Source organism: Vicugna pacos, chromosome 17, assembly GCF_048564905.1.
Source record: "Vicugna pacos chromosome 17, VicPac4, whole genome shotgun sequence".
Classification (NCBI taxonomy): domain Eukaryota; kingdom Metazoa; phylum Chordata; class Mammalia; order Artiodactyla; family Camelidae; genus Vicugna; species Vicugna pacos.
The window spans coordinates 9709722-10271532 of NC_133003.1; the positions used below are offsets into that span (position 1 = coordinate 9709722).

A 561811-nucleotide genomic window follows, 5' to 3' on the forward strand; every position below is an offset into this window, starting at 1 on the left:
GAAGAAATGGAAAATCTGAACAAATTGATAGTAGGAAGGAGATTGAACTAGTCATCAAAAAACCTCCCAATGAACAAAAAGTCCAAGACCAGATAGCTCCACTGGTGAATTCTACCAAACATTTAAGGAAGAATTAATACGAATCCTTCACAAACTATTCCAAAAAATGGAAAAGGAGGGAACACATCGAAACTCATTTCACGGGGCCAACATCACCCTGATGCCAAATCCAGACAAAGACACTACAAGAAAAGAAAATTACAGGCCAATATCCCTGATGAATATAGATGCAAAAACCCTCAATAAAGTATTAGCAGGCAGACTTCAACAATACATTAAAAGGATCCCACACTATGATCAAGTGGGATCTATCTCAGGGATAGAAGGATGGTATCTTTTCCATTTTTTTCCCAAAGATCAAAGCAAGTGAAGGCTACTGATAGACTTTCACCTAAGCCTGTTGTATCTTTTAAATCTTGCTCTGTAGCAAACTCCTGGGAAACTTAGTAACTAACGTTTATTTCCCATAGGACAGAAGATTAGCTTGCGGCTCTGGTCTAGGCTGGATGTGGATGGAGCACCTTAGCTGGGGCCTCAGTTCCGCATCTCACGTCCTCTAGCTGGCCAGCCTGGATGTGATCTCATGGCAGTGGTAGAGGAGCAAGAAGTGAGAGCAGGCCCCTTCTTGCAGGCACTGTCCAAGGTTCTGCTTATATCACAAGTGCTGACATCCCAGTGGCCAAAGCAAGTCACACGGCAAGCCCTGACTCCGAGGGCAGGGACTCTACGAAATTATAAGGCAAAGAGACTGGATTCAGAAAGAGATGAGGAACAGGGGCTAATTTCCCATTGTGGTTAGAGGGAATTCCTCCACAAGTTTGGAGAAGTACTGATTTGGCTAGTTTCCAATGACCTTCCAGTCTGGCCTCAGTAGAAAGGCAGGGGGGTGCTGTCGTGACTTAAAAGTCCGTCACTGGGTTTATACAGAAGTACATTTTAGGTCCCCCTTAAACTGATTTTGGAGCAAGCTATATCTTTACATAATTAATAGACAGTAATAATAATTAATAATTATTGTAATTATTACATAATTAATAATAATATTCCATTCTCGTTTTAGATAAATGTTGCAAGAAATTTCCTTGTGATTGTTAAGCTAGTAAAGATTTTTTTACTATTATTTTATCATCATTATTATCATTAAATTTTATTATTATTATTCATCTTGTAGAAAAGCAGCATTTCATGTGTCACTGTGGCCAAAAAGGAAACTGGAATTGTTCAGGTGGCATCTATTTGCCCATGCAGGGATGAGCTGGTGCCTTTGGAACAAGGGTAAGAGTTTCTTATTGGAGCAGCCAGCTGGCTAGAAGGAAATGTTCAGGCCAAATGTTTGCTTTCAGCCAGTCTGTTTGACCATATTGAGGAGGGGTTACCAGCTAAAACATTTGCTATCGATTGTGGAGGATGATGTGAACCGTGGAATAGTTTTCCTTGGAACCAGGCAGAAAGGATTTGTATCCCAGCTTTGCAACTCAGTAGCCGGGTAATACTGAGCAAGTTCTTTCTCCTCAGAGAGCCTCCTTTCCTTACTAAAAGGGAGGCCAGTGAACTTCCACCCAACCAGGCAGCTGGAAGGATGATGCGAGAGAACAAGGCAGCTGGCCGGAGATGCGCTCAGGAGCGGGCACTAGGTTCCTCTGTGTCCCGGTGGGACTGTTTATGGGAGACCCCCACTGCTCCAATTCTGCCTTTAGTTGACAGAGAGAGTCATTCAGAGCAGCTGAAATACTTTCTAGTTGCACCTTTTACTTGTTTGTTTGAACATTATTCATACATTCTTTTTTCCACTCATTCATTCATTCAACAAACATGCATTCATTGTTGGTCAGGTTTCCCTGGGGCAGACACCGAGTTGGAGTCCAAGGAGCCAAGTATTTGCTAGGGACCCACATCGGTGGAGGAAGCAGGGCTGGGCAGGGAAAGAGGATCCACCATGATGTGGACAAACAGGAAGCTGCTGCGGGAAGGCGGAGCAGGTGTCACCTCTGGAGTTGTCCCCCAGGCACGTGTGGCCCAAATGGCTACGCCTTGATACCCCTGCCTGCTCATTCATGGGACGAGGGCTGCCGGGGAAAAGCGTATTCTTAGGTGACGGGAGGTACAGTTGAAGCAGCTTCTAAGGATGCTAGTGGCTGAAGGCTGTGCCGCTGACAGTCCCTGCTGAGGGAAGCAGGTCCCTCCTTGAAGGGCGTCTGGGTGGCTTGTCTTCACGTCCACCGCCAGTGGCTGCTGTGGGCGGACTCCATCCCCAGATGTGGGGTTGCCATGCCGAACATGGAGGACAAGTTCCCATGCAGCTTCCAGCCGGGGCTGCTTTTGAGAATTTTCAGTTGTCTCTACATTTCAAAAAAAAAAAAACCATCTTTAGATAGATTGCCTTACCACAAAGGTGGGAGAAGAGACTGATGTTCTTAGTTATTATTCAGGAGAGGAAGAAGGCAGCCAGTGTCCCTGTTTATAGTAACACAGATTCTGGGCTGCATCGAAGCCTCTCCCATTAGCTCCCTGCTGGTTTCAGCAGCTGAACGAAGACTGAGTGTCTGTCATGTGCCAGGCACGGTGTTAGGCGGGAGGAGTGCAGTGATGAACAGTACGCAGCCCTGCAGGGGGTGTAGACACGTACAAGAACCTCAGCATGAGACAAGAAGCTGTGAGGAAGTGATGTCAAGAGCCCACTGAAGACACTCAGAGGGAACACAGCATCCCCTGGCCAGGGGGGTCAGGGGAAGCATCTTGAGCTGAGACTGGAAGAAAGAAGTCAGCCAGATGAGCAAGTTCTCTGCCCTTAAATAATTTCCCTCTGTTTCATGGAAAAAGGGGACAAGTCAGATGTCGTAAGCATTTATAGAAAGTCATCACACCAAGAGAACCCAGGGTATTTAATGGGACAAATGGACTTTTATGGCCCCTCTCAAGGAGATGTTTGCCTTCATTTTAAGCCTTGAAAGCTTAAAAGGTTTTCCTGCGGGACCAGAAAGCCATTGCCTGGATGGTGTTGGTTCTTTGTAAATGATTTCACTCTGCGTGTGGAACAGCAGTCATACCTCTATGAGGCCATCTACAAAGAAGGAAGTCTGCACACTGCAGAATCTTCTGGGGTGCAGTCACTTGATTTAATTTCACTTCTCCGATGTTTCTCCTGACCAACAGCACAGTGGAGTCCTGAAAGGGGCTGGAGGCAGGCACGGGAGGGTAAATGTGTGAGCCTCGAATGCCCCCTCCCACCCCTCAAAGCTTCCCCTCAGCCTGCATCCCTCAGTTCCCTTGACTCTTGGGTCACGAATATTAGGATTTGGAAACTTGGGGGTCTTAATAGCAGCATGTTAGAGAGAGGCCACGTTTCTCCCTCTACATTTTAGAAATGGTCTTCAAGACCCATGTGCTGAGGCTTATTTGCTAATAGAAAAGCTGGAAAACTTCAAAGGCAAAAGGCCTGTTTGCAGACCTGGCACGTATCAGACTGCCACCCGGCTTCTCTGAAATTTCTCCATCGGTTAGTAGGGATTCTGTACCAATGGCTCCAATGTCGGGGGAGAGGGAGCAAGTGTGTGGAGGGAGGTGAGATGCCCACATGTCAGGCCTAATTATACCTCCACCACGTACTAAGAATCTGCCTGGGGTGTGCCGTGTCATGTGTGCCCTGAAATCTGCTGAGTTCACCTTTCCCGCAAGGCTCCAGAGAAACTGGACCCCCATCTTTATTTCTCGTGGTTTAGGAAGTCCATGCTCTCCCCTAGGTTCTACCCCTTCCTATGGCTTCATGTCTCTCCTGGTCATCTCTGATTCCTATTTCTGGCTTTGGCTGACTCCTTATTTTCTGCTTATATTCTTCATCAGTGTCCACCCAAGTGAGAGTCAGTGGCTCTTTCTCTTTGAGTATCTTTCTCTCCATATTTCCCCAGATACCCCACCTATTAACTGTGTGGTTTGCTTTAAGTGGAGAGTTGTCATGGGAGAGCCAATATCAATAATATTGGATTTCTCTGTTCTTGAATGAGAGCCTTAGCCATTTCTGCTGCTGGAGTTTCAGACACCCCACCACAGCATAAGGTGCACCTTTCTCTTTCATTGGTCTCCAGACCCCTTTTCTTTCTCTTCTGCTCACCTGCTTTTGCCACCCAAGATTATATATATGCAATAATCTATTGCTTATTATGAGCCAGGCATGCTGAAATACACAGAGGATCTGTAACTTGGCTAAGGTCATGCAATTAGTAAGAGCCGAGCCACCATGAGAATCTAGGTGCAGGATGCAGACTCGAATGTGTACCGGAATCACCTGGGCATCTTATTACAATGCAGATTCAGATTCTAAGGCTCGAGGGGTGGGTCCTGAAAGCCTGCATCTCTAACAAGCTCCCTGGTGGTGCCCACACTGCTCCGTAGTCCTACCTAGAGAGCACCGCCAACTTTTCTGTTTCTCCTGTTTAAACCAGCTGGGGCTTTGCAAAGTGGCTCAATTTCTCATGTGATCTCTGAACTTTTTCTTCCTGAGCAAAGTGGGCTTGGGAGGGGGCACTCTCCCCCAAAGGGCCAGGACTCCTACAAGGTCAGAGATGCCATCTAACGTAAATGCAATTAACCAACGAAAAAGCAATCATGACTCAGATCTAAAAAACACAGTTCCCTTCAGAAGGGGTAGAAGAGATGGATGTGGGTGGTTTAATGCTGAAAGGCAGGACGTTTGATGTTGAATGGTGACAGCAGATGTTTTAAGTTCTGCCCTTTTGTGCCTTCCGTGGTCCATTTGGTGAGAAGTCCACGTTGGCCATCCCCAAGCTTCTGTGAAATGCGAACTGCGAGAGGCACTTTAAAGAGCTTCTTACAGTTCCGTATCTTTCCACAGAAGCTCTTTTACTGAAGGCAGTTTCTTCCACAGTGATTTTTATTTTTCTTTAAATTTTTCTCAGTAGTGGTTCTGCATTTTGATGTTCGAACACACTGAAGCTCTGTGTCTCGAGCAAGGGGTGATTAGCGCTTGGGAAAACCACTTATCACTGAAGCCTGCATCTGCTGGGGAGAAGGGCAGGGCCACACTGGGCAGGACGGGCAGGGCTTGGACGGCCACCTCGCCCCTGAAGCACTTTCATGGCAGAAATGGGCAGACTTCTGACTTCATCACAAAAGCAGCCAGCGTTGAGTGCATTGGACCCTACGTGGAATACTTAATTACAGAGGAAAGTTATCGGTTTAGCTGACAGAAGAATCTAATCAATATTGCTTACTCCAAACTCTAATTTACTTGTCTTACAACTCATTAAATTTGAAATATTATTGATTTTCAAGTAGACGGCTTAGAGGATAAATAAATACATTTTATCTTGGGGATCTTGGTTTGAGTTTGATCAGTGGACCTGCAGGCGAGAAGGCTCAGATCTCTTCATTAGGCAGTATTTGCAAAATAACCACACCAGATATACTCCAGTGATGCAAGTAATTTGCCAGGACCCTGAATTTCCTAATAGCTCATGCAAGATGGACTATTTTCCTGTTTCTGAGGAGGGTCTCTTGAGAGCAGGGGGACAGTGAATTGTAGAACTTGGAGACACCCTTCTTAAGAACGTGCACGTCGGGGGACGGGTATAGCTCAATTGGTAGAGTGCATGCTTAGCATGCACGAAGTCCTGGGTTCAATTCCCAGTACCTCCATTAAGTAAATAAATAAACCTAATTACCTCCTGCCTCAAAAAAAAAAGTATACGTCTCTGAAATGTAATTTCTTTATATTCCACAAATCAAAAGATGCTAGGAGCCTTCTTCTTCTTTTGCACTAGACACTATCTTGCTACGTTTTCAGCAACCTACTCTGTCTTTTCCCTTCAACAGTATGGACCAGAGTCTGTTCTCATGGTGTGGAAGCAATCCTCCGATGAAAGGTCTCAGACACAGCCTTCTGCACAGGCTGGACTCCCACAAGCCAAAAGGCACTGTTAACCATTGTGTCCTGTCCACATGCTAATGGTGATGGGTGAATTGATGTGAGGGCAGTGATGCTCAGATGAATTACATTTCTGCTGATTTTCACTCTCTGAGGTGGCATTTTTTTAACTGAAGTATAATCAGTTATGATGTGTCAATTTCTGGTATACAGCACAATGTTGCAATCATGCATATTCATACACAGATTCATTTTCATATTCTTTTTCTAATCTATTTTTATATATAGTGGCTAACATTTGTGAATCTCAAACTCCCAAATTTATCCCTTTCCACCCCCTTTCCCCGGTAACTATAAGATTGTTTACTATGTCTGCAAGTCTGTTTCTGTTTTGTAGATGAGTTCATAGTGTCCTTATTCTTTCTTTTTTTTTAGATTCCACATATGAGTGATATCATATGGTATTTTTCTTTCTCTTTCTGACTTACTTCACTTAGAATGATAATCTCCAGGTCTATCCATGTTGCTACAAATGGCATTATTTTATTCTTTTTTATGGCTGAGTACTATTCCATTGTATAAATATACCATGGCTTCTTTGTCCAGTCATCTGTTGATGGACATTTAGGTTGCTTCCATGTCTTGGCTTTTGTAAATAGTGCTGCTGTGAACATTGGGGTGCATGTATATTTTCAAATTAGAGTTCCCTCCAAATATATATCCTGAATTGAGATTGCTAGATCATATGGTAAATCTATTTTTAGTCTTTTGAGGAATCTCCGTACTGTTTTCCATAATGGCTGTGCCAAACTGCATTCCCACCAGCAGTGTGGGGGGGCTCCCTTTTCTCCATACCTTCCCCAGCATTTGTCATTTGTGGACTTCTGCATGATGGTCATTCTGACTGGTGTGAGGTGATATGAGGTGGTGTTTTCAAATTGGAACTTTTCAAATAGATGCCTATAGACATGATTCAGAAATCTAAAATTATCAAAAGGCACCCCGTGAAAAATGTTCATCTCCTCATTTGGTTTTCTTAGCTGTCTCCCTCCCTCCCCTCCTAATAGGAAACTATCATTTTTAGTTTCTGTTGGATCATGCTAGGGTTTACTTATGTGTATCTAAGCACTTACAAATACAAATTCTTATTTTTGTTTCCTATTTTCATGAAAGGTAGCATGTTATAGACACTGTTCTGAATCTTTTTATTTTATTTTTTTTTTTTAACTTAGCAGGTTATTAGGAAGGTTTTTCACATGGACACACAGGAAATATCTCATTTTAAAAAAAGAGCTGGACAGCTTTCCATCATGTGTATACACTGTAATTTGTCTAATCAGCGCCCTGTTAATGGACATTTGGATCCTTTCAGATATTTTGCTATTACAAACGCCACTGCGGTGACTAATCCTACACGCAGGTGTAAGAATGCAAAATAACTTTGTGTGTAAAATGCTTTGCTATTGTGGTGGTGTGTGTGCTGGAGAGCTGGATCAAAGGGTACATGACAGCTTTGCCAAATTGCCCTCCCTAGTGTTTTGCCCATTTGCCCTCCCCCGGCAACATCTGGGATCTGCAGCTAGCAGTTTTAATCCCCCTTGGCAAGTACTTACATTTCTAGGTGAGAAACTCTAGTCAGGGTTGCAAAAAACAGAGCGCAGAAGGCAGGAAGAGTTTATTGGAATTGGTTGGAAAAGTGGAGCACAGGCTTTGAGGACACCGGGGAGGAAGGACAGAAAGGTCTTGCCTTGGGAGCAGTCTCAGGAGAGCTGCGGCCCCCAGGGACCCCCACCCCCAGCTCTCCCCTCCCTGTCCTGCACACTGGCCCTAATTCAGCTCCCATAGGGCTATAATGGGTTGGGAAGGAGGGTAGGGAGGTCTGCAAACCTCTCTTTGTCTCCATGTAAGAAGGGTATTCAGATATCAGGCGGCCAAAACAATGTCCACCGTGAAGACTGACCCACCTCTTCATCTTCCTGACAATCAGGGTGCATCCAAAGGTATCTGCTTGGATTATTCAGGTTTTAGGATCTGTGTTTCAAAGTTCTTCCAGCTTTAGGATCTGAGTTGGACCAAGCATCCGCACTGCATCCAAGAGGGGGTTAATGCATCATTTTAGGACACACATGCTTTAGGACACACATACTAAAGAATAGCATATACTTGGCCAAGGATTTGGAGCCAGGAACTCTTCCATCTCTTTCCATATCAGCTCTCCTGATTGGTGACTCTGCCTCAGAAGAGCCACTCTTCTTAAGCCTGCTGTCTCATCCCCGAAGCCGGGATAATAATATTGACCTACTTTCCAGGTTGTTGCAGGGGTTCATTAATTGCTGGGTAAAGAATTCTGAAAATACTTTAGACGCCCCCCTCCCAACACACACCTTTGTCTCCAGATCTGTTTCCCCTCCAGCACTCCTGCCACCTGTGGTGTAATTTGGGAACAGATGAGGGATCAGGGCACAGACATGACTTGTTTGGCATATTAAGAGACAGCGAGCCCGCGCCAACGTGGAGGAAAGGTCATTGGCAGTTAGCAACCGCAGTGAAGGTTTCCGTGACACCACTGCCTCGGCTCCAGCGATCAGGATCACGAAAGCACAGATGCCCAAGTCCTAATTGCTTTCCCTGGTTGTCACCCTTGTACATAAATAAATTAGCCGCCCAGTCCTTGACACTGATGGTATGAATGGCTCGCCGTGAGCAGCTGTTACAGACCGTCTCTGATTAATCACACGCTCCTTCCCTGGTATCGCCCTTAAGGTGGAATTCCTGCTCCCGTCTGGCCGCTCAGGAGAAGTCAGCCCCACAGAGTGCATCTGTGCACGTGATGGGGAGGGAGAAAGTTAGACCCTTATCGTCTTTATAATTACAACAAGGACATTTTCATATTGCATTAGAGTTTACAAAGCATCTTCACATCTGTGATCTCCACGGAGCCTCAGTAATACTTCGAGACAGGCAAAGGCGATCCTTTCTACTTAGTGATATACAACAACCCGCATCTGGAGAAGGGTCCAGACCTAAGATTATACAGCCGGAAAATGAAACCTTTAGCTTGACCAGCCTAGCACTCTCTGTATTTTAACACTCTCTTTCTTTAAATAATAAGTAACCATCTCTAGTGCTCGCCTTTGAGACGGAATGAAATCAGCTCAAAACTGTCATCATATGCAATCCCTCCATGATTACGCGCTCCCTCATATACCACGTACTGTGCTCAACGCATGACGGGCAGAAGGGCATCTAATCCCCACTCTGCTGGGTAGTTGTCTTTGTCCCACTTAAGAGAAGTGAGCTAAACCAAGGCTCAGAGAAGTTAATAACTTGCCCAAGGACACAAAGACGGTCCAAGCATTCTACTGCAGTTCAATACTGCCAGCTGCAAAGACGCCAGGTGCTGAGAGCCAGCGAGAGCCCTGCACAGGGCAGGGGACCAGCTTTTCACAGCTGAGTAGAGAAAAGCGGAAGGTGCCTCTGGCCTCCAGCATCATGGGCTGTTCCACTCCAGTTTACCTCATCCATCAACCGAGTCTGTTTCTATCATTTGAATAGGAGAGTTGTAGGCTCCAGTGGTGGAGGCAGCCTGGGGCGATGGAGGGGTTTACAGGTGTCCGGTGGGACACGCCGGGTATAGGCGCTCAGGCTCCCGCCCTGGTCCTACTCCTTGCCGCCTGAAGTGTCCCCTCCCACCTCACGTCCCCTGGGAGGCAGGCACACCTGGGAGCTGGCCTCACCTCCTCAAATTGTCACCTGTGGTTCCAAATGTGGCTGGGCGGGCTGCTCAGAACCTGATTTCTGTTCCACTCCTCCCCACAGCATCTGGCTTCGCACACATCCTATGTCTTAAGTCCGTGCTTTCTGGCCCAGGGCTCCCCTGAGGTTGGGGTGCTGCGTGCTCAGCAGGCTCATGCCTCTTGGGTCGGGGGTGGGCAGGCTGCACCCTCCCTTTCCGTGGAAGCTCACTCCGGGGGAGGGGGTATTCTCCAGAAATCTGTGTCCGTGAGCCCTTGCTGCCCACAGTCAACCACAGGCCTCGTTTTGCCTTTTTTTCTCTTTTCCTGCACCAGCCTCCTCTGCTCCCCGGGATCACCTTAAAAATAACTGCCTGCACCCAAATTCTCATCTCAGGTTATACTTTTGGGGAGAACCCAAACTAGGAAAAGCCTTCAGGGCATTATTCACATACAGTTTCTTCTAAGCTGGGTGGAAAAATCATGTGGTAATTAGGTTCTAAATTTGAATTCTGACTCCTGTGTGACTGTGGGCAAGCTGTCTGACTTCACTGAGCTTCCTTTTTTTTTTTCATTTGTGAAAGGAGAATTGAAATCATACCTCCCTGACAGGGTAAATTTCTGTGTGTATTAAATGCATGAGGCAGTGTCTGGTATTCAGTAAGTGCCCAATAGTTGTCTGTTGTTGGCCCAGTGACTTATGGTGGTGGTTACAAACACAGCTTTGAAAGTAGGAGAGATTTGTTATCATCCAAACTCATTCACTTGATGTGCAGTGGCATTTAGGAAATTTCTGAACTTTGTCAACCTTGGTTTCCTTATGTATAGCTGACTAAAGAGACTCCCCACCTCCTGGAGCGGTAAGAGTTAATAACTGTGGGAGGAGCTAACTCGTAGCCCAGTGTATGATAGTGGGTGCTCAGTACAATACAGCCGTGTTGCTGACCCCTCCTGGTCCCCAGCTGGATGTAATGATGTCCCCCTTGAATTCTTTCAATGCCTCCAGGTGCACCCTCTAACAGGAGGTCTGTGCATGTCCCTGGCCTCCCTCCCAAGGCTACATCCTTCTTAAGGGACACTCGTAAGGAGTCATTCCCCCTAAATCATCTGCTAGTGAACCTTCACACGCAGGCAAGGTGATCTGAGAGGATCATATTAGAGTCAGAAGACTTTCTGGAAGTGACCTAGTGCAGCTTCCTCGGTGGTGGGGAGGCTGTGGTTCCCGGGCTCAGTAGACATTAACTGAAGACTGTTCACTGGCGAGTGATGCTCCCCTGACTGAGCAGGAGGAAGGCTCACGAGAAGCAGGGAGAGGGACCTCAGTGAAGCAGCCTTTCGGGGGCAGAGCCACGGGGTTGGATTGTGGAAGGGGGCTCTTTATCCAGTGGTTTTGGTGAAGGGCAAATCCTCTTTCCAGGAGGCACTTTTCATTGGTGGGACTGTCAGCCTGGCCATGGCTTTCCCTGAAAAAGATTCAGGGTATCAAGGGGGGCAGGACGGGGGCCCCGGGGCTGTGAGTGAGGGGTCGAGGGTCTGGGAAGCTCTCCTTGACCTTCTTTCCCTCAAGTTCCCTGTGTGACTGCATCCTCAGCATCAAGCAGGAAGGGACACTGTGCCCCACAGAGAAGGGGGAGGACAGAGAGCGGAGGGCTGTCTGGAGAAGAGCTCAGGCATCTCCCCAGGGCTGGCGAGGGGAGCTGGCTTCTTCCCTCCCTGCCCCTGAGGGCTGACCGGCAGCCCAGACTGGCCGGAGCTTGTGGCCAGAGGGTCTGCCCTGATTTGCCTCCTTGGTTCCTAGGGAGATCAGTTCCTCTGACTCTTTCCTGTACCTCCAGCCCCTGCAGAACCCCCTCCCAGTTACACCTTCTGTGTGGTTTCAGAAGGAGAGAGGATGGTAGCGGGGTGGAACCAGAGGTGGTTTCTCCAGCTGGAGATCGTGGTGGTTGGGGCACCACCTTCCAGCTTTGGGGCAGACTGGGGTCTTTGGTGGAGGAGCGGCTGAGAACTGCTACCTCTGCATGTGATGGAAACAGAGAGCTGGATGGGGCTGGCGGGTCATCTCACCCCAACACCCATGCAGTCAGTGTAGGATTCCACTTAGTGGTGTTTTTAGACAGTGACCAGAGGCTCACTCCCTCCAGAGACAGTCCCACCCACATTTTCTACACTGGCCGAAACAGTGCATTATTCTGTTCCCTAAACTGTCCCTCCTTCTGAATTTCCTAGTGAATAGAATCCCCTTTCACCCAGTTTGCCTTTGCCCCAAAGCTGGTCATACACACGAGTGCACACACACACGCACACTCCCCTGCACCTCCACAAACACATGTCACCAGATGTGCTGGTTAAGTTCCTCCAGATCCGTTCCCCTCTTGTCCTCCCTGCCTAGTGCCTTTGCAGGCTGGCTTCTGAAACCACATCACCCAGGACCTTGGGTTGTGGGTTGGGTTCAGCCGACAGGAGGTCCTGAGAGGAGGCAGAAGTTGATGTGTTGATTCCTCCTGCTCCCTCCCTGCTGGGCTGTCTCCTGTTGTTCACCAGCCCTCCCCCGTGGGTTCAGTTCTTTCTAAGTTCCCAAAAACCACTGCTTCCTTTTGTCCTTTCAAATCTGGGGTGGGAGGAACTTCCTGCTGTGGTCAGTCCTGGGGCGTGACTGTCCCCTTTGGTGAGCGTGACCCTGCCCACGCCTCTGTGCGTGGGCCCTTCAGTAAACCCTCTCCAGCTCTATCCATAAGCAGACTGGATGTTTCTGCCAGGTCCTGCCACTGCTGTCTCTTTTATATTTCTCAGATCTAACCTGGACTATTGAAGATGCTGGTTTTCTGAAGGCGGGCCACCAGCAGTTCCAGACAATGTCTCTGGCCACAATCCTCACTCCTGCTTCTGACCTGACTCTCTAGCAGCCTGATGTGGAAATTCTGTCCTCTACCTTGATTTTGTTTCCTGCCTCGGGGGCAAGTGGCTCTCTGGAATTTCCAGGCTTCAGGATTCTTCCTTGGTGTCCACACCCACTCCTTCTTATGGATGCCTGCATTGCCTGGAACGTACACAGTATGGAATGTGCGTCATCAAGACGGGCTTCGGGAGTGTGCGGCCATCTCAGAAGGGCCCTGTCCTTGGTCTGATTCTCTGCTGTCACTGTCTCGATGTTATTGATAATTTTTGAACAAAGCCCCACATTTCCATTTGGCGCTGAGTGAGCCCTGTGAATTTATGCAGCCGTTCAGGTAGACCAGACTCTGCAGATGATTTAGGCCGTGTGTGGACATGGCAACGGATGACTCTGAACACACCCAGAGAGAACGGCTCCCTTTCAGTTATCTTTCAATCCTTCTGATTACCTCAGGGAAAAGGTTTTATTTTGGCACCGGGATGTCTTTAATAGCTCCCCTGCCATTTGCTAATTCTCTTCTCAGATTCTGGGCCTCAGATTCTGGACTTTGAATGGGCCACATTATAACATCACTTTGTTTTCATGGTTATCTTCTGTTTATGCAAAGTGATACTACTTTTCTGTTTATGAAACTAATGTAACATTTCCTTTAAAATGAATTTAAGTAAAAATGAAGGTCAGTTAAAGCCCAGATGTTAAGTAAATACGCATAGAAGTAGCATTTGGGAGGGAGAGTATAGCTCAGTGGTAGAGCACATGCTTAGCGTGCATGAGGTCCTGGGTTCAATCCCCAGTACCTCCTCCAAGAATAAATAAATAAACCTAATTACATTCCCCCCACCCCCCCAGAAAAGAAAGTTTAAAAAAAAGAAGCATTTGGACAGAACAACAATTTCTTTTCTTATTCTTTTCTTAGTGGAGGTACTGGGAATTGAACCCAGGACCTCGTGTGTGATAAGCATGCACTCTACCACTGAGCTATTTCCCTCCCCCAAGATATAATAACATTTTTAAGACTATGAGAATAACTGAAGTTTGGGAAACTCTACAGTAAGATATAAACCATCCTTCCTTCTACCTGCATCTCTCCAGAAGTCAATCCCAAGTCCTGTCTGCCCTTGAAGACGCCATGAAAGGGTTGTGCTGGGAAACCGATGAGCTTTTGTTTGTTGGCATCACCCAAACCAAGCCTGAACCCTGACAAATAAGTGGAGATAGAGGACTGCTGGGGACACCACCCTCCAAGGGTGGCCTCAGCAGAAGGCACGGGTTTCTCTGTAAACTTGCAAGTGGAACTCCTGAATCGTAAGCTTGGCATTTTGGGGCTCAGCTGTCAAGGACGTGAGCCAGGGGTAGCCAGAAGTGGCCAGTTTCCCAGCAGCCCGTTCTGGGAGGTTGTGCTTGAAGGACCCACCTGAGTTAGTGATGCACATTCAGTCTGCACACCCTTTCATCCCTGCTTACGACACGTGAGGTGGAAAACTCTCCCTGCTGGCGACATTCTTCAGTCTTGTTACGCCCATCCTTGGTTTCATTGGCTAGCAATAAAAGAGGAAGCTTGTTAAACTAAGCTGTTATGCGTGTGGTTTTTGAGGTTGGCACAATAGACAGTTCTCGAGAAGGAAGATCTGCAAATGGACAGAAAAGCATTGCTACTAACGACATACACACTTTGAGGGGAAAAAAGAAGAAAAAGAAAAATCCTGCGACACAAGGCGCCTCTGAGTGGATTTTGCAGTAGTGGACTTGTGATCTCACCATCCCTCTGACCACTGTCGGGAGGCATGGAATGATTCCATCGCCTTGGGGAAGAGAGTTGGGGGCAAGTTCCTGGGTCCACTTCCATGGTGTGTTTGGGACCCACAGGTGTGGTCTAACTTCATCCTGCTCCCCACAGTGTCTGGGTGAGTCAAGTCACTGAGGGTTCCATCTGTCCACACCTGAATGCTTAGCTCAGAGAACCCAAAATGGGAATCCGAGGGCAGGGGAAAGTTAACAGTAATATTGATGATAATGATACAGTATGAGGTCTCCTTTCCAGGCACGGTGCAGACACCTTGTGTCAGTCATCTTCCGCTGGCTCTCGCAGCTAATTTGCAAGGCGGGTACAGTCCCCGCCTTACAGGGAGCCAGTCCTTTGCTCGTCAGCTCTAATTCCCATTTCCTGCCCTTCCCTTCTATTGCTGAACTTTGTATTCCGGCGAACTACATTTCCCAGGCCCCCTTGCCAATAACCCTCCGTTGGCTTCAGCCAGTAGGAGGTACTGATGTGAAACTGGGGGTGAGAATCTGGGTTTTCTCCCTCGCCCTCTGCCCCGCCTCGAGCGGCATTCTTTGCACGGTTGTAACCCCTTCGGCTCTGTAGGACACCTCCAGCTCCAGGGCTTTGATCAGTCTCATCCCTTCCTCCCTGGTCCTCCACCTGCAGGGCGTGGCCGCTTCCCTGGCTGGTAATCTCTGCGTTGCCTCACTGTGTCATTTTTCCTCCTGAGCTCTCATAATTTCTTGGACAACCAAGTCCCTGTGTGAATCCCCCTCACCTCCCTCCCCACCATTTGAATGGCCTGGGCTGGTTTTGGATTTCCTGGCTGGCAGAGGTTAGTAAACTTTTTTCTATAAAGAACCAGATAGGACATTTTTTAAATTGAAGTACAGTCAGTTTACACTATTACGTTAGTTTCTGGTGTTACAGCATTATGTTTCAGTCATACATGTATGTACGTATATTCCTTTTCATATTCTTTTTCATTATAAGTTACTAGAAGATATTGAATATAGTTCCCAGAAAAAGTTTGTTGTGTGTCTCTTTCATATATTGTAGTTAGTATCTGCAAATCCCGAACTCCCAGTTAATCCCTTCCCACCCCCTTTTCTGCCAGTAACCCCCATTATGTTTCTTGAAGTAGCAGTAGTGAAACATAGGCTCAAAGAGTCATAAGGATCCTTTTCCTCTGGGGCTTTGGGCCCTGAAACCCCAGCTCTGAGCAGTCCTGCCTCACGTCCCCTCACCCAGCTTTACTCATCACGGAACCCTCCGTTTTGAAACTGTTAGCCTCTCAGGTCCTCGCACCAAAAGCATTTTTCTCTCTCTCTAGGTTTTCTACAGGTAAAAAGAAATACATAGCCTTTCCCCAACCTCTCAGATTTTTAAACTCAATTTCATTTAATGCCAACACCACATGTGATTAAAAACCCCCAACAGTGCCATTGTGACAAGTGGGTGGACAAGAACAGGGATTGGCAATGGTATTTATTGGGCAGAATTCAATAAAATTTCTTGAAACCAGATCAGCAAAATACCGTTGGGCTATCTGAGGAGGCACTGAAAGAGCCTTCAGGGCGTGACCTCCATTCTCCAGACTACACTGTGCTCACTCCATTCACAAGCACATGTAAGTCTTATGTTTGACAAACAGAGGAGGGACAAATGGGCCAAAGGAATAGGACAGAGAGCCTAAAACAGGCACATGTCTACAGGGACCCTCAATGTGTAACGGAGGTGGTCCCTCATAGCAGTAGAGAAAACAATCATTGAGTAAACGGTGCTGGGAGAGTTGGCTGTTCATATAGAAAATCTGAAATTGAACACCTACCTTATAACATATGTGATAAATTCCCAGTAGATTAAGAATACAAATGTGGAAGGGAAAACGTTCAAACTTGTAGCAGAGAATGTCTGTATGATCCAGGGATTAGAGGGGCAGAAAGATTTCTAGAGGCACAAAAAGTACGAACTTTACAGGATAACATTGATTGGTAAACTGGACTGTTAAAATTATAAGCTTTTATTCATCAAATGACACCTTTAAAGAAAGAGAAAAGGCAAGCCACAAACTGAGACTTAAGTTTCTGTAATAAGGTAACCAACACAGTATTAGTATCTGGAAAATGAAAAGAGCCCCTGTGAATGGTCAAGAAAGCAAAAAACAAAAACAAAAAAAACCTCCCCAAAAACAAAAATAAAACAAACAAAAACCCCACAATTGTTAAATGGATGAAGATTATGAACAAGTACCTCTCTAAATATAACCAACAAATATGACGTGGTCAATAAACATAAAAAAGATGGTCTTTGTTAGTTATCAGGAAAACATACATTATAACAAAGAGGTCCATGTTGGATTGGAAAATAACTAAAAGGCTAAACCTAAAATAACTAAAAAGTCTGATACCAAGTGTTGGAGACGATATGGGTCAATAGGAATGAGAATTCACTGCTAACAAGAGGAAGCAAGTCGGCATTCCCTGGTGAGACTGAAGATGTACACAGTCTACGTATGACTCATCGACTTCACTTCTCGGTGTAGATCCCAGATGAACTTCTGAAAATAATAACCTGAAACTGTAAGCACTTCCTAGGTTACCAAGCACTGCTCTTGGCATATGTAGTCTACAAGGTAGTTTTAATCCATTTTTCATAGGCATTATCAACTCTACTTTTCACAGAGGTTTACTGATCCTTCTAAGGTCACGTAACTGGTGAGTGGTATTGACACGCCCCCGTGTAGAGTCCCCCTTCTCCTGGCAGCAGCCCCACTCGTTTCTGGGGATTCTAGTCCCCCAGTCCTATGGGGTCTGCATGAGGCTCCATCCAGACTTGGTCAGTCACGGACAGTGGCTCCTAGGCCTGTCCGTTCAGAGTGAACATTAGGACAACTGCAAAGTTTCTAGAGCTTTCATGCCTGGGAGAAGATGAGACCACAGCTCGCAGAAGCCACCATGTAGAATCTGAGAAAAAAGCAGAAGGTAGGGTTGAGGGATGGGAAGAAATTAAGACTTAATGTCATAATTTACAGCTCAGAGAGATCTAAGGCCAGATTTACTCCTGAACATTTAAGTTACTTAAGCAATAAACTCCCTTTTCACTCAAGTGATTTTGAGTTACCCTTTCTGCAACGTACAAGCCAAAGAATTCTGGACCAAAGAAGGACAATGATAAAAGCAGAGCCCAGGGGCCCCAGCATCCACTGTTCCTTCTGTAGCTCCACTGAGCAAGATGTGGCTGATGGGCTCCAGAGCCAAGAAAAAACAGAAACAGTATTTTGCTTTCACTCAGGCAAGAATCTTTGGAGGTTTTTTCCACCCAGCCTATTAGCCACAAAAATAGTTTTGTCTCTTATTTCTATGGGTATATATCTAGTTTGTATCATATCCAATTCAAGGTCAACGACTTCATAACTGAGGTAGTTTCTTTGTCAAAAATTCCCCTTAACAGAGTCAAGGACAACGTTCTGTAATTATAGATAAACTCATCCACGCTACTAATTGTATTTAAAGATGAGCAAAGTGAGGATATCTGTTAAAGTATTATCATGAAAGGACTGTAGGCTGTTTACTTCAACAGGAATGAAGTATGTTGACACTCAGATAAAAGAATCAACCATACAGAGCCCTAAACGACATTTCCTCTCCACCCAGGAGAGTGGGAGTTGTCAGAGCTGTCACGGGATGTCCTTGTCTTCTGACAGAGGCCGACTACACCCGGAGACGGGGTCCACCTCGCCAGCTGGACTCGGTGAACTGAAGCTGAGGGGCTCTGGAAACCGTGCCCATACCTGCAAGACCGTGACGCCCAAGCTTAGTCTGAATAGTGTGAATGTAGTGAGGAGGGCACTGAAGCAGGGGACTGAAAGCAGGACAGCACAGGAGTTCCAGAACGGTGATCACCGACGCGGATGGTGAAAGCCATCCCCAGTCAGAACAAACAGGTCGGGTTACCAAAGGATGAACGTGAGATATCAGCACAACTGCCGAAATTGCAGAACACTCAGAGCGGGTCCTCAGAGTCCCCACTGCTGTTGACCTCCCTCCAGGGTCTCCGGGCTTCCCTCCTCCCTCTCCCCGCAGCCCCACAGTAAGGCACTCGACTCAGACAGTCCCTCTCTTCCAGGGCTTAAAGCTCCATAATTAAGTCTATCTTTCTTTCCATCTCACTCACCAAAATTTCCATTTCCTCAAAGAATCCTGAACCTTGGAGCCACGCAGTGCTAGGTTAGAAGCCAAGCCGTGCCACTTCCAGAGGAACGAAGCTGGGCCAGTTAGCTCACAGTCCTAAGTCTCAGTTTCCTCATCTGAATATGAGAATAATCGTAGCCCTGAATTCCAAGAGCTCTTGAGAGGATTCACTGAGATAAAACCTGTAATGCATTACCCAGTGAACGGTCCGCAGGAAAAGCCCAAGAAACATCAGTCATTCTTATTATGGCTACTAGCAATAATAATAGTAATAAAGATAAGGATGATAAATAGGTCTCCCCATCCCATGGAAGTTGGCCTATTTTTGAAAAGGAGTTTAATTGCTGGGTGACAATTTTTTTAGAAGTACTCATTCACCATTTGCAAGACCCTCAATTTCTTTTGGGCAATGTCCTAACTCTTAACTCTGGGCAAAGTCTTAACTCTTAGAGTCTTTGCATTTTAAGTGGAGACAAGACTATGTACTGTATTCATTCACTTGTTCAGTCATCCACTCACTCAGTTGTTTCTACGCTGGGCACTGTTCTAGATTTGGGGGTTCTGAGGGTGAATAAGACAGTATTCTGTGCTCAAGGAGTACACCTTCTAGAGTGGAGACTTAGCCACCAATACATGGCTAAGATAGTTTGAAGTTCCATAAAAGCAAAAACAGGGTCATAGAGAGGGATGGTGTGGGGTGGAAGAGGAAAATGTTCTAGATTGGGTGTCCAGAGAAGGTTCCCTGCAGAGATCACGTGTGAACTGTGACTATAACTAGAGAGGGAACCACTGGAGGGAAGGGCACCTGGGGAAGAAGAGAACAAGGGAAGAGTGTTGGGAGCAAAAGGAAGACCTTGTATACTGAGGTCAGGGTCCAGGGACACGGTGTGTGTGAACTTACTTTGTGCATTTCAAATAATTATGCAAAGACTGTCTATTAGATTGAATTCTCTTACCCCGACTCACCTTTCCCTGCTTCCTTCCTCCATTCCTTCCTTCCTTCCATGTCTCTTATACCAGTGCTATAAATATACCAGTTTCTTTATCCAGTCATCTGTCAATGGACATTTAGGCTGTTTCCATGTCTTGGCTATTATGTATAGTGCTGCTATGAACACTGGGGTGCAAGTGTCTTTTTGAATTAGGATTCCTTCTGGATATATGCCCAGGAGCAGGATTCCTGGGTCATATGAAAAGTCTATTCCTAGTCTTTTGAGGAATCTCCATACTGTTTTCCACAGTGGCTGCACCAAACTGCATCCCCACCAGCAGTGTAGGAGGGCTCCCTTTTCTCCACAGCCTCTTCAGCATTCATCATTTGTGGACTTTTGAATGATGGACATTCTGACTGGTGTGAGGTGATACCTCATTGTAGTTTTGATTTGTATTTCTCTGATAGAGATATTGAGCATTTTTTCATGTGCCTATTGGCCATTTATATGCCTTCGTTGGAGAATTGCTTGTTTAGTTCTAATAAAAGACTCAAAGGTCACACAGTATCCATTTTCTCCTTCCTCACAGTAGTAGAACCACTGAGTTTTACCTAGAAATCTAGCCACCCAAGAAGAAACTACATTTCCCAGACTCTCTTGTAGCCAAGTGTGGCCATGTGACCGACTTAGACCAATGGGAGCTGGGCAACTTCCGTCTCCTAAAAGATTGACCTGGACACTCTTCCCCCTTGCCCTGGGCTAGACCACCAGTGTGGAAGTGAGGCAGCATCAGCCGTAAGGACATTCGAGAAGATTACAGGGCAATGAGAAGGAAGGCACCAGGGTCTCTGAATGTCCTTTACAGCAAGCCACCCTTCCAGCCCAAGAGAGCTCATTCTAGACCATTTCTTAGGAGATAAATAAGCTTATTTACTGAAGCCAGTATGGTTACTCAGCTTTGTTCCAGCAGCCTTCCTCTCCTCACCCACTCCGTCTCCTTCCATTGTCAGTCTTCCTTTGTTCTTCCTCAGGTTTCAGGGATGAGAGGTCCTTCCTTCACTGCACAAAGTGTTGCCTGAAACCCTAACACAGCTGCTTGGGAGCAGTGTGGCCTTGGGCAAGTTCCTTGCCTTCTCTGAACCTAATCTGCAAAAAATAATAGTTGGAAGGATTTGTCAAAAGGTGAGAGTACAGGTTCATCTACCTCGTAGTTTATGACTTAACTTACACAACCAGTTTCCGTCCTATTTTCCTCCAGTGCGTACTCAAGTCCATTACCCCACACTCCGTCAATGGCCTCCCCATTGCCCTTAGGAAAGAATCCAAGTTTGCAAAAAAAGTTTACAAAGCCCCAGATGATTGGGCTCCAGTGTCACCTACAGGCACAGCCAGGAGCGCTGTTGTTGAGTTGGGAAAAGATCCTCCGGCAATCAGGCCTGTGATTCTCATTTTAAGGCCTTGCACTCTGAGTTTCCTGCAGCTCAGCTAACCTGAGGGGTGGACAGTGGAGGGGTTAAGACCGGAGGAATCACAGCTGGGTTCAAACACTGTCTCTACCATTTCCTGGTGTGACCTCTGGCAAAGGACTTGACCTCCCTGTAAAATGGGTATAACCTACTACTCACCTCGAGTGACATATTCAGGGCCACACACAGTGAGCATCCCATCCCATGTCCCATGTCCCTAATGGTGGTCCACCTGGGACACAGGGAGACCTAAGCCCACTCCCAGCGCGTCCAGGGAGAGGTTGCGTGGTGTGAACAGCCAGATTCAGCATCCTTGTGCCGTGTCATCAGCTCTGGATCCCTCTCCACCAGTATGCCCCCAGGAACCATATGCAAGTTGACTCTGGCTTTTGGTGTTCTCTCTCGGAACCCTCAGGCATAAAAATCCCTCATGTAAAACACCCAAAGCCCAGCTATATTGTCATGCATTAATTAAAACCACAAGCCAGTAACCAAAAAGTAATTTTTAACTAGCATTTTACTGCAGTTTCTCTCAAGGAACACCAAAGAGGGAACACAGAAGAACTTGTTAGAAATTCTCTCTTCTATTTCATTCATTTCCAATTCATTTCCAAACCTGTGGCTGTCCCAAAGACTCAGCCTTCTCTCTAAAGCAAGACACGCAGTCGTGCGTGCACACACACAGACACACACACACACACACAGAGCCCACCAGAGGTACCCCAGAGCCAGCTTGAAAGCACCAATTGTTAAATTTTCAGGAATTTTGTCAGCTGGTTGTTAAACATGGCCATTATTAAAAAATCAAATTATATAAACTTACAACAAAATTAATTATAAACAAGTGATAAATATGCAACACTCAGAGGGAAAACAAAAGGAGTGAACATACAGCAACGTGAGTGAACCTCAAAATAGTTATGCTGAAACCAGAGAAAAGGAGGGTACACACTGTGGGATTCCACTTACAGAAAATGAATCTCTAGTGAGAGAAACAGAATCAGCGGTCGCCTGAGGGCAGGGCTGGGGAGCAGTAGAAGAGAGAGGTCACCAAGGGGCACCAGTGATGTAAATGCTCATCATCTTGACTGTGGTGGGAGTTTAATAAGTGTGTACAAACGTCAAAATTTATCCAACTGTACACTTGAAGTATGTGTGATTTCCTGTGTGTCAGTTGTACCTCAAGAAGGCTATTAAATGAACACTCGAAATCCATCACTCTCTAAATCTTTTACTACTATCTATATACTCTTTTTTAAAAATTTTTTATTGAAGTGTAGTTGATTTACAGTGTTAGTTTCAGGTGTACAGCAAAGCGATTCAGTTATATATGTACATATATCTTGGAGGGGAATTCTTTTCCATTATATGTTATAACAGAAATTGAATATAGTTCCCTGTGCTGTACAGTAGGTCCTCGCTGTTTATCTGTTTTATATATAGCTGTGTGTATCTGTTAATCCCAACGTCCTAATTTATCCTTTCAGTAACCACAGTTTGTTTTCTATGTCCAAGAGTCTGTTTTGGTTCATAAATAGAATTTGTATAATTTTCTTTAAGATGAATGGATAAAAAAGTTGTGGTATATACATATTTATATACAAGTAAATACTACTCAGCCATGAAAAAGAATGAAATAATGCCATTTGCAGCAACATGGATCTAGAGATGATCATACTAAGTGAAGGAAGTCAGACAGAGAAAGACACACATCATATGATATTGCTTATATGTGGAATCTACAAAAGAAAGATACAAATTCTATTAACTCTTAAAGTTCCTTTACGCTCAGGATCCATAACGGAGGATCTGTACTACACAGTGGTGCTGTGGGCATCTCTTCCCAATTCCGTTTTCAATGGCTTCATGTAGGTTGCTTGAAATTGGCCATGGTGGGAGTGCTTGCACCATAGAAGTCAACAAATACTACAAACCAGGGCTCGATTTTTTGTTTTCTGGGTTGTCAAGAGTTGAGCAAGTCATGGAGAAAATGCTAGTAATACAGATTCAGCTTAAAATTGTGTCCTGCCTTATGCTGGAAACAGCCCACCAAATTAAGAAAATATTCTTTCAGCATTCAAAAACTATTATCCAATTACACACAAAAGGCACTCACTCACCTCATTGATGAATGTGTAAAAGTAAACATGTGCTTCATTGTTCCACTTTCCTGTATCTACCTTGTTAACATAAATGAAAATATTAGCCAACGTTTATGTCAGAACTATATTCATTTATCAATTGCAATGAATATGAGTTCAGCAAGAATCCATGGGAGCATTCTGTGAGCATCAGTTGCTTACAGAAATTTGTAATAAAGAATATTACACATTTTATTACTTGTAAATTGTGTGCTACACAATAAAACCTATAGTAAACATGTATGTAGGTGTACACACACATACACACACACAGAGTTTTGTTTTGTTTTTTCAGAAACCCTGTATTAAACATTTACCAGGGCGATGTCACTGTGATGTCACTGCGATATTGTTTGCGAGACAACTACTCCATTTCATGGTGTCCCCTGTCCTTTCTTCACTTTAGGTCTTTATTTTGTAGTTCTCTGATTGAGGAGTTTTATAGTTTGTTTTTCTTTTTTATTTTGTTTGTTGAATTTTCCCAATTTCAGAAAATAAGAAAGGAAAACTTGAGGCTGACCAGATGAGCAGGAACCCTTCCCCGCCGCCCGTCTCCGCTGGACCCCTGAGCAGCTTCCTGGGCTCTCCCTCCAGCTTACCCTCCACGTTCCCTCCAGGCATCTCTTATAAACCCCGGCGTGGCCATCCTAACAGTCAGCTCCTCAGGCAGGTCTGCGTGCCCAGACCCCCCGGCCCCAGGTCCTCTGCGGCTGCCGGGCTGAACCTGGTCCCTGTGCTCTTGTGCCTCAGGGCCTTGGCTCCTGCCCCAGACCCTTCCTTTTTCATGCCTGGACAGCTTCTACTCCGCCCACAGCTGGCAACCTGGCCTTGAAACAGAGGCTACAGATCCACTGCATAATCCACCAGAGTTTCAGAAGTGCTCGTGGTTCCCAGCATCCCTGCAGAGACCGCCTGGGCATCATTCCCTTCCGGAAAACTTGCTCACACCTCCCCCATCTCCCGAGACCTGGCTAGAAGCCCTTCTGTAGCCTCTCCCAGCAGACCCCCTGGATACTCAGCATGTATGATTGATCTATCGGCCTGTTGACTTGTCTGTCTCCCCACTGAACTGTAAGCAGCTTACAGTCGGGGGCTCTGTCGGGATCACTTTTGTATCCCAGCTTCCAGCACTCTTCTGATACGTACTAGGCGTTCGATAAATGCTAGCTGAATGACTGAATGAAGGTCCTGTGGTCTCTCGGTGGTTAGAAGGCACCAGTTGGCGGAAGGGAAGGGAAATGCTCTCTCTCGGGGTGGTTGTGTACATTTGGACAGGTTGTGTGCTTTACAGCTTTAGGAAGGCATGATTTATGTCACGTGTCTGTGAATGGCACCCCCAGAGACCACCCAGGAAGCCCCTCCCCATCTCCAGGCTATCATTCCCTGAGGGCAGGGACCCTGCCTTCCTGGCTTCAGTCCTGCCTGTGAAAGGGCAAAATCCACAAAGGGACCAGCAAGACCTCCCAAGCAAGGCCATTGCCTTCCCGCTTTTGTGATTCTGTAAAAGGGCTTGCTTCTAGGAAAACGAAACTTACCCCTAAAATTCCACTGGGTCCCAAAAGCTCACTCCTGATTGGTCCATTTCTAATACCTTATTTGCATATGGCACAAACTTAGTCAAAACCTAAAACCCTATAAAAGCCTGAGTAAATCTACAGACAGGGTCCAGAGCTTGGATTGTTAACTCCTCTGGGCCCGCGGCGTAATAAACCTGAGTTCTCCAGCCCTCCGAGTGTCGCTTGGTCTCTCGAGGGGATTCAGGTTTCTGTAACACCTGTAGCACCTAGCAAAGGGCTCCAAGCTTGGTAGGTTCAGCTGGCCGTTCGAGGAATGAATACCAATGTTCAAGGGATTTCTTCCTAGAGCCGTAGTCACCGAAGGATGGCCCTTCTTCACATTAAGGATATTTTCATCTTTAGAGCTATGATGAATAGTGAAAACTGATGTCCTTTCCTCCCTGCAAGGCACAGAATTGACTGAAATACCTGTTGTGAGCCAGGCACGCGGGACGCTGAGGAGACAGTGGTGAGTAAAACAAAGGTCCTGCCCTCAGGAAGCAGACCAGCCAAGGAAGTGTATCATCCGATGTCAGGTAGCAGGAAATGGCAGTGAGAGGACACAGGGGGAGCGGAGAGCAATTTTAGGGCAGGCCGTATGCAGGCCGTGAGGAAGTGATGCGTGCCGGGACCTGGGTACCAGGGCACTGAGCGGGCAGCCGGCAGAGCCAGCGGAGGAGCCTGAATGTGGGGATGAACTTGATGTGCCTGGAGTAGAACTGGAGGGCCAGCAGGAGCGAGTGGGAAATGGCAGAGGGAAAATACCAGAAAACCCTTGCATTCTGGCCCCCTCTTTCTAGGCTCCATGAAGCTCTTCAGTTAACAATCAGTTTGGTTTTTTTAAAAAGTCACTCCTTACCTCTGGCTACAAGCTTACATCACCATTTAAGATACTGGGTTTTGTTTGTTTGTTTGTTCTACATTTTTATATTCCAAGCCTATCTTTGTGATATGAAACCCTGGATAATTTTTTTAAACACTCTCATTTCTTCAAGCAGTACAAGCTTTCTTTTTTTTTTCTAAAGGACTGTTTGTGGAGGTGGCTTCTCCATGTGTCTGCTGCTGTCCACGACAAGTCAGATATTTTTGCTAATTGTAATTTCAGAAATGGCCTTTTCCTGACCTTACCCCAATTTCTAAGCACCTTCTGTGTGTTGGCTATTGGCAGGGTGACCATAAAGCAAGAGGGCTTAGGCAAGAGGCAAACAAGTTTCAACATGGAGAATAAAAGTGGGCTGAAATTGCGTGTCTTTGCTTCTCTAAGCATGTGATGCAGCAAAAAATAATTTAGCACTGCTCCTTACAAGGAGAGCCTGGTTAAAGATGAGCACCTTTCATCCTAATGGGGGTTCCTTTTGTTCCTTGTTAATCAAGTCAAATTTGACCGAAGCATTTCTTCTCTTCTTCTAGAAGGTACTTGTGGGCAGAATATTATATTGAAGGCTCTGTTGTCCTCTGGAAAATAAATTCCTACACAGTTTTTTTCCTACCACAGAATGCTGAGCAGTTGGGTGATACGAAATTGTTCATGATCGGATGGGTTATGCTGGGAATATTGTTTGCTCTGTATGGACCAAGCCATGACAGTGGAAAACCCCAAGTCAATTTCACTTGATCCCGTGGTATTATTTCTCTCTCCCTCACACCACAGTCCCTGAAAATGATTGTTCACTTGGCAGGTTGAAACAATGGCCACATCAGATTAGAGCTTCTGAAGTATCAAGGATAAAGAGCGCTCAAAGACCTTGTCAACAGTGGTTAAAGTGCTAAGTAGTCTTTCATAAAACCTTGAGACAGGTGATAAAGCTATGAGTGTTCCTCTCTGTTCCCAGCCCAATCCATGTGGAAAATATGCAGTTCAGAATTTGGGAGAGAGGGGAGGGAAGAAAGGTGTACATATTTTGAGAAAGTTCCCCAGAACCTGAAAAAAATATATATATGTATGTATACGTATAACTGAATAGCTTTGCTGTACACCTGAAACTAACATTATAATCAACTACACTTCAATAAAGCATAAGAATTTTTAAAAAAAGAAAACAGAAAAAAAATACATACTGAAAAGAAAAAAGGAAAACTCCCCAGATTTCACGGTGATTCTCCCGCTCAGTCATTTTTCTCCTCCTCCTCCTTTTTAGTTCCTCTGTTCTGTGGCTGTACTTCTGCAATTTTTTATCTCCTGCCTCAAAATTTGAGGAGGTATTGTTTTTCCGCTCATTCTTCTTCTGCCCATTTCATTATTTTCCTCAATACCTCTTTGCTTTCCTTTTATTCCTTCTCTCCCAGCTGATCGTAATACAGAATTCAAGTGTATTTTAAAACAGTTACTGTATCTCTGAAATTAAGTTTATGTTCCCCATGCTTCACGGTAAAATCAGAGTTTGGAGGTGGAGAAAGGAACCAACATTTATTAAACGCTTTAGTGCCAGCCCTTCTGCCAGGTGCTCCAAGGACATAAATTCACACAATCACTGTAACAGCAGCAGTAGATTAGATTATTATTCAGAAGTGTTCACTCCCTCCCCCTGACTTTCCTGGGAAGTGTAGGCTTCCTGCTCCAAAGATGTGGAGTTTTCCTGTGCAACTTTCTTTGGTCCCCACTGGGAAGGGTGTCCTTCCCCTCCCCTTGGCCTTGGCCTCAGTCATGTGACCAGCTTTGGTTAATCAGGTGTCAGGAGCTGAGTTACAAGCAGAGATTTGAAACAGGGAAACACATTCTCAGGCAGCCCCCGATCCCCCGAGGAAAATGAAGCTCTCAGAGAACAAAGCCACTCCAACCCAGAGTAGCCAACTCCCAGCTGACCCCTGTGCTCCATGGACCCAGGACCTAAACAAAGATGTGTTGTATTATGCCACTGAGATTTTGAGGCTCATATTACACAGCAATAGCTAACCAATGCACCGTCCTAGAGTTAGTAAACAGCAGTGACCCTTTTTAACCAAAACGGGAGCAGAATGAGAAACAAGCCCGTAGTCACCCAGCTAGTCTGCTGCAGAGCCAGGGTGCACATGAAAGTCTGTCTGATCTCAACTCCGATGCAGGTCTCTTCTTTAACCTTTATAGTCCTCTTTCCATAAAACGAACAAAATACATTTTATTTTTACTTTCGCACGTCTTGGTTGATTTTTTACTGAGGTCATTCGCCGTCTCTAGAAAGTGTCTTCTTTCCCTGGCCCAGAAATTTGACTTCCTAGAATCACATTTCTCCGTATACATGTGTGTGAATTCTCAATGTGGCCCACCGATGATAGGAATAAAAAAACTTAATAACTGGTTATTCCAAAGATGGCATTTTGATGTATACATAATTTGTTTTTTAAGCTCAGAACTGATCAGATATGAGAAGCAAGTGCCAGTGTGTGATTGGTAATCGCTTCCTCCCTGCCTCTAGCCTGGAGGCCCCGAGCACAATAAAACAGGAGTATTCCCAGTGCGGGGCCCTGATAGCGCCGGCCCCAGTGCTCGGCAGGAACTGGTGGCGTCACTGCTGAGTCACTTGTCATTGCTTTTCGCACCTGAGAGTACAGAAGAGAAAAAGGGTGAGGAAACAGGACAAATACAGGGCTCAGTATTTGTAAAAGGCCTGAAGACCCCTCCTGGCTATTCGAGATTGATCCGTTTAATGTCAGTATCTGCCAGGGTACTGGAAAAAGGTAGTTAGTCCATTTGCAGTGATGCTGTAGTCAACTCAGAAGTCAACCCTTTGGCCAGCCGAAAGGGTTTCCGCTTTGCCAGCTTAACCCTGGATGGTGAGTCTTTAAATATCACCAGTGATGGATGCAAAGTTGACACGGAATGCTGGCTTTTTTGTCAATCCATCTTTGGGATACGATTCCAAGTTTCTCAGCCTGGGCACTACTGTCATTTTGGTCCAGATGAGCCTTTGTTAGCAAGGCTGCCCAACGTATCGGTGATGTTTAGTAGCAGCCTACCCTGGCCTCCACCCACCAGACGTCAGTGTCTCCAGGCGCTGCCAAATGCCCTCTGGGGCTCTAGAAATAGGCCCTGGCTGAGAACCACTGGGGCACATAAATACTTCCTCTAATCACATTTCTTTGGTAAAACAAACTGTAATGCGATCTGCTCTCCCTCAGCCTTGCCAGCCTCTGAGCGTGCTCTTGCAGGCCTGCGCACAGCGATCTCACGCAGACTGTCAGCTCTCCAAGCCCCACTGTCTCGCCCGGTTCCTTCTGGGAATCAGCCGGGCTGCCCCGCGTGCGTTCCCGCCAAGGGCTCCACTTCCGTCACCACGCGGTGCCTGCTATCCTTTCCTCCTCTGCCCCAGCCCTCCTCTCCCCGCTCCCGGGTGTCTGCCACCCGGTAAGCCATTTGAGGACGTCCCCCCACCCGCCGCAGCAGTGCTGACCGTATCAGTGAGGATGGCCGCGCTGCCTGCAGGAGCGCTTAGAGATGCCAGCCCTGGAGACGGCAGACTAATACCACCTTCCCTAGAGGCTTCACTGCACCAGAAGCATCTGGGCTCCCCATCGGAGGGCCTCCGTGCACCGGGCTGCTTCACCTGGACAGCTCAGATCTGTCAGGAAAAGAATGCTTTGCACACAATGGTTCTCAAACCGTTAGATCAGCACTTCTCAAATTTACTGTGCAAAAAGAACTTGTTAAAATGCAGGGTCTGATTCAGGAGATCTGGGGTGAGGCCTCAGAGTCTGCATTTCTTACCAGCCCCCAGGTGAGGCTAGGCCTGGACTCCACTTTGAGCAGCGAGGATGCAGTCGGCGTCACCTGGGGTGCAGGTTCCCAGGCCTGCCCATCAGAGATTCTGATTCAGAGGGTCTAAGTGGAACCCAAGCATGCATGTTTTCAACAACTTTCCCCAGCTAGTTCAGCATCCACACTTTGAGAACCACCTCACTGCTGCCGCCTTTATCTTTATCAGACTGAGAAACATGTTCCCAAGGGCTGGACCCAATCCAGGGAGCTACAAAGCTGATTCCACAGGAATGTTCTCTTCCTGGTTATAAACTCTCTCCCTACAGGCAAATCACCTAATGCAAATACCTCTCTGATGGTGCATTGGGTCATCAGAACTACCCAGACAAGCCCCAGCCTCCAGCAGCTAACTTAGGTTAGATGCCAGCCTGCTGGGCCCCCAGCAGCCTGGAAGGGAAGAAAGTTTGGATCTCCTTCCAGGCTGGGGTCTAGGGAGAGCCTTTCAAGTAGAAGGCACAGCCATTAGCCCATCTAGAAAGTGTGGACGGGAATCAGCCGGCCAGAAATGCTGAACTGGAAGGTCAGGGGTCTTGTGACCTTGGGCCACAGCACTGCCTGTCCGTTGAGCCATTCCCCCAGACACAGGAGGCTGGAGATGTCTACCCCTCTACTGTCTTGGAGTTTCGAGGCAGAATCCATCTTTTGCATATTCATGCAAGGCAGATCGTTTGGGAGAAGCTTCCAGGTTAAAACCCATGGAGGGCTCCGTCCCGTGCATTCACCAACAGAATTCCTTCTCGGTACCCTTTTCCCCTCAAGAATCACACTTTTGCATCAAAACAGGCACGAGACATGTCCAGTGAAAAACAGAATACTTTCAGCCAAAGGGAAATAAAGAAAGAGGCTCCACGTTTCAAGACAGAGTTGAGCAGTTTATATGATCCACTGTTTTAAAGGGATCCCGGGATTGACAACAGAAGTCGGTGTGACCTGGCTGAATGCATCACCTCCTCTCTCCCTCACAAGGAAAAGGAGGTGTCCTCACTCCCCAGTTATTGACAAAGACATGGAGTTCACAGAATATGAAGAAAGAGGAAAGAAATCCAGGTTCCTGACCCAGGGAGCTGCCCTCTGAGCCCTGTGCTGCTGCCACTGAAACACCCACCTTATTTACGCCACTGTTATTTGGGGTCTTTCTATGACAGTAGCTGAAACCTACAAACGAATCTTAACCGGATTCCATGTCCCAAACAACGCGGGTAACTACAGCACTTAAATACCATAATTTAGGAGATTTCACAATTTTCTGAGGGGTTTTCCTTGATGGCACATTTATTTGCATGTGAATTTAAAAGATGAACAGTCACTGCTTTGACCTCCGGCGCTTTTCTAAGGCCACCCCCACCCATCCCTGTCCCATTACCCGCTAACACCTGCATCGATCAGACACTTCAGTAAGGACAGTATATGAAGTAATGTCCTGACAGATTTGGCAGCATCTGGCTAAATCCACCCAAGAAGAAGAAACATTTTCTGTTTTCATAATAGACTTTTGAAGAAACCTATCATATTACTATCCTTCTTTATGGAAACCCATATTGCAAAGGATGCGCTGCTAAGCCAAAGCAGATCAATACATACGCCACATGGTTCACCTCAATTCCAGTTTTCTCCGGTTCTGACTTCAAAATCGATATCCATCTCATTGCATACTCTTTTTATAAGAAGAAATGATCAACATTTTACACTTCAGGTTATAATCCAATCTCCCAATCTCTTAAGAAATACGGATACAGTGACCAGATACCCCAGATCTTCCTGGGTCAACCAGATTTCAAATGTTTTTCAGTCACCATCTTTGGGTCCTGGTGTAGGGTAGACCCTCGTGTCCAAGAATGCATTCTTATTTTTCCCCTTTAAGATAAAGATTTTCCTCAGTCTGAAAATCTGCTACCTCACACTTTTTCTGGAATAGGTTTGATTCAGATAACCTGAATCCTTCCTGAATCTTCTCTTGCTTCCAATCTCTGCTTTCCCTTCTAATTCCCAAGGGACTTCGTCCATTTTTACTATGTCACATTTCTCTTATTTGACTTAAGCATTATTCCGATAGTTGCTTGCTTTGCTATGTGCACCTTTGTTTGCATCTATCTTGCCTAGACTGTGAACTCTTTGAAAACAGAGACCCCCGCATGGCATTAGCTTTTGTAGCTTCATGCCTACACAGCATATGTTCAATAATCATATGTTTTAAGCTAACAAAAATAAGTGAATATCATTTTGCTCATCATTAAGTACAGAAGTGGGGTTTCTGCCACTATGGAGAAAGTTGGGTCTATCTAGGATGGATGACCCAGGCCACATGAGTGGCTTTGTGTGCATCAGAGGTGACAAGGGAGTCGTGCTGCTGGGGGAGGTGAAAAGGAGCCAACAACAAACGCGACCTTCTTCCAATTTTGTCTGGGGTATGTCACGTCCACAGCAATTACAGAGAGCTCAGTTTAACAGCAAGAAGGGAGGTCAAGGGCCAAGGGCAGACGTAGTGGAATTAGAAATTAAATCAATTCTGAAGCTGAAGAATGAAGAATAAATGCTCGGCTGGCACACGCCAAGAACCTCCTCAAGAAAAATAAGCTCCATTAATTTTAAGGACCACAAATGTGGTTCACAAGAGAAATTGTTTCCCCGCTCTATAAAAAGCTAACTGCTAGACACTCTTGTTGGCCGATGATGTGAGATGTGCTCGTGGAATACAGCTCTTTTCAGGGTAAGCGTTTTCCTGGGGCTTACACCAGGGAACTGGGACCTTGAAATGGAATCCTCGACAAATTAAATCAGGCAAAATTTCTAGGGGACTCACATAGACTCACTTTTATTTTTATCCTCTAGCAGAGGCGACCTGGAGGAAGAGGAAATTCTCTCCCATGATGTGAGAGAGAGCTTGGATCCAGGCCCCCCAGTCACTTCCTTCCACCTCCATCAAGCTGAGTTCATCTCCTACCAAGCATACAAAACTCACCGCTCCCAAAAGTTAGATTTCTCCAGAATTTAAGAGAGGTCTTCAGTTTGCCTCTGCGTTGACTTATCTGAGAAATCCGGATGTTCCTCCCCTAAGTTCCGATTTTTGATCTGTGATTTTTATTTTTGCCTCGGTTGACAAAAGATAGTACATCCTTCCTTGGCATCCTGCAACCCCCAGCTTAGTCACCAGAAGCAGATGGCTAGAAATGTGTGATCGAACTTTTTTCTTACGGTTTTTTTTTTTTTACCAAGTCAATACATCAATACAAGAAAACAGGCAGTCTGGTGGTCTAAAACAATAAGCATCACAAAAACCTCCTAGGTTTGAAGTGAAAACGATGCTCTTGTGTATTCCCTCCACCTCTAAACACCCAGCTGCTCCTCGCAGGCTGTAAAAGGCCCCCGTCCTTTGTTCACAGTGTTCATTAACTCAGGGCATAACCGTTTCCCATCCTGCTCTCATATGAGCCACCGGCACTTCACCCTGGCAGTTTGATGAGCACAGGGTTATAGATTGGGGCTTTGCAACTCGATGTGCAGCCACTGCTGTGTTCCCTTTTCCTTTAAAGAAACTAGGATCAGCTACCCTTGATGGTGCAGGTTCTTCCTGATGCCCTCACCCACTCAGCTTAATTAAGTCCTCTCTTGATATAAATAAGGTTTTGGTTTAACTGAGCTCAGCAAAAGGAAAAGTGTGCTGGTTAAAGTTCTTTAGCTGCAAACAAAAGAAATACAATTAGATGAGCTCCAGCTCACAAAGGAGGGGGCTTTGTCATGAGACGACTCAGAGTCTCAAAGGCCCGGAGGAACAAGACACAGGGTCTCAGGAGAGAAGGGGCCTGGCAGTGATGAAACTCATGGGACATGGTCAGCAAAGGCATCTTCTGCATCCTTTCCCCAAACTAGCTTTGTCTCTCCTGCCTTGCTGGCTCAGCCCCAAGGCCCCAGGAAACTGGCAAGTTCAGAGTTGATATCCAGCTCTGGTCCAGGTGGTCAGAGCCAGAGACGGGCTCACATGGAGTAACCCGGTGGCTGGAAAACCTCGTGGTCATCCCTGGGAACACGGGGAGTCGCAGTCTCACTGGCTGACCAAACGTCTCCTAAGGAGTCCACCAAGGAATATCATCTTTAAAAAAAAAATACCAAAATATGTAAACACTCTGTGACCCCACAGAAGGTGTGTGGCTTGGCAATTGGGATGAAAAATGAGGAATGATTTAGGTCAGCATTTCACATCATTCTGCAAAGGAATGGCCACCCTTGCCAGCCTGTAGGGAAAATAGTGGGGATTCTAGACAGCTTTCTACTTCCTCTTGAACCTTATTTTCATAATGTAAATGGATTTACTATTTAACTGGAAATGTTGTGGCTTCTCCGCCATGTCACATAAATCCCTATTTGAATAGAAATACCAAAAATCCATTTAAAGCCAAACAGATATGACTTAGGAAAATACGTTGTTGGATTTGTATCTCCTTCAGACTTCAAAGAACTGATTGATGCACGATCAACGTATCTCAGTTTGTAAGTCTAGTAAAGGTCATATATTTAAGATTTTTTCTCCCCAGTGGTTCATTTCTTTATTTACATCCTTTTCTCTCCAAACAGTTAGTCAGTTTTGAACTCATAGCCCTAAGGCAGGGACACACCCCAGTGGAGAGCCGAAATAATGTCCTTTTCCTGCTGTGGGTTTCCAAAGTCCGGGGTCTTGTTTTGAGGGATGAGAGGACAGACCATCCTCAGCAGAGACAGAGGAACTCCGAGGTCGAGAACAGGGTTGAGATGGGAGGAGGTCACTGAGTAGATTGGGGTTTCCTTAGGCTTGGAAAATTCTTCTCGGTTGGCTGAAAGGGAGAAATCGGGGGGGACAAATTAAATATTTAGAAAATAGCCAAGACCTCAAGATTGTGGCTTTTTCCTAGTCAGGGGCCCCAGAAGGCAGCAAACTTGAGATAGCTTTGCAGGACCAAGGGATGGATACCTGATCTCTTGCCCGTGTGAACGGAGCTGCCTGGCGCTGTAGCAGCGCCACCCGGGCTGCAATCCCTGCAGGCCCTGCCCCAGGCAGAGACCTGGGAGAGTCACATGCGTCTAGGCAGGCAGAGCTGTGGTCATTCCTGGCCTCACAAAGCCCACCATAGCACAGAAGCAGCTGAATGATTCTCATGCAGCAAAATAGTAGCAAACTGCAGACGTGACATCTCAGCGGTCATTTGCAGGGATTGGCGTCTTTTTTTTTAATTTTTATTGAAGTAGAGTTGATTTACAATGTTGTGTTAGTTTCTGGTGTGCAGCTAAGTGTTTCAGTTATTCATATAATGTTCTTTTTCATTATAGGTTATAACAAGCTATTGAATATAGTTCCCTGTGCTACACAGTAGGATTTCGTTGTTTATCTATTCTGTATATAGTAGTGTGTATCTGCCAATCCCAAACTCCTTATTTATCCCTCGGAGAGAGTGTGAAGAAAAGAGAACCCTCCTCCACTGTTCCACTGTTGGTGAGAATGTAATTTGGTGCAGCAACTATGGAAAACAGTATGGAGATTCATTAAAAAACTAAAAATAGACTTACCATATGATCCAGAAATCCCACTTCTGGGCATATATCTGGAAAAGATGAAAACTCTAATTTGAAAAGATTCATACGCTTCCATGTTCATAGCAGCCCTGCTTATAATAGCCAAGACATGGAAGCAACCTAAATTTCCATTGACAGATGACTGGATAAAGAAATTGTGATATACATATACATATATGTATGTATACCACATGTATACATATACACACACACACACACACACCGTGGAATACTACTCAGCCATAAAAAGAATGAAATAATGCCATTTGCAGCAACGTGGATGGATCTAGAGATTATCATACTAAGTGAGCTAGGTCAGACAGAGAAAAGCAAGTATCAAATGATATCACTTATGCATAGAATCTTTAAAAAATGACACCAATGAACTTATTTACAAAACAGAGACAGACTCACAGGCATAGAAAACAAACTATAGTTTCCAAAAGGGATTCATTTCTGAGACAGAAGAACAATGAACATTTCAGTGGGTGTTTGTGCAGGAATGACTCAAAAACCAGATGCTCTCTAGATGTGGGTTTTTGGGTTTTGTGTGGTTTTGGGGGGGGCAGTAATTCGATTTATTTATTTATTTTTAGAGGAGGTACTGGGGATTGAACATGGGACCTCATGCATGCTAAGCATGTGCCCCACCACTTGAGCTATAGCCTCCCCCACCAGATGTGTTTTGATAACACATAAACCCCCAGGATTTAGCTACAATTGTGAAAAAAGATGGAGACAGATAGTTCTGAATTAAAGGAGGTCAAGTTTCAGCCACTCAGCTTAATGGGGGCTCAAAATACAATGAAGTTGCATTGGAGGAAATAAAGTTGTAGTTCATGCACACTTGGATTTCTGAACTGAGATGCACATTCACTAAATAAATACATAGAAAAACAAGAAAACATAAGACGCAATTGCAGCAGACCTCCTAGAATGTCATTCAATGTCTTTCGGGATAATGGTAGATTTTCTTACTATGCAGCAAGTATCACTTTCTCTTCCTCACCTCTCTGGAACTCCTCTGGCCCACTGATGATGGGCATGGATAAGGGAATGCTGGTGGCGATGATGCAAGTAGAGGCAGGGACACTTCCAAATCTTACTTACAGAGTTTGGCTTGATCACTTGGGCTTTTGCCCTTCATCATGACAAAAGCACGCCCCAGATAGCACTCGATGCACAGAGCGGAGCGGAATCTAAGCCCAAGGCACAGTCATCCCTGCTGCCCCCCAACCCCTGAATGAACAATAAATGTTGTGATAAGCCGCTGAGATCTTTGGCATGTTTGTTATGAGGTTTATTACAGTAATAGCTGCCTGATACATGTGCAAAACTGTAGCCCTTGGAGATCAGCACCTGCTCTGATGACACAACAAAATCTTAAGTGCTTATGTGCTCAGAAATAGGTGTCCACTGATTCCTTCTCTACCATTCTGCCATATGGCTACTAGAGTGGGTGTCAATGATTTATTTTACCCAGTTTCTCTCTTTTCTTTGGGGAAATTAACCCTCTTTCTCTTGAAGGTCCGTTTCCTTCTCTCCTGTGCAAACCATGGGGACTGTCAACCACAGTACCCAGCCCTCCTGGCCACTCTGATTTGTCCAGTGATGGTTATGTGACCCAAGCAGGACCAGTCAGAGCCTTTCCCTAAAATATTTCAGTGTTGCAGGAGGACGTGTCCTCTCTCCCTGCACTGAGATGTCTGTCGACAATTAGCAAGAATAAAGCCCACACTCAGAGGGAGACAAGCGTACGAGACAAAGACAGTAATTTCTGGTTGGGATCAGTTCTTGCTTCTCATCCTACCTAACCACATCCCCAGTCTTCATGGCTGTGTTAGCCAATCAATTCCCCCCTTTTGCCTACAAGTTCAGGTTGGGTTTTTGTCTCTTGAAACCAAGAATGTTGACAAATAATTTTCTGCTTTTGCTTCTACTGCTGCGGCCGCTGTCAAGTGAGTCTTCTCTTCCCGTGATGGCTCCCACACTGAGAGCCGTCTCTTGTTACCCTCGGTCTCCACGCAGCCCTCCTCTGGCTGTGTGTCTGTGCATGTGTGCCATACGCCAACATCCTCAGGGAAGCCAGCCATGAACCAGGAGAGATCCAGTCCACCTGGAACTGTGCTGACCTTTGGCCATCTTTCAGCCTGGCTCCCATTGCTACTCCAATCAGGTGAGCCTGGATGGTGGTGGTGCATGGTACAAAGCATGATGCCCCATGTGGAAAGGACTCTGCAGAAAGGGACTGTGGGCTCTGAGACTAACCGGAAAGGAACACCATAACTAGCCAGTATCTTTCTTGGCCTGACCTCTTGTTGCTGCTCTGGTTGATCCCAGTCTATTACACAGACAAATGGGGGGTTAACTGGAAATAAAAGAAGAGATAGGTTTCTAGTTAGAGGATAATACAGAATAGGGAACATTTTTGGAGAAGAATCGGTTGCAAGTTCCAACAATGCAACAGAGAAGAAAAGCTCCTTTTTAGTCTCCAGTCCTCCCGTTTCTGAGATCTTCCTGGTAACGAATTCTCCATTTGATAGTTCTCACTTTTAATAGTTGCTCCTAAATAAAAAATAAAAGGTTGGAGGTCAGATCATGCATTCATTTGATAAAAAATTAGTGAGTTTAGTACTGAAGCACATTAATTTTTTGTATTGAAAAATGCCAAACTCACAGAAAATTTGCAAAGATAACCAAACACACACCTAGGTTCACTTTCCCGTAGGTTCACCAATTAACTTTATTCCAAATATTCCAATTCTTGACTGGAATATTACTGTATCAGACTGGGTCATAAAAATTTTAAAAGATGGAGGGAGGAAGGTATAGCTCAGTGGTAGAGCATATGCTTAGCATGCAAGAGGTCCTGGGTTCAATCCCCAGTACCTCTGTATAAATATATACATATATATATACACACACACACACACATATATATGTATATATAGATATATATAATTACCCCCTCCCAAAAAATAAATAAAAGTTAAAAAATTTAAAAAGACAAAGCAAATGCCCCAGAGGAGTCCAAAATCCAGTCCCGGGTTTCCAAACAACAAAAGCAGTTCTGGTAGTGGACTGCATCAGGGATCTCTGATTCAGCTGGTCTGTGGTGGAGCCCAAGGAACCGAATTAATAAGAAACTCAGCAGGTGACCCTGCTGTAAAGCCGGGCTTGAGGCCACCGACATAGCAGAAGAGAGAATGAACAAAGGGAGAGGAGCAGTCTGAGCAGCTGAAGTAAAGACTGAAAATGTGCTGTGGAAACGGAGGATGGAGCAAGGCTGGAAGGTTCGGGTGGGGCTAATTAGTGGGCTCATGGAACTTTCTCAAAGGCCTGGTTCCAGAAACCCCTGCCTGTCCACTCTCGCAGCCTCCTCCTACGGTAAGTGTAATCACGGCTGTGTGCTGGGTCCTTAAATTCCCACAGCTCTTGCAAATTTCACGATTGAGCACGAGACTTTCTTCTTTGTTGGAAGGGGTTAATATGCTTCCCTGTTCATTTCACGGGTCGTGGTGTATGAATCAAAGGAAAGAAAACTTTTGAACATCCTTTATTATCTGGGAAGAGACTTATACACACAGAGTAATTATTATCCCCCTTAGTCAGTGCATTTTCATGCTCACAGCATCCAGAGAGTCTGGGACTGCCTTCCCTACAGCAGTTCTCTCACTGAATGTGTGAAAAAAGCACAGAGTTCGTGCAAAGTTTGTATTCACCAGCCTTTGGATGGTGCCGGCAACTAAGAGTCATGCCATAAACTTTTTTTTTTTTTTGCTTCTTTGTTTGGGTTTTTTTGGTTTTTGCTTGTTTGTGGGTTTTTTGTTTGTTTGTTTTGTGGGGAGATAATTAGCTTTATTTATTTACTTGTTTTGATGGAGGTACTGGGGATTGAACCCAGGACCTCATGCATGCCAAGTACATGCTCTACCACTGAACTATACCCTCCCCCTACCATAAATTCTATTGACTAATTAATTGATAGGCTTTTCCCAATCACATTAATCTTCCCTGAGGATGAAACGGAGTTGTCTGACATTTTTCTGGTCTTAAGACCATTTCCCCCACTGAATATATGGTCTCACACTAACAAGGAGCTGTTGATTCTCTCTCCAAAGAGATACAAAACCACCCTGAGGGGCACAGGCTGAGATGAGGTGCCTGAAATCTCCTTCTCCACCTGTCAAGGGCTAGAGCTCCTTGTAAAACCGTTGATTTGCGTGTCCGATCATCTCCACCCACTTTTTTTCCTAGTCCAAGTCCTTCCCGTGCGAATAGAATCATCTGACCAGGTCCGGTTATTTTCTTGATCTGGGCAAGCTCTTCCTGGTGATGGTTACTGCTGTCTGTGTCTTGCCCCACAGCGTTTCAGAGTGAACCTGCCATCAAGAAGCCTGCATGGAATCTCTAACTGCTTTGCTTGGCTTTCTTTGTTTCTTGTAAAGCATCCTCAGAAGGAGGCACACACATGGGAAGCCTGCTGTGTGTGATTAAGAGATAATTGGGGTTGCCTTGGCACTTACTGCTGCTATACCATTAGCTTATTTGCAAGGGATGCCTAACTGTGGTTGGGATGAAGAAAGGATACAGTTTGAAGGATGAAATGTGTGAGAATTTGAAAGAGCGCTTTACCGTGTTTTGCTAAGATATGCTGCCTTCTAGCTTGATGTTTTAAAATAAAGCTTGAAGCTTATAACTGAAGCTGACTTGCTTGGGTTTCCAGGAGCCATAATCACGTATTTTGTCCTACTGTGTACAGCCTGGAAGATTCTTTTTATGCCATAACTTTCCTCCCTCCGAGGTGTGTAATGTAGTCTTTGGGCAACTGGCTATGATTAAGTACCTTCTAGGACAGTGAATAATGATTCTCAATGAATTTTGGAGCAAGCCTATTCAATTTCATTAACATTAGCGAGATGAAGAAATTGTCTGGTATTACCCTGGTGTGACTTCTCACTGTTCTACTATGTGATGAATGCTAGTGAGTTATTTATGGGAAAAGTTCCTAAAGCAATATGCTGAAAACATTATTCCTCTCACTGAATGGTGGGTGGATAATAAGTCAAAGAATAAAGGTCACAATTGGGGAAGTTGCTTAGTTAAATTATGCACCTAATTCTTGTTTGATGGTTATTTTCTCCACTGAATTCTCTGCCATTTATTATGTTTGGATTGGGCTCCTTCCAAAAAGGTTTATAAAGGTCTCCAGCCAGTTCTAAATGTTAAGACCAAGCTGTGCATGTAAGTAAATACATGTGCATTTGGTGAAACTGCGTTGCTGTCGAAGGAACTGTGCAGAGGTCTTGCAACCACTCCTCCTAGGCTCTTGACATGAGTCGAAAAATGTGAAAAACTGACAAGCTACCTGAGAAGAAACTCCATGTGCGTGGAACACAGTTGTATAAACTTAACCCCTAACAGGATTCATCTGAGAAAGACATTGTATTCTTTTAGCTTTTAGAAATGACTAAGAGGGAGCTAACCACACTTACCTTTCAATTAAAAACAAAAAAAGGTAGAGCTATATTTGTTCTTTTGCAATAATGATACCTTTGACTATGTATGGTATTGGCTACCCAAAGTGGCATAATCTTAGAGTTGTCACTATTATCAAATATTTATCAGGTCCTCCTTCATCATATGCATAGACTGTAGAGATTTATAGAGTTGATAAGTAACAGCTAGTGTTCTCAATCGTTTGCAATCTAAAGACAGGGGTGATTGAGAAGAACATAAAAGACACTAGTCTCTCTTTTTTTAATTGAAGTACAGTCAGTTACAATGTGTCGATTTCTGGTGTCCAGCAGAATGTCCCAGTCATATATATACATACATACATTTGTTTTCATATTCTTTTTCATTATAGGTTACTACAAGATATTGAGTATCGTCTCCTGTGCTGTACAGTAAGACCTTGTTTTTTTTTATCTATTTTATATACAGTAGTTAGTATCTGCAAATCTCAAACTCCCAATTTATCCCTTCCCACCCGTTTCTCCCCCGTAACCATAAGTTTGTTTTCTACGTCGGCGAGAAAGACACTGTTCTCTTGAAGCTAGGAACAGCCTGATCTGTCCTGTAGTTCTCACCTCTCACTGTCCTTTTGGAGTCTCATAATGGTGTTCTCCCAAAAGCCAGTCCCCGAGACAAGAATTGGCGTACATGTAGCTTATTTGGGAGACGGTCACAGGAAGCACAGAGAGAGTAGGGAAGTAAGACAGGAAAGGGAGGAATACAATGAAGGGTGTGCTGATTAGCAGGTTGCTGCCGAGGGCAACAGGGTCTCAGTCCTACTGGGTCCGTGATGGGCTGCCTAGAGCGCATCTCGGAATTGTCTCTTCTCCCAAAAGGTGAAGAAATGTGGCTCTTTATCCTCTAACTCCTGTCCCTGCATGGTTGAGGGTTGCTCCTGAGGCATGCGTCTCAAGCACGTGGGCATCCTCTTCACCCTGGCAGAGAGATGCAGGAGAGGGGAAACTGCTTTGCAAAAAAAGGCATTCTCCACGGAAGCAGCAGGTGACCTCTGTTGGGGGCCAGGGGGAGGTGAGGGGGCATTTAGAGCATCTGCTACACCTCCTTTTTCCACTTGGGTAAAAGTTAGTCCTTGCCCAAAGCCATCATCAGAATACTTAGGTTTCAAAACAATTTGACCACTATTTAAAGGCACCATGTACTTCTCTTATACTAAAAATTAAGTAGTGTCTACTTTGATCTTGAATCCTGATTTTGAATAGCCTAGAAATTAGCAGCCATATTTGGATTATTTTTTTATCACAAGTTGAAGTACATTGGCATTTTTTCTCACTGGCATTTTTTTTCCAATACAGCGATGGGTACCTAAGAAAAGAAATTGCCATCTTATATAAGAAGACAATTATCTCAAAAGAATCCAAGTGAAATCTGTGCTAACCAAAATAGTAGATACTTCAATGTCACTAGGCAATTGCGTATTATATTTCTGAGGTTATATCCATGCCAAAAAATGTTTCAATCAAATTCTATTTTAAAGGACTGACTTCAATAAAATCTATTTTTGAAGATGGTCTTCACATTTGAAGATTCCTCTCCATTTGTAAAAGGTCATGTGGGTGACCTCAAGGTACAGGGCATTTTCAGAGGGCAGAGACAAGTTGGCACTGGGGCAAAACCAGCAAACGGGCACAGCGTCACACCCTTCTGGAAATGAGGCAGGGCAAACCCGTACAAAGTACATAAGTACAAGCAAAGATTGTGGTCTTTTACAGATACTTGAAAGACTGTTACAGAACGGCCATCATTCAAAAGTCCACAAATGATACATGCTGGAGTGGGTGTGGCAAAAAGGGAACCCTCCTCCACTGCTGATGGGAATGCAGTTTCATGTAGTCATTGTGGAAAACAGTGCGGAGATTCCTCAAAAAACTAAAATTAGGCTTAGCATATGACCCAGCAATCCCACTCCTGGGCATATATCCAGAGGGAACCTTAAGTTAAAAAGACACCTGACTCCAGTGTGTATAGCAGCACTGTTTACAATAGCCAAGACATGGAAACAACTTAAATGTCCATCGACAGATGACAGGATAAAGAAGTTGTGGTATATTTATACAATGGAATACTACTCAGCAATGAAAAATAATGAAATAATGCCATTTGCAGCAGCATGGATGGACCTGGAGATTGTCATTCTAAGTGAAGTAAGCCAGAAAGAGAAAGAAAAATGCCATGTGATACCACTTATATGTGGAATATGAAAAAAAAAAAGACAAATGAACTTATTTGCAAAACAGAAACAGACTCACAGACATAGAAAACAAAGTTATGGTTACCAGGGGGAAGAGGGTGTGAAGGGATAAAGTGGGAGTTTGAAATTTGCAGATACTGACTAATATATATAAAATACATAAACAAGTTTATACTGTATAGCACAGGGAAATATATTCAATATATTCTAGCTTATGGTGAAAAGAATATGAAAATGAATATATGTATTTTCATGTATGACTGAAGCACTGTGCTGTATACCAGAAATTGACACAACATTGTAAACTGACTATACCTCAATTTAAATAAGAGAAATTGGAAAAAAGAAAAAGAAAAGAAAGGAAAGACTGTTAAAGAGTCAGGACATTGAAAGAGGCAGAAGGGAAAATGGGCAAATCAGGACAATGCTGGGCTTTTTTTTTCTTTTTAATTTTTTTTATTGAAGTACCATTGATTTACAGTGTTATGTTAGCAAAGTGATACATACATATTCAGGTGTATATATATATATACATACATATATATATAATATTTTTCAGATTCTTTTTCATTAAATGCTGTTTTAACACATAGGCTTCCATGCTGAAATGGAGAAATTTGAGGAGAGTTTGAGAGGTGGATTCTTGTATGTATGTATATGCAAGACTGGGACATTGTGCTAAACACCAGAAATTGACACACTGTAACTGATGGTACTTCAGTTTTTTTAAAAAGTGGATTCCTTATAAAAGTGTAGGCAGGACTAGGGAAACCACAATGGATAGCGTAGTATTGGGACAGCAGGGAGGAGGTGCAGAGACTGAAGGGGCAGAGAGTAAGGGAAGTTACAGAGATCAGAGAGGAGAGGGCCCCCTGGCAGGAGCAGTGTCAGGATGCCAGGGAAACAAACACCCGGACCTCCCTGCCTATGCTCGCCGCTGGACCCCAACTAGAAGCTGGAGGGCAGGGACCCCGTGGATGTCACTTCAGCCAGCCACCAGGAGCAGAGGGCATGTAGAGAGAGGGTCTGGAAAACAAGGGGCGGTATGTGCCACCAGTGGGTGAGAGGACCTTGCTTCATTCACATCCAAGCTAGACAAGAGAGGTCCCCAGCCCTGGCGTGGCCTGGACTGTCCTGACACCGACTTGAGAGGAAGGTAGTAGAAGTTTGTCATCTCATTAGGAGTAAGGTGTTCCCACAAGATGAGGCGCGAGGGAGAGGATCCTCAGTCACCACGGTGGCAGAGGCTCGAAAACGTCCGGATCCCGTTTATAATCCTAAAGAGGATGTGTAGCTCCCAGAGTCCCATTAATTTGTGACAGACTCACAGAGGAGAGTCCCCCTGATCATAAATTAGCAGCATCCCCGTCTCCCCACCCCGCACACCTGGACTTTGCAGAATCCGACCTTGTGCTTCTGAAGCTTTAGGGGTCTCCGCGGTGCTCCCAGGTATAATTGCACCGGGGGGGAGGGGGGAGCCGGCGCCTGTCACGCCCTCGGGGAAACGAATGATGCTCTGAATGTGGCTCTGCCGCAGGTTAAACACTCTTTTTTCAAGACCTGTAAGTGAAGGGTTCCTGGAGTTCTCGCGCTTCCGGAACCTGGCCTCAGGGCCGCATCAGCGCCGGTGGGGGCAAGGTGGGGGCAAGGTGGGGGGGGGGCGGCCTCGGGCGCGCGCTCTCGTCCGTGTGATCCGCAGCAACCGTCCTGGCCGTGGCCTCGGAGGGTCCTGCGCGCCCGCGCTTCGGGAGGCGGCAGGTGATGCGAGGCCTCGGAGAGCCGGTGAAACCTGGCCTGTGACGGCAATTTCCCTTGCTTGAGAGCAACTCTCCGTGAGATCAGAAACTGAGCACTCCTTTGTCCTCCGCCATATGGTGCTGCGGTATCATTTAAATTCAAAAAGCCCAATTTCAGAGCCTGAGGATTGCAGTTGGTAGACACTTCTAATCACTTTGCGGATGTAAGTAGGTACAGAGACGCATAATAATTTAAGTGCAAGCTATGCTTTCAGAATCTGATAGGAAAACCTCCAAATCTAATGCTTTGTGTCTTTTGCTTCAAAGGAGAGACCCGGGGCGGGGGTGGGGGTGGGGGAAGATACCAAGGGAACAGGCTGGGCAAATTGATACAAATAGCAAATTACTTAAAATAAAAATAAAGCTGAACTGCTGGCCAACTGCTTGGAATCTCTTAAAATGAGATCTATTATGGTAGGGTTCGGGGATCAAAAGAAAGAAAACCGTGAAGCTCTAATTCCCACAGATAACGGTTAACGTTAATAAAAATCATAACCAAGAAAGAGGAGGTGGTTGTGCAGCCAAGCGATCTGACGGAGTTTTCACTGAAGAGCAGAATTCCAAGAAGCATTTGCTACAGATAAATAAATATACCGAGAATAGGTAGAGCTGAGAATTCCAGCTTATAAGTTTTAGTAGAGATTTACAAGCCAACGTATTTTTAAATCTTTAATCAAATCCCAAAAGGCAGGTTCTAAGAGACACGAACAGTTCCCTCTCCTTTAGACTGAAAGGAAATAGAGCATGGAGATACATTATTTGGCCCTTAGGAGATCCGAGGGAAAGCTCAGTTGCCGTTCTGAGCAACTGAGAGGGGAATGGAGAACTTGAGAGGACAAAAGAATAGAGATGATCTCATATGCTCTTTGGGAGAATCCTTCTTTCTGTACCAATCAAACATTTTTCAGTTTAAAAAAAAAAAAAAGAAGAAGAAGAAGAAGGAAGGGAGGGAGGGAGGAAGGAAGGAAGGGAGGAAGGAAAGTTGGTTATCAGCTTAAGTAGCAGGGGTAGTTTGGCTTCAGGTGCAGCTTGATCCAGAGGTTCAATGTCACCATTGGGACAAGATTGATTTATTTTCATCTTTCAATGCTGCTCCTTCAGGACAGGCTCTGTTCTCAGTCAGGCTCTCCTTTGGTGGGGAGAAAAGCAGAGAAAGCATGTTGTCCTCCCATAGCTGTGCTCTCTTTATGCGCTTGTAATAAAACCTCTAACCTGCAGCTGGGCACACAGCCTCCCGAGATAATTTCCATGCCTCTATTGCAGTTAAGCATAGTAGTGTGACTGAAGTTCTGGCCAATGAGATACAAGTAGAAGTGTCATAAGCAATTTCCAGAAAGTGTCCTTGGAGGATCCCTCTTCAGCCCCTCCTCCTCCCTACAGCCTGGAAGCTCATCTGGGACCATCAGTAAAGCCATGTTATCAAGGACGACAGAGCAAGAGAGAAAGAAACCACTCTCGGACGGCCTTGGAGCCACCACACAGCCCTGACTTGCTTACCTCGGACTTCAATCATGTAGGGAAAAAATGCATTTCTATGTTGTTTAAATGATTGTAAATTTGAGGTCTCTGTCTCTTAGCAAAACCTAATATTAGTAAACACACATAGAATGCATGCCAGGGTTCCAGGGATATAAATCCCATGAGGCACCTCATAGCGTAGGATGCCTGTCTCTTCCTCAAACGCCCTCAGAGGCATTGCCTCTCAGTATCTGGGTGGCTCTGATTGGGTCACAAGCCAATCCCTGAGCCAGGGACTGTGACCCAGGGCTCTGACGGGTTTAGCAGCTGGAGCTGGGGGTGCAATTCTCTCCACCTGAATCACACACCCTGAGAGTCAGGGAGGTTTCCCGGAGGGGAACCCATAAATGCTCACAACACTACCCAAGGCAGAATTTTCCCCGTAATGTTCTGATTTCTACCAAAGATGTTATCATTCTTCTAGGCTCACAACCTTTGGCACCTAACCCATGACTCCTTGATGTGGTCTCTTGTGCTTGCAATGTCTCTTCTCCACAGTCTCTCAGGAAACGAAAACAAAGGGACAGATACAAGAGACACGTGACTCTTCAATAGTGTAATGTTTGCAGAGAGGGTAAACAGGATGGATGTGCCCACAATTTTCTGAGAAAAATATTTTAATAACTTAAAAACATAACAGTTAAAAGTATGCAAATCAATCAAAGAGCAACTCAGTAGTCTTCAAAAGTGTCAAGGATGCAAAGGCCAAGAGGACCGAGTGACTGTCACAGATTAGAGGAGAGTGAGGGGACATGAACACTGCGGAGGACAGGGTCCAGGTGGACAGTCATAGCCCCCAACCCCTGGTGGTCATGCCCTGTGTAACCCCCTCCGCAGACTGTTTTTAAGCAACAGAACCTGCAATGGCCATGGGCTGTCATTTCTGTGATTATGTGATGTTATATAAGACTCTGTGTTGCCAGCAGACCCGCTCAAGACACGGTTCAAGTAAGTTGCCACTCAGGAAACCCATCCACAGGCTGAGAGTCGTCTCCAGCCTCCAGCCGGCAAGAAGCCAGGGCCCTGAATCCCACAGTCTCAAAGGAATGAATTCTGCCAACACCTGAGTGAGCTTGGAAGCAGATTCTTCCCCACTGAGCCTCCAAGTGAGACTGCAGCCCACTGACACCTGGACCGCAGACTCATGAGACACTGAGCAGAGGATCCAGGGAAGCTGAGCCAGAACTTCTGACCCACAGAACTCAAAGACAGAGAAAACAGACTTCATTTTTATAGGCTATTGTTTGGAAAGTAAAGAGCTCAACCTGAAACTACCAGTATAAGAATGACAAGGGGGACCAATGTGAAAGAAAGAAAGTAAAGAAAAGAAAGAGAAAGGAAGAGAAGGGAGGAAGGAAGGAAGGAAGGAAGGAAGGAAGGAAGGAAGGAAGAAAGAAAGAAAGAAAGAAAGAAAGAAAGAAAGAAAGAAAGAAAGAGAAAGAAAGAAAGAAAGAAAGAAAGAAAGAAAGAAAGAAAGAAAGAAAGAAAGAAAGAAAGAAAGAAAGAAAGAAAAAGAAAAGGAAGAGAAGGGAGGAAGGAAGGGTTCATATTTATAGGCTATTGGCTATTATTTTGAAAGTAAATAGCTCAACCTGGACCCAAACAAAACTAGAATAAGTAAACGTGCCATTGACTTGGTGAAAATGTACTATACCTGGTTGAGAGGGGCATAAATATTCATTGACTACAGTCCTTACATTTATCCTGGTCTGTAGAGTCAAAAGCCTCTTAAACTTACTGAGCCCTCTCAGGGCTGTTTCTTGCTGCCTACCCTGAGCATTATGAATTCCCCTGTAAATCTTAAAGTCAACAATATTGGGTCCGTGTCTACGGTCTAATCTCTGCTTATAGGCTCTGCCTTTCAGATGCTTATTTACTTCTCTGAAATTATAAAACCTTCTTTTCAAGCAGAGAAGGAACAAGGCATTCCCTAGTACTAACGCAGAGGCACAAAACCATAATTATGTGTAGAGTATGAAATAAATCTCTTTTATTTAACAGACATAAAGATGAATAGAAGAAAATAGAGGAGAACTACATTAAGGCTCTTATACTCATAGAAATTACTATTAACTGTTCATTACTTTTGTTAAATCATGTACATAGAAGGAGATTTGAATGTCTTATTTCAAAATTAACTTACTTTTTAAAAGTAAATTTTAAAGCGCATTCAGAGGCGCAAGTGTTTTTCTTATCTCCTGTGGCAGAGTGAGCTGGCAAACACATGGGCTTCAGGAGAGCTCTCGATTTAGAGAAGAAAACCTGAATTCAAACAGAAATGCGTTTACTTTGAAGGTGAATGCTCCAGAGTTGTTGGTATACCTGAACGAGATTTCCTCCTCACAGAGGTTTGGATGAGTTCTCAAAGTTGAAATGAAAGCGGGTTGGGTGCATCCGGGAGATGCTGGCAGCTGGAAGGTAGCTGCCCTGGCAGGTGGGGCAAACTCCTGGTAGGTGGTTTTCAGTCTCACACCCCTGGCGGAGTGACTGAAGAGGAAATTGTGCTCGTGCATCCCGTGCAGAGCCCCTGAGAACTCACAATCCCCACAGAGACTCTCTGGAAAAGAAGGAATAAAAGTTCAAGCAGTCCTGGGCTTTTCAAGAATGTTCTCTAGCCCCAGGAGCCAAGGAGAGATTGAACATATTTCTTGTGTGTGTATATGTGTGAAATGAGAGTAAGTTAAATAAAATCTAAACTTTTTTCTTTTTTAAAAATTATTTTTATAATTGAAGTACAGTCAGTTACAATGTGTCAATTGCTGGCACACAGCACAGTGTCCCAGTCATGCATACACATACATATTCAAATCTAAGTGTTTAGTCCAATTTTACTTTTTTATAAGGGGGAAGGTCATTAGGTTTATTTATTTACTTATTTAAATGGAGGTACTGGGGACTGAACCCAGGACCTCATGGCATGCTAAACACATGCTCTGAGCTATACCCTCCCCACCCAGTTTTACTTCCTGATTCATGAATATCCAAAACTCTGTCTAAATACATCATACTGTGTATAGGATACACAAGGAGGGATTATCAAGATTGAATTTCATGTGTGGCTTGCGAACATCTGGCTGCTTTACATTCTGTTCCTTGAACCCACACTCCCTTGCGTCTGCCACTGCAGACCCCACAGCTCGACCATTTGCAACTGACCGTGACCTTTGAGTTGTTTTTCCAATAGTGGTTCGAGGTTTGCACTATTATTCCCTCTCCTGTGGTTGCCTTTGTGACCCAGGACACATGTTTGCAAAATCTCTGGCTGAAGTTAGACCCTACAGCTGGGAAACAGTTTTTCTCAGTGAAAAGCTAAGTGGCTCAATAATAATAAGCACAAGATTTATTGAGCCCTCACCGTCTTAAGCACTGTCCTCATGCTTTGCTTCAATGAACTCATTTAATCCTGACAACCCTATTATGTAGACTCTACTATTAATACCAGTATTATTCTCTTTAACAGATGCACAAAACTGATACAGAGAGGTTGAATAATGCACCCCAGGGCACACAGCATGTAAAAAGAGCCAGGATACAAACTCAGGTAGTCTGGTTCTAAGACCCATGCTCTCTATCTCTACACTGCTACCAACTCTGTGTTGTTTTCTACATTTACTATAAGGGAATCCTTTAACAGCTGGTACTTTAGTGGGGAGGGTATAGCTCAATGGTAGAGCACGTGCTTAGCATGCATGGGGTCCTGGGTTCAATCCCCACTACCTCCATTTAAAAAATTAAAATAAATAAATAAACTTAATTATGCCCCCAGTCCAAAGAAAGAAAAGAATTTAAAAGGAAAAAAAATTAGAAATGACAACTGGTACTTTAAAACAATGAAATAAAAGATAGCAAGACAAATGTTCTCACCAGACCCAGAAGGAATTAGGGTCTAATGGGCAGACTACCTATTTTATAGACAGGAAGGTCTCGGATTGTCTACGTAGCTGTGATGTTTGCCTCTCACTAGATAACCAAGTATTACCCTCCACATCCTAGGCCCCTGGTAATAGTGAAAGCCATGTGACTAGTTCTGACACTGGCTGGGAGTGGAAGGGATGCAGGCTACTTCTGGATTGAAAACTTAAATTCTTCAGTTCAGTGTGTGACCATCCAGGTCTCTGTTCGTCTCCATGGTGATGGAGAAAGCCACTTGGCCCAGATGCTGCAGCTAAACGGTGGTAAAGCCCCAGTCAGCCAGGTTGGTGAGTAATCATATGGAGAAGAGCTCTTCACAAGCCCACTGGGATGTGAACCATGAGTGATAATAAACCTCAGTTGTAGGGGTGGGGTGGGATTGGGTATAGCTCAGTGATAGAGCACATGCTTAGCATGCACAAGGTCCTGGGTTCAATCCCCAGTACCTCCACTGAAAAAAAATTTTTTTAAACCTTAATTGTGTTAAGCCACTGGAGTTAGGACTAATTTGTTTCTGATATTATCTGACTGATCCAGTCCACAAGGTTTACCAGGTTTTCTAAGTGTTCGGCTTCTCTGAGCCTCGTTTCCTTATTTTTAAAATACGAACACTAATGCTTTCTTGGCAGAGTTGACGTGAGAAGTAGATGAGGGTTCTTAGTATGCTTGGCAAGTAGGAGATGTTCAATAATAAGTAGCTATTGTAATTGTTCAGTGTCGCGCTGCATAAAAGTGACGGAAAAGCTCAAGTGATGTAGTGTATAAAGAACGTGATGGATGGAGGTGTGGCCACGATGGTGGAGGAGGGGAGCCCCTGAGCCGATCTCCTCGCATGGACATGCCAAATTACAGCTATCTACAGAGCAACTGTCTACAAGAATGAGCTGAAGGCTAGCAGAAAGGATTTTCCACAACTGAAGATAAAAAGAAGGAACCACAAGGAGATGGGCAGGAAGGGCCGAGATGTAGTCTAGCCAAGACCCACATCCCCAAGTGGGTGGCCCACAGACAGCCGGACAATCACAGCTGCAGAGGTCCTTCCCAACGAGCAAGGGGTCTGAGCCCCAGCTTAGGCTCCCCAGCCCAGGGTCCTGCACCAGGAAGATGACCCCCCAGAAAGTCAGACTTTGAGTACCAGAGGGCTTGCATAGGGAGGGCTGGAGGGATAGGGGGAAAGACTCTACTCTTTTTTTTTTTAATTGAAGTATAATCAGTTTACAGTGTTGTGTCAATTTCTGGTGTACAGTATCATATTTCAGTCATACATATACATATATATTCCTTTTCATATTCTTTTTTATTGTAAGTTAAAAGATATTGAATAGAGTTGCCTGTGCTATAGAGTATAAACTTGTTGTTTATCTATTTTATATATATATATTGGTTACTATCTGCAAATCTCAAAATCCCAATTTACCCTTTCCCACCCGCTTCCTCCCTGGTACTGTAAGTTTGTTTTCTATGTCTATGAATCTATTTCTGTTTTGTAAATAAGTTTATTTGTCTTTCTTTTTTTTTTTAGATTCCACATATAAGTGGTATTACGTGGTATTTTTCTTTCTCTTTCTGGCTTACTTCACTTAGAATGATGATCTCTAGGTCCATCCATGTTGCTGTAAATGGCATTATTTTATTCTTTTTTATGGCTCAGTAGTATTCCATTGGATAAATATACTACAACTTCTTTATCCAGTCATCTGATGATGGATTTTTAGGTTGTTTCCATGTCTTGGCTATTGTAAATAGTGCTGCTGTGAACATTAGGGTGCATGTATCTTTTTGAATTAGATTTCCCTCTGGATATATGCCCAGGAATGGGACTGCTGGATCACAGGGAAAATATTTTTAGTTTTTTGAGGAATCTCCATACTGTTTTCCAGACTCTACTTTTAAAGGTTGCAGACAGAATCTCACATGCTCTGAGTCCCAGCACAGAGGCAATAATTTGAATGGACCTGGGTCAGACCTATTTCCTGATCTTGGAGAGCCTCCCAGAGAGGCAGAAGGCAACTGGGACTCCCTCTGGGGACACAGATGCTGGTGGTAGCCATTTGGGGGAGCTCATTATTCCACAAGGACACTGGTGCTGGCAAGCACCATTTTTGGATTCCTCCCTGTAGCCTATTAGCACCAGACACTTACAAGCCCACCAGCAGGCTGGCACCAACCCTGGGCCTCCCTGCCCCAGCAGCAAGCTACCCTAGGACCCAGACATACCCACAGAGGGCTGGCAGCCACTACACAAGGCAGGCAGGGCCTGGCAGCCAACTGGGTTAGGGACCAGCCCCACCTACCAGTGCACTCATAGTAGTCAGCCCCGCACAACAATTTTTCCAAATGACAAGTTTACAATGAGAATAAATTTCTTTTTTTTCTCATTTAGACAAAGCCTTGCATATAAGGCAAGCAAACATTCTTCACAGGAGACATATATTATGCTTAAGAAATACAGAACTTTTTAATTAGTACTGTGTTTCCTTATCTTAAAGGAATGCATACAGCTTACTGAAATTTATTCTCACTTTTGGTTCATAAATTTGTTGCATGGAATTATATAAAGTACAGTTTACAAACTATATTCTAATAACCGGATAGAGTGGATTATAGATTAGATTCTTGTTTTCAATGTGTCACTCTCCTGTGATAGGATTACACACCCATGTTCTTTGCTGTGAGACTTTGCAATGATTCCCAGGTGAGTTGGGGTGGTGTGTGCATACAGCCCCACCCGACGGATGTTGGACTTGGCCATAGGACTTATTTTAGTTACTGAAATATTAGCAGGAGTTACACTAACAGTGGATGTAAATGTATTTGCATGGTTTGGCTTGGTTCTTGAGCTTCTGCCATTTGCCCTGAACAGAGCAGATCCAAACAGCAGCTGGGTCCAGGGAAGCTGAAGAGACCATGGAGGAGATATCAACCCTCCCCCTACCTGAAGCTAAGCCCACCTGATCCTCAGCTGAGCCCAGTGAGAGCACAGAATATTCACAGGCCCAAGAGTGAAAATAAATGCATGTAATGGTAAGTCATGGAGCTGTTTGTTATACAGCCTTGTTGTCTGTAGCTGACTAATACAACCCCAAATGATTATTTAAAAGTAATGCTCAAAATAACATGTTTTACTTCAAGTGTTAGGGTGTTCAATATTGTTTCTGGTCATCTGTATTATCTGGGGAATCTAAAACATATTATATAATAAAAATGTATTACCTTTGTAACACAACACTGAGTGTGGTAAATTGGAAGGCATTCTAAAGATACCAGAAATCATTGGAATTGGGTTCCAGTGCTGGCTTGGCCATTAATAAGTTATGTGTCTTTCACAAGTCACTTAGCCTTCCTGGACCTCCTGGGTCATCTATAAAATGAGGGCTGAACTAGATTCTCTGCAACCAGAAATGTTCTAGTTGTGGCCTGCAAATTCATTCAAAGTACCTATACAAAAATTAAATGTAATATTTATGTTATACACTGATAGATTTTAGAATACAGGTAAAGTAAGAAATTAAAGCATGAGAATTTCTGGTTACTTTCAATGTTCCTGTGTTTCTTAAATAAATGGGATATATGTGTTAGCAAGTTGCTTAGATTTAGTCTGGTCGACTCTTATAAGCTTAAGATCCTGTAATTTCAAAATTTTTTGCAAATACGCTAGAGCGGGGAAAGTCACTTAAAGAAAAATGTATTGATCACCCAGGTTGTGCTCAACTCTGGATTCCGTAACAGAATACCACAAACTTGGTTGTTAAAACAACAGCAATTTATCTTCTCACAGTTCTGGAGACTGGAAATCTCAGATCAGGGTGATAGAGAGGTTGGTTTCTGGTGAGATGTCTCGCCATGGGTGGCAGAAGGCTGCTTTCTCTGTGTGTCCTCATGTGGCCTTCCCTCTGAGCACAAAGGAGAGAGAGAGAGAGAGAGACATTTCTAACGTCTCTTCCCCTTTTTATAAGGACGCTGTTCATATTGGATTAGGGCCCCACCTTTATGACCTCATTTAACTTTAATTACCTCCTTAAAGGTCCTATTTCCAAATACACATTGGGGGATTAGGGCTTCAACATATGAATTTGGGGGGGCGAGGGACAAAATTCAATCCATACCAACATATATAGTGGAACAAAAATTTAGTAGAAAGAGCACAGATTCTATGTTTAAACATGCAAGGTTGAGGATTAGAACCTGCTACCTTCTGGACTGTCTAAGTTGTTTTCCACAGCAGGATGTCTAAGGGGCAATAAAACCCAAGGAAATCTTATTTTTTCCACCATGCTCCGTCTTTCTACAAGGAGAAAAAATCCTTGGCTTTAACGGTGGTGAACCACTATTACTTTGCCAAAGGTGTCAAGTCACCCTTCATGGAGCACTGGGGCCATTTCTTCAGGCTAAATTCTGACAGGCAAGGTCCACACTGTACAAGATACAACAGCACTTCGGCCCCATCCAGTTGCTGCGTGCTCACTTGGGTCAAAGGTGGTTCTTCAAAATTCCATGTACACGCTCAGGTTATCCATAACAGACCGCATTCCTGGCCCTCCCACATGGACCAAAGATGGAGCCCTGGACCTTCTCAGTATCTTGGCAAACATGCAGTATCACTGTGTTGGGAACAAAACTGCTGAACATCAGTCTCATGATGACATTCTTCTACCAATGCCTTCACCTTTAGCATCACACCTCTCTGCACTCAGGTCTTTTTTTTTTTTTTCTAGCTGTATCCTTGGGCTTCTTCCCTTTCCTTGACCTCTCACTCCCTTACGCATTTCTCCTGAGGGCACTTCCTTAGTAAATCATCCGTCCGAAAGTTCATCTCAGGGACTGCATCCGGGGAAACTGACCTAAGACAGGTGTGCAAAGGTTTCATGAGAAGCAGAAGAATGTTCAAGAGAGGGGCAGTAAGCAGAAGCCCCAAAGCAAGAGGAGCCTTTGAGAAAAAGAGCAGTGAGTGAGTTGGACGGGAAAGTCAGGAAAGGCAGTCACAATGGGAACCAAGACAGAACAGTGGCGTCAGCATATGCGTAGCAGAGGGCAGTATAGGTCGCTGCTGACCACAAGGAAGAGGACAGGTCATGCTATCGGCTTAGCAGAGTTTCGTTGAGACACCAGGATTGCTGTGCATCCCAAAATAACTTATTGTTTTCTGTGAGGTCTGGCCATGCAGCTGCAGAGATGTCTTCCTGTCTCTCTTTTATTCCTCTGTGCATCCTTAAATCCCATTACCCAGTAACCCAAATATATCTCTGCTCTTTGAAAACTGAAAGAGCCTAGGAAACCCACATGGTCAGAAGTAAAATTAACACCCCAGTCGTAAATGCATTTACAACACAGTAAATGTTAAGAATATTTTTACAATTAATATATCCCTTCAGCTCCTTTTAATTTTGTTTTTTATTATCAAAATTGTAATGTAGTTTTCAATTTCATAACTTTCAGCTAATGTGCCTTCCATTCTTCATTATGTCGCTAATTTAATAACCAGCAAAAATCTCTTCTAATTCCTTAGTAAATGAGTTTGTTTTATGTAGTTATTAAGTGGGATACATTTCTTCAGCATAATATTTATTATACCTGACTTTAAAATTAAATATTTGAGATGTGAATGGTTTATAATAAAAAATAAGTGGGGAAATTTTTAAAAAATGAATGTATCAATTCTGAGACTCAATGTATATTAAATTCTCCCGTGAAGCAAGAGAAAGTCCCTATTTCAAGTTTCCTATTTTCCTGAGACGTGTGGAGTGAAATAATAGCATCTTCATATTTTATAGACTTCTTTGAACTTCACTCTGACATCTTTTATGTAAGAATATAATTTAATAAATTCTTTTACAAACATAAGGCAGTTATTGATTCTGCGATCACATGAATTAATATACCCGCCAAACCCTCCGATGTACAGGGATAGGTGATAGCATTCATTACACTGGATGACATGATTGTAACAAAAATACACAGAAAGAACATATTATTTACTAAAGTAACCTATTCACTCGTCTGCTCCTAAGGCTCTCAGGAAGAGGTGGACAGTTTAGCTACATTATCAGAAAGGCACAAGCCTTCATGACATTCAAACAAAGTGAAATCACCACCTTTCTGTAAAGGGAGGCGTTTGCGAGCAGTTACTTTATCTTCAGAAAATTTCTACCTGAATTTCTTAACGCACCATAAAAACCCCTTCTTTACTTCAGAGGCACTTTTAGGAAGTACACGATCTAGAACTGATCATCTAGGTGATATGCTAAATTGAACAGTGGAAGAGTTTTGGTTTTTGTCAGAACAGAGTCGCATGAATTCAAGATAGATGACCTCGTTTTCTGAGCAACCAGCAAAAACTCTGCATGTTAATGGTTTCCATAATACTGGAACATACGACTCCAATAATTATGCTTAAAGATCCAAAATCAGTGATGGCAGTTCTGCCTCATTGAGGATGTGAAAAGACTGTCTCAAATATAAAATCAAGCCTTACTCATAAAGGAAAGGAAAATTAAAACTACCAGTTTGTACCTCACTTATTGGCAAGAAGCCAGCTGTTTTCTTAACACATGCTGTTGATGAACCCTGGGAAACTGGTCTCTCACACATTGTGAGGATGCAAATGATACAAGCCCATATGAAGGACAGTTGATCTATTGAAATTACAAATATGCCAAACTTCACTTCCGGTAATTTCTCCAACCACCATACCGGCACTTGGGAAAAATTACTTCTTTATAAGTCGATTCATTGCATCCTTGTAGTAGCCCAAGACTGGAAACAGCTCAAATGTCCATCAATGGGTTATTGATTAAATTAATACGGTACATCCATCCTGTGGACTATCATGCAACCATAAAAGTGAATGAAAATTTCCTCTATGAGCTGATGTGAAAAGAGCTTGAGGATAAATGTTCAGAAAAAAAAAATAACGAAGATTGAGAGAAGTGTGCAGAGCGTGTAAAATGAGTAGAAAAATATGAAAACATGTTGATATGTGTTTGCATTTTCATAAAGAATGTTGAAAGGATACAAAAGGAAATAAAAGTGATTACCTACAGGAAGGAGAAGACGGAAGGAATTTGGCTTCAGGACAAATGGAGGCAGAGTCTACACGTGACTGTATTACCTCTGTACAGCATTAAACAATAAAAGTAATAATAATAAATCAAGCACTGAAGTTTGCCTCATTTCAGGGATAAGGAATACTCTAGTTGAGGAGTTGGCAAACTACAGCCTGCAGACCAGACCTAACACCTGTTTTGACAAATGAGGTTTTATTGGAACACAGCCACTTCACTGGTTTTTGTCATAGTGTTTCTCACTCTCTTAGCCAAGGCATTTGGTCCGGAACTGGCACATGATCTAGGTCAGGCTAACCAGACCTGCTAAAACACAATTTCAGGATTTTTGTTTGAGCTATCAAGAAGACCAGACATGTCTAAGGAAGTGAAGCTGGAACCCTGGAGCAATACAAAGTCTATGTGATCTCGCGGGAGGGTAGTGTGTTCTTCTCAGTGACCTAAGAGAAAGTCGGTTAAAGTAATTTCTGGCAAAACTTTTGTTTTCCTTAAAAAATGGAGACATATGTGATCGACACTTCCCCTTCTCCTGACATTCTGCTGCAGAGGTTGATATGATGTCTGGAGCTTCAGCTGCTATCTTACAATAGTGAGGCAAACTGTCAAAAGAATGAAAACCAGCACACTAAGGGAACTGAATGTGTTATTACTGGGTTCAAGTGATATAACGTAGTGTGTTGGTTTTGTCCTCTCTGGTCTTCCAACATTCATATTACATCTTTTATTCCTGAAGCCTGGAAGACCAGAGGGAACAAAGATCAGGGAAGCTGCTGCCTGAAGGTCAGGGCCAGAGAAGCAGACTTTGAAAACTTTAACCTAAAGGACTGAAGCAGGTAGTTCTCAAAAGCTCCCTTCTGCTCTCACAAGCATACTCTTCATGCTGCTGTCAAATATTTTTTTCCATCAACCAAGTCTGATCATTTTATTGTTGTTCAAAATGCTTCAATGGCTCCCAGCTGCTTAAAGGTTAATGTTTAAACTCTTTAACAAGGCAGACGAATCCTTGATAATACGGTTCTTACCTCCCTTTCAGCCTTGTCTTTCCAACGCACCCTCCTTGATACTGAACTTTGTGTATTACTTCCAAGGACTTCCTTGTTCCCATTTGGAATCCCTATCCCTCTTCCTGGTGTGTCTGGTGAATTCCCACTCATCCCTCAAGTTTCCGTTTCAGCTCAAACCCTCCCACCCCTTGGAAGCCCGGAGGTAGACCTGGGCCCACTGTCTGATTTGCTCCCAGTGTCCCATCTCTTTCTGCTTACCATACTCCACTGCTGTGTTTCATTGTTTAACTCCTCAGAGATCTGAACTCAGGATGCACTTGGTAAGCAACTAGCAGGATCAAGAAGTTAAGTACAGAGAGGCAAAATAGCACACGCACAAACTGGAAACCCTTTTTCTACATTGGTGGGCTGAAAACAGAGAATTAACCAGGTTGTGGTTTATTTTTATGGGTTCCTTAGTGGTGCCTCTGTAATGCGTGCGTCACAGAAGTAACCTCTGAAATCGCAGATGCTGGCACAGGGAGACTGAGAGGATCTCTTACTAGTCCCTTCTCCAATGTGCCTTCCACATTGCATGCCGATAAGCGTTTCAAAAGACACAGCTGAGCGTCTCTCTCACTCCATCTCACACACACCATATCCTGCTTAAAATCCTTTATGCCTCCATATTAGACTCTGGTTAAAACAAAACAAAAACCACCTCTTAACACGGCCTCACTATCTGGCCATTTCTTCAACTCCTATCCTATGTTGTCCCGCTGCTGTTACTGGTTCTTTTCTGGGTTCCTGGTGCTTGCCTCCCCAGCCCCACTGCAGGACCTCTTCATGTGCTTCTCTGCCTGGATAATTCTTTCCATTCTTCTTCTCCTGGTCCATTCATCCTCATCCCCGGTTCTCAGCCTTAGTGCTGCTTCCTGAGGGCAACATTCTCATCCTGCAGAGGTCAGATCTCCTGTGTCTCTCTTCCATAGTGTTGGTCACCTCCCAGTTTTGGTACATAGTAATGTGATGGGTTAGTCAATGTCCATCTCCCTGGGGCTGGAACCACATCCCTCATATTCCCTACTGCATCCCACGGTCTACATGGTGCTTGGCATAACAGAGGAGCTCAGTAAACACCTACTGGATGAGTCCCTGAGTGGGAGAGTGGAGACCAAGAAAAACAGGTTTTCCTGCTGCTTTCACCCTACTCTTCACTTGCATATGTTCCTTAACAATTTTTGTAAGTACTTCCAGATAAACGGTCTTATTTTATATTAACAATTGACCTGAAGAGTAGAAAGGGCAACCCAGGCAGGTGACTTGTGCAATGTTACATGGCTAATAAGCAAGTGTGGGGCTAGAACCAAGCTTTGTCACTTTTCAGACCAGGATTCTGGCCATTAAACCACCAAAAAGGAAGCAAAAGAAGATAACGTACAACTTATTACTAGGGAGCGTCTACACAAAAGACAATAAAATAGAAATATCCAAATAAATTAAAATTAAAATATACAATAAATTCTCTTTCAGGCTGGCAGAACTTGGGTTCATGGAACACAGGCACAAATACTCCTGAGTCCTGGCATTTCAGCACGTAAGGTCTGGGCTATGAGAAAGAGCATGTCACCTTTCTGGTATAACAGAGCTCAGTTAATATTCTATCATAATTCTCATTAAAATTTAGATGTTCAAGAAATGTTGGCTATTAAATCGTTAGTGGGAAGGTCTATTTTTGGAAACCGTTTCATCCTTTCCTTAATGAGACTATTTATTTATTTTTGTAAGGAAACGAAGAAAAAAAAAGGTAATTACTTAGCTGGTTGAGTAGCTGGATCCAGTTTCGAAAAGCAACCTCAAACTATGTATACTTGTTCATTTATCTGACATTTTGAAAAGAAATTTAAACACAATTTCTGAACGTGTTTACATTTTTGAAATGTGTTAAATTTTTAAGTGACTTAAAATAATTGGGTGCCTTTACAATATGAGGGGAATACATGCTTTTACGTTCAGATGTCATTTACCTAGTAACATGGGCAATTAATTTACACGAAAAGTTAATTAAATATTTACTGAGTGTTGATTACACTGACAGCTCCGTGCCCCTCCTGGGGCTTATACCAGAGCAATGGAGTCACTTTTATTTAAACTCGTTTTGCCTTGAGTTTAGTCTACCAGGTAGCACTTTCTTTCCGGGGGCAGGGGCGTCGGGGAAGGGGGAGGAAGGTATAAAAATACAACCTAGACGTGTAAAAAACTTGTGTACAGGGATCTGCAGTCTGCTATCACTAAAGAGAGAATTAGGTAACCGCTGAAACTCCACAGAAAGTTAGTTTCACTTGTGTGTTGGAATGTATGCAACCGTTAACGAGTTCCTGCACGTGCCCACATCTCCAGCGAACAAACGTGATCTCTGCAATCAGGAAAGTACAAGAAGTGAAAAAAGCGAGAGTCGCACTTCGCTGGCTCCCACTAGGTCTTTACCGAGCTAAGGGCTTGTTTGCCGGCTTCGCGAGTTTTCAGTGCCGGCAACCTCGTCCTCGCTCGCGTCCTCGGAGGCCGGACGCCGGGTGCAGCCCGCGGGGCGGACCGTGGCGGCGCCCCGGGCGGCCAGCCCTGCCCGCTGGACCCACGCGTCAAGCACTAACTAGGGCAGCGCGCCTGCGCGCCCCGTCACGTGGTGGGCGCTCCGCGCAAAGCGGGTTAAAAGTCACGACCGTGGAGAGCCGCGAGCGCCCGGCCGGTCGGCACGGCGCTCTCCGCTTCTCCGGGACCGAGCCTGACGGAGGCCGCCCCGCTATTCCTGACCCCTCCGCCCGGCTCAGCTCCTGCAAAGCTCGGAGCCGCCCGGCACCCCCTCCCGGCCGCCAACACAGGCGCGCGAAACCGCGTCTTTCAACTGACAATGAAGCCGTAGCCGCGCAGCACGGCAGCTCCGGGCGAAAGCGCGCGAGGCCGGGAGGGGGAGGGGAGAGCGGTTGGGCCAAGCCCCGCCCCAGCTCGCGCCCCTATTGGCCGGCACCGCGGTTCTGGGCACGCCCCCTAACGGACCTGTCGCATTGTGACAGGCGGAAGGGCCAGTTCCTGTTGGGTCGGGGGCGGAGTCAGGGGTAGCCTGCGCTCCGCCCGGGCTCCAGGGGGCTCCTCCTCCCGCTCCTCACGGCGGGGCGGGCGGCGGGTGTGAGGGGAATGTCATTGCTGCTCCGAGCCGTGGTGCCGCCTCCGTCTGCTCCTCTTTCTCTGGCGCCCTCGTCCCGTCGGCTCTCGCCGCTGCCGCAGCTGCACCGGGGATACGGATGGCTAGAGGGGCGCAGGGGCCATCCGAGTTGAGAGAGCGGCGGTCGCGGCCGCTGCTGAGGCGGAGACTCCGCGCCGCCGCCTCCACCCCCTATCCCCCGGCCTCGCGGCGCTGAGGGCGGGCGCGCGCGGCGCTCTTGCCTCCTCCTCCTCTTTCTTCCTCCTCCTCCTCCTCCTCCTCCGGGTCCCCGCCCAGCACCCCTCGCACCAGGCGGCGGCGGCGGCGGCGGCGGCGCGGAGCGAGACCCGCCGCCGGGGCACAACATGGCGGAGCCCTCGGCCCCGGAGAGCAAGCACAAGTCGTCCCTGAACTCGTCCCCGTGGAGCGGCCTCATGGCCCTGGGGAACAGCCGGCACGGCCACCACGGGCCCGGGGCCCAGTGCGCGCACAAGGCGGCGGGCGGCGTGGCGCCTCCGAAGCCGGCCCCCGCGGGGCTGTCCGGGGGGCTGTCGCAGCCGGCCGGCTGGCAGTCGCTGCTCTCCTTCACCATCCTCTTCCTGGCCTGGCTCGCCGGCTTCAGCTCGCGCCTCTTCGCCGTCATCCGCTTCGAAAGCATCATCCACGAGTTCGACCCGTGGTGAGTGCCCGCCGCCCCTCCCCCGCCGCGGCCCGCGGCCCCGGGCCGGCGCCTCCCCCGCCGCTCCGCCCGCACCGGCCGCGCCCCCGCCGGTGGGCGAAGTTCCCCGGAGCGGCCGGGGCGCGGCGTCGGGGGCCGGAGCGGGACCTTGACCCCGGCCCGGCGAGCCTGACGACTCCCGGGAGGGCGGACGGAGCCCTCGCGGCCGGCTCAGCTCGCGGAGTCGGGACCGGCCACGCCGGGCGCCTGACGACGGACTCCCCGCCTCCCCGCCCGCGGCTCTCGCCTTTCATCTTGGCGGGCGCGTTTCTGGCCGGTTGGGACGGGATCGCGCTGGGGTTGCCCCGTTGCAGTGGAGGGGAGTCCAGATGTGCGGGAGCCGTGTGTGCTTAGCCTCGCAGTTTCACGCGTTTATCATTTCTCGGCTCTCGGACGGGAAGGGAAAAAGCGAGTGAGTGAGGTGTTGGAAGAAAGGAAATAATATCCCTGAAAGTGACCTGAAAGCTAGAGGCTGCTGTTTATTTAACGTTAGAGATTTTCAGAGTGGCTTTTTTCGAGGCCCGTAAGTGCACTCAGCACCTCACTGGTCCACAATTATCTTGGATTGCTTTTTAGAGCAAGATCAGTACTCTGTTAGCCAAACTGTCACCCTCAGTGCGTTCTGCACAATATCCGAAAGCATTGCTTTAGTTCTTTTATTGGTCTCTGCAGGAAGGTTTGTGGATGAGAACAAGCAATACCATAGTGACAGGGAGCCCCAGATTATAATACAGAAGTTGCACGTGGTATCAGGGACTGACCTAGATGTTTTAGGAGATTACCCCCACGAAGAGCACTAGTAAATTGAGACACTAGACTGGTCTGTGAATTATTTAGCTTTAATTTTTATTCCCCCGGCTTGCGCAACCTGAGTTAAGTATTTTTGGTTTTAACCCAAGTCTGTGCTTTTTAAACTTAATTCATCTTGACCTACCAGCCTTGAGTTAATCTTCCTTCTTTATAATTAGACCCAACTAAACTTGAGGGTATTTGTTTTATCATTTGAAATGCAGAGAGAAAATGTTCTTAAGAGTTACTAAATATATGGATAATAAATACCTGGGGGAGTGAGTTACCTGTATATGAAAATACCAGTTGAAGTTGTGTTATGGGTAGAAAAATTGGTAGTCTCTTGAACACCAGAGGGTCACACTCTTGGAGAATCCAGTGTAGGTAGACAGTTAACTGTAACATTCTTCTTCTATGAAATGTTTTAATTCCATTTTGATTTTTTTCAAAAATAACTTTTTGTGTTACTTGAAATTAAGAAAATAAAGTACTGTGAAGCCTTATGAACTAGATGGAGTATGCTTTGTCTTAGCTTTGAAACACATAAGCAAATTAAATAAAAATGAAATTGGAACCAGAAAATGAAAACTGCTAACATTTTACTGAACAACACGAAAAGAGAAAGTTCTGTTTTTTCAGATTACAACAGCAGAGGTGCATGGTTGTCCAAACATTACGGGTAACAAAAATTGTGAATAATATTTCTGGAGAAGGCCGGATAATGTTCAGTAGTAACATTGAGGCTGAAATTAAGAATTGCAGAAAAATTGACGATGGAATGAGATAACTGGTATTTTCCCCTTATTTTGAAGGAAGTTTAGATATCTGCATCAAGTCGGCCAAAGATTATTACTGAATTTGAAGATTATAGATTTACCTAGTTGCTTCACAGTGGGTTTTTTTATATGACAAAGAATTAAAAGTTGATTTCTTCTCTAGTTTCAAGAATATGCTTGAAGACATAACCCTTTTTTATTCACATGAAAATTTGTTTTGTTTTTTCTATGTATAAAAACATTTCAGAAACATCCTTTAATCGAATACATAACATTTGAATTTTAATTCAGATACACTAGTCTAAAGGTATATAAACCTCGTTAGTCTTAAAGACTTAATATAGTTGTTCTCTTACTGATAGTTTTAATATTTATGTTTTATTATACTCTGGGTTAAGTGTTTATGTTCATAATGTTAGATAATTCTGATTAGTAGTAAATAGCCTTGTATAATAAAGGAATTATCCTTATCCCTTATTGTGAATGGAGATTTGCCAATATAAATGTAATGTCTAAGTATAATTCTGGTTCTTAATGAGAGAATTTTCAGTCCAAAAAAAATCCTTTGCTCACTTACGTTTTTCTTTTCACATCTTTTGAAGATCTCAGGTAGTTAGGCATCTTATTCTTACAATCCATTCTTGGTGAAAAAATTTTAGAAGGGGGTTAAGTGTAGATTGCCTGTCATTGCCTTGGATTTTAAAAGTGGTTTTCGTACTAACACTTTGATCCTACAAACAGTCTAGTGTTACAACATCTTGAGAGTCTCTCAGATTACTGTTTTAACCTATGGTGGTGATATGAACCTTTCATATTATTTAAATGTTCCTGTCAGGTTCTGTATCCACAAACCAATTTCTTCTGGCCTTTCTTCATATCTCTTACAGGCTTCACTTCTGAAGTCTTTTAGAGGAACGTTTATTTTCTCTATGAGTTATTTCTATAAACGTTAACATTAGTACTTGTGTAAGATTCTAGCCAGCTGCCAAAGGTGACTCATTGTCACAAAGTTATACTTGTTTTTTAAGTTTGTCACTCAAGTGATTCTATAAACCTTACCACTTGTTATATAAGGGGTGGTGTATGATGCTGAATAATATTTATTGAATTTTAAAGTACACTGCAGTTTTTTAGAACTTAGCGTTTTTGATAATGATCTCACCACTTCACTTTAGTAATTTCCTCCCTTATCAGTTGAGTGAATCAGACACGAGGAACACAGTTTGAGAATATGTTGTCTGTACTTGGCAAACATTTGGTTGACCAACTAGTTTAACAGCACCTAATTTTATTGTCTTTACTAGTTTAACAGCACCTAATTTTATTGTCTTTTATCTGGAGCAGAGTGTAGTTTCTACTTATTTTTGTTGTAACTGTTACTGCTTTTATATTAACCAGGTGCTTTTTCCATAATCATCTTGTTAAATTGTGGTAGCTTTTCCCACGGACGCAGGCAGGAAGAGTTGCCCGTTTCCCTTCGTGCACAGGTGTAGTGGATTCCGCCTGGAGTGGGTCCTGGAAGAATTCTGAGCTTCGAGTTAGCTGTAAAGGGGCAGCAGATCCCTTTTTGCGGGGCAGAAAGCTGCAGTTTAGAGTTGAAACTTGGAATGCCGTTTGTCACAGAAACTATGGTATAAACAGGTTTACTAGTACAGACATGTTTTCAAAGGAGTGATAACCCTTTGAAACATAAGCTACTATAAATTGGGGACTAATTCTTGTACTTTGAGGTCTCCATGTTTTTCTTCACTTTGCAGATGACAGGCTATTGACCTCAGTTCTGAAGAAGGCAAAATGGGTAACAAAACCAGTTTTAGAACAGAAACATCCCTAAGTCTTAAAAAGTCACTTTGTGGAATCATTAGCAACAGCAATCCAGATGCACTTCAGAACACGGATACTGTCACTGATTTCAGTGTAATTTAAATTTTTCTAGCCTTGAGCTCTTGAGGTCATTCTAAGTCGTGGGAACACTTGAGGGCGGAGGGGCGGAGGCGGTGCAGGGAGTGCTTTGGGCTGCTGGATTGGATGATGGGATTGAACCTGCCCTCATCTGGGTAAGTGGTGGCACCTGTGGGTAGTTAAATCATGGGTTTCATGAGGCGTGCGATAAGCCCTGGGAAGTTGGAATCTGTCAGCAATGACTGGAACTTTTCCTTTTGGGTACTCACATACTGAGAGCTAACTTGATTAAGACTACACACCCCTTATACCATAAGTAGTTTGTATAAAAACAGCATTGCTCGTAGAGAAACTCAGAATAAGGAATTGGCCCAGCTGTTACAAATGTGGGGAAATTTACTAGTCTGTAATTTGTCTCTGATTTTTTTGCTCTCAGTAAGTTTTGGGTGGTTTGGGATGTAAGAAGAATGTTAAAAATTCTCTGCATTGTAATATTTTATTATGCATATGTGCTCTCAGAAATAATGGAAAGATGATGTTCTCGAGTGACTGAATCATATTTTTTCCCCTCAATTTGTTTTCTTTGAAAACTTACTGCTATGAGAGATAATCCTGCAATTTACCTGAATTATAAAGCCTATCTGTATATTGCTGAATTGGTATGTTATGAAAAATTTCAGGCATACAGAAAAGTTGAAAAAATTGTATAGTGAACACTCACACTGAACCATCTAGATTCTACAGTTAATAGTTGCTTCATTTGCCTTATCGTAGCTTTCTGTCTGTTACTGCTTGTTAAGTCCTGCTTGCAGTTACTGCTGGTGCACTGTCCACTGTAATGTGAAGAATGTTGTCTTTGTTCCTCAACTCTGTGATAAAGAGGATCTCTTATTTCTGGATAGCATTTATTTTCTGTAATACTGGAACATAATGATTATAAATACTTACATGACCTCCTCAGTTGGACTGCGTATTAGACTCAGATTCAGTCATTCTAGGGTTTGTTTAAGTAACTCACCTGAGTACATAAGTCAGAGCATTAGCCCAAGTCCGGTAAATGACTTGACTTTGAATCTGATGTCTCAGGAGGAGAAACTCTGAAGTTATTGGAAAGGTGTTGATGTTGATTTTATTAGGATTAGTTTAATGTGGAACACCTGAACTTTTGAATTATCCGAAGCCTTTTATTGGTCAGCCTTTTGGTTACTCGGTCTTACTCATGCTCGCTCTTTTCCATGTTTTATCCAGATGTAATTGTTAACTTAATTTTATGTATGATTGCAAAAGTGGCTTCTGTCAGTCCTTACAACAAATAGGGAAAAAGGAAAACATTTTCAAATAATGTAGGACCCACAGCTCTAATATGAGCCAAATTAATACTGTTGAAAGGGAAAAACTACAAATGGTCAGCGTGCTCCTCCATCTTCACTCCTTCAGTTGCTTTATCTTATTCTGGTGGACATTTTTGTTTTTAAACTACTCTTTTCTGGGAAGGCTTCTGTGCCCCTACTTTACCTACTTCTGACTGTTAATAATTTCTAGGGGTTTAAAAATTGATAGAAAGTGGCAATACCGTTAAGATTTTTTTTTAAGTGTCAGGTGAGGGTAAGGCTTGGAAGAAATAGGAGCAGCTGCTAGATACTCTTGTATTTTAGGTAAATGGAGGTTAGCTGGCATTTGTAGACTTGCCAGGAAGCCTAACTATTTGGAATTTTATTTCTTTGGAAAAGTGCTTTCATAGTTTTAAATGAAAGACAATTTAACATATTTTGGGATATAACCTGTATGTAAGCTGGTGAATGTCTTTGTGGTGGTCAGGTTTGTACCATTTTTAGAAAAACTTTCTAGAAAATTGTGACTGGTACACTTAAGCTGACCGTGACTTCTTTCTCTATAACTTAGTATTACAGGATAATTTTAATATATGTTCTAAAAAGTAGTAGATGATTAGTTTTTACATTATCTTATAATTTGATAATAGATCTTAGAATTGAAGAGATAAGGTAACATCTTTTATTTCTGTAGATAAAAGGTATTTCAATTCAGGATTCCTCTCAGAGGAAATCTATCTCCTTTTTATTGCACCCTCTGCCTCCAAGGCAGGCTTAAATGAAAGTGGCCTCCATTTAATTTATGTTTTTTAATCAGCTGCCTTGACTTAAGTCTTAACATGTTGGCCTATCGGAATGCCTGAGCACAGTCCCTGCTCTTGCTAATTACCCTCCCTAGTTGGATGATGGCTAATTACTTTGCTGCTTTTGATGTAGGGATGAGAGAAGAGTTGATGATGGCTTAAAGTTTTTAAACCTGGATGACTAGTGAATTTTCAGAGTGGGGCTTTTAAGCGAAGAGCTAAATGAGAGGAAAAGATGATTGAATCCAAGTGAATGTTGTTTTCATTCAGAGTTGTCTGTAAAAAGTTCAGAGTAATGAGGTTAGAAATATTAAGCCATTCCAATTAAGGGAATTATGGGGTGGAAGCTAAACTCTCAGAGTAGACTCTGGATTCTGTAGCCTAAAGGACTTTTAGAGTAGGTGTTGGCTGGCTTGTCTTGTTTTCTGAGCAAGGAAGCTGACCACCAGAGGGGTGAAGTACCTTCTCTAAGACGGTACAGTTGGGGCTTGGCTTGATTCTTTTCTGTTTGCTTCCCACCTCTATTTGCGTTAGAGGAAGTTTTTTGAGAAGTTGTTGGAAAATTGTTACTTCAGATGATGAGGGAAAGTTAGTTTCTACCATTCACTTTCAACTGATGAGAACAGATACTACACTTGATCTTAGCCAAAAGGCCTAGAAGCGATACCATTCACCTTAAATTGACCATATGGGAGATGTTGGCAGTTCAGGTTTAGCTATGGAAACAGCTTTTGTGTGAAATTTGACTTCTTTAGAACTAGTGACTTAAAACACCTGCGTCAGTTATCTATAATTTCCAGGAGTTAACAGTGTCCACAGTCTAACTTTTCAAACTTATTTTTTGACTTTCTGTCTTAATTTGTATCCCAAGAGAAATATTATTGCAAAAAGACATAAAGAAATTTTATGTTTCCATTAGTAGTGATGATTTGTTGATAACCAAGTCAGTAATGTTTCTTTTGGGTTTCCTTTTAATTTCTTTTTCATGCCTTGCAGGTTTATTAACTATTCTCAGGTAGTTAAAGATTTTTCTTCACACTCTGGGTATTCTTTTCTTTAGTGATATCTAGCAATCTCTCCAGCCTACAGATGTCTTAAATTATTGGACTCCTCTCTCTCTCACTCCATAGACAGATGGATAGATAATATTACAGCATATACTGTTTTCTATACTCTTAAAAATTAAAACCCATTGATCTTGAATTTCTAAAGTTCCAGTGTATGCATAGCTTAAATTATTATTTGTTGCTGGCCAGATGAATGGCGTTAGTGAAGAGTCATGACTGGAAACTCACTTGTTACCACCATGCTTATTTTTTTAAAAAATTGAGATATAATTTTTACCTCCAATGTACGTATTTGATATTTGTACTCATTTTGAAAGATCACCAGGGTAAGTCTGTAGTTAACATCCATCTCCTTACATAGTTAGCAAAAATTTTTTTCTTGTGATGAGAACTTTTTAGATCTAGTCTCTTAGCAGTTCATGCCTATTCTTAAAACACCGGTAACTCCTATAGATTACACCCTGTTTAAGAAAGTTTTATTATTTTTTAAGATTATTGTATTTTTAAATTTTTTTTATTGAAGTACAGTTACAATGTGTCAATCTCCGGTGTACAGCACAATGTCCCAGTCATGCATGTACATACATATATTCATTAAGGAAGTTTTATTATAAAACTAAATTATACCATCTTCTGTAATCCACAGGGAAACTAATGGAGTACAGAACCATTGAAAGGCGGCACTCATAGTTTTTGAGAAATTCTTCGAAAATGTCTTAAATATTTACATAATCAAGAGAAAAGATGTGTTCTACAAAAGCTTTTTTTTTTTTTAATCAATGAGAAGATGTTCAGTTTCAGTCTTTTAAAAAACTTTTATGGTGAAATATACATTCTGAAAAGTACATAAACCCAGTGTATAGTGTAATGACTAATTATAAAGTAAACACCTATGTGACCATTACCCAGATCATCAAGAACATCACCACTGCCTCAGAAGTCTTGGTGTGCACTTTCTCAGTCTGTCCCTTCTCCACCACACACTTTTGTAGTTAATTACATCCTTTCATTTTATCATTGGTGATTCAATTCTGTGTCCATTCCTAAATAATAAAATTTAGTTTTTCCTCTTTTAAAACTTTAGAAGAGTTCACTTGTGACTTTTGTGTCTTGCTTTTTTTCCCTCATCATTGTTTTTAAGATTCATCTTCATTGACCAAAGGGTCATTGTGAGTACAAAATTATTGAGACTACAAAGAAGAGGCAGAGGATGAGATATCACTGTTTTTCAAGAGACAAATGATCATCAAATAATCAGATAAATCCAAGATTACTAGATTTTAAACTATGGCTTTTGCCAACTGTTGTTCATTTTAAAGTATACATATTAAAATTTACACAAGGAAAGGAGTTGCTGTAGTTCTTGAAAGAAGGAAGGAAAGAGAACGGTGAAAGGGGATCTGAAACTGTAGGGATTTAGTAAAACACTAAGAATGGACTGTGTAGATACCATGGACTCATGAACAGCCTTTTTTTCTCTTAACGTTGTTGTTCATGTTGCTTTTGTCTTCCAGTCCTCCATTGCTACCACTTAATATTCTTTCCTCATATTATTACAACCTGGGTTCTTGGACTTTTTAACCAACAGAATTGATAAGAAGCCAGACGAGGAATTCAGGCAAGGCTTTATTGCTGCAACACAAGGGAGCAAAAACTAGTAATAGGTTCCCTTGCTTGCTCCTGGAGTTGGGGAAGCGAGCTGGTCCCTTAAGTGGGGTGAGGGTAGGGGAGCATATGGTGGGTCGAGCCTGAGGGGTGACTTAGGTGGTCTCTCCACCTCCTTGATGGTGCTGTGTGCAGGCATCATGTGCCGTAACCTGCTTTTTCTCCCAGCACCTTAGAGGTAGCAGTTGGGTTTTGGCCTTTTTTGTATCTTGTTGCTCATCGTTTTCCCCAGCTGTGCATGTATGCATTTATTTTTAGTCCCTTATAGTTTGTTTGTATCCTGTTGCTCAAGGAGCCTGTGTCCAGGTGCAAGCACTGCAGTAAATGGTCCCAGGTCCCAGCCTGTCTCAATATCTTTATTTCTTTTATTGATTTAGTAGTTGTCTTGGTCTTCAGGAAGAATAGGAGAGGTATAACAGTAGGATCCTTTCAGAAACTCTTCAGGGGATAAAAAGGTTTTTGGAGAATGGTAAAGAAAAGGTGGTGGATATTTATACAGGAACTTGGAATCTATTGGGGTGTGAGAATTGCTCATTGTGTTAGCAAGTGATTTAAGGATACTATTGGAAATGTGATTCCAGCTTACAAACTTTCAATTAGAAAGCAGTTCTTGAGTGAAACAGTAAATATGAATGCTTTTAATGCATTTCTATTTATCCATCAGAATGATTTTGATCAAATTTGATGGTATTTTTCTGCTGTGCATTAGTGTGGAACCATGCTACTTGAATGGATAACAGTTGATTCTTTTGTGAACATATAAAGGACTGTATCATTAATTTGTTATTAATCAGAAAAGAATTTAAATCTAGGACTTTCTTTCTTCAAACTCAATTTAGTCAACTTAAAATTTAAATCAAGTATCATGAAGAAGACATACTTATTATTCTTCCTTTCCCAAATCCCATGTAATACATACCAGAGAGAAACTGAATTAGGCTTTATTTGAATAATGGTCCAACATAATGACTTAAGCTATTTTGACACCTCTAGTATTCCTCTTATGTGAATTCTCCAGGGAAGGAGGGATAATTTTCTGAAATGGATTCACTGTTAGGAAACATGTCCAGCATACTTCTTTTAGAAATAACAATCCAATATAGCTTACTGCTTTATGTGAGAGGTATAGGTACAAGTTTTATTAATCCCAGTATAAAGCAGACATACTTCAGTTAAATTTTGTTTGACTGTTCATTTAACTAAATAGGCCAGAGCCATTTTGAAGAAGATTTTAATACCTGTAATGTAAAAACACTCAAGGAGACTTAAGTTGCTTTTTGCTTAAATTGGCAAGACTGTTATGGTGCCATGGTGCTCATTTCCCCCTCTAATTAATAATAATAACAACAACAACTTATTGTTACTGTTATTATAAACAAATAGAAGATTCTTTAGAGTAAGAACATCATTTCTAATCTTCCTAGAATATCTACACTGTGTTAGGAACATAGTGTTCAATTCTATGTTTTGGTGATGATAGTAATAATACAGGAAGTGCTTACTATGTGATGCCTTGATAAACCTTGGGTTTCACTGTGATGTCAGTAGAATCACATGTAGTTGAGATACTGTGATTTATAATAAATATGTATATGGTCTTGATTCCCTAAAACAGTTGGAGTTTCCTAGAAGTTGAAAGTTGAAGGTGTCTTCTGTTATGTTAATGAGTGACTTTTGGAAAGCCTCTGGGTAACCTAAGATGGGAGATGGTTGCAGGTGGAGCCAACCCTGTGATTAGAGATTTGGAGCTTTCAGTCCCACCCCCTGACTTCCGGGGAGGCAGGAGGGGTGGGGTGGTGATTTAATCACCAGAGAACCACCAGTGGCCAGTAATTCGGTTATGCCCATGGAGTTGCCATAAAAACCTGACAATCAGTTTGGACAGCTTCTAGTTTGGTAACTTGTGGAGATTCAGAGAAAGTGGTGAGTTCAGAGAGGGTAGAAAGCTCTGCACCCCTTCCACAGAGCTTTTGCTATGCATCTCTTCCATCTGGCTGTTTGTGAGTTCTATCCTTTTACAATAAACTGGTGATCTAGCAAATAAGAAATTTCTCTGACTTCTGTGAGCCGCTCTAGTATATTCATGGAACCCAAGGAGGGAGTCATTGCACCTTTCATCTATAGCTAGTTGGTTAGAATCACATGACAACCTGGACTTGTGATTGGCATCTGAAGTTGATGGGGTGCTCAGTCTTGCAGAATATCGAGCCCTTAATCTGTGGGATCTGATGTTCTCTCCAGGTATATAGAGTCAGTTGAATTGTAGGATACCCAGCTGGTGTTGGAGAATCGCTTGGTGGTGTGGAAAAACACCCCCATGTCTCTCTCATGCCCTAGAATTGCTGGTGAACCTTTTGGTAGTGAACGTGATAATCTCACTGTAAATAAAGGTGTCATTTTAATCTTGTAGAAGAGGGAAAGAGTTGATGAAGAAAGGATATGATTAATGCTTCTAGAAGTAACTTATGTGAGCATCAGTGATTGCCATCCACTATTGAGAGATGACTAGTTGGGTGAACGGATACCTTAGGAAGAACATAAAGGGAAGGAGATGTTAGTTACACAAATATTTCTTGAGAGTTCTGTCTGAAGTTTTAACTTACTAGTTAATATCGAATAAGAAAAGACAGACTAGTTAATATCAAAAATATGAAAGAAGTTTCAATGCTGTTAACTTTTGAGATGATAAATTAGAAAGGTATCAGCAATAGAGGTGAAATTCATAAGCTGGGATTTTGTTTGAACTTGAGAAGTATCTTGATGTGGAAGAATAGAAATGATCATTGTATACACAGGCATTAGAATATACTAAGTTCATACAAATGATGAGTTTGGGTGGGGTTAGATTAATGATCCATTTGGTTTCTTGGCTCCTAATTTAACTTTATGACTATAGATAATTAATATGGAAATGAAGCAACACTTTAGGAAGCCACAGCTCTGACTGATCTCATTTAAACTCTACCATAAGAGGTTAAATGATATTAAATAAAAGTACTCATTAGGGATGAAATAAGTTGCTTGTCTCCATTAAAGTGTCTGCAATGGAAGTAGTTTTGTCTTTGTCTAATCTCTGGGAGGGTCTTTGACTACTGTAGATCTTAAGAGTTAAGTAAACCAATATATAAAGGCTTTGTCTTCTTTTACTATGGATTGAACTCTAACAAAATGACTGATTAGCTCTTTAATTATACTGTTACTCCATGTGATAATAGCAGTATTCCTGTGAGTCCTAAAACTGATGTTCTGTAATGTTCTCACAACATGTTTTTGCTTAAAAATGATGTGTGCTTTTTTTAACCTTTATCCATCAGTTCCTTTAAAAAAAAAAAAACCTGTAATAGTGAGGAGGGTTTGTTGAATATATTGACAATTAAAATGTTGCATTCATTCTTCAATTTAAAAATGTAATAAACTTGTTTCATGGAAATCTGATTTCAATCCTAATATTTTAACTTAGCTATAGCTAAAGAAATCTTTTAATATGCTAAGCAGCTTTCTGGCATTTGAAAGGAACAGTATAATAAAACACTGCAGCAGATAAAATAAATGTAATCTTAAAACTATAAAGGCCAGTCATTTCTTCAAAGTAGAAAAATGAACTTGAGGAGCAACTAAAATCTTTTTAAACAATTTTTTTGAAGGTTGCTAAAATGAATCAATCACTTCATTAGAAAGGGGGATCTTTTCTCCTGTTTAAGATACTTTATTTGGGTTAAAATGATTTAAATGAAGTGTTCGATACAAACAGCATTTAAAACAAAAAAAGTTTTTTCCTTCTGAAATAATTATTTTAGATTTTTTGAAAGTTCGTGTAATAAGTAGTGGATGTCATAGTTGGTGGATGTCTTAGTTGATGGATGTGAATTGCCACGTAATGTCATAAAACTTTGTAAATCAAACTATGAGAATGCAACTTGCATATAAAATAGTGTATGTACCCATATACGTAGTTAAGAACATATTGATAAACCCCTGTGATACCCCTACCCAAATGCAGAACTGGAACATTATCAATTTCACATTTACCCATGTTCCTTCTCTAACCTATCTTCCTGGTTTTCCTCTTAGCACTAGGAAACCATTATCCTGAGTTTTGTTAAGCATTTCCTTTGTCATATTAAAAAAAAAAAACAGCTCATGTATGTATTGCTAGACAATATTTTGCAAAGTTTGCTTTGTTTGGAGCTTTAAAAAGATAATGTCATCCTATATATAAGTTTTTCTGCCTTGAATTTATACATTTTCTATTTGAACATTTGGGTTTTCTACTTTTTGCTTTTATGAATAACCCTACTATGAACAGTAAAAACTATGCTTTCTGATGCATATGTGCACGTGTTTGCTAGAGTGTATACCTGGGAATTTTGTCATAATGTTTCAGTTATTTTTAAAAATATACCATCCAAACTTAGTGACAAGGCAGCATTTCCTTATTTCACAATGTTGACTGGGAGATTCCTCTGCTTCCTGGTATGGGCTGTGGGGCTGGGATGATTTCAGTCATCTGGAGACTCAGCTGGGGGTTTTGGCTACTTGGTGTATGTGGCTGCTAGGGCTGCATCACAGCATGGCAGCTGGGTTCTGAGAAAGAGCTTTCTGAGGGAGGGGACGTTTCCAGGCCAGCCTCTTTCTGAGTCAAGAGAGAAGATGTAACCACAGACGAACACAGTTGTTTTGAGCCTTCTTTAGAGACTGGTGGCCAGTGTATTTATCATTTTTATCTCCTGTGAAATATCTGGTTATGTCTTTGGTTTGTTTGTTTGTTTTAAATTGAGTGGCTTTGTATTTTGGTTGTGGCGGGGAGGTGATACTAAGTCTAGGTTAGATTTGTTGCATATCTTACCGCATTTTGTGGCTTATTGGTCCTTAAGCAATTCTGTAAGATAAATATTTCATTAGCCCTATTTTACAGATGAGAAGGGTCTGTACTGCTTGTATATTAAGAGAGTGGGCCTTGAAGTCAGACAGCCTCAGGGGTATTTTTGGTATAGAGACTAGCATATACACTTATGTACAGTCATGCAATGGCATGATGCTTCCAGCAGTCTGCTCCTTGCAAGTATTTTTTTATTCTTTTACGGTCAATTACATTTTAGGTAAAGTGCGACTTGTTATGAGGAAACCAAGGCCTCGGAGTGACGGATCTAGAACCAGTACATTCAGCTCCAGGTTCTCGCTAGTCTTACCCGCTCCCCTAGTCCTCAAGTTTCCTTCCTCTAAATTATTCTGTTGGATCCGTCAGTCAGGATCTGCCAGCACATTTCAGACATTTGTGTTTTTGGTAGCCAAACTAGATCTGCTCTCAGTCCTCCCACTTAGAGGGGATGCTAGGGTTCTCGGAACACAGTAGAAAGAAATTGGCTGACATTTGAAATGTCAAATCTCAATTTCTTCTTGACTGACTCTACTTCCAAACTTTGTCATGGAATTTAAGATTAAGTGTTGTGGTCAGCATATTTTTTTTAATTATGATAGAAGCTACAGAGTCCCAAGTAATATTCAGATACTTGCCATATGTACTTCAAAAAGAACACTGTAGGCAGGCATCAAGTGCAGCTGAGTTGCTTGAAAACTGAAAATGCCACAGAGCAATTCTGAATCCACAGTGCAAGACTTTGCATAAATTGAAGCAGCTTTCTCTCATGCCTGAACAAATGCAAAATACACAGAAATAAATGTGTGGACACTTTTTCCCAACCCTCAAGTTGGGAAAATTGTTCTTTGTTACAGTATAGTTTCTGACCATGACAATTCTGCGTGTAGAAGACAGACGCCTCAGTACAGGTTTCCAGTGTAAAAGCAGTGCTGCGGGCAGCAGGCTTAATTTCACGTCACTTCAGATTTCTTGGGTCCAAGATGCAAAGGCAGAAATGAAAATGATAATAGTGCTTGTGCTTACTGGAGGGATTCTTTGACATACAGTGGGATACAGAGCATCTTTGAACTTTGACTCACAAACGTTTTCCACCAGTGATACCAGCCTTTGCATGACTGAGCCTCTCGTTCATTTTAATTTTTTCCAGCCCCATATTCTTTCACTTCCAGTGTCCTGCATGAGAATTAGTTACTCTTCTCAGGAAGTAAACGGCAGTATGACATATTTGCTGTAATGTTACTATGATAAAGTATAGGTGTCAGGTAATTTGGCAGAAAGTGCAAAGCTAGATTCCACCAAGTTGAGAATAAAATAGTACAACACCATTTGTCAAAAAGAGGGAAAAGATTAAATCTGTTTAAAATTCAGTAAATGCATTTGTAACATTTGTAATTCTCAGAATAAACATGTTTTAAAACAATGTGCTAATCTCTCAGGAGTTTAGTATATGCTATTAGTTTATAGAAATTAATAAAACTACTTTAGATATGTGAAGGATACTAAAGCTTGCTTATTGTTCACTATTTCCTATCACCTCTTCTTCGACCCCAAAATGTGGATTAAAAGGGAAGAGAAAATTGAATCATTCTGTTTTTATTCTTTCTTAGTTCTTTGAGTATATTTGCTCACACTTTCTGTTTGCAAATGAGATGACTAAAGCTAGGTAAATTGGATCCCTTTTTTCCCCTCTGGATTATAGAATGAACTTTATACCTAGAAGAGAACATATAAATTATTTGTTGGAGTGCTTGCCAAGTTGTGTTCTGCAGAACACATATCCCAGGAATTGTAGTTCACAAGTAAATAATCTGTGATAATCTAAATTTACCCAAACTGCATACCCCATCCACTTATTTATAATGCATACTAGTATGCTAAAGAATGAGAAGTTCTTGAACAAAATACTAGTTTAATTTAACATAGTGTTTACATAATTTAGAAAACACTGTAGGTTTTTTTTTAAATTACTTTTCCCTGCAATGCAGTTCAAAAAGACTGATTCAGTTGCTTTATTTAGTAGATGAGGAACCTGAGACCTAATGATACTGATTTTCTCAGAGTCATAGAGCTACAGCTAGAACTGCCAGCCTCCCAGGTTTGGAATCGTTCCATCTTTCTTCTTTTGTTTGAATTACTGTGTTGTGGATATCAAGTATATCCGCATTATCATGGGAGCATATCTATTTTTTCATAGCTAAACAAGTGAGTATCTATCTGCTCATTCATACCATCCACCTAATTTGTCTTGGTGACTGAGTATTTTGACACCCAGCTCTTCAGCTTAATAATTTGTCAGATTTTAACACTATACGATGGCTTATGAGTATGCCTCTTCTGAAGTCTTAAAATTTAAGATGTCCAGAGAAGGCCTGTATACATTGCTTATTTTGAGTAATTGTTTTATGTTACCTCTTGATGTTACTTTCTCCTGAATGTTGTTCACTCTCATTTTGAACATATAGTTGACCAAAACCCCTTTTGGTTCTTAAATCTCAGCAAATTGGGAGTCATGGGATATTATTACTATAGATAATGCTTCTTAGTTGGAAATCTTATTTCTATAATATATGAATATGTCTTGGCTTAAATATATTATAATGCATATTTATATAGCAAATGCTTATTAGCTGGAAATCTCATAGTATACTACAGTATGTTATATAATACTAATATTGACATTATATAATTATCTAATAACAAATAAACATAAATATAACATGTTTATATAGATAACATTTGTTGGCGATTGTGATTCTATGGTATATGAACATGTGCCTGACTAAAATGTGTACGTGTGTGTGCTTTGTAGGAAGAAAGAAAACATGCAGTCGTGTGCACCTGTCTCTTTTGTGTGGAGTCTGTTGGCTTTAACTGAGCAAAAAGTATTACTGGATAGTTTTAATTTATCAAATACACTATTTTATATGTGATTTTAGAATTCTTTTTCAGACTGTTCTTGAATGGCATTAAAACATTTATATCATCTTATTTTGATATGATTTTTTGGTGCCAGCCTGCCATCATTGTTTCTTTTCTTCCCCAGTTAGTTTATTAAGTGCCCTTGATAAAGCAGAACATACTCCTTTTTCAAATGGATATTTATGAAAATTGGTAGCTGTCACTGACAGTTAAGGCAGAAGTTAAGAGACAGAACTAAAATATGGACTTGTGTTTGAAAGTAGTCTCTTATGTTCTTATGAGAGCTAATATCTTTTTGATTTGTAATGCATCTCATCTTCAGTGGGAAGGTTCAGGGAAGCTCTGCAGACATGTTCAGCTTTTGAACAACCCTTGGTTTTCCCAAGTGTTGCTCGAGAGTAGAGAAACAGGTGGCTTGTCTACCTGATAAATACAGCATTCTCTCTGCTTCTGGGAGGTCTTGAATCAAAATGACCCACCCATCAGTTGTAAGAGCCAGGGAGGTTAGTGGGAGAGGTCTTACGACCCAGTTGCAACTGCTCGTACATGAATGTACGTGGTGGTCTGATGGTGTGGTAGTAGTGGTCAGTCTGTATTTGTGGGTCTTTTCAAACTTTAGAATTGACCTAGTAATAGGAGGGAAAATGACTTCTTTATTCAATACCACTAGTAAAAATTGGAAATTTTATTGTTTTGCTGTTACTTAAATACTGATAGGAATCTCTAATCATATTAGGCTTGAAACTATCTTCACATATGAATTTCCATAGTTTGTTATAAAGTTGGTTGTGTGTTTATTAGTATGATTATGTAGACAGTGTTCACATGTATCATGTGGTAGAAATGGATTTAGGTTGTCAGTGTTAGTAGTCTTAGTAAACTGGCAGTTTTCCCCTCTCATGGGCACTTAGCATGTCAGTCTGGCATGCTCGTTTTCCATCCTGCCACTAGATGGCAGGGATAATAAAAGGTGGATTGAAATGCCAACTTTAGGTGGTGGCCTTAGCTGCTTTGTACTTTCCCTTTGCTTTGATTGTTTTCTGTTCCCATTAGTCCTGAACTCTGGGTGTGTATGGAGTCTCCTAACTAGGAGGTCTTTCGTAGATCTGGTACCTTACGTAGCCTGCGAGCTCCTCATGACGAGGTAAAGGAGAAGAGAAGGAGCAGAAGAGCTCTAATCCCGGGTGTAATCATCGGTGTTCTAACACCTTGATTTTCACTTCTGTTTTTAATACCTCTGTGGAATTCTGTTCCTTTCCTTTATTTCCTGATTTTCTTATGCTTACAGTGCCAGCCATAATTGGTCATTTCTGGTGGTGGCACTAGGTGCCTTCTCATTTACCAGGAGATACACGTTAACCCAGCCAACATTGTAAGATCTTACACTTCACTTTGTAAACAAACTGTTAGAGCTACAGTTGACTATGTGAGTCTTTTCACAGAATGAATTATTTTTGTAAGAGCTTGCCTGTGACAGCCTTTGAACGCTAGAGTGGTGGACAGTCTGGGGTGGTGAGATGTAGCTTCTATGATTATGTTACGTTGTATAAGATTTTGTCCTGCTATCAGACTCACACCAGAGGCTCTCCTTGTGGCCTTAGGAAGTAGGAAGCAGGCGTGCTGGAGAAGCCCATGTGGCAAGGAACTGCAGGCAGCCTCAGCCTTTATGAGGTTGCAACCAACAGCCAGCAGGAAACCAGGGTCCTCAAGGAAATGAATTCTGCCAGCAACCGCAGGGAGCTTGGAAGTGAATTCTTTCCTTGTTTGAGTCCAGATGAGAACCCAACCCTGATAACACCTTGATTGCAGCCTTGTGAGACCCTCAGCAGGGGATCCAGTTAAGCTGTGTCTTGGAGGCCTGACCCATGAAAACATGGTGTAATGAGTGTGTGTTGTTTAAGCCATTAACTTTGTTGTAATTTGTTACACAGCAATAGAAAATGAATACAGATATCCTTGACAAACCTTTCCCATCTCTGTTACCTGTTTGCCAGGTGCTGTGGATATAATGGTATGAACGCAGACAGACATGATTCTAGTCTAGTAGGGGAGACAGGCTTGAAACAGTTAAGAATAACAAATGCAGTGAAGGCACGTGATACTGCACGAGCATCTAATAGGCTTAATGAACTGCAGGTATCTCTTCAGGGCTTACTCAGCGTTTTAAAATACTCTTCCTAGGTTGTACTCTCTCCCCTCCCTCACCCTCGTTCTTTTTTTCTTTTTTTTTTTTTTAGCACATTCTTGCCATCATAAAACTTGATCTAGTTTTATTTCCTATTAACATTAACATTAACATTTATTTCCTATTAACTATCCATTAGAACAAGAATGTGCAGCCATACTAATTATTATCTCAACTGGAAACAACCTGTATGTGTTTTCAGAGAATGAGTTGTAGTAGTCATAAAATGGAATACTGCTTAGGAAGAGAAAAGGAACAAACTGCTGCTGCATGAAATAAATCCCCAAAACATTATGTTGAATAAAAGAAGCCAGACACCTGGAGAAAGTAAAATCTATATAAAATCTGAGAACAAATGAAGTTAATCTATGATGAAAGAACTCAGAAATTGGGAGGGGGAAATGACTGAAAAGGTGATGTGGGAACTTTCTGTAGTGATGATTTGGGGCGATAGTTACGGTTGATGGTGTATATAAAATTGTCAAAGCTCTTTGAATCAAATATATAGCATCAGTATATTTTAATGCATGTGTTATACTTCCGATTTTAAAAATGAAAAAAACAGTCAGATGTCCTTTGATATCCTATGTGTTTTCTTCTCTAATTGTATTTGCTTGTTGACTATCCCTCCTGCAAGATTGTCAGATTGTCAGCTTCAAGAGGTCAGGGACCACGTGTGCCTCTGGTTCTTAGTTAGAATTGTGTACCTGTATTCATAATGCCCAGGCTTATTGGCTCCGAGTGAAAAATTATTTGTGAGCTACAATTTTTTATTCATAAGTTGGTATCCAAATATCATGGTTGCATTTTCAAGAAAAATATTTGCATTATTTCAGAATCTTGTATTCAGTGTTCTTTATGTAGCTTCTAGTTTTTTCTTTTCTAGGATGCACAAAAGACATCTGTTTAAGTGTTGGTAATCTCGCTCCAACTACAGCTTTGCCAGCCACAGTTTGAGATAGCACAGTGCTATATTTATATACCAAAATTTTAAAATCAGATCTTTTTTTATAAATGTGAGTTTATTTTATTCCTCTTAAACAAATGAAAACTAAATATTTATTCTGTTTTCTCTTGAATCTCTTTCTGCCATCTCTCCCTAATTTTTTGAGATGGGGCAAAGAAAGGAGACACTGTTGTTTTACTTTTTTGATACAAAAAGCCCTTAAGCACCAGTTATTTTAAAAAGAATCTGATAATTATGTAGCACTTTGCCTATATGGTGCTATGCCTTGTGGTCATGGTGTTACTTTTTTCTGTGATGAAAATATTAATAAAAAATTTTAAGTGACTTACTGGTTGAGTCAGAAACTTGAAAAATAAGTATACTCTCCATTTCCCAAAACCAGTAGATCACAGGTGTAGTTTTTCTGAACTATTAAAGATACAGTAGGTTTTTCAGTGCTGGAAAAAATGCTTTTCTATTGTGACTTCTATGTTGGGGGACTTCTGAAAAGAAATTCAAAATTCTGCAGAAATTTTGTGCACATACTTGTGGAGAGAGAGTCCGTGTTTTCATCAGATCCTTGGAGACCCCCACCCAGAACAATGAAAAACTCTGCCTCTCCTCCCATTTTCTCGGAGGGTTTTTTTCATTGCCAGTTGATGGTTTTGCCAGCTTTTTAGAAATATAACCAGCTCTTATTTGGCAAGAAATTGAGTGTTTACCTGTACTGAGCACTGTGAAAGTGTAATATTTGGTATGTCTGTTGGTTCCCTTCATTTCTTTGTTGTTGTTTTTATTGTTTCTCTGACCTTTTTGGTCACACAACTAAACCATAATTACTGGGCTCTAACAGACTGTCCTCTTCTGAGTTCCAGACCGTCCCAGACACAGGTGTAAGAATGATGAAAAAGAAATAATACTTCTTCAGGAAACCTGATTTTTTATTATGGAATCTTTGCTCAGAAATACTTGGTCTGAATTATAATACAAGTTCTGTGGGGGCAAATACATACTTCTTGGCACGATATTTAGAAATGTCAAAATCTGAAACTGTGTGGCTGCATGCAGATTTTGTCACTTGTTAACTTACTCTGCCCTGACTCTCCTATTTCTGATTTTGTTGTTCTTATCCTTGAGGTGGTACCTAGCTATAATAATTAATAAAAAGATAAAATGGCATGATTCTTGCAAAAAAAGATAATTATTAGAGTAAGCACCATCTATTAAGAAAATTCATTTGGAATCGCTGCATTTTGATATGTGTTCTATTTAAGTTTAAAAATCATTGTCATTTTGATTATACTTTCAATCAAAATTTAATTTGATTGTGGAAATGACATTTTTTATCCTTCCTTTAGAGAGGTGTTACTCATGCCTCTCTTACTTGTCTTTGCTGGGAAATGAAGTCATTTAAACTCATAGGGCCTTATGACCTACATTTTGGTGTGTTTTTATCTAGTCTTGAATTTTTTGATCTATACCTCTCTTGCCTTTTATCTGTGTTATCTTTATTATATATTTTGTGGGAAAAGAAGGTGATAAATTAAGATATCTTATATCTTACAATTTGTAAAAGCATTGATTTCTCCTGCCCCCCTCCCCCATAGGCTTCGATTGCATATCTAACTACAGTAGAGCAGATGCTTTTAGTACTAATGGTCCCTTCAACATTCAAGTCACTAAGCAAATACTGCATGATAACTGTGCCAGGCTCTGTACCAACTGTTTGGAATATATATATGGGGTCTCTGTTGTAATAGAGCTTATTTTCTAGCAAGCAAAATGTAAACAAATAAAAAAATTAGATGATTTTAGGTAGTGATAAAAGCTATGAAAAAATAAAGTAATACGCTGGCTAGTGTCTGGGATGTGGCTGTGGGGCTGCCACTATAGATACAGAAATGACAGAGGCCCTTTGAGGGCACATTTGAGCTGAGACCAGAAAGGCAAGGAGTAAGCTAGCCCTGTGAAGAACTGAATTAAGAGCATTTTTCCAAGCAGGAACAGGTTTGGCATGCTGAGGGGAAGTAAGGCCCCTGTGGCCAGGATTTAGTGAGAAAGGTGGTGGGGCTAGGACGGGGCCAGGATGGGGCCAGATCAAGTGCTGAGGTTGGTAACTGGAAGTTAAACCCTAACTCAAACTAATGGAAACAAGTAAGTAGACAGAAATTGATGGGCTGTAGGAGATGGTTTTCATTTCCGTGTGCAGTACTGAATGGTTTTGTGAGGGATACAGAGGACTGAGGAAAGGCTTTTAGCATTGACTATATGGAGTGTTCACACAATGAAAATTTAATTAAACTAGTTACACTATTTTTATTGCCTTCTACCTGAGTAGCGTATTTCTACAGAAAGAATAGTTTACCTTAGAGTGGGAGTTAAAACATTTTACACAATTTGTAACTTCACACTAACATTAAATCAACTTACTTGGGATATTCATGGAAAAAAAGTTTTAAAATTAGGTTATATATAAAATGTTCAGAAACGCTGTTATTCAAATAAAAATATTGGTAGATGATTATCATCATAATTAATAACGAAGGTTGTATTCATTTACGATGTTACTATTTACTTAATGGTGGAGCCTAAATTAATACTATTTGATATGTTTGTTTGAAAGAGGTAAAAGGCAAAGTGCAAGATCCAGCACAGGTATAAAGGAGGGAGGCTGAAAGGTCAGGTAAGGCTTAGGAGGGAGGTGTCTTTGAGTTAGGTCCTGAAAGGTAAGCGTGAAGGAATATGGAGGAGGATTTGCTGTTCAGGAAGCAAGAACGGCTAGTGCAAAGCTACGAAAGTGTGAAAAAGCATGGATAGTGTATGTTTAGGGAAAAACAAGTTTGGGTTTGTGAGGTGAGAAAGGGGTAGGGATGAGCCATTTCAGGGTGGAGATGGGGGGGCGGGGAATCTTAAAAACAGGACTTTATCATATAGATTTGGGGAAACAGTAAAGGATTGGTATAGTTAATAGTTGATTTTAGAATTGTGTGGAGGGTGGATTGGGAGGAAGGAAGTCAGTAAAGAGGCAAGTAAAATAGTCTAGATAGAATATGAAGAGGACTTTTGGGGAAATTGAAGAGCTGGAGTTAGGGAGGAGATGATTCCCAGATACCCCTGTGATAATGGTAACATTTTAAACTAAGAGAGAGAGCAGCTTTACTAGTGGAGAGCAGAGTAAATAAAGAGTTCAGTTGTAGGTATGTTGAGTATGATGTGCCTCTGGGGACATCTCAGTAGCTCTTCTGGTTGACTGTTCAATATGAGCATTTAGAACTTAGAAAAAGGAATTATGTACTTAGGAATCATACAAGGGAGTCAAAGTTCAGGGAATGGACGAGGGAAAGAGGAGAGGTAGCAGGGATAAAAGAGCAATGAAGCCGAGCCTTGACATCGGTATTTGGAGCGTAGTGACTGAGAAAGTCTATGTATGTGGTATGCAAAGACTTTTCGCCCAAGGGGTTTAGGGGAATGGACACTTGAAAGAGAATCAGTTTTCTGAGTCTTAGTTTTCTTTATGTTCTTTTCTTAAAATTGAGGTCCAGGCATTATACTGATTCCCTTTCTCCATCTCTCATTGCACAGCCATCCATCTCCCATTTTGTGTAGGGAAAGCATACCGTTCAGCTGTCCCTGTATGTTGCCCTGAGGTATTAAAACCTCCAGGGTTCCAAATGAAGGCACAGTTCACAATGTGGTGTGGAAATACTGACCTTTCTCTCAAAGAGAGCAAGCTAGAGATTTGTTACAGAACTCTGATTCTTCGTGAGAATCTGAGTTTTCAGAAATTGATTTGCTGGATCATAATCTAAAGAGATTGATTTAGCAAATTTATCTCGAAAGTACTGACTAATACATATCCTGAGATATTTGTGAGGGTAGATCTAAAAAAGTATATTAAGACTATCCTGTGAATTCTAAAGCATGAAATAGAGCAGAAAAGTCAGTATTAAGTGAGAAGAGAAAAAAATGGACGGAGGTCAGTTTCAGGAACAGAAATTACAGTACAATCCTTGAGATTCTTGTCTTTGGTGAGGGGTGTCTCATTTTGAATGTTGATGTTCAAACGGTTTCCCTTAGGACAGAGCCAAGTCTCTATATAGCTTAGCATAGATTTTCTTACTCTAGTAAGGCTGATCATGGTTAAACAAGATTCTTTAGGAAGCAGTGTAGAACTCTGAAATTAGCAAAATAGATCTTTTCCATAAAGCCAGTATCTTTTCTAGAAGACAGTGCTTCTTGTGTTTTCATACTACAGTTTTTGCTACTATATTTGAAGAAACAGGAGAAGTCTCTTTCTCTTAGGGAAGACCTAGACTGATGCAAGAGAAAAGAGACCAATTGGAATAGTTAATAGAAATATGAAATGGAGAAGGTGAGCTTCCCTTGTTTCACGTAGGGTGGAGACTATTTTTCAACGGTGTGATACATTGCTTGAATAATTGAAGGGTGAAAGTCAAAAGGAGCTAAAATTACCCACACCTACACATTTTTGTAATTTTTTTTCCTCCAAAAGAGAGGGGAGAATGACTTCTTAAGTCAGACTAAATGTCTCACATAGACTTCATTTCTGAAAAGGGTATATGAATACTTTTCTCGCTTGTCAGTAACCAGACTATTTAAAGATTTAAGGAAAAATGAGATAAAGATAAAATGTGGTTTTTAAATTCGTTAAAGAGAAACAACCACACTTGAAATTCCTGTGGCATTAGAAAATACTCAGTAATAGGAGAAAGGAAGAGATTTAGAGTGAACTGTTGAACTTTTAAGCGTCATAAGTAGTTTGTTCAAATAAAAATACTGGTAGATGATTATCATGATAATTAATAAAGAAGGTTGTATATACCTCTTGGAAGATGTTGCAGTAATGGGCAGTAGAAACAAGCCTGTCTTGCATTCCTTCTTTTTATAAGAACTGAGACTTTGCTTTCTGTCAGATACGTTTTTGATCCATGTATAACAGGTATATTATGAAAGTGAACTGACATTTTTAGATCAAATAGAAATTCCTAGTTCCCTCTTGTATATCTCATAAACAGAGTTTTTAAAACATGAAGGAAAATTCTGTGTGAGGAAAAAACACTTCCCTATCCTTTCTCCTTTCTCCTTTTTGATACATTGAATATGTAAATGATAGGAGACATTACTTTGATGTTATCATGAGGCATTCTGCCAAAGTAGTTCTTTAACATTTATGTGGCGAGATTGTGGGAAGACAGGTTGGGATAAAATAGACCTGTATTGGGTAGAAGTGGAAGAAGGGATTGCAAGTCTTTTTTGAAAAGGAGGTTTGCCCAGGTTTACATATAATGAGAAATAAACCTTGAAGAAGTGAAGATTAGAAATTACAGTTTAGTAGCAAGACTCACAGTGGTGATTGAATGGGTTAATATTTGAAGTATAAGAAATGTGCCAAGACGGGGAGAAATTTGAGGCAGAGATGGGGACCACTTGCTTTGTATCTCCTTTGTGAGAGTAATACTTGTCGGAGGATTTGGTAAAACGTTTTATAGATTATGTGTGATGCTTATAAGGTGGTATAGTGATGGTTATTATTGGTCATGTAGTATTAATGGGGTTTTCTGGCTGTGATTTTTCTTTCTTTGCCTAGCCTTTTCAGGTTTTTTTTTCTTTTTTAATTAAAACTTGCTCATTGTTTTAAAAATCAAAGAATGAGGCATGATCTGTTAAGAGCTTGTTATGTATTCTGCTAGGATTTCTTCAGAGGGTACATAGTGTTTGAACTTTTTCTGTAAATATACATGCACGCATACATAACCTTTCAGTTTTTGGCACAGATAGGATCATACTATAGAGACTAATGGTTTTTCTTCATTTACAGTATAGCATGACATATATGATACCTGTTAGTGCTATTCACCAATATCTTGTTTTCTTCTCTTCTCAGGACATGGGTGGGACCATGTGACTAGTACTGGGCCATTGAATTGAGAGTATAAATGATGTGTATTTCTTTCCAGCTGATTATTTGTTGTGTTTGGTCTTGCAGAGTTCTCTTCTCTTTGGCAGAATGATTGTAGCATTCAAGGTGGTGGCTGTTCTGGCCATGATTGTTTAAAAGGTGTAATATCTGTACCAAAAAGTTGAAATCTGAAATGGACTTTTCTGTCCTTTTGTTTCCAAAGTAACTTAAGAAAAGGCTAAAGCTTTAAGGTTCAAAGTTGCATCTTCACATATCTTAAGAGAACTATGCTACTGGTTTTGCTTATGTAATTTTAAACATATGCCAGTGCTTTTCAAACACTTGTTTTAGCTATTGAACCCTTTCTTCAAATGAGAGTTCACACAGGAGCCTAATGTATAAAGAGATGAGTGTGGATTAAGTGGGATGGCACCGTAATCCCTTCAAAAGTGAATATCCCACTCTCTTCAAAGTGTATTCCAGACTCCTGTCAGAAAGGTAGTCCCAGAGGGGTTCTTTGGAATCTCTGAGGTATGGGGAACTGTTTGAAATCCACTTTTAAGGTTCATGTGCCCAGAAGGTGATGCAAATTATTAGTGGCATGTATTACTCTCTTGCTGTTTGGAATCATCTTGTGATCGTGCTCAAGAATGTGGGCATGGACCAGAGCTGCTTGTTAGTTTAGTCCCATCTTGACCACTTAATGGCTGAATGATTTTGGATAAGTGACTTAACATTTTTGTACCTTAGTCTAGTCATCTATGTATTGGGTGTAGTATCCTACCTCAAAGTTATTTTTTGGGTTGTGGGTTTTTTTGTTGTTGTTTTGTTTTTGGTGATGATTAAGTGAAAACCATTCTTATCACAGTACCTGACAGTTGTTATAAACAATTTTTTAAAAAGAGTAATTGTAAATAAATAGTGCCGAGCAATGCACCTGTTTACCCGTCCCCTTCTTTGACACCTTTCTCTTCCTTATACACACTAAACTCTCCTATCTCGAGGTCTTGGCACTTGCTGGTTTCTTTACCCAGGGACAGCTCTTCCCGCCTCTTTGAATGGCTGGCTTCTCCCATCCTGGAAGGTCTCACAGATGTTAGAAGGCTTCATGTATACTTTGCTTAAAGCAGTCTTTACCTCTTACTCCTTCCTTGCCTTCTTTCCATTTCACTCTTCTATCTCATCCTTTTGGTATCTTCCAAGGCTTTTGTTTCAACCCACAATTACCTGGTTTGTGTTTACTATACCTAAGCTCCAGGAGAGCAGAGACTGCCTGTCGTTTTCACTGCTGTTCCCAGAACCTAATAGAAACCTGGTACACAGTAGTTGCTTAGAACTAAAAAAAAAAAAAAAATTAAATTAAAAATTATTACCTTTCAAAAATGTAACCCATACTAGTGTTCAGTGTAGAATAGCTATCCTTAGAGGCATATATTATTATAATGTCTTGACAGGTGAGTTTTTGGGAGGCTTTGAAAGACATGCTATCAAGTTGACATATGTTCTCTATCCTTAGGAGACAGCTCTGAACCCTCACTTGGGGTCCATGTATCCTTATTTCTGGTAGAAACTTATGTTTAGTTAACCTGGTATTTCAGCGCAAAGCAAATGAGAATACTGGGGTTATTGAGGGCACCGGCCTTCAGGGGACGGTGTTGAGATGTGGTGGTACTTGGTTCAGAGCTCTCCCACCTCCCTTCCTTCACCCCACCTTTCTCCTCTACTCCCCTTCTTTGCTGCTTACATTGACTGTTCTTTATCACCATCGTTGACCAAAATTGCTTGCCTCTCCCTTGTTTCCTCTTTTCTGTTTCTGATTGATTCTTCTGTTTCTTAGGTTTTATTTGCAAAGGCTAAGCTAAACTAGACTCGTGTTGTCTTACGGAAATTAGGGTTGTGAACTGTCCATTTGTGGGGTGTGGGGCATGTTTGCCTGCCATCCCCTCTGTGTTTATCTTGCTCTTTCATTGCCAAAAGCATTCTTTCTCTGTTGTTTTTTGGTTACTTCCCAATTTGAATCTATTTCTGTAAAGCCTGGTTTCAAAATTTTTGAGGTTTTCTCTGTGTTCATCTTAAAGTGTGTTAACCTTGGATCTGTATAAGAATGCAGCATAGAAATGAAAAAGGTAGGAGGTATTACAGCAGGCACTTATTTGTCATTTTAATGCCGGTGTTATGAAAAAGTGACATAGCCCCTGGAAAGTGTCAAGTAGCAAACTTTGGCTAACAGTTTAATTATATTTATATGCATTTGGTAGATTTAGAGAAGTAATGGTTTAGGGAAAAGGAGGACAGAACTGACCCTTGGGAGACTTGGTCGTGTTTTACCTTCAACACTGCCTTTAGCCCATGTCTTTGGGCTAGAACTTCTCTTTTACTTCCTTAGCTATAAATTGTGACCTTTATTTCTCAACTTCTCTAGCTCACATTCTACACATACCATATATTATGTTTCAAAAGCTAGTCACAGAGGCTTTAGGTGCCTTCAGGTTGGTCACAGCTTTAAAGCTAAGAATGTACTGTTCTTCTACTTAGTTTATTCTTAGATATTTTCCAATTTTATTAATTTTTTTATACAATGCCATATTTTTTATAGAGAACTGGAAACGTTAATGAAATGTACAAAGCCCGTTCCCACCTCAAAAGTTTCCTCTTGAAGATGGAAAAGATTTTGGTTAAATTTAAGACTCAGATACAAAATTTTTTTAACCTTTAAGATTAAGGGTGTATTGTGATATTTTGTTTCAGTACATAATCATGAGCTTTTGTTGTTTTGAATGTATATTAGGTGTTTGACTATAAAGAAAGATGAACTAACACACCGAAAACCAAGCATTACCAAGTGGTTAGGTCTCCAACAAGATCTGTAGAAGGAAAATGCAGAGGCAGCACCTTCCCTCCATGTTCACAACGGCAGCCCTAGTTTACAAATGGGTTAGTACTTAGTGTCTGTTTTCCTAAGGAAACAATATGGTATAAATTTAAGCCAGTTTGTAAAGTTGCTATTTAAGCTGTAATGTTTGGAATACAAGTGTTGTACTGATATCTCTGCTAGAACCCAAGAAGTAGAACCGTTTTCCATACATGGACTTCCATCATGTAATCTCATCTTACTGCTTTAGGAGGTAGTTTCTTCTCCCTAATTAGATCAAGCACGTAAACTTGTCTTGGGTTTTGAAGGGTTCCCTGGGATGAAGAAGAATTAAACTAAGGCTATTCACGAGGATTAAAAAAAAAAAGTCTGGGCTTTTTTTTTTTAAGTGGACCAGGAAAGGGAGGATGGAGCGTTAGAGAAAGAAGACTTCTTCAAGAATGAATCACTGGTTTGAGGGGATTGCATGAAGAATAAAATGTATGGCTGTGGTGGCTTTCTATGTAGATGGAATAAATTGCTAAGAAAGACCAGGTTAAAATTCATTCCTCAATAAGAAAGTGATGTAAAAGATTGATTAGATACATTCTTTTTTTGATTATTTACTGTAGTGGAAAAGAGTAGTTGTGTGGTCAATTTATATTGATTTTGGACTTTTTCCCCCCTAGTTATTAACTCCCCCTTCCATTCTTTTTTTTTAATTGAGATGTAATTACCACGTAACAATGTAGTTTTAGATGGACAACGTAATGATTTCATATGTGTATATATTATGAAATGATTACCACAGTAAGTTTAATTAATTAACATTCATTACCACACCTAGTTACAGATTACTTTGTCTTGTGATGAGAACTTTTAAGATTTAAACAACTTTCAAATATATAATACAGTATTGTTAACTCATCCCCAGGATTTATCTATCTTATAACTGGGAGTTTGAACCTTTTGACTACCTCCACCCATCCCCCCCCAATCCTTCTCTGACAACCAGCAGTCTCTTCTGTGAGTTTTGTGGGGTTTTTCAGAGTCCATATAAATGAGATCAGACAGTATTTGTCTTTCTGACTTTTTTCACTTACCGTAATGCTCTCAAGGTCCATCCTTGATGTCACAAATGGCAGGATTCCTTCCTTTATGGGGGCTGAATAATGTGTGTGAGTGTGTACACACCATTTGCTTTATTCATTTGTCAGTGGGCACTCAGTTTGTCCCCATGTCTTGGCCGTGCTGCAACAAACATGGGCATGCGGATAATTCTTTGAGATAGTGATTTCATTTCTTTTGGATTAGTATCCAGAAGTGGAATTGCTGGATCATATGGTTGTACTATTTTTAACTTTTTGAGGAACTTCCCTTCTGTCTTCTACGGTGGCTGCACCAGTTTACATTCCACCAACAGTGTGCGAGGGTTGCCTTTTCTCCACGTTCTTGCCAACACTTACTTGTTGTCTTTTTGGTAATAGCCTTTCTGACAGCTATGAGGTGGCAGGTCATTGTGGGTTTGGTTGCACTTCCCTGGTGATTAGGGTGTGGAACGTCTTTTCATGCACCTGTTGCTATTTGTATGTCTTCTTTGGAAGAATGTGTCATTAGTTTGGATTGGGCTTTTAATACTTCAACTGAGGCTTCCTGGGAATTCATGTAAAAGAAAATACCCAGACAGTACTTGTCGTATACACACAGTAACAACTGAATCTGTAGCACAGCGTTATAAATTGAGATTTGAGTGCTTCTGGTTCAGTATATATACACACATGTGTATATAAAATAATTTTTGTATGTGTGTGTATGTATAGTTATTCAATCTTGAATTAAAATTTTCTGTTAGGCTTCAAACTTCCGTATCATTTAGTTGAACAATACCTTTAACAGCAAGGAAAGCGTTATAAAAAAATGACTGATGTTTGACAGTTACATCTTGAATCAAATTTTTTACAATTTTGTGAACCAAAACAAAATATCAAAATGAATTTGATGACGTGGTTAGTGTCATTGCAACTATACTATATAACCTCGAGTTTAAGATTCTGTGTTCACTGAACCTAATTGTTCTTATGGATTGACTTATTAATAAATGTTATAAATTTGGGCTTAAGTATCTTTTAAAAGATACTTTTATCTATCCTCTTTATGTTTTATGAAGATTTTTTTTGAATAAAGTTCCCAAGCCTTTAAAGTTTGAAGTGCAGTAGTTTATTCCATTTTGAAATTTCATATTGCATATCTTAATTATGACAATTAAATTTCTTTACTTTGAATGAAATTAATGTATTTTCTACTAATTGAAAAGATTGGCAGTTATAAGGGATGATAATGGGATAGAATGAGGTGGGGACAAAATATTACCTGTTATAACAGGGCTTTAAAAACTTGAAATTTGTCTTTGTGACATCTCTGTTTTTAACATAGTGTCAGGGATGTTTATTGATTTTCAAATTTAAAGTCTAAAGGAATCTAGTGATAAACGATTAGAATTAGTATGTATTTGCAATTTTCTGGTTATAAAGTCAGTGTGAAAAAATCAAGAGATACCTGTCTGTGTGTCAAGCAGAATTTTTTTTAAGTAAATGAAGGTAACATTAAAAATGAGAATAAATCTAAGCAAAGATGTGTAAGACCGCTAAGGTGAAATTATACATTTTCTGGAGAGACATTAAAGAAGACCTAAATGAAGGAGATGAACTATATTTATGGGTTGGATGAGTCAGTATTGTAAAGTTGTTAATACCCCCTGAATTAACATGTGGAGTAAATGGACTTTTCAGTCAAAACCCCGCATGATTTTTTTTGGGGTGAACTTGACAAGCTTATTTCAAAATGTATGTGGTTATGCGAAAGGACAAAATCAAAGGCACAGTTTTACAATGTTCTGCCAGATATCAGGATTTTATTTAAAGCTCTAATTTAAAAGTTTGCATATTATTGGTGCAAGAATAGATGTAAAGACCACTCAAACAGAATAGAATCCAGACACAGACCCACCCATTAATGAACCCCAGTGTATGATAGAGGTGAAACTGTACAGCAGTTTGGAAACAGTTACTTAAACAGAGGAAATAAAGTTGAACCCCTATTTCTCACATGAAATAATTGATCCCAGGTGTATTAAGCACCTAAATAAGTAAGTTTGAACTGTAAATTGTCATGAAGAAGAAAATCTTTATGGCCTTGGGGCAGTTTAAAAAAAAAGCTTTTTTAACTAGAAAAAAGCAATAACCCATAGCACAAACTTGATAAATTAGGTTTATGTCGAGAATTTTCTGTTCTTTAAAAAATACCATTATGAGTGAAGAGAAGATACAGAATGAGAACAGTTTATAACTCATATAACTGACAAAAAATAATATAAAGAACTGAGTTGAATTAACTAGAAAAAGATGCAAAGTATTTCAGCACATACTTAAGAGGAAATTTCATGGACAGTTAATGTATGAAAAGTGTTCAGCCTCAGAAGGCATCATGGAAATGCAAATCAAAACTATAAGGCGATGTCGACACAGTTACTGTAGTCAGAGTTCATTTAGCTATCAGATGGGGCTAATTAGTGGTAGTGAGTGGTATGTTTATGGGAGAGGATAGGGGTGGGGTGGGTACTGTATTATGAGCCTAAAAGGAAAGGAGTGACTGACCCCTGTTACATTGGAAGTGCCCAGTGAAGTAGGAGTGTGCCGCCCTTCCTTACAGTCCTCCGGAAGATAGGAGGGGAAACCCATAAGGGCATTTGGAAAACCATTCCTAGTGGTAGGTTGGAAACTGGGCCAGAAAATAAGATAGAAAAATGAACGGCAAGCAGGAGGAAATTAACTGAAAATAAAAGAAAATGGGTATATAAGAATGAGTTGTGGGAGCCTTGCATACCAGGATTGACTTGACCTGGGGATAAAGTAGGACTAAATACATTCTACATCCATTTATGTTTAGTTTTTAGATACTTCAGGTTTTCTATAGAATCTTCTTAATGAGCTTGCTTGTTTAACTCTTTGTGCCTTCAGGCTTGGATCTCAGGAAGTACAGTTAAATTGGTTTTAGTCTGTAACTTCGGGGGTACCATTTAAAATTGACATTGGGAAGCTGTCTAGATTGTACTTCATTTCCATTTTAAAACATTTATGAAATCAATTACTCATTCAGCAAATATTTGAGGGCTCCTGTGTAGCAGGTGCTGTGCTAGGTGCTTCCCTCATTGGAGTATTTATCTAGTGAGGCAAATATTAATCAGGTAAACTAATGTGCAGTTGCATCTGTGTCAAGTGCTAGGAAGAAAAAAGTACATTGAACCTTTTCTGTTAGAACAACATCCCTTAGAAACATGCTGGAGTTTGAAGGATGAGTTATTTAGGCTAAGAGGGGATATCAGTGATCCAGGGAAAGGGAATTGGCAGTCTGAAGATCCTGAGATAGAAGGGGACAAAGTGAGCCTGGAGGGCTGAAAGATGGGTATATGGAAAGAAGGGAGATAGAGATGTGAGATGAGACTCGGTTATGTTAGAGCTTGAGCATATGTGGCTGTGGTTTTGTTACGTGAAGTCTCCTTTCCTTTAATTTTAAGAGATGAAGGCCTTGAACAAGTTGAGCGGAGGGTTGTTATATGATCACATTTGCATTTTGAAAGCATGTTCTTTGTTGAGACATGGTAACAGATTGGGGAATTAAGAGGTGGGCAAAATGGATGTAGTGGGAGGATTAGGGACTACTGTAGTCTGGTTAGGAAATGACAGCGTGGATCGCAGTGCTAGTATCAGAGGAGGAAAAGTGTGGACAATTGCCAGAAAACACTAAAAGCAGACACAGTGTATTTATTTTAGGGGTGGATAGGTGGTGTCTGATCAAGACTTTAGTTGAATATTGAGTTTGAGATGTCTTTGTGATGCTCAAGGGGGAAAAAAAAAACCCACATCATGTAGACAGAGAGATAACATTAACAAATTGTGGGGTATGACTGACATCTCTTGAGGATGAGTTAGGGTTAACGAGAGGGTCCTGGGTAGAGGAGGCTGCCTGTACAGAAATCAGAGAAGAGGATTGGAAATGTGGGGTAAAAATCAGGAGATTGTTGTAGTTATAAAAGCCAAAGGAGGAGAATGATTCAACAAAGAGGGAGAGGTCAAGAATTATGTAAAATTAAAAGTTAAAAATATCACTCAGAACAACTTTGATTATAAAGTTAGAATCCCATGTTTCTTATTTTTCAAAGCAATAATCCCTTGGAGTCCTTTTTTTTTTAAGTGAAAAATTACGTTTGAAATGTAAAACTGATTCTTGCTAAAATACAAGGGCTTCTGTCATTGAAATATTTTCATGAGTTTTAAGGATGTTACTTTTCCTATTGTACTTTGAAGGGTGATTCTCTGCCTCTTATAGTTTGTGATTTTTGTTTATGAGCTTATTTGAGTCTCGAGTTATTTTTGGTTTTTGCTTTTACTGTTAATGCAAGGTTTTGGAGCTTTGTTTCAGTGTTAACTTCTTGATTTGGAGATTCCTCATAAATTTAGACTATCGTGCGTGGTGCAAAGGTTAAGAGTTTACCTTTTTTTATGGGAGTCTTCTCTTGGGAAGAGAAACTTTGCCACTTCCATGCTGGTGTGTATGTTGTTTTTTTTTTTTATCTCTGAAAGGACAGTCTTTCCAAGGTCCCACCTTTAAGTACAATAAATACTTGTTTCTAGCATTTGGGAATTTCCCTTTTAAAATTAGCTCTGATACTTAATTATTCTCGGAGGGTGCTAGGATTTCTAGCATTAGCTTAGTTTTCCCTGTTACTGGAAAACAAACTTGTTGTTTTACTTTAAATTCTGATTTTAGAATCCTTTCCCCTAAGTCAGAAATTTGGGTATATTTTTCCATTGTCTTTATAGCATTTAGTGATTCCAACTGATTGATGCTCTTTTGGAGAAAATCTGTTTATTTTCTATGAATGATTATAAATTGCACTTTATCCTTAGCATTTTGAAATTTATTGAGGTGTGTATGAAGTTTTCTGTGTTTTTTCCTAACATCTCTGGGGCATAGTGATTCTTTTTTAAAGATAAACATAAAAACTGGATTTACCTTTAGATTTCTTTATTTTTCATATTACTTTTTTCCAGCTTTATTTAGATACAACTGATGAATAAAGTTGTATGTATTTAATGTGTGCTGCATGATTTGAGATATACATACATATTGTGAAATGATTGCCACAATTTAATTAACATATCCGTCACCTCACATAGTTCCTTTTATGTGTGAGAGAACTCTTAAGATTTCACCTCCTCAGCAAATTTCAAGTATACAATACAGTATTACTAACTACAGCCACCTTGCTGACCTTAGAACTTATTCATGTTATAACTGAAGTTTGTACCCTTTGATCTACCTCTCCCTATTTGTCCTGTCCCTTATACCCTGGCAGCCACCATTCTACGTTTCTGAGTTAAACTTTTTTAAAGCTCACATATAAGTGATACCATATAGTATTTTTCTTTCTGGTTTATTTCACTTAGCATAAATGCCTTCCAGGCTCATACATGTTGTTAAAAATCGCTATTGGCAAGATTTCCTTCTGTTCTGTGGCTGAATAATATTCCATTATATATATAAAATTACATTTTCTTTATCCATTCCTCTATCAGCAGACACTTAGGTTTTCTTGGCTATTATGAATAATGCTGTAGTGAACATGGAAATCCTGGGTATCTCTTCTATATACTGACTTTTTCTCCTTTGGATATACAGTTGACCCTTGAACATCACAGGTTTGAACTACATGGGTCTACTTATACATGGATTTTTTTCAGTAATAAATACATTCCGCAGTTGATTGAATCCACAGATGCAGAGGAACTGCAGATGTGGAGGAACCAAGTATATGGAGGGCTGACTATAAGTCATGTGCAGATTTTCGATTGTGCAGAGGGCTGACACCCCTAATGCCCACATTGTTCAAGGGCCTCCTGTATGCCCAGAAATAGGATCATACGATAGTTCTATTTTTAAATTTTTTAAGGAATCTCCACACTGTTTTCCACAATGGCTGTGTAAATTTACATTCCCACCAACACTGTACTAGGGCTTCCCTTTTCTCCACATCCTTGATTTGTTTCCTATTGTCTTTTTGGTAATAGCCATCCTAACAGGTGTGAGGTGTAGCTCATTGTGGTTTTGATTTACATTTCTCTAATGATTAGTGATGTTGAGCACCTTTTCATGCACCTGTTGGCCATGTGTATATCTCTAGGAAAATGTCTTCAGGTTCTTTGACCCTTTTTTAATCAGATTTTTGTGGTTATTTTTTGTTTTAGCTATTGAGTGTGAATTCTTTATATGTTTTAGATATTAATTTCTTACTAGATACATAGTTTGCGAGCATTTTCTCTCATTCTATAGGTTGCCTTTTCATATTGTTTATTCTTTGCTGTGCACAAGCATTTTAGTTTTGATATAGTCCCACTTGTTTATTTTTATTTTTGTTGCCTTTGCTTTTGCTTCTTGTTTTTGGTGTCATATCCCCAAAAATCATTGCCAAGGCCAAGGTCAAGGAGATTTTTCTGTTTTTCTCTAGGAGTTTTATGGTTTCAGACTTACATTTAAGTCAGTAATCCATTTTGAGTTAATTTTTGTGTATGGTCTAAGATAAGGGTCCAGTTTCATCCTTTTTTATGTGGTACCAGTTTTTTGACACCATTTGTTGAAGAGACTGTTCTTTCCTCATTTGTTCTTGGTGCCTTTGTCAAAGGTTAGTTGACTGTAAAAGTGGGGTTTTATTTCTAGGCTCTGTATTCTGTTCCATGATCTGTCTTTTTATGCAGGTATTATGCTATAGCTTTGTAACATACTTTGAAATCAGCGAGTGTGATGCCTTCATTTTTGTTCTTCTTTCTCAAGATTACTTTGGCTCTTTAGGATTTGGGGGAGTTCTGTATGAATTTTGGGGTTACTTTTCTATTTTGTGGAAAATGCCATTGGAAGTTTTACAGGGATTGCATTGACTGTAGATTGCTTTGGGTATTATGGACATTTTAACAATATTACTTTCTCTAGTCCATGAGCATGGAATGTCTTCCCATTTGTTTGTGTCTTTTTTCATCAGTGTCTTAATTTTCAGTGTACAGACCTTTCACTGTTAAATTTATTCCTAAATATTTTATTGATTTTGATACTGTTGTAAATTGGATTACTTTCTTAATTTCTCTTTCAGATAGTTCATAGTGTATAGAAATGCAACTGACTTTGTAATGTTGATTTTTGTATCCTTCAACTGCATTAGTGAAATCTGGAGTTTACTGTATATAAGATCATGTCATCTGCAAACAGATAGTTTTAATTCTTCCTTCCCAATTTGGATGCCTTTTATTTCTTGTCTAATTGCTCAGGCTAGGACCTCAGTATTGTGTTGAACAGAAGGGTGAGAGTGGGCATCCTTGTTTTGCTTCTAATCTTAGACAAAAAGCTTTCAACTTTCCACCACTGAGTATGATGCTAGCTGTGGGCTTGTCATATATGGCTTTTACCATGTTGAGGTACATTTCTCCTGTACCTAATTTTTTAGTTTTTGTTGTGACAGGATGTTGAATTTTGTCAAATGCCTTTTCTGCTTCTGTTGAGATGATCATATGATTTTTATCCTTCATTCTGTTAATGATGTACCAAATTTATTAATTTTTGTATTTTGAACCATCCTTGACTCCCATGGATAAATTTCAGTTAATTATGATGTAAGATCCTTTTAATGTGCTGTTGAATTAGATTTGCTAGTATTTTCTTGAGGATTTTTGCATCTTTGTTCATCAGGGACACTGGTCTGTGATTTTCTTTTCTTGTTGTGTCCTTGTCTGACTTGAGTATCAAGGTAATGCTGGCCTTGTAAATGATTTTGGAATTGTTTCTTTAATTTTTTGGAAAAGTTTGAGAAGGGTTGGCATTAATTCAGTAGCCTCTGAGTACTTTAGAGACATTATATTGTGTATTTATCATAGCCACCTGTGCCCCAAGCAATGGCCAGATGTTAATTTGAGCATTACTAATTATTATTATTTTTTTTTTAGATTACACATATGAGTGATCTTATATGGTATTTTTCTTTCTCTTTCTGGCTTACTTCACTTAGAATGACATTCTCCAGATATTATTATTATTATTAATTTGAGTTTTGTAGACTTGTGTTTTGTGGGGCATGTTTTTGTTTTTAGTTATATTAGAGGTATAAGCTTATTTCTTGGAAAATAATCTGTTGCTCAGATTTGAGGAAAATTATTATAAAAGATGTATTTACATAGCCATAGAGTTAATGTAAAGACATTTGTATTTATAATATTAGAAAGATACAGCTATTTCTTCCTAGTAAGCAAAGTTTTATAACATTTCTTCTTTTTCCTGTTTTCTCTAGGTTTAACTATAGATCAACACATCACCTTGCGTCCCATGGGTTCTATGAATTTTTAAATTGGTTTGATGAAAGAGCATGGTATCCACTAGGAAGAATAGTAGGTGGTACTGTAAGTATATTTGCAACTACTTATGTTAATCTTAAAATCTTTCAGTTATTTGAGTAAATCATTAATCACTAAGGTGATGGCGATTCTTGAAAGCTTTGTATAGTTACCAAATACATTTTTCTGTGCCTGATTATCTAGTATTTAGTTTTCTACACCTCTTTTCTTGACACTCTTCTTCTCACCCCTCTACCTGTTTTTGGCTTATCTCATACTAGCCGCTACTTCTGTCAAGGAGGCTAGGAGGAGGATCTCTTGTCACAGTATTAAGTTCAGGTTATTTGTGTTTTTGTTTTGTTCTGTAGTAACTTTATAGAAAAAAAAAAAACTGGGGGAAGGAAATAGAAATGTAGAAGAATCAGGTAATTCTAATTTTCCAGTTCCCAAATCTGTCTTAAATTACTCCAGGTAATTGAGTGTTGATCACAGTTCATGGGGAATTATAATGTCCGGAAGATGACATAAGGGAAGATGTTTTCAGGATTTGGGATGTAAGAAGAATACTGAAGAGAAAGTGAAAGACGAGATACCTATTGGGGAAATATGTTTAGTATTTTTTTCTTGATCAATTTTGGCAGAGATTTATCAATTTTAGATTTCTTAACCTGAAGAAACTTTGACTTTGTTGATTATCTCTATTAACTAATGGTCTTTTGTTGTGTTAATTTCAGTTTATTTCCTCCTCCTTTCTTGAGTTTATTTTGATGTTTTTATCTGACTTCCTGATAGTTGTTGAATAATTTTCAACTTTTCTTTGTTACAATTCATTTTTGAAGCTATGGATTTCCAAATAATCTTTGTTTTAGCTATATTGCGTAAGTTTTGATATAGAATATTTTCATTATCATTCAAGTGAAAATGTATTTTAATTTCCCGATTCGTGGGTCACTTAGGATTATGTTTAACTTTTAAACATAAGAGATTTTCCTGGTTATCTTTTTTTTTCTTTATACTTCAAATATATTGTGGTTAGAAAATAAATTCTGTAATTTTAATCCTTTGAACTTTATTGAGACTTGATTTGTGGCCCAAGATATGGCCAAATTTTATAAATGTTGCCTTTATGTTTGGAAGGAATGTTTTCCATGATAGTAGGATGTTGTGTTTATAATCTGGGGCATCCTCTTATCTTCAGTGTAGATAAAGATACCAGGAGAATAGTCATGATGGTCTCCAGGGTGGATTAGAATGGTATTGAATGGTGAGAAATGTGGGAGATGGGTTTATCTATACTGTTTGTGGTGTGAATACTGTCATAGATGCCGTATTGTGTTAATTTTTGATAGTATACTGTGTTTCCTGGTGTGTTTACAACTTTCTATCTTGAATTCATAATCAGTGAAGGTTTGTTTTCTGAGACTCCAGTGTCCCGGTATCTGGGACCATCCTTAGAATAATCTTTCTCATTTGCCTTTGCTGGATCCCTTGGAAGTTTCATTGCTTCTAGGACACTTTTTAGAGGTTATTTCTCAGCTTGAGGTTTTTTATACCTGAAGTTGTTATAAATGTGGAACCCATATTCACCCATGTGATGAATGAGTTTATTTCTCGTTTTGTTTCAATTCAAAGCTTTGAAAGTAAGGCGAAGGTTCCTTACTGCTTCCCTTGATGGATGGGTAGAATTTGTCTAGTCTAATTTCATAAACAGGGCCTGGCTTTGTGCCAGGAGTTAGACCTTTTCTTTGACCCCTGTGTTAAATGATAACCACTCCCCCCAACCTTAAGTACCTAAGGGTGTGTAGGGGGGTGTATCAGGCCTCGAGTGTTTTGTTTTTGTTGTTTTCTCTTTTTACACTGCCATGGTATCAGTACCTAGTTTGAATGTCTTCTTTGTGTTTGGAACCTGGAGGATTTCCTTCCTTTTGAGCTTAAATAGGCCTTTTGTCATTGGGTGGTTTTGTTTGTTTGTTTAAGGTTTTTTGGTCCTTTCATCCTATAATCCTATGTATTTTGTCTGTATTTTGTATGTAAGTTCAGTCTGCCATATTTAGAGATATTTTCAAATTCATTTCCATTTTCTTTGAATATTGCTAACAGTCATACAGTGGGACCTGTATATGAAATAGAATAAAATTTTAACGTTTAAAAATGATGATGATTGCCACGCTTTTTTCCCCCTTCTTTATCCAGCTCTCCTTCCACGAATTCAGCAGATAACTGAGATCCATTCTGTGCTAGTTGTCATTCTCTGGATATGGGGAAATGTTTCTTACTGTTCTGGAGCTTATATATTGTGAGGGTGTTTAGTTAATAGACAATAAGTAAGTGAGTAAAATAAATAGAATGTGAAATGGTGTTAAGTGCTATGGAGATGAAGCAAGGGAGTGGGTTAAGGACCACGGGTAGTTTGCAATTATAAATAGTATGGCTAGGAAAGGAAATTTATAACATTCTTTGTAGTTTCAGTGATGGAGAAAGAACAGAATCTTCTAGGATTTAGATAAGGATGAAAATGTAAATACACGTTTTAATCACTGACTCAGCATTAATAGCTACGGCTAATGTCCTGTTTATTGTTCTCTGAATCCTCTTAATGTTTCATGTTCCTCTTCTAGAGGGAGGGTGAAGAACGCTGGCCTATTCTAGTTTATTATTTCCTTTCCACCCTAAATATTTTAAGAAATATAAAAACATTTAACCTTCCAGGAATCTCAAAATGTTTGAATTTACCAACTAACAACTGCTTCTTTTCCCAGCTAGAGTTGTTCACTTTCCAAACCTTGGCTTGGAAAGGGGGGAAGAATCATTTATAAATAGCACTTAGATAATATTGCACATAACTTTTTTTTTATCTTCTGTCCTTTTCCTCAATCCCTTAAACACAAGTAGGGGCAAAACTGGAGCATGTTAAAACCCCAAATTTAGGAATATGTTAGATTAGGACCGTATTTTATAGTGAAAGGTAGTGGGATCAGTAAGAAAGTTACCTAGCTTTCCATTGTTGAACCTCTTCACTTTTAATCATTCATTCATTCTCATCTTTCTTCTTTTACTTAAATATGTATCTCTACACGTAAGAGCTTTATATTTGTATCCAGTCCAAAAGAACATTTAACTTTGTAGTGTGCGAAAAAGGCAAACTGTTTTGAGAGCTTATTCTCAAACTTACTATAAACAATATGTAACAATAAAGAAAAGAATTATGTTCGTTTTTTCAGCTACTTCATTTTATGTGTAATTAAATTTTCCATTTTTTCTTCTTAGGTTTACCCAGGGCTGATGATAACAGCCGGCCTTATCCATTGGATTTTAAATACATTGAACATAACAGTTCACATAAGAGATGTGTGTGTGTTCCTTGCACCCACTTTCAGCGGCCTTACATCTATATCTACTTTCCTGCTTACCAGAGAACTTTGGAACCAAGGAGCGGGACTTTTAGCTGCTTGTTTTATTGCTATTGTACCAGGCTACATTTCTCGGTCAGTAGCTGGATCCTTTGATAACGAAGGCATTGCTATTTTTGCACTTCAGTTCACATATTACCTGTGGGTAAGTAACACAATGTTTTGCGGTCGTTAATACAAATGAACTTTCTGCTGAAATGCTGTTGTACAGCATTCGTCTTTTATCAGTTATAGTTGCATACAGAGAAATCAGTTACTGTTCATAATGCATAAGTCATAGCTCCAATAAGGAGGCTGTCAGAAAATGAAGTATTGATTTTGTTTCTTTTTTGGAGTGGAAGATGAGTCGGAAATACTTAGGACAATTGAAATGTGGTTCAGTGGCTTAGGATTTTGAATTCTGCTTGTGAATCTTGCATTATTTTGCTGTTGCCAGGTTATTTCTTCCTTCCCAATTTTTGTACCTTCTGTTTCCTTTTCTTGACTTACTATATTAGTACTTTGAATACAATGTTGAAAAGGAGTGATGAGAGGGGGCATCCTTGCCTTATTTCTTCTCTTAGTGGGAAAGCTTCGAGTTTCTCACTGTTAAATGTGATGTTAGCTATAGATTTTTTTGGTAGGTAATATTTATCAAGTTGAGAAAGTTCCACCCTATATAGTTTGCTGAGACATTTTATGAATGCATGTTGGATTTTGTCAAATGCTTTTTCTGTATCTATTGGTACACAGTTAACCCTTGAACAACATGAGTTTGAACTGTGCAGGTCCACTTACACATGGATGTTTTTCAGTAAATACATAGTACGGTCCATAGGATCCAAGGCTGGTCGAATCTGCAGGTGTAGAACTGCACATTATGCAGGGCCTACTGTTAAGTTACATGTAGACTTTTGATGGGGGGTGGGTGCCCCAACCCCTGTCTGGTTCAAGGGTCAAATGTAGTTACATGATCTTTTTCCTTTGACCTTTGGATCTGATTAATTTTCAAAAGTTGGACCAATGTTTCTTACTTGGGATAAATCTCATTTGGTCATGTGATACATAATTACAACACTTTGCTGGATTTGATTTCCTGATATCTTATTAAGGATTTTTGCATCTGTGTTAGAGAGATGGTGGTCTGTAGTTCTCTTGTAATGTCTTTGGTTTTGGTATTAGGACAGTGCTGGCCTTGTAGAATGAGTTAGGAAGTACTGCCTCTGCTCCTGTTTTCTGAAAGAGATTGTAGAGAATTGCTTTTTTTTTTTTTTTTTTTTTTTTACTTTTTTACTGTTTGGTGGAATTCATCAGTGAACCCAGCTTGGTCTGGTGCTTTCTGTTTTGGAAGATTATTAATTATTGATTGATTCTATTTCTTTAGTAGATAGAGGCCTTATTCAGATTGTCTGTTTCTTCTTGTTTGAATGTTGGCAGATTTTATCTTTCAAGGAATTGGTCCATTTCATTTAGGTTATCAAATTTGTGGATAGAGTTTTTCATTGCACTCCTTTATTATCCTTTTCATAAATGTCCATGACATCTGTAGTGATTTCCTTCTTTCATTTCCAGTATTAGTATTTGTGTCTTTTTTTCTTGGTTAGCCTTGGCTAGAGGCTTAACGATTTTTATTGAGCTTTCAAAGAACCAGTTTTTGGTTTCATTGATTTTTCTGTATAAATTTCCTGTTTTTACTTTCATTGATTTCTGCCCTAATTCTTACTTCTTTTCTCCTGCTCCCTTTGCATTTAAATTGCCCTTCTTTTTCTGTTTTCCTAAAGTGGAAACTTCATTGTTTTAAATCTGTCTTTTTCTATTATACGCATTCATTGCTGTAAATTTCCCTGTGAGCACTGCTTTCTGGGCACCCCACTCATTGTGATAAGTTGTGTTTTCATTTTTCAAGTTAACAGTATTGTAAAATTTCTCTTGAGGTTTTTTTATTTGACCGATGTATTTACTTAAATGTATACCCCCCATATTTTTTGAGATTTTGAGATTTTCCAGTTATTTTTCTGTAATTGATATTTATTTGAATTCCATTATGGGCTAAGAGTACACATTTTATGATTTTTATTGTTTTAATTTGTTAAGATGTGTTTAAGGCCCAAGTGTGGCTTATCTTGGTGAATGTTCCCTGTAGGCTTAAGAAGAATATGTATTCTGCTTTTACTGGATGAAGTCATCTTTCGATGTCTGTTACATTCAGTATCCAGTTGATTGATGGTGTTGTTGAGTTCAACTATGTCCTTACTGATTTTCTACGTGCTGGATCCATCCATTTCTGAGAGAGGGGTTTTTAAGTCTCCAGTTACCATAGTGGATTCATCCATTTACCCTTGCAGTTCCGTCAGTTATGTCCTCATGTAGTTTGACGCTCTCTCTTAGGCACATATAATTTAAGGATTGTTATGTCTTTGAGAATTAATTCAGTGTCCTTCTTTATCTCTGAAAATGTTCCTTGCTTTGAAGTTGGCTCTGTCTGAAATTAATATTGCTACTCTTGCATTTTTTTGATTAGTGTTAGCATGATATATTTTTTTTGCCATCTGTTTCAGTCTGTTTGTATCTTCATATGTCAAGTGGGTTTCTTGTAGACAACATAAAGTAGGGTCGTGGTTTTTGATCCACCTTGAAAATTTGTATTTTAATTGGTGCATTTAGACCATTGATGATCAAAGTGATTATTGATTATTAGCTGGATTAATATTTATCATGTGTGTTACTATTTTCTATTTGGCACCCTAATTCTTTATTTTATTTTTGTTCTTTACTCTTTTTCTGCCTTCTGTGGTTCTAATTGAGCATTTTATGTAATTGTCTTCTTGCCGTGTCTGGCGTATCAGTTATTATGCTTTTTTTAAAAAACTATTTTTAGTCATTGCCATAGAGTTTGCAGTGTATGTTTATAGCTAACCCAAGTCCCCGTTCAAAGAATACTATACAGGCATACCTCGTTGTATTGCACTTCACAGATAACTGCACTTCTGCAAATTGAAGGTTTGTGGCTGCCCTGCATCAAGCAAGTCTGTCAGTGCCGTTTATCCAGTAGTATCTGCTCACTTCATGTCTTTGTCACATTTGGTATTTATCACAGTATTTCAAACTTTTAAATGATTGTATTTGCTGTGGTGATCTGTGATCAATGATCTTTGATGTTACTATTGCAAAAAGATAACAACTCCCTAAAGGCTCAGATAATGGTTACGTTTTTTAGTGATAAAGTATGTGTTGTTTTTTCAGACATAGTGTACTCTTAATACACTACAGTTCAGTGTACACGTAACTTTTAGGTACTCTGGGAAACAAACTCGTGTGACTTCCTTTACTGTAATATTCACTTCATTGTAGTGATCTGGAACCAAACCCACAATTTCTGTACCACTTCAAGGATAGTGTGAGTACCTTCTAATAACAAAATAATCCTAATTCTTCCCTCTTATCCCTTATGTCACTACTTCTTTCATTTCACTTATATAGAAGCATATGTAACAGAATACATTGTTGGTTTTATTATTTTCAACAAAGTTACCTGTTAGATCAATTAAGAATAAGAAAACTAAAAGTTGTAAATTTACCTTTACTTACTCTGTCTTCGATGGTCTTCCTTTATGTAGATCTAAGATTCTGATCTATGTTATTTTCCTTTTTGCTAAAGAACTTTTAGCACTTACTACAAGGCAAATCTACTGTCAAACTCCCTCGGTTTTTGTTTGAGAATGTCTTTATTTCTCCTTTAATTTTGAAGGATAATTTCACAGAGCACAAAATTCTAGATTAGTGGGGGTTTTTTTCTCTCAATACTTTAAATATTTCACTCTGTTCTCCTGCTTGCATGATTCTGAGTAGAAGTCCTGCAATTCTTACCCTGATCCTTCTACAGGCAAGCTGTCTTCTCCTCTGGCTTCTTTCAGGATTTTTCTTTATCTTTGATTTTCTGTAGTTTGAAAAAGATATGCCTACGTATAGTTGGCTATTTTGGTGTTTATTGCTTAGTGTTTGAGCTTTCTGCATCTATAGTTTGGTGTGGTGTCTGACTTTATTTGGGGAAATATCAGTCATTATTGTTCTGAATATTCTGTTTCTTTCTCTCCTCTCCTGGTATTTCCATTGCATGTAAGTCACGATTTTTTTCTTGTTCCGCAGTCCTTGGATATTCTATTGTATGTTTTCCAGCCTTTACTCTTTTTGCTTTTGGAGATTTCTGTTGATTCAGCCTGTAATTCAGAGATGCTTCCTCAGCCATGGCCAGTATTAATCAGCACATCAGAGGCTTTCGTAAGATTTTCAGTTCTCTGCTTACATTGCCCGTTTGTCTTGCATGCTTCTTCTTTTTCCATTGGAACCTCTAGCATATTAATCCTAGTTTTAAATTCCTGGTCTGATCATTTCCGCATCCCCACCTTTTGGTATCCCTCGCAGTATTTTCTTCATAGCTAGACATGATACACTAGGTAAAATAAATTGCTGTAAATAACAGCGATAGTAATTGCTAGTAATATGGAGGTACGGTATAGTCCTGTGATTAGGTCTGAGCCTTTTAGGACATTGGACTGTGAACTTTACAAGTGTTTCTTTTTTTCCCTCCCTGTTTTGGTAGGAGAGGCTGGCTAGAGCTGCCTGGAGTTGTGTACTTCCCTTTCTCAGGTCACCTGGGCTCTGCTAACACCCCAGCCCTGCAGCCTAGGCTCTGGTAGATAGTTCCTCCTGAGGGTGGGCCTCGTTGAGAACAGGATGCTTTGGCATTTTCAGAATGGTTCCCGTTCCCTTCCTGTGCCAGAAGCAACAAAGGGATTTCCCCCCCCTGTATTTACTGTGAGAATCTGGTCAAGATCCTGGAGGCAAATTCCACATAGTTGTGGGTGCCTCCACAGGACCAGCCCATCCTGGAGCTTTTAGGTCTCCACACTGAGTTGTCCATGCTGAGCGTCCAGCCATTCCTTCAGGTTCTCCTATCCACCTCCCTGCCCCCAGCTGTCTGCACCATTGACTCCTGCATGCGCGTCACTCCGTTGTTGAGGGCAGCAGTTGTCCTGTGTCATTCCCTCACTTGTAGATCCAGGAGGAGTTGCTGCTTTTTCAAGTCTCTTCAGCTTTTTGCTTATTAGACTGAGTGGTGCCTTACATGTGGAACCAGAAACCAGAAATGTAGAACCAGAAACCAGAATTCTATTGCCAGGTTATTTAAACTTAGCTGAAGTTTTATTACAGGGAAAAGGGTACTATTTAGTACTGTCTTCAAGTTAAACTTTTCGTATATTTGTTTGTTTATTGTTTTAGCCTATGCTTATACTATTTCAATGTTGGAAATTGCCCAAAATTTTTATGTATGAACACTGTTTTACATGTTACCCGTATTTTTAGGTAGCTAATTGAATTGCAGTATTGTTTTAATTATTTTACGTCTTTTAAAGCTCCTTAGCTTGTGGCTATTTATGCTTTGTCAAGGAATTCCAGAGAAGAATTGTTGTAGTCAGTCCCTATAGACAGTTGCTTGATCTTGAGTTTGAGAGAGAAGAAAGAACAGCAGCCGTGGAGATGACAGTGCTGACAAGCAGTAGGGTGCTGCTAATGTTGCTGTATTTACCCAAAAGTGTTTTCAAACAACTGAGGAAAAAACCTTAAGATTTTTAACATCTTTGAGATCATTTCACTAACACACAATATATTTTTTAAATTATTATTTTTTTTAAATACGAGGGAGGTAATTAGGTTTATTTATTTCTTTATTTACTTTGATGGAGGTGCTGGGGATTGAACCCAGGACCTCGTGCGTGCTAAGCAGGCACTCTGCCACTGAGCTATACCCTCCCCCTCAACAATATTTAAATTATATGTTAAATGTATATCTTGACAATATATATGGATGGATGGATAGATCTTGACAATATAATGACAAATGGAAAAATAAAAGTTGAAGTAATTTTACATATAGTAAAATTACATATGGTAATTTTAAATAGTACAACCCGTGTGTATTGTTTGTTTATACCTATTTATGATGAAAGTATAAAAATACAGCATGTATCCATCATATATACCAACTTCATAATAGCGGTTATTCCAGAGTATAGGTGAGTGATATTGAGGAAACAGGTTATGAAGGGAGGTTCAACTATGTCAGTAAAAAAGAAATTTTTTAGTAAAATCAGCCAAAGTAAATATGGTATTATATTTGCATTTGGGAGTCTGGACGGCTTTTATTTTCTATTCTTCTGTATGTTTGAAACGTTTTGTAATAAATTTAAAAATAATATATTCTATATGTTGGAAATTTAGAAACAGAAAACTAATGTAAATAAACCATTACCCTGGTATTACTACCATTTGCATTTTGTCATATTTTTAGAAGTTTTTTATGAAACACAGAAATGGTATTGTGTATGTAGTTTTGTATTCTTTATTTTCTTTTTACATGTTATGAGTCTGAACCATTGTAGGAGTGCCTTAACTGGCATGTTAATTACCATTCAGTGTTTAAAAAATTAACTTGAATGAATTGAGACAAAATTCATGTAACATAAATTCACTATTTTAACCATTTTAAAGTGAACAATTCAGTGGGTTTTATTATCTTCTGTTTACTCACAAAACATTTTATCATCCCCCAAAGAAACTTTGTACCTCCCAATTCCTCCCTTCCTACATTAACTTACTTTCTGTTTGAAGACTCACCTATTCTGGTAAATAAAACCTACATAAAAAATGTCACCTTTTATGTACGGACACTGAGTTATTTTCATGTGTTGACTGTTACGAATAATGATGCAAACAACACTGTGTACAAGTTTTTGTGTGGACTTTCTTCAAGACCTTGCTTTCAGTTCTTTTGAGTATATACCCAGAATGAAATTGGCAGATCATATGGTAATTCTATTTTTAATTTTTTGAGGAACCACCATACAGTTTTCTGCAGCAGCTGTACTGTTTTACATTCCTATGAACAGTACACAGGATTCTGATTTCTTCACATCCACACCAGCACTTGTTTGTTTTGGATAGTAAGCTGTCTTAATATATTTGAGATGGTATCTGATTATAGTTTTGATTTTCATTTCATGAATGATCAGTGATGTTAGGCATCTTTTTTTGTAGTTATTGGCCATTTGTATATCTCTGGAGAAATGTTTACTCAAGTCCCTTGCTCATTTTTCTTTTTAAAGCTTAATTTTTTTTTCTTTTGGGCCAGGAGGGAGGTAATTAGGTTTATTATTTATTTTTAGGGGAGATACTGGGGATTGAACCCAGGACCTCTTGCATGGCAAGCAGGCAGTCTTCCACTTGAGCTGTACCCTCCCTTCCTTGCTCAGTTTTGAATTGGATTGTTTGGGGTTTTTGTTGATGAGTTTTAGGAGTTCTCAGTATATTGTCAATATTAATCCTTTATGAGATATATGATTTGCAGATGTTTTCTCCTGTTCTGTGGATTGCCTTTTTTACTCTGTTGATATTGAATTTAATTCACAAAATTTTAAGTTTTTCATGAAGTCAAATTTGTCTGGTTTTTCTTTTGTTGCTATGCCATATCTAATGTCATGAAACTTTTGCCCTATGTTTTCTTCTAAGTGTTTTATAGTTTTAGATCTTCCATTTAGGTCTATTTGAGTTAGTTTTTGTATATGCTGTTAGGTAAGAGTCCAACTTACTATTTTGCACATTAATGTCCAGTTTCTCCAGCACCGTTTGTTGAAGAGACTGTCCTTTCTCCGTTGAAAGGACTTGGCACCCTTGTTGAGAATCATTTGACCGTATATGCAAAGGTTTATTTCTGGGTTCTTTATTTGGTTCCATTGGTCTATATGTATGTTTTCATGCCGCCGCCACCACACTGTTTTGATTATTGCAGCTTTGTAGTAAGTTTTAAAATTGGGAAGTTTTTATTTTCCAGCTTTCTTGTTCTTTTGGGGGATTCTTTAGGGTATCGGGGGTCCCTTGAGGTTCCATATGAATTTTAGGATGGGGTTTTTACTTCGGCAAAAAAAAATAAAACATTGAATTTTGATATTGGGTTGCAAAATGTGACTGTAGATCAGTTTGGATAGTATTGTCATCTCCCAGTCCATCAGTGACCATAGGATGTTTGCATTTATTCATGTTTTCTTTATTGTCAGCAGTATTTTGTAATTTTCATTATACAAGTCTTTTACTTCATTACCTTGTAAGTTAAGTTGTCAGTATTTTATTTTTGATGCTATTATCATTGCAAATTTTTTGGTAATTTCCTTTCTGGATTTTTCATAATTAGTGTATAAAAATGCAACTGTGTTGTCTTTTGTATCTTGCTATTTTGCTGAATTCATTTACTGGCTCTAAGAGATTTTTTGTGTGTGGAATCTAGGACCTTCTACGTATGACATCATACCTGCAAGCAGTGGTGATTTTGCTTCTTCCTTTCCAATTCGGATGCCTTTTATTCTTACTCAATTGGCTCTGGCTAGAACTTCAAGTACTATGTTGAATAGAGGTAGTGAAAGTGGGCGTCCTTGCCTTGTTCCTGACTGTTGAGGAAGAACTTCCGTCTTCCACCACTGAATACATTTGTTGTGGGTTTTTCATACATGGCTTCTGTTGATTAACATTTGATACATGTTATTTAAGTATGTAACATTTTTATATTTTATGTTAGTATGTAGTATTTTATATATTGTTATTTATCTATTTTTATACACATTTCTTAGTTGGATGAAGGTATTTCTCTAATAGACCCCTCAAGAAAGGCACATGAGTACAATACTCCTCAAGTTCTTGCATGTTTAAATCTTTCTGTAGCCTCATACTTGAGAGTTCGGCTAGATAAAAAGGTCTAGGTCATTTGTTCTTTATTTGAATTCTTGACGTTGTTGTACTACCATCATTTTATTTGCTTGTTACTGTCAAGAACCTAATTTAATGTGTTTCATAAGAAATGTGAGCTTTTTTTCTGAAGTAATAGTGAGTTATTTCCCTATAGATTGAAGTCTAATAAATTCCTAGGGTATGTCCCCAAGTTGACCCTTCTGGTAATAGTGACCTTTTCGAACATGTTGATTGACATTTTTATTTCTGGAAAGTTGTCTTTGATTATAGTTTCAAATATTAGTTTGTTTCTCTGTTCTGTTTTTCTTGAATCTTTTTCCTCTTTGTTTGAATTCCGGCTCTATCACTAAGGACTGTATAAACCTACCCCATGTCTATTTCATCAGCTGTAAAATAGAAGTCATAATAGTGCTAACCTCATATGGTTTAAGTAATAAGTTAATGCTTGTAAAGGTATAGAACATTGTAGGAACACAGAAAGTGATGAATGCATGTTTATTATTGCTTCTGTTGTTACCAGCACCAAAAACAGAGCTAATGCAGATAAAATAGTACTTAGAACAATGCTTATTACCATGTTGCCTCCTGTAGTTTTTTTTTTTTTCTTGTGCCTTTGTAGTCAGTCCTCTCCTTAACTCATTTTACTGGCAACCACAGATCTGCTTTCTGTCTTTATATCTTTGGATGTTTCTTTTCCAGAAAACCATATTACAGGTAGTATGGGGTGACCCTTTGTGTCTGACTTGACTTCACTTAGTGTATTATTTTTGAGAGTCACGTGTTGTCACATGTTTTAGTAGTTGGTTACATGTTCCTGCTGATTAATTCTGTTGTATGGATGTTCTATGCTTTGTTTTCTGGCTTTTGGCAATTACAAGTAAAGAGGCTATAAATATGTGCTTGCAGTTCTTCATATGGACGTACATTAGTCTTCCTCCTGCATAAATGCCTAGGCGTGGGGGTGCTGCTTTTATAACAAGTACATGTTTAATTTTATAAAAAGCTGCCAAATGGTTTTGCAAAGTGATTGTCGTTTTGCGTTCCCTCCACCAAAGTAGGAAGAGTTGCATTTATCTACTTTGTTGTATCACTAGCACATAGTTTGTTCATGTTTTTAAAATTCAGCCATTCTAGTAGGTATATAGAAGTCTCTCGTGGTTTTAACTTGCTTTTCTTTAGTGACTAGTTTTGATTATCTTTTCATGTGCTTATATCCCGAAGCTGCTCTTCTGTGGTGAAATGTCTGTTGAGACCCTTTGCCCGTGTTTTGGTTTGGTGGTTTGGTTTTTTATTACTGAATTATGAGTTCACTGTATATTCTGGAAGTAAGTCCTTTATCAGATATTTTACCTTCTCTCCCAGTCTGTGGCTTGTCTTTTAATTATTTTAACAATATCTAAGAAATTTTTAATTTTGATGAAGTCCAATTTATCATGTTTTTCTTTTACGAATCTTTCTTTTGGTGTGTCATCTAAGAAATCTTTGCCTACTCCAAAGTCACATTTTCTCATGTGTTTACTTCTAGAAATTTTAGAAAATTTAGATTTTGCATTAAGATATGTTATCCATTTCACGTTGATTGTGGTCTGTGGTACAAGAAAAGGGCTGAGGTTCTCTTTTACGGGAATGTTGATATCCCATTGTTCGAAAATCATTGTTGAAGTGACTCCTTTCTCCGCTGAATTACTCAACTTGGTAGCCTTGTCAGAATAGGTTGCTAGATGTGTGAGTCTATTTTGGCATTCTTCTGTTTTATTGAGATCTCTGTGTATCTATCCTTAGACAGTACACCATGTTGTCTTGAAATCAGGAAGCATGGGTGATTTAACTTGTTCTCTTTTTTGGAATTGCTTTGGCTCTTCTTAGTCCTTTGCTTCATGTAAATTTTAGAATTGGCTTATCAACATCTACCCAAGCCAGCTGAGATTTTTATGAGAAGTACATTAAATCTACAGACAGTTTGTATAGAGTTGTTATCTTAATATGAAGTCTTCTGATCCATGAATGTGGTCTGTCTTTTCATTATTTGGGTCTTCATTTATTTCTCTCAGTTTCTACTTTGATTTTTCTAGATTATTGAGTTAGTCATTTGCGATCATCTCTTTCTAATACAAGCACATAAAGGTATAGGTTACCCTCAAGCACAATTTTAGCTGCACTGCACAAACTTTTTTGAAAAATAATTTGAGTATCATAAAATTCACCCTTTTGAAGTGTACAGTTTGGTGGCTTTTATAATTATGAATAAAGTTGTAAAATGATTACTGCCTTGGAATCTCACTTTTAAATTTTTCAATATTTTAATAAACTCCCTTCCCTATTCACACTTTAGAATAGGACCCACCTTGTTATTTTACCACAGGTAAACCTTAGCCTTTCTTTCAAAATCAGCGTGGTTTCGGGGAGTAGAGCAGAGTGTATTTTGTCATACACGTATACTAAAATATTGCATGCAAAGCAGTCTTTCATAGTCTAATAGAAGTCAGTCTCATACATCTGTTAAGTGGTGGGTGTCACCTGTATTTGTTTTAGTGTGCTAATAGAAGCCCATTTTAAAAGTAAAGAATTCCGTGAAATAAGCTCTGTAAAATACTGTTAAGTTTGAATTTCCTATCAGTACATGGAAGTAACTCTCGTAATACAGAATTGCTTGTAATGGGATTTACGTCTGTCATTTCTTTAGTACACTCACTGGATTCATCTTAAACATGACCCTTTGCTCTTGGCATAAGTATTTAGAGCTTCTATTTCTAACATTTTGAATTCTGTTTTCTGAAGACGCTAATATATTTTGCTTTTACAGACGAACATATAAACTCTTATCTGGGAATTATTTCTTGATTAGTATTTTAAGACAATAGAGATTTGTCAACTTTCTGAACCTTCATTTATTGCAAATTGTCTTTCCAGTTCAGAATAATTGAGAGTTTTACTGATATATCATTAGGTCTTCTAGAAATTAAGAATATAAATTTATTGACAGTATTGATTGTGATATCTGAAAATTTCTAGATGATTATAAGTTTTCAAAAATGGATACTCAGAATTATATATGAGTTATAGATGATCACATTCAAATGAAGAAAAACTGCAGATTAAAGCGTTATGTCTAAGTAAACCAGTTATATGAAAATGTCGATTTACTTAACACATTGATTCTTAAAAATCTCAACTTGTTGATATTAATCATTTTAAGATAGAAAATACAACAAATGGAAAAATATAATGTGTTCCTTTTGAGATGATTCATTTTACTAAAGACTACACAGCTACAAAGAGCTGTTCCTAAAATGCCTGGCTACTCTCAGTGTTATAAATGTGTGTATTAAGTGGATTCAAAAATCTGTGTAACCTCAGAACTTTTTTTTTTAAATAATCTTCACTTTTTGTAATACAAGTTTACTAAACATTTACCATTTTTTCATTCAGCAAAACATTTATAAACATTTTTATTATATCAGATGCTTGTTTGTTTTTTAGGTAAAATCTGTAAAAACTGGGTCAGTGTTTTGGACAATGTGCTGCTGCTTGTCGTATTTCTATATGGTAAGATTTCCTATTTGAAGCCCCCTGAGGTCTAACAGGTGTGTGGCAGCTGGACCGACTCCTGCTCTCCGTCATTCTCTCTCAGCCAGGGCTGCTTCTCCACTCCCTTTCTCCTGCCGTCTTCACCAGCTTAATTTTTGCGAAACGTATTCTTTAATTACTGCCCCTCCCTTTCGTTGTATGGACTTTGTTTTAGTGGGGAGGGCTATACTTAACCCCTCAAATAGAATGTTTGCAGCAAGTGAAACAAAAAATTTTCAAATGACAGCTCTTCCCAAATAATGGTCCCATTCTCTAGGTTAACCTGTAAACAACGTACGTAATTTTTCAACAGATTACTGAAGATCGGGGTCCAGTGTTACCTCTTGAATCTCCTGCATTTCTTTTCCACAGCACAGCCTATTTAGTAGTCTTGTGCTGAAAATTAATGATAAGCTTAGGTAACTGTGTTTTGTTTTTTAAACAGACATCATGGGATTTGTGCATCCAGATGATCCGTGCCCCTTTTAAAGCAGTTGAAGGTTAGGGCACATGCTGTGCAGTTGTACGCAATAACAGCAAACCCTTCTCTTTCAAGTTTAGACCTAAATTTTGGGAAGAACCAGAAGTCCTTCAGTTAGGCCTGAAGTTCAATCGGAATAATGTTTTTGGTGAAAAATAGCATGTAACTGAAGCAGTAAAACTGATGTTGTTATGTGAATTGTAAACTGAAGACACTTTCTTAAAGTGGTTCTGAGATATTTTAGACAGGGGCAGCATTGTTAGAATATGTGTATTAGCACACAGTCTCCATGGTTCTTTGAAGCTTTTAGTTATTAGAGCACATGGAAAAACTTTGATCTTGACAGACCTTTTGCATATTACTGAGTGTACTTAAAAAGTAATAAATTCTATTGGTAAATTCTGTTGGTTTGAAATAAACATAATCTTTAGAGTCTTTATTGACTTAGACTAGAACATACCTGATTTTCTGATAATAGAATTATAACTTTGTGATATAGGCTAAACATTAAAAATGGGATCTTGATTTGTAATCCATTGGTAGGAAGTAATTTATACCTTAAATAACACCTTTTATTTTGAGGCTCTCGAAGCATATCCAGATCATCTGAGTATTCCTTTTAGTGGAGTTGACGGATGCTAATATCCATTGTTCTTATTCTCAGTGAAGTTTCTTGCAATGTGTTTATCATCAAAAATGGGGGGAGTAGAAGCTTTTTTTTCTTTTAAAAATTTGTGATATATATTCTTAAAGTGTGTATCTCCATGACAGTCTTTTCATTGCCAATTCACAAATTATAATGTTCTCAGTGTTCTTGATAAGTTTAATTTGACCATTTCTCCAGTGAATGTAGAAAAGCATATAGGATTTATGGGATTGTATTAATTTTAAGTATCAATAAAAATAAAGGAATAGGTTATTTGCAGGTTATATAAATCCATTTTTAGGTATCTCTCAGAATTGCAGAAAATAATCCTAGTGTTTATATTTGTTTATTATGTTTAGATTAACATGAAAAAAACTTAACCTGTTTTAAAAAGCAAATATGTAAATGATTTAACTTAGAATTTCTTTACTCATAGGTCTCTGCTTGGGGTGGTTATGTGTTTATTATCAACCTTATTCCACTACATGTATTTGTGTTATTACTAATGCAGAGATACAGCAAGAGAGTCTATATAGGTAAGTAGCTTGATTTTGATACTTGTCAGCTTCTAAGAGGTGTTTCATATACATTCTTTTCATTGAACAGACATTCCTGTTTTGGCCAGTACTACCCTTCAGGAGGTGAAAATAATTTTACATTTATTTTGCATTCTGTATTAATAAGAAGAGTCAGGCGTTTTTACCTAAGTTGTTAGCAACTTCCCTTTGACGAGTTTTTGTTTTGTTTTGTTTGTAGGAATTAGTGTAGACTTGTCAACCATTTTTTCTTTAAACTTAGGGGAATGGACATTCACATATACGCGTTATTCAGATTCATCTTAATGTCAGATATTGAGCATTCTTTATGGTTTAATAAACTTTTGAAAGTTCTTTCTGTATAGTATACAACAGATTGTCTTTACTCCATTTGGGCTGCTGTAATAAAACACCACAGACTGGGTAGTTTATAAACAACAGAAATGTGTTTTCTCACAGTTTTGGAGGCTAGGAAGTCCAAGATCAAGGCACCAGAATGGTCACATTCTTATTTGGGCACTTTTCCTGGTTCATAGCTAGTACCTTCTTTATCCCCACATGGTGGAAGGGATGAGCAAGCTCTCTGGGGCCCCTTTTTAAAGGATGCTGATGCCTGAAGCCCTCATTACCTCATCACCTCCCGAAGGCCTCCTCCTAATACCATTTCCTAGGGCATTAGGTTTTCTACAGTATGAATTTGAGGGAGACACAGACATTCAGATCACAGCATAGACTGAGTCTTTTCTCTGCAGAATTTTAATTTGCTGTACAGGTTTTAAAACACATCTTTTGAGTAAGATGCTTAGCAATAGGTGGTGTCTCAAATCTTAGAGCTCATTTTCCATGCTAGAGACAGAGCTTTTATAGATTCAATTAATCAGAGAGAAGTTGTGATCTGAAATCAATATTTTAGTAAAGTAATACAATTCCATAATAATAATGTTGTTGGAAAGCAGTAACAGAAAGACATGAAGCTTATTTACTTGATTAAAAAACAGTAGTTTGGCAGTTCCTCAAAACCTTAAATCATAGAGTTACTGCATACAATTAAACTCCTAGTTACGTACTCTAGAGAATTGAAAATGTGTATTTACACAAAAACTTACGTTAACAGCAGCATTCACTATTCATAATAGCCAAAAAGTGAAGACAGCCCGATGTCCATCAGCTGACGAATGGATGAAGTGTGGTATATGCACACAATGGAGCATTATTCAGCAATAAAAAGGAAGGAAGTTCTGATGCATACTATATCGTGAGCCTTGAAAACATTATGCCAGACATAAAAGGACATATGTTGTAGGATTCTTTCTGTATAAAATACCCAGAGAAGGCAAATCCATAAAGGCAGCAAGCAGATAGGAGACAGAAAGCAGATTTAATGATTGCCAGGGGTTTGGGGAGTAGAGGGATTGCTAATGAGTGTAGGGTTCCTTTTGGGGGTGAGGAAATGTTCTGGAATTAGTGGTGATAGTGCTATCCACAACTTTGTGAATTTAATAAAAATAAATAAATTCAGTGGTGCATTTTGAAAGGGCGGATGTTTTCAGTGTTGATTATATCAATTAAAACCAAAAATTTGTAGTATATAAATTACACTTACAGCCATTTCAGCATACTTTATAACAATCACCACTGAAATAGCACGTATGTATACATCAAGTTCATATACACCACAGACTCTCCTAACTTCTTGTATTTTAACTCACTTAATCTTCATAATCACATTGTGAGGGTAGATAGTGTTACTACCCTCATGTTAGGGATGAGGAAACAAGAGAAGACATAATCTGCTCAAGATCGTGTAGCTAATAATAGAGCTGATGCCTGAACTTAGATGTTTTGGCTCCATAGCCCATGATGCAAAAAGTTACTGTAACTTGTATGCCTGCCATATAAACAGATACCTTACTGTTGAAATACAGCAACCTGTGATGCCTCTTTAACCTGAAAACACTGTAAATAATCATTGGGACCCAGAAAAGAAGATGACAGATTAAACAGTAGCTCTTGGCTTTTTGTTTTGAAACTGTTACAAAGGGAAAAAAATTTTAAAGTTAATTGATTATGGGGAGGAACTAAGAGTTTCTTTGTTTAATTTTAAAAATTTGGGGTCCAGAAGATGTAATGTTAGGGAGAAGATTGAAGGATAGACTTTTGTGGAATGCCCCTAAATCAGGCAGAAGAAGAACTAAAGGAGAGTCACAAGTGACTGGATAAATCCACTGTTAGAGAGGTCAAATGGGAGTATTTTCTTCCTAAAGTTTAAAACATGAACAGTGACCAGCTCCTTGAGTGTTAGCACTAAGATCTAGGAAGTTGACCATAGAGAGAAGACTTGCAGTTGGTGAGTAGATTTGTCTCATCACTTTAGAAAAGCGTACAGTTAATACTACTTTGGTTGGCTTTTGAGAAAATAAGAACTATTAGACCTTTTCAGAGAGTGGAAAAATAAAACGGGTTAGGGATGCTGTGGATGTGTATTCAGGCAGATCAGTAAATATCCTATGTAATTTTGTAGTGTACAGATTGTCCACCCCACCCTCCATGTTTCTGTTTAGTTATCAAGGGGCACCATCTAATACTTTTAAATTATATTTCTCTGTTGTTTCTTTCTGCGATACTATCCTTGATTTCGTTTTAGGTATCAGTGTGAAATATATTTGCTATTTTTAAAAGTTGCAATTAAGTGTCTCTCCACTCAAGTGTTTTGAAAAGTCACTTCTTGCTGCTTTTACAAATAGAGCTTATAAAATTCTCTGCATAGTTTATGATGAGTAAAATTCCCTACGTAGTTTATAATGAGCAGCGTCCTTGAAGAAGAAAAATTCTTTTTCTCATTGTGCATATCTGTTAAGTTAGTCATTCTGTTTTCTCTCTGCTGGTCAAGAAGAATCCTTGAGGTTTTTGTTTGTTTGTGGGGGGGCAGTTACAAGCTTTAATTCATGTAAGTTCCTTACTATTTTTCACCCTGCTTACTTACCAAGGTTCACAGGAATCAAATGGTAATGTACCTTTATTAATCAAAGGCTTCAACAGTCTTACATGCCTTTAATCATATTTATTAATAATAAAGCAAAATTGAATTTAAAGTATTTCCTTACTATGCTTAGTACTATTTTGGCTGAGAGAGAAAGGGGTTGGCAAAGGAATATGAACCGGGAGATAAAGCAAACAGCAGCTTAGAAATCCTAAAGTGGATCACAGTTAACGGAAATGTGATACTCACACAACTTTTTCTAACCTTATGTAAGTAGAAGGAAGTACAGCAGTCATTGAAAAGCATGAAGGGTCCCGTCAGCATAAATTATGATACTTTGTCAGGGACAGAGAAGGTACTTAAAGGTTAGCTTGGGGAACAGCAGAAGCTCCTTGAAAACAGAATTTCTATGGAACTCGAATCAGACGTTTTATTTTATAGAACAGTTGATCTGTGCACCTTAAGTCAATGACAGTGGTTTATTTCTTCTCTGTATCAGTCTGGTCCCACCCCATACCCTTGGTGGAGGGAAAATAAGTAAGAGTGAGAAGATGTTTAGGTTCCAATCCTGGAGAGTACTCAGACAGTAATCAAACAGAACAACAGACCTTGTATATGACTTCCTAATGGTGATTTTTGGGGAATTCTGTCACATGGGAAGTGTGAGGTGCAGTAGTGAGTGCCAGTAACTGTACTTCCACAGGATGGCAGTGTGGTAACGTTTTCATGATGTAATAAGTGATTTACAACATTATTGGTGTTGTCCACTTTCTTAGAGCTCACTACTTTGGTGGAAAGCTTTCTTCTGGTTTAAAAGGTAGGAAAAGTCAGTTAACATGGATGGGTAGAAGGTTGTAAGAGATGTGGGAGTAGTTTGGTCAAGTTTCATCGAGCGTTCGTAGGAAGAATTGGTGGAGAATGAGTGATGTGTGTTCGTGTTGTTGAGGTCTCCTGGGAACGTGAGGGACTGTGCAGGTGGTGCTGACCGCCCCCTCGGTGCTCCCGTCAGCAAGAGGAGCTCTCTCCCTCTGACTTCCCACGGAGCAGGGCTTTTCCACCAGTGTCGCAGGCAGTTGCTTCCTTGTATGGTGGTTATGTGTGTACATCTCTGGTTTTCTCAGTTAAGTATCCAACTCTTAGAGGATAGGACTGATCTTAATAAGATTTTATATTTTTAGCATGTCTTGACCATAATAGACCTAAAACTTAATATTTGAATGAATTAATTAAAAGAGATGCTATGGTACAGAGACTGGAGAAAAACATGTTTCCACTTTGCAGTGGAGATTGTGTTTATTTTTAAGAACTGAGAGTTACTTCCCTATTTCTTAATGCTCAAGCGTATCTACCTCTTTTCTGTGTTTTAAAGCATGGGTTTGTAAATGGGACTTAAGTTGAGGTATGGAGATGTGTATCTAATGTTACAGGCTCAGGGAGAAGGGCAGTATTAAGCAAGATGGATCTGTGATATTTTACGTTTTGTATTACTCGGCAGGCGATCCTGAATTTAATAGTGTTAAAAAACAAAATTCAGCGGTGTAAACTTTTAAATGTCTAATTGGCTTTATTAACGATTCATGAATTGGGTGGCATCACATCTAGCAAGTAGAAAGGAGCTCCAGAGGGCTGGAGAAGGGGAGAGGTTTTTAAAGGCAAGACAAGGAATTCTTAAATAGAATTTCAGACTTAGGTTACCTACCTGTTGGGGGTGGAGAGGATCTTTGTGGCAGATTACCGTGTCTTTCTTGGGGTGGGGATAGAAAGAATTAGCTCTTTGGTGCTGGCCAAAAAATTCCACACAGATGGGTTAGGATTACATTCCGGGGTGGGCGGGGGGTTAGCTGCGGTTCGGGTTAGGCATTAAGTCCTGACTTTAGCACAAGTGACTCTGTTTTGAGCCTGTCATTTCTTTGTACGTGTGGAAAGGTTCATCTGTGTGTAGAGAGTACCGTGAGAGAAGAGCTACTATCCCCCGTGTAAACATCTCAGTATCAGCGATCAAAACAGGGGAGGCGCGAATCTAGTCCTCTTAAGAGAAAAGAGTTATCTTTGGATTATTGCGTATGTCACATTTATCAACTTTCATGTCATTGGTCCATATTAGTAGGTATAAATGAGGTTTATTTGGATAGAGGAATATTCTTAGGTAAAATATTGTTGAGAACTTGTCAGTTTGTTCAGCTATGTTTGACAGTAACCTGTATTTACAAAGTAATGTTTACAAATCAAAGTCCCACCTGACCTTTTTTGTGTCTCCTGAGATTGAGTTTCTTTTTCTTGAACTCATTTCCATCGCTCTTTATATTAACTTGAACTCTTGCACACCTACTTATGTATAAAGTGTTTTCTTCTTTACTAATGACCATAAATGTCTCAGCAAAATTGCATAAAACTGCTGAAATGAGAATATTCTTCTTCAAGAAGAATATTCTCATTTTGAATATGCCTGGAAATGACCTTGAGCAAATTCCTGAGAGGGAAGCTTCATTGAGCTTCCGAGCAAGTGATGGAATATGATGTGGGTACCCACCATGTATGTGTGTTTGTCCACGCTGCCTCCACGTGATTATTTCTGGAAAATATGACTTAATGGGAAGTAAACGGGCTAGAGACTTTCACTCTTTCCTGGTTTTGTTTTTGTTTTTTTAAATAATGTATTATCTTTACAATTAAGAACAAACCATGGAGACAGATGCAGATTTGTTTGCCTCGCACTGGGATAGAGGGAATGGGGACAACTGCTTAATGAGTGAATGTTGGGTTTTCTTTGGGGGTGATGAAGATGTTTGAGGACTCCAGTCCTCAGTCCTTCAGAGAGGCAGTGGCTGCACAGCGCTGTGAATGTACCAACTGCCCTTAAATTGTTTAGTTTAAAATGATTATATGTGACTTTGACCTCAGTTTTTTAAAAGAGACTTCACTTAGTTGTTCAACGTGTGCCATTTTTCATCTCTAATCCAAATTCTGTGGCAGTGTTTCAGCAGTCAGTGCTCATTTGTGTTTATAGGAAGGAAATCCAGCCTCAGAGGTGACTGGAGTGTTTGGACGTAACTAGGCTTAACTATAATTAAAATACGTACATGACATGAGTCTTTCTCAGGCTTGGCCGTTCTAATTGTGCCTTTGTGTGTTCAGTATTTGTCTGGGGTTTAATTTATCGGCTCTAGGTGTCTAAAAGGCCTGTTGATTGTGGAATCTTAGCTTGTTGTCATTGGAGGGGGCTCTACAAATCTCGTACAAATCCCTCATTCTGTAGTGAGGAAACCAACTTTGTTGTTAAGTAGTGGTTCGAGATCATGTAATGACCTTGTTACCATTTTTTCTCTAATTCTGCCCCTGCAAGTCTTTGAGCGCCTATACACGCTGGTTTGTAAAAAAAAATGTGTTGATGTTAGAAAACCCATCAAAGAAATCGGTTGACAGTTCAAATATATGTGACATAGAATTCTTACTTACATTTACTTAACTTTTTACTGCATTTGTATTCAGGTATCTCATTGAGGGTAATTCTATACCAACATTAATATGCCTGGAAAGTCCGTCATTGGATGGGTTACTTCTCCAGCCTTCTCTCAGCAACCAGGTCTCTGTTAGCTTGAGGTCATCAGAAACTTTACTCACATATGTTGGTCCTTCCTGTTAAATTTACTTGAGCTTCTTACTGTTCTCTAATACTGAGGTCATCTCTCATCAGACAGCCTGGAAGGCAACTTAACAGTTGAATCATTAGCCCATAATTTACCTTCTGTAGATGGGCTTCTTTTTAAAGCAAATAGGCACTCTTCCTCAGCAGAGCGGGGTGAAGCTGCACTGTGTGTCCCACACGGGTGCCTTGCTGTGACAGTGTTCATGCAGTCTTTTTCCTCATAGAGCATTTCACGTGTCAACAGCTAAGTAATGACTGTGCTTCACAAAGTCATGTGAATAAGCTTTATAAATGGGATGGTTTTCACATTAACTTATTTCAGATGAGATTTAACTTCATTTCAAAATGATTTTTGTTTACAGTGATTCCACGTAGTTTCTCCGTAATCAACTTGTCTGTTAGTGATCTGTGAACACCTAAATGCAAAAACAAACCTGTTATACAAATTGTAACCCCTCCCCAATTTGCCTGTACATTTAGGTTGATGTGAGTCAAGAATACTGTAGTATATTCAATGCCAAGAGCAAGCGAATTTTCTTTATTAGACCCCAGTAAATTCAGCGACTAGCCTGTTCCATGGCTTGACTTCTGTATACTTAGTTCTTTTGTTCTTTAATCACAGAAAACTTAGTGGACGGACATAAGGTTTTTTTTCCTAACTGATTAAGCACTGGACAGAAAGTGTTAGGAGACTGAAAGGGGTGTGATGACTTGAGAGCTTTTGAGACGATAGCAGCCATTACATGTGATGATAAGTATTCATTGGGTCATGCAGGCTTTGGATTAATGCCAGTAGGAATGGTGTTTACTTATTGGATTTATATATTTATTACATGGCTTCCTGGGTCACGTCAATAGTTATGAATGACAGACTGAAAAAAAAACCTGATTGCGTTTTGGGGAGAGGAAAACAACACCCGTCTCCTAAGCTGCTCTTGATATTTAAAAAAAAAAAAAGTAGTGAAAGTGGTAGAAAGAATTTCATGGCTTATAATGTATGATTAACCATCAAATATGTTTCAAATAGAATAGATTCTATTCTTAAAATAAGTTTAGCTAAAACATTGCTAAAAGCACATGCTGTGTGTGTATTTATGTTTGAAGTACTTAATGGTGGTAGTAAATTTCCCTTGTTTCCTATTTTGTCTCTGTAGCATATAGCACTTTCTATATTGTGGGCTTAATATTATCCATGCAGATACCCTTTGTGGGATTCCAGCCGATCAGAACAAGTGAACACATGGCAGCTGCAGGTATGAAACATACTTATTTTCTTGCTTCTAAAGAATGTATGGATGTATGACTGGCCAGCCTTCAAGTAAATGAAGGGTTCTTTGGGGGTTTCGTTGTTGTTAATTTTCACACTGGTTCTAAACATCACCGCTATAAAATATGACTGTCATATGGAGTTTATTGAGACTTTCTGATACTGTGTTCCTAAAAGTGCCTGTCTTCCGAGCCACTGCTGTTGTGGAAAGGCAAAACACCCCTTTTTGCAAACACTAAAAAACATTTGCTTTGTATAACCAAATATTAAATAGTGTATCTGTACACTGAGTTCTCATGTCACCAGATTTAGATGGAGCATTTCATTTTTATGTTCCTTACATCTCACTAAAATATTGTGTCTGTAGCTACTAACTGGAATTAATGGCTTTTATATCGATTATAAAGTCATGTAATTCCTCTCCCTAAAGCAGAGAACTTTGATATTATTAATCTGGGTCACAAATAACAAGATATAAAAGGGAGATATGCAAATAAAACTTTATCAGAGATTCTCCACACAAGGCCCATGACATATAGGAAATCCATGGGTGGTTATTTTGTTGGTAACGTTTTATAAAAATCGGTATATTTAACTTTGATATTCTGTAGCCTTTATCACCACATTCTCAGTGAAAATCTTGAACCATCACCCTCCCCCCAAAAAGTTAAGAACCTACACCATATAGCAATTTAAAATCTGTGAAATACTTTTACATACATATTTAATTTAATTTTTATAAAATTAGCAAGTAGTAATCTGAGAGAGAAATGTATACTCAGTTTTTAGTATATAATTGTGTATAACAGTGTCTTTGTAGATTTACAGTCACCGGACTCTTTATGCATATGTGTTATTACATTTCCCAAATTCTAAATCTTTGATAATACTTATTTAATAAACCACTCTAAAATGAACTTTTAAAAATAACCCTTACTACTACGTTTTCTTAAAGAAAAAGCAGTATTCTAAGTGAATTAGCTGTCCCACAGCTGAAAACAATAACCGTGTATCAGGAGTCTTCTGATCCAGGTCATTTGTGTTCTTAAGTAAATCTGAGGATTATTTTTTAATGTTATTTCTTTATTTTCTTATTTTCCTAGAAAACATATTACTAAAATATGGGACAAAGGGTGGAATTTAATGTACTAAATAGGCTCCAGTTATTGAAATGAGATGTTTCTTCCCCAGTCCATATACGGGGAGTCTGGTTATTTTGGGAAAAAAATGCGTAACAGGATTTTTTAGATGTGTTAACTGGTTACCTGTCATCTGTCGAAGGAAATGTCAGGTCAGATGACAAGTCTCTGAGCGAGCGTCACAGGGTCTTCTAAGACGGCCTTCCAGATTAGCGTTTCACAGCGTCCTTGAAAAAGCGCCTTGTTGATTACTTACGCGAACCTTCTCTGTAACCAGGTGTCTTTGCGCTGCTGCAAGCCTATGCCTTCTTGCAGTATCTGAGAGACCGATTAACAAAGCAGGAGTTCCAGACCCTGTTCTTCCTGGGAGTCTCGCTAGCTGCCGGCGCTGTGTTCCTCAGTGTCATCTATTTGACTTACACAGGTAGGTGTTACTGCCTGTAGGGTGTGCGCCTTGTCGCTAGGTCTTGCAGAAGCTAACTCCTTTACACGTTTTGTACCTGTGCCGCGTATCCTGGTAGGTCAGATACTGCGGTTGTATTCTTTACAAGCTGTAAAAATAATAGTCAATGGTTCTAAAATCTGAATGGCACTACAAATTTTGGGGGGGTTTTGACAGTAAATTCTTTTTAAAGGTATTCCGTCTGTCAGATTAATGTACCAGCCTTGCTCATAAAATCATGAATTACTTGACAGAAGTAAAAGACATTTAAAATCATCTTTGTGATTTATCTAAATTTGGCTTACTGAACACCTCTCCCTTTTTAAAATTCTCTAATGCTATCTTAATGTCTTAGCTTTAGTTGACTAGTGAAATAAAAGTTTAAGAGACAGTTCGAAAACTCTCTACAGTTTTATTTATCAACTTGTTACATTTCTCTGGAAGTGTAATGTCCATGGATTTTTTTTATTTGAGCTCTAACCTTATTTTATCTGACTGCCAGCTGTGTGAAATATGTTGTTACCTGTAACAGAAAACTGAAATTCTTTTGGTATTGGCTTAAAGTTATCCATAATAAACAGTAAACATAAAGCCAATAAAATAAACACAAACAATGAAAAGGCATTAATTTCCTCTACATTTTTCCTTCCAAGGTTACATTGCGCCATGGAGTGGAAGGTTTTACTCCTTGTGGGACACTGGGTAAGCGCCGATCAGTTATTTGACTTCGTGTTACATAAAATACTCTTTTTTCCCCTGTTCTTTATTGTCAGTATCTCTCTGAATACTTGTGCAACACTTCTAAAGTATCTAGCTACATACTAGTTTAGTAAATGTATTTTGTCTGTTATTGTACCTGTTTGGAATATACCTTTAGTGTGATATGTTAAGTTACATATTTCTGTTCTGCATGGGCAGATAAAAAAATTTTGTTTGCTAAAACATTTCAGGCAATGTTTGTCCCACTTTAATGATTGATTTTTGTTTTTACCAGTGTATTCAGAGTTTCCATCTCTCAGTAATACTTAATTTTTAATCGTTAAGGGTAGATGCTGTGTTATAAACCTATCTGCCATAGATATGAAGAAAAATTTAACTTTGTTTCTAATACCATGTTATCTAAATTTCTTGATCTTTTTAATCTATAAAATAGACTAGAGAATATTGGTTGGGCTTCTAAGAGTGCTATTATAAAATGAATGAATAAAAAAATTTTAGTAAAAATAATCAGATAGCTAGTTCAGTAAGACTTCTTATCTCTAAAAATGTTTTCCTGGGGATAAGAAGAGGTTCACTGATAATTTACCCCTCTGCTCTGCCCTTGCTATTCTGTCTTCTTTGTTTCTCCCCATGGGGCTCAATAGAAAACCTGCCACGACTTACTGAACAGGACTGCCTTTTAATGTGATACCAAACAGACTGCTGCCCAGGTCTACTAGGGGCATGAGCAGATATGTGTGAATGACTGACGCTGACATTTACATACATAATTCAAGAGAGCAGCCTGCAGATCACCGGAGAGTTTAAGGGAAACGCTGGGTGTAGACAATTACTCTGATTAGGTTAATATCCTGGGTTAAATGTTTTGTCGCTCTTACCTACTCTTGCTTTCAAACTTTGACCACTTTGGAATCTCAGGGCATTTCCGGAAAAATTTGTCCTGTCCTTTCCACTTCCCTCACCAGCCTGTATGCCATCTCCTTGTTAAGAAAGGTGCTGTGGCAATATATCTTTTCGGATAAGATATTTCTGCTGCTAATAAGTCCAAAAGGTAATGGAACTCATTTATGCAATCTTAGGAGGAGCTAAGTTAAACTGCAAAACAGATTCCTATTTGAGCAAAGATTTTTGTGTTAGAAGTCAGAGTCAACACTTCTATAACTGGCCTTAGATAGTTCTCCCAATTTTAGGAACGGCCTGTTGGTTTAGTTTGATCAACATGTACCAGATTTATTTCCAATACAGCAGGTTACACTGGAATTTACTTTTAAGCAAGAAGGGGGTAGGGAATAGGAACCATATCTGCAGTCAAAGAAAATGTATTCATCTGAAAGGAGTTCCTGTTTTATCATTTAATTTTAAATAATGTTAACTTTTTAATACCAGGTATGCAAAAATACACATTCCCATCATTGCATCAGTGTCTGAGCATCAGCCTACGACTTGGGTGTCTTTCTTCTTTGATCTACATATTCTCGTGTGTACCTTCCCAGCAGGCCTGTGGTTCTGCATTAAAAACATCAACGATGAAAGAGTATTTGGTAAGAGATTGTTAGTAAATACTTCGATTTATTTATTTTTGTTAATGAGATTATTGCTTCACGTTAAAGTTTTGTTTTGTATACATCTTCAAGATAAACTTCCCATCCTTAATTTCCATAAGTGCTTAAGCACAAAAATTTCAGTGAATTTTGTATTAAATATACTCTAATTAAACTTTTAATTTTGGGCTAGGATATAAATTTCTCATTCAGTTTATTATGTTTTCTGAGAGGTTAATATAATCATAGTCTGTGACTGAGAAAGGAAATTGTGACTGTTGACCTTGTAGACTTGGCTTCGTTTTCTTGGTCAGATCTGATTAAGTGGGAAGAAATGTGCAGGGACGTCCATCCACATTTCAGTGCAAAGTACATTTTGTAATAGAGTGAGAATCGCCTTTAAGTAAACACTCTCTTTACTGGCAGATTTGTGTAATTTCCAGCTAACAAGATTTAGAAATACAAACTATGTTAAAGCCAGTGTTTAGAATCTGACACTCAAAATATAAATGGACAAAATAAGCAGATAGCAAAGATTTTTACATACATTAGTCATCACAGGAAGTGGGCCGTGGCTATTTTGCATGTGATAAAACCTGAAACTGAAAAAGTCTCTGTAGTATCCACGGGTCACACAAGCAAATAATTCTTATGTGTATGGGGCCTGGACCATGAGCGATGCTCAGAAGTTACTGTTCCAGAGTGAAGTCAGGAGAGAAGAGAGCAGTGTCTATGTAAGTTGTAACCAAAGGATGGCACTTGCTCATTCTTCCCTAGTCTGTGTAGGTCAGCAGACTCTGGACAAGGCCCTGGTTACTGTAGTATCATTAGCGTAAACACACTGCCCACTCATGACTTGGCGTTCCCAGTCCTAGGTCACACCCCCGAGAAGTGAACGTGTGGGTCCAGCAGCAGATGTGTTTAAGAATGTACAGAGCAACTTTATCCATAATAGACCCTAATTAGAAACAGTCCAGAGGTTATCAGCAGTCGAATAAAGAGATTTTTACGTATTTGTGCAGGAGAACACAACAGTTCGTAAAAGCATGGGTAAATAAACGAAGCCAGTACAGAAGAGAACCTTCTTACTTCATTTCTGTGAAGTTCAAGAAGGAAGACAAAATTCATACTTTAAAAGTCCAAATAGTGATACTTTTTTAAAAGGTGGGAGAGCAGGTACTTGACTGGGAAGAGGCACGAGGGACCCTTCTGAGAAGGTGTACGAATGTTGTGTGTTCCGTACAGGTGGTTATTACATAGGTGTGCGCATATATACAAATTCATCGGGATAAACAACATGGTATAATAGGTAAACGACATGGTATAATGAATGTATTTTTTAGTCAGGTAAAAAATATTAATTATTCAAATGAGATCCGTGCTCAGATGACCCATTGACTTTGTGAAGTCATGTAGCCTTTAGCCAGAAATGTCAGAGCCGTTCCCCTGTGGTGAACACATTGTCTGGATAGCTTTGACTATTGGAAATTACTTCCAAAAAAATTTTTTCAGTCTCTTGGCAATTACTTGTCCAAGTTCCTTCTTTGGTTAATAAATTGTATTCTTCTCATCCCATTCTTACTTCAAAGCAGGCTTTATGCCAGATATTGGCACAAGCTTTTCATAGACTTTGTTTCTATAAACTTACTGTGTCTAATAATGTATCACCAAATATGTTTTCAATTCTGTCGATTATGGCTTTTTTTAATACGTGATGCTATTGACAAATAATGAATTGTCTCGTTCCCCATAATAATGACAATTAAATTTGAATCGTACGTTTCTCTAAACGGTTGTTATGCAGTGTTTGGTCAACATTACAGGTTCTAAATATGATTTTTAAATTGGCTGGTATTATCAACTTAAAAACAGTTGGCTCTTTGATGAGACGTTTGCTGTTTCTAGGCTTCTCTGTGCCCGTGGTTGTAGTGTTGGGTTGGGTGTCCTGTGGCCTCTTCTTCCGGGGTGCTGAGAGCCTTGTCTTTGCAGTCGCTCTGTACGCCATCAGTGCCGTCTACTTCGCCGGCGTGATGGTGCGGCTGATGCTGACCCTGACCCCGGTCGTCTGCATGCTGTCTGCAATCGCCTTCTCCAACGTTTTTGAGCACTATTTGGGGGATGACATGAAAAGGGAAAACCCACCTGTGGAGGACAGCAGTGATGAGGATGACAAGAGAAACCCAGGAAATTTGTATGATAAGGTGGGAAATATAAAGTAAGGCCTTTGAAATCTTAAATATGTGCTTTATTTTGCAGTCACAGGAAGAACTCTGCATACTAAACAATGCGATTAAAAAAGAATTTAGACAAACTGTGACATTTCTAGTTGGTCTGTACTGTGTGCCTCGAATTTTGAATCCTTGTTGGTCTTTTAGCTCAGAATAACAAAGCAGAATGTAATCAGAGAATGTAATCACCTTTTCGGTCAGGTTTTATGTAAAACACATCTCTGAGAGCAGAAAGCTGCTGCTCTACTGAGTTCCATCAAAGCACTACGTACCCTTCTGAGACCACGAACACAGTGCTTGTCCTTGAGGTCCATAGTCAGTGTAAACGTTTAAAATATTTGGTTGATTGAACAGTGAAATGAAGGGAATAAAATGCCTTAAAAAAAAGCCTCTAGTTCGTTAGCAGTAGGTGGCCAGCCAGTGTAATGTGATTCACGTAACTTCTCAGGTAACAGCAGGCTTGTATGCGGTGCAGGTGTGGAAGAGACTGGTAAGAATTAGAGCACTCGTCTTGGATGCTGTGGTGAACTGTACTATATTTACTAGGGTTTTAAATACCAGAAAGCAATGAAACTTATTAATATGCGTATTGACTTTGAGATTCTTTCCTCACTGTTAATAGATCCAATATAATTCATACAGATTAGCGTATATACCTGCTTTTGTGTTTATGGTTATTATTGGTTTGTTTGTTTTGTGTGTGGTTTCTTAATGACTCGGTTCTGTCCTGGGTTTTGGTGAGATTTTTTTTTTTTTTTTGGGTTGTTTTCAGAAATGTAGTTTTAATTTTAACAAGTATTGGTGTGGGGTTTAGAAATTGGAAAACTGATTCTGATAATGCAGTGTTTTTCTTTTCTAAAGTCTTACTTGGTCTGGAATATAGCTAGACATTGCTGTTTTCAGGATGTGGAATTCAGATTTTATAAGAAAAGTTTGACAGGATGAGAGCGTTTGGTTGTCCCCTTTGTATTTACGTGAAACAAAAGAACAGTTGGGTTTGAAGGCAGCTTCCTCCTGGCGACATTTTGCTCCGCAGTCAGCGCTGGGATTGAGTATAGTTCCAGGAAGCCTCCTCGTTCACATTTGACTTTAGAATCTACCTTGATAACTTTATTTTTTTTAAGTATTTTTCTCGGGGGGAGGCAATTAGGTTTATTTATTTTTTAACGGAGGTGCTGGGGATGGAACCCCAGGACCTTGTGCATGCTAGGCACGTGCTCTACCACTGAGCTATACCCTCCCCCCTTACCTTGATAACTTTAGACAACAACGTATCACCCACGCAGGAATTCCTGATGGTTACACATTTTCCTTCTGAAGGACTTAAATTGACAGATAACATTCTCCCAACTTCTCCCCTTTGAGTGTTGTACTGAAAGCACATCAAATGAGGGGTGTGTCTAGTTGGTGTTTCGTATCTTCAGGCAGGTAAAGTGAGGAAGCACGTAACCGAGCAGGAGAAGACTGAAGAGGGCTTGGGCCCCAACATAAAGAGCATCGTCACCATGCTGATGCTCATGCTGCTGATGATGTTCGCGGTCCACTGCACCTGGGTCACCAGCAACGCCTACTCCAGCCCGAGCGTCGTCCTGGCCTCTTACAACCATGACGGGTGAGAAAACAGACTGCCTACGAAAGGATTCACACCTGCCCTTCTTTCTGGACTCTGCAGATAGGGCTGAGAGATGTTGGAGAGGCTCAGCATTTGACTCTACTGTGCTTTTCTTGTGACCCTCCCCCGCCATCCCCTTGGTGGAGGTCGGCAGCGATCACTGCAGTTCATGCTCTCTTCCAGAATATCTGTGCATGCACACTGTACACATTAGTGTTTCTCGTCCTTGGACACCAGCACCACCATTACCCGGAAACCTGTTAGGAATGCCAATTCTTGATCCCACGTAAGCACACTGAGTGAGAGACCCGGGGGAGACCCGCAGCCTGCAGTTCAGCACACCCTCCTCAGTGGTTCTGACGCAGCTACAGTTAAAGAGCAGCTGGCTTGCACACCGCCTCCCCACGTTCCCACGCAGCTCTGCTCCACTTGGGTGATGGTTAGACTCCACTCCAGAACTAGAAAATCAGGATTTGCTCTTTTACAAGATAGCCTGGTGATTTGTATGCATATTAAAGTTTAAGAAGCACTAGTCTAGCTCCTTCCTCGTTTTGTTTTGTTTTCCCCCTTCCGTGGAGGCTTTTAACTGCCATCCTTAAAATGTGAGATTTTCCAGTGGCTTGGCACTTTAGGATTTTAAGTTACCGTCTTCGCATTTGTGAGGTCTGGTTTAAAAGAAAGTTGTGATTCTTTCCAGCACCAGGAACATCTTAGATGATTTTAGAGAAGCGTACTTTTGGCTAAGGCAGAACACAGATGAACACGCCCGTGTGATGTCTTGGTGGGACTACGGCTACCAGATAGCGGGGATGGCGAATAGGACCACGCTGGTGGACAACAACACCTGGAACAACAGCCACATAGCACTGGTAAGGGCCGCCCTGCGCGGCTGTCCGCTCCGCGGCGTCAGGGAAGCAGGGAAATGCAGGGGAAAGTGCTCCCTGCTTGCTGAATCCTCAAGGTGCTTCTTTATACATTTATTCAGTACAGTGGCTTCTAGGTATGCTTATTTATTTTGTTTTTAAGAAAAAATTAAAGTATCATTCAGAATCACAGGCTGATTTGTGGCAGCTCTCGTGATCTATTTAGCTCACTGGAGAATTAGGCAAAGTCTGAAGCTTAAAGTATTGTAGTTGACTTGTATTTTCCATTTCATACATTAAGAAAATTACTTGCAGATATGTAAAGCAAATGCACTGTGTTATATGGGCATGCAAATTATGTTCGCTCTAGCTATTAAATAACTAATTCACGGTAATTAAGATAATCACCTCTCTGTTCTTTCAAGATTTTAAGTAGATAACAGTTGGGGGTTAGCCAGACGAGCTCTGTTTGTGTGGGTGTCGTAGCTGAAGAGGATAATGTATTTGCGCTGGCTGGCTGGACGGTCATCCCGCCCTGAGGTTTTGAGAAAGTCTCCATTGAAGCTTGTCTGCTTTCATATAAAAATGTTAATTTCATGAAACCTAATTAGTAGCAAAATATTAGAACATGTATTCTGATTTTGACATTTCTGCTGTAATTGGTTACAGTAAGTGAGGTACTTACGAATCTCAGTAGTTGTCGACGTCAAAGCAAATCACTTCTGCAAGAAGAACTGCATGTAAATCAAACTCTTGCGATTCATTCCCTCTTCAGGTGAAAGTGCGCGTTTTCTTCTATTTTCAGTATATTGTGGAACCAAGTAACACTCATTCTCGTTATTTTATTCTGTAGGTGGGAAAAGCTATGTCTTCCAATGAATCGGCAGCCTATAAAATCATGAGGAGCCTGGATGTAGATTATGTGTTGGTCATTTTTGGAGGGGTTATTGGCTATTCTGGTGACGACATCAACAAGTTCCTCTGGATGGTCAGGATAGCTGAAGGGGAGCACCCAAAGGACATTCGGGTAAGACTCCAGGTCACTCCAGGCGTGTCCCAGTCGCTAATTGCATCCCACTGTGTCCATCGTCCTGTCCCCCAAATTGGCCCCTCGCTCTGACTTCACTAGTTATGACAGATGCTGTAACCATTTTCCCTGCCTTCACACTTTTTACCCTCATGCCTGCTGCTTCCATCCTCCCCTGCACAGCAGTCCCTTGTCAGGACTCTTGCTTTTCTTCCTTCACAGCCTCTCTCTTCTGTCCTTTGTTTCCATTGTCATTGCTTCCACTCTGGCACTGACCCTTGTGCTCAGACCTGACATAGGACAGTAGCCGTGAAATTACTATCTTTGCCTAGTCTTGTCTCTCCCAGTCTGACATGATGCTGATCATGTTACTTACAGCTTTTTTTAAAAGCCTTCATGGGTTTAAGGAAAAGGGCCTTGAAACCAGACAGACATGAGTTAGAAATAAACCCCTGCCACTGCCAGCTCGGTGCTGTGAGCAGGTTATTTCCAGCTGGCCAGCGAGCTCGAGGTCCTGTTCTAGGTTCTAGTGTTGTAGGGAGCAGCGACGAAGGCCCTTTCAGTTCATCACTAGTGGGGACGCCAGGAATAATTCATTTGTGGTGCTGTTGTCAGAATTTATAGCAGCCACACGAAGCCCCTGCCCAGTGGCTGGTGTGAAGCAATCTCTGTGATGAGGCAGTGCTGTCCGGTCCAGGCTCTCCAGCTCGGAGTGCAGCTGGTGACACTTCACTGTCCTTGCTGGCCTCTTGTCCCTCTGTCACCTTTCCTGCTCCGTCAGTCCCCTCTGGCCCGTGAAACTTGTGTTGGGGTTTCTTTCCTTGAATCACACGACACGTGTGTTTATGCTCTCCTCTTCTTGGGCTACCTTCCCTGCCTCAGATCTGCCCTCTCCAGAGCCCTGCTCTGTGCCCCTGGGTCTCTCCTTCCAGCCTGTTTTGTGGGTAAACGCTGTCCTTTCTCCCCCACCCAGCTGTGGGCGCACAGAGGACAGGCGCCCCGCACTGCGGTGGACGCGGAAGGCCCGGGGTGAGAGGAGGGTTCAGGGCGGGTCCGCAGTGAAACGCCATCTGGGAGGGTGTAAGGGTGTGTTTTCTGTGATGGGGAAGGTGCCAGATTTCCTGTTTAAATGTAAAGGCTGTGGCTTTTTCCTTAATTCTGATTAATCAACATTATTTCCTTGTATTAAGTGGATCTTAATTTAATCTCCCTAGGATGTAATTTTCATTTGTGGATTTGCTTTAGCTTTATTAAAATTATAACATGATAGATCCAGATACATCCTTTGAACATTTATATAGAGAAAAATCCTCAATTTCTATGCTTTGTGAATAGGTAATTTACACAGTCACAGTGTTGAAAACTAAAAGCATAAAGGGATATGCAGTGAGAGTTTATTCCCCTCCATAAAAAAGAAAAAAGCCGTAGGAATCATGTAGAATTTTCTCATGGTTCTTAGTGAAGCAGGTAACTCGTAGCAGAATGTACACCCTGTTCTTGCTTTTCTCGCTTCACGATACACTGTGGGGATCTTCCCACGTTACAGATGGGGCCCTCCTTCATTCCTGTCTTACACCTGCAGTGTGTCCATGGTGTGTGTGCTCCATGACTTCCTTAGCTTGTCCCTATTAATGGACATTGAAGTTGTTTCGGTTTTTTAATCTCAAACAGCGTGTCACAGTTAAATTTCTACACGTGTCACTTGGCACGCCTGTACGTGTCTCTGTCGGATAGATTCCTAGACAGGGAGTTTATCTGCAGTGTCAGGTTGGCCCTTTTAGAGGTTATTTGATTAATGACCACAGGCGACCCCTGAACATTCCCCTCCCAACTAAAGAACTGATTTAAAGTTCATGTGGGAAGAATAAAAGAATAAATTTAGGAAAACTCTGAAAAGGAGTAATGGTGGGGGGAGGGGGGAACAGTTGGAGAGAGCCAGCTTACCTGGTATTAAATCATGGAGTTGGTATCGTATTTTAAAAATGATTGAGGTTTTATTGTAACATGGTTTAAAATCTGGTAGGATTAGTGGCCCTTCCTCACTCCGACAGACTATTCTTTATGTTTTCTTGGACACTTCTGTTGATTTTGTATAAACGATTTCTAGACTGAGCTTTAAAAAACACCCTTAACAGTTTTGTGGGGTTTTTAGATCACATTGAATTTATAAATTCACCCCCTAATACTATATTTTTTAGAGATGTAACTAAATACGGCTTTATGAAGATACCTCGAAAGCTGGTTCTTGTGGGGAAATGAAAAGGGGAGCCCATAGTTTTGAATGTGTTTTATTAAACTGACATACAAACTTCTGGATTCTTTCCTGCAGGAAAGTGACTATTTCACCCCACAAGGAGAATTCCGTGTAGACAAAGCAGGATCTCCCACTTTGTTGAATTGCCTTATGTATAAAATGTCATACTACAGGTTTGGAGAAATGCAGGTTCGTTACATCAATTTTCCTATAATCTTTATTCAAAGGAATGTTTTTTAAGTAGTCTCGTTTGACTCCGAAAAACAGGATGATGATGTTTTCATTGCGCTGTTAAGAAAAGTGTGCTCATCTAAAGATTTTTTTCTACGTTAAATTTAATTTCTGAAGCTTATATGTGAAGAATGAGGAAATATTTTTTAGATCAAAGATTTCTTTCCAAAATGTTAATTAACGTAAGCTCAGCTCCAGCCTTTGCTTGCCTGACTTCATGCTTGTGGAGACGCTGTTCACGGGGGAGAGGTCTTCGGCTAGAAAACCGTGTGATTTTAAGTAGCTGCTTCACTGCCCGACAGGGGAAAGGCTGAAATTGCAAGAGCTGAGTTATTTAATCACTTTAGATACTCACCCCACCCTGTTCTCCATTACCACACACAGCTAGGACTCTGGGTCGGAGTTCTCTAGAAAATTAGAATGATGTACAAAAGACGAAGAGTGGACGGAATGAGTGAATGTGCCAAGCGCAACTGTGGCAAAAGGGGCAGACGCGGGCTGCGGCAGCCCCGGGCGCTAGGTCTGGCCCTGCCGGGCCCCGGAGCCCTGGGACAAGGCGCATCCTCTCCGGAGTTGCCCCGTCTTGTCTGCGCACAGGGCGGCTGGGCTGAGGCTGCGGAGTTTCTTCATGGCTCTCGGGTTGACGACTGCAAGCCCGGGTCACACCTTCATACCCGGGTTTCACGGAAAACTGCCCGGTTCCCTGCTGCTTTCTGATTGATGCCAGAAGGCAGAGGGAAAACTGCTTGTTTAGTTCTATACAGATACCAGGGATTGAGCTAATGTTTCAGCATTATTCACTTGAAGTTACTCAGCAGGTGGCTTTTAAAGTATAGACTGATTTTACTGCCGGATTTCGGTTTTCGTTTGTGTTTTGATTTCTCATGAAGGTCCCCACTTGGTCCCTAAACTCATGCTGAGAAAGAAGCACTTAAGCCTTAACAATCAGCTACCTCAGAAAACAGGGCAAAGGCTAGTTTCTCTGTTCACTAATGATAACACCGGAGGACATTTCTTCCCCGTCCTTTTAAGTTCACCAAGAGCTCTGAGCCACGCGTGTGGCGTGTGGGTCTTTCCTGCTCCGGAGCGGTGTGTAAGACGTGAAGTGTGACTGGTGCCTCGTGCAGACAGTGCACTAACGAGGTGTTCCCTCCTTGGAGCAGGTTTGGCTTTGGTTCTGTTTTTAGGCTGAATTCTCTTACATTCTGGGTGTCGACGCACACCGAGTCTGAGAATTTCTTAAAATCTGCACTGCCCCCCCCCCAATCTTTTCTCCTTTCCCTCCTGCTCCCTCTGCCCGTGGTTTGGCTTTTACGCGGCCTTTCGGGTCCCACTCTCGGGGGTTAATGACTCTGCTGAGAGGAATGACATAAAGCCACCGTGTGGCTTACGTCCTGGTGGAGGGAGGGTACAGCGGATTTGAAAATAAATAAAACCTTGAGCAACAAACACTAGAGTGAAAGAATAAGGAATCAATGAAGGAGACTTGCCGACCATCAATCTTAAGAGACCGTTTCCCTGAAGGGATGGTATTTGGGCTGAGACCCAGAGGACAAGGAGGCAGCCGTGCAGAAGAGCAGAGTGGAGAACTCGGAGGCTAGACAGACTAGATGGTGCAGAAAAGAGGGCCCTCTGTGTGTTCTCTCTGAAGGGCTGTAAGAAGGGCCTTAATGGATTTCGTGTTGCTGTTTTGGTTTGTTTTAACGCCTGCAGGCTGCTCATCCACTCTGAGGGTCCATGAGACCCAGGTCTGATGTGGTTAGCTTCTCTGCCTGATTGCCTCCTATCTAGTTAGCAGTGTGTGAGAGCTGTTACAATGCATTGCTCTGATTTGTTTTCCTAGTTTAAAGGGAGAAAGTTTTACTCTGGTGGTAACATTCACTACCTTGCAGTACTAAACGTGTCCCGGTGTGGTTAATGTCCAGCACTCATGTCACTTTTGCAGCTGGATTTCCGTACACCCCCAGGTTTTGATCGGACACGTAATGCTGAGATTGGAAACAAGGACATTAAATTCAAGCATTTGGAGGAGGCCTTTACATCGGAACACTGGCTTGTAAGGATATATAAAGTGAAAGCCCCTGACAACAGGGAGACGCTAGACCACAAACCTCGAGTGACCAACATTTTCCCAAAACAGAAGTATTTGTCAAAGAAGGTGAGTGCCAGATGAAGTCGTGTCGGTAAAAGGATAACTGACGATTGGTTGGTTTGTGTGAAAATTACTGAAAATTCAAAAAAATGTTCATTTGCCAGATGTGTAAAGACTAGGGGTCATATGCAACGTGAGCATCAGACTAGCCCGCAGGGCGTCCCTTCCACACCGAGCGCGGCAGGCGCCCGGGCAGCGCGAGTTTCTGGATGGTGGTTGGGAGGGAAGTGTGGCTGTCAGTGAACCAGGCTGAGACCTTCCGGGGGCATTCTGCCTCTGGTCTGTGCCACCCCCATTAGTAAGGCTTGTTTGTGAACTGAGATGTCCGTGGCCATCAGCTTCTGAACATTTGTGAGGGTAAAAATGCCAAACGCTGACGTAATAACAGTGTGATTCCATCATCATCTCTCGGTCAAAGCAAGTTTATAGAGCATTTCCATCTTCCGTTCTTATGGAGATGTTACTGTATTATTCATTGAATAAAAATTAAGCTTGAGTTTTTTGAGTCCTGAATCCAAAAGAAAAATCATTTATCTTAGATAATTGTCTTTAAATGTTAAATTGTCGTGACACAGCTTGTAGGCAGGAGTTATGATGATGAGTCTGTTGCAGTCCTTTTGTAATAAATATTTAATAAGATATGAAATATTCTATTGGAGGTCACTATTGCTCACTTAAGCCAAGTAGATCTCATCTTTGCTATAAAAAGGACTGAAATTGAGTATTTATATGGTTTGCCTTTTGTGGGAAATGGGAAATAGCGGTCAGATGAAATATTAAGATATTTTTAGGTACCACCCTTATAATACTAATTTTCATTAGACCAGTCTTTTTTAAAAGTTTTTTTAAAGTTAATTTTTTATTTTTTAATTTTTTTTGAGCGGGTAGGTAATTAGGTTCATTTGTTTGCTTGTTTGTTTTTAGAGGAGATACTAGAGGTTGAAACCAGGACCTTGTGCGTGCTATGCACGCACTCTACCACTTGAACCATGTCCTCCCCAACACTGACTTTAGTCTTAAGTCTTGAAGGTGCTTAGGTTTACATTACTTGGCTGAGTTCAGTCATTGAAGGAATTGTCTTATTCCTTTGTATCGCTTAAAATATACTTCAAATATATTCAGAATTTATTTCAATTTGTACTCTAAAAGTGCTGAATAGTAACATATGATACGTAGGTAGAAACTTGAAATGAATACTTTCTGTGCCAGAAATAGATGACCGTATCTCTACTGCTGTATTTAAACATGCCCCATGGGGCTGACACTATCTTTGCTACGTCAGCTCGCTGACCAGTCTCCGTAAAACGGCAGATCACGTGACCTGGGTTCTCATGGGCGAGTGGTAGGGAGAACTGGTGTCATGTCAGTGCCGATGAGCAAATCAAGGCAGTCACTCCTAAAACCAGTTCAGATTTTCCTGTTTTTTGAAAAACAAGGCCATTGAACTTGCTAACTGATGATAGTGAGTTTTCTTAATCTGACTTCTTTTGCCTTCCCATCATCTGCCCCAAATGAATAAGTGAATGGATAAATAAAAATCAGTCTGTCTTAGGTGCCCCAACACAGATCCTAGCAGCCAGCCACGTGGATCTTGAATTTCTGGTTTCTGTGTTGAAAGCCTCCGTTCTGCGCTAGCAAGAATGCTTTTTATTTGGTTTGCTTTCTTACCCCCTGCCTGGATTTGACTGTTTGGGGTGGAGGGAGTGCGTGAGTACAGCTGTCGTCCCGGGAGCTTCCCCGCCCTGAGATGCCAGTGTGGCCGCGGCTCTGGGCCTGGTGGCCAGGGGTCGCTGCTCCCAGAGAGGAACGCCCGAGGGCCGCCTTGCGCCCTGGGCGCTTCACAGGGCCGCCCAGGACAGGTTTCAAGTGAGAAGTCTGTAGGTAATGATGATAAGCCAACCAACTCCTGACCTGGTTGGAATTTTTACAAATTGTGACCTCTGAAATTTTTTACTTTTTGCCCTCATAAAATAAGTTAATAATTAAAGCAACATATATTGTGGACAAGTTAGTGGTAGAGAATTTTTGTAACCTTAAGAAGGATTGCATTTTGCCTTGTATCTTTGTCCCTATTAGAAAAAAAGAAACCTCCTCGAGAGTTACATTTAAATGTGAGAATTGAATTGAGGGGTCAGCCTCGGGTCTCCCGCCTCTGCTAACCCAGTGCTCGAAGGTGCATTAGTTGATTTGTTTACCCCCAGTTTTGCTTTTTTCAGTATCTGCGAATATATCAGATTATTAGACACGTGTGCCTTTATGACTTACCTTGTAAGATTCTAAAGTAGCAAACATTTCTGCAGTAATCGCTGCTGACACAATGGTAGTACTTTGTTTCTTATATCACAAAACATCAGTAGACAGGGTTTTAGTGGGATCCTGAAACGTTAAGAAAAATGTCTTTTTAAAGATGTATGAAGCTCAAGGAATGTTTCAGGATTTTTCTTGGTGTTTGGTTTTTGCTCTGTATTTAATATTTAAGTGCTCGTTTTTCTGCTTGAATTGGAGAATGTGCCAAGTAATTTTCTCTCTTCATTTCTATAGATAGTTGTAATCATCCGCCGTTTGTACAGATGAGAAAATTGGGGCTCCATAAATTACTAAGTTACCTTGTATTTCTGACACAGCTAATTCTGGGGGGCTGACCTGGGAGCACCGTGATCATTTTCTGAACCATTAGTCTAGTTACATATTGCCGTGCTTGGGAATGGGAGTAATTGTTATAGTTAAGCATTTAGTGGTTGGGGGGAGATGGGGGCTCCTCCGCCTGGCGGTGAGGGGTATGTGACATGCACTGGGGGAGCGATCTGGTGCACCCTTCACCTGGAAGCTGAGGGCAGGCAGCGCGGAGCGGTCCGTGGCGGCACGGGCTGCCCGGGTCCAGCCGTAGGGGGAGCCTCAGGGGTTATGAAGACCGTCTTCACTGTGCAGTAAAACCATGTGTGTATCCATACTTTTAATCCTTAAGAAACCTGCACTAACACTGTGTTCTGTTTTCTTTCTAGACTGCGAAAAGGAAGCGTGGCTACATTAAAAATAAACTAGTTTTTAAGAAAGGCAAGAAAATATCTAAGAAGACTGTTTAAACACACTGTTCTGGTCCCGAACCTGAAGCAGTTGTCCTTGTGGGAGCCGGTCTTTGCCTTTAGCTCATGTCGTGTTTCACAGCAGCAGTGGTACAGAACCATCACTGGTCCAGGCTTATGTACAAAACTTTCTGGCAATGCCTGATTTAAAAAAATAAAATTGGCTTATTGAGAACAGCTGTTTTCGATTTGTAATGTGAAGCAAGACAGAGCACTGCTGTGAATGTCCAACAGCAGATTTTTTTTTATTGGTACATATTATCCTTCAAATCTGAGAATTTGGACTAATTGCACCAAAGAACCCTCTAATTTGGTCCCTGGCACATGCACAATGTTTTCATTCTTTTACAAGGCCTGCATTTCATTTGAATTACCCAGGTAGCAATATGCAAAGTACAAATGGCAAGATGCGATGCAAGCTCCTTGAACTAGTAAACTAGAACAGGTCTGAGAAAGAGGTATTAGAAAAACAGTGACACTTCTTGAACTGTATTTATTTTCATGTTTCTCCAGCACGAAGACTGTTTCATCAAATGTACGTTTTCTGTTGCTCACTGTTTGCTCTGAGAGGAAGAAGCTGCTGTTGCAGAGATGGGCCTCTCACTGACTGATTCAGATAGGTTTGTTGTTGTTGTTTTATGTTGAAACATTATTGCTGCTGTTAGCATTGTTTGACCAGGTACTTACAGAGCGGATCTCATACGTTGTTCATTCAAGGGCTAAATTCATATCCTTTGGGAACCATGCAGCTGCACAGAACGTTGCTCACAGGTCGGGGCTGGCTGGCTTAGTGCGGAGGTCAGCACCGTGCTTACACGCAGGAGGAGGAAACCCTTAGAGCGGACAGGTGTCCGGAGTTCATTTTGTGTGACTCCTCCTGACGAAGGATTTGTAAACTTTGCCCGGATTTCTGCCATTTTTATAAGTTTTCATCCATGACAGCGATTTTGGCCTCTGTTCCACATTTTGTGAATCCCTTAAGCATTTGATGAAACACTCTTTAATGCTATATGCATTTTCTTACTTTTATTAAAAATGTGACAGTTGTCAAAAAAATGCACTAAAATGTAAATGGAGATTGAACATGTTCACTTTCCAGCTTATAGGCAACTTTATATAGACTTGAAAATTTTCTCCTGTTTAGTGAAAGAGAAAGGGGTTTTCCCGCCACAGGATATAACTTTTTTTTATATAAACAAGCATAACTTACACCACTGCTTTCGGTGGGAAAGTGCAGAATAGTATGTACCTTTTTTGAGGAAAAGTGTAATTTACAATATTCACTGAGAATGTTACTGCTGATTTTCTTTTCCAAAGTGTAGAATATTGATTTATAGAATTCATTTTTGACCCAGATGATGGTTCTTTTACAGACCAATAAAATGGTTAAACATTTTCACAAATAAGGTGTAACTGAATCTGAATTTCTGATACCTTGTCATTTGGGGGATTTTATTTTACTTTGTTGCTTTAAAATTCAATGCAGAGAAGTTGTTGACTGTAGGGGAAATAAAGTTAATTCAACTTTTGTGTTAATTGTTGTCTTTTACTAATCTTTTATTTTTGGGAGACGTTACAGAGCACTGAACACGCGCGTCTTCCCTGTTGGCTTTCACGGAGGTTTTACAGGCCAGCAGACACGGGCCGGGCCGGCTTGTCCTGCTCTTCTGTTCTCCCTTTCCATCCCGGAGTGAAAACCGCATTTTGACTTTTTATGGGTGAGTGAGGGGGAGACACGTAACAGAAGAGGAATTTCCTCTCCAGGGAGCTGGGGCTAGGCCGCTAACAGAAGCCCTGCCCGCAGAGTTCTGGCATTTAATCAGCCAGGGCTTGTGTCGTTTTCTCGCGGGGAGCAGGAATGACCTCTGACCTTTTTCAGGTTCAGGGAGCACCACCTCGGTTCAGGGGGTTGCTTCAGTAAAGACTTCAGTGTAACCGCACTTCTGGTTTTAGAAAAGTGAAGTTGTAGACAATAAAGCAGCTTTTGTTTTTGTTCCGCGTCTTAGGAGTGAACAAGGTGAGTGCTTTGTGGCATAAATAAGGCGGTGAGGCAGCGAGGCCAAAGGTAAGTTCGTTTTTCAGGCGTGCGTTGTTACCGACTTGACTTGGCGCCTGTCGGCCTCTGCTTCATTCAGGCCCTAGGCCGCGGCCAGAGGCCTGGGCACCTAAAGGCGCCCTGCGCGGGGGTGGTTTCCGTGGCTGGCGGGGGCGGGGGTCATAGGACCAGGAGAGCGGGAGCTGCTGCCCCTTATTTCTAAATTGTGGTAAAATACATGACAAAATGTACCACCGTAACCGTTTTTGAAAGTACCGCTCAGTGGTGGTGCGCACTTTGACGTCGTCGTCTGCGGAGCGGCTGCTTGTCGCCGTGGGTCCCGTCGGGTCCCGTGGTCCTCGGCTCAGGTGGGCGGAGTCGCCTGTCCGAAGTGGCCGCGCCGAGCCTTGTGGCGGTGCCCGCGGCCCACGGCTGTGCAGCTCAGCAAGGTAGCACGAGGCAGGCGGCCCGTGTGGTGTGCGGCGCTGCCGGTGCTCCAGAAGCTTCCTCACGCCCCCACCCGGTCCCTGGCCTGGCCCACGCGCCCCTCCCCAAGCTGATCGGTCTCCTAGCTTTCACATAATTACTGTTTCTCTAAACATACCGTTTAATTGCAGCTATTATTTGAACAGTATAAATGGAATCAGTATATTTTTTTATCTAGAAGCTTTTGCTCCGTTTTTATGAGATTCAAAATGTTGTGTGCAGCTGTAAGTTTATTTTCATTGATGTGTAGTATTCCCCCGTGTGGGGGGATGGATATTACAAGGATGTTACAAATAAATAAGGTATAGGAATAGTCTTACAGCTCTCTTGGAGCCTGTAACATGTGCACATTTTTGTGGGTATTCCCTAATAAAGGAGAGTTACTGGGTTCTTGCTGCTCCCACATCCTAATTGGCCCTTTTTAATGCTTTTTACTTGTGCCTTCTGGTGGGAGTAATGGTTTCTCCTTGTGTTTACTTCGCCATTTCCAGGTTACTCCTGAGGCGGGTCATTTGGAAATCCCCTTTTTATACAGTTTCAGGTTTTGTGTTGATTTGTTGCTGTTGTATTAGAAGTTCTTCGTGCATCCTGTGTACAGTCTCTTTACCATTTGTGCTGCGAGCTGCCTAGGAATTCATTACTTAGTGCAGTTACTTTTCAGTCTCGTGTGTGCCTGCAGCTTTCTGTGCCCTGCTTAACCTGAGGTGGAAAGAGAGTCTCTTGCGTTCTTTTCCAGGAAATTTATTGTTTTATCTTTTATACTTAGCTTTGCAGTCCGCCTGGAATTCATTTGTTGAGTACAGTGTGACTTGCTGGTTTTTGTTTCTAGGTTGGTTAGATTTCTGGGTTGGTGTTTTTCATATGTGTATCTAATTGTGCACCATTTATTGAAAAGACCATGCCTCTCCTACGGCTCTGCGGGGCTCCTTTGGCAGTAAGTCCACATACGAATCTCCTGGACTGTACGCTGTATTCCACTGAGTTCTTACCTCTGTGTACTGACTGAGAGATGGTAATGTAAGTCCCCCATCCCCGCCTTCTTAAACACCACTGGCTGTTTCTGGCCCTTTGCTGCTTCATGTAAATTTTAGAACCAGGTCATTAAGTAACACCAAAAAGAAAAAGAAAAAGTTTGTTGGGCTTTTGATTGGGCACTGAAACTACAACTTAATTTAGGGAAAACAGTTGAGTCTTCTATGAATGTGGCATATCCTTGATTTATGTAGGTCTGGGTCATCTTTAATTTCTGTATTATACTTTTATTCTTAATTGAAGTACAGTCAGTGTACAGTGTGTCAGTTTCTGGTGTACAGCATCACATTTCAGTCATGCATATACATATATATGTTCATATTCTTTTTCATTATCAGTTACAGGATACTGAATATAGCTCCCTGTGCTATAAAGAAATCTGTTGTTTATTTTATATATACTAGTTAATATTTGCAAGTCTTGAACTCCTAGTTTATCCCTTCCCACCCCCTTTCCCACCAGTAACCATATTATTTTCTATGTGAGTCTGTTTGTAGATGAGTTTTTTAGTGTCATCCTTTTTTTTTTTTTAGATTCCACATATGAGTGATATCATATAGTATTTTTCTTTCTCTTTCTGGTTTACTTCACTTAGAATGACAAGGATTTCCAAGTCCATCCATGTTGCTGCAAGTGGCATTATTTTATTCTTTTTATCGCTGAGTAGTATTCCATTGTATAAATATACCACAGCTTCTTTATCCAGTCATCTGTCAATGGACATTTAGGTTGCTTCCATGTCTTGGCTATTGTAAACAGTGCTGCTTTGAACATTGGGGTGCATGTGTCTTCTCAAATTAGAGCTCCCTCCAGATATATGCCCAGGAGTGGGGTTGCTGGATCATAAAGTAAGTCTATTTTTAGTTTTTGAGGAATCTCCATACTGTTTTCCATAACGGCTGCACTAAACTACATTCGCACCAGCAGTGTTGGGGGGGTTCCCTTTTCTCCATGCCCTCTCCAGCATTTATCATTTGTGGACTTTTGAATGATGGCCATGCTGACAATAACTCATTGTATTTTTGATCTGCATTTCTCTGATACTTCGCAATATTGAGCGTTTTCTTTCATGTGCTTATTGGCTATTTGTATGTCTTCATTGAAGAATTGCTTGTTTAGGTCTTCTGCCCATTTCTGGATTGGGGTTTTTTTTGTTATTAAGTTGTATGAGCTGTTTATATATCTGGAAATTAAGCCTTTGTTGGTCTCATTCATTTGCAAATCATTTCTCCCATTCTATATAAGCTGTTTTGTTTTGCTTATGGTTTCCTTTGCTGTGCAAAAGCTAATACAAGTTTAATTAGGCCCTATTTATTTTTGCTTGTATTTCCACTGCCTGGGTAGACTGCCCTAGGAGAACATGACTAAGATTTATGTCAGAATGTTTTGCCTGTTTCCTTCTAGGAGGTTTATAGTGTCTCATATTGTTTTTAAGCCATTTTGATGTATGGAGTGAGGGAGTGTTCTGACTTCGTTGATTTACACGCAGCTGTCCAGTTTTCCCAACACCACTTGCTGAAAAGACTTTTCTCCGTTGTATGTTCTTGCCTCCTTTGTCAAAATATATTACAGTTTTTAAATAGCTCTTGCACATTTTCAGAAGTTTTATTTCAGGGTATATTTATTTTTGATAAATACTGTCTTAGAACTTTTTTCAGTTGTCAGTATATAAAATGTTTGCTTTTGAATGTTGAAATTGTACTTAGCAAACTGTTAAAACTCATTGGGTAAGTGCATTTTTCCAGTAATTTTTCCATTTTATCTAAATTTTCAAATAGATTAATATAAAATTGTTGCTAATGTCATTTAATGGTTGTCTGTGGATTCTGCAGTGACCGCCCTTCCTTCCTCAGTTTGGCTTTCTTTTTTATTGCGTCCCCTTTCATCTCCCCTCTCCCCCTATTACCTTGTGTCTCACTTTCCTTCAGTTTTTGCTTATGGCTTTATTGACATTTTCTGCACTATGTATTTATTTCATTAACTTTTGTTAATTTATTTTTGTGTTCTTTTCACTTTAGTGCATTGATTTCTTCTCCTAATATGTAACTTTAAGTTCATAAATTTACACCCCCCCGACAATCTCTCATTCTCAAAAGTTGTGATGCAAAGTGTCCTTGAGTTTAATGCATATTTTAATTTCTGTTGTACTTCCTTCTTTGAACTGTGGGTTATTTAGATGTCCCTTTCTTGATTTTCAAATATACTGGTTTGCTAGTTACCCTTTTATCGTCAGTTTCTACCTTAATTGCATTGTCATCACATACTCTAATTTTAATCCTTCCAAGATGTTTGAAATTTGCTCTGTGGTCCAACACACACGGTGTGTGTGTAAAAATCTTCCTGAAGCTTGTGATTTGCTGAGAAGGATGTATTGAAATGGTGCACTGTTACAGGCTTGCCTGTTCTCTGTGAACTATTAACTTTCTTTAGAATTTGTTTGAACACAGATTATTGGGTGGATATACATTTGGAACCTTTATCGGTAAATTGAACCTTTGATTTTTTGTAAATAGAATATTTTCCGCAGGGCTTCTTGTTGAAGCCTGTTTCTGATTGGTAACAGTTAATATCAGCTTGCTTAGGATGTCTGCATGATGTTTCTTTTCATCTTCTGAATCTATCCTACTTGGAATTTGTTGGACTTTTAACTTTGAGCTTGTTGGCGTTCATGAGTTTTTAAGTTTCCAGTCATCTCTCTGAATACCGCCTCTGCCCCATTCTTTTCGCTGCTCTCCGTCTGAGACTCCAAATAAACAGAACTAAGCCGCCTTTGTTGGCGCGCGCGCTCGCCTCCCCATTCTGTGTTTTCTCCTGACTCACTTAGTTCTTACCAGTTCTGGCTAATCTAGTATTGAACTTACCCATTGAGTTCTTACTGTTTTTCAATTCTGAAATTTCTCTTACCACAAATCTTTTCTTTTTGTGGTTACAGCTGACCCACTGGTTCTTTTATTTAGAGTACTGAGCATAGTCATTTTAAACTGCACCTGATTACTGCACGGACTGGCGCTCGTTTCTGGTTTGTGTGTGCGTCATGCGTCCTGCTGCTGGGTACGTGCAGTCTTACCCCCTCATGTGCGGGGCAGGGGGTTCTGTGTTCTGGGCGCATAATGCGAAACTGTCCAAGTTTTGGCCTAGGGTACTTTCTTCTGTAGAGGATTTTGTTTCAGCTAGGCATCCAGTGACACTGGCAAGCCAGAGTCACATTAATCCAATTTCAGGGATGAGGTGTGGTACCCAGAGCCAGCCTGCCCTCCCTGTGAGGGCTGGTTCATTATTTCCAGGCTGACACCCTGCGGGGACCTCGGCCGTGCGGACTTCAGTTCTGACATTTGTCCTCCTGGTTCCACAGACACGGAAATTGCCGCGCAGCCTCTGCCACCTCCCGTGGCCTCCAGTGCCACGCTTCTCTCAGGGTGTCCGTCCTGTCCTGGATTCTGGTGCTGAAGACTGTCTTGATTCTGTGACAAGTGTTGTTTGTTGTCCAGCTTCTTGACTTGCCCTTAGCCAGGCCTCTGGCCCACTGCTATCACAAGTAGAGTGCTGAATGTTAGAAACAGAATTCTCGGTGGTCCTTTGGATCCTAAACACATAGCATTTATGTCTATGTCTTCACTCTGTCTTGCTGTGTAATAGCTAGACGTCGGCAATCCAAGTTTTGTGCCTCCCAGAGACCGTCACAATCTCTCAATATTTTAGTCACTTAGAGAAAATGGGACATTCTTGGAGAGTTGTTTTTTCTCTTAAAAAGATCCTGGAGGCATCTGGATTAGAGTACCTAGTGTCTGCGTTTGTTGACTTGGGCTTCAGTGAAAGCTGGAGCTAATGAGATTGAATGGAAACCTTAAACGGCAGCCTGGCTGCCTGTGACAGCAGCGCGGGCGCAGCGCGCTGTCTGAGCAGCTCGGACAGGCCAGGGACGCAACAGCATCTGGTCTGACAAAATGAGATGAACGGGAAGGAGTCAGAGCTCGGGCCTGTATCCTGCTGAAGGAAACACTTTAATGTTTTTAATACGTACTCTCATACATATTTTTAATGTTTTTATTGCCCTGTTTATGAAAAACTACACTGACAGACACTGTAGAAGGAGGCGCTCGTCACACTTGGCCCCTCCCTTCCCCGAGGACTGTGGAGAGGAGGCCTGTCCCTGAGCAGACCGCCCACGTTGTGTCTTTGGTCTGCGCAGGATAACAGCTTTCACTTGTTAGGTCTGTAATCTGTTAATTTTTGTAAATGGCTTGAGGTGTCCTATTCAGTTGTGCCAACACCCTTTGTTGAAGTGACTATTATTTCTCCCATTTCATTGGCTTTTGTAGAAAACAAACTGCCCAGAATTCTGTTTCACTGAGCTACGTGTGTCCTGTCTGATAACCTGATGTCAGGACTTACTGAGAAGCTACAGGTAAATGTGCGTTATCCACCTTTGTTCAGTGCCCTTTTACCGTGCACCCTGGACCACAGGCGCGGGGCATGTGAGGAGGGATTGTCACCAAGCCTGCAACTGACAGAGGATTAATATCCAGAATCTGTAAAGAACTCTTAGGTAAAAAACAGATGACTTTGATTAGCCCTTAACAGAAGAAAAAATCCAAATGGCAAATCTATGAAAAGGAACAGACCCACCAGGTTAGCGAAAATGTGCAGGTGAGAATGTGCAAATGAGAGGATGTGCAAAAACAAACTCGTACGTTGCTGGTGGGACTGAAAATTGCTCAACACCAGCTGATGCAGCTGAAGGTACAGACCCCGTGTCCCCGCTCTTGGTCTGTCCTGATGGCTGTGTGACTGTACACTAGGACAGCCCTGAAGGGAAAAGCATGAACTGCGTCTCTAAGGAATTTGAGTTAAAAAGCCAGACCAGAGGCTATAACATGACTCCATTTACGTACAGTTCAGAAACAGGCAGACTATAGCTCAGGGGAGTATACACAGCATTGCAGCCATAAAGCAAACCAGGATGTGGGTAACTTCATGGGGCTGGGAGAATGGGGGATTTGAGCAGGAACAGGTTACGTGAGAAGGTTCTGAAGTGATGGAGTCTGTTTCTCAAGTTGAATTCTGGTTACTTGTGTCTGTTTGATGGTTTAAAATAATTCCTGGCGCTGTACACTTGATTTCTGTGCTGTGCTTGCGTTATGACACGAAGGCGAGGGTGCCGACTAGGAAGCTCCAGACCCTCATTCCTTCACAGAAACATTTTTAAAAAGCAACAAATGAGAGACTGGCTACTGTAACTTGATAGGGGCTCTGGGAAACGTCAGCCGTCTACAGCAGCTGAACCATGCACTGCTCAATCAGAAGTTCACGTTAGAAGTGGTGGGAAACCTCACGGTGTTCTATTCCCCTCTGCCCCGCCTCTCCAGTGTGCCAGGGTTGGGAGAAGGCAGCGGCCCAGCCCCCAGGGGCCTCCCTCGAAGGGAAGGAACAGAGCAGAACTCACTTGCCCCGCTCTGTTGTGCCTGGGGCTGCCCGAGGGGAAAATGGCCCTTTTGCCTCATTTGTGAGTCTCAGGGAAAAGTGGCTGATAGCTCAGATCTCAGGCTGGGGAAGGCTGCAGAATGAGGAGCCACTGCTCGTAAAAGCTGCAGGTAGACTACAGACCTGGAGGTGCCTGTGCAGGAAGCTATGAGAAGAGGAACAAGCTAATACCTAAGGGCCTGAGAAGCCGGGGGAAATGCTCTGCAAAATTTACATGTGAAAACAGTTATGTATGGGAGGGGGCTCAGAAACGGCGCACAGCCCCCAGGCAAGACAAAGGCCTGGAAAAGAGGAACTTAAGCCTCGGACATCCTGCAGGTCAGTGAGGGTCTTCCCCGGGGTGCAGCAGTTAGAAAATGCTGGGGGAGAGGGTGATTTTTTTCAAATGCCCAGTTTTCAACAGAATATCACCACCAGGCGTACAAGGAGGCAGAAGAGCATGGCCCATCCAGGGGAAGAAAACCGCAGAAGTCGTCCTTGAGAAACCGGCATCAGCTGTGTTAGACAAAGACTGTAAGCCAGCTGCCTTAAATATGCTCAAATAAAATCAGAATTTCAACTATGATAGAAATTATCTTTAGAAAAAACTCAAATTTTGGAGCTGAAAAAAATTAATGGGAAAGTTGAGTAGAGCGATCTTAACAACACTCGTACAGGGAAGATGAACTGTGAACATGAGTCAGGTGAAGTTATTAGGTCTCAGGAGCCAAAACCGCAGAAATGGGAAAAGAGCTCTGAGGACATCATTAAATGGACCAACACACTGTGGGAATCGCAGAAAGGAAGAAAGGGGCAGTGAGATTTGAAGAATTAATGGCAGAAAGCTTCCCAGATTTGAGGAGAGACATGATTCTACAACCCTCGAAGCTCCACACACGCCCAGTGTGTTACACCCAAAGGAACCCACAGACCCCGGAGACACGTTAGCATCACACTGCTGAAACCAAAAGCTTTAAGACAATCTTGAAAGCAACAAAGGTGACTTTTCACATGAAAGCCAGCTTCAGTACAACTGTCAGTGGATTTCTCAGAAATTTTAAGGCCATGAGTGCACTTTAAATGTGTAATTCCTACTGCCTCATGGCCTTAAAGTAAAACCTGGAAACCAAGAATTCTGTACCTTCAACACTGCTTTTCAAAGAGAAATTAAGAGCTTTCCAGATAAACAGCAGCTGAGAGAGTCCATTACCACTACACACCCTACAAGAAAGTCATTCTTTAAATTGAAATGAAAGGCTTTAGACAGTAACTCAAAGGTATAAAAGTATAAATACATGGAGAAATACGAAAATCAGTATTATAATTTTATAGCTTGGTTTAGTAGATAAGTATAAACCTCTCTCGGTGCATACACAATATATTAAAATGTAATTTGTGACGTCAGTAACAAAGCGGTGAAGCTGCAGAGAATTAGTTTTTGGATGTGACTGAAGTTGGTATCATGTAAGATAGATTGTTTATAAACTTTAGGATGTTACATGTAGTCCCTCTAATAACCAAAAATGAAGGAAGGAGATCGAGGAAAGACGAGAAGGGTGTCAAATGCATCACTACAAAAATTTAAATACAAAGGGAGACAACAATGGAGGAAATGAGGGACAATAAAGCTGTAACACATACAGAAAATGAGGAACAAAATGGCAAAAGTCAGGCCTTATCAGTAGTTACTTCAAATGTAAATAGATTAAATTCCCCCACCAAAAGACATAAATTGATGGAATGGATTTAAAAGCAAGATCCAAGGATGTGCCCTCTACAAGAGACTCACTTCAGATCTAAGATCACACGTACATGCAAAGTAAAAGGATGGGGGAAATGTTTCATGCAAACAGCAACCAAAGAGTTACTGCTAGTATCAGTCAAAGTGAACTTGAAGCCAAAAACTGAGAAGACGTAAGGACATGACATACTGATAACCCACTGAGAATATGTAACTATTACGCAAGCACCGAACACCAGAGCTCTAAGGTGTACGACGCACACGTGCACAAAACTGAAGGGTCGGTGGGTCTACAACAGTGGGAGACTTCAGTACCCAGTGTCAGTAGTGGATAAAACAGCCAGACAGGATCAGACAGAAGACCGATGGCTGAACACCGCTGAGGCCAAGTGCACTGATCGTGCCACCAAACCAGATACGCAGCCTCCAGGACAGACCAAATGTTGGCCCACAAAACAAGCCAATAGATTTTAAAAGTGAAATCATACCAGGTATCTTTTCCAATCACAGCTCAATTAAAGTAGAAATCAACAGTGGGAGGAAAACTGGCAAATTCATAAACATGTGGAAATTAGAGACTTAACCAACGGGTCAAAGAAGAAAGCACAAGAGAAATTAGAATGTATCTTGAGACAACTGAAAATAAAAACAAACCAAGATATATGGATGCTGTGAATGCTTACATTTGTAAAGCTCTCAGATCAACCTTTGAACCTTAAAACTACGCCCACAGCTAGGAGAAGGAAGGAAATAAACGAGGAGCAGAGAGACAAAACAGCAACCAGACAGAGCCTCCCACTTGCTGATGTAAAAACCTTACTGCAAAGGTGATCACAACTGGTACAGGCATAAAGTCAGACACAGAGCAGCGGAGCAGAACAGAGCCCAGCAAGAAGCCCTGGCGGAGGTGGTCGGGTTATGTTTGGTAAGGGAGCCGAGGTAGCCATTCAGCAGGGGAAAAGAATCTTCAACAAGTGGTCTTAGGAAAACAGGATTTCCATATGCAAGGTAACAATACTGGATCCTTATCTGACATCGTTTACAAAAGTTGACTTAAATAGATCAAAAACCTAAAGAGCTAAAACTATGAAACTCTTAGAAGAAAACGGGAAAATCTCCCTGACATTAGATTTGGCAGTAAGTCACTGCATATAAAAACAAAAGCACAAGGCATTACAAAGAACTGGACACCAAAATTAAGTACTTTTGTACATCAAAGGACACTATAAAGAGAGCGAAAAGGTAACTCACAGAATGGGAGAAAATACTTACAAATCGTATTTGATAAAGGATTAATATCTAGATGATGTAAATAACTCCTACAGCTCAATACATAAAAGCCACCCAATGAGAAAGGAGCAAGGATCTGAATAAAGACACACAAATGGCCCATAAACACACAAGATACTCAGTATCGCCCCCATTCGGGAGGTGCGCATTACAGCCACAATGGGAGAGCGCTTCAAACCCACTGGGATGATTGTCATTAGAAACAAAGGTAACAAGCGCTGAGAAGGATGTGGAGATTCAACCCCCTGGGCCTTGCTGGTGGCATTGCAAAATTACATGGTCAGTGGAAAAGTTTGGCAGGTCCTCAAAAAATCGACCGTACTTTTCATATGATACACCACTTGCAGTTGTGTGTGTGTGTGTGTCCCCAAAAGATGGACACCACCCAAATGTTCATTGAGAGTAAACATAACGTGGTGTGCTTGCATATAATGGAGTATTATTCAGCCTTAAAAGGAAGGAAATTCTGACGGTCTGAACACATCATGAAGTGAAATAATCCAGACACAAAAGGACAAGTGTAGTATGATTCCACTTTTACGAGGTGCTCAGAGTTAGTCAAATCCATAAAAACACAGAGCCGAATGTGGGCGCTAAAGGTCGCAGAGGAGGGTGTGGAGGGGGAGTCACTGTCTAGTGGGCACAGAGCTGGAGACTTTATGGAGACGAACAGTTGTTATGGCAACACAATGATGTGAAAGCAGTTAATGCCATTGACCTGTGCGCTTTTAAATGGTTAAAAAAATTTTTTGATACATGTATCTTCTACCATAATGGAAGAATTACTCCATAAAACGAAATGTGAACTCAGCCAAAGAGAGTAAGAAAATGAGCAAATAGAGCAACTCAGCAACATGGACTGACCTATAAACAAAATCTCAAATAAACTATGTTATTATGCCGTTAGTACACAGCCCAAAATGGGCAAAGCCAAGCATGCTCTTTAGAAATACACAGTATGGTCCCCGCCCCCCAAAAAAGCCAAGGTGGTAATGACTCCAGAAGACCGGACAGTGTCACCACTGGGGTCAAGGAGGGGACATACAATTTTGTATGGGCACAAAGGTAGCTTTTAAGGTACAAACTCAGGTTTCTTAAGCAGTGGGTAGGTACATGGGTGTTTGTTCTTAGAACTGCAATGTTTTATGTAAACCTTTTCTATGTGGTATTTCACAGTTTTTCAAAAGGCAAAATGAATCCCCCAGCCCAACCCCAACAAAAGAAAGTGACCCTTCTCCATTTTTAACTCCCCAGATGGTTTATCCTCTGGCGTAAGACTGGAAAAATCTAAAAACACCACAGTGATTACTTACCAAGTCTCCTCACTGAGGACTTTCTTCTCAGAATAGCATCCATTCTGCTTTCTCTCAGAAACAAAACGGTTCCACACACTGTTCTCAAAGATGTTGTTAAGACTGTGACGCAGAACAGGCCCACGTTAAGATTTGACCCAGTAAGTCACCTCTCTCAGAACAAAACCCTTCACTGGACATGAGCTAAATATTCTTATGACCTTGTCAGAAAATATCCATACTGTTTCTGTGGTAGGTTATTTAATGTGTTTAAAACACTGTTTTGATGAAAATATGATTGCTGTTCACACTGAATTAACATTACCTAACCAATAAAATTCGAGTTCATTCAGAGCCACCAATGCCAACAGGACTTTGGAATCCCTAAAAATAAAACACACACACAGATAAGTATAGTGTTTAATCGAAATATATGTCTAATATCTACAAAGTGTGAACAGTTGGTCTTAAGAAAGCAGACAAAAGGCACAAAATCAGTATTACTAGAGAGAAGCATTCATGCTACTGAATTTTATAAATATTCTCATTAGAGTGGCACAGTAAAAAATAAATTAAGCAGTGAGCAAAAATCAAATACTTCACTTTTCCCTTGCTTTATATTCTAGTCATGTCTTGACCTCATTTGTAAAGGCTGAGGACTGAAATTCAACTGAAACCATGGGGCACTTATGCAGGCTTTATGTATGTACGTTTTAATCACAGTGGTTTTCTCGCAGTTGGGGCCAACAAGAGGGGTACATTTGAAAAAAAAAAAAACCCACAGGAAATTCTTTCCTCTTTCCCCAAACTAAACTCAAGAGTGAGGCCGTGGTTCTGCAGGTGTGTTACGCATGCGTGTATTTAATTTCTAAAGCCCTTTTTCATCATAAAAGTAGTGAAGTCGCCATATGACTCGTTTTCTGCCATGAAAGCAGCTTCTGAAAAATGTATGACGAATGCTTTGAATATGAGAAACTGCCAGAGAGGCGCTGAGACAGGTAGACGGGCGGAAAATTCCAAGGCAGGCCTGGCTCGAGGTTCTCCCAGAGGTGCCCCATCCAGCGGCAAGCGGAGGCTTCTCGCCCCGAGGATGGACAGACAGGTGTTACCGTCGGGAGGGCAGCGGCACTCCCACCGGCAACGGCAGCGACGGCCACCTTCACTTCTACCAGGGACACCGGGGGCAGGTCCAACTCACCTTTGTTTTGACGAGAGTTAACAAAGGAGAACACCTTTGTGAGTGCAAAACATTTTTGGCAAAGTGAAAAATAGAAAACTTCCAACCTCACTGATAAAAAGGAGCCCAAGATGACCCACTTCGAGATGGGTAGGTGCCGTATTTACACGTGTATAACGCCCAACGGACAGTGCGCGCGTGTGCGCACACCGGCCCCAAGTGGCTCTTGGCATAAATAAGTGAAATCCCACAGGGGAGTCTGGGGGTGCCTTTTTCACAGCACCTCATTTCTCTCTCAGATACCATTTCTTGGATGAGAGCAAGAGGTCTCAGTGAAGACCAGCAGAGCCTCGATACTGTACCACTTTAATTCCTACAAAAACAGGGCTATTTCTGAAAGCGCTGCGCCACCGCCGGTCAGTGCGCCTTCCACAGGGGGTTGAAGTAGACCCAGCCGTCACCCTGTAGGAGAGAGGAGGGGACACTGTCACACGGAGACCTCGGCGAGGCAGGGGAGAAGCGAGGGAACCCCACCTCCGCTCGGGGAGGAGCTAGGACCGCCCAGAGGAGGGCTCGTGACCATCTGTCCGGGGCCGCCACCAGCCTGTGTGTCTGCCTCGCGCCCCAGGTCTCAGCGCCAAGCCAGGCTGGGGGACTCACGACCCTCCTCAGCCTGGCTGCTCTTGGCAGGCAGCCCACGTGAGCTTCACTTCTTGGCTTTTCAGGAGTAAACCCCACGAAATGACCAAAATAACAAAAGACGGGAGTGGGGTGGGGTGGGGCTTTGTTGGTTTACATGAAGGAAAGATTCACTGGCCAAAAGAGCCCTTTAAAACCACAGCAGGACAGAAGGAAAAAGAGGGTTAGCTGGATGAACAGACAGGGAGGGAAAAGAGCAAGGACCGAATAGGAGGAATGTGCCTCCACCAGTGAGTGACAGCCCCCGAGCCTGGAGGGGAGCGCCCCACAAAGGGCACACACAGGGCGCAGTCACCACGACATCAGCACACACGGGAGATGACACCAATCCAGCACCAGTCGGAAAAAGGCAAGGATCACAATGGTCCGCGAGCTGTGCTGGACTGGAGGGATACGCTGGACGTGAGAGTCCTGACGCTGGGGCGTGGGGAGGGGTGGGGAGGGTTACTCTTTACATAACCTCAAGCCTCCTAAACAGGCTGGCTTTTATTCCACCGCGGGGGGGAAACTGTTTTCTGGTCATCATCCTTTTGTTTATCAACATACAACTTCCCAGGCAAACCAGTCAGAGAAACTAGGCCCGCCCCCACAGGGACCCCTGAGGGGTCCCGGGGTGGTTAATGTAATGCGTCTACTTCCCTGGCCGTGGGGTCCCCAGATTAAACACTCTGAGGGAGTCCACGCGTGCGTGTGTCTGTTCTCAGACGAACTGGTGGCTGCAGTAAAGCAGGTCTCCCTCCCCGGGGTGGGAGGGCCCCCTCCCATCTGCTGGGGGCCTGAAAAGAACAAAACGCGTGGGAAGGAGGAAAGTGCCCTTTTACTTCCTGCCTCACTGCTGAGCTCACACCTCATCCCATCTTCTGTCCTGGGATGGGACTCACGCCGTTGGCTCCCCGGGGTCTCGGGCCCTCTGACTGGTACTGAATTGCACCGATGGCTTTCCTGGGGCTCCAGGTGCAGACCGCAGGTCCTGTGGCTTTCTGGCCTCCACAATCTCGTAATAAGTCGCTATACATTTCCATCTCCCGTTGATGCTGTGCTGTTTCCCTCGGGAACCCTGACAAATAGAGTCACCTCACCCAGGCAAGGCTTCCAGGTAGGGGCCGCACTCAGAGTCTCCCCAGGCAGGCTTCCCGTCTGAACCGGCATCCGACCCTGACGTCTCCGGTCGGCCCGGAGCCCCAGTTCCTGCCTCTGAGGACAGAGCAGCCGCTTCCTGCTCCCCACCAGAAGCCCACCTCCAGCCTTCCCGCTCTCCCCGCAGCCCTTGCTACACGGCACCCTTCCCAGCAGCAAAGTCAGACACCAGCAGCGCCCCGGCGCGGCAAGCCCAGCCGTATTTAAACTGGCTCTCAGTGTTTACATTTTTAACAATTCCTGGACACCATGTGAATATCCAATGCCTCATAAAAATTCAGATTTCTGGCTTCTCGGGAAGGACTGGGCAAACAGTGCGTGATGGCCTTGGAGGTTGGTGCCACCCACCCCTTCAGATGCGGACTCTCCCACCTGCCCCGTCCTCATCAAGCTGTTTCTCCCACTGACGCTGCCAGCCTCCGAGGGCCTTCAAAACTGTGGCTCCAACACACTCGCTGTTTCCAGTTCAGTTCTCAACTCGCCCCACTGCTCCACAAACAACGTCAAGATCATAAGTAGATGGGGGGGGCAGTTGTGGGAACAGGGTTTCCGCCTCCCTACGCCACGCCCAGCAGCAGCACGTGAGGCGGGGACCCACGTGGGCCCCCCGGGGCCTCCATCCCCTTCGCCCACAGGAGCTGGAAGGTTCCAGCCCAGCCAGGGGTGGAGATGGGCCGTGAGGGGCTTCACGACTAACTTATTGCTGAAGATGGAGCAGCAGGGCTGTGATGTTTCTCTGACCAGGATGGCGTTCAGCTCCGCGGCCCCACTCCTGGCCTCGCAGCGGGCGCCTGGGACCGCCGGCGCAGCTGGAGCGGGGGGCGCGCCGCCCAAGCCTCCCGGGCCCACCCGCCGCCCCGCCGAGGCCGCGGTACCTCCTGGATGAAGTACTTGGGCTGCCAGGGCGCCCGGAGGTTCTCCCGCTTCTGCTCCTCCGCGCGCTGCTTCTCCTCCAGGCGCCGCTTCTGCTCGGTGGCCGCATCAATGTCCCCCAGCCGCAGGCAGCGGGTCACCTCCCGCCAGAGGTTCCTGGGGGTGCGAGAGGGGGACAGTCAGGCGTGGACCCGGGCTGAGGCTGCGGTCCTGGGCGAGGAGGGGCCCAGGCCCTGGAGCAGGATCTGCACCCAGACCTGAACCCCCACTCTTCCGGCCCTGACCAGCTCGCCCTCCTGGGCTCGGAGCGTCTCGGGACCCGTTCAGTGACGACAGCAGCAGACCCTCACCCGGCAGTTAGCATGTTTCTAAGCATTTACATATGGATCAGCTCAGCTGATCATCACAACACCCCAATGATAGACGCAATATTTTCATCCCATTTTAAAGGAGAGAAAATCAAGATCCACGTGAGATGAAGTGACCTGCACAAGGTCAGCAGGCTGATGGACACGGACAGCAGCCGCTCTCCCAGAGGGAGCCTGGCACTAGGAGTTACAGACACTGTGGGATGCGTCACCTCCCACTGTCTACACATTCACTCACTCACCACTGGAGAAGGCAGCCCAGACGGGCCCCTGCCTGCCCCACCTGCCCAGCAACCTCCCTCATCAAGAACCCCCGGGGCCGCCTCTGAGCCACGCTGGAGGCTGGGGACAGGCACTGAGGTGGACAGCACACTTCCACACTGCCTCACGTCCACGCATCAGGACAAGCCCAGGTCCCGCACAGAGGGAACCACCTGACTTCTCAGCAGCGAGCACTCCCTTCCTGGCTTTGCAGACATGTGGCCGGGCGGTGAGCAGACGCTGCTCATTAAATCCCAGGCCAGGGAGCCCCAGGCAGAGTGCCCAGCCCGTCCAGGGCCGCAGCCCTCCTGGGGGATCTGAGTCCAGGAACTGCCCAGGGCCAGGCTCCAGCTGTAGGCCCAGCCCGTCCGCCACCCCGCACCCCACCACGCAGAGGCCCAAGGAGAGTGGCACCCTGGCTCTGGCTTACAGCTGGAGAAACTTCTGGGAAAGGGTAGAAAGCCAGGTCCCACAGCCTCACCGTCCCTGCTGTTTCTACTGCACCCTGGCAGCTGACTTGGGAGGGGAAAGACCAGCTAGAACAGGCCAGGGAGGTGGGGGAGGAGACAGTGTGCCAACCCTACAACAAAGTTTCCAGGACCCTGCTGCCGCTTGTTTCTTAAACTCAGTTATAAAGTTACAAACTTTTCTTATAATAGCAAACTCTCTTACAGCATTGTACATCATTTCATGTTAATCCTCCTACATCATCTTTCCAAAGAGCAGCATGCTCTGAGTAAGAGCCAGGGCCAGCTTTCCGTCCAGGGTCAGACAGTGAACGTCTGAGGCTCTACCGGACAGTCTCGGTGGCAACTGTTAATCTGTCACTGTAGCAGGAGGCCGGCCACAGGCAGCGCACCCACGAACCCGCGTGGCCGTGCTCCCACAGAACTTCTCACACATCAGCCCGAGGCTAGATACGGCCTGTGGCCCACAGCGGGCTGACCTCCTGGATTAAAAAATGTAAACGGCACATTCCAAGAACGTTCTGCTTCTGCACCAGGGTCCGCATCAGAGGCTACAGTCTGTTCACATGGTACAGCGGGTCCTACATCACCCACTTACAATCGTTCCCCAATCGCCGCAGTTAGATGGGGGACTGTCCCTTTCTTTTGTTGTTTAGTTTTCTTTTCTAAAAAAATACCCAATTTCCATATTTGAAATCTTTTCTGAATTGAAGAATTCTCCCTTAGACTGGATTCTCAGCAGTGGAGTACAAGGTTCAGCTGCTGGCTGCACACCACCCACCAGAAGCACATGGGGCACGGAGTGTCGCTGTTACCACGCCCTTGCCGGCACTGAACTTTTTAAAAAAATTATGCTGCTAATCTGGTAAGAAAAAAAAAAAGGATCTTCACTGCATTGTTCTCTCTGTACTTAGCTTTCCAATTAAGCAACAGGCCAGCAGAGCTGACAAACATCAAAGTCTGCTCACTGAGGGCTCCACCCTGTGACTGCAGAACAACTAGACTGGAAACCACCAAGGAGCTACTCCTTAGTGACACACAGGGACCCCCAAGGATCTAAAGAGATTCCTGGTGCACTTCCATTAGCTGAACTTTTTCTATTATTTTTTTAATTGAGGTCCTGGGGATTGAGCCCCGGAACTCGTGCCCTCTAAGCACAGTACCACCGAGCTCCACCCGCCCCGCCCCTTAGCTGAGCTCTCAAAGCCCCCCCACATCCCTCGGGTCAAGGGCTGAGGACTGTGGAGCTTGGAGATGCGCACAGGGCCTGGTTCCCACCTGGACTCCATGGGGCCCTGCTTCTCCAGGGGGCGGATCTTCTTGGGGTACACCGGCAGCGCGGTCGTGTCGATGACCTTGGTCTCGCCGTTGTTGTACGTGAACTCCAAGGTCCCGTTCCACTCCCCGTGGGCTTTGCACACGATGGTGTTGGTCGGGTTGTGTTTCACTTCTGCTGTGACCCTGAATTAACCGACAGTCGAATGAACATCTTCGCTAGGTTATCAGAGCTGAGGCTGACTTCACAAGGTCTACACACGTAGGGGGAGGGTCTAGCGCAGTGGGAGAGCGTGTGCTTAGCATGTGTGAGGTTCTGGACTCAATTCCTGTACCTCCATTAAAAAGGGGGGGGGTACACAACACACATTTAGAGATTTTTTTTCTGTGGGTTTTTCCCCCTTTTGCTCAGGCTAGCTTTTATGTGATCTCATATCCTTGAGCAGAAAAAGGAAGCACTGTTGGGAAAACTGGTGAGCTTTGAATAAAGCCTGTAAATTAGTTAGCAGTAACACAGCAATGCTAATCTCTTGGTTTTGATAGGATGTTATTATTGGGGTAGAAATCCCACAGGTCAGGAAAAACAAAATATACCCTTCTCCTCCCCCAGACAGCATCTAATCGTGCTACAGTTCAACCACCAAAAGAGTGTAAAAGACTTTTTCAGTCATTGAACAAGGTCCGTCTCCTTCAGCCCGGCTTTCCGGGGCCCTGGTGGAGACCTGTGACCTCACGCCTCACCTGCCCGGCCCGAGGGGGGTCTGGTCTCAGCCCTGGGCGAGCAGATCTAGGAGCCGCTGCAAAGCAGCAGCAGAAACAGGAAGTGTAGGAGTCCAGCTCCTCTTTTTCCTAATGGCTGTGCTCAGGATGAGTTTGGAGTTTTCAAACACAGGCTTGGAAGCCTTCCCAAGCCCAAACACAGCCACAGGTCCTGGAGGACTAGACCCAGGCTCACGGGTGACATCAGGAACCCTCCTGGCTGCACCCACCGCACGGGTGTCAGTGAGACGCTGGGGCAGGCTGAACAGCGGGCTCTCCCGGAGAGAAACACCTCTGGTCAGCATCTGCCAATTTCTGTGGAGCGGGCCCCCCACCCCACCCCACAGCAGGGGCTTGCTCCCACCGCGGAGGCACGAGAGACCGCAGAGCTGGGGAGAAATGCACAAGATCAGCCCTTGTGAGCCAGGGCGTCTGGCTCCAAAACGGCCACGGAGGTGCCCACTTTCCAGGGGACACTCCAACACCCCCTGTGAAAGCCACACAGGAAAGCTTTCCAAGAAAAGGAGCAAAGATGGGAGCTGGCTTATCAGAGATCTGCTCCACGGGGGGTTTATAAGTGGAACCATTCATGCGTCCCTCAAATGGCGGGCCTCTCCCTTCAGTTTCTTAGCATCTGCTTCTCAGCCTCTAAATGGGAAGAATCGGTCCTGTGCTCACAGAGGATGCGAGATGCTGAGCGCAGCAGCGCCCAGAGCTCAGCGCACCCACGAGGGCCGGCTGCGCCCTCAGGAGGGAGAGCTCACAAAAACCAGATGCCCTTTACTCTCGGGGGCATGTTCTGCCAACACACCACCAGCGATGCCACTGTAAGTGTAGACTGAGGAGGGTTCAGAACACAGCCACATGAGACGCGTCCTCGGAAAAAGATCTGTTAACTTTCTCTTGATTCTCAACTCATGCCATGACTGGAACCTGATCTTCTGCTGGAGAGAAGAAACCCGGAGCAGAAATAAGACAAAGAAGGAGACTGCCCGGCCGCCTCCTACCTGTGGACCTTCCCCCCGTAGAAGGGCTTCGTGTGGAATATCACTGTTGCTGAGTACCCGGTCTTGGCACAGCTGATGCTGACTTTTCCTCCAAGCTCCACCCAGGGGATGGTGAGGATGGACCGGGCATAGGCGCTGGGCAGGGTGAACACGTACTCCTCCCCGTGCTCCAGGAGCCGCAGCACACCTCCGAGGAGAGAGGACGGCAGTTAGGCACACAAGGAAGGGCGACAGGGACCAGGAGACACGGCCATGACAGACCAAACACGCTCCCACAATGGACGTCACACCTCCCACCTCTGCAAAGTTCTGGCCACCCGCCTGCCATTCATCTGTTCATTGCATCTCTACTGTGTGGGAGCCACCGAGAACACAAGGGGAACCAGACAGACCCACTCTCTGCCCTCAAGGAGCAGAACAGAAAGATGGGCATTAATGAATCACCAAACAAAATTGTAATCGTGAGGTGGGAGGGCCAGGTGCCCGGGGACCCAGGAGCAGCTGACTAGGAGAGGTTCCCTGAGGAAGGGACAGGCAAGCTGGATAAGAGGTGAGTAAGTGAAGAAAGGAGGGAAAGTATTCATGCAGGGGAAGTGCCTGTGCAAAGGCCCTGTGGCAGGAAGGAGCCCGATGAGCACGAGGGGCTGAGCAAAGGGACCCATGCAGAAGGGGAGGTGGCAGGTATAGGTGGGGAGGCTGCCGGATCCACTGGGGCCAGACCTTTAAACTTGGGAAAAGCACACTTTTATCCTGAGAGCCACAGAAACAAACTCAAAAGTTCTCAGAAAGTCGGTGAAACCAGACTGGACAGCTGTGGTCACAACCCGGGGGAAGCCACCCGCCCCTTGATCAGGGGTTCCCTACCCCAGGATCCAAGCACTAGGCTTGGAGAGGTCTGATCCTCCTGAAGCAGAGCAGAATTTCGTGGGTTTGTCTCTTTTTCTTGGGACAAGGGCCACTGCTTTTATCAAGTTCTCAAAGGCCGACGTGACCACCCCCAAAGGCACCATCTCCCAGGGCTGCTATATAGTCCCTGCACTGAAATCCAGCCCTTGCTCCAGCTCTTCTGGTCAGGCACCCACAGGGCCAGCATTTCAAGTCACTCTGGGGCCCATGCAGGCTGGCAGAGGCCAGGGGACCAGGGCCCTGCCCTCTGAGGTTTGCTCTGAGCAAGCAAACCAAACCTTCGTCCCGACACGTGAGCAGGGCTGTTAGTGACACCCCCGCCCTGGGCTTCCAGCTCTTTCTCTGGGAAGAGTGAGGGGCGGGTTCCGTGCATCCACAAGGACCCTTTTCTGGGCGCCAGGCATTTCTGGGGGCTTCGCAGGCATTGTCCCTTAAGTGTCACAACTACCCAACAGGGCACTCACTGGTTATCATCCTTTTTAAATAAGGATGAGGCACAGGAAACTCAGAGAGCTGAAGTAACTTGGCCAGTCGGTGCTTCTGTCTCAGGCTAGACAAGCATCTAAGGAGAGCGGGAGTGTCCCTGGCAGAGGACACGGTGCATGTGTTCCTGTTACCCTGGAAGCTAGCCTGGGAGCCTGGGGACAGATGAGACAACACTGCACAGAGGAGTCACCAACGCTGAGTTTCTGAAGCCACTGTGAGGATGTGTTCCAGTGTAATTCCATTTACCCTCGAATTGCCCAGGAGCCACAGTTTACAGACACACTAGGCTTGTCCGGAACCAGCCACCTCACTCCCAGTTAAGTCCTGCAATGTCAGTCCTGCTGACCCACAGCAGGAGTGTGAGCCTCAGCGGACCGGCTCGCTGTGTCCAGGGGTCTTGCTCTCCCCTAATGTGGCAGGGCGCTCACACACTTGGGCCCAGGCTGGACCTAAGACCCACCCCCGACAAGAAAAAGCCAACCCAGGGGTCACCCATAATCCCTTGGGCAGGACTGGGAGGGGTACCACAGCGACATTTAACTCTGTCTCTCCCCCAACCAGGGGTATAATGAACACCCATAACACGCATGCACACTGGCAGGACTCCACTGCACCAAGTACCCCGAATATCACAGCACACAGACTCCTCCCCACTCCCTGGACCTGCCGGAGCCCTCACAGTCAGATTAAACCATCTCCCTCAAAGCCAAGCCTCCAGCCCCCGCTCTCTCTGACACCCGGCCCTCCTCCCAGACTCAGGGAACAGAGCTGCTCCCGGTGACCCTGGAGGTCTGGTCCCAGGATACCGACCGGTAAGGGAGGATCTGAGTCTGAGAGAATTTGGCACTGATCTGTCGGTTCGTACGGCTTCTGCTTAGGACCTTTGGAGAAGAAAGGCCAAGTCTGGAACACTGTTTTCTTAAGTTAAGTTGCTAAGAAGACAGCAAAGGGAGGAGGGTATAGCTCAGTGGTAGAGCGCGTGCTTAGCATGCACAAGTTCCTGGGTTCAAACCCTGGTACCTCCATCAAAAAACATAAACAAGTAAACCTACTACCTCTCCCCAACCCCTTAAAAAAAAGGTTTACTTTAAAAAAAAAAAGAAGACAGCGATGCAGGTGGGAAGTTGCTGCCAATGGCAAACCGGTTTAACACCCACAGACCACAGGAACAGGAAGTGAAAGTTGAAGAGAGAGGCCACCTGACTTCCCTCCCTGCCCCACCTCTGCTCACCAGCCTCTGGCTCCCTGCGTGCCAGCGCACTCTCATCCTCTCAGAGCTGTGGCAGCTGCAGAGGCCCTAAGAACCCACAGAGGAGCCGTCCCTCAGTCTCCCCGCCCCCCAGGGCCCAGAGAAGGCGGCTCTCCATGCCCCCATCCCTGACCCCTGTGCTACTGGACCATGTGGCAGTAGAATCCTCCCAGGTGGCCCACGTGTCCCCTGACAGCACCACCTCACCCCGATGTCTACGCTGTCCCCCTCTGTGGTCAACCCTCCAGCCTTTCATTGGCAGTACCTTGGGGACCCCTGCCCACCTGAACATCCTGCCAGCGGCCTCTCCTTGCAGACAGGGCCACATGCCGAGCCTTCCTGGTCTCATCCACAAATATAAACCATGTGAGGCAGGGTTACACAACTGACAGTTTTTTAGAACATATTTACAGGGAACACATGCCACAGTTTTTTTGAAAGACCTAGACGAAATCTTACAGGACCATTCCATGTCCTCCGTCACTTGCCAGCCTGGTGACCTGAACTTGTCTGCACCTCAGATGCCTCATCCATGATGCAGGGATAATGGTACCTGAGCCTCACGGGGCTGTGGTTAAGGATGTAAAGGCAATACTGAACTCAGCTAAACACATATGGCCCCATATACCGCCCGAACCCCGAAATTTCTATCCTAATCACTCCTCACTCTCTGATAGGTGAATTCTGAGCAGCAGTGTTTCCACTTGGGAACAAAGAAGAAATGACTGTCTGGTGGTGGGGTACGCACCTCGGGGATGAGGGGACAGGTGGGAGGCAGCCTCCTCCCGCTCACTTTCAGAAAAACCTCTTCCAACATCCAGAAGGACAACAAGCATAAGAAAAGGTGCGTAATTTAGCTAATTATCAGAGAAATGCAGTCAAAACTCCAATGAGGCATCACCTCACACAGTCAGAATGGCCATCATTTAAAAAGTCCATAAATGATAAATACTGAAGAGGCTGTGGAGAAAAGGGAACCCTCCTACACTGCTGGTGGGGATGCAGTTTGGTGCAGCCACTATGGAGGACAGTATGGAGGTTCCTCAAAAAACTAAAAGTAGATTTACCATATGATCCAGCAATCCCACTCCTGGGCATACATCCAGAGGGAACTCTAATTTGAAAAGACACCTGCACCCCAATGTTCATAGCAGCCCTATTTACAATAGCCAAGACATGGAAGCAACCTAAATGTCCACTGACAGATGACTGGATAAAGAAGCTGTGGTATATTTATACAACGGAATACTATTCAGCAATAAAAAAGAATGCCATTTGCAGCAACATGGATGGACCTAGAGATTATCATATAAAGTCAAGCCAGTCAGACAGAGAAAGACAAATATCATATGATGCCACTTAGATGTGGATTCTAAAAAAAAAAAAAAGATACAAATTTATTTACAAACCAGAAATAGACCTACAGACATAGAAAACTGTGGTTACCAGTAGGGAAAAGGGAGGGAGGGATAGATTAGAAGTTTGGGATTAACAGAGACACACTACTATATACAAAATAGATAAACAGCAAGGACCTACTATATAGCACAGGGAACTGTATTCAATATCTTGTAATGAGCTGTAATGGAAAAGAAACAGAAAATACATATGTATGTATGTATGTATGTATATGTATAAATGACTTGCTTTGCTGTACACCTGAAACTAACATTATAAATCAACTACACATCAATTAAAAAAAGAATTTACAAAAGAGACAAAAAAAAAAAAAAAGAACTCTTCCAAACAAAGGTGAAATTTCCCGCAAGTCCACAGAAATTGGAAAGCAAGCCCGAAAGAAGGCTAATTGGAAGGCACTGGCGAGACTACACTCCTGGCTCTTTTCTGAAAATCCATAAATATGCCCTCACTCATTAAATCACCGGAAATTATGATTTCTCAGGACGAACTGTTTTTTTCAGGGTTGCATAAAAAGTCTGTCCCTAATATGAATAAAAGACTATATTAAAGCCAGACTTGCAACTGGGATCACACATGAAAGCTCCCTTTTAATTAGCCGGAGAGCAGGGAGAAGCTGAGAAATGCCAACTGATCAATACTCCTGGGTCACAGTCAGTCCCCAGGCTGGGAGATTTTCACTTTAAATCCCACAGATTGATTTAATCAATAAACATAGAGCCAAGCATTAAGATCTCCAAAGTGATACATTTAAAACATTTTAAGGAACCAAAATACGCCAACAGGACGTTGACCGTGGAAAGAAAGCAACTCTGGGGAACTGGTCTGCGGGCTGGACAGCAGGGACACTCGTGGGCAGACGTGTCACTGCTCTTACTAGAACTGCCCACCCCCAAGACCCACTTCAGAGGCTGTGCCATTTGCTGGGCACTGTCCTGCAGGCTGGGGGGGGAAGGGGTCTCAAGAACAGCTGGGTGAGCTCGTCTCCCCCGCAGTGCGGGTGGGTGCTGAGTGGGGCCTTTGCCTCCTTCCTGGGGTAGGGGGGGGACATCCTCATGGGGTTGGCTACACAGGGTCACATTCAAGCCTCTGAGCATCAAAGCAAGGACCACAAGGGGAGGGAAGGCCATCTCAGTGTGGCAACCTGGGAGAATTCAAGGTAAGATGCAGCACCTGAGAAAAGCATTTTATTGTAGCCACATATGCCACAGCCTAAGGGCAATCATTTAAAAGACAAGCTCATGTATGTACGTATAAAACTTCAAGTGGATGTGTGTGTGTAGGTTCAATCCCCAGTATCTCACTTAAAAAAATAAATAAACCTAATTACCCACCCCTATCAAAAAAAAAAAAAAAAAAACCAACCACAACCTCTCTACTTCTCACTCTGCCACTGGGCTCTCCCCGCTGCAAGTCTGTTCAGGCGGCAGCCACGCGGAAGCTGCTAAAATCACTCCCACCCTCCACTGATGCTCCTCTCACTCAGAGTAAAGGCCCGAGTCCTCCCAAGTCCCCAGATCCCCAGGATCTGGCCCCTTCTCCGCCCTGGGCTCCAGCCACACTGGCCTCCTGCCTCAGGGCACTTGGACTTGCTGTTATTTCGTCTGGAGCAGACCAGCCACATGGCTGCTCCCTCCCCTCTTTCCAGCCTTCCCTCAAATGCTCCACCCTCACCGAGGTCGTCCCAATGACAACTGCAGCCCCAACCCCGCCCGGCCAGCGCCCACTCTTGGGTCCAGCTGCCTTGTCTCCTTCGCTCCAACTTCACCACCTCACTGCGGACCCCGGGAAGCCCTCTTCCTGTTCTCCATCTGACTCACCCGGGAGGACGCCGGCCCCCGAGGGCAGGGCTCCCTGTCCCGGTCACTGCCTGGTCTACGGAACAACACTGCTCACTTCCCAGATGGAGGATGAACAGTTACAGACCCACGGACCTGCCGCAGCTCCTGGCCGTACGGGATGGATGAGGAAGTCAGCACATCTAAAGCGGCATCTCTACGCGCACACGCGGGTGTCTGCTCACGCAGGTGTCGGTACCATCGCAAGGTGGGAACAGCCCCAACGCACCGCCTCTCCAACAAACAAGCCTGTGTCATCTTCAAATAACACATTACATGGGAAATTGAGACTAAGTAACGAAATCAGACAGAATGAGACGAAGCTCCTGAGTACCGATGTGGGGCTTTAAATGAAGGGGAAGATTTTACCAGAGCAAATCTCAGGGTGTTACGTCAAAATCAAGATTTGGGGAGGGGGGTGTAGGGCTCAGGTAGAGCTTAAGCAGGCACAAGGTCCTCGGTTGAATTCCCAGTATCTCCATTAGAAATATTAAACAAATTTAAACTTAAATTTAAATTTAAAAAGTATTTTTAAAAACCAAGATGAGCGTCACTCTCGGTCCCCACTGCAAACCAAGCGCACACATCAGCGCAAACGTAAACCTCCCGCGTGGGGTCCTTAGCGACCTTGCAGGAGTCTCCCAGCCTTGAGCAGAAGGGCTCCGGAGGCAGGCAGACTGAGCCTCCCGCTCCCAGCACTCCTGAGTCCATGGCCTTGCTGGAACCTGCCTGTGGCTTTGACCCAAACGGCGCCTCCTCGCAGGGGCAGCTCCTGCCGGGGCTTCTGGGGAGGAGTCTGAGGGGAGGATCAGAATAGAGGCCTGAGGAAAAAGCCCCATTCTCACACTCTACCCCTGCTCTGCGGTAGCACAGCTGAGTCAAGTTCACCTCCTCAGCTTTGGGGAGACAGGCCTCAATGCCCTGGCTATGCCCCCGGGGGGACCCTGACGCCCCTGGCCAGCCATCACCTCACCTGCCCCTCCATCTGCTGCTCACCCCCCAACTCTAGATTCAAGGGCTTGTGGCCTCCTGGGACTCCTAGATCTTCGATTCTGACTTCTCATCCAGTGATCAGAGGTGAGTTGATGACAGAAGGTCCCTGCCCCAAAGAGCAGCCAGCCCCTTCCTGAAGCCTCTGTCCCCGGTCATGATGAGGGGAGGACAGACACTGTGCAGTGTCACACAGGTGCCCTTGCACAAGGTGCCTGCCTTAGGTCCTTGTCTGTAAAGTAAGGGGCAGCTGGACTCATCAAAGGTCGGCTGAGCATTTGGAAGCAACCGAAGCCTTTTGGAAATGAAGTCTTACACGGAAGCTCAAGGTTAACAGGTCAGTGATGCACACACTGCTCACTCCCTACGCCCACCTCGCGGCTGAGCCCCCCTCTGCTGGAGACCCTGGGGCTTGAGAGATGGATAAACCCTCTTTTGGCGACAAGATTCAATCGTCAGGCTGTCACTGATAACAACTCCTCCTTAAGAAGAAAGACCCTTCTGACACCACTCTCCCTTTTTATGACAGCCGTGCAAGCTCGGCCAACTCATCCAGTCTGGGAGTCTTCCTGACTGCAAAGTGGTGGCGATGTTTATTTCCACAGAAGAGCTTACAAAGGGGGGATACTGATCATTATTGCCGTGGCTTATTTACTGAGGAACGTGTCCATCGACACACACAACCCACCCCCTTCTGAATCACAGAGAAAAGCTAAAATGGGGTGACTCGAGGTCACCCTGGTGACAGTGAGTCCCTGGCCTCCTTCACAAATGGATGAATCTCCATCTGGTGAATTTCTTGACCTGACCCTTGAGAGGAAGGTGCGATCAGTGCAGCGTCAGCTGGCTTCACCTTGAAACGGTGGTGCCTGGCAGAACCCACGAAGGCCCGACACTGGTATGGGCTCACCTGCGGGTTCTGGAGGGTGAGCGTTTCAGAGCACAGACTTGCAGCCCAGAGACAGAGCAGAGGGGCGGAACCCACAAGTGGTTTTGTCCCTCAACAGCACAGCGGCCCTGAAACAAGTGAGGCAGAGCAGTCTGTACTTAGCGTCCCCTATTTCTGTCCTCCTCCTCCCCCTTGACTTGATTTCCGTCGGATTTTCCCTCATGCCATCCACTGACAGCCCTTGTCAAGGTCACCAAAGAGCTTCATGGTCCCAAATCTCAGTTCTCAGTTCTCATCTTCTCAGACTCACCCACATCCTTTAATTCAGTTATCACCCCCTCTCCTCCTTGAAACCCCTTCGTCACTCAGCTTGCAGAAAACATTCCATCTCTTCCTCCTCCGTCTCCCTGGCTGGCGCTCCTCGTCTTCTGGACCTCTTAGTGCCGGAGGCTGCGGGGATCCGGGCTCACTCGGCGATCTCCTTAGTCCCCAGGCCTTAAATGACAAGTTTTAAGCTCGGCCGGGACCTCCGCCCAGAACTCCAGGCTGGGTGCACATCGTCTGCTCCAGCCTTCCTCTTGAACGGCTGACCCCCAACACAGCCTCAGCTCCTGGCTCTCCCTCCAGACCAGTCCCCTCTCAGCCTCCCCACCTCAGTTAACGGCTACTCCATCTTCTAGCTCTCAGGTCAAAAGCCTGGTGTCACCTGTCTCACATCCGACCCAGAGGTATCCAGTGAGGGGCTGATACCCAAAATATACAAAGAACTCCTACAACTCAACATCAAACAAACAACCTGATTCAAAAATAGGCAGAGGACCTGAATAGACATTTTTTCCAAAGAAGACACGCAGATGCAGCAGGCGTGTGAAAAGACGCTCAACCTAACTAATCATCAGGGAAATGCCAATCAAAACCACATGAAATATCGTCTCCACCTGTCAGAATGCCCATCATCAAAGAGACAATGTGTTGGTGAGGACGTGGAGAAACACCCTCGTGCACTGTTGGTGGGAATGCAAATTGGTGCAGCCTCTATGAAGGACAGTATGGAGGTTCCTCCAAAAATTTAAAATAGAACTACCATATGACTCAGCAATTCCACTCCTGGGTATTTATGCAAAGAAAATGAAAACACTAATTAAAAGAGATATATGCACTCCTGTGTTCACTGCAGCATTATTTACAATGGCCGAGGTATGGAAGCAACCTAAGCGTCCACCTACAGGTGACTGGATGAAGACGATGTGGTATATACACACCGGGGAATTAGTCAGACATTAGAAAAAAAGAAGAATGAAATTCTGCCATTTGTGACAATACAGATGGACCTAGCGGGTACTGAGCTTAGTGAAATTAGTCAGAAAAAGACAAATACCGTTATGATTTCACTTATATGCGGAATCCAAAAAACAAAACAGAAACAGAGTCATAGATTCAGAAAACAAACACTGGTTGCCAGATGGGAGGAGAGAAATAGTTGAGGGCGATTAAGGGGTACAAACGTCCACTTGCAAAATAAGTGAGTCAAAGGTATGAAACGTACAACGTGGGGAATACAGCCAATGATTATGTCATATCATTAAAAAAAAAAGAAGCCTTGGTGTCACCTTTCTCTTCTACTCCACATCTGATCCGAAGGCAAATCAAATCCTGCTGGCCCTCCCTACTTCAGAATACTTCCAGATTCCTACCACGTGTTACCTCTCCCACCATCTCTACCCTGGTCCAAGCCACCATTATCTCGTGCCTGAGTTATCATAACCTCCTAAAACTGGTCTCCTCGCCACCCCCTTCCTCCTCTGATGGTCTATTTTCAACAAGCAGCTGGAAGGATCTCGCTAAGTTGTAAGTCAGATCATGGTACTCTTCTGCTCAAAACCCTCAGTGGCTTCGCAGCTCACTTGGCGTGAAAACTAATACCCCTGGCGGTGACCCCCAAGGCCCCACGTGATCCAGCCGGTCACCCCTCTGACCTCATCAGCTCCCTCCCCACCTTCCTGTTCCGGCCACGCCGGGACCCCTGCCTCTGGCCTCTGCCTCATTCTCTCCACTGGACACACTCCCATGTCCTCTGTTCAGATGCCACCTTCTCAGTGAGGCCTTCCCAGCAGCCACCCCATCCCATCCCAAAGCCCTCTTCCCCGCTATTCCCACGTCCCCACCTGCCTCTGTTTTCTCCATAGAATTAATACCTTCCAATGCACCACATAACTGTTTCCCTACGAGAAGTAGCAGCTTCATGAAGACAGTGATTGTTTGTTTAGCTCATTCAAGCTCCCATCACTCCTAAGACAACGACAGGCATCTAGTAGACGCTTGATCAAAGTGTGATTCGTACCTCTTGGGGAGTGATGGAAATGTTAGCTATCTTGACTGCAGTGGTTGTTTCATGGGTGTATATACATCTATCAAAATTCATCAAACTGTACATCTGAAATACATGTGGTTTACTGTACAGGAACCATACATACCACACTAAAGGTGCTAAAAAGAAAAAAAAAGCGTGCTAAGTCAGTGGAAGATGTTCTCAGCTCACAGGGTTTTGGAAGGGCTTCAGGTAGTCAAGTACCTCTTAAAACCGAAAGCAAAATTTTGCACTGGATTTTTTTTCCTGAGAAGAGAATCCACAGCCAGAATCTCAAAGGGGTTTATGACTCAAAAGAAACTGAGGAACCACTAACACAGATGCCTGAATTTAACAAGGATGATGAGCGTTTTCTTCAAACAATGACAAACTTCATTCACAGCCATTTGCTAAAATAGGAACATGTAACCCACAAGAAGTGTGACTATACTGGGTTCTTGCTTCAGAATCTCAAGCACAGCATCCAGAGATTTGCCTCGGGAATTTTGACAAGCAGGTTTTGAATAGGGGGGCACGATTCTCCTCACTGCCTGTGAGCAGGAACACCAGTGAGAGTGAATAAACAAAAATGTGTCTGCACAGACTGGAGGTCAACTCCAATATTCATACGGAGCCGGAAATGAAAGTATAAGGAAGGTGGCTCCCTCACGTGAGTAGCCAGTGATGCCCTACGTGGGCAGCCTGACAGACAGATGGCTGCCTCCCATCCAGCCCGACTCCTCGGCCTCATTGGGAAATGACCAGGACCTGGTCCCCAAATAGCAAAACCCATCCCCACTTCCCACCCACTCACCATCAATTCCATAACAAAATAAAAACAGAGAACACACACCGATCCTCAGTCACCCACCAGGTCCACCAAGGCCACCTGGGGAGAGCCCAGTGCCCTCCGCCCTAATGTGGCTTACCTTCCCCTATCATAGACACGCCCACGGACATGCCCATGAACTTGCTCTTGGTCCACACATGAGTGTTGACGCACAGTCTCTTCTCCTTGCACTCACAGTAGAAGCAGGAGATCGGGGGGTGATGGGACACCTGCTCCGCCACGAACCTCAGTTTGTAGTTTTTTGAAGGCTCGTCAGCCAGCGGGTGTTCGTGGCCAGCAGGGGCGTGGGGAGCTGTCCTCCTGGGCTTGACCCTGTCCTTGGGGACCTCCCAGGAGCAGTGAAACGTCTCGCCGATGATGGGGTTGTAGGGCTTCTTGGCCAGGGCGCCCTTGCGGCCCTCGTGGAAGGCGGTGAGATAATACTCCACGAAGCAAATGACCCTCTCCTGTGGTGTGGCCCCTGCGGTCACGGCCAGCAGCAGGTCCGGGTGTGCCATGAAGTCGGCGTACATCTCCAGCAAGGACCGCCGCTCCAGGATGAACGTGGGAAGCACCACCTGCACCCGGGGGAGACAGAGCCAGACAGGAACCCCTGTGAGTCCATGAAAAAGCTGAAGAGGGACAGTCAAGGCTCCCACCTGCTCCCGTCCAGCAAGTTCCTAATGGCTTACAGTGGGGACAGCTCCTTTGGACTCGGGCCCAAGTGACAAATTAGGGGAAACAGCATCGAGGAAACCGGAAGCGGCAGCAGGGGTGGCACGGACGCCAACCCAGCTTCGCGGACGAGACTGTTCTGAGTCATGTTCTCCCCTGCTCATCTGGGCTAGAACATCACCCGAGTAACTCGAGCCCTCTCTTCTACGCCCCATGATTTAGAGACGGCAATACAACAGCATGGAAGGGCTTTTTCGTACACTTCCGGACATCAGGCGCAGCCAAGGGGGATGCTCAGTGTGTCCCCACAAACTCAGACACTGGGGTTCATTAGTGCTCCATCAAAGCGGTCCAGGTAGACCAGGAAGCAGCACCAAGAGCATCTGTTTGGAGGTCTCTGTATAAACCCCAACACGATCACGGCAGGGAAGGAGAGTGGAAGAGGCCTGGCCCAGGTCTCCAGGAGGCAAAGCCAGCTGGCGGGCACCGTCCACAGTGCTGCCGTGGAGAAGAGGGGCCACTGGGGAGTCCGGCCCATAGGATGGGAGAGAAAAAATGGGCAGAAGGTACAAGGAAGTAGGCTGGTGCTTCATACAGAATCTTCTGGTGAATGGACTGGCCCCAGGGCCATCCCTTGGGGTGTGATTGGCCCCATTACTGAGGATGTGAGTCTAGTCCCACAGAAGTGCCCCCACAGACACACATGCTCCCTCCTACCTTGTCTAAATGAGAAACAGCTCCCGCTCCGGAGCTAGACCACCCACCCTCCCTCACTGCACGCTTCACACACCCCCATGGTTGTACCTACAGGGCTCATTCTACTCTGATCAATGCTATAAAGAACATTATTGGAACAATCTGGGGAATTTTACTACAGGCAAGAAATAGTATTGCATCAATGTTTACAGTGTATTTACAGTAGCCAGTGATGTACAGTAGCTAAGACAAGAATGCAACCTAAATGTCCATCAACAAATGACTAAAGATGATGATATATATGTATATGTGTGTGTGTGTGTATACACACACACACACACACACACACACACACACACACACACACACAATGGAATACTATTCAGCCATAAAAAAGAATGAAATGTCATTTTTAGCAACATGGATGGATCTAGAGATTATCATATTAAGTGAAGTAAGTCAAAGATAAATATCATATGATATCACTTATACGTGGAATCTAAAAAAGTGACACAAATGGACAAAACAGTGTTTCTGTGAGTCTGTTTGACTCAGAGACAAGGAAAACAAACTTATGGTTACCAGAGGCATAAGGTGGGGTGCAGAGATAAACTGGGAGTTCAAGATTTGCAGATACTAACTACTATATACAAAATAGACAAAAAACAAGGTCCTAATGCACAGCACAGGGAACTATAGTCAGTATGTATGTATAACTAAATCACTGTGCTATACACCTGAAACCAATACATTTTAAATCAACTATACTTCAATTAAAAAAATTATATAAAAATGTCCCCAGTGTGACAAGTGTATTGTGTACAAGAACGTCCTTGTTGTCAGGAGGTCCTCACTGATGGATGCCAGGGAGAAGTGTCTCATGTGCAGCGTCCTCCGAGATGGTTCATTAAAATATAAACACCTAGACACACATGCATGTATCTCAGCGGGGCTGCAGACAGAGAGGAGAGAGAGATGGGAAGAGGCAGTGGAGAGGGAGAGAGTGGGAAAGAGGGAAGAAGACAGAAAAATACAAAGTGGCAGAATGTTAATGACGGGCCAATAAAGGGGAAGGTGTGGAAGTTCTCTGTACTGTTCTTGCAACCCTACTGTCAACAGGAAAATAGAGAGTTACAGGAAAAGGGGGAAAAAAAGCCTCTACCATGGATGCGATACCTGAGAACTTACCCCTTTTCAAAGACAACCCTCTTGAGACTAAAGACATAGGGACCGTGGTCTCACAGCCACAGCAGGCCCGACCCTCCTGGCAGACATTCTATACTTGACAGCGACGCTGTGGCTTTGTCAGAGCCGGGCAAAGTCGACTTCCCAGAGATGCAGGGAACAGGCCGGGAGCTGGATGATTGCCTCCCCTTTCATCTCGTGTTGGTGTCTGTGCAGAACACCAGATCCACGCCTTTCAGACCCAGCACCCTGACCACTCTGGGCAAGACATCATAATCTTCTTTTTGTTTTAAATTGAAGGACAGTTGATTAACAACATTTTGTTAGTTTCTGGCGTACAGCACAGTGATTCAGCTATGCATATATAAATATTCTTTTTCATGTTTTTTATTATAGGTTATTACAAGATATTAACTAAAGTTCCCTGTGCTTTACAGTAGGACCCTGTTTATCTAGTTTATATATAGTGGTTTGCATCTGCAAGTCTCAAACTCCTAATTTATCCCTTCCCCTGCCTTACCCCTTTGGTAACCACAGGTTTGTTTTCTATGTCTGTGAGTCTGTTTCTGGTTTGTATATAAGTTCATTTATGTCATTTTTTTTTCAGATTCCACATATAAGTGATATCACATGGCATTTGGTTTTCTCTGACTTATTTCACTTAGTAAGATCATGTCTAGGTCCATCAACGTTGCTGCAAATGGCATTATTTCATTCTTTTTTATGGCTGAGTAGTATTTCATTACACATACACACGCACGCACGCGCATGCGCGTGCACACACTGGGGAAGTTTAACACTGATGCAATACTATTTCTTACACGCCCATATATATATCACAACTTCTCTACCCAGTCATCTGTCAGTGAACACTTAGCTTGCTATTGTAAACAGTGCTGCTATGAACACTGGGGTGCCCGTATCTTTTTGAATTAGAGTTTTCTCCAGATATATGCCCAAGAGTGGGACTGATGGATCATGTGGTAACTCTATTTTCAGTTTTTTAAGAATCTCCATACTGTTTTCATAGTGGCTGCACATACTTATTAAAGTAGATTGTCTCTCTCTCATATGATTTCCTTGCTTTTTTTTTTTTTGGTCCCTTTGCAAATAAATCACTTAATCATCTGTTTCTTGAGCGGAGGACACTGAAGACACAGAGTCAAGAAGTGGTGAGGACTAGTTGCACTGACTGCCTCCAACAGAGAGGTGAGCGATGGCCCAGCTACTCAGACTGATAGCATCCAAATGGCTGAAATCGCCACTGCAGATTTATCGTGCCGTCACTAAGGGCTGCCTTTTCTGCCATTAACACAATTAAGATAATGAACTCCTTTGTGGAAAGGTAAAAAAAGAGAAGATCTGCTCTTGGCACTCAGAGAACAATTAGTTGCATTTCAAGTTGCATCAATCTAGAAGTAAATAACTAATCTGCAGGTTGGGCTCTTAGAACTTGGAAGTAAACCATCATCCACAGAGAAAGTCAAAGGGCCCCAGAAAGAGCGACAGTCAGACCTTCTCCACAGCAGGGAGCATGGCCTCTGCAAAGGAAGGTCCAGGCAGGTGCAATTTCTCCAAGGAAACATCAGTTAACTTAATAACCTTGAGAATCATCCACATAATACTCTGTCCTTAGTACGGAAAAACCCAATCAGTGCAAACAAGCAAGGAAGGGAGCCCGTACCACACACCAAGACTGATCTACATAATCCTGCAAGGAAACCAAAGGAAGTACACAAATCCAGCGTACAAAAGGGAGGGTACCCAATTCACACGCCAAAGGGTTCTCTACTTAGCCGACAGGATGCCCCCCTGGGTTTCCTGAAAGCACCAGCTCCCTTCACAGTCATCTCACAGTACTTGGGACAGAGCAAAAGGCATTACTGTGACTTTCGTGGGATGGAAAGAGTTTGAGATTACTTTTCCTTTTTCCAAGAAGATATTTACTATATACAGAGAGATGCACATATAAGTGACATCATATATTTGTCTCTCTCCGTCTGACTTACTTCACTTAGTATCATCATCTCTAGGTCCATCCATGTTGCTGCAAACAGCATTTTTTTTAAACTGATGTACAGTCAGTTACATTGTGTCAGTTTCTGGTGTACAGTATCATGTTTCAGTCATCCATATACATACATATATATTCCTTTTCATATTCTTTTTTATTATAGATTACTACAAGATACTGACTAGAGTGTCCCATGGCAAATGGCATTATTTCATTCTTTAAATGATACAAATGAACTTATTTACAAAACAGAAATAGACTCACAGACATAGGAAACAAATTATGGTTACCAAAGGGGGAGGCAGAGAGGGATAAATTAGAAGTTTGGGATTTGCAGATACAAACTACTATATATAAAACATGTAACAAGGATCTACTATTTAGCACAGGGAACTATATTCAATGTCTGGTAATAACCCATAAGGGAAAAGTATCTGAAAATGAATATATATACACACACATAATATACATACATACATGTATAACTGAATCACAATGCTACACACCAGAAACTGACACAATATTGTACATCAGCTATACTTCAATAAAAAAATGAGAGAGATGTATCTGTTGGAATCAACTTGCATGCTGCCCCAAGGTCCCAGACCTCGGCCTGCAGGAGACTCAGATGCTGTGAGCCATCCTGGTCCAGCACCTCCCTCCAAGACGCAGCACCTCTGCTGTAAAAGGGGAAGGAGGAACACCCACCCCCGGGGTTTTTGTGAGGACTAAGGGAGAGTGTGAAATCGGCCCTTGTCTGCTGAGCACACAGCAAGCGCTCACCGTCCACCGGCTGCGGCAGGAATCAGGATCCGCACGCTCATCCAGAGGCCAGAGGAAAACAAGGACAGCAGAGGTTAGACACCAACACGTCACACGAGATTTCAGTGACGAAGCTGAAGACAAAAGGCGAGTTTTCTGACGACCAGCACAGCCCCCAGGTCCCTCCTGATGCTTCCGTAAATTATCCGTTATCAGAAAAACAGGAGAAATCATTGTATGAAACAAGAAGCATGTCATAAGAATGGATGTTCCAAACCTAAACCCTTCACAGCACTTGAGCCGGGCGCGGCATCTCATCGATGGGAGGGGGGAGGGGAGGCACGACACTCCCATTTCACAGATGAGAAAACTGATGCCCAGGGAGGTTGTGTAAGTCACAGAGGTGAAGGAAGCAGAGAGCTCTAGTGAAGCCGTTCTGCTCAGTCAAGGCCGAGCCTGCGGTCTCATCCTCTGTCAGCAGAACTCTCCTGGAAGGACAGAGCTGGGGAGAGCCCAGGTGACACACCTGCCGCCTCATGACACAGACAGGCTTGCGGAAGCCAGGTTACAACTGGGTCTTCTAACAGAAGGCAAACATCTCAGGAGAGGCAGCAGGCTTTGGTTGACGGCATGTTAAAACAAGACTTGGAGAGAAGAGCTGACGGCGTCAGGAAAGGGCAGTGGAGCGATACCTGGAGGAGGGGAGACTCCAAACACCCCTAGCACAGGATGCTGGGTTAGGCTGGTGACCCGTGACTGCCTCAGGATCGGCCACCTCCGCAAAGATGGGGCCACACACTGGTTTCAGGGAGACCAGAGCTTCAACCTTGAATCCAGGAAGGTTCCCCGTCCTGGGTGCCTGCTCGACAGGCCAAGTGCGTCCCCTGCCAGTTCAGCACAAGCTCAGCTGGATGACACGGGCAAGAGTCAAGAGGTGAGGAGACGTAATTTCATCAACATCCTGACGACGGAGGGCCAAAAAAGGCCAGAAACTGCACCAGACAATGAAGGGTCTCCCTTCCTCACAAGAATTGCTGCTCATCAAATTTCCCCTGGGTTCTTGAGTAACAGCCTCTCCCCAGTAAATAAGCTAATAAATGGTAGACGGGAAAAGTTTTCCTTTCTGAAAGCTGACTGTTGGAGAAACACAACATGAGCTCTTTTAGGAAGAGGCACAGTTCTTGTGACTCCCATATTTTAAAACAGGAGAAAGCCAAGTCTCTGAGACCCGTGCCCAGCCACGACACAGTCCCCTCGGGGTTTTGTTGGGTTTCTCCACATCTGACCTGGAGGACTTCAGTTACTTAGCCTCTCCCCTGTATCGCTCAGATTCTGCATCAGTGTGTTACAAATTTAAAAAATATGACCCATGATGAGAATGCTTTCTACGTGGTGACCCAGCAACGTGGGTCACAGGACTCAGAAGTTTCACGTGCTGCAAGCTCTGGTCCTTTCTATATATTTTATTTCACTTCTGAGAAATGATCATTTGACCTACTCGATTGGTTTCACAACCTACGAAATGGGCCAGAACCCAGAGTCTGGGACCGTGATTCGGGGTCACCCTAGTGACGTCACCACCCGCGTCCCCCCACCAGGTTTTCACTCCAGCTCCATCTGGGTGGTCTGCACAACCCACAGAAATCAGAGAGAAGCAGCTTTTTGAAAGGCAAGGACTTAAATGATTCCTCTAGCAAAGAGGATGCCAAGTACACAGTCAGAAATCTGAAATTAAGGGAAGGCCGGGGATGTCAGCTTGGCATGCAGAGCCAGGCAGATCCAAGCAGAGGGCAGGGGAGGACAGAGAAAGGGACCTTTCCAGGTCAGGCTCCTTGGTGGCGCCCACAGTCCTGTGGAAAATGGTGCCGCCCTGGGCAAGTCAGACACGATCGCCGTCAAACCGTAAAAACCTCACCAAGAAGAGGCTCTTCTTTCACCTCTGAGGCTCCGAGTTGGCACCTTCATCTTCAAAGACCCTCTCACGCCCGGCCCCTCCCTCCTCTTCTCTGGCCTCCAGCCCAGGCCGAGGTGAGCTCAAGGGACCCAGACTCTCCCCTGCAGCAGCACAAGCCCACTACCCTCAAGGCTGCGCCTTCACTGGTTCTAATTACTTTGAGGAGGTCCGTGTTGTGCTGGCCAGCCTTCCAAATCCAAAGCTTCCATTCCTGGCATCCCCTCCCCACTGGTCACGTCTCCCCCTCCTGGGCAGCTGCCCCTCCACCAGCACACGACACAGCACAGTCAGGACGAGAATACGACACACCTACTCCGAGCTCAGCACCGGCCCTGGTCTCTGCACACAGCACCCCCACTCTCATGCCGCCCTCCCAGGGAGTCAAGTCCAGGCACCATCCACCGCTGCACAGTGCCCCTCACGACCCCGCACACCTCTCAGCTGCACACAAAGCGCCTTTCTCTCTCGCCTCCCAAATAAAGCCACTACCAGAGGTGGGGGAGGACCTCCACAGGCCATCAACTGGCCATCAGTGGTGAGGATACCGGGTTCTCCGGACGAGGCTCCCCAGGACGGGCGCAGCACCAACAAGAGATGCTGTGCATCTACTGCCCAGAGGCTGTTTCTCCCCAGGTGGGCAGTGAGGCCCGGGCCCCCAGTGAGCCACCCACAGCCGGCAGCCAGAGGAGGTGGCCTCAGTCCTGCCCCCACCCTTCCTCCCTCCCGTTTTCTATCCGTGGCCAATGCACCACGGCTCTCTCTCTAGGTCCGCTTTAACCCCCTTTAGGGCACAGCAGGAGACACAGGAATCCCACTAGAATTTGCCTTATCATCTGGCGGGCTTTTCCAGCCCCAGAGAGTAGTAGCGTTGATCCAGAGAATCAAATCCAAGGCTCACACATCACGCACTGAGGATGAGGGTTTCCGTCAAGCATCCTCTCAAACGATCCCCAGGACGAACACGTCTGACTGCAGCTCTGACCCTCCCCAATCTCACACAGCGCAGAGACTGTGTGCGACGCAGGCCTGGAGATAGAGACGCCACCCAGACAACCGGCCACAAGCCCAGGGGATGCGCCCACCTACCTTGGTCAAATCCATGCCAAGTTTGAGCTGGGAGATGAGGTGGAGGATTACACTGCGCTGATCTTCCATGACGCCCAGTTCTGTCTCTTCCGGGTCTTCAGGGTCACTTTTCTCATCTTCAGACAAAATCAATTCAGGACCTGAGTTTGGCTAAAACAAGACCATCAGTAGAAAATCAACAGCTGGTCCCACAGGACTGAGAAGCACAGCCCAGGAAGAGCTTCCCTGGAAACCGGCCCTCTTGGCAGTGGGACAGAAGACCACCCTTTCGGGGGCCAGGGCACCTTTATTGCTGCACGTGTCCTCTCATCCCGCCATCACTTCCTCTTAGTGAACCTTCTGGCCTAAAAGGAGGCCCCCGACAAGTTTTCTGCCCTCTAAGACACTAACTGTAATACATGGGCATGAGCCCCCTTCATCTTGACTGCTCTCCAGCAACATTATCAACTTACACAACCCAGGACATGATCCTAACGTAAATTCCTGTTTATAAGCAAAAGTCAGATGCCCCTGGGAATGACTGAAATTACCTCATTTATGAGAGAACTTACTCTGAAATTATTTCTGCTCCTGTCAATTAATATCACTACAGCAAGTGTCGGGGGAAAAAAGCTGAGGGTTGGCATGAATTTAGAGGAGAGGGAGAAAACAATGAAAATTGAAAGAGAAACAAATTTTATAGTAACGCTAAGCTTCACCCTGGCCCGCAGACCCTGCTTTCCCTGATGCAAGTTTCATTAGTCCACTGGCTGGACTGCAATTTCCAAATTACATAGAAAACAGGCAAGTTAATAAAATGGGCAAGGTGATCGCTGAGCACAGAATTTTCTAATACCTAAGGACCCAGAATTCTGGCTACAACGTAAAGCTGTCCCCAAGACTCTGTTGAAAAGAATCATCCTATTCCACCATTCATTTATCTATGTTCTAATGGTACTTACTCCAACACGTAAGCATGGAGACCAAACAAAACATTATGTAATTGTTTCTAATTATTGTTGAACAGGCCAGGCATAATGAACTTAAGATACAGAAACACAGGAGCTCAAACATTTTAATATAAAAGCATACAGACTTGCCCAAATACCCATGCAAAAACTCATGATTTTAAACCTCAGGAGACAGCACCATCTCACTTCATCTACTTCTAATACACAGACAAAAGTTACTTAGCAATCAAGGTGTTCACAGTTGTCCAGCCTCACATCACGTGCTGGCCCTTGCCACCGCTCTGGAGAAACAGGGCGGTCTGCCCCCAGGGATCACATTTTTAAAATTTCAATTGAAACAGACATTTTTCCCATAGACATATTTCTCAAAGTATTCTCAATCCACAGGGCTTTCCACCAGCCACGAGTCAAGTTTTCATCGAGTGCCTGGTTCTTGAGACTCATGGTAACATGTCTGATGTGACTCACTGGAAAGTTGCTTTGCTCGATAAACTTGAATATCTGAGGACCCGACCCCCAGCATGTTCCCGAGGAGACTTGCCATGGGCCCATGGGACACCCTGATTCCACACTGGGCAGCTGGGGAGGAAGGGACAGGAGCCCAACACCTGCTGTCAGAGCCTGGGGGCCCCGCCTCTCCTCCAGCGGCATCTCCTGTGCAGCAGTGCCCAGGGCAGCCAAGGCCACTGTGGCCATGCATCCACGTGGCTGAAGCTGGAAGAGCAGGCCGCCCTCCTTTCTCCTTCCCCCTCCTCTGGATTTCAGGCGAGTTTTAAAGGGTGGCTGTCTCCGTTCACTGTGAGTGCATTTCCAGTCAGAAGCCCTCCCCTCAATGCCAGGGCGCTGCCCTTACTACCTGCCTTACAGTTACCTAGTGGGCGGTCACCTGGATTGGCAGACGTCCCCTCAACCAGCAGCAGCAGGGGAGGAGAGGGCAAAGCTAGGGCATCTTGTGTTGGGAGGGAAGAAGACAACGGAAAACAGATCACGCTGCCATGATACACCCAAGGCGGGGGCAGGTGTAGGCTCAAGGTCCTTACACATCTTAACCAGAAAGGGAACTCCATCTTGAGCACAATTGTTCCTGCTAGAAATTAGCTGTTCTCACCAAGTACAGATGGGAAACTAAACCAATCAGTAGCTCGAGCAAGCTTTATGAAGCAAAGACTTCTCCCTTCTGAAAGTACGATTTTCCCATCTGCCCACTAGCCAAAGCACAGGGACTCTCCATCCCTCTGCCCACTGCCACACTCACTAGGACATGCTGCAGACCACACCTCCCCCTGCCGTCTGCCCTCCTGGGAAACTACACCAGCTCGTCCCTGACTTCTGGGAGCCAGGAAGCCTTCGGCGAGATCCTGCCACGTGACACGAAGAACACGCACTAACGTGCACACAGTCCTCTCCAGCTCTTCCCACTGCAATCAGCCTCACATTCCCTGTGTCTGATGCAGCTGCGCAGGGACACTGGCTCCAGCAGAGAGCTCAGCCTGGTGCACAGGCCCCAGGAGCTCACTCCAGGTCAACTGAAAGCCCTCAAGTCCTGCCAAGGGATGAAGGGCCTGGAGGAGCCCGACACACATCCCTCACTGGCAAGATCCTTAGCCAACTGTGCCCTAAGCTTAGACCAGGATCCGGTAATACTTCTGTCTCCTTACAGTTTGGGACTAACAGACACACATTACTATGTATCAGATAGATAACAAGGACCTACTGCAGTGCACAGCAAACTACATTCAATTTCTTGTAATGAGCTGCAATGGAAAAGAAACTGAAAATATACATACGTACATATGTATATGTATAAGTGAATCACTTTGCTGTACATCTGAAACTAACATTGTAAATCCACTACACTTCAATGAAAAATAAGAATTAAAAAAAAATTTGTCTCCTGCAGCTTCTGAGAACTTGCAAAAATTCCAACTCGAAGTGAAGAAGCAAGGCTAAGGGGGAGCGTACAGCTCAGTGACAGAGCGCCTGCTTAGCATGCACGAGGTCCTGGGTTCCATTACCTCTCCTACCAAAAATAAACAAACAAAAAAAGACAATGTAAAATAAATAAACGTATATATTTTTAAAAGAATCAAGGTTTTTTTTTTAAAAAAAAGCTGATTCTACTCATGTCATCAGTGAATGTCTTAGAGGGCACCGCCTCCCACCCACGTGGGAAGTCAGTGCATCTGCAAAAAGGTGAGACCACCCTCTGGTGTGGGTCCAAAACAGGGGCTTGTGGATGGAGAGCTAGGAGTACCCGACAGGGCATATCCTTCTGAAAGAGGTCCACTGGCCATGTAAACACCAGCCTGTTGGCATCCACTAAGCACCCGCTGTTACCAGGGACTGTAAGCAACAGAGAATTTGAAGAGCCAGGCTTCGATGGAGTTTTAAAGGCAGAGAAGTTCCCTTTAAGGCGATAGGTCTGCAGACTCTGCTGCTCTGATGTGAAATCCAAAGCAACAGGAACGGTCACTGAATCGAAGCCTATTCGACACAGTCAGGCCCATGTGCCATCACACACGTTCATCCTCCCACTCACCCAGTTCCGCTACTTTCCTGGGTGCCCCCGCGTGCCCGCACCTTCCAATCCCAATGGATTTCTGCCTGTAAAGTGGTGACAGGTGTCTCAAGGTGGCAGAATGGTGTTTCTCCACCTCAGAAGAAAACTGACAATAAGAACTGCATTTATACTGCTGAGCAAGTTCACGAGACTGAAGCAAGATGCATCTTCAAATCCCCCCATTCCCCAGGGAGCTCTACAAATGGGCCAACCTGGCCATAAAAATGTACACACCCTTGAAGATGAAATGGAATTAGTATGTATTTTAAAGAGAAGCAGGCTTTGGGAAAATGGGGTTTTTAATAAAACCAGAAATTACAACTCAGTATTTCTACCACGTGAGCACTGCAGGGCATGTGGGTGCTACACAAATCCAGTGACTCAGACCTGTTAGCAAAAGGAGAAATGGACAGGTCAAGTTGATGGATGGGATAAGGCCACCCTCAGGGGCGCCCCCTGGTGGCTCAACAGTGACCTGGGCCCTAGAGCAAGAATTCTTAACCTGGGCCATGGGGACACTCCCTCCTTAAGGTACCTACCACTACCCTTGACGCATCATATACAAATTGTGATTCTGGGCATTTTACAGAGAGAGGATCCTGCTCCCCTTGGATTCTTAGAAGGGGCGTCTGCCCCCAGGCTGACCTCAGGCCTCTTAAGGTGCAAAGGGTCTGATATCATGTAAAAGAGATGGGCTGTCAGGGCGGGAAGATGGTCGCAGCCGCTGGAGATGTCCTGCCTCACTGCAGATCCCCCAGTTCTCCTCTGCTAGGGAGAATTCCCTGCACTGAGGGCCAAAGCCAGAGCAACACCACGACTTGTGTTAGGTTTACATGGGGTCGGCAGTCTTGTCGAGGGGGACGTCAGGGTAGGGGAAACACTCAACTGTGCTTTCAGCTCTTCTTTTTAACAAAAATCTTCTTTTTTAATGTTTTTGTTTTTGTTTTCCTTAATTTTTTTTATTAATTTTTGTTTGCTTGGGTTTTTTTGTTTGCAGGGAGAGGTAATGAGGGTTATTTATTTAATGAAGGTTCAGGGGATGGAACCCAGGACCTCGTGCATGCTAAGCACGCACTCTACCACTGAGCTATATTCTCCCCCTTTAACAGCAACCTTAATTCTTCAATACAAATGCAAATTCCAAGCCAGACGGAAATTCCGATCTATTTTATTCAACACACACATGTAATTTAAATAGTCTGAGTCAGTTCCAGGAAAAACCTGGAAACAGACATTTATCTTGAGTCCATTCAACTCCCTGTCACAGGCCTCATTCCACCCCACGTTCCCAATACTCCCCTTCCCAGACCTCAGTCTATTAACCCTTCCTCCGATGGTATATATCGAACCCATCTGCCTTTCCTCACCAGGACCTCTGCTTTCTTAACGAAGACCCAGCCCTCAGAGAGCCAGGGCCAATATAAGCAGTTAGATCTGCAAACGTCCTCTTGAACCTAGTGTCTTAACACACAGGGCTGAATCCGCAGACTCAAGACATTAGAGCAAGGCCTGCATGGTAGCAGGACCCAGCCTCCAAAGAAGACTGTTCACTACTGGACAGGGAGCACCTCTGCACAGAGCCCCCCAGCCACAGACACGCTGGTGTGAGGGGGCTCCTCCAGCAAGGATCAGGGTGGGCTCCTACGGCCACCCGTGCCCAAGTCAACAAGCATCCTGGAACAGCGATTCTTAACCAGACAATGTCTTCAACAGAAAAACGTAACCCACTGAGCTCAAGTGAGCTGCAGCTCTGCTGCACATCCATCCAACCGAGGACAAGAAACAAAGCCAGATAGAGGATGAGTAGCAAGTTCTCTTTCAGGAGCAAGCACACCGCAGGTCAATCATTGCTGAAGCCTAGCATCTCTCCCCGGACCTGTTAGCTTGGCGCGGAGGCACAGGTGGGCTGAGCCCTACCTACCAAAGAAACTTGGTACTGATGGAAAACCCAAACACAGTCTAGATGATCGTCCTTACATGAAAAGGGGGAAATCAGCCATGTCAAAAAACTGTCTGGTATTTTGAGGGCCACTCAATGGTAGGCAGTGGGGGAGAAGACCCAGGGGACCACCCTCAAATGAGAGAAGTGTCTTGATCACAGCAGCAGGCAGAGGAGGAACCAGGAAAAGACATGTCCTCCTACAGGGAGCACTTCCCTATACAGAAGCCACGATGACACACAGTAACGACCACCTGGGGGGCTGCGAGTCAAGGGAGGTGGGTCTGCCAGAAAATGAGAGGTTCTGGAAAAACAGGAAGGTGAAGTTCAAACAGGGATAGAGGCTGAGGGACAAGAGAGACTGGGAGGGCAGGTCCACGGGGACAGACCCAGGGGACAACTGAAGAAATGCAGTGAATCTCGGAAGACAAGCAAGGGGGTCTGAGTGTCTAAAGGGTACACGTGCTTAGAGACCCAGAACCAAACTAATTGTTTTTGGTTCTAATCATAATGGGGTCACTGTTGTTGACATTTATGGAATCCATAAAACCAAGGATTTAGTCCCTTTTATCCCTAATCATTTTTGCAATTCAGTATTTATAGCAGAATTGACCCAAACGATCACAACCATCATCAGGTCCTCACAGTGCACCTTCACATCAGGGACAGTTTACATCTGAAGCAGCCCCCGCCGGCCAGCCCAAGGTCATGAGATCCAGCACAGCTGGACTCGAGGGCCCAGTTCAATTTGGCTCGACAGAGCCAGGGGCCCACAAAGATGGCTGGCCATCCAGCAGATTCCACCAGTCATTCTGCCCCTCCTTCCCTGATGAGAAGCGTATACCCCGTGACCATCGAGGGCACCGCCCTCACTGCACACGCTTGGAATGATCATTCCCCGAGGACAGACCCAGACCTAGACGTGACGTCTGTCACACAGATGTGCAGCCGCTGCTCCAAGGACCTACTGTTCTCCCCACACTTGGTGCAGACAGGGTCTCTCCTCCAGAAGAGTCTCTCCTGTGGCTGTCTCTAAGTCCCCAGAAGTCAGCCATCCTTGCTCAGTGGGAGGTCTCTCAGTGGACTGGATGGACATTTGTCTTTGGCCGGAAGTCATGCCAGAGGGCTGCCATCGAGCACCTGTCTTCAGACGGTGTCTGGTCCAGCTGGTGCCCTCGGCCCTGATGCAGGGCAGCTGGTGGAGGCTCCTCACATGAACTGTCCTTGCTGCGGGGTCACGTCCGAGCCAGGCGACCAGCTGTGCCTCCAGGGCCACGCTATATCCAGGGGACCTTATCTTGCCATCTGGAGGGAGATACGACGAGGCCACAGTCGGGGGCAGCCCGACGGAGAAGCTGGCTCTTATCCTCGACAGGTTCAAGCACACGCATGTCCACACAACAGGCTGGCCCCAGCTGCCATTCTGGGGGACGCTGAGCTGGCTGCCACTGACATCACAATCCTTCTGCCGCCTCCCAGGGGCCGCGCTGGCCTTCTTGCTCTAACCACACATACACACACATTTACCACACTTGGCTCTCACAGACTGGAAGGACAGGTGCTCTTCCTGAGCAAAGGGGCCGACCTGCAGAAAGGTTAATTTTAAATAAAACACACCCTGGAAGGTAGAAGGAAGTTGCTTCTGGGGAGAGAAAGCGGGGTGCAGGGGTGGGGGATGGCATTCGTTATCAGCCAGGATAATCAGGAGCAATGACACCGAGAGGATTCAAAAGGTGTTCCTTTCAAGACATCAGAAGGAAGCATTCACAGGCAGGAACCTCGCCAGTCCTTTTTCCAAAGTCTGCGTCTCTGCTTGGAAACCATTTTAAATGAAAGCAAAAAAGGAAGGGATTGACAAGGAGCAAAGAAAACCTAACAAAAGTACAGCAAAGGAAAAGGAAGCAGCAGCAGCCAGTGAAGGGGGAGGTGCTTCTTTTGCAGCTGTGGTTTTGAAGCATCTGCACTCTCAGGACTGCACGGGCATGCGGGAACTGGGCCGCCACTCACATGGTCAAGTTCCGTCCGCACCCCTGGGTACAGGGTCTACAGGGCAGGGCGCCAACTCAGTGGGTGGGCTCCATGCCAGCGCTGGTCCAGGGCCTTATGACCTTGTCTCCATCAGCCAAGTCCAGCCCTCCCCAACCCAACCCAGCACTAAATCCGCAGCCGGACCGAGGGCTCAGCGAAGCTCACTGGGGTGGAGGGACAAGCTCACCAGAAGGAGAAGAAAGAGGCATCCCCACAGCTCTGCGAGGCAGCCAAGCATCACAGGAGAGCTGAGCTGTGGCTGCAGAGAGAAAGCCTTGGACGAAAGTCCCGAATCTGCCACCTTCCACCTGGCAGGCTGTCCCGTCGTCTGTGATGGGGAGATGTCCCACCCACCCTGGGAGGGCTGCTGAAAGGCCCAGGGAAGACAGGCCATGGGGAGTGGGCTCAGAGGGAACAGAGCTGACGGCCACTGAGTACACCCCCGCGGGCCCACCACGTACCCGGTGGCTGTTTGCTAGAAGCCACTGCTGAAGCTCCCCTGCTTGTCCCCTTCCCCGCCCAGCAGTGCCCACCCTGGGAAACGAAAGGATGTCACCCATGCTCCATCCCGGCCTCTCCCCAGCAAAGAGGACATCAGGGCTCTGGGGCTGCAAAGGCCCAGGCCAAGTCATGGCCCTGACCACAAAGCAGCATCGCTCCCGGACCTGGGGCCACACCCAAGAGGAGTCATAAAAACTCCCCCAGCCCAAATCTCAGCCTAGGGTCACGCGCAGCTCCGGGGACCACATGGGACAAGGCCGCCAGGGCAGTGAATCAGAGAGTCTGAGCCACCCACCAGCCCCAGGAGACCCCATGGTCTGCATGAGCGACAGGAGCAGCGGTCCTGCTGCCCAAAGAGACCTAAGCTCTCCAGATGGCCCAGGAAAGGTAGGGAATAAACACCTTCAAGATCCAGCCTTCCCGGCCTTGGGTAAGAGGAAAGGCAGTGGTTAAGTCATAAAAGACACCCCTTAGGCTGGACTAAATGGTAAGCGGGCACCAGGCCTAAATAAGCTACCTTCACCCCAGCCATCTCGGGCCCGCACGATGAGCAAAGCTCCGCAGGAGATACTGAAGACAGAAGGAGGCTTAAGACGTGGGCTCTGGTTCGTCCAGCTGGATGGGCGGGAGGAGCTTTCTTTCTCCAGCCCTGGGTGAGACTGCTAAGTTTCAACTCATCGTTCAAGACTGAGTTCAAGCACATTTCACGGGGCCGAGGTGGCACCTCTGTTCTAACAAGGAGCCCTAAGCACCTTGTCGGCGCCCAACCTGGCACTTACCCAACCATGTTGACTGCACGGCTCCCTGCTTTCCCGTTCAAGCAGGAATGTCCGCTCTCTGCAGGCAGAGAAGCCCTGATCATTCAGGACAGCTACTTGGGGTGCTGGGTTGACTGGGACTGGAAGCCACCTCCGGGATCCAGGAGGAAGGATGCTGGGAGCAATTAGCCAAGACCACTCAAAGCTCAGAGGGCAGCACGGTGGCCGCGCAGGGCCAGCTCACCGACATCAGAGCTCCGTGATGACTGGAAGCCTGTCTCACTGAGGGGTTCATTTCTAGAAGTTCGACACAAGGCTACTTTTTTTTTTTAAGCTTAAACAGATACTTTATTGATGTATTTAGAAAAGTAAAACTACAAAGGGAGAGGTCTGTGTCCCTAACAACCCCTGGCAAGCTACAGAGGCCGGAAAAAGTTACACATACAAATTATTACACGTGTCCTCACATGCTCTGAAAAATCTAAGAAGCAAAGCAAAGTAAGGCCTCAGCAGTGACAGGCGTTAGACATGGAGATGTGGCAAGGAGAGACAAGGCTGCTTTTACAACAGGTGCTCAGGAAAAAATATTTTTAAAGGACTGAATGAATAAAATTGAAGAAAAATCGAGAAATAAACATTGGGAAAACAGGAGCAGGCACAAACAAAATCCAGGTTTAAAATGAAAAGGCCAGCCAGTCACAAAAGACCACATATAACAGGATTCTACTTATGTGAGGTGCCCAGAACAGGCCAACCTATAAAGACAAAAAGTAGACGAGTGGCTGGCAGGAGCTGGCAGGACGCTAGTATGGGGGTGACAGCCCAACGGTAAGGCTCTTCTGAGGAGATGAAAATACCCTAAGGCTAACTGTGGTGACGACAGCACGTCCCTGGGAGCATCTGAAAACCCCTGGGCTGGCACACTTTAAATGGGTGAGTTAACACGGCACATGAATTACATCTCAATAAAGCTGTTATTTTAAAATTGAAATAAAAAATAAATAAAGACACTGGCTGCCAAGTCAAACAAGGCCAGAAGGACACTGACAAGAGAGGCTAGTGCAGAGTCGGACTCTGGGCCGCGTCTCACCGAGAGCAGTGGTGAGGTCAGAAAGGAGGGGCCCTTCCAGCAGGAGTGGAGTGATAGTGAGGGAGGTTTAGCTGAGCCCAGCCAGAATGTAACTTTGACTTTATGCCTAGACTTACTCCCAAACAGAGTCCATCTGATTGATGCCATGGCTTCAAACCATTTGTATGAGGTGACTTCTAAATTTACAGCTCAAGATCAGCCTTCTCCCCTGAACTCCAGCTTTTGTGAGCCCAACTGCCTATCTGCAATCCCCGCACCAAACCCCCAACCCAAGCCATGTGTGGTAGGCAGGACTACAGACTCCCAGACATGTCCCCATCCTAATCCCTGGGACCTGCGACTAAGGTTACTTTACATGATAAAGAAGCTTTAAAGAAGTGATTATGACCTTGAAACAGGGAGGGTACCCTGGTTATCCAGATGAATCCCTAACAATCAAGACTTTTTCCTGGCTGATGTCAGAAGAAGATGGACCTACGGAAGCTGGTCAGAGAGATGCAACATTGCTGGCTTTGAAGATGGACAAAGGGGCCGCAGGCCAAAGAGAGCAGGCAGCCTCCAAAAGCTGGAAAAGGCTAGGAAACTGCGACAATCTGTTACAGCAGCAGTAGAAAATTAACGCACTACCTAATACACACGTCACATTTAATGTGTCCAAAACAGACCTTTCGACTCACTCGTCCTTTCAACTGACCCTCCATTTCAGGAAACGACAGCTTCATTTTTCTAGTCATTCAGACAAAACCTTGGCACCATCCCTGACTCCACATCCCACCCACGTCCCACCCACATCACATCCCCCAGAAAACCCTGCTAATTATACCTGGAATCCAATTGCTCCTCACAACCTCCACCCCCTGGCACAAGACACTGTCATCTCCCACTTAACAACCACGACACATTCCCTGCCTGTCTCCCGTGCCCCCTCCTCTATAGCCTGTATCTCCTCACAGCAGCCAGGCAGCCTCTTAAGTCATAAAGCAGATCATATAACTCCTACGCTCAAAGCCCTCCCCCCTCCCTTCTGAATTAATTTCAAAGTCCCTCCCGGGGCCCACGAGGCCCAATGTGATCTTGCCCAACATTTCTCTCACCTTCCTTTCCACCACACCCCCTCCCTTCATCCCCTCAGGCCCCACGAGCCACCTTCTGTTCCTCAAACACACGAAGTACACGCTTACCTCAGGGCCTTTGCACCTGCTCTTACCCTCTTCCTCCCCCAGGATTTGTGCATGGCTCCCTCCCTCCACTCAGATCTCTACTCAAGTAACACCAGATTGGGTGGCTTCCTGGCCGTCCCACCCCCACCACCCTCATCACTGCCACTCCCCGACACTGATCACGCAGTCAGTTGTATCATACACTGATTTATTGCATCTCCCCACCACGGAAGGTCAGCTCACAAGAACCAGGCTGTGCTTTGCTCACTGCTGTGCCTCTTCCCACAAACACAGTACCTGCCACTGACATGCTACTGGAAGGAGTAAATGAGGTCAACACTTGGCTTTTCCCTTTGGAAGTGAGGCGCTTCTGAAGATTATAACCCAGGCCCTGAGAGGATGGCCTGCTAGTTAAGCTACAGCGTGACTGTCACAGGGGTGGTGGGGGCTGAGCACCATTCTGGGAGCCTACTGCAACAGTGGTCCAGCCTGAGGGAGACTGGCGTGCACTGGGTGTGGCAGTGACGGTCCCACGCCCACCCCTCCTTCCTCTGTTCCATCCACAGACACATCAGGCTCTGTGTGAGGCAGAGGGGAACAGCCGGTGTAGGACGCAGCCTCGGTGCCCCTGAAACCCACAGCCTTGCTGCGCAGACGGCAGTTGATTTGGGTTCCCATTTGTGGGGTCAACCGTGAGCTACCACGGCAGCCCAGGGAGCAGTGGGACGTGGCGGGCAGTTAAAAAGAAAAAAGCAAGAGCTGGAAGCAGCAGGTGGAGCCGGCAGTGGCACCGGCCACGTGCCTGCACATGGACTCAGTCCAGGAGACTCAGACGGCAGGCAGCATTGTATTTCAGGAAGACCCAGTCCCATCACCCCTCCCTGCCCTCAGATCTACATGCACCTTGAGGGGCACCACCAGCACCCTGCCTTCTCTGTTTGGCCCCCAACCTCTTCATCACCCAGGCCTGAGGTCTGCAGGTTCACGGCCACTTCCCCAGCACCCACTGCTCACAATCTCCCCTTCCTCATCTCTGCATCACCTGCTGGGCCTCGGGCACGTCTCGTACGATCCCAACACTCCCCAGACTGTCATCTGCCCTGGACCCCTCATCTCATGCCGTTTTGTGTTGCACCACTAGAACATTCTCCCAGAACACCCGCTTCTCTGTTCAGTCTTCAATCCCATCCCACTGCCCAGAGAAAACGGTCCACTCACTCAGCCCAACTCAGCTTTCCTCACCCGGACCCCTCTCCTCTCATCCTCTCCTGGAAACCTCCATCACCAGCCCAGAGTGACCACAGCACAGTCACGTGACTCTCTGGACTTGCTCAGCCCGGCACGGTAGCCACTCGCCAAAGTAGCTATTTACGGTAATGAAAACTAAATCCAAGGCAACATTCAGGTCCAGGGGCCCTAGCCACACTGTACGGACTCAGCGGTTGCAGGTGGCTAGTGGCTGCCACGCTGGTCAGTTTGCAAAGAAAATTCTCTCATCCCTGCAGCAAGTTCTACTGCTGGCACTTTCCACCCTCTGCACGTCCCCCTGCCTCGTGTCTCCGCCTCCCACAGTGTGTCACTTCCCGGCAGAAGGAGCTCTGTGCCCCAGTGTGGGCTCTGATGCTCCCAGGGCAGGAGGAATCCCTCCGTCCCTAAAGCTCCACGTATCGGCTTCGCCAGGTCCCTCCCAGGTGACTGCCAGTCCTATCTTTTCTTAACTTTTTGGTACTATAAAGCTCAGTGAGAAGAGATCATTTTAAAAATCTAAAATTCCTCCTGAACACAAAAGAACAATTTTACAGATACCTTCACCTCAGGAACAAAGAGATGAAGGAATGAGGTATCGGGGGTGGGGGGGTCACCGACAGTAATAAAACGATTCTGTATGTAAAAACTTAAAGGAATTCTACTGCCTATGATTTGCTTCTATCAAAACCACTGATGCCCATCAAGAACAGAATTCTGGCTTTCTGTATCCACAGTCTTACTGATTTATGCTTTGTGCTGCGTGATGGGTTTCTTCTGATTCTGCAGATGGTAACTGCCTCTATTCACACAGTAAACACAATGAGACTGAAGTCGATGGTATCACCCTGGTGGTTCTTTCAGACTCTATACTTGATGTCACTAATTGCCAGACTGTCTTGCTTTTCCCATAAATTATGCACAGTCATGGGCTTGAACTCAAAGGCAGGGACAGGAAAAAAAAAAAAAGATAAAAAGCAATGAGGGTAGGCAGAGCAGCAGCGGGGAGCAGCTCTGAATCAGGCCTGCTTAAGGCATGGTCCCCGACCCACGGCCGCAGCATCACTGGGAACCTGGCAGAGATGCTAAGTCTGCGCCCTATCCCGGATCCCCCAGGTCAGGAGCTCTGGGCACAGGGGGCCCAGACCTGTGTTATGTTTGGGTTTTGATGTTTATTTTTTGACTGAAGTAGAATTTGTATGTGGTGCAATGTACAGTCCTGAGTGCGTGGTCATGACAAATGTATCACTTCATATCCAATTAAGTTTTTTTTTTTTACCATCTTAACTATTTTTAAGTGTACAGTTCAATGGTGGTAACTATATTCACACTGTTCTGCGACAGATTCCTAAAACGTTTTCGTCTTGCAAAACTGAAACTCTGTACCCACTGAGCAGCTTTCCATTTCCTCCCTGCTGTGGAACCTGTGTGTTACGAAGCCCTGGCTAACTCCAACGCACGCAAGCCCTTGAGACAAAGTGAGGCCCCAGTGATCACAGGCCATGGGGGCTCCCAGGAACAGCCCGGAAAAGTCAGAGGCCTGGCACCCAGGAAAGATCGTAGCAAGAGAGGTGTCACCTCCTGATTCTCCAAACCCAGTCCTGAGTGCCCAGTGTGGACCTGGGATCCAAACATGGACAAGTAGACAACTTTTCTAAAAATCTTGTGTAGGTTCAAGAGAAAGAAGGAAATTGTACTTCTCAACATTAGATCAGATTCTGGATATTTCACCCGATGGCCCTAAAACAGACTCAGAAAGCTATAAACTTTGACTGGAAGAGGGTGACTGTATGTTCATCAGTGACCACATCCGGCAGTCACTTGATTCTGACTTGGAATTCTGTCTGTTCACTTGAATCATCTATGCCTCTCACTGGGAAATTCCTGACTGATTCTCCCCAGTGGAAATTTGGGGAGGGGACGATAACACAAAGGAAATAACCAGTGGCACTGCAAACCACAGGAGAGTTTTGATTTACAAGTCATTAAAAGCAAAAAGCATTTACTGTTCTTTGCAGGCAAAGAGGGACTGCATCATGAATAATGGAAAAGGCAGGCCCATTAAGAACTGTTCTGCAGATAACGCTCTCTCTGGGCCACACGGACCACACATGCGTGCTCAGAGGACTCCTGTGTGCCAAGCATGTATCAACACACAACAGATGCATCCCAGCCTTCCAGGACCCAATCAGGGAAATTCATGCCATTTCGCTTCAAGGGGGCAGTTTCTGGATTCTATCTCCAAACTCTCAAAAGACCCAACGATTTAGTACCACAAGAAGACCAAGGGGGAAGGGACAGCTCAGCGGCAGTGTGTGCTTAGCACGCATGAGGCCTGGGTTCAATTCCCAGTACCTCCATTAAATAAATCAGTAAAGACCTAACCACCTACCCTACCCCTCTCCAAAAAATAAAGATTAATTTAAAAAAAGAAGAAGAAAAGCAAGAGTTAGGAATTTCAGAAACAACCCAAAGCTTGGGCTGTTTTAGATTTTTCAGTTTTCTTTAAAAGGTTCTGGTTTACGTCTATCGTGTCCTGATTTCTGTAGAAACTAACAAACGGAGGGAAAAGCATCTGGGGCAAAACAGGCTCTACCTAGTGCTTTATATATACTAAAAGAGAAAAGAAAGAAACCAAAAACAAAAGCACCCCAGCTCCTAATTTCACGACGAGAAAGCCCCAGTAAGCCTCCGTTAAAGCTACCACCTCTACATCCCACTCAATACGTTTGGCTCAAAGCGCTGGCATTTTCTCTGATTTTAATTTGCATTATGTGCAACCTTTTTCCTAGCCACTGCAATAACGGATGTTAAAAGAAGGTTTCCCTGTACTTTCAAGTGGGAAGTGATCCTAGGGATCTCAAAGGGTAATTGCGCAATTCATATTTTTTTCGTATTATTCCACTGTCATAAAATCCAAATGAGGCTCACTATGTCTCCTACTTTAAAAACTGCCACAGGGCGGCGGTGGGGAGAGGGGAGGGCGCAGCTCAGTGGTAGAGCATAGGCTTAGCATGCACGAGGTCCTGGGTTCAATCCCCAGAACCTCCACCAAAATAAATACTACTTAATAAGTAAATAAACCTAATTACTTCTCCCCAGGAATCTTAAATAAATGCTTAAAAATTGAAGTACATCTCTTTTTAAAAATAAAAACCATCACAGTATCATACTCGGCTCTGCCCCACTCTCAAGTGCTCCATTCAACGAAAGCTTCAAGGGGAAACTTGTGACACCACTGTCATCCTCCTCAGGTAATGGGCACGCTGGGCGGGGAGCACCATTAATCACCCTAACTGTGGGATTATCATATCTAGCACAAAAAGAGCACAGTGAATTTTACGGTGTAAATGACTCAGGTAGGACCTAAGCTCTTTTAAAGGTTTTTTTTTTTTTTCCTAAGATCATGCTGATGCACAGGACTTCCATTTCTCCAGCATAATATAGCCCTGTGATGACTCTGGAAGCTAGGTTTTCTGTCACTTGGGTAGGCATTTGACAAATGTGCTTTTCATAAACAAGCCTTCAGCCCATTCATAAAGTATGATCATGAAACACACTCCTCATGTGAGCTTAAAAATACCCCATGGTAGGTGAAACTGATATTTAACTGGATACTGTATTTTACCATGCTATAGTCCTATAATCCAATGTCTTTAGAACTAAAAAAAAAAAAAAAAAAAAAAAAAAAAAAGCTTAACTTACAATATTCAGTGCTTCATTTTTGAGAAATAAAACTATTGTGTTTTTTTTTCCAATTTCTAAGTATCCTGAATAAAACCGCCTTAAAAACTTGCAACATTGGACCCTGGATGGAGACAGAGGGTCCAAACCAGAACCAACGGAGAACAAGTTGCCACACATGTTGACATCTGTCTCGGAGCGTAAGTGGGCCCAGGGAGGACGGGTGTGGGGAGAACCAACACTCTCAAGGAGAGGGTGCTTGAGTCTCATTGGATGAGGTTTCAGGTAAGGATAAGTGTACATACTGGTTCATGTCCATTGCCATCGTGTGGGACCTCCCTGTACAACAGCCACCACAACCACAGCAACACAGTAGCATGTCCAGGGGCAGGCCTGGACCACAACACACACAATGCTGGGGCCTCCTCTGAAGTGAACACTGAGTTGAAAGGGTGTAAGTGACTTCCAACCCGATTCAAGCCAAGAGATCCCTTATGGGGAAAGATTTTAGTGGTGACTGTAACAGCGACCGTGGTCATCACTTCTTACCTCCAAAAGTACATCCAGGAAGTGGACAAAATATTCCACCCCCCACTATGAAGAACTAATTGGCTTAATATAAAAAGAATTCTTTATTTTTAATGGAGGTACTGGGGATTGAACCTATGACCTCATGCATGCTGAGCACGTGCCCTACCACTGAGCTATACCCACCCCCACAAAAGAATTCTTATACAACATTCATTAGAAAATCCAACTGAATTGGAAAATGTGCAAAGGCTGTGAACAAGATATTCAAAACAAGAGACACAAATGGCAAATAAATATGTGAAACCTATTTCCAACTTCCTTCATAATTATAAAAATAGAAATTAAACAAGATACCATTTTTCTTAAAAAAAAAAAAGCAACACTGGTAAGAAAATAGGACCTTGCTAGTCATTCCTAATGGCAAAAAAACACACCAAAAACAAGAAAATAGCAGCCCGCACACATGGCTGTGGGAGTATTGGCTCGGTCTTGGAGGGCAATTTGGTAATACTTTGCAAAATTTTAAATTCCCACGTGTGTTGGCTGAATTCCACTCAAATTCCACAGCTTGACAGTTTCCCTGCATAAGATATATCTGCATAAGTGTGCAAAATATGGGTAGAGCACTATTTGCAAAAGAAAACCGGACAATTGTAAAGTCTGGTTAAATAAACGACTGGTTAAATACACTAAGTGCACGATCCCATGAATTATGACGTGTTCCCAGAGCTGAATGCTTTGCAGCTGTTAAAAGGAACGCAAACAATCTCTGTACACTGACAAGGGAAGGAACCTAAGGTACACTGTTAAATTTAAAATTAAAGAGCCACATTATAATATGATTCCATTGTTGTAAAACTTTTTACAGTATATATATTCACTACGCAAACAGACCCTCAGAGGAGACACAGCCACTCCCTGTAGGAGGAAGCACTGGAAGGGAAAGTAGAAACAGTGGACTTTTACTTCCAACTTCTTACAAATCCTAGGCTGCATTTTTATGCAACAATTCTGTTGTTTCACTATAATTTTTCAAGTCCTCCTCCTCCCACTGCCACGTATGAACCATATGCACCGTCAAAGATGACTTCTCAGTCCATGTATAGCTTAATTCTCAGGCTCCTGGGAGCTGTGGGAGGGGGTGGAGGGCTGAGACACAGGGGCGGGCTGGGGAAAGCAGGTTGGGGAAAGTTTCACAGCATGCAAACAGCCAAGCCAGTTTCTCCTCCCCGCAACACACTCAGCTGAGCCGACTGCTTTCCTCAAAGGGAGCAATTCTATCGAATGGCTCTCTTTCAAGCCAGAAGTCGATCCCAGTTTGATTTCCACGGTATATCCAATGGACCTGGTGATGGCCGACCAACTCACCTGCTGTGGGAGGCTGAATAACGGACAGAAAATGCCCAGTCCTAATCCCCTGGACAGGGACTATGGCACGTTACAAGGCAACGGGGCATTAGGGTGCTAATCAGCTGATCTTCAAAAAGGAGATCGTCCCAGATTTTCTGGGTGGCCCTAACGTAACCACAGGGGTCCTTAAAAATCAAAGAGGGAGGCAGAAGAGAGAAGCCAGGGGGACACGGGACTGTGGAACCAGAGTCAAAGATATACAGTGTTCCTGGCCCTCAAGATGGACAAAGGGGCTACAAGCTAAGAAATGCAGGCAGCCTCTAGAAGCTGGAAAAGCCACGGAAACGGGTTCTCCTCTAGAGCCTCCAGGAAAAAACACAGTCCCGCCAACACCCGGATTTTAGCCCCGAGACCTGTGTAAGACTTCTAACATACAGAACTGTAAGATGATAAATTTGTGTTTCCTTAAGCTGTAACAAATTTGTGGCCATTTGTTACAGCAGCAATAGGAGGCTAATACGACCTTCCTACTATTTCCTTTATTTCTCTACACTCCACTCTGCCTTGGTGGGCAAAGCTGGGGTATGTTGTGAAAATCAGCCCACCTGGGCAGTCTGTCTTAGAGATGCCCGGCCACCTGGGCTCACCTTGCCAACTGGCTGGCTGATTTTAGGGCTTCCTCAGAGAGAAGCCAGGCAAGACACCTGCAGTACAGCACAACTGCCTTCGTGATTCTTAAATTCTAAAACCTTAAATCCAGCTACATTTGGAGAAACCATATTTGAAAAAGTCAGGAACGGAAGCCCTTTGTAAATCATGCCCCCTCATATAAATAAAGACCTTTGTCATCATGTACTCCTGGACTACCCTTTTGGAAGACGACAAAAGAGATGTGCATCTCACTAAAGAAACCAGAATAGCAGAAGAACAAATACTCAAAGGGGTTTCTCAATGTCATATCTACAAACAGGGACAAGGTAGGCAGGTCCAAGGAATGAATTCGAATAAGGACTGACCTAGACTCCTGAGTACTCACTTTGTGGCCGGCACTGAGTGGAACACTGACAATACACCTTCTCATCTAAGCCTCATGGCATTTCCATCAGAAAATTACCACGATCACTGTTACCATTAATAATTCACATGCCAACGTTCTCACAGGCAGTAAGTAAAGAGCTGGGGTGCATTGTGTGTCAGCCTGCACAACGGGGACCTAAGAGACGCATCATGCTGATTCCCCATCAAGGGACGGCTTAAACTGACATCTACCCTCGACCAAAATGTCCAAGAGAAGAGAGAGAGTATCGGCTTCATTCCTATGATGGGGGAATGCCAGCACTTACTGGTGCCTCTCCAAAATACCCCTTCGACTCTGAAACACGTTTTTACTCCTCTCAACAGCCACAGTATCTATAAAATAATTAAAAAAGACTGAGAGATCCCGTTGTATCATATGTTCTACCGATGCCTTCTTCAAGACATCTGTGTGCAAAAAAACAAACAAATAAACAAACAAACAAACAAACACCTGCTTTTGTGAGACAAGCACTGTGATGCCATAAAGGCTTCCCGCTAAGGTTCAGGAGGTACCCAGCATGACACCTGTCCTCCCTTCTGCACTCGTCTGGTCAAGAACCACTGACCTCACAGGGCAACCCCTACAACGGGCGGGTATCTTCTCACTATGGGAAGAGCTAGGTGAAATCCCCTTCTAAATACAGTTCTCAGCTCTAAAATCTCATTGTAATGAAACACAAAGCCATGGAAACATAAAGGGGGCCTTTCTCTTGCTTGCATTTCTCTTCTCATTTCAGTACATGAACTCGGTTTCAGTCTAGGATGAGAAAAACTTCACTTTCCCCAAAGGAGTTGTTTTCTCCCTGAATTACATAATATGTTTCTTTTTTTAGGACAGAACTACAAGCTGGCCCTACATTTTAGTGTACCAGCCACTGAAAAGATATTTGGAATCTGAAACACATTTTCCAAAAAATAATGTCATTCATGGAGTGGTTCCATTTCCAGAATAACCCATCAAGCTCTTTCAAACTCCTAAGGTGAAATAAATACTAAATATGTGCTATAAGAAGACCTGATACTCTTGCAAAGTTACTTTAAATTTAAGTACAAAACACCAGGGGAGGGTACAGCTCAGTGGTAGAATGCATGCTTAGCGTGCATGAGGACCTAGGTTCAATCCCCAGTACCTCCATTAAAATAAATAAACAAATCTGATTACCTCTCCACCAAAAAAAAAAAAAATTAGAAAAGAAGTAACTACAAAACAGTTCAAGTTCCATACATTTCTTATTCTCTTTAAAGGAAAGCAATTCTGATGAGATCAAGAAAAATGTGAATAGAGATTCGGGGCCATGTGAAGAACATTTCCATGGTTTTAAGAACTGATACACTGTTCTCCATTCGCTTTAATTTCATTTCCAAAAAAAGTTACGGTTTCCTTTTCCTCCAAATGGCTATATCTCTGCCACTCTCCTTACACTTAATTTGTGATGAGATCATCTGCTGGGATTATTACCATGGCCGATAAAGGCAGCCACGTGTGATGTACGGACAGCCCAGTGTCTGCTGAGCTGGCTGCAGACAGTGAATGGCAGAGAGAGGGGGCAGGACTTTGGGGGAGTGACAGCTATGAAATGTCATCAGAGGAGGAAAAAGATGGTGGTGACAGGGTGTTACATGACACCTGACTGCACCTGTCACTTTACAAAGCCCACCAGCTTGGCCCCTGCTGCTCTAATATCTGCGGGGCAGGAAGAGCTTTGGTCCCTGGGTGACTGGGGGCAGGATGGATGGCCAAGCAGCTCCTGGTAAAGTATGTTCAAGTGTCCGAGGCTTGGCTAAGTCCTACATCCAGCGGGAGTGAAATCACCCCTCAGAACTTAGCCAATTCCTCAGTTCTCATCTCTCCCCACCTCCTTCCCATCCACACACCATCTACCTTCCCTATCACCATGACCAAAAATTTTAAAACGTATAATTACAGTATACCCCCCATATACCCCCCGAGGAAGCCCCTGCCCAGCACCATAATCTATCTACAAAACTCAATTCACTTCACAAAAGTGATAGGAGAACCCACAGATTCATAAGGGGCAAAGCCCGAAGGGTGTGGTAGAAAAGATTCTCCTCTTTTCTTCTGTAACATCCTTCCCGCAGATCCATCACTCTCCGAGCACTGACTTTCCATCTTAGGAAAGTGAGCATCATCGGAGGCAGCATATACGTCACCTGGGCAAGAGTTAATCATCGTGGGCAAATAAAAATGTGAGCCAGACAGATGGTGAAAAGCTCGTTTCTACTGGTCTAATTTCATGGGCTGGGCAGGCAGGGGGAAAACCGGAGGGAACTCTGAAAGCTGGACTCACCTTTATAGGAAGTGAATAAATACCCCCAAACCACAGAATACTGAATAGTATCATACCACTTTACTACAATCTCTTCAACTCTTCGCCTCTGGTTCAGATCTGATTTTCTCCCTTCGTGGCCACAGGACTGATAGGAAGGCAAAGAGGAGGAGGAGGAAGAGGAGGAAGAAGAGGAGGAAGAGGAGAAGGATGAGGGGGAGGAGGACAGGGGGGGAACCCATACGACACGCTGCAGTGTTTTAAGCCCTTTTCATTCACCAGTTTCAAAGCGCTTAATCCTTTGGGAATGAGTGCGGGATAGAAGAGATTTTTCCACTTGGAGCTGATATTTTTCATATGGCTCCAGCTCCCAAGTGGCAAGTCCAAGGTGGCTATGTCCCAACACTGGTGGGTGTTTATGTCACAAAGCCACACTGGCCTGGGGGGAGGGGAGGGAGGCAACACAGTGACCCTCCCTAAGGCTCCCTGCAGACTAGCTTTTTCCAGTGTTGAATCCACAGGAAGCCCCAGACACATCCTCCCGGCCCCTGAGAAGAGATCGGAGACCTCCCACTCTACTCCACCTCTCTCTCATAAAAGCAACACCAGCCAAGAAAACAAAACTTCCCGTTATCATCCATGAAAAGGGAGAGAGGAAGGAAGGAAAGGGAATGAAGGGAGACACTAGTCTCTGGAAAAGTAGCTTGAACTGAAACGAGGACCCCAAAGCTGCACAGGGAGCTATACCACTGTGCCCTGTAGTTGGAGAGCTCGCTAACACAGCCAGAAACCAAGTCCAAGAAGCCCTTGAAAAATTCTCACAGGGCTTAGGTTTGCGTGCGATGGTTACATTTGCTGTCAATTTGTTAAGAGAAGGAAGGTGGGCAGAAAAATGCTTTTTTGGGCAGAAAGGAGCTCTCAGCCACTAGAAGCACAACCATCACATCCTATCAGAGCACTGCAGAAATACCTCTCCAGGTTCCACGCATCTCAACCGCCACTGGCCACAGGCAGACTCACAGCCACAGACCACCAGCGCTACGCAGTGTGGGCAAACCAACCTGGAAACGTCACTTGGCTAAAAACCCTTTTCTCCCGCTTCTAATCTCAAGATATAAAAAATAATTATAACTACTGTGAAAAATAAAAGCCTGGCGTGAATAAGCTGAGTGTCTTAGCTCAGGCTAACAAAACCCCCTAGACTGGGTGGGTTTAAACACCAGGAGTTTATTTTCTCACAGTTCTAGAGGCTGGAAGTCCAAGATCGGGTGGGGGCGGGGACCAGCAGGGTTGGGTTCCGGTAAAGGCTCTCTTCCTGGTTTATAGACCAGGAGAGAGGTCTGTGTCCTCACAGAGACAAGATGGAGTGAGAGAGACATCTCTGCCTCTTCCTCCTCCTATAAGATTATGGTCCTATTGGACTAGGGCCCCAGCCTTACGACCTCATTTAACCTCAACTGCCTCCTAAGGACCCCAACTCCTAGATACAGTCCTACTGGGGGTTCAACATATGAATTTGCTGAACTAAGGGGTCCTCCCTTCAGAGTCCAACAGACAGTCACTCAATGCATGTTTGATGAATGAACAAACAACTGAGCAGATGAATAATTCCTACCTTACTATACCGCGACCAGAGCAGACTTACAAGGGAGCAGTATATTTTGAAGCACAAGCAACAAACTCGATCCTTCTGATTTCTAATCAGTGCTGAGGGTCTGGTGGCTCCGGGGCGTATACCCTATGTTTGCACAATGGATGGACTATTTTCCCTCCAGGCCAACAGCCAGAAGGGAAGAAGCAAAAACCCACAAGATCAAGCCAGTGTTCATTCCTACAATGTCAGGACCTAAATGGAATGTCCTCAGCAGATTACCTAAAAAGGTTATAATCGAGGGGAGGGTACAGCTCAGTGGCAGAGTGTGTGCTTAGTGTGCATGAGGTCCCGGGTTCAATTCCCGGTACCTCCTTTAAATAAATATTGTTTAAAAAAACAATTATTAAAATAAAACAAAATGATTATAATAAGAATGCCACACATAAGTGGCACCATCTAGTACCTCCTGGACGAAGGTCAAGGCTAGTGACTAGAAAGGGACCAATTAGTGAGAGAGCCTCTGACTAGAGAGGTCCAGGACAATGGTCGTTAGTGACTCTTGTCACAGCAGCATATGTAACTCATACGCCACTCAACAGGTTAGACATCTCCTGCTGGGGTGTCCAGAAGCTGCAGGGAAGAGCAGGGACAGAGATGAGAACAGGGAGGAGCACGCCCTCTAGTGACAAACAGACAGATCTCATCATTCACGGTCATTCATTCATCAGACACCTGCAGAGCATCTATGATGCCCATGGTTACCTTCCTAAATATTCTGGAGTCTTCAAAGAGTAATCAGAGATGAGGCCTACCCTCATTGGCCTATATGGAACAGTTGAGCTTAAAAAGACTCACAGAAGCTGAAGGTTAGCACTGCAGGAAAAAAATCTGCCTGGGGCAGGTTTGGGGGTCCAGCGACACTATCTGTCACTACCAAAGGCCTTTCCCCTCTTCGCCCTTGCTAGCAGAAATCCAGTTTGGGGCTAGGACCCGAGATCCCCTGACTCAGCACATCCTTCCTTAGCCATCAAGGGTGACCCATGATTACTCCAACGCAGTCATGGTACCCAGTTACCCGCAACGAGTTAGGGCTGGGGGTGGGGAGGATCCAGTCTGGCTATAACAGGAGAAGTGTACTGGGGGCTTCCCCCCACACACAGAGAGTCTTAGGAAGAGCTCTCATGTCATCCCATATTCTAAAGGGACGTTGTGAGCATGTGATGCTTGAGACTGTAGCTGTCATGCTGCCACCACAAAGTAACAAGCATGAGGATAAACAGCCAATAGCCGAATATAAGTATATATATGCATGACTGGGACAGACACCAGAAATTGACACATTGTAACTAACTGTATTTCAATTTTAAAAATGTAATTTTTAAAAAAGCCAACAGCAAGAAGAATGGAAGAGACCTGTTGTTTTTTAATTTTTTTTAAGAGGAAAGTCATCAATTTTTTGGCATGATTAAAAAACACATGAGGAAGGGGATAGAGAGGGATAAATTGGGAGTTCAGAATTTGTAGATATACATTACTATACATAAAATAAACACAAACATATTGCACAACTATATGCAATACCTTGTAATGATCATAATGAAAGAGTAGGAAAAGGAAATATATATATATGTAAATCACTATGCTATACATCAGAAATCGGCATAACATAAATCAACTACTTCAATTAAAAAAAGGACAACCACATGAAGTCTCCCCCCTTAACAAATGTGTAAGTGTGCACTACAGTAGTGTTAACTACATGCACACTGTTGTACAGCAGGTCTCTAGAACACTTCATCCTGCACAATTGAAACGCTACAGTCACCGACTAGCAGCTCCCCCTCCCCCTCCCCACTACCCTGGCAACCACCATCCTACTTTGTTTCTATGAGTTTGACAACTTGAGATAATTTGTATAAGTGAAATCTCCTGGTATTTGTCCTTCTGTAACTGGCTTATTTCATTCAGTATCATGTTCTAAAGGTTCATCCATGTAGCAGCATGCGACAGCACGTCCTTCACTCTAAAGAATGAATAATCCATCATATAATATGTAATATTATATACTATATAATCATATAATATGTAATATGACATTTCCTACTAAGCAACCACCTGGGATTCAACTTTGTGGGGTTATTGCAGAACTCAATAAAGTGATTTTCCACTGTAATAAGTAAGTGTTAGCCATCTCACTCCTTGGTCAAACAGCTGACAACCAACAAATAAGTATCAAATATTTCGAACGAATCCATAAGATTGAAAATTTGTGTCAAAAGAATTATCCAAAGGACTAAATCTGCATGTTACCTTATCTCCAAAAATCTATCAGCATTCCATGCCTGACTTAGACTCAATCAACATCTACGTATATGCTGCAGTACTGTGCTGACGAAGAATAAAGATGATAAAAATGGGGTGAGGAGATTAGACAGACTGCCCAGGCTTTAAGATGAAGGCCAGAGGATTTCAAAACTGACAGCTTTGTATGTTGTTAAATGGTTCAAAAGTTCAGCGCTAAAACGGCAATTCATTCAAGAGCGAGGAAATCCTTCTCGAGGCAAAATTCAGCTAAATGTTTTATGCATCTATCTTTCCTTTACTCGTAAAACAGTTTCCTCCCTTGGGGAAGGGGGATTAGGACATGATTACTTGAAAATTAAATTCTGCAACTGGCTAACCAAAGTCCCTTTTACATGCTGATCTAGGCCTCAGTACTCAGTACTCAAGGACGTTATGCGGAGTCTTTCTGAATCTGCTAGATTTCGGGGAGGGGGGGGGTGTAGGGCATGTGATCTCCTGATGGTATTGTTGCCACTGCAATTCCGACAATTAACCAGGCAAAGTCTTCTACTGAAACAGTCAACCCAGGGTTGATCGGAGCTGAGTGTGCTCCTGAGACCCAGCTCCATGAACCCCTGCTGAGGGTGCTAGTGGAGGGGTTCACACGACTCACTTTCCATCTCCTCCCTCTGGGCACCCAATATTTGCCCCCAGTGATTCACGCAATATTATTTTTAAATGCCCCCTCTTTTCTGTTTTACCTGTGGGAGATTTGAGGAAGTTTTTAAAGCTTACAAATGATCCTCACTAGGTGAGTGGATAAACAAAGTCTGACTCCAAAGGACACCAATCACCAGTCAACCTAACGACACAGGTGAATCTCCAAGGCTGCTGCACAGAGTCAGACTCTGCCTACAATGGCATAATTCCACGTAAAGGGATTCTGGGAAAGATAAAACTACATGGACAGAAAACAGATCAGCGATTGCCAAGGGCTGGGGGGGGTTGTTAAACAGAAGGGAATCATGGAAAGTGATGGAACTCATTCAACAAAGTACAGAAGTGATAAAATTACATTTTAAAGGGGGCAGAATGTATTATTTCTGAATTATACCTCAGTAAACCTGACTTTGAAGACAAATTAAGGTTTCTGTCCCTCAGATACATCCTCCAGAAAGGTAGGTATACATGGTGACCCATGGGAGGTCACACAGGACGGTCCCCACGTCACCCTCAGCTCTCTCATTCCCACAGCCCCACCAGTCTGGACCTGGTGCTGGAAACAGAAGCCACTCCAGGTATTTCAATCAGAAAGGGAATTAGGTGCTCACAGAATCACTGGTCTGGAGGAAGAAAACTCTCCCTTAGATTTTAGTTTTAAATTTCTTGGTTTTTTAAATAATTTTTTTGGTGGGGGGGATTAGGTTTATTTATTTCCTTACTTATTTATTTAATGGAGGTACTGGGGATTGAACCCAGGACCTCATGCATGCTAAGCACACACTCTACCCCTGAGCTATACTGCCCCACCCTCAGATTTAACACAGGAGCACATCATTGCAGGCAGCCTTGATCCAAGTGTCTAGAAGATGCCACGGCTCCTGCCACCACAGTCTCTCTCACGCCAACCCAGTGAGGACCGAGACCCTAGGACAGTGACTCTGGTCACAACAAATGCCTCCAACATTCACATCTGCCAGCAGCACCAGCAGAAGGAATCTGGTCTCCAGCTTCCAAACCTCACACAAGCGCACTGATAAAACTGTCATGCATTTAGGGACGTCGCCTTGGGAAAGCCTGGGATGTCCAATTGAGCTGTCAGGTTTCCAATCCAGACAGTTGGCGGAGGTCCAGAGAGCCGGCCCACTGTCCCTCTGTCCTGAAACAAGGCCTTCTTCAACAACGAAAGCACAAAAAAAACCTTTTCCAGTCTAAATTTGCATTTCAGACAGTGGTAAGAGTTGAAATATTGGTCTACCAACAGGGAAAACCAAGAGCCTAACTCATTTCATTATGGGAGAATATCTCATTTTCACATTTAGTTAGTTCCAGCCCCAACAGAATATAATTCTGAGATCACTGCTTTTGATAACAGAGCCAACCACAATTTCTTCTAGCTTATGTGTTAAAAACTTGCTGGTCTTTGAGTTCTACTCTTTGGGGAATTAAACAGATTAAGCTTGAAAATGCATTCATTTTCCAGACACCTGTGTGTTATTTCATGGTAAGCAAGGACCAGGGGAGGGGAGTGTGATGCTGTGATTTATGACAAGAAATGTATATTTGCTTTTTGTCCCCATTTCTGGCACAGAGGTCAGAATTTCCTCTGGAAATTCTGGAATTTCCGAAGAGTTGAGAGAGATAAACGTGTATTTTGTCTTGTTAATGAGTGGCTTTAGGAAAGCCCCTTGGTCACCTAAGGATGGGAGACAGTGGAGCCAACCCTGTGATTAGAGGGTTGGAGCTTTCAGTCCCAGTCCCTGACCTCTGGGGAGGGGAGAGGGGCTGGAGGTTAAATCACCAGTGGCCAAGAATGTAGTCAATCATGCCTCTGTAAGGAAGCCTCCATAAAACCCAGAGGCACCGGGTTTAGAGAACTTTTGGGTGGTGAATAGGTGGAAGTGGGGGGAGAGTGATGAGTTCAGAGAGGTCATGGAAGCTCCCGCCCCCTCCCACAGACCCTGCCCTGGGCATCAATTCCATCTGCTCTCGAATTACGTCTTTTTGTAATAAACTGGTACATTTTGCTCTAGGTTCTATGAGCCACTCTAGCAAATTCACCAAACCTGAAGAGGAGGTCATGGGAAACCCCTAGTCCACAGCTGGATGACTCGGAAGCATGGGTGACAACCTGGATTCGTGGTTGGTACCTGAAGTTGGCAGGGGCTTGGCGGGGCAGTCCTGAACCTGTGGGATCTGATGACATCTCCAGGTACACAGTATCAGAATTGAGTTAAATTGTAGGACACCCAGGCTGTGTCCAATGAGAAACGGATTGATTGCTTGATGATATTTAAAAAAAAATACACACACCAGACTGAGGTATTATGCTCCTAAAGACCTAACATAATCAAAACAATAAACCCGAAGAAAACAGTTTATTCAGCTAAAGTACCACAATCCTTAGTCTCCCAATGATCACTCACAGAGTAACTGTATTCTCTACATCAAAAGGGACAGGGAAACTTCTCTTGAGGAATTTTTAGCCTTTTGGAATTTCACTTCACTCCTTCTTGGGTTATGTCTCCAAATTGTAAAAAGGAGGAAAGGAAACATTTTTCTTTTTCTGAAAGGAAAACTACTGTGTGGCTACTGCTAGTTTCTTCAAATCCTATGACAAAGGGAAAAAATGTGACAAAGCACAATGGCCTAAAATAAAGAGATTCCAACCAACACTAGCTATTGGGCTGGGAGAATCATCTACCAGAGTTGTCACTGGAAAAAATGAGGGAATTTTTCGCAAAAGGACTCCAATCCTTCCTTCTCAGAAAACCATCACGCACCCTCACACCCTGGAAGTCTCTCACTGCCACTGCTCTAAGGGATTTCCAGACAGTATCTTCTTTTATCTTTTTTTTTTTAAGTTTCCTTTTTTCAATTCTCTTTTTATGGGGGGGAGGTGGGTAATTAGGTTTATTTATTTATATATATGTATTTTTAATGGAGGTGCTGGGTATTGAACTCAGGACCTCGTGCATGCTAAGCATGTGCTCTACCACCGAACTATACCTTCCTCCCAGACAATATCTTCTAATTCTCTGACAAAAGGAGTAAGAGCCAAAATGACAACCAGAAATTAATGACTGTTCCTAACTTAAGAGGGGGAAAAAAAGCTCTCCCTAGTTCTCCTCCTTCAAGGTATTTTTTAAGAAGTTGAACTTGGGAGCTAGTTATTTCTCATGGACAATTATATACTATCTTCCGCCAATGCTACTAATCAGCAAAGCAAAGTGGGCAACAATTTTCTATAAAAAGAACAGATCTGGGCTCTGAAACTTTAGGGTTAAAGGAAGCACGTGAGTGAAAAGTGAAAGAAACACTACAAAGGACTCAGAATGGGGACACTCGCCAGTCCAAACGATAAGCTGATTAGGTTACAGCTCCTGTTAGGTTTTGCCCGTTACTGTACTGGGAGGAAGGAGGAGCTAAACAATTATTTCTAAAGATCTAATAACTTCTTCTTTAATTTCTCTCCAGAGCAAGATATATTAATATATCTTAATATATATATTAATATACATAAGCATGTATATTATGGCGTGAACTCCCATAGGTCCCCTTCCAAGGGGATGGTAGGGACTGTATTGTTAACCCCTTAGCAGGGAAGCACCCATCCTCAAATGTCACCCCCCCAGTCTTTCCAAAGAGCTAGGTGACAACAAGGCTCCGACTTCTCTCCCAGTCACCAAATTACCTCCCAATGTACCTACACATCAGCTCCAAGTGTTTTCCACCTGAAACTCCGTGTACAGGCGAGGCAAATGCACTTCAAAATCTCACCTCCCCTGTGGTTTCGTACCCTGCAAAGGCACCTTAGAGATGCTAACGGAATACCTGCAGGGGGCTGATCCTGCCTCTGTAAGACCCAAACCACCAAGGCACCATCAGAGCCTATAATCCCGTAAAGCTTGGGGGACAATTTCAATGGATCATCAAGACCATTTGATGGAAGAAGCTGCCTTGGGTTTTCAACCTTACAAAATAGATCTGGGGGTGTTCTACAGTTTCCAAGCTAAAGCGATTTCAATGGAAATTCAAGAACAACCTATGGCGAAAGGAGGTCCCAGCCCGGTTCACGAGATCATGTCACCAGGACACGTGCATCAAAAGAGACAACACAAACATCTGCGCGTGACACAAGGGGACACTGACAAGAGGCAGGCAGCACCTGCTTCCCTCCAGCTGCCACTCGGAGGCACGGCTAGTCAAGGAGCATCGTGCGGGCAGATGACGGGCTCCACGGAGCCGGCGGGGGCCTGGCTGGCCACTAAGGTCTGCAGGGCCGCTCCTCCCTGGTACCCGCAGCCTGGACCTGGGCTGCAGGGCACCGCCTAGGGGTAGAGTCCCAGCCACTGCCCCTGGGCCTCGCCCGGCTCTGCAGCATGCAGGAATCGAGCGTGTGAGGCAGGAGCTGAGGTGAGCACAACCACATGGAGAAGCCATCATCCAGGGGATATATTGTAACTGCTCCCATCGCCTCAACGGGCATCACGGTAACGGCTGTGTTCCAATTTCTCCCTCTTGACGTTACAGTGACTCCCATTTCAGGGAAAGAGGAGACGCCCCGTGGGGAGGATCACAGTCTGCCCACGGCAGCTGCCAGGCACAGGACCAGAAGTGCCCGGCGAGCGCAGAGCTGATTTTGTCTCTCCGGGCAATGCTTCCGCTTCACAGTGTGAGTCTCCTCTTAAAACCAAGAGAGGAGCAAGTTACAAATATAATTCCTCTATTTCCAAACAAGCGCCAACACAAGCCGCGGCAGTGCGAGGAGAGGACGGCGAGCTTACCTCCGGCTCCGGCGGGAAGGTCTGTTCGTCCTCAGAGGAGTTTGGTAAAATGGCCCAGGTTATGTTGGAACTGGCGGATGGCAAAGAGCCAAGTGTCCCGTTTTTCAGCTGCTCTGTGGAATGTGACTTGGGCCCGTGCCATCCCAGGATGCTTTCTGAAATAAAGACCTAGAATGATGCCAAGTATTTTCCAAATTACACATTTAGAGCTCAAGAAATCTCCGTATCTCGCTGTGGAAGGAGCCTGACCTGAAGGGGACCCAATTTTTCAGGAGACCGTGCTGGATTTAAGTGGAACTTGATCTGTAGGGCGTACAAAGTGTAGATTTGGATTATCTGTTTATTTTTCTCTCTGTAGAGACTGTCACAAGCTGCCAATGCTGACTATATTTCAAGTCATCGTGGCAGGACATTGGGAAAAGTTTTCAAATAACAATAATTGCACCTCAGATAAACCTCACTGGCTACAATACTGACATGCGCAAAACCAGATCACCTACTTATAAACTAATCTCTGCATCACAGCCATATCCAAACCACCAAAGGCTGTCTCTCCCTGCCCTTGGACAGACAGAATTCACTTTTTCCCAAGGCCCTATTTTCTGAAATGGGTTTTTACTTTTGAACTTTTGAAGAATACTTTTAAATATTTACAATAAAAAACAAAGGTTGAACTTTCTCAGCTACAGGCTGCTCAAAATACAGTCTGAATGTCAGCTGACACAATGACCACAGTGGAGAAAAGACACCTGTAGTGTGACCACATGACACCGCCCCATCATTAGAGGTGGCCAGCGTCAGGAAGTCCCACCACTAAGGATGGATGTGGTCATGCCATTCTAGCAAAAACACTTTGGGGTCACCAGATTAGTGTTCATAAAGCATCTTTCTGATCTTCTTTCAATGCTTAGGGAGAAAAAAAAAGACTTGCTAACTCTCCTGTTGATTTTTTAAGAATCATGGATTATGACAGATGCTTACTAAGTGAGGCAGGAGTCATCGGAGGTAGATGGCAATGCTGCCACCGGAGTCAGAACTGGTCTCAAACTCAGCTGAGTCTGGAGAGTCTGTTCTCAACCTAAGAGTAGGAGTGAGTGATGAAGAACAGGTCGGCTCCAGGGCAGACCACCTCGCATGAACTAGAACTCAGCTCCCCTTCTGCATCTCAGATAGTCCATCCATAAGTAATCACAGCCCTCAGCCTTTTCACTGGATTTACTCCAAGGAAGAGCTACAGGTATCCCTAACTTTTAACACCTGGAGGACTATTTCGTTGATGGAAATGAAATAACAGAGGCCGGTGAGAGGGCTGTGGACGTGCCTGTGCGTGTTGGGTAGCCTCTGCATTCTTAACCAACCCAAGCATACTCTATGCAAAACTTTTTTTTTTAATGCCAAGTGTTAGAGCACAGAAATCTGCTGCTTAGAAGCCTCAAGTGGCTCCTCCTTGCAACTGGAACACAGTCTGAAGGCCTGGATTTTAGCTGCCCAGTTCTCTCCCTGGGACTGACGAGGTTCCAGCTAGGCTGTGTGTTTTCCATTCCTCAAACACACGAGAGCCTTTGTGAGGGCTGTTTCCCTGCTCAGACCACCATCCTTCGGTTCCTCTACACAGGGGAGGGGGTTTCCCCTGAAAATCCAGGGGTCAGTTCAAACATCACGTGCTCAGAGAGGCCCCTGGGGACCTGGCTGGCCAAAGCAGCACTGCCAAGGCACTCGTCACACCGGTTTATTCCTACAGCTCTTACACCATCTGAACTCACTGTGTTTATCTGTTCACTGTCTGCCCTACTCTTCCCTCTAGAAAGTCAGCTCCTTGAAAACAGGGATAATACTGCCTTTGTTCAGCGTTCCGTCCCTAAAACTAGAACACAGTCTAGGAGGGTGTGCTCATTAAACCTGTGCCGAACGAATGAAGGACCATGGGGACTCTCAGAGATGGTGAATTTCAAGAAAAGTGTACGTAGAACAGTGGTTGCGAGGCGCAGGGGGATCAGGTGTGGGGAGTGATTGTTTAATGAATTCAGTTCTGCAAGATGAAAAGAGTTCTAGTGACTGATCGCACAATAATACGAATGTATTCAACACTACCAAGTTGTATACTTAAACGTGGTTGGGATGGCAAACTTTCTGTATTTTACCACACTTTTTTTTTCAATGGCAAAAACAGGCATTCAAATACCACTCTTTGATGTCATTTTTAAAACGGTAAAAACTCACAACACTAGTCAGAGGCTGAGGGATGAGCTGAGGACAGACTTGGGAAGACACCCCATAAATAATAAGGCAGATGGAGTGGGACTGAGAAAACCAACCCAGGGCTCAGGACCCTAGAATCTGCTGCAAGAAAGGTGGAAGGATACTTCTTACCTGTCCTGCTGACCAAATCCTGCTCAGAGACTTAAAGTTGGATTCCGATCTTAAATACCGGGCAGCTGTCTCATAAATGAAGGAGTGGTACTTTTTAAAATTTTTTATTGTATTACTCAAGTAGTAAATGTTCTCTAGAGTAATTAGGAAGCCTTAAAAAGCACTAGGGGGAAAATGAAATCTGCTCTCCCAGGCAATCAGGACAGAGTTCCCTCCATCACTCCCACATCAACTCTGTCCCTCCCTCCCCTGCATATACCGTCATTCAGAGATAATAACCAGGAGACAATGGGGCAGGAAGCAGAGTCTGGCCTGGCTGGGATACACAGCATCCTCAGATAGACAAAGACCAGGTCCAGGTGGGGAAGAGTGAAAGTGGCAGTGCATGCTGGGAAATGTAGTTTTCCATAGACTCTATGGATGCAAAGAATCTGTGAGTGAGGACAGGGTAGAACCCCATCTCAGACCAGTCCAGCTCCTCTAATCACCGACCACCAGTTTGGGAACCTGCAGAGACCTGTCTCGGGTAAGGATGAAGGAGGAAAATTCTAACGTAGACTGAATGAAAAGGATTGTATAGCGCTTGGGAAAAGAAACAGTATCCTCAGAAAGATACTCCGAAGGCTGAGAGGAACAATAATCCCTGAAATTTAATGTAACATAATCTAACATAAGGTGTCAGAGAAAAGAGCAGGCAAGCTGCACCCTCACAACAGTACAAAATAAAGTAGCCTCTATGAAAGCAGAACAGAGAGCAGAAGAAAACAGGCAGAGGTGTAGAAGGAGATGGAAGACAACAGAGGAGATACATGACAGAGACCCTAAAGGATACTGATCAGATCAACGGAACAGGAACAGTAAGCAATGACAGAAGTAAACACCACCTAAGATGGAGAGAGTGGGGATCCTGCTGAAACAGCACATTCTAGCAACATCAGTGGGAAACGACTCACATCTAGACACAGCTTGGCCATCCTTTCTTAGGCTTTTCATTACTGAAATCTCAAACACACGCAAAAATAGAATATTATAGCAGGAGGAGTATAGCTCAGTGGTAGAGCACATGGTTAGCAAGCACAAGGTCCTGAGTTCAATCTCCAGGACCTCCACTTAAAAAAAAAAAATTGAGTAGTATAATGAATGCCTCACTCATGAAGCTTGGCAACATTTTCGAGTAAGAAAAACTGGGAGAAAAATTTTCCAATCATTTAGGCAGAAAAGTTAGACTTGACTTAAAGGGAGAAAAAAAGAAAATCAAGCTAGTCTTGGATTTTGCTACCACACTAAATGTCAGAAGAAGGTGAAGAGATGAAGAGAAGAATGCACAAGAAAGTCTACAGATTTGGGGGTGGGCGCGGGGCTGGTGGGCTACGCTTGTCTTCAGGCAAATTATCTTTCCTCTGAAAAAGAATCAGCCTGTACTAAGCTCCTGCTGGGTGTCAGGGACTACCAGATGCAGTTGACGTGTGTTAACTCATCTAATCCTAATGACAACCCGTGAGGTAGGTCCTACTATTGTATGTCCACTTGACAGATAAAGAAAGGGAGGCACAAACAGCCAGCAAGTTTAAGTGGTAAAGATTAAAACCTGGGGAGGTGGGGGCAGTAATAGCTCAGTGGGAGAGCGCATGCTTAGCATGTACGGGGTCCTCCTGGGTCCCATCTCAATACCACTATTAAAAATTGGTTTTAAATTTAAAAAGAAATAAATATTAAAAAAAAATTAAAAAAAAAAGAAAAGAAAAGAAAACCCAGGCCACCTGGCTCCAGAGCCCAGATCCTTAAACTCTACTCTGTACACCTTCTCAGCCGCACTGCAGAGACTCAGAAAATAGTCTACCTTCTGGGGGAAAAGAACGACTTGAGGACATACTCCGATATATGAAGGAAAGAGGCAAGAGGCAGAATGAGGAACTCAAGACTGGTGAAGACCTATAAAAGGGAGGTAAAAAGACACCTGTCTCAGGGGAAAATTTAAAGAGGCACTGAGACACTCAGTAATCAAGATCAATGATACGTTCACATAATATTTTTACATTAAAATTAATGCCCCCAAAACACGTCTTAAGGGCCTCAGCCTCACTTGATCTTCAAGTTGTCAAATCCTGTCTTTCTTTAAGACTTTAATGTTTTGTTCATCCTGGATTTTTTGGCATTAATTTTGGTTTAAAAATATTGCATTAAAATATCATTTATCTTAGCAGGGGAGGGTACAGCTCAGTGGCAGAGCACATGCTTAGCATGCATGGGGTCCTGAGTTAATCCCCAGTATCTCCATTAGAATAAATAAATGAATAAATAAATAAACAAACACCTAATTACCTCCCCTTCCCCCCAATTTTTTTTTGATTTTTTAAAGGAAGAAATACTTTTTTAAAAACACCAAACAACAACAAAAACACCCACATCGTTCATCTTAATTACTTTGGCACCCTTAAAAGTGTGTTCATGGTAAATGCCTCATTCACCTCACCCTGTCCCAGCCCGGGAACTGAATTTAAATACTTTTTATAAACATGATTATACAACTGAGTATTAAGTCAAAATTATTTTGGAGATATTTAATCATTATCACACATTAAGTATTAACTTAATATTAAAATACAAATAACAATGGCCCCCACTATGACATTACCAAAAGTCGGGAAGTATATCAGAGAAACAAAGGAAAATGGAGTATTCTTCATCACTAAAGGAGTCAAAAAGTAGTGTGTCATTCTAGGGGAGGGTATAGCTCAGTGGTAGAGTGTGTGCCTAGCATGCACAGGGTCCTGGGTTTAATTCCCAGTGCCTCCATTAAAAAGAATTAAGAGAAATAAATAAACCTGATTACCTACCCTCCTCCAAAAAAAAAAGGTAGTATGTCATTCTTGACTCTGATGATTAGAAAAATACAAGTTAAAAATGCGGATGAAGAATATAATGTAACCACTACTAGAATTTATACATTTTCCCCCAAAACACTGAAGAAACATAAAGGAAATACAACCTGTGTAGCAAAATAAGAGAAATAAGAAAAGCAGCATAGAGGCATGAAAACAAAACACATAATGGAAACTAACAGGAAAACACCAGAGTAAAGCAAGAAAATAACTGGACTGCAGTCCTCATTTGAAAGACAGATTCTCAAGACTGTCATAAAACAAAAAGCAAAGCTAAGCCTATTTCATCAATCCGAAGACACACCAACTTTCACCTGTTTAGCATCTCTGAAATTGGAGTTCATCTCACTGTCAACGGCATGTGAGGGTTTAATTGGCAGCTTTTCCTTCATGGCACAAAGCATAGTGGTGTGTTTCCCTACTGATGTGTTTGATGGCTGAGAAAATGTGCCGCACCTCTAGAGTGACTCAGAAGGTCTAAAGGAAAAAGATGATCCCAAACATCCAGGAAATACAAATGAAAAGAAGGGGATCAAATATTACCGCGTGGCTGCTGCCTGCGGTGAACTGAGGAGCGGGACGTCAATCACCTTTCACTCCCTAGTCCACGTAACGCGCGTGAGCAGGGAGACCACCAGAGGTGGTCCAGCAGAGAGCAGAAGCGGGCAAAGAATGGGGGTATCCACCAGATGGCAAACCCAGTCCTGAAATCAGGCTTTGACACACATCTACGTCTCCTCACACGACACGCCCTGGTAGATATAAGAGCCCAGAGAAGAAGGGAAAGAAACTATGAACAAACCAGAAGAAGGAAAGCTACCGAAGATTTAACCGTGGGCGTAAAGATTTGACTATGAAATTGTCTTACTCTGTCTTTGGCCTCCCCGTTTACCCCTTCCTTGAGTGCCGAGAGCCACCGTGCCCGGGCCTCCCAGGCTCAGTAAACCCGAAGTTCTCCCCAAAGGGACTGACATTCACAAACCTGGGGAAAATATGAAGCATGTTTACAATGCAAAGCTGGGATGTTAGTATCTAACTGCTTTCTTGAGGGAGAAGTGGCCAAACAATCTGTTTAGACAGTTGTTTAAAAAAAAAAATCCACCCACATGAAATACTCTGCAATGCCAGCTTTTCCCTTTACCCAAATGCTCTTTACTGAAGGAATCCTCACATTCCTCTCTTGGCTTTTAATCACAAAGTCAGGGAAGGTGACACCCGCGGGATGTGTTTCACCGGGAGCAGCACGTGCCAGGAAAGAAGGCAGAAGAGATAGGAAAGCAAAGGGACAGCGAGTGGGGAAAAGAGGTGAGTGCCGGGAGTCTGAAGATGTCTCTGGAAAACAAGTGAAGCCCAGCAGAAGAAAAACGGTCACTGGCAGGAAAAGCCAAGGCAAGTCCCTGCAAAATAATCTGGCCCCTATTTGACCAAACCCCAAAACGAGATGAACCAACGCACCTGGCTGCTTAACTGACAACCCCTACAAATCCAGAAGGAAAACATTACTGGAAGGGCAGGTGAAGAAAAGCTCATTAAGTCCTGTTCTAGTCCTCCTCTCCTCAATTACACGTGTGTCCCTCTCTGCCCTGATTCATGCCCGAGGGCATGGGTGTTGTCCACTGCAACTTCCCGAGGCTCGAGTGGCAGCTCCGACCCCAGTGTTCTTTCCCAACATGCCCTGCATCCATCATTTGTGGGCACCCAGCTCTGCCCAAGCTGGTCTGGTCACAGGTGTCTGCGCTGACCCTGAACCACGCTCCCTGTATCAAGGCTGCAAGTGAGGAACCACCCAGGACATGAGACATCAGTACCCTGCCCCTCAAGACCATGTTGAGGGTCCAGAACCCGCCTCCAGCCCAGACTCCCAAGCAGCCCAGCCCTCTCCAGCTCTGGTGCAGCCCCACCTGCCTCTTCATGTAGAGTCTGAGACGCGCATCCAGACTTGGGAAACCAGATGCCCACCTGCCTGCCCCATCGATCATGGCCTCCATTGACATGTTGGGGCGGATTTAGTCACCAGGATGGAGGAGGACTGCGTAACACGAGTTGATCAAAAAGCCAAGTTACTTTATTCATTTTAGCTACAAACCTCTCTGTACACAGAAGTTAACTGAAGCATTTCAGCCCAGTACATCTTAGAGATAACCTCGGAGACAGGTCTAGGAGCCCGAAATGCGTAGGTGGGAGCAGAGGAACACTCAAGTGATTCTGGACCTCCGTCCAATTGCTTGAACGTGGCTTCGGGAAGCAACACCTGCAGACAGAGGTTCCAAAGCCAACACATTCCCCGGAAGAGACAATAAAAAGCTACAGAGGACGAGATGCTGCAAGACCACAAATTAATTTTTCACTCAGAAAAGGGGCAGAAGGAAAAAAGTCAGCGCAGGGGTCAGAAAGCAAAGAGACTTCGAGAACAATGCACACGGATATCAGCTGTGCTGGGGGGTCTGCGCCTCCTTGCCCCTAAATATCTAAGGGAATCCCTGACAGAGGTTTGCACTGATGAGATTTTGATTTCCGTCAACCCAGCCTGGCACTCCTTGGACAGAACTGTTATGTTTTATCAGCAGGAGTGAGGCTGCTATAGCCACTGTCAATCTGGAGAGCCCTGAGGCTCTAAACAAATGCATTTTGTGGTGACACCCCCAGGGTCACCCTCTTCTCTGATTCTGCCAGCTTGAGCTTTTGGAATTCTGTTTTAACTGCAGGCAACTATGATGCTTTGGATGCAGGAAGTCATTCTATTTTTTTTTTTTGGCCCAATGTGTGGCATAGATTTAAAAGACATAGGCAGAATGCTTTAAAACCTAAGGGGCTTAAAAAAAAAAAAACCTAAGGGGCTGTGTTATATGGAATATAACTTTTAAAAGGGTTAAGAAGACAAGGAAACAAAATAAACCTTGTGATGCCTCAGGCTCTCTATTCTCCAATCTTCAGCCAAGTTCCTTGGTAAAATGGACCAAAAGGAAGGCAGGATGGACAAACGGGGCTGGGGTGGGGAGACAGGCATGGAAGATACACAGGAGGTTGCTCAGTGGGTGCTGTAATGTCCGGAGATACTGCTCGGTCTCCCCTCCCAACAGAGAGTCCCCATTTCAACCTGCCACATCTGAAATTCCATCTGAGCTTTGTCCCTCCAGACCCTGGAAAACACCAGCGACACAATGAAAATTTGGGGAAAAAATTTGAAATTTGCTGGAAACCAGCTCTGAAAAAAGATATAAGGGAATACTATCAGGAATAAGAAAATGGTTCAAGTTTATATCTGCCGGTGAAAGGTTCTTGGGATGAGTCCATTCGGTTGCAGAAGCTAGAAGCATGATCCAGTGTGAGAGGGATCACAGGAAACCTGAAAAGCACCCAGCCTAACTGATCTGTGCCCAAGCTCCAACAGGCTCACTGAGGCTCAGTCCAGACCAGGAAAAGTCAGGGGGCTCAGAATCAGAGTCCCATTTCCAAGTGGAGAAGGAAGAGGGAAGGGAAAACCAGCTTGGGTGTCTTCCTCTGTGCCTGAACACACACATTTCTTCCAGCCTGCATCCTGCACCTGAACTTTATTTTGTTATAAAAAAACATCGATAGAACAATTGGCAAAATTTAGTAACGTCTGCAGATGAGGAATAGGACTGTATTTGTGTTAATTTACTGATTTTGACCACTGTGCTGTTATTACAAAGGAAAGTGTGCTTTTTTTAATGAAATATACACTGAGGTACAAAAAGGTAAAGATATATCAAGTCTGAACCTTACTCTTAAGTGGCTAGATTTTATACTATACTTATATTTAGAAAGAGGATATAAAGCCAATGTCATAAAATGTTCACATTTGGATAACTGGAAGATACATGAGAATTTTTCATACTATTCATGCAACTTTTCTGTAAGTCTCAAATTGTTCCCCAAAAAAGTAAAGAAGAAAATAAAACTTGGCCTGAGAAAATGATGATGTGAGCAGGACAGTGTTCCTGACCCCAGTTTGGAGGGCCCAGGACCTGCCGGGGGGTCTGTTCTGAACGAAGAACCCCAGACATCAGTCACAGAGGGAAGACCCACCTCTGGTCTTGACTTTGCCATAGCTGGGCCGCCTCAGGCAGGTCACTTAACTGCTCTGAGCCTCAGCATCTCATCCAAATGATGGGCATAATATCTACTTGGTGATGATTTCAGAAAATGTGTAGCAGAAGCCAAATACTGATAGCCTCAGAGCTTAGTAAATGATGCTGGGAATTACAGAAGGAAACCCAAATTACCCACGGACAATCTCCTCTGGGAAACCAACATCCCTCTCTTAACCCTGGTGAAAAGGGGAAAGCATGGAACAGACTCTCACTCATAGCCCGGCTTTACTCTCCATCACCCAAACTGCCTCGTTTCCCCTTAGTTAACTGAACCTCGGGCAACAGAGCTCAATGAGGCTTCTCCTCAGCTCTTAATTCTAATGCTTTATCATTATATACGACATGACCAATCTCAAGCTATTTTTCACTTTTATCATTTAATTTAATCCTCACTAATATCTTTGTATCTGCTTATCGATTAAACCCTCCTTCAAAAGGATCCAGGCATCATAAGGGAGTTTGTTATTATCTCTAGCTTCTTGGTAAAGAACTAGAAATGCTTCTCCTGTGCACTCCAGAGAAGCTCTGTGCGAAGAGAACGCCCACTGCAGCGAGGCGGGAGTAGGAGGCACCGGGCGTGTCCAGCACGAGAGGGTACGCAGTAAAACGTGGAGGACACACATCACAGGCACGATTAGAAATAGTGGACTAGATGCTGCACAGCGATGGACCGTAAAACACAACACTGGGTGCAAAATTCACAAATGGAACAGAATGATGCAGTGAGTCTAAAAGGAGTTCCACAGTATTCACATAAACAGGCTAACCAGTTCAGAGGATGTTCTATTCTAATTGGTAAAATAGAAATAAAAATGTTCCCCCAAAAAGCAGGGGAGGGTATAGCTCACTGGTAGAGTGCATGCTTAGTACGCATGAGGTCCTGGATTCAACCCCCAGTACCTCCAATTTAAAAAAAATTTTTTTTATTTAAAAAAAAAAAATATGTCCCAAGCTATGTGGGGAGAGAGGAAGGGATACATGGAGAAACACTTGGACAAACGGAGACCTAATAGATAATGAACAAATGGGTGAATTTAAAGGAGGAAAGCAATGACTGGCAGACAGACAGACACACCCCTACCCCCGCCCCGCCAGCACTCATCTGCAGACCCAGGCAAGCCCCCTGGGAGGCCTTACCTGAGGGCCCTGGCCGGTGGCTGGGCTGGCCCACCTGGTGCATGCTCTGCTGGAGCAGGCTGAGACACTCCCCGAGGCAGCTGAGGGTAGCAGCAGAGGTAGCTTTCAGGAGCAGCAGGTCCTGGTCCAAGGCAGTGAGGGGGCCGGACCCTGGCAGAGACTCAATGGCGTGCACAAGGTTCTTCTGCTGTCCTTCCACCTGGTTCATCATCTATGGATGGGAAGACAGCGAGGAGGAGAGAGTCAGAAGTCCTCCCTGCGCCGGGTGGGAAGCCAGCACCGAGACCACGCGGGTGGATGTGAGTGACAGGAGAGTGTAAGAGGAACCGTCATCACCTGGATGACAAGCCACGTGGAGGCGGCTCAGCGGGCATCTGGGGCACGTCCGTCCTCTGATGATGCAGACTCAAGTGAAATCCATCTGGGTCAACATACCCCCAGGCACACATCTGCCGCTCTGATCCCAAGAGAATTTTAGAACTTTGGAGCTGGAAGGGACCACTGGGGCCATCTGGGTGTGTCATTCTACAGACCTCCCAAAGGTAACAAATAAATACACTAAAAGAAGAAGTCTTATAACCATCTTTAAGGTCCGTGGAGTATGGAAGGTCATCGGAGACGGTGGCTGAGCGTGGCTTGGCCTCAGAGCAAGGTTCATCCCTTGCCTTCCTTCCAGCTCCAATCCATCCCCAACTCCCTGGCAGTCCTACTGGAAGTTCAGGAAATAGAGGTGAAATCTGGGGCTGGCATTTGGAGGCATGAGACCAGAATGAAGCCAGTGCCAGATGACTCCACCCCCAAAATGCTAGAACAGCACATGACTTCCTTAACATCGTGCACGGCGCCGGGAGGAGGAGAAAATCCTGGAAGTCCAGAGCCAGCCCTGCTCCAGCTGCAGCCATGACAAACCAATAACCCTGTGCTGGGGGCTAGCTTCAGTTCATAAGCTACAGACAAGCAGTCATCCAGCTGTATCTCTGAATGACAAATCGAGGAGAAAGAACTCAAGAACCAGACAAGGACTTTCCCGGTTATCTTTCAAAGTTCATCTCCCTCCTGTTTTACAGCTTATCTCGCAAAACAAGATGATGCACCTACAATGTAAGGCTAGCAAATAAACAGTCGTGCTGAAGCACGGAGGAGCTAAAGCAGCCCGCCTGAGTCACAGGGTCACAGATCGCAGGTCAGCACCAGAGGCAGGAACCAACTTCTGGTCTCCAGATGCTGGGCCACTGCTTCTTAAGCTTCCCCCACAAAAGTCATCCTTAGATTGAACCAACAGCTCCTACTTTGTCACTGTCATCCCTGGAGGATCCTTGAATTACCATCATGATGCCACCAGCCAGGGAGAAGCAATAATTTTATAAGGACTGCTGGATGTGGACACAAAACTCATCCCATGCTTGGGCTAATTTTTCTGTTTTTTTTTTTTTGAAGACAAATATCTGCTATTTTCTACTATTCTGTGTAGTCACCTGCTTTAAAAAAACAAAAGCTCCTCTGTTGCAATCCTACTTACCAAAATAGGTGTCATTACTTCAAGAAGATTGTAAAATATCGACATTACTGCATACTCATCCTCTGGCCACGTGCATTACTTTTTGCAGATTACAGAGGTTACACTTTGCCATCTGGCTCCTAAAACAGTACCGGGAGCATGACTGGGGCACAATGAGAAGTCATTTCTCCTTTGATCTTTGCTGAAGAGCCACCTTCTCCAGAAAGCTTCGCAAACCATATAATTTTTTTCATGTATTTACTTTAATTGAAGTAGAGTCGGTTTACAATGTTGCGTTAATTTCTGGTGTACAGTACAGTGATTCAGTTATTCATATACATATATTCCTTTTCATGTTCTCTGTCATTGCAGGCTACAAGGTATTGACTATCATTCCCTGTGCCGTACAGCAGGACCTTGCTGAACCACATAATTTAAAACCGCACGTCCCGCCCAATCTTTGGCACTCCTGTCCTCCTTTACTGACTTATCTTTCCCCAGAGCATTCACCACCTGCCAACCCAACTTAAAATTTACTCGTTTCTTCTGCTCACTTGTGCTAGTGTGAAAGCAGGACCCAGGCTGTGTGTGCTGCTCACTGACGTATCCCAAGCCCAGTAAGCAGCTGTGGGATGAATGAAAGAACCCACCACTCGCCCTTCTCTCCCTGAGATGGAAGACACGAAGTCCACAGAAATCATCACACTCAATTAGTACAACGTGGCTGAAGATTTAGTAGACAATAATACTTCCATTATCCACCGAAGTTTGCCAAGAAATGGTTAAATGTAACACGGAAAAACAGAAAATGTGCACATATTCTTTGACAACCAACTCTATGTAGAACTGCTAACATTTAGGGAGAAGTCGATTTCGAGCTATGTGTCGTAGTCAGCATTTCTGTAAATTTCTACCATAAAATCTGGTCTTAGAAAAATGTTGTGTTGAAAGGCAAGAAGAAAACATAATGATGAATCGCATAATACGCTGTGTTCTTGACTATTATGAAGGATGCCATGATGCTTAAGAGAAAAGGTGAGTAAAATGAAACCATTAACTACGGAGTACAGTTGTTTTTAATCAACAGAAGGAATAAAATATTCCAATTATATAGTATAGGATAAATCCTAGTTATTCACAAGCATTAAATATTATGCAAATCTCAGGTAATAAAAACACAAAATTGACTTACAGAATCTCCTACTCTGTTAGGACAGAGGCAGGGGCCAGAGACGGACCATACAGACTTGCTCTCTGAAAAGCATGCAACAGTATGTATCGAGAGCCTGTAGTCAGCACCAGAGGCAGGTCGGCCTTCTAGAGGGGCCGTCTGAACCGGCGGTGGGTGGGCTTGACAGTTACGATGACTGCAGGACAGCTGGCCCTGAGTGGGAGGGGGTGGGGCTGCTACATGCCCCGCAAGTCAGGGCACAGTCCCACACGAGAACTCTCCTGCTCAAAATGCCAACAGCACCCCCAGTCACCCTGTGCCAGAGACACATTGGTCATCAGGCACTGATGGGTTTCTGCATCTTTCTTGGTAAACTGAGAACCAAAAGTTAAGGAAGCCCGGCACAGTGCTTGATACACGGTAGACACCCAGAGATGCACTTTCTCCCCCTTTTCCATGGGATGCAAAACAGGACTCTAGCCTTTAAAAACACAATCGATGTCAACTCTCACTTTGTATCAGCTTCATCAGGCTGCAAAAGAAATGGAGCAAACCCTGAAAGCGATGCGGGGGGCCCCAGCCTCCGTGCCTGCATCACAGTCATCACCGCACCGACGTTTCTGAGACTGGGAGGCACTAGTGGAGAGCCTTCAGCAGACTTGCGAAGAACCAGTGTCGGCTGTCTCCACCACTGAGGTTACTGAAGGGCACACAGGACAAGGTGAATGTGGCGCCAGAAAGCTGTATGTGACAAAAACACCACTGACAAATTTCCAAAGCAGCTCCCTCCCCGTTGCAAGATTCCCACAGGCACGTCAACACAAGAGCAAAGAGGAGCCATCGACCCTCCCAGCCTTTGAACAAGCTGAACCACTAATTACCTAAGTTTCAAGTCAGCCCTCTAAACGCTTCTTCTGAAGCACGACATTAACCACGTGTGGTGTTTTAAAACAAACAGAAAGGCACACATTTCATTTCTTGCTGGCAGAAACTGGCTTCCACAACTGGGGTATCACTATCTCGTAATACAGGTGCAAAACGGGAACCCACTGTGAAATGTCAGAGATCCACCCCCTGAAATGTCAGCTCTGAGGCTGTGAAACAGACTAACCGTAGGTCAAGTCCCACTTCACAGGGAAGGAAAAAATTCTATGTCCCATTTCTCATTGCACAAACAATAGCATATACACTGCAAAATCAAAGCATAGGTTAATGCTAATAAAGTCAGTGGCTGCAGATTTTATGATTTTATTTCAGTGAAGCTGAAACCAAAGCTGAAGGCAAAGACCAAAAAACTCAATGGCATCAGCTCAATAAGATGCGATCGGCTAAAGAGAGAACGGGAGAGGGCAGCAAAGAGGCAGGGGCTTCGCTCACCCTGATCGCTTCAGACTGTTCTGACCTGCAAACCTTGGTGCAGATTCTGAGGCCTGGGAAAGGTCCAAACCTGACAGCCCAGACATCAGTGAACACCAGCTCCTCATCCATCCATCCATCCATCCGTCAATAACCAAAGCACCAGCATCAAGCACCTCGGGAGCACAGCCTTCTTATTCTGACGTCACCAAGGCTGCCTGCCTTGCTTGGCAGAGCCTCCTGGGCTCAGAGACTCTCCGGTGCCTTCAGTAACTCAATCTGTCCTGATGGAAGTAGACCAAACAATTTGATGCCACCTTCAAGGTGGCCTTGGTTTGGCCTGTCTCCTCAGCCTGGCGGGCTTCCAGAGCCCCTCTACGCCTCCCCTCTGGGTCAGGGATCAGTCCTTGGCTAACTCAGGCACTTTCTTCACCTGGGCTTAAAAGCCGGGCTTCCAAGATCTTAGAAACAAAACATACACTCTGTCACCCACCCCCTCCCTCACCCTGCCCCTTCACACAGCTTACTGTCTCCATTAAAACAGATTTACTATTCCACTACTCCCATTAGCATCATTTTAATATTCCTGGAGACTCCCACCCCAGAAATGAATTGATAGCTCGTTACAGAAGCTTCCTGAAATACCCATTAACTCTTTAATGGAAAGCATCAGCATACAGCGCACATCCTAAGACTGGCTACCGCCTTGCCTGCAAATCCTTGCCTTGGTGTTTCCACCAATCCTGAGCTGCTGTATCTTGTTTACCTAATCCTAACCAAGTCCCTGTAACATAAACCAAACTTCCAATTCTCAGCTTCTGGTGCTGCCCGCCCAGCTGGGAGATGCTGCCCTGCGGAGGTACTATTTCCCTCACAGTGTGAATGAACCGTCAAGTCTCTGCCCTGTCAACAGATGGCGTTGTTGACATCTGGAGAGCTGACATTCCCATCTTTGCAGCCTTTCTCCAAATTTCTAGGTGTCAGGACCCAGGAAGTCCTGACCCCATGTAAACAATTTCTTCTTGCCGATATGCTTACCTGACTTTCAACCTTCAACCTGCACTTCCTGGGCTTTGTCTGTTGTTCCAGCTCATGGCACAACATCAACCTGGAATGTTAACCTGACAAGACCTTCCTTGAGGCGGGATCCCGGGTCCCCCTGCAACCGCTGTCCGCACCTGCAAGCACATTCCTGTGTAGGCCAGTCCTCGACATCTTACGGACTCCCAGGCTGATCAGTGGAGTGGACAGAGAAAACCCCATCGAGTGGGCAGACCTTCAAATCCACACTTCTCCGTAGGAGTAAGACAGTGACAGTGGCAATAAGGAACAAAGATGGGGGTAGGGCATAGCTCAGTGGTGGAGCACATGCTTAGTATGCACAAAGTCCTGGGTTCCATCCCCAGTACCTCCATCAAATAAATAAGCCTAACTACCTCTTCTCTCAAAAGAAAAAAAAAAAAAGAACAAAGACGAGCAGGAGGAAATGGGGCCCCTCTCCAATGAGGTGAGGCTCCTGGCTCCACAGATGAGCTTACAAACAAAGAGGAAGAACCAAGTGAAAAAACACAGGAAGAGAACAGAGAAATCAATGTAAGGGACAGATTCCTCTCCACCATACACCAAAGGAAACCGAAAAAGGGAAAAAGAAGGAGAGAGCTCAAAAAAAAATTGACCATTATTAGGTCTTTGATGACCTGACCACAGGTGTCAGCAAGTTTCCGGAAAAAGCCAGAGAGTAAATATTAAAGATGTTGCAAACCACTGGTCTCTAGGCAACCACTCAGCTCAGCCCCAGCAGCCTGTGGGCAGAGTCCCTGTGTGACCAGACGGGCGTGGCTGCGCTCCAATCGGAATCATGTTTGACTCACACTGCTTTAGGGGTCAGATAATTCTTTTCTCATGCAGGCTGTGGTTTTATTGGTTCTTGGTATGACTGGTGAGTTTCAGTTGTATCCTGGACACTTTGGCTATCATGTTAGGAGATTCTAGGTCCTACTTGAATTTTTCTAGGAGGCAATCAAGTGTTTAGATTGCGCACACAAGCCCCAGCCTACTCTTTGGCCTTTCAGTGACAATCTAATCTGAGAGCCTTTGTGGTGCTACTTTGATCAGCCTGGTTTATCTCCTGTCCCGGAGCTTCCAATGGTCCCTGCTGGTCTGCCTGAGAGTCCAGGCCTTCGGGACAGGGGGCAGGTGCTTGTTTTGGCCAGATCCCCCTTGCCTTCAGCTCTGGGCCGGGGAGGGGAGTCTCAGTCTTAAAGTCATTCTTCAGTCTTCACACAGAAAAGTCTGCTTTCCTTTCAAGGGTACGTTAAGTGTAGACATCCTATTTCCGCTTCCAAGATGAACTCTGCTTCGTAAGCAGATCGAACTGGCCAGAGGGAAGGTTACTAAGCACCATCCACTGACCTTTTTGGTTACAGAATTTATAATTTCTTTTAGAAATTGGACAAGAGAGATACAGTGATCATTTGGGGATTTTTATCTACTTTTTGATTTATACCCACCTGTGGACTTTACAGGGTCATTACTGAGGCTGACTGTTACTAAATAACTTAAGCCCTGACTCCAGACCTCTCTCTCTGTCCACCCCCACCACTGGGCAGGAAGGCTAGTGGCATTTTCAGTTCAACATTCCTACACATGGCCTCCACCCTACGAGATGAGGTGGGCAGAAATGAAAGAAAAGAGTGGTTGGAAGGCCAATCCGGAGATGAAGGACATCCATTCTGGTCCCTCCATCGTTTCAATATGAGAATGTGAGTATCACCAAGAAGTCTCGTGCTATTTATACGTAAGCCCAGGCAAGATTCTGAACTGCTCACACACTACTCAAAAACACTTTCTGAAGATGTGGGGACAAGTCCCCCCATTTCTCAAACATTGATTCTCTTCTGTCATGTCTTCACCGTTGGCTTTTCCAGTTATTTCCTCACCACCCGAGACAGTAACTCCACACCATTCACATAGGAAATGCAAATTTTAGCTTTATAACTCTCTCAAAGACAAACCCATACTGAAATGGTCAAGAACTAAGAACAGAGCATTCATGGCCAAAGGAATCTATGGATGTCAAGTCTGCCTCCTCCATTTTACAGGCAGGAAATCTGGGTTCAGAGAGGCCGGGGCTCCATGCCAAGGTCACACAGCTTCCACTGTGGTGTCAGCCCTCGCTCTCGTCTCCAGTGGTCTCTCCACTATGAGGCGTGACCCAGTGTACCTCTTGCTCTTTCTTCCTCCTATTCAGGGAGTGAAATGCTCTTTCCTGCCTCAGAAAACAACTATGGTGAAGTTTCTTCCACCGTCCCTCACCCCAACCCTCCTCACCAGCTGGAGACAACTTGTTTTTGCTTTTTGGATTACGAAAGGCTGCTTCACTCCAGCAATCACCACCCCACACAGTAAATACAGTTAGAAAGAAGGAAATAAAAATTACCTGATAACCTACTTCCTAGAGATAAGCCCTAAGGTTCTGGTATTACTCTGACTCTCCTAATTTACACACAATCTTACTTAAAAAGATCTTCCCTAAATGACATCTAAGAAATAAAATACCAAGGAGTAAACCTGACCAAGGAGGTGAAAGACTTACACATGGAGAACTACAAAACACTGATTAAGGAAATTAAACACAACTTAAAGAAATGGAAAGATATCCCATGCTCTTGGATTGGAAGAATCACGATTGTTAAAATGGCCATACTGCCCAAGGCAATCTACAGATTTAATGCAGCCTCCATTATATTACTCAGGACATTCTTCACAGAACTAGAACAAATTATCCTAAAATTTATGTGGAATCACAAATGACCCAGAATTGCCAAAGCATTACTGAAGAAAAAAGAATGAAGCTGGAGGAATAACCCTCCCAGACTTTGACAATACTACAGAGCTACAGTAATCAAAATAGCATGGTATTGGTACAAAAACAGACACATGGACTAATGGAACAGAAGAGAGAGTCCAGAAATGAACCCAAAGACCTACAGTCAATTACTCTTTGACAAAGGAGGCAAGCTTATTCAATGGAGAAAAGACAGTCTCTTCAGCAAGTGGTGTTGGGAAAACTGGACAGCAGCATGTAAATCAATGAAGTTAGAACACTCCCTCACTCCATACACAAAAATAAACTCAAAATGGCTTAAAGCCTAAAAAGATTATCCCTTAAACATAGTTGTATAAACTTTATCCCTTGGAATTCATCATCTCTTACGGCTGGGGGTTACTTCAAAATATTGTAGTTGTGGGGAACAGAGGGGATAAGTATGAAATGACACTGACTTTGGGGGATGCTGAAACTGTGTTGATGGTGATGTGGAGGTTTAATATGACCCTCTCCAACGCTTTTGTTTAAAATTTTTCAAAATCATAAAGGTTTTTTTAAATAGGGAAGAAATACATTATCATGGGTTGAACAGTGGTGTCCTTCCCAAATTCACATGTAGACATCCTAACACGCAGCACCTCAGATGTGACCTGACTGGGAGACGGGCTCTTTACAGAGGTAACCAGGTTAAAACCTGGTCATTAGAGTGGACCCGAATCCAACACGACCGGTGTCCTTATAAAACAGGGAAAGTAGGACCCAGACATGCACAGAGGGCGGATGAGGGAAACGATGGGAGAAGACTGATTTACAAGCCAAGCAGAGAGACCCCGAATGGCCCCTCAGTGTCCTTAGAAGGCACCACCTGCAAATGCTTGGATTTGGGGTTTCTCACCTTCAGCACTGTGAGACCAAGTACCCAGTTTGTGGTACTCTGTTACCACAGCCCTGGAAAGCTAATACCCACGTCACAGATGTCTTTCCTCATCAACAGACACAGACCTCATTTTAGAGGCTGCACTGTAGAAGAGGTCTACACTCCAAGGAAAGGCAGCCCCAGCTCAGGAGTAAAAGCTCTCAAGGGCAATATCACCATCACTTCTCATGGAATTTTTGCTAAAGGGAAACAGAGGTAGAGAATGCATTTTTAGAATTAGGTAGCAGAAGATGCCTACACAAAGGTTAAAAAGTATTTTTTTTCATTCCACGCCTTGGTATGCAATGTTAACATACTGGTAATGAGGGGTGCCAGGTATAAAAGGAATAATCTGTTTATCTTATTCTCAAAGAAAATGTCACAGGATCAACAGAAGGACTATGAGTAGAAGGTCAGGAGTCAGGAAATAATCACCTTATTTATCACTCACTTATCTGAACCTCCTGCCTCCTCACAAAGACACAGACTCAGCAGGATGCTAAACGTGGAAGAAGGTGCACTCACTTTCACCGGGCACGAGGCTGGCCTCGCCGGCTGCATGCCCACGGCCAGAGCTGCTGCAGCACCTCTGCCCACGGCTGGTTTTCAGTATAAATATTTCTTCTTCTTCTCCTTCTTTTTTTTTTTTTTTTTGGTACAAAAGCAATACTTGTCACAGAAAATAAAATAAAATAAAATAGAAGAAAATACCCATAACACATCCCAAACCAGAGAAATAAATGTTAAAATTTTGGTATATATACTTAAAACATTTTTACGCACAAATATGTACTTTTACTTTTTATGAAAATGGCCGCACATCCTAGTGCTGCTTTCTTATTCCACACACCACGACAATAAACCGTGACGATACCATTTAGGCTACTGCAGATCATTCTGTCACATAAACGTGCCACAGTGTGTTGCCCAATTCCCCACGACTGGACCTTACGCTGAGGTCTAACTTTCTTCTCTGAGAAATTAGAATTCAACAAACTTCTCTGCCGCTAGATCTTAGCATAAATTTGTAATGATTTTCTGTAACTCCTAGAAGAGGAATGACTGGACTTAAGGGTATTTAACATTAATTTTTAAGGTTTTTGATAAATACTGCCAGCTCACCGGTGAAAAATTCTATCAATTTATATTCCCTCAGCCGTGTGTGAGCTGTCCTCTTTCTCAACACTCTCTAAAAATCTTTTGTCATTATCAGTTTCATAGACCAAAAATAAAAAACCCAAAAAAACAAAAACCAGTGTTTTTTACTGTTTTGTTTTAATTCTCTGTACATGTGCCTGAATAATACAGGGTGGAAAAAAAAAAAAAAGCTAAGACATTTCCATACCCAGCAACAAGTAGTAAATACGCTACAGAGACCTAATGCACAGTGTAATGATTATAGGCAATAATATTGTACTATAATTATCAAACTTGCCAAGTGACTAGAACTTAATTATTCCAACCACTAAAAAGAAAGGAGGATTCTTTTATGTGACAGAGGTGCTAAACATCGCTACCACAGCAATCCTATCACACTGCAGACGTGTACCCAATTAACACGTGGTACACTTTAAATTTACACGATGTTATATGTCAAATATATTTAACAAAAAAGAGGTTTCCACATCCAGTAAAGAAAAGTCAAGCAAGTAAGAGTCAAGGGAGTTCAGAGAGTATTTATCTCATCAGGGTGGACGCTGCAATATTGGATGGTGGGATGGGCACTTGTGTAGGGTGGGGTACAAGATGGTTCCAGCAATGGAAGGAAAGCCCCGAGGAGAGGGAGAGGCAGGAGGACCAGGAGAACCAAGTGGACCCAGAAAGCATGAGAAGAAGCCACAGTTCTCTCCTGAAGGTCCCAGGGATGAGGAAATGATGGGAAGCACTGCCCAAGGTCCCTACACCTTCCTCGTGCCAGAGGGCGCAGTTCTACCTGGACCATGTCCAGCTGCCTGCTCTGTCCCCAGAACCCCGGATAAGGGATGGGCACTTGTCCACCTTTGCCAAGCTCGCCCCAGGCCCTGCATCTGACTTTAACCCAGCGTTTAAGTTGAGGATGAAAGCAGAAAATTGGCTCTTTGCTCTCCCATAGCCCCCATGCCTGCTCACTCTCTTCACTTACTTCCAGCACAAAAGCCAGACCTGTCACAGCATTGAGTGAGTAACAGAAGCTGGGCCATGTCACATCTGGGCCAAGGGAGAGCTCTCCAGCTCACACGAGTGTTGTTACACTCATCTCTCACCCTCCAGCTCTGCCCTGGTCACACGGCAGGGCGGATCATGTGAGCCTTGTTTTACACAACACCAGGGCCCAAATCATAATCCAGGCAAGCAGAGATGCCAGGACTATAGTCCAGTGTCCTGGATCCAGCTTCTCTGCCCATCTACCCTGCTCCCAGGAGGCCAGCAGGATGGCACTGCTTTAGATGGTTCACAATCACGGGGCTGAGCATGCACACACTCATGCACATGCACACGTGCACACACACGCACACGCTCACCCGGCATGCCCTTCTACCTAGAAGGAAGTAGATGCTTCGGAGCCAGCTGGCTCTGCCACCAGCCAATTCACCCCGAACTGAATGGGAACAAGTTAGACCACAAACGTCCTGGATAAAATCCCCAGGAAAGAAACTGATCCATAAACAAAGACGGGACAGTAAGAGGTAAGGATTTGTTCTGCAAACGGTGTGTTAAGTTTCACTCAAATCTGTAAGTTTCTCTCCGAAGTCCCCTCATTAGAAACTGCTTAATATATATCATGGAAGAAACAAAAAACTAAACTGCAGCTTTATCGGTTCACCCCAGAAGCCTTCTGGCAGAGCTACCAGTCTCAGCAAATGCTAGCTGGTATATCAGGTTTTTCTCTCTTGCGGAATGGAACCTTACAAACCAAAGATCAATGAGTACGAAATCAAAGCGCTTTTTTGACTCTGCTTTATTCATATTCCACTTACATCTTGGCCTATCTCAAAGAACCTGTGAGTTTCTGTGATATTTAATCTCCATTTGGGGAAATTCTTTCATTTTAGGAGAGAAGATTGTTCTAAAAATTCCTGAAGCGAACGTGCTAACAGACATCTATATCTGACTTCAGGTTGGTAGCATGTACTTATCTCCAACCGGGCCTTAGCTCTACTGACTGCTTGCCTGCTACTCTCTTTTAAAACTTATTGTTTCCAGTTCAAGTATCTACAATGCAAAGTAGCAGACAAGAATATGACAACATAGTTCTCTTTCCCAGCTAAAATTAACTTCACTCACATCAATTATTTTCAGAAAAGACATGCCTCTCCATAGGGCACTTGAAAGGGGGAAAAAATTGGACAAGAGCATTACACCCTCAGGCAAGTCCTTTACAACATTTGAATCTTGGCAATTGAAGCTCTGGAGAGACAAATGCATTTATCAGGAATCTGCTTCATTAATCTGAAAGGGAAAATTATGTTAAAGGACAAGACACCAGTAATTAATATTTATTGTAGCCTCACTGGGTAAATGGCACTGTAGTCGCCATTTTACAGAAGAGAGAACACAATTCCTGCCCGAACTGCCTACAGTGCTAAGCCTCAAGGTGTTCCAACGGGAGCTGGAATAATGATCTACATAACACACTGATCTTTACAAAGGAGCTGACACCCTCCGCAGATGCCTGAGTCCCGTTCTACTGCTTCCTTCTCCACTCTTCCTCATAACTCTGGCAACCACATTTTAAGAAAGTAAGTGTAAGAGTGTGGAGTCCACTCACATTCATAAACATGCAAAAGGAACTCATAATTATTTCCATACACGTCCATCTCCAAGGCCAGCCCACTGACTAAATCAACCAGTTAATTCACCATCACACTGTGTGAAGGGCCCACGAGATCTTATTCACCAAAGGACTCTATTCACAGGAGACGCCTGACAATGTCGGATGGATGGAGGGAAGGAAGGAGGGATGGATGCACTCAGACTAGTTCAAGGAGAAGAACAGAGGTGTCCAGCATCTACTACCAGACAGGACCACTCTCTCTGGCCTCCAGCGATGACACAATCCAATCTCCTGTCTCCCTTCCCTCCTGTGTCTGTGGTCTCTGATTTCCACACCTTCTCTCTCTCCTCACTCAACTGAAAACATCCTGCACTTGTACAAATCCCAGCAGAGCCACTGGACCCCAATCTACCCAATCTCACAGGTCTGGCTTTCGGTCTCTCCTAATTGAGACTTGAAAGAAAGTGAAGATGACTTCACTTCATGGTGGGTTGGATGCCTGCCCTGGTCCAGTCAGCTGATACCAGGGGGGGTGGAAAACAGTGTCATGTGATGTGTAGAGAATAGTGTCGTGTGATACGACAGCCCTATACATACAGACTTATCCCTTCAGTACAGGGTCTCCCCTCCACCCACTTCTCTTTGACTGTGATTTTAGCCTGATACGGGGTTCTGACATTGATGGGATACAACGATGCAGGCTGTGTTCAAATACTTTAGAAACTCACTGCCCAAGAAGATGTCTGTATCAGCTGGAACATCAGTCAACGCTTTTATCCAAAACAATTCACTGAAGGACGAGGTAGTTCCCTAAACTTAAAGCACGTGGGACAGAACGCCAGGCTTGCGCAGATTCCTGTCAGAGGGTTCTAGAAGTATACTCATTCTTATAAATGCTTATGATAAACACTCGACTCGAACTGAGCCAGACCCCCAGCTCTCTTCTGCTTGTGGTACCATCTCCTAATTCAAGGTCAGTAGGGTCCAACAGGTTAAAGGGGTTTAAGAGACAAGGGCTCACCCCCTGTCCTCTCAGCTCACACCTTTACCAGTGATTCCCAGCGTCTGGACGACATCCCAGTGAGCTGTGTCACCTATTTCCTTGTATCAAGTTCACAGGCCTAACACTTCCATTAACTCTGCGGGAATTAAAATCAGCACTAAGGAGCCCTGGATTTTCCTTCATTAACCAGGGCTCCCCCAAGAGCCCTCTGGGGTTGCCCTGATGCAGCTGTGATTAAAGCAGTTCTCTTTTCAGAGGAATAAAGTGACCCTCCCCTCACCTGAGAGGTAAAAAGATAATGTCTGGCCCTGGCAGTGACCTTGGAAAGCACAGGATCTGAAAACAGAACTGCACGTCAGCACGGCTTGTGTATCACGCCCTTCTCTGCCTTCCCGTGAATATCCTACCTACTTGAGCAACTCTGTACGGCTTGACTTTCTCTTGACTTTTTCATCTTGCTGGAAACCCTCTCCTCCTCATCCCTCCTGGTCAAATCCTACTGGGGCTCCCAGGCCCAGTCCCAGTGCTTCTCCATGGGGCTCTGCTCATCTCCCCAGACAGAAGCCACAGCCACCACACCCCTAGCCCCCCAGGTGCATTTGCCTTTCAAGTTCTCAAGGTCTGGGGAGTAGCCCCAGGCCAGGGTCCCCTTAACACCTGGCTGGGGATGCTAGGTCATCAATGAACCATTAAATGCATTCTCCAGCTTTGGGTCACTGCTTCAGTCTCCAGGTTTTTCTTTCCCAGTGAAAATGCTCAACATCAATGGTCACATTTGTGTCAGTACTTGGGGATGCCTAATTTGGGCTAATCCGAGCATTTACAGTAGGAAAATGCATTTTCTCCTTCAGTTCAGAAAACCCTTGGAAATGGCTGTCTCCCCTTAGGCCCACCTGTGTACTGCTACTTCACCAGCTTGAAACTAGCCTTGTAGAAAATGTATAACATAATATTAGCTACTCTTCCTGGTGTCTTCTCTTGCTTCCCAAATGCAACATAAACACAGGCTGTAATTCTTTCCACAGCTACAGTGTAAATAACATATTTCACCCCAGGGACAAATTTGCTTTATTTTCACGTAAATTCAGCATCCAGAAAAGGTTACACTCAACAGGTGGAAACAGCCATGTTCTGAGTGTACATGGTACACTCCACCCCATGCCAAGGCATCAAAAACAAACACCTACTTATCTAAAAACTGCAATTCCACTAGTAAAAGAAAAGTTAAAAATAACTGTTTCAAACTGTGATACATGCTAGATTTTAAGAGGGCTGCATTTATCTTAGGAACAATTTCTTCAGCTTTCACATTGGATCATCTGAAGAACACTGCCCAGTTTTACCCTCTCTGCTGCTGCCCCCTGCTGACAAAGGGAGGACACCTCGGCCCAGCCCCAGGCCCCTCCTGACAGGGGCTGCAGACCAAGTAAGCCCACGGGCCTACTGGGTGCCAAGCCCAACGGACAGTGGAAAGGGGCTCCTTAGGGATGTTAAGGATGAAGAGAGAACACAAAACATGTATATATGAAACCATCAAAACAGTGTGAAATTATCCTGTTATAGAGCAAGGGCTGTAACAGACTAACAAGGTCCTGGGAAGGGTGAGGCCAGTCAAGACCAAGACCCCACAAGGCGAGAGGTTCCCAACCTTTCACACGAAGAAACCCCACCTCACTCAGCGTGGACTTCACTAACTTCCACTAACTTGCCCACATAAGAAAACAAGAGCACCAGCAACCGTTCACCTAAATCCAGACAAGAGCAAAGAAACAAAGATGAATGTTTGACTTCAGTTAGGGACCTTTAAATGGTGAAAAGAGCTCACAGACCCCGAGAAAGAAGGTTCTAGAACCCATGAACACTAAGATGCTTTCTCCATGGGTTCTCAGGAGGTCTGGTACCCACAGCATGTATTCATTGCCAGGGTTATTTATGCCTGCAATCATTTTCCTCTCAAGGAAAGGACTCTCAAAAGAGTCCTCAGCTTTTATTAGATTCTCAAAGGGCCTTGTGGCCAACAGTATGTCAATCAACAAACAGACAAAACTAAAATCTGTAGGCCTACAGATGTCAGGCTAGGAACTCCTGGTACAGATGAGGGGAAAGTGCAGAGAGCACTCCCTGGGAGATGCTCCACGCTCCCACTCCTGTCCTGAGAGGCCTCGTTCACACTTAAATTGAGGAAAAAATCTTTTCCCTTGCATCCTGCCTCCGCAGCACTCCCACCCCCCTTGTCACTCCGTCAACAATTTTAAAGATTGAAGAGAAAATGCAACCACAACAGACCATAATTCTTAACCACGTATCCTGTGTGGTCAGTACTCCTTGGCAAACAGGTCTGCCTCTGCTTACAAAGCTGGTTTGAGAAACAGGAGTTGATCACCTGACACCTGCTGACTTATAACCTAGAGAAACTCGAGTGCCTGCAGGCACTGATCTGAGCTCAGGTCATACAAAGTTAATAGTAAATATTAATATACACATATGCAGCATATATAATATATACATTATATATGCATAATATATAATATACACATAATAATATAATATATACAGAGTAATCTACACATAAAAATAATACATAAATAGAAAGTGGACAGTGCATACAAGTTCCTATCTAGTGAATCTGCTTATTGCTGGAGGGAGTGCCTCCCTCCAAACCCGTCAACACCCCAGTCCTGGGAAGCAGCAGAATTTAGGGTCTGAGAGCAAAGGCTCTGGACCACTTACTACGTGTGACCCTGGGCATGTTGTTTACGTTCTCTGAACCTCAGTTTCTTCAGCTGTCAAATGGGCTCATAACAGTTCTCACGGCACAGACACGTGGAAGGAATGAATTCGTCGCAGCCATGAACCACTGAGAAATGTTCTGAAACCACAGCCAGAGTCGTGCACGTGTTTGCTGCTGTTCCCACCCCAGCAACAACCACCACGACTGGTATTCCGCAGATTAAATGAGATTACATGTAAGGAGCTTAAGACGGTGATGGGCACGCAGGAAATGCTGATCAGATGCTAAGCAACAACAGTGCTGGTGAACACCGTGGAAAATAAACACAGATAGGGAATTTCTACCCTGTGGTTTTTAGCCAGACATCACGAAACGTGATTTAAGAAGCAATATATTCAGTGTTAAGCACATTACACTTCGCTTGCAGAATCAATGTCTTCCCTATTGCCGTCGCCTTTGCTGTTTTTAAAAATAACTTCACTAAAGCAATTGCAGTTGAGTCTCATTATTCACAGGTAGTTTTATAGTCCAAAAAAGTCCCCGCAACACTTAATTAGGGAATGCTGGCCCAACACCGCTAAGGGAAATACAGTGTGAGAGTCCTGCGAGCCCGTGGTGACATTCTGGTCTACTGACAGGTTTGTCTGCCAAGATGCTTGTAAAACAAGCTCGTTTCATTAGCATCAAAACTCAGCTTTTCCATATAATTCTTTTTTTGTGGAACACTTAACAAGGTTTAAGTCAATTCTCATTATTCACAGTAATTATGTTCTATCGAGTAACCATGAACAGTGTGTCAGCAAATACTGGGCTGTTATTCCTAGGGCAAGTGTGCATGTGTGTGTACGCAGATATATTTCACAAGGATTACAATCTTAAGTGCTAAAGATAACTCAGTCTGGAAGATTCTATTTTTATTTTTATTTTACGGAAGAGAAAATGAGGATCAGCATCGCAGGAATCACCCCTCACGTCTCCATCTTCCGATCATCCCTACCTCAGCCCTAACAAGAGGGCAGAACACCGCCTTGTGGGACCTCAGCTGGGACAATATGCCAGGCAACAATTTTTTTGATGTTCTGCGTGTGTCTGCAGATGACAGCAAAACGCTGTATCAATTTTGGAGATGCACACAGATTTCAGCAAGTAGGAGAATTCACAAATACAGAATCCAGAATAATGAGGACCAACTACTAGGCTTCTAAATTACTGAAATATTTTGAAAGCCTAGAGAATTGACTATTTTTTTTTAGTTCTCCCTCAATCTCCTGATCTTGAAGACCTGTCCAACTTACAAATTTAACATTTTTCACGCTGTACCATCTTTTTTTTTTAAAGACATTCCATGTCTTTTGTTTGTTGTTGTTTTTCTCTCTTTGTTTAAGTGGAGGGACTGCGGATTGAACCTAGGACTTCAGGGGCAGAGCCTGCGCTTAGTATGCCATTAACTACCCCCTCCCCCAGTACCAGCTGTTGAAATATGTGAGCCGGCCAGCACCAGGCGAGAAGGGTTTACCATTTTCCTGACCCTGCATAACATGACCAAAACTTTCTTTGCCTTTCAGCCCCACAACAATGCTGTCCATTATGCTTTTAAAAATTGGTTGTTGTCTCAGGAATCTACAAATTTAGCTGCTTTCCCATCTTTTCCATAGTTTCATCGTACACTACAGATGTTACTTCAGCACTTTCCAGACTGGCCTCACATACAGACCTGAGGATTTCCTCTTCCCTTTTTTTTTCAGATGCACCATATTTTTGCTAAGGTAACATTGAACTCACAGCCAACAACACTATAACTGAACAAGTATACTATAATATGTAATATGTAACTGTAGCTCTGAACACTATAATCCTGAACAAAGCTCATCGAGCACACCAATTTTCTCCATCGGGCACATCACAGCCTTCGTGCACTTAGAAACCCTTGACAGCACACTAGTGCTACGCTTGGGAGCCATTCAAAACAGCGAAATCATCGATAAAAGCACAAACGTGCAAAAATGCAGCACAAAACAGGCTACGGAAAGGACATGAGAAAGCTGCTGAAACATGAAGGCAGACTGCTGCCTTCCTTGAACTCAGCTGGGGACCGCGCGTCAAGTGACTCAGAATTTTCCACAGCGTGCCTGTGAATGACCAGGAAACCATCTCGAGTCTTGATTGTCGGGTTACAGATACATTTCACCAAGTACGCAAAGGTGGCAAATGTGCTGATACAGAACCCATGAAAATGAGGCTCAACTACTTATTTTTTAATTATTAAAGTAGTCCAAAAGCCTAGAGCTATCAAACTAATACAAATAAAATCAAAAAGGAAATGTATAGTGTTGGTGTGGATGTGTTTCCACAAAACCACCGTGCTCTTTCCCTTTTGGTCAACTGTAGGCAGCTGATTACTGAGAGAAGAGACACTTCTTACTCAGTGGTATCTCCACTTCAACACAGACAAGCTTAAGTTGATGCAATTATTGTAAAGTTCAGTGATGAATAGTAAATTGGTACAATCTTCACTGCAGCTATTCAAGATCAGAAAAACAGGCTCCAAGACATGCCCCTTCAGTTTTAAAGGTATTGATTAAGATGTAGAATAAAGCTTCTCAAACATATTTTTGGGGGGCAAATCATTCTCTGGCAGCCCTTTCAAACAACTGATTTTATTGGATTTCACAGTTCAGATCATTGTTTGCGTTGCTAAGTGATGTTCACCTAAGGAGTCCGCTTCCATAAATTTTAAGTGGTGTCATTTTCTTCAGCGGTCACACAGGCAATGGTTTTTAAAGCTATTTAAAGTTTCTGGGTAGGAAACCTGGGAACACATCTTCTTTAGTCCTGGCAGGCTGAACCTGGGTACCCTCCTAGGTGAGGAGGACGGGAGTTGTGAATGAACCAATGAAACCCCTGCCCACGGGAGCTGATGTTCCAGTGCAGGAATATGGACCATAAGTAGATAAGCAAACGTGTGGCATGTCAGGTGTGACAAGTATTGTGGAGAAAAATAAGGCAGGGAAATAAAAGAGAAGGAAATTTTGTCATTTGCAACAACACAGATGGACTTGGAGGGCATCATACTGAGTGAAGTAAGTCAGACAGAGAAAGACAAACACTGTAGGACATCACTTACATGGGGGATCTAAAAAAGACACAAACTAGTGAATGTAACAAAAAAGAAACAGATTCACAGATTCACAGATTCAGAGAACTAGTGGTTACCAGTGGGGGCAGGGAAGAGGTGAGGAGTGAGATGGGGGTGGGGGATTAAGGGACACAAACTACTATGTATTAAATAAATAAACTACAGAGATATATAGTAAAACACAGGGAATATAGCCAATATTTTATAGTAACTGTAGACGGAGTATAATCTTGAAAAACTGGGAATCACTATGCTGTACACCTGAAACATATAATATTGAAAAGCAACTGTACATTAAAAAAGTTTTAATAAAATTAGTTGTAAAGCTGAAAAAAAATCAGGCAGGGAAAAGAGCAAGAGATGGGGGACAAGGAGTTGCAATTTTTCATAGGTGAGTAACCCAGGAAGGCCTCAGTGAAACAACCTTTAAGCAAACACCTCAAGGAAATAAGAGGAAGCCACACACAGAGCCAAAGGAAGAATGCTCTATGAAGGAAGGCGTGGTGGGAAGTGCAAAGGCTCCGAGGTGCAAGCAGGCCTCAAAGGGACATCAAACATCAAGGCTGGTGGGTCTCGAGTCAGGAGGGATAGAGACAGAGCAGGTTTCAAAGGGACGAGGACGGGGCTGCATGCGGAGGGCCATCGGGACCGGCTGTAAGGTCTAGATTCCACACTGTGTGAGAAGTGGATTGGTTTGTTTTCAGTGCACTTTTAAAAGTGTCTTTTAAAATTTCAATATTTTGAAAATTTCAAGAAAGAGCCCCACACACCCACCACCAAGACTGAACAATTGCTAACATTTTGCCATATTTGCTTGATCCGTGTATGTGCACATGTCTGCACCTCCCACACACACGTGTTCTTTCTGAAATGTCCAAAATTAGGTTACAGGTATCTTATGTAATACTTATAGCACCTGACATGATGCACGTTTGCTTGCTTGCTTATGGTCCATCTTCCTGCACCGGAACATCAGCTCATGTGGGCAGGGGTTTCACTGGTTCATTTATGACTGCCCCCACCTTCACCTAGGAAAGTGCCCAGGGTCAGCCTGCCAAGACTGAAGAGGAAGTGTTACCAGGTTTCCTCCCTAGAAACTTTAAACAGCCTTAAAAATCATTCAAATTACCAGTGACTCTCTTCACGGGGCTGGAACAAAACAATGTTAAAAATTTGTAATGGAAACACAAAAGACCCCAAATAGCCAACACAATCTTGAAAAAGAAGAATAGAGCTGAGGGAATCACACTCCCAGGCTTCTGACTATATTACAAAGCTACAGTAATCAAAACAGTATGATACTGGCACAAAAACAGACACATAGCTCAATGGAACAGGAAAGTCCAGAAATAAACCCACGCACTTATGGTCAATTAATCTACAACAAAGGAGGCAAGAACATACAATGGAGAGAAGACAGTAAGTAAGTGGTGCTGGGAAAATAGGACAGCTACATGTGAAAGACTGAAATTAGAATATTCTCTAACACCATATACAAAAATAAACTCAAGATGGATTAAAGACTTAAATATAAGACCAGATACTATAAGGAAGATACTAGAGGAAAACATAGGCAGAACACTCTTGGACATAAATCACAGCAGTACGTTTTTTGAACCAGCTCCTGGAGTAATGGAAATAAAAGCAAAAATAAACAAACGGGACCTGATTAAACTTAAAAGCTTTTGCACAGCTAAGGATACCATCAACAAAATGAAAAGACAACTTACAGGATAGGAGAAAATATTTGCAAATGATGTGATCAATGAGGGACTAATTTCCAAAATATAAAACAGCTTATACATCTTAATATCAAAAAGACAAGCACCCCAATCAAAAAGTGGGCAAAAGACCTAAACAAGCAATTCTCCAATGAAGACATACAAATGATCAACAGGCACATGAAAAAAATGCTCAACATCACTAATTGTTAGAGAAATGCAAATCAAAACTACAATGAGATATCACCTTACACCAGTCAGAATGGCTATCATTCAAAAGTCTACAAACAATAAATGCTGGAGAGGCTGTGGAAAAAAGGAAGCCCTCCTACACTGTTGGTGGGAATGTAGATTGGTGTAGCCACTATGGAAAACAGTATGGAGATTCCTCAAAACACTAAAAATAGACTTACCCTATGATCCAGCAATCCCACTCCTGGGCATATAGCCTGAGAAAAATACAATTCAAAAAGACACATGCACCCCAATGTTCACAGCAGCACTATTTACAATAGCCAAGAGACAGAAACAACCCAAATGGCCATCAAGAGAAGACTGGATAAAGAAAAGTTTATATATATTTATAAACACACACACACACACACACACACACACACACACACACTGGAATACTACTCAGCCATAAAAAAGAATAAAATAATGCCATTTGCAGTCAAATGGATGGACCTGGAGATCATCATTCTAAGTGAAGAAAGAGAATGAAAAATGCCACATGATATCACTCATACGTGGAATCTTTTTTTTAGAAAAGGACACAAATGAACCATTTATTATTTATAACTCAGATTGTTGATTTCTTGAATATGTGTAAGCATATTTGACTGTCCTTTATGGTTAGACTACCGCATTCTGTTGATTCTTATTTCGTGGCTGGCTTTATTCCTTTGATAACCATGTGAATTTAAAAAGCTAAAGCTCTAAACTGTTCTTAGAAACACTGAACAGTACATACATGTAAATTTTTTAAATACGTGCAGTATATTGTGTGTACATATTTTCATGCAATATGCTGTATATGTGTAGTCAAACTGTAACCATTCTACCTAATAAAACTGAAAAATGAAACCAAAACAAAAAACTACAAGGTCCCCGTCCACTTCTTCCTATTTGATGAGACAAGGCCTGTGGTCTCGCAAGAGGTCCCACATCCTGGATTTATCTGACTGTATTTTCTGTAAACCAGAAGGTAGTTCTAAAGGTCCACTTAGATTCGGATTGGGGAGCACGTTCTAAGTGTTGCTGAGAATGTCATGTGACATCGTATCAGCAGGCACATTATGTCAGGCTGTCCCTCCATGAACACTCAGTGACGCTAGGTGTGACCACTTGAATAAGATGGGAACTGCCAGCGGTTGCCTTCCTTGAACATCACTGCTCCACTTTCATAACGAGCAAGTCCTCTTTGGCATCTTACACGTGCACACACAGAACCCACGAATATCCGGTTCCCTGACGCCCTGCACCTAATGGTTCTGGCATCCCTTAACTGTCTTTGATTAGATCTATTATTTCTTTGGGGATTACAAAACAGTGATTTTCTAACTCTCTCATGCTTTCCGCATTTATTAGTTAACATTCTCCCTCCCTGTCACCTGCCACTTGCATTTCTGCTCTCACCACAGACTCCTGGATTACTTTTTCATTTCAAATGCTATAAACCATCACCACTATTATCTTTTTGACATCCATCCACGAGCCTGTGAGCACTTCCTCTCAGGGACCACAGAGTGTCCCAGGCTTATTCTGTCCCTTCCCTGCTCCTGGCTGAATCAGCCATTTCAGCATCAGCAGGTTCTGAATAAAGGAGAGACAAGATCTGACTTCTCAAAGGCTCACTCCAGCTGCTGGATGGAGAACAGTGCTGAGTAAGGATGGAAGCAGGGAGGCAGAAACAAGGCTCTTCTCACTGGCATCTGGGCGAGAAGCTGGTAACAGGGTCAGGGGGTCAGACTCTGGTTATATTTTGATGGAAGAGACTGGTATGTTCTTAAAATTCTGATGTGGCATGTGAGAAAGAACGGAATAAATGCCGAAGACTGACCTCCAGGTTTGCAGTCTGGGCCCCTGGAGGGATGGAGTTTCCATTTATTAACCTAGGTGGGGAGAGGGGCCAGTTGCTGTTCTTGCTGTTGGTGGGGCTGGGGGAAGGGATGTGGAAGAATTTCAAAAATTCAGTTTTGGATCCGTGAATGCAGTTACCTTGAGATACCGAGGAGACGTCCAAGTGGAGGTGTAACCAGGCAGCCAGACACGTGGTAGCAGAGACTGTGGTGGAAAAGATGACCAAGGAGACAACTGAAGACAGAGGTGAAATTCGAACATCTGAGAGGCTGAGATGTAAGAAGGAACCAGCAACAGAGACTAAGAGGAGTGAGTGAGCTGTGCAGTGGGAGGAAATCAGGACAGCGTAGTGTCCTGGGCGCTCGGGGTAGGGGGGGACAGGGTGGAGGGACAGTGTTTCAAGGAGGGCAGGACCTGCTGGATCCAGTTCCACTGACCGGCCAATGGAGCGAGGACCAGGAGCTGAGCATGAAGTCTACTGACCCAGAGATCACTGGTGATCCTGATGAGAACAGCTTCAGCGGGAATTGTGGAGGAAAAGGGCTCAATAGAAAAGGCGTAAGAAAGATGGAAAGCAATGAACAGAGATAGTTCTTTTGAGGAGTTGACTTAAAGGGGAGCAGAAAAATGACCCATCGCTGGAGAGAGCATATGGGGTCAAGAGAGAGATTTCTAAGACAGAAAAAGTTCTAGCTTATTTGCATGGTAGTGGGAAGGAAGCAGAGCAGAATGTCACCACAAAATATGTCACTTTCACACAAGGATTATTTTTAACTGAAAACAATTAAGAAGCAGACAAAGGGTGGTGTGGAGGGATAAATTCGGAGTTTGAAATTTGCAGATACTACCAACCATATGTGAAACAGATAAACAACAAGGTCCTACTGTTTAGCACAGGGAAATACATTCAGTATCTCATAATGACCTATAATGCTAAAGAACATGAAAACGAACGCACATATGTTTAACTGAATCACTTTGCTGTATGAAACTAACACTACACTGTAATTCGACTATACTTCAATTAAAAAAAAAAGATGACAAGACACATTCTCTTCTTCTTCCTTTCTCCCAGGAAGGGCAAGGGGATTCCTAATCACAGATACTCTAGACTCATCGGCCTGACATGCACCAGAAGCATGGACAGAACAGATCTGACTCTCCCTTATCATCGATCAGTTTGCCCCACACGTTTATCTTTCCACAATATGCAGCCCTTAGAAGCTCAAAGTCCTTTTCCTTTGTCTGTCACTTTACTAAAAAATGTATTTTTCTTTTGTCAAGAGGCTAGACAAGCCCCCATTCTGACCATGCCTCTGTGTAACAAGTCATGAGGAGTCCTGTGTGCATGCAAGACACAGGCCTTCATCTGAATTTATTGTTCTCTTGTTCATCTGTCTTTTGTTGGTCTAATTAACAGGTCTCCAGTCAGAGAATTTAGGAGGGGAGAGGAAAAAAGTAAGGTTTTCCTTTCTCACAGGGATAATCCAATGGACTGACATTCCAGGAGAAAGATCTTCTAGAGCCTTGTCTAGAGCAGGCGAGAGGGGGCAGCACTTGAGTGCAGGAGCACAGGGATTGAACAGGCAAAGGCAGAGCAACAGAGCAGAGGCAGGGGGAGGAAGGGGACTGTTGGGGGTTCTCTCTTGGTTGCTTTCATTTCCTCAGGGAAACAAAAGTAAGCTCACCACTTATAAGTGAAGATAGGGAAGGAAGTGCTGGAGGGTCGGAGAGTTTAACCAAGGGAATTTGCCAGGGGAGTACAGCCGAGTGAGAAGGGTAAAGAACGTGAGGGAGGGTGCAAGGGCTTGACACCTTGAGAGGCCACAGAATCTAAACAGATTAAGGAGGAGCAGGTGGAGGGAGTAACGGTAATTCACCAGCTCCAGCCTTCAAGGGATGAAGGAGGGAGGGGTGGGGTACAGTGTGGTGATGGCCTGAGATTCAAAGGTGGGTGCTTTAAAGGGAGAAGGAGGGAGAATGATCTGGACATATCAGGGAAACAATGAGGTCACTTTATCTCTATGTCCTGCAGGGAGGGAAAGAGAGAACCAGGGCCACGTAGGAGGGCTGCCAGGAAGAACTAGGTTCCAGATGGAGAAGCAGGTGAAGGAACCATTTAGGGATCAGGTTGAGGATATCAGAAATGATGCTTGATGAGGGACTGTGACTCTCAAAAACCACAACGAGAAGGTTTTAGAAGTGGGGAACGGGGTCGGAAGAGGAGATGGACAGAGTCACGTGGGGATGCGAGGCTGGGTGGATCTGGAGTCCTGGGTGTGCTGTGACGCTGCCCCCTTCCAGGCTCGGGGGCATGACTGGATGAGAATCAGTCAATGGTCTCAATGACACTGGGAAAACCAAGTGTGAGGACCTGAGGTTGAGATCAATTACATGCACAAGTTAAGCAGTTACCCAAAAATCACACCACAAGATGCTCACCAGCATTAGCCACAAGGAAGTGCAAATCACAACCAGGATGAGACACCAGGTCACACCTGCTGGGGTGGCTATAATCAAAACAGTGGAAATAACAGATGCCGGTGAGGACGTGGAGAAATCAGAACTCTCATATATTGCTGGCAGGAAAGTAAAATCATACAGTCATGGTAGAGAACAGCTGGGCAACTACTCAAAAAGTTTAACATAGAACTACCATATGACCCAGAAATACCATAGACCCCAGTAACTGAAAACTGATACTCAAGAAAACCAAAAACAAAACAAAATGCATGTTCACCGCAGCACCGCTCACAACAGTCAAAGTTAGGAACAATTCAATCCTCAGCTTCTCCACGACTTTTCCATCAGGTTGTTGGCTTTTCTTCACTGATTTCTAGGCGCTCCTTATACAATAGAGAAATAGGCCCTTATCGATGTGATGAGATGCAATTATTTCCCCACGTTGATTTTGCCTATTATTTTTGGCCAGGAGAAAGTTTAGTTTTGTTTTGTTTTGTTTTTTTATGAAATAAAATTTGTGAGTCTTTTTGTTTCTTTGTTTTTTGCCTATAATTTTTTAAAGTCATGTTTTAAAAGGTCTTCCCCATTCCAAGGCCAAAAAGAATTCTTGTGTAATTTCTATAAGCCCTTTGGTTTCATTGTTTGACTTGTTAAGTCTTGGCTCCATTTAAAATGCACACCGGCACACCTCCCAGGTAGCTCCCGGTTACTGCAAACTGGAGTATCCCAGGTGTGAGCAGCCTGGGTCTGATGAAGAGAGGAAGCTTTCGAAATCAAATAGACACAGACCTGAACCGACTCACCTCCTTACTGCCTGAGGCTTGAGGAAAAGAATTTAAACCTACCAGTCCTCAATCTCTTCCTCCACAGCACAGATAACTCTACCTGTCTACTGGGTTTTCCTGGGCTTAAATGAGACAACTATGAAAATGCGTTTTGTGCAGATGCTCGTCATACAACAGCTGGTCAAGATATGGCTGGCTGTCTCCTCCTTTGTTCTCCATTTTCCTTAATCTGTTTGCCTTTCTGAGTAACTTACAGCTTATCAAAAGATGCAAATATCATGGAGAACGGAACTTGTCAGTTTTATTTTCTAATCATTAAAAAAAGGAATTTAGGGGGTGGGTAATAGCTTAGTGGTAGACCGTGTTTAGCATGCACTAGGTCCTGGGTTCAATCCTCAGTACCTCCATCTAAAAAAAAAATGGGGGAAGGGATTTAATCAAGGCTAAAATCAGGCCTCAGGGCTATTTGTGGATTGATTTAACTACATCAAGTCTGATCCCTTTAACCATACTTATAATAGTCTGAAAGATAATAATACATTAATATTGTATGTTCTTTGGGAATCCAATCAGGCCAGCCACATCAACCCTATTGACCAACAAGATGACAGATCAAAGACAGACCACTCACCCAAGTTCACTCACAGACTACATACCTCACACAGTGCACTTGGAAGTAACCTGAGATCTACACGCTACCGTGCAGTTTTAGAATAATTTCCAAAACGAAGATTTACAATGGCAAACAGCCTACATCTCCAACAACAGAATGAATATGATTTAAATAAATTATAGAGACTTTTGGTATTCTTAAGTAAATATATAAATAGAATATAATTAATTTAAAAATACATAAATGGTGATGAAAACTCTGATTTCATAAAACTGTTAACAAAAAAAAAGATTAGTTACATGGGACTGAGTAAACTGATGAATACGGTTATAATTTTTGGTTTTGTCTGAAATATTACTGGCTTTTAATCTGTGTTTCCCAGATACAAAGAAACCCTTCTCCTTAAGCTAATTATGACTCACAGCAATTTGACAAATTATACCGATGTAAGCAGACTTAGAACAGTTATCTTTTCTCTCTATCTGATCCCTCCAGAGACTGAAAGCTCTTAGGTCCCCAGTGGCTCTATCAGATAAATTAGGAAAATCACCTCCTAACAGATACAGGAATCTCAAGGCATTTTGAGGACCTTAAAGAGAAAAGAATCCACCTAAATCTGTAAGGCAAAAACATATGACAAGCCCTTGATGTGGCTTTCCTGGCCTTAGAAAACCTTATTAAAATTCTAGCCTGAAAGTCCTTATTAAAAGTTCCAAAACAGCCAATTTAAAAGAGCCTATATGATCAAATAATCAGAATTAACTTGTAAACAAATTAAATCTTGATTTGGCTATATTTTATAAAAATGAGAGAAAAAGATTATATTTTCGTGGATATTAAATTCTAGTCTTGTTGATTGAGGTCTTTATTTACTAAGGCTCACTTCTCAGATCATTCCTTTTTGTTATGTTACATTGCTGCAAAGTTTAATTGAATTATTAAAAGGACACTCTAGGTTTGTTTCTGAAGCTCAGTAATCTATCTTGGGTGAAGGTCTGATGCCCCATCACCTGCAGCCAGGGGACTATACATACTGGAACAGACATGACTTAAAGAACTGTCTCCAACCTGAATGGAAGGACCCTTTATCAGGTACTCTTAACTAGACCATGCACAGTGAAAGCTAAAGGAAATTGACTTCTGGATTAATTTCCAATCAGAAAGAGCTCTTACACTGGACTGGCCTATAGAGTAGTGCTCAACTTAAAACAATGCTCAAATGGAGAAGAAGCTACCAGGCCAGGATGAGAAGACGACGACATCTGAGGTAGACAGCTGACCCAAGACACCGGACCAGGCCTGTTTACCAATTACTTTGATAATTGCTCATACCTTTGATTATGAACTAATCCAATTGTTAGGTTTATGGCACATTACCTATATCTTGTACTTCTGTGTTACCTTGATGGGTTTCCCTACTCCAAGGCTCTAACTAGATAATCCTCAGAAAATTTATTCTAAAAGAGAAATTATAGTTCTATTTAGGCCACTATTGACATTACAAGTTGGGAGATCTCACCTGGCCAATTAATAATACCTGCTCTGAGCCTGACCATAATTATGAATTTTCTTATAAGATCACCCAGCTCAATCAAGACAACAAGCAAGATTTCCACCAAAGAATATAACCTCCTTCAATTATGGAAAGGACTTATATAGTTAACACCAGGGTATGGACATTTAAGTTTAAAGGCTCTCTTATGCTGGAAAAATTAAACTATACTAAAGATAACCAACCTAAGAACACTATGAAATCTGGCTGGGAGTCTTACGAACAATGCCTGTGTAACATCTTCCTTAAAGATAAGGATTGGTACAGAACAGACTAAGTCAGTCTTATTTATGACCTTACTAAAAAAATAAAATAAAAATAAAAATACATAAATAGAATTAAAATGGAAAATTATACTAAGTGAAAAAGACTATACATCTTCCACCTACCACAAGGGTATAAGAAATGTATGAACAGTATCTCAGTAAATTGACAAAGATGAGAAAATGTTACAAAACCATTAAAATGGGGTTCTTTCCTTTTGATTTTCTGTCACATTATTATAATTTTTTTTTCTCCCTGAGAAAAAGATGATTCTGGAATAAATTTCAAGGTTGTCTAGGGATCAGCCTATGTCTAGATTTCAGAGATGTCAGCAGTCTAACCCTGGCAGAGTTACAGAAATTATTTTTCAGATCTTCAATGTGCACCAAAAAACACTGAAAGATGCTACTGCACCAAGCTTTATCCTATAAAAGGTTCACTTGCAGCAATGTTATTCAATAGAAGATAACTTTCATTGATGTGAAATAAATGTCAAAACAGGTATCAGAGCAAAGATAAAAAAGTGGTTTTCCTCAATTTTTAATTCCACTTAGTCCTTTGCCTGGTTCCATCTGCTCTTGACAGGCATGCACATAATTCTTGACCTGTTTTACAAATTTGGGGTGAGGTGGAAAAGGGAAGTTGGAAGAAAAAGGAACCTGAAAGATGAAAAACTGTAGATAATCCAAAAAGCATGCTATATGTAATCACTCATGTTGCCCCTTTTCTAACATTTAAGGAAGTAAAAAAGAAAAAATACTTCATATGAAAATGTTTTATAGATGATACAAATGAACTTATTTATAAAACAGAAAAAGACTCACAGACATAGAAAACAAACTTATGGTTGCCAAAGGGGAAAGGGCAGGGGGATACATTAGGGGTTTAGGATTAACAGATACACACTACTATATATAATATAGATAAACAACAAGTTTATACCATATAGCACAGGGAACTACATTTGATGTCTTGTAATAACCTATGATGGAAAAGAATCTGAAAAAGAATACGTAACTGAATCATTTTGCAGTACACCTGAAACAAACACAACACTGTTAATCAACTATACTTCAATTTTTTAAAATGGCCTTATAGAATTATAAAAACATAATATAGACAATGAAGAAAATTTGCAAAGTATAGACAATACATAGAGAAGAAAAGAAAATTCACATATAACCCCATGAAACCAGAGAAAAATCACGCTGGTGTATTTCCTTTCAGTATTTTTTAGTATATTTTTAAGTGAAATCTTGTCAGATGTCCTTTCACATCCTGGAAATTGTGTGGCCTGAAAGGTTCCATGCACAGATTCAACAGAAGGCACACAGGGGACAATGGGGGGGCGGTGGACACCACCAAGAGGGCATTCTTCAGGTCTTATTTGAGTCTACCATGAGACAGTGATCTAGTCAGCCTTTGCTGGAAAAGAACTAGATTTTGAAGCCCTGAACCTGAACACAGCTTGGAAGTCTGAACTGCAGCCCCTCCCCACAGGCTACAGGGCAGAGAGGACTGAGTGGTGACAAGCCCTGAAAGGCAAGGAAAAGGGCGAGAACCTAGCATCTGCCTGTCGGAGGAGGAAGTGGGGCCGAGCTCAGAGCCAGAAGCACCACCACCAGGAGGGAGGCTCACTGCCTCGGGAAGGGTGCTATGTGGGAAGGGGGCAAAGTCGGATGCCACCAGGATGTGGCTGAGGGTCAGGGGTTGGCAGCGTCACGGGAAACTGAGATGGGGCCATGTGGTGGGGGGACCGTCAGGCCCTGGCTGAATCAAGACCACAGGCTAGAAGGAACTAAGATATTTTCTGGAAAGTTCTCTCCTCTCTCCCAGAGTGGAGACTGAGGAGATGGCAGAGCTAGATACCAAAAATAGAGTACTGTTACCTTGTAATCTGAGCTGTTGGGTATTTAAATCTGCGACTCTTAAATATATGTGCTGTATTCCTACACCCCACTCATGTTTTATTAAGTTGGAATCATGTACAACTGCTTTTCTTTCACTTCGTAATTATGACAATGTCATTACCATATTAAATACTTTTTAACAACGTGATCTTGAGGGCTCTCTGGTGGAAATTACATAAAACTGGAAGCAACGCAATCACCAAAACAAAAGTTACAAATGATCAGAGCACTAAATGTGTGACATTTTTCAATCTCACAAGTAATGAAAGAAATGCAAATGAGCAGACCAATCAGATGCTTTCCTTAGTACACTGAGCAAGTTAGCAAGAAATTTTAAATTTAAAACTCGGGGTTGGCAAGGGTTCAGTGAACTGAGCAGTCAAATCGCTGGCCAAGGCTGTATATTAGGATGATTTTTCTCCGGGCTATTTGGCAATATGTCCCGAGAGCCTTTAAAAGAGCATTTGTGTGCAGCCGGTACTAACGAACCCGAGAGTGGAACGTGTCCTGAATTACCCAGAATAGTTAGAGGCTCAGCCACATACCACATGCATCAAATTCTTAGGTCTCCAAATCACAGATGTTAGGAGCCGCCATCTGCCAGTCACTAAATACTGATGCAAGGTAAGGATTAAGGAGCCACGTGACGGGCTTGTGGCACTCCCTTCGCCACCTCCAGGCAGAGATGCCACTCAGATGCTCCCAGAGCCAAGAAGTTCCTCAGAACTGGCACCAGCCCCTGGGGTCTGACCTCAAAACTTGAACTTGAACTTGAACTGAAGATGTGAAAGCCCCCAAGCAACCACTGCCACCTGGTGACCCTTGCAATAAAGAGGACACACTCGCCCATGAGATGTGCCCCACACAGCAAGCAGTCTTTCCTGAGTAATAGGCTTACATCATCCAAATCAAATCACCCAGCCCAGAAAGGAAAAATCTACCACATACGTGTCTGAAGGCCAGAAACATAGATCTGCTTGTTGGAACTCATTTTCACGTTATCCCCCAAACCTAGGCCATATGGTAGAGGGGTCTCTGGCTAGCTGGCAGAAAGAACTGGGCATGTGAGACTCATCAACAAGTTACCAAGCGCAGGAGAGAAGGATGGAGAGGGGTCAAGTACGGTCCACCTAGATCATAAGAATAAATGTCACAGGGAAAAAAAATACATCTCTGTGACCTTTTTGCAAAACCAAACATTTTTGTTTTAAAATAGAAGTGTCATTCTTACATGGGAACAGCATGCTCTTCCAAAGGTTTGGCTCTTAAGCAAGGTGAAAAATCTTTTTGTTTAAAAACCGTAATGCATCTTTGCAAACCTCAGAGACTGGGATGACAGGCACAGTGACTTTTACAGGAAGAAGTAATGTGCAGGGCACCTTCTTCAGCTAAACACTCCCTTTTAGCGAAAGCTAGTCAGCATCTGAAGCGGGTGGGAGTCTCCAGGACAGAGTCAGAAGAGCAGGATTAACAGCAAATGGGAAGACACTTGCCCTGAGGATCTGACACTTTCTGATGGCCTCACATCATCTGTGTGGCAGGGTAAATTCAGTCCTACACCCTGGAAGTAATTCACTGTACTTACATTCTAGGGTGCATTTATCCCACAGCCTTAGCCCAGGAAAAACCTGAGTTCTTTTTGTTTTTTTAATTGAAGTACAGTTAATTTAAAATGTTAGTTTCAGGTGCACAGTGAAGTGATTCAATTATACATGTACATATATACATATACTTTCATTATAGTTTATTATAAGAAACTGAACATAGTTCCCTGTGCTATACAGTAGGTCCCTGTTGTTTACCTATTTTATATACAGTAATGTGTATCTGTTAATCCCAAACTCTTAATTTATCCCTCCCCACCCTCTCCTCTCCTTTGGTAACCATAGTTTTTTTCCGATGTCCATGAGTCTGTTTCTAAAAATCTGAGCTCTTACTGGCTCGTGGAAGAAAGCAAACTTCTTTTACTGAGCTTTGCTCAGTTGAGCTGTATTAAGGTCGGTGTAAAGCAAACTCTATTATCTTCATGCCCTAAACAGCTAGATTCCACCAACTAAGAAAAACATCTCATTCTGTAATTAATTAATTAAGATCTTAAAAGGACATAGTGCTTAAATGAAAAACTGCATTTCAAAGGCTGCTTTTACAAGGAGGAAACAAAGAGCATCCAGAACAAAAGAACCCCAGCTGAGGCCAACGTTTACTGAGTGGATACGGGAGCCGAGAGAGATTAGGATGATCATCTGGAAACTCCAAGAACATTCCAGGAGCAAGCAATCAGACACTATTTGTCATTTTCAATAAACATTCGGGAAGGGAAAAAAATCCTTATCAAGTTGTAAAATTGATCATTTCAATGAAGCTTTTGCAAGTTTCAAGAAAGCCAAAGGTGGCTTTCAAACACCCCAATTTAAGCATGTAGCAAGGTCGTTCCTCTCCCCCCAACGCAGTAGATGAGACCTTTCAAAGGCTTATAATTACCTCAAAATGAGACAACCACAGCAGCTTTTTTGCTTTGTCTTTGTGTGTGTGTGTGTGTGTCTGGGTGTACGTGTCTGTGTGTTTTAAACTCTCATCCAGACACACTGGATGTTCCAGAAATTAACAGGGACTGGCTCTGTCCCCAAGGACTCACACAATATGGATTTCCTGGAAGCTAAGCATGAAACAAGTCTTAGATCCCCTTTGTTGCAGCCTCAAAGGGAGGAGAGAAAATATCTATCAACCTAGCCAACTTCACCAGCTCCCCAATTTCCCCCAGTCCTTCCTCCCGATTCACAAACCAACCAAAGGCGGCAGAAACACCTTCCCAACGCCTCCATCACTTTCCGGGCCTGCCTCCCTCTCCAGATGGCATCTGAGCCTCCTGTGAACTCCGAGCCAGACAGGGAAAGCGCCTGTCACTTTCTCTCTGCTTAAAATAGCTACAATGGCAGCAACAGCCAGACACGGCAGCTTCCCTCGGCTTGGCTGAAGTTCTCGGTCCCACAATCAAGTACCTGTTCCTAGGACCACTAGAGCAAAAATGACGTATGCAGAGCATTCAAACATATGGAAAGGTTTTTTTTTTAAATTTCTAAACTTAGACGTAATCTAATTAGCAATAAATGTCTCATAATATAGCTGATAACTGTTTACCTGTCAGGCTGTTAGTCTATGACACTATGTGGGTTTAAGGAGCGGGGGTCACATAGGAGAATTACACTAAGAAACCCCACACCCAGCACCAAATACACGTTCACTCTCTTTTTTTAATTGAAGTGTAGTTGATTTACAAGGTTGTGTTAGTTTCTGGTGTACAACAAAGTGATTCAGTGATACATATATTCTTTTTCATATTATTTTCCAGTATAGATCATTACAAGATACTGAATAGAGCTGAATACAGTTCCCTGTGCTATACAGTAGGGCTTGTTGTCTTTTTTATATATAGTAGTTTGTATCTGCTAATCCCAAACTCCTAATGTATCCCTCCTCCTCTTTCCCCCGTGGTAACCAGAAGTATGTTTCTGTTCTGTGAGTAAGTTCATTTGCGTCATTTTTTAAGATTCCACATATAAGCGATATCGTATTTGTCTTTCTATGTCGGACTTACTTCACTCAGTATGATAATCTCTAGGTCCATCCATATTGCTGCAAATGGGCAAATTTCATTTTATTTCGGGTTTTTTTTTTCTGTCAATGAACATTTAGGCTGCTCCCATGTCTTGGCTATTATAAATAGTATGTTCCCCTTCTTGAAACAAGATGATCTCACAAATATGACTATTACTCGTTCTTAAAGAGCACATCTGTCAACAAAGGAGGCAGGGATATACAACAGAGAAAAGACAGGCTCTTCAGCAAGTGGTGTTAGGAAAACTGGACAGCAGCATGTAAATCAATGAAGTTAGAATGCTCCCTCACACCATACATAAAAATAAACTCAAAATGGCTTAAAGACTTAAATATAAGACAACACACTATAAACCTCCCAAAAGAAAACATAGGCAAAACATTCTCTGACGTGACTTCTAGCAATGTTCTCCTAGGGCAGCATTCCCAGGCAATAGAAGTAAAAGCAAGAATAAACAAGTGGGACTTAATTAAACTCATAAGCTTTTGCACAGCAAAGGAAACCATAAACAAAACCAAACGACAACCTACGGAATGGGAGAAAATATTTGCAAATGATACAGCTGATGAGGGCTTCATTTCCAGAATATATAAACAGCTCATACAATTTGACAACAACAACAACAACAAAAAACCCCAAAATGGGCAAGAGACCTAAAAAAGCAATTCTCCAATGAAGACATACAAATGGCCAATAGGAACATGAAAAAATGCTCCACGTTGCTAATTATACGAGAAATGCAAATCAGAACTGATGCGGAAAACAAATGTGGGGCATGGGAAGGGCTGTGTCCCAGGCGTTGGTTGAGCCCCTGGGACGGGCCCCGCCAAGCATGAGTCCTTGGCTTCGCACAGGAAGAATTCAAGAGGGAGCCACAGTTGAGTAAAGGTAGATTTATTCAGAGATACACTGAAAAGCAAGAGAAATACCATGATGTATTGGGGTTGGGTGCTCAGACTAAAAGTAAGTACACAATCCATAGACAGTGCGGGCCGTCTCCAAAGAGGGAGAGAACCAACCACGAGGCACTGTGTTGCTAGTTTTTATGGGCTTGGCGGCTTCATATGCTAGTAAGTGGAAGGACCAGTCTAAGTAGCCTGGGGAAGGGGCTGGGATTCCCAGGCAGTTGGCCATTTCCCACTCTTTGACCTTCTGTGGCTAGCCTTGGGACTGCCATGGTGCCTTTGGGCATGTTACTCATCATGTTAATATATTACAATGAGCATATAATAAAGCTCAAGATCTACTAGAAGTTAAATCTCCCATCATCCTGAGCCTCAAGGCCTCCTGGGGGTTGAACATTTCACCATTTTGATGTTAATTGCTGTAGCTTTCCTTGAATGACTGTGACCTGCCCCCTTCCATCCTGTCTCAAAACTACAGTGAGGTATCACCTCACACCAGTCAGAATGATCATCATTCAAAAGCCCACAAATGATAAATGCTGGAGAAGCTGTGGAGAAAAGGGAACCCTCCTACAATGTTGGTGGTAATGTGGTTTAGTACAGCCATAATGGAAAACAGTATGGAGATTCCTCAGAAAACTAAAAATAGACTATCCTATGATCCAGCAATCCCGCTCCTGGTCATACATCTGGAGGGAACTCTGATTCAAAAAGATACATTCACCCCAATATTCATAGCAGCACTATATACAATAGCCAAGACATGGAAGCAACCTAAATGTCCATCAACAAGATGACTGGATAAAGAAGATGTGGTATATTTATACAATGGAATAATATTCAGCCATAAAGAGAGTAAAATAATGCCATTTGCAGCCAACATGGATGGACCTAGAAACTATCATAATAAGTGAAGTAAATCAGACAGAGAAATACAAATATCATATAGTATCACTTATATGGGGAATCTTTTAAAAATGGCAGAAATGAACTCATCTACAAAATAGACTAGACACAGAAAACAAACTTATGGTTACTGGAGGGGAAGGGGACTGAGGGATAAATCAGGAGTCTGAGATTTGCAGATAGTAACTACTATATATAAAATAAACAAACAGAATCTTATGTATAACAGGGAACTATAATCAATATTTTGTAATAGCTATAATGAAAAAGAATATGAAAAATAAATATATATGTATCACTGAATCACTTTGCTGTATGCCAGAAACTAACACAACACTGTAAATCAACTATACTCCAATAAAAAAAAAATAGAAAGTTAGGATCCTTAGCACTTAGATGGAGTCTCCTCCCTCTGCTCTGTGTTGTCTCAAAGCCACTGATCCCTGCTGCCAACTTCCGAATGTGATAGCAAAACAAAGGCTCTATGACCTAGTGCAAATCATTTAACTTCCCTGACCCTGGGGCCCAGGAGAGAAAATAAAGTTGGACCAGCTGATCTCAGAGAATGCTTCCGTTTCTCTAATCCAGAGCTTCTGTGAAAAAGGTCAGAGCTATTCTCTCACATAAAAGAGGGTACATCAAACACACACCCATACAGAGTTCTATATGAACGTTGAGTCACGATCACTTTTGCCATTTCCACAATACAATTACCAGAAAGATCAACTGAGTGTGTCCCGGCAGAGCCAGTAACTCTGTGTGACCCCAGACATCCTCCCCAGCATCTGTGCCACTGAAGGGCAGCAGGCGGTGCCACCCCAAATGAGCCACTCTGGAGAAAGGATTGTTACGAGCTGAAGCCAACTGGGAAGAAGCAGGCACAAGAGGAACTCTCTGCCCTGACCCTATTTTCCAAGAAGGCCCTAAATTTACAAAAGCGTCCCTCCTCCCCCTCCAACAGGAAGGGCAAAGGTCAGTGCCCTGAGGCAGCTTCAAATCCAATCAACCTAGAGACGCGAGAGGAACCTATATAACATACCTTACTTCCCAGCCCTCATTTCCGCTCTGGGAACCCCCAAACGGCCTTTTCTTGTCCTGGCATTCATCCGCACATTTACTGTCTGGAGTTGAAGATGCTAAATAAATCAGACTCTAAGTCACCTCTTTGAATCAAGTTTCCCTGAGTATTGCCCACGTTTACGTGAGGAATACGTGTTGATATACTTCTATTTGTTTTCTTCCAACCAATCTGTCTTTCATTACAGGGGTCTCAGCCAAGAACTCAGAAGGGCAGAGTGAAATTTTTCCTCGCTTATACCTTCATCCATAAAATGGAGAGGAAGGTGGTATAGGTTAGACAAAATGACAAAGCTGTAATACAGAACAAATCTCACTCCATAATGGATCTGTTTCTTTTACTTTAACCTTTATCTTCTGTTGCTTTTGCCACAAGAATGTTGCCTGTAGCCTGAAATATACACGATAGCCTATTCTCAAGGCTCTGACCTTTAAAAGTAGAACACTTTTCTATTCATACCAAGCTATAATGTTACAGAACAGAAAATAACATTTGTCTTGTTGGCGGTTTACAGGAACATTGTAATAGAACTTACACAGACAGCTGCAAGAACAAAGGATTCCAGGAACAAAGAATTCCTACACCAAGAAGACTGCAACAACCAACCACACCCCCTCCTCCTTTCACTATAAAAGGAGCCTGCCTTCTGACTTGGGGAAGATGGTTCTCCAGGACGTTAGTCTGCCATCTTCTCAGTCTGCTGGCCTTCCAAATAAAGTCACTATTCCTTGCCCCAACACCTCTTCTCTCAATTTATTGGCCTGTTGTGTGACAAACAGAATGAGTTTGATCTCAATAACAGGCACAGTACTTGGTACGTGGTGAACGCTCCAGAAAATGGAGGTAGAAACCATTGATCACCTTCCTACAACAGGTAAGAAGAGGAAGGGTCCAAGAACCGAGGCTGCTTGCTCCAAACCTCACGAATACCACACAGCAGCTCCAGAAACTTACAAGCCAAAGGCGCATTTTTAATACTCTCTGTCTGGGTTCAATTCAGCCAATCAAAGGTTAAAAAGGGCAAGAGTCTTGAACAGAAAATGATCTTAAGGGTTGTCTAGCTTCCCACTTGAACTCGAATCACACTGATGATGGAGTCACACAGTGGCTTCCTGATGCTATGACAGCTTACACAGTTTACTGTGATTAACTTGTTTTCTTGGAGTTCTTTCTGACTATTCTGCTTTCCTCCTTGCTACTGCTATTGTTTAACTTGCTTGAATGATTACATGCTTAGCAACCTCAACCCTGTGATTTATACCCCACCCTAAATAACCTGTATCCAAAATGCAGAAGCTACTTTCCCGAAAGAAGGTCACAGAACAATAACCCTGAAGGAGCAGCCAGAATCCTCCAAGGGCCCCCCGACACCAGAGGGATCAGACCAGATAACTCTAAGGCCACAGGCAGCAACCTACTTAACAGACCACCCAGAAGTGACACAAGATAAACTTTTGTAAAAGACTCACTGATACGCTCCAGCCTGTTTGCCTGTATAATCACCAAGCCCCAAACCCCAGATGGGCTCACAGTCTTCAAGGCACTAGCCTGCTGTGATTTGCCTTTGCCGGGCAAAGCAATAATCAGCTCTCTTCTTTGCTCCCAAAACTCTGCCTCCAAGTTTGAATTTGCTTTTCTGGGTGCAGAGGCTGATTTTTTGGCAACAATGACATGGCTTCAGGGGCCGCACACTCTTGTGTAGAAACCACAGCTGTTTCTAAAACGGGACGTCTCCCCACATTCTCTGCTGTACTTACAAATCCTCCCTTACAGTCCAGGTCCATAAACTCATGCTGGACTACCACCAGCAGGCAGCAACACCTCCCTTCCAGATGCTGTACCATGCCACCTCCATCGCATTCAGGTACAACTGAGGCTCATCTCGGGACGGGGAGAGAAGCTCTAATAACAAGTCTCAGTAATCCATGGGCCATCAAAAGGGCGTGCATTCCAGCCTCACCTGGGCACACTAACAAAGAACTTCATTCAGCCCACAGACTCCAACTCCTGCTAACCCTTCTCCCTAAGAGATGTTTTCCTTCTCCATGCTTCCAACCACCTTCTCTCACCGAAAGCAGATGAGTAGGCAAAACACCACCGCTTAAGGGGAAGAAACAATCCGCGTGAAACCATCAAGACTATGGTGAGCAAAGGTGTTTAATGAGCCACATTTGGGGGCAAGTTAACATTCCTAGCTATACCTGAAATTGAATATGCTATAAAAACTTACGGTACACATTTAAATTTTATTAGAAAAAGAAAACTGTACCAATAGTAGTTAAAGAGACAACGGAATTATGAGTCCATTAGAAGAAAAGGCGTTCTCAGAATTACTCTGTTGGTAATGTCCTTGGGCTTTCTCTCTGAAGTTTTTCTGAAATATGCCCAAAAAGGGAACTGTGTTTCAGGCTTTATTAACTTTCTTAGGTTTTAATTCAGCTACAAAATAATCCTTCATTATTCCCCCCACTGGGGGAGGTGGGGAGGAAAGTTAACCTCTCCTATGTTCCCTTCTTCCCAGATAAAAATAAGTCTGCTGACATTTGCAGAGCTCGGCTGTCTCCAAGGAGGCGGGAGGCAGGGGCTTAGGATCCCGTGATGCCAACCTTCGTATGGGTCCCTGGTGTGGAATGTCATGCATAAGGACCAGCAACCTTCCTGGACTATGGGATGGGACTGACTCTCCAGGTCGAACTAAACCGATGCACACAGCACTGCAGGGGTATCTCCACAGTACAGTGATGTGGCTACTGTGGTCCCCAAGGATTGGAATTTTTCCACAGAGACCAGCTGCTGTGAGCACCACGTGCATGGAGGAAGGACTGATGGACTCTGAAAAGTCAACCATGGCTCCGTCTGAGAGGGTGGACTGTAACCTCCTGCCACCCCCACCTCCAACAGCTCTACAGATTCTGGTTTCTCACCTGCCAGCTGACCAGGCGCTAAGCCACCTGTCACTTCAGAGCGTTTGCTATGAGGTTGTGTGCATCATGGGGTCCACTTCTCGGCAGAGACCTCCTGTAGCAGGATGAGGCCCATGGTGTCTCCCCCTGTAGGCTCGATACCACAGCCACATCCACAATGCAGGCAGGTCTGCCTCCTGAAAAGTCTTCCCCCAGGAGAAAACATAATCCCACTGCAAGGAAAGAAAAGGAGTGGCTTACAGATACACACTACTATGTACAGAACAGATGAGCAACAGGTCCTACTGTAGAACACAGGGGACTACAGTCAATATCTTGTAATAACCTATAAAAGGAAAGAATCTGAAAAAGAATATACATATATATATGGATAACTGAATCATGATGCTATACACTAGGAACTAGCACAACATTGCAAATCAACTACACTTCAATTAAAAAAAGAAGTGGAGCATCTTAGACACCTAAGAGCCATGAATGCCCTCACTGGTGTGTTATGCCAGGAGGTCCATGGGGCTGTGATCAGACTCTCACCCCCTCACCTTGTAAGAGCCTGGACAGTATTTGCTGACAGGTAACCAGGGGCAGGGCTGGAGGCACAGGGAACATTTCTCAAGCTGCTCTACAGAGACTTCTCTGAACTAGACAGAGATAGCAGAAGGGACTCTGGGACGAGGACTGCTACCACTCCCCTGGTCCCCTGGCATCCATTCCCCCTTCCTCCTCCCTGGGTTCCAGCAGGGCACTACACTGCCCAGCTGGGGGCTGTATTATCCAGCCTCACTCACACTAGAGGAACAAGGTTTCCATTCTCCATCTCACCAGTAAGTCAACTTGGAGCCCAGTCTGTTACTTTCCCATCTTCCCAGTAGCTGGTAAAAGGTAACAACTGGAGAGCCAGGTCTGACCCCGAATGGAAGCCTGGGCTGGTGATCACAGAGCAACCGGCCAGCTCCACACTTACAACCTCTGGACCTGTTAGGAGAGAACAAACTTGGACCTCATTTAGACTGTGGTATTCGAGGTCTCTGTTACAGCCTCTAAGCCTGAGGTTGACTCTTCAAGGCTGCAAAGTGGATTTCCTCAAATCACACACGACTCAGTGAGAATCCCTCTGAGTAATTTCTTCAGAAGCAGTGAGAGAACTCTGTAAACATCAGCCGCCTCTTGGATGTGACACTGTCATAGAAGAAGGCAATGAGAAAGCACGTTCTGGTCCTCCAGGAGCAAACATAATCCCAAGCAGAGCTGCACTGGACCAATGACCAATCCCAGCCCTCCTTCTCCAAGAGGGGCACTGGCCTGAGGTCAGCCCAAGAGCCTAAGCTTTTCCAGGGAGGGTCAGTGATATCCAGCCATCAAGGACCCCTCCACCACGCCCATGACCCAAGGACAAAACAGAGGAGCACTTCCTCCCATGTCACAGAGCCACGCTAAGTCCCTTGCAGAACCAGCATCCTCTGTAACCACCTTCCTCCGTAACCACCTTCCTCCAAACCAAAAGCAGCAGCCACGATCTCTGTCGTGTTTACTGAGCACAGACAGTGTTCAAACACCCTGTCAAGTGTTTCACACACATAATGGATTTTGAAAAACACGTTCTTTTGAAATAATTCTAACTTGCAGAAAAGTTGCAAAAACTGTACTTTCTGTCTGCTCTTCACCAAGCTTCCCCTACAGTTAACGCCTTACATAAAAGCAGCATGATGACCAGCACCAGAGAATCCACACTGATACACCACTAGTACCTCAATCTTCACGCCTGTTTGCAGCTCACAGCTCTCTGCTAAGTCCTTTTCTTCTGGTCCAGGATGCAATCTGGGATCCCACACTGCATTCAGCCAGCAGCTCTCTTCACTTCCTCCAACCTGGGATGCTCTTGAAAAGTCCAGGCCAGTTATTTTCAAAATGTCCCTCTTGTTTTCTAGCGATTAGATTACGTTTATACGCATTTTGGGCAGGAAAACCACAGACGTGCTGTTGTGCCTTAGTGCATTGTACCTGGGGGGATCTGATGCCACGATGTCTTATTACTGGTGATGTGAACCTTAGTCATGGCGGTGTCTGCTGGGTTACTCTGCGGTGCAGTGCTATTTTCTCTTCGTAATTATTAAGTCTCTGATGAGGAGATACTTTTGAGATTATGCAAATCTCCTATTTCTCATCATACTTCCACTCACTAATTTTAGCATCTGTGGATGGTTCTTGACGGCAACAATTATCACTGTGGTGTCTGCCCGGTAGTGATCTGCCATTTCTCATTCTTTCTACATTTATCAGTTGTAATTCTACTATAAGAAAGGGCTGTTTCCTCTCCCCAACTTATTTGTTTATTCAATTACTTATTTAAAGCAGCATGAATCATAGATACCTATTTTATTCTAAGGGTTATAACCCAAAACTATCAACATAACGGATTTTTGATCCTGATCCTTCTGGTATTATCCTCAATTTACAGGTTAGGAAAATGAGGCAGGAAGAGGTTAAAGGCCCTGCCCAAGGTTACTCAGCAAGTTGGGAGCAGAGATGCAAAGCCAGTATGGCTGTGGGACAAGTTCAAGGTTCTGGGTTGTTGTTGTTGCTGTTTTAACTGAGGTACAACTGATTTACAGTGTTGTGTTAGTTTCTTCTGCACAGCACAGTGATTCAGTTATACACACACATACTCTTTTTCATTATAAGTTAGTACAAGATATTGAATGCAGTTCCCTGTGCTATACAGCCAAGTTCTTAATTAGCAAATGACCCAGCTTGTAGGGTAAACAAAGAGATGGCATCTTGATTAGCAAAACAACAGAATGCTACCCACCAAATAGAAGGCAGATTTTAGGACAGAAGAGTAGGAGGAGGAAAAAAAGATACCTGAAGTTCTTCATGAAAAACAAGCAGAATTATTTACCCCCAAATCTCTTGTCATCCTCCCAGCAAGCATCCTGCCCCCACAGTGGACAGAAGGCCGCAGAGCCCACCAGAGGTACTTCACGAGGACTTAGGGCAATTCCACCGACACACACAGTGCTGACCACCAACGGCGATAAACAGCACCATTAGTGATCTAAATGGGGCTTACAAAATTAAGCTGTTTCAGAGGTTATTCAAGTTTAGTAAGACTTCACTTTCCCAACTGCCTAATCTGCCTCAGCCTGCAATTTATTTGAGCTGTTTCAATGATCAAGGTTCTCACTTTGCGTGTCTACTCCGTGGGAATGAGGCAGGTTCTAATTCAAACAAGCCAACCACCCCCAGGGAAGCACCTCGCTGCCTAATGACTTTTCCATCCTCACTTTCTTTCTGGTTTTCTACATCACTGATGAAATCCACAGTAATTATTGCTGTTGAGTCTAACACATGTTCAGGGTCCGCCGAATCAGCCTCAGCTTTAAGACATACCTTTTGCTCGTGCTCTAAGTGCAGGGCTTTCTATTTTCCTTAAAAATTAATTATCCAAGTGATTTCATGCAAGGTATTTCATTCTCCTCCTTTCAGTGGAAGTTGAAAACAAGATCCCCAATCTGCCAAGAACTTACGGACCTTAACCCTCTCTAGGAATTCGCTCGTGTCTCTCATCTCCCGGGTGCCCTTCCAGAAGCTCACAGTGCTAAACACAGAAGTGACTTGTTGGGAGCTCAAACAAAAGTAATCCATGTGGCTGTAACTTGCCCTCTCATGTCACATTCTCCCACTGTCACCAAGTGCTCAGTCCTAAGTGCTTTTGGCCCTGAAATCCGGGTGTCAAGGCGGGTATGGGGAACAGGAGGCAGCCAGGTGGCTGGAACCGCGGGAAAGAGAGGGTGGAAATGGTCTGAGCAATGAGGTCAGTCACAGCCTAGGACCGGGTTGTATACAGCCTGGGGCCACAGATCCGATGTGGGGTTTTATTGTGGGCAGAGTGGGAACCCGCCACAGCTTTTTAGCAGTTACATGATCTGACACGGCCATGCAAAGAGTCACTCTGGCTGACGGCAGAAACAGGGAGAGTTAAAAGGCAAGCTGATGGTTGTTTGAGGTGGAGGGGCTGAGACATGACTTGGCTGAATTTAGAACCAAACTCCTTGAGGAAAGAAAAGGGCACTGAAGCCACTATAAGAAGTAAGAAATTATTTAAAAATGGGAAACTAAGTATTAGAATACCGATGCCGGGCTGTGATGCAGTAATGCATTAATAACCTTACCTTTTAGCATAAAGAGCAACATACTAATTGAAAGAAGTTAGACAGAGGAAGACGACTACCACATGACTACACTTACATGTGGCTTCTAAAAAAAGAAAAAAAAAAAACCACACCAAGCTCACCGTGTGACTGTTAGCATAGCTGACGCCATCTTGGACCCGTCCAGCTCCTCCCGTCCTCCCACTGACCCTGCCCAGGACCTTACTGTGTGATCAGTCACTTCTCTGTCGTCTGGGGCTTTGTAGTTAACAGTGTTTAACAGTCATCAGGATGCGGTGGCCCCCATGCTGTGTGAGTCCCCAAACCATGAAGACCTTCGCTGATGTATTCCCGGTGCCCATAAGACTAGTCACCCATTCATAAACCTTGACTTAGGAACTCCTGTCCCGTTCCCCGGCACCCAACCCCATGCCCCAAGTGAACTATGAAACCGTCCCAAGGCCCCCAAGAGGTGCGGAGTGCAGCTGCGAGTGCTTCGGGGTCGATGTCCAGCTGATCCCATCCCACCCTGTGGGTCAGCTACCCTGTAACAACCTGGTCCATGGACTCGATGGAGATGCCTGCCTCGTTCTCCTGGCTCAAGATGCTTTCCCAGTTTGGTGGGCATTTCTTGTTCCCTTGGCCTCCAACACTCTTAGGTGCAAAGAACAGACTAGTGCTTGCTAAAGGTGGGTGGGTAGAGGAAATGAGTGACGCGGGTCAAATGGTACAAACTTCCAGTCATAAAATAAATAAGTCATGAAGATGTAATGCACAACACAGTGACCACAGTTAATAATACAATATGGCATATTTGAAAGTCACCCAAAGAGTAAATCTTTTAAGTTCTCATTACAGGAAAAAAATGTTTAACTATGGATGGTGACAGATGTTAACTAGACCATTTTGCAATAGTTACAAATATTGAATTATTATGCTTCATATGATGTTCTATGTCAATTATACCTCAATTTAAAAAGTGGAGGGGGAGGATTACACAACACGAAGACAGTTTGATAGTTCTATCCTGATTTTGTCAAACAGGTAACCTATTACGATGACCCTTGTCTCACCCAAGCTTGGTCACCTGCAGGCTGGTGGATCCCTGGAAAGAAAAGAGCTGAGATTCCACACTCACCTGCGAGATTAAAATCATTCCCATTTTACTCCTGTCTTCCCAGCAGGTCTGACAGGAGACTGGAGGAGGGAGAAGCCGGAAGAAGAGGCAAAAGCAGACATTGCACAGCCAGCAGGGAGAGAAAAGGGAACATAGAAGCCACCTGGGTCTGGAGCAACACAGGAGAGCTGGCGGCCAGGGGAGCCTGAGGGCCCTGCCTTGAGGTCCTGACAGGTGCGGGGCTTGCAGACTGTGATCCCAGAATGGAGCCAGTTGCCTTAGCAATGCTATCTCTATCCAGAGTGATAAATTACCCTGCTCTCTAACAAATTCAGTTCGTTTCTTAAACGATCAGTATCATGGAAATAATAAGAAAACAAGCAAATACCAACCAGTGGACCGAGGGGCCAATCACTCTCTGGGTTTGCTGTGAAGTCCCCAGAGCCCTGGGGGGGAACGCTGGAGACTGGGAAGGGGGCGGGTTCAGAAGAGAGCCAGTGTACCCAAAATTTCAAATTACATCAAAAGGAAAAAGACAGAGCTAACAGACACGTGGAACAATTCTAAACCCCTTTCTGACTGTCCTAACTAAATTCACATTATTCCCTAGTCTTCTCCTCGCTTTACTTCATAGAACCTGACATTTATTAATTATTTCATTTCTTTCTTGTCTATTCCACTAAACTGTGAGCTTCCTGACAGCAAAGGCTTTGTCTGTTTCATTTCCCACTGTATCCTCAGAACTAGCATCTTGCTGGGGAGACCTGCAGCAATATTCATCAGATGAGCAAATTAATATCTCTTCTAGATTTCTAAAAGCTTTTAATAAAGTAATGCATACATGTATTTTATGTATCTTACACATATATTACATAATGTATATTATATATAATACACGTAGATGTATTTCATGCTTAATGGGGAAACTAGAAGCATTTTCAACAAAATTGGGACTAAGGCAAAAATGATCACTATAACCACCATGATTTAAATTTGTTTGGGCACACTAGCCAACACAACTGTTAAAAGAAATCTGATAAAAATCGAGGAGGAAGTAAATGATCACTATTTGTAACAGAGAAGATTGAGAAAATTTACAGAGAAACTACAATCAACAACAAGAGAAGGTATTTAGATTTCTGGGAATAAATTCAACCCACAGAAAACACTAGCCTCCCTATTGACAAGCCACTCAATCAAGCTGCCCAATCAGGTACAAAATATAATGGAAAAAAAATCTCATTGGCAGCAGCAATAAAAGGGACAAAATACTTAGCAATTAAAAGTAACATGTAGGCCCTCTGTGCTTTAGAATTCTCCTGAGGGGCACAAAGACTGCTGGAGTGAGCTGAAAGATGAATCACCAAGCCCTTATTCTTGAAAAGGATATCATTAAGGTGTCAATTCTCAACAGATGTATAAATTTAATGTAATTGTAATTTTAAAATCTCATAAGGTGGTGGCAGCCATGTTTGGTGACTTGGAGTCACCAAACAAGCTGACTCCAAGGTCCGTATGGAAACAATCAACCAGGAGTGGCTGAAATGAAGTGTGACTGAGGCATGCTGGCCCCACCAAATACTAGAGCACATTCTAAAGTGGCAGGACATAAAATATTACAGTTCTGGCACATTAACAGGCTGACAAATCAATGAGAAAGAAAAGAAAGACCAGACAGAGATCCAAACACTGAATTAATATGCAGTTTAGGTGGCATTGCCATGTCAGTGGGAAAAAGATGGACTATTTGAGAAATGGTGTTGGAACAATGAATATGCACGAGAAAATGCAGATGGATACTGCTCTCTTTACACCAAATAAATTCCAGGTCAAACAAAAATTCAAATTAAAAAAAACACAAATTTTAAAAATATTTAAAACATAAAAAGACAATGCTGGAAGTGTCCTAAAGCTGAATTGTGGCCATACTGCACAGCTACAGAAATTCACTAAAACTCACTCAACTGTAAACCAAAAATGAGTGAATTTTATGGTATGGAATATATCTCAATAAAGTTGTTCAAGGGGGGAAAGGAGGGAGGAGAGATAAACTAGGAGTCTGGGATTTGCAGATACTAACTACTGCATATGAAATAGATAAACAACTAGATCCTACTCTAGAGCACAGGGAACTATGTTCGATAGCCTGTAATAACCTATAATGAAAAAGAATATTAAAAGGAATATGTGTGTATATATATATGTATAACTGAAACATTATGCTGTACACCAGAAATTAACACAATATTGTAAGCTGACTCGACTTCAATAAAAAACTTTTTTAATTAAGCTGTTTGAAAAATGAAACTATAAAATTTTTTAAAAACATGGATGCTTTTAAAATAATCCTGGCATCGAAAAGAACTTTTCCAATTATGTATGATACAGAACTCCAAATCCCTCAAGCAAGGACTGGTTATTTTACTATAGAAAAATCAAAAATTTTAACAGAGAATAAAACATCCCAAATTACTCAAAGGACAACTGACAAATTAGGAAAGGTGAATCTCCTTAATGTACAAACAACTCCTAGAAACCAATAAGATAAAGAAAATACCCTAGTAAACACATATGGGCAAAGCACATGAACTTCTCTTATAAATATGAAATGATGCTCAACCTCACTTAGAATAAGAGGAATTAAAATTCTGAGATGGCGTTTTCCTTCTAGCCAACTGCAAATGCCAAAGGTTTGATAACATAGTAAGTTGACAAAGGTACAGAGAAACTGCCTCTACCAAACATTGCTGGGGGTGGTGTAAATGGTTCCACCAAGCAAATCTCCAATCATGATCGTCATTTTTATTAAACAGCACTGGGCACAGATATTCCCTATAGTGTTGTCTATAAGAGCAAAAAATTAGAAACAGCCGAAATTGTTCTTTAGGAATGTCAAGAGCTGAGCTGACAAGAAGGTCGATAAGGACAACCAGCCAAACTGAAAGTAACAATTAAGTCTTTATTTACTTTCTGTGATAGTCCAGCCAGCCCTCGGCATCTGTGGATTCAACCAATCGCTGATCATCAATAGCACAAGATGCACGATTGATTGAGGCCTCACATGCAGAACCCGCGAATACCAAGGACCCACCATGGGTCTTGAGCATCCACGGATTTTGGTATCCACAGCAGGTCCTGGAACCAATCCCCCGCTGATACAGAGGGGCTACTGTACAAGCAAGAGGCAGAACAGGGGAAAGGTGCCACTTTCCCCTACGGAACAGCACAAGGCAAGGGAGGGTCAGACCTATGGGTGTAGGTGGTAGGGGAGGAGAGCCTCTCGCTGCCAAAAAAGAGAAAGGGCTAAAAACGATAAAGTACTGAGGACTGAGAGTGATAAAAAGTGTCTTCAAGCCCCCTCCTCTCGCAAGGAGATGTCGGCAGAGGTGCCTGGGAAGGCAGATGAAAGCGGCCAGCCAACAATGCAGACACGCTGGCCCCAGTCCTGGACTGTAACCCTCCACACCGCGCATCCCATCTGGTCCCCGGAGAGCAGCTTTCCCCATAAGACCCTCCAGGTAAAGCCCTTGTTAACTGCCTGTGCACGGATGGGCTCCAAAGGTCACACGTGGCATTTTGGCCAGAAGCAGATTCCTCAAAGAGAGGCATTTTAAAGTGTGCCGGGGTTTTTCCATACAAAAGAGCACTGTGTCGACATCAAAAAGAAAAATACAGTTCTTATATGTATCCATAAGGAGCCACTTTGAGGTGAAAGAAGCAAGGCTCATAACAGGATATAACAAGGACATAGCAATGTGTCTAACACACTTCAGCTGACGCTTTAAAAATAAGACTATTTTAAAAAAATAAGAATATACATATACACACAGGTACCTATAAACGTACGTGTGGACACACGTATAGGACACACAAGTAGTAGCAGCGGTTGCCTTTTGTCAGGACAGGAGGCTGGGAGAGAGGCGTCAGAAAGTCCTCTGTCAACATGTGGCCATCATCCATCTCTATAGACACACATGTCCCTTCTAAACCTGATCTCTTATGCACTTATTAACAATTCAAAACTCTAATCTGTCTACAGAAACAGAGTTAACACAGAAGTTATCTCTGAACAAAAGTAAATAACTGCCGATCTAAGTGGCCAGGTTGTGATAACCAACACAACTCCCCCTGGGAAGGGCTGGAGGGTACCTTCCTCCATTATCCAGATTCTGGTTTTTTTTTTTTTAACTTTATTCTCATGTTTACAGAATCAATATGGGTCATTGAAATGTCCCAGTTATATGCATACTATATTACACAGAAGAAATGATAAATATATATCCTTTTTTTTTAATGGAGGCACTGGGGATTGAACCCAGGACCTCGTGCATGCTAACCGCACATTCTACCATTGAGCTCTACCCTCACCCCTGGTTCTCGAATTGTATCTATCAATGCATTCTAAGCACAGATTTTAACACAACTGTCACAGCTCACAACTCGGTCTATAAATTCTTTTTAGACTCTCAAATGAAAGGTGCTGTGTAATTATGAGGTATTACTGCTGTGATTTATGTGCCCAATGTTAGTAAATTCTAAACAGCATGTATTCCTGTGATAATTTCTCTGTCAGTGAGAAATCTTCACCTCACTTTCTCATCTCTTGAGCGTGAAGTGGATAGATGTTTATTCTGGGGATAGACTGGAACAGTTATACAACAGGCAAAAAAAAAACTTACCCAACAGCATGTCAGAAGGAAATTATTTTTATGTTGGACATACAAATTCACACTAAAATGATTTAAGGTTTTTTTCCTCCTCAAAAATAGGGCCTAAGTTTTTGTTTACTTTTAGGATTCTTTTTTCATCCCTGGTGGACAACCAGTGTAAACTGCATATGTTTTATGTGGAAATCTCTCCAATAAGGAATATATTCTATTAGGAATTTCTCTTTAAATAAAAACACAGAAATGTTTCTTTACAGACCTATTTTAAGACTCTTCTTGCACTGGGGAGAGTAATAACCAAAGAATGAAAATACATGGAGGTGAATATAACCTTTGAAAAGAAATCACACCATGTCTTTTCATCATGACACCAAGTTTTGATTTAAAGACAACCAAGCAAATGGAAAAGAATCTGAAAATATGTATACATGTATGTATATGTAAAACTGAATCACTTGCTGTACACCTGAAACTAACATTGTAAATTGACTACACGTCAATGAAAGACAAGCATTAAAATAATAATAATAATAACAACCACCACCAAATGGTCTTTGGGCTGGTGACCCAGCCTGGTGCCTTCATTTTGCAGGTGGGGGAAAAGGTCAAATGACTTATCCACGGGTCCCAGAGCGGCTCCCGGGCCCAGAACGCAGACCCACGCCCTCCCATGGGTGTCCACCCTGCTCTGTAGCCTATGCCAGTTACTTATCCACATAGGTGTTTTTTTCCTCTGTAAAATGATCCATGGGACAAAATGTTAATAATAATATAAACCAACAATGTAAATAATATAATATGGTTAATAATATAAACCACATAAACCAAATAATATAAACCAAAAGTGACAAGTTCCTGTGGTTGCCTTTAGCTCCAGATGTAACCTGGGAACTACACGTAAAATAAGGTACTAGATGCCCTGAGTACTAACCCTGCCCCGACGCAGTGTAGAAATGGAGGCCCGGTTTGTAGAAAGGAGCATGTATAAGTGACATCGTGCACCTGGCTGAGAGACAGCTCCAGGGTGGGACTTTCACAGGCTCAAATTCTAGCACAGCTGCTTATCTGCAGGACCTAAGCACCTGGGCTGGCCCTCGAGGCCTCAGTGTTCTCATCTGCACAATGGGAATGAAACCCACTTCACCATGTCATGATTTCCAGAAGACACATGTTAGCATCTGGTAGGTGTGAGCTCACTGTGGTAGCTATGCGTGTATATACTGAAACCAGCTGTCCAAGTGAAGAGTCAGGACCCAGGCGGACTGCCCTGAGCACACACGCTGGGCCGCCCCACCATCCAAGGCTTCACCAAGCCAGACCCGGGATTTCCAAGAGCCAGGTCCTGTCAGCCATCCTGCCCTCAAAGCCTCCCCCACACCTCACTGCACAGAAAAGAACCCCAGGGGCAAGGCAACGTTCCCCCCGTGCCTGACAGACTCCACCTGGTACACGCCAACCCCAAGCAGCCCAACAGTGAGGTCAGGTGAGCTGCAGTTCCACACCAGGCCTTCCATGTTAAAAAAGAAACCCAAGAGCTTGGAGCACATATGGTCAACTCTTTGTACTAAATCGTCAACATCAAGTGAGAAATGGAAGAATAGCCTTCACGTAGTGTGAACTTCACTTCATGGGAGTCTGTCCTGGGTTGGGCAGTGCTCCTCAAAATTCAGCCCACCAGAACCTCAGATGGTGACCTTATTTGCAGATAGGATCTTCGCAGGTAAAATTAGTTAAGATGAGGTCATACTGGACTAGGGTGGACCCTGAGTCCAGTAACTAGTGGCCTTAGAAGATGAGGGGACAGAGGCAGAGACATGGAGAGAGGCCATTGTTAGGCAGTTAGATAAGTAGGGGCACAGGGCAGCTAAGGTGGAGGAGAGGGAGGATGGTCCTGAAGATGGCATTATGCCAGCCTCCCAGCATAAAGGAGCTTTACTTCCTCTAAATGAGTGCCAGATAGAACCCGACAGCTCCAACTGTGCAGCAGCGACAAGGACCTAACAGGACATGATCAAGTGCTCATTGTAATACAATCAGCATTGCAGTTTAGGCCCCCAACATGGGTTGTTCTGTGTGCATCATGGGTAAGGACATGTGCAAATGGGACAAGCTGACTAAGTCCTCCGGGGGCAAGAGCCATCCATCAATCAAGAGACCACCTCTAAGCGAGGGTATAAGAGAAGGGGCAAAGACCATTGCTATCTGCCCTTGGATCAGCCCGCCTCCCATTCTTGGAGGTGTACTTTCCCTTTGCTAATAAATCCTTTACAATCTTTCACTACACAATGATTCTTCTCCCATTTGAAACCTTATCTTTTGCGTAAAACAAGAACTGGGGTCTTTTCTCTTCCCCTTTTGGGGTCACAGAAGGAGCTAGAAGGGCTGTGTCTACAAGCCAAGAGTTGCTGGCAACCACCAGAAGCTTGGGGAGGGGCCTGGAACACACCCTCCCTCAGAGCCTGAGGGAAGAAGGAGCCAACCTGGCGGACACCATGATTCCAGACTTCCAGCCTCCAGATGTGTGAGAGAATTAATGTGCATTTAGTCGCCCAGTTTGGGGGGCTTGGCTGCAGAAGCCCTAGGACACTTAATACAGGATCCAAAGTCTGGAAACAAAGGAACCAGAAAGGGACATAGGGCTATTTCAGCTACAATAATATATGTAAGACACACAGATGGCTTATTTGGTAGAATTAAAGGTGGTTTTTGCCACTGCTCCCATTAAGGGGGTAAGGTCCCTGACCCCTCCCCCGAAATCTAGGTTCTGGGTTCTGCGAGCCCTGAAATACAGCAGGAGTGACAAAGTACCAATTTTAAGCCCAGGTTTCAAGAAACCAGCCAACTTCCACTTCCTGCTCCCAGGACACTTGCCCTGAGTCCTGGGCTGTTACATAAGAAGTCTGAAGCCACCATGCTGGGTAGCCCTCAGCGAGAGGCCCTGAGAGGACACGAAGGGGGGGCAGTGCCCAGCCTGCCCACGAGGATTCCACAAGGAGCTCAGACATCTCAGCATGAGGACCAGTCGTTCCATCACACCTGCCCACGCTGCCGATTCCCAAACGAAATAAATGACTGCTGCAGTTTCACACCATCAGGTTTGAAGATGCTCTGATACAGCAACAGGTAGTCAGGGCTGTTGATGATGTTCCACCTCTAATACCAAAGCAGAGGCAAAAGATGCTGCACCTTAAGGATGAATGAGAGAAAACTCAGACCAAAGCACAGGAAAATGATCACAGTCCTGGCAGGGGGCAAAGAAGTGGCTAAGGAAGGTGGTAGTTAAGTGAACTCCTGAAATTCACCTGCAAGTTTACCCCACCCAAGCACCCAGGGTGGTGGGAGAGGGGAAGGACCCCAGTGCCTTGCTCCTGCTGAAAACAGAACAGGATGATTGGGTTCTAAATGAGGAAGAATCCCTGCCTTATCCTGAAATGCTACTATGAGCCATGAGGGAAAAAAAAACAATATCCTCTGCAGAAATCACCAAGAATAAGATCATAAAACACAAGTTCCAAGGGGGGCTTGAGTGCCCAAGGATGAACGTGGCTAACTTCCCTCCCTGTCAATAACCAAAAATACGTTATACTCTCAAAGCTGTAGGGCACTGATAGGAAGGCTCCTCGTATTAAATTTGCCACCCAGGGTAAAACCAGACAGAAGTCCTTTATGCCACAGGACTGTGACATAAAATAATCTGCCACTTGGCTTCCTTCTGAATGCAATGCTTCAAAGGAGTCTGAACCATGAATTTTCCTGTGAGCCAGAGAGAGGCAGAGACAGAGGTTTGCTCACCATATATATATCACTTTTTTTCAGCAATATCCTAATAATCCAGGGTTACTCTCCCTGGGGTCTTGGGAACTATGGAGCCCAGAGGGTGCAGGTCTGTGTGGAGGGACAGCCGCCCACACTGGCCTCACCTTCTGGTGAATTCCTTTAACTACTGTAGCACTGGATACTTTTCATGTTAGTGTAACCAACCACCTCGATTATCCAGTCCCTGGACGACAACCAGGGTGGATACATCATGTTACACCCACATCAGACACCAGCAGCCTGGTCCGACTGGCTACAGTCACACTCTGTGCACTTTCCAGAAACAGGGGACCTCAGGGCACACACGCACAGGAAGACCACAGGGGGAACAGGACAAGTCTAGGGCACTTGTGATGGTTAACTTTATGTGTCAAGTTGGCTGGGCCATGGTGCCCAAAGATGTGAACAAACATTATTCTGGATGTTTCTGTGAGGCTGTCTTGGGATGACATTAACACTTAAGTTGGTGGATGCTGACCAAAGCAGATTGCTCTCGTAATGTGGATGGGTCTCATCTGATCAGCCGATGGCCCATGTAGAACAAGACTGACCTCCCCTGAGCAAGAGGCAATTCTGCTGGCAGACAGCCTTCAGACTGGACCTGTGGCACTGGCTCTTCCCCGGGTCTCTGGCCTGCCAGCCCGCTCTGCAGATTTTAGACATGCCAGCCTCCACAATCACAGGAACCAATTCCTTGAAATAAACCTCCTTCCCCCCCACCACCCATACACACACACACACACACACACACACACACACACACACACACACGCTCACTCACTCACTCACTCACCTGTTGGCTCTGCTTCCCTGGAGAATCCTGACTAATACAATGGTAACCTCTAGGAGTCCACCAGCTTGTGACTTAGCTGCTTACACTCTGCTGACAGCAGTGTTTCTCTGCTAACTGCTTCTCCACCACCTGGCGTCTGTGTGCTTCCCAATCACACTCTAAGGGCCGCTAATCTCCTTCTAGAGCTCCTACTTAAGACTACCTCAAAGTTGACAGATGAACTTATTTACCAAAGAGAAACAGACTCACAGACACTGAAAACAAACCTGTGGTTACCAGGGGGGAAAAAGGGAGAGTGGAGGGATAAATTGGAAGTTCGAGATTTTCAGATACTAACTGGTACATATAAAATAGATAAACAAGTTTCTATGTACAGCATAGGGAACTATATTCAATACCTTGTAATAGCCTATAATGAACAAGAATACATATAACTGAATCACTATGCTGTACATCAGAAATTAAAACATTGTAAATCGACTATACTTCAAAAAGTATACTTATTGACGTAGAGATCACATCGAGTGAAGTAGTCAGAGAAAGACAAATGTCACACGATATCACTTACATGTGGAATCTAAAAAAAATGATACAAATCCTATTTAAAAACCAAAAACAGACTCACAGACATAGAAAACACACTATGGTTACCAAAGGGGAAAGTGCGGGGAGGGATAAATTAGGGGCTGCAGATTAACACACACGTCACTATATATAAAATAGATATAAACAACAAGGACCTACTGTATAGCACAGGGAACTATTCAATTTCTTGTAATAACATATAATGGAAAAGAATCTGAAAAGAAAAATATATATTATATGTATGTACAACTGAATCACTTTGCTCTACATGCAACATTAACACTGTAAATCAACCACACTTCAATAAAAATTTCTTAGTTAAAGTAAAGAAGAGAATAAACATTTAAAAACATTAAAGAAAAAAGGCCACCTCGAAGTCCAATGGCCAGGCTAGAGGACAAGACAGTGACAGCTGGTCTGAGAGCTTTGTTCAGGATGGTAGAGTCACATGGCACAAAACTCAAGAGGCTAGTCATCATTAACCACTCAAATCCTTATTTTTTTTGAAATCACTAGAGATGAGGCTGGGGGTTGCTCAGAGACATCACATACACATGCATGAATCCTACTATGTCTTATATAGACTGATTACAGATTAATCAGAAATCCCTTACTTATACAAGATCTTGTGGTAGCTCACAGCAAAAAAGAATGTGTCAATGAATATATGTATGTTCATGTATAACTGAAAAACTGTGCTCTACACTGGAAATTGACACAACATTGTAAACTGACTATAACTCATTTAAAAAAAAAAAAAGAAGAAAGAAAAAAGAAATCCCTTACTTTGCACGACTCCTAGCATAGGAATTGACACCTGGGCCAGAATTAACCATTCATTACCTGTGTGATCTCTTGTGGTGGCCTTTTTGATGTGCCAACTTGGCCTGATCCAATCAATCTGCCATCTAACTTTCTGCAACGTATGCTGTAGATGTGACTGAATTCATAATGAGTTGACATTAAGATAGAATAACCCAGATAATCTGGGTGGCCTGGTTCAACTAAAAGGCCTCAAGGGCAGAGCTGAAGCTTCTCTAAAGAAATAATTTTGTGGGTAGCACTCTACTTTGGCCAGTGCCTGAGAGCTGCTGTCTGCCAGTCTGATTTCGGACCTGTCTAGCAGGTGCCACAATTGCAATATAAGCCAATTCCTTGCAACACATCCCTTTATATCTCCTATTAGTTCTGTTTCTCTGGCTTCACCCTGGCTGATACACTTTTCTTTGCCTTGATGTCTTTATGCCTCAATTTCCCATCTGTAAAACAGACAACGGTATCTACCTCACAGGGCTGACCTGAGGATAAGACAGTAAAGCCGAGCACAGTACGTGGCACAGAATATGACGCTAACAAGTGTGAAATAGTACTGTTCGTGTAACAGTCTTTACTGTGATTAATGAATCCATGCCTTTTTATACACTTATGGGAGAAGTTTAAAAATAATTATAAAATAAAGACATATTTGCTAAAATATAAGCAGATATAAAGTATATCAGGAACTAAGAAAATACCTATGCATGTCTGGGGCAGAGTGGAAGGCAGCCACTGTAAACACATAATACAGTGGGGCTTTAGCTCTTCATTGCTTCTGATTTGGGGCCGTAACTAGCCTAAAAATATGCTACAGGTCAGGAAACTCCTTCCTTACCAAATGCTTATAGCCAAATCTGCAGAGTAGTAGTTATCAATAGCTATGATTGCCTTTATGGAAAATCACTCATTTATTCACATTTTTACTAAGTACCTACTATGTGCTAGGTACAGTGCTAAAGGCTGAGAGATAAAGAGGTTTAAAAAAGTATCTCTGGGAGGGAGAGTATACAGCTCAGTGGTAGAGCACATGCTTAGCATGCACAAGGTCCTGGGTTCAATCCCCAGCACCTCCATTAAAAATAAATAATTATCTCCTCCCAAAATAAAAATAAACAGAATTTAAAATTTTTTCAATAAAGGGATTACTTACTAGGGGAGGGTATAGCTTCCTTCCATTTTAATTAATTAAGTAATTTTTAAAAACCTAATTAAACCTCCCTCCAAAATAAATTTTTAAATTAAATAAAACACCTCTATATGGAGGGACAAGAGAGGTTAGACAATAAACAAGGAAACAAATAAATGCCTAATTTCTGACTGGAACAGAATAATGAAAGAAAAGAGCCCAGCAAGAGAATCGAGAGAGGAAGGTAAAGAAGGAACTTGGAAAAGCTGGGATACAGGTGGGGAAAGAGCAATTTGCATTACAAACAGCGAGGCTGAAATCTTTCAACCAAACAGCAGGATTCTCATGGTAAGGGGAGAGAACCGTGAGCTCCCCCAGCTTGTGAGCTCCCCCAGATTCCTGGGAGACCAGGCTGTGAGCCTTTCTGCGGTTAATTCTCCCCCAACACCGCCCCACCTTCCACCTGCCCCCCAGGGAGGCGGCTTGAAAGATGAAAAGTTGAGGGTTGATGGGGGAAATTATCTCCCTACTTTGCTTTTGCTGCTCTTCACCCGAGATGCTGTTAATGCCAAAATCCAACGACTCACAAATTGTGTTCTCAGAGGATCTCCGGGATGTTCTAGGGACCACACAAATGTTTGTTTCAAACTGCACAGATACAGAAGCTGATAGAGATTACCATGGAGGTTGTAAATACTCAGTATTCCAAGTCAACTTGCTTCGCAATCAATAATTGCCCATTCCCCCTCCTAAAGTAACTCTGCAGTCCTAAAGCACTGTCTCCATACAGTAGGGATCTGTCACACTTTTGTTTGAAAATACTACTCTACTGCTTTGAAAAAAAAAATTGAAAATCACTGCAGTTAATGAATTCCACATTACAATTTTTGAAAACTGAAGGCTGAGGCTGACTTATTTTGAGAGATTGCAAATTGCCACTGGAATGCACGCTGGGGTTACTTGTCATCATTTATCCCGAAAGTACACAGGAGGATTAATTTAGGACATTTTAAAAAATAATCATTCTGTTCACACAAGGGATAAGTGCATTTCTTACCCTAAATGTGGTTTCCCTGGTGATGGGATGGCCTGTATTCAGTGCTGACAGGACTCACCACTACCTTAAAATTGATCAGCTAATAAAAATTTGTTACGGTGGTATCAGACAATTAGCGCTTCCACAGCAAAGGCTGTACATGAATTAAGGTTTCTAACCAGGCATTCGCTACCTCTGTGTGCACCAGGATCAAACCAAATATTCCCGAAAGGAGAATACTGAGTCAGTACCACTTACAAAGATTCACCGTGGTTAAAGCATCTTCTCCTGTAGGTGTACTAAAGCAAACACAGTGCGATGACATGAAGAAACATATACATACATACATTAACATAAACACACTCTCCTCCATATATTGTACTCTGTGAAAGGTTTATTCAAAACCCTATTAAAGGACATGGCCTCACGACAGTTTATCCACCCACTGTGTCCAGAGCAGCACACAGCCCTCTTTTCAAAAGGGTATGTGGCTGGAAGCAAACTGTTTAACAATAAAGAAAAGTTTAAGAGGAGGATAATTCCTATTTGTCAATAAATTATCATAGAAAGTATAATTAAATCTAAATTTATGCCTCACCCATACCCATCACAATTCAATAGCATGACCTTTTCCTTCATCAAGCTACAGGGTCCAAAGTCTCCCGACTGAATTAAGGGTATTTAAGTCTCAAATGTCACAACTGAAAAAAAGTATTCGGTCAAAGCCACAAGAACCTGGGCTCAACAAAGCTTATTTTGTTTCTCAAATATCTGCTATGCCCATATGTCTGTTGCCATATGTAGATTTAGAGAAAAAATTTAGTAGCAACTCTCTTTTGAGAATTTTCTTAACTCACATATAAGGAAGAAAATAGTTAAAACCCACTGTAGACCACAGATAGTCCCACACATACACGCATACCTGCATACACACACAAACGTACGTGCACGCTCATGCCTGCAGACACTCAGATCACTTCTTCAGTACTCGCTCCTGGGAAGCCGCAAGGAAGAATTGGGGAAGAAAAAACATGTGACTTTCCTGCTTTAGGCTCTTCAATTCATGAATGCAGGTGTGCACACACAGCACACACGTACAAACAGGCATTAAGGTTGTACTTTTTCAGAAAGCATCTAGCAAACAGGAGTTTTATAAAAATGACACTGTATCAGTACCAACTGAACTCATGTCCATTTAAACAAATGTGAACCTCGATACAATCTGTTACAAAGCTGCTAAAAGGATAAAAGTTAGGCTGCAAGTGAGTGCCATGCACTTCATTCAAATACCACCCGCTTACACAGCTAGGGACTCACACTGATGTTTGTTGTTGTTAATGGAGGCACTGGGAATTGAACCCAGCACCTGGTTCATGCTAAGTACACACTCTACCACTGAGCTACACCCCACCCATCCCCTCAAACTGATTTTTTAAAACTGATTCTTATAAAGCCATTCCAGTGGCAGGTTCAGAGGCTCATACTGTCACTGAGCTTCCCAGGTCACACAGTCACTCAGGAACATAGCCACCCGGTGCTGTCAGAGTCAGAGGAGACCATGTGAATACCCGGCTCAGTCCTCGACCAATCACCATCCACTGGACACAGGGATCGAAGCAACCTTGAGGCCCCCGTGTTCCACTTCTAAAGCTTTCTAACTGCTAGAAATGGGTCCTTAAATCAATACATCCAACCAACATGTCCAGCAACTGTGCCAGGGCTAGAAGATGCAACGATGACTAAGACATGTCTTTCAGCATAAAACCCCAGAGCCTGGCACATAACAGGTACTCAGTGAATAGCCGAGAATGGCTGGAGGCGTGGCTGAGTGAGCAAGCTCACTGTCTGGGGCCGTGCTGTCTAAGAGTACAATGCAAGCCACAAGTGGGGGGCGCACACACAGTTTTAAACTTTCCAGTAGGAACGCTTAAAAAGGTTAAAAGGAACAGATGAAATGAATTTTAATATATTTAGAGTAACCTAACAGAAAAGATTTTCATTTCCAGATGCAGTGAGTATGAAGGCATTATTAATGAAATGCTGTACCTTTTCTTGTACTGTCTTCAAAATCTGGTATGTATTTTATGTTTAAAGTATATTTCACTTCAGGCTAGCACATTTCAAGAGGTCACTAGCCCCGTGTAAGTAATGGCAACCTGGGGGTGGGGGCACAAAGGGATAGGATATTTCCATTGTGGCAGAAGGTTCTGTTTGTAAAGTTCCTCCCAAGAGAGGAAGGAAGTGCACGGTGGGAGGAAGAGTGCTGAGGGCAGGCAGCAAGGCCAGGGAGGCAGAGATGGGCAGACTAGGGAAGGCTCCTTTGCTCATTTGAAGAGTGTAAACTTTATCCCACAGACAGAAGGGAGTCAGGGTGAAACAATTAAAAAAAAAAAAATCAGTGGTAATCAGTGGTTTAAAAACACAGATTCAGAGGCTAGAATCAATCTATGACAAACACTCTTCCATCCAAGATAAAATATTCAAAACAAGGGAAATGCAGTATGTTTTTCAATAAAGCTGAATTTAGTCAATACAAATAAATGGACATTTACTTTAAGATTATACACTTTGGGGGCATTTAAAGGTGCTTTTACGAGATGGTGATCACCACAGATTGTCACTGTGCTTTAAAATCATCCTTACTGGGAAAATTTTAAAATTTGCAACACTCAGTTCTCTGAAAATTCTATTTCTAAACTTCTGTTTGCAAGTAAAATTCAAAATTCTGGAACCACCTGTTTTGAACACTTCCTGGATTTTATTAAGACAGACGTAAGGGCCAACATGCGTACATTCTTCTTTATTCTGATTTTCTTATCTTACATACACACGTCCATGTGGTAATGATTCCTACACGACTTCTACCTGAAAGTGTTATACAGTAATTCAGCATGTGAAGTGTCTTCCTGTCATTTAGTCATTCCCATGACGTATTGTGTTGAATCTATTACTTTACTGGTACGAATAGCTTTATTCAAATTAACTTTCCTCCTCTACCCCCAATTACATGGATTATTTCCTCAGACTATAGTTCCCAACAGGGAACTGATGGGTCAGTGGCAACGAGTAGCTCTGTTTTGTGCTTAGTTCTTCTTTTCTATCACCAGACTGTAGCAGAGAGACAACAGGCAGCCGATTATTTCTTAACGCCGTAACCTGTAATGGGCTCTGATAACTTCTGGTGATCTGGAAATAAAGCAGTCTTAATTTCCACCCTGTGGGCTGCTGATGAAGATCCACCTGTTCTTTACAGTGACATCGCAATGCCCATTCTCTATACTCATGTCTCCTCGCAACTTCCAGAGAGAACTCTGGGTACTGACCTTGGGATCTCAATTCTTTCTATGTTGGATGATAACCATTTAATCTTTTAAACTGTCCCATTATCTTCACCCATGCTGTGGCATTCCATTTAATATTTATTCCCCTGCCTGTGGCTGGGCTATTTTTCTTTTACTCTTCAGATATTCAGGCACATGTGTCTTGTGTATGATGATTTTCTCTGCTGCTTCAGGGGCCATAAGTTTATCTTCTCTGTACAGTTGGGTTAAAAATGCTATTCCATTTTCTTCCAGTTATTTTTATAAATAAACAGAATGGAATCCAAAAGCTGAGGCCTTTCTACTTGGAGATTAATAGACTTTTAAAACTGCAGAACTTTCTGGCATGAGTGAAATTTCCTCAGTCCCAAGGCAGACCTGTCCACATTACGAAACAGCCACCAGTCTCTCCAATCAGGAGAGATGACAAGCAGGCTACCTGAGAATCAAAACTCTTTTTCTTTAAAAAAATTTTTTTTCTTTTTTCTTGAAATGTAGTTGATTTACAATGTTAGTTTCAGGGGTACAGCAAAGTGAGAGAATCAAAACTTTCTACTCTTCCTTCAAGGTGTCCAGCTCCCTGCAATTCTTGACTGCCCATGTTTATACATACGTCTCAACAAGCTCGCTTAAAATTAATTTTCAGCAAGAAAGGTCATCACAGCCAAAGGCAGTCACCTGAAGAGATACCTGCTTGCTGCCCAGGAGTACAAAAACCAAACCAAAACAGCTATGAATGCGTGTCGCCTGATTATTTTTCATATAATGAAATTCCATGGGAAGCTTCGATCATTTCCCACCAGAGATGGAAAATGAAGAGAAATTAATACAATAAGGAAAAAGGCAACACATATATAACTGTTTACAAAGTTTCGATTACACTACACAATTTTTACATATCTATATATGTCACTCATATAGCAGAAAAGAAACTCATGGAAAGGTGAACAGTGGTTATGTGAAGGAAGGTAGGATTATGGGTTATTCTCATCTTCTTTAGACTACTTTTGCAGTATCTACTTGCATTAATATACTTCATACAAGTAAACAGTTTTATCTTCACATTCCTGATTCAATCCTCCTAAAAACTTGGATTTTTTTAAATGGACAGAGGGTGGAAAATGGCTCTGTGGTAAAGTGCATCCTTAGCATGCATGAGGTCCTAGGCTCAATCCCTAGTACCCCCACTGAAACAAATAATAATAACACACAGCCGAATGATGTCAAAAGGGAGGAATAAAAGATTTTGGCATTTTACTGAATCAAATGCTCCTAAAAATCAAGCCAAGTACCTCAACTGTAATTTCAGCCACTCCTCACTAAACACAAGAACCACCCCTCTCCCCCAACACTGCCTTTTCTTCCATATGTACCAGGGCTCCAAACAACACTTGTAACAGTAAGTATTCTTATGAACTTGCTTTTTTTTTAAAGGTCAAAGTCTCTAAAGTACTTGCAGAAAATATCTGCAATGAGGTTTCCATGAAAGCGACATGACAGTATTGTGGTTATGCTGTTTTTTCCCCCTAAATAGATAAAGACTTTTTAAAGTCCTTATCTATTAAATACTGAGACATTTACTGGCAATGATAAAATATTTAAGATTTCCTTAAAATACTCCAGCCCCCCCCTCCACAAAAATGATGGGGAAAAATAGATGAAATAAGAACAGAAGGTTGGCATTATTTAAGGTGGGTGATGGACACAATTATTCTATTCTACTGTATACATTCAAAGTTTTTCCATGATGCAGGTGTTTGAAAAGGTGCTAATGACAAGGTAAAAGCTGCATATCCATGAGCACGACAATCATCCCTCATATCATCCAGTGTAGCAACAGTAAACTCAGAGCCAAACACTTTTTTCACATCACAGTGACTATTTCCAAGGGAGCATCTGACTGTATCTTTTCTTTATCAGGCAATGAAGAGAAGACACGTGTGTAAACCTAGTCCAAAACGTCTTTCATATGCATCTACAGATTTCAGTCAGAAGAGTTCAGATGTTCTGTCTTGGGTCAGTATTAGAACAAGATAAGCCAGCTGACACAGCAGCTACAAACTAAAGTAAGATGCGTGCTGATCCCAGCACCCTATTCAAGGAGCCCCGTTCTCCTGCCTGACACAGAGGGCTGGCTCTGCTACTTTCCGAGAGGACACCCAGAGAAAAAGTCTCAGCACTCATCAGAAGTTAGAAAACCAAGACCATTTACTTTATGCGGTCTGTTCTCCGTAACAGTCACAAAGGGTGAGATCAATACTAAGGACCCGGGATCCCCAAACCGATGACTTCCCAGCGAGTCCAAAGTAAAGACAAAACATCACCCCTCGCCGTTCCAAAGGTGCTCACCGCTGAAGGGTTTTCCCAGGCATCCTCACAAGTGACCTCTTGTCTCCCTGAGGGGCTGGGTAAGACTCTTGTTCTATTTCACAGATGCAGGAACTCAGGTTCAAAGCTTTAAGACCACAGTCTTCTGCCCCTGAAGGCAGCGTTGTTTTTTTCCCACTGTCCTACACCACCTGGGAGTGCGTCTGTGATGGTAAAAGGGAGTAAGCGCTTCACAGAGTGAAGCAGAAGAGGCAAAACCAGCTTTAGGTCCACTGCTTCCTGAGTCTGCAAACGCCCTCAGCTATTGCCTCATTGCCGACTTTCTGTCGTCTCCTCTTGCTGAGCATGGAGACACCTCAATGGACTGCCCTTCTGTCTCCCTCCGCCTTCCTATGGGCGGTGCATCCTCTGCCTCCTGAGCTCTGGCAGAGGCCTCGTAACAACTCACTTGACCTAAGACACAGAAATAATTACTGTTTGAAAGCCAAGTAGGGACTGTCATGCTGTATCTGGGAGGTTTGCTTCCAGTCCTCTCTCTCCGCCAGCCTAGCTGGTACACAAGGAGAGAAGCCTGCACCCTCACCGCCCATGGACCGCTCGACCCAGTGGGGAACAAGGCCTACCTCTCTGACTTCGTGAAGCTGGCCGGAGTACTGACTCTTAGTTCGTCGGGCGGCCGCAGGAGACTTGTGATGCGTGATGGTGATGACACCGGGGGCTCCCGCGCCGAGGTGTCGCTGGCTACAGGGAGACGCAGAAGTTGGTGTCCCGTGGGGAAGCAAAGTGAGACTTCGGCTCCGGGCGCTCGGAGGAGTCTAGAACAAGCAACAGGTGTCAAAAGTCAACCACTGGCCTGCAGAGCACAACCAAGTGTTGGCTTCCATTTATTTCCCACCGCTTGGTCTTTACCCTCCGTCTTTAGAGGGATGCTGGCTTGGGGAGGTACGACAGTATTCCATGCCCAAATCCCACCCTCGCTCACTCCAGAGAGACTATCTCCAGTACCCCCACTTCTGGTCTCCTCGCCAGCAGTGTCTCCTGCCCCACACCACGGCTGTGAAGAGCTACTCCGAGGCCCCCAAAACCACGAGCTCCCGGGGGTCGGTGCTGCTCTTCCTAACTGCCTCCTCCTCCCTCTGGCAAACTCAGAGCTCAGTGCTCTGTGTTGTGGAAAGCAGCTGGTCTGCCCCAGCCTCTCTACACTCTTATTCTCCTGCATCAAGGTTACATTCATTGTCCAGCTAAACTTTCAGAGATTTTTTCCAATTCATCTTTATATCCCCAAGACTTGTCACATAATGACTGTTTAACGTATTAAGTACCTACTAAATTATTTGCTGCATGAGCAAATGAAAGTACTAAGTTATCCACCCATGAATCCCCACTGGTTAGTGCAGGGCTACTATTTCATCGTGTTGTGACATATCATCCAAATAACAACTGAGTCTATGATAAGGAGGGACCTCAACTTAGAGGAGATGAATTTTTCAATAACTAGTGTTGGAATAACTGGGCAGCCATCGGAGAAACAAAGTTGGATTTATCTCTCAGGTCACAGGCCCCACATGGATCAAAGACTAGGAAAAAACAAAAGAAAATGCACTAGAAGAAAACATATAGCCTTGGGGTAGAAAAGGTCTAACACCTGGAAATCCAAAAGCCATAAAATAAAAGCTCAGACAATTTGATTACCTAAACACTGAAAACTTCTGCACAGGAAACAAATTCTAAAAACCCACTCCTGCCACCAACAAAGCCAAATGATAAATTATGGAAAATATTTTCAATAGTTTCACAGAAAAAAAGGCTCATCATTCTAATTTATAAGTAGGAATATAATTCCTAGGAATTGATGAGAACAGCAAACTATTAAAACAGCAAAAGATATGAACTAACAGTTTACACACAAAAATAAACATAAGTGACCCTTAAACCATATGAAAACGTCCAATTGTACTCATGAGATAAATGTAAATTCAAACCACATTTAGATACCACCTTTTTTCACCCATCAGCAAAAATCCAGAAGTATGAGTACAGAGTCAGCTGACAGGACTATAGAGAGATGGGTTGTGGGAGGGACGAGTAAGGTGGCAAAAACCCTGAGGAGGGCAACCTGGTAGTACCTGTCGCAGTCACAAATGCACCCACCTGTGACCCAGCAATGCTCTGTTGGGGAACGTGTCCTTCAATGCACCTGCACCCAGGTGAAATGGCGTAGGTACCCATCAGTCACCACAGCAGCATGCTGAATGGCAAAGGATGGGAAATCACCCAAACATCCATCAACACGGGACAGGTTAAGTAAGACACCGCACCACTACATGGTGGGATGCTATCAGGATGTAAGAATAATGAGAAAGGTCTCCAGGGATTGGTCTGGAAAAAAGAAATCTCTATACCATACAGTTAAGTGAAAAAAGTAAGGCTTAGTATAACTGCTATACAGCATGCAAAGTTCTGTGTCGAAGGTGGAAAATGAGTATTTTTATAATTTGTTTAAAATTATCAGTTAAAATAATACTCTAGAAGGATACTCTAGAAACCTAACGTGGTACTTCTTCATGGAGAAGCCAGGAATGAGACAGTAAGAACAGGGAAGGAGGAGATTTTTCACTGCGTAGTTTTTAATCTTCTTTTATTTTAAGCCATGTAAATGGATTCTCTATCCAAATTTTTCTAAATTCTACATAAGTCTGCATTCTAAATGTTTCTATACTTCATGTCAGCTTGAGAAAAGGCAGTTAGATGGTATGTCAGATTCATGCCAGCTTCTGTATTTCAGTCATCAAATATGCACTGAATACCTAGTAGGCACCAGGGAAAAGGTCTCATTTTGTGAAGTCAAGGAGAAATGGGAGATGTATGAGATCGTCTTTCATCAAAGATGCATGAGGATATAAGAGCACAGACAGAGAGACAGCAGAACAGAGACAGAAAGACAGACAGACACACACACACAGCAAGGAAGTGCATGACAAGGTGCAAAGCTGGCAGTTCAGCCAGAAAACGCCAAAGTGCAGAAGAGAAAGCCCAAGGCATGCTGACTTCATCACAGGAGACTGTTCCGAGGGCAAAGGACATGAAGTCTGAGTAGAATCTGAGGGGACAGAGACTGGGATGGGGTACAAATCAGCCCAGACAGGACGCTCAAAGCAGTCTTAGCCTCCAGCCTTGGGCAACAGTCACAGCTCTAAAAAGTATTAAATGTGAATGACATGCAATTTTACCAATCTCCAAGGGGTTGGGGAGCAGGGTGGGAGCCGGGGTAGAAATCAGAGTTTTGCATTACCTTGCAATAATACCATGGTAGCTTGTAAAGTTCTCTGGATTTGAATTTGGACAGAATCAGTAGGAATACAGATGAAGTCAGGAGCCAGTGTATTGCTTGTAAACAACCTCATATGTAGGTAAGCGGAAAAATCTATGGTCTAAGAATTACGTAACCTTGATCATAATGAAATACAATAATCATCTATTTTCAGCTTTAATCTTCTCACTTGGAGTGAAGAGGAGAAAAGAAGCTTGTCTTTAATACTTAAAAGAGGCAAATTTGTCTGAGCATTAGAGTCTACTGAAATGCATTTGACGGTTTGGGAGGCTTATTCCAACTCAAGAAAAAGCAGATTTTTCACTGGGCTTTGAAGCCAGACAGCCAGGTTCCTCCAACTCCCAGGTCTACCAGATTCTAGCTGTGTGACCTCACGTGAGTTATTTAAGCTTTCTTATTAAGCATCAATTTCCTAATCTTTAAAAAAGGAATAATAATGCTGACCCTTAAAAGCCATCATGAGGATTAAATTAGATCATGCCCATAAAATGCTCAGCACAGTGCCTGCCCTGCAAGAGCTGCGCGGCCAAAGTTTGTTTCTTTCCTTCCACCACTTAAAACTCAATCGATGAAGGCCTTACTGATTTTTAAAATGTTAAGAAGTGGTTTAACACAAAATTATAAGCAGTCACTGACCAGGTCCTTATTTTCTACAGGATCAAAGTCTATGATGAAGCCCAGGAACATAATTACTTATTGGAGAACCTGTATGGTCAGCAGTAAAATCGCACTGACTGTGAGGGAACAGCACTTCCAAGCTGAACTGAATGAGAACCCACCAGAAGTCAGGAAGGAAGACCTGCTATGACAACCAGCACCTTTGTCTGCAGGAGTATCACTGTAAACAGCAACAAACCAGGAACATCACCTCGGAGCCAGATAATTCTGCGGTGGAGGCCCAACCCCTGATCGTTACTTAATGGCTGTCACAGGAATTCCCAAGCAGTAAAAATGAGTCGAAAACCTTTAATTTCCCACTGACTGCATGTTTCTCATGGTTTAATTCACATCCATGCCTCTTCTTCGGGTAAATGAGCAAAGAAGAGTCTCCTTCCTGGTAAACCCTATAGGTCATCAGGCACTGAGACAGAGGCAGAAGAGTCAACAAACTGCAACCACTACAAATGAGCGGGCTCTTTCCAAAAGGCAGCCTGTCTAGAATTTCCAGGTTATGTTTAAAAATTGTGCTTAGATGGCATACACACTCCTTCTTGCTACTAATTTAACATAAAATATTATCAGAGTTTGAGGAACAACATGTCACGTTTTTGCTCCAAATAGTGAATTCAACGGGGTGACTGGAAATGCCGAGCGTGCCATCTGTGGAAAATTCTGAGGCAAACGGGTAACTGCTCCTGTGCAGGAGTGAGATTCACCCTTTCTCTAGGAGAGTCACCCTCTGTGTCCCCAACCTCAGCGAGCAGGACTAAGGAAATAGGGTGCCTGCCTGACAAATGAAGTGATGCCAACGAAGAGAACAGGTGGCAAGTAAGACACAGAGTGGAAGCTCAGGCATCCCACATGCAAACAGGCTTCATGATAATCACCAGCCTCTGGGTCTTTCCCTACTTTCTTCATTGGATCCCTAAATTTCCCAGGGTTTCGAGGAAAGCACATACTCTTTGTACGTACTGGCCAAAACTGGCAAGAAAGAAAGGCGTGATGGGAAAGGGAGAAGAAGCACTAGAAAGATTATTTCCGGCCAGGGGAAGCAAGCAGTGAGCCAGAGAGAGTCTAGTTTGGGAAGCTTAGAGCAGAAACTACCTAGAGGCTTCCCTGTGTTCCCTAGAGGCTGTGGCCACGAGGATCATACCCCTACCCATTCCTTGAATAGAAACCAATTGCTCTTATCTAAGTTTTAGGAGGAACGAACAAAGTAAAACAAACAAACAAAAAAAAGAACTGGTTAGAACCAATGAGGCCCAAGATGGCAGAGGATTTGCCTTCCAGTAGACTGAGCCTCATTATAATTTCATTGAGCACATTAGCTGTTAAATGACACACCCACCAGCTCCATAACAGTTGACAGTTGCCATGACAACAACTGGAGAAGCCCATGCAAGAACTGAAAATGAGGGCTGCATCAGTTCCGGGTCCAAACCATACCCCTGTTCTTAGATAAATCATGAATACTCCTCTCACTCTTTCCAATTCCCTCCCTTTTACCTCGATCCTCATATATTTAGTGCCTCGACCTGAACTGGGTTGAGAAGTTTACTTGTGAACTAGGTTCCCACTTCTCTGTTCTTTGGCCATTGAGTAAAGCTTGTGCTGTTCCAGTCTCAGCACTTGGTTTCATCAATGGCTGTGCAAAATCTGAGCAGAAAAAGAACCTCCCCAGCTAGGACCTGACCAATTTAGTAACTGCACTGTCCTACTGTCCAGGAGAGCAGCAAGAGGATCTAGCCCTACAAGATGGTGCTGGGGAGTGATGAAGACCACAGTTTCTCTAGTCAATCGCCTGGGTTGAAATCCACACTCTACCACTCATGAGTTGTGTGGTCAAGTAAAGTAACATGGTTTTTAATTTCTAAAATTTCAGTATTACCCACATCACTGGGTTGTTGGGGAATGACTTGAGAAGAAATGGGAAACGCACAAGCCAATAGCAAGCAAGCAAGCAATGTCATCATTATCACTCATAAATGAATAAAAATGAGGCCTTTCAGGCACTGTGTAGGTGAATGATTGCTAACTGGTCCCAGAGTCAAATGATTTAAAGGTTGTTTACATCCAAGAGCCTTCAGCAGACATAGCCTTGCCTCAACTTCCTAAAATTAAAAAAGAAAGAAATTTAGAGTAATCATCCTAATTATTAAAAATAAGTTTGCTTCAGAGAAAAAGTACATTTAAAAGATGACTTCATATTTTTGAAAACCCATCTGTGGAAGAACACAAAGTGCCTGCAGATTACTCCAATGCTAAGGGTACCAGGAGCAAAGGATTAGTATCAATAAGTAATGGGCCACTCCCCATTAGGATTTTGGAATACAGACAAAACCCCAAATTGAAAATATCATCAGCTGGTCCTAAAAACTTCTTAAAACATGTATCAAAAATTTATCACTGGGCTTTCTGAAGCTGAAATTAAAAAGCTGCAAAGGAGTAAGGGGTGGGAGAAATATCTTAAATATACATTTGTGGCAACCACTTCTACTGTAGGAAGTTTTTCTGATGGGAAAAACTGCTGAGAGTCGATTATAACAGCCTTCAAATGACATTTAATTTTGGAACATATTTTCCTCACTTCCTTTAATTCTTTCACAGTGAAGGGAAAAAAGACACTCTATCTCAGAATAAAATAGCCCAGGGGAGACAGAAAAATCAAATCAGCCTGGTTATATATTTTGAAAAACAAATTCAACTAACTAAAATCATTTCATTACACTCCCTCTCTCTTCCTCTTAAAAAAAAAAAAAAAGTGCCAGTTCTAAGTATGTGAAAGCTAAGATAAAAATTATGGTTTATTCCTTTTTCCCCAAAAGTAAACATACCTCAAAAATCAACCAAAAAGGAAAAGCGTAACTATTTTTGAAATAGTACATTCAGGTCCTTAAAATTATTCAGAATTTTGTTTCCTGGCAGTCAGCATCTGAATAAAATGTGGACTGTTTTTAAAATGAATCTATTCCACTATTTAGCTATTTTTTAATAGCTTCATATAAACCTCTTCTTTTGCCCTGCCTTTTTAAAACTTTTGTTTATTTATTCACTTATTTTAAATAAAGGTACTGGGGATGGAACCCAAGACCTTGTCCATTCTAAGCATGCACTCTACCACTGAGCTATTTCCCCCCTCTCCTGCCCTGCTTTTTCTTTCTTTGTTTGTTTTTGCTTTTTAAGATTCTGTTACCTCAGCTTCAAACAGATGTAAAGTAGAAATAAGATTTTTTTAAGCTGGGAGATTTTCCAAGTTCATTCCCATGATTAACTTTTCAAAAGTGTACTTAGCTCTTTGTCCTTTTCCAAATCAGGTGGCTCCTTACAGAAACAGGAGTTTCAACTTTAAGTTACCAAACCTAGGAAATTTCTTCCATTGTCATTTGCAAATCTTAACACATCTTAAACATTTCCTGCTAACTTTATACTAGTATTCTCTTAAAATATACACATACAAATGCATGCAAACATGTGTGCAAAGGAAAAATAGTGGTTTTCTCCAGAGAGGCACTCTCTAGCTTGCTTCTAAACATATCATCCTGCACCCGTGATTATACATGCAAATGATAGCTCTTTGAAAAATCAGAGCAAGCAAATGCATATGTTTCCATTTTCTGTAAATAGAGGGAAAGAAAACGTGATGTTTTCAGCTTGCCTGTTCTCCCAACATTTTCAGCCCCCAAATAAATTCTGCTGACTCTTCTCTAACAGCTAATCCAACCGTTCCAGAATCCCCAACCCCATACTCTGTCAAGGTCAAGCTGAAGGTCTCAAATGGGCGGAAAGCACTGGTCTCATGCACTTGCCCCCTACCACACACCATCCTTTTCTTCCCCATTTCTCCTAGCTTTTGTCATCTTCCAGATCCACCTAGAAGTGGTGATGTGCAATTTCAAAACCTTCCACACATCCACGCCCTCAGTGTTTGCACCTTCCATCCACATCCTTGACTTGGAACCTTGGGATTCCAAGTACCAAGAGATCCCTTTTCAATGCTTTATTCTGAAAGCAAGAAGATTCACTCTTTCTGCTGTCCAAGCCCCACCCTCTCCATCATTCATGCTGTGGAACTCTAGAATTTTAGACCTAGATGAAACCTCAAGTCCAGTCCTCCCACTTTACAGATCCAAAAACTAAAGCCTCAAAAAGGTAAAATGATATATACCAAAGGGCACCCCAAACTACAAGTCTCATTGAAGAATTAACTTTAAAAGCCTGATGCTTAGTGACTCAGCTCCTCTAGCTGGTCCTTCTCAAGTAAATGAAGACTTATTTAAAACAGTGTCTGACACAAGGCTGCCATTATTTGATAAAGGACACAAGCTAATATTCATTATCCATTTTTATCTTTCCTCTCACCCACTCACCTATCATCATAAAAATATACATGCAACACCCCTTTGAAAGCAGGATAACGGTGTACTATAGTCCTTTGTTGTTTGTAAATAACATGAAACAGACTTTTTGATGCTGATCGCCGTTTTAATAGGAAAAAAATTCTGAAAACAAAGACTAGAAAGAAGTTCTCTTAGTTATGTCAGAGCTACTACCAAAAACCCAGAGCAACGACCACATTTAATATAGAAATTTTAGTTTCATTGCTTTTAGTTTTAGAAATAAGAAAAAAAATTCCAATAGTATCACCATTTAACATAGTACTGGAGGCACTAACCACAGGAACCAAAGAAAGAGGTAGGATAGGAAGGAACAAAAATGTCACTGACTATAGATGGGATCATTTTACCACAAAATACCAAGAAAACTAATGAGTCCATCAAAGTAGCCAGATGTACGATAAACTTTAAAAAGTCAATAGCATTCCTCTATATCAATAATAACCAACTAGAAAATCTAGTAAAAATAAGATATTCACAATAACAATAAAAACTATGATGACTAGGTATTAATCCAATAAAGAATATATAAGACCTTTGTGGAGAAGATTTTTTTAATCTGTGAAAAGAAATCAATGAAGAATTGAGAAAATGGAGATACACATAAGACCAGGTTAATGAATGGGACACCCAAATACAGTAAAGATGTCAGGTCTCCCAAAATATTGTCTAATTATGCTAATAAAAATTCCAGTAGAATTTTTTGAGCAACTCAAATTTATTATAATACAAAAATAAAAGAATAAAGGTTTGGGAAGGGCCAAGTTAATTTTGAAAAAGGAGAGGTCTAACCCTTCCACCAGATACAAGTACTAACCAAAAACAAAGCCACAATGATTATATGGTACTCACGCAGGAACAAGCAACTGGACGAAAAACTAGAGAAGAGAGTATAAGAACCTGTTTAAGTATGTCTGAGAACTTGGTATACTACAGCATACAGTATACTACCAAGAGGCAGCACCGTAAACCAGCGGGGAGAATAAATGCTACTGAGGAAGCCAAAATATCACTGGCACTGTCCCTCATGGCACATACAGAGGGAAAAATCTAAATGTAAAAAGTAAAACTACAAGCTAACAGACACAAGATCGGAGAACAGCTATGGAACATGTAGAAAAGCATTTCTTAAACGAGACCAAGAGCACAAACCACAAGTCGAACAATTTGATGGATTTGACCACACTGCAAATAAGAGTTTCTATGCAACAAGGACACTGTAGGCAAAAATAACAAGTGTGTAGAGACTGGGAGAAGACAGATTAATGTCCGGAATACAAAAGGAGCTCCTATAAAAAGAAGTCAGAAAACACTGTAAAATATGGGCAAAGGATAAGAATAGGCAAAATACACAAAGAGAAGCACGAATGTCTAACAGTGTATCAAGATAATCAGAGAAATACAAATTAAAATACCTAGGAGATTCTACCAGGGAGGGTATAGCTCAGTGGTAGAGTGTGTGCTTAGCATGCGTGAGGTCCTGGGTTCAAACCCCAGTATCTCCAATTAATAATTAAAAAACCTAATTACCTCCCCACCTTAAAAATAAAAATAAAAATAACTAAGAGATTCTACACTCACCAGATTTGCCAAAATTAAAGAGTATAACACCCCCAAATAATGGCAAGATGGAAAGAAACTGGCACCCTCTGCATTGCTAGTGGGATGGTCAACTCGTGCAGCCATTTTGGGAGCAATAGAACAGAATTTAGTGAAAATATATATGTGTGTTCCCTACAATCCCCAAGCTTTCTACCAGGCAGAGACTCAACAAATATGCTCCCAGTCACGTGTGTCTACAAGGAACATACAAGGACTTCACAGGTGATGAGGGTGGAGAAGTTTGAGGCAGTGTAGGTGAGTGTATGCTGAGTTTATATCAAAAAAAAGTTTTTTTTAAACACATAATTCAGAAATTTAAGCTTTTCAGTTAAGAAAAGCTTAAAGTGGGGGTAGACTTACAGTAAGAGTTTATCTGAATAAAATGTAGACTCTTCATACACTAATACACACGCGTCAGTCAGAAGAAACGCCTTAGAGGTATGACAGCAACATCAGTAAGACTTAAAACCTGCTGCTGAGTTAGAAAAGTTTATAAAGAAAATGGTAAGAGCTGCAAGACAATACCACTTAGGTAAATTTAAAACATATAAGGCAAGCAAAGGCCCATATCACATCCAAGAATTGATGCTAACAGGGCCAAAGAGGACGGGAGCAGGGAAAAAGACAATTATAAGAAGGCGGGTTTTTTTTTTTAATTTTTTTTTTTAAGAGGAAGGCCTTGTTTGGACTGATGAGTTTGCCATGACCCAGTAATGACGGTTACAACTTTAATTATATTTATAATAGTTAACACTTACATGATAGTCACTATGTGTTATCAAGTATTATGTATACACTTTCCATCATTTACTCCTCTTTTTAATACTGAGTTAGATACTATAATTTCCATGTCAGAAATGAGGAAAATGAGGTAGAGAAAGATGCAGTATCTTTCCCCAGGTCACCCAGCTGATAAATAACGGAGTCAGGATTCAAGTCCACGCACGCTGGCTCCCTGGTCTGTGCTGTCACACTACCCTCGCTATAGTGAATCACTCACTCTCTTCAAGCGAGGTCCAAGAGTCACCACAACTCTTTAAAACTGTAACTGATCACTTAGTCAGCATTTTGGAGGGGAAAATTACTTTTTAATATCAAAGTCCCATACAGCATGTCAATTCTCAAATACTTGGACAATAAGCTCACTAAGGCTAAAAACATATCAGTTTAAATGTTTTTAAAATCAATTACCCCAAATGATAGGGCTCTGTTTGATGGATGGTGCACCTACAGGTGTCAAGGACGAAACACAGGCCACATTCCTTGTAGCCTTTACTGTGTTTAATCTACCAGTAGTCTGTCTATGCCTCCCCGTCCTCCCTAGACTGTGACTTCTCCCAGCCCAGAAACTGCATCCAACCAGCCACTGGGTACCCTGTGTATCCTGATACAGGGCCTCACTTTGCAAGTGCTATGAATGCAGCAAATGAGAGCAATGAATCCCCCCAACCTCAATTTTAACCACTGGTTACCGCATTGCTCCCCTGGCATAAACTTAATTTAAAAAATACCAACAATGGGATGGATGAGATCTAGCTCAGTGGTAGAGTGCCTCCCTAGCATGCATGAGGTCCTGGGTTCAATCCCCAGTGCCTCCATTAAAATAAAAAAATAAATCCAATTACCCCCTTCTCCAAAAACATGTTAAAAAAAATTTTTTTTAACAAACAAACAAAAGACTAGAAATTACAGACAATGGCCAGGCAAGCCAGAGCACCTGGTATGCCCAGAGCTGACTTGGGCACTTGGACTGATGAGCCAGTGAGAACAATGGGTTCCAATAAGCTTTTCTCCTCAGGGCCAGATTCAGGTATTCAATTGTTATTTGCATACAATTTACATATGTCTACACAGCTTGCATCATCTCTACTGGGTAATTTTCATGGCAAAATTATATTACTGCTATCCTGCAAATGGGCATTTCATGATTTATTCCATCCTCTATTTCTTCTCATGTCTCCATATAATCAACCCAGAAGATATTTATGCCAGAAATGAATCAGAACAAAAGGAGCCTGAATGTCAAGGGATTCTACAAATGATCACCCCATAACATGGGGGAAAGGAGCTCTTATTTTATGTTTAAACTTCTGTCATCTATCAGTGGGTCAAACCAGCCATGGGGATGGAAAAGTCCAGTGCAATTCTACGACAGAACAATTCAAGAAGCAAATTTGATTTTCCTACAATCAATAACTAATCTCTGACAGAAGCACTCCAATCTCCTGAGAGGAGATCATTATCTCCTTCCCAAATGCTCAGGCACAAGAGCGTGAAGCTCAAAAGGACGCTCTTATTTGTGTTTCAGAATGCATCACACTAAAAAAAAATTACATCATGCCACTGTCAACATGCCTCAGCTGCATGCAGAATCCTACAGGATCTGTGGAATAAATTCCAGATAACTTATTTTGAATCTGGTATTACTGACGATGTGCAGACGAAAATGGAAGATTTGCTAAAAACTCAGGGAATCTGGGCAAATTAGCATCTTACTAAGTAACCCACGTGGATGGGGGTGTGACAGCCACAAAAAGCCACAGAAACCTTATAAGCCTATGCGTCAACAGGGAGATTTTCCTAAAACTACTGTATTTGACCAGAACCTTAGAAGCTATTAGTATCTGCCCCCTTCTTTCCTGCTACATTTCTGATACGCATGTAACACGCAGGTATATAGGACACACCTATGTAACACTCCCAAAGTCTCCCTAAGTCACTTCTTACCAAAAAAGAAATGAACCAGAGGTTTATAAGCTTATGCTAAAACTAAGCTAGGCTGATTTTTAAAACACAAAGGAATGTAGATTGCCTGTGTGTCTAGGATTTTTAAGAATTCAGATACAGGACTTGACAAGTATACAAAGCAAACAAGATTTTTTTTTTTCTTTGCTTACAATTCATTTCTGGACCACAAAGGAAAGAACCTCACTCACTCTCAGGTCTCTCGATTTTTACCAAAGAGTTTAAGACAGGGAGTCACTAGGAGTATAAGTGGTTTAAGCACGTGGCTCTATCATTCCAGTCACTGAAAGCTGTAGGACCTGGCCCAGCAAATGAGTCTCTGGCAAAGCTGGAAAGCCCATAGGATTCCCAATGGTGCTGGTAATTTCCACACAGAGAGTATGAGGATGGAGTCATTAGAAGCAACCCAGAAAAACATTTAGATCACTTTATATGTGAGGATTTCTGCAATGCCCAATCTCAGGGTATCAGGTAGCAGAGTGGATGTTCTCAGTGTCCTCGGTTTAACCAGATAATTGGATTTCCCACCACTTTCCATTCCTTCCATGAACCCTCCTGTCTGAGGCACACCAGGTGCTGACTGCTCACGGCTCACAGCCTCTCTGGAGTGATGCCTGCACACTTTCACCCAGCCCACCGGGCTGGGTGTTGACCAAGAGCCAACTGCATTGGGTCCCTACTCTGTTTATGCTGCTATACATATTAGTTTAACTGTATAATTTAAAGAGTAAATTGACAAAATAAATATGAAAAATAATTCATACATATTATGAATTCTTTATGAAATCATGAAGTCTTTATGCAACTGAGCTGGATGACATGGAAACTGTCAATAAAAGTAAGTTGCTAAAAACTGCTACTGAATTAGTTGTGGTCATGATAACTGCACAAGAGTAGAAACTATTTCTAAAAATCTGGAAGGATTCTGTAATCAGTTTGCCCTCTTCTTTAAAGAAACCAAAACAGATTATAGGTTATGATTGCTAGCTTTAGCCAGCTTTTTTATTTTTCAGTGGAGGGACTGGGGATGGAAACCAGGGCCTCGTGCATGCTAAGCAAGTGCTCTGCCACTGAGCTATTACTGCCCCCACCTCCTCAGACAACTGTTTTTGATGAAGGGACAGTGTCTCCAGATCATCAGCCCCGGGGTTAAGCCCTGTTCTCCAATGAGTGAGCGGCAAGACAGCAGTTTCCACAAATTCACTAGCACCAATTCTGGCTCAGAGACAGGCTCCTGGACTCACTCCAGGAGAGGCGGTATTGGCTAACAGGTGTCTGTACCCAGGTGGGGCAGCTCTATGTTAATACACAGGGGACAGGGAGGAAGATGGCCTGATCCTCACGGGAAATGTAGATGCAAAGTTGTTGGGTGTTACAGAAATATGACAGCGTCTCCTAGGACTCCAACCACTTCTGAGCTAGTATGTCACTGTTCCAACAGACCTGGGCCTCAGGAAGAAGCAAATTCAACCCCAGTCACTCCTGGCACGTGCCCCTCACTCCTCTTTGTCTCTAGAGACTATTACCTGTTGAAGAAAGTTTTGTCTTGCATTAAAATATAGTTGGATTCCTACAGTTTTAACAGACCTATTGGCTGTAACAGATCAATGGGCCTAATTCCATCAAAACGAATAATGGAAGAGAAAAAAGGTTAAGGAGACTGCGACAAATACATGACCTTCACTTAGAAACTGGCTGAGAAACTCCCGCTATGATCGGATACTATCAATCCTGGGTATTCTTGAAGCTTTGAGAGACAAAGCAGTGGTGGTCACCAAAAGAGAGATGGGGGGATGTGGAAATGACATGTGTGTGTCCTTACATCCTCCCAGCCCACCTTTCAACTTCACAATTGCTAAGGTAACCAGCAGAGCACAGATGTCAGTACCAGCCCCAGGCTGCACTATTTACAACCTCCTACTTTCTGAGCTAGGGCTGTTCTATGGGAGCCAATGCCAAAAGTCAAAGGGAACCGACTTCCGTGAGCAGGTACAACATGAGTACAAGAGGAAACCTAGAAGTGCAAGAGAGAATTAACACCCCCACGGGGCAACCGTTGATCAGTGGGAGCTGGGAGCCTGTGGACAAGTAACGCCATCTTCAGTCCCTGGGGTAGAGAATTCTGAAGCACCTCTATATGGTCCTACAAGGGTGACTGGTGGGACTCTGCTTTAATCATCCACAGCAGTAACGAGCACAGTAACACGCCTTTTGGTTGCCTTTGTCAATTTCCACATTTCCCTCTGGCTGGTCTCCCTAACTCCACAATCATGCACCCAAGCCTTCATCTCTCCGGCTCTGCTCTCTGAGAGAACCTCCCTAAAACAGGCACGCATTGTTTCACAGGGTGCCAGACAGTAGCCAAGATGGTTAACACTTGCTTTAATCTGTCATCAAATCTGGAATTTGTAGGTTCCTCTTCTTTACGCTCCTGCCCCGATGTACTCTTACAGGCTGAAGTTCCAGCTGGCGTGATGTCAAATTTCATTTCCTCCCCAAATCTTTCCAGAGCTATACTGAGGAACAGAGAGATAAATTTCCAGGCAAGGGCCCAATCTAGACACTGTAAATAGAACATAACTGATTAAAAAGTTCATGGCGGGTATTTCCAGGACACAAGCCCAGTGCTGTTGGGAGCTGAATGTTTAACAGCCCCACAGTCACCAGCAGCCCTAGACTGTCAATTCTGAGCCAAACAACAAAGGCAGCCCATATCAGAGGCAATGACAGGGACTCCAGGATCTGGGGTATGGAGCTAAAATCTGTTGACGGGCAGAGCAGAAGACTGCTTCACCCCATGAGCAGCTGTGACAAGACTGATGAGATTTTGTCTTATGTTTTACACCAGGCATGTAAGGTGCTGAACTAGGATTTCTGTAACCAAGCACCAGTCACCCTCTATCGGGCAAAAGAGGCCCCATGTATTACCTTTGGGATTGTGACCAAAATCAATACAAAGCAGAGAAGTGCTTTGCAGGCAGCAAAATGCATGGGTTCCAACAGAGAACTGCCAACATCTAAGTGGGCTGCCTTAATGTATGTATTTTATAACCTAGGGAGGAGGAAGATTAATGCTTCACCCAGAAGAACTGCAAACAGGTAAACAAATACATGTACACATACACAAATATTCTTAGCAGTGCTATTCACGATGGCCACAAGGTAGAAACAACAAAACTGATGTCCATCAACTGATGAATGGACGAATTGTGGTATAAGCATACAGTGGAATATTATTCAGCCATACAAAGGAATGAAGTACTGATACATGGGACAATGTGGCTGAACCTAAAAAATATTATGCTAGATGAAAGAAGTCAGACACAAAAAGTCACAATTCCATTTATATGAAATATCCAAAAGAGGTAAAACCACAGAAACAGAAAGCAGATTGGTGGCTTCCAAGGGCTAGGAGGAGGGGAAAATGTGAAGTAAGTGCTCCAGGATTTCATTTTCAGGTGATGAAAATGTTCTGGAACAAGACAGAGGTGGTGCTAGCACTACACTGTGGATGTACTAAATGTCACTGAATTGTCCACTTTAAAATGGTCATTTTAGGGAGGGGAGGGTATAGCTCTGTGGCAGAGCACATGCTTAGCACACACAAGGTCCTGGATTGAATCCCCAGTACCTTCATTAAAATAAATTAATTTAAAACCTAATTACCTCCCCCCCAAAAAATGGTCATTTGATTTGATTTCACTTCAGTTTTTTTAAAAAGGAAAAAAAAAAGATTTATATGTTAAGAATCAGACAAGCCTCCATAGATAATTCCGTGTTCAGTCTGTATCTGTCTGCCTCTCCCACATCTTCCTACTCATCCTGAAAGGGTTACTTTCCTTTTTTCCACGTATATGAAATTTACTTTATAATAAGGCTGCCCTTATTTCCCCTTAATGCAGGCAAAACTGTATACACAGGGCCACTGGATAAAAACTGGGAGGCATTTCTAAACAGCAGCTTGAATTTTCTTAGCAAAAGAGGAACTCAGTCCACCAATGCAGCGGCAAAAAATATTTGCCCAAAACCATCACAAATTGTTAACAGTGGAGGCTCTACTGTTGGGAGACCATGCTGTTCTTTCTTCTATTTTCCAGTCTTTCTTATATCCAATTACATTACTTTCATAATCAAAAAGCTAAACTAACAAATTAATTACATTATTCTGGAACTCCCTTCTAATACTGACTGGCTCACACACTGAGCAGAAATCAGCAGGAAGTAGGTCTCTCTGCCTTCGCCCAGAGGGACGGCCACGCCCAGGTTCCAGGCAGCACACACACATTAGAAGGGAAAAGGCAAACGCAAACCACTCCCCCAAGTCCAGATCTGAGATTCTCTACCGGTCCAGGTGCCCCAGAAAGAGGGAGGCGTGGGCGAACTCATTCTCTTCAAGATCCCCAAACCTCTGTCAGCACCGCAGGGGGCTCTCTTGGTCCCTGTGTTGCCCCCATGTAGAGTTTCCATGGCTCATCCGTGCATCACTTACTGACTTCGGAGGGATTCTGCACGACTGAGGTCAGCGTGCTGAGAAGATGAGACGTGTGCCTTGAAGAGGGCAAATCTGAGGCCACTGAACACAACGAAGAAATGGCTACTTTAAAAATCCTGCTTGGAACAATCCACCTAATGCTGGTGGCTAAATAAAAACATCCTGCTCTCATAACCTTCCTGGGGGCAAATCAAAAGGCTTTGCCCCAGTCACCCTTCTTTATTTTCTGCAGCTTTCGATGCTATACTGAGCACTCTCATCTTTCACAGCTCCTGGGATGACAGACCATCCCAAGTCTCCTCCTGCATCTGAGCACACATCCTCCTTCTGACCCATGTCTTCTACGTATCTTCCACCACCCAGCTGGGGCGGGGGGGGATCCTGAGGTCCACTGGGCAGTTCTTTGCATGTACTTTTCTCTACAAAGGGCTTTTTTCCTCCCTGTGTCTTCAAGGGTCACCTTTTCTCAGAGAATCACAAATGCTCACTGTCAACCCTCAAACTGACTCCAGATTTCCAACAATCTATAAAATGCCCGTGCTTAAAGGAGCCCCTCAGTGCTCCATTTTCCCCTTTCTAATTACATCATCTGCCCACAGGTCGGCTTTTCCACGCCCAGCCCCACGCACAAGTCATCTTAATCCTCCCCGTTCTCTTATTTCTCAGTATCTGGTAACCATTTCTGTCCAGAGTTCCCTCCTCAGAGCCACTCCCTGCTGCCGCCCCAATTCACCTCCATGCTGACCACCAAGGAAGTCCTCCAAACTGGTGGTCGGAATGTGGGTCTCCCCAGCATGGAACTGTGCTCACTCTGAGATAACAAAACTGTGCCCAGTCAGGAGATCGGACATCTCTCAGAGGGAACTTCATTTGGAATACTGCTTATACAGAGGATGGAAGAGCAGAAAGAACAACCAGGGAGGGGTGAGGCATCCTAGAGGTTCGTGACATCAGGAAACAATGACAACCTCTAGGGCTGGAGGGATGGACCATGGGGGTGGCACAGAAGCAGCATCCAAAGCGGCTGGACACGGTGGGCGGGATGTGGGGGGCGGGACACGGTCACCCCAAAGGAGGGAAAGGGGAAACCACGGCCACCATCCATGCTCTGCCCACACAGCTTCCACCCTGCCCCCGCCACTGACTGAACCTGCCTGGAAACGGGGCGCAGGGGGCCCCCTAAAGGCCTTCCTTACACACAGCTGAACAGGCAAATTTGCTCCACACGAAATTACCCAGGATGAGGGTTTAGGTGCCAAGACACGTGTCATAAAAGTTTGCTGTTTGTTTCTGAACGCAGCGTGGTTCTATAAACTCTGGCATAATTCTATTATTTTTCTTCCAGGTCTGTTACCCTCTTGATGAACGGCCCACACTTTCTCAGGCACACATTTTGCTATTTGCTCTAACTGCAAGAATTTCACATTCCCCTCCAACCCCTTGTTCAAATATGGACATACGTCTGGTACAAGGTCATGCTTAGAAACACTGTATGATTCTCATTCCAAACATGAAAATCCCAAGTTCCACTAGTCAGAGTCGAATTTCACTCAGTGACTTTTTTCTTCAGTTCTTTTTGAAACTCATGCTCTACCATTCTCAAATCTAACACTGTGTTTAAACAAAAAGAAACCCATGTCTTAAAGAACTAGGGAGGTGCCAACATAATGGAGTAGAGACTTCTAGCTCACCCTCTCCCACAAATACACCAAGAATTGCATCTACAAACCCAGTGAATCGCACAGAACACCTACTGAACTCTGGCAGAGTGTCTCTCGCTTCAAAATACAGGAGGATTCTCACAAAATCCGATCAAACAAGTTCACACTGTACAGCACATGGAACGATATTCAATATCGTATAGTAACTTACGGTGAAAAAGAATATGAAAACAAATATATGTATGTCCATGTATGACTGAAGCATTGTGCTGCACACCAGAAACAAACATTATAAACTGACTATACTTCAATAAATACATACCAAAAAAAAAAAGAATACTAAAAAACAACTAGCTTCCATGACAAAGCCCATGCCTATAATTTTGCTTTTGCTCCAAAATACATGGGAGCAATCCCTGCCCCCTGCATGCCCACTCACTGCTGTCACCTCTCTGTCCAGGTTTTAGGACTAACACAGGGACAGCTGTACAGCATTTCTAGTCAAAAAGCCAAGAATACCAGGCCATGTAAAATGGTCTTCAACATTGCCTCCCAAATTAAAACTGAGTCAGATAAAAGGTACACCTTGTTTCCCTCTTTGTTTAATTACATCCATGATTATGACACAGTCTATCATTTAGGAAAGGCTGTAAAACTGACTGACAGTGGTCTGAACTTTAAGTGCCTTTTAATTCCTTAGCAGGAAGTTCAGAGCTGGGTGGTCCCAGAGCTGATCTGGTGATTCTTTCCACCTTCCACTCAATCACCCCCTGTGTAGTGGCTTTGGCCCAAAGGTGCCATCTCTCATGGTGACAAGCTGGCTGCCACTACTCCACATGCTTAGCCATCAAACGAGTATCCAGAGTAAGAAGGAAAGGAGATAAAACCAAGGGACTTTCTACTGTAGCTTTCTCTTTTTACCAGAATCAAAATATTCCCTTTATGCCCCTAGGAGCCTCCTCCTTGTGCCCTACTAGTCAGGATGGGTCTTGTGACCATCTTCAGCTACAGTGAGTGGGTACCCGGCCAGCAGGAACTCAGACAAAGCACAAGTCATCCCTGGGCCAGAGGCCATCAGCTGTGGAGCAAATCAGGGCTCCAGGGGCAAGAATAAAGAGGGACTGGCTACTGGGATGGCACCCAAAAGCTCTTGTGACAGGCAGTCTCCCCACAATGACGTTTCTAGGCTGCTCTAGAGGAAGCGCCCACTTTGAGCACCTAACAGGAGGGCAGAACGCCTCTTCATTGCGCGTTCATGGCTACTCCTGCCTACCTCAAAGTCACCCAGGAAACAGTCAGGACTAAATAAGACATAAATATTTATTCTCTCATTGTAATAGATGTGGGATATGACATTCATGCCCTGGACTCAACAAATGCCTCAGAAGTGAAGAAATGGAAAAACAAATGCACTACCTTCTTGTCTTCCAGAACATACAAGGGCAAATTCAGGGCACATGCCCAACTTCTGGTTCATTTTCACCATCTCAGAGAAAGTGAAAACAACTCCTAAGGCTGTCCAGCTCCATCTCTCTCAGTGATGAGAGAAGCCTTTTTTTGACATCACATCTGTGACCTACCATATCTGCTCCCTAACTCAGGCCTTACTGACCCCAGGATGTTCTGGATCCTGAGACCTTTGGTCTTTCTCAGGCACAGAACCTCCATGCAAGCTGTTCCCTTTATCTGCCACCCTCCCCCCATGCCAGCCCCTGCCTACTCAATAAATGCCAACTCACTCATCTGGCTAGAATCACATCGTCACAATCTTTCCTGACCCTCCACACAGAACTGGTGGGCCCCTCCTTTGGGGTTGCACAACATTGGGTTTTTTATTTCAACTAGAAACATTTGTTCTGGGTTACAGTTCATTGCTATAGCCATCAAATCCCACACAAAACAGTCTCAAAACAGCAGCCACGTGGAATTTGTCTTCAGAACCCTGGTGCTATGATAGGGAAGAACATATTGGATCTGACCTCGTATTGGATCTGTTTCTCTTACTTTAACCTTGGTATTCCAATTGCTTTCACTACAAGTTAAGACTGTTGCCTATAGCCTAAAATACATAGGAGAGCCCATTCTCAAGGCTCTGACCTTTAAAGGTTTAACACTTTTCCATTCATATAGTGATTTTACAAAGTTGCAGAACAGAGAGCAACATTTGTCTCCTTGGAGGTGTGGACAGCTGCAAGAACAAAGAATTCCGACACCAAGAAGTCTGCAACAACCAACCACACCCCTTCCCCTTTTAGTATAAAAGAAGCCTGAATTCTAACCTGGGGAAGATGGTTCTTGGGACACTAGGCCACCATCATTTTAGTCTGCTGGTTTTCCAAATAAAGTAACTATTCCTTGCCTCAACAACTCATTTCTCGATTTACTGGCCTGTCATGTGGCAAGCAGCACAAACTTGGACTCAGTAACGGGGCTGGGGAAAGTCTCTAGCATGTACACAGCAGTACTCTAAAGAAGGGTTTGTTTGCTTCTTTCTTTGTTTTGTTTGTTTGTTTTTACATTAAGAACACAACACTGACTGGAAGAAGTCCTTGAAATCTCTGTGTTCAGCTTCCCCCTTTTCCACAATCTTTAACTGCTATGCAAAGGTTCAGTTTGTAGGACGTTAAGACTGTAAAAACAGCCCCAATACTTGGCTGTTCTCAACAGGAGTTGGGGTCTATCTCCCCACCTCCCAGATCTGCTTGGTCCTGTGACTTGCTCTCACCTACGAATGCAATGCTGTGCCAGTTCCACACCTAGGGTACAAGGGCGCTTTTAAGCTTCTGTTCTTGCTACTTTGGGAACCCTGCCCAGCCACATGTGAATGGACCTGGGGTGGCCTGCTGGAGGATGAGAAACATGTAGTTCTTTGACCACCACCCTAACTGCCCAGCCAACAGCCAGCCAACCACCAGACATATGAGTGAGGCCATCTAGGAATACAAGGCCCAACCCACCCAGTAGCTGACTGCAGACCCATAAACAAACCCAAACAACATCAACTGAGCCCAGCTCAGACAAGAAGAAATCCCCAGCATTGCTATAAGCTAAATAAATGGTTGTGGTTTTCAGACATTAAATTGTAAGCTGTTTACCTGTTACACAGCAGTAGATAACTAGCACACAAGTTATGAGGATGAGTTTACAACATTTAAAGCTGGATAGGATCTGAGACTATATTCTAGCCCAAATCTCTCTTTTTAATAGGAAAACTGAGGCCCAGAGAAGCTGAGCGATTAATTCCCAGCACATAGAGCCAAGACCAGGAGATCCTCCATTCTAGATCTCACTGGATTTACCGCGTCATACCATAGATAAACAAGGACTTTATCTACTTCAAGAGTCTATTATGCACCCCAAAAATGACCACCCAAGAGATTATTAAGAAAATCAGGATACATGCATTCCATTACACACCATGAAGGTAATTTGTTTTTTTCCATTTTTAAAGTGGGTTTTTTTTTTTAATTTTTAAATGGAAGTCATGAGGATTGAACCCAGGACCTCGTGCATGGTAAGCATGTTCTCTACCACTGAGCTATATCCTCCTCTTTTTTTTAAAGGCAGATTCTCTCACACGCACACACACAGGCATGGAAAGAAGACTATCATGAAAAATACAAACAAAACAATACAAAAACTTTATAATATTCAAAACAATTTATAAAATATGGCCAGCCTCATATCCCTGTCTTGTTGAAAACAGTGCCTAAAATGGTGACTTTGGGGGACGGGAATGGAATGGAGGGGCCAAGAGTGAGGGGGCAGCAAAGAGCTTCCAAAATATAAAAGAGCAAATCAAAACTCTCCTTTATGTACACTATCGAATTAAAGTAAGTGTGAGGGAGAAACAGAGAGAAATGTTCTTCCTTCTCTTCCCACAAAAACACAGGGAGGTCCACAGCAGAGCATCCCCTGTGTACCCTCCCATCACTCTAAGCATAAAAAACTGGCAATTATAGTATTCGTCATCATCATAATTATGATATTAATAGTTACTTTAATTAAGCCTCTCTAAAAGCAGTCATTTACTTATCTTGCAATATCTCTGCAAAATGCACAGGGTAGGGGGTGGGGGCTCCACCTACTCTACAGAATATGAAATTTAGAATAAAACAGCGCCATTTGCAGCAACATGGATGGAACTAGAGATTACCATACTAAGTCAAGGAAGTCAGAGAAAGACAAATACCATATCATATCAGTTATGTGTAGAATCTTAAAAAAAATGAGACAAATGAACTTATTTACAAAACAGAAACAGACTCAAAGACATAGAAAACAAACTTGTGGTTCAGGGTGGGGGTGGAGGAATAAAGTGGGAGTTCAGGATTTGCAGATGCGAACTACTATATATAAAATTGATCAACAGCAAGGTCTTACTGTATAGCACAGGGAACTATATTCAGTATCTTATAATAGCCTATAATAAAAAAGAATATGAAAATATATATGTGTATAACTGAATCACTACACTGTGCACCAGAAATTAACACGACATTGTAAACTGACTACATGTCAATTAAAAAAAAAAAAAAAACTTGGGTGCAAAAGAAAGCAAACAGCTCAAGGTCAAAGCCGATGGCAGAACTACCAAAACACTCCAGTCTCCCAACTCGGTCCTAAGCCGCACCCACTCGCTGGTGTGTCTGTGTATCGTAGGATACTTGAGATGATGAGAGGAAGCACTAACAATACAATGACTCGAGCTGGCTTCAAAAGCCAGCAAATCAAAGCAGTTTTCTGAGGTCAGGAGCTAACGCTGCAGAACGTCTTCACAAAAGATGAGACAGGAGTTTGTTTTCTTATTTCAAAGTCAACTCTAGGACTCTCCTATTTCAAAAATCAGATTCTCAACAGACATCCCTTGAAGTCCAGCTGTTCTGGACTGTGTATTCCCCTGGGGGAAAGACCACTTATGGCTTCAAAATGTGCAGAACTCCCAGTGCCCCAGGTGCCTATGACCATACCATCCCAGGGGAGAAGCACTTCTTCTTTGGTCGGAGAGACAAGAAGGGGAGCCGTGAGTAAACGAGCCCCTCAACCCCACTCCCCAGTTCTCAGGACTCCATTTACCTTTGATGACCAGGGATGGGGCAGCTGGCAAGACCCTCTCTCTGCCTCTGCCCACAGCCTGATGAGGCAGGAGGATGCACTGCTGTGGGTCCTCACAGTGGCTGAGTGGCTGCAGCCCATCCGGGGGTCCCCAGATCCCCTGGCCAGAACTCAGCCCAGCTCCCACACTGGCTGTCAAGCCTCGGCCTCCAGTGAACATTCTCTCCACCTCTCCTCCACCCATCAGTGCAGCACAGCACATAGGCAGAAATAAAACTTCAGAAACACCCGATCACTTCTTCAACAGTAACACAGGCCAGGGGTGCCCCTAGGTCTTCTCAAATTTGTGCAGCCCCTGGCAAAGGGGGTCCAAGGCTGCAAAGTATGGGGTCCCCTGCATTCCATGGCTGGGTCTGGGGACCTCCCTTTCATGGCTTGGTGCAGCAGGACTGCGAGCGCATTCTGGTTCCGCTGCTAAAATCTCTCTCAGTTACACTCTGCATCCCTCGTTGAGGGAGAAGCCCAGGAGACTCAAGTGGTAATGGATGGGCTGTCTCACCCCGGCAGGAGAAAAGGGCCTCCCCCAAGAGCAAAGGCTCAGCTGCACAGCAACCCCACTGGCCTGGCCGGTCCCTGTCCCCTGAAGTACAATTTCCCAGCAGCTGCGGGTACAAAAGAGCGTCACGTGAAGAGGCAAACATGGAGGGGGGGCTTCAGGTCTCACCTCTGTCCTGTCCTAGTTCTGTGGCTATTTAACTTTTCTGAGCCTTATCTGTGGATCGTTTAACCTCTGTTTCCTCATCTGTGAAATGGAGACGATACCTACCTAACAGGATTATTGTGAGAATTACACAAGGCAGTAGTTCTCCACCAGGGGTGATTTTGCTTCCCTCCCCGGCTAAGAAGCATTTGCAGAGTCAGCAGAATTTAGGGGGTGTCACTGGGAGGAGGTGGCTACTAGCATCTAGTGGCAGTGGCCAGGGATGCTGCTGAGTGTTCTGTAATGCTCAGGACCATCCTCACAGCAGAGAATTCTATTATCCAGCCGAAGATGTCAACAATGCCGAGGCCGCAAACCCTGCTATCAGGTGATTTGTGCAGAAGGAACTCAGGAACTAGAGTGCACCATTTATCATTAGTATCATGAAAGGAGAACATGTTTTACTGGCATTTGAACAAACTATTTCCATTGGTCAAAAGGAGTTTCCTGTTGTTCTTGTTTTTCACCTCAATACATGATGAGGATCTAGAAACAGAGCTTCTATGCTGTAAGCGGTAAAAGAGAGCAGCAGGGAGAGCGTACTGAACGCTGTAGGCAGTTTATAAATGCCCGCTGTCCAGTGCACAAAAGAACGTTTGAATCCAAAGAGGGATACAAGTCTGCCAAGTAGCAAAGCTGAAGAGGAATAAAAAGATGCCATTAAGAGAAGCTGCCAAGATGAATGAAAAATAAATATCCTAAGTACAGGTATCAGGCATCAGCAAATTTTTCCAGCTGCTGACCTGGCCAAGGAGGGTTCAGAGAGAAGAAAGATCTGGAAGGTGGATGCCAACCTCTTAATGGAACTCAGGGTTCCACTGAAAATGTCCCTGTATGTTAACTCCAGTGGGCTTCTTGACAACCTCTCCAGGTTGTTGAGGGTAGGTGTTGAGGAGTCTGCAGAGGGCTGTAAAAGCAGCTGAGAGTAGAAGGTGATAGGGATAAGTTCGTGGTAAAGAAACAGGATCTCAAATCTGTAGCACGGTCAAGAGAGGTTGGGGGATGCGGGTGCCTGGCAGAACCAAAAACTACAAATCAGGGTCCATCACCTTGAGGACACAACTCCAATGGGTGGGGGTAAGTGGATGGGTGTCGATGGATACTGATGGGCAGGTGGATGGATGGATGGATGGGACAGATTATCCAGCCCAAAACCAACTCCATGGCTACTAACTGCTCCACTAACTTCCCAAATATTTTCATTTTCCTGCACTGACATATTCATGATCTATTGCTTACAAGCTCTTTCTTCTCTTCCTGGGCTGAGAAGTATCAATTTACTTCTTCCACATTTCAGAAGTGCCCCCATGTTCTGTTCCAAGGTACCAGAGACACACAGAGTCTCTGCTCACCTTCCTTGCCCGATCCCTGCATCAGGGGTCCCAGACACGGCAAGGCAGCCCCGTTCTCTGGCTTCAGAGTATCAGAGACCTGCGTTCAAAACTCAGCCCCTTCCTAGGTATGTGTGTAGTTATTTACAATCTCTCAGGGTTTTATTATTCTCGTTCTCTTATCAGGAAACTAAAACTACCTTGTAAGAATCTCGGAAGGATTCAATGAAATAATGTCTATTAAAGTACTTACCACTGTACCTAACATTTTGATAGCAACTGGCATAATAATTTTATATATTTATATAAAATATTTTTATTTTTGGTCATCCACAGCCTTCTTTCATATGTAAATTACATACAACTAAATAAAGGTGCTTTTAGAACACGAAAAGGAATCTATGTATGAGAAACATTATGCTGTACACCAGAAATTGACACAACACTGTAAACTGGACTATACTCCAGTTTTTTTTTTTTTAAAGATAAATGCCGAAGATACATATAGAAGGGGCTAGAGAGGTCGCCAAATTCAGTCGGGGTAGTTTATCACTGGCTTAGCCCACCTTCCTTTGTAAATCTCCATCTTCCATCACTTGTCCTCCCTGCTCTCCAAGGCCAAGTGTTCTAACCAAGTCTCCATGTTAGTCTGACTGCAATGACCCTAAAACTTCTCTTTTCTCCCAAATCTCTTTAACTCTCAGAAAACCAAACCAATGAATTCCTTGGTGGTTAGTCTCAGCTAGATAACAGCAAGTAAATAAGTACTTTCCCTAAATATATAAATGATTTATAGGGTATTTCTCCCAAGGAATATATGTATTTTTTTTAAAAAATAGGAACTTGTTTTTAAAAATGTTAGGCTATACATGATTTTTTAAAAACTTTTTACATGGAAATAATTGGAAACTTACAGAAAGTTGAAAAAAAAACTTTTATATACCCTTTACTTAGTTTCACCAATTACCACTTTATCCCACGTTTTATCAGTTGTTCCCTCTCCTCTCCCTCCTTCACCCCCTACAAACACACACACAAGTATAATCATAATATACATAAAAATTTTCCTGGCGGTGGGCATAGCTCAGTGGTAGAGCACATCCTTAGTATGCACAAGGTCCTGGGTTCAATCCCTAGTACCTCCATTAATAAATAAACTTATTTACCTCCCCCCACAAAAAAAAATTTTTTTTCCTAAACCATTTGAGTGAAGTTACATGCCATCATGACCTTTTGCCTTAGGTATTAACTACTGCAGTGGGTCTTTCCTAAAAACAAGGATATTTTCTTCCATAACCACAAAACAGTTATCAGCTACCCTTAGCTAACCCACGGTGCATAATCTAATTTTGTCAATACAAAGTCAAATCCAGTTCAAGGTCAGGTATTGTATTTAGTTGTCATGTCTCTAGTCATTTAATCTGATTTCCACAGCCTTCCTGATCTTTAAGACACTGGCATTTTTAAAGACTACAGAGTACACGGGATATATTTTTGAGTAGGGATAGCTTAAAATCCTCAGTTGTTTTCTAGGATCCCTCTGGCTTTTTCTTCTAGAAACTATGGCTACCTGACCTAATACCTATCTGTTTGTTGACTGTCTCCCCTCCAAAAGCGTGAGCTCCACGTGGCCACTCTCTATGGAACCACTGTAACCCCAGAACCAGAACACCACAACACACACATTCAGTATTTGTTGAACACTCTTCCCAAGATGGCCTCCTTCTAAGCTTCTCTCCCTAAGTCAGCAAAACAGGGACCAGACCATCAACCACTGAGTCCAACTTTATGTGTGGATTCTCCCATCTTCAGCATCTTCATTCATACTTAACCTGCGATAATGTGTAGGTGATGTCCTCAGACAAAGGGTTGTCTATCCTGCCTCAAATCAAAACTTCCCCCAGAGGCCGATCAACATAAAACCACCCACCAATATTTTAGACAGAAACAGCAACTCCACCATTATTCTAGGACAGAGCTCTGTTTACATGCAGATGAATGCCGGAATACATTAGTTCAACTGAATCAAAACTGCACGCTTATTTTTTCCTAAAAAAATTTTTTTCCTAAAAATGTTTAATCTGAAGGCCCCCTTGACCTAAGGTCATCCTCCTTGGTAGCACTACTTTCCTCTCAGGAGAGGCAAGCAGCCTAATTTTAAAATTATGCTCAAGAAGGTATGCAAAATTGCTGCACTTTATTAAGACAATAAAAAACGCCCTAAACTTTATCGTTTTAATAAAAGCTGTCCTTAAATTGTGTTTTATTTACTTAATTTGATGGTGTGTTTAGGAGGGTGATGTTTTACACGTAGTTTTAGTACCCAAAAGGTAATTGTGTGTGAACAATTCTAAAAGAAAAACGGCACTGAGCTTAAGACAACATGAAAGTCAAACTGCCCAGCAGCAGAAAATGGGAAGACGGAGCCAAGCAGAGTAAATCCTCAGATGAGCTAGTCCACCTCTACTTGCTGGTAGTTTATCAAGCTTAAACCCATAGTATTCGACTCCCCCAAAGACCTGCTACTGAAGGACACAGACAGGACCCTCGTGAGGCTCTGCTTCTAGCCTTGGGGTACTTCCTACTTCAAGGTCTCAATGGGAGATGCAGTTTATCTTGCTTTTTACCCAGAAATTTGAGGAAAGAAATACAATATTTTTAAGCTATTTGAATCTTTTGAGATTTCTAAAAACCTTTTCAGGTAGGAAGCGTGAACCCCCTTCATCCTCCAGTGGAGAAGCTGTGCTCACAGAACCCCACACCCGGAGGGAGTCTGATGCTCATCAGCCAACCACCCTGACACCGAAAGCTTCAGCTGAGGAGGGGGCTACCCACGATCATCCTCATCCCTCTGCAGTTCAAGTAAAGGGTTGGGATTAACAGATACAACTACTATGTATAAAACAGATAAACAAGAAGGAACTTTTGTATAGCACAGTGAACTACATTCAATTTCTTGTCATAAGCTATAATGGAAAAGACTCGAAGTATATGTGTGTGTGTATATATATGTATGGATAACTGAATCACTCTGCTGTACACCTGAAACTAACATTGTAAATCAACTACACTTTAATAAAAAAATTAAAATTTTTTAAAATAAAAACTTCAAATAAGGGGAGAAAAGGAGCACTTCCCCCAAAGAGCATTAAACTTTAAATACTTCAAACCATATCAAATAAAATCAATTCAGAGAAACAAGAATAGAAGCCTAATGTGAATTGGCAGAAATCTGGAATTACTGAGTATCTTCAAGGACATTTGGTTTTTTAAGACTTTCAAAGCGAGAACGTGAGGAGGCGCAGGTTAATCAGTGGCTGTCTGGTAAAGAGCTCCCGTCTGCAGATAAAGGACCAACTTGACAGTGGCCCAGGAGACCACAGCACTTAGCCAAACAGCCTCAGCTCTGCTTTTTAAGAAAAAATTTCACAAATTAAAATTTTCACCATTTGAGTAACTACAACATATATTGGTCTAACATAAAATTTTCCAGTAGTATCAAAGGGTACATCTAAATCCCTAGTTTCTTTCAACCCTAAGTCCCCACTTCCCTTCCCTCCCAGGGGCAGCCACTGTTACAAGCCCTTTGTGTGTCCTTCCGAAGACTGTGTGGGTTGTGTATCTCCACTTGCTCTGTTTTTCGTTTGTTCTGGTTGGTTCATTGGTTCTACCATGGTACGCCTTCCCCATCCCTTTTACTTCCTTAAATTTTCCATCTATTTTAATGTTGCCTATTTAAAGAGGTAAAATATTTCTCTTCTGGTTGTTTGACAGACTCATTTATCAGAACGAGCCCATGTCATGAACCCTGTGTACAGCCTTGGGCAGTCTGGTCCTGGCCATCTCCCAGGAGACCACCGCCTTGAGGCCCAATCCCCCTGGCAGCCCAACTCTTTATAGAAGCTAACTCAGCGTCTGGTCCTACTGGAAGATCACAGCAGACGTGATCTCACTGAATCCTCACCACAACCCACAGTTCAATCTTCCCATCAACAACCATTGTCATCCTCCCACTTGTTAGCTTTTGAAGGTACCCCGTCCATAAAAACTAACCATCCTCACACCCCGGGCCACTCTCCCTTCTGAGACAGACCACATTCTGCCTATGGTATGTGTATCTCTCCAAATAAACCTGCTTTCACTTCAAAACAAACAAAAAAACCTGTTGTTGCCATTTCATAGACAAGGCACTGAGGCTCGGAGAGTAACTTGTCCCAAGGGGCACTACATAGGACTGGTTTTGAACCAGAGGGACATTCACCCCACAGCCTCAGAAAGTGAGTTTGGAGCCACTCACCACAAAACCACACAATAGGAACAATGCCAAACTGGTTACGTCTGGATTATACGCACGAGGAATATAATCCTTTGGACAGTCTACCAAATTTTTTCAGGGAAGAGTCATTGCAAGCAGGTTTTGGAGGAGGTTTGGAGACTCTGCTCCTGAGTGACCCATCTTCAGGTAGAGCCTAGCTCTACAACCGAGTTCCCCGTCAACACAGGTGTTCTAGCAGAGCTGGAAGCGTTCGTGTTACAAAAATAACTGATATTTGTGAAGTGCTTAATGTCATTTAATCCTAAAAACCATCCTGCATGGTTGACGCCATTATTTTGCCCAATTTACAGAGGTGAGAACTGATGTTAAGAAAGATTCAGTTACTCTAGCTTACAAGACAAGTTAGTCACTGTGAGTGGTCCAAGCACAGCCAGAAACCAGGTCCTGTGACTCCAATCCCTACTCCTCCACTATACCTGATGCCCATTTGTTCTCAAAATGTTTGCTTATGTCAAAAAAGATGAGAAAAATGAAAAGACAAGCCACAGAATGGAAGTATTTGCTAATCATGTATCTGGTAAGTGTCTAGTATCCAGAATATATAAAGAATTCTCACAATTCAACAATTAAAAGTAAACAGATAAACAATGACGAAGGATTGAAGTAGACATTTTTCCAAAGAAGATATATGAATGGCCAATAAGCACATGAAGAGATGCCCAACATCATTAGTTACTAGGGAAATGCAGATCAAAACCACAATGAAATACAACTTCATATCCACTAGGATGGCTACAATAAAAGACTGACAAGATCAAGTGTTGACAAGATGTAGTGAAACTGGAACCCACATACACTGGGAATGTAAAATGGTGCACCAGCTTTGGAAAAGAGTGTGACAGCTCTTCAAAAAATTAAACATAAGTTTGGTGCAGCCACTATGGAGAACAGTATGGAGATTCTTCAAAAAACTAAAAATAGACTTACTCTATGATCCAGCAATCTTACTTCTAGGCATATATCCAGAGGAGACTAATTCAAAAAGATATATGCACCTCAGTGTTCATAGCAGCATGATTTACAATAGCTAAGACATGGATAAGCCATCTAAATGTCCATTGACAGGTGACTGGATAAAGAAGTTGGGTGTGTGTATGTGTGTGTACACAATGGAATACTACTCAGCTATAAAAAAAGAATGAAATAATGCTATTTGCATCAACATAGATGAACCTAGAGATGGTCATTCTAAGTGAAAAAAGCCAGAAAGAGAAAGAAAAATACCATACAATATCACTTATATGTGTAATCTAAAAAAAAAAAAAAAGACACAAATGAACTTATTTACAAAACAGAAACAGACACAGAAAACAAGCTTATGGTTACTGGTAGGGGGAAGGGGGTAGGAAGGGATAAATTAGGAGTTCAAGATTTGCAGATACATACCACTATATATAAAATAGATGAACAAGTTTATACTGTATAGCACAGAGAACTATATTCAGTATCTTGTAATAACCTATAATAAAAAAGAACATGAAAAGGAATATATGTACAGATATGTATGACTGAAACAGTATGCCGTACACCAGAACTGACATAACATCGTAAACCAATTATACTTCAATTAAAAAAAAGGAAAAAAATTAAACAGAGAGTAACCACGTGACCCGGCAATTCCACACCTACCCAAAAGAAACGAAAACATTTACACAAAAACTTGTGCACAGATGTTCACAGCAGCATTATTCATAATAACCAAAAAGTGAAAACAAGCCAAATATCCATCAAGTGATGAATGGATTTAAAACTGTGACACATCCACACAGTGGAACATTATTCAGCCATAAAAAGGGAATGAGTACTGATTCCTGCTCCAACGTGGAGGAAGCTCAAAAACATTATGCTGAGTGAAATAAGCCAGACACAAAAGACCACATACCCAATGAAATGTCCAGAATAGGCCAATCTTTGGAGACAGTGGTTTGTGGTTGGCAGGGACTGGGAGAGAGGGTGGGTGGAGAAAGAATAATGACTGGTAATGGGCCCAGGGGGGTTTCTTTTAGGGGTGATAAAATATTCTGGGATGAGATAGTGATGATGGCTGCGTAACTTGTGAATATGCTAAAAACCACGGAACGGTACACTTTTAAAGGGTAAATGTTATGGTGAATTACATCTCAAATCTTTTTTAAAGATGGCAGCCCTTGCTAGCTATGTGGCCGTGAGCCAGCATATCACCTGTCCTCACCTATAAAATGCAGTAACACTATACCTGCCTCCTACAGCTGTTAAGAGAAATACGCAAGATAATCTAAGAAGAGCACTTCTCTTAGCACCCGCCACATACAAACGTGTTGACAGATGTCATTATTATTTTCTTTTCCCCCAAATATGTTCCTTTTGACTTACGTTCTTCTCTCTTAAAAAAAAAGTTAAGACACATTTTGTTTGAAAGTTACTACTGATTGATTTCAGCTACAGTAAGCTCATCGCTATCCACACATAGAAAGAATCCTCAAATACTGGGTCTAATATAAAATACAATACTATTCAAGGAAAATTAAATTATGATAACTCAGATATAGTGTAGGGAACCCAAATCCAGTACCACCACCACTACGAATACTACCGTTCCTAATACACGTTAACAGGCAGGAGGGAGACGAGGAAGCAGGGTGGACATTTATTCAGGGCCTCAGGTGCACTAAGTGCTTTGTACCCACCACGACTTGTCATGACAGTGGCAGGTATGGAAGAAGCAACTATGATTTCCTGCATTCCTGGGCGTTAAGGACACAGTCAACCCTGAAGGCTGATGTAAGCACAAGCACACGCACACACACGCACCATGAGAAGCACTGTAACACACTGAGTGCTGGTATAAATGGAGCACAGAAGAGAGAAGGTTCACTCTGAGCAGGCAGATCAAGAAGGCATCAGAGAACTGTAGGAACCTTGAAGACCACATGGGTATTTGCCACAGAAGATTGGAGAAGGAAAGGAATTCCTAGCCCAGGGAACAGCATGGAAGCAGGAACATACACTATGTGCAGGGGGGAGCCACGTGTCTGGAACTTGGGGTGCCTGAGGGTGAGGATGCAGGGGAAGAAACCGGACCTGAAACATTTTGGACAGCCTTCGCCAAGGCAAAGCTCTGGACTTTGTGTCAGGAGGTGGGCGCTAATGAAGTTGGTTTAAACCAGAGAGCAGCACCCTCAGTAACCCCTCCTTGCTCCTCTCTCTCCTCCCAAAAGCTCAAACTACTTTCCTTGACAAACAGCTGCAGTGAGCACTCAGTGGAACCTGACCACACGAGAACACCAGTTCCTGCCTTCAGATGAGGCAAGTCAGTGTCCCTTTACACAGGGACACTTTACACAGATGGGGCCATGGGAGAAGTGAGAGTGATCAGAACAGTCAATGCCAAGGCTGTGGGGTAGACCACAGTCTGATAAGTCCTGATAGGAAGGATGCTATGGGAACAGGGAAGGAAGGATAGCAGGGTCTGGTGGGGGGCAAGGGTCACAGTCAACATTTTCAGAAAAAAAAAAGCAAAACACTGTCCACAGCACAAGAGGAGATCAAACTGGACATTGGTAAGTTCCTCCTTAGATACCATAAAGTCATAATTGAAACTTTATCAGCCCTTCTGTGACAATGGGAATGTCCTGTCCCTGTGCCGTCCAATACTGCGGCCATCAGTCAAGCATGGCTACTGAAATGTGGCTAAGTGTGACTGAGAAACTGAATTTCAAATTTAATGTAATTTCAAACAATTTCAATTTCAATAGCCTCACGTGACTTGAGGCCTCCATATTGCACCACATAGTTTTAGGACTGACCTCTTGTCCTATTCCCCCCATCTACTGTCCTTTAGACGTGTGGAACAGAGGGAGTCCAGGAGCCCTTCCCATTCTTTCATCATTCCATTACTTCTGAGCTATTCCAAACTATTCTGAGGGGCCTCAAATTTGCTTAGTCATAAAAGAGAAGTGTTCAATGCCATTTGTCAGATTACTCCCCAAATGCTAACACGCACTCACTGAGGTACCAGCAGTGCCGCCTCCAGGTGAATAAAATCGAGTCACGTTTTGAGGAAAATCAGCCTACCTTTCTTCATTTTGTGCAGATAGTGGGATGCAGTGGGGCCGGGATTGGATGACATCTGAAGTCCCTTATTACAACCACGTGGTTTCAGATTCTACAAATGCCATGGGGTTAGCCTCAGCAAGCAGGTGCTTCCTGTTGTGACACATCCTAGCCAAGATATCAAAGCACCCCTCCAACGCCCTCTGGCTCACACCCCAGGGCAGCAGAAAGTCAGGACAGTTATAGTCATTTGTCATTAGAAACCTCATCTCCTGGGAGAAACGAACAGCAGCTTCAAATCTCCTCACTCCTCACATAAGGCTGTGGATTTAACACACAGACAGATAGAATTCCCCACTCATACCCCCCTCTCCCGGCAACAGACTAACCTTCTAATTCCCCAGAAATAGTGCACACATCCCCCGCACCTCCCCAGATAAAGTCTCCAGATGTCCCCCAACAGGGTCCCCTATACTTGGCAATGTGGCTTCCAGGGGTAGAGTCACCAGCCCACCTTCTCATGTGCACTTGACGAAGCACAGAGCCCATGAGAGAGAAAGAAGTCACCCACAGAACATGATTTCCTGGGCCAAAGGGGCCAGGCCAGCTCATCACTCTTCAGCCTCCTTTCTCACCATCTAATGGCCCTCATGGATGGAACCCCTGCATCGCTGGGAAGGAGGAGGTAGACCAGACGTGGAGACAAAAGCAGGGGATGTGAGTTAGGGGCTGTATCACCAGTGCCAGCTGTCACGGGGGTGAGTGTAAGATGGATATTAGCTTCCTTGGGGCTGCAAGGGGAGAGAAGATGCCTCGTCCACTCCTGGGGCTGCCAGACCCCAGCCCCCACAGAGGAGATGGCACTCTCCTACCATGAAGCCTCGCATGAGCTAAAAACCAACTATCATTCTAGGGGATGAAAAAAAAAAGGAAAAAAGAAAAATACTTGTGATTTGGGCAGCTTCCAGCATGAATATTTATACAAACACTCCCTGAAAAGCAGCAGCCTTCAATGCTCATTCAAGACCTTCTAAGACTTATCATGAATTTAAAATCCTATATGAGACAGTCATATTCCTCCATGACCAAATCTGCATAAGACTGTACCCTGAAATTTGCATTTTAATTTAGAATTACCCAGCAAAGACTAGGAGTCCTAAACACACACCAACCTGATCTAACCTCAGTGTTTTCAAACACTACACAGACAACATTCCCTGGGAACTACTGTCTTCCTAAGTGAACGTGATCATCGGGGTTTGCTCTCGGGGAGCACATGACTGTGTGCGGGAATCAGGCAGGAAACTGGATCCCCGGAGCCAGGCCTGTGAGCCCAGAAAAGGGATTTTCAATACAATGAATATTGTAAACTGTTTCAAATGCCCCAAATACCTACTTTTCCTTAGTTTCCCCAAAGATATAATAAAAAGAATGCTACATTTTTCCATGTTGTTAGGTGGGTCAACCAGCAGGAAAGACTTCCCTTGTTTCCTTAACTTCCTATCTGGATCTAAACAAGAGCAGGAGAGGAACAAGGGATGAGAAGTGACAGAGAAGGAACAGCAGGCAGCTGCCTGGAAAATAAAACAAAAGGGAGATCCTAGAAACATTCCGAGACACAGGTCACAGATCTTACCCTCACACAGTCATTGTGAACAGAGAGTAGGGTCATGGCCAGAGCCTGGTCTCAGAGTCCATCCTCCGGAGAGGTGAACTTCTCATGAGAACAAGCGTGTTTTCCGTGCACAATCGGAAAAGATGGGAAGGATGGCCCCACCACATGTCATCACGTGTTCTCCTATTTATCAACATAGAAAAGGGTCTGCAAGGATGTACACCCAAATGTACATTAGGGACTAGGTCTAGGGGCTGGGATGCGGGGTGATTTTTTTCCTTCTTTACACTTTCCTATCTTCTGAATGTTTTGCACTGTGTATAGGTAATAGCCACAATTTTACAAAGATAATGCTATTTCCATTAGAGAAAGAAAAAAATGCCTTCACAAGCTGTCAGCAGTCAACTCATACCAGAGTATGTTTGTGGTGGGGATGGGGATGCCAGTCAGAAGAGGCAGCCGAGCAGGAAGGGAAGCCCTGAGCCTCCCCAGCATTTGACCCCCACACCTACTCTCCCCTTCGTCTTGCTGGTTGGAGACTGGACTTCCCAAGGCAGTGATAATCAGTATCTCACGTCGCACACTCATCCTTTAGGGCTGCAAGTCAGGTGAGGTGGTACTAACACCCAATTAGCATCAGAACAGACTAGTGAATTTTGTATACAAGTCACCCCTACCAGTGAAGCCATCTTCCATGTCTGGATGAAAAAAGTCAAAGGAATATTTAAAATACAGTAAATTTTCACCAAAGTTAGCCTTTAAAGATTCTCACAATTGATCAGGACAAAAGCTAATAAAACTAAAATCCTCAAAACCTGAAAGTCCTTTAAACGCTTTCTAATTGTTTGACTATTGTCCTCATGATCCCACTTTGCACACAGGTCAGAAGTAACCTGGAAACAGTGTTATTCCTAAATTCCTCCAACTCCCCACCCCACCCCGATACTGACTTCTGCTGATTGTAGACGACCCGGAGTTCTCTGCATGGCCTTAGGAAAGAATGGAGCCTATTCAAAAGCAGACACATGCCCACAAATGGATCAAAAGGCACACTTGTCTTCCTGGAGGAGTTTGTCAAAATACCCAGGACAGCCTAGATGCTGGACTCCAGGCAGCAGTCTTACTGAAGTCAGAGCTTTTCAGCTCAGCCCCCACCTCCTCCACGTGCCTCATGTCGGCAGCTGGCTTTCACCTGCATCATCCTGCTTGAGCCATCAGACAACCTTAGCAGGTAGCGGCTGTCACCATTTCCAAGATGAGGACAGAGGATCAGAAAGACTAAAAGTGACCCGTGCAGGTGTGCTCGACACACAGTGGGCAGAGAGGGGTTTCAGTAGAGGTCCCTTCACTCTGCACCCCACAGCATTTCTTCTAAACCAGAATGTCCTTGAAACACGTATCTGCTTCATCCGCACACGCTGTGAATTCAAAATTTGTGGGCCCAAAATGCTTACCTTGCACAAAAAACTTACCTCCCCCCAAATAGGTACAAAAGGCCAACATTACTTCCAAGCAAGCTCACTGAAGAAAATTTTGGAATCAGTATCAATTTAAAAGACTGGAGGGGGTAGGTGGTATAGCTCAGTGGTAGAGCACATGCTTAGCATGCACAAGGTCCTGGGTTCAATCCCCAGGACCTCCCTTAAAAACATAAAAATAAAAGATCAGAGGAGGGTTCCCTTGATTGCATAAAAATTGCAGGCATTCTATTACAGAGCTGACCCTCCATGTCCCAGGGGGTTAAGAACCATGATGAACCTTCCAATCAGCTTCTGCCAGGAAAGCGGGATGGTAGACGGCGCATTTGCAGCAACCCGGCCCGTCATCCAGCTCAGTCACTCATGAACTGTGTGACTTCAAGCCCATCGTTTCAGTTCAATGGGCCTCAGTTTTCTAACTTGTAGAAGTGGAGATAAAACTGCCTACCTCATAGGATGGCTGGAAGAGTAACCGCTGACCCAAAGGAGGGTCACTCCCATATCAGGATGAACTATTACCTCCATCAATCGGCCGGTTCCTTTCCCGTCCCCAGAGCTCATCATAGCTCTCATAACACCATTTCCTATCCTAGGAGTTTCCTAACACCTTGATAAAAGCAATAGGACACTCACTCCTCATTTTTGATATTTTCAAAGTCAGACACAAGTAACATTCTCCTGAGGACGGTGCCTTACAGCTCTCTCTGAACACTTCCCCAATCAATGCAATGCTCACTAGTTCTCAAATTTTTTTCACTTCATTAAGAGTAGTGTGCTTGTTTTGTTATTGTTTGCCTTTTCAGGGAAAATTGGCTTCCTAGCGGACCATCCCCACACCCTCACAACTAGGCCTCAGACAACACTAGAGGTCACAGAATGAATCTGTGTAACATCAAAAAAAAAAAAAAAGGGGAGGATTCCCTGTTATTTGACAATTTCTGTCCATCTAGAAGCAGACTGTGTCCTAAAAGGGACCCCATCACCCATGGAGGGAAGAACAAGGCAGCAGGATTGATGTCTGTGGGTAAGAACGAGAAACCAGGAGATCCCAGTTCAAGTCTGCACCACCACTCTCCTGGCTGGAGCATCCTCATGTGTAAACCAAAGAGGGCTGGATTCACACCCAGACCTTCACATTTCAAAGGCCAATGAAAATTGTTTTTGATCGCGAATTGACTCAGGAATTTTAAAGCTGAGAACCAATTTCAGAATTGGGGAATTAACTGGGAATCACTTTTGATTTTTTCCGGAGATAAAAATATTAAAAAGTACCACACACTAAAGCAGAACAAGTTAAAAAGAATCAACCGCTGATAACAACAGCATGGATGAAATTCAGAAGCATTATGCTAAGTGAAGGAAACCTGATGTGAAAGGTTGTATAATTCCATTTCTAGAACATTCTACAAAGTGCAAAACTAGAGACGGAAAATTGATCAGCGGTTGCCAAGAGCTGTGCGCGATGGGGAGGGACTGACCGTAAGAGGGTAACGAGGGAAACCTGGGGGATGGCAGAATTGTGATGGTGGTGATTTCAAGACTGCATACATTTGTCAAGACTCAATGAACTTCACACTTAAAAGAACTAAATTTTACTTTCTGTAAATTATAACTCAATAAACCTGAAATTTTTTTAAAGGCAACTGATTGATCAACAAATATCCTACCATCTTCTACAATAAAAAGACTGTTTTAACCCTCCAAAAGCAAGGCAATGTGATTTCTGAATCAAGGGCAGTGCTTTATATTGAATAAAGGTGTCTTTGGGAACAATTCCCTCCTTGTTTTTTTCATTTCACTGCTAGACTGGGGAAAACCTCATTAGAGGCTGACAGAGGCAGGTCTGGGTTTGGGAACCACTGCACTGGTCATCTTTTTTAAAGCCCTTTGTAGCTTCGGCATTCTATCTGGAAGTCGGTTATTCCGCAATTCTCACCAAGGTGAGTTGGAATGATAACCCTAATTCATCTGCCTAGTATTTGTTCCAGGAACACCGGATTTTAAACAAAACGCCTTTTAAAGGTAAGATTCCGAGCAGCTGGAGGGAGAATATTCTCCACAATCTACTGGGGAGGGATCTGCCGGCTGAGAGAGAATTAGAAAGACCACAGGGAGAAGGCTTAGCTTGGGTTCTTAACAACTTCGATGAAAATTCAGCAGCCATCCTAGGGTTAACCGGGTATCAAGTTTATATGCACTTTAAGCCCGACTTAATTTTCACTGCTTACTTCTGCCTGAGCAGACTTGGACTTCATAAGGATTCTGCTGAACAAGGCCTGTTCACAATTGAAAAATTATGATTCCCTACCTGATCACAGTTGCTATGCTGTAAATGAGTGATGGTAGCAGTCTCCTCTCCAGCTCTCAAATAAGGAGTCCTACAGGCCCTAACTTCCAAAGTATTATTTCTTTGGTTAGAATATTAGTAGATTAATCTGTATTCTTGAAGCTACTCAGAGACTGCATCAGGAAATCAAACTTTCCTTCAGAGAATCTTCAAATTCTCCTATTTCTATGACCACTAGGTACCTATCATTACCTTTCCCTGTCTCCAGGGATCCCTCAAAACAGCGATGCACTTAAAGTTGGTTTCCCTACTGCAATTTTCACACTGAGAATAAATTTCAGATGAATCAATGTTTTAAATGTGATAATTAAACTATAAATTCACTGGAAGAAAACGGAAGAAGGTTTTCATGATTTTGGAGCAGAGAAGCTCTTTCTAAACAAGACACAAATCCAAAACCAAAAATGAAAATATTCATAAATTTGACTACAAAAAGTAAATATTCTACATAGCAAAAAAAATGGATTCAAAGTCAAAATACAAATGACTTACTAGGAGAAAATATATAAAGTACAAATGACAGGCAAAGGACAAACATAATGAACACGTACACAGCTAGTGCAAATCAAGGAGGAAAGGTGAAATCATAGAAAAATGAGTGAAGGATACAAACTTGCATTTCACATAAAAAACACACAAGTAGCCAATAAATATTTGAAAATATAGTCAGTCCCAGTTATGGTTTTAGAGTGAAACGAAAATAATGCGGAATCCATTTTTTTATACGTGAGACTATCAAAAACTGAATGTTAATAAGACCCATGGTTAGTGAGAAGGAAAAAAACACCCCTACACACAGAACTGATGGAGTACAAAGCAGCGCAACTTTTTAAGATGACAACTGAGCAATGTCTGTGAAAGTTTAGAAGACATATTCTATGACCCAGTACTCCCCCACTGGTATAAATTCATACAGGTACACACCTAGAGGTACCAAAAGATATATGTACAAAGATGGTTATTATAGCATTACGTACAACAGCAACCAAATTAAGTCCACCAGTGAAGGACTTAACAAAGCACTGGCATCACTCCTTAGAACAGCCTCAGACCACCCTAAAAAGAGTGTAGTAGACCCATATGTCTAATAGGGAAAAACGTCCAAAATCTACTAATAAATGAAAACAAAAGGCAGAACAGTGTGCATGATAGGATCCCATTTGTGTAGAGATACAGATACATGCACAGAAACATCCGTACTAACACAGCCTAAATGAGTCAGACTGATGCACCGGCACAGTTAAGAACCCTCATCTCCAATGAGCACATACGGCAACAGGTGGCGATACATCCTTTGTATTTTATCCCCTTTGGTTCTATTTTATAAATAGTAAAAAGATACATTTAAAAGAAAAAATATTTCTATAGTGCCTAGCCTAGGTGTTTACAAGATACTAATGAAATGTCCAAAACTCCAACTAAAATTCCTAGAAAATAAGAAGCCAGATGAAAAAAGTCTTTAGAAGTGGAGGCAGGGGGGTCCTACCTACAGTTACCCAGATCCTGCTGGGGCCAAATCAAGAGGGGCGTCATAGCAAGTCAAGGAGAAGAGGTCTTCAGAAAGGGAAAAAAAAAAGGTGAATGAAGTCACTGTGAAGAAATCATCTCAGTTATCTTTAAGAGGCAGAATAGGGAGGAATAACTAACCAAGACGTGTCCCACGGCCCTGAGCAAGGCAGGAGAGGTCACAGCAAAGAGAGTCCTAAGAAGTTTTAGGTGTGGGTCTTCCTATCAGATACATGGAATACAGAAAAAGACTGCAATCAGATATTGTAACTAACTTCGAACAAATGATATAAAAGGGACAGCCCTTTGAACATTTTAACAAATATTTATTGCTCTGAAGAAAGTCATTTTGCAAGTGTTTCCTATATATTTTTAAAACTGAAGTATAGTTGGTTTATATATTGTGTTAGTTTCAGGCATACAACATAGTGGTTTGGGTTTTTTGCAGATTATATTCCATTATAGGTTATTACGAGATACTGGGTATACTGTGCAACGCAGTAAGTCCTTGTCTCTTACCTATTTTATGTACAGTAGTTTGTCTGTTAATCTCGTATCCCTAACTTGTCCCTCCCCCCACGCTCTCCCTTTGGTAACCATAAATTTGTTTTCTATGTCTGTGCATCTGTTTCTGTTTTGTATACAGACTCATTTGTATTATTTTTCAGATTCCACATATAAGCAATAGCACACAGTATTTGACTTTCTCTGACTTGTTTATCTCCTATATTTTCATGACAGGAAAGCCTCTGAATAATTTATGAAAATGCCAAGCTCCTACCTCCTATCACATCTGATTCAAGATCTCACAATGAATCCCAAGGCGAAAATAATTCATCCTTCGATGCCAAATGACCCAAGAACACTTTTACACACTTAGATGTGAAAGCTCCTTGCAGAGCATTGAATCAATCAGGAGTCTCATTGTATTTAAGGCTCAGTGACAACAACCAGTCTTCAGGAACAAGGACCCTGACTGCTCTGCCACCACAATGAAACCATCAGCTCAAGCTTCTCAGCAGAGCAATTACCAGCTGCCTAAATGGACACCGAAAAGCACTAGAAATCTTCCCAGGATCAGTTCCAATAAAGTGTCTGCCTGCCTCTTCACTCTACCTACAAGCGAATCCTCCCACTTTTCTCTTGGCTTTAAGCATAATGTAGCAGGACGACGATGAATTCCTTAATGGTGGAGAACTTAAAAAGTAACATGGAAAGCAGCCTCCCCAGAGTCACAGATCACTGAGCTGCAGGGGAGCCACCCAAGCTGCCGACCGCCCCTACCTCCCCGGGGTTACTCACCTTAGGATTCATCTCCATGTGGTACTTGGCACACGCTCGAAGCTGAGTCACCCAGAACTGTTTCTCTTTTGCATCAGCAGCTGAAAGAGAGAAAGAAATGCTTGCAGCAATTGTGCCAAAACACATCCAACCTATTTCTACACCCACATCCAACCTATTTCTATGTCCCAGGTGGGGGCCTGGGCTGAAGGGTGGCAGAAGGAGGGAAAGGCAAGTGCAGGTTGTACTCACACCAAAAAACAGACGCCACTAAACCTCAACCCAAAAAATCCCTCTTACACCAAGTTAAAAAATTATTCTGAAATGTCTGTTATAAGAAGAATTTGCCATGTTTTTTAACCTCTTCTGAAAAAGCCATTTCTACTTCCTTAAAAGGCAGCAAGGAAAAGAAAGCAGGAATATTTTTAAATGCCTCTATCACGTATGACTAATACGAGGATCAAAGTACAGTATTTCAGGGCCCTGGTTATCGACCAGAGCTGTACTGTGCAGTTACCAGCCTTCACAAAGTAAGTGTTCAGTTGAATTACCATTTTAATATGTGTTCTCAAGAATGCATCTTACGATTGGACAGAACGAGGTACCAAATGTTGCCTTAGAGATCCTCAAGTTTCCCCCAAAGAGACATTAAAGTACAAGTCACTGGTAGAGTCACAATCTTCCAAATACATCCTCATCTCTCAAATATATATAATTATTTTCTTAAAAGATCATGGATACATAATAGGTTCTAATAAAATCTGAATGAATTTAATTACATAACTCACTGCATAAACATTTTAGTATTAACTGCATAAATGCTGACTATACAGAAACCAGAATGATTACCCTATTAATCTGTACTGTTTATAAAAATGGGCTTAAGTGCCATTTTTCAATTAAACCCAACTTCAGCTTGAACTTCAGGTGAGGAAATCTGGAGGTCTAGACCAGAAGACCAGGGCTCCACTTCCAAAGAAAAAGGATTTTTACAGAAATAAGAGCATTTTTTCTTAGGGAACTTCAAGAATTGCCCATTTGTGGCAGTATCCAAGGCTCTGCACCAAAAACATTCCCCAAAACTGTGCATCTACTGACATCAAGATTCAACTCTACACGTAGTGAGATGCAAAAAGAGAAAACCAACGCCCAAGTCCTCGTGGGATGGGCCGAGGACCAAGCAGAAATAGGCCTTTATCCTGCCTTTACTGTAAGTTTAAGCTATATTTTGCCCCTGTGATTAGTTCATGCAGATAATAAAACTTTTGTTTGCTATTAAAGCTATCCTCAAAAAAAAAAAAAACCAACTTGGGGTTTAAAAAGAATTACAACTAAAAAGCAAAATGAGGTAACTTGATGGTCAAATTGGTTGGACTGTTTCTCTGTACGGGTTGGTGTCATTTCACAAACCAGAGGCAGAGGAGGGGAAAGCGCTATTAAGTTTTTCGCCTGCTATTGTTTCTGCTCTGATAATTTATTAAGCACTAAACAGCAAAGCAAAACCAAGGACCGCATAAATCTAGGCAGCTGGGACACGAACCGCATGAATCTCAAAAGAGACCATGAATCTTTCCACAGTTCCCCCTAAACTGAAGAACTTTCTCCAACTGTAGGCATTTTTATTTCATAGTTTTGGAGATTGTTTTATAGATCCTGAAATATGACTTGTATAGATAATAAAGGAGCCTCAGCTTAGCCTACACTTGGTAGGAAAGCTTGCAGAAATAACAGTGAAAACTGGACTCTGAGCTGGGGGAACGAGGCTCTCAGTCTGGCTTTGCAAAGTGACCCATCACTGTCAGTCCCCGGGTGGACAAGAGATGAGGGCATAGTTGGAAGACTGTGACTGCTGTATTCAGCCCTTCCTTGGGCGAAGAAAAATGTTATGCAAGAGGCAGAATTATCAACCACACCCTCAACACTTAATACACACTACTTTCCTCAGACCTTACTAAACCTGACTGTGTGTGTGCATGCGTGCAAACACGTGCATTTAGGATTTTGTTGTTTTGTTTCGTTATTTCGTGGGACGAAGACCGACAGTTTTTTCAGCAATGCACAGGCGGCAGAATGCTGGAAGAATGATCGAGCAGTCAGATGACACCGTTGCCGTCCAGTCTGGCACATCAGAAAACTTGTGTGATGGATGTGACTTGGGGGTGGCAGGACCTACCATTCTGGCCAAATGCTGGGCTCCCCAGAGGCCCCTGCTCACTCAGGAGGATGCTAAGCAGATCTCAGTTTTCAAGAAGCAAAGAGAATGGGAGAAACAGGACAACAGTGGACAATAGGAAGTAACTCAACACCAGTTGGCTTCTCACCAGATTCTGATGCCACAGGGGGTTATGTAAGGGAAAAGATCCTTTACTAAGAGCTGGTTCTAGAGAAACTTTAAGGGGAAGATATGATGATGCTTAAAAGGCCTGTTTTGTCCTCAAAGCCCAGCCCCTCCAGCATCAGATTAAGATTCACAGTACAAGATCCAAGAAAATATACACTGAACTAATAATATGAATAATCTGCCCAAGTCCTAAGGCTCGGTTGGCTTTGCTATCAATCACCTTTCCTCTGTCCTTAATTCCTCAGTTAATTAGGACAAGTGCTTCCTAATGTCAGCCCTGTCTCCCCACCCCAGGGGTAGGAGAGGCAGTGTCTGTCACCAGAGTCCTCAAGCACAGCAAATTGTTAAAGGTGATTTCAAAAACAAACAACAGAGCCATCACCATGGTAACTGTGAACCCAGAAGGCCTGTCTGAAAAGTTCCCGGGAAGAGCACGGACCTCTCAGTTTGTACATCTCCCCGTTGGCAGAGTACACAACCAGCGTGTGGGGCGCCTCGTCACTCAGGGACACGATGGCTCCGGACAGAGACAGGGCCCCTCGAGGCTTCTGGTGCTTGCTTTGCTCGTTCACAAAATATTGCAGGATGCCAGCCTCGAAATCCAGCACAAAGTACCTGTGCGAAGAAACCACAGTGCATCAGTTTTCTCCCCCTGCCCACTCCTCCCAGCAGAGAAGAAAAGGAACATAATCCTTAAATTGACATCAAGGCTCCCAATCTGGAAAGCTGGAAACTAGAAATCCCTCCCAAGGGTCTTGGTAGGGAGAGAGCCCTGGATTCTTAAGTCTGAGTGGAGCTTGTCATAGGCATCCAGCGCAAGGACCAGGCCCATGCAGGATTTGGTGTGATGCCCACAAATGGCAAAGAAAGCAATGTATTGGGACTCACTCTGGAAACAGGCTCCATGTGACTTCCCAGGAGCAGCTAATTCACACCCTGGAAGCAGTAAGGCAGGCCTGCAGGGGTTTGGAGTTTTTTTGGGGGGGGTTCAAGGTATAGGCTTTTTTTTTTTTTTAAAGATAGTTCATAAGCTTAAGAAGTATTCTCTCCAGATTATAAAAGATTAGTTAAAATTGTTTAACAGGAGCTCCAGGACTCATCCACCCAGGGAATTGCAGGTGCTCACACAGCCCCCTGGACACCCTCCAGCGGGCCCTTCCATAGATGACTTTACACACAGAGGCAAGAATTCCCTCCGCTCCGGGAGGCTGCAATGCATTGGACTGTACATCAGGTTAAACACAGGGTAACTGCTAGTAGCCTAAATCACTCAAAGAAATCTTGGTTGGTTAGCACCTGGCCTGTTTATACTCGCAATCCATCAGCAGGAGGTAGTCAAGACAACTCCCCCTTCCCCACCAGGATGGAGATGTCTTCGTCTGAGACTCGCATTCCCCGTGTGGCCCAGAGGCTCAGCACTGTCCCCAGTGACTTTCCCAGCCTCTCACTTCCTGCTCTCCCCTCACTGGCTCACCAAGTGACCTCATACACAGGGCCTTTGCCCATGCTGTTCCCCCATCTAGAGCAGTTACTCAAAGTGATCGTCTGCAAACTTACCAGTCCATAACATCAAAATTTTTCCTGCAACTGGGCTCTGCAGCAACATCCAACTACATGGTCAGGGAATGCGTCTCATTAAAGAAAGAGTCCAGACACTGTCTGACACACAAGCCACATAACCAGCTATGAATCAATCACAGCGCAATTAAAGGGGGAAAAAAGCAAGTCTTTCACCAGTTTGAGAAGTACTGGCTCACTCCCCACCTAGAATACAGTTCCTTCCTCTTCCTGCATGTTAACTTCTCAGCCTACAGGAGGAACTCAGGTGCCATCAACTGGCGAAAGCTTCGTCTGACCAGATCAAATATCCATCTCACAAGCTCTTACCCTGAACTTGTCCCACACGGCCCTGGCCCCATCAACAGTATATTTGCAGGACTGTCCAATTCAATGTCTGGTTTCCTCACTAGACTCCACTCTGTTTGGATGTGGAACTGTGTCCTCCCCCCAGCGCCTGACACTTCACTGATACTCAATTAACATATCCAGTAAATGAATGAAGGGGGAAAACTACCAAATTCCAGGTTCCAATCTGAGCACCAAAGCAGCTACTCACAAAGGCACTACAAAATATGTCACATCTTTGAGGGATACACAGTGATGCTACCATGCATACTAACAACTCAGGCAGTTTTCACAATTTCGATTCCAGGTTGCATTATATTCTTTCAAAGATGTCAGACTTTTGCAAAGCTGGGTTTTCAGCAAGTGCTGGGATAACAAGGAAACATCAATAGGGAACAGGAAGAGGGCAGCAATGCCACCAGGATTCTAAAGTTTAAGAAGCTACGTGGGGCCCCTAGGCACATGCATTCCATTTGTAAGTCACTGCAATTATTTAACAATAAGTTAGATATTTAGAATATTATGTAGAAATTACATTAATCAAATAAATTTTAACATATTAATAGAAATGACAGGTTAATTTAATAGAAATCTATTTTTCTGTTTTTATTAATGTTAATATATTATCCATATACTTTCCAATCAATAGAAATGTATTTTTTCATTTATGTTTGTTTGTTTTTTTCAAATGGCTACTGAGTTATTAGGACAAATGTATATGAAGTTACTTGGGGCTAACTACTTCGTAAATGAAACTGTAGGATTTTAAGCCATTAAGCATCATGCACCAAGGAAGTTTCCAAACTTCCAACCTGATTCGCACAGTATCGTAACAGACAGACATCATGATCCCCCATTTTACTGGCAGAGAGCCTCAAACACAAAACCCAAGTCCTGCTTGTCTGCGTCCAAACCCATGCCTGGCTCACTCCAGCAATCACAAGCTCTCCTTCAATTCTCACGCAAGTCCTTCCTTGTCACTTTCTCCATGTCACCTCTCCTGTAGCCACTCAGGTACTTTCTTCCCCAAGCCTTTCTGCTCCAACAGAACTAGCAGAGCTGAAAGCCCCTTTGCCGAGCAACAGAGATCCCATCGCATCCCTCTCCCACAGGGCAGGGGCAGCCGGCTCATGACTCATTGGCACCTGACTACCCAGGTTTCCAGCCTCTAAAACTCCAATTCCTCTAAGAAACCTCCTACTTTAAGTCATTTTTAACATTCCAAATATCCTTGCCAAAACTATTTATCTTTTTTACCCCTCTCCTTCTCTCCTATCTCTTGAGCCACTATAATAAAGTTATACTTCTGGCCTCCACAATTAGGGATAAATCAAGACACAAAAACGCATTCATGGAAAGGGACCATTCAAAGTGTGGTCCCTCACCCAGCTGTATCAACGTCACCTGGAGCTTCTCTGAAATGTAAATTCTTGGGTCCCACTCAAGACCTGCTGAACCAGAACCCCATGTGAGGGGCCCCAGGTGTTTCCAGGTGATTCTGAGGCAGCTCAAGTTTGAGAAGCAGAGGCCAAAACTAATAGCTCATCACCAGACCCCTGTCCTCTCCCAGGAGACACAGCCCGAACACATGGACCTGTTTTCCCTGCAGTGGGGTGTGGTCATTTGACTGAGCCTTTATCCAAAGGAATGTGAGAAGCAAGGCAGGCCAGGCCTATAACACATAATCAGACAGAAGCACATACACATACAGGTTGGAACGCAGACACCCTGCAGGGCAATTTGGGAGCCACACGGATGTGGCAAAGACACAAGAGGGAAAAAGCCTGGGTCCACGAATCACCACCTGAAGAGATCGCTGCTAAGAAACACCCATCATTTCTACACACATGAGAAAGAAGCTTCCATATGTTGGCCACTCAGACCTGTGGCAGCAGCCAGCCTGACAAATTTACCAAAAAAAGTTCTTTATATGTCTATTTTCATATCCTTCTACTTGAAATCTGTTCCTCCCTTCTGTGATGGGAAAACCAAATGCCTTCAGTGAGAGAACGGGGGTAATTTTGGAGCTGCCAGGGGTCAGATTATTCTAATGCTGATCCTGCCTTCCCTTGAGCAGTCAACATTTTCAACCTGACCTATATTTCATGTCATTGTGGCTGCAGCTGTGCAAACACCGCTCCCGGCAAGTCAGAGCATTAAGAGCAACAATCCTTGTAAGCGAGGGAAGGAATCTTGGCTCCAACCACAGCACTTGGTGTCTACGTCCACCCCCCCATCCCTCAAACCCCCCTGGCAAAGCTGCGCCATCCCCCATCTATAAACACACCACCTTTACACAGCGAAAAGCAGAAAGGTAGTAAATAACCTCAATAGACTTCAAGGAAAAGGCATAAGGAACTTGCCCTCAACTTCCTCCATCTTCCCATCCACTCTATGCCATTGGGTGGAACGGAGAAAGGGCTTAACACCTTTCTCCTTACTGCTCTACCAACTTATCCACCGCCCACCTGTCAGCATTCCTCCCTCCCAGAGGCAGCTTCACAAATGCATCCCATTCAAACCAACCACATATCCACAAAGGACATTATTAAGAAGCTGGTACCAAGAAATGAATTGAATGTTGGGTGGCTTTTTCTTTCCAATAAGGATGACAGAACAACCAACTGATGTCACATTATGCAGGAGACAGGACACATTAATTATTTTTCACATTACCTATTTCAAAATGACATCTTAATTCTAACCTCCTGCCTCAGATGGGGGAAAAAACATATTTCCACCACTTCCTAAAATAGTTTAAATGCAAATGCACAGGTTTGAATCATGTGCGCTAGGGAAGGTCATCAATAATTTACTCCCTTTCTAAAGACAGTTAAAAATTCTATCATATTTGAAAAGAAAATTCTATCATATTTGGAGGGGAGTGATGGGAGGATATCTGATTAAAAATTACAACAGATTAAACATAAAGTGTTCTTCCAAGATGGCCTCTAAAAGGGGAGGTAGCCTGTGTCACCCGCGGATAGCAGTGTCCACAGGGCATTAAGAAGGCATTCCCTGTGGGTCACATCCTCTAGGAGGAAAGAAATTACATTTGGTTTCCCTTAGGGTCAGGGCTCTCACAGCTGCATCTGAAACTCGCAGGTTTCATTCTAAATTGGAAGAGTTCACCATCTACTAGGCTTCATTAAGCCAAGTGCAAATGCCAGATAAAATCCTGAAACATTCTTAAAGGTCTTTCATTCTGGAGAAAAGATGAACCCAATTCCTAGTGTGTTCTTTTCCAATGAGTGTCTCGAGTTTTAGTGCGAGACTTGACTGATGTGTAAGTGAACTTAACTGTATACGGAGACCAGGCTATGTTAACATAATCGAACAGCATCCTGGGAGAGAAAGAGAAGGAAGGGAGAGATCAAACAAACCCAAGAAAAAAGCCATCAGTCCTCATCCCGCCAGCTTCGCGGTGGCAGCCCGGCCCAGTTCCAAAGCTGGGAGCCGTGGCGAATGGCAGGTCTGTCTACGGCTGTCCTTTAAACAAACCCACTGTTTCGGGAACAACACACGATCACTCGCACTCACATATTGACATTCTTAAAGTAACTCAAGCACTCACACGTGCACACAGTCACGTGCGCAAGCGCACACAAAGCAGCTGACCCTACCCATTATGCCTTCCAAGCCTTAGGTCCCTAAGGGTCTACACCTGTAGCCTGTTAAGTCCCACCCACCCCCACCCGCATGACGTTAATTTCATTCAGGTTCAACTTTAGGATCTAAAAGCTGAAAATTAGACATTTTTACTTTAGGAGAGGGGAGGTCACCAATAGCCATCAGCCAAACCCCAGGAAGGAGCATAAAGATAAAGGGAAAAGATTGGAGAATGGGGAAATGGGGCGGGTAGCAGTTCATTAATGCCAAGAGGCAGAACTTACAAGCCAACTATAAAAGAATTACAAAGAGGGGGAAAAAAATGCAGTGAAAAAAAAATTTTTTTTTGAAGAGGAATTTTGCCAGACAGGCTGCTCGTGACAAAAAGCTCGATCATTTCATCTAAACCTAAAAGTGAAAGTTAAAATAACAAGAGGAAAGGGCTGGAGAAGGGAGGTGATTATCAGCCCCCTGATGACTGAGCAGACACCCTTCATACCTGTGTTACCGTTTCCAGGGGGTAGTCAGAACCGCTCAGGTTCCCTGTGGGGCTCAGCGCCCCCCACCACGACCTGCAGGAGGCCCAGAGCTGCCGAGGCCCCACCACCACCCTCCACCTTTGAAAGGAACTGGGACCAAGCTCCCCCCCAACACCTCCATTCCTTCCCCTCCCCCAGGGCAGGCGTCCTTCCCACTGGATCTGCCCCCCTTCCTAGGCCTGGTATCTTTTTTTTCCCCCCAACAGTATTTGTTTATTTACCAAGAGAAACTATTCCTTAGCCCAAATAGTCACACTTCATAGTTGAGGAACCCAAGTCCGCGACAAAGTTCCATGGAACTCAACCCCAAGAAATCCTTTCCATTCCAAAGCCACTTTGCACTCTGAAAGCTACCAGCCTTCTTCAACGCCTCAGCATCTTTCAAGGAATCAGAATTTCTGTAGAAACCTGCCGAGGCCAGGCCCTCTTGTCTGCCAAGAAGCTCCTGCTCGGACTGCTGGAACCCTCAGTGCCCCGTCCGTGGACCGGGACAACAGGGACCTCGGTCTCCTGCCTCTGGCGGCCCCCTCGGCGCGGCGTCCCCCTCAGCGCAGCGGCCCCCTCAGCCGACCGACCACGCACCACAGGGGTGGGGAGCGCTCTTCCCGGCACGGACGCCAATTCCCCGGGTCTCTTCCCAGTTCCCTCCTGCCCACAACCCCGCAAAATACCACCAGATCCACACTCACCATGTTGCTAAAACTTCCACGCTACTGCTTACAGAAAATAAAAACTCACTGGAAATCGGCATCGCGGAAGCATACGCAGTATGGGAGGCGCGGAGGGATATCAAGCCGCGGCTCAATTTTCCGAGGTTGACCTGCGTCTTGAGAACAACTATCACCTGCTGATCATTTACTGACCAGCCTCATCTTCAGAGAGAAACATGTCAAAGTCCTCCCCAAAGTGAGCTCCGTGGAGCTGCCAGTCTCACATAAGAGGGTGTCTGATTCTCAACGCCTTGGTCACCGTGGTCTCCTCACCTCAGAAGGGTTCATAACTCAAAACCCTTAGGAGTTTCCGGCCTGGGGAGAAATCTTCCAGAATTTCTCTCACGCTAACCGAACTTCTGGTGAGGAAGACGCTGGATCCTGGCACCGGAACCTCACGACAAGGTTCCAAGGCACAGCCCCTACAGCAGCCTCGAGCTTAGCCAAATGTTCAAGTCTGACATCCTCCCAACTCAAGGAACCTGGCCCTGGCGAGAGAAATGCAGTGGCCTTCTTACATCTCTCAGCTACCTACCGGTCTGTCGTCAGAGCTTTCCACGGCTGCCACCACTACCCTCAAACCACTAAGTTAGAGATTGCAGCAAACTCCAGAAGAAACTACATTGTAAGAGGGTCCGAAGGCACATCACCAAGTAGGGAGTTAATCTACCCCGTGACATAAGGACTCGAGCCATTATGAAACACATCCAGGCATACAATACAAGTTCAACCTCGAATGTATCAGGGAAACGTCGTGTACCATGGCCTGTCTATAGCAGAACCACCATGCCGGCCTTCAGACGACTTAAAAATATATAAACTGAACCAATGATCAAAATAATTGCAAAATAATAATAATAATAATTGCTCATGTTTACAAAGCACTTTCTGTGTCACACATTGTATGCTGCTGTATCATCTTACACCTCCCAGCGGTCCTAGGAAGTAGATGTGACCATATCTTCTTTCTACAAATGAGAACTTCCAGCACGGGAAGGCTAACAAGGTGCTCAAGATCTTCCAGAGAGGAAATGATGGGGCTAGATTTTAACCAGGCAATCAAGCCCTACAGCCCACAGCTCTAAATCATTAAGACGTTGAGTGTTGATTTAAATAGTTTTCATTGCAAAGATGCAAAAACATAGAGTCAAAACTGACAGAAATATAAGAAAAAATAAACAAAACATAACCAGATTGGGAGATTTTAGAATCCTCCTACAGCCCAGAGTTGGACAGATGCAGAAAACAAGTCAGAATATATAGTTTCCAAACAATATAATCCCAAGTTTTATATTTTAAGTTTTACAAATGATTACATACCCCAATGAAATATATAACTTTTTTTCAAATGTGCATGGAACATGTTCCAAAATGTTGGCTTAAAAAAATCATCAAACATCAAAAAGTAGAAATGTTGTAGGTCACAATCTTTATAACTCATAGCAAAATAAACATCTTGCGTGTTAAAGACTTAAATTAAAAAAATAAATAGTATTAGTTTTAATAATACAATTTTATAATTATATCATACATAACTTAATATGAGTATTAGGAGAAAATATGGGTGAATTTTTTTTAATTGAAGTACAGCTGATTTACAATAGTGTGTTAGTTTCAGGTGGGGGAAATATTTTTAAATTGTTAGAGTGGGAGGGCATGACAGGAGAGGCAAAACTAAAGAAAAGTACTGACACGTATTTCTAAACTTAAAAAAACTCAAGTTAAAAATTATCGTTACCAGGGTAGGGGGCGGGGTAGAGGGTGGGAAGGGATAGACTGGGGTTTCAAAACTGTAGAATAGATAAACATGATTACACTGTATAGCACAGGGAAATATACACAAAATGTTATGATAAATCACAGAGAAAAAAATGTGACAATGAGTGTGTATATGTCCATGAATGACTGAAAAATTGTGCTGAACACTGGAATTTGACACAACACTGTAAAATGATTATGAATCAATAAAAAATGTTAAAAAAAATTATCCATAAATAAAATTAAAAGACAACCAATATAGTTTTTAAAAAGAATACTGAATCCCTACACTGTATGCCAGAAATTGATACAACATTGTAAACTGACTATATTTCAATTAAAGTTTTTTTAATTAAAAATACTGAAGTGTCTTGCCTTCTAAAAAAACAGTAACATTTGTTATAGTTTGGGTCAACTACTTCCTGCTTCTGAATCAGTTGGGAAGCTTGTTAAAAATGCAGATTCCTGACTCCAAATCCCACACTTAGAGAATCAGAATCTTTATGGATGAGATCAGGAAATCAGGAATTTGAATTTCAAAGTTTCCCTAAATCATCCTGAAGTATAAAAACTCGCACGAAATCGAGTCAGGATAAAACCTTACCGTGTTATTCATCACCCTGTTTTTCCTCCTGGTCTTTTAGGCGTTTCCCCCTAATCATTCACTCAGCAAACATCTGAATACCAGGAGCCCATGCAACCAAGCAGAATAGATTAAGTGTGAGCCAGCCTCATTTTGTCTTGGGCTGAAAAAGCCAAAGCCCAGGTCCTAAATCACAACAGCTCAGGAAGTGGGTATCTTGGCTCTGTCCCTTTGGAAGTGGTTTTGAGAAAGACTCAAAGAAACAGTACGCACATCACCAGAGCTAGAGCTCCTGCGTAACTGGATCACCAACCAGTATCACGTGGGTGCTCACCTGGGGAAGAGCCGCCCAGGAGCCAGGCCCAGTGAAGCCCCTGAAGATGAAGGGCCGCCAGCCCGAGTGGCTGCTGCCTCGGGTACCACCTGGTAAAGCACCAGCATAAGCCAAAGTGAACTTGTAACACAAGATTTGATGCATGGTGCTTGGATGTGACCTATGATGCAATTCGATCTGCTTTTAAAGAGCAGGTGATAAAACACCAGGAGCAAGAACAGAGAGCTCTGGAACACGAGTTAATATAGGCTCTCAGAATATTGCCGGTCACCTTCTGAACTCCTGTTAACTCTTAAGTTTCCAGGGCCATTAGGAGAGAACTTCAACTACAAAAGATGTAGACAAATCTTAATGCTCACAATTCATTTGCATCCTTGCCACTGACCACACAGGAACTTACCTGAGAATCCTTGTGATGGGTCGAGCATCTGTTTCACACTATAAGCTTGAACATACACATCAAGTCACACTGGAAGGAATTCTGATCCTGCCTAAAGCCCAAGGGCAAAGATGGACAGGCAGCCCCAGCCTGGTACCCATGGAGATGGAGAGATGGGAAGCTGGCCTGTGGACACCAGTGAAGCAATGTGGACCAGAAGCAGGCCTCTAGGCTCAGCTTTTCCTCCAAGTATCCCACTGAGTCAGGCCCTAAACTCCACTGTCCCTGGATCAAATAGTCCTTTGTTTTTCCCTAAGGGGTTACACAGCACAGAGGAAAGAGGTGTGATTTGGTAGCAAAAGGCCTGACTAGACCTGAGGTTCTCAAACTTTTGCTGCATCAGATCACCTGGAAGCTCATTCAAACACAAGCGCCTGGGCCCCGCCCCCAGATTTAGGAGGTCTAGGGTGGAGCCAGAGAATTTGAGTTTCTAGCAAGTTCCCAGGTGATACTGATGCATCGAGTAGGATCACACTTGGAGAGCCACTGATTCTCACTTTGGTGATCTTGGCCAAGGTACTTACCCACCCTGAGCCTTGATGCCCACATCTGCAAAAGCAAAAAGCCAGCTAATCCTCTTTTGAACCATTCCACCATGGCTGTGCCTCAAGGTCTGTCTGGTTGTAAAACAAGAACTTCCAAAAGGACACCGTATTTCTAAATGCAGACAGTAAGTCAGACCCGATGCTCGTATTGCGTTGTATCAGCAGTTTAGTTACATGACGACAACGCCAACAACACAGAATTTAAAACAAGGGCCCGTATTTGCTCTGTTTTGGAAGTGCCATGGCAATATTATTTAACAAGATTCTCAACGTGGTCAGCTGTACAAGGTTCTGTGACAGGGATGAAGCATTGTGAATACCTTTACTCATTCTATGATTAAAGAAAAGAATCTGCCAACCAAATGACATTCTGGAAAAGGCACAGCTACAGAAACAATAAAAAGATCATGGTTTCCAGGGGTTTGGGGAGAGGGAGGAGGGAGGGATGAATAGATGGAGCACAAGGGAATTTTAGGGCGATGAAATTATTCTGTACAATATTATAGTGGTGGCTACATGTCATTATGTATTTGTCAAAGCTCACAGAATGTACAACATCAAGAGTGAACCCTAATATAAACTATGGACTTTGGTTGATTAAAAAAAGAAAAAAGAGAATCTGTATAAGCCCAGCTTTTTAAAAAAGAAGTTAGCTTTGGTTCCAAAATTAAGTTTAATTTCCAAAAATTCACTCATAAAAAAAAATTTTTTTTTAACTGAGTACCTACAGTGCTAAGCACTCTATGCTAAATGTTCAAAATACATGTCACGGGGTGGGGAGGGAACAGACAACAAAGTCCCTGCTCTGATCAGGGTGTGGAGAAATGGTGCCAAAAGACAATAAAATATTTACAAAAATAAGTGCACTGCACAACTACAGCTGTGCTAAGTGTCTCATGGTCAGAAGAGGGTAGAATGTGACCTAGCTAGGGAGTTCCTGAGACAAAATGTCCATCAACGGGTAACTGGACAGACAAGATTCCATATGATGGAATACTATTTAGCGAGAAAAAGAGCATGATCCTGATTCATGCTACATGAGTGAACCTCAGAAATATTACACCACATGAAAGAGCCAGATGCAAAAAGATGACATATCGTGCATGAACGGGACATAGTGCTGTACACCAGAAATTGACACATTGTAACTGATGGTACCTCAATCAAAAAAAAAAGATGATATATCATATGATTTCATTTATAGGAAATGTCCAGAAAAGGGAAATTTATAGAGACAAAAAGCAGACCAGACGCTGACTGGGGCTGCGGACAGGAGCAGGATTAACTACAAACGGGCTAGAGGGAATTATTCTGGTGATTGATAGGAATGTTAAACGGGATGGTGGTGAGAGTTGCACAACTATACACATTAACTAAAAATTATTGAATTGTACACTTACCATGGGTAAATTTTATGGTATGTAAATTATACCTTAATAAAGGTGTTTTTAAAACCTTCAGCAATCCTGGCAATAGACTAGATCAGGGTGTAGATGGCAGAACGCCGCAGGAGTATTGATAATGAATGGGAATTCAGTTTCAGGAGTGTCTGCATTTCAGATACCTTTAACACTTCCAAGCAGTATTGATTAGCAATTCGATGAATGGATATAGAACCCAGAGATGATCTGAGGTGGAGACATAAAGTTGAAATCATCCGAAAATAAGTAGCCATTGAGGCCAAAGGCACAGATATTGAACAGAGAATACAGGGAGGAGGAGGGAGGCAGGGAGGAGTGAGCCCCGGACCAAGACTTGAGGAATTCTAATATTAAAAAGGGAAAGGGATGGAAACAAGACAGAGGGGTAGGAGGAAAACCAGAGTCCCAGAAAGAGAATGTTCACAAAGGCAGGAGTGACTAACTCTGTCAAGTGCTAACAAAAATATCAGTAAAATAAGAATTGAAACACATCCTCCTTTTTTGTGACCACACTGATCTATTTGCATATTTCAAGGTTCATGGACTCCCATGACCCTAACTTTATCGGTTCGCATTGATGCAGCAAGCCGAAAGGAGACAGGAAAGAATTTCTCTTATCTTCCAAACACGTACTAAGTCCACCAGCTGTTTCCCAGCACTCATGTTCCACTTTTACTGGGAACAGTGGAAAGATCACTGGGTTGAAACCAGGGGCTGCATCCTCAGCTCTGGCATAGATTAACTCATGGTCTGAAATCAGGTGTAGCGGGGACAGCTGACTACCTTCCAAATGTCCATTCTCTCTCTCTCCAATCAAGAGAACTCCAATTTTTATCTGGCCCAATACACTATGCCGGAATATACCTCCCAACCTTCCTTTCAGCTAGATGTGGTTGTTTATAGCTAATGAATAATAATGATAGGTTAGATTCTTTCCTCTTCTCTACCTGCCTTTTTGGAAGGTGGATGTGATGGCTGGAATGCCAACACTCGTTTTAGACTTTGAGGACATGGACATACCCTGGGGCTGGAGAAGCAGAAAGTTAGAAGGAACTTGAGTCTCCATAGAAATCTATGGAACCCCTAAACCAACCCCGAAAAGTTTAAGCAAAAGAAGCAAAAATGTGTAAGCAAAAATGCAACAGCGACTGGGAGTTTGAGATTTGCAGATACTGACTGGTATATATAAAATAGATAAACAAGTTTATACTTTATAGCACAGGGAAATATATTCAGTATCTTGTAGTAGCTTACAATGAAAAAGAATATGAAAATGAATATATGTATATTCACGTATGACTGAAGCTGTGTGCTGTACACCAGAAAATGACACAACATTGTAAACTGATTATCGCTCAATAAAAAAATTTTTAAATAAATATTTAAATGTTAAAAAAATGCAAGAGCAAAAGAACTAAGTATGAAACTACTACAATTATTTGGGGTAACCATAATACAGAACCAGGAAAAAGTAACATGGCTGAGGAGAAATCATATCACCATATGAAATAAAAGTTACCACTCTATTACAGATCAACACGGTGTTTCAGAAAGCACTCAGAAATTAATTATGTGCTGGGAATAACTCAACATTACTGCTATATCCCCATTACACACAGAGACACACAGCATTAGAAATCATGCTTAGCATATCTCCATTTCTTATTTATGATAATTAGGAACAATGCCACATTAATTTCAAGAAACGCACGCTCCAAGACCCGTATGACAGATACGTGGATGAAGAGCTCACCATTGATCACAGGGCTTTCAAAACACGGACTCCCTTTATTTCTTCTCCATTTGTTTTATTTTTAATTGACGTGCAGTTGATTTACATTACATTAGTCCCTTGTGTACAACATAGTGATTCAAAAACTTTAAAGACACAGAGTTCCTTGAGATCCTCCCATGCTAGATCACCATCACATCTCATAGAGGATAAAATCGAGTCACTGCATCGTTTTTCAGACTTCACATAAAAACAATAAGTGCTCCTCAAGAGACTGTTTAGGATTATGTCCCTGGGGGATCAAGTGCTCTGGGTTCTAAGCATACAGACCCCACATTCCAGAGGAATTCTGAGTCTAGTTCCGGACAAGAAGGAGAATCAGCACACCCTCTGGCTGCCTCCTCAGAATTCAGCCCTGGAGATGCCACAGAAAGAAACGGGACTGAGAGAGCAGGATGGAGAGCAGGATGAGTGGTTCCCAGCCACAGGGAGGGGCCGGCGAGAGTGAGGGGCCACTGCGGAGGGGCAGACACAAAGCAAGTCCTTTAACTGGGCTGCCCATGTGGCCACGACAGCCAGAGACACAGAAGGACCAGCAGGAAGGGCTTCGTGTTTTGGAGGCAGTGCCTGGTCCAGTGGGTCCCCAACAGGAACCAGTACAATGGGCCACTAGCTCCTGGTCCTTCATCCTTCCCACCTCAACACCCCTCCACCCCTCCATAGCCACGCAGAGCTAACAACACCTCCGGTCATGTCCTGGGGAGGAAAGACGGGGAGTGAGGGGACCAGACTGCCCTTTGGTCCTGAGGGCAGCCTCCCCCACGGGAACCCCAAACAGGAGGACAGACAATTAAGTGCCCGAGCATCTGCCACTCATCACTTAGGTGGACAACAGGCCAGGCAGCTAAACACCACAGAGTAACAAGGTACATGCCAACGGTGAAAAGAACCATTTACCAGAGAAACACGTGTTCTTTGCAAGGGAGAGAAGAGTGGAACAGTTCACACTGGCAGAAGCAGACCTCATGGGGGAAAAAAAACCTTGAATATTTTCAACAGCCTCCATGAACTATGAGGGTTATTGCAAATGGGGAGTAGGAAGCAGCAGTTAGAACCAAAGATGGAAAATACTGGATGTGAAGAACAAGCTTTGAAAAGGGGGCACTTAATGGATTGAGAGAAGTGCAGGATGAGGTGGAGGAGTGAACTGGTGAGCCAGAAGGTCACTCAAGGCACCCGCACCAAAGGCAATAGAACCAAATTTTTTACACAGAAGAAAAATATGATAAAATAGAATTATCATGCTGGAGAGGGTGTGGAGAAAAGGGAATTCTCCTATTCTGCTGGTAGGAATGTAGATTGGTGTAGCCATTATAGAAAACAGTACAGAGATTCCTCAAAAAACTAAAAATAGACTTACCATATGACCCAGCAATCCCACTCCTGGGCATATATCCAGAGGGAAACTTAACTCAAAAAGACATCTACACCCCAATGTTCATAGCAGCACTGTTTACTGTAGCCAAGAGTTGGAAACAACCTAAATGTCCATCAACAGATGACTGGATAAAGAAGTTGTGGTATATTTATACAATGGAATACTACTCAGCCACAATAAAGAATAGAATACAGCGACATGGATGGATCTGGAGAATGTCATTCCAAGTGAAGTAAGTCAGAAAGAGAAAGAAAAATACCACATGATATCACTTATATGTGGAATCCAAAAAAAAAAAAAAGATGCACTTATTTACAAAACAGAAACAGACTCACAGACATAGAAAACAAACTTATGGTTACCAGGGGGAGGAGGGTGGGAAGGGATAAGTTGGGAGTTCGAGATTTGTAGACACTAACTACTATATATGTAATAGATAAACAACAAGTTTATACTGTATAGAACAGGGAAACATATTCTATATCTTGTAGTAACCTATGGTGAAGAAGAATATTAGAATGAATGTATGTATGTTCCTATGTGACTGAAGTATTGTGCTGTACACCAGAAACTGACACAGCATTAGAAACTGACTGTACTTCATTAAAAATATATATTAAAAAACAGGACTGTCAACATTCATCTCACACAGTGCCAGAGAGAAAAAAAATTTAATTTTTAAAGAAGAATAAAAGGAGAAGACTACATATTTAAAGAAATAAACAGCAAGGTCCTACCGTAGAGCACAGGGAATTATATTCAATACCTTGTAATAACCTATAAGGAAAAAGAATATGAAAAGGAATATATGTATATATATAGATATCTGAAGCACTTTGCTGTGCACCTGAAACTAACACAACATTGTAAGTCAACTATACTTCAATGAAAAATATATATATTTAAAGAAATAAAGACCAGGATTTGCCACGATTAAAAAGAGCTAACACTTTGGATTGAAAGAACTCACAGAGAAGCAAATGGTCAAATAAGAAAAAGCCACACTTGGATCTATTATAGTAAAATGTAAAATCAAAGCGAAAGAAAAAATCTTAATGCTTCCAGAGAGAACAATCAGAAAACTCATAAAGAAAAAACATCAGATTGACCTCAAAACATGGAGAGAATAATAGCTGTCAATCTTAAATGGCGTGCCCGGAAAAGTTCTTTAAGAAGAATGAAATCCCTTTACAAGGTATACAAAAATGGAGTTTACCACCCAGACACCAGCATGTAAGGAACTTTTAAAGTTCTTTAGGAAAAGAGAAACAATCCAAGATATCTGATCTGCAAAAAGAAATAATGAATAAATGAAATGAAAACATAGAGGTAAACCAAAACAATATTATCTGCATAAAATAAAGATGTCTAACTTATGGAATTTTTTAAAGGACAGAACTAAAATCATGAAACATAGTATGTAAGACTGGAAGGGATCACTGAAATTATTCACCTGGCTTTGAGAGGGGATTAAAATCATTAAGCTTTTTTACTGACAAATTTTTAATTACTCATATTCTCACCGTCTAAAAATCAGCATTGTTAACATTTGGTTGAGCATAGTCTAACTTCCATGCATTCACATCTTTTCCCTAGAATGGGATCACAAAACATTCATTTTCTTTTTAACTGAAGTATAGTATATAAATTATGCCCAATTAAAAGTAATTAGAAATATATATATAATTACATTAATATATATAATTCCCATGCTGTACAATATTTTTTTTTGCTTATCTACTTTATACACAGTAGTTTGTACCTCTCAATCCCATATTTCTATCTTGGCCCTCCCCTCTTTCCTCTCCCCACTGGTAACCACTAGTCTGTGTTCTACAGAACACTATATCCATGAGTCTATTTCTGTGTTGCTATACATTTGCTTTATTTTTTAGCTTCCACACATAGGTTATATCCTACAGTATTTGTTTTTCTCTGCCTGACTTATTTCTCTAAACATAATACTCTCTACGTCCATCCACAAAGCTGCAAATTGCAGAATTTTATTCTTTTTTATGGCTGAGTAATATTTCATTATATTTATTATATATAATATCTCACAAATTCTTTATTCATCTGTTAATGGACACTTGGGTTGCTTCCATATCTTGGCTATTGTAAATAGTGCCCCTTTGAACACTGGGGTGCATGTATCTTTTCAAATTCATGTTTTCATTTTTTTTTTCTGGTTATATACCCAGGAGTGGATACAATCTTTAAACTTTTTTTTTAATTGAAGTATAGTCAATTTACAACGTTGTGTTAAATTCTGGTGTAGATAGAGATTCAGTTTTATATGTGTGTGTGTGTGTGTGTGTGTATGTGTGCACGCATGTGTGTGTGTATGTATGTATATGTATGTATGTATGTGTATATATATATATATATATATATATATATATATATATATTCCTTTTCTTGCTCTGCAGCCCTGCCCCTGCTGAAATCTCCATCTCCTGGACTCTTGACTTTGGCTACCATGAATAATTTCTCACTAGCCAATTTTTCTACTCAGCCCTGCTCTGACCACTCTCAGCCAGAATGAATCCTACAATCACCAGCTCTCCCACCAGCAGAACAGTGGAGCTGAAGAAGTGGGAAGTCATTTGGCTTTCTTTTATTATTTTTTTTAATTGAAATACAGTCAGTTTACAATGCTGTGTCAATTTCTGGCATACAGCATCATGTTTCAGTCATACATATAAAAACATGTATCTGTTTTCATATTTTCATTATAGTTTACTACAAGATATTGAATATACTTCCCTGTATAAAGACAAGGAAATAGGGGAGCCTCTTTCTAAACAGAGTCACACAGCCCATCGGCAGCAGAGATGGCCTGAGCCCAGGCAATCTGCCCCTAACCCCTGCTCTATCCTACCTCTCTCAGAAAGACAAGAGCACACTCAATCTTCCACCTCAGGACAAGGCACCCCAACCTTAGAGGATCTTCCAGGCAAAGGGTGGGAGAGAGCACTGGTCAGGAAATGTCAAACATTCAGACTGGAAACCAAAGTGGGGATGAGATATCCATTAAACCCAGTGAACTCAGCTGCCCAGGAGTAATTCCTCCTCAAAGGAGTTTGCCAGCAGCTACCATCTAGGAGACAGGAAGGAGAGGAGAGAAAGGGGAAACTCCAAGAGGGCTGTCCAGAGAATTCTCCCAAGGGCTGATGAGTTTCCCGCCTGAGAGATCAGTATCCTGCCTCTTCCGGCCGCTGTGGGCAGCTGGCCGGTTGGCTTGCCCTGGATCCTCCACACCTGCTGTCATCCGCCCTCTCACACCCAGATACGGCTTTATGGCTTGATTACCTTCCCCAGCACGGGATCCCCTGCCTCCCGGACCCGCAGGAAAGCGAACACTCAGCACCCAGTCGGTGGATCTCAGGGCTGGGGAGACCTGGCAATGAGTCCCAGACGGCAATGCAGGAATAAGCCGTGGTGATAAGCAAGCAGATCAGATCAGAGCAGGTCAGGATGCCACCAAGGGCCCTAGAGAAGCACACACATTCCCAAAGTGAAATCCCGTACCCAGCACATCACTGAACTAAGCCGAAAGGGTCAAACATAAGAAAAATGCCGCCCAAAACAAGATTAAAAGCTCAACTGTCCCTCCAGCACACGCTCCAAAGCATCCAGGCAACAGGATGCACCGCGACCACAACACCCAGTCCAAAGCAAAGCTGCCTGGAGGTCACCGGGGCTCCTGGAAGATGTGGCGCAGGCCGCTGTCCCGGGACACGTCACCCTGAGCAGAGGACACAGAGGCCCAGGGTCCACACACCCCCACCCGCCATGGACTGGCTCTAAGGGAGCTTGCGTCAAAATCACTTCCAACCTGGTCTGACCTTGCCACGCTCTGCACCTAGGGGAGGCCGCTGGAGCTTTACTGAGCTCAAGTAAAGGTGGAACTTTCCCAATTTTCTGGGGGAAGAGCAGGTGTCAGTGAATGGACAGAAATCCCAGCTTTGAAGTTCTTATGGAAAGAATTTTTCTTAAACTAGAGGCAGCTGTAAACACATCTCTAGTGGCCACAAAACCAACATACCAGCAACAAAAGAATCAGGTAATGCAAGTATGTACCTCGCAGGACTTTTATGAGGATTAAATAAGTTATTATTTGTTCCAGATACTAACAACTATATATAAAACAGAACAACAACAAGGTCTACTGTGTAGCACAGGGAACTATATTCAATAGCCTGTAATAACTTTTAATGATAAAGAATATAAAAAGGAATACATATCTATAACTGAATCACTTTGTTCTACACCAGAAACTAACACAACACTGTAAATCAACTATATTTCAGTTAAAAACAAAAAAGAAAAATGTTATTTGTAAAATGCTTAGAACAGTGTCTGGCACACAGCAAGCACGACATATATATACACACACATAAAATTATTTGTCAAATAACATATTAAGGAAATACTCAGCAGGTGCCCTTTTTAAAAACTCCTGTTCTTGCCAACACTGACAGCTTATTTTTTCTGGGGCATGTGTTTGTGGTGTCGTCCTGGATACACACGAGTTGTGACTCCCTACTCCTCAAGTCACGTAATGACAGCAAACTCATCGACGCATGAGAAGGCGTGGCATTCGACAAAGAACAGGGGGTCGAAGAGCCTGACGGCTGTTCCCCTCAATAGTAAGATTAAGGCCTCATGAGAGAGGAGGATGGAGATTAATAAATATTAACTGAATCCCAAACATCAACTACGATGGTTTCCAAATCTGGTTGGAAATCTCCACCACGCCATCTCCAGAACAGGTATCTAAGCCTTCTTAGCAAGACCATCCAGCATTCCTTGCCAAGAAGCTATCACTTGATTTGCTGTTCTGACCCTTCTCACCCCTCAGACAGCGGAAACAGGAGGACAGGAGGGCAATGATGTGGGTTCTCCACAGCTCGGGAAGGGGGCTGAATTTTGAGCACTGTTCAGCCTTATTAATCTCCTCTCCTATGGTGGCAACTTGAGTTTGCAGGGTCCCCCACAAGCTGCTGAGATTTCACAAAGGCACTGAAGACAGTGTGCTCAAAGACGTCAATATTAGAGGGTACGATTTAGTTTGCTCTGGAGATTACTTGCCCCCTTCAATTTGCAACAGCAAACAGAACAATCCACTTCACAAAAAGTTAGTCTCCTTTCATGTGGTTCTTCAGATTTCTCGTACCCTCCCTCCTCTACCACCTCTTAAATTTATTTTCATAAAATATATATGATCCATGACCTCCGATCACTCCCAGCCAGAATTAATTTGCACTATCATCAGCTCTCCCACCAACAGAATGATGGAGCTGAAAAAGTGGGAAGTCATGTGGTTTCCTATTATTATTATTTTTTTGAAGTATAGTCGTTTATTATGTGTCAGTTTCTGGTGTACAACATCATGTTTCAGTCATACATATACATACAGATTTTCCTTTTCACATTCTTTTTCACCATAAATTACTACAAGATACTGAATATAGTTCACTGTGCTATACAGTATAAACTTGTTGTGTATCTATTTTATATATATTAGTATCTGCACATCCCGAACTCCCAATTTATCCCTTCCCACCCCCTGGAAATCATGTTTGTTTTCTATGTCTGTGAATCTGTTTCTGTTTTGTAAATAAGTTCATTTGTGTCTTTTTTTTTTTTTTAGATTCCACATATGTGTGACATCATATGGCATTTTTCTTTCTGGCTTACTCTACTTAGAATGACCATCTCCAGGTCCATCCATGTTGCTGCAAACAGCTTTCTATTATTATCATCATCATCAAACACATGACTGTCTCTGCCACCTAACCTGGAAACTCCTTGGGGGCCACATCACTTGATTAAGAACCCCTCTGGGCTCAGTACTGCATCCTACCTACAGAGGAGGCTCATACACGTTCCCTGATGGACCAGGTATGAAGATCAGTAAACAAAACGTGTCCCCTAATTACACTGTCCTCATTCAACTATTATCACCACCATCACAACCAGAACATAAAGCCGGAATATTCTCCATCCCCAAGGACATCTTCAGTGCTCTCTGAATACACCTTAGACTCCAACGCTAAGATGGGAAACTTGGAAGTCACTGACTGCATCTTACCCGGTGTACTGATCCCTGATTAAAGACCAGCCAGCCAAGAAAATAATCAACCCCCAACCATTCGGGACCTAGTTCAACAATCTGGGGACCACCCTGAGACCCTAGTCCTCTCCCCACACTGGCCACTCCTCTTTGAACGGAAGAGAACCAGGTCTGTCATGCAGGGCTGACCAGGAGCAGATGGGATTCAAGTTTCAGGGATAAAAGAAGCTGCACCTGATGGTGACAATGATGGTTTTAGGTCATCCCATGGCTAATGGAGAACTCACTGAAGTAAAACTTGACGTTGAAGAACCACCACTGAAATCATGGAAGCCAGCTTGCCTGCCAATCTCACTTCTGCAGATTTTCTGTCGAGAGAACTTTTATGCCTCTGGGAAGCAGAACATTTCCCCCAACTCTCTGGAGAAGGAGGGAAACCACACAGCCTGCCTCTGAATTACTGATGTCATAATTTATTGAAAGGTCTCCACTAGGTCATAGGTCACAGGTCACACCCCAGATGTAATGCCAGGTGCCCACTCAAGGCTCTGTGACTGGGGGTAAAAGCAACCTGGGGCCAGCGGTCCCTGAGCATCTGCTGTGCAAAGGCCCCGTGGCCCTGAACCCGACCAGCACCCAGCATCCAACACACTTATCTGATGACCTCACGTCATCATCTCAGAAAGCAGGGAGGAATTCTTCACTCCAGTTTGCCCATGAAACCCAAGGCTGGTAAATTTAAGTGACTTCCCTGTTGTCTCACAGCTAGTTTGTAGAGGGCCCGAGACTAGAACCAGGTATTTGAACTTTTGGCCTATAGTTTATTTCACTTAGTTTCTCTCCACTTACTCCCGCCTCATGGAGCTTACGTTCTAGTGCAAGGAGAGAAATTACAGATGTATAAACAAATACATTAAGAAAATATAAACAAATACTTTAGAAAAAATGATCCAGTGTCAGAAAGTGAGAAAAGGCTGCCATTTGGAGCACTGTAACTTCACCTGGTCAGGTAGGCGTGTCTACACGAAGGATCTGAGCAGAGACCAGAAGGAAGAGGGTGAGGTGTTCCAGCTGCAGGAGACACTGTGTTCCGGGCAATAAATATGAAATCAGAGGTGGGGGCAGGCTGGGCACACAGGAAATCAGAAGGAGGAAGGCCGGTCTGGCTGGAGGGGTAGCCAGAAGCCAGATCACGTAGGGCCTTGCAGACTGCAGTAGGGACCTCAGACTTTACTCCAGATATGAGAGGAGGCTTCTGGAGGGCTCTGACACTAGAGGATCACTCTAGAACCATGCTCAAGCAGGCGGTGGGAGAAGCAGGGAGGTCCATGAAGGTGACTGCAACAGTCCAGGCAAAGATTCACGCTGACAGATAGCACATGACATGTACAGGTAAGTCACCCAGACAGCTTTAACCTTTTTATTTTTTCCAGCACAGCTAAAAAAGCCACCCCCTTCTCATCCACCTACAGCCTGATAACCTGTTCCTCTGTCAGCTGACTCAGAGCCAGGGTGGCCAGCCTAGGACGAGGAAGCCAGGCACTCTCACCGTGTAAATGGCCTACTTGCACTGGCTGTGGTTCACTGATGGGGATGAGGTTAAGGCAAGGACCGGCGTTGACTTTCCATTATTTTAGGATGTTTGCTTGCCTCTAAACATTCTGTGATTCTCTGGATTGTGGCAATCAGTCCCCTGATAGAATGCTCCGTTTCCGCAGACCAGGGTATGTTCTAAGTACCGGCGGATACAGATCTCCGACAGAAGGTGGCAGCACCTTGAGGCAAAGAGATGGAAAGAGAAGTTGAGCAGCCCCCCTTCGGGCACTGCAAGCAGCTTGACTGGACGTGGCTTTCAGTTCACTGGTGATTTGTAACCAACAGGAAGCCTGGAAATCACTTCTCCAGCAGTGTCCGTCAGAGAAAAGGGCCTGCCTGGTCAAGAACCACCCAATAATGTTGGCCTTTAGGTCACTGGAGGGAAGCATCACTTAGCTTAGAACGAGATCTCTTAAAAGAATAAAACCTTAAAACACAGTTGTATGGCTGTTAGCAGAACTGAGGCCATCCTGGGCCCAGCCAGCTCCTCCCGTCCTCTCACTGTCCCCGCCCAGGACCTTACTATGCGGTAAGTTACTTCTCTGTCATCTGGAGCTTTGTAGTTAACAGACAGTGTTTAATAGTCATCAGGACATGGTGACCCCCATGCTCTGTGAGTCCCCAAACCATGAAGACCTTCACTGACGTATTCCCAGTGCCCACGAAACTAGTCACCCATTCATAAAACTTGACTTAGGAACTCCTGTCCCGTTCCCCGGCACCCATCCCCATGCCCCAGGTGAACTATGAAACGGTCCCACGGCCCCCAGGAGGTGCGGAGTGCAGCTGTGAGTGCTTCGGGGTGGAGATCCAGCTGATCCCACCCCACCCTGTGGGTCAGCTACCCTGTAACAACCTGGTCCATGGACCCGATGGAGATGCCTGCCTCATTCTCCTGGCTCCTTCCCACAAAACCTCCCCATAAAAATGCCCACTGAACTTTCCTCCATCCTCCACCAACAGCATTCATCAGGATTCTTAATGATAGTCATTCCTTTTCCTGTCTACAGCCCGAGCTGCGGGAAGCCCACCGAGAGGTCGATGAAGAAAGTAGCCTGAGGGCTCACAGTCCGCGGTCAGGTCACAGGCCCTGGGCCCTGCTGGCCCCTCAAAGGTCCATTCCCACAACCTTTACACTGAAGAGATTCATCGTCTTCTCACTAAGGCATCTAGTTTCTAACCAGCGTTTTCTACCAAAGGAAATACATTGGCGTTTAGCAAGAATACCCACGTGATTTGGTTTCTGGTCTTGCACATTGTTTTGTGAGGCTGTTTCTGAGGCACCTGGAGATTAGTCCTGGGAGAAAGAGAACAAGCATAATGGAAAATAAAAGATGCTATTAACTCGATGACTCTTCTGGCCAGAGAAAGCCATGGCTGGTGCAGCTCAAGGTTAAAAAAGAGGGGAGGTGGGGGGAGGGACGTCTCACTAAATTGCCTCCTCTCAGCAAATTATGTTATTAGCAAAAAAAATGCAAATGACATTCTTACAGTGACTCACTGACTCAGCAGAGCCACCCAGCAATTTCTGGTCAAACGGGCGCTATGATTTCACAGACCCTCAGCATCCACATTAACTTGTCTTTCCAGGGCCATTCTGCACATACTGTGGGGGAACGAATGCTACTCTGCTGTCTGTGAACCTCATATCAATCTACCCAAATTGCTCCCACTCTGAGCAGCAGCTTTGAAACCAACCACCTAACATCTTTTTTAAAAAATTAAAAAATAAAAAATAAATCTGAGAAGTTAGAGGCACTGAAAAGCAAAGTCCGAGGAAACCAAGGAGCTGCTGCCCTGGAGATGGGAGGACAACCAGGGGCCTCCTCACCCCCTGGCCTTTCAACACATGGACCCCAGGCTCCAGGAAGGGACAAGGCAACTACAGAATTGAGAGGCTTGAACTCCAGAGATGCTCCCCCTCTCTGTGGTCCTGGGCAGTCAGAACGTGTGCTGAGTCAGACATGGTATTGCTGAAATACTGCTGGGTCTTCTGTAGCCGAATGTCACTTTCTTCAACTGAATCCGTAAGTCTCCCCAGCCTTACCAATATTTACAGCCTGCTTTAAACCTTCCACTCTAATTGAATCCACTTTGTGAATTAAAGGGCCCCAACCTCCTTTAGTCCAATTATTACGTAAACAAGCAGGCTCCTGTTATAAACATGGTCCAGAACAAAACGTTCTCCTTCATCGCAGAACACTGTTTCCAAGTCTGCCACACCTGGGCTATCTCTTTCATTCTCTCCATCACAATGGCACAGCCTTTCAGGACAGCAAAGCAGGGCAGCACCCACAGGGAACTCGGCTATGCCCGCCCGCTGCAGCCTTCTGTCTAGGGTGGAGCCATAAGGACACCCACAGCTGAGGGTGCTCAGGGCCAATGGCAGAGGCCCCGGAACAGGAGCTGCAAACTTCTTCTGGAAAAGACCAAAGAGTAAATATTTCAAGCTCAGTGGGCCACACAGTCTCTGCCTTACCTACGCAACTCTGCTGATGGAGACCAGAAGTACCCGTAGACGAATGTAAACTGGTGCCGCCACTACAGAGAACAGTGTGGAGGTTCCATAAAAAACTAAAAATGGTGTGATCCAGCCATCCCACTCCTGGACATGTATTCAGAGAAAACTCTAAATCGAAAAGACACATGCACCCCAATGTTCATAGCAGCACTATCTACAATAGCCAAGACATGGAAGCAATCTAAATGACAGATGACTGGATAAAGAAGTTGTGGTACATATACATGATGGAATATTACTCATCCATGAAAAAGAATGGAACTGCTATTTGCAGCAACATGGAAGGATTTGGAGATTTTCATATTAAGTGAAGTATCTCAGGCAGAGAAAGACAAATATGTGATTTCACTTACATGTGGAATATAAAAATATGATATAAGTGAATTTATTTACAAAACAGAAACAGACCCACAGACACAAAAAACCAACTTATGATTGCCAAAGTGAAAGTGGGGGGAGGGATAAATTAGGAATTTAGGATTAGCAGAACAGATAAACAACAAGGTCCTACTGTATAGCACAGGGAACTATGTTCAATGTCTTGTGATAATCTATAATGAAAAAGAATATAAAAAACAATGTACATACATATGCATAACTGAATCACTTTGCTGTACATCAGAAACTAACACAATTATACTTCAATAATTTTTTTTGAAGTACCCATAGACGGTAGCAAACAAACAGACATGGCTGTGTCCCAATAAAACTTCACTTACAAAAAAAGGTGGTAGGCTGGATCTGGATTTGGATTCCAGCTAATCTGGAAGCCACTGTTGCAGCTGACAGGAGCCATGCTCTGAGCCTTCTACCACCTTTCCCAGGGCAGTAACTGCCGGCCTGATGGTCAAATCTCCATACATCCTTGTGGGAATGGAAACACTACTAGGCCTGGGGTAACACTTCCACCATTCCCACTATAATTTTCTTTTGCCTTATTTGGGACACAAAGTGACCTCAAGCAGGGAACATGCAAATGTTAGTCATTCTTCTTTTGTAAATAAAGGTATTTTATGGAAATAGTTGGCTTTGGTTGGCAGGCCTTGCTTAAGAACAACTGTTTCAATTTATTAACACAGAACAGGTCCTGGAAGGTCAGGTTACCTGGAATTTCTCCACATCCTTGATGCACATAAGCACTGATTAAAAACAGTAAGATTTTTTAAATAATTTTATTGACTTACAGTCAGTTTACAATGTTGTGTCAATTTCTGGTGTACAGCACAATTTTTCAGTCATACATGAATATACATGTATTCATTTCATATTCTTTTTCACCATGAGCTACTATAAGATCTTGAATATATTTCCTTGTGCAATATAGTATAATCCTGTTTATCTATTCTATATATACCTGTCAGAATCTACAAAGCTCGACAAAATAGTAAGTTTTATTTACAAAACAGAAACAGACTCACAGACATAGAAAACAAACTGATGGTTACCATGGGGAACGGTGGGAAGGGATAAATTAAGAGAGATTTGCAGATACTAACTACTATAGATAAAATAGATAAACAACAAGTTTCCTCTGTACAGCACAGGGAACTATATTCAATATCTTGTGGTAACCTACGTGAAAAAGAATACGAAAACGAATATATGTATGTATATATATGACTGAAACATGCTGTACATGAGCAATTGACACATTGTAACTGACTATACTTCCATTTAAAAAAATTACCGAAAATAGGGCAAGTTTGGTTGCCAGTGTGAATGTACTTAATGCCACAGAAATTCATGCTTAAAAATAGTTAGAATGATCAATTTTATGGATATTTTACAACAATGAAACATTTTATATATATGTTTAGTTTTTAAAGGCAAAATACTGATAGCTACAGAAAAGATAGTGGAAAACTGGGGGAAGAATTGGTTATCGAGGAGTTCCAAATGGCAGAAACAAGCAACGTTCTCTAAACTGTTGGAATTAAAAGGAAAATGAAGGCTCCCAAGACACTCTGGCCCTCTTACAAGGCCAAAAATCAAGTTCATCACAAACTTTTTTTTAAATTGAAGTACAGTCAGTTACAATATGTCAATTTCTTGGTGTAGCCTCATGTCCCAGTATACATGTTTTCTTTATTGAAGCCTTTGCGTATTTCGAGCACGTCTCCCTTGGATGCTAGAGTTTAAGTGAGCCCACCATATGCTATTTTACTGCTATGGAGACTCTCAATAAAGCTGTCACAGAATGACAGAACTTTGGAGCTGAAACAAACACTACCCGGCAGACCTCAGCCTTTTCCCACCACATCAGGCCTGACGGACGGTGGTCTTGGGAAGGATGACACGAGACCCACTCCCACAGTTTGCTTGCTCCACTTCCTTCTCTACTGCCCGAGGAAGTACTGCAGAATTTGAGAAAGAGTAGCATTATAAATGAATAACCTTGAATTCAGCCTAGATTTCTTTTTACGTAAAGGATTTGCAAACTTGGTCACCTTGTCTGCGTGTGTCTACATACACACCCGAAACACCCACATATAAAATAGTGAGTGACAACTGATGTAAAACTCAATCTAACCAGAATTGTTTAGTACCATATGGGTTGATATTATCCTTGACTCTGTGCTTTTAATGTATACCAAGTAGATCAGGGGACTTAAGCAAGAGCCATGGAGTCCACATAGGACTTTGCAAACCAAGTCAGAAGGCGGACATGGCCTCATGAGTACTAAGTTTCTAAACACAAATAAACAGAAAAGCAAAATCACACAGGTCAGCCTCTCTGTGCATGCATTCATTCATTCAGGTGTCTTAGACCACAAGCTGGCTTAGAAAAACCTAGAAAACTGACTGAAGTTTAGGCACACAAAACTCTTTGAAGATTTTAGTTCACAGGCAGGAAGCGATCATTCAGCACCTAAGTGTATAACATGCACTTCTGGGCCCCAGCGCTTGTCACATTTCTACCACCAAAATCTAGGAGAATGGAAACATTATCATATTCTTGGAAAACCAAGAACTAAGCAAAGATTTGTCTGAGTCCATTGCGGCTGCTATAACAGAGCACCACACACTGGGGGGCTTATAAACAACAGACCTTCACTTCTCACAGCTCTGGAGGCTGGGAAGTCTGAGGTCAAGGTGCTGGTAGATTGGGTGTCTGGTGAGGGCCCATGTCCTGGTTCACAGACGGCTGTCTTTCTGCTGAGTCCCCACGTGGTGGGAGGGATGAGGGAGTCAAGTGGGGTCTCTTTTATAAGGGCGTTAACCCCACTCAGGGGGGCTCCACCCTCATTACCTAGTCACCCTACCAAAGACTCCATATTTTAACACCGTCACAGTGGGATTAGGCTTCAATCTATGGCAGGAGGACAGGGGACACAAACATTCCCTCTACGCCAAAATTATAACCATCTCTTCCTGTTATTTTTAAGCCAGTCCTAAACCAAGCTCAGTTCCCAAAGTATTCTGGGTATTGATAGGTGTCTGTGAATAAAAATGTGCTCTTATCAGCTAAGTCTGAGAAACCCAGCCAAATGAGGCTGAACCGAGCACACGTTTCTCTACTGCATGACTCATCAGAGTCTATAAATATGCTTGGATAGCCAGCAGGCAGTGTTTCCCAAACTTATAAACCACAGTAAGTGTTTTTGGAAATATGGGACTAGGGTTCCATGGAACTTGCTTTGGGAAACGTCATAGAAAAAATATATCCAAGACGGGACTCTCATTTCCCAATTGAGCCTGGCATTCTGGCATTTATAACAAATTCTTCTAGTTTCCTAGAATGAGGCAGTTTAAATAGGAAGATTATTAAAATCTACCTGATCCATAAGAGCTATGCCATCCAAGTGGTCACTACCCATGTGTGGCTATTTCAACTCAAACTGATTAAAATTAAATGAAATAAAAATTTAGTTCCTCAATACCCACTCGTGACTCCTGACTAGCATACTGGACAGTGTACTTTTGGGTCACTTCCATCACTGTGGAAGATTCGATTAGACAGCACTGCACTAGAATATAAGGTCCTGCATTCAGAGAAGTGTCTGTTGTGTTTTCTACAATATCTGCATCTGCACCCAGCACAGTGCTTTGAAAACAGCATTTTTTAAATAGTTGGTAAATGATAAATTATCATGAATAAGACCTGCCCTGCTCTGCAGTTACTCTAACCATTCTGTCTCTCCCTTACTCCCAATCCAGTCCTCACCTCAAATTCTCTGGTGACCAACCAGCAACATCCCCTCATTTGTGTGGGGTTGCGGAGGGCAAGTAATTAGGTTTATTTATTTTTTATGGAGGCACTGGGAATTGAACCTAGGATCTCATGCATGCTAAGCACATGCTCTACCACTAAGCTGTACCCTCTCTCCTCTGCTCACTACTTTTAAAGATTGAAGTGGACATGTTCACAATCACCTTTCCTGGCTAACATAAAAGCTCTATAAATCTGTGATTACTTCTCAGGCACCTGTTAATCTCCCTTCCTCTTTCCAATGAACCAAATCAACATCAGTGGGTTTTCGTATTCTTGTCAAAGAACCCAATGGTTGATTCACCTCCCCCCACCAGCTTTTCCTGGAAAATGGCCACTTTTCTCTCCTTTTGCATCTTTAATTTAACTCTTCTGTTTAATGAATGTTTTTATTGGAAACCTCAACTCCTATTAAGAAATATGAATGGATGTGGTTAAATAGATCTCTTTCACTGTAATATTTAGATTTCAAGCAATCTACTTCAAGCCTCTCCAAAAGCATGAATTCTGAACAAGGTGAGCTTTTGTTCTCCTTGTATGACTTCCCTTGAGCATATCAGTAATGTGACTCCAGGAACCCTGGCGAGGTGGCCTCCCTGTGGCCGGGGCTGCCCCACCGGCACCGGCTGTCTCAGCAGCCCTGGGAGGCAGGACAAGGACCTCAGAAGAGGAGTCAAAATTCAAGAGCATGACTCCACCTGGAGTCCCACCCAGATGAAGAAGTAAGTCGTCTTTATAGGGAAAAGCCATGACTGAGGTGGTTGCTATTTTGTGAAAAACTTGAAAGAATAAATCCTTGCTTTTTGATTGGAGAGAAAAATAAATAAACCCAAGAGCCCCCATCAATGAACGTGATGTGATGGCTGGTTTAGGACACCTGGCTGCAGACAAGCCCACTCTACACAACTGGATTGCTCCCTAATCTCTGACCCTCCAGTCAATTCTGCTCATAACCCATCCCCTGTGGAGACCTGGAGCCCCTCGGACGGACAAACAGGTCCCAGATGCTGACAGGAGCCAGTCAATTCATATGCCAAAACAGGCAATCTCAAAAGGACTACAAGCGAGCTCTTTTCTTCTTATAATCCAGTAGGATCACTGCCTTCTCTAGAAGACACAAAATAAGTCCAAAAATAGTAAGTCAATGCAAAGTCCACATCCTTAATGTTTGTGCTCATTTTGAGAAGACATAAATTCAGTTACTTTATGAACACTTCAAGGTGTCTGAAACATTTAAGAAAATCTGTTCTGCTAAATAAACATGCCTGATTTATTTATTATCGAAGACTTGCTGAAATACTGAGGATGACTCTGCTCCTTGGTTTTCTTATCACCCTTAGTTAGGGTGATGGGGAGAAACTGGTTCTTCCCATTTGTGATTACAGTTTAAAATATTAAAGGATTCTGATTAAATTTGTAAGGTGCAAAAAGCCCTGAGAAATTTAATGTGCTATGTTTGGAAGTTAAGTGAAAGTTAATCAAATAGGTGAAACCATCTTTAACATAAAAATTACTAGTTTATAAGTAAAATAATCTCTGCAAAGTTGAGCTTGGGTTTACTAGTTTTTAAAATTTACAATGTTAATAAACTGAATAATTGAAAAAGATATACAAATTATAACTAACTGTTAACGATCCTTTCCGGGCATGAAAGACATCCTTGGTTATTAAAAACACACTAACAATTCACTGAGACATTCAGTTATCATTTTAAACTTCCTTTTGGGGCTTTTAAAAAACAGTCTTGGGGGAGGGTATAGCTCACTGGCAGAGCACATGCTTATCATGTACAAGGTCCTGGGTTCAATCTCCAGCACCTGCATTAAAATAAATAAACAAACAAACAAACAAATAAATCTAATTACCTTCCCATCCAAAAAACATAAATAAAAAATAAAAAATAGTAATAATGGCAAAGTTGAAAGACAGCAAGACGAGTCCCCTGGAAATTTAATAAGTCCTCTTAGGAGACATATGCTGGAGCTATTCTTCATCTACAGTGTTTGGAATGCAATTGCAAAATCACCTAAGGAAGGAAAAAGGTTAATGAGATGGTAAGATGTTCACTATCAGCACCCCTGCCAATGGGACAGGAACCAACCGGAAGCAAGCAGGGCCGTCCTGGTACCACGGCCTCCAGGTGGGTGGCCAAACCTGTAAGGATGGAGGTAAGTCAGTGGGTGAAGCAGACTGGGTAAGACCATGGCAACAGGGCCACACACCCACCCCATTTTGTAAGGCCATGTGGGAGGCAGGCCCATGGCTGCGAGATCATCTAATTCTTCAGAAAATTTTGAACAGTGATTTTTTTGTGTGTTTATTTTCTTGGGGTTTTTTATTTTCTGTTTTTTTATGGAAGTACTGGGGATGGAACCCAGGACCTTGTGCATGCTAAGCACATGCTCTACCACTGATCTCAACCCTCCCCCTAGTTATGTTTTACATATTCAGATTGTTGAATGAAAGCATGTGATTTTTCAATCATGGTGACAAATGACGGAAATTTCTGTACAAGCAGGACAGATACAGAGCTGGATCACAAATAGCCCGTCCAAGGCTCCTGAGCCACAGGAGGAAGCCACATTCCACAGCGTCAGTCTCAAGCCTCAATCCCACCTGCCTGGCAACGCCAGCCCAATCACATTCAAGGTCGAACACCCTGCACCTCCTGAGATGACTCCATTCTCTAACTCCAGGCCCTTGCTCGGACTGCACCTTCTATGGGGAACACCCTGCTCTGCCCAGCTGACAGGTCCACCTCTGTCTTAGGCTCTGTCCTCCTGCCCCCAGGGAGACTCAGTCCCTTCCTCCTTTGCCTCTGACTCAGACTACCACCAGAGCCTTTTTTACTGCAGGATCAAGGTCAGTCCGACACAGCAAACACACTCAGAACAGCACTCGGCTGAGGAGAAGACCAGTCTGAAACTCACATCGCTTCAGTAGGGCTCCTTCATGGCAAATGACAGAAACCGATTTGAACTTGCTTGGGCAAACACAGGGGTGACTTACTCAGGGGTTCAAGGCATCTCACAGAAGCCAACGGAGGGGGCCAGGCCTTAGGAAGGTCCTGGAAGCAAAGACTGGAAATCCAGCCAACAGAGAGGAAGTGCTCTCTCTCTGGTTCTAATCTCTGTTCCTCCAGAGATGAAGATAACTGTTCCAGCTCCGAGAGGGTCCCTCGCAGAGTTCCAGCAACAGCCAGCCCGGACGGCCGCCAGTCCCTCCAATTCAAAATTTCCAAGGGAGGGAAATGAACAAGGGTCCGTGGGAGGCAGTCCACAAAGAAGGAGGAACAGCTTCCAGAATGTGTCTCCAGCAAGGATTCTTGTCCTGCACTGGGGGAAAACAAGGCCATAGGACACAGGCAGGGCAGGGCTGCCCCCTAGACCAGGCTGAGCAGGAAGCCACAACCATCACACTTTCTACTGAGGATAATGGTACCAATAGCACCGATGGCAGCATCAGAGGTGACGTTAAGGTAATGCATCCAGCAAGCATAACTGTCCTTTCCTTTACCCTAAAGAGAGATCCACCTTCCCGTACATCCCCGCACAGCAGAATAATGACTGAGAGCTTGGAATGGCTGGTCATCCCCAGTGGATAGTCACTTAAGGGATTCAATGTAAAGAATATTAAAAATGGGAGGAAAAGGTAAAACTACAGAGAAAGCAAACAGATCAGTAGCTGCCAATGGTTTGGGAGGAAAAGGGGAGAAGTAAATAGGTGGATCATGGGGTACTTCAGGCTAGTGAAATGTTCTGTACGATACAATAATGGTGGGTATGACATGCATTTGTCAAAGCCCATAGAATGCAGAGCACAAAGAGTGAACCTTGATTACACAGATTAAGAAAGAAAATCATAGGAGGAGGGTATAGCTTAGTGGTAGAGCGCATGCTTACTATGTACAAGGTCCTAGGTTCAATTCCCAGTACCTCTATTAAGTAAATAGATAGATAAATAAACCTAATACCCCCCCCAAAAAATAAAATAAAATAAATAAAGAAGACAGAAGCCTTGAAAAAAGTTAGAAAGAAAGAGAGAGAGAGAGAAAGAAAGGAAGAAAAAAGTCATTTAGGAGGTCAGTGGATTTCAGGAAGGTATTCAGGCTATATATTTGTAATATAGTAACTAACTATATTACAAATGTATGAACCAACCTCACTGAAGGGAGTGGGGAAGGGTGCTGACCTCAGTAACTTTGGAAATGAGTGGAGTTAATAAGACTAAAGGCAGAGGAAACTACACCTAAGCACTGGATTCTGCTTGATAAAGTTGTTTCCCGTGGGGGTGTAAGTTAACAGTTCTCATACTGCCATACTTGTAAACTGGCACTGAACAATTAGGTAAACTGATGTCAGAAGGTATAAATAAGCCAAGTATCTCACTGCTGAAGTGGGGGTTTACAGATAACACAAGAGGAGGAGTGTAGAATGATCCATGCAGTGATAGATTAGAGATGGAGATATCAGTACATTAAATATGAGTTAAACTCATGTATAGATACAGACAGTTACATGTGGAAACATAAATGTATATATATGTACACACACACTTTTTTCTACCTTTGTCAGCTTAGAGGACCTAAAATAAATGGCACCCCAACAACAAGTACACCTAGCACCAGGTCTTGGTTTCTAACACCATTCTCCAATAAAAGGAACTGGGGCTCCTTGGAGAAGCGGCTGATTCTAGGACTGGGGCAGGAAATTCACAAGAGGAGCCTGGAGGGTCTTGTAGAGTACCAGAAGGTAAGGAAGTGCTCAGAAACAACCAATAAAAAAAGTCCACAATGATGGGGGCACGGTAAAGTGACACAGAAGCCAAAGGAAAGAGCTTCTGATGGTCAACGCTGAAACAATTATAGCGACAAAATAGATAAAGTAATATTGGACCACAACCCAAAGTAGAAAGTAAATACCCCTCATTCCATACTGATACGAATAAATGGTTAAATGGAGAATAATAGACAAATCTCCCACGCAGAAGAGTTTTAAATAAATGATGCAAATACTTCTCTCAAGGAAATGGAGCATACCTCCCCATTCCTAAGTGTGGGCTGCATGCAGTGACTTCCTTCCAAAGAGCACAGTAGGAAAGGCCAAGGAGAGAGAGGCTTTGCAGTAGAGAAAGCTGACCATCGCTACTTCTAGGCAGGTAATTAAAGTAAACACCCATGGTCATAAATCATGCAGCTACATGATGGAAATGGCTCTTTAACTCTGTGCTCCCTCTCAAAACCCGTAACCCCAGACTAATCATGAGAACAACATCAAACAAATTCCAATACAGGGCATCCTACAGAACACTGACCAGCACTCCCCAAAACTGTCAACATCATCAAAACAAACAAACAAAAAAACCCTAAGAAACTGTCACAATCAAGAGAAGCCTAAGGAGACAAGTCGAGTAAATATAATGTTGTGAGCACGGCTTGGCGGACTGGTGACTCAGGTTGGTAGAAGAATTACCAGAGACGGAGAAGAGTTTAGGAGAGTTTAATAGGTCCACTGCTACAGGCAACAGCGGGCCACACAGACAAGAGGTGCCTGCGTGAGCACCGGGGCCATCGTGCAGGGTCTTTTGATGGGAGGAGGGGGCGATGCACAGAAGGAGTCAGGGGCTGCGTGATCAAATCGTGCACAGGTCCCTGATTAGCTGTAAGATCTGTCAGGGACTTCTCTGAACAACAGGGCTTTGATATGGGCAGGATACCTGTCCGCCTAGGGTATTTGTGAGCCAGACTATCTCCTGGGGTGATGAGTTTTGTTAGGGTAAACAAACATCAAGAGATTTTTTTTTTTTTATCCTGCAGAAATGTAGGTATGCAGAGGGTCCTGCAGGGGGGAGTGGGGGGTTAAGGTGTCAATAGCTTCAGGCACACAGAGAGCCCAGGGGTGGGGGTTTTATGATTCCTGATGGTGCTAGCTGGCTCCACAAGTAATGCGGTGTCCCGGATGGGATTCTGGAACAGAAAAAGGACCTCAGATAAAAACTAAAGAAATCTGAATAAACTGTATACTTTAGTTAATAATATGGTGTCAATACTGGTTCATTAATTGTAACAAATGTACCACATTAATGTAGGATGTTAATGATGTAGGAGAAACTGTGGGGGCGGAGTGGGGAGTATGCAGGAACTCGCCTTACTAGCTGCTTAATTTTTCTGTAAATTCAAAACTGCTCTAAAAAAAAAAACAAAGTCTATTAATTTTTTCAAAGTGGGAGGAAAGAAAGGCAGACCAAGGATTGGGGGTGTCAGATTTCAGTGTGTACAAGTGACCTGGTCCCCTGGCCCAGCTGGCTTCATGTGCGGCTCCGTCTTGCTGCAGTGGAATTCTGTCTCACAGACACACACACATCTAGGCAACACCTCCTTAACTCTGAGATGGAGTTACCAGCAATCAGCAACAAGAACTTTCTAGAGCACAAAATAGAAGCTATTTTAAGGGATACCAGGAGTTTCCAGAAAAATTGCAAGCAACTGATGTGAGGGGTTCACAGGGTATAAAAATCACTTGGGATTTTAAAGGAGCAAATATGAGATGAAGGCGTATGAACACTTCACAAAGAAAGAACAGGGAGCGAGTCCAGGACCATGAAAGACTAAAAAGCATTCATTTATCTGAACTGGTTTCCTAGGGTAACAACTCACTCTCTTTTTGCTTGAGAATCCTTGAAGGCAGGCAGCCAAACCCCACAAAAAGCTGAGCTGTCCAGACTGGAGGAGGAAAGGGGGCAGGAGGCCACCAATTCTGGTTAATTATCACTGTCTCTGGCTAACAGGGAGCTGTCCCTGGCTGTCTCTCCAAAGGTCCAATTTCTACCCAGCACCAGTGAGCAGCCTGACACGAATCAGAGTGCAAGTGTCACTTTGAAAGGCAGAAAACAAACAAACGTGGCCATTAAAATGAGACCAGAGAATTATGAGGAGGAAATGCACTATGCCCACCAAATACTACCTCTTTTTTCTCTTGTATTTTTAAAAGCTAAAAATACTCTCTAACATACAAATCCACGTAAAATAATAACTTTTTAAAAAGGTTTTAAAAACTTGTAAGTGTGAAATATATTTGTCCTTTATGGCTGTGACTCTGAAGTTGAAAAAGAAGTTGCCAGACACACTCCAAGGCCCACAGGGCAGCGGTGTTACGGGCACCAAGGACGGATTGAGCCCCACCATGCACAGAGCCCGTCAGCATGTCCCCGGTGAGTTCAGTAACAGATCCAGTGAGAACATTCAAGACTTCCTGGAAGACAGAAAAGCCAAGTTCTAGAGCTTTATGGCCCTCCCAGGTAAAATCCTGGATAACACAATTTCTACCCTAAGACTGAAAACACAAGCGCCACTTGTAACAAAAACATGTACTAAAAACAGCATAATTTAGTCCATCTGTAAATGATCTTCACCAGAGTGGAGATGTGAAAAAATACTAGAGTGATTTAGTGATTTTATGAGAAAAGTTATCTTTCTCTCTAATGGCCAGATAGTTACTTTAGGCATTGCAGGCATCCGTCACAACTATTCTCTGCCGCTGTAGCACTCAAACCGCGGGAGACAATAGTAAATGAATGGCTGTGGCTCTGTTTCAATAAAACTTTACTTACAACAAGCAACAGGCTAGATTTCACACACAGGATGTACTCTACCAACTACTGAATTAGATAATTCGATCTATCTATTTCTCTCTCTTTCTCTCAGATAGTCATTATCCATTCAAATTCCAGTTACAAACTGCAACTTTTTTTCACACGTAAGTCAGGAAGAAAATCAACATTATTAAACCCTCTAAAAGTCTCCTTATTGCTTAAAGAAACTCCATCGAAAATCATGCAATTGTAAACAGTACTGTAACAGGGAAGAACAAATCTGACTCCATATTGGATCTGTTTCTTTGGCTCTAACCCTGTGCTCTGTTGCCAGTGCTTAGTCATGCTGGTTCTGCACCTTCTGTAAAAGAATGTTGCCTAGAGCCTGAAATACACAGCATATTCTCAGAGCTCTGCCTCCCAGGCTTGGCCTTTAAAGGTGTAACACTTTTCCATTCATACAGAGATAAGAAGTTGCAGAACAGAGAATAACATTTGTCTTATTGGGGGTTTATAGGAACATTGTGACCAGACCTATGTGGTCAGCTGCAAGAACAAAGGATTCCTGCACCAAGAAATTGCAACAACAAAACACACTCCCTCCCCTTTTAGTATAAACAAAGCCTGAATTCTAACTTGGGGGAGATGGTTCTTTGGGACTCTAGGCCACCATGTTCTCAGTGAGCTGACTTTCTGAATAAAGTTGCAATTCCTTGCCCCAACACCTCATCTCTCGATTTACTGGCCTGGTCATGGGGTGAGCAGTATGAGCTTTGGACACAGTGACAGTACCTGGATGTAACCATGCAAAACTTGGCCAAGGATAACTTCTCGGGGAACTATTTTCCCTAAGAGGAAGTGTTTGGGAGGAGCACACACCATATGGATCAAACTGAAACTTCTCAAGGACCCAGAAAGCTTATCTTTCCTGCGGCTGTCTCCCTAATGCACTCCCTTATGTAGAAGCTTTGAAATGGTTCCCAGAATGTCCAGAGAAACTCCAGTTTTCATAATACAGCATACAAGAACCTTCAGGACCCTCCACGTCGGGTCCCCAACTTCATTTCCAGCCATCCCCTACTTTTCTACCTTCAAACTACACTCTGACAACAACAGAGGACCCACTACACCTCAAATACATCATTGGCCCACCTGCTTTCAAGGTTCCAAGCCCTTACCAGAATGACCATGCAATTTATTGTTCAAACTAGGGCATCTTTGAGAGTAAAAGGAGTGCTATTAATAATTATACTGGTATGAGAAGCGTAGCCCAAGGCAGACAGTAAGGTAGAATCATTGTTCATTGTAACTTCTCTGTTGTGAAAGCCTTTACAAACTCACTCTGGTGAACTTCTATTCATCCCCAAGGCCCACATCAAATATCTCCCCTCCTGCCTTTTTTGTGTTTTGCTGACCTCTTGCTTGCAGCGGTAACTACTCCCTCATTTTTATATCTATTACACCCTTTATCACATAATAGTATCTCTACTTATTCATCTATATATTTTCTTTGACGAATGTTTCCTCTGTACACTTGGCATTGCACTAGAACTGTCCTACAGTTAGTGCTCCACAAATGTTTGTTCATTTTCTTATAATAACGAAAACCATTCTTTGTACACCACAAACCAGCACTTCTCAACCGGGGGTAAATTTGCAACGTCTGAAAGCATTTTTGGTTGCCATAACCAGGGTAGATACTACCAGGATCTCGTGAGTGGAGGTCAGGGATGCTGTTAAACATCCTATAACACACAGGACAGTTCCCACAACAAAGAACTATCCAGCCCCAAACGCCAGTAGTGCTAAGGTTGACAAACCCTGGAATAAACTTAAAACTTCAGCTCACTTCCTCAGGAAGTTACTACAAGCTCTGGAGTACAGAAATAGAAAGTCATAAAGATTTTCAGGACACATGCCCTAAACATAGTCAGAAAGCCAACACATTCAAGGATTTAATGTCATATGAGGCCAGTAAAAATGGCACAGACATATTGTAAAGATTCATGAATTGGCCTGAAGGATGGATACACAGTGATACTCAGAGTGCTTTGAAGGTGACTGTCAAGCAGAGTTTATTAATCCATCACATGCAGATATAGAACATAGGCAGCAGGAGAAAAAAATAACACCTGAAACCTCCTCAACCACATGCAAAACTGAAGATGAAATAAAAGCCGCAAATTCGGGACCCTTCTTGAGTCACTGACATTTGGGATATAAAGCAGATGAAAACTGAATTATTTACAAAAGTTGAATCTGAAATTTCCTCTACTACCATTAGAACCAAAGGCACTATTATATGTCACAGAACTCCAGAATATTTAGAGGATATTTTCAACCACAGAATCTTATCAAATTAATTTCTACAGGAAAACCAGCCACCAAGTACTTAACTGCTTCCATTAGAACAAATCTTTTATGCCTATTAACAGAACTCTGCAGGGTGGGTAATAGCTCAGTGGTAGAACATGTGCTTATTAGCATGCACAAGGTCCTGGGTTCTATCCCCTTATCTCCATTTTAAAAAAGTTTATTAGAAATAAATATCCACATTTTATTTTAAAAAATAAAACTGCCTCTTCAATCCTTGTTTGGTCAGTTTTCCCAATAACTGAGTCTAAAACATACTGCATAGCTTTCTGCCTTCATAAACAGAACTATGTCAGATTGGCTTCTCCTGGAAGCCCAGGGTCATGTTAACTGCTTCAATATTGTACTAACATAACCCTCACAGCCTGTTGAAAAGGGATAGAAGGCTTGCCCTTCACTAAATGGCCCCCCATGGCCAGTTTTCTCCTGTTAGAATCCTAGGGTCACCCATTAAGTTATAACTACCATTCCTGTTGCCTGTGCCTTCATCTCTAGCCTCTTCTAATTTAGCTTCCCTGGAAATCTTGTATGAAGTAATTAATCAGAAACACTTTATCTGGGTAAGAGGCCAAGTGAATGGATGACTGAAAAGTTCTTCCACTAATACTGGGCAAAGAGCTCTGTGTCTGTGAATTCTCACATCTATGGGCATCCATGCTGTGGAGTTCCTCTTATCCACCCCAACCCCAAACCTTGCTCAAGAACAGGGAGGAAGCCACACAGGTAAGGAGTAAAAAGTATCTTTTTCACTTTTTTTTTAAATTGAAGTATAGTTGATTTACAATGTTGTGTCAGTTTCACGTGCACAGCAAAGTGATTCAGTTATACACATATGTATTCTTTTTCAGATTCTCTTCCATTATGGGTTATTACAAGATATTAAATATAGCTCCCTGTGCTATACAGCGGGTCCTTGTTGTTTATCTATTTTATATATAGTAGTGTGTATCTGTTAATCCCAAACTTCCAATTTATCCCTCCCTTCCCCCAGTAAGAAGTTTAGAAAGCCCCAAAACGATAGGTGGCATGATCAAAATGAGGAACAAAGAGGGAGAATAAATTAAACACGAACTGCAGTCGGTGAAATATGGTTGTTAAACCCCTAAGGGATGAGATCAGGTTAGTTACACTTATAACAATCACCTTCTATCCTAAAGCACAAATACCTTTAAGAAAAATAACTGAGACTTGCAGATGTTATTTAAAACTCTACAGTAAATGAGCACTTAGGTCCTTACAAAACTTTGATTCAGAGGTATTGATTTTTTAAAACAGGCAACACATAACCAAAGCATCCTGTCCATTTGGCATCTGTCTTAACCTGCCTGGAAAAGACAACACTAATTGAGAGTTTCAGGAATGACTCATACACCAAGGTGACTTTTAAAAGTTGATCTGCATGCTGCCAGACGGTAATTATTGTGTGAGGCGTCCGCAAGCCCCAATATTCTACTTTTGATTCAGATGACACATTAGCATCCAGCTCAGACTCGCACAAGAACCTATGCCCAGAACGTACCCATGAACTCCATTTAGACTAGAAATTTAACTTGAAGGTACCAAAAGGTGTAGACAGAAGAAGGCAGAAATATAAAAAATCACTTCTCAAAGTCAATCTATTATCAGGTCTGTGTTTATGAAGTATTGGTAGCATTTTCAAAAAAGAGATGAATTGCACAGTAGCATCACAGAGACACCCAACTCTGAACTATCTCATTTACCTCCTTCATGTCCAGCTGGGATTAAAAAGAAATCTTTTAGATGACAGGTCATACATCATTGCTATAGGCACTGAAAACACACCCGATAATACTCACCGACCATTCTTGGAAGGAAAAAAAGATGGAGATACAGTTTTCTAGCATCATAAACTCGATCTCAACATGAAAGCAAGCATCATGCCTAACAGAAATTCCAGTCAGGTACAAAATAAAAATGTAATCTATCATCTGTATTCTGTTTAACATGAATCTGGAGATTCCAATCAATGTAATTAGACAAGAAAAAAGTTTACTGAAACAAAATTAACAGAAAGTAGCTTTAATACAGAGAAAAATAAGCAATTATAAAATATAATAGAATGGGGAGGAGAGTACAGCTCAGTGGTAGAGTACCTACTTAGCATGCACAAGGTCCTAGGTTCAACCCCAGTCCCTCCATTAAAAAAATAAATAAATCTAAAATTAAACCTAATTACCCCCCCAAAAATAAAAAATAATAATAAAATTTTTAATTAAAAATATATATATAATAGAAGAAAAGACTTCATTCACAATGACTACAGAATAAAAATTAAAGAGTCTAGCAATAAATTTAAAAGATATGTGCAAGACTTAATACAAAAAAAAGTTTAAAACACTCCAAGGTACCACTAAAAAAGACTTAAATAAAAGCAAGACATATTATGTCTTAGGGATAAATTTCACATCATCACGATGTTAATTCTCCCAACGTTAATCTATAAACCTAACACAATTTCAGTAAACGTACTAGGAAATCTCTCTCTCTTTTTTTTATTGGTTGGGGGCGGCCAGCACTGAATAAGCACATTGTAAAATTCATGTGGGAAAACCAACGGGGAAGAATAACCAAGTAAATTCTGAAAATAAGTGTTAATAAAGAGAGAATAACCTTATAAAATATTCAAATAAACATATCATGAAGCGACAATTAAAACTGTGTAATCAGTATAAGCAGTGGGTTTGATGAGTGAACAACAGAAAGTCCTTCAATCCAAAATGCATGTGAGAAATAAGATTATGATAGAAGTGGCATCTCAAGTTAATGAGGAAAACATGGTTTATTCAATAAATGGTGTAGAGACAACCAGGGAGCAATCTGAAATATAAATAAATAAAAAACCTGAATCCTTCTTTCTTATCTCATGTATATCATGTTAAACATCAGGAAAACATTAGGAGAAACTTTAAGTGAATCAAAAATTTAAACATGAGAAACTTAAAGTACCAAAGATATCTCACATAGTTTCTTCTAATAAACCTGCAGTAGAAAGGGTTTTCCTAACCGTGGCATAAAGAGTCTGACTAATGCAGTTAACACAGAAATTAAAATTTCTGCATGATAAAAAAAAAACATACCACCAAAAACAAACCACAAAATGTGAAAAATATTTGCAACTCCTATCACAGGCAGTGGGCCAATTTTCCTAATATATAAAGCTCCTACTGAAAAAAGACCAGTAAGTTAGTGGAAAAATGGTCACACAACCTAAAGATAGTTCACAGGTAAGGAAATATAAATACCTCTTCTACATATGAAAAAGATTCAACTTTATTCACAATAAAGTAAATACAGATTAAAACTGAACTGAGAAATTATTTTCAAATCTGAGATTGTCAAGAATCCAAAAGTCTGGCAACATACCCTGTATTTATATGTGTGTGTGTGTGTGTGTGTGTGTGTGTGTGTGTGTGTATACACACACTCTCTCATCTTTTGTGACTAGAAAGAAGTATACAATCGAAGCAACGTATATCATAAAATTAAAAATGCACATACCACATACCCTCTGACTCAGCTGTTTCCAATCGCCACATTACTCCGCAGAAATAGTTACATATGTGAGAAATAATGTATGCACAGGTATTACAAGGTATATTCTTTGTAATAGCAAAAGACTGGAGCCACTCTAAATGAGCATCTGCAGGATGTGATGAACAAATTACAGTCTATCCATTTAGTGTACCTCCTCATAGCCTAACAAAAGGATGGCGCCTTTTTTCTATTGCTAGTAATGATTCTAAAAAATATTGTTAAATAACAAAAAAATGCGATTAGGTAGAATGAAAAGATGCTCACGTATAAGCATTAAGTATCACTAAAAGCAAACACAAGAAACTGGCAGCACTGGCGACTATCTCTGGGACAGGGGTTAGAGGGAGACAGTTTACACCACACCCGTTTGGATTACAATCCAGGGGAATGTAATACCTATTGAGAAATGAATTCAAATGTAACATTTTAAACATTAGTAACATTCAAAGCGCTCTCCACCCCAAACCCCCAACCACTTTATTAAGTTCTGTTCCCTCTCCAGAACATCTTTTATTATCCATCTCTTCCCCAATTCCATGGCCATAACCAACTTCAGCCTCAGAGCCGGTCTCTGCATTCTGTATCTCCCCATTAAGAATGCACCCAACTCGATGTCTGTGAGTCTGTTTCCGTTTTGTATATAGATTCATTTGCATTCTTTTTTAGATTCCACATGTAAGTGATAACATATAGTATTTGTCTTTCTCTGTCTCACTTCACTAAGCATAATATTCTCTAGGTCCATTCATGTTGCTACAAACGGCAGAATTTCTTTCTTTTGATAGCTGAGTAATATTCCGTTACATATATACACCACATCTTCTTAAGCCAGTTGTCTGTTGATGGGCACTTGGGTGGTTTCCATGTCATGACTATTGTAAACAGTGCTGCTATGAACACTGTGGTCCATGTATCTTTTCCAATTAAGAGTTTTCGGTTTTTCTGGAAATATGCCCAGTAATGGGATTGCTGGATCATATAATAGAACATTCTATCTTTAGTTTTTTAAGGAACCTCCATACTGTTTTCCATAGGGCTGCACCAATTTACATTCCCACCAACAGTATGTTGGGGGGGGGTCCCTTTTCTCCACACTCTCTCCAGTATTTATTATTTGTAGACTTTTTGATGATAGCCACTCTGACAGGGAGGAGGTGTAAATTAGGAGTTTGGGAGTAAGAGATACAAAGTACTATACATAGACAAAAATAGTAAGCAAAATAAAATAGATAAGCAACAAGGATTCACTATATAGCACAAGGAATTATATTCAATAGCTTGTATAACCAAAATGGAACCTGAAAAAGATAGTAATAATAACTGAATCACTATGCTACACGCCTGAAACTAACACAATATTGTAAGTCAATTATACGTCAATGAAAAAATAAAAAAGAATGAACCTACATCCACCTCCAGATTCCTCTGCCTTTAAGGAGATCAGCTGGATGTGATGAAGCCCCTCTTCCATGGATCAGTGGATGCTGACTATCCACAGAAACCCACACTCCTCAAGCTGGCACTCAGACCCAAGCTACCTTTCCAGCTTCGTCTCCTGAGAGTGTTTTGTGCTCATTTTTTGACTTTCCGATTATATTAGAAGTTTCTTAAAGGTCAATTATCATCTAATTCATCTTTTTATTTCCAAAAACTCTTAGCATGGAATCTTACACATGGAAGGTGCAGGAAATGTCCCTTGAATAATGAAGAAACAGCAATAAATATGAGATATAACTAATGGAATTTAGGTATCTGATAATATTACAGCAAAAAAAAATAGAGTGAAAATTAAATGCATGGTCTCTCATTCAAACAGCGTGAGGAACAGGAAGTTTAAGAAAACCAAATACTGTACAGGGAACTATATTCAATACCTTGCAATGGCCTATAATGAAAAAAAATATGAAAATGAATGTGTGCATATATATATATATATATATATATATATGCATACACATACATATGTATAACTGATCACAGTGCTGTATATCAGAAATTAACACATTGTAAATTGACTATACTGCAATCAAAAAAAAGAAAGAAAACCAAATACTTTATTTACCAGTAATAAAAGTTTATTCTAAAAGGTCCACTTTACTAGAGTTTTCAGCTCCAAACATATTCTCATTCCCAACTGCATCCTCATCTCCCAGTCTCCCCCCATCACTTAAGAACTTTCCTCACCTTCAAGACCACACTGCCTCAAATTCACTATCCGGAGCGACCTGACTTTGGTCATTTCAGATGGGACAGAAATGGCTTACGTCTACTGATGCTGCTGGTTCTGATAATGGCCTTAACAATGTAAGGGGAAAAATAACAATGTAACAAGTTATACAACTTATTTCATTGATCTGGGCTTCAGCTTCCCCATGATTTAAACTCAGTAAATACTTCATCTTTCCAAACCAACAGGAAAATCTGTAAAGGATTTTAAATCGCCCATCAAAAAAGTAAGTCCAGTCTTTTGAATTCTTATCTATCCCTTTTCTTACACCTGGATACTGTTGTAGGACTCCACATGCTCCCAGTATCATAAAAAAAGTATTTAACAACCATCATTTTAAAGATGTTTTAATTTTTCTCTTCTTCTTTTAAAAACTTTCCTTTTTGGTGTTTAGCAAAAAGAAGAGAATCATACTTTCATAAAAACAATATGTGAATTTTTTAAATAGTCACAAAATATTGATTTTTTTAAATCTGTATTTTAAAATGTTCTTATTACAGGAAATAAGAGTATTATTGTTTCTTTTTTTCTCCTAGATTCCTCCCAGAATTACTGCAGGAGTTGTACTATAACTGATAACAACTGGCCTTTGATTTCTGGATAGGATGATGAAGGACCATGCAGACAAATTAACGCACAATTCCTAATTACAAGATTTTGAAACAATATCACTGTAAAGCTTTTAAAAGTTCTTTGTTGTAGGGCTTTGTGTCATGAAATCAGATCTGGTAGCAAGAAAAAAGAAAGGCCGAATGTAACCACTCTACCCATTTCAACACTTAGGCTGAAAAATCAATATAGGAAGTGACTGGAATGAATTTTTTAACCCCTCTAAACATCTATCCTTACTTGCGATTGTGAGCTCCATAACCATTAACTGATAGCACTGAGGGGAAGATTGAATTCGATACTGTACGTAAACCACTCAGCATTTCTGGACCACAGTGAGTGCTCAACACAAGTGGTTATTGTTACTATTTGTGAAACAGTTGAACACTAGATGTAGAAAAAGCATCTGACAAAATTCAAACTCCACTCATGATAAAAACTCTCAAAAACTGGGTACAGAAGGAACATAACAAAGGCCATACATGACAAGCCCACAGCTAATATCTTAACAGTGAAGAGCTAAAAGCTTTTCCTCTAAGATCATGAACAAGACAAGGGTGCCCACTCTCACCACTTTTGTTCAACACAGTATTGCAAGTCCTAGTCAGAGCAATTAGGTAAGAAGAAGAAATTTTAAAAGGCACCCAAATTGGAAAGGAAAAAATAAAACTGTCACTATCTGCAGATGACATGACACCATATAGAGAAAACACTAAAGATGGCACAAAAAAAAACTGTTAGGAGTAATAAAGAATTCAATAAAATTGCAGGATACAAAATCAATTTACAAAAATCTGTTGTGTTTCTATACTAATAATGAACTACCAGAAAGAGAATTAAGAAAACAATCCCATTTACAACTGCATCAATAAGAACAAAACATCTAGGAATAAATATAACCTCAGAAGTGAAAACCTGTGCACTGAAAATTCTTAAACACTGATGAAGGAAAATGAAGAAGACACAAATAAATGGAGAGATTTCTGTGCTCGTGGAGTAGAAAAATTAATATTGCTAAAATACTCATACTACCCAAAGCAATCTACAGATTCAACACAGACTCAATCCCTATCAAAATTCCAACGACATTTTTCACAGAAATGGAAAAGACAATTCTAAAATTGATATGGAATCACAAAAGACCCCAAATAGCCAAAGCAATCCTGAGAAAGAAGAACAAAGCTGGAGGAATCATGCTCTCTGATTTCCAACTGTACTACAAAGCTGTAATCATCAAAACAGTATGATACTGGCATTAAAAACAGACACACACCTCAATGGAAAGAAGGGAGCCCAGAAATAAACCCATGCATATATGGTCAATTAATTTACAACAAAGGAGCCAAGATATACAATGGGGAAAAATCAGTCTCTTCAATAATGGTGCTGAGAAAATCTGACACGTAAAAAAAAATGAAGCTAGACTACTGTCTTATACCATACACAAAAATTAACTCAAAATGGATGGAAGACCTGAATGTAAGACCTGAAACACAAAACACAGGCAGTAAGCTTCTTGACTTTGGTCTTGACAGTGAGTTTTTGGATCTGACTTCAAAAGCAAAAATAAACAAGTGGGACTGCATTAAATTAAAAAGCTTCTGCACAGCAAAGGAAACTAAAAACAAAATGAAAAGGCAACCTACTAGGTGGGAGAAAATATTTGCAAATCACACATCTGATAAGGGGCTAATATCCAAAATAGATAAAGAACTCATACAACTCAATAGCAAAAAATAAACTAGCTAATTTAAAAATTAGCAAAGGACCTGAATAGACATTTTTCCAAAGAAGATATACAGATGGCCCACAGGTACATGAAAAGGCGCCCAACATCACTAGTCATCAGGGAAATGCCAATCAAATCCACAAAGAGCTATCACCTCACAGCTGTCAGAATGGCTAGTGTCCAAAAGACAAGAAATAACAAGTGCTGGCAAAGATGTGGAGAAAAGGAATCCTTTGTCCACTGCTGGTGGGAATGTAAACTGGTTCAGCCACTATGGAAAACATTATGAAAGTTGTTCAAAAAATTAAAAATAGAACTACCATATGATCCAACAATTCCACTTATGGGTATTTATCTGAAGAAGACAAAAACACCAATTTGAAGAGATAATATGTACCCCTATGTCCACTGCAGCAATATTTTGTTTTTTGCTGTTGTTGGGGGGGGGCAATAATTGGGTTCATTTATTTATTTTAATGGAGGTACTGGGGATTGAACCCTGGTCTTCATGCAGGCTAAACATGGGCTCTACCACTGAGCTATTACTGCCCCCACCTTTTTTTAACATGATACTTCTCAAACTTATTTGAACAAAAAAGTCCTTATTTCCTTTGAACAGCCTGTTGAAACACCATTCAGTTCAATACACCTTGGGAAATACTGCTTTGGGACCTAAAAGAAGAAAAGAAAAAAAATCTACTCTAATAAAAGAGTCTGTTTTCATACTTAGAAAGGTAAAGGGACTATGTGGCATTTAAACAAAGGGTTCTGGAAATCAAATAAATAAAGCAAGAACCGGGTCCTACAACCAGGATCTGAGGCGCTTTTATTTTTGTACATAGTCACAATTTCAGTGAGAAAAATCTCTTTCCCCTTTACACCCTTATGGGCACTTCCTCTCCACCATCCCTCCAGAACTGTCCTTTCTTTATGTAACTTCTCGACTCAAACATTTCCATCTGGCCTGTAAATGTCCCTTCCAGAGTTTCTCCAAGGTGTCACTCATCCTTTGTTCACTTTCTCGTGCTTTAAGATTACTTTTCTTTCTTCTCCCATTTTCTTATTATACTACCAAAACAATTTGGGGTTTAACATTCATTTACTAAGTCAGCCCTTCCTGTATAATTTTTACTCAATTTTTTCAACCACCATTCGTTGATAACTCGTGGGGGCTACTATTAATTAAATGCTGTTGTAGGTTCTGCTATTACTTCCAGGAAGAAATGTTCATATTTTTAAGAAAAAAATAGGGAAAGCAATCAAAACATAATTTTTCATTCTAATATTGAAGCTTTGGGAGGGGGGAACATTCATCATATCCAGTTCCATTAAAGTAGTCATTTCTTTTCATTCACTTTGATAGTTTTCAAAAAGGGATCGGAGACTACATTTTTCTCATTTCCAAATACCATCAATTTCCACAGCACATGTAGATATTTCCTTGCCAGAAAAAATCCAATGCTTCTCTTTTTTGGAAGAGAGGTAAGAAAATGCCATCTTTTATTTCGTGAAGAAAAAAAAATTAAATAGGTCAAATATATAAAACTTTCATGAAAAAAGGCAACACTTCATTGAAGCCATCAAAGAAAAAGTGTGTTTAAACTCCCTAGTGGAAATCCATCCGCTCTAACAGGAAAGGGTGATTCACTGCCAACTTTAAAGAACCAGACATAACTTATTATGCCACTTTACAATGAATAGAACTCAACCCATGGGGTCTTTTTATCCTTCCGATTTCTAGAAACAGGAAAAAAAACACTTGAGAATAGTCACATCTCCAGGAGACAGGCATCTAGAAAGTCAAAGGCCCATGTAACATTCATATGCCAGGAAAGGTCTTTCAGTGCCAACTCCTGGCTATTTGGATTCTCCACCCTCTTTAGAGGCTGCCATCACTCACAAAAGAGAAGACACGGCCAACTCGATCTGAGTCAGAAACTTGGACAGCATCACTTCTGCTCCAGCAGAGAGAACACTTCCCAGATTGCTTCCAGAGAAAAGACTGGATCCTCCCAACCACCGGGGGAGCTAGAGAACCACAGAGCTACTCACTCCCATCATGCCTCTCAGCCTCCGGACAAGCTCCAAGTCCCTTCTTGGCCCCAACCATTCTTTCCCATAATCTTACACCCACATCCCCATCCTCCTACACCACTTTTCGACTACACACCTTGGGACCAACTCTAACCCAACCTCTCTTCCTAACCTGGCCAAAACTGCAACTTCTGATGGAGACAACGCTGAAGTCTTGTCTTATTCCCCAAAGCCAACGTGAGAGTCCTCCATCCTTGGATCACACTTCCATCCACCTCTACCAGTCTTTCTCCCATTTCAGGAAATACCTTGTTGCCTTGTCTTTCCTGAGACATCAAGCCCAGCCGTCATTCCGAATGTCCTTAGAATTCACCAAACGCCCTGCCTCATTGGTTCTTTGCCTCGTCCTGAAACTTTCTTCTCTATGTTACTGCCTTTCTCTCAAAGATCCATCCTGGACCTTCCCATCACCACTTAGAACCGCTCCCCCTCCAGCAGGCCCTCCAAACATCTCTCTCCACTCCTTTTCATCCTCTATTAACTCCTTCCCCTCTCTCTCACAGCTTCTCTCTACACCAACTCCTCCATTTCATCTGATGCTCCAATTTGCCCGTCCCGCTGTTTTCTACTTCTCTGAGTCCCCTGTCTTCCCCTTTCTCCTCCATCCTCCATCAACTACCCACTGGCCAGCTATCTCAATCCCCGGCACTCTCATATACCCACCCAACCAAATCCCACCCCAGATTCTTCTCTGTATCACCACCTTTGCTTCTCTCCCCAGGACACTCAACACCAAGGAGAAAACCACACATCCACTAAAGCTGACATCATAATAGTCATGGTATCCATTCTCAGGAGGTCCTCCAAGCTGCCCAGCACACCTGCTCAGTTCTTCTTCCGGTGCCTTCAAAGGCTATTTCAAACCTCCTCCACTTTACCCCAGCCTCGGAACCCACCACCTCCCCCTCCCCCACTCCACTCTCAGAAAATGACCTCACCTCCTGCTGCACAGAGACTGAAGCAAGAATACCTTCAACTTCCTCCCCACCCCAAATTCTTCTTCCTCTGTGTGCCTCCTCCCTCCTACCCGAAGCCGACACACAGCCCTGCTCAGGACCCCGTCCACTCCCGACTCCCCAGGCACAGGATCCATTCTGTTAACTCTCTCCTAAGCCCTCAAACTCTTCTCTCCGCCAGCTCCCTCCCATCATCCTTGGAATGTGCCAAGACCACCATCTTGGGAAAAAAAATCCTGTTTCAAACCTGCAGCCTGCTCCAGCTATCATTTCTCTCTTCACAGCCAAGCTTCTTGAGACATCTCTCCCATCTTCTCTCCTATTCCATGAAGTCTGGCTTCAGTCCCCGCACCTCCAAGGAAACTCACACCAGCATGGACTTAGCTGCCAAACTCCACCAACACATCTCAGACCCCCTCACTTATATCCTCCCTCAGCTTCCTGTGACCACACACACTCCTGCGTCTCCTCGTAGCCACTTTCTCTCCCCTGCCTCCATCACTGCTGCTCAAAATGTCAGTCTTCAACTCAGAGCAGGGTTTCTCAGCCTTGGCATTCCTGACGTTTGGGCTGACATTTGACATTTGGATTCTCTGTTTTGGGGGCCATCCTGTGCCTCTGAAGCTGCGTAGCAGCATCCTGAGAGTTTACTTTCTAGCTACCAGTCATGACCGCCAAACACGGCTCCAGACATCATCAGACTGGCATCACTCCCATCTGAGAACCACTGGCTTAGAGGTTTACAACCAAAAAAATTTTTAAAGAAAATGAAATAAAATAGAAACTACCAGAGTTTATCTCCTAAGAAAGGATAAAGACCTTTCCTGAAACTTAATGTCTCCGTGTCTTGTTTGTATCTGTCTACGTGTGTGCATGTGGAATATAAAATATTCCTCTCTGTGGGTCAGAGCCAGGACAATTTAAATCCCGCTGCCTTACATGATGATGGACCCAAGGTTCTGTCCTCGGCTCTCTCCCTTTTAAAATCATCCAAGCTGCACAAAAGCATTACACACACAACAAACAGTCAAGTACTCAGCACCTGATCAAGAAAACAAAGCTTCATCGACCAGATGAAAAGACCCCCTTGGAGGCACGCCCCCCACACTCCTAGAGGAAACCACAACTCTAAGTTGGCATTTCCCTCCCCCCGTTTTTATTATGTTTGGATGTAAGTCCTTAAATAATACATGATTTTCCTTGGTTTAGAGTGTCTTAGAAGAGCATCATGTTTTTATACACTCTTCTGCAACTTGCTTTTTTTCCTCCACATTATGTTTGTGAGATTCACAGATGTTTGTACCTGCTGTTTGAGTATATTTTCACTGCTGTGCAGTATTCCACTGAATGACTACACTACAATTTATTCACTTACTTTTTTTTATTGAAGCATAGTCAATTTATAATGTGTCAATTTCTGGTGTACAGCATCATGTTTCAGTCATACATATACATACATATATTTCTTTTCATATTCTTGTTTGTTATAGGTATTGGATATAGTTCTCTGTGCTATACAGTGGAAACATATTGTTTATCTATTTTATATCTAGTAGTTAGTATCTGCAAATCCCAAACTCCCAATTTATCCCTTCTCACCCCCTTCCCCCACTTTCCAGTTACCATAAGTTTGTTTTCTATGTCTATGAGTCTGTTTCTATTTTGTAAATAAGTAGATTTGTGCCATTTTATTAGATTCCACATGTAGGCGATATCATGTGGTATTTTTCTCTTTCTGGCTTACTTCACTTAGAATGACAATCTCTAGGTCCACCCATGTCGCTGCAAATGGCATTATTTCATTCTTTTTATGGCTGAGTAGTATTCCATTATATAAGTATACCACATTTTCTTTACCCAGTCATCTGTCAATGGACATTTACGTTGCTTCCATGTCTTGGCTATTGTACGTAGTGCTGCTATGAACATTGGGGTAAATGTATCTTTTTGAACTAGAGTTTCCTTTGGATATATGCCCAGGAGTGGGATTGCTGAAACACATGGTAAGTCTATTTTTAGTTTCTTAAGGTTATTCACGTATTCTTTCTTCAGTTGATGAACACTTGGATGCTGATATTAACTTTTGTGTTCATGTATTCTGGTGCAAATGTGCGACAGCCCTACTTGGATTTGTGCTCAGGAGCCCTCCCCTGGAGTAGATTCAGTATTGTTATTGCATAAAACAGACTGATTTCTGTGGAGGTTGTACTCATTTACATTCCCATCTGCAGGGGATGAACTGAGTCCCCACTGCTTCACATCCCTGCTATCTCATGTTGTTGAGAATTCTTTTCTTTTTGCCAATCTAAAGGGTGTGGAATAGTGTGTTGTTATGGTTTAAACTGCATATGATGACGAGTAAGGTGGACAAAGCTCGATGTGTTTAATGGCTGTGTGCTTCCTCTTCTCTGAAGAGCCTCATCTTACCATCTGTCCATCTTCTATTAGATTGCTTTCTTCCTATATTTAGTAGTTCTTTCATGTACTCTGAAACCAAGTGCTACATCGGTGGTGATGGTTGTAATATCTTCTCCCCGTCTGGGGGTGGGGCTTCCTCCCCTCCCCCATCATCTCCATTCCCATGGCTTCCTCTACCGTCTCCATGGTGACCACTGTCCGCTCCTTACCTGCTGGCCAGGTCACTCTTCTGGCCTCTGATCCTGCCTGCAAGTAGCTCAAACTCGACTGTCCCAAACTAAACCTCTTACCATCACCCCCCAGCCCTGCACCTCCTGAATTCCCTGGCTCAGAGGAAACACTGCCATTCATTCTGCATTCAATGACCCTTTTTCTTCTCCTGTCTCCATCTTTGCCCATCACTCAGTCCTGTTCATTCAACTTCCTCATTAGAGGGATTTTCTTCACTGTTACCCACATCCAGAATTAAATTACCTTACCTCTGAACACTTTCATCTCTCAGTTGGACTGTACACCATGACCTCTCTGTTCTCAGCCCTTTGATTCCAATACGTTCTTTAAAACACAGCCAATGTGAAAACGAATATATGTATGTTCATGTATGACTGAAGCATTGTGCTATACACAAGAAATTGACACACACTGAAAACTGACTATACTTCAATAAATATATATACAAAAAAAGAATACCAAAAACCCAAAAAAAACACAAAAACACAACCAGGCCTAGCAATCTCACTATTACTGACCCAAGACGAATGAAAATATACATTAAAAATAGACTTTTACAAATGTTTACAGCACCTTTATTCATCAAAGCCCAAAACTAAATACAACCCAACTGTCCAACAGAAGAGTGGATAAACAAACTGAGGTTCATCCATACATCGGTGTACTGCTCAGCATAAAAAGGAGCTACTGCTTATAAAGGCAATGATGTGGATGAGCTTCAGATTATGTTGACTGAAAAAAGCCAGACACAACAGAGCACCTACTATGTGACACCATTTACATGAAATCCAAGAAAGACGTTAACTGGAGATAAAAGTCAGAAAGTGGCTGTAGGTGGGTAGGGATTGGGTGATTGAATGGAAAGGGACATGGAGGAACTTTCTGAGGTAATAAAAATGTTCTGTATCTGGTTTCGGGTGGGGGTAACATGAATGTATACAACTGTCAAAACTCATCAGCCTGGGGAGGGTAGAGGTCAGCGGTAGAGCACATGCTTAGTTAGCATGCACAAGGTTCAATCCCCAGGACCTTCATTTAAAAATAAATAAATAAATAAACCTAATTACCTACCCCCTCAAAAAAAACCCCACAAAACCAAACAAAAAAATTAAAAAAAACAAACAAAAAACTCATCACCCAAACTGGCCAACTAAAATCTGGCCATTTTCACTGTATAAAATTATACTATACACACACACACACACACACACACATACATACACACACACACTTACATATATACATATATATTACTTCAACTAGAGTAAGCTTGCTAAAATTAAAATCTGATCATTACTTCCCTTCTGAGAGCCCCGTGAACTCAAGACAAAGGCCTCTGGAATGTCATACCTACTCACCTCTCCAGTGTCCACTCTACCCTTCTTCCTCACCTTCCTTCATGGGCTACAGTGCCCGCAAATTGAACTCCTGATATTTTCCCAAACAAATGATGCCCTCTTTCACCTCTAGCCACCCGCCCCCCGTTTTGACAAATCCACAACCCATGACATGGCTGACATCTAACCACTACTGTCTTTCAGACTAAAGACATGAGACTCAAGACTCAGTGTGAAACAATAAATGCTCGAGAGGGTGTGGACAAAAGGGAACCCTCCTGCACTGCTGGTGGGAATGTAGTTTGGTGCAGCCACTGTAGAAAACAGTACGGAGGTCCCTGAAAAAACTAACAACATAAAAATAATGTACCATATGGTACAACAGTCCATTGTATGGATATGATCCAGCAATCCCACTCCTGGACATATATCTGGAGAAATCTCTAATTTGAAAAGATACACACACTCCAATGTTCATAGCAGTGCTATTTACAATAGTCAAGACATGGAAACAACCCAAATATCTATCAACAGATGACTGGATAAAGAAGTTGTGGTGTGTGTGTGTGTATATATACACATATATATATGTATGTATACACACACACTTATATACACAATGGAATATTACTCAGCCATAAAAAAGAATGAAATAATGCCATTTGCAACAACATGGATGGACATAGAGATGATCATACTAGGTGAAGTAAGTCAGACAGAGAAAGACAAATATATATCACTTGCATATAGAATCTTAAAAATTGACACAAATGAACTTATTTACAATAGACTCACAACCTGTCTCCTTAGCGCAGTAGGCAGAGCATCAGTCTCATACAATAGACTCATAGACATAGAAAACAAACTTATGGTTACTAAAGGGATAGGAGAAGGATAAGTTAGGAGTTTGGGATTAGCAGATACAAACTACTATATATAAAACAGATAAACAACAAGGACCTACTGTATAGCACAGAGAAGTATATTCAGTATCTTGTAATAACCTACAATGAAAAAGAATATGAAAAAGAATCTATATATAAATGGATAACTGAATCACTGTGCTGTATACCAGAAACTAACACAACATTGTAAATCAACTCTACTTCAATAAAAAAGACTCAGTGTGGATGTTACTTCCTCCAGGAAGGCTGTCCAATCCCCAACACTAAATTAGGAAACTCCCTTGGGCTCCTGCAACTCCCTGTGCTTACTGATACCACAACCCCTTCTTCTCTGAAATGTACTGTCCATGTGTCTCACTAGGAACATAAGCTGCCTGAGGACGGTGCCTGTGAGCTATTCCCCGCTAGCTGTGCCAGGAATTGAGGGCGGGCAAGTACTCAGTTAACGTTGGTTCCAAGAGTGACAGAAATACTTCAAAAATGGTTTCTCCTCAAGCTAAACACAGAGGGATGGAAACTTACAATATCAATACTTCAGGAGGAATAACTTCAAAAGAAAAAAGCTAAATATTTTCTATTTAGTATTTCAGTAATCACAGAGACACAGGAGATTGCATTCTACTGAGGTCTGCTGCAAACAACAAGGAAAAGTAAGACAGACAGACTCAGCTAACTCTTACTCCAAAAGCTAAGATAAAAGGGAAACAGAAGTCACCTTGGGTAAATAAGTAAGTCTCAGGAAAGGCATACTGAGCAGAGAAGATTCCTGAATGAATATAAAAGCGGCCACTTTTTGAGTTGATTTAAGGGGAGCGGAGAGTTAGTCCAACAAACCTCCGTGAACGGTGTAAATTCCAACAGAAGCAGCTAGGAGCCAAACGATGATCTGGAAATGTACCAAGAGCTCAAAAGCATCAAGTCTAGACACCTCAAACTCCCCTGAGAGGGCTCTGGCAGCTTGCCTACTGCCAAGATCCCTGCTGACCCCAATTTCTTACTTTCCACATTCATTTTTAGATGGAGTGCTAAGAAGTCAGCTTCAAGGGAAGCAGCCTCAGCTGCCCGCCACCTTCCACGTCTCAGAGGGGCGCCGCCCACCTTTTGTAAGGGCGAGAAAACGCACTCGTGTTAAACTCCAAGTGAAATGAATTCCTTAAATATCCGGGAGTGGAGAACATAAGTAAAGCTCTTGCTTTAGCACTCCTTGCTGCCAGATGAATTCCCAAAGCTAAAAAAAAAAAAAAAAGTTCTGACTGTTATTTCTTCAAGGATTGTCTGATTTGCCGGAACACTTTTGAATATTCCAGAACTGCTGTTGGCTGCTGGGTGTCACCAAAGCTTCTCTTCCTTCCTTCTCCTCCCAGTCAAGAACCTAATGTGTGGCCCAATATTAAGAATACCACATTTCCCTTCATAAATTCTTTTAAACCCTCCCAGATGCCTCACGAAACCCTCCTGCTCCATTATCAATATCTGAGCCCAGCATCCAAAACCTTCCAAACAACACAGTTACAGCGCAAGTGTATTTGTTTACTCTGTCTTCAAGTTTGTTTTTATTTTGTAGATGAGTTCATAGTGTGCTTTTATTTGTCCTTTTGTGACTGGTTTATCTGACTTAGCATAGCATATTCATGGTTCATTCATTCTGTAGCAGGCATGAGAACTGCATCCTTTGCTAAGGTGAGTAACAGTCCATTGTATGGATACACCACATTTTGTTCATCCAGTCATCTGTTGGTGGACACTTGGGTTATTTCTACTTTTTAGCTCTTGTGAACAATGCTGCTGGGACTGCTGGAGTACAAGTATCTGTTTGAGCCCCTCTTTTCAATGATTTTGGGGATATACCTAGGAGTGGAACTGCTTGGTCATACAACACATGGTTTTGTTTTGTTTTTAACATAATAGCTTAAAAGAAAAAAAAAACTAACTTTTTTCCTGACTGGAAAAGCAACACATGTTCACTGTGGAAAGTTTGAAAAATACTCACACCACCTAAAGAAAACCACTGTTAGTATTTTGGAATATGCCCTTAAAATCTTACTGTTTAGCTACATACATACACAGAGTGAGACGTTACATGGCTGTTTTACCTGAATCCAGCTTTTTCCCACTTAACGTTACCTCAAGAGCATTAACTCCGCTGCCATTAAACGTTCTTCAGAAACATCATTTAATATCTGAATAATACATCATCAGGTGGAGTATAACTTTCTCAACCATTCCCCTATTTGGGCTATTCCCGATTTTGCATGGCTATAAATCACACAGCAGTGAACATCTTCATGCATGATTTCTTGTGTACTTCGCTGATTGCCATTTTAGTAAGATAAAGTACTACAAAGAGCATCACTGGGTCAAACCACATGAACACTCTTGAGGCTGTTGGTCTGTCTTCCATAATAGTCATACCAATCTGCCTCCCATGAGCAATGTTAAACAGCATTTTTTACATTTATTAAAGGTAAAACTTTATAAATTATTAAAATAAAAAGTGTTACACAGTGCAATAAAAATACTATTTAAAATAATAAAGTAAAATAATATGAAAGAACTGATTCCAAACTGAAATCACTCAGTTAAAATTATTTTAACTTTTTTAACTTCCTGCCTACTCTGTACGAAGTATCAGGCTTCCTACTACTGACACAATTATGAGTAAGACACAGCCTCAACCATCACAGGCAGGGAGAGGGAGCCGCCGTGTGAGAAGTGCTGACAGAAGGCCAGGCAAAGTACAGTGGGAATAGCTGCCACCTGGGAGTGGCATGCGAGCCTTTATCAAAGGACACAGAACCTGCCCGGCTGAGGGGAGGGGACAGGAAGTGAGGGTACGAGATGGGGGATGACACAGGGGCGGGCACTGGGTAGCACTTTAGCAGAGCTTGGGTTTGACTTGAGGTCATGGGAGATCACCTAAGAGCATTAAGGACAGGCTTTGGGAAGAGCCCCACGGAGATGGTGTTGAAGCCAGTCTAGAAGCGGACTAGCTCAGGTCAGGGAGGCCCGTAAGTTGATGCCCGTGGGTGTCTAGGCCAGAGCAGGGAGCGTCTGAAAAAAGGGAAAGGGCGGGAAGAGCAGGGCAGAGGCATTTAGGGCTAAGTGGCTGGTTAGATATTGGAGAGAGAAGGAGACAGGAGTCACAAAATTTCTGGCTCCAGCAACTCTGTGGATATCAGAGCCATGGAGCCAAGACAAGAAATACAAGAAGAGTAGTAACTGAGGAGGGAGGGTAAAGGGGGCAAGACAGAGAGGCCAGGACCCCATGTGCAGAGCACAATCAGCCTTCCCACGCACACCTGTGGACCCAGCCTGTCCCTGAGCACCTGGCATGAGACACCATCCTCCACCCAACTGGGCTGCCAACGGCCGCTCCAATGGCATCGCTAGAGTGAGAAATCGGAGTGCTGTCTTTCTCACAAAGGCAGGACCCTGTTTGGTCCACTGCATGCTTGTGGGTAGCTGTCCAAATGGCCAATGCTAGGTCCCCCCGCCAACATCAGAAGTCACCTCCCAACCCTCTCAGCTTCTGCATCTGCCCCTCATGCATTATTCTGACAAGCACTGAGCAGGTACTGAGCAGGAGGTTGGTGGAAGTCTGAAGATGGGCAATAGTTGAAATCAGCCCTCAGCAGAACCTCACGGGGCAAAGAAGACTCAAAGAGACACTTCACATACAGAGCCAAGTGTGACAGGTCAGAGAGGAGAAACAGGCGATGAGTCTGCCTTGGGTCGTGTTCCCTAGAGTTAGAGCCATATGTGGGGGTTCCTGGGCAGATGGGTGCTCCAGGAAGTGCTCTCAAGAGAGACCTGTAAGAAAGCGAGGGAAGCCACAGGGGGAGGAAAAGATGGGGGTTGAGACCAGGCCAGCCTTGGTCTGACCCCACAGGGAGCCCGGGAGTCAGCTGAACTACGGCCTTGGTGCTGCCGGAGGCAAAGGGCTGGGTTTTACACCTCGGTCAGTGCTGTATGTCAGTCACGGGGTCTGGGCCAGCCCAGGGCAGAGGATGAGGTGCTTCCTCCCAGTCATCGCCAGGCCAGGGGGCTGCTACCTGGCAGGGCAGAACCTCCCAGTGAAGGACCCGGGAGAACTAACCGTGCTGTTGCCAAGTGCTGGGTGCACTGGCCCAGGAAACGGTTATCTGGGCAGGGCAGGAACAACACCCGCGAAAGAATCCACCCCAGAAGTCCACAAGCACAACACACAGGTAGGAGAAAAGAGAAGGCTCATTCCTCATGATGAATCTTTCCACCTTTCCACCTCCCTGGAAACCGTCCAGGTGGTTAACAAAGTCACCACCATCAGGTGGTTGAGCACTTTCTGGAAAGCCTTGAGCATGGAGTGGAACTTTACAACACAGACTGAAGGCTTCTCTCCCAGGGACTGGGTTTTTGATTCCCTGTTAGAAACAGCAGCCCACAGTCCCTGCCTTCTGCTTCCTCCAGCCTCAGAGTGAATTTCCTGACCGCACTGGAGCAATAAATGGGCAGTCATCCTCAGTCATATAACTGACAACATGCCTCCAGTTTTTATGGTGCTTTTTATGCTCACCTTATAAAGTTTCATGTTTTACTTTCCAGATTTCATTGTGTGCACGCAATGTGCCCCAGGAGTGTGGCTAAGCGCCTTTAATTTTTCAAAAAGTACTTCTCTGCCTCTCCTTTCCACTAAAGCATGGCTACGAAATGGGAAAAGTCCCCTCCAAACAAGATTTCTGTGCAGCATATACAATCTGGTCCAAGACATTCAAGCAGGAGTGAACTTAAGGAGAAGCCTTAAGGCTGAAACCCCCATCACCAACCTTCATGTATTTAGATGGCACACCTATGGCAATATAAAGCTGAATAATAAATTCCAAAGTGATGAGATTAACCTTGTAATAAAAAACTATCTGATTATCCAGGGCAGTGGGAGAAGGTATTTGGTAAGATGCCAGAGAAATTCTGAATCACCAACCGGAAATAAATGCTCCAATCAATTAACTCATTAATTATGATTTACTCTCTAATTAAACTCACAGATCAAGTTTCTGACAAGACTAGAGCAGAGTTGGGTGTTGGGGAGGGATTCCAGGTAGGTTTCTTAACCAATGCAAACCTGCCTCAACTGTCTTTCCTAAAATGCACACGCTAATGACTTCATGAAGAAATGGACTAATCAACTGAAAAAACGGGTGACTGAAAGTTAAAACAGCAACAACCTATCCTTACAGAGCACCCTGCATGTGCCCAGAACTGTGTAAGGAGCTGGGCGTTTGCACTCCTCTCCCTTCTCATGAAAACACTGCGCAGTACGGGAGATACTAAAAGATACTAGATCCCTACCTCATGCCACAGATACAGAGGGCCAGACAAATTAAAGACAATTAAGAAAGGTAAACTGAAACTTTCAGCAAAAGATAAAGAATGTCTTTCTAGCGAACCATAAAAGAAAATACAGAAATCCTGTCACATTAAAATTAAGAACCTCTTAGGTGGGGGTGGGTATAGCTCAGTGGTAGAGTGTGTGCTTAGCATGTACGAAGCCCTGGGTTCAATCCCCAGTACCTCTATCAAAAATAAATAGGTAAATAAACCTAATTACTTCCTTCTTTAAAAAAATAATAAAATAAGAACCTCTTGACCTGAGATTGTTGTCTGTAGATTGACCAGGTTTGGATCAGAGCTGGCAGCTAGGTTCTCAGTGAAAAATTTGAGCTGTCAGTTGTGCTATGGATGGACGTAGTGATCTGAGAATCAGCAATTTTTTAAAAGTGGGTCTCTGTAGGAAATTCTACTTATGTTTGCTTGTGTTGGCTTCCCAGGCATCTGAGATGAGACTGCCAGAAATGGTGACTGTTTCTGTCAGTGAATGGAGCAGCTATCAGCAGTGGGAAGCACAATAAAGTGTGAAAAATAAATAAGATTTTGTTTTTCAAGAGCATCATAAATAAGGTTAAAAGATAAGCTATAAATTAAGAGAAGATATTTCTAACACATACATCCAACAAATTATAAGTATTCAGGATATATAAAGAACCTTCTAAACCAATGTGAAAAAGATAAATAACCTATCAGATAGTGGAGCAAAAAGACACAAGCTGGAATTTCACAAAATAGGAAGAAAAAAATGACCCTTAAATGAAGAGCTGCTCTCTTTCTGATAATCATGGATATACAAATTAAAACACTAAGGAAATACTATTTATACCCAGTAGCTTAGCAAAATTAAGACCTCTAGGGGGGAGAATATAGCTCAGTGGTAGAGCACGTGCTTAGCATGTACAAGGTCCTGGGTTCAACCCCCAGTACCTCTGTTTTAAAAAAAGAGTGGAGGGGGAGGGGGAGGGAGGAGGAGGAACGGAAGGGGTTAGAGTCGTCCTCGCCTAATCACAGACATAGAGAATAAATTTATGGTCACCAGTGGGGAAAGGGGGTAGAGGAGGGATAAGTTAGTTGTTCTGAATTAGCAGATACAAACTACTATAAATAAAATAGATATGCAACAAGGTCCTACTGTAGAGCACAGGGAACTATATCCAATATCTTGTAATAAACCAAAACAGGGAAGAATATGAAAAAGAATATATATATATCACTTTGCTGCACACCAGAAACTAACACAACATTGTAAGTCAATTATACTTCAATTAAAAGAAAAAAATTTTTATGTAATAAGTCTAACACTCTAAGATGTAGAACGATGGAACGTTTATACTCCACTGGTAGACATTAAGCTGGTACACTTACGTGGCATCATCCTACAAAGTTGAGCACTCAGATACCCTGAGCACTCAGATACCCTAAAACCCAAAACTCAACTTCCACATGTACATCACGGGGAAATTCTTGCGCACCTGCGCTGGGAGACATAAGCGCATGCGCAGAGCGGCAGCATTGCTCCCGGGAGCAAAAATCACGGAAGATATCCCGTGATTTCTCTTATTTTTCTAATACAAATAGTGCAACCTGGTGCAACTGAGAAACCATGCCTTGCTGCACAGTGGGTGGGTTGAGAAATAGTTTTATGATATAAGTGATAAAGTAATCGGGCCCAGGTTTTCTCACTAGCTGTCAGCTTCAGACTCCTTTCCGGAGAGCCCCTGCTGGCTCTCTCACACTCCCAGGCACTCACTGGGCGGTATTTCCTCCTCAGAGAGCTCTTCGCCCACCGGGTCCAGAACTGGTGCCCCTCCACGGTGCTCCCCCATCCCCTAGGACTCCACGCCACGGTCCCATGTCCCCTTCCGGGCCCATCGCTCCCCGAGGGAGTGACCCCCCAACGACCTCCAGCCACACGTGGCAGATGGAAAGCCACGAACGATGAAAAACCGAACGAAGGAGTGATCCATCCTGCGATGTGAAATCCATGCACATAAAGGGAGCAGAGGGGACGCGGGATAACGGGAAGGGCATGGCCACAGCAATCAGACTGCCCCGTGTTCCCGTGTCCATTTCGACATCAGTCGGCTCGGCTGTAATATGAAGATCTTCCTAAAACCCGCCTACCTCGCGTTATGCTTAGGATAAGCGGCGACACTGTGTGTGAAAACGTGTCCCGAAGTGATTTTAAACTGAGGCTGCACAGAGAATGGCACGAAGGGGTGTACATTCTGGTTAAACTCGTCCAGGGTGGGAAGTATTTCGTAAAACCTTTCCCAATACTTCTCAGATGCAAGGAGGTTCCAGAACCTCGGCGCTGGACAGAACAAAGAAGGAATTAGCAAGCAGCGAGCCTCAGCCATCTCAGCCACCTTCCAAAAAGATCTACCTAAACTTTCAGATGTCATTATATGTAAATATGCTCCAAAGGGGGCTGTGTGTATGTGTGTGTGTGTCCGTGTGTGTGTGTGTGTGTGTGTGTGTGTGTGTGTGTGTGTGTGACAGAGAGGTGGAGGAGGAGAAGGGAAGGAGGGACAGAGGAAGGAGCTGGGGACAGCAGGCAAGAAAGTGACTCGTATTTCCCATCAGAGAATTCAGCAGCTTCAGGTGCTAGCTAATTCATGAACAGAAAATCTAAATAGGCATTTGTTTCCAACTCCAATGCAACCAGCTAAGACTATATTTCTAGCATGTACTCAGCATAACGAAATCCTCTGCAACAGAAATCACTAGGAGAAAGTGGCATTAATCCTTTTTTTTTTTTAACCGTTAAACAATTAAATGTCGAAGATGCCCGCCCACTGGCCCTGTCACTCCTCCTGCACATAAATCCCCACTAACACTAGTCTCGAGAGGGAAGGGAAAGGGACTGGAGAGAGGGTGTCCCGGCCACGATGCGGAGACTCAGAGAGACTGAGCCCCTTCAACTCTAATGAGCCTTTGGGCGCTGGTGACATCAGGACGAAAAGGAGAAAGAAGGAACAACCTCCAAGCTCCATAAGGAAGGCTCACAGTTCTTCCTTCTTCATGGCAATGATTTTAAAGTTAGCCGTCTCCACAATGAAAAGGAATCAGTGCCGGTAAGACACGACCACACAGGTGAGTCTCAAAATGTTAGGCTGACTAGAGGAAGCCAGACAGTGAGAAGCACCTACTGCCTGGTTCCATTTATATGAAATGCCAGAATAGGCAAAACAAATCTATAGTTGGAAAAACAACAACAGGGTGGTGGCTACCTGTGATGGGGGGCGGGGCAGGGGCACTAGGGAGCTTTCTGGGGAGGTGGTGATGTTCTGTACCTTGACACGGCTCTAAGTAACAGGTGTATGCAATTGTCAAAGTTCAGCAAACATACACTTAAGATTCATGCATTTCACTGTGAAATTTTACATCAAGAGGAAAAACTGCAAATAAAGATCATTAATATTTGTTAATGACATCCATGCTAAAATATTTAAAGGGAAGTGTACTGATGTCAGCTATTCACTTTGAAATGTATAAAGAAATAAAATGGGTTGATGGACAGATAGATGGAAAGCTATGTGATAAAGCAAGTATAATAAAGCACTCATTGTGGAATCCAGATGATAGATATACATGTGTTCCCTGTACCATTCTATCAACTTTCCTGTATGTTTGCAATTTTTCATAATAAAATGTTCAAGGAGCAGGGGGACAGTCTGGCATACAGGGGTTGGGAAAGGTAAGCTAATTGCTAAGAAAAAGCATAGAAGCTACTGTATCCCCTGGGGTTTAATGCAATTGTGAGCTACAGAAAAAGATGGCAAAGTTGAGCATAACAGAAGTAATTTTTGGACAACCACTATACATCAGAGGTGCAGGTTAGTCACCTATCATCTGTTATCTACCATCGCAATCTCCCGGCAAGGCAGGCATATCACCATTTTACAGACAAGAGGACTGAAACTCAGAATGGAGTGTTAACTTACCTGTGGTCATCCAGCTGGAAACTGAAATTGGTTCTGCCAGCCTCAAAACTCCAGTACTACACATGAAAAAGCACCGTGAGGCCAAGGTCAGGACCGTGCCAAGGGCACAGGCATGGTATAGCAGCTGCTCCCACCCAGCAGTGCCACCTGCCACACAGTGGGCAGCCATGCCCCTGGTAACAGTGCTGACATCTGCCCTGAATCTCAGTCACCGAATTTTCCCAATGGCCCCCATTAGCCTCCTACACTCAATCCTTCACCCTCTGCTCTTTTCACTGCAAGACCTACCCACCAAAGGTTTAGCCATCACATCTAGGTATACACCCTTGGTCACAAATGCTGCAAAGTGGCTCACTCAGCACCATCCAACCGTCTTCAAGCCCACCCACCTTCCTGCTCTACCGAGGCCAGAAAGCTGGACACTCCCTTCACAGACTCCCTTGCAGCTAGATTCTGCCAAGCACACACTCCCATGCAAGACTTGAAAGGCAGAGGAGAACAACAGGAGGCAGCACCCACGTGCTGGGTGGTGAGAACTTCCAGCCAGACAGTGGGAGGCGTATCTGATGCTTGGAGCAGCTGCACAAAGGTTTCAGTGTTCCACCTCTAGTGTCAATGGTACTGGGGCAGAAGTGAGTTAGAACCATCTTATGGTTGGGAATTGGTTGGAGATCAGCTGTGTCATTGCTGAACATGTAGCATCGAAGGTTTGTTCTTCCAGAAATACTATAAAACTGGCTAGTTAATCCCCTGCTACTTAGACGGCATAAAAGGAATCTACTGTCTGCAACTAGGGTCCTAACGGGCATGCTTCTTCTGAACAGCTCTGAAGGTATGAGTCTACAACTGCCAGCCAGACAATAAAACTCCCCAGTACAGGACATGAGCTTCCCACTCTCCGTGCTGGAGGGAGGACAGGGGAGGACAGGAGGAGTAGGGAGAACATATTAGTCTGTCAGCTTCTATGACTATACACACGGTCTTCAGGAAAACAAACCTAGAAGAGCCTTTCATCCATCCCAGGTAACAGGGACAAAAATGAGGGCCTTTCAAGGGCCCTTGCCTCAGGCCCCAGGGTGGGATTTGGAATAGAGCAGGTCAATCTCGGAGGCCACTTTGGGTCAGGATGATCTCATTCAAAAGCCACGCTGGCATGTCAGTCTGGGGGCAGCCTAATGACGTACAAAGGCACAATTTTTTTTTAACTATCACAACTTACACAGAAATAAATATTTTTGTTCCATCCAATGAAATACCCTCAGAGGCTCCTGCTTTATTGTAATTACCCATAGCCTTCATCTCAGTTGAGACAAATCCATCTGCTCTGATCATGGTTATGAGATTGGGAAACAGCTGAAAGCAACTCAGAGTCATTTTTAGTCCAAAATGAGGTAAGACCACAGAGCAGGCAGATTTCTTTCCTGCTGCGGCTTATAACTTATTCTGAAGGTAATTCCGAAAGAGGAGCTTCAAAATAATTTGCACAATGGCAGCACTGTTGTAAAAAAGAATCCTGGCATTCTTGGATATGCATATTTGTGGGAATTCCTGTTTAGAAAAATACAACTTTAGAATCACATCATATCAAGTGAGACTGAAGTGTGGTCATTTGTTTCCTGGTTTACTGTGTGTGCAACCAACCAAGAAGGAAGAAAAAATTTTACATCTGCTACGGTGTAGTCTTTGTGGCTGTTGGCAAGGGTGCAGTAAGTCTCACACCACCGTGAAACCTGGGGACCACAAAGTTAGCTTAGAGCTAGAGGGAGCATTTGGCACTGAAGAGCCGTTCACCTGATTTAATCTCATCCTGGCCTGACTTCTTCCCATAGTTAGCCCTCAGGCTACAGCTATTTTGTAGGGCTTAAGTAAAGAGTGAATTATAGTTCTTTTAGTGAAAAAGTCAGAGAAAATGACACTGTTCCTCACAAATCAGTCCATTAAAAATACCCTCTCTGCCAAATCTCATGCACACTCTTTAGGCTTCACTAGATCCCAATGTATTAACACCAGTCAGATATGTGGGTGCATTCTGCTCTTAATACCAACTGGTATGCACACACATCAAGGCTTTGCCAAAGTACACATACAAAGGAACAGGACTCAAAAGAAACACACAAAACTGAGAAAAGAGCTATATTAAAAACAGTGGAAAGGGGAGAGGGTATAGCTCAGTGGTTACAGTGTGTTCAATCTCCAGTACCTCCATTTAAACAAACAAATAAACCCCCAAATTAAATAAAGTATTTTTAAAATGTAAAAAAAAAATTTAATAAAAACAGTGGAATCTGGGAACATTGTTTCCCAAAAGACGCCTTTATTTTTCTTCTGTCAACTGAAAAGTTACTGAAAAATAATACAAAAAGCATCTTGCCCACCATGGATGATGCTGAATCTCAACTGAGATGTTTATGTCCCGAGTACTGGATCCTCTTTCCTCCATCACCCACAGAAGCCAAGGGCGCTTCAGCCTTGTTTTCCCCCTCCAAAAAAACTCTAAATCAGAAGTCAGCAAACAACGGCCCTGAGCCAAATCCAGCCCACCATTTGCTTTTGTAAATAAAGTTTTATTGGCACACAGCCATGCCTGTTTGTTTACATAATGCTCATGGCTGCTTTCATGCTACAACAGCAGAGTTGAAACTACTTATGATCTGGCCCGTTACAGGAAAAGTTTGCCAACCCTAACACTTAACTAAAGAGGAAGATGCACTGCAGCACATGGAAAGCTCACTAGTGCCCCAAGGAAGGATGTATCCTCCAAAGGTCAAATGCCATCTCTAGGGAGGCAGGGTGTGGTCCAAAACAACAGGTCATCAAGAGAGGAGGAGTGTGCAAGAGGGACAAACATGCCACAGCCACCAACACACCAAGGTCCAGGCTAGAACCGCTGCCAAGTAACTGAAGGATGTTCTGTCCTAAAGACCTGCTAGGAAGCATCAGTCCACAGGGAAAGTCTCAAGTGCTTAATGCAGTATAATCAAAGTTAGCTAGGCACCTTCCAGAATTCAGAAGTGCGTCTCCTATTTTAGCAGCAACAGTGCACTATCTACTGAGAGATTAGAAGCAGTCCTAAAGGCTGGTTCTTTATTCACAATTTGGAAAATAAAATAAAAGCAACTTCGGCTGCTGGAAGCTACCACCAAACCCAGCTGTCTCCGTGATATACTAGAGGAAATTAGCCTCAGATGCAGAGATAAGATATCCCCAGCACAATCTTTTAATACCCCAGGAACACAGGGTTCAAGAAAAGCTCTCCGTGCATTTTGAAGTTTTTCTCCATCACTCAAAACAGCTAATAAATAAACCAGAACATCAAATGAGTTTTGGGGCATTGGCCAGATATTAAGAAGCCAGTGGCTATTCTTTGCTGTATAACAAAACCACAGGGTGGGAAGACCACATTTAGCATCACTTTTCTGGAGTTTTTCCAAATCGTCTGAGGAGCAGGGATCAGGTTTCTTGTTCCTGCCGCAAAGTCAGTGTAATTTTGAATTAAATGTCATCTCTTGGGGGCTGTTTCCTCACCTATGAGATGAAGGTTGGGTAAGATCATCTGAGGGCCTTCAGGGACCCGGAATAATGTCCTGGGAAGGAAAATGGCAGCCTCCCTTTTACTGTTAGGCAATTTTTATTTATTTTGGCAAATACTTCCAGAAAAAGGATAGAGGTAAAAACGTCAGGATTATTCCTGAGTTGTAACATGTGGTCGTGGGGCTACTGAAAATCAGGTTCTCTCAAATGCGGAGAATGAAAAGGTTGCCTATCAGTGAAGAAAAACAGCCCGGGATCTGATCAGTTCTCCTAAACTCCCTGGCACAGAGAGGACCATCACAGCTGAATTCACCGTGCTGATGTTGAAGAAATTACATACAAAAAAGCTTCCATGAGCAAAACCAGCTCAAGACCCAGGGATCCTGCAAACTAGGAGTCTCAGAGGCCCCTTCCTGAACTTGTTTTGGGTTTTATCAACCTCCTAACTAAAGCATCCTCTCCGTTTCCCAGGACACCAGGGGTACCACATAACAAAAGGCTGGCCCCTGACACATCCGGCTTGTCATTCAGACCCCCAGCAACACTCACCAAGTTCAACAACATGATGGAAACAAATCAGAACCCTGCATTCCATTCCCATGCAAGATAACAAGAGTATTTACATCCATTAGAACTGTAAACAGACCATGAAAATGAGACACAATAGGGGTATCAGTTTAAATATGTTGTTGGTCAAATTTCTAACTCGGATCCAATTGGCCTAAAAGACACAGCACGGATAAAATAGACACCGGAAGGTTGCAAGCTAGTTTACATAAAGCAGGCTCTCCCCAGCTTAAAACTAGCAGTTCCCGGGAAGGAAGCATGAGAGTCACTCCTGCCCCTCTGTCTCCCCTTCCAATGGCTCAGAGGCCAAACGAGCATCTTCCGGACTTCCTGGAAGCTGCCACAAGAGATAGTATGACCTGCCTCTCTCTCCCTCAAGGGGATCGGCCACATGTCATTCACACACACACACACACACACACACACACACACACACAGAGTCGATCACCACCTGCTCTCTTTTTTCCCACAAACCATCCTTTTTAATCCTTAGCCCTCCTTGCAAAAGGAAAATACATTCCAAGGTCCAAAAAAACTCAGACACAAAAGCTGCCTGAAAATTATAGTGTAAACCACCTTAACGTTCATACATGCCAGGGGCCTCTTTCTGTTAAGGTTTAATCAAGAAGCCAGAGTTTTAGCTTTCTATTTGCCAGAGCTGTTTTATAGTCTGCACGTGGAACTCACCCCAAGAAGAATTACTTCTAAGCAAGTTTGTAATAAACCAAATTCTGAAGCTGTGCAAATCACATGTTGGTTCAACCACCAAATACTGAGGACCTACCAAGCCACCATGAACCCCAGGACTCCCTTCCTGGTATGACTGTGTCAGGAGCCACCAAACAAGAGGGTGTTGGAGACCCAAGTTCCAGGGTCTGCACCAGCCAGGGAGCCAGGGAGGCTCCTGGAGAAAGCGCTGAAGGTTAGCAGCCCAGAATTGTATCCCGGCAGGCAGACGCCACTTTACAACTTCAAGTGTAACAAGAAAGGCTGAGGGGAGGGGCAGGGTATGTGGGACCTCTGCAGTCCCACTTAATTTTGCCGTGAGCCTAAAACTGCTCTAAAAAAGAGTATTTTCAAAGAGAGAGAGAGACTATTACAGATGTCTTTTGGTTTCTCTTTAGTCTTTTCTGAATTCTCCAAGAGTTTTTATAAGGCACATGAAATAATACCTTCATAACTAGAAAAAATAAGTCATAAAACAGAGAATGACTCCCACCAAAGGAAGCATTGGTATTTGTATTAAAAAAAGACACTCCTACCAGAAACTGACACATTGTAACTGACTGTATACTTCAATAAAAAAAATTTTTTAAATGCACAAGTCATAGAACTATACATTGAAAACAGGTACATTTGTCTGTTAATTATGCCTCCATAAGGCTAATTTGAAGTTTTTAAAAAAACCTTAGTGCTCTTACATTTCACTTTAAATGGCATATATTACAGGGTATGTTGTACTCTTTTTAAAATTTTGTAGTTAAAGTAGAGTTGATGTACAATATTATATAAGTTACAGGTGTGCAATACAGTGAGTCACAATTTTTAAAGGTTATATACTTCATTTATGGTTATTATAAAATATGAGACCCATGTTGTACAATATATCCTAGTAGCTTATTTTATACTCAATACTTTGCGTCTCTCAACCCCCTACCCCTATGTTGCCCCTCCCTCCATGTGCGTTATAACCTTTAAAGTTAATTTGTATAAACTAGCAAATGCTCCTGTTAAACGTGTTAAGTGTTCTCATTCATAATAATTAAATTTAAGTTAGTGTTCAAATTTTGGTGCCACCAATTTTAGATTTGAGGTCCTGTAGCCTATTATCACTAAAGGTAACAATTACAATTCTGTCAATGGTTTGCTAAGCAAATGATAATAAAAGTTATTGTGTAATGGACACAAAGTTTCACTTTGGGAGGATAAAAAGTTGTAGGGACAGAGTAGGGTTTCAGAACAGTGTGAGTGTACCTAATGCCACGGAACTGTAACTTAAAATGGTTAAAATGGCAAATTTTCTGTTATGTATATTTCACCACAATGAAAGCAACTTTAGCATCCACCTACCTAAACACCGTTTTTTTGGAGATGGCATATTTTTTAAATGAGAACCAACACGGGGGGGGGGGGGGGGCATGTCCCTCGGGTGCCTTTTACCGGCAAGAAGTCTAAAATTAAGGTTTCGGTCTCTTCCATTACACTGATTGTAATGCAAGGTCCCTGAGACAAAACTTTTCCATTTGGTGACTTTTCATGAAATCCAGAGTCACAGAGAGGCGTGTCTGGGGAAGCACATTCAAATCCGTGCAAGGTCGACTCTGAAATCACTGCTGCTCTGGCTCCATTCATTGTAACAAATATTTACTGAGAGCCTACTAGAGCCAGGCACTGAGCCAGAACTGAGGGCTGACACCTGCTGTCCTGCATCTGGCAGTAAGATAACCTGCTTCAGTCAAACTACTTAAGGTGATTTCAAATACCATTACAGGAGACAGTGTGACTTCTGTTTCTCGAAGGAGCCATGTGTTTTCTTGCTCCCTTATTATTATTTTTTCCTTTGTACTTTGAAATGATTCACACTTACAGAAGAGTTGCAAGAAGATTACCATGAACGCCTATGTATCCTTTCACCCACATTCAGCAGTTACCGATGTTCCTGCCTCTGCATTACCCTGGCTCTGGCTCTCTCCCCACTCCTCCCTGCCTTCCTTCCTTTCCTCCCCTCCATCCACACCCACCCACCTCCCTCCTCCTCCCCCCTCCTCCCCTTCCCTCTTCTTCTCTCTCTCTCTTTTTTTTTAAATTTTTTTGGGGGGGAGGAGGTAATTAGATTTTTATTTAATTTTAATGAAGGTACTTTTTACAAATTAATTTATTTTGAGGGGGCAGAGGTAATTAGGTTTTTACTTATTTATTTTTAATGGAGGTACGGAGGATTGAACCCAGGTGCTAGGCACACAATCTACCACTGAGCTATTCCTCCCCTCTCCCTCTCTCCTTATATACAGGATTTCTGGAACCACTAGAGAGGTGTAGACATATCCTTTTGTTCCTAAATACTTCATTATGTATTTTCCAAGAACAGGAACATTCTCTTATATAACCACAGCGCAATTGTCAATTTCTGGCAGTTAACAATAGTGTTACCTAACACACAGTCCTACTCAAACGTTGCCAGTTGTCCAAATGGTGGGAGAAGGGGTTGTACCCAGGTCTTAAAATACTGATTTGAAATAGGCTCCCTCTTCAACCACCCATGGACTGACAGCCTCCGAGGACACCTGGCTCACTTCCCACAGGACCATTCCTAAAGGACTCCAGGCAGAAGGAAATTCTCCTTGTTTTATAACTTCTTCCTGTGTTATTCCATGAAGCTCTCGGACAGCAACAACTGCCTCACATTAAACCTGAATTCATGATATGATTTAGTCCTCTTTCGTTTTGTTTCCATCACTGAAAATCTCTGGATAAAAATATTTTCCTGTAATAAAACTCAGAAGCATCATCTTCCACCTCCTCTCAATTAGAAATTGTTCAGCTCCCAGCAGCCCTTCTGCTCAGCACCTCTCTGAGCATCTTCCATTTAAAGCAATCTTTCTTAACCCTTTCTGTCATCATCAGTCCTCTAAGGAGCCTTTTCAGACAATTTTTTTCCTAGGCATCCCCCTAATTGAATAAATACAAGAGATAGACAGTCCATCTATTTATATGTACTCTCCTACATCTATGCTTTATACATTAAAAAGGCAATTTTACCACCACCGCTGCAAGAACCAATTTTTTATCCTCCCCATCCCCCGCCGCCCCATATAGAATGCATGGTCTAAGGTCATTCACAGCTGGATTGGGGAGAAAAAGGAAAGAGATCAAAGAGTTACCTACATGAGAACAGACCCCAGTCCAGCCCCGGCATCCGGATGCCGGGGCTGGACGTCTAACCGAAGGCTCAGAGCTCTGATTGGTCCCTCTTCTGCAGATGTGGTCTAGGGTCCACCCTAGCCCCACAACAGGCTCAAAACATGATAGAAGACTTTGCATATTCAAACCTAGAGTGGAAGTCTTAGGGGATCCAGGTAAATCGACCTCTTAAAAGGGGGATGGATGAGCCTGGATTGACTAAAGGCTCCTTCCAAAGATCTATCTTCAGTGACTCAGACTACTCGGTACTCCTAATGGGTGAGCTGTGGTCTCAGAACATCTTTGGTGACCATTCATCCACTCATTAGAGCCAACACATAGCTTTTTATATCAATCTTCACTTGAAGAGGTAACCAATATATTTACATTAAGTCTGAATTGGAGTCAGCTAAGTTGTCTGAAAAAGCATCTCCAAGTGGCTCTAAAACTGATTTTTCAGGTATTTACCTAAAATAATGGCCGGTGCCAGGTAGTCGGGAGAGTACCTCAGAAAACAAAGTTAACCCTGTCCAGTATTTTTGTGCTTTCCAAAAAAGGTGAACAAGTACCAAGTTCTTGTAACTTGATGCAGATGCCACTAAGGAACATAAAATACAAAAATAAGGTACTCTGGGAAAGAACACAAATTCGAATACATACAACATTGTAAGCTGGGGTTGTACTTTCTTTCTAGACTACAGCTCCAAAATTACAAAATTCAAAAAAAAAAAAATTTAAATAAATCAGGATGTAGAAGAATTGAAAAACTGCATCAACAAACCAGGTCTAATTGACGTTTATAGAACAATTCTCCCAATGACAACAGAATACATACTCTTTTCAAGTCTACATGGAACATTCACCAAGATAGAATATATCCAAGGTCATAAAACAACCCATAACAAAATTAAGGAACTAAAATAATACAAAGAATAGAAATGAGTCATAGAAAGATAACAGGAACATCTTCAAACACTTGGAAATTAACACACTTATAAATAATTCATAAGTCAAAGAGAAAGACTCAAAGGAAATTAGAAAATACTTTGAACTGAACTAAAACGAAAATACAACGTATCAAAATTTGTGCAGGCAACTAAAGCAGTGCTTGGAGGGAAATTTATAGCATTAAATATTTACAGTAGAAAAAAAGAAGTAATTTAATAATTTAAGGTTCTGCCTGAAGAAACTAGGAAGAGAAGAAGCTAAACATAAACAGCAGAAGGAAAGAATTAAAAAGGATTTGAGCAGAAGTAAAAAAAAAAAAAATAGAGAACAATAAAGATGATGGATAAAAAACAATTTAGTAAGATCAATAAATTGATAAATCTCTAGCAAGACTGTCAAAGTACAAATTACGAATATTAGGAAAAGCAAAAAGGGAGTATTACTACAGGCTTCAAAGATATTGAAAAGATAGTAACAATACAAGCAACTCTATACATCCTATAAAATCAGCAATTTATAAGAAATGGACCCGTTCCTCAAAAAAGACGAATTACTAAAACACGCTCAAGATGAAACAGATAATCTAAGTATGTTTATAACTCTTTTAAAGAATTGAATCTGTAGTTAAAAACCGTTCCAAAAAAGAAATCTTCAGGCCAGATGGTTTTCCTGGTGATTCCTACCAAATATTTAACGAAGAAATAGCACCAACTCTACACAAATTTCTTCCAGAAAATATAACGGGAGGGACACGTCCCAACTCATTTTAAGGCCGGCATTACCCTGATACTAAAACCAGACAAAGACAGTGTAAGAAAAGAACATAACAAACAAGTATCTTTCATAAACATAAATGCAAAAGTCCTTGGCAAAATATTAGTAAATTGAATCCAGCAACATAAAAAATAAATAACATATCATAACCAAGTGAAGTTTATCCTAGGATAGCAAGACTGGTTCAAAATTCAAAAAGCAATCCATGTAATCGGCCACATTAACAGTTGACAGCAGTGATCAGAAAAGGGCCAGACAGTAAACACTTCAGTCTTTGCTGGCCTCAAAGTCTCTGTTGCAACTACTCAACTTTGTCATTGTAAAGTGACAACAAACATAGGCAATATGTAAACAAACGGGCATGACTGTTTCAATAACACTTTCTTTACAAAAGCAGGGAGCAGACACTTTCGTAATAAAAACACTCGACAAACTAGGAATAGAAGGAAGCTACTTCAACATAACAAAGGCCATTTATGAAACGCCCACAGCTAACACCACACTCAAAGGCAGAAGACTGAAAACTTTTCCTCTAAGATCAGGAACAAGGCAAGGATGCCGGTTCTCACCCCTTCTATTCAACAGACTACAGAAGTCCTAGCTACAGCAGTTAGGCAAGAAAAAGAAAAGACATCCAAATTAGAAAGAAAGAAGCAAAATTATCTCTGTTTGCAAATGACATGATCATATGTAGAGAAACCCCTAAAGACTCTACACACAAAAAAAACCACCAGAGGTAATAAAGGAACTCAGCAAAGTTGCAGGATACAAAATCAACACCAAAAAACTCAGTTTTGTTTCTATACACTAAAAATGAACAATCCAAAAAGGAAATTAAGAAAATAATTCCACTTACAATAGCATCAAAAAGAATGAAATACCTAAGAATAAACCTCATCAACTATATTCAGTATCTTGAAATAACCTATAATGGAAAAGAATCTGAAGTATATATATATATAACATATATAGTACACATATATAGCTGAATCACTTTGCTGCACACCTGAAACTAACACAATATTGTACATCAATTATATGTCAATTAAACATTAAAATCAAATAATTAACATGAATCCAGTACTATGATCTGCAGACCATATATAAATTCTCCAACTGTCATTATAATGTCATTTACAGAAAAAAAATCAGATCACAAGTTACATTTAGTTATTACAAAATGTACAGTTTGTAATGTTACAAAGGAATTTACAGTTTCAAACTAGGAAACAAAGCAAAGCAAACATAAAGAAGGAAACAAAACAAAAACCACTAAAAATACCAATATCTGCTACAACACTGGAAAGGAACAGGAAGCCAGCTTTTAGATAAACAGAAATTCAGACAATTCCATGACACAAATAACTGCAATTTAGTCTCTTCCAAGTCAGATTATGCTTTGCTTTTGTCCAAAAAAACTCCTTCACCCAGACTGAAACTGGGTATTACAGGCTCAGGTGTAGCCCTGCCTCTCTGATACACAGATTTTCTGAAATATCTTTATGACTATCCTGTAAAAATGACCTATCCTGTTATTCAATGTGAGAAAAAATATGGAGTTTTGACTTTTAACACTGTTTTCCTGAATTTAGCTGACTCCAAAGGAATCATGAAAACTGACATTTGATGAAAAAAAGTTTCAGTTACAGAAAACTCCAAATTAACTAAGTGACTGTAATAATGGTACTTTCGCCAAGGTTTCACTGCAGGCTTCTCATAAAAGGAAAAAGGTGCACATTAGCCAGGCTAATGAAAATGACCCAAAGAATTTTGGGGGTACAAAGAGTGACAAAGTAAGAAATGCTACGTACGTAATAAGCATGTGGCAATGTTCTCTCAACAGCACTTGGCTGCCAGGGGAGGCGGGTGAGGTACAGCTCAGTGGAAGAGTGCATGCTTAGCATACAGAAGGTCCTGGGTTCCATCCCCACTACCTCCGTTTACAAAAAAAAAAAAAAAAAAAAAGACAAGCGCTTACAGCACAAACTGGCTTTTGTCCTGTTCAACTCTTTAGAGGCCAATCCACCACATGAGTCAGCTGGAACACACACACATAAAAGTTCTGTGCTGTGCGGTCAGCCAAAGGGATCGGGAGGCCCATTTTTAAGGTATTAGTAATAGCGTGGAGCTCAGCTACATCAGAATCCCAAAAGCCCAAGTGCATTCAAAACATGTGACCCCATTTCAGCCAAAGTCCACACGCTGAGCTTCATGAACTGCGAGGCCTGTCAATCAAGGTTCATCTCTTGGTGCTTCCAAACAGCCACAGGGCCAAAGGCCCCTCAGCCAGCCCTAGAAACCCAAGTGAAGAAAGGACTGTACAGCAAGGGGAGACGTGACCACAGACTGCAGGCAGCAGGAGGCAAGGCTTCAAAACTCTAAACACCCAGCCAGTTTCTGACCAGGAAGAAACCACCAAACATCAGCCACCCAAGGGAGGGCTTCAGAATCACTGATTCCAGCACAGGAGCCCCTTCTTTCGAAGGCCAGGGCTGGAGAGACAGCGAGTGCAGGATAAAACAGAGTAACGATTACCAGGCAGTGAGTGGAATGAGCTATTGGTTTACCCCGGGGCAAAGCCCTCAGCGATCTCAGCTACACATGGAGGGTGCGGAAGATCTGCAAGTTGCTTCCAGGGTGGTGGAAAGAAAACACGCTCGGGAGTCAGACAAATCCTGGCTCCACCACTTACTAACTGTGCACCTTGGGTCGCTCCATGCCTCAGTTTCATCATCTGTAAAATAGAGGTCCCACCTACATCAGTTAGGGTTAGACTTGGCTGTGAATGGTGGCTTAAAAACTAGGCTTATTCTCCCCATCATGGAACATTCCAGAAGATGGCAGCCCAGAATTTGTGAGGTGGCTCTGATCAACAAAGGCCTCAGAGGTTTCTTCTGTCTTGATGGCTTTCATCCCAGTCACCTAAAGGCTCAACACGACTGCTGGAATTCCAGCCATCATGTCTGTATTTCAGTTTTGGCCACATGTCTGTACTCTAAGAAGAAAGGAGGGAAAAAGGAAAGGTGGAAAGGTATAAAGATGATTCCAGGAAACGACTATGTGACACCTCTGTTTATATCTGGAATATAATCACATGGTCACATCTAGCTATGAAGGGGAATGAGAGGTGAGTATAGTTTTATTTGGACAACTGTATATCCAGCTCAAAACTGGGACTCTTGTGACTATAGGAGACAGGGAGACTGGATAGACCTGTAACATCTCTCAACTCAGGTTAAGGATTAAATTGGATAATATATGTAAAGGGTCTGACACTCCCTGAGCAAACAAATGTAATCCATCCCCTTCTGGTGACATAGACATTTTATGATTTGTGGTCTCGGCGGCTTGAGAGGTCCTTCATCAAGCAGGTTTTTCCAGCCTGGTCTGTCAGTCTCTGGCCACAGCCCACATACAATCTGCATTCCAGCCTCACCAAACTATCTCCCTCCTTCCACACCTCCAACATTTGTACTCGCAGAGCCTCTACCAGGGACGCCCTCCCCAACTCCGGGCTGCATGATGAACAACTCATCAACGTCCTAGGTCCCCCCTCACCTGCCACGTTCCCGCTGTCCCCAGGTGGTGCCAGTGCTCTCCCCAGGTGCTTCCTCTAAGGCGGCACCACCCTCCCATATCATAAGAGCTCTCTCTGTGCTAGTCCCTGTTCTAAGCCTTTTACACGCAGCTTTGAGGTTAGGTCGACCCCAACAACCCTATGACACAAACACTATCACACCCCCATTTTATAGATGAAGAAACCGAGGCACAGAGAGGTTAAACAGCTGGTCCCAGGTCACACAGTGGAACCAGGATGCAAGCATAGGCTATTGGACCACAGAATCTGTGCTCTGAGCTATCACCCTCAGCTGCCCTGACTGCTTGATGAAGGAGTCTGCGTGTCACTGCAGACCAGGGATGCACAAACCACAGCCCATAGGTAAATCCAGTCCACCACCTGATTTTGTAAATTAAGTTTTGTGGGAACACAGACACACCCACTTGTTTTCAGTGGGAAAGCTGAGGAGTTGCCATGTAGACGGTGGAGCCCACAAAGCCAGCTATTAGCTGTCTGGCCCTTTACAGATAAAGCGTCCCCACCCCTGTTTCAGACTGTCAGCTCCTTCAGGCAGGGCCTGCGCTGTGTTCCTCTGTCTCCCAAGTCTCGCCTGGCAATGGACACACACACAAAAGGTGCTCAGCAAGCACGTGGGGTGCGAACATTCCGTCAGAGAGGAGTGTGTCTGGGGGCTGATGCTGCCGGCTCATGCACGACTTGGAAGTTTCCCAGTTCTGCCTGGATCCTGCCAGATCACCAAAGGGCCCAGGAAGACCGTCGTGCTGGTCTTCACTCCTTGTTCACAGCCCACCACGGCTCTGACGGAGTGACCACTGCAGGACATGCCTGTCACCTAATCCACTCAACTTCCCTGAAGGAGGGGCTCACGCAGAGCCCCTAGTCCCACCCGCGTTCAGAGAACCTGGATTCCAGGGCTGCCTCGGCAGTTTCCCACCTCTGCTCATAGTTCCCGGGCACGAGACTAGCACTGCAGATAAACATTTTAACACATCCTGGAAAAGAGATACTAAAAAGCTGATGCTGGAGGGTGGGGGTATAGCTCAGTGGTCGAGCGTGTGCTTGGCATGCACGAGGTCCTGGGTTCAATCCAGGGACCACGTTAAGGGAAAAAATAAAAAAGTAATGTTGGACAACAAGGACCTACTGTAGAGCACATGGAACTATACTCAATATCTTGCAATAATCTATAATGGAAAAGAACCTGAAAAGGAATATATATACGTACAGATGAGTCATTTTGCTGTACACCCGAAGCTAACACAACATCAACTATACTCAGTAAACAAATTTTAAAAATAAAGATAAAAATAAAAACTAAAAGTAAAAACTGAGGCTGGTCGCCTTTCAACTTGCTATATTTTCAAAATATTTATAGAAAGAGAACAAACCACAGAAAAATACAAATAGTCCTCTAAAAACTACCGCACAACATAAAAAAGTTATTCACGGCGCGAATGCCTTCTCCGACCTTCAAAGCACAGGCTTGTGTATCATGTTTCCTAATTGTAGCATTATTATTGATATCCTTGCATCAAATAGAGGACGCACAAATAAAGCGCTTTCTTTCTGGGATGTGACTATATTCAATCCAGTCTGGGTTATCAAAACCAAACTCTGGACGGTTTTCTTTTAATTCTGTCTTGGCCGTGGTCCCAAATCCCATCAGTCAGAAGCTACACAGAGGAAATGTGCAAAAAGCCTCCCACATTTCCAGCACAAGCATTTCAATCCTGCTTTCAGAACACAAAGGCCGGCGTCTCTCCTTTCCTCTCAGGGTCCTCAAACAATTGTCCGCTGGAGCAGACCCTGACAGGCCACAGACTAAGCGGCCAAAGGGGACACATCTGCTACGCAAACCAAACCGTTTGTCACTTGGGGCATAGGGGGAGGAAGGGCTGAGAAACACCTGCACGTTGGCTATGGTCTGGTCTACAGTGACCACTGAACCAACCCAGGTTCCACGAGTCACCCACTGGTCTGCCTAAAATACCAGATTCCCAGCAGACAAACTACGAGTACCAAGCTCTGTGCAGGGCCTGGGGCCTGCGGGAGCTCGGAGCAACACCACAAGGCCAGCATCGTGTCACAGATGAGGAAATCAGGGCCCCAAGAGCTCAGTGACTTGCCAAGGTCATGCAGCAAAATTGAGGCAAAGCTGGAAGGACAACGAGCTCTAACCACGTCACCAGCCTGGGCTCCCGCAGGCTGCCCTCTAGAAGCAATGTGACTCCAGGAGAAGGAGGCAGTCCCTGCTTCCAAAAGCTCCCCAGGTGGCAATACAGAAGCTGGCGGGGACAGAGAGCCACCCAGTCACTTATACACTGACGGTGGGAGTGTGGAATGGTTCAGCAACCGTGGACAACCTTGGGAGGTTCTACACACACTATCCTAGGACTATGCAAGTCCAATCCTAGTATTGAACCAAGTAAATGAAAGCACATGTCCACACAAAGGTCTGTACACAAAAGCAGCTTTGTTTGTAACAGCCAAACCTGGAAACCTCCCAAACATCCACCTACAGGTAAATGGATAAACAAACTGTGGTATAGCCACAGAATGTACCACGACTCAACCACCAAAAAAACAGTGTCAACGACTCACAGGGCAGCAACAAGGAGGAATCTTAGAACATCCTGCTGAGCTAAACAAACCAGACTCCAAAGAGGAGATGCTGTATGCTCACATCTCCATGAAACCCCTAAACAGACAAAACAAATTCATGGTGATAAAAATCAGAAACAGATTGCAGGGGAAGGGGAATGGACTGGAAAGAATCATGATGAAACTTCCTGGGAGGTGGAAATGTTCTGTAGCTTTTGGAGCAGTGGTTACACAGTGTAAACAAGTATCAAAAATTAACCTCGGGGGAGGGTATAGCTCAGTGGTAGAGCGCATGCTTAGCATGCACAAGGTCCTGGGTTCAATCTCCAGTAACTCCTCTAAAACTAAATAGATATAATTACCTCCCCCCACCCCAAAATAAAATAATTAAATAATACAATAATAAAAATAAATATATTTTTAAAAAATCAAACCAAACACTTAAGACCTGTGCTTTGTATTGCATGTTAATTATACCTTTAAGGAAAAAGTCCCTGGACTACAGAGTCATTCTTAACGATAAAGTGGAAAATACAGATTACTACATGTATCCTTCCAAAAACTGCCAATAGTATTTAAAGAAACTCTGATTTGCTCACTAAAGGAAATTGTTTACTCATAGGCATTATTAACGATTTCCCTCACGGTATTACCTACCTAACATTTTCCCAAGGGGGGCTGTCTCGCAGACAGAGATGAATGAGTCCACCAACACTAACAAGCCCACTTAAGAGTCAGGACAGCGACCTGCACCCTTCCATGAAAGCAATGTCACCACGGCAACCAGTGAAGGGTAGGAAAGGTGGATGGGAAGGGAGCCGGAGAGTTTAAGAACCACCTTGCGGGGGAGGATATAGCTCACTGTAATAGAAGACATGCTTAGCATGCACAAGGTCCTGGGTTCAATCCTCAGTACCTCCATTTCAAAAAAAAGAAAAAAAGAAGAGGAGTAAGAATCACCTTAGAATTATGACAGTGTGTATGCCATGCCCCCCACCCCCAAGATGTCTACGTCCTAATCCCTGGAACCTGTGAACGTTACCTTACCCAGCCAAGCTTTTCACATATGACAGATTGATTACAATAAGAATCTTGAGATGGAGGAATTATACTGGATTATCTGGGTGGGTCCTAAACGCATTCATAGGAGTCCTTCTAAGTGGGAGGCAGAGGGAGATTTGACACACCCAGAAGAGAAGGCAATTTATGAAGACAGAGGCAGAAACTGGAGTGATGCCTTTACAAGCCAAGGAATGCTGGCAGCCACCAGAAGGTCGAAGAAGCAAGAATCAATTTTCCCTTAGAATATCCGGTGGGCACACAGTCCTGCCAACACCTTGATTTCAACCCAGTGAAACTGATTTCAGACTTCTAGCCTCCAGAACTATGAGAAAATAAATTTCTGTTGTTTCAAGCTACCAAGTCTGTGGCCATTTTTTAGGGGGGGGGCGGAGTTAGGGTTACTTATTTATTTGTTAGTTTTTTTTAATGGCAGTGCTAGGGATTGAACCCAGGATCTCATATATGCTAAGCACAAGCTCTACCACTGAGCTATACCCTCCCCGCCTGTGGTCATTTTTTTATAAGAGCCATAAGGAAACTAATGCAGACTGGAAGCCTTAAAGCTGTATGGCTTCTGCCATCTTTCCACATTCCCCCAATATCAGCTGAAACTTCTAAGAAAATAACTTAATTAATTTCAAATTAACGATTTCGTTCCTCAAAAGAAAACATCAAAGAACATCTCATTACCATGCGGGGGAGCAAAAATTTCCTAAACACGACTCAAAAAGAACCAAACACACAGGGAAAAAATTTAAAATGTGACTACATTAAAATTAAGAATTTGTGTTTACCAAGACACTAGTAAAAGACAAACTGGCAAACCATAGAGTGAAAGAAGGCATCTTCTCTCTCTGTATACGTAGTGCCTGTGCACACGTGTACACATACCCATCAATGAACTCACATCTAGAACACATAAAGAACTTCTACAGGTCAGTAAGAAGAAGACAGATACCCCAATACAGAAGTGGGCAAAAGACTTAAATAGCATCTTACAAAACATGACCTCCACATGGCCAATAGATACATGAAAAGATGTGAAACTTCATTAGTCATCAGGGAAAGGCAAATCAAATGATATACCATGACACACCCACCAGATTGGCTAAAACGAAAACAAAAGACAATGTCAAGTGTGAGTGAGTACGTGGAGCACCTGGAACTCTCATACATCACTGGTGGAGTATTAACAGATCCAACCACTTCAGAAAACTCTCCAGCAGTATCTAATAAGCTGGACATTTGCAATATCTCCACTCCCAGGTATCCACCCACAGAAATGCATACATATACTCCCCAAAACTATTTGTTCGGAAGGGCCAAAACCTAGGAAGAACTCAGATATCAATCTATAATACATGTAAACATATTTAGTAAACTCACACAATGGAATACCAAATAGCATTGGAAACAAACAGACCACGACTGTACACAGCAACATGGTGGGGCTCACAAACCTATTATTAAGAGAAAGAAGCCAGGCACAAAAGATCACGCCCTGTACAATATGAAATTCAAACCAATCAAGGTACTGGAAGTCAGAATAGCAAAGCCCTCCGGGGGAATGACAGGAAGGGACAGGGTGAGGGGGCTTCTCTTTCCTGATCTCCGGGTGCTATGCGTATGAAAATTCATCTAACTATGTACACACATGAGTTGTGTACTTTTCTGAATGTCTGTTAGACGTCAAATTTACCCTCCAAAAATTCATTTATTCAGAGATTATGTGACAAGGTACGGGCAGCTTTTTTTTCCTCAATAACATTTTCAAACTGCAAAAGAGATGCAAGTTCACCTTTGGGAAAAAAATAATAGAAGGAAAAAAGAGAAGAAAAGAAAACTCACCCACAACCCCACCAACTAAGGAAAATCATGATAACCACTTGGTGTAAATATCCTCAAATACATGTATGTTTTAAAAAGTGGGGAGAGTCCATGGAGTCCATTTATCTCCATGATAAATGCTGGAGAGGCTATGGAGAAAGGGGACCCTCCTACACTGCTGGTGGGAATGCAGTTTGGTGCAGCTGTTATGGAAAACAGTATGGAGATTCCTTAAAAAACTAAAAATAGCCTTACCATATGATCCAACAATTCCATTCCTGGGCACATATCCAGAAAAACTCTAATTCAAAAAGAGACATGCACTCCAATGTTCACAACAGCCCTGTTTACAATAGCCAAGACATGGAAGTCACCTAAATGTCCATTAAGAGATGACTGGATAAAGAAGTTATAGTGTGTGTATGTGTAATGTCACCTAAGATATTATATATATATATATATATATGTATGTATATGTATATATGTGTGTATATATGTATATATAACGGAATACTACTCAGCCATAAAAAAGAATAATGCTATTTGCAGCAACATGGATGAACTTAGAGATTATCATATTAAGTGAAGTAAGTCAGACAAAGACAAGTATCATATGATATTACTTATATGTGGAATCTAAAAAAATAACACAAATGAACTTATTTACAAACCAGAAACAGACTCGTAGACATAGAAAACAAACTTACGGTTACTGGAGGAGGGAAAGGGGTGGGAAGAGATAAATTAGGAGTCTGGGATTAGCAGATACAAACCACTGTATATAAAATAGATAAACAACAAGGTCCTACTGTACAGCACAGGGTACTACTTCAATAACTTGTAATAACCTATAATGGGAAAGAATCTGAAAAAGAATATATATATATGTATGTATAACTAAATCACTCTGCCGTACACCAGAAACTAACAACACTGTAGATCAACTAAACTTCAAAATAAAAATAAATACATTTTTTAATTTAAAAAATAAAATGGGAGGAGAGCAGATCTTGCAGGGAGTGGTTAACACAGCAGGTTATAACATATACTATATATTATGTATATTATACATAATATATATATACTATATATATATACATATATATGTAATATGCATTTTGTAACCTAAACAACCACCCTTTATTATTATTGTCAGTGAAGTGATCCAGTGTCCCTAAATGATTTGAGAGCAGCCTTAGAACAACCAGACAACCCAGACGGCAAGATGTGCAAATCCTTCCAGAATAGGGGTAAGAATATTAAACCAGAGCAGTGATTTTCAACCCTGTTATCATCAATTACCTCTAAAACAACTGGAATAGTCAAAAAGCATTCGTTTTAATTCAGTATGATTTTTAAACTTAATCTATGCCTCCACTGACTTTTCTAAATGGGCCTGGTGGCCCCAAAACCCTGGGAAATCATGGTTGGAGGCTGAACACTGCCTTCTCCAGGTACACTGTTACTGCAGATGAAGTCAAAAGAAAGCCCTGGACATCCATCTGGTCCCTAAAGGCCCACTCTGGGTGGGATGTAATTTCCCCAAGGTGAGGGTGGGCATGTCTTCTGTCCCATAAGAGAAAAACTAATGGTTGCAGGGAGCAGAGCAAACAATAAACATATTAACTCAAGGGCGAGGCTATGAGCAGGTAGAGAAGTAAGAATTATAACAGTCGCTAACACTGGCTAAAACAAAACTAGACCCTGGTTTGATTTCCTCTCAGTCGTTCATTCCTTTTCTTAATCATTCAGTGATACTTACTGAACCCTTATTATACGCCACACTCTGCTCCAGACACTGGAGGTACAGCAGTGAACAAGACAGGCAAAATTATTCTCTGTCCTCAGGGTGCTTCCATCAACCACAGAAAGTCCAAAGGGTGAAATGTTGAGCACGCTGGCAGGTGGTAAGTGTTAAGAGGAAAAGCAAGGAAGGGAGACAGAGGCTGGAGGAGGAAGTCAGTCACTTCCCATCAAGGTGAGTGTTCGGTTTCAGGGTTTATTTTGTCTGTTTGAGTCCTCTCTCTTTTCTTCTTGGTGAGCCTGGCCAGAGGTTTGTCAATTTTGTCTACTCTTTCAAAAAAGACAGCTCTTGGTTTGATTGAATTTTTTAATCTCTGTTTTATTTATTTCCTCCCTGATCTATATTAGACCTTTCCTTCTGCTGACTTTAGGTTCTGTTTGTTCTTCTTCTAATTCTCTTAGGTGATAGGGTAGGCCGTTAATCTGAGACTGCTCTTCATTTTTGAGGAAGGCCTGTATGGCTATGAACTTCCCTCTCAGGACTGCTTTTGCTGCATCCCATAGATTTTGTGTGGTTGTGCTTTCATTGTTATTTGTCTCCAGGTATTTTTTAATTTCTTCTTTGATTTCATCATTGACCCACTGGATTTTTCAGTAGCATGTTGTTTTGTCTCTATGCAATATTTTTTTTCTCATTTCTCTTTCTATGGTTGATTTCTAGTTTCATACTGTTGTGGTCAGAAAAGATGCTTGAAATAAATTCTGTCCTCCTAAACTTGCTGTAGCTTGTTTGGTTCCAAGTGTTAAATGATCTCTCTCCCTCTCCTCAAAGAACTCATCATCTCCTCTCCAAAGAACTCTGCAATAATTATGTTAATGGAGTCCCAGAGTAATCACAGCATTAAAAAAAATAGACCAAAAATTTTATGGACCAAAAAGGGTCCATTTAAGAAGGGACAAACTGAAGATACAATAATGGTTCCCACTTCCCAGGATCCCGCTACACACTATTCTCAGTCCCTTACACACCAGTATCTTCATTTAATCCTCACACTGATCTAATGACAAGGGTAAGAATAACACCATCTTTGACATTTAACAGATGGGAAAACGGAAGCCCAGGGCAATGAGGGAATGGGCCCAAGGTGACAGGTGTGCTAAATGCTGATGTCAGGGCTTGACCCAGAGTCCACAGTGCTCTTACTTTCCAAATAAATGTCCGCTGGTCGCCCAAGGTTTTCTTTTGCTAGCATTTGTCTTCCTTACCCTATTCAGGATTTGCCTTTCAGTGTTCTACTGAGTTCTCACACCCCCACCAGTCACCTAGAAAAGAATTAGAGGCTGGTTCCATATCTGCACTGTTTTCTTTTCTCCAAATACCAATAACGGAATGGCAATGAAAACCCTCAAATATTCAAATAGCACTTCCTAGAACCAATTAGAAATTATTTCCCCAAACACTTGAAGTTATGAGCAACCCCTAAGCAGTTCCATTTTGGCTTAAGACTAAAATTGGCCTTAGGGCAAATGAGAGTTCATATAGCCAATTTCTTACCAGGTATGAAACTCTCAAACTGAACACAGTCTGACTCCTGGTTGTCCCCCATCCTACCCACAAACCCGTTCATCCCCTGTGACACTCATCACCATAGAGAACGCCTCAACCTCCCAGCCTCTCAGCCTACAAACTCAAGAGTTATCCTTGACCCCTCTTTCTCTCACCTCCACAGCCAACCCATCAGAAATCTCTCTCCTCCCCACTCCAAATCTGTCCTTTTTCTCCATTTCCCTTGTCTCTGACATCCAAGCTCCCAGCATCTCTTGCCTGGACCACAACACTGAACTCCTAACTAGCCTCTCCACTTCCTGACCTGCTCCTCAAAACCTGCCTCTCCACAGAGTAGCCACAGTGAACTCTTTAAAGCCCCAATCAGACCATGTCACCTCCCTGCTTAAAATCCTTCTGCAAAACCAGAACAGTCTTCAATTCTTCCCCCAGGCAACAAGGAGCTGTGTGACCTGGCTCCGGCTGGCTTCCTCAAGACCTGGGGCTCATTCTCCCCCTGGTTCACTCCATATGAAACCCAAAAGATGGGTGAAAAGACAGTTGCTCTATATTAAAATGTCAAGGGCAGTAAAGACAGGAGATCCACACAAATTATTTCCGCAAACATGTACCTTCTATTCATCATTTTTAAACTATATTTTTAATCTATATACCACTTGCCCCTTTCTGAAATTTTGTTCATTTGTTTAGATGCATTTACACTTTGATGCCATCCTACAGGTCTATATCATGCTATCATGTCTGAAATATTTTCTTTAAGTAACTCTAATAATGAACTAAAGAAACTCCCTAACGGGTATCAGCCCCATGCTCCAATGACGTCACACTCTCTCAGCCAATGAGTGCAAGCCAAGGAACCCTGACGTCCTCTCCTGAGTGTGTCCCACACGTGCCATGTTCCCTCCTGTGACCTTTTTTTAAGTCATTTAGCTTGCATTCTGGCCACACTGCCTCCCTTGAGGCATGGTGATGAGGGTGAGAGTGCTACAAATAAATTAAAGCAGAATATAAAACTGAACATTAAAATATAAGTTTTACGGCAACTTGAGGACACTAGAATAAAAACTGTTAGTGAGGGACCAGTGTTAAGTCCTGGGGGCTGGTGAAGGATGTTATCAACTGCATGGCAGCCTAGGAACACGCACCAAGGACTTTCTGGTTGGAGATTTGTGCTTAACAGCAGGCAATTTGAACAGAACTGTCAAAGGGGCATGCCACGTAGCCCCCAAAGGCAGGTAGCTTGACTCAGCTTACCACCTTGCACCAAAGCATTTCCCTGGACTGAGGAAGGGTGGGCTCCTTCCACTCTTCAATCCTGCGACTCTTTCACTACTTGATGAGAAGGTGCCCAGGTGTTCTGGACCTTAGAGTAGCTCCACAGTAGCTGGAACAACACCTGGCATATAGCAGGCTCTCAATAAAATAGTCTCCATATAAATAAATGGAGATATGAATATATTTTCAAAGTTTCTATCTTTATCCCCCTCTCTCCTCCTCTTCACTGATTCAGATCTCCCTTTATAAGACCCCTTGGTGGTGGGGAAGGGTATAGTTCAATGGCAGAGCATGTGCTTAGCATGCATGAGGTCCTGGGTTCAATTCCAAGCCCCTCTGCTTAAGAAATAAATAAATAAGTAAACCTAATTACTTCCCCCCCAGAACAAACAAACAAAAACTCATAAGATCCCTTGAGAAGGGAGAAGCGCAAAATCACAACCCTCATAGATTTTCTCCAGAACACTAACAGCCCCTCGGCCAAGGTTGAGAGATCACGGATGAGGGAAACAAACCCCCACACTGAGACGCTAACCATTAAAGAGAGACAATGCTTTTGGAGTCAGCGGTAGACTTCAAAACAGGTGAGGCTGCTGTGGTAAGAACAAACACTGGCAGCCAGCTATAAACCACAGCAAACAAACTCGACACAGCTGAGACTCCAGCCGTGTACACAGCACATTTCACCTGTGTAACCTGCAACCACGTAGGTATTATCATGATATTACTATTAATTTTGCCCCTTCTCTATCTGGCCTGCAACCTAAATACCCCAGCGGATTTAATTATACAAAAGCATGAGTTACTCCAGTTCCTCCTAAATCCACTCCAAAGAACAAATCCTTTAATATACACTGCAGGTAAAATGCCATCCCCAAGTGAAATAACTGTAATCCAGGGTAACAGCTCTGCTGGCCTCATAAGCTTCTTGGAGGGGGGCCGGGGAGCATTAAAGGGAATTGTCCGAGACACAAAACAAATGCTATCACCCACCAGGCACCTCGAGGTGCCATTAACAAGACAATTATCAAGAACTGAAATCAGATTTAGTCATCTCCTCTCTCCTCCTACGCACCCTACCTATTCCCTTTCGGCTTTCAAGAAATGAAGGGGGAAAGGGAGAGGCAAAAGCAGACACTGGCGCTATTTTGAGAAATAGGATTCAAAAGTTCAGGCGCAACTTCCACTAACATAGTACAGCTCTCCAGGGAAACCCAGTGACTCGGAAAGTTCTCTGTGGATAACAACTCAGGTTCCACACTTCGGAAGTCATCCTCCCCCTGGCTGTTTCATGTAAGTCACTGCCTGCTGTTTCAGCTAGAAACAATCTGAAACTTCCAATGGATCTACAGGCAGAGACTGTACTCTGCTCACCAGCAGAGATAAGCAGGAGTTCCCAGGGTGTGATTCAAATCTCACAAACATCCTTAAGAACCCAAGTCCTAAGAGCCAAGCGCTACTAAGGGCGACACACAAGATCTCCTCAACAACCTCTCCAAAAAGCCCCGTTCTCCTTGCATGGACATTTGCATTTCCCTCTGGCTTTTTTTGAAAGACAAAGTTTAAAGATGTAAACAGCAGTACCCCATCTGCTCCTTTCAAGTCTTTCTCACGATCCTCACTATGGCAGTCCACACACTCCCGCGACCCCTTCCCTTGACACCCAGGCTTCCCAACTGTGAGAGCAGAGTGAGCAAGGAACTTCAAAAAACACTTAGAGGGAGAAAATCATAATAATTTAAATAGCGAACCGCCCCGCTCGAAAGGGGAGAGGGTGTTAACAAAAAAAAAATTTTTTTAAACCCTAAACTTTCTTTGCAAAGATTGGAGGTTCAAAGGCATCAGCTGGGCAAGGGGCCAGCACACGCACCGGAAGACGCCGAGGATAAGGGGCTGGTTTCTGTTGGTGGTGGTGGTGTTTTTAAACACCAAAGTTTTAAACGAACTACGTTATGGAGAGAATTGCTGTGATCGGACCAGATGTATTAAATTTTTCATCCAGGCAAACAGCACGCCCCCCTCTGCCTCCCATCCTCTGCCATTCTTCAGGGGTGCGGGAAACCGCAAGCAGGCAGGGCCCGGGGACCAGTGCGCTCGCCGGCTGCTCCAGTCCCTGCAGGTTCCAGGGCTCCCGGTTCCCTCCCCGCCACTGCGATGCAGTCCTGGGGTGGGGTCGCGGCGCGCCTGGTCCTGGGCACCCCATCTGGAGGGGAGCAGGGATGCAGGAAGGGCCCCCGTGCCAAGGCGGCCCAGGTTCGCCGGCAGCACGATCGCGCACGTACACACACACTCACACCTAGCGGCGCGCAGGGAGGGGCGCGCGGCGGCGCGGGCAGCGGGCGCGTTACCTGTTCTGCCAGCCCTGGAGGAGGTTGGTGTATTTGCTGAGCACACCCTCGAGCGCCGGCTCCCGCCGCCGGCCGCCTCCCCCGCACGGGCTAGCGGCCACCGAGCCCGGGCTGCTACGGCTGCCCCCGCCGCCGAACCCGGTGGTCGCCGACCGGCCGGAGACCCCACGGCCCGCCAGGGAGCAGGAGGGAGAGGAGCCCGCCGAGGTGGCGCGGCTGCTGCTGCGGCTGCTGCTGTTGCTGCCCCCGCCGCCGTCTGCGCCCTGGGCCGCCCTCTCCATGGTCCGTGCGCGCCCGGGACGCGGGTGCCCGCCGCGGTGACGGCCCCGGCGCTGGGGCTCCTGGCGCGGCGGCGGCGGCTGCTGTAGCTCCGGGCGCCCGGGCCGCGCGTGGCTGCTCCAAATCCCAGGCAAATGCCTGACTCATACAGGAGGAAGAGGAGGAGGAGGCGAAGGAGAGCTGGGAAGGAAGCCAACGGGGCTGGATGCAGCTGCGGCCGCCCCTCCTCCAGCCCGGCCCCGGCCGGGCCCCTCCTTCCGCACTAGTTTCCCGGGCAAGTTCGGAGCGGGTGGCCGGTTCGGCGAGCCCTCCTCCAGTTCCACCTCCTCTTCTTTTCAGTCCCAGCGGCCGCTCAGGCCCGGGGGCTCTGGGCGCTCCCTGCGCGGATCCGCTGGGTGGGCACGCCCGGAATCCACACCCTGTCACCCCTCGCGCGTCTTCTGCCGCCCCCTCTCGGATCCGAAGGTGCGAAGGGGAATCTCCGGCGTCACTCTCCAGCCCCCACCCACCTTGGGACCTGGCGGGAGGGGCGGCCCCACCCACCCGGTCCACCCGGATATGGACCCGCCCGGCCTAACACTGGCTCACACGCACACTCCTCTCTGTCTTCCGCACCAAGCCTGAGCTCACGTGCACGGTCACCTGGACATGAACCTCACTGGCCGAGCCAAGGAACAGAGCAGGGAGGTCCCCCGGGTTGTCCTGCAGGTCCAGGAGGGCAGGAGAGGAGGTTCTCACAGGTAAGTTCGCCCGGGGCATTTTCACCCAACAACAGGGTTATGATACATGTACAGTGAACCCCAGGGCCAAGACCGGAGTGAGGCAGGAGGACTCTGGGGTTCCTTCAAGTGCCTCTGAAAATTGAGCGTCCTAGGTGCCGCACGTACCTCGCCCTAATCCCCACCCTGATGGACACACAGAAACGCCAAGTCCAACCCTACCTGGTGTTACTGTGCAACAGCAAGCACCTGTGAAGCTCGGCCATGGGTACGCCTGCACTGAAGGCAGGAGAAACCACACTTATAAACAGAGTGAAGTATTCTGTGCGTTGGCTGTAACTTATGCCTCAACCCCCACCCCAAGGTACACTGAACTGCAGCTGGCTTTCTAAATCTGAAGTTGACTTGCTGAAATCCGGCAAAAGTAGACCGGTTGAACTCTCTCCACCCCACTCATGATTTTTGTGAATATAAATATCCAGTGCAATCTGGAAGTTTCTAAAATTACCTAGAAAAATAGCTTTGAGGATCTCACCACTCTCCCCGCAACACACACACACGAAAACAAAAACAAAGATTAATAGGTGATCCCTTTCCAAAGGATCTACAAATCCATAAAGCAGATAAATAATTCAACAGCTTAAAAATTACTAAATGGAATAGAGTCAGCTCTCATGGGGACAATGCCCCAAGCCTGACCCCTTTCTATCTCTGTGTCCTTCCAGCAAGCCTTCAGAGGTGGCTGAGCTCTAGAAATTCTCATGGAGAAGCTTCTGGGGCTGATGAGAGATGGTTGTGCCCTGAATAAATTACAATCCCAAGAGCCCACACAGTGTAAAACAAAGAAAACTTCCCCCAAAGAGACTGCGTGGTAGAAAAGAACCAACTTTCAAGCCAGACAGAGCTGAGTTCCAATCTATGACCTTGATCAAGTTACCTCTTTTAGCCTTAGCTTTCTCACTTGCAAAATGGGACTAAGCATGCTACTGGCCGTGATGAACTACATAAGAACGTTTATTTGTTCAGAATATTTACCGCCTCTTCCTATGGGAGGAATACCCTCCCTCCACATCAGCCTTGGGCTTGGGCACAGAACTCTTGGCCAATGGCATGTGAACAGATGTGATAACATATGCCACTTGCAAACAGAAGTCTAAGAGCTGTCCTGTGGTTCCACCATCTTTCTCTTCCCTCTACCAGGTGAGAGCCTGTCCCAGATCAAGGCTCTCCTTCAGTTTGGGTCTTGGAGTGAGAAGACAAGTGGCAGAGCTGAAGCCAGTTAGCCTTGGCCATGTCACACGCACAGGATGTTTGCCATAAGTCACTGAGATTTTAGGAATCATTTTGTACCACGGCATCACTTTGCCTAAGCCAGCTGACAGGCCGGCCAGGACGTGAGGGTTCACAAAGTCCTCCGTTGACATGAGGACTGGGAAGTGGGTGAGCAATGAATGCCAGTCGTTTTTTATTTTTTGTCTTTTAATGGAGGTACTGGGGATTAAACCCAGGACCTCCTGCATGCTAACACATGCTCGGCCACTGAGCTATTGCCCATCTCTCCAAGTGCCAGTCATCATGTGACCAAACAACAGTCCTCCTGGGGGGCTGCTACCTTATGATCTGGCTATAATCAGGGAGGTACCGTCACCTTATTTCATATTTTCAAACCTCTACCACCATCATTCCATCTGACCCAGTCCACACCGGTGACTAGATGAGCCAGAACACCAAATTCTCACTTTGGACTGAAAAACTGAGACCCTAGAGACAGTCCCGTTGAAGGGAGGAGAGGCGAAATTGAAAGGAACAGCCAAGGCCAGTGTCCTAGTCTGTGTCGGCTGATGTAACAAGAGACCACAGACTGGGCACTGATAAACAATAGAAATTTACTTCTCACAGTTCTGTAGGCTAGAAGTCCAAGATCAGAGTGCCTGCTTGGTCAGGTTCTGGTGAGAGCCCTCCTCCAGGCCTCACACTTTTCTTTGTCCTCACATGGCAGAAGGGGCTTGGGAGCGCTATGGGGTCTCTTTTATAAGCACACTCATCTCACCCTCAAGAACTAAGCACCTCCCAAAGGTCCCACCTCCTAATACTGTCACACTGGCATCAGAATTTCAATGTATGAACTGGGTGGGGGGAATGGCTGGGGACACAAGTGTTCAGACCACAGCAGCCAGGACGGCCCAAGAGCAAGCCAGCTGTATGGGAGTGGAAACAGCCAAGGAGGTACATCAGGAGCAACAGATGAGTGGAGCAGATGTGCTGAAAGACAGACCACACCGCGACAGAGAGGGGAGTGCGTGCTAGAACCCAGGGCCTCTTGCATGCTAAGCAGGCACTCTACCACTGAGCTGTACTCTCCCCCTGCAGATTTCTCTTGGGAGAGGAAAATGTCTTATATTAGAAAAACAACTTGAGAACAAAAGACACGATACATTGGCAAAAATATTTGCATAATATATACACCCCCAATAAGGGCTCATTTCCTTAACCTACCCAGATTGCAGAAATCATTAAGAAAAATACAAATGTAACTAGAATGACTGGAAATCTAACAGCCATCTTGGACCATGTGAAGGCTTTGGGAATGGAAGCCATCCCTGATTAGAACAGTTAGACAAACACACCAAACCTCTTAAAATAATGGGCAGAAATAGCAGCCCCCAGGAGGGGAATGATCACCCCAACGTCTCCACATGGACCTAGTGGTCTGGAGTTTCCAGGAGTTGCTTCTGGAGCCCCCTCATCTGGTTCGGAATATCATTCTTGCCAATGGCACATGGAGTCTTGGGAGGATGTTCGTGGACCAGCAAGGGTGGGTATCACTGATGCAGTCAGCCAGATGGCGGGAATGAACCCGCACACAGGTGGAGAGAAAACTCCCAATCAGATCACCCTCTGTTTCAACTTGGTCCCCCATTTGTGTTAGAAACAACTGGTCTAACGTGTTCTCCATCCCGAATAATAACCATAATACCTCACATTTATTGAGCCCTTACTATGTGCCAGATACTGTTCTAAGTGTTTTACACATAGTAATTCATCTAATCCTTACAACAACCACATGAACTGCGTACAATTCCTGTTCCTGTTTCACAGATGGAGGAAAACTGAATCAAAGAAACATGAAGCAACTTCCCCCAGACTCTGGTGGAGCTAGAATTTGAACTCAGGCAATTGGACTACTGAGCCTGAGGCTTTTCCCTCCACATTATGCCACTTGCTTCATAATGGATCCAGTCTCCCTTCATCTACTGAATGAGACCACTGAAAGTACAGCTCAGTGCCTGGAATTCCATTTCCCGCTATACTTCTGTTCATTTATGAACTGATTCTCCCATCAGCATTCTGAGAGCCCCAGGCAAGAGCTTGGGCCCCGAGCATGCAGCCACAGGGCCTGCAAGCAGTTATACTCAGCCAATTTTACTGTGGAAAAGACAAAACTCAGAAAGGAGGAGGTAATACTAAACCTGAACCCAGGTCTTCTGACACCAAATCCTGTGTCCTTGCAAATACAGCCTGCTGCCTGATCTTGGCTGCAGTGTGTACACACAAGTTTACCACCACAGTTAGAACATGGACAGTCCACCAGTCTATGAACAAGCAGCTCCATTAGGACCACCTGGAGGGTTACATCTAGGAGCATCAAATTACTACAAGGGTCACAGGCAACTTTGTAGCACAGCTGTATGTACACTAACATTTTTCCAAAATGGAAATTATGTCATTGTGTTGATTAATTGTATTTAAATGGATGCTCATTTTTAAAGATTCACATATGCAAAGGTACAATGTAGAAGGTGAAAGATATCTGTAATACCTCCCCAGAGGTAAGCACTGTAATAATTTATATGCATATTTTTCCAGACACTTTTCTATGCAGAAATGTAGTTATACATTATCATATTCAAAAACAGGTTGAATTATGCTGTACACCAGAAACTGACACAACACTGTAAACTGACTATACTTCAATTAAAAAAAAAACCTCAAAAACAGGTTTATATGGGGGGTGGGGGCAGTGGATACACTAGGAGTTTGGGATTTGCAGATACTAACCACTACATATAAAATAGATAAGCAACAAGGTCCTACTGTTTAGCACAGGGAACTACATTCAATATCTTGTAATAACCTACAATGATAAAGAAAATGAAAAAGAATATATATAAATAAATCAATATACTATACACCAGAAACTAACACATTGCAAGTCAACTACACTTCATTAAAAAAAAAACAGGTTTATACTGTAAAATATATAATGATTTCTAAAGTGCTTTGTTGACTGAAGTACACAGCATCAACAGATCCTTTTAGAGCTACATCACCATTTGTAAGAGTTTCAGAGTCTTCCACTATATAAGTGCACCCCGATTTAATCAACCCACTACTAACAGATGCTTCAATGTTTCAAACTTTTGCTATTCTCAAAAGTGTTCTTGGGGGAGAGGGGATAGCTCAGTAGTAGACTGCATGCCTAGCATGCACAAAGTCCTGGGTTCAATCCTCAGTACCTCCATTAAAAAGATAAATAAACTTTAAAAACCTAATTACCCCCCCAAAATAAAACAAACAAAAAAGTATTCTTTAAATAACCTTGTGCATTAGTTAAATTGTTTCCTTAGAATAAAATACTGGAATTGTAATGACTGAGTCCACCTGCATGTTATCAATACGGCTCATGTATTGCAAAATTCTCCCAGAAAGTCTGCATCAATTTTCACCATACTGATTCTGTCGGTCTTCTTGCACGTTTGAGCAATTGCTGAATCGTCGAGGTTGGCCTTGGCTGAGACAGCTGGGCTTGCCCTCCTCCCCAGGGTCTCTCATCTTCCAGGAGCCTAGCCTTGTTCTCAGAAAGAGGAGGCATGCCAAGCCCCCTAGAACCTGGTCTGGGGACTGGCACAGGGTCACTCCTCCACATTTCAACAAAGGGTGCTGACTTTTCCAGATACCCAGGGAGGGGTGCCCCTGCCTCTGTTCTGGGTTCCCATGGTAACTTAAAAGAAAACTTTAACAATGTCTGGAGCTCCTGAGGTCCTGCAGATGAAGGAGGAGGATGTCTTCAAATTCCTTGCAGCAGGAACTCACAGAAGCTCTTCTCCCACAGACTCTCAGACAGAAAGTGGAAAAAAGGTTGATGGAAAAGAAAGAGTTTCTTTAAAATGTGGGAGAGAAAGAAAGAAAGAAAGAAAGAAAGAAAGGAGAGAGAGAAAGAGAGAAAGAGAGAAAGAGAGAAAGAAAGAAAGAAAGAAAGAAAGAAAGAAAGAAAGAAAGAAAGAAAGAAAGAAAGAAAGAAAGAAAGAAAAAGAAAGAAAGAAAGAAAGAAAAAAAGAAAGAAAGAAAGAAAGAAAGAAAGAGAAAGGAAGGAAGGAAGGAAGGAAGGAAGGAAGGAAGAAAGAAAGAAAGAAAGAAAGAAAGAAAGAAAGAAAGAAAGAAAGAAAAGAAAAGAAAGAAAGAAAGGAAGGGGAAGAAAGAGCTGGACCAATTGGACATTCACACGCAAAAAACCTGAAAAACCCGTATCTCACACTTTATTCAAAAATTACTTAAAAATAGATCAAAAACTAAAAAGTGAAACCTAAAAATATTAACTTTTAGAAGAGAACATAGAAGAAATCTTTATGAACTAGGGTTAGGAAAAAAGAGCAAATGTGGGTTACCTTTTGTGAAGAGGGAAGGTTAAGGGGAAGGTAGAACACGGCTGAGAGAGGAGTTGAGGACCATGGAGAACTAGTCCCAGGTCTTGAGATGCAATGAAGGGACTTGCGACCGGATTGCAATATGTCAACTGGATTTTAAATTGCCATGGACCACTGATTCCTTCCAGCCTCCTGTTTCCCCCTTTTTGAACAGGAATGCCTGTAGCCCATACCTGGTTACCACTGTCTGTTGAGAGGGGAGGGGACATATTACCTTTCTTCAGTTTCACAGGTCACAAGAACTCACTCAAGGAGCTGACCTTAAGGAGCCACACCTGAGGATCCTCCCCTCTCCTGGACTGGACTTACAGGACACAACTCTGGTCTTCAAGCTGGTGCAGTGATGGAGTGAGACTCTTGGGGGCCCTTGAGTGGATGGCTGTGTTTACATGTAAGAGGGATATGAATTATTTGTGGCCAAAGGGTGGACTATTGTGGTTTCAAAGATCTGCCTGCAGTTTCTGTGATACTCTCTCAAGAGGTGGAGCTTAATTCCTCTCCCCTTGAGTGTGGAATGGACTTGGTGACATGCTTCTAACAAATGGAAAGAACATAGCCAAAGTGATGAGACATCATGGCCAAGGGTATACTATGAAAAGAAAACGGTTCCTGCCTTAGGTGAATGTTCTCTCTCCCACATCACTCGCACTAGGGAAGCCAGCCGCCATGTCATAAGGACACTCAGGCAGCCTACAGAGAGGAATTGAAGTATGCCAGCCACGATGTGAGTCATCTTAGGAGAAGATTTTCAGAGGCCAGCTAACTGCCATATGAGCGACCTTGGAAGAAGCTCCTCCCAGGTCAGGCCTCAGGATGACTGCAGCCCTAACTGACAGCTTGACTGCAACCTCACAAAGGACCCTAAGCCAGAAGCCCCCAGCTAAGCTGCTTCCAGGTTCCTGACCCTTAGAAACTGTGCAATAACAAATGTTTTTGTTTTAAGCCACTAAACTTGGGATGTTTGTTACTCAGCAGTAGATTACTAATACAGGTGGCTAACCTTGAAACTTGTCATTTTGTGATTTTGGTCTCTTTGTTTCCTTCTCACTTCCATTAACCAAATTTTCATATCCTGAAGATATGAACCAGAGAAAATAAAAGAATTCACGGCAGGTTAAAAAAAAAGTATATCAGGGTGGTTGGCAAAAGCATAGACACATAATAAATTAGGAGTTTGGGATGAACAGTTACACATTACTATATATTCAATAGATAAACAAAAGAGGCCTACTGTATAGCACAGGGAACTACATGTGATTTCTTATAATAAGCTAAAAGAGAAAAGAACCTGAAAAATAATATATATGTCTATATATGTATAACTGAATCACTTTGCTGTACACCTGAAACTAACATTGTAAATCAACTACAATTTAATAAAAAATAAATAAAATAAAGTAAAAAATAATAAATAAAATAAATAAAATAAAATAAAGCATAGACACATAGAAAAATGGAACAGAATAGAAAATCTAGAAATAGTTCCATACAACAACCAATTGATTTTTGACAGACATGCAAAGGCAATTAAATGGAGCTTTCTTTATTAGTTTCCTGTTTTTGATATAAAATATGAGCACAAACTTAGTACCTTAGAACAACACAAATTTATTATAATTTGTTATCTTACACTTCTGGCAGTCAGAAATCCAAAATGGGTCTTACAGCCTAAAATCAAGATATTAGCAGGCAGGACTGTGTTTTCCTGAAGGCTCTAGGAGAGACTCAGTTCTCTGACTTTTCTAGTGTCTAGGTGCACCTGCATTCCTTGGCTCATGGCCCCTTCCAGCAATGGCATCAACCCAGCCTCTGCTTCTGTCAGTTCATTCCCTTCTGACTCTTGACCTTCCTTGGTCCCTCTCATAAGCATCCTTATGATTACCTTGAGCCCACTTGGATGATCTTTCCAACAAATAATGCTGGAATAACTGGAAATCATATGTAAATATATATATATGAGCCTTACCTACACCTCATATAGAAATTAATTCGAAATGGATCATAACCAAAATGTGGAAGGTAAAACTCTTCTTCAACTTTAGGAAGAAAATATAGGAGAGATCTTTGTGAACTTGGATTAGGGAAATAGTTCTTAGATACCACAACAAAAGCACAATCTATTGTTAAAAATTAAAAATTTGACCTTGTCAAAATTAAAAACTTTTGTTCTGCGAAGGTACTGATACAAGAATGAAAAGATAAGCCGCAGACTGGGAAAAATATTTGTAAGTCACATATCTGACAAAGGACTTGCCTCCAGACTATGTAAAGAATTCTCAAAATGTAGAACTAAGAATATAAGCAGCCTTATATTTTAAATGGTGAAGGATTGAAATCAAGTAAGATATACAGATGGCAAATACGCACACGAAGAGATGCTCAACATCATTAGTAATTAGGGAAATGCAAATTAAAGCTACAATGATACACTACGTACCTATTAGCATGAGTAAACACACACACACACACACACACACACACAAATTAATGATACCAAGTGCTAGTGTTACTGAGTCTAAGCTCATACTGTGACTGCACAATAGGCCAATAAATCAAGAGACGAGTTGTTGGGACAAGGAATGGCAACTTTACTCAGAAAGGCAGCAGACCAAGAAGATAGGGGACTAGTGTCCCAAAGAACCATTTTACCCGAGTCAGAATTCAGGCTCCTTTTATACTAAAAGGGGAAGTGGTGTGGTTGGTTGTGGCAAACTTCTTAGTGTTGGAATCATTTGTTCTTGCCGCTGTCCCCATAGGTCCAGTTATGATGTTTCTGTACACCTCCAACAAGATAAATTTTATTCTCTGTTCTGCAACTTTTTATCTTTATATGAATGGGAAAATGTTACACCTTTAAAGGTCAGAGCCTTGAGAATGGGCTGTCTATTTCAGGCTCTAGGCAACATTTAGTGATTAACCTATACCAAAAGCAGTAGACTAGAAAGGTTATAGTAAAAGGAACAGATCCAACATGAAGTCAGATTTGTCTTCCCTATTGCCTGAGTGAAGACTTGGAGTACCTGGAACTCTTACACATTGCTGGTGAGAATGCAAACTAAGAAAGCCACTTTGGAGAACTCTATGGCAGTTTCCTCTAAAGTTAAACACACACACTTTCCAAGTGAAATAAGAGAAAAGACAAGGACTGTATGATTTCACTCTTATGTGGAATATAAAAAACTAACAAAGAAACAAAACAAAATAAATGAACAAACGAAACCAAACCAAACGAACACATACACACAGAGAACAGAGTAGTGGTTACCACAGGGGGAGGGGTTGGTGGGGAGAGTGAAGTGGGTAAATGGGATCAACTGTATGGTGATGGATGGAAACCAAATGTTTGGTCATGAGCACACTGCAGGGCATACAGAGGTAGAAATACAATGTTGCACATATGAAGCTTATGTAATGTTACAGACCGATGTTCCTTCAATTAAAAATAAATAAATGTGCAAATGAAAGATGAAGAAGAAGAAAAGAAACACTAAATACAACCTAGTTATATCCCACTTCTGGATGTTTATCTAAATGTAATGAAAATCTATGTTCACAATAAAACCTGTATGTGAACGTTTATTGCTGCTTTAGTCATAATCATCAAAATGTGGAAACAACCCAAATAACCTCTACTGGGGAATAAACTGAAAAGAATATGACACATTCATACAATGGACAACTACTCAGCAATAAAAGAGCAAACTATTGATCCCTGCAACAGCACAAGTGGATCTTAATGCATTATGCTAACAGAAAGAAGCCAGGCTCAAACACATACTATACGACTCCATTTATATGACACTCTGGAAATGACAAAACTATAGGGACAGGGAACAGATCAGTGGTTGCTAAGAGGCAAGGGTGGGGCTAGGGCTGGACTACAAAGAGGTAGCTGGAGAGAATTTTTTGGAGGGGGGTGAGGTGATGGAACTGCTCTGAATCAAGATTGTGTGGTGGTTACAAGGGACTCTATGCACATGTCAAAACTCATAGACTGTTCACCAAGAAAGACCGAATTTTATTAAATGTAAAAATTTTTAACAAGTTTTTTAAAAGAGGAAGAAAAAGATATATGAGGTCAAATGACGGGTTACCCTTATGTTATGGAATGAGTTCCTTATGTCAAGGAGCAGAAGAATAAATGGAGGGATGAAAGGATAGAAGGATGGGTGGATGGAAGGATAGATGGATGGGTGGGTGGGTGGATGTCTACCTGCATGCTTATCATCATCATCTGCTCAAATCTATAGGTTTCCAGGTGATATTACTCAAGACTTTAAGGTAGGAGTACAGTGTCTCTTATACACTACCCTCAGGTTACAGTACAGTGGGTGTCTGAGGATAAATGAGACACCAAGTATGAAAATTCTTTATAAATGTAAAGTGTAATACAAATGCCAGCTATGTTACTGCTAAAAGAAGAAACAATCTAGATATTCATTCATTCTGCAACAATGTTGAGGCTCCTGAGAGGCCATAAAACAAATACCACAGGTTAAAAAATCCACAGAAAGGCACTGTCCATAGATGCAGCGATAGGCGGGTGGTGTGATGGATGGTGAAGGGCACGCAGCACAAAGCCGCCACTAAGACCATCCACGACATGCCCCTTTCCAACTCGCCACCCAACAGATACTCCACAGAGGGCTGAAAACACAGGATGAAGCCAAACCCAGCACTTTCTTGAAAAGGAAGACAAAAGTCCAGAAAGAGGAGGAAACTTTCCCAAGATCACACTGTGAGCTGGTGGTGGAACTGGAGCCCCCGTCTCATGGTAAATATTCTTCACTGGATTCCATTTCAACTCAGTTTTAAGTCATGTGCAAAGCAGTTATTCCAACTTCCCAGCAGCTGAGCCCTAATAACAAAACTGGCAGGTTACTGAAATAGGCAAAATAATCCAGAGACATAAAACAAGAAAAAACAAAACAACAAGGACCTACTGTACAGCACAGGGAACTAGATGAAATTTCTTGTAATAACATATAATGGAAAAGAATCTGAATATATATATATATATATACATATATATACACACATATATATATATCTCTCTCTGAATTGCTTTGCTGTACACCTGAAACTAACACTGTAAATCAACTACACTTTAATAAAAAAAAATCGTAATGAGAGAAAACAATGTAGCATTCCTATGAAGGAAAACATCTATCCAAGGAAATCTTTTAACTGAGAACTGTAACTTTCTTTTTGCTACAATCTGCTGGGAAGAATATGGTTCTCTTTGCTTTCCCATGCTAGAGAACAGTGACACCATTGTGGGTTATTTTATTTGGAGGGTTTCTCAACCTCTAAATACGAGCCATTCTCTGCCTCTACATTTAAGCCAACCTATGCTCTGCTCTAAAGAACTTTTTAAAGGTATAAATTTCCAAAGAAAAGAGGTTGATGAAGCTTAAGGCTTTTATCCACAGATCTAAGTATTGTTTTTCCCAAAGTCAGAAAAGAAAAGACCACTCTACAGGAACTCTATAATGTATCCTCACACTCTTCAATCAAAGGAAAGAGAGAAATTCCAGGAAGAAGCTACTGCCAGGGGTCGATGTTTCTTTGGGGATTAAACCTAAGGTTGGAGTCAATTTCTGTAAATTGAAACTACTGAAGAGAGAAAACAAAATTGCCTGAAGCAAAAGATCAAAAAGCAGTAAATACAGAGAGATTCATGCTCCAGGCCAGAGAGTGCAGAATTTAAAAAAATAAATAAAAGCAAACAAACAAACAAAAACTTGACAAGTATTTCTGGACAGGTAGAAAGCTTCCTGTTGTGAGAACTTCATTCCAGATAACAGTGAGCTTGTGAATGCTGGAGAACCAAAGCAAAATCAAAGGGCTTCTCCACTTCGCCCCCGAGAAGGCTCCCCACTCACAATGGGATAGAACCAGAAGGGAGGAAATGATCCCAGAGATCCATTCTGATGCAAAGGTGGGGGCCTTTATTTATAGATATCGTGCCCTTTCTACAGCTGAATGGTTTACTTCCTGACAAGACACATTTAGGACCATCGTATGCTCGAATTTACTGGCAGACATTATGCAGTGAATTATCTCTGGCTATAAAAGCACACCCGATTTATGAGATAGCAAAGTCATTGGTATGACTATTACAACAGCAATAGGCAGTGTTTAAGTTCCAATAGTCTCCTTATGAGCATTTATGAACATCATTCATTTTTAGAGACAGAGAAGAGTTAGTGAATTGGCAGATGTCAGGCAGAAGAATTTCTTACTTTGCTTTCCACATCAAATAGTCTGCGTACAACAAATTTCATCAAGCAAACACTGTGCAAGGGGAGATGGGAAAGCTGTGGCTCAGGTGCCTTTGGGGGCCAGTGGACTTGAGTGGGCTCTTGGTTCTGCCTCCTCCTTGTCGTGGGGGCAACTCTCTGAGCCACAGCTTTTTCATCAGAAAAATGTGGATGCCATTTTAAGGCTCAAATGAGGTATTTCACGTTCAGCTTTGTGAACAGTAAAGTGCTAAAAAATGAAAGGGAGTGTGGGTTTTTGTTTCCCTTTCAGCATTCCCCACCCCACCCCCCAGTGAAAAGGAAGCTAGGAGGAATGTTTCACCATCACGTTCTACTCCCCATCAGCACACCTCACCACGGATCGGACTGCCCATCAAATGAAAACCATTCACAAAACACTCCGCGTGAGCGCTGAGTCAGTTGGTGTCTTGCCAGCGAGGAGGAATTGTTAACAGAATTTGAGCAGAGACTTGTCTCCAAGCATTGAGTTTATTTACAACTTAGAAAGGGAACTTCATAAGTATATTAATTTGGGATTGAATGGATTGAGATACTTCATTCTGTCATCAGAAGAACCCGTAAGCACATTCTAATCAATGTATCTGTCTCTCTCATTGGCTATTCTCTAAGAATTTTGATTTGTACATGACAAATATGGTCATTTGAATTTCCAGTTTTATAGTTGTTCTTTCCAATTGGCTACCCATTAATTCAGTCCATACTGGGAACCCTTTCCCTCTCTGGCTCTAGTCTCCAGTTCCTGATTGTTCCTTAATGGCACATATCTATTGGCTTTTCTATCCTTATAAGAGTTTTTTCCCCCTTTGGTTTGATAGATCTGCACCATTATTGGAGTGTTTCCAACTATTACAGTTCTTTTTCAACTATTTTGGATAATTAAAACTTATTTTTCTAAAGAGAGGACCCATCAGCTTTGAGTAGTCATTCACATTTTAGTATAAACAGATCTTTAACATCTACGTAACTACTTTGCATGCAAAAGAAAATGTAAGGTTGAGGAAGATGCACAAAAAAAAAAAAAAGAGAGAGAGAGAGAGAGAAGAAAGGAAGGGCGTAATCTGCAAAATTCAAATCAGTCAGATGTGGATGATAATCTCCTGGAGAGAGGGCCCAATTTTGACTTCACTTGGTTCTGTTCTGCTGGCAGCATTGCTCTGGGACTTACAAGCTCCATCCGCTATCTATCCTCTGCTCTCTGGATGGCACTATTTTAACTCCAGGGACAGGCTATACCTGGGCTGGGGTAAGCCACCTGGGGGTGTGGCACATAGCAAAAGTATCAGTTTTCTCTGCCTTGCCAGCCCCTTCTTCGTTAAAAAAAAAAAATCATTAGCCATTCATAGTCTTGCTTTGAGATTCAGAAAATATGGCTGTCTCAACTATGCCCAGGTGTCAGGAATAGGATCTGACAGCTTTGCTGTTCCCAGGGCACGCCCACCACCTGGGGAAGGGAGACCCAGTGAGCACTCCGTTTTATAAAGGATCGCTCCAAACTGACTCAAAGTAATTTTACTGCTATCACAGAACCAGCCCTAAAGACAGGGCATTAAAAGGATCATTCAATTCCCTCACCTTAGGTCAGTCCTGAAATGTTCTTGAGAGGCCTCTTCAAAACTAATCCCTTTTTGTTTTAAATATCTATAGCTGGGGCCACAGCCATTTCTCCAGGTCTGAGTCTTACAGTCTAATGATTCTCTCAGTGGGAGAGGTTATCTCCCTGTCAGAAATTTCAGCCTTCATTCGCCCTTCTTTAATTGCATCAGTTTATTCTATTCGAGGCTTTCTTCCTGTACCCTGCAAGTGGTTGTTCATTTTTCTGGGGTGCCAGCCTCCCTCTCTTTCCATATACTTTCCCTATGGCATGGTCATTCTGCTCAGACGAGTTAGCACTCAAGATAAAAGGGGAAAAAAAAATTAAGATCACAGTCATGTCCAAGTTTATATTACAATAACGCGCATACAAAACCAAAGGTCCATTCCAAGTGGGATTTAGGATCAAACTGCCTCCGATTGGTTCCACTACTTCAATAGCTGTATGACCTCTCTGGGTTCCCTTATCTGAAACTGGGTGGCAGGTAAAGACCATCACACCTCTCCCGAGGGCCTCTGTGAGGACTGACATCTGTAAGGAGGCCAGTGCACTGGCTCGCATATAAAGGATAATGAATACGTCTATATGAGTGCATCGCTTATCTAACTCCCTCTCCAGGTATTTATACAACGTCTTCTGTGAAAATTCATGGCATTGTCCCCGGCACAGTGTGTCAGCCCATATGCTGACTGTTGCTCCTTTCACCATTGTTAGCTGCCACTTGCAATGCCGTCTGGCCAGTTTCATGTAGGTTACACTTCAGTTTCCAACAGGCTGCCCTCTCTGCTCACCACTCTCTCTCTTCTTCCTGGAACTGCTCCCTTCCTGACTCCAGCCAGGTGGTTCACATGGCAAATACCTTTTTCTTACATGGTCACAACTGAATATGCTGAGATGGGCAGCTCCCCAAACCAGACCATTCAGCGTCATCCTTGGAAATCCCTTGAACTGGAATTGAGGAAAGCCTGTCCTACTTCCCTGGTGACAGCCTTGGGAAGGGAGGTCTGGGAGCCTTGGCAGTCCTGGCTGTGTGGACAAGGTCACAGGCAGGAACAAAGAATCAAACTAATAGGCAGTTGAGAGAGGGAGAGAAGGCACCCTGTGGCACTGGAGTCCTTGAGTAAAGACGCCTGCAGTAGGGAGAGCGGATAGCTCAAGTGGTAGAGTGCATGCATGAGGGCCTGGGTTCAATCCCCAGTACCTCCTCCAAAAAACAAACAAATAAGTAAACCTAATTACCTCCTCCCTTAAAAAAGAAAAAGCATTTAAAAATAAATAAAATAAAATGGGCTGCCTACTTTAAAGAAAAAAAAAAAGACATCCTCAGGTCCAGGTCTGCATCTGCACTTCCTGGAGTCTGGCTGTTCCACCCTTGCTGGCATGAGCTCCCCACACTGCTCCAGAGGTTCTGTGCTTGAAACCAAGAGACATCTAAGACGAGGAGCAGGCTTGTGTGTGTCGCAAGGGAACGAACCCTTCCCTGGCCTTGCCGCTAAGGCTGGGCCCTGTACTGAACCCTGTGCCCTTGCTGCTCTGGTGGCACCATATGTCTCCTAACTCAGTCTGCCAATGAAACAATCATCACAGCCCTTTCCCAAGGGCCTCTGGCAGAATAAGCATTTTACACCTATTATTGCTCTTCATTATCCTAAATCAGTTTCAAAATGTAAAATCACAACTCAGGTACACATGTGAAATGAACACATGTCAAAGGTTTTCTCCAACTCACTAATTAATAGGAAACCAGCAAGATGTTAAAACTGGTTCAGATAATAATTGGAATTACAGAGAGTTATATTCTCTCTCAGACAAAATTAGTTGGCATTGTCATGAACAGGAATCAGTTGCATGACTAGGAACAGGAAATATTACCATCAGTTTCCTCGACTTAATGTCTACCCTCAGAGGACGGTTAAGGAAAAAAAGCCTAGCCAACTGCAAGTCAGTTAAATGTGCACACCCCTATGGGGCCAGATGTCTCAGAACATCCCTAGACAGTGGCCAGCTCTCCCCTGAAAGGACACTTGGTAACCTCTTTTGTCCATTTCCAGCCCTTGGACAATCCTTCCTGATAATTACAACAATCCTACAAGAGAGGGATGATTATACTCAATAAAACATCGTTTTCATTTTAGAGATGAAGAAACGAGGCTCACAGAAGTAAGAAACTTGTTTTGTTCACATAATTAGTAAACGGAAGGTTGGGATTCAGATCTAAACCATCCGAGTTGGCCAGGGCCTAGGGACACTTCCTGGTTCATACTAGTCTATCTGGGGGGATGTGTCCTTACTCGTTCATTCACCCATTGAACAGACACTGCTTTCATCCTGTGTTCTAGGTGCTGAGATTAAGTGCTGTCTCAGCGTAATCAGCCCAAGTCCACCAGGCACAAAACTCAGCCTGGCGAAGTCAGGTTCACTGACATATTGCAGAGGGGCTGCACGTCAGAGGACTCATAGGGGATCTCACCAGACGAAGGAAAAGGGAGAGTTACAGAGCTGGCGGGAAGGGTGGAGTTCAGGTGAACTGCAAATGAAGCAGGATATTGATGAGACTCAGCAAAGCAGGGCTGCATGTAAAAGGTATTATCATAAATCCTGGACTATGAAGTGGACCCAGGGGCCCGTTTCCTTGGAAACAACAAAGTTATGACAGCGTTGGAACGTTGTGTCCAGAAACCTCTCATCCGCAGCGTGGCACCAGAGTCGTAAGCTCTGCACCTGGGTCGTAACTGAAGATACTTCTTCACGTCATGACTTAGACGTGTGGGATGTGTCCTTTTTCAAAAAGATTTTTATCATAATTGACAGGTAACACTGTGTAAGTTTAAGGGACACAGTGTGTTGATTTGATTCATTTACGTATGCTGATCTTATTGCCACCCTATCCTTAGCTAACATCTCTACACATCACATAATTCTCATTTCTTTTTTTTTTTTCTGGTGGATGTTTCATTCTTACTCGTGTAATTTTAGACAGCAAAGTTTCTGACAGTCCATGATTTTAGAGAAAAAATTTTCTCAATGAGGAAGAAAGCAAAAGTCACTCCAAGGAGAGAGTTTTTACAACTACAGCAAGCGTAGCCTGTATAGCTACAGTGTTCTTGAGAGAAATATTACTTATTGTTATCTTTGGGCCTGATTTTCTCTGTGCCTTTCATTCTAGCCTGATGAGCAGCCAGGCTGATTTTAAAAGTCTGTGCTAATTTTTACTTTCTTGCATCCCGATTGGGGCCACAGACGATCAGGTAATTACAACATGGTGTGGAATGGTATTGGTGTAAAACGGAATTTAATTTAGGCTTAGGTTAAGGAAGAGAGCCTGCAGAAGGCAGACTCCCATGTGGGAAAAGCAGGACTCGGCCAGACAAAGGTAGGGAAGAAGGTTACTGCACAGCAAGGACTTGGGCAAAGGCATAAAAGGGCAAATTGGAGGAACTGGTGGTGAAGATGAATCAACAGTATACCTAGTATTTGGGAAGGATGTGGGGAGGAAGCCCAGAACACAGTGAATTAGAATTTATACCAGACTCTCCTCCATCAAAGGGTGGCATGAGTGGTTGGTCACCTGGAGTGTGTGTTCCTTGTTCCAGGAAGAGATCTTCAAGTGGTCCTCCTATATATACACACACACACAAACACACACACACACACACACACACAAGAGTTAAAGGCATGCAGCCCACATGGGGCAGCCGAGATGGATCCCACACAGGCTGCTGCTTCGTAAGGCATCTGGTTATTGAGCAAAGCTGACCCTCTCAGAGGAAGGAGAACCATTTGGCGGACTTTGCCCTGTACCACCCTATCCTATTTCCTGAGAACAACCAGGGGATCCAGGCTGGCCTCCAACCAATGCTGACTTGCAGGAAAGGATTTTGAGACTTCAGAGACAAAACGGCCACAGAGACATTGGTGTCCAGGAGAGAAGTGGATTCAGCAATGGGACAGATCATTCCAGGTCCTAGGAGGGAACAGAGCGCCCACCGAAACCTGCTAGAACTCTTTCTCGTCTCTTCTTCACTGGCTGAACCCAAACAGAAGAGGAGGGCTGTCTGGAGAGGCAGGTCTCCCAGGGCCCGGATGGAGAGGGGAGGAAGGGAGGGACTGGAGAGACAGAGTGGAAACTCCTAGCACAGGGGTTAATGCCGAGAGCCCTTTCTGTCCCGCTCACCCTGGCATGGTGGTGGTTCTCTGCAGAACAGCTGAGCTTGGGAAAGTGAGATAAAGGAGTTGTTACTTACAGCAGAGCAAGTTGGGGCAGACCCAAGGACGGTGGAGCTGGTGTCTGCAACAGACCGCTGCCTCAGGAGATGGGCACAAGAAAGCATTGTGTATTACCTCCTTATTTAGTTTTAATTTTAACTATTTTATTTACAATCAATTATTTTTCAATTTCAAAAGCTAAAAAGAGTGACCATAGGGTGAGGGGAGGATATAGCTCAGTGGTAGAGTGCACGCATGAGATCCTGGGTTCAACCCCCAGAATCTCCATTTAAAAAAAAGTTTAAATAAAATAATCTAGGGAGGAGGGTATAGCTCAAGTGGTAGAGTGTATGTTTAGCATGCACAAGGTCCTGGGTTCAATCCCCAATACCTCTACAAAAAATAAAATAAAACCTAATTACACACACACCTAAATAAATAAATAACCTTATTACTCCCCCCCTCAAAAAAATAAAAATCCTGAATAAATAGATAATAAAAAGAGTGACCATGGTTGTAGCCCTGTGTTAATGAAGCAAATCATACGAGTTGGAGTGGCAAGAGCTGAGGCTGGTGGCTGAGCAGAGCTGGAAGGACCTGAATGCCAGGTAGAGACTTTACCCCAAAGGCAGCGTGGGCCGGCGGCAGGGCCAGAAACAGGGAGCAGAGTGGTTCCCTGGCCTGCCTTTGCTGGATTATTGCCGCAATAAGCAAATTCCCACCCGCTCACAAATACCACCAGGACAGGCTGTGCAATAATGCATCTTCTGCTGACTTTCCCATCCAGAGACAGTGGGCAGCTGGAGAGCACTAGGGACCCAGAGGAGCAGGCGATGAGCCAGTTATGGGAGACAGAAGATGAAAACCAAAAACAGTACCTGCCTTTCAACATTGAGCCTTGAAAATCGGCAGCAGGAGAATTAGAAAATCTTGTTTTCTAAGCCCCACATTCTTAGGTTTTTCTGTTTCTAAGCTTTTGAGGAATGTCTAAACTGGTTGCCAAAATCTTCTGTGTTTTCATTCGACAAAACTATTTATCACAGGCTCGTCTAGGCACCCAGAGAAAACGGTGAGGGAAACGTGGGTCCTCCCCAGACCCTCCCAGCCTCAAAGAGTGACAGATACACCCACAACTGCTTGGAAGTGTGCTGGGGCCCTGGAACAATGCAGGGTGTGCTGTAGACCAAAAGAACTTTTAAAATTGGTTTTTGGAAAACAGGTGCAGAAACTGAGTTAATTACACTCCTCAGCTCACAGCTTCCACCAGCATCAGTCTCCTGTTTTATTTTATTTTCTCCTTTCAGTTCCCACCCCTTTCCTCTCCCCTCCTCCTACGCACCTGCTTTATTTATTTATTTATTTATTTTTCTAGGGTCCTGCTTTAATGGCCTTGTTAGATACTCCTTTTTTTTTTTTTTTGGAGGGGGAGGTAATTAGGTTTATTTATTTTTTTTCAGTGGAGGTCCCAGGGGGTTGAACCCAGGACCTCATGCATGCTAGGCACGCACTCTACCACTGAGCATACCCTCCCCCCACAATAAGTAATCTTGTATATTTGTTGGTATTCTTGTGAAAACAGCCAGAAGTCGTATGATATGACACTAGGCACGTGCCCTAGATCTGAATCTGCTCCTTTCAGTCAATGCTCTGGTTTTATGATCCGTCCGCAATGTATGCATCTCTAGTTCACAGCACCTAACTGCGGGAAAGTATTCCGTAGGGCGATCTCTTCCATAGTCTTTCTTCCATTCCCCTGCCGATAGAATCCTGGTTGCTCCACCTGGCCAATATCGTGTGAATGCTGAGATGAACACCCATGGAAACTGGACCATTCACGGGCTGACAGCACTCACTCACTCAGGAGTGGGCTGGCTGGGTCGTGGCGGGTGTGAAGCACCCCTGAATGCTGGCACGCTGCTCTCCAAAGACTTGCACGTGGAATCCGCAGGCTGTCCAATGTTTGTCACCCCAGAGGCTGTAGAGTGGTCTCTCATTTTCTGTTGCATTGCTCGGTTACCTACTCAAGTTGAACAATGTTAGCCAGTTAGATACCCTCTATGTGCATTTTCCTTCTGGATTTGCTTTACAATCTAGATATTATTCCTGTATCACTTTTTGATGATATAAAAATATCCCTGTGAGCCACTTGTCACTTGTATCATATTTAAAATGAATTCTTAATTTTTATATACTATAATCCATTCACTTTTTAACCTCCTGGTTTGTGTTTTCTGGGTCTTGCTTAAGAAGTCCTTCAACCCCAGACCTACCACAAAGATAACTCTCTCACATTTTCTTCTTTGAACTTCATACTTTTATCTTTTCATGGCCCCTTAGGGCCTCTGTAGTTCAACTTTAAAAACAAAGTAAGGTAAGGACACAATTTTATTTTTCTCCAGTCCTAAGGCATTATTTCCTTCTTCCCTTGATTTGTGGTGACAACTTTGTCATCTCTCAAGTTCTCCTGTACACAAAGGTTTGTTTCTAAGCTCTCTGTTCGGTCCCACTGGGCGAGTCTGTTTACCCGCGATTACCACGCTGCTTTTGTTCCTGTGGCTCTGTTCTATGTGTTAACTCCTGGCTTTTGTATTTCAAATAAATCGAGTTATTTATGGATAGATATTCTTCCTTAAATATTTTAGAGGAAGATGGTAGTATTTCTTTAAAAAAAAAAATCCAATTGGAATACTGCTTGGATTGCACTGAATATTCAGAGTACTAATTGGAAGGAATCTAGTGTCTTTTTAATGTGAAATCATCCAGTCCAGTGTTGCAGACTGTCTCTTCATATATTCACATCTTTTTCTATTTCCTTTTTTATGGTTTTCAAATTTTCTCCAGAGAGATTTTTGAGTACCTCTTTGATATCTTACTTCCTAGATATTTTTTGTACTTATGAAAGATATGTTTTCTAGTATATCTTGTGTCTGTTTATTGCTGGTATAAGGAGTGAATGCTTTGAGTCCTATAAGGTGGTCTTTTTTCCAGAGACCTTGCTAAACCCTTATAAATTCTGATAGTTGGTTTTATTGATTCTGTTGCATTTTCTACACAATTGAGCACATCTTTTGCAAATGATGACAATTTTCTCTCTTCCTTTTATTATCCTTTTACCTTTTGGCTCTTTCTTACGTCTTTTTGCACTGGCTAGAGCCAGCAGTGCCGTGTCGAACAACAGTGGTGCTATCAGGCATCTTTGCCTTATTTTTGATTTTAAGAGAAGACACCTAACCTTCTGCCTTAGAGTAAGATGCTTTCTCTGGGCTTTGGAAGTAGAAACTCCAGTTGTTCACCATAATCCATCCTTCCTTTCTCCCACGGTATCTCAGCCCAGTTTCCCTAGAAATGAAACCTACGGTAAACATTTACATGCTAGCACTCTACTAGGGGGAGGAACAAACCCAGGGAAGCAAAAGTCAAGAAAGTAAAAGCAGGAAGGGAGGGAAAGCAAACAAGGTGGCCACAGCTTCAAACAACGCTGCTCAGACTCTGCAGCATGTCTCCAGAGATGCTATGGGAAACGACTGAGTCCCAGATGGTCTGATATGGTTGAAAAGGGAGTCCTGTTTCTGCTGTTCCCGCCAGGTTCCAGCTCCCAGTGGTGGAGGTCAGCCCCTAAGGCCTTAACCTCCTTCATGTCTGGATTCAGCACTCATCCCCGTCAACAGCCTCGAGGTAACTTAGAGCCTCTGCAGATGCAAGCTGGTCAGTGCAGGGACTCCTTGGTCTGTGGGAGCAGCACTGCCACCAAGCACGTATTCAAGAAATACCAGACTGGTGGGAATACAGTTTGGTGCAGCTATGGAAAACAGTATGGAGATTCCTCAAAAGACTAAAACTAGACTTCCCATATGACCCAGCAATCCCACTCCTGGGCATATATCCAGAGGGAACCCTAATTCAAAAAGACACCTGCACCCCAATGTTCATAGCAGCACTATTTACAATAACCAAGACATGGAAACACCCTAAATGTCCATCAACAGATGACTGGATAAAGAAGTTGTGCTATATTTATACAATGGAATACTACTCAGCCATAAAAAATGACAGTATAATGCCATTTGCAGCAACATGGATGTCCTTGGAGAATGTAATTCTAACCAAAGGAAGCCAGAAAGAGAAAGAAAAATACCATATGATATCACTCATATGTAGAATCTAAAAAGAAAAAAGACAAATGAACTTATATATAAAACAGAAACAGACACACAGACATAGAATACAGACTTGTGGTTTCCAGGGGGAGGGGGATTAGAAGGGATAAATTGGGTGTTCGAGATTTGCAGATACTGACTGGTATATATAAAACAGATAAACAAGTCTATATTGTATAGCACAGGGAAATAAATTTAATATCTTGTAATAGCTCACAGTGAAAAAGAATATGAAAAAGAACATATGTATACTCATGTATGACTGAAGAATTGTGCTGTACACCAGAAATTGACACAACATTGTAAACTGACTATAATCCAATTTAAAAAAAAAAAGAAATGCCAGAGGATGACTAATGGTGACCCACTATCTCTTCTCCCCTGACCTCTAGGTCTCCGAGGCCCCAGGAATGGCCTAAGCTGTCACCAGGGACACCCTTGCAAGTGACTAAGGTAGGCACAGCCAAGCAGACCAGGGGTGCTGCATAAGGTCTGGGTACACATGGCAGCAGAGTCAGGGCTCGGCACATTTCCTAGACTTGTTTGCAGTTTGATGAGACCATGTGTATAAATCATCATCACTGGAATGTAAAAGGATGTGAACCATTCTTGGTCTGGAAATTAAGACACTGGCCATGCCTCCTTCATGATGTCTTTTAACTGCTGTCATGAATCTGCTCATGGCAGCCACCAAGCTTCCACTAAAGACAATGGTAGCCCTGTGGGACGGCAGAACTATAACTCAGAAGAAACTTGGAACCTTGAATGATGACATGGAGCTGAGCCAGCCCTCCCCTAGACCAGGGCTGCTCACAGTGAGATAGTTAAGTGAGGAAGAAATAAAGTGTTGGTTTAAGCCACTGTGTTTCACCTTTTTATTGTACCAGTTCACTGTACCCTAAGAAATATAATAGCCTTTATCAAGAAAATAAAATTACCATCTAGTCCTAATTTTCTGAGAGATTTTATCGTAAGAGAAGTTTAATTGGATGAAATGCTTTTTCTATAGTGTGCTGATTTGTGCTATTTCTCCTTTAGGATCAGTCGCGTACAGAGGTTTTCTAATGTTGAAGCACCCCTGCATTACGTAGGTGTGTACACATGTATGTTATATGTCTGTGTAATTCACACATATATACACGTAATTATTGGTAGCTTTAGTTAACTGCTATTTAATTTAGATTTCTGCGTCTATAGTTATAAAGTGAGGTAGGCTTTAAATGAGTCAGGGTCTAGTTGCACGTAAGAAGTCACATAAGCAGAAAGGGTTTAAATACAGGGAATTGGGTGCTTATAAACTCACAGCAGGGATAGAGAGGCAGGCTCTAGGCTGGGCCTCCAAGAATGACTCTCAGAACAGAGCAGGGACGCTGCTTCTGATGTTGGCGGAGCAGAGGAAGACCTGGGAGCTGGCCTGGGGGAGCCAGACCCCATCTGGAGCCAAGACCCACAGGCCAGGAAGCTGTCACACCATCACAGCAGCCCTTCGACATCATGGAGCCGCTGACCGGACACAAGAATGCAAACGCCAGACCCTGATGCTTCCAAAACCGTCTCTCAATGCTCAGAGCTAGTGGCTGGACTCCACAGCGCTGCCTCAGCGACGTCTCCATGACCACACTGAGAAGACCGACAGAAAGAGCGTGGGGAAGATGGCATGCTCCACACTCTGCACTTTCAGACTTCATTCGAGTGTCGCTAATTGTTGGCTTACTCACACCAGGACCTCTAGCTGCAAAGGAGACTGGAAAGGGTTGTATTTCATTTTCTAGGCTTTGCAGTATGGATGGGCTTGCTGGAAGAACGCTGGGATGGATAGAGTATCACCTAACCATTGTATTCTCCGACTAGATTATGCCGCAACAACAGGGAACTCCCAAATCACAGTGGCTTAAAATAGCCAAGGCGTAGTTCTTACATATGCACCTGTCTATCACGGGTCCACAGGGAAGTGACTGCCCATGATGTTATCCAGAGACCCAGGCTGACTGGGCCAGTCACCTCCAGGCATTGCTGGTTGCCACGACACAGGTAAAGGGACACTAGAGGGTCTCAGACCAGCCATTACATGCACCAGCCTGGATGCAACATACCATTTAAGCTCATCAATCATTGATCAGAACTTAGAGAAGCCCCACCCAGCCTCAAGCAGGCTAATACATTCAATCCTACTACTCACCCAGAAAGCTGGGAAATATTGGGTGAATATCACTTATAATGACCACAATTCTATCTACCCAGGCCTAGAAATGTCTTCTCTTCTACTCTCCTTATATAGATTTGGAATCAAGATTACACTAGGAGGAAGGCACAGCTCAAGTGGCAGAGTGTGTGCTTAGCACACACAGGGTCCTGGGTTCAATCCCCAGCACTTCCTTCAAGAATAAATAAATAAAGATTATACTAGACTCAAAAGATGAGTCAAGTAGGTTTTCCTCTTTTTCTATCCTTTGGAACAACTTATATAAAGTAAGGATTATCTACTCCTTGAAAGACTGAAAGACATTCATAAAATCACCATGGCCTGCAAATTTTAATGTATATGGGAGATCTTTGAGATCCTTTTTCTCAAGATACTAGCAAGCTTGTTCAAGTTTCCTCTTTCTTCTCACATCAATTTTTACTTTTTATATGTTTATATATACAAGGTTTAACATTATTTTACTGTGTTTAATTCTCTATTATATCCAACTTCCTGGTTTTCACTTTGTATTTGTTTGTTGGCATGTCTTCTCTCCTTTTCTCTTGCTTAGTCCTTCTAGAGGTTTGTCTATCTAATTATATTGACAAAACATTGATTATATTCAAACACTCTTTGGGGGCTATTTTACTGGTTTTTGTCTTTTATTACTTCTATCTTATTTTTAATATATTTACTCTGTTCTTTAAGTTGATTCTTGAGTTGAGTAATCAGGTCATTTGGTTTTAGTCTTTATTGTTTGGTTTTACAATAAACATTTAAAGCTATAAATTCAAAGACACACATTTTGACATATAGCACCTGGAAGTCATTTAGGAAGCATAAAATATTCTGTTTTGACCTGATAAAATCTTTATTTTATATGTGTACATCCTTTGCCTGTGACATTCCATGTCTTAGAATTTGTCCTACAAATATAACTGTACGAGTGAATAAAGATACACGTGCAAACTGCTCATTACAACCCTTGTTTAGGATGGTGGAAACACCCTAACTGTCCACCAGTCAGGAAACTGTATCCGTTTCGTTGGCTGCTTTAATAAATTACCACAAGCTTGGTGGCTTAAAATAACACGTGTTTCTTCTTTCACAGTTCTGTAAGCCAGAAGTCTAAAACCAGTATCACTGGCCAAAACCAAGGTGTCAGCAGGGCCACACTTCCTCTGGAGGTTCTAAAGAGAGTCTGTCCCTTGCGTCTTCCAGCTCCTGATGGCTGCCAGCATCCCCTGGCTTATGGCCACGATGCTCCAATTTCTGTCTCTGTCTTCACACCACCTTCTCCTCTGTGTATCTCATCCGTCTGCCTTTCTCTTAAAAGGACCCTTGTGATTCATTTAGGCCCTACTCAGGTAATTCAGGATAGGCTCCCATCTCAAGATCCTTAATCACATCTGCAAACACATTTTCTTGTTCAAATACGGTAATAACATTTACAGAGTCCACAGATTAGAACATGGGCGTTTTGGGGGGCCGTTATTCAGACTATGATTGGAACAATTAAATAAATCGTGCTGTATTCCTACGATGAAATATTTTGCCAACATTAAGAAGAATGAAGTGGAAGTATATATATTAATATGAAACTATGTCAAAGACGTACTGTTAAAGATTAAGAAGTGCTTTGCAGAATAGTAAGTACAGTATTCTCCTACACTGTAATTTACATATATTAGATATGCGCTTACGTGTGTGTGCTTAAAATACACTTCTGAATACATGCACAACAGTAGTAATAATTACCTCTGGAGAATGCAACTGGGGATGGATCAGGAAGATAAGAAAATTTACTCTTCCTTCATACTTTTCTATATTGTTTAGATTTTTTTAAAATTGTGGATAGGTTATTTTTACCATCACTGTAAAGTTTTTTTTATTATAAAATACTCTCTAGCCCATCTGCTTAAAGCGCCCCAGCCCTGCCATGCAGAGCCTCTGTTTTCCCCAGCAGTCCTTTTCTAAGCAGAACAAAGGAATCATTTTCCAGTGCCCTCTGCAGGTCTGTAGTTGCCCTCCTGGGCTGCCTGTTGGTGAACCTGCAGTGATAAGTCATAATGGGGGTGGAGGAAGAAGCTGATGAATCAGCTTTCAGGGTGAGCAGACACACGAGCTATTTGATTCACCAGCACATAAACCTTCAACTCTGCATCCACCTCAGGCTACGTCTCTTACTAACTGGAGAATCTGGAGTAAGTGGCTTAACCTCTCAGACGTCCTTATCTATAAAATGAGGAAACACCACCGTCTCTCTCTTAGGGCTACAGTGAAGATTAAATGAGACGCTGCATTTCCACCTGAAGTGCTTGGCATGAGCTGAGTTCTATCTGCCGAGGTACAAAAGAACACCTTGGTGAAATTCAAAGTGGTGAACAGTAGGGATAATATCATATATAAAATCAGACTTGAAACAGCCAGGTGCCATTGCAATCAAGTGAGTCCTGCAGCACATGGGAATCCTGGGTTACAGGATGGATGCCGGTCAGTCCCAGCCGTGGGACCCTCACACAAGCCCCTTCCCCTTTCTGGCTCCAAGTTTCATCAACAGGAAATTGAAAACTCTGAACTATGACCTGTAAGGTCCCTTCTGGCTCTCACCTTCTATAATTTTGCAGATTTGGACACAAAATTCATGATTGGCTTTGTCAATCAAAGTGCTTTTGCAAATATTTATAGAAAACACTCTATTACCTTGAGGATAAAAATTTGGATTTTTTTTATGAATTGAATTAAAATTCCTGTGTTGAAGTCCTAATGCCCAGTGTGATTGTATTTGGTGACAGGGTCTGTAAACAGGCAGTTAACGTTAAATGAGGCCAAAATGCTGGGGCCTTTATCCAGCAGGATTGGTGGCCTGCTAAGAAGAGGAAGAGGGGTGGCATTAGTAAAATGATGGAATAGGAAGTCCTAGTCCTTGTTTTCCCACAAAAAAAAAAAAAACACCTTTCATGATTGAAAACTCTCAAAAAACTAGCAGTAGAAAGAATTTACCACAACATAATAAAGGCCATATATAAAAAGGCCACAGTTAACATCATACTCAGCAGTGAAAAACTAAAAGGTTTTCCTCTAAGATCAGGAATAAGGTAAAGATGCCCCTTCTCATCATTTCTATTCAAACAGTATTGGAAGTGCTAGTCGGAGCAACTAAGCAAGGAAAAGAAATAAAATCAGAAAGGAAGAGGTAGAATTATCTCTGATCACACGTGACATAATCTTACACATAGGAAACCCGACAGATTCCACGAAAAAATCTGTTAGAACTAATAAAGGAATTCAATAAAGTGGCAACATACAAAATCAACATACAAAAATCACTTGTGTTTTTATATACCAACACTGAAGTATCCAAAAGAGAAATTAAGAAAACATTCCCAATTATAATACTTAGAAATAAACTTAATGAAGGAGATGAAAGAACTGGGTGAAAGTAATTAAAGAAGACACAAACAAATGGAAAGACAGCCCACGCTCATGGCTTATAAAACTCAGTATTGTTAAAATGGCCACACTATCCAAAGTGATCTATAGTTTCAAAGCTATCCCCAACTAAATCCCGATGACGTTTCTAATGGAAATACAAAAAAGTAATCCTAACATTCATGTGGAACCACAAAAGGTCACAAATAGCCAAAGCAACCTCAAGAAAGAAGAACAAAGCTGGAGGCATCACATTTCCTGACTTCAAAATATAATACAAATCTACAGACATTTACAAGTATGGTACTGGCATGAAGACAAACATACAGATCAATGGAACTGAACAAAAAGCCCAGAAATAAAAGACAATTATATATGGTGAGCTGATCTTCAACAAGGGTGCCAGAAATACACAATGGGGAAAAGCTAGTCTCTTCAGCAAACAGTGTTTGGAGCACTGCATACCCACAGGCGAAAGAACACAACTGGACCCTTATGTAATCACCACACACAAAAATCAACTCAAAATGGATTAAAGACTCAAATGCAAGACCTGAAACTGTAAATCTCCTAAGAGGAAACGGGGAGAGAGCTTCTGGACATTGGTCTTGCCAATGATTTTTTCGGATCTGACAACAAAGCACAGGCAACAAAAGCAGAAACAGACAAGTGGGTCTACATCAAACTGAAAAGCATCCACGCAGCAGAGGAAACCAACAACAAAATGAAAAGGCAACCTATAGAATGGGAGAAAATGTCTGCAAACCATATATCTGATAAGGGGTTTGTATCCAAGATACATAAGGAACTCGTAAAACTCAATATCAAAAACACAAATCACCCAACTACAAAACTGCCAAAGGACTTGAAGAGACATTGCTCCACAGAAGACATACAACAGCCAAAAGGCATATGAAAAGGTGCTCAATATTACTAAGCACCCGGGAAACGCAAATCAAAACCACAATGAGATATCACTTCATACCTGTTAGGATGGTTATTATCAAAAAGGCAAGAGAGAACAAGTGTCAACCATGATATGGAGAAATGGGAATACTTGTGCACTGTTAGTATGTAAATTCATGCAGCCATTATACAAAATAGTGTGGCGATTCCTCAAGATATTAAAAAATAGAATTGTTATAAGGTCCGGGACTCCTACTTCTGGGTATATACCCAAAATAATTGAAATCGGGGTCTCAAAGAGATATCTGCACTCCCACCTTCATTGCCATTATTATCCACAATAGCAAAGATATGGAAAACAACCCAAATGTCTACTGACACATAAATGCTTAAAGAAAAATGTGGTGTGTGTGTGTGTATATGCATATTCCATTTTATATATATATATATATATATATATATATATGAAAGAATATTACACAGCCTTAAAAAAGAAGATTCTGCCATATGCAACAACATGGAGGAACCTGTAAGGCACTATGTTAAGTGAAATAAGCCAGTCACAAGAAGAAATATTGCATGATTCCACTTACATGAGGAATCTAAAACAGTCAAACCCTTAGAGGCAGAGAGTAGAATGGTGGTTGCCCAGGGCTGAGGAGGAGGATAATGAGGAGTTTTTGTTTATCTATATACCTGTTGAACAATAACTTCTTGTTGTTCCTAGTGTAATTTTTGAAAGTCTCAGGTTTTAATTATCCCAACAGTTCAGCTGAGGAGGCAGAATTAAAACAGCACAGTGTTGGGGGGAAGGATAAGTTAGGAGTTTGGGATTTGCAGATACTAACTACTATATATAAAATAGCTAAACAACAAGGTCCTTCTGTAGAGCACAGGGAACTATATTCAATGCCCTGTAATAACCCATAATGAAAAAGAATATAGAAAAGAATATATATATATATACGTATAACTGAATCACTATGCTGTACACCAGAAATTAACACAACATTATAAATTGATTATACTACTTCAATTAAAAAAATTTTTTTAAATAGCAGAGTAGAATGGTGCAGAGTTTGGAGTGACCTGGATGAAAATGAAACTGCTTACTACAAGAAGACCCTGCATCAGTTACTTATCTGTCTGTATCTGCGTATTCACACATCTAACTCACGGGGTCATTGAGGGGCTTAAATTAAGTAGGAGACTGTAAAGACCCGGCAACTCCATGGCACGTGCTTGGTGGCTGTCACACTCCTCTGACAACAAAAAGTCATCACTGCTGCTCTCCTGGCAAACCTCATTATTTTGGAAATAATATTTTCTAATAAAATTGTTCCTAGACTAAATTCTTTAGCTCAGCAGCTTGCCCATTGGGAGATCTGAGCTTGCAGCGGAAGCTGGGAGGCGCGCTGATGATAGCATCGTTTACTGAGTTCTGACTTATGTGCCACGTTGAATTTTGCATGCATCGTTTCATGTAAGCTTCTAGAGACCCTGAGACAAAGATTATTATTATTCCCATTTTACAGATGAGAAAACTAATGCTCAGAAAAGTTAAATAGCTTTCCAAAGGTCCAACAACTAGAAACACCCGCTGTCTGACTCCAAAGATCACTTTCTTAGCTACTATGCTGCACTGGTCTCAAAATACAATTACCTTTTACAGAACTACACTTTTTTCCCTATGCTAAGTATTTTATATTTTTAATTTCCACAACAACGCTGTAAGATCAGTACAAGATTGTATCACTGTTTTACAGAGAAGGAAACATGTTTAAATAACTTACTTAATGTGACTTAGCGAGTGGCAAAGCTGAGATTTGAATAGGTCTGTTTGAGTCCAAGGTCTTGGCTCCTTGACACCTTGTTGCTTCCACACTGTGTTTAGACCGCACAGAGCCCTGGAAAGTGCACAAAAGTGGAATTCAAGAGACCTGGGTTTTCATCTTGGCTGTGTTACAAACAGGTGGTGTGACGTCAGGTAAGTCATTTCACCTCCGAGCCTCCATTTTGCCATTTGTGAATAAAGAATTTAGATTTGATCACCTCTAATTCCCTTAGCTTTAATGTTCTATCACACCAGGTGAATTCTGAGCAATTATATTCATTGTATCTGTAAACTTAAAGAAATAAGTGATTATAGACTCCCAGAAGAAAACTAGAGTGGTTAAACCATTATAGTAAAGCAGTTTGAGCCCAGTACTTACGAAATCAGCTTTGCATACACATTAGGGCCCCGGTAGGTAGATGGCCAGTGGGAGCAAAGATCTGATTGAGTGTCTGGGATCTTAGACAGGTGTTCATTCTCACTCTGCTTCAGCTTGCTTTTTTGTTGAGTAGAGAGCATTCATCTTTTTTTTTTTTTTTTAACAGTGGAGGTACGGGGGATTGAACCCAGAGCCTCATTTATGCTAAGCATGCGATCTACCACTGAGCTATGCCCCTTCCACAAGTGGAGGGTGATATTCATGTCAAAAAGACTCCTTTAAGTATTAAAAAACAAAACAAAACAAGTGAGAGAGTAGATAGGAAACAACATTGGGAAAAAGTTAATAAAAATGCAAGACACCATCTTCAAAAAAAATCTTTTTCATCCCTGGAACTGGATGGACATCAATGGCTGAATTTGGAGTTGGTCCATTGTGCCCATTAAACACAACAAAAAAGAAAATAATGCTTCATGGTGATCACTTTGGAAATAACCGAATATAAATCAGCAGAAATCGAAGGAAAACCACAATTTCAAAGAACTGAGTAGTGAAAAGTTGAGAAGAGGAAGAACTAAAATTAGTGGCTATGAGGGGAAAAAAAGGGGGAGTCCACAAGGGAGAAAAAGGGAAAGTGAAAGGGGAAGAGGAGTGGGGGAGAAATGGAAAAAAGAGGAAGGAAAATGTTAATTTTCACCCAGAGAGGGCCCATGCCACTCTTGATGGGGGGGGAGTGCTGTTGTGTAAACATCATCATGTTCCAATTTTAGAACGTCACCCTTAAAATTCTCTTGAACTGAACCCCACAATTGAGCCCTCTAAAGTCCACAGTGGGTTGAGGAGCTGGGAGACAACCTTCAGCAATGTTTAAGTTGTTTTCCTCTTCAGCCACCAGGGGGTGGTACATTCCATTCAATTCAACAAGCATTTCGAGGTGACTTAGAGCAGGGTACCCTAGAGGCACCACGAATAAGGCATCATTCTTTGTACATAAGTATATTTGATCATATATTTGCACAAATAATCATAGGTCAAGAGGAAATGTGCTATAGCACTGTATTTGAGCTAAGTCTTTAAGGCTAGGTGAAAACTCATAGTAAGTAGAGAATACGTGGTAGGAGGAATGTTCTGAGGAAAGGAATATATTTGGAAAGAAAGATTGGTGACAAAGATCATGTAAGCTTTTATTATAGAGCTGGAACAGAAAGTATTTTCTTAACTTGATGTTTTCAGTCATTCAACATCCACAGGCCACTTAATGGGCATGGGTCCCCTATGTAAATAACTGAACAGAAGTGAGTTACAAAAAAAATACTCAGCACAATTTTTAAAATGCAATTATAAACATTGTTAAACGTGAAATTGTTTGCAATCTTTCATCACGTTATCTCTACTTGGCTCCCTGACCAATGGCTTGAATTATAGTCTGGTTCTTCATAAGTTAGTTTCCTTTCTTATCCTTAATTTCTACTTAACTAGAAAATATAAATCACAGTTACAGATCATTGGCTATGGTAGCAAGGGTCTCTGCTTCTACAATTGGTTCTAGATATTTGATCAAGCCTGGACCCCAAATTCCACTCACAGAGCCCATCACACTAACCGCCAGAAATCTCGAAGTCTGTCCACTTTGAGGATACAATTGGCTCTGATAGTGGATTTTCATAGTTTGTTGCAGCATTTGAATTTTATCTTTTGTTCTTTTTATTTTTTTTACAGCTTTATTGAGGTACACTTCATATACCATAAAATCCACCCATTGCAAGTATACAGTTCAGTGATTTTTAGTAAACTCACAAAATGATATAATCATCACATTCAAATTTTAGAACTCTCTTTCCCCCAATTCCCTTCAGCTCTTTTACAAACAATCCCCCCCCACCCCCTGCCCCGACATCCAGCCCTAGGCAACCACTGATCCGCTTTCTGTCTCTCTAAATTTGTCTTTTCTGGACATTTATATAAATGGAATCATACTACATGTGTTTTTTTTTGCATTTAGCTTTTTTTACTTAGCATAATGTTTTCAAGATTTATCCATTTTGTAGCATATATCAGTATATTTTTTTATTGCTGAATAGAATTCACCGTATAATATACTACATTTTAACAAGTCACTGATGGAAATTTGAATTGTTTCCAGTTTTGTAATAATGTAGCCAAAAATAACTGTGTACAAGTCTTTCATATAAACTGTGTTTATATGGAAGACAAATGTACTGGACAGTTAAGGAGATGATATTAGGTTATTGCAACAGGGAAAACATTCGTTAATGAGAAACATCTCCAAGAAAAGGAAGAGGTCTGGGATTTTACTGAGGCGGATAAACAAGGGAGTCATCAGTGGGTCTTCTGAGAGTCTTGAGGAAGGTGGGAAAGAAATATGTGAGGGCAGCGTGGTCCTTTGCCATTAGTCTTTCTTGGAATACAGAAAGGTGGGGACATTTCTCGGTGTCACTGCTTTCCAAGAGTACAGGACACAGATAAAACTCAAATCATCAGTGAGGACATCTGTACTCATGTCTCTTGGATAGATTCCTAGGAGCAGAAGTGCTTAGTTTTCCAAAGTGGCTGCACAATTTTACATTCCCAATAATAGTTTAGGAGGCTTCCAATTTCTCCACATCCTCACCAATGCTCAGTAATGTGTTTCATTTGATTATGAAATTCTAGTGGATGTGAAGTGGTATCTCACCATGGTTTTAATTTGTATTTCCTTAATAATTAATGACATTGAGCACCTTTACATGCACTTAGCCAACTGTACATATTTGGTGAAAAGTGTCTTCAAATTTACTGCATGTTTTTAAATTGGGTTTTAATTGGGTTTTGCATTACTGATTTGTAGGAGTTCTTTACATATTCTGTATATAAATCCTTTATCAGATGTATAATTTGCAAACATTTTCACCCCATCTGCTACTTGTCTTTTCATTTTCTTAACGATATTTTTAAACAGCAAAAGTTTTTAATTTTAATGAAGTTCAATTTATCCTTTTTCTTTTATTGCTGTGTTTTTGGTGTCCTGAGAACTCTGCCTAACTCAAGGTCACAAAGATTTTTTATCATATTTTCCTCAAGAAATTCTATAGTTTGGGCTCTTAAATGTAAATCTATGATGAATTTTAAGTTAATCTTTGCATATTATAAGGCAAGGATTTAAGTTTGTTTGCATATGGATACCTAGTTAGACCAGCATCATTTTCTAAAAAGATGATCCTTTCCCAATTAAACTGTCTTAGAACTTCTTTCTGAAATCAATTTAACATAACATAAGGGTTTATTTCTGCATCGTTGCTGTATACGCCTATCCTTACGCCCATACCTCAACTGGCATAATAAGATTTATGCACAGCGTCTTGATCACCGGAGCTTTAATGGTAAGTTTTGAGACTGAACACCATCATGCCTCCAACTTTGCTTTTCGTTTTCAAACCTGTTCTGGCTTTGCAAAGCTATTTGTATTTCCGTGTAAATTTTATGATCAGTTTTATTAATTTCTAACAAAAAATAGTCTGATGGGATTTGGGTAAGAATTGTGCTGAATTAAATCATTTTTGGGGATTGAGTCTTCCAATTCATGAGCATATAATGTCTATTTATTTATATTTTCTTTAATTTCTCTCAGCAATATTTTTGTTTTCAGTGTATCTGGCACTACTTTTGAGAAATCCATTCGTAAGTATTTTGTTCTATTTGGTTCTGATATAAATTGAATTGTTTTCTTATTTTCCGTATTGTCCTAGCTAGGACTTCCAGTACATCACTGAATAGAAGTGATGACAGTAGGTCGTCTTGCCTTGTTCACGATTTTAGGAGGGAAGCATCTGGTCCTACACCTTTCAGACTGATACCAGCTAGAGGTTGTTTGTAGATGACCTTAATCAAATCTAGCAGTGTCCCTCCATCTGGTTTGTTGAGTTTTTTTTTTTTTTTCATCATGAATTAACACTGAAACAGGCTCACAGACATAGAAAATAAACCTATGGTTACTGGGGGGTGGTGGGAAACGGATAAATTGGGAGTTTGAGATTTGCAGATACTAATGTATATAAAATAGATAAACAACAAGTTCATACTGTAGAGCACAGGGAACTATATTCAATATCTTGTAATAACTTATGATGAAAATGAATGTATGTATGTTCATGTATGACTGAAACATGATGCTGTACACCAGAAACAGACACAACATTGTAAACTGACTATCCTTCAATAAATAAGTAAATAAATAAATAAATATACATACACACACACACACACACACAGGAATAAATAAATAAATATATAGCAAAAGCAAAAAAAAATTAACACCGGATTTTTCTGTATCTATGGAGATAACCACGTAGTCTTTTACTTTATTTGACTTTACCAATATGGTATATTAAATTAATTGATGTTTGTATGTTAATTCAACTTTTCATTCCTGACACACAGGGTATAGTCCTCAGAATAGATTTGGTCAGGGTGCATCCTTTTTTCTACATTGATGAATTTGATTTGATAGTGTTTTATTAAGAATTTTTGTGCCTACGTTCATGAGGAATTCTGATCTGTAATCCTCTTTTCTTGTGATGTCTTTGTCTAGCTTTGGTATCAGGGTAATGCTGCCCTCACATGTGGGGGCTCTTTGTTACCATAGCCTAACTTACCCTAACCTGACTGATACAGTTGCTAAAAGAATGATACAACTCTTTATTTACAATCTCCGAGATACAGCATTAGGTGGTAAATGCATGTTACCGACTCTACGGCACATGGTGCGCTATCACTCTGTATAAGGAAAAACTAATCTATAAACTCATGTACATACGCGTAGCACAGCTCTGGAAGAACATACAAGGAATTGAAAGTAAGGTTGCCTCTGTGAAAGAAAAGTGAGCCACTGGGGTAGTGGGAAGACTTCTTTTCCCTGGTTATCATTTCATACCTTTTGAATTTTGTATCATGTATGGGTGTTACCTACACACACACACACACACACACACACACACACACAACATGCATACACTCTTATTTTACAAAAATATACTTATATTATAAGGAAGCATGGCCACAAACAAGATGAAGACCACAGAAACAAGCTTTGTCTGGGAAGCAGCTAAGCTGACCCACCACCTCTGACCATTGCTCCAGAAATACTTCTAATTACAGTCTGATTTGCCTTGGAGATCTGTCTATGGAGACAAGCTATGTTACCTGATCCCTTTTAGCTGTATATTATTTATTTTTAAATGAATGAATGGGTGGCCATGGTTCTGTACAGTATTGTATCTTTTCATCCTGGAAGTCTGCTCCTGAGAGGGGGTGCCATCATCAGGTGACTAGAAGTTCAAGACAGAGGACCTGAGCCCAGGTCATGGTGACCTCACCTGGGCCATCTTGTCCCCTTTGACCTTTCAGGTGGCCAGCTTCCCCCGCTCCTTCTGTGATATCTGATTTGCTGCGTATCCTTTCCTTCAAACAAAACACTTGCCATGGGGAACGCTTGTATCTGCAGCTACCCAAGCATTCGCATTGCATCATATTGTTGTGTTGTATTACACTGCATTGTGTTGTACTGTACTGCATTACTTTTTAATTAAAGTATCATATACCTACAGAAAAGTACCTAAGAAACAAGCTAAACACATCCAAGTAACCACATCGAGATCAAGAATCAATGCAACCAGCACTTCCGATGTCACCTTCCTGCTCCTTCAACCACTACTGCCCCAAGGGTGATACTATCCGTATTTCTAACACCATAGATTAGTTCTGCTGGTATTGGAGCTGCTTACGAGTGTAATTGCACAGAATGTACTGTTTCTGAGCTTCTTTCACTCAACCCTGTGAGACTGGTCCCTTCTAGTCCAGGTTGTAGTGGTACATTTGTTCTGATGGTTATGTGGTTTTCATGCAGTGGATACTCAACACTGATAATATCCATTCTGCTGTGATGTGCATCTGGGTGGTTTCCAGTTTGGGAACTACAAACAGTGCTGCCATGAATATTCTAGCATATGTCTTTTGAAGAACAAATGTATGCACTTCCCTTAGGTCGACACCTTAAAGGCTGAATTGCTGGGTCACATGATGTGTGTATTTTTGGATGTAGCAGACGCTGCTAAACAGTTTTCCAAAGTGGTTGTACCAACTTACATGCCCCAGCAATAGACCTGATGTTGTCAGTCTTTTCTATTTTATTCATCGGGGAGATAGGTAGTGGTATTATTGTATTGTGGTTTTAGTTTAACTCTGCAGACTTCCTATGTTAGGGTCATTTCCTGTAAGCCCTGCCTCCCCAGAGTGCAGAGGTCAGACCATCCCTGTCTTAGTGCCCCCTGTGACCCAGGCTTCACCCATCAGACACACTCATGTAAGACTTCAGCTCCATGAGGGAAGCAACTGTGCAGAATCCACTGTGACAACACTCACAAAAACTTTGGATCTGCAGGGACAATGTGAAGCTTCAGGCGTCTACACCCCGGCATCATGGGTGGGAGCTGGGGTCTGCGGTCAGCAGAGATGGGTGGATGTGATGTTTACACTGGAGCAGGGTGTTGGGCATTGTTCCTCCCTACTCAGCCTCCAAGCCCAACTCCTTGGCCCTCACTGTCAGAACCTTAATATTCTTTAAGGAGTTCCCTTTCTGCTCCATATAACTTCAATATAGAACGCAGGTTGATGTGATTACAGGGACGCCAAAAGGGACAGCTAAAGGAAATGCATGTGTCTGAAAGGCAGATCCCTTAGTGAGCATCACAGCAGGGTGCCTCTTACCACACACATCAGTGGTCCTGAGGGAAAACCTTTCCATCAATCAATATCTGCATTCCCTTCTGCCTAGTGAGCAAAGATCGCTCTCGGGAAATGACCCGCCACACTAATGTTCCCTTTATCTTAAAAGAGGGGCCTCCCAGCTGCGTTTTGCAGGTGGTGAGCAGCTTCTGCAATTTTTAGCCAAGACTGCTCTAAGCTGAGGAAGCAGGCACAGGATCAAAATCCCCAGAGCCCGCTTCACTTCCTCAGTAACACCCTCAATTCTGAGCCAGAGAGGCCGCAGTGGCGTCCACACAGGTGTGCGTCAGCCCCCAGGACAGGCTGGGGCCACACTCAGAGAGAGCAAACTCTGGGGACCTAGGACCCCAGCTTGAGTGGTAACAGCCATGGCCAGCTGAGGGGTCACGGATTAATAAAAAGATACATGAATGGATACTCTACGTTAGCTTCCAATAATTATGTGTGCAAATTCTAGGATACAGATTGGAAGGTACAGCCCACATTCATCCTGGCCGACTGAAGTCTGGGCACAGAGCAAGAGAGGAAGGGGGTTGGGGTGGTGAATAAAGGGGATGCTGGCCTCATCTACAATGTTTCACATTCGTTAACAAGAAGACTAGACACAAATGAGACAAATGTTAACAGCTATTAATTCTGATGTTGGAAATGGGAGTATTTGCTAAATTTTTCTTTATCTTTTAGCTCAAAAAATCTAATAAAAACTGGAATGTGTTCAGATTTTAAGCAAGAGGCCTTCTGCTAAAAAATGGAGATGCCCCTCCAGACGTCACAGTTTAGCTTTTTCTCCCAGCGAGACAAGACCTAGAGCTTGGTCCTCCCTGTTCTTTTCCGGGTGGGGCAGTGGAGAGGATGGACTAGCTGTGTTCAACCCTCTTGAAAAGAATTAGCCACCGGGTTCTGGAAGAGGTTCTAGAAGTCAGCTCAGCCGGTGAGTGAGGAAAATACGGAGAATTGCCCTCCCTGTGCACGACAGCCCTGCCACTTCAGTGGGTCCTCGCCTTAGCTGGTATCTTTCAACCCATCCCTCAGCCGGAGCGTCCGTGCTCGTGCTCAGGAAGGACATACAGACGCTCTCATACACACGTTCTCACGTATGTGCTGTGGGGGGGGTCAACCTGGTCTTGATGTCAAATGTGTGTCAAACTGTGGGTCACAGTCAAAATCCGGGAGCCACTATACCAAGCAGTAACATGGCCAAATCAGAACTCTTCTATTTCATTCACCTTCTTCTCTCTAAACCTCTAAAAATATTCCTCCCCCATTTTCTCCATCTCAGTAAATGGTACCACCACCCAACCCACTGGCTTAAACCAAAGACCAGAAGTGTGGGCTTTCTTCTCTCATCCTCCACGTCCCAGCCACCGGCTCCACGACAGATAACAGACTATACCTGCAGCATAAGTACTGGTTTGTAAAACTTGTGTTTTGGACACAGACATATACACTGACACACATAATATGCACACTGAATTGCAATGTAAAATGTATTTCTTCGCTTTTCTTGAAGAAGGAGAATGTTACAAAGAGGTGGTTTTTATATTTTAGCCTCTTTGAGGAGGTGGGAAACATATGGCGCTCATACGTGCTTTTTTTTCCCGTCTTCTTAAGTGTTTAGGAGCCTCTCCATCCTGTTGCCTTTCCTTTTCTACTGCTAAGAAATCTGCTCCTTTTGTGGGAAATCACTGATGGAAGTTAGGAGGAAAGAGAGGACGTGGAAGGGATGGCACATTTCTAGTGTGCTGCTGCCTGATTGAGAGGTGTGAGGACCAACGAGAAGTCTGCTCTCTCCTCTGCATTTCCACAGCCCTCCATCTGGACCCACTGGGACACCTCCCACTTTGGATCTTGTGTTGCAGTTACTGGAACACATGTTTTATCCTCTCTGATTAGCTATACCTTGGGTGGGGAAGGTTTCTTTTATATTTTACCTGTGTTCCTCCCACCGTCCCCTCCGTTCCCCCACCAAAGAGCCTAGTACAGCTCCTTAAAAAAAATCTTTTGCGTGACTGCCTAATTCTAACTTCCTTCCCTCCTCCGCTCCTTCCCTCCCCTCCAGTCTTCCTTCCTTACACAGCAGTACAACTGTGCTTTAGAAACTCTGCTTTCAGCTGGAATCGGGTATGAAAGGGGCAGGACCTTCGGTCCAGAGAGCACCTTCCCTGACACCCGCCGTTGTGGGTCTGGTAAACAGGCCTGCAGAGTATAAAAGTGCACCATGGGCACAAACAAGCTCAATGGAGCTCCAAGCTCATCAGCTTGGGCACGAGCAGAGTTTATCAAGTGTCCTTGCCAAAGGGGAGGGAAGAAATTTCTTTTTCTCATTTCCGTCGGGAAATTTCTCTTCCAATGAGTTTTGAATGACTCTAACCTCTAAGGTTATTTCCAACACTCACTCACAGGTATGAGCCACGCCAGCTTAACCCAGGTCCTGCAGTCATGAATCAGTGTCACGTGCCTGCAGAGGTCACCGAGACACCTCACCACTCCGGTGCTTTCTCTTAGGGAGTTCAACTTGACTGCCAAGGACTCTAATACACGTGGGAAGAGAGCCAATAAAAAATAAGGTGAAACTGCATCATCTCACTCTGAGAAGCATCCACTCCCTAAAGGGGAAAATATCTGAGGTAGAGCCAGAGAAACCATACAGAGACATATTGTTTTTATTTGCAGATAATGAGACAGCGGCTTGTGATTACGGCTTCTTTAGGTCTCACGTAGCTGCTAATGCAACTACCAGCAATCAACAAATAATTTCTCATGATAATAATAATGTTGTATCTGAGAGCAATAAATCCTTTAACACTGCCCATTAAGAGTAGACTGTAAACCATTTCTTGAAATTGCTTTCCAGCCAGTCTCAAACATGGCTCTATTAAACCATTAAATAAAACAGAAGAGGCTGTGTCATAAAATCAGAGTGAGGATTATGGCAGAGAAGGTTAGAGGCTAAATTTATAGTATCTAAACTTTCTTAAGGAAGCAAGTGATAAAATTTTACTAAGCACAACCCTCAAGTTGTATAAAATATTCTCTAGCTGAAATCACATTTTGTCCAGCAGTGCTTTATCACAAGGGAGTGATAAGATGATATGAAGTATTTTAACAAGGAAATAGAAAGATTGAAAATAATCGAGGAGAACTAATGTGAACTTCACCTACAAAAAAAGTAAAATACTTGACAATTTTATAATTTCAGGGAGAGCGACTGGGTTTGGCCTATCCGAATATATCTTAAGCTCACAGGTGGAGCCAAGGTCGCTGGTATTTAGAAACTTTTATTTTTATAAATTGAACATAATTTTTTAAAAAGATGTAATTTGGGCCAGAAACCAACTTCTTGCAAAAAAAAAAAAAAGCTTCAGATTGTCTTCAATTATTTAATCGGAAAGGTTTTGAATAGAAAAGAATCTACAAAATTCTGATGTTAGTTAACTTTTAAAGGAATATTTGGAGACAGATTCAAGGGGGAAAAAACCGATACAGGGAAAGCATAGAAGTAAAAGCAAAGAATGAGAAATAGGGAATATAAGTGCAACAGAAGAATGAACCTGAAATCTTAGAATATTTCAAAACCCAATGCAGATATCAAAGAAAGACATATCACTTCAAGAACTGCTCCTTGGAAATCTTAGGAGATCCACATATTTTGTTTTCAAGGAAGGAGAAGTTCCTTCTTTCATGACATCCCTCCCTCCCTGCAAAAACAAGGAAAAACAGGTTAAGGAGAATAATTAAATTTTAGTGTCTTTAATTTGAAATGCCACCTAAACAGGACACTATTTCTTCTGTGAATATGAAAAGAAACAAGAATACAAGATTTACTATCTCCAATTTTATTGATCAGCTGACTCATATTATTAACTTCGTAAGAGTAGAGCATGTTAGCCTTCAACCCAATGGATATATGTTTCAGATTCTTGTTAACAGAACAGGAAAACTAATGGGAAAAATGACCTCTGACATACTCCCTAATGACCTTTCCATTAACAGAGAATTTCATAAAATAAGATTTGCTGTCTGTGGAGGTTCACTGAGTGAAAGTTCATGTCTTTCCTCAAGAATACCCCACGTACAAATTGGAAAACAAGCAGTAAACCTGTCACTGTTGGTGGATGACACGACACCATACACAGAAAATCCTAAAGATGCCACCAGAAAACTATTAGAGCTCATCAGTGAGTTCAGTAACATTGCAGGATACAAAATTAATACATAGAAATCAGTCGCATTTCTATACACTAACTACAAAATATCAGAAAAAGAAATTAAGGAAACAATCCCATTTACCATTGTATCAAAAAGAATAAAATACCTAGGAATAAACCTACCTAAGGAGGCAAAGGACCTGTACTCCGAAAACTGTAAGATGCTGAGGAAAGAAACTGAAGATGACACAAACAGATGGCAAGATATACTGTGTTCTTAGACTGGAAGAATTAGTTTTGTTAAAATGGCCATACTACCGAAGGCAATATACAGATTCAGTGCAAGCCCTATCAAATTACCAATCACAGTTTTCACAGAACTGGAATAAAAAATATTAAAATTTGTATGGAAACACAAAAGACCCTGAATAGCCAAAACAATCTTGAGAAAGAAGAACAGAGCTGGGGGAAACATGTATCCTGATTTCAGACTATACTACAAAGCTATAATCCTCAAAAACAGTGTGGTACTCTCACAAAAACAGACACATAGGTCAATGGAACAGGATAAAAAGTCCAGAAATAAACCTGTGCATTTATGGTCAGTTAATCGACAACAAAGGAGGCAGGAATATATAATAGAGAAAAGACAGTCTCTTTAGTAAGTGGTGTTGGGAACACTGGACAGCTCCCTCTAAAAGACTGAAATTAGAACATTCTCTGACACCATATACAAAAACAAAATCAAAATGGATTAAAGACCTAAATATAAAACAGGATACCATAAAACTCCTAGAGGAAAATATAGGCAGAACACTCTTTGACATGAGTTGCAGCAATATATTTTTCAAACCAGCTCCTAGAGTAATGGAAATAAAAGCACAAATAAACAAATGGGACCTAATTAAACTTAAAAACTTTTGCACAGCAAAGAAAACCATAAACAAAATGAAAAGACAACCTACAGAATAGGAGAAAATATTTGCAAATGACATGACCGACAAGGGACTAATTTCCAAAATATACAAACAGCTCATACACTTAACATCAAACAAACAAACAAACAAACCAAGCAACCCAATTAAAAAATGGGCAGAAGACCTAAATAGACATTTCTCCAAAGAAGACATCCAGATGGCCAAAAGGCACATGAAAAGATGCTCATTATCACTAATTATTAGAGAGATGCAAATCAAAGCTACAATGAGGTATCACCTCACACCAGTCAGAACAGGCATCATTCAAAAGTCTACAAATGATAAATTCTGGAGAGGGTGTGGAGAAAGAAGACCCTCCTAAACTGTTCGTGGGAGTGTAAATTGGTGCAGCCACTATAGAGAACAGTATGGAGATTCCTTAAAAAACTAAAAATAGACTTACCATATGATTTAGCAATCCCACTCCTGGGGATATATCCAGAGAAAACTATGATTTGAAAAGATACATGCACCCCAGTGTTCACAGTAGCACTATTTATAATAGCCAAGACATGGAAACAACCTAAATATTCATCTACAGATGACCAGAAAGAAAAAAGAGGACACTAACAAACTCATCTACAAAGAAACACACTTGCAGGGAACTATATTCAGTATCTTGTACTAACCTGTAATGAAAAAGAAGATGAAAACATACACACACACACACACATATGTGTACACACACACACACACACACACACACACACACACACACACACAGGAATATTAGTCAGCCATAAAAAAGAATGAAATAATGCCATTTGCAGCAAAATGGATGGGCCTAGAGATTATTATATTAAGCAAAGTAAGTCAGACAAAGACAAATATCATATGATATCACTTATATGTGGAATCTAAAAAAAATAAAAATTTTATTTGCAAACCAGAAATAGACTCATATAAATCAAAAACAAATTATGGTTATCAAAGGGGAAGGGACGGAGGGAGATATTAGGAGTTTGGGATTAACAGATACACACTACTATATATACAATAGATAAACAACAAGGTCCTACTGTATAGCACAGGGAACTATATTCAATTTCTTGTAATAGGCTATAATGGAAAAGAACCTGAAAAAAATATATGTATATATGTATGTATGTATATGTACAACTGAATTGCTTTGCTATACACCTGAAACTAGCAATATAAATCAACTATGCTTCAATAAAAAATAAAATAAAACAAAAAGAATATCCCATGTAACTTCCAGTAATAACAAAAAAAGTCTTCTGAGTTATTAATGGCTGTGGTCAGCAGTTATATTTAGGAGCTTGTCAAACCACTATTTGATGGATTTGCAAAAACATGTACTTAGATTTTATACGTCATGTGAACAGTTCTATTATTTCCAATGCCATAAAACAATTTGCAATGTACATTAAAGCTCAGTGGTTTTTTTCTGTAGAATCATTTTGGCCCAACTTGTCAAAATTTGAGGATCTTGAGGGCTGTTTCAATTACAAGAAGGCTTTTACATATCTGTATTAATCTTGTAAGATTAATTTTCATCTTAACAGGAAATCTGATTTTTTTTAGTACCTAGAATTAATTAACTTGAACTTACATTATCCATTAGAATTTAAAACCTGGCAAACCATGGGCACCAGTCCTGAGGTTAGAAATTTAATTATAAAATATCTGACACCTAAAAGGCACCTGATGAATACTTGTAAAGGGAGCGAACAGGGTGGAGAGGTACCTCCTTGCTAATAAAAGGTTATATAGTTCTGAATCACAGCCAATGAATGCTATATAAGAAAATACCTAAGAATATTCAGATTCATATTCATTGTCAGCTACAAGTGACATTAACCTCCACAGAGAGAGGACAAAACGGACAAGATTCCAATAAAGTCAGTCATTCTGTTCATGACCGGGGCTGTAGGACACTCAGCCCAGAGCGAGGAGATCAGCCATCCTTAAGGCAGGACGGCAATAAGAGCCCTTGTCATTATGGGATTTCTTACTCGGTCTTTAGCAGAAAGAAAGAGGAGAGGTAAGGTGAGAAATGAAGAATTTGTATCACATGCACCCAAATGTTCATAGCAGCACTGTACACAGTAGCCAAGACATGGAAACAACCTAGATGTCCATCAACAGATGACTGGGTAAAGAAGTCGTAGTATATTTATACAATGCAGTACTACTCAGCCATAAAAATAAGAATAAAATAATGCCATTTGCAGCACCGTGGATGGATCTAGAGATTGTCATTCTAAGTGAAGTAAGCCAGAAAGAGAAAGAAAAGTACCATATGGTATCACTAATATGTAGAATCTGAAAAAAAAAAAAAAAGCTAAAAAAGGCACTAATGAACTCACCTATAAAACAGAAATAGACTTGCAGACATAGTAAACAATCATGGTTACTGGGTGGGAAGGGATAAATTTGGGAGTTTGAGATTTACAAATGTTAGCCACTATACTATACATAAAAATAGATTTTAAAAAATAAGGTTTTCTGTATAGCACAGGGAACTATATTCAATATCTTGTAATAACATTTAATGAAAAAGAATCTGAAAACAAATATATGTATGTGCACGCATGACTGGGACACTGTGCTGTACACCAGACTGTACTTCAGTAAAAAAAGAATTTATATCAAATATACATACCTCTCCAAAAGTTCTGAGGCTTCCTCAAAGAAAAGTAGAAATCAATAATTAACGAGTCCAATCAGTCACCAGCTCTGAAACTGAAGAAAACTCAACACCAAGATTTCCCAAACTGAAGAGGGTGACACTCAGGACAGTGCCTTCTGAGGAGACAAGTCCGCGTACCGCTCTGGGTCCTCACTGTGGGACCCTCTAACTTGTCTCCAACATAGTGCTCACTATCCTACAAGCCTTCGGTTAAGCTTGGCCAAGATGCTGCTCGCCAAGAGGGAACAATTTCAGGCTCAGTTTGTGAATTCAGTATTGCTGAACTCACATTTATTTATCCTATGTCAGAGAGCTGTTAGGAGAGTCAGGCTTCATCAGTGCGTGGTGGGTCAGTTTCAAACTATGAACATCCATAAAAATACCAAAATAAATATAGAGCATAGGGCTATTTCAGAGTCTAAGAAAAAGAATATATACATACAAACACACACACACACACACACACACACACATATTCACAGAACAGTAACACTGGAACCCATGAAGAATTTTGGTACATGATTGCCGGATTTTCCTATTACTGAGGTTGTTTTACAAAAACAGCAGCAATCCACACTCAGACAGTCTCATCAGGTACACAGCCAGCCACCCCAGAGAGAACCTGGAGATGGGAAAGTGGAGAGGCAAGATACACCAGAAAGGTAGAAAGGTAGAAAAAATGTGTTAATTATGTATGATAAATGAAGTAAGTCAGACAAAGACAAGTATCATATGATATCACTTATATGTGAAATCTAAAAAATGCTACAAATGAATCTATATACAAAAAGGAAAGTCTCACAGACATTGAAAATAAGCTTATGGTTACCAAAGGGGAATGGGGTGGGGTGGGTAGGGATAAATTAGGAGTTTGGGATTAGCAGATACACACTACTATATATAAAATAGATAAACAGCAAGAATTTACTGTATAGCATAGGGAACTATATTCAATATCTCATAATGAGCTATAATGGAAAGAATCTAAAAAGAATATACACATATATATATATATGTATAATTGAATCGCTTTGCTATACACCTGAAACTGACACAATATTGCAAATCAATTATAGTTCAATAAAGAGAATAAGAAAGAAAAAATATGTTGAAACAAAAACTCACAACAGACATGTCATCTGTAAAACAGGATCAGATACAGATGTTCTTTTTAATAAAAATATTGAGAAAAACAGTTTTTGGAAGAGCCCTTAAGACAATATGCATTCATTTTACCCCTCAACCTTCTGGTAGGAAAAGAACTCAAGCTGTCTTCACGGATTTAAAAAGCAAAAAATAAGAGGCGAATTCATACAGACAAAAATATAGAAGAGGCTAAAATTTTATGTTATAATAAAATTTACCATTTTTAAGTGTACAATCCAGTGGCATTAAGTACAATCACATGGTTGGGCAACCATCACCACCATCCATCTCCAGAACTTTTCCATCTTCCAAAACTGAAACTCTGTGCCCACTAAACACTCACTCCTCATTCTCCTCTCCCCCAGCTTCTGGTAACTAGCCACCATTCTACCTTCTGTCTCTCTGAATTTGACTACTCTGAGTACTTCATTATGATAGATATATTTCACCATAATTTTAAAAAAATTTTAAGAAAAAAATCAACTTGCCACTCCTTTCCATTCCAATTGCACAGCCCTGACCAGGCCACCGTGTTGTCTCATGCAGACAGTGGCAGTAGGCTCATAACTAGTCTCCCTCCCTGTCTCTCCACTCTGACCTGGGACCCACTCAGCTCTCCACTTCCACTCAGAAATCATCAAAGGCTTGCTAATTCCTACACAATCAAACACAAAATCTTTGGATTGCTTCAAGCTTTCAATAGCCTCAAGTGCTACCGTGGGGAAAACCCCAGTGCCTCCCAACTTGATAAGATGCTGCATCTAAAACTTTAAACATGAGACACGAGAACCTGCCCAGAAGAAAACAGGCAAAACACTCTGACATACATCTCAGCCGTGTTCTCCCAGGGCAGCCTGCCCAGGCAATAGAAATAAAAGCAAAAGTAAACAAACGGGACCTAATTAAACTTATAAGCTTTTGCAGAGCAAAGGAAACTATAAGCAAAACAAAATGACAACCTATGGAATGGGAGAAAGTATTTGCAAGTGATACAACTGACAAAGGTTTAATTTCCAGAACATATAAACGATAATAACAGTAACTTAATAACTAAAAAACAAACAACCCAATCCCAAAATGGGTAGAAGACCTTAACAAGCAACTCTCCAAAGAAGACATACAAATGGCCAATAGGCACATGAAAAAATGCTCCGTATCACTACTTATCAGAGAAATGAAAATCAAAACCACAATGAGGTATCACCTCACACCAGTTAGAATGGTCATTTGAAAGTCCACAAACAACAAATGCTGGAGAGGGTTTGGAGAAAAGGGAACCCTCCTACACTGCTGGTGGGAATGGAGTTTGGTGCAGCCACTGTGGAAAAAAGTATGAAGCTTCCTTAAAAAACTAAAAATACAGTTATCACATGATCCAGCAATCCCACTCTTAGGCCTATATACAGAGGAAGCTCTAATTTGAAAATATACATGCACCCCAATGTTCACAGCAGCACTATTTACAATAGCCAAGACATGGAAACAGCCTAAATGTCCATCAACAGATGACAGACGACAGATAAAGAAGTTGTGCTATATATATACACAGGAATACTACTCAGTCATAAAATAGAATAAAATAATGCCATTTGCAGCAACATGGATGGGCCTGAAGACTGTCATACTAAGTGAAGCAAGCCAGAAAGAGAAAGAAAAATACCATGTGATATCATTTATATGTGGAATCTAAAAAAATGACACAAATGAACTTATTTACAAAACAGAAACAGACTCACAAACATAGAAAACAAACTTACGGTAACCGGGGGAGAAAAAGGTGGGAAGGGATAAGTTGGGAGTTCAAGATTTGCAGATACTATTATATATAAAATAAAAAACAAGTTCCTACTGTATAGCACAAGGAACTATATTCAATATCTTGTAGTAACCTATAATGGAAAAGAACATGAAAAGGAATATACATACGTATACATGTATAACTGAATCACTATGCTGTACACCAGAAATTAACACACAATAAATCAACTATACTTCAACAAAAAAAGATGGAACAAAAAATGCTGTTCCTCAGAATGACAAATTAGGGAAGCAGAGACCCACAGCAGAGTCTAAAAGACGTCCCCACTAAACGCAGTCTTTGAACAGACACGAATTGTAAAATGCATTCGCGAGGTTACCCACTGGGCTCTCGGAACCACAGACAGCCACACAGCAGGCCACCTATCCTCATTCTGAACAAACAGCTAGGCAGATGTCCAGATGTCGTACTGGATCAGGCAAGCTAACTTGATCTGAACTGGTCTAAACCAAAGCTGTGCCTCCCTGCCCAACTCTGCCCCCTGCTGGCGCTGGGCGCGCGCGCTCTCGCCCTCTCGCTCTCCCCCCCCCCTTCTCCCTCCCTCTCTCTCTCTTTCTCCCTCTCTCTCTCTCTATTTCCGAGGCCATTCAGTGTCCAAGTACCATTCCTGAACCGGCCACTGCATCTTGGGAGGCGAGCATCCTCTCAAGCAGGACCCCCAGTAGTAAACGCTGGAGGAAGGGGTCTCCTATGCACCCCATCTGACAGAACGTACCCTCCGGCTCACCAGGAGGGCTGGCCTGACACGGGCACCTCGGTGAGACGGGTTAACATTCTACTCACCTGCCCGGAGACCCTCTCCTCATTCACCGAGGAGAGAATGTGTGTATCCTGGAAAAGATTCTGCAGCTTTCACGGGAAAGGGAGCATCGTTCTGAGGACTCTGGGGAAAAAAATACTGCTGAAAAAATGTTTTCATATAAGAGCAAAAAAACTGTTTATAAAATGTCTAAAAGCTATGGATTAATGCACCAGAGAAAAAGGAGTTGCCCTGAAAGAGAATTCCAGAGATTTGCAAACGGTCCTCCTGAGACTTTGGCAAAGTGCTGATGTCTGCCTGAATCTAGCGGAAACCACCAGAAAGGAGTAGGTGAATATTTCTGAAAAATCCCAAGTACTGATACACGGATGGGCCTGAAAAACATGACGGTCAGTGAAAGAAACCAGGCACAAAAGACTGGATGTTACATGATTCCATTATGCGAAGTGTCCAGGAATAGCAGGTCTGTAGACACAGAAAGCAGACCGGTCGTTGCCTGGGGCTGCAGGTGGGAATGAGGGCTGACTGCAAGCAGCAGAGTGGTCCTCTTAGATGATGGGAATGTGCTAAAATGGACTGTGGTGATGCTTGCGCAACTCAATATTTACTAAAAATCACTGAATTTACACTTAACTGTGCATGAATTTTATAGTAGCTAACTCACTATACAACTTATAACCCAATAAAGCTGTTCAGAAAAAAAAATTCTAGACAAGAAAAACAAATAAATGGGGGGAGGGTATAGCTCAGTGGTAGAGGATGTGCTTAGCATGCACGAGATCCTGGGTTCAATCCCCCAAATAATCATTTAACAAAAAGTTAAAAAGTAAAACAAAATAAAATAAATGGACAAAATCCCTTATCTAGATGTTAAAATGGGCTGAAAGATTACTGCAAGCAAACTACAAAGACAAAATTAAAAATTACTGACAAACTAAAAAAAACAGTGAGATTAATATTAGAAAAAAATTTAGGAGCTATTAAATAATTTAGAGAGAGCTTAACTTCAGAAAAATGTATTTTTTAAAAGGAAGAAAATATCTTCCTGAAAAAAAGCAAGAAAAGAAAAGAGAAATTCTAAAGCAGATGCTAAGAGATAAACTGAGGCTTAGTAAAATTTTTGAGTTTATTTGAGCAGAAATCGATTCAAACCAGGCAGCATTCAATCTAGCAGATGGAAAGGAGCTCTGGGGAGCTACATAAAATGAAAGACTTTTTAAAAAACTGAAGTATAATTGACTTACAATATTATTTTAGTTTCAGATGTATAACATAGTGATTTGATATTTTCATATATTACAAAATAATCACCAAGATAAGTCTAGTTACCACCTGTTCCCGTACAAAGTTAGCACAGTGTTACTGACCATATTCCCCATGCTGTACATTACATCTCTGTGACTTACGTATTTTACAAGTGGGAGTTTGCACCTTTTCACCTCCCTCACCTGTGTCACTCACCCCCGCCACCCCCTTCCCTTGGCACTCACCAGTTTGTTCTCTGTATCTATGTCTGTTTTCTGTTTTGTTATGTTTGTTCATTTGTTTAGATTCCACATATAAATGAGATCACATAGTATGTGTCTTTCTCTGCCTGACTTATTTCACTTTGCATAATACCTTCTAGGTCCATCCGCGTTGTTGCAAATGGCAAGATTTCATTCTTTTTTTACCGCTGAGTAATAAAATGAAAGACTTTTGTAGCCAGAGGGAGCAGGAGGTTATACTGGGCAAAAAATCGGGTTGGTTATCAGTTACTGTCCTTGAGGGGATGGCAGGGGTCTGTCAGGCAGATTACCCAATGGTGCAGATCAGGTTTCAGGTTCCACTTCTGGGAGAGCTGTAACTATAATGAAGTTAAGATTCTGTTTGGTATCATGGGGCTTAGTGTACGCGACTCCATTCTGGGCCTGTTGTTTTTAACAAAGGTATAAAACAAATATATAGGATTTTTTTTTAACTTAAAGGAAAACAGAAAAAAAATACCACTTAATGTTAAGAGTGATTCACTGCCTTTAAATTGATTATGTAGCTTTTATTCTCTCCTTACTCTTCCAAATTTCCTATAATAACACAGCTTTGATTATAAAATATGATTATATGTGTGGATGTTTATAAGGTAATTAACTGGAAATTTTCAGTGAAATGGATGATCTCCTAGAAAATATAAACTACCAGATCGTTTTAAGAAGAAAGGACAAAAAAGGATAATTGAAAATAGTTCAAGTTTACAATTCAAAAGGCTCTTATTAGTATTATGCATTTTTTTCTTGTGTGTGTGTGCGCTGTGTGTACATGTTTGGATGACACTATCCAACAGTGAGTGGGAGGAATGCACCCTTCCCCACGCCCACCCCCTTCTTGATGTGAGTCATCTGGCTGTGAGCGCCCGCAGTCTAATGAGGGGAATGAATAAATGCACTGATGTCAGGTTGTTGTAGGTTCTTGGGGAAGCAGATGCTGAAATGGCGCCAGACACGTGACCGATTTACTGGGAGTGACACTGGCAAAGGAGAAAAGAGGAAGAAGCAGGACTCGGCAGGGGGAGGTCTCAGACTGACTGTGAGGCAGACCCGATAACCTTTCTGCCTGTAGAGACATCTCTGCAGGATGGAAATGCCCAAGACCTCCTACCGCTGTCCTATCTGGTCATCGCCCAGGGGATGCCCCAGAAGAGGGAATCTCAACTCAGAAGCTGAGACAAATATCCAGAATATATAAAGAACTCTTCCAACTCAACAACAAAAAGACAACTCAGTTTAAAAATGGGCGAAGAATTTGAATAGACGTTTCTCCAAAGAGATACAAATGACCAACAAACAAATGAAAATGACATTCAACATCACTAGTCATTCAGGGAAATGCAAATCAAAACCACAGTGAGACACCCCTTCCCCCCACTAGGATGGCTATGATCAAAACGACAAATAATAAATGCTGGCAAGGCTGTGGAAAAACTGGAAACCTTATACATCACAGGTGGAAGTATAAAATGGTGTTTAGCCAGTGTGGAAGACAGTTGGGTGGTTCCTCACTAAGTTAAACATAAAATTACCATGTGACCTTGAAATTGCGCTCCTAAGTTAATATACCCAAAAGAAATGAAAACAGGTGTTCAAACAAAAACTTATACACCAATGTTCATAGCAGCACCGTTCACAACTGCCAACGGATGAACCTTGCAAATATGCTAAGTGAAAGAAACCGGACACAAAAGTCCATATATTTCATTTACATGGAATATCTAGAGTAGGCAAATCCATAAAGACAGAGGTAGATTAGAAGTTGCCAGAAGCTGGGGGGAGGGGGCAAAAAGAGATTGACTGATTAATGGATATGAAGGTTCCTTTTGGGGCCATGAAATGCGCTGGACTTAGTGGTGATGGTTGCACAATATTGTGACTGTCCTAAATATCACTGATGGTGAATTTTATATTATGTGTATTTTAAAATTGAAAAAAAAAAAAAAAAGCCGAGACAGATTCTGAAGACACTAGAGGCAGCTTCCAGAGAGGCACGCTTCCCAGCGCTGGGCAGCCAGCCCTCCCTTGAAGGGGGGTCTGAGCCGTGTGCCCCTGTGTCTGTCTGCCTCACCGTGTCTGTGATGGGAACTTTCTCGATATATGGGGTGATCACCCTTCTCCTTATTCACTCTTATCTCCAACCCAAGGAGCTGTCTTTTCCTCTGCACCGCCTCGGGGGAGGAATGATTCAGGAGAGTCCAGTCTTTACCTTTCAGTTTGGAGAGGAGAGGTCCTTTGGGAATAAATACAGAAGGTTTTGGAAGGATGCATCAAATTCACACTCCCAGCTTCAGGGGTTAAGTGTTGGATTAGATCTTAAGGAATCCTGTGCTTGGGGTGGAAGAAAGGTAAGGGAGAGTGGTAAAAATTACTTGCTGAAAGAGCCTTATTTTTCAACTTTATTTGAAATAGTAATTCAGTGCAGTCTCTGCTTGAAATGTGCAGGGGAGGGAACCTGGGTTTTGAGGGCAAAGGGAGTGAGGGAGAGATGCCAGACAGATCTGGAGGTTCTGGAGGGGAAAGAGCCTGATTGTCACTTCCTATGTGGAGACCTCAGAGGTCTCCTGTCTTATCAATGTCTCCCTGCAGCTGGCCTGGCACAGGTGTGGAACGCAGTAGGTAGACAGGATCCCAAGGAGCCTCGCAGAGTTCCCTGCAGCCCCAGGAGGTTCAGGAGAGCAGCCAGCCTTCCTCCTGTGCCTGCTGAAGGGGGCAGGTTTAGATGGACTGGAGCTGCCCTCAAGAAGCCCAGCAGTAAGGGACCGCACAGCAGACCCTGCTTGATTCACATCCCAGGACAACGCGGGTGCAGGCACGTCTGGGCCGATGCCAGCTTGGATAGAAATGAGCCCTGACCCAGCTCCTTCCCCACTGTAGGCGCCTCAGGGAAGGGAGGGTTGAGCTCAGGTGATCCAGGGTGACCAAGATTACCCAGAACTAGGTCTCCTTGCCCTGACGGGATTTCACAAAAGAAAAGGCAGATTGAATCATAGGAGAACAAAGTTCTCTTTCTTCTGTGATGCGTGTCCTCAGACAGGGCACCTGCCACAAAGGCTGTAATGCTACCGAGCAAAAGAAGAGTTTGGAGCAGAGAAAGGTTTCTTGCAGGGCCAAGCAAGGAAGACTGGTGAGTTGCACTCGAAAAACCTGAAGTCCCCAGTGGTTTGGGGCGGAAAAGTTTTTATAGGCAAAATTTAGGATGAGGGCTGCAAGGTATGTGACCTTCTTCTGATTGGTTTGAGGGGAGGTAACAGGGCATTGCCCCAGGAATCTTGTGCTCAGCCTGAAGTTACCACCCTCCCCCTGGGTGGGGGCCTTAGTCCCAGCAGAAGAACTCAAAGGTATTGTTACCTCTGTTCCTTCAGGAGGAACCAGGACCCCGCCCCAAGGCTGCAGTATTGTTCCCTAACTGCTCCTCCTCTGTTTCTGCATTCTCTCCCTTCCTTGATTAGCAACTGTTTGAATCTGCCCTTTGGAACTCAGGGAAGGTCAAGGAGGCAGAATGAACCCCATTTCCTACAAAAGAGAAATGGGGGACAGAAAGGATTTGTACCAAGGAGGACCCCACAGGGTCCTGGCTCTGTCTCAATAAGATTCTTCATGCCAGGGCCCCAGTCTACATTTATAGCCTGATTTCCTGCACTGTTTACTCCACACCTGAAATTCCAGCAGCACAGACTGCCCAACGGCTGGGAGCACCCACGTGCTCTCTCAGCACGCCTGTGACAAGTGTTTAAATGGCCATCTGCCTCCCACTGAGAGGTGAGACTGTCCCTTCCTGGTGAATCTGAGCCAGCTCAGCCTGGTGATAACTGACGGAACGTGGTGAAAGTGGTACCCCGTGACTTCCAAAGCGAGGTCTGACAATATCTTGCAGCTTCTGCCTGGTTCTCACTTTTGGAGCCCTGAGCCACCAGTTCAGAAATCTGACCATCCTGAGGCCGGCTGCCATGCTGTGAGTTAGAGAGGCCCCGTCAGTTATTCTGCTGACAGCCCCGGCCATGGTCACCCCCACTAGCCAGCGTCAACCGCCAGGCACGTGAGTGATGACGCTTCCAGGCAATTCCAGCCCCCGGCTGTGGGGTCACCTGCAGCCCTGAAGTCTTTCTAGTTGGGCAACCCGGATATTGTGGGGTGAAGTCAAATTGTCCCCATTGCACCCGGGCTGAATTCCTGACCCAGAGAGCCTGCGAGCATAATAAAATGATTGGTTTTGGCTACTAAGTTTTAGGGCAGCTTATTATGCAGCAGTAGTTACCAGAACACATCCTTCTCCATTTTGAGGGGCCAAAGTCCTAGTCTTCCTTAAAAAGGCAGCAAAAGGCTCTCATCTCCTTTATGATCTCCCCTCCTCCTGTGACAGGAGGGAAGGGGGCAGAGCACAGGAGGGAAGGGGGCAGGGCACAGCCGTTAAGAGAATGACATAGCAATTAGCACCAAGATGGCAGAGAATTCAACTCCAAGGGACCTGGAAGCCCAGGATGGCAGGAGATTTGACTTCCAGTGGACCCTGAGCTTCATTATACGCTCATCATAATAATAACATGGTGAATGGCACTCCCACAGGTGCCATGCCAACTCCCAGGCTGACCATATAACTAAGGTCAAAAAGTGGGCGGTGGCCCAGTTCCTGGGAATCTCAGCCCCTTCCCCAAAGTAATTGGAATAATCCTCCTACTTGTTAGCATGTGAAGTTACCAAGCGCACAAAAACTAAAAACCAAAAAACAAAAAATCTAACAACCCTTACTCCTTGTGGCCACTGTTTCTTCTGAGTGAGACAGCTCACACTCTTGTCTAAAGAGTGTGTATCTACTTTTACTTTAAACTGAGCACTCAACCCCCACACCTCATGGCCTCTCTCTGGCCTTCTCAGGTGGCCTACACTCTGTCTATGGAGTGTGCCTCTCTCTGAATAAATCTGCCTTCACTCTCCTGTGGCTCGCTCTTGAATTCTTTCCCGCATGAAGCCAAGGACCCTCACTTGGTGGGGCGCATCCCAGGGACTCTTCCGAGACCTGGGACAAGGCCGTCCTCTCGTGCCGTCTCCCCGTATTGCTCCCAGCCCCCCCCCCCCCCCCCCCCCGGTCAGACTCGATCTCGTGGTCAGGCTGCTGTGATGCTCAGTGGGGCACCGCCGTCCCTCCCTCTCCCAGGCCAGCACGCAGTATGCCCTGCACTGAGTGGGGAGCCCTGCACACGGTAGCAACTCAAACATCATTTGTTGAAAGAATCTTATTCCTCACCTTTCTTTGAAATAATTCAATGCAGCCTCTGTTGCCAAAATATCGGCCCCCTGTCCCTGACAAGCCAAATAACTCAGAGACCGGGTCTTGGAGCTTAGAAGAAAAGAGGCAGCTTTATTGCTTTGCTGGGCAAAGGGTTTTGAGCAGTTTTTTGAGCCCCTTTGCCCAGCAAAGCAATAAAGCTGCCTCTTTTCTTCTAAGCTCCAAGACCCGGTCTCTGAGTTATTTGGCTTGTCAGGGACAGGGGCCGATATTTCGGCAACAAATTCTTGGCACCCATCTCGTGGCTCAAACCACCCTCTTTTCTAAGAGGGGCATTAGGTTCCTCCTCACTGCCAGGCCAACAAGGCTCGAACGATTGCCACTCCGGGCTGATGGGCGGGACAACGGAGAACGCAGCCCAGTGGCTACCAGGGCCTCCTTTTGCTCTGGGGATCCTTTCATCCCTTGCCCTTCTACCCGTCAACGGACTGCAGGTGCCCAAACCCACTCCTTGGAGGAAGAAAAGACGGCTCTGTTTCTTCTGACGCATCGCATCTGACCGGCAGGCCTAGGGTAAGCTCCCGGTGACGACTGAGGCCCCTTGATCTCGCTTTGGGAGTTCTCAAATTAGGTGCGGAACTCTCGTTTGCATCTGAAACAGGTACCCGTTTGTGAAAGAGAGCTTGGGCTGAGGGAACTTGGAAGCAAATAAGTTTGGAATTTGAATTTGTTTTAACCTGGCATTTGTAAGTTTGTGCTTCCATGTACTTACACAGGCCAGGTATTGCAATCTGAAATCTGCATTTGCATCTTGTATTTGAAATGAGTTGCTATGAGAGGCGCACCGTCTATTCCATCCAATAGCTCGTTGGGTAAGATCTTAAATGACTGGTCTAATTACAGTTAACTAAGAAAAAGTAAACAGAGTAAGTAAAAGTAAAAGAGCAGCAGCCAAAAAAACCCAGGAGAATTACTGGAAACTGCCTTTCAGGTTTATAATGCTAGAGAAGAGAGAAACAGAAAATCAGTGAATGTTATGATAACAACTCGCCCTGGAGCCTTTAGTAAACAGAAGCCCAGAGGCCAAAAGGGAGGGAAAAAAAAGCCAACTGTGACTGTTGATCAGTGTGTCTACTGTAAAGAGGAAGGATATTGGGAAAAAAGGCTGCCCAAAACTAAAATTAAAAAAAAAGAGAGAGAGACAGAGAGAAGAACACCTTCCAGTGTAAAGGTCACCTAGAGCCTCAGGTACAACTGACAGTGGGGTCTCAACTAGTGGACTTTCTAATTTCTAAACTCCTGACTTCTAAACTTCTGTCCCAGTACCAGTGACTCAACTGCTGTTACGACCTATGGAATGCAAATTTTGAAAAAGAGGGAAAGTAATTTGGAACTTGGCTTGTCAGGGACAAATACAAATCTTAGGTGCCTTCCATAAAAGTTAGTAAAAACATTTAACTATCTGGACAGGCAACTTTGATTTATTCCATCTGCCGGAAACCCAACTTAAATCCAACTTCTTGTAACTGATGAGACTTACATTGTTGTATCTGATTCACGGCTAAAATTTTGAAACGGGAACTATGAGGTCTCTGTGTTCGTGTGTTTGTATGTTCTTATAGGTATGTTGTAGATATGTGGCATTGCCAAAGTCAATTTGTAAAAGAGCTCTATTTAATTGGCTTAAGGAAAATTAAATGCTTATATAAATACTCAGAAATATAAAAGAAACTGGCCAGAATGAAAATTGGGTTCATGTGATCTAAAAAATATTCTGTACTGAATTGATATCTGGTATCTAAAGCTAGCTTACTGGTTTAATTAATATAGACATGTCTCAAGATTCAATAATGCTAAGCATAAAACTTTTACTGTAGTTAGGTTTAACAGAAGTCCTACTGAAGGAGGATTAATAAAATGACAGCACTTAGGCCAACAGGTTACTTATTCTTATGCTTGCCCTTAAAACGGGCAACTGACCTGACTGACTGGTTGCTACTCACGGTTCCAAGCCCATTGCTAAAACCAAAGATATTGATCTTACTATTCCTACTTTCTTCCAGTGATCAAAAGCTATAATCATGCTTGGTCTCTGAGTCATTCTCCAGGGAGAAGGTGACAGGACTTTAACCTTACAAAATAGCCTGAATTACCAAGAAGACCACACCTTGGGTGCTTATAAGATAAAGAGATGGAAAGAATGACAGCCACTGGCCTCTATAGAACTGGTCACCTGGAGGCATCATGACTCCATTCTAAGTCTTCTGATGAGAAAATGATTTGGTTAATTGTTATCAATGCTTTCTTGTTTGAGCTATGGCTGTACAACCACCCCACCCCATCCCCAAGGTGGGTGCACAGTTTTGAAGGCACTAGCCTTTGCCTGGCAAAGCAGTAAAATTGCCTCTTTTCTTCTAAGCTCCAAGACCTTGTCTCTGGGTTATTTGGCTCGTCAGGGACGGGGGCCGATCCTTCGGCAACACTACAAGACCTTGTCGTATCTGTTACAAATCTGTCAGCAAGAAAAAGAACTTGGTATAATGTTCTTATAAGTAACTTACATGCAAATGAGAAAGACCTTTGGGGTAAACTCTTTAGGAATGATCATTTCAGGAATGTCTACTCAAATGGTCTCCCCAGATATCTGGTAACTTGAAATTTTAGAGTTGTGCTAAATTAAGTTAAATGATGACAGTTTATTAAATAGCTAGGCTATTTTCAGATAAAATAAGATATCAAGACATTAATTGACTTCCACTTACAGAGAAACAAAGGGTATTTAGAAATAGTAATAAATGTTTGGTGCCACCCTGAAATATTCTCTTTTAAGGGAAACATCTCAGTATGTGAGGAAAGTAAAATGAATGTGTAAAAGAAGGTATGAGGAATGGAATTATATTTTGTTAATGGAAAAAGAGTGACTTTGTCCTGAAGCTGGTTACTTCTGAGTGGAAGAGAAAATAAGGGTCAAAATAATATGGGTATAGAAAGCTGTGGAAGGTTTGTGGAAGAGGAACCCTGCAAAAAGAGTTTTGTGCATGGTCATGATTGGCTAAGTTTAGAATAAATTCAGCTGAGTAAATAAATCTTAGAAGTCAGCTGGTACAAGACTAGATTTAGTTCTCTATTTCTCTGTTAAGGGGACAAAGTTTTCTTAAAATGTTAATCTGCCTTTAGTAATAGATTATAAAGTTTCTTTTACCCCTCAAGTGATTTGTTCTGCATCTACCTTTAAAATATTTTATTGTTAATAAATAAGTGTTGTCTCACAGTGACCTATGCTTTTATCTGACCAACTGTTTTGAAATTTTTTTAGCAAGCTTCCCAAATATCAAATTTTAATCAGAGTTCTTTTAACCTCCAGATAACTCTGGGATGCTTCAGAGGGCCCTGAAACATCCCCAAAAGAGATTTTAATCTAGTAAGTTTCATTTGGTATGTTAAATTACATGGGAAGTATTGTCAAATGAATAATAAATCTTCTTAGGTTATATTGTAAGAGAAAATGTTATTAATATAGATATTCTAGAAATTATGTGGAATCCCTAAAAATCTGGTATGTCTGAAATGTTACTAGTCACAATTCTGGTTATTGTAACCAGGTTTCTTTATTGATTACAGTGTAATGAGGTGCTTAACCATGCTTTTAAGACTTTTATCATTTATAGACAGTTATTGTTTTATTCTGATGCCTTTGCAAAATGCTTTCTCTTCAAGGAGATTTACTGGTTTCTGATAAGTTTGAGATTATAGCACTGAACTGAACTGGGTAAGAAATTTTTAAAGTCTGATGGAGACTCATTTCATAAAACTGTTAACAAAAAGGATTAGTTACATGAGTTAAACTGATGAATATGGTCATAATTTTTGGGTTTGTCTAAAATATTTCTGGCTTTTAATCTGTGTTTTCCAGATATAAAGAAACCCATCTCCTTAAGCTAATTATGACTCACAGCAACTTGGTAAATTATACCTATATGAGCAGACTTGGAACAGTTACCTTTTCTCTCTATCTGATCTCTCCAGAGGCTGGAAACTTCTAGGTCCCCAGTGGCTCTATCAGATAAATTAGGAAGATTACCTCCTAACAGGTATAGGAATCTCGAGGTATTTTGAGGAACTTGAACAGAAAAAAAATTCACCTAAATCTGTAAGGCAAAATCTGTGACAAGCCCTTAATGTGGCTTTCTTGGCCTTAGGAGATCTTATTAAAATTTCAGCTTGAGTCTCCTTATAAAAAGTTCTGGCACAACCAATTTAAAAGAGCTTATATGATCAAACAATGAGACTTAGCTTGCAGACATAATTTTATTAATCTTGCTTTAGCTGTATTTGATAAAAATGAGGGTAACTTTAGAGAGAAAAAGATTATATTTCAGTGGATAGTAAATTCGAGTTTTGTTAATTGAGGTCTGTGTTTACCAGGACTCACTTCCCAGATCATTCCTTGCTGTTACGTTACATTGCTGAAAGGTTTAATTAAATTATTAAAAGGACACCCTAAGATTGTTTCTGAAGCTCAGTAATCTAGCCTTTAATGAAGATCAGATGCCCCATGACCTGCAACCAGGGGATTATACGTGCTGGAACAGTAAAGAAGTATCTCCAACCTGGATGGAAGGACCCTTTATCGGGTACTCTTAACTAGACCATGCACAGCAAAAGCTGAAGGAAACTGACTTTTGGATAAATTTCCAGTCAGAAAGAGCCCCTGCACGGGATTGGCCTATAGAGGACTGTGCACCTTAAAACAATGCTCAAATGGAGCTCAAGAGCTACCAGACCAGGATGAGAAGACAACGTCTGAGGTAGACAGCTGACCCAAGACACTGGACCAGGCCTGTATACCAATTACTTTGATAACTGCTCACACCTTCACTTATGAACAGATGCAATTGTTAGGTTTATAGTCAGTTACCTCTATCTAGTACTTCTCTGTTACCTTGGTGGGTTTCCCCACTCCAAGGCTCTAACTAGATAGCCCTCAGAAAAATTATTCTAGAGAAAAAAGAAATTATAGTTCTATTTAGGCCCCTATCGATATTACGAGGTGGAAGCCCTCACCTGGCCAACTAATAATACCTGCTCTAAGCCGGGCCATAAATATGTATTTTCTTGTAAGATCACCCAGGCTCAGGCAACAAGCAAAACTTCAGCCAAAGAATATAACCTCCCTCAGTTATGGACTTATATGGTTAACAGCAGGGTATGGACATTTAAGCTTAAAGGCTCTCTGATGTTGGGAAAACTTAAACTATACTAAGGAAGACCAGCCTCATAACACTAGGAAATTTGGCTGGGTGCCCTGTGAACAATGCCCGTGCAACATCTTCCTTAAAGATAAGGATCGGTACAGAGCAGACTCAGTCAGGTGACCTGGGGATACACTGAGCCGCACCTAATGGGAAGTTCTTGGTTTAAATTCTTGCTTATGACCTTACTAATACTGCTAACGATATTATTTGTATCTTGCCTCTTTTACAAAATTGTTGTTTCTTGCATTGCCAAATGTGTGACTGAGCCTCTGATAAAATAATGACTAGGCAACTTGAAACAGTAGGCCAGACATATACCTCTGTATGAAACCCGTGATTGTAATAGTATGACTCTAGATATGGGAAGAAGCAACATGAGGAATATTCTCCTGGATCATAACAGGCTAGTAAGACAGGGGGTCCAGAGACTTGTTGCTACTGTTAATAAGGCCTAGTCTCATAATAGCACATTGAGTGGTCTATCAATGAAATCCTCGCCTGACCTAGGAATGAGCATTCCTAGCACCGTGGGACAAAATGCCAAACCATGGTCAAATTTATGATCATGAGGGCACCTGCCAACTGCCTCTGCAAAGACTGGATCATGTTGGCATTTGCCATCTACCTCTGCTTGGATTAAGTCATGAGCTGCTGCAACCGCTGACCTCCAACACACCCTGAAAGGAGTTCAGGATGGAGATCAGGAATGAGGCTCTCTGTGCTCTGGGAGAACTGGCTGAACAGGCCTTCAGATAGTTAGATATTCTCAGGAGAAGATTTAATGAGCTCAAATTCTTGCATCTCCTCATATCTAGAAAAGCACCAAAAATCATTAATGGTGGCATCTGCTTTGGCCACTAAGGAGAGAAATGCATTTGAAAATCAAAATGGAATAACTGCAGTTCAGACATCCAAGGTAAAACTAGGTTACCATTGAAGATGGGACTTCAGGCAAGTTTCTGTATTGCTGAGGACCTGAGTTTTCTGAGCGGCATTAAATTGGGGACGTCACCAGCCATCCTCAAAGCAGCATCTGCTGGCAACTTGTAGCGGCAACCTCATGGGTTTGAGTTCTCCTCCTGTAGTTACTGAGCTTTTGCCTGTTGTACTTTCATACCAGATGAATCCAGGAACATCACAACTGCCCTGCAGGACATGAAGCTACAAACACAAAATGTAAGGGATTCAGACGCTTATGCTCGAGAAGTTACATCTCAAGTCAATACCTGGTTTTCTGGCCTCTTTTCATGGGTGCCTCAAGGTCTCAGACCCATCCTTGTGGGGGTCCTGCATTTTCTGTTATCACATCTGTTAACAAACGTTAGTATATATATAACATTTAGACTAACGGTTTTCTGTTGTCTGATGTGCGGAAAACGAACAACGAAAGCTCTTTCTGAACCCCCAGCCACATGACAAGATCAGGTTCACTCATTCCATTTCAAGGGCCATCAAACAACACCCCCATTCATTCAGCAGGAAGCAGCCAGACGAACACGATGTCCGTCTCCCTGTTTCCATAGAAACGGAATGAGAGAAACTGACAGTGGGGATTTTGAAGGAGAAATAATAAAATGGCCGCACTTAGGCTGAGAGGTTCTTGGCTTTATGCTTGCTGTTTGCTCTTAGAACAGTCAGCAAATGACTGATCAGTTACTCCTCACAGCCCCAGGCCCATTTAAAGCTGTTGATTTTACTGTTTCTACTTTATCCTGGTGATCAGAGTTATGATCATGCTTGGCTTCTGAGTTGTTCTCTAGGAAAAAGGTCACCCGACTGTAACTTTACAAAATAGCCTGAATTACCAAGAAGACCACACCTGGAGCACTTACAAGAAGAGGTGGAAAGAGCGACAGCCACTGGCCTCTGCAGAACTGGTCGCCTGGAGGCACCATGACGCCACTGTGAGTCTTACGAAAAGTGAATAATTCTGTTGATTGTTACTGATGCCTCATTGTTTAAGCTATGTTTATATAATCACCAAGCCCCGACCCCAAAAGGGGCTCCCAGTTTTGAAAGCCCTAGCCTGCTGTGAGGCTCTTTTGCCTGGCAAAGCAACTAAGCTGCCTCTTTTCTTCTAAGCTCCAAGACCCAGTCTCTGAGTTATTTGACTCGTCAGGGATGGGGGCCGATACTTCGGTAAGACCTCTACTTGAAATTTGCAGGGAAGGGAACCTGATTTTGGCAAACTCGGCCTACCTCTGAATGAATGGATGGCTCCAGGGTTAAAACATTTGTGTCTTCCTCTCAAAATTAATTTGCAGTGTAAGACAACCTACAGTCTTTGGCCACAGAACATTCCACCCCTCTTTGCAGGCAGCCTCAGTGGTTTGGGCTTCTCCTAGATGCTGGAAAACAACTGTGAGTTACTGAGGAAGCAGATTACACTAATGTCTATTGCAAAAGTCAATTTTCATAGCAGCTGTTAGGGTGATTATGATAAGAGTAGGCTGATAATCGGGTTTATGCTAACAGATCAATCTGTAAAAGGATGGCAGAGATGATTGGGAAAGAGCCTGCGTGAGGGTGCAGACAGAGGTGAACCTCTGTGTACCCAGCCCCGTCATCGGGAAGCAGAGACAAGGAAAAGGGAGCGAACGGCTGTACCCTTGGCTTCCCCCCTGGGCAGGTTCCAGATGACAGCATTCAGCCTGCAGTCAGAACAGACAAGCAAGCACATTTCAAGGCAGTCTCAGCCCCCACAGCCTGACAACTTTGTGAGCTCTCAGATTTCCCACACGGTCTTCCTAGAAGTGAAATGGGGGAAAGGGGATTGGCTAACAGGGAGGCTAAGCCTCCCTGACTCCTGGCTCCCCCGTGGGGCTGACTCAGAAGCACTAAACAAAAATGCGAGCGGGACTTGTGTGCGCATCTACCAGGTGCGGGCAGGGGAGGTCTAAGAATAAATGTGATTATTCAACATTAAAAAAAAAAACTAATACAACATTGTAAATCAACTATACTTCAATTAAAAAAAAGTATCATGTATAACTGAAAAATTGTGCTGTACACTGGAATTTGACACAACATTGTAAAATGACTATAACTCAATAAAAAAAAAGTTTAAAAAGAAAAGTAAAACACAAAAAGCAGCCCAGAATCTCAGCTCTACTGTTTGTCCTGAACCCACTTTCCTGTGGTTTCTTATTTCTTAGTTACAGTGCAGAATTATTTTTGCAAAAATGGGGTTAGCCTATGAGAAAACACTGTTTGCTCTAAAAATAACTGACATTCAGCAGAATCTACTGGGTGTAATGTACCCACTGTGCCTTTACCTTCCCCCCAGCCCCAGTGGCTTTCCCACCTTTAGACTCTGAGTTCTCCCTACCTTTCCTTATCAAAACAAACAAAAGATCAGAGATCACTATTTTCACTTTAAGTGAAATTCATGTACACCAATGTAGTAATTAATGCTTTTTAGTTTCTAGGCTTCTGCAATCAGAAGACACTTTCTGCAAAACAAGTGGCTCCATTTCCTATTAAACTAATATTGCTTCCATGCCAGGCAGATGGGAAAGGAATGAGGATGGGGGAACTGAAGGAGAGACATAAGAAGTCTTCCTTGTTCTGAACTGTCAGCGCCCAAGACTGGCCCCAGTACTAAGCCAGCCCACCACCCATCCATGCGTTCAGAAAACCAGTCACTCACCAGCCAGGAAATCTACATGATCTCCTGTGCTGCTCACAAGAATTGACTGGGGTGGATTCTATGACTGTCCCCACTTTACAGACATGGAAACTGAGGCACAGAGAGAGTTCAGTTAACACAGATGTACAGCTAATAAATGGAGGAACAGGGACATGCACGTAGGGGGGGTCTGACCCCACACCTGCTCCCCAACCACTGCACACGGCAGCATGTTGGGTTTCCCTTTCCTTTCCCTTCTCTTCAACTGCAGCCAGAATCAATGTTCCAAAAGGCAAAATTGGCCATGCCTCTCCCCAGGCTTAAAAAACACTTCAGCGGTTTCCCCGTGCCCTTGGCCAAGCCCAGACTTGTTGGTTTGACCAGATCCTGCTACCTCTCCCCTCCCCTGGAACATTCTCCTGCATCTACTCTGTCCTCCAGACACACAGACTCCGCTCAGTTTCCTCAGATGAGCCTCACTAGGTCTGCCCTCCCAGACCTCCCACATCACCCTTCCCTCCTCTGCATCTCTCCGGTCCTGCGCATCCTCCAGAAGGCCTTTGTGGAGGAAGGAGCACACTGAAGACATCCTCCTGCTCCGTCCCCTGAGAACCCCAGACACCCCAGCCAGAGCAGTCACCACACCTGATTGTAAGTATTTCCTTAATATCTGTTTTCCAGACAAACTGCAAGTACCATGGGTGCAAGGATGGTCTCTGTCCTTGATCCACTGTATTTCCCGGACTCAGCCCCGGGCCAGGAACACAGTAGGAGCACAACAGATATTCGTTACATAAGGGAAATTGTAAATGAGTGATGGGATGAAGAAATGCTTTTTAAGTTGCCTACAGTAAGATTAGAGTTACTTATCTATCACAATCAGTGAGTCTCTTGGAGGGAAAACCCTGAGGTTCCCACAGCCTAAAACCCTTTAATGAATGCATCCTCCCTTCAGCTGTCAAGTTTTGCCTCCAGGACAACAGAGGGTGCAGGTGTTGTACGTGTTGCTGGATTTATCAACCTAGGGCACAAGTTAGCCTACTTAGGGAGCAGGTAGACAGCTAGTTTGGAGGTTTTTTGAGGGGAAAAAAAAAAGATCAATGACTTCTGGACGGAAGAGGCAAGAGAAAGTGGAGGAAGAGAAGGATGGAGAATCAATAGTGTGCGAACCTACTATGTGCCTGGCTGGGTACGGACTTGGAGAGGCTAAGGGAAGAGCTGGGGGAAGAAAGGGCAAGGAGCAGGAGTGACACTGGAGAGGACCTACAGTGTAAGGGGAGCCAGGGCAGAAATCTAGGGCGTGCCCAAGGGCAGCAGCTTCCGGCAGGAAAGAGCTCTCTGCAGGAGGCCCCTTTTGTCTCTTCCCTTAAACCAGGCACCCCCATGCCCTACTCATCTCTGGCCCTAGATGCTGCCTTCCAGATCTTTTGATCACACGATACCCTGCATAATCTGTTGGTTTCTTTCTGTAGATCAAAGAAGTAGAAATGGAGATTAAGTAATTAACAGATGACCAGATCTCCCTAGCTTCTCCTTCAGAACAAACTGTGTGAACAAACTGAGCAAGACTGCGTCTAAAGAAAGATCAGAAGGCCACAAGCCTGACAGCCTATCTCAACGATTAAATGAGATTGCTTCCCTTTCTCCCTTTAAAAACTCTCCTGACTGAGCGGAGCAGAATCTTCGGTGATGGTTTTCGGGGGACACTGCGTCCACCATCTCCCCCCATGGCCAGCGTTCTGATTAAGAGTTACCCTCCTTCCCACCTACTGTGTCTCCCTCAGGGACTGACTTTTGAGCGGCGAGCAGCCGGACCTGAGTTGGGTAACACCGATACTGCGAATCAGAAACAGAGAAGGAGGCAATAAAGACCGAGGTAAAGACCGAGGAGCTACGCAGGGAACACTGGGCATGCTGGGCGTCAGGATTCTAGACCACCCTGACACCACCCTGCTGCGTGGCCCTGTCAGACCTCTTGGTCTCCCTGGGTCTCGGGCTCCCCATGTGCGAAATGAAAGGTTTTCTTAGAGCAGGCAGATAGCTGGATATGAGCAGAGAAAGGGGGACACAGACCAAACGGCAGGAATTGGGCAGAAAGGAGGGGCACAAGCCAAATGCAGGAAACATACATAAGTACCAGGGGTCCCTGGGCAGAGAAAGAGAAGCAGGAATCTTTGGGCTGATAAGGGGCCACAACTTTGGCCTGGAGACCAACAAAGAAAGGTGAGAAAAGGCAGGAATTTTCAGTGTCCGAATGTAACCTTTTGCTCATTATGCCCTCATTTCAATAAAATTAGCCTTGCAGGTCAGAGGTACCTATCATGCACTGACGCCATGATGCTTCTGATCCAGACTAATTAAGGACAAAAATCCATCCTCCCTTTGGGAAGGTGGAGTTGGGATGATAATCAGGAATTACGACCCCAAGCCCTTCCCTCCTCAATGAATATTCTGCCCATTCATTTTACACCCGATGTAACTAACTTGCCCAAGAAACTCAGGGCAGCCGCTCACCTGAGCTGCCCGCTCTCCCCTGAGAGTGTACTATCCATCCTTTAATAAATCCTCACTTTACTTTTTTTAACCTCTAAGTCTTGTTTCTGAATTCTTTCTGGGGTGGGACAAAAACCTAGAACACCGGTTGGATCCACTGGCAACAGTTTCACAAAAATGATGCTTACCAAGAGTTCAGAACTTTGTAAATGCTGGTTGTTCAAAGGCAACACTTTTTTCAAAAGATCAAAATGAAAGACAAACTTAGATGAATTGAACACTTTAGTGGTCATGATCTCTGCCAAGCAGTGAACAGTGGGAAAGTAGTTAACTCTCTTACCAGGCTCTCTAACCTAATCTAAGGTATGTTTTTATCTGGTTCTAATTGTCCTGTAGGATCTCAATTGTGTCTTCAATCGCAATAGTGGATGTTTGCATAATACATGTTGTCTTCAGGATTTAGAAAGTTCTTTAAGGCGGGTCCACACAAAAACTGAGCACAGATATGAGATCTTGTCCCAGGACACAGAACCGAAAAGGGGAGAGAAAGGCCGGGTGCGGCCTTCCTGCGGGAACCTGGGTTAGTGCTCACTTGGCCACAGCCCCGTGTCACCACGTGCTGACTTCCAGCACTTCCTTCCCAGCAAAAGTTTTGTGCGTGTATTATGAACTTCCAGACAGGACAGGAGCATTTGTCAATTCTCAGTCCTCAATCTCCTGTTTTTATTCCCCAGCATGTCGTGCAAATATTTAAAATTGAAAAATGAAGACCATCTGTTCAATGTTTACCAGCAGGCGAGAAGCAGGCGAGATAATCTTTTCAAATAAAGTCCTCCTTTTTCGGTTCTTTTTACCTTGAGCATGCAAATCCTGGAACTAGACATGTATTGTGGATAATCTCAGTTCACAGCAGTTTATGTACTAAAAATATTTATATGTTCTCTGGTCTTGATGAGCACAACAGCGATCTTAAAAATCCTGGCAGTGTGATGTAATAAAACTTGAATTGTAGCCTTGAACATTTCTAGTTTTCATCCCAGTCTCTTGGTTGCTGAATCAACATGGGTTTGTTTCAAGAGCAGACTAGCAGAACACTTTGCTCCCTCTGGAGGAAGTGAGGAGGGACACTCATCAGAAGTATTTCACGAGAAGAGGTGGCCGCTGACTGTTTCTAGCACCGAGGGACCAGTTCCCCATTTAATCCTGCTTTGAGCTGGAAGCTGACAAGTCGAAGTTCAGGGTCTCAGCTCCACAGCTCAGGAATCCTGGGCCTTTAACATCAGAGAGACCAGCCTCAGGGTAAACAGACCAACAACAGAGGTCAAAAGTGGGGTCTTCAGCCAGATTAACCAGGGTTCCTGCAGACTCATTATGTGCTACTAGAAAGACATGGGCAAGTCACCTGAGTTCTCGTCACCCCGTCCCCTCCTCCATAAAGGTCATTAACACAGCTGTGAAATAAAATTCCTATTTTATGGCAACACAAGAACAATTTAAACATAAAAATTTTTTCTCCACCCTCTGACCTCCTCTGTGCATTGTGTATCTGCATGATACCCAAACCTCCCCCACCAGCAGGAACACCTGAGCAACTGCAAAGAGCAACATTCTCCCAGCATCAACAAGACAAATCCTTAAGAGATAATATTCCTTCTTGATCTTATGAGGGCTCACATGATCCACCAGGATGACCCTTAGATCTGAATTCAGTAAACTGCCAATAATACCTCATTTGATGTACAGCTCTGTGCCTCAAAAAACTTAGAAAACTGTGCCTTGATTTCTGAATGAGCTGAACAGTTCTCAGAGCTTTCCAAGATGGTCTTCTTGGGTTATAATCCTCAAATTTGGCTCGAATAAAATTTTCCATTTCTTTCTTATGAATGAATTTATGATGAATTTTTCATTGACACAGCGTATCCCTTGGCACTGCTTTGAAGATCACACTCCTAGAGGTTAAAGAACAAGAGATGTGTCTTGTTCACAGTTGTGTATTTGGCACTGAGCACTCTGCTTGACACCAAATGGATGCTCATGAAAAACTGTCCAATGAATGGTGAATGTAAAATGCTTAACACAGAGCCTACATCTTGGTGAATACGAACAGAAAATGTGTTGACTGAATGGTTTACATAATGAGTGTGGGACTGGCTGAACACCTAGCCACCAGGGGCTGATCTGTATAAGGGCTCACTTGAGATAAGAACTCTAAATGTCAGATTAGCTGAGTGGCAGCAAATGTGTTCTCTTCCCAGTAAAGCAGCCGACCTGGGAAAGCAAGGTGAGTGAAAATGTGCAAAAATGAGCCTGTTCTCTTAGATTCAGTGTAAATATGAGAATGCAAACGGTCTCCCCCTCAACTCCCCCCACACAGCTTGGGCACTAAGGACAGAAACCACCAGCCCCCAACATGCTTCAGGGAGTCTGTGTTGATTTAACTTAAGTGTTCCACCCCCCTCATTAGCATAACTTTAGTATTCCAGAAGACTATGCCCAGACAAAATGCGAAACTGTCGAGAACACGAAATTCCTGAAAGACCCAGCAACTCTTCAATGGAAACCATCAACAGATACTTTGCATGCTAAGATGCTTTGAATTCCTCACCCATCCTGGAGACTTGCATGTAATCCTTATCCGGTCCTCTTCGAAGTCACAAACCGAAAGCCCCGTTCCATTTCCACCTTGCCGTCCGCTTGAAGCCACCCTCAAAGCTCCGGCCAGGTAGCCTATGGCCAGCGACAGACCCTGCCTTGTCTTTTCAGTCAGTCCTGCTGGTACTGTCCGGGTGGCTGCATGGACAGATGAGTCACCGACTGTCAACACTACAAAAGCAGCCTTAAGGTGTCTGGTCCACCAGGGCTGGGACCCTCTAGCAGGACCCTAATAAACAGTCATCTAGGCTCAGCTCTGATCCCCACCCCCTTCTGAGGGGCTTATTCTGTCTCTGCCCAGCTCTCTCCCTGTGACTTCCCACAAATCTGATACTGCCTCTGGAAATTCACCCCAAGACTGGTCCCTCCTCCAGGAATCAGCTGACAAGGAAATCATCAGCCAGTGTCCTTATCAGCTCTCTCTGAAGGCAGCTGCCCACAGAGCAGGATCTAAAATATCAGAGGCTTTCTCAGAAATCTCTTATTTTCTCTTTCAAGCATTTTGAATTCCCACCACGACCATCACCCTTTGGGACAAGAGAGTCTGTATCTTATGAAACCAGGAAAAAGATGATATAATTGTTCCCTCCCTTGTGTTAATGTCTGGTTACCCCTCTTCCAATGTAAGTGCTTTTTTTTTTGGCGGCTGGGGGTGGGGGGTAATTAGGTTTATTTATTTATTTTTAGAGGAGGTACTGTGGATTGAACCCTGGACCTCATGCATGCTAAGCATGTGCTCTACCACTCGAGCTGTACCCTCCCCACCATAAGTGCTTTTTGAAAGGGGGATATATATATAAAGCCTGCTACCCTCTTTACAAACTCCTTACCCCAGATGAACCAAACAGGGACTTGAATCCCAGTTGGTTTGAAAATATTTTATTGTTCTTTTGTTATAGAAATAATACATATTCATTATAGAAAATTTAGAAGACATAACTAAAGTTTTAAAAGGTCACCTGTTCTCGCCACCTCTGATTCTCAATCTTTTTACGTTTATCATTCATTTGTGTTTCTGCTGGTACAAATTCTCTTTTCATGCCCTGTGTTCATTTTTCTACTAGAATAGTCAGTCTTCTCTCTACTAAGTTATAAGAGTCCTTTATATATTAGGATATTCATCGTTGTTCTGTTCCACATTTTATACAATTTCCTGAAGGTTAACAGGCAATGGAGCTGAAGGATCTGGACCCGATGGTAACAGAGGAAGGTACAGCTCGGGAACGGTCCACAGAGGTGGATCCTGGGGAGTGTCGGGGAACTAAGACCTGGGGAAAAGCAGGGAGAGAAAACATGGAGAAGGAAAACCCAAGGACAAAGACTCAAGTCAGAGAAGGGCAACAGAAAGAGACCATATGCAGCGCAAGAGGGTATCTAAGGGGATAAGCCTGTCCAAAGGGATGATTCGTCTAAATGGTGAGCAACTTTTCAACTTCCTCACTACTGCCTGGAGGGGAGAGGGGTACCCCTAAGACTAGATAAAGCAGCGAAGTCTGTTAAGTTCCTCTTCCAAACAGGCACATTTAGGCTCTCTGTGGCCCTCACACACTGTCAGAGGCTTCCTCCTCTATTCCAGACCCCTTAATGCTAACGCAGGAATGTCCCACCTGGAAGACCTCCAAACTCCTGTAAGCTCACAGGTTGGTGGAACTGCTTGGTACCTGTTTTCTGTTTGTTTGTCTTTTGTTTGGGGGGAGGAGGTAATTCGGTTGGTTTGTTTGTTTGTTTATTTTAATGGAGGTACTGGGGACTGAACCCACGACCTCGCGCATGTTAAGCACATGCTCTACCCCTGAGCTAAACCCTCCCCCTTGGTCCCTGTTTTAAAAAACAAAACGAATCAACAAGAAAATCTTACTAAGTTTCAATTATCTTCAGACAGTCTGGTCTCCTGAATCCTGTCCTGGGCGCCTCCTGGATCTATTTATATCTCACTTTTCAGGATCATCAATGTTACAGTTGGAAGGAAAGTGACCATTTACAAAGAAGAGTTTACAATCCCTCCCTCTCCAACCCACGCACCAGCCAGAGACCTAAGCTCAAAAGACTGTCCTGTTTTACTCACTTCCTTCTTGCTCTATACCTAGCCCTTCTGGTTTCTGCTCTTGTAAGTAGATAAGGTAGGGGGTCCCTGGAGAAGGAGAACCAGGAATGGCTTTCTTGACACAAGAGAAGCCATTTTTGGCCAAAGCCATTTTGTGATCTAAGCCTGGCCGTAATGCTTGCCCTTGAACAGGTCTCAGCAATCCAAGTCCTTAAGGGAACAAATGACTGTTATCAGGCAAGAAAAGTGACAACAGCAAAGATAATAAATCAGTTGTGATAAACTGGAAGTTTGAGATTTGCAGATACTAACTACTCTATATAAAATGGATAAACAAGTTTCTATTGTATGGCACAGGGAACCACATTCAATATCCTGTACTAATCTATAATGAGAAAGGATATGAAAAGGAACATACGTATGTGTATGTACGACTGAAACACGATGCTGTACACCAGATATTGACACAATATTGTAAACTGTACTTCAATTTAAAAAAAAATCAGTTGTCAAATCCTACTTTTGTTTCAATGGTAAACATTAACCTGAAACACTTTCCTGGACTATTTTGCAGCATTTAAATCCCCCTTGGGACTCAACAACCAGATCAACTGGAACCTAAGGGGTGAGGATGTCGAACTTTAAGTCTGACCCCTGTGGCTTCAATCAACTAAGCTTGGTCTCTGCGACCCTTTGCCCCAGTTCTATACTGAATTCTCCCCTCCTCAAGCCCCTTGATGAACATGCATGTTCCCTTAGTTTAAAATTTCCCAAATTTAGCTGCTGGGGGAGACACTGCCTTGGGAAAGAACCCCCAGCCCCACCCCACTCCCTGCCCCATGTTCTCCTTACTTGCTGCTGCAAGTAATAAATCCTTCCTTCTCCTGATCTTTGGCTTGGTTCTGTCTTTTGGCTCCACACCCACCGAAAGGTGAACCCAGTTTTCAGGTAACACTCTGAGACCCACAGAGCTCAGACTGAACGGCACAGCTCCCCCTTTCCAGGCAAGAAAGTGCCGTCAGCTTTCTCTTCCATTGGCAGTTAGTGATCTTCCTTTCTCACACCCCATCCTTAAGTTTAAGTGATTATCTGGTTAACATAATTAATACCAAGGCATGAATAATGGTAGGCTTTCATTTTCTTAGATTTGTATTTATTTATTTTTATTAATGAGGGTATTGGGGACTGAACCCAGGACCTCATGCATGCTAAGCATGTGCTCTACCACAGAGCTATACCCTTCCCCTTCATTTTCTCAGGAGTATTGGCATGGCAAAGGTTTTTCCAACACATATTTTTCTGTAAATATACAACTGGTAGATCTGGATTTTTTTGGTGGGGAGGGCAGGCAAGGGGACAAGCAGGAAGGGAAATTCCTCATCTGTAGAATGAGCAGAAAGGAATAGAGTCCCTCCCCCAACCTACTGTTCCCCCTTCCCTGCAAATTACAGGTCAGTTCCCTGCCCGGGGTCACCTCTACACCACCCCGCTTGCAGCAGTGGTTACCCACACATACATTGTGATTACAAACCAGAGCAGAGATGTGGTTTTTCTCAGTTTTGTCTTCTCAGGGTCTCACATACACATACTGAGGAAGTCATTATAAATATTTGTTAAATGAGTAAATGAACAAATGTGTATGATATATGTAAATAAAAAACGTTGCCAGCCATATCAGTAAACAAAGGATGCTGTAGCCATCAAGTCGTCACCGCTGCCCCATCCCAGATAGTGAGTGGAGGGAACTCAGGATGTGGACAAGCAGGCAGCCCGGCCTCTGCAGCCACCCCCATCTGTGCTCCTTAAGGGGACTCAGGATGGGAAAGAATAGGACACTGGCCCTAGACAGCTAGGTGCACATCAAAGAGATGATGTCAATGAGCTCAGACCTTTGCACCTTCCCACACATAGAAAAGTGCTTAATTCCTTAACTTGAGATAGATGGTTTTCTTTTATTAAGTCATCTTTTTAGACAAAAAAAGTTTCTTCTGTATAGTACAGGAAACTATATTCAGTATCTTGTGGTAACCTATAATGAAAAAGAATATGAAAAGGAATACATGTATGTATATGTATGACTGAAACATGAATCCCTGTTTACTATCACAGGACAGCTGAATTACAAAACTCAAGAAGTAGCAGAAAATCTTATTAACAATAAGAGAAACACAATATAAAAATAAACGGAGAATATTTTCACCTATTGGACTGGTGAAATCCCAAAAGTTTGGGAACATACTTCCCAAGGCTGTGGGGAAGTCAGCACCATCACACACTCTGGGAAGATTATAAACTGGCCTAAGCTTTGTGGAGGACAATTTGGCCATACTTCACAAAATTATGAACGTGTATACTCTGAACCAGCAATGTCACTTATGGGAATTTATCCTGGAGATATATTCACATGTGAGCAAAATAACATCTGAATATTCTCACTGCAGCCCTTTTTGTAAAGGAAATATTAGGGGAAATGCAAATGTCCACCTGCTTTTAAAAAAGAATAAAGATGGTCTCTCTACTCAAATGGCATGCTTAATTAAATATTTTATTTTTATTTTTTGCAGGGGGAGGTAATTAGGTTTACTAATTTACTTGTTTTATTGATGGTGGTACTGGGGATTGGACCCAGGACCTTGTACATGCTAGGTATACACTCTACCACTGAGCTATCCCCGCCCCCCTAGTTTCTTAAAAAAATATGTTCTTGAAGAAAAGCAAGGTGCAGAGCAGTGCATGTATATGAGGTGATCATCAGCATGGTTCACCAGCAGGTCTGGCTGAGTGCCGGGCATATGATAAGTCTGTACTTTCTGGCCCCCTTTAAATGGTCATGTCCACAGGACATGCCTTGTTCAATGAATGGGAGCAGGAGGGACACATTTCACCTCTGAGAAGAAGCCTTTAGGGACCCAGGAGCATCGTCATATTCCCTGCCCCTTATCATTGCAAGCATGACACTCCAGATGGTAGACACTGCTGGTTTGCCACCCTGTGTGAGGAAAATGTGAAACCGCTTGGGATGGACATGGGGCGTGAGTGAGAAAGAAGCCCCTAATGTGCTTGGATTAACCTGTGCCGGGGCCCTAGCCCGGACCGAGACCCCCTGTCTCCACCAGGGAGGTTCGTTTTCTGATTGGGTTTGCACACCCAATAACAAAATCGATGCTGTGACTGGGACAGCACAGGCTTTACTCAATGACCAAAGAATGGAGAAGCGGGAACTTAGGGTGCAAAACAACTTCTCAACCCAACTCGGGCGGAGACACCAAATGTATAGGAGGGTGGAGGTACAGGGAGGAATATCCATAAATTATCTGAGAACAGGGGTGTGGTTTGGACCTAGAACTGATGCAGCCCTCCTGTTTAGTCCTTGTATGGGCTTTTCCAGTTGTTGTCAGGACAACTGTCAACTGTCATGGTGGGGGTATAATTTAGCAGCTGATGCATTACACTGAGCAAATAATGAGGCTCAAGGTCCACTGGAAGTCAAATCCTCTGCCATCTTAGACCTACTAGGTTCTAACTGGTTCTTGTTTTTCACTCTTTGCAGCTTCCTCCTGAATCTTAGATAAGAATCACTGGTTTCTGTTCAAGGGAGGGGCAGGGGTATGATTCTGGGGCAAAAGCCTCAGCAACGTGGTGATATCTCCTTTTATACAGGTACATACAGAAACCTAACAGTGGTTTCGCAAGGGAAGTGGATTAGGTAGGAGCTGGACAGATGGGAGACAGAAGGAGAGATACTCTTCACTGTGTATCTTTCTCTGTCTTATTTTAGAACCATACAAATGCACTACTTATTCCCCAACTTAAAAAAGAAATAGCAGCATAAGAACATTGTTTAGACACACAGAAGTAAGTATCAGATGAAGTAGCAAAAAGAGTTGAAAGCGGTCATTTCTAGGGAGTGGAGGCTAGGGAGGAAGGTTGTCACTTGCCATTTAGTTGTACTGACTATAATACACATTTTAAAACTATGTGTATGTATTCCTTTGATTTTTAAAAATTAAGAGGAGAAAGCCGTGGAGAGTGACAGTGGTATTAGGAGGGCTCAGCTTGACTCAACTCTGTCTTGCATCGGGAAGCGACCTGAGAATGGAAGTTTCTGAATTCCTCCAAAATGCCAATCCTTTACTAATCGAATCATATCTCTTAGGCTTGCAGGTCATTTGTGGAAAACTACAACCAGTCTTGAATACTGCTGGGCATGAAATGGAACAGAAGGACTGGTATCTGATTTCATATTCTAGTAAAGAGGAAAACTAGCAAACTTCTGCTTTTGCCAAGAAAGGCAACTTCTGCCTCAAAACACTCCCACCCACCACCACTGCCCGCCCAGTGACCCAAGTCAGAACTCTGTAAATCACCCTCAAATTTCCCCCCTCCTTCACCCCTTCAAATGCAACTAGAATGATCTTCTAAAGGACACATATGACCACATCACTCATCAGCATAAACACTTCAATATTTCCCCTTTGCCTTCAAAATAAAAGTCAAAGCCCTGTAAGAGAGCCCCCCTTGCCTACCTGTCTGCCTCATCTGTCTTTACCTCTTGCTCTAGCATCCAATTTACTAAACTCCCAGTTCTCAAAGGAACCGAGTATTTTCCTTTTGCCTCCAAGCCTTCATGCTGTTCTCCCTGCCTTGAACACTCTTCCCCTTTTGATTCCTACTCATTCTTCAGTTCAGACATCCTTCTTCTAGAAATTCTTACCCAGCACCCCAGGCCCAGGTGAGTACCACTCCCATCTGTTCCCAGAGTCCCCGTCTCTATCAGAGCAACATCAGGCTGTACTCTATGCAAGACACTTGTTTCTTTATCAGACCTGCTTTCTAGACTGAAAACTTTGTCTCTTTTCTTCAACATTGTATCCTCAGCTCCTGGCCTATGGTAGGAGTTCAGTGTGGAATAAGCACACAAACAAGACTCAAATTTAGAACCAAGACCAGGTTAACACTTGACTTTTAATCAAGCAGAAACTGAATGAGTATCTCTGCCTTTCTCTGTTAGGGTACAGTGCCGAGTCTGATAATTTTGTCTTCAAAACTCCCAAGTTCTCCAAGTGATCCAAGGCGGCTGGTACCCAGATGCAATCAGTTACAATACCCAGTGCTTGGTTTAGAGTTGGTTCTTAAATAAAGGTAGGTTATAGCAGTATGATCTCTAAAAGAAATAACAGATCCTAATACCACCCGAATCTAAAGGGCTGGTGACAAGGTACAACTGGTGGATAAACCTAGAGTGCAAACCTTTTTGATAATCTAATAAACTTTGGTATGAACAGATTACAATTGACACCAGCTACTATTAAATGTCTGGAGGTCTAGTTAATTCTTCCACGCTGCTAAATCTGCCTTTCATCTATTATGTCTCTTTTTCTCAAGGAAGTGAGATTAAGAAACCCATATAAGCTTCCAGAATGAGGCATTGTTTTCTTTGGCCAAAAATCTGTAATTTCTCATTAGACTGTCAATAGCAATATTGAAGGTGGGCAATTTCATTTGAAGCCTGTTGTAAGGATAGTACAGTGTGTAATTAAGAAGCTAAGGGGTGATATATGTACTGGAGAACAGAGTAGATAAAATGTTTCTCTAGGGCACCCAAGTTTGTCTTACCTGGAATTAGAGAAATGAATATAACCAACACCAGCTTGTGAAAACACGTTCAGTGCCACAGAGAAATGAGAAAAATAAAAACTTTGTGTTGAGAGTTTCCTAAAGAGCTTAATTTATTCTTTTCATTCTTCATCTTTAGTTTTCATTACATGCCTTTGATTTTCTGGCAATGACTGACACTTGTAATATGAAATCATGTTGGGCAGGGACATAGGTAACAGAATTATGTGCAGACACATGAAACTGGTAACAAGGTTCCCTAAAGGGAGGGATCTGGGGGCTGGAAAAAGGAGGGAGAGAATTTCACTACATACCTTTTCAATCCTTTTGGAGTTTGAATCATGTGAATGCATTAATTATTCAATAAATGAATTGATTAAATTAAAGTGAATAAGATGAATTAAAATAAATTAAATAAAGATGAAATAGGAAGAGAATATGGCAGTAAGTTTTTGCCCTTACTTGGAAAATTTTTGAAGAATTGGTTAATTTTATGTCAGACTTCAAAACCAGTAAAAATGTTTTTAATCTATGAAATCCCAAGGTCTGGGAACTACTTCAAAATATTTTTTCAAGACGCCTAAATTAACTAAATGCCCCCTCACTCCAGCTAAAGAAGGCATGTGTGTCCCACAACTGGTAACATAGAAGCTGACCACTTGGTTAAAGGTGGAGCTGGCCAGTTTTCTCTACTGTGAAGTTACTCTTTTATCCCATGTAAGCAATTTCCGTGGAGACTTTGAGGTTCGGTAAATATCCTGTCCCTCATCAAATTCCACAATTGTTGTAGCCCCCAGTGATGACCGTGTAGTCTGTTTTTCCCTCTGTGCTTAGCTGGCATGCTACCACAAGGTAGAGCCCTTCCCCTGCTTGTTTATTTGTTTACTTACTTCTTTAAATCATCATAGACCAATGAATTTTTTTGATCCATGAATTTTTAATTTATTTCATTCAAAGGATTTAAGCCCATTACTGCTATTACTTACTTTAATGCTTCTGTTGACCGAGATTTGGCTAGTGGGAAATCCTTCTTTTTTTTTTTTTTTTTTTTTAAACCATGGACCACAGGACCCTACTAATTAGTCTAGCCTGACTGTTCCTCTGACTGAAATTTTGTAGCTCTTCCTGTTCCTTAAACACATAGGCTATTTCCTGCCTCAAGGCCTTTGCACTGGCTGCTTCGGCTCTCTGGAGTGCTGGCTGCTTTGATTCATGCAGGCGTCCCTCCTCAGAGCCCTTATGACCCTCTCATCTAACTCAGGGGTAATCCTTCTCTCCCTCTGTCACTCTCCCTCTCATTCTCTCTGCTGTGTTTGCAGCCTCTCCCTCTCTACTGGCTCCTTCCTGAGTATTTCAACGTGTTCTAGCCTTTTCCACGTGATTTAAAGGAAACAAAAGCCCTACAGATTCTTCCCTTCCCCCTTCAGTTTTGCCTTCTCTGCCCACATGCCCCTCGCCCTCATCTTCCGCTGACAGGTAGACTTTTAAAAGGTAGGGTCTACACTCTCTCAAGCACCACTTATTGCCTTTCATTTACGCCTCCACCCACCACAAGCCGAGTTTATGCTCTGTCCCAAACTGAAACTGAAGCCTTCTCACTAGGCCCATCACCTACCAAGATGGTGGCTACCCATAACAGACTTTTGTGTGGACTAGAAAAACGAATCCCTCCTTCAAGACACTTGCATTCATCTGCCAGAATATGAGCCTCTCAAACATACCAAGCTGCAATGTCCACAATGTGCATGGTGCCCACTGGCATTGTGCAGTGTGCTACCTGTGCAACTGTACTTGAGGGTTCTACTGGCAGCCTTTGTTCCACTAGCTTGAAAGAGTCACTCCAGTCTGATCGTATCTGACCACTCTCAAACTCTCCTGTGACCACGCCTCCCTCTGGAAATGCAGTCTTCCTTTTGCAACCACACCACCACACTCTGCCTTCCTGCTCCTCCTTTCTTGCCCTTTCAACCTCCTTCTCTCTCTTTTTTAATTTATCTTATTTTATTTATTTATTATTGTATCATTTATTTTATTTTGGCAGGGGGAAGGTAATTAGGTTTATTTATTTTTGGAGAAAGTACTGGGGATTGAACCCAGGCCCTCCTGCATGCTAAGCATGCGCTCTACCACTTGAGCTATACCCTCCCCCTTCTTTGGCTCTTCTCTTAAATATTAAATCCATTTCAGAGTCCTTCCCTGGTTTATTTTCCTTTGTTATTTGACCCATCTCTGTGACTGAGTCCAATCACTTTTACTCAACAAACATTTACTGAGTGTCCACTCTGTGCCTGGCATTGTTCTAGGCACTGAGCCCTTGGAAGAGAATGGAGGAAAACGTTCCTAGAGCGAGAGGAAGGGAGACTCCCGTTATACAGGAAAGTTTGGCAGTGCCGTAACCATCGTCTCCTGCAATGCAGGAGAAAATTCTTATCTCCCACAGAAAGTAAGAAGTGCACTTTACGAACTCAGTGATCTGGTTAGGGAGATTTCTGGGCTGAGTTTCTAAAGAGCCACCTGGCTTCTCCTGGCTGCCTGGTGAGTTTCTACCATGATTAACGCATACCCCAGTCATGGTGTCAAACACTGTCTCCACGCACCAAACCATAGACACCCAGTAGCATCTCCAAGTCCCTGAAGAGTCGGCCTTGTCACAACGAGACTGACTAATGAGACTTGTTTTCCAGGATGCTCAACCCTCTTGGGGAAGATGACCCATAGGAGGCCAGCATCAGCACCACTGCCACCTTAGCTGGCCAGAGGGGGACTGGCAGGAGTTCGGCTGTCTCAGCCCTGGCTTTCCTCACTCCTCTGTCCTGTGGCTTCTCACATCCCCCAGGATTCTCATTAAATCGATACACAAACATGTTTATAATAGATGCAAAAGTATAAAGAATCACCAACTCTCCTCTCCACCATAACCACAATCCTGCATTTTGTGTTTCTTTCTTCCTTTACAGTTTTACTATGTATGTATCTCTCCCTAGTGATAGATGCGATTTTGCTTGTTTCTGAACTAATAGAAATGGGCCCTCCTGTATGCATCCCCTTGCATCTTGCTTTGTTTTCTCAACCTTCTGTCCCTGGGCTTCACCAATACGGTTTTCGTCTTATTTTTGTTTTTAAGCCAGCATTTTATTTTATTTGGGTTTTCCTGTTTGTTTTGGTATGGGGAGGGGAGGTAATTATGTTTCTTTATTTTTAGAGGAGGTACTCAGGGGATTGAACCCAGGACCCCGTGCATGCTAAGCACATTGCGCTATGCCCTCCCACCTCGGTTTTCGTTTTAATCTTTGTAACTAGTCCATAAAATAAACGACTACTCACTATGTCCCTTCTGGCACAGTGCGTTGTGCATCTCAGGTTATGAGGATGCTGTGCGGGATGGGTCCACAGAACAGCCAGGCAGCTCATTTTCATGCAGGTGGGGTTGCAACATCAGGGAAAAGGAGTTTCATGCAAAGGCTTAACTGGAATCCATAACTTGGTGTAAATCTTGGCATGTTGACTTCTCAGATACATTCATTGTTTAATTGGACAAACTCACTTTGGAACACACATGCAAGAGGGGAAAAAAAAAACGACTAAAGCTTGGATAGTCCACCTTTTGCGTCATTCCTGCTTTGGTATCTTTCCATTAGTGGAAAGAATTGAGAACAAACCACCAGAGTGGAGTGGAGAGCATGCTCTGTGTCCCCGACTCTCTCCAAGTAGTTCCTTGAGTAAACATCATAAGTAATCTGGATACATTCTTCATACAATGTATAAGTGAAGACAATAACAGTTACTCCTCTGGGCATCAAACTAATAGGCCTAGGTACTACAGTATTTGTTTCCTCAGCCAGTCTCTGCTGGTATTTCAGTCCTCTGGTTCTCAATCTTGAGTCCTTCTGCAATCACTACTGGAAGTTTAAAAAATTCTTATGTTTGTATCCCATTTCGGGGAGATTCTGAAGCAGTTGGTTTGGTCTGGGGTGGTGCCCGGGGAGCGGGATGTTTGAAAGCTCCAGAGGAGGCTCTAATATGCAGCGGAGTTTTGAGAACCACTGGTTCACACCACTTTGTCCTCCTCCCTCCAACAGGATGGAGGCTGGAACCTGGTGGAAAGTGATGCTCAGAATGGATACACAACGGTTGGTTTCTCAGGAAGGAGGGAAGGGTGGTCTCAGAACCACAAACTTTCCTGGTGCCCCAGGGCGAAGACGATGAGGAGGCAAGTCCTGCCAAGGAAGTGAGTGAGGGCGGAGTCGCCCGCGTCCAGGTCTCTCTCCTGACTCTAACTAGAAAGTGTCCACTCTGATGCGCAGGTGCTGTCCGCCCAAGTCCCGAAGGCCTCAGAAGGTACATGTCCACCGCGAAGTTCAGCAGTGCCAGGGGGTTTCGCGTTTCCACAAGTGAGACAGAGGCTGAGGAGGCAGGGGGCGGGGAGGGTCCTTCGAGCTCCAGCCCAAGTCTGGTGGACTTTGGAGTCAGCCTGGGATCCTCTCTTGGCTCCCAAACGCACCGCGGCAGCTCTTTCTGCCAAGAGAGGCGGGAGGAGTAGGGGGCACTGGGGCGAACCGGGCCAAGCCTGCTCCGCGGGGAGTGTGGCGCTGCCTCCGGCGTCTGGAGCACGGGTCGCGGCGTAACCACCCCGGGCAGCGCGTGGCGCGGCGGCAGCGGCCGTCCAGGGGGCGCGGACTACAAGTCCCGAAAGGCCTCGGGCAGGGCTGGGCGGTGCCCGAGTGGGGCCGAGAGGCAAGACGGCCCAGGCGTGCGCAGTGGTTCTCGGGAGTGGCGGGGCGGGCCCTCCCTGCTGTCAGCTGCGGCCGGGGGCGCCCGAGCTAGTGGGGGGGTCGCGGCCATTGGCGGAGAGGCGGGAGAGGCGGGAGAGGCGGGAGGGGCGGGGCCGCCGCGAGCCGCAGCGGCTTCAGGCGGAGCGGGCGGAGACGGAGGCGGGCGGAGGCGGGCGGTGGGCCGGCGAGGCGCGCGCCGGGCTGCAGCGTTCCGGCCTGGCCATGGCAGCGGCGCCCCTGAAAGTGTGCATCGTGGGCTCGGGGAACTGGTGAGCGGCGGCGGGCTGGCAGCGCGGGCTTCCCCTCTGGAAAGCCCCTCTCCCGGGCTGGTGAGGGCGCGCGTCCCCGTCGCGGCGTGGGCACCGGGCACCGCGCGCGGGGAGGGGGGCGGGCGGCCTCGCGGCCCGGCTGGGCACCGCGCGCCGGGGGAGGCCGCGCTGAGGCACTGGCCCGGGAGGCCCTGGGCCCGCGTGCCCGCGGGGGCGGCGCGGAGAGAGAGTACTGCGCGCCCGCGGGCACCTGTCTGCGCTCGCGGCACCGCGCCGCGGGCGCACGGAAGCCACCTGCTCGCCACGCCCGGGGGTTTGCGCAACATTCTAAGGATGTTGTCCCTTCTCAGCAAATCTCCTGGAGTTGTCCCTTCTCAGCACATCGACTCGCCAGCAAGTCGAGTTGAAGGAGGCTCAAGCCTTGCTGTGGTTTCGGTATGAGGAAACCGAGGCAGAGGGGTCTGAAGGGCGCTTGCTCTCAGGCTGAGGGCGGAGTCGGTGCTGCCCTTCAAAGCGCGGGTCTGGCTCCGGCTTCTGCTACGTCCAGTATCTTAGTAACATATGGGGAAAATCCAAGTTCCTACAGGCCTGGCTCCCACAGTAGCCCAGGGTTGTTGGGAATTCTCCCCTGGGGGAATGTTTGTGAAGCTTCGAGTCTCCACTAGGCTCTGTGTGACTTTATCGTTTATAAAGCACGTTGTGCACGGCGCTTTTCTAAGCACGGCGCTCTTCTAAGCACTTTAAATGTCAGCCCTTTTAGTTCCTTTCCTCAAACTTACACAGTGGGGATTATTTGGTGTGTTTCGGTAAATGAAGAGCGAAGTGGAGGCGAGGAGGCAGAATATGGTATAGTCTCTGGTATTTTCCATCTTTTTTAAGATTGCTGTGCACTTTTTCCCCCCACATCCGAAGAACTGGTATAGAACAGTTCAAAGCGATGCCCTGATGTTTTTCTGTGACCTGACACTCATCACAGTTAAGGCTTCTAGGAGTCCTGCAGCAGTTGGTACTAGTTACTTGGTGTCCCTCTTTAAAACTTGGCCCAGAAACAACTACTGGAGGAAACCTTATCTGGTTCTCCACTTTTCCATCCCAGCCAGGCCAGGGGACCTCTCCTTGAGTCCCTGTTGCTGACATCTGTCACTAGAGGGTAATGATTGATTGATTGATTGATTGATGGAGGTACTGGGGATTAAACCCAGGACATCATGCATGCTAAGCATGTGCTAAGTTATTGATCTGGGTGCACTTCTCAGCAAGGTGATGATTTATTTGATTATCTGTTTCCACTCCTCCCCACCTAGCTCTTGAGAACATATGCTAAGTAAATACTAAGTGAAGACTAAACATTAAATTTTTAGTGTAAAAATTAACTATATTTGATTCAGTAATATCTTCATGTTGTTTGAAGCCGGAAGGGACCAACCCACCGCCCACACCAAAACAAGTGAAACATTTCCCACCCACACTTTTCCCCCAGAGTGCCTGCTGGAGGAAAACCAGTGTTATCAGTGTCTTCTGGTCTTTCCAGAGCAATTCCATCAGATGCAAATGAATGTTTTCATATATTCTTTTACCTCTCTGCCCTACAGATACGCACTTTCTGTAAACTCCTTTTCTTCAACGAACAACAGAATGTTATGTACAACATTTAACGGAGTCAGTTCCAATCCACTGCAGAGTTTCATTTGTACTTTCAGCTTGACTTTGCCAGTTTTGATCCCAAGGTCACTTTGAGTGAGATGTCAGCTGCCTTGATGGCCATGAGGCTGGAAAAGTGCCCGTTTAGCACATGTTCTTTAACATTAGTTTCCTCTTCTGGAAGAGGACACAGAACCACAGATGAAAGCATCTCTTCCCTAGTTTGCAAGGTGCTGTAGAAGTAGCATGGCTTTGTCACGCTGGATCTGGGCCTGGAGCAAGAGTAGTGAAGTGACCCTCCTACTCCCTCCACTGGATTTGGCTGCCTCCCCACAGCTTCACTCTGTTGTGCTTCACTGTTTTTCTTGGCTCACTCCAGCCCAAGGAAATGGAGTAGAAATTGGCTAATGACACTGGAGCAGAGCAATTGAGAAATGTGCCGATGGTTTGGGCAGTCTGCCTGGCTCCCTTAATTACGGGATCGGATGGGAACAGTTGTTGGCTTCCCTGCCACTGCCCTGGGTGTCGAGCCACTCCAGTCCTAGAGAGAGGATCACAACCTCCCCAGAGAGATTCAGGAACTTACCTTAGGAACTTCACCTTCAGGTCAGAGATAGATAAAGACTTGGAAGATAAGTTCAGAAGGAACACAAAGTGGAATGAAATATGTCACAAGATTAGGTGTTACCTTTTAAATACTGTTTCTTAAAATGTGATCCAAAGATCACTTGCATCAGGGTTAGCACTAAAGCAAGATTTGCTGAATCATATTCCCTGAGAGTAGGATAGAGTTTTCTCCCAGAGACTTCAACCTTGTGCTGATTTTAAAACAGGTTACCAAAAGACGGACCTACCCTTCCAGTTCAGAAAAAGGAAGTTGCTTAAGCAGTGTTCATACTTGGGACTTTGAAGTAGCTCAGAATGCTTACGTAAATAAAGGTATTGTCACATCTATAACTAAAAGGTGACTCTAAGGCTCACACTGAGTATCTCTCCCATGTTAATGATCATCACTGGCTTTGCAGATACCTGGAGACTGAATCTAGCTGACTTGCCAGGGAGCTTCAGCCAGAAGGATATGCAAGGGAAAGTAAACAGTGGTGTGAGGATCCTGTCCCACCCTCTCGCACCTCATTTCCTCTAGAAAGAGAGAGGAGGCTGAGAGGGACCTTCATACCTCCAGCTGAGCCCTGCTCTGCTGCCCTCAACTGAGGATGCAGGGAGGTGCGTCCTAATCCGCATGGCTTTTCATGGCCCCTGTGACTTATAAAAAACAACAGAAAGGGAAAAACAAAAGCTTCTTAGGTTCCTCCAAAAATGAAACAGAGTTTCTTCATCAGAACCGTGGGAAGATCACCCAGACACAGTGCACCAGGCAGTTCTAGGACTAAAACCTCAGGGTTGTATTTGCAGCCACGCTGCTGTACTAGGGAACCTAAGTCGAGAAACACCCCAGACCTCCTTCGGAAAGGGGGGCGCTCAGGATTCTATCCCTGTCCAGCGCTGGGTCCTTGAGCAAACTGCTTCTCCCCAAGAATCATTGCTTGTGATATCTTTACCTGCTGTCATAGGATCATGGTTAGAATTGAGTGAGCTGATCGGGGACAGTGCAGAGTGACACACTCCATGTCAGCTAATAAAGATATGTTCTTTTTACTGGTTTGATCATCCTTCATCAGTACCATCATTAAGTCACAGAATGGACCTTTTCAAGGTTGGGGTTAATAAAGTGGAGTTGAAACCCAGATCCTTTAACTCCATTTTTCGTGTTTCTAGAAATTCTTACCATTTTTTAGTGAGAAGCATACTTTTACCAGAGAACAAATCCCATTGTCAAAGATATTGAGTCTTTTACCCTCCCAACGAAAGTCTAGTATAACAATAGTCCACTTAAGAAAAATCAAATTGAAATGAGGTCTTAAAAATCATCCTGTCGAGTTTCCCTCCAAAGCAGACAGCCTGTCTCTTGTAGACATGGCATGGTTATAGTTTACTGTTTTTAAGGCATAATTTACTGATTTTAAAAGTAATCTAGTATGTTAATTACTAGAAAGACCTTATATTTGAGAGAAAAATATGCCATCTCCAACGCCCACCCATTAGTCTCAGAGCAGTGCCAAGGTGAGCCCACTCTTTTCTAAGCCCCACTGGATACAAGTGCACTAAATCTCTGTTGTCAGGCCATGGGGTCCTCGCCATGCAGGTCTTTCTTCCCCTTACCCCTCACTTCCAGGCTTGGTGATATCAGGAACTAAGCCAGAAGTCCTTCAGCTCCTTTAAGGTTATCCCAGTGGCACTTTGCCATCGTTCAAGTTTGGGGCTCAGTTCCTTCCACAGTTGGGCGCTGGGAACCGAATCAGTTATTTGTTGCTACCCAACCATCTCCCCTGAAACTTTGTGGCTTCAAGGAGCTGTCATTTATTAGCTCATGATTCTGGGGGTCAGCAGTTTGGGCTAAGCTGCTGGTCTAGCCTGGGCTCACTCATAAGGCAGCGGTCGGGTGGTGAGATGGCTGGGTCTTTGCTCCTGGCTGCCCCCTTTCCCATGTGCGACAGTGGGCGGGCTTCAGCCAGGCTGATGGGGTGCCTGGCTAGAGCCTCTGGTTCTGCAGCAGGTGAGGTTGGGCTTCTCCGTCTGGCGGCTGAATTCCAACATCAAGAGAGAGCTCCTGTAAGTACCTCATATAAGTGGAATCAGAGTATTTGTCTTTTTTGTACCTGGCTTGTTTCACTTAGTATAATGTCCTCAAGGTTCAGCTAGGTTGTAGCACGTACCAAAGTTTCCTTCCTTTTTAAGGCTAAATGATACTCCATCGTCTGTATACACCACATTTTGTTTATCAGTTCAGTCCATCAGTGGACACTTGGGTTGCTTCCACCTTTTGGCTATTATGAATAATTCTGCCATGAACATGGATATACAAATATCTTCTTCAAGATCCTGCTTTCAATTTGGGTATATACTCAGAAGTGGAATTACTGGATCACAGGGTAATTCTATTTTTAGTTTTTTGAGGAACCCCTGTTTTATTTTCCATAGCAGTTAGACCGTTTTACATTCCCACCAGCAGAGCACAAGGGTTCCAGTCTCTGTGCGTTCTCACTAACACTTGTTTTTTGTTTTGTTTTGTTTTAATTTAGTAGCCATCCTAACAGATGTGAGGTGGTATGTGTTTTGTTGATTGCATGTGATCTTATGGCATGTACAGTTCTGCATCCTGTTTTCTGTTAAATGTAACATTCTATCTTAGGTTTTTCCTCTGCAGTTTGAATGTTGATAGACACAATGGCTTTTTTCATCTGCTTTCTCCCCCTCCTTTTTCTCTGTGTGAAGTTGTTCACATTGATCTTTTTCCTCTGTGGTTTCCATCTTGAATTTTAAACTTAGAAAACTTCCTTATCCAGAAATCAAATAAACATTCACCAAGTTGAATCCTTTTTTTTTTTAAAATAACTTCACTTTTTACATTTTAATCTAATACTCTGGCATTGGATTGTACTTTAAAAGCCCTTTAACTGCGAAGAATTACACAAAATGTTAACAGTGGTTCTCCTTGGATGGTGAGATTGTTTACAATTGTTTTTTCATCTTTCATATATTGCTTTCATGTGTAAAAAAAAAAGTAGATGTTATTTAAGCTGAAACTGACTACCTTTTCCATTGGGTGAACAGGCAGGATCAGCTCTGGGCATGAAATGGGGGAGGATCTGGCTTGCATATTTAATAACCCTTCATTATTCTCCCTAGAGTTTTCTCCTTGGTAAAAGAGGGATGGTCTGTAGGGTCTTTTCTGGGCCAGAAGGCTTCTGCACCACATGCAGTTTTGGGAGTTGACAGGTTCTAGCCTGACTTGATAAGCAGCCTGTTCCTTGGCTGATAAAACTATTAAACCTCTTTAGAAAGAAAGAGGTGAGAAGGCTGTGGACAGAGAGTGAATGCCAAGGGATTGGGGGAATGGGGGTGTTGCCAAAGTAGAGGTTAGGCCCTCCAGCAGGTGGGCGTCCATCCAGCTGGGTTCAGGGAAGGAGAGCAGTGGTGAAGACATGGCCTGGGCTGAGTCTCTCCTCTTCTGCTGATCACCTGTGTGATCCCTGGGGTCACTTTCTTCATGTGAGAAATGGGGATCACAGTAGTACCTACCTCAGAGGGGTGCTGAGTCTTAAAGCGGATAATGTGGGTAAGGCATTTAAAATAGTACTGTGGTGGTAATCAGAATGGAACATATCAGTGTATCAGATCAGCACATTGTACCCCTTCAACTCAGACAATGTTATATGTCAACTACATGTCAATCAAAAAACAAAAAGCAAACAAACAGTGCCTGACGCCTGGTAGTCAGCAGACTCCGGCCCCTTTCTGTCTCCTGCCCCATCCTTGCCTCTTCCCCTTCCCTCCCCTCCTTTCTCTGTCCCCTCTCTGCCCCCAGCCCCTCAGCCTGCACTTCTTCATGGTGTCCTCCCCCTTCCCCCTCCTCTCCCTCTCCTGCAGGTGTGGGCTCCGGGTAAAAGCAGGGGACACTCTGCGTGCCCCTCCTGTTCCTGCACTTTTGCTCCGCGGGCCCTTCCCTCTGCTTGGAAGGCGCCCCCACCCCGTTCCTCCAGGTAAGCCAGCTCAGCCTTCAGAGTCCAGAGTTCTACCCTCGCTGCTGCACTTGGCCCCACCTCTCCCTGATGTCCACCAAGTGTCACTGTATCACCTGTGTAGCGTCTTTGGTCACCTTGGTACAGTTACATTTCTGCATGTGCTTCCTGGAGCAACATCAGTCTCTGTTTCCCAGCCTCCAGGAGAGCAGGGATTTGTCTTTTTTATTTTTTTTTAATTGAAGCATAGTTGATTTACCATGGTGTATTAGTTTTGGATGTACAGCAGTGATTCAATTATGCACGTATACATATACACATACATACATACTCTTTCAGATTCTTTTCCATTATAGGTTATTACAAGATATTTAATAGGGAATTGTCTGCTTTATTCCCTGTATCCTCTGTGCCTGGCACAGCGTCTGCACGGCATAGGTTCTCAATGTGTATTCTCCACAAATGATTCTACTCTACCCTGCAGCAAATATAAATTAGCAGAAAGTGTGGGCTTTGGAACCAGATCTGGTTTTGAACTGTTGGCTCTAGATGGACAGCAGGACTTTGTATAACATTCATTCTCTCTGAGCCTGGACTTACTCATCTGTAAAGTGGGGATAACATCAGGTACCCAGTATGTACACAGCTGGCACTGGAACATGATTTCCCACCCAAGTCCCTTTTAAATTTCATATGTATAGCATTACTGAGGTTGTGGCCTAGCCTGTGTTTTGAGGCCCAAGGGCTAAGACAATTCACGATTTCATGGGAAATATGATGGGAAATGTGACTTGGTCCCTCTGTAAAGACCCAGGACTGGCTGTCAGCAGTCCCGAGTCCCCCTCCCAGTTCTGCCACTGCCTGGTTGAGGGACACAAGGTCAGAGTGACTGGGCCTCCTGTGTCAATCTGCCAGGTGGAGGTTTAGGTAGGATTAAACCTCCATTTGGCAGGCACTGCCCTTGTGGGGTTTGCTCTGCTCATTTGCCTATTATACTTTCTTTAAAAGTTGACTTTTGTGTTTTTGGGAGGGGAGGGTAATTAAGTTGTATGTATGTATGTATGTATGTATGTATGTATGTATGTATGTATGTATGTATTTATTTATTTAATAGAAGTTCTAGGGATTGAACCCAGGACCTTGTGCATGCTGAGCACCTGCTCTACCACTGAGCTAATACCTTCTCCCCTAAATTTTCTTTTAAAGTCAACTTTTTAGGGGGAAAGGGGATAGCTCAGTGGTAGAGTGTATGCATAGCATGCATGAGGTCCTCAGTTCAATCCCCAGTACCTCCGCTAAATAGATAGATAGATAGATAGATAGATAGATAGATAGATAGATAGATAGATAGATAAATAACACCCCCTTCCCCCCGCCAAAAAAAGAAAACGTTATATCCCCACTGCAGATACCATGAGTAGTAAATAACAACAGCCACCCGCAGAATGGAAACAACACAATGTCGTAAAATCCTCGTCAGATGCCCAATGATGCCCGTACCTGCCAAGGCCCTGAGTCAGGCCTGCTCATACTTTGTGAAGAAGGGAAATTCGCACATGCTGGAGATGGGAGAACACAGTAGCATCCAGAGGAGACATTCTGCACTCTCAGGGAGGCCGGGAGAGTGGAAAAGGGCGGCAGGGCAGCAGGTTTCCCCAACGTGGGAAACACCCGGCTCCTCATAGACCTGTCATCCAGCAGAGGGATGAGCTCGCAGGTGTAGAAGTGGCCGCTGTGCCCTTGACCCAGCCATGTGGCGATTTGTGCCTGGATGTATTTTTTGTTTTTACTGGGGTGAGTGGGGTGGGATTAGATTTATTTATTCATTTATTTTTTTTAATGGAGACACTGGGGATTGAACCCTGGGACCTGGTGCAGGCTACACACGGACTCTACCACTGAGCTGTACTCTCCCCACCATGGTTGCTGTTTGTAAGTGGACTCTGGTTTCCTTAAAAACACACAAGTTCCTCCAAAACTCTCCCTTTGCTCTTTTTTTTTTTTTAAAACAATGTCCCTTTGCTCTTTGATCGTGTTCCTTCACGTTGGTCAGAGGTAGTTACACATAGATGACAAACATGTTTCATACCGTTTCAGAGCCGCAAAGGACTTTTGGGTATGGATTATACTTTAAAAGCAAAACCCAAACAGCTTTATTGAGGTATAACTGATATACAGAAAACTCTGACATACTTGATCTTTGATGGGTTTGGAGTATGCATGCACCCATGAAACCATCACCACAATGATAATAAACACCCATCACCTCCAGGAGTTTCCTCCTGCCCTCTCCCCCTCCCCTGTTTTTGGTGACAAGAATACTCAGTACCATGTTAGCTGTAGGCTTGGCATATAGAATATATGGCCTTTATCGTGTTGCGGTGAATTATCCTTTTGGGGTTTTAGAAACAACCCAGAAGACAGTGGACAGCAAAGAAAACATAGAAGTTGTACCAAAAGAGATTAAAACAAAACAAATTAAAGTGTTTTCACTTCTGATCTCTCCCCTACCAAAGAAAAAATGATTGTATAAGTTATTTAGAAAGAACAAGACTAGGCCTTAAGGCATTAGAATCTTTTTGCTCATCTAGATTTCTCCTTGAATTATTTCATGCCCCTTGCTTGCCCCCATCTCTTCTCCTGCCCCTATCCCTGAGTGGTAGGTCCAACACCTTGGCCCACAATTACCTGGAGTCACCTCTAGTTGCCTCAGAGTTGCTGTGTCTGGTGTACCCCTTAGCCTGCTGCAAAACCTCCCTTAACTCAGGGCTGAACATAGCAAGCCTGGGTCATTACTAATGGATCAGCTGGTTAGTTCCTGGCTTGGCCCAGCTCACCCATGTGCCTGTGGTCAGCTGAGTTTTGGGCTCTTCCCATCCCTGATTTATGAAGCCCTTTTTGCTTCTCAGCAGAGGTATGATCTTCCTCAGCACCACTGTCATGTCTTCTCTCAGACCCCACCATGGTCCCCTCACCTGAACAGTGGGCAGGCTGGACTTCTGGATGAACTGGATGGCACCTGAGTCCCTTGTGTTGAAAATCCGTTGACATTTACCCTTCTAATGACGTGTCCTTCCATTTCCCTCCACCTCTTATCACACACAGAATTGTGAATTCCTTTTACCTTGTACATCTCTCTCAAGTGGGCGGGAAGCTTTTGAGAACAAAGAATGCCTTGCCTTTTCTCTTGTCCCTGGCTTCCAGCCCAAGGCATTCTAGGCAGTAGGTGCTATGTGCCCTGTTGATACCTGAGATAAAGGCGTGAATGAGTGACTGAATGAAGTCATTGATGAAACCAGGAAGGAGGCAGAATGAGGTCCTGGTGACCTCACATGAGTAAATAATGTACGTGGCGTTTCCCGTACTTATTTTTGTTCTTTCGTTGTTCTTAACAGTTCCAATTTTTACTTAAAATTTCTTAGCTAACTCTTTTTAGTAGCTACTGCAGGTTTGCCTCTGGTTACTAGTGCTTGGCTTCCCCAAGAAGCTGTAAAGGCAGAAGCAAGTGTTTTCCAGTAAGCCCGTGGACCATGGGGAGCAGGCTTATGTTCTAGTTTATTTTCCCACTTGATTTGCTAGACTTGGATTCCTGGTGACTTGTAGATGGACCCTCGGTTGGCTCAATTTCCCAGAATCACACTTGCTCTGTTTTACTTTGTATGAGTTACTTAATGGCAGGGAAGCTTGTGGGCCTGAGCGGTTACCGCCCTGTGAGCAGTGAGCAGCAATTTCCAAGATTAGAGTAAAGGTGCGAGTAGTGGTGGGGAGATTCTTGACCTCTTTTCTACAAGATGTTCGAGGGAGAATTGGATTAATGGATATTTAGCTAATAAACTGTCCCGCTGGCATAGAATAAGAACTTCACAGGTAAAAGCTCTGATGTTTACAGCTATTCCTTGGTGAAGGAGGAGAGCACCAAAGATCATTGGACAGAGCAGCTGTTTGGAACTCTGGCCGCACATCAGTCCCAGGGGAGCTTTAATAACTGCTGCTGCCTGATCCCACTGCAGAGCTACCCATCGCACTAGTCTTGGATGTGACTTGGGGCTCCATCTCCTGGGTTATTCTGATGTGCAGCCAGAGTTGAAGGCACCTGCTTAGTTTATCTATTCTATCTCAGGAAAGGGGGCATAATTCTAATATAGATTGTAATTATTTGGATTTTCCCAGTTGTTAAAGCACTCAGATCTACGTGCAGGAATGAGTTAGAGTTGGTTACAATATACCAGCTTTATTGGAGAGTAAGGATAACTGTCCCCAGAATGTTCCTCTGCATCAACTTGGTCTCCGCCCCTTTTCTGTTATCAGCTCTTACTCCCTCTCACAAATTGTGTTCCGAATAATCCTTAGAGAAAATAATGAATGCCCTGTCGCATGAATTCTTCAGGTGCTCTTTGCCATTCTTTCGTTTCTCCTCATACCAGGAAGATTGTCTAAGAAAGTATTTCTCCTAAGTCCTACGAAAGAAGTTAATTGGCTCAGCTGGGATCGGGTACCACCCCTGGCCCAGTCAGCGGGCTGGTGGCCCACTGTGCACTCAGCACATCCGTGAGACCTGGCTGACCACGAACACCTCTGCCATGGGGTCCAGCCTCACATCCGTACCTCTTGTCCCAGGACTGGCCTTAACTAGTGTTAGCTACTGTCTTCTCTCCCCCACAGTGGGGAAGCCTGGGGGAGACTGATCATTACCAGAATATGTTTGGTGAATAGAGATGCGAAAAAAAAGAGGGAGCTGCTGGGTGTCTGCTGGGGGGACCAAATGCTCATGCAGCTGGGCTCTGTGCCTTTGCTCTGTTCCTTTTCTGAAATCCACTCAGGTCTTGTCTGTCCTTTCTGCGTGCACCTGGGGCCTGCGGCAGTTAACCAGAACGTGGTGTTGATGGAAATAAACACACAGCCTCAAAGTAGAGAGTTATGTTTTATTTGGTGGACATTTCTGAGGCCTCGAGCCTGGGATGACAGCCTCTCAGATCGCTCTGAGGGACTGCTCAAAAAAGGTAGGGAGGAGCTAGGACAACAAAGACCAGGTAGTTGGAACAATAAAAGATTGCTTGTTACCTAAAGAAAGCCAGGCATCTCAAGTTAAAGAATTTATGGCTTTTCCCTGTATGGGAGGGAGCAAATATTTGGGCTCATTGAAACCATTCCTTTGAAAAGCACCTAACTATCTAGGGCCAGTATCCTGTCCTTTTTATTCTGAGTCCCCTCAGGGTGCACCACTGTGAGTGGCTGCAATGGCTGGGCTGCAGGCTTGTCTTCACTGGAGGGTGGCAGCAGCGGCTGATGACTTGATGGCTTCAGCATTCTTTGTTTACTGGAATGGTTTGCAGTATTTTTGACAAGGACTATGTTACATTATGGTAGCTACATTTTAACCTCCTTGATGGATTTGAAATATACCCTAGTTGCCTCTTGAAGTATTATTTTTATGCTGTCTTTCAGGTGGGTTTTTCTTCTGCCTGAATATTCCCTTCCAAGATAGACTGATGCTTAACTAGTTTCAAGGCGTGGTGCTTTTTGACCTTGTACCAAATTTCTGACCATGGGGTGGTATTTCCAGGAGAAAACTAAGTTTCAAATGGCTTGTGGCTGATGTGACAATCACAGTCTTGAGTTATAAGCTCAGTGCTTGAATCAGAACACAAGCCTTCTGAATGATGATCTCAGGCTTTGCCTCTTCTCCCTAGGTGAGTCTCATTTTTCCCCCCACTGTTTCTCTTATAGGGGTTCAGCAGTTGCAAAAATAATTGGTGACAATGTCAAGAAACTTCAGAAGTTTGCCTCCACGGTCAAGATGTGGGTCTTTGAAGAAACGGTTAATGGGAGAAAACTGACAGACATCATAAACAATGACCATGAAAATGTAAAATATCTCCCTGGACACAAGTTGCCAGAAAATGTGGTAAGACTTCGGAATGAAAAGTACATTTGGTTAATTCTGAAAGTCACGCTCAGCGGAGTTAGCCCGTGGGACTTGGGGAGCTGGGGGAGCTTCTTTCCTCCTCTCCCATTCCCTTCTCTACTGTGTCCTTTGCTTGGCTGGTTTTGGTCTTCCTGAAACTCTGAACGTGGGCTTTGTATGAATTTGCTACTGTCACCATAACAAGGTACAAGAGACCAGGTGGCTCAAATACAGAAGTTAATTTTCTCACAATTCTGAGGCTTCAAGTTGCCTGGAGAAAGACATTTTCTGCTACCCTTTGGGGTTCTTCTGGCTGGTCTAAGAATGACATCGACATGAGACAGATGAACAGGAGAAAATCAAACAAGTTTAATCACATGTGTACATGGGAGAGACCCAGGAAAACTGTATAACTCACCAGAATAGCAGAAGCCCTCCCCTTATGTATCATCCTCAGCTAAAGAGAAGGGATGCTGAGGGCAGGGAAGTTACCAGGAAGAGCACAGGAAACGGGGGGGGGGGGGTTCTTACGCAGATTGCAGCCTTTCCCTTTTCCATTCATGAGAGTTTCTAGAGATTTTAGGTGCTTTCCTCTTCCTGGTACTTGGAGGGAGACCCCCTTACAAATGGAGATTTTCCGTATCAAGGTAAACCTTTCTTACAAAAGGGCACCTCCTACTTGGCTTTTAGTTTTCTCCCATGTTTGCTGTTTCTTAAAAAAATAACCAGCTTAAAATAATCAATGCGCCACAAAGAGACATATTTTGAGGTGGCAAATTCTGCTCCCATACAAAGCCCAAGGTCAAGTTGTCAGCAGGGTTGGTGTCTTCTGAGGCTCTGTCCTTGACTTGTGGACGGCCACCTTCTCCCTGTGTCTCTGGAAAGATTGGCCCCCACCCCGTCCCTGATGAGCCAGATAACTCAGAGGCTGGGTCTTGGAGCTTAAGAAGAAAAGAGGCCGCTTTATTACTTTTTTTACTTTTATTACACTAGCCTTAGTGCCTTCAAAACTGAGCCCACCTTGGGGATGGGGTGGGGTGGTTATATGGCCATAGCTCAGACAATAAAGCATCGATAACAATCAACAGAATCATTTTCTCATCAGAAGACTTAGAATGGAATCATGATGCCTCCAGGCGACCAATTCTGTAGAGGCCAGCTGTTGTCACTTTATCTCAGAAGCACTCAAGGCGTGGTCTTCTTGGTGTTTAGCCTACTTTGTAAGGTTACAGTTCTGTGTGCTTCTCAGAGACCAAGCATGATTATAGCTTTTGATTCTCCTATGTGTGGCCATTTTATTAATCCTCCTCCATCTCCACATGGTTTTCCTTCTATGTGTGTGTGTGTGTGTCCAAATCTCCTCTTCCTGTAGAGACACCAGTCATGCTGCATTTTAGGGCTCACTCTGATGACCTCGTTTTAACTTAATTACCTTGATATAAAGACTGTCTCCAAATCCAGTCACGCTCTGAGGTACTGGGGTTAAGACTTCGATATAAAATTTTTGGGGGACACATTTCATCCCATAACAGCCATAACAGAACCTCCTTGGCATTCAGACTGCTAATCGCCTCAAAGCTGGAAATAACAGCTTTGCCTTTGCCTCATGTCCCTTGGTAAGTCCCAGTACACCTGTTGATGAAAAATTAATCAGCTGGTCTGAGAAGGAAATGGAAAATGTTATTTGAGCCAGACTGAGGATTATAAACAGGGAACAGCGTCTCAGAATGCTCTCAGAAGGGGTGGTATGGCTCAGTTGGTAGAGTGCGTGCTTGGCAAGCATGAGGTCATGGGTTCAATCCGCAGTACCTCTATTATGTAAATTAAAAAAAAGATAGATAAACCTAACTACCTCCCCCCAAAAGACAAAAAAACAAACAAATAAGAAAAGCTCTTAAGAATTGTTCTGTCCATTAGAAGTCAAAGCACAGTTACATAAGTTTTTTTGAGACAGAGGGCTGTACATTGAATGCTGCGTTATTGACAGTTTACAGAATCCAAATTTCTAAGTACTGTACAATAAGATAACTATTTTATGGCAAGACAAGAAAAATTTAAACAAAAAATTCTTCTCTGTCTTTGGCCGCCTCTCCCCCTGCGGTGTCTTGTGTGTCTGCATTGTGCGTGGACCAAACCTCGCCCATCGGCAGGACCACCTTCTCCACCATAAACAGCAGCATTCTAGCATCAAGACAAGCCCTTCAGGGCCATTTCTCCATCAGTCTGGAAGGACACTGTTGAGCTGTCAAGGAGAACACCATGACTTCCTGTGCTTTGAGGAAACCTCAGATGCGAGGCCTTCCGGCCAGGTGTCTGCGATTTCATATTGTTGGCACATTGTATCCCTGGGAGGTGCAGTTTTCTGTAGGTTTTCTGTGGCTGAACCAAGAAGGAAGGCATATGCAGATTTCTACAGAGATTATGATTCCATGAAAGATTTTGAGGCGATGAGGAAGGCTGGTATCTTTCAGAGTGCTGAGTGATCTTGGAACATAAAGAATTTCTCTGGGTTGAGTTCTGTGGAAGTTGTCACTGGTTACCTGCGTTCTTGGACTATGAAACTGTGAACTATGAATATCTGGGTGAAGGAGTAGTTTCTCTTGATCAATGAGCAATGAACAAGTACTGTGGGAAAAAAAAAAGACAACTCCTTCAAGATGACAAACATTCCTTCGCTGGGGAGACAGCTCAGCAGTAGTGTGCGTGCAAAGTCCTGAGTTCAATCCCCAGTATCTCCATCAAAAATTTTAAAATAAATAAGTAAATAAATAAATAAACAACTTAATTAACCCCCCAGTAAACAAAAAAAAAAGAGCATAAGAAAAAAGATAACATTCTTTCTAGATCTTGTAGGCAGTCATGATTATCCACTGTTTTGTGCTGTTGACACAAAATTAATCAGTTGATCTAAGAAAGAAACGGAAAGTTTTATTCAAGCCAAATTTCAGGATTATAACCCAGGAAAAGCTTCTCAGAAAGCTCTGAGAACTATTTCCCCCTGTTGGAAATCAAGGCACAGTTATATAAGTTTTTTGAGACAAAGGGCTGTACATCAAATGACATTTTTTAAAGCATTTTATTTATTATATTATTTAATTATTTTATTTTGGTGGAGGGGGAGGTAATTAGGTTTATTTATTTTTAGAGGGGGTACTGGGGATTGAACCGAGGACCTCATGCATGCTAAACATGCAGGCTACCAATTGAGCTATACCCTCCTCCCCGCAAATGACGTATTGGCAGTTTATGTCGTCCAGGCCTAAGGGTCATCCTGGTGGGTCATGTGACCCCTCACAAGCTCAAGAAGGAAGGTTGTCTTTAAGGAGTTGTCTTGATGCTGGGAGAATGTCGCTCTTTATGGTTGAGCAGGTGTTCCTGCCAGTGGGGGAGGTTTGGTCAATGCAGAATGCAGATATACACCTCATGGTCAGCCGGGAGAGGAGGCCGAGAGCGGAGAAGAATTTTTTATCTTTAAATTTTTCTTGTCTTGCCATAAAGTAGGAATTTTTATCTCATGTGCCTTTTCAAAATGTGTGGAATTCAGTCTATCCCTATGACAGCTGATGCACTGGTCTGTAATTAAAATCAAGATCAAGACCTAAATTACAGAGGGAGATTGGAGAAAATAGAAAATTCTAAGACTGACAGTTTAAAATTCAAGCTGATTAGGTCCGAGAGGGGAAAATCTGGGTTATTGCCTGGCCTCATTCCAGTGGGGAGGAAATGAGCATGCAAGTAAAAATGGTGACCCTGCTGCCTGTGGGAGCTGCATTTACGAACTTCTGTTCCAAATGGGGTTATAGCTCAGTGATAGAGCACGTGCTTAGCGTTCACGAGGTTGTGGGTTCAATCCCCGGTACCTCCGTTAAATAAATAAATAAACCTCGTTACCTCCCCCCAACAAAATTTTTTAAATGAATAAAATAAAATTTAAGATAAATTTAAAATAAATAAACAAATGAATAAATTCCTTCAGATTCACCTGTGGGTGGCTTTCTGTAATAGTCTGTCTGAGAACAGACCACGTGGCTGCCCATCCCCTGCCATCATGAGGCACTCATCATTCGGTGTTCACTCACCAAACCTTTGTGAGCAGGTGCCACAGATGCAAAGCACAGCATTGGTTCTGGAGACAAAGAGGAATGAGGTCAGCGGGCCCAGCACGAGGGAGCCGGATCTGTAGGCTGAGAAATGTGAGGAAGTTCGGAGATGCGATGACCTTGCTCACTGAGGACTTCCCTTTGGCTTTGGTGACAGTGTTCTTTAGTGTCAAGCACTGTGCTAAGTAGTTTACAATTACCGCCTTCTTACTCGAAAACTTGGTGGGTGTCTGGCCAAAAGACTCAGCCAAGCCAAGGATTTATCACTTGCAGCAAGTAAGGTGAGAACACTGAGGATCTTTCCCAAAGCAGTGTCTCCCCAGTAACAAAACTGGGGACCTTTTCAGCTAAGGGAACATGCGTGTTCCTGGAGGGGCTTGGGAGTGAGTCCAGGCTTCAGTTGTTTGAAGTCCCGAGGGTCAAAAAAGGCCAGCAACATAATTCCTTAGGTTCCAGTTGATCTGGTGGTGGAGCGCCCAAGGGGGATTTAAATTCTGCGGAACAATTTAGGACAGTGCTGCAGGCTAGTGTTTACCACTAGACAGAACTGGGAGTCTTTCCAACTGACTTGTTATCTTTGCTGTTGTTACTTCACATGCCTGGTAAGTTTGTCCTTTTGTTCCCTTAAGATCACTGATTTCTGAGACCTGTTCAAGGGCAAGCCTTGTGCCAGGTTAAGATCACAAAATGGCTTAGGCCAATAATGGCTTCTCTTATGTCAAGAAAGCCATGCCTGGTTTTTTCCTCTGAGGACCCCCTACCCTATCTGATTATAGTCTTATTTAATGTTCTCGGTAACCCTCTTAGGTTGATGCAATTAGTTTTCTTACGATGATGATTCTGATTTTATAGGGGAAGAAACCACAGCTCAGAGAGGTTAATGAACTTGCCCAAGGTCACATAGCTAAAGGCTGGTGGCCCCGTTCCTGAGTTCCTGAGCCTGCTGAGTTGGTCCCTTCTAGACAGTGATGACTGTGTCATGGCACTAAGGCCGGGTAGCGTTTCCCCGCAGTTACTTTTGGTGCTGTAGGCGGGGAGAGAAAGGATGCCTAGGGTTCTGAGCTTGGCAGTTAAGTTGCCCAAATATCTGATGGAAAAAGTAAAGGGGGCAGGGGTTCCCACTGCTCTGGAAGGCCTCTGAAATCATCTCTGATCCATGCTTGGTGCAGACGATTCCTCGGAGCTTCCCTAGTCAATTTTAGAGTATTTCATCACCTTAAAAAGAAATCTCATGCCCTTGAGCAGTCACACCCTGTTTCCATCTATCCCCAGCCTAAACAACCGCTAATCTACCTTCTGTCTCTCTCCATTTGCCTGTTCTGAACGTTTCATACAAATCGCACCATACACTGCGTTGTCTTCTCTGACTGACTTCTCTCACCGAGCGTGGTGTCTCTGAGGTTATCCATGTTGTAGCATGAATCAGACCCTCACTGCTCTTTATGGCTGACTCACATTCTGTTTCATGCACGTGCCGTACTTCGTTTATCCACTCATCGGTCGGTGGACATTTGGGTTGTTTCTGCTCTTTGCTATTGTGAATGGTATTACTGGGAACAGTCACGTACCACGTTTTGTGTGAATGTGTTTTCTGTTCTTCTGACTGTGTACCTAGGGGGACACTTGCTGGGTCTGATGGTAACTGTTGAACTGTTTGAGGAACTGCCAGACTGCTTTCCGAGGTGGCTGCGCCCTTGTACGTTCCCACCAGCGGTGTGCGAGGGTTCCAGTCCCTCCACACCCTCACCAGCTCCTGCCGTGTCCTAACTGCTGGATCCTAGCCACCCTCGTGGGTGCGACGTCGTGTCTCGCTGTGCTTTTGATTTGCGTTTGCCTGATGGTTGACAGTGTTGATCATCTTGTCCCGTGTTTATCGGACGTTTGTATCTCCTCTTTGGAGAAAGGTGTATTCAGATCCTTTGCCTGTTTGAAGGAATTGGGTTATTTGTCTTTTTATTATTGAGTTGTAAGAATTCTCTCTATACATTAGATACAAATCCGTTTTCAGGCATGTGATTCAGAAGGATATCGTCCCCTTCTGGGAGTTTGCGCTTTCTTGGTGGTGACCCCTCTTTTTTTTTTTTAATTATTTTTTATTGAAGTGTAATTGACTTACAATGTTAGTTTCAGGTGTACAGCCAAAGCAATTTAGTTGTACATATACATACATACATATTTTCATTTTCCACTATGGCTCATGACAAGAAATTGAATATATTTCCCTGTGCTATACCCTGGTTGTTATCTATTATATATACAGTAGTGTGTATCTGTTAATCCCAAACTCCTAATTTATCCCTCCTCCCCAATCCTTTTCCCCTTTGGTAACCATAGTTTTTTTTTTCCTATGTCTATGATTCTATTTCCAAGTTGTAAATAAATTCATTTGTATCATGGTTTAGCTTTTTGGTTTTCGTTAGCGGATCAGCCCTCACTGGTATTCTCAGATTCCAGTGTTCCTCAGACTCGCTGGGAGAGCTTACCAGGAATCACTGGGTCCACCCTGAGAGTTTGGGATGCACTAGGTCTCCGCTGAGGCCCAGGCATTCACATTTCTAACAGGTCCCCAGGTGATAGAGATGCTGTTGGTTCGGGAATCACACTAGGCATCAGTGGTCTACATAATGAGCTGATATTGCTGGCACAGTGTTGAGGCAGCCTCACTTCCCACAGTGGCATATTTCTGTCAGAATCATCAGACAAGGTCTGTATTTGAGGATCATTTTTCTGAATGCAGAGCCAAGGGTGTGAATTTCACCTACAATCTGGGCCCAGACAGAGGTGAGGAGAAGAGGAGGCAGCCATGGTATTTCTGAACCTCTGCTGTGGGCCAGCTGTCTTTTGCTATGTGTGTTTCTCATGCTGTTGTGTTTAATTACCTCAAGAATGTAGGGGAGTGGCCCGTGGTGTCCAGTTAGCTAACTGGTGACAGAGCTGAGCCACACTGCCCACATGCTGAACTGACAGCTACTCCAACAGCGATACAAAGGAAACTCCAGGCTTGGCACATGGACTTTACTGGCTGTGTTTAAAATGAATTTACTTATTATTAGTTTTTCTTTCTTTTTTTTTTTAATTAACTTGGACCAAGAGCCCTGGATTCCTGAAAGTCTGGGCATCAAATGAACCAGCCCTTATGGCTTAGTTCTGATTTGATGATTTGTCCTCCCTGCCAGTGGAAGGCAAGCCCTGTTGTTCTGACTTGTCTTTCCCAACCCACTTCAGGATCTTTAATGGACACTCTCAGAAAGATTTTGGCAGGAGGCCCGTGAAATAGATCAGTGTTCACAAAGCAGTGTCCTGATTTTGCTCAGAGATGGGATAGTGGCTTCGCTAAAGGTTTTATTCTGAAAGAGGCTGTTGCACCTGCTGTGTTAGTTGTGGAGAGCTCATTTTGATGCTGGGCAAGCGGAGTCGTGTTCTGTGAGCAGGCCGAGTGCACTGTACAAATGCAGCTTGTGTTACCTGTTGCTCCTGTGGGTTAAACCCTAAGCACTCAGCCAAGGACAATGGAAGGACGTCCATAGGAGCTGAGTGAGCCCTGGTTGTATTGTCCTAGGGACCCATTGCCCCCAGCCAACTGCACGTTGTCCTTTGATTTACTGAAAAAGGAAACAGAAGAGACAGGAAGGAATCCAGACCAGCTGGCAGTTTCCATGCAAATGTTTTGTAACAAGGGACCTAAGGATGGGCTGACTCCTTAAAAGTTAAGAATTTATAGGAGGCAGGTAGATTTTTCTGGTGAGTAATCCCTTTCAGTTATTTCATATCATTTTAGAGCTCTGTCGTTCGTATTACTTAGTTTGAAAGTGTTCTGTGAAGTAGCTGGTAGGAAAGGTGATTTTCATTCCCGTTCTGTGTATGGAGTGACTGTGGTCAGTGAAGATGTGTCCTTTGTCTGAGGTCCCACAGCTGGTCAGTTGTGGACGTGGGGCCCCAGTATACATCTTCAACATTTTTTCTCTGGTTCTGGTGTCTTTTCATCTCACTGTGTTGGGAAAAGCCCTGAAGGGATGGAAAGGGAGGATGTGTGTGGGCGGCCGGGAAGTGGATGGGAGAGGAGAAAAACAGCTCCGGAGAAGAAGCGTTCAGGCTGCCAGGCTTTGTATGAGAAAGGGAGCCAGAGAGCAGAAGTCCCAGCCTAAGCAAGGCTAGTAACCCCAGGGGAGCAGGAGTGGGGCGTCAGAGTCAGAGTTCTTATGAAGGCTGCGGGGAGACTGGGACCACAGACAAATGTATAAGAGCTTAATGAGCTTTGACAGTAAGGGACAAACAGAGCAACTCCAAGTTGGCATTGGGGGTTAATGGGATCAAGTAAGAAACTGCTTTTTTGGAGGAGATAGAATCTCCAGATGCCAGGGAACTAATAGGCAGGTAGATATTTGGTGATGAATCCTTGCTACACAGCCTAGATTAGCAAGCCCCTCTGAAGAGGAAGGCAGGTTTCCCTCTGCCTTTGAGGGTGTGAAAAAAGAGGAATAAGTGCTAAACTCTAGGTTATGATCTCCTCTGTGAAGAATGACTCTTTTTGTTGCCATTCGAATCAACTTAAGCTGATGTTTTGGGTCATATGACTAAAAATTCAGGTAGAGCTGGTTTCAGGTACAACCAGAACCAGTGGCTTAAATGATGTCAACAAGGCCCCATGTTTTGCTGTTTCTCTGCTCTGCCTTCATTCACATCAGAGCCCTTGGCAGGTCTTGGTTCTGCCCCTCACAATGTAAAATGGTTGCAGCTGTTCCAGACCTCGCATCATCATCCCATCCTGTTCCAGGAAAGACCCAGTAGCTGCTGCAGAAGAGTAAGGAAGCTGCTATTCCCCAGAAGCCCCAGCAAACATTGGCTTCCATTGTTTTCTGTGCCTATGAGCTCAAACAACTTAAGGACCATCCATGGGGCAGGAGAAGGGCTACCTCCGACCACATTGCATCGTTAAAATGGGGCAGCAGTAGCTTTTGAAATGAAGCTGAGAGGTACTTTTGCTAGAAAGAAGGGGAATGGAGGCTGGGTGGTAAATTACAGAAGTCTTCCCCACCAACCGAAGGGAGGAGGGGGTGAAATCATGCTAGGTAGAATTCCTTGGGGAATTCTCTGAGTGCAGGAGTAACTCTTAGCACATGTGTTAGTTAAGAGACTAGAGTAAGAGATAAGGAGAGAGGTCATAGTGTGACTTAAAGAGCAAAGGTATTTATTTCCCTCTCACGTAACAGTGGTCCAGCAGCTCTTTCACGCTACTATCCTTGGTCCCATGTTTCCTCACCATTTCTGTGCCATTTGCTAGCTCTGGGCTGTCAGTGAGCAGAAAGAAGGGGGAGGGAGTGTGTGGAGGAAACAGCCCCCTGTTTGAAGGCTCTGTGCCTTCAGTAGTGAGTGCTGGCCAATCCCCAGCATGGTGACCAGTGACCAGAAAACAGAGAGGAAATTTTGTCGTAGAGTTGGCATCTCCACCACAGCTCCCGAACTAGATTTCCTGGGAGGCTTATCCATCCTCAATGATGTTCCCGTGGCAGATAGCACTTCCTCAGAGAGGAATCTTCATCCAGGTCCCTTCATTTTGGGAATCACCAGTGTTTAATGGGAACTAGGTCACTTACAGTTGGGTTAGATTCAGGTACATATGACAGAAAACCAAAACTACAGTGACCTAAACAAAGTGAATGCGCTTTTTATTCTCTCACATAAAAGACATCCATCGTAATAACAATACACCATAGTGTCAGAGACTCTGTTCTGCCATCTCAGTATTTGGTTTCCTCCTCATACTCCAAGGTGATTGCCTGAGCTCCAGCCATCTCTTCACATTCACTCTGGTAAAAAGGAGGAAGAAAGACCTTCAAGGGCATTTACCGGAAGTCACATGCAACACTTCCATTTACACCTTACTGGTCAGCACTTAATTACACAGCTACAAGGATGGCTAGAAATACAGCCTTTTTCCCTGGAGTTAAGAGCCTCACCCCAAAGTGTGGGGTTTCTCTTGCTGAGGAAGAAGCGGAGAACAGACATTGGGCAACAAGAGGCAGTCTATACTAGAGACCTATGCCCCAGTGCCCTCACTAGATGTCCTCACTAGATGTCCTCGCCTCTGTCTCTGTGTGTGTGTGTGTGTGTGTGTGTTTGTCCAGGGTAATCTTAAAAACCCATCTTCCTACTTACCTGAGAAAATAAATCATCATAGTAGCTAATATGTTTCGCGTGCCTGTCAGGTGCCAGACACTGATCTGTAGCGTTTATTCTTCCCAACAGCTCTCTTTCAAAGTGCTTAAAGAAGGAGTGTGTAGTGTGGGACCACTGACAGAGGTGTGGGCAGAGTGGAGGGAACCAGAAGGGCTGGGTGAGGTGCCCGGAGATTAGCAACAGCAGGAAGCCATGGCCACCCCTGGAAGTGCAAGGGAATGGTCGAGTGTCACTCCACCGGTTCAACCAGCGCTTAGAGCCTCGAACTCAGCTGCCTCCTACCAGGTCAGGAGGTGGAGCTGCAGAAGGAAGCCAGGCCAGCAGCCCTGCGAGCACAGCTGGAGTGGCCCCAGGAGGCCGATCGACACCCTTACTTCCCTGTCTCTCCTCCCACCTTGGAGCTCGCGATAGCGCCGCCCTAGGGCGGGACCCAAGAGCAGCCTCCTGGGGAAGACAGCCGGGCAAAGATGGGCAGAAAATGGACTGGGGGGTTGGCTGAGCAACAGTATGGTTATGACTCCCTTTTATGGGGAAGGGAACCGAGGCAGGGAGGGAGTAGGGCACTAGCTTGGCTAGTAAGCTGCAGAGATGTGCGTCCTGAGTGAGGAAGGCAGGGCACGCCCTGCTCTTGTCCTGAAGGATGGTCTGCGCTTGCGCCGCTTGGACAGGCGCGTTTTGGCCCAGGAGTAACAGTTTCCGCCTCACCATTGCAGGTTGCTGTCTCGAACCTCGGGGAGGCGGTGCAGGATGCAGACCTGCTGGTGTTTGTCATCCCCCACCAGTTCATTCACAGGATCTGCGACGAGATCACCGGGAGAGTGCCTAAGGACGCGCTGGGCATCACCCTCATCAAGGTGCCTTGGCCCCTCGCTGCGCCGTGTTACTGGGAGCTAGCTTCCTTTCCTCTCCCTTTCATCTGTTGGAGGGAAGGAGCTAAAGGGAGGTTACGGCTGGTTTGGGTTTGTTTTCTTTCTTTTTTTCTTTTTCAGTTTTTTGAGGGGGTTATTGAGGTTTATTTTTTTTAGAGGAGGCGCTGGGGGTTGAACCCAGGACCTCATGCAAAGCATGTGCTCTACCACTTGAGCTATACCCTCCCCTTGGGTTTGTTTCTTAAATATGCCTGGAAGGTGATCAAAACCACGTCTCCCACGAGGCTGACTTGCTCACACTGAGGAGAGGCTGCTTCCCCATGCAGGAGGTTCTCAGGGGCGAGGGTGCAAGGGTCCCCTGAGAAGCCTTCCCGCCAGAGAGACCCTTCTAGTCCAGTACGTGGGTCTGCGCCTGCGCTCTGGAAATCTCCCATGGTTTGCAATAGCTGCAAAATTAATCATCTTCGTTCCCACATCTGGGTTCATTCCCTAAAGAGGTTGTTTTTAACTGGAAGTCCACAAACCACTCCCAAAGCTCCACAGACAGAATTCAAGATGCTCATGGACTGAAATATGGGGGGGGGCCTGCATTTTTATTAATTTTAACTCTGACTGAAACAGGCATTTTGTTCACTTAGGAATGTAGGCCACAAGCCAGAGTTTCATTAACAGTAGTATTAGCAGGACCTAGTGGTCAATAGGTATTTTTGTATCACTTTATGGTGGCTTCACATATCTCAGGGTATCAGTTATGCTCATCACTACTTTGAAATTACTGTAATTATTAGACCTACCATGACATCTTTTAATAATTGCATTAATAAAACATATATATTACTTTGCCACAAATTTTTTTGGACATTCTGGTAACAATATTTCAATATAATTGTCTTACATATTTTCCTCTGTGCATGTGGATTTTGAGAATGGGCCTGTAACTTCACCACACTGCCAGGGGCGGGTCCATGTCATAAGAAAGGTTTAGAAACCCCTGGACAGACTCTGTCCCAAAGTGTTCGTATCGTAGGTGAATGTTTATGAAGGCAAACAGCTGCAATGTCATTCATCAGTAGGGTGGATGAATGAACAGTGGAAAACTACACAGCCATGAATGAGAGTGAACCCTAACATTCATGCAGCCACATGGGTAAATCTCTAACATAATAATATAGTTCAAAGCAGCATGTTACAGGTAAACAGTACAGTTTCACTCATGGTTTTCAAAAATAGGCATACTGACATAACATTGTTTAGAGATAGTTTTATGTGGCAAATGAGCAAGAAAAGCAAGGGAGTAGGGCATAAATCATTCAGGATAAGGGGTCAGGGAACAGGGACAGGGAGCAGTACTGAGAAGGGGGATGAATTTAGGGAGAGACACAGGGGACCTCAATGTCCGTCATGTTCTGTTTCTTAACCTCGTGGTTACATGTTCATTTTCATCTGATTGTTACTCTTTAAATAGTACATAGACAGTATGAGTGTTTACCCTTGTAAACAAGAGAGGTTTTTCCAGTTGCGTGTGCCACTGGAGGTCTGAACCTGGATTACTTACAAAGCAACAATCTCCTGCCTCTTTCTTTGGTGGTTTGTTTCCCCCTGACTGGCTGCCGTCCCCGCAGGGCATTGACAAGGGTCCTGAGGGGCTGAAGCTCATTTCCGACATCATCCGGGAGAAGATGGGCATTGACATCAGCGTGCTGATGGGCGCCAACATTGCCAACGAGGTGGCTGCCGGGAAGTTCTGCGAAACCACCATTGGTGAGCGCCGCCGGGGATGGGGCCTCGGGATCCTGGACGTTTGCTGTCTTAACGTGTACATTTTCTGTAGTGGACTCTTCCCTGCCCCCTTAACATTTCTGGGGTGGACATTCAGTGGGGTGGGAATTTTATCTTAGGAGCCCATGCTGTGGGATTAGAGTGTTTCAACAGCCTCTGGAGTGAAAGAAAAGCCCAGGAGACCGTGCTGACCTGCCGTGATCCAGCGATGACATCATTGAGGCTAAACACAAGGGTGCTTGTACCAAGAAGCAGAGAATGGGGACATCCATGGTGGGGCTCCCCTGGCCATAGAAACACAGCTTTTCATTACTCGCAAATGCCAGGACCTGGATCCTCACTGGATTCCAGTGAGATCTAAAAATTGGTGGGAACGATCCCCACTTTCAGGTGAGCAAGCCAAGGCTCAGAGAGGAAGTTACCTGTCCCCAAGGTCACAAAGCTAGAGAGCCCAGGCATGAACTTGGGTCCCCCTGTTTCTTGAAATCTCTTTCTACTCTCATACACTGGTGTGAGACTTTTGTTTCTTATAAAGAGGGCTTTGGAGTTCCCGTGTGCCTATGTAGCATGTTATAGGACTCAGAGAAGAGAAATATCGTTGTGTTTGCGCATGCTTTGCAAATGTCTGTCTACTACTCCCAAACTTACTTCCGCCCTTGTCAGACACACCAGTGATGTGAATTGCTTCTCCTTAGCAGCTCTGTTAAATGAAGCGCTGAGAGAGGTCAGGCTTTCCTGAGTAAGTTAGGATGAACAGGGAAGGGCGGCTCCTGGTTCTTATGCCTCAAATTAGGACATTTTTTACTTTTTTTTTTTCCTTTTCGTCTCCTTTACTTTTATTAAAAAAATTTTTTTATATGTCTGACATTTGCCTTTTTAACTGTTTAAGTGTACAATTTGGTGGCTTTAAATATATTGACATTGTACAACCACTACCTTTATCCATTTCCAAAACTTTAATTACCCCCAGAGAAATTCTGTACCCAGCAAGCAATAACTGAGGATTCCTCCCTTCCCCCAGTCCCTGGGAGACACCACTCTACTTTGTGTCTGTCTGAATTTGCCTATTCTAGGTATTTCATATAAGTGGGCTCATACCATATTTGTCCTTTTCTGTCTGACTTATTTCACTTATAATGTTTTCAAGTTTCATCCATGTAGCATGTAACAGAATGACATTCTTTTTTATGGCTGAATAGTATTTCATTGTATGGATGTGCTGCATTCTGTTTGTTCACCTATCTGTTGATGTGAGGTTGTTTCCATCTTTTCAGCTACTGTGAATAGTGCTGCTCTGCCCATGGGTATGTAAATACCTGAGTACTCGCTTTCAGTTCTTTGGGGTAAATACCCAGAAGTGAGATGGCTGGATTGTACGGTCTTTCTGTGTTTAATTTTCTGAGGAACTGACAAACTGCCTTGCACACAGCCTTTTACATTCCCCGAAAGGTGTGTAATTTTAAACTATAAGCTCAGTCTACTCCAGCTCTTTAAGTATCAGAACCTTATTTGTCTTTTTGGAGGTGCTTGTTAAATGTATACATGCAGTAGTATGAGTCTCAATCAGCATCATTCCAGGATAGAAGTTCAGGAGGGTTGATTTAGCTTCTAGGGAAGAACTGTTAGTAATAGATTGATGAACACCTCTGTTTAGAGATTAAAGTCTGTATTTTCTCCAACAAATTAAGTTCCTATTGCCAAGTTTTCTCCTTCATTTATCTGTTTATTTACTTATTTATCCCTTTAATGGAGGCACTAGAGATTGAACCCAGGACCTTGTGCCCACCAAGCACACACTCTACCACTGAGCTATACCCCCACCCCTTCTCCTTAATTTTTAATTGTATGGATATTCCCTGATTACTGTGGAAAACAGAGATAATCAAAAGAAAACCTTTTAAAATTTAATTTAATTTTTATCTCTTCTGTTTGTGTAAATTGTGTCTGTAGCTGTTACACCCTCTTTTATGATCGCTCCACTTACTTGGTGTGTAACAACTGACTTCCTAAGTCTGTCAACTTACATCTTTATAGTTGCAGAGCATTCTGTTGACAATCCCGTGTATCTGGGCACTTAGATTTTTTTTTTTTTGAGAAATAATAATTTTGGAGAGGAGAGGTATCACAAATAGTAAAAGGAAGAAAACAAAATGACCTATAATAACATGGCTCAGGTTGATATTTATGAAGGCCATACAGACACAGGTAGGAAAATTCAAACAGCACGAGCAGGTGTAAAATTAGAAGTAAGATTAGAGTTTTCCATTTGTTCCTTCTTCCCAGAGGGAATCACTGTTAGCATTTTCCAAGCATCCCTCCAGGAAAAAAACTGACACATGTATATGACTAGCCTGTATACAGGTTTTATTCTTTCACAGTTCTTTCATTCATCTGTGATTTTAATGTAGCCTGTGAAATTGTTATGTAATTACTATTTTTTTTTAATACTAACTACTTGTTCCCACTCAGTCCTATTTGCTAATAGTCAATTTGCTGATCGGTTGGGAATGACTGGTCACCCATTCATTCTCTAAGGCTGAGACTTCTCCAGTCCTTGCGTGAAACCTGTAGGTTTTGGCTATGATTTTTACTGGCCTCTGAGCCCTGTTTGTTGTAAGGAAATGCAGTAGGCTTTTTTGATTTGTAAGACAGACAAATGCACAGAAGTCACATCTCTTCACCTCTGGTTTCTGTCTACCCAGTGCTCCCATTGCCTTGTCTGTGGGTTGGACCATGGCTGGCAATTAAATTCAGTAAAACGTCGAAAGTAAGAGCAGGAAAGTGACACTTGCTGAATTTTCTTACGTAACCTGACTTTGATTGTGAAGGAATATCAGACAAGCACAAAGTAAGGGATGTGGTACAAAACAGCTGGCCAGTACTCTTCAAAAATGTCAGTGACGTGGATGAGGATGAAAGGCTAAGGGAGTGTCTAGTGCAGGATCCTGGGATGGATCCTGGTTGAGGAGGGGAGGTTGCCATAAAGGCAACACTGAGGTGATGCGTGAGTTGGAGTAAGGGTTGTAGTTAGATAATTATATCAACATTAAAATTTCTGGACTCAGCGGGGTGGGTATAGCTTAGTGGCAGAGCATGTGCTTAGCATGCATGAGGTCCTGGGTTCAATCCCCAGTAACTCTGTTAAATTAAAAAAAAGATAATAAGTAATAAATAAGCCTACCCCCCCCAAAAAAACCCCCACAAAACAAAACGAAACAACAAAAAAAATTCTGGATTCAGTCATTTCCCCTTGGTTATCCAGGTCTCCTTTCTTGATGACATTAGCAGCCAACTCATTTTTAATTATGAGGGATTCGCGAATCTTAGCCCTCTTGAGTCCTCTGTGGAGGAGGGAGAAAATGGCATTATTTTCAGCTCTGGAAAAATACTGCTGAGCACGGTGAACTACGGCGCCCCCTTGTGGTGAGAGCTCCCTTCCTTCTCGGGACTGACTGCACAGAGTCCCAGACTTCCACTCACCCACAAATACCGTTCAAAGCCTGTTCTGTGTCAGTCATGGTGATAAATGTCAAGAATACATAAGCTCCTGTATGGAAGGAGCTTCTAGGTACACAAATAGGGAATTGCAAACTGATGGGAGGGTTTTGAAGGAGTTTTACTCAGTAGGTTATCTCCAAAATGTGGTGTAGCTGAGAACGGGGATTTTCCTGTTTTTTGATTCATGTGGAGTCTGGGGAGCCCTTGCACACAGCTGTTGGGCATTACCTGTTCTGGACCAGATGCCCCAGGTCCCTGTGTGCGGCGTCACTGCTTATGACTGATAACGATAATATGGTTAGTGCTTCCTTATCCACGATTTAAAATAATAAAAGATAAAAATTTAAAAGTTGCATTTGAGAAAATGTAAGATTGCTGTCAGTCAAGCCCACCTCCCTAATGGACACCGTGTGGAATTTGCAGCCACCGAGGCATCGACAGACCCCACCTTGTATCAGTAGTAAATGGACCCCGTTCTCCCTGTCAGGTTGCTCCCAGGTGCCGACGGCTGGATGAAAGTGGCTCGGGTAGGGGCCTGTCTGTGACAATTGTCAGCCTCCCTCATGTCGGAGGCCCGTGGTCAGGGACAGCGGAGAGAGACAGTAATGACATCCTGATGTGGGGCCGGGGCCGGTTTACCCAACCCAGGTGATGAAACAGTGCTGCTGGCCTGGAGGACTGTTTAGAAAAGGAAGGGGACAGTTTGCTCAAATGGACATACTTCTAGTATTTGGACAGAGGAGAACTCAGCTAAATAACTGATAACAGCACGGCCTGTAAAATAGAAAATGTGTTTCTATTTCTAAGTATCTAGTATAGACATCTTAAATATTTTATGGAAAATTTCCTTAAACCAAACAAAATTAGGGAGAACAGTATCGGGACCCCAGCACCTGTCTTTAGTAATGAGTAACTTCTGGCCAGTCTTATTTCATCTTTCCACTCTCTCCTGGGTCATTTTGACATTTTATTACTTCTGGGTGTCGTTTTAGTTGTTGACAGTCGTTTTTTTTCCTGCATCAGGAGACAATAGCTCTAATTGTGATGTTTGTTTGTTGCTTATCGTATCTTTTCTTGCCCCAGAGAGGACTATAGCACAGAGAGAACCTGGGCCCAGGAGTCAGAGCACTGGGTTAGAATACAGGCTCTGCCTCCTACTAGCTGTGTGACCTAGAACAACTTGGTAAACCTCTCTGGGCCTCCTGTCTATAACCAGGGAAAAATCAGGCATAAGCACGTTAAGTGTCAGCTGTCCTGTTGTTGTTACATAGGACCTTTGCAAGCTTGTTGTGACAAATAGGCTGTTTTCACACCTGATTCTTATTTAACCTCACACCAGTCCTGATGGTGCCATCCTGTCTTACTCATGGGGAAGCCAAGGCTGGAGGAAGTTAAATCAGAGGTTTTCAGACTTGTCTGCCTATTGGAGTCACCAGGGGAGCTTCAAAAATTACTGATGCTTGCTCAAACCAGAGCTTATGGTTTAACTGGTCTGACTTACTTATTTATATTTGGAGGAGGTACTGGGGATTGAACCCAGGACCTCATGCGTGCTAAGCATGCATTCTACCACTTGAGCTATACCCTCCCCCCAATTGGTCTGGGATGTGGCTGGCCTTCCTTTTTTTTTTTTCATTTTTCAGTTTTACTAAGTAGAATTGTTACAGTTTGACTGCACATATATGATATATTGCATGTAAATACATATACACAATATATTGCACATTTTTTTAAATTTACATATATGTACTGTTCATTGTTTCTAGGAACGTTTAGAGCTTTAGCTTTTTAAACTTACATAGTTATCAAAGGAATAAAGCCAACCACAAAATAAGAATTAATTTAAAAAGATGCATTCACCCCACTATTAACGGCCACATTATTTATAATTGCCAAGATATGGAAACATCCTAAGTGCACATCAATTGATGAATGGATAAAGAAGATGCAGCATGTGTATATAATGGAATACAACTCACCCATAAGAAAGAAAGATATTTTGCCATTTGCGGCCCTTCATTCACATTTTTTTTTCACTCCCAAAACCAGAATTTTATAACTGGCAGAAACAGTTCCATTGCATCAAAAAAAAAAAAAAAACACCAAAATACCTAGAAATAAACTTAACCAAAGAGGTTACCTATGCTGTGAAAACTGTAAAACATTGATGAAGGAAATTGAAGATGATACAAAGAAATGGAAATGTGTTCTTGAATTGGAAGAATCAGCATTATCAAAATCGGCCTTCCGTGTTTTTAAAGATCACCAGGTGATTGTCACCAGGTGATTGTAACGTGGGCCCAAGTGCGGGGGCAGGCTCGGGAACCGAGAGGCAGGAAGGGCCCGAGGGCTGTGGTCCTCAGGGGGCTGTCTGCCGGCTCTGCTTGGCGACCACCATGTGGGCCCCAGGACTTTGCTGGCGGATTTTGTCATCCTGATCGTTGGAGCCCTCCCGGGGCTGAGCCCCCACCTTGTCTGCCACCCATCAGAGCAGCGTTCACATCCGGCTTAATGTGTAAAGTTTTATTTTTGTTTTGAACCAAAAGCCTCTAAACACAAAAAGTGTGAAAACTACTGAGCTTCTGTGTCCTTCCAGGCACGATCCCAAGGGAGGGGAAACAGTGGGAGCGAAAACAAGGATCCTTTGAGTGCACTTCTGTCTCCAGCAGTTTAGTCAGTTAACATATTTGTTGGTATTGCATCAGTTCTCTGATCCATTGTGATGCTCAGTAACAGATAGTCCCAGAATCTCAGTGGCATCCAAAGCAAGCCCAGCTCACAGGTCTGTGGGTCCCCTGGGGCGCTGGGGTGGCTGTGGTCCTTGCGTCTCATCTTCCTGTGGGGCCCAACGGGCTGGCCAGGGTGTCTTCCTCTCACAGTGAAGGCAGAGGGACATGAGAACCAGCCCTACTTCTGCACACGTGGTCTTCAAGTCTGCAGTGTATCAAGTCTGTTAATGTTCCCTTGACCACAGCAAGTCACAGGACTGAGCCCAAGGTTGGGGGATGGGGAAATCTGCCTCACCCACTGTGAGTCCTGGCACATGGTGTGGTCAAACCTGGCATCGGTAGAAAGGGAGGTATTCTCCCATGGAAACGAGGGGGTGACTGGTATTGATCAATAATATGTATGTTACAGATATAAACACAGAAATTGAGCTTATAAGTATCGATGGTAGCAAAAAGTCAGGGACAGTTTTAGATATCAAACAATAGAAAGATGCTTAGATAAAATATAATGCATTTGCACAGTAAAATACAGACATTTAAAATAATGTAGAAAATATATCATTGAAAATTATTCATGCCGTAAATGGGGGAAAGCACATTTTGGACACATACATGTCATGTTCCCAATTTTGAAAAAACCTATGTATATTCCTATTTCAGTAAGTTAAAGCTGTATGCAAAGTGTTATGATCATCTCTGGTGGAATAATGGAATATTTTCATTTTCTATTTCTAGTCCTGTGAGTTTTCTAAAATTTCCTATAATGAACATGTTACCTTTGTAATAAGAAAAAAAAGGTCATTTTAAACTGTGTTAGATGTGAAAATTAAGATTAGAGGCTGCCATGGACTTACCCAATAATCCAGCTGTCCCACTCCTGGGCACATATCCAGAGGGAACCTTAATTCAAAAACACACACATAGCCCAGTGTTCATAGCAGCACTATTTACAATAGCCAGCACATGGAAACAACCTAAATGTCCATCGACAGATGACCAGATAAAGAAGTTGTGATATAATTTATACGATGGAATATTACTCAGCCATAAAAAGAGTGAAATAATGCCATTTGCAGCAACATGGATGGACCTGGAGACTGTCATTCTAAGTGAAGTAAGCCAGAAAGAGAAAGAAAAATACCATATGATATCACTTATGTGTGGAATCTTAAAAAAAAAAAAAAAGACAAACATTTATAAAACAGAAACAGACTCACAGACACAGAAAACAAACTTATGGTTACCAGGGGGGAAAGGGAGTGGGAAGGGACAAATTGGGAGTTTGAGATTTGCAGATACTAACTACTATATATAAATTAGATAAACAGGTTTATACTGTATAGCACAGGGAACTATATTCAATATCTTGTAGTAACTTATGGTGAAGAAGAATATGAAAATGAATCTATGTATATTCATGTATGACTGAAGCATTATGCTGTGCATGAGAAATTGACACAACACTGTAAACTGACTATACTTCAATTAAAAAATATATATTTAAAAAAAGAAAAAACTTAAAAAGGATTAGAGGAGCTGCTATTAATTTCCTTTTTTCTAACCTTTCCATAGGCAGCAAGATAATGGAGAATGGCCTACTCTTCAAAGAACTTCTGCAGACTCCAAATTTTCGAATTACAGTGGTCGATGACGCAGACACCGTGGAACTTTGTGGTGCTCTGAAGGTAAAGCCAGCCTTGTTCTTGGTTAGCATTATGGCATCGGACCCTGGAGAATGGGCTCTGTGTTCCATGCACTTACTTCAGGGAAGAATAGTGAATTGACAGCCTTGTTTATCACTTCCTGCTTTGCCCTAGCCTTTCCCAGGGCAGTTAGAGTTTCTCTCTCACTCCTGGTTTGTTTTTATTTGTAAATCTGGGGGAAATGTGGTGTTTTGTTCTTTGAGAAAGTGACAGCATTAACAATTGGAAAGCAAGGGGCAAACTTTGAAATGAGAGCCCAGTGTTCTATTAATTCACACATCTCTCCTACATATTACCTTGAGCAGGAAGAGGAATTCGGTCCTTCTGAATGATGTTACCCTATTGGCTTGCTGGTTTGGTTGGTTGTTCTTTTTAAAAGGGAGGGGGCGGGAAAGAGTCTGCTGCTGAGGGAGATTTTCCTAAGAATAGCTTTATCTTTGCCTTTAAGGGAAAAGATCAGATTAAAGAAGCAGTTTCTATTGGCCAGTGGCTTGGGAGGGTTAAGGGAAGTTTCTGCACTTGGACTCAGGCTCCTGACTTGTTCCCTCTGCCTTGGAAAGTTGGTCCCTCTCTTTATCCTGACTGTGGGGAGCAGTCAGCAGGGAGCTGGGCTGCAACTTTGAATCCTTCTCCCCTTGGAATCAGCTGCCTTAGCTGCCATCTAAAAAATAAAAGGAGAAAGGAAGGAAAGGAGGGAAGGAAGGGCTGTAATGGAAAAGAATCTGGAAAATACATATATTTTGTGTGTGTGTGTGTGTATATGTGTGTGTGTGTTTGTGTATAACTGAATCACTTTGCTTTACACTAGAAATTAACATTGTAAATCAACTATACTTCAATTAAAATACAAGAATTTTAAGAAAAGAAGAAGAAAGGACGGAGAAAGGGGGGACAGTATGGCTTAGTGTTAGAGTGCATGGTTAGCATGCATGAGGTCCTGGGTTCAATCCCCAGGACGTCTGTTAAAATAAACCGACCGACCAACCAACCAACCTATGTCCACCCCCCTCCCCCCAAAACAAGAAAACTAGAGGGAAGGAAGGAAGGAAAGAAAACAAAGAGCTTCAATGTGAATGCATAGCCCCTTTGAGTCACTTTTGAATCACGTCTTCTGTAGCAGAAGCTGCTTTTCAGGAATTTGAGGACCTAGGGATGGAGATTAAGTGATCTGGCCTTGGCCTCACTTTGTCAGATGAGAATCACAAATATCAAAAAGAATGTGGGGGAGCCCAGTCCAAAGAGCACCTTCTCACTCTTTCTCCAAATTGCACATCTTTTCTTCTAGTCAGAATTTAAAATCACTTCCTAGATTTAATATCGTGTGTGTGTGCACATGTGGTCATGTCCCCAGACGACAAGAATTTAAAAAATTGAAGCCAACCAGGGACTTGGGCTCCCAGGCATCCCGCGTCCCTGCCGCATGCTGGCGGGTATTCTCACGTTGCACGCAGCCTGGTACAAGTTTAAGACACTGCCTTTGTTGGCATTGTTTATTTTTGTTGGTTGAGATTTTTATGTGTTTTTAATAGTCCTTCATTAAACTAATGACCACTCGCCAGCAGGGCATTGGGAAGGCTAATTGCTCAGCACGGCTTCTATGCTTCAGAGCCGTTTTTGAAGTGACTGGGTTATTCTGGGCAGTGGATGGAGAGGCTGTGAAAGCCGCCGGGAACAAAGGTGCTGGAGGCGAAGAGAGATTTTACATTGAGGGCTCTGGAGAAGCTTCTGCTAACGGGGCCACACACTGGTCTTGTGTTTGAACTTAGCGTGGCTTTTCATTTCTGTTGGCAGGAAGCCTGCCAGTGGATTTGCAGGGGGAGTGGGGGGAGGCAGATAGGGGTTGAGGACCATTGATCATCCTTCCCCCGGCTTCCCTGTGAAACAGGAGCCGTCACCATCATTCCTGCCAGCTTCCATCAGAGCTGGGAGTTTTGAAAACTGAGAAACAGGCACTTTGGCAGTAATTGAGTCTAACAAAATCAGGCGATACAAAGAGTAAATGACTCAGACGTAGCACATTTTAGCACATTTCTGACTGTGCACGGTCAGAACGTGAACGCGGGTGTTAAGAATCAGTCTGGTGTTCTTCAGTGACTGTGCACGGCCTGACTTTTCCGGTCTGTGTCCAGGCAGTTGAATAACATGAAGCCTTCCCTGTCAGAGCCTGCCAAACAAGGGCAAACGGGCATATGCCTCTTTGATTATGTAAGTAATATTTTGTTTTCTTCCTGATTATAATAGGTGGTGCAGGGGGGAAGGTATAGCTCAGTGGCAGAGCACATGCTTAGCATGAACGAGGTCCTGAGTTCAATCCCCGGGACTTCCATCAAAAATAAATAAATAAAATAAATAAACCTAATTCCCCCCCCAAAAAAAAGGTAGTGCACATTCACTGTGTTTCACACAACAGAGAGGTGTAAAGAAGAACGTGGACATGAGTGATAACCCCTACACCCTGAGATAACCGCCCTGTTTGTTGTGTACCCTTTTTAGTGAGTATATATATAAGTGTACGGCCCCTTTCTAAGACAAAATCTAGATCTTACTGTTCAAGTAGTTTCTGTTGTACTTTTTTCACATTAACAACGTTTAGTAATCTTCTCCATGCTAGAAAATTTTAAAGGTACAGTTTTTTGGTGCTCAAAAACATGAGAGCATTTGACTTACAAAAAAAGGGGTAAAAGAGAAAAAAGATTAACAGCTCTCTACAAGGATAAAATAGAAAAGTCAAAGAAATTGTGCAAAATCATTTTGTACTAGTGCATCTTACAGCCTTAAAATGTCCTTCCCTTCTTAGCTGTGTAACTCTCTTAATCAGGAAGGACGTATTCTTTTTAAAATACCAACTTTAAGCATGATTTGTGTGCATTAAACTGCATCCGTTTAAATTATGTAATACAATGGGTTTTAACAGTTGGGTATATACATCCTGAAAATCACTATACAGAGCATTTCCTTCACCAGAAAACAATTCTGTATGTCTCTTTGCAGTGCACCCTTGCCTCCCAAGCTAGCAGCCTCTCATCTGCTTTTGTTCACTATAGTTTGCATTTTCTAGAAATTTTACAATGGAGTTGTATAGTGTATACTTTTCTATGTCTGGCTTGGGTGTATTTTTGTTTTAATGTAAAATTTAACAGGCACTTCACGTAGAAAAGTACAGAAATTAGAAGTGTACAGCTCAACCTATGTTATTTTTAGTAAATGCTTTATCAGGATTAAGTTTCATTAACAGAGACCCAAAATAATAGTGGCTGAACAAGGAGGAAGTTTCTTTCTTACGTAAAAATCCTGACTCCAGATGACAACTCCATTCACAGAATTTTCAGGGACCTGGGCTCCTTCCAGCTCATGAGGTCTTGTACTCATGTTCTAAGATGCTGACCAGAGCTCCAACCATCACATCTGCCTTCCAAGTCAGCAGGGTCCAAAGACCAAAAAAAAAGGACAAAGGGCATGTGGCAGCTGTAAAAGGCAGGTTCTGGGGAGTCACAGTGTAACACTTTGGCTTCATCTCAATGGGCAGTACTTAACTGTACTGCAAGGGAGGTTGGGAATTTTTTCCCTCTGAATAGCCATATACTTGTATGAAAATCAGGGACTCCATGACTCGAAGAAGAGGGGAGTAGATTGGGAGATAAACCCATTGCCTGAGCTGCAGATGCACAGCATTCCTTTGCAGGGCTGTCTGTGGTGAGGTTCACTGCCCTAATTGCTGGGAGTGTTGGTTCCCTCCAGGACTTTGGCTGTGATGAACCGTGCTGTGGGGCACAGCCTGGTGCCTAGTCTCTTGCCAGGGCTCCTGCTGGAGCCCATTAGCCATATGTGGCTATTTGCATTTACACTGAAATTAAAACTTAGAAAAAATCAAAAATTCTGTTCCTAAGTCACAGTAGCCACATTTCAAAGACTCAGTAGCCACGTCTTTAGGGAGTCTCGGTGGCTAGTGGCTCGTCTGCTGTGTAAGCAGAACATTTATATCATTGCAGAAACCTCTGGCGGACGCCACTGCTCTAGCTTCTTCCCTGGGTTCTCAGCCTGGCTACCTCACACAGGGCCCCACCTGCAGACCACACGTGGTGCCTTGCCCGTACTTAATCTGCACTCCGCAGACGGTTTCTTCCTGGGTCAGACGCCCTGGGAACTGGCCTCAGAAAGAGTCAGATGGATTGTCAGACTTCTAGAAAATACTGACTTGGGTTTCAGCGGGGCCATTCTTCCTAGGTGGTGAAAGAGTTTTCATAACCTAGTCTTTTTGTGGGAGGATGAGAGGGAAAGAAATTGAGCCCCATCTAACCCGCCCCGATTCAGAATTGTACAGGCCGCACTTCAGGGAGGATGAGTGCCTCCGAGTATTGCCGTCAGCCAGGAATTGGGGAAGGGCTTGAGCATGTCTCTCTTCTGAAAACCATGGTATTTTTAGCTCCAGAATCGTTTAAAGCAGATTTAAATGCACAGAGGATAATGATAAATTTCACAGCTGAGCAGATCTCAGAGGACATCTGCTCAGATGCTATTCAAACACAGTCTGACAGGCTCAGTATGTTTATTTTTCTTTTGACAGTGATAAGTGGTGGAGCGAGAGAGTGAGGATTTCAAGATCTATCATAAAGAGATTAAATTGGGTCAGGGCCCAGGGCCCCACCAGGAGGGAGGCGTTTACTCTGTAGTGGTCCCCTGCCTCCCGATAGTGGGGAGGGTCAGACATGCGATGGAAATTCAGCTGGTCCCAACCTGGGTGCCCTCAGACCACAGGCATCCTCGTCTGCCTCTTCTCTGAGTGCAGACACACAGAAGGTCAGACACATTGCTGTGGAGCTCAAGGCTTATCCGTCCAGCTCCTGCTTGGATGCTCCCAGTGACAGAGCGCTCACTCCTTTGCCTCTGTCTTCTTCGTTGGGTGGGGCCCGCTCTTCTTGTGAGAAAGTTATCTTGCTGAGCTGGCTGCTCTGTGCCTCCTGCTCACAGGCCTTGGGCAGCCTTGTGTGATCTGGTCCCCGGAGAGAACGAGGAAGCCGGGTTCAAAACCCAGCTGTACTGGTCCTGATTGTGCGACCTTGGGCGAGCTACTTACCCTCTGTGTCTGAGTTTCCTCTCCTCTTACTGTGCACAGTAACAGGACCTGCCTTATATGAGTGTTGTGAAGATTAAGTGACTTAACATATGAAGCACTTTGAACAGTTCAATAAGGTTAACTGCTATTGTCATTTTTATTATTTCGCCCCGTAAATTATATCCAAACAGTATGTGACTGGAGACTGCTATGTGCTGTTCTCTGGCTTGTGCCCGACCGCCCAGTGACCCCAGGTCTGGGCCTTCTGTCCTTTGGAGAGAGAGATGGGAGCCTGTCCCCCCCTTTCTGTCTCTCTCTTTCGGGTACAGTAGCAGAACACAGGGTTGTGCGGGAACCAGGGGAGTCAGCGTCCTTGTCTCGGTCTCTCCCCACCTCCCCGCAACCTTTTCCGCAGCCGATGTGTGTGTGACGGGCTTCTTGTCTCCCCCGCAGAACATCGTGGCCGTGGGCGCCGGGTTCTGCGACGGCCTCCGCTGCGGTGACAACACCAAAGCGGCCGTCATCCGCCTGGGGCTCATGGAGATGATCGCCTTCGCCAGGATCTTCTGCAAGGGCCAGGTGTCCACCGCCACCTTCCTGGAGAGCTGCGGCGTGGCCGACCTGATCACCACCTGCTACGGGGGCCGGAACCGCCGGGTGGCCGAGGCCTTTGCCAGGACGGGAAAGGTAGCCCCCGCCTGCCCTCCCCGCAGCCCCATCCCCCGCGAGGGCCTCCGGGGCCCGGAGAGAGGCCGGCCTTTGCTGCCTGCAGGGGTGCTCCTGCTCCTGCTCTCACCTGTCTGCCTTCACTTTTTAAAAGCCCTTCAGTCCTATGACGCCCCTTGAATGTCTTTATCTCTCCTTGGCCTGCAGCCCCCCTCCCACCCTTCCTCTTGAAATCGGTGTCCTCCAGACTTTACAGGAGGCCGTCTTCCCCCTTTGTTTTTAAGACCATCGAAGAACTAGAGAAGGAGATGCTGAACGGGCAGAAGCTGCAGGGACCCCAGACTTCGGCCGAGGTGTACCGCATCCTCAAGCAGAAGGGGCTGCTCGACAAGTAAGTGTCCGTTGTCCGCGAGGCGGGAACGGCCGTCAGCCCCCCTCTCTCGGGACCACTGGCGCCTGCGCGCCTGCGCGCAGCTGTTGGCCGCGCGTGCGCAGAAAGCACCTGGAGGCGTTCGGTCCCTGGCGCGGCGGGAAGTCCGGCGGGGAACGCCCGCCCGCCCTGAAGAGGAGGCTTTACACCAAACACGACACGAGGGCGAAGGGTCAGTGCTGCGAGGCACCGTTCAGAATAGGAAGTTGGGGTTCCGGCTGGTCCTGCAGGGTGTTTGGTCAAAGCTACACGTTGTATGTTGTAAGTCGGAAGGAAAAAAAAAAAGATGATTTTGGTGTTTTAATAAAAAGATAGTCCTGTTCATAAAAGGAAAAACAGTTCATGGAAGAAGGAAGGACAAGTCGCCCCAGGACTCTAGGACCAGGCCCCCCTGGCCCTAGATGTGTGTTGGGTATGGCGAGCAGCCTTGCCATCTCCCTGCCCTGCAGGTGCACCCATGCGTCCTCTGCTGCCTGTCCAGGCCGGGCGCGTGGTGAAGGCGGCTTGGGTCGGCTTGGTCTGCCTCCAGATGGACGGATGGAGCCCAGCCTCTGAGGCTGCTCCAGCCCCTCCTCCTGTTGGTTTGCTGGGCCTGTGTCTGTAATTACGATGCTGCTGCACCGCCCTGTAAATGCTTAGGCAGTGCAGCCCTAACTCTCCTGTAATGTCTGGGAGAAGGGGAGTTGGGGGCCTCCGGGATGAGGGTAAGGGAGCTGGTCCCGAGCATGCATGTATCCACACTGGGTGGTGGGTCGGGTCTGTGCAGACGCTGCTGGTCCCAAGCACGCATCTTCATCCCACTGGCACCAGCTCTCCTCCTTGTTCGTCTGGTTCCCTATTGAATGTTGGAAATGAGGGATGACAGGGCATTTGTCTTCCTTCTTTAATTTGCATTTTATTTTCCTGAGATGGCTTTCAAAGCCAGCCAGGCAGAGGTGGAAGTCATAAACAAGCCTCAGAGGAGAACTACCTTTAAATCGTGGTTAAAAGGAAAATGCCTCTGACAAACACGGCTTTCCTTACATACTGACAGCAGACGGTGATGTGTTTGTGTATGGCTGGGGCTACTTTCATGACTTAACTCTTTATCAGGAATTTTTCTTAAGTCTTAAAAGAATACCTGGGTGTTTGATGATGGTAAGTGTCTCCCAGTCAGTTTTAAAGTGGCATCTGTATGATACCGAGTTAGAATCCTAGGATCCTAATAGCTCGCCGATAGTGTGAGCTCCTGTCCTTTGATAGGATTCTGTAAGTTGACCTGTTGGCCAGTGTGAATCTGTGTGTATACTCTGACTGCCGGAGGATACAGGCTGGAGCAGGTGTTCTGGGATCAGTACTTGCCTGGGTTTTTGTTGGGTTTTGGCGAGGGAGGTTGAGGTAATTAGGTTTATTATTTTTTTAATTGAGGTACTGGGGATTGAATCCAAGACTTCGTGCTAAGCACGCTCTCTACCACTGAGTTATACCCTCCCTCCTTGTTCCTGCCTGTTTTAAAAGCAGATGTAACCAAGCCGGAGAAGCCCGGCTCTGGACAACACCTCCGCAGTCATTTTCTTTCTTTTAATTTGAAATTGAACAGACTGTGCCTGTGCTTTATGAGGTGGCTGCTGCATTGGGTTTGGGGGGTGTGACGGGTACACCCCTTCTCCTGGACTGAGTGCCGAGTCCTGTGGGTCTCTCCCCCACCGCCTCTTACCTTGATTTCTTTTCTATTCTAGCCATCCCCACCCTGGTCTTCCTCGCTTTCCTTCTCCCCTCCCTCTTATAGAAAGAGCGGTGAGCAGGGCAGTGACCTTGTAGCTCACTAGCTATGTTGTCATATTTTTAGCTGTTCTGTGCCCTGGTGGTTCTTTATCTGCAGAATCAAACTGGTAGACCAGACGGTTGCCCTCTACCCTGAGGATTCTCACTCAAAGGTCTCCTGCTCTTAGGGAATGGGGTTCATAGTCCCTGGGTTGGCATCTGAAGCAGCCCCTCTCAGCCTAGTACCAGCTTAGCTTCTGACAGCGGGTCCTGGGGCCCCTGCTGTAGCTGACAGGACCTCCCTTTGCCCCCACGTGCCTCCTTTGCAGAGTCTTGTGTGAGTCTGTCCTGCCACTGGCCCGCCTGGACACCCCCTCATCACCCTCGAGGCAGCCCACTGTGTCCTCAGAGAGCCTCTTCCATGTCCTCCAGATGCAAATAACTCTCCCTGCTTCGAACTTACTGTTGAGACCAACTATCAGCACATTTTTTCTGTAAAGAATCACACAACAGGTATCTTTGTTGGTCACGTCCGGGTCTCTGTCCTGTATTCTTTGTTTCCTTTTACAGTCCTTTAAAACTGTGAGAATCGTTCTTAGCCTGCAGGTCACAGGCCAGCCTGGCTGCTCAGAGCCTGGTCTGACACCCCCTGGTTTAGAGAACATTGCAGCTGATGTGCTGGCGACTTCCTATGCAAACGTACAATTTTACGTTTCAAATTTGGTTGTGAGGGGGGCACATGCTTCTGGTAGAAAGAAATTAAAATCGCACAAAAAGGCACCCAGGGAAAAAAGTGAGTCCTGATCCCCACCCCACATGGAGGTGGCCTTCTCAGTGTTCAGTAAACTTTCCACGCGGCCCATTTCCTTTGTGTGATGAGTGACGGCCTCCATCATCTGCTCTGTCCCTTTTCTTCGCCATGGGATATACTCTGAAGATCATTTTCTCATCTGCACCTCGAGGTCTCATTTAATGACTGGAACATTCCACTGTGTGGGAGAACCTCAGTTTGATTGACCCAGTCTTCTCTCGACAGAAGTGAAGGTTGTCCAGGTACATCTGCTGTTTCGAAGTTTGCTTTATTTAGTTTCTTTATACATGTGTCTTTATGACCCTGTGTGAGTGTTCAGGTGTCTGTGTTAGTTTGCTGGCGGCTACCACAACAAAATACCACAGATCAAGGGGCTCACACAACAGAAATTTATTTCTCACAGTTCTGGAGGCCGGAAGTCCAAGATCAAGGGGTGGGCAGGCCGACTTCTACGGAGGCCTGTCTTCTTGGCTTGTAAACGGTGGTCTTCTCCCTGTGTCTTGCCGTGGTCTTCCCTCTGGACATGCCTGAGTCCTAATCTCCTTTTCTTGTGAGGACATCAGCCATATTGATGAACACTTTGATTATCTCTTTAAGTGCCCTGTTTCCAGATACAGCCACATTCTTAGGTCCTGGGGCACTGGATGAATGTGGGGGTGGGGGCACATTCAGCCCCTGACAGTGTTGGGAGCTCCTTCGGGGCTGTGGCTTTATTTATAATACGGTACCTTCCTGCGCCACGTTGAAGCCTAACACATCCGCACCCTCAGTATCTGTTAGTGGGATTGCTCATTGATTGGTGCATGTCAATTTTTTAATGAAATTTTGTCTTTTGTCTTTCTTTCACTTCTGACCTCCCTTAAGGAGTTCCTCAAACTGATGTAATTGGCTTTGCAGCATTTTAAATGGTTAGAAGACAGCATTTAGATGGGCGTTATCACCTAGCGGTTGAGTGGTGGCCTCTGAGGCAGAAACTGTGCCTCAGTTTCCTCAAATTTATACAATGAGGATAATAGTATTATCTACCTCATAGGGTGGTGCTTGTGAGAGTTAAACAAGTTACTTGTCCACAGAAATCCTCCCTTCCCCCAACAGTCTTTGTCTCTTGTTAGCATCCCATCTACGGAACACATTTGGAAATGCAGGTTGTGAAAGTTGGGAGAACTTTTGCTTATGTGAGCAACACCCAGTTAAAACGCATTGAACAACAGGGTTATTTTTCTCACGTAACAGAAGAGTCTGAAAGTGGACGTTAATGGTGTTGACTCAGTGCCTCTGGATTAGGATCTTAGTGATCCTGTTGGCCTTTCCTCAAAGCCTCAATATGGCTGCAGCAGCTCCAAGCATCACATACTCACACAACTGCACTAAGCAGCAGGGAGCAAGGGCAGTCTGGGGTAGCAGATTGTTCCTTCAGTGCTTCTTGAGGAGAGAAAGCTCTTCCCCAGAAACTCCCACGTGTATTATATCTTGCTGGCTAGAATGTGCTTCCTTTCCCAATTCTAGGTGAAAGAAGACTGGGGAAGAGAGGCTATTTCCCACCTCAGTAAGGAGAGAAGGGGGTTGGGAAGGTCTTTGGGTGGCCACTCATCACCTGCCACTCTGCTTGAGGGACATACAAGTTGTTCTTAGGAACAGGAAAACTATGCCATTGAAGGACAAAGGAAGAGGCTGAAATCTACAGGCTCAAACTCCCATTCACAAGAATTCATTCAACAAACACTCACTGAGCACCTGCCTCTGCCATGCATTGTGCCAGGCCCCACCTACACAGAGGTGAACGAAACAGACTCGGGCCTTGTCCTCCTGGAGCTGACAGTCTGGGACCCAGTGGCCGTCATGTGGCTGCATTTATAAGCTGTTGTTTATGGCACACCTGTCATGTGCCAAGTGTTGTATTGTCCACCTTACATCTGAGTCCCTTAATACCACAGTCCTGAGTGTCCAGCCCCATTTTGCAGATGAGCAGCAGGTCAGAGGGCTTGTGAAACCTGTCCAGAGTTAACAGGCTGTGAAGTCGGATTGGAGCAAGTCTACCTGACTCTAAGAAACAAAGAAACATTCTGAACCTTGAAAAACCCACAATGACAGCCTGTCATAAAGAGATACAACCCTTTAGTACTGTTTGCTGTTCTTAAATTGTCATTATAGGATGCTTAAGTAGATAATTTTCCAAATGGCGTTTATGATTGTTGAGATTCTTTCAGGCTCACTTTGGGCCGTGTGCATGTGTTGAAAAGCCTGATTGGAATTACTTAGTTGTTTCCTGAGTGATTTCTGCCATAAAAAGATACTTACTGAGCCAGACGGACCCTGGGATAACACCGTCTTTTCTTACAGTGGATTATTAGCCCACTCCTTCGTGCCCTCATCCATTTCAAACTTTCATTTATACCTGTGTTCACATCTTGGAAGAAAAGGCAAAATAAACCCAGCTTCCAACATGACATCAGTGCTGTGCTAATTGTGGGTCCCTACACGGATACCTGCAGCGTGTCCCAGGCCTGCATTACTTACGGTGCTGTGTGGGCTGCCTCGTCTTCATCCTCAAGTGATTCATCTCGCAGAAGCGAGAGCACCACCTTCTTGAGATTTAAAGTGTATTCTGCAACCTTTTAAAAGAGTGACAGAACCTTGGACTCATTCCAGATTTGGCCAAGATTACCCTGTGACTTGTCTGTAGACAGCGCACTCCCAGCAAGAAGGCAGAGGATGGTTCAGGCTGGACCAAGTTCTTACAGCCACTGCGCAGAGGCTGTCTGCAGACCAGATGATGAAGGAATGTGAAGTTAATCAGTTTGTTTCCTGATAGGCACACACTCACATCTGCAGAAAGACTAGTTTGTTCTATGAGGTAGACCAGATGGCTTAACTTGTCTTTTCACATCCCCTCCCTCTGACCAGGTTTCCGTTGTTTACTGCGGTGTACCAGATCTGCTATGAAGGTAGGCCCGTCCAAGAGATGTTGTCTTGTCTCCAGAGCCATCCAGAGCATACATAACGTGAATCGTGCAGCGTATCAGGGAAAGGCCCGCCTTTCTGATCAGTCACTTGGATGCAAATGGAAACCAGGACTTGGCGACAAGACATTTGCTTGACTGTAATCCCATCCTGGATGTGTATGGACTTTTACAGGTTCATTTTTGAATTGAGAGGTGAAGTCCATTGGCTAAGAGGGTCCTGGGCAGCAACTCTACGCACATATGTGAACGTGTGAGTGTGTGTTCATTTCTTGTTCTGTGGATGTTTCTCTGAACCAAAATTAAAGGCCCTTTTTAAAAATTCCTTTTGAAATTTTCCCACTGTGGTAGCTTATAAGATTGAAACTATTGCAGCTAAAAGTTTGGGCGCTCATTCATCTGTATCTCTGTGAAGGATTTCTTTTTCCCCCTCGTTCTCTTGAGGTTAAAATTGAACCAGCATAATTAACACAGTAGAGTGGAGGAGTGAGTGTGTTCAAAGATCAACATACTGTAACTTTTAAACACTATCTCAGAGCCAGCGTAATTAACTACTTCGATTGTGGGTTGATCTTTTTTTTTTAAGCAATTCTATATTTTTAATTAGGTGATCCACTTATATATAGTCCTCTCCCCGTGGTTTTCGGCAGTTTCAGCCTCCTTTCTCTTCATTAGCTACCAGAGTGTGCTTTTACACAGCCTCAGCAGTGGCAGAAGACAGACAACTCCGCCAGGAGTTTCCTGCTGTGATTGGCACATTCTTCTGATTAACAGCACTTGTGTGATGCTTTTTGTCAGGTTGTGCAGATGCTTCCTGGAAGCCCCACAGGCTCCCTGAAAGGAGGCTGCTCTACTTTTAAGACGCAGTCGCCTGGCGAGTAGGGGCCAATCCAGTGCCCCTCCCCCCACCAGGGTCCTGGGACGTCACTGGGCTGCTCTGACCTCCAGCTTATTGGTTGTAGCAGATGCCAGCACAGCCTTCCTGAGGGCATAGGTGGGTTTTCTGCAGCAGGGCTTTGTGTGGGTCCTTGTCTAGAAGGATGCCACTCCAAGGATGTCTCTTAGACTCTTGGAGTCTTCTTAGAAATGCAGGCTCCCAGGCCCCACCCCAGACCTCTGAAGTGGGGATCTCGTATCTAAGCTTTGCCTTCCATGTGTTTCAATGCTCACTACAATTTGAGAACCACTACTTTAGAAAATTTACTTTAGAATGGCGTTTCCCAAACCAGGTTCCATAGGAAACCAGTATCCTGGGATCCAGTGGTGTTTCCAGGTGTTCCCTGACGAGGCCCAGTGCGTTTGGGAAAAGCTGCGTCTCTACACCCTTCTTGAAGGAGTAGAATGTATGTTAGTGTGTTAGCAGAACCTGCTTATTTAACCCAGCAAGTCCCAGACATCATAAATTATGGAGATTTTGAGGGGCAAGGAAACTTGGCCAGAGTTTCCAAGGAACACTGTTCCTGGCTGGTGATAGCTCAGGTACACCCTTACTCTGTGCAGGAAATTAGGGTGAAGGACTCCCTGTGACATTGTTCTGAACTTTTACAGTTCAGGTCTGCCAGGAATCCCTGACGGAGCTTCAGGGCAACACTGTCAGGAACAACCAGGTAGATGTCAGCCTCGCTGAAACGCACATTGTATGGACTAAGTGCTTTTAATTTTAGAATTAGAATGGGGATGACTGTATCTTAAATGGGATTGGTTTCAGGATAGCATTACAGGTACCTTAGTAGCTAGCCCTTGGTAAGGGTTAAGGGATCCTATGAACATCACTTATATATTCATAGATTTTCAGTCACTTTGAGACTTTTTGACCTTTCTTATTTTCCAGCTTGGAACTTTTCCCCTTCTACACCTGAAATGATTGTAGAGTAGGTTTTGTGGGAATTTTAAAAACTCCCATACACAGAAGCATGAGAACGCACACAACATGCTACAAATTTCATTGATTTCAGTGCCACTGTTAAGTCAATCAATTTTTGCTTGTCTTATAATTGATCTTTTTAAAAATTTGTACGTAGGAAACAGTGTTACTTTTAAAGGCACGTAAAGGGCTGTAAGCTAACTGTGGTGTCTGTCAAGTGGGCTGATTGGATGTGAGGAATTAGGATTTTGTCTTTTGTGTTTTCTCATCCGCGTTTAGCTTCCTCTCTGGGTTTTGAACGTGAGTGCTTTTCCTTTATAAATGCCCTCTGCCCACTCTGAAGTCTCCTGACGGTACCTCTTGAACATACTTACACTCTTCTGCACATACGGAAAAAGGTAAATTTTATATAAGTTTGTGCTTTGCTAACTGTAGATATATTTATGACTCTACAAGTTCTCTATTTTTCTAGCCACCTGTGGTCCATCATTTATTTTAATTCACATTTCTTACTAATTATGGTCATAGGGGAGGGAGACATCTAGAAGAGAAGCTTAATTTATACTGTTTCAGCCAACCTGTGAATGTAAAACTACACTGTGGCCTTGCTAAAATCCAACCTACTATAATGTGGAACAAATATCTGTCTGGAAATCCATCTGAGCATGTGGAATTGAGCTAAACTCCTGGTTTTTCATTTGACTCTGAGCTCTAACATGGCCCCATGGCACCGACCCAAGGAACAGTGAGGTGCCACTGTACAAAGGAGTCTTTAGTTTTTCCGCGAGTTCTCATCGGGGAGCCTTTTACCTACACATGTACTATATTTGTTTACAGACTGTAGGTGGATATAATTTAAAAGCTTGGTTTAATAAAACATTTAATCCCCCAAACTTGTGCTGCTGATCCTATTTTTTTTTTAACCAGCTTATTTAATAGTGTCATTTATTTAGGTCTGCTCTTTTTTTTTCCTCTCCAAATTGTGTTGCGTTGACAACAATAAAAAGGCAAGTTTTAAAAGAGAGCCTTCGTCTCTGATGCGCTCAGACATGTCTGCTTCCGTTGGTCCGCGTTCCTTTCCACTACTTGCTGATATTTTTATATAATCATAAGCGTAGGACGGAAACTTTCCAGTTCCAGCCTCCCAGGGGACCAACGTGAGGGAAATTCCCGGGAGCCTGCAACGGATGGGGGCTGACGGCCAGAGCAGTAAGCTCTGAGGTGGCTCTGCGGCTGCAGGGGAGGGAGTGGAAAAGGCCTCCATTATTACGTAGGGGTTTGGGTTGTAAAGTTTATGCTAAAACAAGAGCCCTCCGAGGACTACACTGTTTGGAGAAGAACGGGCTGAGAAATGCACAGGCAAGGAAGCTGGGCTCCAGGTGGAGGAACAGGTCTCTGCTGAAAATTTGTCATCATGCCAGCACCACAAACGGGCTGTGGGTTTGAATTTTCGTATCTGGGAACCACAAGCCAAAAGTTAGCATATACATGCAACTTGGGCCAGTCATGCGAGTAGATAACTGGCAGAAACAAACAACAAAAGCACCTGCAGAAATCACTCTGGATCCAGGCTGCGTGGGCATCTCATAAATATGCACTTTCCATAAATACTCTCCACTTCTGAATATGCACTTTTAAAATTATAAAATAATTACAAGAGAGTTCATGAGGAGTGAAAGTCTACAGATTTGTTTAATGTCTTTAAACAGAAGAATTAGATGCCCAGAATTTCTGATATTGAATTAAGCAAAATGATAGATGCTTTGAAAGGTAATTTTAAAAATAGAGACCTAAAAGAAGGATTACTGTATTAAGGACAAATTATGATGAAGGAAAAATAACAACCAAGCATACCTGAAAACAAACCTATTAGAATGTCTCAAAATGAATGTAATTGAAATGACATCATTGGACAGATGAAAGAGGAGATTTGACAGTACTGGAGATGGAATTAGCAAACTGGAAATAGGTCTGAAGATATTAATAGAAAGTAGCAAAGAAAATATCTGAGAATTTAAGAGGTAAGTAGAGGATGTGGTAAGTTTCAACATACGTCTGATAGGAGTTCCAGAAGAAGGAAGAGGAAGAAGCAATTTCTGAAAAAATAGTCTGAAGTTTGTCCAAAATGAATTGTATGCATTCAGTTTTGTTATTCTCCAAAATATATTTCCATTAAAATTTTAGTACATTCTCTTTATAACTTTATGGCTGCATGTAGACTAAGTCAGTGGTGAACTTTTTTTTTTTTTTTGAGAAAATAAATCATATGGGAAAGTTACAAGGGATCTACTAATGGACTCAGGTCTGACTGATTTGAGTACTGAAGTGAGCTGTGTTACCTTTGTTTACTTGTGGCAAGACGTGTTCTAGACCCTGCTTCATCATTTTAGTATCCATTTAGTCATGTCAGCTAAGTCCTATTTGAAGTTTATCTTCCTCTTTGGTAAGTGGGAACAATGTTCATGCACTCTATGGCACAGATTAGTGTAAAGGTCTATGAAAAGCAGGGAATCTTAACTATTAGAGAAAAATACAGTACTAATAGCTGCTTGTGGCAGAGACAATGATACAATCAATTGTTTAATTTTTTTTCCCTGAGATTCAACTACATTTCCCAGCCTCCCCTGCAGTTAGGTGATTAAATTCTGGCCAATGACATTGGGAAGCAAAAAACTGCCACTTCCTTGGGTTATGGTCTGTTTGAATCTTCACTGTTTTTTTCCTGTGTGCTGATTGGATCTCAATTTCCAGGCTGCCCTGGAAGCTGTGTGTTGGATCTTGAAAGCCTGGATTCCTACATGACTATGTGGAGACATATACCCTCGACCCTCGGTCCACACTGGACTGTGATAGGTGATAGGTCATCATTCAATCATTATTACACCACTGAGATTTCAGTGTTCTTTATTACAGCAGCTAGCATACCTTACCCTAAGACATTGCTAAAAAGACCTTTGAGGAGATGGAACTTACAGAAATACCAAGAGATTTGGGAGACTTTGTGCATTGGTCACTATAGCATCCTGCTATCTATCAGGGCACCCCTTGTCTGGACAGAAGAGGCTGTGCTGGGATGTAAGTGAGGACACTTGGGAGCTTGTCTGTTCCTCTCCTCCCAGGACTAACTAGCTAAGTCCAGACTTTGTGGATGTAATTGTCCCTCCTCCAGATGTAATGCCATTAAGATCCAGTATTTATACTAGAGTGTCCTTAAGATGTTGTCCTTCCAAAAGGCTTTTAATTAAAAACGTCACTAGACTTAGATAAGTCTACATGCCAGTTGTCAACTCTAAAAATCATGTCTAGCTGAAGCCAAGAGTGACTCTTCAGGTTCCCTTCAAAAACTAAGGAATGAAACATCTCTGAACTTTACACATTGTGAGTAAAATAGAGACTTTGGAACAAAGTCCCTCATCATTGAACTTAATGTATCCTGTGACTTGTCAGGTTGGTGTGACTCAACTGGCTGCAAATGGCAATGCTTTTATGGTATGATAGAAGTGCTATTTGTGACTTTTTTGTTATTGCTCTTATTTTAAAAATTTTCAGTGGGTCCCAGTCACTTGGTTCAAAAATAAAGCCCATTTCCCAAGTAGCTACTATGACTAGTTTCTAACATGCTCTTCTAGAATTCAGTTTTACAAAAGCAGATACATATTTACTCCCTTCCCTGTTTTTTCTACGCAAGATAGAGCTTGCTACGTGCATCTTGCTTTTTTCGGTTAACATTGTCTTGACCATCTTTCATATCGGTTTTTTTTTTAACCTTTTTATTTTGAAATAATCGTAGATTCACAGGAGGTTGCAGAGGTAGTGCCAAAAAATCTCATGTCCACCCAATTTCCCTGATTATATCAACACCCAGTTTTTAAAATTTTAAGTTAAAATAATAGTAAAAGCACTTTTAGCACTACTCTGGTGCTTTGTACATATGAACTTATTTAATCCTCAAAATGTATCATCCCATATACAGATGCGAAAACTAAGGCACAAAGATGTTAAAGAACTTGCCTAACTCACAGCGATTGTAACTGATAAAAACCAGGATTTGAACTCAGGCAGTTTGCCTTCAGAGTTTGTGTTCCTTTAAGGCTGTGCTTCCTCCTTTGAGTAATGGCTGTTCAGAGTTAAGCAAAAGCGGTGATTGGAAGGGTGGAAGGTGCAATCACTCTTAACAGTTCTTTCAGGGGGAAGGGTATATAGCTCAAGTGGTAGAGCACTTGCTCAGCTCCCAGGAGGTCCTGGGTTCATATCCCCAGTACCTCCTTCAGGCAGAAATCAATGAAGAAACCTAATGACCTCCATGTCAGAAAAACAATTCTTCCTGCAAAGTTGCATACATATACTGTGTACATAGATCTATTAGATTTTAAAATAATACTGTTCTAAAACTTTCTTTTATAATCTTAATATTAAAAAATATAGAACTCTCTTATCCTTTAAATATCTGCATGCTTTACATGACTTCCATAGTTTATTACAGACGAATACTTAGATTGTTTTCTCTAATTACACTAATTGTGTCAGTAAACATCCTATGTGTCTCTCTGCTCACTTATATAAATTTAGGGGATAAAGTCCTGGAAGTGGAGTGGCTGGCAAAAAGCTATGTGTTTAATATTTTAACAGACACTGCCAAATTAATCTTCAAAAGGATGGCTGCAACTTACGCTTCTGACCTCATTTTCTTTTCCTAATTACTTCTATACCCTCTATTAGGGATTCCTTTATAATCAGAGATCTAAGTTGAACCAAAAAATCCAAGAAGTGCGCAATTCAAAATGTATTGCTCTCTTAATAAACTGTCTTTATCCAGGATTTAGAAGTCTCTCTTACCAGATTCACTGTAAAAAGTAAAATTTTGTTAATCAAAACTACAATTGTGTTAAAGCAGCCTTCTTACTAACACTTGTAATGGGGTGCTGAAAGCTTATTTAGGCATAGAATATGTCGTGTAACTGAAGTGAGCTGTTTACGAAGAATGTTGAAAAAAGAAATATTAATAAAAAAATTTTAAACACCACAAATTCGCTGTTTGAGCAAAACCCCAGAAGGCTCTCTTTAAAAAAACAGGCTGAAATGGATTAAAATGCCTGTGTCGGTAAATTCCCGGTTCCAGCAAAACGATGACCCTCCTGTCCACTAGAGGTCACTGTTTGGGAACGACTTTGCCGAAGGCAGTTGGCAGCTTGCAAAAAATAGCTTCATTGTTCTGTGATTTTTTTTTTTTTTCCTGGTGAAGCGTTGAAAAAGCCACTTATTTATGAACTAAGCTGAGTTTGTGCTGGGCAAGTGTCCAGTGTCTAGGTTTCGCTTTTGACTTTGTAACTCAAAACCGACCACTAGCTTTTGCGTACAGCAGTTTTGCTTTGATTATGGCCTGCGTCCACTGGGACATCTGACTGGTTTTTTTCTTCTAAATTTCTTGCTCTTCCTGGATGTTGGACTCCCACTTATGTCTGATTTTGTCAAATGCCTGTCTTCTCCCTCTCATTCTGACACTGACATTCTGGGAAAAGCAAAAATACCTGCTCCCTGCTTGTTGTTCTCAGGAAAGACCCCAGGAACATATTGGGGGAAATACCTCTAGAAAGGATGGATGAACCTTCCATGCTTTAAAGACGTTTCAGAGGGGAAGGTATAGCTCAAGTGGTAGAGTACACGTTTAGCATGCATGAGGTCCTGTTCAGTCCCCAGTACCTCCTCTAAAAATAAACAAATAAATAAACCTAATTACTTCCCCCCGCCTTTTACTTTTTTAAAAATTAAAAAAAAAAATTTTTTTTAAAGTTTCAACAAGGAGGGTGGAAAAAACTTCTCCACATCCTAATCTTCCCCTGGTTTGCCTGTTCATTACCCTTGGAGATCGTGTCATTTCCATTTAGAGGCCATTTTATCAGGAAGCGAGTGAAATTTAAGCCACAACTCGTTTGTATAACAAGTCCTTTCTACAGCCCTATACCTAACTTTGTTTTCTTAATTTGGATTCTTTTTCTTAAAGAGAAATCTCTAAGTTTTAAACGCTTCTGGCCCCTTGAATCGAGTCCACAGCCAAGTATCAAGACTCTGGAGTCAGATGGGGATTCACATTCTAGCCCTGTGGGGCTTTGGGCGAGTGACTTCACCTCTCGAGGCTTCGCTTTTCTTGTCTGTAGATGGTGTCAGTTTCCTTGAGGAGTCAGAACACACGTATAATTTGCTCCTCACAGTGCCCTGAACACATCCGGGAACTGAGGAGGGAAAGACAAATCCATACTTGGTTTGAATTGCTTGGAGCCTTTTGTTGGGAGACATCCAGGCGGCAAGAGAACAGCGTGGATCACAGGTTAAAGGGGATGAGCTCAGAGATGTTTGGGTGGGGCCGCTGTGAAGTCGGTGTGTGCTAAGGGAGGTCTGTGAGGCCGGGAAGGGAGGGGAGGGGGACCAGGACCCAGTACCTGCTAAACGGATAGGACTGAGAGGTTGAGGGTACATTGTCCACGTTTCATTGCTTCGAGGAATTTCTAAAGCTTACACCCCATTCCTCAGGCTTTACTCACTCAAGGCTCCGCTCGTTTTCTTTCTGGCTTTACCGAGGTATAACTGACAAAGAAAAAATTCTATATATTTAAAGTGTAAACGTGATTTTTTAATGGATGTATACATTGTGAAATTATTATTCCAATCAGGCTGATTCGGGGGGAGGGTACAGCTCAGTGGTAGAGCCCATGCTTAGCATGCACGAGGTCCTGGGTTCAATCCCCAGTACCTCTGTTAAACAAACAAACAAACAAGCAAGCAAGCAAACATAAAGAAACCAAAAGAAAGAGAAAAAGTCAGGCTTATGCATCACCTCACGTGGTTGCCTTTTTGTGGTGGTGATGGTGAGAAAACTTAAGGTCTGTTCCCTTAGCATCTGTCTCACCTACACAGCATGGTCTTATTAACTACTGTCACCATGCTCTACATTAAATCCTCAGAATGTATTTGTCTTATAACTGGACATTTGTACCCTTTGGCCAACATCTCCCCACTTCCCCACCCCACCCACCAGCCCCTGGCACTCACTGTTCTACCGTCTGCTTTTATGAGTTCAGGTTTTCTGGATTCCACATATAAGTAAGGTCATACAGTATTTGTCTTTCTGTTTAGCTTATTTCCCTTGGCATAATGTCCTTCAGGTTCATCCATATTTCCTTTTTATGGCTGAATAATATTCACTTGTATGTATACCATATCTTCATCCCTTCATCCTTGACGGAGCCCCAGGTTGCTTCCATATCTTGGCTATTGTGGATTATGCTACTATAAACATGGGAGTACAGACATCTCTTTGAGATACTGATTTCATTTTCTTTGGATATATACTCAGAATTTGAATTGCTGGGTCATATGGTAGCTCTATTTCTAATTTCTTTTTTTTAAGTATATTTTTATTGAAGTACAGTCAGTTTACAATGCTGTGTCAGTCTCTGGTGTACAGCATAATACTTCAGTCACATAGGAACATACATACATTTGTTCTCATATTCTTTTTCACCGTAAGTTACTACAAGATAGTGACTATAGGTGCTATGGAGTATAAACTTGTTGTTTACTTACTTTTTATATATTAGTATCTGCAAATCTCGATCTCCCAATTTATCCCTTCTCAGCCCCTTCCCCCTCTGGTAACCGTAGTGTGTTCTCCATGTCTGTGAGTCTGTCTGTTTCTGTTTTGTAAATAAGTTAGTCTCTCTCTTTTTTTTTTTTAGATTCCACATATGAGTGATATCATGTGGTATTTTTCTTTCTCTCTCTGGCTTACTTCACTTAGAATGACATTCTCCAGGTTATTTCTAATTTCTTGAGGAACCTCCGTGCTGGGTTCCTCCAGGCTGCACCAGTTCACATCCCACCAACGGTGTTCGAGGGCTCCCCTCTCCCCGCATCCTCACCAGCACTTGTTACTGCTTGTCTTTTTGATGACAACCATTCTGACAGGTGTGAGGTGGTGTCTTGTTGTCCTTTTGATTTGCATTTCCCTGACGATTGGTGATGTTGAGCACCTTTTCATATACCTGGTGGGCCCCATTCTTATCTCATCCCACAGGCACAAAAGCGTGAAAGCCACTGGGAGTCCGTTTAAATTCAATTATCGCAAATACCGAGAGTAATCACTGGAGGGCAGCACTGCACAAGGGTTATTCAACCAGCATCACTGATTCAACAGATCTGCGGGGGATATGTTCCAAGACCCCCAGTGGATGCCTGAACAGCAGATAGAACCCTATGTATGTTTTTTCCTATACCTACACACCGATAATAAAGTTTATTTAAAGTTAGGCACAGTAAGACATTAAAGATAATAACCAATAATAAAACAGAACAATTATAACAATATCCTATAATAAAAGTTATGTGATTGTGGCCTCTCTCAAAATCTTATTGTACATATTTAATGCCTTTTCCATCTTGACTAGGCACTTAGCACACCCTGGTCGTAACTTTTGCAGTTGAGGTGGGACAGCAAAACTAACATTTCTCCTTCCTTCTTTGCAACTTCACAGATGGAATATTCGTTTTGGCTGTTGATCTTAGCAATGATTTTTTTTTCTGTCCTTGTGAAGTTGAGAACTTTTACCTTTTCACTTAAAGGAAGCACGTTACAGCTTCTCTCTGGCATCTCTGAATTGCCAGCATCCCTACTCTTGTGCTTTGGGGCCACGATTAAGTAATATAAGGGCCACTTGAACACAAGCCCTGCGATACCTCAACAGTCCACCTGGTAACCTAGACGGCTGCTAAGTGACTAAGGGGCAGGCAACGCTGGACAAAGGGGTGATTCACGTCTGGGGCAGGACAGGGCAGGACATGCGAGGTTTCACGACGCTAC

At 43.1% G+C, this 561811-nt stretch overlaps 3 protein-coding genes, 4 long non-coding RNA genes, 2 other non-coding genes and 2 pseudogenes across 21 annotated transcripts; 5 read left to right on the top strand and 6 right to left on the bottom strand.

Moving 5' to 3' along the window:
- Nucleotides 1-36167: 36167 nt before the first annotated feature.
- Nucleotides 36168-44064, bottom strand: LOC140686551 (uncharacterized). Its single transcript, XR_012060376.1, has 2 exons — nt 44004-44064; nt 36168-37456 (listed from the first exon to the last, which is right to left on the bottom strand). It is a non-coding gene; the product is annotated as an uncharacterized lncRNA (long non-coding RNA).
- Nucleotides 44065-44313: 249 nt separating this feature from the next.
- LOC140686696 (uncharacterized) lies at nt 44314-59617 on the top strand. Of its 2 annotated transcripts, XR_012060498.1 has the most exons (4): nt 44314-44577; nt 45794-45926; nt 52707-52867; nt 59421-59617. It is a non-coding gene; the product is annotated as an uncharacterized lncRNA (long non-coding RNA). The 2 variants fall into 2 exon arrangements; XR_012060499.1 differs by lacking the exon at nt 45794-45926.
- On the bottom strand, nt 53585-60843 carry LOC140686699 (uncharacterized). Its single transcript, XR_012060502.1, has 3 exons — nt 60375-60843; nt 54606-54684; nt 53585-53736 (listed from the first exon to the last, which is right to left on the bottom strand). It is a non-coding gene; the product is annotated as an uncharacterized lncRNA (long non-coding RNA).
- Nucleotides 60844-61029: 186 nt separating this feature from the next.
- STT3B (STT3 oligosaccharyltransferase complex catalytic subunit B) lies at nt 61030-143404 on the top strand. Of its 2 annotated transcripts, none has more exons than XM_072940915.1 (16): nt 61030-61765; nt 99226-99334; nt 102536-102823; nt 114934-114999; nt 116584-116683; nt 124464-124562; nt 125993-126139; nt 126811-126859; nt 128264-128418; nt 130408-130619; nt 132071-132258; nt 132956-133127; nt 133975-134148; nt 136478-136591; nt 138579-138791; nt 141788-143404. In XM_072940915.1, exons 1-16 carry the CDS (start codon nt 61452-61454, stop codon nt 141866-141868), a joined length of 2481 nt encoding a protein of 826 aa, XP_072797016.1. In that variant the 5' UTR covers nt 61030-61451; the 3' UTR covers nt 141869-143404. The 2 variants fall into 2 exon arrangements, with proteins under 2 accessions (XP_072797016.1, XP_072797017.1); XM_072940916.1 differs by lacking the exon at nt 61030-61765 and adding an exon at nt 62119-62216.
- Nucleotides 67953-68070, bottom strand: LOC116284041 (U2 spliceosomal RNA; annotated as a pseudogene).
- A 12206-nt stretch (nt 143405-155610) lies between the features above and the next one.
- OSBPL10 (oxysterol binding protein like 10) lies at nt 155611-423721 on the bottom strand. Of its 9 annotated transcripts, none has more exons than XR_012060505.1 (13): nt 423014-423721; nt 332976-333151; nt 330217-330296; nt 288193-288384; nt 223602-223812; nt 213098-213252; nt 182553-182702; nt 174281-174758; nt 163228-163414; nt 161465-161647; nt 159093-159246; nt 156744-156843; nt 155611-156402 (listed from the first exon to the last, which is right to left on the bottom strand). XR_012060505.1 is itself a non-coding variant. In XM_072940919.1 (13 exons), exons 1-13 carry the CDS (start codon nt 353954-353956, stop codon nt 156799-156801), a joined length of 2232 nt encoding a protein of 743 aa, XP_072797020.1. In that variant the 5' UTR covers nt 353957-354051; the 3' UTR covers nt 156731-156798. The 9 variants fall into 9 exon arrangements, 8 of the variants coding, with proteins under 8 accessions (XP_072797020.1, XP_072797027.1, XP_072797019.1 ...); XM_072940919.1 differs by lacking the exons at nt 155611-156402; nt 423014-423721 and adding exons at nt 350862-351041; nt 353916-354051 and having other exon boundaries at nt 156731-156843; XM_072940926.1 differs by lacking the exons at nt 155611-156402; nt 423014-423721 and adding exons at nt 350862-351041; nt 353863-353880 and having other exon boundaries at nt 156731-156843.
- LOC116284043 (U4 spliceosomal RNA) lies at nt 213447-213586 on the bottom strand. The gene has a single exon (XR_004193830.1). It is a non-coding gene; the product is annotated as a U4 spliceosomal RNA (small nuclear RNA).
- On the top strand, nt 354201-356573 carry LOC140686552 (uncharacterized). Its single transcript, XR_012060377.1, has 3 exons — nt 354201-355020; nt 355347-355753; nt 356235-356573. It is a non-coding gene; the product is annotated as an uncharacterized lncRNA (long non-coding RNA).
- Nucleotides 423722-506293: 82572 nt separating the features above from the next.
- On the top strand, nt 506294-551418 carry GPD1L (glycerol-3-phosphate dehydrogenase 1 like). 3 transcript variants are annotated; one of them, XM_072940927.1, is made up of 8 exons: nt 506294-506449; nt 518398-518575; nt 529566-529706; nt 531344-531482; nt 539300-539412; nt 544937-545170; nt 545434-545540; nt 551038-551418. In XM_072940927.1, the coding sequence occupies exons 1-8, from the start codon at nt 506403-506405 to the stop codon at nt 551132-551134; spliced, it is 1056 nt and encodes a 351-aa protein (XP_072797028.1). In that variant the 5' UTR covers nt 506294-506402; the 3' UTR covers nt 551135-551418. The 3 variants fall into 3 exon arrangements, with proteins under 3 accessions (XP_072797028.1, XP_072797029.1, XP_072797030.1); XM_072940928.1 differs by lacking the exon at nt 551038-551418 and adding an exon at nt 547652-547851 and having other exon boundaries at nt 506375-506509; XM_072940929.1 differs by lacking the exons at nt 506294-506449; nt 551038-551418 and adding exons at nt 510561-510760; nt 547652-547851.
- LOC140686702 (cytochrome c oxidase subunit 6C-like) lies at nt 520835-521058 on the top strand (annotated as a pseudogene).
- On the bottom strand, nt 533248-533319 carry TRNAT-GGU (transfer RNA threonine (anticodon GGU)). Its single transcript has one exon. It is a non-coding gene; the product is annotated as a tRNA-Thr (tRNA).
- Nucleotides 551419-561811: the final 10393 nt, after the last annotated feature.

Coding starts and splice junctions, on each gene's coding strand:
- GPD1L (XM_072940927.1), top strand. CDS start 506,403: ATGGCAGCGGCGCCCCTGAAAGTGTGCATCGTGGGCTCGGGGAACTG. Junction 506,450..518,397: donor ATCGTGGGCTCGGGGAACTG/GTGAGCGGCGGC, acceptor TTTCTCTTATAG/GGGTTCAGCAGTTGCAAAAA. Junction 531,483..539,299: donor GTTCTGCGAAACCACCATTG/GTGAGCGCCGCC, acceptor ACCTTTCCATAG/GCAGCAAGATAATGGAGAAT.
- STT3B (XM_072940915.1), top strand. CDS start 61,452: ATGGCGGAGCCCTCGGCCCCGGAGAGCAAGCACAAGTCGTCCCTGAAC. Junction 61,766..99,225: donor ATCCACGAGTTCGACCCGTG/GTGAGTGCCCGC, acceptor TGTTTTCTCTAG/GTTTAACTATAGATCAACAC. Junction 115,000..116,583: donor GCTTGTCGTATTTCTATATG/GTAAGATTTCCT, acceptor CTTTACTCATAG/GTCTCTGCTTGGGGTGGTTA.
- OSBPL10 (XM_072940918.1), bottom strand. CDS start 423,294: ATGGAGAGGGCGGCCCAGGGCGCAGACGGCGGCGGGGGCAGCAACAGC. Junction 161,648..163,227: donor TACGGGGGGAAGGTCCACAG/GTAGGAGGCGGC, acceptor CGGTTAATTCAG/GGTCACAGCAGAAGTGAAAC. Junction 159,247..161,464: donor CAGGGCCCCATGGAGTCCAG/GTGGGAACCAGG, acceptor TCGCACCCCCAG/GAACCTCTGGCGGGAGGTGA.